Below are 576,716 nucleotides of genomic sequence, written 5' to 3' on the forward strand. Positions count from 1 at the left end.
CTGGTCAAGGCACATATGGGAGTAGATACTTCCAGCTCCTCCCCCCGTCTCTCTCTTCTCTCCCTCCCTCTCTCTCCTCTCTAAAATGAATAAATAAATAAATAAATAAAAAACAATAATAGAAAACGAAGCATAGCATTTGGGAAGGGTAATATTATGCCATGCCACTACTGTTTTAATGACATGTATGGATATATTTATCTTCACATATGTACATATTATATTCAGTCATTGGTTAGATTGTAAAATGTACTGCTGACCATGTATGAAATATGATTGCATGAGTTTGAGAAACAGTTTCATGGGACCTGTTCTAATTCTTGTTCTGCAAGCCAGCTGTGTCACCCTGGGTGAGTCTTTTCCAGAATCTTAAAAGTTCTCATGGCTTTGTAAAATTATGACTCAAGATGTAGGAAATCCTTCCAGTTTGGGTATGTGGTCAAATGTCTTGCTGTGACATAGTGAGTTAAAAGGCAAACATCAACCACTCCTTAAAAGAGAGCCCCAAGGAAGCAGTTGGCAAAGCACAAGCCATAGCAGAACAGCTGTAGGAGGCTGAATCCAGATCCCAAAGTCCCTTGTGTTTCCAAGTTAGGGAGTGGGAGGAAGGATGGGGAGGTGTGAATTGTTTATCTCCACAGTGTCACCCACCTCCGCTGCCTTTGAGAGTCACATCCACAAGCTGCCACAGCTCAGTGGCAGTCCCCCTGCCCACTCCTGGCCCCTTTCAGCTGTCAACTATAAAATCAGCTAAGAACTGTGAGGGCTGGTATGTACGTCGCCACATGCCCCATGGTCTTCTCTGTGAAACTTCTTTACAAGAAGTTGCCTGGCAGGTCCACTGCTCCATGGGTGGAGGGAAGGGGTGACTGTGGCTAATTATATGAGTGTAACAATGTAACCAATGCCAGTGTTGCTACACACCCGTTTTGTCAGTGGCAGCATGGCATTGGCACTAGCCCACCTGCTAGTTTTGCTCTAACAAATCTTCTAATTCTCTTAGAGAGGTAAGAAAGCCGGGAATCAGAACTATGAAGAACTAGCATAGTGGTGGCTGTGTCCAAGGGAGTTGGACAATTTCTATTCTTCGAATTTAGCTATCTGCTCTGGCCAGTAGACACAGTCAACTGGAGCGTCGTCCCGACACACCAACGTTGAGAGATTGATCCCTGGTCGGGGCACATACTGGAAATGACCAGTGAATGCACAGCTAAGTGGAACAACAAATGAATGCTTCTCTCCCTCTCTCTTTCTAAAGTCAATCAATTAAAAAATGAATTTAGCTATTTTGTGACCAATCATGTAGAAACCACAGTGCATTGAACAGCATTATACTCTGAGGCAATGAGGCCCCAGGCTAGAGGTGGGGAGTTAACCCTTGTACTATTGGACTCTGTCCCTTTTCTAACACTTTATTGCTTGTTCTGGCTATTTTTACTTACTTGAGACATCATCTTTCTCCTTGCATTCCTACAGTACACATACATCGAGTGTTTTGAATATGTAGTTTTGGATTTATAGCATTTTGGCAAGTATTCATTTTGGTGTAAAAGGTTATTAATAATTTCAACATTACAATGAATATTTCCCTCTGGTGAAACAAAAACCCTTCTAAGAACATTTTTTTTGAAGTCATATTGCAATGTAGATCTGTACCATGATGTAGGACAGTGTTTTCAAAGGAACTAATAAATAAGTAGAATTCATCGTCACATCCCCCCACTCCATCCCCACCCTTAACAACAGGAAGCCACCTTGTCATTAAGAAAGATTGGCCCTGGCCGGTTGGCTCAGTGGTAGAGCGTCGGCTTGGTGTGCAGGAGTCCCGGTTCGATTCCCGGCCAGGGCACACAGAAGAAGCGCCCATCTGCTTCTCCACCCTTCCCCCTCTCCTTCCTCTCTGTCTCTCTCTTCCCCTCCCGCAGCCGAGGCTCCACTGAAGCAAAGATGGCCCAGGCACTGGGGATGGCTCTGTAGCCTCTGCCTCAGGCACTAGAATGGCCATGGATGCAACAGAGCGATGCCCCAGATGGGCAGAGCATCGCTCCCTGGTGGGCAGAGCATCGTGCCAGGTGGATCCCGGTCAGGCGCATGTGGGAGTCTGTCTGACTGTCTCCCCGTTTCCAGCTTCGAAAAAATGAAAAAAAAGAAAGAAAGATTAAGTAATGAGGCCTCTACAAAACATTTTGGCATATAGTTTGGGGTAGGTAGCTTCTTAACTTTTCTAGTAAGGGACATATTTGGCTTTATCCCTACTATTGATAAAAAAAAATTTTTTCAAAAAAATTATTAAGTGAGAGGCGGGGAAACAGAGACAGACTCCCCCATGTGCCGCAACTGGGATCCACCCATCAAGCCCCCTACCAGGCAATGCTCTGCCCATCTGGGGCTGCTGCTCCATCGGCAACAGAGCAATTTTAGTGCCTGAGATGAGACCATGGAGCCATCTTCAGTGCCTGGGGACAACTAGCTTAAACTGTTTAAGCCATGGCTGTGGGAAGGGAAGAGAGAGAGAGAGGAGAGAGAAAAAGAGAGGAGGGGGAGGGATTAAGAAGCCGATGGTGGCTTCTCCTGTGTGCCCTAACTTGGAATCGAACCCCGGACTTCCACACACTAGGCCGATGTTCTACCACTGAGCCAACCAGCCAGGGCCAATTGATAAAAATGAAAGAAATGCTTTTAATTTCAGCCACAGAAGTCAATATCTTGGTTTTATCTATCAATACCAATTTTATCACATGAAGGTAGAAGAGAAAAAAGAAGACAAATTAGTTTCTATTGTCTTCTACCTCCCTAGCACTTCTGCCAAGAGTCTAGAGGCAGTTAAAGGGAAATGAGAGATATTCAGAAGAAAGGCAGTATGTGTCTGTGCTGAAGGCTGTGATGGCCTTTGGTGGCGAAGGGGAGAAGCAGGGAAGCCTTAAGCACCCCTGGCATCAACCTACCCTTCACTACATACCCCTTTGTACCCTGTACAAATGTTTAAAGTATTCAAATCCTAAACCATAGCAACAAAAATAAAGTCTACTAATATTTGGATTAAACCTTCATTTTCCTATTTGGGAATACAAAATTTTCTTAAAAACAATAAAAGCAAAGATAATAGGATATATGTTTTGATGCTACTAAAGGAAGTACCCAAATGTCCTTGTGATAATACCACATCCTCATGTGTAAGCACTTTCAAAGACATGGATTCAGCATTAAAGAGAGGTTTGAGTGGAAGTGCACATTAGTTGGCTACTTGGCAACGGGGATAGAAATTAAGTTTGTATAAATTCCTCTTAGAACTCAGTAAAATGTTTATCTTTTCTGACATACTGGTATGAGTTTTTTCCTCAGTTAATTAGAACAAAATAACAGTGTATTTTATTTTTAATCTTGTAAAAAAAAAGCCTAGGTTCTTGGCATAACTTTTTATTCTCTTCCTCATAAGTTTCTCATTGTTTTAAAATTTCATTTTATGCCCTGGCCTGTTGGCTCAATGGTAGAGCATCAGCCCGGCATGTGGATGTCCCAGTTCAATTCCCATTCAGGGCACACAGGAGAAGCCACCATCTGCTTCTCTATCCCTCTCCCTCTTCTCTCTCGCTCTTCCTCTCCTATAGCCATGGCTCGGTTTGAGCGCATTGGCGTGGGTGCTGAAGATGGTTTCATGGAGCCTCAGGTGCTAAAAATAGCCCAGTTGCAAGCATGGCCCTAGATGAGAAGAGCATTGGCCCCAGACAGAGGTTCCTGGGTGGATCCTGGTGGGGTGCATGTGGGAGTCTATCTCTCTATTTCCCCTACTCTCACTTGGAATAAAATAAATAAATAAATAAAATTTCATTTTAACTGCCTTATTATTTTTTAATTCAGGATATATGCAGAATATAAATAAACTAAACAGACAAAATTTGAAACTCTCCAGTATCTATTTTTCTTATAATATTGGTGCAAAACTTTTTTCTGATTATAAAATAGATATACATGTTTACTTATTTATTTATTTATTCATTTTAGAGAGGAGAGTGAGAGAGAGAGAGAGAGAGAGAGAGAAAGAGAGAGAGAAAGAGAGAGAGAGAGAAAGGGGGGAAGAGCAGGAAGCATCAACTCTTACATGTGCCTTAACCAGACAAGTGTAGGGTTTCGAACCAGCAATCTCAGTGTTCCAGCTCGACACTTTATCCACTGCGCCACCACAGGTCAGGCACATGTTTACTTTTTAAAAAGGAGTGACTACATAAAGGAAGAAAGCAAAACAAATTATTATTGCTAACAATGAACTTATTTCCTTTTCTTTTTTCCCCTAAGAAATTTATATTACATGATATTCTACCATATGGATATATTGTAATTCAACCAATATATTGGTACAAATTTAGGATATAGCCTTTTTTCCTATAGAAACAACATTGTAGCAAACATGCATATGTATATATGTTCTATCCTTTCCTTAAGATAAATTTAAAAGATATACACATTTAGCATTTTGATACATATTGCCACATTGTTCTTCACTTCATTACGGCACTGAGTATTGTCCTTCAGAAAAGTTATAACGCTCTTACTAACAGTGTATGACAACCTCTATCTGCACAGTCTTACCAATATTTACTTAATTTCCCCCATGCATATTTCCTGTTTCCTTTTTTTTTTGCAGATAGTTTATCTCCTCAGGATCCAGAGCTTTCAGAACAGCAGATCATGTTCAGACAAGCTTCTTTTTCTTTCCTTTTTTTTTTTTTTTTTAAAGATTTTATTTATTGACCATAGAGAGAGGAGAGAGAGAGAAAGGATGGAGGAGGAGCAAGAAGCATCAACTCGTAGTGGTTGCTTCTCGTATGTGCCTTGACCGCACAAGCCCGGGGCTTTGAACCAGCAACCCCAATAATCTAGGTCCACGTGCTGTCCACTTTTGGCATCTTTTGAACAAGAGGCATTTCCTAATGTGTCGTGTGTGGCAGAGTGAAGGATAGATGACTGGGATTTGCCCACCTCCCTCTGAAATAAAAAAGCCTATCTCATATAGGCATGCTAGTCATTTATTTAATATTAAATGATAATTGGCCCCAATTATTTTCTAGACCCTCTACCACATGCTAGGGATATAGTGGTGAGCAAAACAGTCTGCTTTCGGGAAGTTCACATTCTAATGGGTTGTTTGCTAAAGTATTCTTTTCCATTTTTACTATCTGACAGGAAAAGTAAAGATATATCTTTTAACTTGCATGTGTTTGATTTCTGAATTCAATATTTTTTTTGTTCATTTGTATTTCTTCCACTTATTAATGACTAATCTTGGTCTTTTCTTTCATTTCCTTTTTGATTTGTCAGTATTCATCACATTAAGCCTTTGCTATTGTGGCAGACACCAATGCTCTTCTCTACTTGCTGACTGGGCCATGATTTTGTTCAGGTGCTGGATGACCATATGGTAAGTGGAGCAGGACTTGGTGTCTGGGCTTTTAGGAGAAACAAAAAATAGTGTGCTGAACCCCGGCTCTGGCACCAAATCCCTATGTGACCTCTAAGTGCACAGATCACTCTTGCTGTGTCTCCATTTCCTCACCTGTAGAATAAAGGAGCTGGAAGAGACTATGTTTTTAGGTTCTGTCTAGCTCAGATGGTCTACAGTGTTATGATTCAATACAGGAGCAAATCCCACAATAGGTTGTGAATGTTTATAATGCAAGTACTACATTATGCACTGAGTATATATAGATAAATAAGACACCATTATTGCTTTCAAATGATTTGTGGGCTAGTAGGGGGAAATAAACAAAAACTGATCTACTAGAGTAGACTTTTCAATGCATAGCACTGAGGCAATGGGACAATTAGTTATCAATATATATATCTTTAAGTGTAGCTATCTTATAACATTCACAAAAATTGAGTCCATGTGGGCCTAAAGATTTGCGTGGGAAACAAAACTTAGAAGATTCTATAAAAGAATGTCTTTATAATCTCTCAATATGGAAAAATTATTTCAGACACAAGAAGCACAAATCATAAAGGATAAGACAGATTTGACTAGATAAAAGTCAATTACTCCTATTTATCAAAAGATACCATGAAAGGCCCTGGCCGGTTGGCTCAGTGGTACAGCGTCGGCCTGGCGTGCAGAAGTCCTGGGTTCGATTCCTGGCCAGGGCACACAGGAGAAGCGCCCATCTGCTTCTCCATTCCTCCCCCTCTCCTTCCTCTCTGTCTCTCTCTTCCCCTCCCGCAGCCGAGGCTCCACTGGAGTAAAGATGGCCCGGGCGCTGGGGATGGCTCCTTAGCCTCTGCCCCAGGCGCTAGAGTGGCTCTGGTCGCAACAGAGCGATGCCCCAGAGGGGCAGAGCGTCGCCCCCTGGTGGGCATGCCGGGTGGATCCTGGTAGGGCACATGCGGGGGTCTGTCTGACTGTTTCTCCCCGTTTCCGGCTTCAGAAAAATACAGAAGAAAAAAAAAAAAAAAAGATACCATGAAAAAGAAGAGTATCCATACCAGGAGAAGATATTTATAACACATATAATTGAAAAAAGGCTGATATCTAAATATAAAGAAAAAAAGATTCTAATAAAAACTGGGCAAAGACAAGAATAGACATTTCACAAAAGAGGCAATATAAATAACCAATAGGCATGTGGAAAGATGTTCAACCTCATTAATAACAAGGGAAATTATATAATATATAATCAATATATATATATATATATTGATTTTTAGAGAGACAAAGAGAGAAAAGGTGGGAGAGTGAGTGAGGGAGAGAGAAGCATTCATTTGTTGTTCCACTTAGCTGTGCATTCATTTGTTGCTTCCTATATGTGCCCTGACCAGGGATTGAACCTGCAACCTTCTTGTTTCAGGACGATGTTCTAATCAATTGAGCTAACTGGCCAGGGCAATGAGATACTTTTTATACCATTAGATTGGCAAGAATCAAAACATCTGGCAGCACCAATATTAGAGAAGATAGGAAGTAACAGGAGCTCATATGTGGTAGAAGCAATACAAAGTTGTTTACCACCTGGCAAACAAGTTACCTCTATCTTACCAAGTTGAGGATATGCAAACCCCATGGCTCAGTAATTCCACTCCTGGGTATAGGACCTGGAGATTCTCTTGTAAATGCATACAAAGAGAGAAAAGAAGGGAGAGTGAGTGAGGGAGAGAGAAGCATTCATTTGTTGTTAGGGACAAGAATGCTCATAGCATCAATGTTTATGGAAACAAAGACTGAACAACTCAAATGTTCACAGGAGAATAAATAAAAGAATATGCATATAGCAGTGAAAACAAGGAAAATAAGTGATCTAGAACTACAGGCATTAATATGGGTAAATTTTACAAACATAATTTTGTGCTAAAAAATAGAGAAAAAAGTTATAGAAGAACATAGTAGCATATCATTTATATAAAGTCCAAAAATATACAAAACTTACCTACTGAACAATATAGCTTAGCCTAGGTGAGAATGCTTAACCATGCTCAGAATACTCATATTAGCCTACAGTTGGGCAATTGTCTTGAATTTCATCTCATGAGTAATTGCCTTCTGCTTTTTGTCACCAGAAGCAGGAGAGGAGACACAGATGCACATTCTGTAGACATGATGAGTTGCAAAACCACAAAACACAATATCCATAAAAGCTGGCAACACAGTACAATACACTGTATAGTCCCGGTTGTTTACCCCGTGGCCATGCGGCTGGCTGGGAGCTGCAGCGCATGGACACTGCCCAGCGTCAGGAGACAGTATGGTTCTGCATATCACTAGCCTGGGAAAGATCAAAATTCAAAATTCAAAATCTGAAGTCAGTTTTTAGTTGAATATTTATCACTTTCGCACCATTGTAAGGTCAAAAATCTTAAACTGAACCATGGTAGTTGAGAATTGTCTGTGTTCATCTTTTTCTTTTTACCTATTGATGGATATTTGGGTTGTTTCCTGTTATTGGCTAGTATGAATAAAGCTTTTATGGAGACTGTTAGGGACTACATGTTTATGTCCCCCCCAAATTTGTATGTTGAATTCCTAACCTCCAGATGTGGCTATATTTAGAGGTGGGATCTCAGGAAGTAATTAAGGTTAAATGAGGATATAAGAGTGAGATGCTGATCAGATGGAACTTTGTGTTTTAATAAGAAGCACCAGGAAGCTTGCTCTGTTTCTCCCTCTCTCCATGTGAGCAGAGGAAGGCCATGTAAGGACACACAGAGAAAGTGCCATCTACAACCCAAGGGGAGAACTCTCACCAGACGCGATCCTTGCTGGCACCTTGATCTTGGACTTCTACTCTCCACAACTGTGAGGAAATGAATCTCTGTTTTGTTTTTTCTTTTTTTAATTTTTCTGAAGCTGGAAACGGGAGAGAGAGTCAGACAGACTCCCGCGTGCGCCCGACCGGGATCCACCCGGCATGCCCACCAGGGGCGAAGCTCTGCCCACCAGGGGGCGATGCTCTGCCCCTCCGGGGCGTCGCTCTGCCGCGACCAGAGCCACTCTAGCGCCTGGGGCAGAGGCCAAGGAGCCATCCCCAGCGCCTGGGCCATCTCTGCTCCAATGGAGCCCTGGCTGCGGGAGGGGAAGAAAGAGACAGAGAGGAAGGAAGGGGGTGGGGGGCGGAGAAGCAAATGGGCGCCTCTCCTATGTGCCCTGGCCGGGAATCGAACCTGGGTCCTCCGCACGCCAGGCCGACGCTTCACCGCTGAGCCAACCGGCCAGGGCCAAATCTCTGTTGTTTAAAGCCACACAGTGTGTGGTATTTTGTTATGGCAGTGTGAGCAGACTAATACAAACACCTAACAGCATTATAAGGATGCCTTTCCCTCTTAAACTAGCCAGAGTTGGTTTCTGTTGCTTGTTAAACCTAAAGACCATGATTGACATGGTGTGCAGGACTGCAGTTCTGGAAGTGGTGGTGCAAGAATAAAAAATGGGGCTGCTGAGAGTATCTCCTGTGTGCTGTGCCAGGAAAGCAATGTAAGACACCACAGTGTTTTTGAGCCACAGAGTCATGTGACCAGGTTAGGTTTTTAAGAAAGATAATTTTTAGCTGACCAGGCGGTGGCGCAGTGGATAGAGTGTTGGACTGGGATGTGGAGTAACCAGGTTCGAGACTCCGAAGTCACCAGCTTGAGCGCCAGCTCATCTGGTTTGAGCAAGGTTCACCAGCTTGAGCCCAAGGTCCCTGGCTCGAGCAAGGGGTCATTTGGTCTGCTGTAGCCCCCCTGTCAGGGCACATATGAGAAATCAATCAATGAACAACTAAGGAACCACAACAAAGAATTGATGTTTCTCACCTCTCTCCCTTCCTATCTCTCTGTCCTTATCTGTCCCTCTCTCTGACTCTCTTTGTCTCTGCCACACAAAAAAAGGAAAGATAATTTTTAGTAGTACAGAGAATAAATTGGAGAAGGTGACATGGTGGCAGTATATTTAGTTTAGTACAATTGCTAACAAATACCATAGGCTGGATGGTTTAAACCAGTGGTCCCCAACCCCCAGGCCGTGGACTGGTACCAGTCCATGGGCCATTTGGTACCGGTCCGCAGAGAAAGAATAAATAACTCACACTATTCCCGTTTTCTTTATATTTAAGTCTGAACAATGTTTTATTTTTAAAAAATGACCAGATTCCCTTGTTACATCCGTCTAAAACTCACTCTTGACGTTTGTCTCGGTCACGTGATACATTTATCCGTCCCACCCTAAAGGCCAGTCTGTGAAAATATTTTCTGACATTAAACCGGTCCGTGGCCCAAAGAAGGTTGGGGACCACTGGTTTAAACAACAGAAATGTATTTTTCTCACGGTTTTCGAGGCTGGAAGTCCAAGATCAATGTGTTGGCAGGTTTGGTTTCACCTGAGGCCTTGTTCCTTGGCATGCAGATGTCTGCTTTCTATCTGTGTCTTCACAGGGCCTTTTCTCTGTGTGTACTTGCATCCCTAGTATCTCTTCCTTTTCTTATAAGGGTATGATTCCTATTAGATTAGAGCCCCAAACTTATGATCTCATTTAACCTTAATTACCTCCTTACAGGCCCTGTCTCCAGATACAGTCACATTCTGGGGGTTAGGGCTTCAACATATAAATTTGGGAGGAACACAGCTCAGTCCATAACAGGTAGAAGCCCAGTTAGGATGTTATTTTGGAATAATCCAGGCAAGAGGTAGTGAAGGCCTGAACCAGAGCAGTGGCACTGAGGTTTGGAAGGTGGGTACAAATTCAAGAGCTATTACATGGGAAACAGTTAACAGGATCTGAGGTTCAATTAAATATGGTGAATTTGAAAGAGGGAGACTCTAGGAAAGCTCTCAGGATAGACTATAGCCAATTAAGAAGTTGGGAAGCAAATGTTTAGAAACCTTGGTGTTTTGGATATATGGGGATTGTGTTTGGGCAGAGAGTAAGTCTTCTTACTATGTAGTAAAGGCAGGAAGGTGGGAAGGAGGTGGAAGGAAAGAAGAGCAGTAGAGGGCTCACTGAAGTACAGACCCAGCAATGAGGGACTGAGAAGCCATTTGTGGTCTGAGCCTCTCTAACCGAAATCTACCATTTCACTTCAAACTCTTGCCTTGCTAGAGATATTATTATTATTATTTTTTTAAAAGAGGAAAACAGTTATGCCATGGCTGGGTAGCTCAGCTGGCTAGAGCATTGTCTTGAATACGCCAAGGTTGTGAATTTGATCCCTTGTCAAGGCACATACAGGAATCACCCAATGAAACAAAGCATTGTTTCTCTCTTTCTTTCCCAATCTCTCTCCCTTCCTTCTTCTTGCTCTCAAATCAATTAAAAAAATGTTATGTTCTAAATATTGAAAACATTATATACTTAAATTTCAACTCAGCCTATATATAGTGGGCACCTACTACATTGTTGGTCTCTGTGCCAGGTCCTGGAATTACAAAATGAACATTAGCTAGCAGTTATTGAGATTCAATGATGAAGGCTGGACATCAGAATCATCTGAGGGCCTTCTGCCCAGGCCTCACCTATGGAAATCAGGTTTAGTAGGTGAGCCCATGAATCTACATTAAAACAAACAAAGAATCCAAAAAACACAGGAAAATCTCTACAGGGTATTCTGTTATACAGCCAGGAGGAAAAAATCTATACTAAAACGAACAAACAAAGAAACCAAAAAACACAGAAAAACTTTACAGGGTATTCTGTTATACAGCCAGGAGGAAAACTATCAATGTGTCAGGCATTATTAGGCACCTTAATGTATATCTTATTTAACTGTTACAATCACCCTAACATACAAGTATCATATCTGAGCTCATGATCAGGTGGGGAAATACATACATGTGCACAAGTAATCATAGAGATTTGAATAGGAAAATATCACTGTGGGGAAAATAAAATTAAATCCATTTATTCACCATTTATCAAACACTTAGGAAATGCCAAGGACTGGGCTAGGTTCTAGAGATACAAAGATGAAAGGAACATAATGTTACCACCCAAAATCTCCAGGTCTGAGGAGAATATGGTTATAAACATCTCAAATTATAATACTGAATTGAGTCCTGGCTGGATAGTTCAGTTGGTTAGAGCATCCTCTGTATACACAGAGCTTATTGCTTCAATCCCTGGCCAGGGCACATACAGAAACAGATCGATGCTTCTGTCTCTCTCTTCCCCTCTCTTTCTCTTTAAAATAAAAAATAATTTTTAAAAGCATTAAAAAATAATGCTGAGGCCCTGGCCAGTTGGCTCAGTGGTAGAGCGTCGGCCTGGCGTGCTGAAGTCTCAGGTTCGATTCCCGGCCAGGGCACACAGGAGAGGCGCCCATCTGCTTCTCCACCCTTCCTCCTCTCCTTCCTCTCTGTCTCTCTCTTCCCCTCCTGCAGTTGAGGCTCCATTGGAGCAAAAGATGGCCCGGGCGCTGAGGATGGCTCTGTGGCCTCTGCCTCAGGCGCTAGAATGGCTCTGGTCGCAACAGAGTGTTGCCCCAGATGGGCAGAGCATCGCCCCCTGGTGGGCATGCCGGGTGGATCCTGGTCGGGCGCATGCGGGAGTCTGTCTGACTGCCTCCCTGTTTCCAGCTTCAGAAAAATACAAAATAATAATAATAATAATAATAATAATGCTGAGTTGAACTCTATTCTGATAGAGTTATATACAACAGGTGACTGAGTAACCAGAACACAAACAAATCATATCACTGTGATGGGCAAGGGCCTGAAGAGATTCCATTTAAGCCAAGTTTTAAATAAGGAACTGGAGTTCACCAGGCACACAAAGGGAGGAGGCCCATTCAGGCAGAGGAAACATCAGGTACCAATGGGACTGAGAAGGAAGAACACTGAAGCAGCTGAGAGAATTTTTTCACGGATGGATGAACCCATTTGGAGCAGAGAGACTGGCAACAAAGAAGGTGGGAAAGGTGGGTAATTATGAAATTAAGGAATTTATTTTACAAATCTGTGGTTTTCAAATTATACTCAGTGGAGCCATGAGTACTCCTTTGAGTCCATGGGTGAATCATTTGGGAGTGGGGAGTGGGGCCAGGTGGCCAGATGGCTAGGCACCGGCTCTCCCGCCCTTGTTTCAACCACACCAGCTCTGCTTTTGTCCATTTAATAATGGGCATTGGTGAAAGACTTTTTCTTTTAAACAAAGGGTTCCATGATTAAAGAAAGTTAAAAAAAAACCACACATAGCTTTATGTAATATTAAATCTTTAAAGAGTTTTAAGCAGGAGAGTGTTGTGAATTTGTTTTGTTTGTTGTTTTTTAGAGAGAGAGATACAGGAAGGGAGAGAGATGAGAAGCATCAACTTGTAGTTGCAGCACTTTAGTTGTTCATTGATGGCTTTCTCTTACTTGCCTTATCTGGAGGGCTCCAGTCAAGCCGGTGACCCCTTGCTCAAGCCAGCAATCTTCGGCTTAAAGCTAGCAACCTTAGGGTTCAAGCCAATGACCATGTGGTAATGTCTATGATTCCATGTTCAAGCCGGCAACCCTGCATAGTGAGCCTGCACTCAACCTCAGGGTTTTGAACCTGGGCCCTCAGCATCCCAGGTCGATGCTCTATCTATTGTGCCACCACCTGGTCAGGTGAGTGTTTTTTGTTTGTTTGTTTTTTTAAGTGAGAGGAGAGGAGATAGTGAGACAGACTCCTGCATGTGCCCCAAGCAGGATCCACCTGACAACCCCTGCCTTGGGCCAATGCTCAAATCAACTAAGCTATTTTTGGAGGCTGAGGCTGATGTGCTGGGACCAACTGAGCTATCCTCACCACGCAGGGCCAATGCTTGAACCAATCAAACCACTGGCTGCTGGAGGGGAAGAGGGAGAGAAGCAGATGGTCACGTTTCTTGTGTGCCTGACTGGGAATCGAACCTGGGACGCACATATGCTGGGCCAATGCTCTATCTACTGAGCCAACCATCCAGGGCCAGCCAGGCTTTTAAGGTGAAAATAGTTGCCAACAGTGTCCAGTGCTAAAGTGATGTCAGAAAAAACAAGAACTAAAAAGTACTAAAAACAAGTACTAAAAAGTAATTTGGCAATTGGAAAGTGACTTTATTGAGAATAGTTGATGGGGTTGGGTAGGAAGTGGAGAACTGAGTGCAGTGGATAGTGAAATGAATGAGGAGAAAATGTGGAGCCTAAGAGTCTTAGATAGAAAGCAATGGAGAGAGCTTGGCAATAATAGCCAAAGGGGAATTTATCCAACTTATAAATTCCCCTTTCTTGCTAACTGAGCCACCATGCACACGGTCACAGGAGCAGGCTTCTGGAAGCTATGTTTGTACGTGGCTGACCCCGTGGCTATAGTTGCTTGGCTCTTGCTGGGGTACATCATCCAAGCTGGACAAATACTTCCCACAAGAAATTTAGAATTTGGAACAAAAATGAAAACCATTTCTCTCCAGTTGGTAGGTTACTCTTGGGAGCTGAGCCTGGAGAGAGAGATGAAGTGAGCTTCAGGTGTGCAGAAGAACAAAGCAGAGTGTGTGGAGAAGACAGAGGTGAGGGAGAATCCAGGCTTCACAGGTGCAGGTTCTAAATTCTTCTCAAGGTCCATGGATAGTCCACCATATGGTTCTTGGTGAAACCATTCCATTTTATCATGAACCCCCTTTTTTTCTTTTGCCTTACTCAAATAGTTTCTCTTAAAACAAAATGATCATTTTAATAACAAGTGTGTATGCTTTTATTCCTTTCTCTTTTCTTCAAAGAGAAAAGAAAGGTTAGTTGAGAGAAAAGTTGAGGATATAGAGAAACAGTGGATAATTGATGGAGCCATTCTCAGAAAATGAAGGGGGTGAGGTCCAGAGAACAAGGAAGAGGTGTATTTTCCTCTGAGACGGGTAGGGAAGGAAAGATATACATGAATATTTGGGTTCGGGGCTAGGGAGTGCGTTCCTACCTGATGACTCCTATTTTCTTTGTGAAGAGTCAAAATTATCTACAAGTCATAAGAAGTGTGACCCACAGCTTAAGTGGCAAATTTGGAAACAGCCATTGTTCCAGTGCACTAGAGATGTGGCCACAGATAAATAATACAGAGACAGTTGAAAATCCTAAGTATGTGGTATCCAGGTCTTGTATCACTGAATGCATGATATAATCTCAGCCCTAAAGGCCTTCAAGTCTTGGCTAACCAGCCCCTTTTAAAATACAAATAAGATCACATCAAACTCCCCTTGCTGAAAAATTTTCAATGGTTCCAACTGCTTTAGGATATAAATTATCTTTAGTATTGCTCAGCAACTAGGAGGTGGGGAAACATAAAGAAAATCTTTGGAATGGACCGATGCTGGGTATGTGAGTTTGCCAGGGAATGACCTAGGCCCAGGGAGAGGTATGGAGGCATTGTAGAGTATAACTGAAGTAGAGGAGGAAGGCGAGGCAGGTGGATACCAACAGTCTGGGAGAGAAAAAGGGTCCCGGGGGTTTACAGATGTAAAGTGAATATGTGGGAGTGAGCGGGAGGAAACATTCAACATTGAACTTGTGCATGGAATGGTCTGGGTGAGATAAGGCAGGAACAATTAAGGACTTCCTAAAGTGACATATTTTGAGACAGAGATAAATGTTTTCCCTATGTGAATGGCACCACCTCCCACCAGTCACCCAAACATGAAACATGGAGTCACCCTAAAGTTTAACCTTTTTTCCTTTTCCTTCCTTACTTTCAGTTGGCCATTAGATTCTTTCATTTGTATTTCTTAAATATCTCTTAATCACAATTGCCTTGGTTGAAAACCTCAAAATTGATTACAGGATTTAGTCATAGTCCTGAGCTCTACCCCTTTGCCCCACACTCCTTAAAATTCAAATTAGATCACATCATTTCCAGGCTTAAATTCCAATGGTTTCTCACGCTAAGATACAAATTCTTCAGCATGGCAGGCAAGGTCTTTTGTATCTGGTCACTGTTTACCTCTGTTCGCCTCTTTAGTCACATAGTTCCCTATAATTAAAGATCCTTGGAAAGACATTCCTCACCTTCTGTTGGATCTTAATTTTTTGAGATTCCTCATATTTACAGATATGAGAACCCTATTTCCTTCTCCAGGAGAAATGAATGTTTAAGTATGCATGGCTAGTGTGCATACTCCTGGCCTCTTTGGTGCTTCCTCCTTTGGTTTGAAAGCTCTAGAAACAAAACACTGTTTCACCTGTTACCTCAGAGCCTACTGGAGGGTCTGGCTATGCTAAGTGGATCTTATTGAATGAAAGACTAAGTGCATGTTGAAATCACCTTAATTAATGGAGTTGGGTGGGGGACTGTGAATCAGAGTCCAAAGTTCTGGATGAATGTGAGAGTTTAATAGCTGTGTTTTACGAGGCCAAGCCATCAACATTCTTTTAGAGAACCTGCCTTGTCTGATAGTCAGCTGTCTTACAGCCCCCATTCCTAACCCCATTCCTGTACAAATGACTAATTTGAATGATCCCACCCCACTATTGGGCTTGATGGGGACCTGTGTGACCAGTCATGAAAAGATGAGCTGGGTTAATCAGGTTTTCTGGGATCTGGGGATTGGGAGACAGATTAAAGTGATAACCTCCAGGAGCATAGGTTAAAAGGATACATCAAGAATTGTCAAGAAATCCATAGCAGAAATTGCAGAGTGGCTCTGAAATGTGACACTTTGGGATTTCGACTCTATTCCACTTTTAATATTTCTTAATTTAGAACATATCTTACCACTGACACCCTGTAAAGCTTGCTTTTCATGGGACAGAGAAGAAAAATTGTGAAATTGCTATTGTTAAATGGGTGTATGTAAATTTAGCCATCCACAGAAAAATGTTTACTTGATAATTAGCCTAGTTATTTTTTAATTGCTGGTGTCATGCAGCTGAATTTTAATTTGGCATCTTCCAAAAGGTTACACACAGATTAGTTGTTGGTGCATCAGGAATGCAATTAAATGTAGAAACAGCCAACTGTATCCTAATTTGACATGTTAGTTACAAATCTAGAAGAGGTTGGCCTGATTAACTGAAGTGTTTGAGGATACAATGTTTAACTACCAACAGTTTCTAGTTATCAAGAGAAGCTGATAGGATTCCAGGAATATGCAATTCAATTAAAAAAGAGAAACCAAGTTTATAACCAAAGAAGATACATTCACAAAGCTTGTATAGCTTTTGAAATATCTGAAAATTATACTGTTAATTCCTAAAGGTGCTAAAGAGATCAAGATATAACCATAAATTATGAAAAGCAACAAGCCATCATGCTATAGTTAGCCAGATGGTCAAAAGGTTATATAAGACGTTAGGTAGTATAAGTGAGAAGGCTTGAAATTTAAGCACTGATTATGGCACTGAAGAAGAAGGTGGTACAATTATGATAATACTCAACATTTACTGAATGATTACTAAATCCAGGGAGTTTGCCTCCAGACTCTCTCAGAGCCATTCTGCTGTTAGGACACCCTAAGTGTGCATGTTTATGGATAGGCCTATGCTTTCTAGGCTTGGTTTAGAAGGTATTCATTTAAATATAATGTATCTATGGTGCAAGTGTTGCAAGTTGAAGTGAGCTTGATTTTCAGAACCTTATCATCTTAGAACTGGCGAAGCCTACGGAAAGAAAGGTGTCAGTAAGGACGGTCTGTGGATTTGAGAACGGTTCCTTCACACAAAACACTCTTCCTCTCATACTTGCCTGGATTCTTGTGATCTTTCTATGTTCACCCTAAATGTCAGCTCCTTCATGAAGTAGTCTCTGGTTATATAAAAAGATAAACATGGGAAACACTTTAAATTATCAAGCGATGAAGCCAATACCTGAAAGATTTCATCATTAACTTTTACCCACTCTCTCTTCCTGGTCTCAGTTTCTTTAAAATGAAAGGAAGAGGTGGCTTAGCCTATCTCTTCCTTTTATAATTTCTTCTCCTAACCTCTTCAGATTTCTGCCTAAATTGCCTTAAAAAGCAACTCTCCTTGCTCAAACCTGCAGTATGCGGCTCCTCCGCGTTGGCAGCTCAGCAGGGCGGGGCTGGAGAAGCAGGAGAGGCGGGGGCTTGGGGTGGGTGGGAAGCGCGGGGCGCAGCCACGTGACTTCCTTCCCAAGGAGCATCAGCTGCCAGCCTCCCAGCAACCGGTCCCGCCTGACGACGCTTGCGCATCGCAGTTGGCCCTCGAGAACGCATGTGGCAAGAAGGCACCCACGGTCGCTCTGCTCATTGGCTGGGGCTGTCGTCGCTCAGATGCGTTGCCGGGGCACCCACAGGCGGTGCTGCCGGAAGCCCCTCCCTCTGGCCGCTGGGTTTGTGGCTGGCTGGCCGAGACTGTCACTCCCAGGCCATTTCCCTGAGGCCGGCGCTGTGCTGGGGGTGGGAGGAAGAGGGGCCGGACTGGGGCCTGACTAGCCGTCGCTGCTGCCGCCTTCATCACGGCTGCTATGACCCTCGGGCGAGGCACCCTGCTCAGCTCCGCGCAGCGCTAGTGGCGGCCGTGCGCCCGCCGTAGCCGTCTGGGTACCCAGCGCGGTCGCTCCCGCGGCTCCTTAGGCTCGTCCAGCGCCGCCGGCGAGGCGAGGCGGAGGCAGAGGCAGAATGAAGATGATGGTGGATTTCGAGGAGTGTCTGAAGGACTCGCCCCGCTTCAGGTAACTGGCACGGTCGCCGGCGCTGGGCCGGCGTCACACCGGACCTGCCTACCCCGGTGGTGAGGGTGTTAAAGCCGGCCCGCGGAGGGCCCCGCAGCCCGCGCTTTCCGACGGGGCGAGCGGCCGTTGTCACCGCTCCCTACCCGGCGGGGCACTGCAGTCCCGACCGACCCTTCTTGAGCTGCGAGGCTGGCCAGGGGAGGGACGTTGCCTCCTCGTCCCTCTTCCTCGCCCTCTGCCCGGGACGAAGCACCCCAGAGGCCGGGTGCACCCGCTCTGCCCCGGGGAGTGGAGTGCAGCCGCGTCCTCGAAGACTCGTGCCCTTTTCTGGCGCGCGCTCTCGTCCCCTTCCTCTTGCAGCTCATCCTTTCCCCTTCCTTCCGCTCCCTCTTGGTTTCCTCCCCCACCCCACCCCCTCTTTAAGCGGGCTGCGGGGCACCCTCTCGCCGTTCACTTAGTTCCTCTTTGCGCTTTTCCGTTCCCCTTACCGGGTGGAGGAAGTAGTGAGGGGCGAACGGGGACGTCGACTTCTGTTGCTGGCGTATCCCCTGCCAGAGGGGCTCTCTGGGAGGCGCTGGCGGGTGATTTGTCGGGTGGGAGCGCTTTGACCGACCACATTCTGTCGAATCGGGTCCGATACTCTGTGTTGCTTTACACTTAAGCCTTTCGAAGGGGGCATCGCTGTCGAGAAGTATAGGTTTGAGGGGTGAGGAGTAAAAGAAATCCTATATCTCTGTTTTGAGAACGGAAGTAGGAGGGCTGTGAAGATGACATTTCTGTGCCTCTTCCAGCTGCGTCGGCCCCGGGAGGGCCCCGGATCACAGTCGGATCCTCCCAGAGGATCTGTCACACAGACAGATGTAGTAGCACTCGGATTCTCATGGGCTGCCCTCCCTCCCGTGTGAGGAGCGACAGTCCTGAGGGTGTCCAGAGTACACGCTCTTGTTGCCGTTTCGGGCATCATAGGAAACTCCTGAATTGTTTTTGGAAAGTGGAGTTTTGCTAGGTTGTATTTTACAGTGCATTTTCAGGACCAGGATCGCCCTTAGGCCTTAAAAAAATAAGGTCTTAAAACTTATGTTAGTTAGTGACCTTTTTTGAAAGCTTCCTCAGATCATTGCGGGTGGAGGGTGGTCATGGTGGTGGTGGTGATAGTGACTGTGTGTGTGTGTGTGTGTGTGTGTGTGTTCGTTCTCCAGGCCAAACGTACGTTGTAAATTCTTGCATCCTCACTGTCTGGGAACTAACTGTTCTCATCCTTATCACTGTTAATTAGATTTCCCGTTTTTATTTGTTTGGTTTGTTTTTTTTTTCAGTAAAAAGCAAACTATTGTAAAACTAAGGAACTCCTACTTCTAAGAGGAAATTTAAGAACATTTTCTGGTTTTGACCTTTTTGTTTTGTTAATTTTATTTGGAGCTTAGGGCTGTTGCTTGTAAATGCTACACCTGGTTTGACGGCTGTTGTTGGTATTAGTTTTTAAAACTTTCATTTTCTGCCTTAATTGAAGAACTCAGGAGACACAAATGGATTGTGCAGGAGAGCTATACTGCTTTTTGAAATTTTTATTAATATGAATGAGCTTTTTTTTTTTTTTTTTTTTTTTTTTTTTTTTTTTTTCAGAGACAGAGAGTCAGAGAGAGGGATAGATAGGGACAAACATGAACAGAGAGAGATGAGAAGCATCAATTATTAGTTTTTCGTTTTGACACCTTACTTGTTCACTGATTGCTTTCTCATATGTGCCTTGACCGTGGGCCTTCAGCAGACAGAGTAACCCCTTGCTAGCTGGTGAGCTTTGCTCAAACCAGATGAGCCCACACTCAAGCTGGCGACCTCAGGGTCTCAAACCTGGGTCCTCCACCTCCCAGTTGGATGCTCTATCCACTGCACCACTACCTGGTCAGGCAGAATGAGCTATTTTTTTAAAATACGGCAATCACAACATTTTTCTCCTAGAGAATATGGTTTTGTGCTCAGTTTCTTCCACATTTTAAATTTGAATTTTTAAAAACGTTGGCCCCAGCTGGTTGGCTCAGTGGTAGAGCATCAGTGGGGCAGGTAGATGTCCCGTTGGAATCTGACAGGGCACACAGGAGAAGCACCCATCAGCTTCTCCCCCCTCCCCCCTCTTGTGTCTCTCTCTCTTTCCCTCCTACAGCCATGGTTCGATTGGAGCAAACTGGCTCTGGTCGCTGAGGATGGCTCCCTGGCCTCCTCCTCAGGCTCAAAGAAGAGCTGGGTTGCTGAGCAATGGAGCAAGCCCCAGATGGGCAGAGCATCACCCCCTAGTGGGCTTGCCAGTGGATCCTGGTTCGGGTGTATGTGGGAGTCTGTCTCTGCCTCCACGCCTCTCACTGAATAAAAAAAAAATGTTGAGAGAAGTGACTTGGAAAGCTTGAACCACACTGGTGTTGGTCACAAACCATGTGATATCTTTATTTTTGAAACAAAGGAATCATTGAATATAAAATCAGAGGTAAAGATACCGATTAAATTGTATGGAATATTATAGTGAAGTTTTATTAAATTTGAATATAATATTTTAATTATGATATTAGAGATTTTCAGGAGTTGTTTCCAGTATTCCACATTTATTATTGGCTGCAATTTGGAAAAAAAACCCCCAAGATTCAAAGAACTTCAATATCTTGTATATATTTTTGGGTCTAGTCTAGATTTGCTATAGGGAAGAATAAAAAGAAATGTTTCATCACTTTTATTTCTAATTTTTAATTTTTCTATAATCTCATTATTTAAATAGTATTCTATATTTCAGAAGTCTTTTTATTCCCATGCTTTATGTATAAGAGAAATTAAGAGTTCTCTATATTTTTATTAGTGATATATTGAAACTTTCATGATGAAACAAGATTTGTGAGGGCTAGGCTTGTTTTTTTAATAACAAGTTTGCTTCCCTATTTATTCTTTGTAGTGTTCTGATCTATTGTGCTGTTTTTAAGTTAATACTTATTTTTATTTTAATTCACAAATGAATATTGTTGCATTTAATCTGGCATGTGGACATAATGGCCTTGGCTGCTGTAGAATTAATGCAAAAGGCAGATCTTGCTGAAGAAAAATTTCACCAGTGTTCCAGCTTTAATCATTAATTTTCCTGTTGAATTGATAAGGAAAACTGGAGGAGGACTAGTTAAAATAGGGGGAGAAGGATCTTGTAATTCCAACAATGTCCAGTTATTTGAATAAAGTCAGTGGTTATTTTTACATGCCAATGAACTTTTTTCCCTTTAGATTAGAAGGCACATTTCATTGTGTAATTTTCGGTTGCCTTTTTAGTTTTTAAAAAACCCTTCTAGCTTGACCTGTGGTGGTGCTGTGGGTAAAGCATTTGACCAGGAATGTTGAGGTTGTGGGTTCGAAATCCTTGGCATGCCTGATTAAGGCACATATGGGAAGCAACTACTAGGAGTTGATGCTTCCTGTTCCTCCCCACCCCCTTCCTCTCTCTAAAAATCAATAAATAAAATCTTAAAAAAAAAACACCCTCTAAAGGCCAAAATCTTGTTCACCTAAAAATCTACAAGAAAGTAATATGTGTAACTGTACTTAAAATTTTTAAAAAGTTTATTTTATTGATTTAGAGAGAGAGTAAGGGGGAGAGAGACAGAGACAGGCAGATAGGAGCATTACTCTCTTCCTTTATGTGCCCTGAGCTATCAGGTCAGGGCCTATTATTTTATTTTATTTTTTTACCAAAGGCAGACAAAGATATCACAAGAAAACTACAATCCAGTATTCCTTATGAATACAGATACAAAGATCTTCAACAAAATATTAATAAACCATATATAGTAACTTATAAAAAGGATTATGTGCCATGATCAAATGGGATTTTTATCCCATGTATGCAAAAATGAATGTAATATACAATATTAATAAAACAAATGACAAAAACTATATAATCATTATAATAGATGCAGAGAAAGCCTTTGATCAAATCCAATTCTTAATAACTGAGAGTAGAGAACTTGATAAAGGACATCTATGAATACTCTTAGGTAGTATCATACTTAATGGAAAAAGACTAAAAATTTTCCTCTAAAATCAGGAACAAGAAATACACTCTTCACTTCTATTCAACAATGTAGTGGAAGTTATAGCCAGAGAATTAAGCAAGAATGAAAAATAAAAGGCATTTGTGTAAGAAAATAAGTAGTGATATCTCCATTTTAGATTATATAGTTTCTATATAGAAAATCTTAAGTAATCTACAAAAACCAGTTAGAATAGAACTAATAAGTTCAGCAAGGTTCAGGATACAACTTAGTGTACAAAAATCATTTGTATATATACTAGCAAACACATCACTTCCATTTAACAGTGGCATCAAAAAAGAAAAAAATACTTAGGAATAAATTTAACCAAAGAAGTGTAAGACTTGTACACTGAAAACTACGTAACATCATTTAAAGAAATTAAAGATCTAAATAAATGGAAAAAACATTTCATGTTTATGGGTTAGAATGTTGTTAAGATGACAATACTCCTAAAATTGATCTGTATACAGAACACAAACCCTATTAACATTCCAGCTGGTTTCTTTCAAGATTGACAAACCTATCCTAAAATTGACATGAAAATGCAGGTGACCCACAATAGAAAAAACAATGCTGAGAAAGACGAACAAAGTTGGAGGATTCACTTCCCAATTTAAAAACTTGCTACAGGCCCTGTTGGCTCAGTTGTAGAGCATCAGCCTGGCATGTGGAAATCCCAGGTTTGATTCCAGGTCAGGGTACACAGGAGAAGCCACAATGCTTCTTCACCCCTTCCCCTCTTCTTTTTTTCTCTCTCTCCCTCTCCACAGCCACTGCTGTAGTGGTTTGAGCAAGTTGGCCCCAGGCTGAGGATGGCTCTGTGGCTTTGCCTCAGGCACAAAAATAGCAGGAGCATCAGCTCCAGACGAGTTGCTGGGTGAATCCTGGTCTGGGCACATGCATGAGTATGTTTTTCTGCCTCCCTGCCTCTCACAAAAAACGAAACAAACCCAAACACCTCCCCCCCCAAACAAATCAAAACAAAACTTACTACAAAGTTATTATAGTCAAGACAGTGTGGTACTGGCATAACTGAAATATTGATCAATGGATTAGAATTGAGAATTCAGAAACAAATTATTATATTTATGTAAATCAGTATTTGATAAGGATGCCATTTAAAAAATTGTTTATTGATTTTGGCGAGAGAGGAACGGATAGAAAGAGACAGAGACAGGAACATAGATTTGTTCCTGTATGTGCCCTGACCTTGGATAGAACCGGGAACCTCTGCATTTTGGGAGAATGCTCTCCAACCAAGCTATCTGGGCTGATAAGGATGCCATTATATTCAGTTTTGAAAGAATAGACTTTTAAACAAATGGCACTGGAATAACTTGAGATCCACATAAAAAAGAATGAAGTTAGATCCCTACACCATATGCAAAATTAACTAATTTTAGCTCTTACATTTAGGTAAATGTAAGAGCTAAAATTATAACGTTTTCAGAAGAAAACATAGGAGTAAATCTTTGTGATGTTGAATTAGGCAATAGTTTCTTCGATATGATGCCCTAAAGTGGGTTTTCGGATACTAGTCCACAAAGAGTTTCATACCCGTCTATGAAAGAGTTAACCACCCTGATGTTGTATGAATATTATAAGCCCAGTGATCTTACTTGAATTTTCTTATGCTCAGGGTGTTTGCCACTTACAGCCTATATCACTGATGAAAATGCTATTGAGATTGTCTTAGATATCTGTGGAACTTGTAGGCTCATTTGAACAACCATTTGCACCATGTACAAATCATGCGCAACAGGCAAAAAATATTCAGATAAACTTATGTAGTATTCAATGGATCGTACATGTGGAGTTTGGTAATCAAGCACCAGATTGTACTGTGTCACACTGTTATGCATGATAAGATAAAACTTGATTCGTTGTGTGTTTTTGTTTTTGGCCAATGAGATCACCAGTTCCCAAGTGTAAAAAGGCTGAAAACCATTGCCCTAAAGTACAAACAACCAGAAAAAAAAATTAATAAATTGCATTTCACCAAAATTTAAAACTTTTGGGTTTCAGAGAACATAACATTGGTTCCCACATCCGATTCTACTCCCGTATCCACCTGTTTGTCTCTTCACTTTTTTGGGCGCAGTTTGGCCAGTGACTTTACTGCTTTGAAGAGTTGATTTTTCTTTGTTTAGCATTTTACTTGTTAGGATGCAGTGGTAACTTCTAAGTTCCTTACATGGTGATCCAGAAAACTCAGTGTGGTTATGTTTTTAATTTTTCTGTTAATGATGTTTGAGCACTTTAAAAAGTATTCATTGGCCATCTGAATATCTTTTGTGAGATTCCTCTCCTACCTTTCGCCCATTAAAAAAATGAGTTTTATTTTTGAATTGAAGTGCTTTATATATTCTGAACACATGAGTATGTATGTCAGATACATGTTTTACGACTGTTTTATAACTATTTCCTTTCCATTTTTTAAAAATAGATTTTTCTTAGGGAAACTGGAGCAAAAAACTCTTTCTTGAAAGGGAATTTGACACATCATATGTTCTGTCATTACCACAAGGTGACTGCAAACCAGTCGCTCAAAAAAACCCATTTGTCCAGTGATCAGCAACATTCCCTTACACCTTCTCCAAATCCTGCTGCTCAAGCTTCCTTGGAAAGAATGAAATTTTATGCCATAATAATAAAAGATAAATCCAAATTACTAATCCTGAAAAAATAGATTTTATTTTTTAGAGGACTTTTAGGTTCACAGCAAAATAGGGAGGAAGATACAGAAATTTTCTATGTATTCTTTATCCCCACACCTGCTTAGCCTACCCATTATCAACATCCCTTGTGAAAGAGGTACATTTTTTTTTTTTTTGTATTTTTCTGAAGTTGGAAACAGGGAGGCAGTCAGACAGACTCCTGCATGCGCCCGACTGGGATCCACCCAGCATGCCCACCAGGGGGCGATGCTCTGCCCATCTGGGGCGTTGCTCTGTTGCAACCAGAGCCATTCTAGCGCCTGAGGCAGAGGCCATAGAGCCATCCTCAGCGCTCAGGCCAACTTTGCTCCAATAGAGCCTTGGCTGTGGGAGGGGAAGAGAGAGACAGAGAGGAAGGAGAGGGGGATGGGTGGAGAAGCAGATGGGCGCCTCTCCTGTGTGCCCTGGCCGGGAATCGAACCCAGGACTCCTGTATACCAGGCCGACGCTCTACCACTGAGCCAACCGTCCAAGGCACATTTTATTTTTTTTTAAGATTTTATTTATTGATTTTACAGAGAAGAGGGGGAGCAAAAAGTATCAACTCATAGTTGCCTCACCTTAGTTGTTCACGATTGCTTATTATACGTGCCTTTTCTGGGCAAGCCCAGGGTTTTGAACTGGCAACCTCAGTGTTCCAGGTCCACTGTGCCACCACAGGTCAGACCAGAGGTACATTTCTTATTTTTTTAAAATTTTGACAGAGAGAGTCAGAGATAGGGACAGATAGGGACAGACAGACAGGAAGAGAGAAAGATGAAAAGCATCAATTCTTTGTTGTGGCACCTTAGTTGTTCGTTGATTGCTATCTCTTATGTGCCTTGACTAGAGGGTACAGCAGAGCAAGTGACCCCTTGCTCAAGCCAGTGACCTTGTGCTCAAGCCAATGACCTTGGCTTCAAGCCAGCGACCTTTGGGCTTAAGCCAACGACCATGGGGTCATATTTATGATCCCACACTCAAGCCAGTGACCCCGCGCTCAAGCCGGTGAGTCCGTACTCAGGCTGATGAGCCTGTGCTCACCAAAGATGAGCCCGCGCAGAAGCCAGCGACCTTGGGGTTTCGAACCTGAGTCCTCCATATCCCAGTCCAACGCTCTATCCACTGCGTCACTGCCTGGTCAGGCCAGAGGTACATTTCTTACAATCAGTGAACCTACATTGATTATACATCTTTATCACCCGAAGTCCATAGTTTGCATTAGGGTTCACATTTGGTGGTGTATATTTTATTGACTTTTGCAATATATAATGACACCTATTCACCATTATAGTATCTTATAGTATAGTTTCCTTGCCCTAAAAATCCTCTGTGCTCTGCCTAGTCCTCCCTCTCCCACTCCCACATCCCCAACTTTTGATGTGTATGCTCTTTTCATAGTTTTGCCTTTTTCAGAATGTCATATAACTGGAATCATACAGTATATAGCTTTTTCAGGTTGGCTTCTTTCACTTAGTAATAGACATTTAAGGTTCCAAGATGTCTTTTCATGGCTTGATAGCTTATTTCTTCTTAGCACTGAATAAATATTACATGGTCTGGATGTACTACAGTGTATATAACTATTTACTTAAGGACATCTTGGTTGTTTCCAAGTTCTGGCAATTATGAATAAAGTTGCTATATACATCTGTATGCAGGTTTTTGTGTGGACTTAAGTTTTCAACTCATTTGATTAAATACCAACTAATGCAATTGCTGGGTTGTATGGAAAGAAAATATTTACTTTTATAAGAACCCCCCAAACTGTCTTTCAAAGTGACAATGCCAATTTTATATTCCCACCATTCTCACCAGCAGTTGGTAGTGTCATTATTCTGGATTTTGGTCATTCTAATAGGTGTCTAGTTATGTCTCATTGTTTTAATTTGCATTTCTCTGTTGACATATGATGCAGAGCATCTTTTCATGTTCCTATTTGCCATCTATATACAGTATGTACCTTCTTCGGCAGTGTGCATGTTAAGGTCTTTGGCCCATTCTTTAAGTTGTTTTCTAGTTAGTTTTAGAGTTCTTTGTATAATTTAAGTAAGTTCTTTGATGTATTTTGCAAATATTTTTTCCAAGTCTATGGGTTGTCTTTTTAGTTGCTTCATTCCCTTTACTTCTTATATGGGGATTTCCTCTGTCTTTTCTATATTGGATTTGATTTTCATGTTGTCTTTTTTCATCCTGCATTCATGCATTTTGAGACATATGCCTTCATCATGGTTTTAATCATCATGAGATTCTGTTTTGTGAATCTTCTTGTTTCAAATTGGCTCCATTAGTGTACTTTGAAGACTTAGTTTTTGGTTTTCTCTGGTCTAAGTGTTAGTCGTTTTTTATCTGCCTTTCAGTTTCCAGAATTGTGTTGTCACTCTTACCTCCTCTATTCTTTGTCCTTGTGGATTAGCACTCCTTCCCTTTTTTTTTTTTTTTTTTTTTTTAATTGAGAGTTCTGAAGGAAATAGAGATAAATACTGTAGGTGTAATTCAATGTGTGATGTTTAACTGGGAGTTTCTGTGTTGTTGTTAGGCAAAGCATAATTTATACAGTAGAGTAGTCTTTTAGGGTAGTGAATATAGACTAAGTATGTGGCCTCTTGAGGAAGATTACCTGTTTGACTTCTGTCTTTTCCAGTTACTGGTTTTGAGACCTTGGGAGGTTTCTTATTTTTTTCTCAGGCTCAATGAATGAGAACAAGATTGCATTATTGAGAAGTCATAATGCCTTTCATTTTCCCACTTAGTGATGCTATTTCCCCTTCTTTTTTTTGTATTCTTGAAGAGTAGATTGGATGTTTTAGTGTGGTGTTGGTCTTCCCATGCGGAAATAAACTGTTGGTTGGAAGCATCTAGAATGCATGAAGGAATCAGTATGTTACTTGGTCAAATGAAAGTCATCAGTGTTGTGGATGATGATATAGTGAAAGTAGATGGACAAACTTCAATCAGCTTTGTAGATCAATAAAGATTTTACAAAAGAGCCATGTATAGATTTTATGTTTAGAGTATTTAAGAAGGTAGAGTAAGCAAAAGAATAGGAGGAAAACAAAACCCAAATTAGGACACAGTACCTTTAAGATTTGAATCTGAAATGATGTCAGAAAAGGGGATAGGTGAACTGAGAGGTCACAGAAGAAAACTACTGTGAGGAAATACATAGGTTTCTTTGAGATTACATAAAGTCTGTGTCCATTGAATTGTATCTAGAGCAGTCTGGAGGTTAGACAGGTGAGAAGTAATGTGAGGTAAATATTTATAAACATTGAGGTAAATGAATATATTGAATATGAAGAGGAATATATTCCTATTTCAGAGATCAAGTTCCCACAGAAGGCATTGACTTCATTATATAATCTTATAGTAATTTGTACCTGAAGTAAATCAGGATTCTTTATTGAGTATGGTCATTTTTTCCCTTTAACATTTTAATTTTCTGTGATGCTACAGACATATTCAAATTTAACTGTGATATTCTCCACTGCTTAAAAATGTATAGTTCAGTATTGAAGTATAAAATATAATAAAACAGCTTAATTCAAGGCAGGCATTAGAGAGTGGGCATTAGGATGATTAATATCAAGGATTTAACTTTATATATATTTTATGGTCATGTGTAGACAAGGTATGAGCAGAGAGTGTATATTTTTTTTATTGGCCCATGAAATTAGAGTTGATGAGATTAACCATTTTCATTTTTGCTGTTCTAGCCAGAAAGGTGTTCATTTTCTTTTCTTTCTTCTTTTCCAAGTGAGAGGAGGAGAGATAGTGAGACAGAATTCTGCATGCTTCCTGTCCGGGATCCACCCAGCAATCCCCCTCTGTGGCCAATGGTCTGACCATCTGGGGTTATGCTCACAACTAAGCTATTTTTAGTGCCTGAGGAAGAGGCTCCATGGAGCCATCCTCAGCTCTAGGGCCATGCGCTTGAACCAGTCAAGCCATGACTGTGGGAGGAGAAGAGAGAGAGAGAGAGCGAGAAAGAGAGAGAAGGGGGCGGGGTGGAGAAGCAGATGGTTGCTTCTTCTGTGTGCCCTAACTGGGAATTGAACTCGGATATCCACATGCTGGGCTGATGCTGTACCACTGAGCAAACCAGCTAGGGCCTCATTTTTAAATAAACATAAATGTTTTTGCTGATTTTTAAAAAATGGTTTTTAGTGTGTTGATATACTTTTTTTTAAAATTTAATTTTCAGTTTTCTGCTCATTGAGAAGTTTTATAATACTGTATTTTTTGCTCCATAAGACACACCTGACCATAAGACACACCTGGGCTTTTAAAGAGGAAAGTAAGAAAAAAATATTCTGAACCAAATAGTGTGTTAAAATTATATTAAATAAAATACTGAATTTTTTGCTCCATCAAACTCAGGGGCATTTCCCCCTCCACTTTTGGGGAAAAAAAGTGTGACTTATGGAGCAAAAAATACAGTAAGTTAAAAAACCATTTCTTTGGAATTTTAAGTAAAAGCATAAGCTAATATAATAATAAAGGTAGTAGATTTTATTAGGTAATGGTTTTATATGGGTAAGACAAGATAAGATAACTTCCTGCACATTTATCTTTTAATTTGAAAACATACTTTGTTTTATATATATATATATATATACACACACACACACACACACATATATATATGTAAATTTATTTATTCATTTTGAGAGGGGAGAAAGGAAGAAAAAAAGGGAAGGAGGGAGGAGCAGGAAGCATCAACTCCCATGTGCCTTGGACCAGGCAAGCCCAGGGTTTTGAACTGGTGACCTCAGCATTCCAAGTTGATGCTTTATCCACTGCGCCACCACAGGTCAGGTTTGTTTTTTCTTTAAGGGCTTATGTCAGTGATTCTCAAACTTTTTGAAGTTGGGGCACATTCTTTTTTTTTTTTTTTTCTGAAGCTGGAAACGGGGAGAGACAGTCAGACAGACTCCCGCATGCGCCTGACCGGGATCCACCCGGCACACCCACCAGGGGGCGACGCTCTGCCCAACAGGGAGTGATGCTCTGCCCCTCTGGGGTGTTGCTCTGTTGCGACCAGAGCCACTCTAGCACCTGGGGCAGAGGCCAAGGAGCCATCCCCAGCGCCCGGGCCATCTTTGCTCCAATGGAGCCTCGCTGTGGGAGGGGAAGAGAGAGACAGAGAGGAAGGAGAGGGGGAGGGGTGGAGAAGCAGATGGGCGCTTCTCCTGTGTGCCCTGGCCGGGAATCAAACCCGGGACTTCTGTACGCCAGGCCGATGCTCTACCACTGAGCCAACTGGCCAGGGCTGAAGTTGGGACACATTTAAAATCTTACAAATAATTGTAGGTGCACTATATACAAATATCTGAGAAATATGTTATAATAAGTCAAATATTAAAGAAAATAAAGTCCAAGCATACTTTTATGATAATTAAATGAAATAAATATGACAAAATCAAATTCTGACATTAAAAAAATTTTCTTACATTTTTTGTTATGCTTTTTAGAATTCGTAAAACTGTGGTTAAAAAATAAAAAAACATCTGGTTTGAGCAAGGCTCACCTCAAGCAAGGGGTTACTCGGTCTGCTGAAGGCCCATGGTCAAGACACATATGAGAGAGCAATCAATGAACAACTAAGGTGTCACAATGAAAAAAAACCTGATAATTGATGTTTCTCATCTCTCTCCATTCCTGTCTGTCTGTCCCTATCTGTCTCTCTCTCTGTCACTGTAAAAATAAATAAATAAAATTAAAAAAATAAAATAAAAAAACAACAAAAACGTTTTTATATATATAGATACATTCTTAGTAAGATTTAGTAAATTTGGCAGGTCCTGGTGCGAATGTGTTGTTTTTTCATTCTTGTGTTTATGAGAAACATGAGCCTGATGTGTCCTAGCGATTTCTTCAATGTTTGGGCATATATTTGAAAGGCAAACTCTCATTTCCTCGTCAATACATTGAAGAATTTCTCTCTTTTCACTCTTAATTGTCTTGAGAGTAGAAAATCCAAATTCACATAAGTAGGATGTTGAAAATTGTAGTAAAATGTTCAAAGCTTTTTTAGATATTGCCACATATTCTTCTTTTATAGAAATCCAAAAGGCTTCAAGAGATAATTCCTTATGTTTAATCATCAATCCATGATCAGTGGATATAGCTGCCAGTTCTTCTTCTGTTAATGTTAAACCAAAATCACTTGAAGCTTCCATGAATGGGTTTCTAATGCAATCAGTGTTAAGTGATGGAAAACGCTATAAATTAAATTCTGCCAGTCAGCCTTCAAGTCCTATTTTTTTACACTTAACTTTTGCTCACTTTCAGAATCGAGTTCTTCAATATCATGCTTCTTTTTGAGAAATCTATTTTATTTGCGTTGTTTATCTAAAAATAATATAATGATGTGTTAATAATAAATATAATTATGTGTTAACAAAAAGTGGTATTTCCATTATGAAATGGTCTAATAGAGTAACTATATATTTTTTTTATTTTTTATTTTTTTTTATTTTTATTTATTTATTTATTTTCATTTTTCTGAAGCTGGAAACAGGGAGAGACAGTCAGACAGACTCCCGCATGCGCCCGACCAGGATCCACCCGGCACGCCCACCAGGGGCGATGCTCTGCCCACCAGGGGGCGATGCTCTGCCCATCCTGGGCGTCGCCATGTTGCGACCAGAGCCACTCTAGCGCCTGAGGCAGAGGCCACAGAGCCATCCCCAGCGCCCGGGCCATCTTTGCTCCAATGGAGCCTCGGCTGCGGGAGGGGAGGAGAGAGACAGAGAGGAAAGCGCGGCGGAGGGGTGGAGAAGCAAATGGGTGCTTCTCCTGTGTGCCCTGGCCGGAATCGAACCTGGGTCCTCTGCACGCTAGGCCGACGCTCTACCGCTGAGCCAACCGGCCAGGGCAGAGTAACTATATTAATTTTTATATCTGGGCACATGCTGCGAACCAGAGCAGCTAGTAATTTCCAGGTCCCGAGTGGGAACGGTGTGGAATTAAGAAAATATGGGCTCGGGAGGGCCCTGTAATTGCTGCTGGCAAGAACAAAGCAGCCCAAGAACTGTATCTTGCTTTATTTATAGGGCAAAGTGAGGCCATTAGCAAATCTTAACTTTACACCGAACAAAGGATAGAAGAAACTTGCCTCCAGTCTTTCCAGGGAACATGGGGGATAGTGTAAACAATCCAGCACCACAGCTTAACAGCCTTTTGCAACTTAATTAGGCAAATGAGGTGGGGGGTTGGGCAGACTGTTAGCTTACAGCCAGTTCCCCACACCTCTGTCCCCCAAAAATTAAACTCCAAAAACCCTGTTGGTTTTTTGGTCTGCAACAGGCACATATTTCTCTGGAATACCATAGGGCGCACCTGGAAATCTTCTAGGGTGCACCAGTGTGCCTGGCATACACTTTGAGAACCACTGGCTTATGTAATGTCTAAGTGAGCCATCTCAGTTTTTGTCTGAAAATACCTTTGTTTTTCTTTGATGTTTGAAGGCTATTTTTCCAAAGCATATAGAATAGTAGGTGTTTTTTTAAAGTACAATGTTATTTCATTGCCTTTTGTTTATTTTTTATGTTTTTATCATTAAATATTTTTTTCCATTAATAGTGGTGGGGAGTCTGACCTGTGGTGGCGCAGTGCATAAAGTGTTGACCTAGAACGCTGAGGTCACTGGTTCAAAACCCTGGGCTTGCCTGGTCAAGGCACGTATGGAAGCTGATGCTTCCTTCTCCTCTCCTCTCTCTCTTTCTCTCTCTCTCTCTCTCTCTTTTTCTCCTTTCTAAAATGAATAAGTAAAATCTTAAACGAAAAAAAATAGCGGTGGGGAGAGAGAGGAAGAGAAAGAGCGAGAAGCATCAACTCATTTCACTTAGTTGGCCCATTTAGTTGTGTACTCATTGATCTCTTGTATATGCCGTGACCTGACTGGGGGTCTCGAACCCACAACCTGTGGTATTGGGTGGACACTTCATCCACTGAGCCACCCACCCAGGGCTATGTCTTTATCATTTGTTAGAAGTTTGTTAGTATTACTATTGCTTTATTGAAGATAATGTATCTTTTTTCTTCTACCTGTTTTTAAGATATTTTTTTCTTTGGGTGTGGTTTAAAACAGTTTTACTATATGATATGTGTAGATGTGGTATCTGTTGTGTTCATTCTGATTGGGACTTGCAGAGTTCCTTCAGGATAGTATGGGGTTTGTAAAGTATCTTTCATCAGTTGTAAAATTCCTGGTTGTTAACTCTTTATTGCCTCTACTTTACTTTATTATCTCCTTTTGTTGTTTTTTGCTGTTTCCTGCATTTCTTTCATGAAATGTTATGCTTTGTAGCAAATTACAATATTTTTTATTGACTTATACTTCTATTTATTAAGCTCATTTTCTGTTGTGTATAAACTGCTATTAAACCTATCTTTGGAATACTTCAACTGTATTTTTTACTTCTGGAAATTTCATTTGATTTTCTTTTTTATAGATTCTTGTTCTTTGGTAGTATTGCTGACTTTTTATCTGTTTCTTGCATGTTTTTCTGAAGTTTCACAAATATTACACTTTTCATCCTTATCTAAAAAATCAATATCTAGAAAATCTGGATCTATCTTATTTGGTTTTTTAAAATTCTTTTTTAAAGTTCTTTTGGTGGACCCAGGTTTTTTTTTTTAAATAGAATATGTGCAATGGCTTTTAATTTGATATTCCATCCAATTTAAACGTGGTTTGCCTATTTATAATCTCATATTTTTGGTAGCCTAACCTACGTAGGTTTTTTTCGGCTGGCACACAAGATATTTTTATGCTTATGCCAATGTCCTGAGGTGCTAAGGCAGTTAAAGCTGCAGCGTCACGAGGAAAGAAGCATCCTGTGACCCTGTGACAATACCTATCAGGCCAGCCTCAGCCCCTTAGGAGTTCTGCAGCTGTGCTCCGGTAGGGGTAGCCGAGCTGGTCAGACGCCACTCCGGAAAGGGACTTAGATCATGGCCATTTTTCTACTATACAAGTGCACTTGGCACATTACATATCAGAGCGAAAACGACACTTCTAGTTTTCAGTTAGGCGTCCAAGAAGACACTCGGTGCTTCCTGGCTAGGGAGACGAGATTTGCTAATAACCTCCTCTTGCCTCCTAGTCTTTTCCTTAGTGTGAGATTGTCTTTTTTTTTTTCTGGCTTGGTCTGAGTCGGCTCTACAGAAGGAATGCCCCAGATGAAGAAAAAATGGGGACAAAAGATAGGTTCGGAGGGTCCCTCCCAAGCTAGAAAGAGACAGCAATGAAACCACCGTGCATGGAAGAGACCTTACTGCCCCAGCAAATCACTCCACCCACTATCTACCTCCTTCGTGTCAAAGAGGCCACTCTGGTGGGCCCAGTTTTTGATTTATGTTGTACATTATATCTGAAAAATTGGAAATGCTCTGGATGATGTTGTCTTCTTTAAAGAGTGTTCACTCTTTCCTTTCTTAGGTAGAGTAGCAGATGATCATCTTAGTCTAGTCATGGAATGTTTTATTAGTTTCCTACTGCTTCTGTAACAAATTATTCCAAATTTAGTGGCCTTAAACAATAGAATTATTATCTTATACTTCTGGAGGTCAGAGTTTCAACATAAATCTCAATCAGCTAAAATCAAGGTATTGCAAGGACTGCATTCTTTTATAGAGAAGGTCCAGGGGAGAATTTTGTTTTTTGCCTTCTTCAGTTACAAGGGCTGCTCACATTCCATGGCTGTAGCCCTCTTTTGTTTTCAAAACCAGCAATGACTATGACACTCTCTATTCTGTCTTCCTCTTTCACTTACCGGCCTACCTAGATAATTCCAAGGATAATATTCCTGTCTCAAGATCAGATAATTTTCAACCTTAATTCAGTTTGCTGCCTTAATTTACCTAACATAGTCACAAATTCTGGGGATTAGAATGTGGACATCTTTGGGTGACCCTTTTTCTGTCTACTACATTGTACCCTCTGACTCTCAAAGATTCACCTCTGTCCCACATGCAAAATGTATTCAACCCCATTCCAGCAACCCAGAGTCTCACCTCATCTAGATTGCAATATTGCCAAAGATCTAGCCCAGGGGTCCCCAAACTTTTTACACTGGGGGCCAGTTCACTGTCCCTCAGACCATTGGAGGGCCGGACTATAAAAAAAACTATGAACAAATCCCTATGTACACTGCACATAACTTATTTTAAAGTAAAAAAACAAAATGGGAACAAATATAACATTTAAAATAAAGAACAAGTAGATTTAAATCAACAAACTGACCAGTATTTCAATGGGAACTATGCTCCTCTCACTGACCACCAATGAAAGAGGTGCCCCTTCCGGAAGTGCGATGGGGGCCGGATAAATGGCCTCAGGGGGCCGCATGTGGCCTGCGGGCCGTAGTTTGGGGACCCCTGATCTAGTCTATGGTTATTAGTTTACATCTTACCTTTTTTTTTTTTAGTTAAAGGAGGGGAGGTAGAGACAGACTCCCGCATGTGCCCTGACCTAGATCCACCCAGCAAGCCCACTAGGGGGTGATAACTCTGCCCACTTGGGGCCCTTGCTCTGTTGCAACCAGAACTATTTTTTAGCATCTGAGGCAGAGTCAGTGGAGCCATCTTCAGCGCTCAGGGCCAGCTTGCTCTAATTGAGCCATGGCTGCAGGAAGGGAGGAGAAGAAAAAGAGAGAGAGAGAGAGAAAGAGGAAGTGAGAGGGGGAGGGGTGGAGAAGCAGATGGGCGCTTCTCCTGTGTGACCTGATGGGAAATTGATCCCGGACTTCCACACACCTGGCCGAGGCTCTACCACTGAACCAACTGGCTAGGGCCCCATCATCATTTATGGCAAGGGTCGGGAACCTTTTTGGCTGAGAGAGCCATGAACGCCACATATTTTAAAATGTAATTCTGTGAGAGCCATACAACGACCCGTGTACGTTAGGCATTATCCAATAAAAATTTGGTGTTGTCCCAGAGGACAGCTGTGATTGGCTCCAGCCACCTGCAACCATGAACATGAGCGGTAGGAAATGAATGGATTGTAATACATGAGAATGTTTTATATTTTTAACGTTATTATTATTTTTATTAAAGATGTGTCTGCAAGCCAGATGCAGCCATCAAAAGAATATCTGGCTTGCGAACCATAGGTTCCTTACCCCTGATTTATGGCATAACACTTGTTGTTTATTCCTGTTTTTGACGTGTTATTCCCCCACTCTTCTGGATTATAGATAATATAACTAACAATCTCTTGTTACTTTTTTGATGAGTGTAGAAAAATTATCTTGTAGAATATCTCACATTCTGAATTTGTCTAATTGTTTCCTCTAGATAGATTCAATTTAAACAGTTTTGGTAAGAAAACTCATAGATGGTGATACAATGTGTCATTTCCATCAGGAATCCCATGAAATTTGTTTGTTTTGCTGTTGATAAATCAAAGTTTAATTACTGGTGCCCAAGGTGGGGGGAGGGGCTTGTAGATCAAAGGCTTTGAGGTGGGAAGGAGCTTGATCTTCATGGAACCAAAAGAAGGCCAATACGGGCTGAAGCAGAGCGAGCAAGAGAAAGAATGCTAGGAGATAAATTCAGAGTAGACCAGATAGATCATGTTAGGCTTTATTTATAAGTCATTCATAGTAAGAAATTTGGATTTTATGATTAGTACTATCGGAAGCCATGAGAAAGCTTTTAGCAGTACTGTCGTGAGAAATGTAAGGCTTATGTTAAAAATATTTTGACTACTACTGTTTGGAGAAAGGGCTGTAGAGCAGTGAGAAGGGCTGGGAGAGACCAGTTAAGGAAGCCTTTATGGGAAACTGCTTATTAGGGTAGACCCGGCAAGAGATGACTTGGAAGAGAGTGGAGATAATTTTTGTGGTAGAATCAATAAGAATTGCTGTTGGATTTTTATAGGGAAGGGAAAAAGAAAACATTTTCAGCTTTAGCAGTTGGAGGTATTGTTTACTAATAATGGGAAGGCAAGAAAGTACAGGTTTTTGTTAAAAATTAAGAGTTCTATTTTTGTACTTGTTTAATTTTGAGACACTAGTAGATGCCTAAGTGGAGCTGTTAAGTAGAATTGGCAGTTCTGTTTAGCCTTTTGTAATTTTACCTTACAAACAGATATGATCCCATCCTTTTCTTTTAGATTATAAACTCTGGTACAGAGACCACCATTGTCTTTGCATTCTTTCACTTTTAGTGCAGTTTCTCACACACAGTCGTTTGGGTACAGATTTTTTTTTTAATGTTTGTTTTATTGATTTTAGAAAGAGGAAGGGAGAGAGACAGGAACTTCTGTGCCCTGACCGGGGATAGAACCAGCTGCTTCAGGATGATGCTCTAACCAACTGAACTATCCGGCCAGGGCTGGGTACAGGCTTTCATTGCCAAAAATTGCTTTCATAAAATAATCATTCATTTCCATTTTCACAAAACAGTATAATTTTTATTTTAGGAATATTTGTTGTTTTATTGATGAATTGCAAAACTGTAAGTAATACATGACTGCTAGGGTTGTTTAAAATTTTTTTTTCACAGTGTACTACAGCATGTCCTTGAATAACATTAGAATAACACTGATTTATTTAACATGGTTTTGTTATAACGTTCATGAGGAAAAGAATTGATTCCCTCTTGGTGCTGCAGTCAGTTTGGAATTTGCATGTTCTCCCCATGTCTGTGTGGGTTTTTTCTGGGTACTTTGGTTTCTTTCTAGCGCCAAAGATGTGCATGTGAAGTGAATTTGCGTGTCTCAGTTGTCGCAGTCTGAGTGGGTGTGTCTGCCCTGCAATAGAAGGGCTTCCTCTCCAGGGTTGTTCCTGCCCTGTGACCTGAGATGTTGGGAAAGGTCTGGCCATCTGTTACCCTGACCTGGAATAAGCAGGTTGGAAAATAATGCTATTACTTGTTTTTATTCATCTTTATTTAAAAAAAATTAATTAAAAAAAATTATTGATTTTAGAGCAAGGGTTGGGGGAAGACAGGAACATCGGTCTGTTCGTGCATGTGCCCTGACTGGGGAACTACTGCAATTTGGGACAGTGCGCCAACCATTGGAGACATCTGTGAGGGCTCTTTTTAAATATTTAAATTACAGTGGACAGCCTGACCTGCGATGGCACAGTGATAAAGTGTCAAGCTGGAGTGCTGAGGTCACTGGTTCGAAACCCTGGGCTTGCCCAGTCAAGGCTCATATAAGAAGCAACAACTATGAGTTGATGCTTCCTGCCCCTACCCCCTTTTCTCTTTTCTCTCCCTAAAATTAGTAAATAAAATCTTAAAAAAAAAAGAAATTACAGCTGACAGACAGTATTATATTAGTTTCAGGTGTACAACCCCATAATTAGACATTTATATAACTTATGAAGTGATCACCCTGGTTATTCATCTTTCTTAAATGTATGTATAGCTCACATTTATTTCAGTGGTTAATATTAGAAGTGTTTTGAGTCTTTATTTAGAAGTTCGATGATGTTGTGACCAAAAATATGCTGTAGGAACTTAACTCTTGTTTATATTAATTAGCTTATGGTAAAATTGGTTTTGTTATACATTTCATTTAAGTTTGTAGTTTCCAAGAACCTACTGAACATGCTAAGTGAGGACTTACCTGTAATGGAGTCAAACCAAAATCTCTTTAGGTCCTATTTGGTAGCTGTCATCATTCTTGAGATTCCATGACTAGCCTGTTTCTAGGCTACCAGAATATTTATATATGAGGTTTCTAAGGAAGTAGTATATTTAATTTCACAAACTGAACTATTCAGAGAATTATAATTATATTTATATATAATTATAATTATTAATACTTGTAGTTGTATAGAAAAATTAAAGTCTCATTCTGTCATCTTTTTTTTTGACAGAGAGAGAGGGACAGGTAGGGACAGATAGGAAGAGAGAGATGAGAAGCATCAGTTCTTTGTTGCGGGACCTCAGTTGTTCATTGATGCTTTTTCATATATGCCTTAATTGGAGGGCTACAGCGGAGTAAGTGACCCCTGCTTGAGCCAGCGACCTTGAGCTTCAAGCTAGCAACCTTTGGGCTTGAGCCAGTGACCATAGGGTCATGTCTATGATTTCATGCTCAAGCTGGCAACCTCATGCTCAAGCTGGTGACCTCGTGGTTTCGAACCTGGGTTCTCCATGCCCCAGTTTGATCCTCTTATCCACTGTGCCACCGCCTGGTCAGGCTCATTTTGTCACCTTGATAAACCCTTAAGTTTCAGTTGATTGTCTACTTAGAAAATCTAATAGTCTTTTTTAAACTAATGTCTCTCAACAGCAAGAGAGTTGAAAAATAAAACGTAACAAAGGCTCCTTAAGTGATTATGAAATAATTGCTTTTAAGATGCTTTAGCAATTCCAAAGTTATTGAAATAGTGGTTTTCTAAGGTAACCTTTGAAGTATGCATTGATTTGGAGATATGTAATCTTAAAATTTTTATCAGTGTTTACTTTAAATCATGTTCAGATTATCTATTGCTCTGTAACAAACCAATCTAAAATTTAGTCACTTTAAATAACCATTTTACCCTGGCCCTGGTAGCACGGTTGGTAGAGCATTGTTCCAACATGCCAAGGTTGCATGAATGCATAAATAAGTGGAACAACAAATTGATGTTTCTCTCCTCCTCAAAAAAAATTAATTAAAAAAATTTAAAAACCATTTTATTTTGCTCATGATTGGGGGATCAGGAGTCTGGGAAGGTCTTGGCTGGATGGTTAATCTCTGATCCAAGTTATGACAATTGGGTGCTGAGACTGAAAGAGTCACTCATGACTTGTTCATTCACACGTCTGATATTCTGGTGCTCCTTGGTCTTCCTCTCCTTTCTTCACATGGCATGTCATCTTTCTGGGCTTCTCCAGGTGTCTCAGGCTTCCCACAGTGTTTTAGTGTTAGGGTAGTTACACTCATGTGGCAACTCATTTTTAAGAGACAGGAAGTAGAAGCTACCAGGCATTTAAGGGCTAAGCTTGGAGCAGGCACATTATTTCTAATGTATTGTGATAGAGCAGTTGCAGGGGTCACTCAGATTCAAAGGGGTAGAAAAATAGACTGCATCTTTTTAATTCTTTTATTTTACTTTTTAATTTATTCATTTTTAGAGAGGATTGAGAAAGAGGAGAGAGAAAGGAGGGAGGAGCAGGAAGCCTCAACATCCACATGTGCCTTGACCCGGCAAGCCCAGGGTTTCAAATTGGCAACTTGAGCATTTCAGGTTCACGCTTTATCCACTGCGCCACCACAGGTCAGGCCTAGACTCTGCATATTAATGGTTAAGGCAAGGTCATGTTGCAGAAGACCATGTGTGGGCATCTTTGGAAAGTACGATCTGCTATACACTGTGTCCAAAAGTGCCTAGGAAATCATAAAGTTGTTAAGATACAATAAGATTAAATATTTAAAGCTAAAGGGAGCTACTTCCTCAAAGTGGCAATTTTAAGAGTTCCCATTGTTGGGAAAGCTTTAGGGAAACAGTCATACTGTTGGAAAGAGTATGGTTTGCTAATAGCTTTTTCAAAGGACAAAGTAGTAAAATATCTTAGAATTTAAAAATACTTCTACTTTGTTTCAGCATTTTCATATATAGAAATTTCTTCTAAGGTATAATAGGAAAACTGCACAGTTATATGAGCAAAGATATTTATCACACTGCTTATATATATATAGGAAAATTTGTGCAAGTAGTATGTTGGCTAAGTACAATATTGTTTAGTTGTTAAATATAATGCTAGCTGACACTTAGGAAGTGCTTCACATATACTAGGATCATTCTGAGTATTTTATATAATTTGTACAGTCAATGTGGTCCCCACTCTTATGAAGCCCTGTGCTGGGTTTAATGAAATTCTAAATTTTTTAACAAGGGGTCCTATTTTTTTACACTGGTTACCACAAATTAGGTTGTCATTCCTTTAAAAAAATTTTTATTTTTCAACTAGTTCACATTCAACACTATTTTGTATCAGTTTCAGGTGTACAGCATAATGGTTAATTATATACTTTACATAGTGATATCCTTGATATTTCAAGTACCTACATGACACCATTCGTAGTTATTGTAATATTATTTACTATATTCTCTGTGCCATACTTTACATTTCTGTATTAGTTTATGTTGTTATTTCTATGTGAACTAAGTTTTTACATTTTTATTTTTTTATTTTTTATTTTTTATTTTTATTTATTTATTTTTTTCATTTTTCTGAAGCTGGAAACAGGGAGAGACAGACAGACTCCCGCATGCGCCCGACCGGGATCCACCCGGCACGCCCACCAGGGGCGAGGCTCTGCCCACCAGGGGGCGATGCTCTGCCCATCCTGGGCGTCGCCATGTTGCGACCAGAGCCACTCCAGCGCCTGGGGCAGAGGCCACAGAGCCATCCCCAGCGCCCGGGCCATCTTTGCTCCAATGGAGCCTCGGCTGCGGGAGGGGAAGAGAGAGACAGAGAGGGAAAGCGCGGCGGAGGGGTGGAGAAGCAAACGGGAGCTTCTCCTGTGTGCCCTGGCCGGGAATCGAACCCGGGTCCTCCGCACGCTAGGCCGATGCTCTACTGCTGAGCCAACCGGCCAGGGCAAGTTTTTACATTTTTAAAAGTTGAAAAATAGCCTGACCTGTGGTGGCACAGTGGATAAAGCGTCGACCTGGACTGCTGAGGTCGCCGGTTCGAAACCCTGGGCTTGCCTGCTCAAGGCACATACGGGAGTTGATGCTTCCTGCTCCTGCCCCCCTTCTCTCTCTCTTTCTCTCTCTCCTATAAAATGAATAAATAAGGAAAAATAATTTTTAAAAAGTTGAAAAAAATAATTTTATTACATAAAAGTTATGTAAGGTTTATATTTTAAAGTCTATAAATAAAGTTTTATTGGAATACAGCCTTACGTATTTATTTATATATGATCTATGGCTGCTTTTTTGCTAAAACAGCAGAATTGAGAAGTTGGAACAGACAGTATGGCCCTCAAAACTTAATATTTATTATTAGGCTCTTTTTCGAAAGTTGAAGATCTAGTCATGCACCACATAAGTGGCATTTTGGTCAGTGATGGACCTTAAAAACAGCAGTGGTTCTGTAAGATTATAGTGGAGCTGAAAACTTCCTATCACCTAGTGATGTCATAGTTGTCCTAATATCATAGTGTATTTACTCATTTGTGTGTAGTGATGCTGGCGTAAACAAACTTGAGTGCTCTGTAGTTGTCTAAAAGTATAGCATGTATAGTTATGTTCAGTACATATTACTTGACTGATAATGGTAGTAAATGACTATTACCGATTTGTGTATTATTTATATAACTGTGATACCTTGATATATGAATTTAATTTGTTCTGTAACTGAGCTTGTAAGTCAGTCAACTCGTATATCAAGCTGCCGATACTGGACCCGTGTGCCAACGTGCCAACTAGCGGCAGCTTCCTGAATCACGACTTGTATCTCAGAGTTTTGCTCGGATCTCGAACAAAAATATGAACCGAGTCGCAGCTCATATCTTAAAAAATTAGTATGTTGGTCTGTTCGTATTGCAAGGTACCACTGTACTATATTTTTATTGTTATTTTTTCTACTTATAAAAAAGTTTGTGGTAAAACTGTATGCCATGTTACATCAATAGCAGCCTTGTACATCTCATGTTTACTGTGTCTCTTGGTTGCAGCATTTTCTCTTGTGCTTGATGGAATCTTATGTTCTTAACAGTAACATGCTGTACAGTTTTGTAGCCTAGGAGCAATAGGTGATACCAGTGGTTTTCAACCCTTTTTTTGTTTGTTTTCAACCTTTCTATACTTGGGGACTGGTGACCGGAAATGAAAACATGCAGTGAATAAAGTTTCATCTTATCACACATAAAAGTGCAACACAGTACAAGCTGATGTTTGATTTCTGAACTCCACATGTATGATGCATTGAATACTACATAAGTTTGTAGGAATGCTTTTTGTCTATTGCGCATGCTATGTAAATACTCTGCATATTGCAAAATGCAGTGTTTTCCAACCGCCCCTCCACCAGAAATTTCATGCCAGTCCATGAAACAGTTAACTACCCTGATGTTCTATGAAGATTATATAGGCCCAACAATCTTAGTCTAACTCACTTATACTCAGGGTGATTGCCACCTACCAGCCTCTATCATGGATGAACATACTATTGAGGTTTGTCTCAGGTATCAGGCCCATTCAAACACATTTTGCCAGTGTTTTTCAACCTTCAATTCACAGACTAGTCCACCAGAAATTTTGTGCCATCTGCGAAAGTGTTAACTACCTTGATGTTGTATGAAGATTATACACTCAATAATCTTAAATTCACTTATGCTCAGAGTGATTTCTGCCTTAGTGGTCCCCAAAATCATAATTCTATTTTCACCAGTCCCCAAGTGTAAAAAGGTTGAAAACCACTGATATAGAGTATGATTTAGAGTGTATAATATGACCAGTGGTGAGATTCAAATAATTTAACAGCCAGTTCTCTGCTATAATGACTGTTTTAAATATAGATATACTGAAAGGTAGCTTATTATTTCATGCATTTAATACTTAAATAAGAACAATAAAAGATGGACACAAAACTAGATTATAAGAAAGTTTTAAAATATTAATTAAAAAATTTAAATAATACCTGACAAAAACCAAAAAAACTGTTATTTAAGATATTTACATATTGCTTCTTGATTGGCGTCCTCACTTGCAGTTTTTTTCACCTATGGATGGAATGAATGTTACTATGGGTGCTCAGAATATTCTGTTGTGCAGATGAATATTAAAAAAGTAAGGAATGCAAATTTATGCTTTCTACATTGGGCGGCTGCCTTGGCGCCCACCTTAGAGAGAACCCTGATTACAAGTGCCATTTTAACAAATGGTTCACCGAGTTAAACAAAAAATTAGGTATTGGTTCTACAGAACTGGTGCGCACCAGCTGAATCCCACCACTGAATATGACACTACAAATGTTAAAAGAAGGCCCTGGCCAGTTGGCTCAGCGGTAGAGCGTTGGCCCAGCGTGTGGAAGTCCCAGGTTTGATTCCTGGCCAGAACACATAGGAGAAGCACCCATCTGCTTCTTCATCCTTCCCCCTCTCCTTTCTCTTTTTCTCTCTCTTCCCCTCCCGCAGACAAGGCTCCACGGGAGCAAAGCTGGCCCAGGCACTGAGGATGGCTCTGTGGCCTCCACCTCAGGTGCTAGAATGGATCTGGCCACAACAGACTAACCCCCCAGATGGGCAGAGCATCGCCCCCTGGTGGATATGCTGGGTGGATCCTGGTTGGACTCATAGGAGAGTCTGTCTGCCTCCCTGCTTCTAACTTTGGAAAAAACAAACAAAACAAATGTTAAAAGGGTTATATGTTAAGACATCTGGAAAGACATATTTTTATCTCCATAGGTTAAAACATCTGTATAGACTGTTATATTTATATCCCGCTTATCTCTGGTAAGCTGGTATATGCTTTTTTTTTTTTGTATTTTTCCGAAGCTGGAAACGGGGAGGCAGTCAGACAGACTCCCGCATGCGCCCGATCGGGATCTACCCAGCATGCCCACCAGGGGGCGATGCTCTGCCCATCTGGGGCCTCGCTCTGTTGCGACCAGAGCCATTCTAGCGCCTGAGGCAGAGGCCATGGAGCCATCCCCAGCGCCCGGGCCATCTTTGCTCCAATAGAGCCTCGGCTGCGGGAGGGGAAGAGAGAGACAGAGAGGAAAGAGAGGGGGAAGGATGGAGAAGCAGATGGGCACTTCTCCTGTGTGCCCTGGCCGGGAATCAAACCCGGGACTTCCACACGCCAGGCCGACACTCTACCACTGAGCCAACCGGCCAGGGCCAGCTGGTATATGCTTTTAGGCCTTTAAAGTTTTATTTATAACAATCAGTGATATCAGTAAAAAAAAGAAAAAAAAAGGCAGTGGGAAAAATCAGTAAAAAAAAAAAAAGAGAAAAACAGTAAAAACCCAAACATGGGCCCTGGCTCGTTGGCTCAGTGGATAGAACATCAGCTTGGTTCACTTATGTCCCAGGTTCAGTCCTCAGTGAGGGCACACATTTGAAGCAACCATCTGCTTCTCTTCCCTTTCCTCTCTCCCTTCTCTCTGTCTCTCCTCTCACAGCCAATGGCTTGACTGGCCAAGTGTTGGCTCCAGGTGCTGAGGATAGTTCCGTTGATTCGAACATCAGCCCCAGATGGAGGTTGTCAGGTGGATTCTGGTCCAGGCGCATGTGAGAGTCTGTCTATCTCTCCTCCTCTCACTTAAAAAACAAACAAACAAAAAAACCCAAACAATAGTGGGGAAAGGAGGCAATATATTCTTTCCCTGCCCCTTTCCCTTTGACTCCCATAACTTACAGAAGAGTTGAAAGGATCATACAATGAACACTTATTTAACTTTCATCTAAGATCAATTTTTAATATTTTGGCACATTTATTTGCTCTGTTTAAACACACACACACAGACATATGTTTATGTGCACACAGCAAGTACATTTTTTTCTTGAATCATTTGAAAGTTTGGCATGCATCTGCTAAAAATAAGGACATTCTCCTTTATAACCACACTTTTAACACAATAATTAGATGTTTAAAATTTTTAAAATGTGCCAATAATAGCTATAAAAGAAAAACTGTTTTCTTCTTCCTGTGTAGGGAAAATCCCAGCTCTTCTGTATTATGTCTCTTTTCCCTGATTGTCTCCTTTATTAGTCACACAGAATACTTCACTTCTGGCATTTCTAGTCGCAAAATATCTGGGGTTCCCCACCAACACACAACAATCAAGTTTCCTACACTAGCTATAATTTAAATTCTGGCGTTACCTAATTAGAGATAGCTTCAGATCTTACAGGTTAATGGCTCAGTTCCATAAGATTGCCCTTCCCCATGCAACTTCAGATGCTAGTTGCAAGTTCAGTGTGTCATCTGTGACTGGACCGACTGACTGTGTAGATTCAAGGTTCCCACCATCCCTCCTCACGTCACAGTAATTCGCTAGAGGGGCTCACAGAACTCAGGGAAACACGTGTGTTTACCAGTTTATTAAAGGATATGATAAAGTGTGTAAAGGAACAGAAACATAGGGTGAGGTCTGGAAGGGTTCCAAGTGCAGGAGCTTCTGTTTCCATGGAGTTGGGGTACCTCACTTTGCTGGTGAGGGTGGATGTGTTCACCCACCTGGATGTTCTCTGAGCCCTGTACAATTGAGATTTTATTGAGGTGTCGTTATGTAGGCAAGATCAATTATTAACTGTTTCCAGCCCCTGCCCCCTCTCTGGAGAAGGTGGGAGAGGAGCACTTGAAATGAGAAGATTCTAATCTGGCTTGGTTTTTCTGGTGACCAGCCTCTATTTAAGAGCCCACTCAGAGTAGCCTCATTGGAGCAAAAGATGCTTCTAGTGCTCTTACCATTTAGGAATTAGAAGAATTTTAGGAGCTTTGTGCCAGGAACTGGAGGCAGAAACCAATATATATTTTTTCTATTATTTCACAATGTCTTTTATAAGTAACTTTTTTGTGTGTGTGTGTGTGTGTGTGGCAGAGACAGAGAGAGTCAGAGAGAGGGACAGATAGAGGCAGACAGACAGGAAGGGAGATGAGAAACATCAACTCTTTGTTGTGGCTCCCTGGTTGTTCATTGATTTCTCATATGTGCCTTGACCAGGGGGCTACAGCAGATTGAGTGACCCCTCGCTCGAGCCAGCGACCTTGGGCCCAAGCTGATGAGCCCTGCTCAAACCAGATGAGCTCACGCTCCAGCTAACAACCTTGGGGTTTCCAACCTGGGTCCTCCACATCCCAGTCCGATGTTCTATCCACTGCGCCACTGCCTGGTCAGGCTATAAGTAACTTTTTCTTTGATTCAGCATCCAATCAAGATTTCTGCATTGTCTTTTCATTACCTTAGCTGACTATATATTCTTGATTCTTTTAATTCATCAACTCTCACTGAGGTTACTTAACTATTAAGAAAATATTGGATTATTATGGAGCTAGGAGGTTTTAGACATATCTGAGTTTTGAATTGGGTAAGGTTTTGTATGCTATGTTAAGGATTTGGCATCATCATAGAAACAGAATGTCTTAAAGAAATGTCACATGTTCTAATTTGGATAAATTAACTTTTAAGACAAAATACAGTATCATTTAGTATAGTTTGGTACAAAATGATACGTTGATCAAAACTTAAATACATTAAATAAATTTTTTTAAATTTATTTTTTGTATTTTTCTGAAGTTGGAAACGGGGAGGCAGTCAGACAGACTCCCACATACGCCTGACCGGGATCCACCTGGCATGCCCACCAGGGGGCGATGCTGTGCCGCAACCAGAGCCATTCTAGCACCTGAGGCAGAGGCCATGGAGCCATCCTCAGCGCCCAGGCCAACTTTGCTCCAATGGAGCCTCGGCTGCGAGAGGGGAAGAGAGAGACAGAGAGGAAGCAGATGGGCGCTTCTCCTGTGTGCCCTGGCCGGGAATCAAACCTGGGACTCCTGCACGCCAGGCCGACGCTCTACCACTGAGCCAACCGGCCAAGGCCAAAAATACATTTTTGAAACAGTTTGGGAAAGTCAAACATGAAATAAGCATGAGATTATTAAGGAATTAATATTATGTGGGATAATGATAAAGAGATTCTGTTAAATTCTTCATCTATTAAATGATCAATAAAAGAATACAATATCTGGATTTGCTTTGAAGTACATCAGCAAAAAAAGGGATAGGACTATATGAAACAAGAAAGGCAAAGTTTTTTTTAATAGGGACAGAGAGAGAGTCAGAGAGAGGGATAGATAGGAACGGAGAGAGAGATGAGAAGCATCAATCATCAGTTTTTCATTGCGACACCTTAGTTGTTCATTGATTGCTTTCTCATATGTGCCTTGACCAGGGGCCTCCAGCAGACTGAGTAACCCCTTGCTCGAACCAGCGACCTTGGGTCCAAGCTGGTGAGCTTTTTTTGCTCAAGCCAGATGAGCCCGTGCTCAAGCTGGCGACCTCAGGATCTCGAACCTGGGTCTTCCGCATCCCAGTCCGATGCTCTGTCCACTGTGCCACCACCTGGTCAGGCGAAAGACAAAGTTTTGATAACTATTAAAACTAGGTGATGGGTATATGGGCGTGCATTGGACACTGCTCTCTATTTTTATGTTTGATTCATTTCATAAGATGTTAAAAAGACGTAACCCTGGTGCCTCATTTTGACATGGAAAATGAACTAGAAGGGTAACTTGCACAGTAAGTCTCTGTGTTACAATCATCTGACTTAAGTACATACAACTTGTACTTATGAGTGAAACATCATAAGGGCTATTGGTAATCATAGAGTTATTTGACTCCCATGGCAAATAACTAACCATTGAAGACCTTATAGATTTAGAACAGCAGGTGAAAGCATTTAGGGAAGAAAACAGGGATCTAGAAACTCCAGAACCAAAAATGTTTTCTACAAAAGAGTTAACTGATGCTTTTCGTCTCATTGAAGCAGGAATGGCAAAGTTAGAGGAGCAAGATCCTGATCCAGAGAGGTTCACCAAAGTTGACCATATAGTTACCGAAGGCCTGAGGTGCTACAGGGCCATTTATTGAAGAGAAAAAGAAAAGCTCTACAAACCTCCCTTGATTCCTTTTTCAAGAAACTGACTCCAGCAGCAGAAATCAAACCTTGACTCTGTGCGCCAGTCCCATCCTCTCTAATAAGCCCATCATCTTCTGCATCATCCAAGATTGTTTAAGGTTGTATTTGAAAATGTACTTGCACAGAAAGGTGAAAATAAGTACTATGTTAAGACAAACATCTAATTTGCATTTAAAAGGTAAATGTACGTGTTCCAGCTTACATATAAAGTCAACTTAAGAACAAACCTGTATAACCTATCTCATTTGTAACTCTGAGGACTGCCTGTATGTGAAAGTTTTCCAGTATCCAAAACTTCCGTTACTTTCCAGTGGAGTTCTTTTATATATATAATGTGAAAATATGTAGCTCAAAGAAACTTATTTCTAAGCATTTGATTAGAAAAGTAATTCTTAGAAAAAATAATTTATTGTATGTTTTGGAATCTCTTGAAAATAATAACATTTTAAGAAGTAAACTTCCTTTTACAGTATTTAAAAACTGCAGTCTTGTAGTAAGTATGGCAGAAAGCTAGCTATGACAATAGAAAGATTCTGTACCAATTACAAAACTGTTTAATTTCAGACTGCTACTCACAATTGTAGAACACTGTTGTGGAGATTTTTTTTGCTTATCAATCAGCTATTGTGTAAGCTGTGTGTAATCTTTCCTATGACTACAGCACTAATGCATTACTAGTACTGCTTTACTATGATTCCAAGAGATGTAACAATGGCATTTCTTTTGATGTGGCTCCAGCAGCTGTATTCTGGCCACAGGTGCTGGTAGCAGTCATTGAAGTAAAAATATGACAATGTTATGAAAAGCAGAGTTTGAGTCTAAGAGAGAAAGTTAACAGATGACTTAGTGTCAAGGCCTTTGCTCTGTATATTAAAATCTTTTAGTTTTCTTTTTATTTTAATAATTATATGAGAAGCCATTCATACAGTCAGTAAGCAGTTTTTAACCAAAGGTACACAACAGAATCACTTCGGGAGGTTTTTCCAAAATACTTTTCTTTGGACTCTGTTCCAGAACTACTGACTTAAAATTTTTGGGGAGAACAGAACTTACAGGCATAGATACTATGAAAAGGCTTTTTTTTTTTTTTTAATAATTTTATTTTTTTAATGGGGTGACATCAATAAATCAGGATACATATATTCAAAGATAACAAGTCCAGGTTATCTTGTCGTTCAATTATGTTGCATACCCATCACCCAAAGTCAGATTGTCCTCTGTCACCTTCTATCTAGTTTTCTTTGTGCCCCTCCCCCTCCCCCTCCCCCTTTCCCTCTCCCTTTCCCCCCTCCCTCCCGTAACCACCATGCTCTTATCAATGTCTCTTAGTTTCACTTTTATGTCCCACCTACCTATGGAATAATGGCTTTTTAGGTGATTTGATTCTGAATGTTTATTCAAGGACTACTGCTCTAAGTGTTAGAATTCTTCTTTATTACATGTAAACAGATAATAATAAAGCCCTCTCTCTATCTTTTTAACCTAATGATTGTAGGTAATTCACTGCTTCCCACTAGCTATCTCTAACTTCATCCCTTATTCTGTTACTCTAGAACACGTAAATCAGGGGTCTCAAACTCGCGGCCCGCGGGCCGCATGCGGCCCACCGAACAATTTTGTGCGGCCCACAGACTAATCCACTTTGTGGGCCGCGAGTTTGAGACCCCTGATGTAAATCATTCAGAATTGCGGTAGATAGATAAGCCATTAAAGTGTTTTTAGTAAGTGAATGATGTGATAACATTTGTGTCCCACTTATTAGTACCAAAATTACTGTGTTGCATCTCACACTAATCTTAAAAACCACACACTTTAAACAACTTCATTATAGGACTTTGCTAGAAACCTGTTTCCTGCCCAACCCAGTGTTACTTACTTTATTATCATTGTGTTGAATTAATAGTCTTTTGGGATACTAATTTCATCATTTTTACTTTTATCTTCTTTTCCAAGTGAGAGGAGGAGAGATAGAGAAACAGACTCCTGCATGTGCCCTGACCAGGATCCACCCATCAACCATAATCTAGGGCCAATGCTCTGCTCATCTGGGGCCATGCTCACAACCCAGCTATTTTTAGTGCCTGAGGCAGAGGCTCCACAGAACCATCCTCAGTGCCGAGGGCCTATATGCTAGAACCAGTTGAGCCATGGCCGTGGGAGGGGGGGAGAAAAGAGGGAGGGTAAGGGATGGAGAAACAGATGGTTGCTTCTCCTGTGTGCGCTGACTGGGGATTGAACTTGAAACATCCACACATGGGGCTGACGCTCTACCACTGAGTCAACTGGCCAGGGCCCATTTTTATTTTACATTGCTTTTGAGGTCCAAACTTTGCTAAGCTCTTCTAATATACTCCAATTTTTTTTTCATGTTACCTAAACAATGTCATAGTTCTGCAATACTCTTCTCATTTGCCTTTAAAAAGTTATGAAACTTTATTTTTTCTTGTACAAGTTTAAAAAATAATTTACATTAATTGGAAAGACAGTATAATACAAACATTTAAAATAAAATCTGAGTGCTAACAACTTAGAACTTATGATTTTAGATGTTTTGTCCTGTTTATGCTAACATATGCCTGTTTTTTGCATGAATGAGATCAGGTCATACTCAGTCTGCTGCACCTAGCTTTTATTCACTTTACAGTGTTCATACTTCTTCATTAGTCAAACAGATCTAACTTAGTCTTTAAAAAAATTTTTTTTATTGATTTTAGGGAGGGGGAGGGAAAGTGAAAAAGAAACATGGATTTGTTGTTCCACTTATTTATTCAGTCATTGGTTGATTCTTGTATGTGCCCTGACTGGGGACTGAACCTGCAGCCTTGGCATATCGGGATGACGCTCTAACCAACTGAGCTACCTGAACAGGGCTCTACCTTAGTCTTTAAGTGGCTGCATACTCCTTAAATAGATGTGTACTAATTGTTGAATGTTAATTTAATTAACCAGTCCCCCAATGAGTTTTTTATTTCTATTTTTTTTTAATCTTTTCTCTACATTCCTGGTGTATTTACTTTGTTTCATTGGTAGTGTAATACCTAAGAAGATCATAATAAGTTGGGTTAGAGGATATACACTTAAAATTTTAGAAAATATTGATAAATTTTATTCTAGTAAAAGAAAAATGAATGAGTTCAACCAAATTAAAATGTTTTTTTTTTCTTTTTTCTCTGTCATTTTGAAGAAGTAACTATTTTTAAATAAATAGGATTTTAAGTCAGGAATGAATATTTAATTTTTTTCATTTTTTAAATTTATTCATTTTAGAGAGGGGAGAGAGAGTGAGAGAGAAAGAGAGAGAGATAAGGGGAGAGGAGCAGGAAGCATCAACTCCCATATGTGCCTTGACCAGGCAAGTGTAGGGTTTTGAACCGGCGACCTCAGCATTCCAAAGCAACACTTGATCCACTGCGCCACCTCAGTTCAGGTCTGTCATTTGCTTTTTTACTAACGGAGACTCTCCTAGTCAGTTTGGGCTGCTATGTCAGAATAGCATAGACTTAAATGACAAACACTTAGTTTTCAAAGTTCTGGATGCTGAAAGGCCAAAAATTAGAGATAATAAGATTGGGTCAGCATGGTTGGGTTCCTAATGAAGGCCTCTTTCTGGTTTTATAAAGAGAGTTCTGGTCTCTTTATCTCCTTATAAGGGCACTAATTTCACCATGGAGGTTCTACCCTTATTACCTAATCAAACCCTAATTTACATCCTAAAGGGCCCACCTCCAAATACCATTACACCGGAGATTAGGATTTCAACATACGATTTTTGGTGGGGGTAGGGAGAGGGGTACAAATATTTCTTCTACAGCAGAGATAAGCAATTTCAATTTATTACAGTAAATTGAATGAATGGATTTACTAGTACTGCGGTCCTATAAGTAAGTTTGATATGATCATAATTTTTGAAAATATACTTGGAGCTTATTGGTTAATATTTATGATTTTGTGTTAATATTCATAAATTAAAATGAACTATTTTGCCTTAGGTTTTGGTAATAGGAGTTATATTTTATATTGACTTTTTAAAATGAAAAAAGACAAAAACAAATGCCCATTTCTTCATGCTCAGGTATAATTTGATCTTGAAATTATTTTATTTTATTATTATTATTTTTTGGTGACAGAGACAGAGAGAGGGACAGATAGGAAGAGAGAGAGATGAGAAGCATCAGTTCTTTGTTGCGGCACCTTAGTTGTTCATTGGCTGCTTTGTCATATGTGCCTTGACCGGGGACTTTTACCACACGGAGTAACCCCTTGCTCAAGCCAGCGACCTTTGGGCTCAAGCCAGTGACCATGGAGTCATGTCTATGATCCCATGCTTAGGTCAACGACCCCACGCTTAAGCTGGATGAGCAGGCACTCTAGCCGGAGACCTTGGGGGTTTGAACCTGGGTCCTCTGTGTCCTCATCTGGTGCTCTGTCCACCACGTCACTGCCTGGTCAGGCTGAAATTATTCGATCTTCACATGTTCATATAATTCACCTCAATAGGACCTTTCTGACTGCCACTCTTTGGTAATTTTTCTAAAAAGTATCTGTTATAGGTTGAATTGTGTCATCCCAGTAGATAATATTGAGGTCCTAACACCCAGTATCTCAGAATGTGACCTTATTTGGAAATTTGGAAATAAAGTCATAGCAGATGTAATTACAAGTTAAGATGAGGTCATATGGGAGTAGAGTGGGCGCTTAATCCGTGGTAACTGGTGTCCTTATAAGAAGACAGTAGACAGTGTGAAGGCAAACACACAGGGAGAAGACAGCCATGCAGTGGCAGAGGCAGAGATTGGAGTGATGTACTACTGCAAGCCTTGATTTCATGGCTACCACCAGAAGCTAGAAAGAGGCCAGGAAGGAGCTTCCTCTGCAGGTTTCAGAGGCAGCATAGCCTTGCCAGCACCTTCATTTCAGACTCTAGAACTGTGAGAGAATAAATTTGTTTTAGGCCACCCAGCTTTTAGTAATTGTATAGGAGCCCTAGGGAACTAACACAGTATGTATTTCACTAAGGTTTTTAAATTTACAGAAGATAGGATGATTGAAAATATTGTGGGTATGTTGGTGGCGGTGAGAATGGCACCAGGTGTTAGGTGGGGTCAAATCAAAACTTGGTACTTGAGTTCTGGCTGGGATAGAATTCAGAGCCACGACTCAAATCATAAGAGACAGTTTATTTAGAAAGTCACAGAGATAGAAGAAATGGGTTCAGGAAACAAGTTAGAGGCAAAAGAAGAGGGGCCCTTGGAGTATAGGAGAGAAGGGTAAAGGCAGCTCCCCTGGGATGGGGAGTGGAGGGGTAGGGAAAAGGCACAGTGTGTTTGCAGGAGGGAGAGCACTGGGTCCTCCATCTGAAGGGCTTTTAACGGTGGAGATTTTAGGGAGATCCCAGGGGAGGATCTCAATAGAATATTCATCAACTCTATACGTGTCTGCACTTACTGGTCAGCGCCAGGGCAGGGATTCCTTAATCAATGTATTTGGTCCTGAGGTAAGCTGTGGACTCTGTTGCTTGTCTGGTATTGCTGCTTTTCTGGGCCTGGAGCTGAAACACAACAGAAGCCTGGCCTATTGTCCTCACTTTGGTGACCTTTTGTCCCTGGCCTATCATCCCTGCTCTTCTCATGGCTAATTGCCTACCACAGATGTTTTCTTCAATCTTAACTTTTTAATTGATTATTTTTCTGCTTTTTATTTTGTTAATGTGGTGTTCTATAATATTTTTTATCTACCTCCCCAAATTAGTTCTTGAATTTATTCTATTTTTTATTGTATCTGACTTAGTTTTCATAATTTTCTACTTTTCTGAGAAAGGAAACAAAGTAAATCTAACTTTTTTAGTTCATTTACAGTCTTTTAATATTCAGTGTAAAGTCTTCAACAGTATAAGTTTTTCTCTGAGCTTAGCTTTTGTTGGAGTTAAAAAAATAAAATTTAGCTGAGTAAAAATCAAATTGGCTTTATTCAGCAAGTCATGAATGGCACATCTCATTTAGCAAATAGAAGAGCACTCTAGGGTTGTACAAAGTGGAAGGTTTTTACCGGAAGAATGGTGGGGCAAGGAAGCTATTAACAAAAGAAGAGAAAGAATTAGTTTTAGACCAAACAAGTACATCTTTTGTGAGGAAGGGAATGGCAAAGGGTTTTTACCCTACAGATTGCCTATTCTAGGGTGGGGTAGGGAGTGAGGGGAAATGGAGTGGGCCCAGGCGACAGATTACCTTTCTGGTACTTGACCAGAAAATTCCAGATTGGCTGATTAAGGTTATGTCTCTGGAAGAGGTTGAAATTGCAATTAGATCAGGCATTAAGTTGTGGGGGAGGAAGAAACTTTCCTCTATCCTAAGTTATTTTTGCTGTCCTAATAATTAAATCTACACGAGACAGATTAATAAGAGAAAATAACCAAATTTAATACATACATATATACATGGGAACTCCACATAACAGAGGAGGTTCAGAGATAGAAAGGGAAATGAGGTATATATGACATTCTGAGCTGAGGAGAAAGAAGGTAGGCACATTGGGACAGAAGTTCCGTAATTAGAAGTTTGCCTTGCCCTATAGATAGGTTATAGAAAGTTATTTTTAGTGATAACTTATTTTGGGCAAGGCTCCTAATTGATATTGTTTAATGGAGGGTAACAGTTTCTTTTGAACCTGCAGAGTTTTGATTGCCTTCAGCTCAAAATAATTCACATACCCAAGGTGGCACTTCTTGGGAAAGTCTGTTTTGAACCTCTACAAAATCAAGGTTTGGCTTTTCGAGTATCCGTGATGCTGTTATGAGTCTGTGGTTTTCTCTTTAACATAGTTTACCAATTTCGATGTGAAATGTTTTTATCGTTATTTTCATGTATTTTTACTGTTTAGTTTCAATTTTCTCTTAACACTGTTGAGGAGAAAGTTTTAAAAATTCCTAAGTGATTTTTTTGTTCTGTTATTTTAAATTTCATTATATTGTGGTTATGTGATTAGTTCTGTTTGCTTTATGAAACATAAATTTTCTTTGTGGATTTGTAAATCTGTTTTTTAAAGTGGTCCATGAATGTTTAAGAGGTATATTATATATATCCTCGTTTGCAGGGTATAAACCTTACTTGATCGCTATACGTCTATATGGCTGTTGGATCAGCTGTATTAATGATGTTATTTAGCTTCTCTCTCCATCAGAGGTTACAAACTGGTTAACATAGTCTTTAGCCCATAGACATACTATGCTTGCCATGCATTGTGTTTGTCCTACAGCAGGGGTCCCCAAACTTTTTACACAGGGGGCCAGTTCACTGTCCCTCAGACCGTTGGAGGGCCGGACTATAAAAAAAAACTATGAACAAATCCCTATGCACACTGCACATATCTTATTTTAAAGTAAAAAACAAAACGGGAACAAATACAATATTTAAAATAAAGAACAAGTAAATTTAAATCAACAAACTGACCAGTATTTCAATGGGAACTATGCTCCTCTCACTGACCACCAATGAAAGAGATGCCCCTTCCGGAAGTGCTGCGAGGGCCAGATAAATGGCCTCAGGGGAGCCTGACCTGTGGTGGTGCAGTGGATAAAGCGTCGACCTGGAAATGCTGAGGTCGCCGGTTCGAAACCCCAGGCCTGGTCAAGGCACATATGGGAGTTGATGCTTCCAGCTCCTCCCCCCTTCTCTCTCTCTGTCTCTCCTCTCTCTCTCTCTCTCTCTCTCTCTCTCTGTCTCTCCCTCTCCTCTCTAAAATGAATAAATAAAAAAATTATAAAAAAAAAAGTGGAACCCATTGGCCCTGGCCGGTTGGCTCAGTGGTAGAGCGTCAACCTGGCGTGCAAGGGGTCCTGGGTTCAATTCCTGGCCAGGGCACACAGGAGAAGCGCCCATCTGCTTCTCCACCCCTCCCCCTCTCCTTCCTCTCTGTCTTTCTCTTCCCCTCCCGCAGCAAGGCTCCATTGAAGCAAAGATGGCCCGGGCTCTGGGGATGGCTCCTCGGCCTCTGCCCCAGGCGCTAGAGTGGCTCTGGTCACGACAGAGCGACGCCCGGAGGGGCAGAGCATCGCCCCCTGGTGGGCAGAGCGTCGCCCCTGGTGGACATGCTGGGTGGATCCTGGTCAGGCGCATGCGGGAGTCTTTCTGACTGTCTCTCCCTGTTTCCAGCTTCGGAAAGATACAAAAAAAAAAAAAAAAAAAAAAGGCCTCAGGGGGCCGCATGTGGCCCGCGGGCCGTAGTTTGGGGACCCCTGCCCTACAGTGTTAAAAATTAACAGTGATTAAAAATTTGTCAACATTGAAGAAATTGGAGGTTTTATATACATATGTAGATTTCTTGGTTCCTCAGGTCTTATATTTCAGCTTCACAAGCTCATACTCTCTTGCCTTTAGACTTTGAACAGGTTCTTTGTTCCCTTTGCCTGGAAAGCTTTTTCCACTCTCTTTTCCTATCTTATTCCTATTCATCCTTTCTGTCTCAGTGTTTATATCACTGCCTCTCAGAAGCCTGCCTTCCTTTCTCAGGACTAGGTTAAAGAAGATATTTAGCAGATAAACATGAAAAAATGCTCAACTGTTTTCAGTCATTTGGGAAATGCAAATTAAACCACACTGAGCTGCCTCTATAAATCTAGTTAAAATGACACAGACTGACTATACTGAGTCTTGGTAAGTATAGAGCAACATGAATCTTCATGCAGCACCAGTGGATTATGTGAAATGGCAAAACCACTTTGAAAAAATGGTTTGGCAGTTTCTTAAAAAGTTAAACATACAGGCCCTGGCTGGTTGGCTCAGTGGTAGAGTGTTGGCCCAGTGTGTGCGGAAGTCTTGGGTTCAATTCCCAGTCAGTGCACACAGGAAAAGCGACCGTCTGCTTCTCTACCTCTCCTTATCTCTCTCTCTCTCTCTCTCTCTCTTCCTCTCCCACAGCCATGGCTTGAATGGTTGGAGCAAGCTGGCTTCAGGTGCTGAGGATGGCTCCATGCTTTGCCTCAGGCGCTAAAATAGCCTAGTTGCCGAGCAATGGAGCAATGTCCCGGATGGGCAGACCCTAACCCCATAAAAGAATTGCCAGGTGGATCCTGGTCAGGGAGATTATGAGAGTCTGTCTCTATGCCTCCCTGCCTCCCACTTAAAAAAACAAACATACATTTATTACATGATGCAGCTATTTGTTTCCTATTTATTTACCATGAGAAAAGAAAGCATATGTCCATAGCAGCTGTTTGTTAATAGCTGAAAACTGAAAACAACTCAAATATTTGTCAAATGAGTGGATAGACAAATTATTATTGTCTTAAGACTTAAAACTGAATCAATAATTAAAGGAATGAAGTATTGATACATGCTACAACATGAGTGAATCTAAAAATAAGTATGCTGAGTAAAAAGCCCTAGATCAAAAAGAGTCCATACTAATCCATTTATATACAAATCTTGAAAATTTAAATTAATGTATAGTGATAGGAAGTACCTGGCTTCCCCAAAGGGACATGATAGATATGTTATCTTGATTGTGGTGAAGGCTTCATGGGTATATACGTGCCAAAACTGATTAAATTACCCTGACCAGTGCTAGCACAGTGGGTGGAACGTTGGCCAGGGATGCTGAGGGCCTCGGTTTGAAACCCTGAGGTCACAGGCAAAAGCATGGGCTCCTAAGCTTGAGTGCAGGATCATCGACATGATCCCAAGGTTGCTGGCTTGATCAAGGGGTCATGGGTTCTGCTGAAGCACTGTGGTAAAGGCACGAATGAGAAGCAATCAATGAAAGACTAAAGTGAAACAACTGCGAGTTGGTACTTTTCATTTCTCTCCTCCCCCAACCCCTACCAGTTTCTTTTCTTTTTTCTTTTCTTTTTTTTGAGAGAGACAGAGAGAGAGAGTCAGAGAGAGGGATAGATAGGGACAGATAGACAGGAAGGGGAGAGAGATGAGAAGCACCAGTTCTTTGTTGTGGCACTTTAGTTGTTCATGGATTGCTTTCTCATATGTGCCTTGACCGTGGGGCTACAGCAGACCAAGTGACCCCTTGCTCAAGCCAGTGACCTTGGGCTCAGGCTGATGAGCTTTGCTCAAACCAGATGAACCCGCGCTCAAGCTGGCGACCTCAGGGTTTCGAACCTGGGTCCTCCACATCCCAGTTCGACACTCTATCCACTGTGCCACTGCCTGGTCAAGCTGCCTGTTTCTTTTTTAAAAACAAAACAAAACAACAAAAACACTGATCAAATTATATACTTTACATAAGTGCAGTTTATTGTAGATAAGTTATTTAAGTTAATAAAGTTGTTAACACACACACACACACACACATGCACACCCCCCCCAAGAATGTCTTTGAGTTCTGTTATTATTACTCCACAAGTAGGGATCTCTAACTGCTTTTCTCTTGTCAAAAGCAAATGCTTCTTGTTGGGGTGGTGGTTTACAATATTTCTGTTAAGTCCCTTGGCATCCAGTGAGTGAGTGGTACACTTCCAGCCTCTTTCTGCAGAAGTCACCTAATTTCAGGATTTAAAACAAGTCCAAGACAACACTGAAGGGGCTCACTTTTTTTGAGGGAGAGGGAGACAGGCAAGGAGAGATATGAGAAGCATCAACTCATGGTTGTGTCACCTTAGTTGTTCATTGATTGCTTCTCATATGTGCCATGACTGGGGGGCTTCAGCTGAGCTCAAGCCATCAGCCTTGGGCTCAAGCCAGCGACCATGGGATCATGTTTGTTTGGGTATTTTTTTGTATTTTTCTGAAGTTGGAAACAGGGATGCAGTCAGACAGACTCCCGCATGCGCCCGACCGGGATCCACCCGGCATGCCCACCAGGGGGCGATGCTTTGCCCATCTGGGGCGTTGCTCTGCCGCAATCAGAACCGTTCTAGCGCCTGAGGCAGAGGCCACAGAGCCATCCTCAGCGCCTGGGCAAACTTTGCTCCAATGGAGCCTCGGCTGCAGGAGGGGAAGAGAGAGACAGAGAGGAAGGAATGGGGGAGGGGTGGAGAAGCAGATGGGCGCCTCTCCTGTGTGCCCTGGCCGGGAATCGAACCCGGGACTCCTGCACGCCAGGCCGACGTTCTACCACTGAGCCAACCAGCCAGGGCCAAAAACCCTTTCTTTTAAAAATAAAAAATAAAAATAAAAATAAAAAATGTTCACCCTGGCCAGCTTATCAGTGACAGTGCAGCTACTTTCTAATTGTAGTCTCCTGTTCTGTTGCCATGTATAGTTTCAATCAAATGCTAATCTTTGGATTTCTCAGGTAGAAGTCAGATAACCATTCCACAGAGTCTGCAATCTCCAAAAGACAGATACAAGGTTTTCAGAATATCCTTGAAGTTCCTCCTAACTAGGCTGTAGGTGAGGTTAAAGTGTGAATCCATCCCTCTTTGATGTGTCATATTGACAACTGTCTTTAAAGAAATCCCTTTCTCTTAATTCCCATCTCTTCTTTAGATCTAAGTCCTCCTCACCTCCACCATTAGAATAAAAAATACTTGGAGGTGGTTGATCAGTTAAGCATCGTAAAACTTTTTCAGGGTTTGTCCATGTCGCTTAGCACTTCATCTTGCGTTGTGGAAGTGGTTGGCAGATAGTGCCTTGGAACCTCAGCTAAGACTGAGACACAGGTTTGTTTGAGTATCATGTTAACTATGCTGTTAGTAGAACTTTCCTGAACTCTGATTTAACTTAAAAATCTGTACTTTGCTTGAGATTAGTGAAATTGTGGGAACTTCACTTTTCATTTTGTCCTAATTTTCTGGCACTGGACATATATGTTTATTGAGGGAATAGGGTTGTAGCCATTCCCTAGTTTCTTAATGGGTGGCATTTCCAGTAATAATTGTTTTTCTTTTTATTAATGTTCTTAAATTTTAGGAAAGGAAATAAACATACTCTTAATTCTTCCTTTCATTTTTTTAAAACTGAAGTCTCCTTGTTGAGTCATCTTATTATTTCAGCCCTCATTGACTTTCATCTTTTCTAAACTTGTGTTAAATTTATTTATTAATAATGTTTTTCTTTTTTAAAAAAATTAAAATTCAATTTATTGGGGAAACATTGGTTAATAAAATTATACAGGTTTAGGTGCACCATTCTACAATACATTATTTCTTATTAATAATTATTCTTTATATTTATTTATTTTATTCTTTTGTATTTATGCAAATCCTTTCAAGTACTTCAGTGGAATTGATTTGTTTTCTCTATTTTTAAAATGGAAGAGTTAAAATGGTTTATCTTTGATATCCCCCAGCTCAGAGATTCTAAGATTCCCAAACCCTTTTTGGGAAGAAATAGGGTAGGTGCTATTATTTGTAGTTTCATAGATAATGAGTAAGTCAGATCTAAAGTGGTTGGCCATTATGACATAGCAAATTCATTGACAGTAAGGATTAGCACAGGGTTTTTCAGTTCCATTGGCTTTCTACCAAGGAATGTCATTCCCTCCCCCTACTGGTTTATTATTACTGGAGTAGTAGGTAATGCAGGAATAGGGACTAAAAGTCTCAATTATTAGATTTTTTTTTATATTTCCTGCAGTAGAAAGTTATCAAAGTAATAAATTGGTTAGAAATCACCATGATATCAATAAACTTGAGCAACTCCAGCCTAATTGCTTGTGTGCATATATTTTTCTGTTCTTTTTTGTTTAACTTTATTGCTGCAAAAGTATAATTTGAATAATGAAAAAAGGAGTATTTGGGTAAATTGCTTGTGTTAAAAACTAATCTGCTCTCATGAAAGTTCTTAGGACGTAGACCCAAGTGGAAACTAAGTGAAGTAGTTGAGACATACAAGAATGTGAGAGTGAAACAAGAAGAAAACCATTAGGAAGCAAAGCTGTTTTTTTGCCTGTCTGTACTAGTTCGTGGCAGCTTTTAACAGTCTTAATCACAGAGAAACCATTAGTGTGGTAAGGTTTATTATGTATGATCAGCATAAGTAAGAGGTCATTTATTTTGATCCCAAGTCTCTGAAAGGGTAACCAAATGCCTGAAAGAGGGAAAAGCAACATAGTCACCTTTCTATTATTTTTTATTAATTTTAATTTATTGTGTTAACATGGATTCAAGTGTCCCACTGAATATAACACCCTCACCCCCTCCCTTGTGTCCCTATTTACACCCTCTTTGTTCCCCTCCTCCTAACTTCCTCCTCCCTCCTGTCTGGGATTTCATAGTCACCCTTTTGGCCCCCAAATTAACTGTAGTACAAAAATAATTTCAGATGGTTCACCATTGAAAAGATTTTCGTGATTTTCTTATAAGATAAGAAAAGATTTAGTAAGATTCCTCTTTGTGTGTGTGTGTGTGTGTGTGTGTGTGTGTGTGTGAGACAGGGACAGAGGGAGACACAGATAGGGACAGACAGACAGAAGGGGAGAGAGATGAGAAGCATCAATTCTTTGTTGCGGCACCTTAGTTGTTGTTCATTGATTGCTTTCTCCCCCGGTCTGCCGGGGGCTCCAGCAGACCGAGTGAGCCCGAGCTTGAGTTGGCGACCTTGGGGTCTCAAACCTGGGTCTTCTGCGTCCCAGTCCTATGCTCTGTCCACTGTGCCACCACCTGGTCAAGCGGCAATGCAAATCTTTACATATTGCTGGATCTGATTTGCCAATTTGTTAAGGATTTTAGCAACTATGTACATCAGGGATATTGGTTTATAACTTCCTTTGTAGTGTTTTTATCTGGTTTTTGAATTGAATAATACTGGCCTCATAAAATGATGTTGGAAGTCTTCCCTCTTCTTGAATTTTTTGTAATAGTTTGAGAAGGAGAGGTACTAGTTCTTTTTTGAATGTTTCTAAAATTCACCTATGTACAAGGGCCAGCTTCTCTAGCTTATTGTTGGGGGCAGATCTATAGAAGGTGTGTGGCTTTCTGAGGTCCTCTTCCACTTTTCAGGTACTCCACCTCCCCCAGTGGCCTCCAGTCTTCGGAAGAAAGATTGTGGAGCCGGCCACAACACACAGACCCTTCCACAGATCATGAACTCAGTAGGGTGGTGACCAGGGTTGGGAGGATGGAGCTGGGGGTCTCCTGCTCGGGGGCCATGCAGTCAATGATGGAAGAGTGGCTCCTACTTCAGAGTCAAACTCCTCATTCTCTACCAGTGTCCAGCTCTAGCTCACCCAGGAGGAGTGTGCTGCACGGACACGTTGGGTGCAACTAGCCATCCCCACAGCAGGAGCAGGTTCAACAGAGTGGCACCTCCAGGGGCTGGGTAGAACACATGAAAAGAATCTCCTCTTGGGGGATGGTGCTGGCCAAGCCTGTAGGAGGGGGAAAGCACTTTGCCCTGTGCCAGACAATAGCTTCCAGGGAAGACACACTCCAGATGCCCCATTTTTGAGCAACACACCTTTCTTCCTCTGGAACTGAGCTCAACTGAGCAGGGCCACTGGGACTTGGGAGGGTGATCTAAACCAGTGTTTTTCAATTGCCAATCTGTGATTGGTGCCAGTTCACCAGAAATTTCATGCTGGACCACTTAAAAGTTAACCACCCTGATGTTGTATGAGGACTATAAACTCAATGATCTTATTCTTATTTGCTTATGCTTAGGGTGATTGCCACTTATCAGTCTGTATCATTGATGAAAATACTATTAAAGTTGTCTTGGAGCCTGACCAGGCGGTGGCGCAGTGGATAGAGCGTCGGACTGGGATGCAGAGGACCCAGGTTCGAGACCTCGAGGTCACCAGCTTGAGCACGGGTTCATCTGGTTAGAGCAAAAGCCCACCAGCTTGAACCCAAGGTTGCTGGCTCCAGCAAGGGGTTACTCAGTTTGCTGAAGGCCCGTGGTCAAGGCACATATGAGAGAGCAATCAATGAACAACTAAGGTGCCGCAATGTGCAACAAAAAACTAATGATTGATGCTTCTCATCTCTCTCTGTTCCTGTCTGTCTGTCCATGTCTATCCCTCTCTCTGACTCACTCTCTGTCTCTGTAAAAAAATAAACAAATAAATAAAATTAAAAAAAAAGTTGTCTTAGACATCTGTGGAACTTGTAGGCTTGTTCAGACAACCTTTTGCACTGTGTAGAGCATTTACAAATTATGCACAATAGACAAAAAAGAATCATTCGTAAAAACTTATGTAATATTCAATGCATAGTACATGTGGAGTTCAGAAATCAAGCAGCAGCTTGTAGTGTGTTCCACTGTTATGTGCTGTAAAATAAAACTTTATTCATTGGGTGTTTCTGTTTCCAGTCAGCTAAGCCATCAGTCCCCAAGTGTAAAAAGTTTGAAAACCTCCGATCTAAACAGTCTTCTATTGGGGGTATTGCTTGCAATCCTGGAGTGGGGGTGCACTTCTCCCACTTCCCAGGATAATGCAACCTGAGCTAACAGCGGAACTAGAACTTTCCCCCCACGCAGTGTTGCCATATAATGCAGTGCCTGCCCATCTATTTCCTGAACAAAACCTCCCTAGAGATGCTCTAAAAGTCCCAGCTATGTGTGGCACTCTGATCCCCCTGCATGAATGAACTCAGAGCGTGGCCACAGTGCAAGGCAGACCCAAAAATTCATCAGGGTGGGGTAAGCATGCTGGCTGTGTGCTTGAGGTTGGGAAGAATGGTTCTCTTTCCAAAATTACACAGTTCAGTCACTATCTTGAGTCTCCACCAGTAGTTTCTCCAGCAAAAGAGCCCTCCAAAGGTCCACACTGGGTGCAGCCAGCAGACCCTACCTACTGCAGAACCAAGCACAGCAGAGTGGTGTTGCCAGCAGTTGGAGGACCAGGCAGTACACTCCCCGTGGTGGTGCTGTAACAGTAGGAGGGCTGGACCCTCAGAAAATGGATTCTGGGTCTCTAACAGACTCCCTTCTCTCCCAAGCCAACTGAATCCACACTAATTTTCACAACCAGTTGCTATGCAGACTCTTCTTCCCATCTCCATTGCTCTGGCTTGGGGATCCCTCTGTGGGGTTAAAAATTCCTCCCTTACTCCGGGTGAGGAATTTTTAGCCAAAATTCCCTTGGGCTTCTCAGCAGCTGCATGTGGGTGCAGTGGCCAGCCCTTTCCATATCTCTGCCTTTCTTACCAGTCTTTATGTGACCTCTGTAAATGCTTGGTTATAATATTTCAGTTTAGCTAGGTTATCAGATTGATTACAGTGGGGAACAAAATTTTTGTTGCATCCACAAAAACACTTGTTCTTACCTAACTCCAGTGTGCTGATCTCAAATCTGACATTAGTTTTTTTCTGTAAGCTACAGTTTTTTTGCAATTCAAGATTTTAGGTTTTCACCTTATTGTAAAATTTTCAACGTTTAGTTTAACATAATGAAGTAGAATGTCTTCTTGGGCATCATCTTTGTGAAAATATAATTTATATAATGCAGTAAATACACTAATACACTAAAAGATATGACTGCATCAGAATTTGTCTATAATTTCGAAATAGAATATATTAAAACACTTATTTTAATCATAAAATTGCACAAAACTTATTTAAATTCTATTCAGTCAAAAATTTGCGTTTGTGTACTTGTTGAGGACAGTCTTGTTTGATGATCCAGCAGTAGTCTGCTCATCACTAACAACTCCAAGATTTCTGGGAAACTTATCAAGGTGACTGTTCAGGAAGTGGATCTTTTTTTTTTTTTTTTTTTTTTTTCATTTTTCTGAAGCTGGAAACAGGGAGAGACAGTCAGACAGACTCCCGCATGCGCCCGACTGGGATCCACCCGGCACGCCCACCAGGGGCGACACTCTGCCCGCCAGGGGGCGATGCTCTGCCCATCCTGGGTGTCGCCATGTTGCGACCAGAGCCACTCTAGCGCCTGGGGCAGAGGCCACAGAGCCATCCCCAGCGCCCGGGCCATCTTTGCTCCAATGGAGCCTTGGCTGCGGGAGGGGAAGAGAGAGACAGAGAGGAAAGCGCGGCGGAGGGGTGGAGAAGCAAATGGGCGCTTCTCCTGTGTGCCCTGGCCGGGAATCGAACCCGGGTCCTCCGCACGCTAGGCCGACGCTCTACCGCTGAGCCAACCAGCCAGGGCCAGGAAGTGGATCTTAACGCTCATGTTACATCCAATGTCGCGGAAAGCCAACAGCATCCTTTGAACCAGAAGTTCATAGTTTTCTGCTTTTTTGTTGCCAAGGAAGTTCTTTGTAACTGCCACAAAAGACTGCCATGCTGCTTTCTCCTCCTTATTCATCTTCCTGGCAAATTCTTCGTCATGTATGAGAGTTCGAATTTGAGGTCCATCGAATAAACCTGCTTTTATCTTCTCGAAAGACAAGGCAGGAAAAGCAGAAATAACATGTTGAAAGCATTCACTTTCTTTATTCAAAGCCTGAACAAACTGCTTCATTAAGCCAAGTTTGATGTGAAGTGGGGGGAAAATGATCCTGTCTCGATTAACTACAGGTTCATTCACAATAGTTTGCATCCCTACTTCCAGAGGTTCACGTTTCAGCCACGCCTTCTGTGTCCAGTGTTTCTCCCGAGCTCAGCTGTCCCACAAACACAGAAAGCAAGGATACTTCGTGAAACCTCTCTGTTGTCCTAGCAGGAAATTTATCATTTTAAGATTTACACAAGTGATCCAGTTATGCTCCTCATACTTCAGAAAGTCGAGGACAATTTTTATGTCATTATAATGTTCTCGCAGATGAGTTGAATAACCAATTGGAACCGCTGCATAATTACCATTGTGTAGGAGAACACATTTCAGGCTCTATTTAGAGCTGTCAAGAAATAGCCGCCATTCTGTTGTACTGTAAGTGGTAATATCTAGCTGTCTGAGAAGACTACTAGACAGTAAACAAAGTGTTTGTCTTCGGAAAAAAAAAGTCCACAAAAATTTGTTGACGCTTTCCTGAAACGGGATACTTTAGCTCAGTGGTCCTCAACCCCCGGGCCACGAACTGGTGCCAGTCCGTGGGCCATTTGGTACCGGTCTGCAGAGAAAGAATAAATAACTTACATTATTTCCGTTTTATTTATATTTAAATCTGAACGATGTTTTATTTTTTAAAAATGACCAGATTCCCTCTATTACATTCATCTAAGACTCACTCTTGATGCTTGTCTCGGTTACGTGATACATTTATCCATCCCACCCTAACGGCCGGTCCATGAAAATATTTTCTGACATTAAACTGGTCCATGGTCCAAAAAAGGTTGGGGACCACTGCTTTAGCTGACCAGAGAAGTACATTCTTTTCTTAAAGCCTGGAGGCTAACAACTCAGCTGCTTTCTTTGATAGGCCCAAATCTCTTACTAAGTCATTTAATTCGGGTTGGCTAAACTGCTGAGGGGTTAATGACTGCTTGGCATCAGACGAAGACCCTTCAGATTCTACAGCCATTTCCTCATGCATCTTATCAAAATACACTTGATCACCATGTTCACTTTCTTTGTCTTTAGAAGAAATGAAACCATTGAAAACTGGAACTGGGAGTGTCTCAGTATGTGGGATAGGTCATATTGCTGAAGGAATATTAGGATATGCTATCATATGCTGTTTTTTCTTGCCAATGTCCTTTGTATGGATCAGACAGCAATAACAGTCACTCCTGTGGTCCTAGGTTCACGCCAAACCATAGGAATACCAAAAGACATTCTTTTGCGTTTTCCTTTTGTTCAGTCACGAAACATTTCCTCACAATTGTGACACACAATATGAGGAGCCCAGTTCTTGTCTTGATTGCCAAGGGGAACTTGAAAATAGGCAATATATGCACATGTCACAAATGATGAAAAATATTGAGCCTTTGACATTGAAGTGTGTAACAGCCACATATATAACAGAAGGTGTCAGGACTATTCTTTCTTACATTTACGCCTACTCGAAGAAGCCATGGTTCAATCTTAAAATAAGAGGGTGTTTTTTATCAGATAATAATTTTTTACATTTAAAAACAACTATAATTATGTAAAAGTGATGTTTGTAAAACATTAATTGCCTTGTGGTTATGTTCAATCCAAGAGTCGTTTCCCTTTAACTCCAATTTAAAAACCAATGTATGCCATTAACTGTAACAAAAAGAAATTAAAATTGCATGAAAACTAGAGCATGCACCAAAAAAGGGTCTCAGATTTGGAATCAGCGATGCAGAAATATATAGAAACAGTTCTAAAACTTCATGCAACAGAAAATGAAAAAAAAAAATTTGTTCCCCAGTGTTATTGCTCTATAATTTAGCTGCAAATTCAGTTTGGCTCTGGGAGCAGGTGAGTGTAGCTTCCAGTTATTCTGCAGCCATCTTAAAATCACCTGAATGTATTTCTGATCATATTCTTTTTTAATTTTTTTTTTTATTTTTAGTGAGAGGAGGGGAGGCAGAGATAGACTCCCACATGCACCCTGATCGGGATCCACTTGGCAAGCCTCCTAGGGGGTGATGCTCTACCCATATGGGGCCCTTGTTCCATTGCAACCAGAGCCAATTTTTAGCACCTGAGGTGGAGACCATGGAGTCATCCTCAGTGCCCAGGGCCAACTCATTCTAATCGAGCCATGGCTGCAGCAGGGGAAGAGAGAGAGAGAGAGAGGGAGGAGTACAGAAGCAGATGGGTGCTTCTCCTGTGTGCTCTGACTGAGAATTGAACTTGGGGCATCTACTCACCAGGCTAACACTACCACTGAGCCAACTGGCTAGGGCCTTCTGATCATATTTTTGTGTGCTCTTTTCAGCTTATAATATTGAGGTTTGATTTAGTAGAAGGCAGGTATAATGGAAATTAGTAAAAATTTAAAAAGACACGAAGGAGATTTAAGATGGTGTGGCAGTGGGGGGAGTAGATGGAAGCTACACTCACCTCTTCCAGGTTCAAATTGGAATTACAACTAAATTATAAAACAACCATTCTGAATCACCAACTGTAGACTAGCTGAAGATATATCTTATAGTCAAGGAATTACAAAAGAAGCCATATCGAGACTGGTAGGAAGGGCAGAGGCGTGGAAAGAGCTGGCCACGTTCCCATGGGTGGTAAGGTTCTGGAGGGATATCTCAGCTGCGGGGGGGGGGGCCCTGTAATACATAGTGTCTAAACCCCAAGTCAGGGTCCCCAACCCATAACACCAAAGCTAGGAAGATGCACCCCCATAACATCTGGTTGTGAAAAACATTGGAGTTTCTGTCTGCCAGAGAGAAATGGAAGTCCCTAGATATACAGGTACACTTATTTTTCCTTAAAAAAAATTCCCCCCCCCATTTATTTGGGGGAGGGAGAGAAAGAGAAGCATCAACTTATTCCACTTAGTTGTTTCATTTGGTTTTGCACTCATTGGTTCCTTCTTATATGTGCACTGAGTGGGGATCAAACCCAAGACCTCAGTGTGTGAGGATGACACTATTCACTGAAGCACCTGGCCTAGGCCATAGGCACTCTCTTAAAGGCCTAATGCACAGAATTTCATTTGCAGCCATTCATCCTGGGCTCTGGTGGAGTGATGGCAGAGTGGACTAGAGTCCCTTGTGGAGACCAAGTTTTTGATAACCTATCTGAAGATATAATGACAGAAAACTTCCTTAACATGGTGAAGAAAAAAGATACAGAACTCCAAGAAATGTAGAGTCCCAAACAAGGTGAACCCAAGGAGGCCCACACCAAGACACATCATAATTAAAATGCCAAAGGTTAAAGACAGAGAAAATCTTAAAAATATTACAAGAGAGTTTGGCCTGTGGTGGTGCAATGGATAGAATGTCGACCTGGAATGCTGAGGTTGCTGATTTGAAACCCTGGCCTTGCCCAGTCAAGGCATGTATGACAAGCAATCAATTAACAACTTACGTGAAGCAACTATGAGTTGATACTTCTAATTTCCTATTCCCCCTTCCACTCCTTTCTCTGTAAAAATCAAGAAGTAAAATCTTTTTTTCCTTCTTCTTTTCCAAGTGATAGGAGGGGAGATAGAGAGACAGACTCCCGCATGCGCCCTGATTGGAATTCACCTGGCAACCCCCATCTGGGGCCATGCTTGCAACTGAGCTGAGGTGGAGGCTCCACAGAGCCATTATCAGTGCCTGGGGCTGATGTGCTCAAACCACTTTAGCCATGGCTACAGGAGAGAGAGACAAGAGTGGGGGAGGGGTAGAAAAGCAGTTGGTCACTTCTCCTGTGTGCCCTGACTGGGAATCGAACCTGGGACATCGACAGGCTGGGATGGTGCTCCATCACTGAGTCAAACAGGTAGGACCTAATAAATAAAATTTTTTTTTTTTTGGTATAAATAAAATCTTAAAAAAAAATCTTACCAGAGAAAAACAGTTATCTAAAATGGAGCTCCCATAAATCTGTCAACTGATTTTTAATAGAAACATTTCAGGCCAGAAGGGATTGGCATGAAATTCTCAAAGTGATGAAAAGCAATGACCTGTAACCAAGATTAATTTACCCATCAAACTATCATTTAAAACACAGTTGTACGGTGCCATATCACGGTTTACTTTTCGCGGTCTCACTGTATCGTGCTTTTTTATTTTTATTTATTTATTTATTTTCTGAAGTTGGAAACGGGGAGGCAGTCAGACAGACTCCCGCATGCGCCGGACAGGGATCCACCCGGCATGCTCACCAGGGGATGATGCTCTGCCCATCTGGGGTGTTGCTCTGTTGCAACCAGAGCCATTTTAGTGCCTGAGGCAGAGGCCATGGAGCCATCCTCAGCGCCCAGGCCAACTTTGCTCCAATGGAGCCTTGGCTGCGGGAGGGGAAGAGAGAGATAGAGAGGAAGGAGAGGGGGAGGGGTGGAGAAGCAGATGGGCAGTTCTCCTGTGTGCCCTGGCCGGGAATCAAACCCGAGACTCCTGCACGCCAGGCCGATGCTCTACCACTGAGCCAACTAACCAGGGCTCTTTTTTATTTTATTTTATTTTTTCAAAAAATTTTTTTGTATTTTTTCTGAAGTGAGAAGCAGGGAGGCAGAGAGACAGACTCCTGCATGTGCCCAACTGGGATCCATTCGGCATGCCCACTAGGGGGCGATGCTCTGAATATCTGGAACAGTGCTCTGTTGCAACCGGAGCCATCGTAGCTCCTGAGGCAGAGGCCATGGAGCCATCCTCAGTGCCTGGGCCAACTTTGCTCCAATGGAGCCTTTGCTGTGGGAGGGGAAGAGAGAAAGAAGAGGGGGTAGAGTAAAGAAGCAGATGGGCGCTTCTTCTTTGTGTTCTGACCAGGAATCAAACCCAGGACTTTCACACGTCGGGCCAATGCTCTACCATTGAGCCAGTCAGCCAGGGCCTCATTGATTTTTTAATTGTATATATCTAATTTTTTACCGCAGATTTTTCGCTATATTGCGGAATTTTGCAGTATATAGGTATTTTTATATATTTATTTCGTTAATTATTTTGTGGTAAAATAAGCATTTTCTAGCCTAAAATACTGAAAACAATATAAAAATATAAAAAAATATTAATTAAAACATGTTAATATTCACCGGTGAGTACCCATGTAGAATTTTATATGTTGTTAAAATGATGTGGGTTTAAGAGTGTAGAAAGTGCTTAAGAGCAAAGGAAGTGTTTATAAGAATGTGGGAAAGGTGAATAACAGTGTGGGAAAGGTTTATAAGAGTGTGGGGAGATAGACCACACCTAGGGAACACAGAGGCCACACCTAGTGGTCTTCAGTGGCCCAAACATTCTTTTACACAGATAAAATGAGAAGGCAGAGAAATGCAACACAAATGAATCAAGAGAAATCCCCAGAAAAGGACCTGAATGAGTCAGCTATAACCAAATTACCAGATGCAGAGTTTAAAAAAACAATTGTTAGGATGCTCAAAGATCTTAGAAGAACAATAGATGGTCATTATGAACACCTAAATAAAGAGATAGTAAATATAAAAAAGGACATTGAAATAATAAAAAAGAATCAGTCAGAAATGACAAATACAATATTAGAAATGAAGAACACAATGGAAGGAATTAAAAGCAGGATGGATGAAGCTGAGAATCAAATCAGGAAGTTAGAGCAGTGGTCCCCAATCCCTGGGCCACGGACCGGTAGTGGTCCGTGGGCCATTTGGTATTGGTCTGCAGAGAAAGAATAAATAACTTACATTATTTCTGTTTTATTTATCTTTAAGTCTGAACGATGTATTCTTTTAAAAAAAAATGACCAAATTCCCTCTGTTACATCCTTCTAAGACTCATTTTTGACACTTCTCTTGGCCACGTGATACATTTATCCGACCCACCCTAAAGGCCGGTCCGTGAAAATATTTTGTGACATTAAACTGGTCCATGGCCCTGAAAAGGTTGGGGACCACTGAGTTAGAGGACAAGATAAAGGAAGGCACGAAGCAGAGCAGAAAAAAGAAAAGAGGTTCAAAAAGTCTGAGGAAACAGCTCTGTGACAACATGAAGAGAAATAACATCCACATCATAGGGGTTCCTGAAGAAGAAGAGAAAGAACAAGGGATAGAGAATTTGTTCAAACATATCATAGCTGAAAACTTCCCTAAATTAAGGCAGGAAAACATCTTACAAGTTCAAGAAGCACAGAGAACTAGAGAAACCCAAAGAAATCTATACCCAAGACACATCATAATTAAAATATCCAAGCTAAGTGATAAAGAGAAAATATTAAAAGCTGCTAGAGAGAAAAAGGCTATCACTTACAAAGAAGCCCCCATAAGGATGACTTCCGGCTTCTCAACAGAAACACTTGAGGCGGAAGGGAATGGCAAAAAATATTCAAAGTAATGCAGAACAAGAGCATACAACCAATACTACTTTATCCAGCAGGGCTATCACTTAAAATTGAAAGAGAAATAAAAAGCTTTCCAGACAAAAAAAAACCTCAAGGAATTCACTACAACCAAACCAAGGCTGCAAGAAATGCTAAGGGGTCTGTTGTAAACAGATCAAAGAGGAAAAAGAATATGGCAAAAGACGAATACAGTTTTAAAGAATAAAATGGCAATAAACAACTACATATCAATAATAACCTTAAATGTAAATGGATTAAATCAGGGGTCTCAAACTCGCGGCCCGCGGGCACATGCGGCCCTCCGAACAATTTTGTGCGGCCCGCAGACTAATCCACGAACTACACAGTTTCTGGTCGTTTTGTGACACTGAAAAGTGTTGCGTAACAGTTGCCTTTTGTAGACCTAGTGCGGCCCGCCAAACGGCTGTGATCTTGCTCTGCGGCCCACATGCTGAGTTGAGTTTGAGACCCCTGGATTAAATGATCCAATCAAAAGACATAGGGTAGCTGTGTGGATAAGAAAACAAGACCCATACATATGCTGTCTACAAGAGACACACCTTAAAACAAAAGATGCATATAGACTGAAGGTAAAAGGATGGAAAAAAAAATATTTCATGCAAGTGGAAATGAAAAAAAAGCTGCTGTAGCAATACTTATACCAGACAAAATGGACTTTAAAACAAAGACTATAGTAAGAGATAAGAAAGGTCACTACATAATGATAAAGGGAGCAATACAACAGAAAGATATAACCGTTATAAATATCTACATACCTAATATAGAAGCACCCAAATATATAAAGCAGACTTTGATGGATTTAAAGGGTGAGATCAACAGCAATACTATAACAGTAGGGGATTTCAATACCCCACTACATCACTAGATAGACCTTCAAGAAAGAAAATTTAAAAAGAAACAGCAGACTTAAAGGACATACTAGCTCAGGGGTCCCCAAACTTTTTACACAAGAGGCCAGTTCACTGTCCCTCAGACCATTGGAGGGCTGGACTATAAAAAAGACAATGAACAAATCCCTATGCACACTGCACATATCTTATTTTAATTTTTTTTTAATTTTTTTTTCTGTATTTTTCTGAAGCCGGAATCGGAGAGAGACAGTCAGACATGCGCCTGACCGGGATCCACCCGGCACGCCCACCAGGGGCGACGCTCTGCCCACCAGGGGGCGATGCTCTGCCCCTCCGGGGCGTCGCTCTGCTGCGACCAGAGCCACTCTAGTGCCTGGGGCAGAGGCCGAGGAGCCATCCCCAGGGCCCGGGCCATCTTTGCTCCAGTGGAGCCTTGGCTGCGGGAGGGGAAGAGAGAGACAGAGAGGAAGGAGAGGGGGAGGGGTGAAGCAGATGGGCGCTTCTGTGAGCCCTGGCCGGTAATCGAACCCGGGACTTCTGCACGCCAGGCCGACGCTCTACCACTGAGCCAACTGGCCAGGGCCCATATCTTATTTTAAAGTAAACAAACAAGACGGAAAAAAACACAATATTTAAAATGAAGAACAAATAAATTTAAATTAACAAACTGACCCGTATTTCAATGGGAACTATGCTCCTCTCATTGACCACCAGTGAAAGAGGTACCCCTTCTGGAAGTGCTGTGGGGTCCAGATAAATGGCCTCAGGGGGCTGCATGCGGCCAACAGGCTGTAGTTTGGGGACCCTGCACTAGATCAACTTGATTTAATAGATATCTTCAGAACCTTTCACCCTAAAGCAGCAGAATATACATTCTTTTTAAGTGCTCATGGTACATTCTCTAGGATAGACCACATGTTAGGGCACAAAAGCGGTCTCAACAAATTTAAGAATATTGAAATCATATCAAGCACTTTCTCTGATCACAATAGCATGAAACTAGAAATCAACCACAATAAAAAACTGAAAAATACTCAAACACTTGGAAACTAAATAGCATGTTATTAAATAACAAATGGGTTAACAATGAGATCAAAGAAGAAATAAAAAAGTTCCTAGAAACGAATGATAATGAGCATACATCAACTCAAAATTTATGGGACACAGCAAAAGCAGTCCTGAGAGGGAAGTTCATAGCATTACAGGCATACCTTAAGAAGCTAGAAAAAGCTCAAATAAACAACTTGACCCTGCATCTAAAAGAACTAGAAAAAGAACAGCAAGTAAAGCCTAGAGGTAGTAGAAGGAAGGAAATAATAAAGATCAGAGCGGAAATAAATGACATCAAGGCTAAAGAAACAATGCAGAGGATCAATGAAACCAGAAGCTCGTTCTTTGAAAAGGTAAACAAGATCGATGAACCTTTAACCAGACTCACTAAGAAACAGAGAGGACTCAAATAAATAAAATTAGAAATGAGAGTGGAGAAATAACAACTGACACAACAGAAATACAAAATATTGTAAGAAAATACTATGAAGACCTGTATGCCAAAAATCTAGACAACCTAGATGAAATGGACAAATTCCTTGAAACATATAATCTTCTAAAAATTAATCTAGAAGAATCAGAAAACCTAAACAGACCAATTACAACAAATGAGATCGAAACAGTTATCAAAAAACTCCTAAAAAACAAAAGTCCTGGGCCTGATGGCTTCACAAGTGAATTCTATCAAATATTCAAAGAAGAACTAACTCCTATCCTTCTCGAGCTATTTCAAAAAATTCAATAGGAAGGAAGACTTCCAAGCTCCTTTTATGAGGCAAGCATAATTCTGATTCCAAAACCAGGCAAAGACAACACAAAGAAAGAAAATTATAGGCCAGTATCCCTGATTTATTTATCCAAGTGGGATTTATTCTTCGGAGGCAAGGCTGGTACAATATTTGCAATGTGATTCATCATATAAACAGAAGGAAGGAGGAAAACCACATGATAATTTCAGTATATGCAGAAAAAGCATTTGATAAAATCCAGCACGCATTCATGATCAAAATTCTCAGCAAAGTGGGAATACAGGGAACATACCTCAACATGATAAAAGCCATCTATGACAAACCCACAGCCAACATTATACTCAATGGGCAAAAATTAGAAGCAATCCCCTTAAGATCAGGATCAAGGCAGAGGTGCCCCCTTTCACCACTCTTATTCAACATAGTTCTGGAAGTCCTAGCCACAACAATCAGACAAGAAGAAGAAATAAAAGGCATCCAAATTGGAAAAGAAGAAAAACTATCATTATTCGCAGATGATATGATACTGTATAGAGAAAAACCTAAAGTCTCAGTCAAAAAACTACTGGATCTGATAAATGAATTCAGCAAGGTGGCAGGATATAAAATTAATACTAAAAAATCAGAGGCATTTTTATACACTAACAATGAAGTGTTAGAAAGAAAAACTAAGGAAGCAAACCCCTTCACCATTGCAACCAAAAAAATAAAGTACCTAGGAATAAATTTAACCAGTGTGATTAAAGACTTGTACTCGGAAAATTATAAAACATTGATAAAAGAAATCAGGGAATATACAAACAAGTGGAAGCATATACCATGCTTATGGTTAGGAAGAATAAACATCATTAAAATGTCCATATTACCCAAAGCAATCTATAATTTCAATGCAATACCAATTTAAATACCAATGAATTACTTCAAAGATATAGAACACATATTCCAAAAATTTATGTGGAACCAAAAGAGAACACGAATAGCCTCAGCAATCTTGAAAAGGAAGAATAAAGTGGGAGGTATCACACTTCCTGATACAAGTTGTACTACAAGGCCATTGTACTCAAAACAGCCTGGTACTGGCATAAGAACAGGCATATAGATGAATGGAACAGAACAGAGAACCCAGAAATAAACCCACACCTTTATGGACAACTGATATTTTGACAAAGGAGGTAAGAGCATATAATGGAGTAAAGACAGCCTCTTCAAGAAATGGTGTTGGGAAAATTGTACAGCTACCTGCAAAAAAAGGAAACTAGACCACCAATAGCGAAGATCTGGAAACAGCCTAAGTGTCCGTCAGTGAACGAGTGGATTAAAAAGCTTTGATACATATATAGTATGGAATACTACTCAGCCATAAGAAATGATGACATCGGATCATTTACAACAACATGGATGGATCTTGATAACATTATACTGAGTGAAATAAGTAAATCAGAAAAAACTCAGAACTATATGATTCCACGCATAGGTGGGACATAAAAATGAGACAAAGAGATGGACAGGAGTGTGGGGGTTACGGGGTGGGGGGGGGAGAGAATGGGGGTTGGGGGAGGGGAGGGACACAAAGAAAACCAGTTAGAAGGTGACGGAAGACAATTGGACTTTGGGTGATGGGAATGCAGCATAATCAAATGTCAAAATAACCTGGAGATGTTTTCTCTGAACATATGTACCCTGGTTTATCAATGTCACTCCATTAAAATTAATAAAAAAATGTTTCCACATTTAAAAAAACGTGTGGGGAGGGTTTATAAAGCCTTAAAAATATATAAATAATAAAATAAATATAAGGTCACTACTTTGTGTATTTTCACCTAAGGAAGGGGATTCTGGAACCTTACCTCCGCGATAGACGAAGGACCACTGAAGGATAAATAGAAGTTCTCAGATAAGAAAAAGCTAAAGGAATTCATTACCACAAAACCAATACTTCAAGAAATGTTTAAGGGCCTGCTTTAAGAATAGGAAAGGAAAAAAGAAATTGAGAGAGGGGATTATAGGTATAAAGAATAAAATGCTAATAAATAAGTACATATGAATAATAACCTTATATATAAATGAATTAAATGTTCCAATCAAAGGACACAGGGTAGATGAATGGATAAGAAAATATAACCCATATATATGCTGACTACAAAAGTCCCACATCAGAACAAAAGATTCAAATGGACTGAAAGTGAAGGGGTGGAAAGAAAAATTCCATGCAAATGCCAATGAAAACAAAGTTGGGGTAATAATACTTATATCTGACAAAATAGTCTTTAAAACCAGCTTGAGATCAAGGCTGCTGGCATGAGCCCAAAGGTCGCTGGCTTGAGCCCAAGGTCACTGGTTCAGCTGGAACCCCCTGGTCAAGGCACATAAGAGAAAGCAATCAATGAACAACAACTATGCTGAAACAGAGAATTCATGCTTCTCACCTCTCTCCCTTCATGTCTGTCCCTATTCATTCCTCCCTCTGTGTCTCTCTTGCTAAGAAAACAAAACAAAACAAAAACACAAAGGCTATATATAGTAGGAGACAAAGAAGGACAGCACATAATGATAAAGAGAACAATCTGAAAAGAGTATATAACCATGGTAAACATTTACCTACCCAGTGTAGGAGTGCTTAAATATGTAAAACAGATTTTGATGGACATAAAGGGGGAGATCAACAACAATGCAGTCTTAGAAGGGGATTGTAACAGCTCATTGACATCAATGGAAAGGTCTTCCACATAGGAAATCAGTAAGGAGACAGTGGCTTTAAGTGACACACTAGATCAGATGGATTTAATTGATATCTTCAGAGCATGGTACTCCAAAGCTGCAGAATATACATTCTTTTCAAATGCATATGCATTTTCTAGGATAGACCACTTACTAGGACACAAAACAAGTCACAGTAAATTTAAGAAGATTGAGATTATATCAGGCATTTTCTCTGACCATAATGGTATGAAACTAGAAATCAGTCACAAGAATGAAACCACAGCCTGACTGGTGGTTGTGCAGTGGATATAGCATCGAGCTGGTCGCTGGTTTGAAACCTCGAGGTCGCTGGCTCTGAGTGCAGACTTGATAGCATTGGGTTGCTGACTTGATTGGGGGATTGTCCACATGACCCCAAAGCTTGAGATCAAGGTTGCTGGTATGAAAAGCCCAAGGTCATTGGCTTGAGCAAGGGGACACTGGCATGGCCCTGTTTAGGGCATGTACAAGAAGCTCAGTGTATAGCTAAAGTGAAAGCAACTACGAGTTGATGCTTTTAATTTTTGTTCATTGAGTATGATGTTGGTTGTGGGTTTATCTATTCCCACTTTACTGAGAGTTTTTATCATAAATGGGTGCTGGATTTTGTCAGATGGTTTTTCTGCACCTGTCATGTGGTTTTGATCCTTTATTTTGTTTATTTGGTGTACTAAGTTTTTTGATTTGCGAATATTGTTTGCGTCCCAGAAATAAATGCCATTGGTCATGTGTATAATCTTTTTAATGTGCTGCTGTTTTCAGTTTGCTTATATTTTATTGAGGATTTTAACATCTATGTTTATCAGGAATATTGGCCTATGATTTTCTTACTTTGTAGTGTTTCTATGATTTTGGAATTAGAATAATGCTAGTCTCATAAAGAGAGCTTGGAAGTCTTCTCTTCTCTTGAATTATTTGGAATAGTTTGAGAAGAATAATTTTTCTTTAAATGTTTGGTACAACTCAGCTGTGAAGCCATCCAGTCCAGGACCTTTATTTGCTGGGAGTTTTTTGATTACCACTTCAATTTCATTAGTTGTGATTGGTCTATTCAGGTTTTCATTCTTCTGGATTCAGTATTGGAAGAGTGTATGTTTATATAACCCCTTTATAAAGCAAGTTGACAATATCTGGTAAAATTGTAGATGCATGTATCTCGCCATCTGGTAGTTTTACTCCCTAGCTCTCACACATGTGCTGACATGCATAGGAATTTCATAATAATGCTGTGAATGTAAATAGTAGCACTGATAAAATAGGAAACAACTTAAATGTCAATCTACAGAAGAAGGGCTAAATACCATCAAGTGTTTCAATTCAATGGATTTCCAAATGCTATGAAAACTGTGACAATGAAGAAACGAAAATAACACATATGAATTAGGTTAAATCTCACAATTATAATAATGAAAGTAAAACGTGTCCAACAAAACACTTCCGGATAGCCTGTTATTTGGCAAGCAGCTCTTTCAACATAAGCTTGCCATGTATCTGTCAAAATATAAAAGGAAATTATCCCAATTTATAAAACCACTGTAAAGCCAGTAGCCGTGGCCACCATCATAGCCGCCTGGCCCGTGCAGGTTCGCATCTGATTTGGACAGACAATAATGAAACAATGGAGCCAAGAACTCTTGGGCTATCATCTTTAATCCTAGTTTGCACCTGGCGGGCAAGTAAAAACATACACTGGGCTCCAAAACCCACTCATTCAGTGCTCACAAAGCTACCGACTTGTCTGAGTTTCCTAGAATCAAAGGTTTCTAGCTCACCAGACTTATTCACCTCTGTACCCCATCTCCTTCCTTCTCCACACACAAACTCTGCACAAACTGGCTCCCCCCTCAGCACTCCACTATCTTGACTGTGTCTCCTCTCCTCCACATGGCCTTTATCTGCTCTCCTCTCTGCTCTCCTCTCTAATCCTAATCTCAGGAACCAAGAGAGAGCAAGCTCCCGGTCTGCCCCCATTTTATAGTGTAGAAATCAAAACCTTTAATCCAATATACAAACAAGGAAGTCTCTGATACAAAGTCACTTATCTTAGGCGTAATGGGATTCCTCATGAGAGTTCACCACCCCACATCAAAAAGGGTGGGAAAGGCTTAGTCCCCAAACCAAGTCCCAGGATACCCCCAGCACACGTTAATATAATCACGCCCATGCCAAGCAAGAAGGGCCACCAATAAATACCATCACCTGGGCAATGGGCTTCCACGTGGGCAGTGCAATCTTTAACAAAGGAGAATAATATATTTTATTTGCCCAATAACCACTTTGAAATAAATATCAAGTTCTCAAATCTTTATTTCTAGCCTGTATCTCTCTTAGAGGTTTGGATTGCCTATTGATAATGTCTGCCTGTGGTGGCGCAGTGGATAAAGCATCAATCAGGGACGTTGAGATCACTGGTTCGAAACCCTGGACTTGCCTGCTCAAGGCACATACAGGAATTGATGCTTCTTGCTCTTCCCTCTTCTCTCTAAAATGAATAAATAAAATCTTTAAAAAAAAAAGTCTTCCTGAATGGATTATACGTAATTCAAAATTTGGGCATTATCTTCTCCATCTAATCTGCTCTTCTCTATCTCAGTGAGTAACAATGCTATTCCTACAGTTAGATGATCAAGATAAATCTTGACAGTATCCTGTACTCCTTCTCCCCCTTCTTCCATATTCGAACAAACATAAGACACCATATCCTTCTACCTCCTAAATACTTTGATGATATCTCACTAATATCTCTCCTAACTACCTAGGACAGACCATCACCCTCTCACCTGAATTGCAGCAACCACCCTTGAAAGGATTTTTCTGCTCCAGTGAAGTTAATTACATCAACACAGTGCAATCAAAATAAAATATGATCAAGATAGATCAACCACCTACTTAACATTTTGAGACAGTTTTCCTACACTCAGATTAAAATCCTTAATGTCACTGAAAAGGCTCATGATTAGGCCCTTAATTAACAGCTCTATTCTCACCATTCTACATGTTCACGTGCAGTTTTCTGCCAGAAGGCTTTCTTCTCTTAAATTCCTCCTTGCCTTGGTAATTATCAATTTGTCCTTCACCTCTCAGCTTAACCATTTCTTTCAGTGGGAAACCATACTTGCCTATGCAATGTAGAGATTTTTTTATATTCTCCAGGAATTTACTTCAATTGTATCACTTAACAAACTGTAATTTAAGTACTGTCCATTTGCTCAGTAGGGCAGGGATTGACTCTTGTTCACCATCAAAGGTCCAAAACCTGGCTCAAAGATTTAACAAGTTAAACTTTCTTCAAAACGGCAGTTTCTTTCAATTTGCAATTAAGCTGCTCTTGGGTGGCCTGAAACCCATCTTGAACGTTGTTGTTTTTTAAAACTTTTCAACAATAACGGTATAAATGAAACATCCATAAAAGAACATTAATTATTATATAAGTGTTTTGTGGGGAATATAACACTCCTAAATAGTATGTATATGTGTGGGGCTGTTCAGAATATTGAAACGAGTAACATGGAGATACTTGAAATAGACTGTCAAGTGAAAAAAATCCTTGTATAAATTTCTAGAAGTGGAATTGTTGAAGTAAATGTTTTATGTTGAATAAATATTTTAAGGCTTTTTATTACACAGTGATGTATTATCTACCCTCCTAACCCCCGTCCGCCCCTCCAACAAACACTGAACCAATTTAATGTTCCACCAACTACATATAAGTATACCCATCAATGATCAGGGTATTAGCCATTCTAATCTTTTACAAGTGAAAAGATTTTAAATAACGATATCCAAAAGTTGCTTGAATTCCCATTTGTTTGATTAATACGTAGTGTAAAAATTTTTAGTTTTACTAGCCACCACATTTTTCTTTTTTTCACCTGCCTGTTTTCTACTGAGGTAGGTGTATACTAAAAAAATTTTTGACAACTTCATTGGAATATAGTTCAAATACCATACTCATTTAAAGTATACAATTTAGTGTATTCACAGAATTGTACACCCATCACCACAATCTAATTTTAGAATATTTTCATCACCCCCCACCCACAGAAAACCTCATACCCATTAGCAGTGAGTTCTTATTCCCCTTTCCCCTGCTCCCAGGTATAGGCAACCACTAACCTAGTTGCAGTCAGGGTAGACTGACTTGTTCTGGACAGTTCATATAAATGGAAATGCAAGACATTTTTAGGAGCTCTCTAAATATATGTATAATGACATGGCACTCACCATTGTAGTAACATATATAATAGTTTCACTGCCCTAAAAATCATCTGCTCTGGCCCTGGCCTGTTAGCTCAGCAGTAGAGTGTTGGCCTGCCCTGTGGAAGTCTCCAGTTCTATTCCCGGTCAGGGCACACAGGAGAAGTAGCCATCTGCTTCTCCAGCTCTCTCTTTCTATCTCTCTCTCTCTCTCTTGCCCTCCTGCAACCGTGGCTTAAATGGCTTGAGCAAAAGTTGGACCCGGGCGCTGAGGATGGCTCCCATGGCCTTGCCTCAGGTGCGAAAATAACTGGGTTGCCAAGCAATGTAGCAGAGGCCCAGACAGGCAGAGCATCACCTGGTAGTGGGCTTGCTGGGTGGACCCCGGTTGGGGCACATGTGGGAGTCTGTCTCTGCCTCCCAGCCTTTCACTTAATAATAATAATAAAAAAAAATTATCTGCTCTGCTCATTAATTACTTGCTCCCTCTTAATTCCTGACAACCACTGATCTTTCCAGTGTTTCCATAGTTTTGCCTTTTGTGGAGTTTCATAAGTTGAGGTCATATAGTATGTAGTCTTTTCAGGTTGGCTTCTTTTACTTACTAATATATATTTAAGTTTCGTCTGTGTCTTTTCATGGCTTGATAACTCATTTATTTTTAATGTTGAATTATATTCCATTGTCTGATGTACCACAGTTTGTTTACCTAGCAAAGACACCTTGTTGATTTGCATCTCTGATAATTAGTGACATTGAGTATCTTTTCATATGTCTATTGGTGATCTGTTTGTCTTTGGAGAAATGTCTATTCAGGTCCTTTGCTGATTTCTTTTTTTGGGGGGTGAGGGCAAATTACTTTATTTGAAGGAATGGAACAAATGAAAGGACATAAGTGGATGAGTTGGTACAAATTATAGAAAAGGCAAAATTTTTTAGAACCACCTCACACCTGTCAGAATGGGTAGCACCAATCAACAACAAGTGTCGGTAAGTTTGTGGAGAACGGGTCTCTTGTGCACTGTTGGTAGGAATACAGATTGGTACAGCCACTGTGGGAAAGCACTGTGGAGTTCTTAAAAAAATTAAAATGGAACTATCCTATGACCCAGTAATTCCACTTCTGCATATTTATCTGAAGGAACCCGACATAGTAATTTGAAAGAATTTATTCACTCCTGTGTTCATTTCAGTGTTCTTTACAATAGCCAGGATTTGGAGGCAGCTCAGAATGTCCATCAGTAGATGAGTGGATAAAAAAGCTGTAGTGCATTTATACAATGGAATACTACTCAGCTGAAAAAAGAAGGACATCTTACCCTTTTATGACAGCGTGGATGGACCTGGAGAACATTATGCTATGTGAAAGAAGCCAGTCAGAGAAAGACAAGTACCATCTGATTTCAGTCATATGCAGAATCTAATGAACAAAATAAACTAACAAGCAAAATAGAGAGAGACTCATAGAGAACAGGCTGACAGTTCCCAGTTGGGTGGGTTGAAGGTAATGAACAAAATAAAAAAGAGAAACTCATGAACTTGGTAAACAGTGTGGTGGAGCTAGTCAGTGGGAAAGAGGGCTAGGGGAAGGTGGAGGAGGATATTGGAGGATATGGTAATGGACAGAGACTTGACTTGTGGTGTGAACACACATTACAGTGTACAGATGATATGCAATTTATTTTTTAGAGTAGTTGTAGGTTCACAAAAAACTTGAGCAAAACGTATAGAGAATTCACATACTCTCCTTGCTCCCACACACTTCAGCTTTCCCCACTATCTGAATACATATTTCTTCCACTTACTTGGGTTTTTTTTTTTTTTTAATTTTCCATTGATTTGAAAGAGAGATGGAGAAGAGGGGAAAGGGGAAGAAAGGGAGAGAGAGAGAGCAAGAGATAAGCATCAACTTACTTTTCCACTTAGTTCCATTTAGTTTGCTCTCATTGGTTGTTTCTCGTATGTGCCTTCACCAGCGATCGAACACATTAGCTTGGCAAGGGAGGACAACAGTCTATCCACTGAGAAACCCAGCCAGGGCCTATTTGTATATTCTTCAATTTCTTTTCTCAGTGTTTTTTTTTTTTTAATTCATTTTAGAGAGGGGAGAAAGGGAGAGATAGAGGGAGGGAAAGAGATTGAGAAAGAGGGGGAGGAACAGGAAGCATCAACTCCCATAAGTGCATTGACCAGGAAGCCAGGGGTTTTGAGCCAGTGCCATCCATGTTCCAAGTTGATGCTTTATCCTCTGTGCCACCACAGGTCAGACTTTCCTTGGTGTTTTATAATTTTCCAAGTACAGGTCTTTTACATCCTTGGTTCAGTTTATTTCTAGGTGTATAGTGGCTCACATCCAATAAATGCTTAAAAAATATTTGTTGAATGAATAAAAAATTTTGCTTATATTTTATTATACAGGTTATTTTTTTAAAAAGAATTACTGCTGATTTTGAAGGCAATTGTTATTGTCTTATTATTCCTAAGATGGAATTTACAAAGGTTTCTTTTAGCTCTAAAGGGCATAAATCTCTACTCATTACTAACTATTCAGAATTTCAAATTTCACATTTTGAGCAACAAGTTATGCTACCTTAGTAGAATATGCTGATTTTTTTTTTTTTTTTTTTTTTTTTTAGCGAGAGAGAGCAAGAGAGCGTGAGAGGGAAAGACAGGAAGGGAGAGAGATGAGAAGCATCAAATCTTCATTGCGGCACCTTAGTTGTGTATTGATTGCTTTCTCATATGTACCTTGACCTGGGGGGCTCCAACAGAGTGAGTGACCCCTTGCTCAAGCCAGCAACCATGGGCTCAGGCCAGTGACCTTGGGCTTCAAGCCAGTGATCATGGGTTCATGTCTATGATCCCACGCTCAAACCAGCGACCCCGCGCTCAAGCTGGTGAGCCTGCACTCAAGCCAGATGAGCCCTCATTCAAGCCAGCCACCTTGAGGTTTCGAACTTGTGTCCTTAGCATCCCAGGCCAACACTCTATATACTGCGCCAACACCTAGTCAGACAGAATATACTAATTCTTATATTTAAGCCAAGCATAGATTCTTTTTTTGTATTTTTCTGAAGTGAGTGGGGAGGAGGCAGACAGACAGACTCCCGCATGCACCTGACCTGGATCTACCTGGCATGCCCACCAGGGCGTGATGCTTGACCCCTCTGGGGCGTTGCTCCACTGCAGTCAGAGCCATTCTAGTGCCCGAGGTGGAGGCCATGGAGCCATCCTCATTATCTGGGCCAACTTTGCTCCAGTGGAGCCTTGACTGCAGGAGGGGAAGAGAGAGATAGAGAGAAAAGAGAGGGGGAAGGATGGAGAAGCTCCTGTGTGTCCTGGCCAGGAATCAAAGCCGGGACTTCCACATGCCAGGCTGACGCTCTACCACAGAGCAAACCAGCCAGGGCCCAAGCACAGATTCTTAGGCAGTTGACCAGTAGGTTTGTGTAGTATATGATACGATACTGTATCAGCATTAAGACCCAGTTTAAAAAATTTCAGAGGTCATGTCCATGCCCAGATTTGTTACTTGCTTCAATAATGTTTGTATAGGACAGACCCAGGGATGTGCCTTCTTTCAACCTCTGACCACTCTCTAACCTCTTTTCCAGTCACCATTTTTGGAATGATACTAGCCATTCTCAGCCTCTGAGACCAGCTAACATCATTTTTTGAGCTTAACTCTTCATTGCCGAGCAACCTTGAGCTCCTAAGTTGGTCTGAGTTATTCCACCGAGGTGGAAATTGCTGGTTAACTATGCATCTGTGGGCCTTGTACACCTACCTCTCACTGGGCTTTTATTTAGACCACCAGGATGTGGCTCTGGAGCTACTTCTGCTACTTTGAAGATGCAAAGCCAATGCAATGGCCATGCCCTCTTCCAGGACCTACAGAAACTTTCCCAAAATGAGTAGAGAAAAACTCAGGATGGTCGTGGAGAAGAACTGAACCAGGCCCTTTTGGATCTGCGTGCCTTGAGTTCTGCCCGCCCAGACCCTCATCTCTGTGATTTCCTCGAGAACCACTTCCTGGATAAGATAAAATTCATCAAGATGAGTGACCTGACTAATGTCTTGCAGGCTGGCCAGCCTCCAGGCTGGGCTGGGCCAGTATCTCTTTGAAGGGCTCACCCTCAAGCACAACTTGGAGCCTTTGGAGCCCAGAAGCCTTTGAGGGCTCCTCTGCATCTCCCTGGTGTCTGGCTTCGGCTTGAGCCACTCTGTAAAACCACTAGGCAGCCTTTTAACTACCATGGAGCCCTCTTCCATGCCATGGGCCAAATCGAAATAATAAAGCTTTTTGTAGCAAAAGAAGATTTTTTTTATGTCCAATCAGAATTTTAATGTAATATAATTATGTTAATTATTTGTAAATCTCTAAATAGTTTGACCTATAAATTTGCCTGAAATTGGTCTGTACTAGAAATATGCTAGTGACAGGAAAAAAGACAAGATTAGAGATTACCAAAGAAATAGCTAAACAGTATGTGATGTCTTTTGATGTGTAGAAATCCTTTCTTTTATCTTTCATTTTTATGGTGATAAATACATATAACATAAAACGAATTGCTTAACCATTTTTAAGTGTACAGTTCAGTGGTATTAAGTACATTCATATTTTTATGCAGCTATCACCACCGTTCATCTCCAGAACTCTTTATTTTACAAGAGTGAAACTACTCATTAAACAATAATTTATTTTCCTTCAGCCCCTGGAAACCAGTATTCCATTTTCTGTCTCTGAATTATACTGCTTTAAATACCTCATATAAGTGAAACCATACGGTATTTGCTTTTTTAAAAAATGTTATTTTAGAGTGGGAGGAAGGGGTAAAAGATAAAGAGAGCCTTGATTTGTTTTTCCACCCATCTATGGATTCGTCAGTTGATCTTTGTATGTGCCCTGACCAGGGATCAAACCCTCAACCTTGGCATATTGGGACAATTCTCTAATCACCTGAGCTACCTCGCTAGGGCAGTATTTGTCTTTTTGTGACTGGTTTATTTCACTTAGTATAATGTCTCCAAGGTTCATCCATGTTGTAGCATATGTCATAATTGCCTTCCTCTTTGTAGAGACACCTGTGGTTACCATTATTATTCCAGGAGCCTTTCTTACTGTCATCTTTATATATTCTAGATTTTAGTGTATGCCACATATGTATCTCCATTCCTATGGTATTAAACCCAAAACAAATCAAAATAGACTTGTCAGCAGTTATTTTGAAACTCTTAACAGAATCCTTTTATAAGATGGGTGTTAGACACAGATGTAGACATGGTCATATCATAGGACAGATAAGATTCAAGCCAATCCATAAATCTGTAAGAGTTTAAGAGGCTGCTCTGACTGGAGTAACTTACTCTGTCTTACTACATTACTAATAAAATCTCACTTTAAATAAACAAAGAAAAGTTTGTTTCTTTCTCCTTGAATTGTGTTAAACAGAAAATATTTTGAACTTGTGTTGTATCTTGGTTTATACTTACTTGAAAGTGTCTCATTAGCAATTTTATAAAGGTAAATATATCATCAGCGTCATACATATTTGTTTATTCAGTTAAGTCATCTGTCTTAGAACAGTTTTTTCTTTTTTTGTAATATTAGGTATCACCAGAAATGTGCAACTAAGATGCTGTAGAACAACATTAATGAGCATCCATGTATCTGTAGTTCTTTCCTAGTCATTATCAGTCAGTGGATTAGGTTTAGTGATTAACTGTGGAATATGAATAAACGCTCAGTTTAAATATACATATTCCAGAATGTGTACAGTTTCTTACTCAAGTTGTACAATCTCCTTTATAGTATAAGGATAGTTAAACAGGAAGATGAGGACTTGCTAATAGAAAATAAAGTTTGAAGTATATGGATTCTTGGTTCTTCAGAATATAGTTAATATGATTGCATGAAGGTTACTGTAGCTGGAGTATTCAAAGATAATCTAGTTTTCAAGACAGCTTTGTTGACTCTCTTTACAGTCATAGAAAATATGATTGGTAAATTTGTGGGATAGAATTATAATTTATGCTTAAACAGTTAATGAAATTATTTTGAAGTGATTGGTCTTATGTGTATGTATTGCTTTTATTTATTTTATTTTATTTTTTTGTATTTTTCTGAAGTGAGAAGTGGGGAGGCAGAGAGACAGACTCCTACATGTGCCCCACCGGGATTTACTCAGGCGAGGAGGCAGAGGCCATGGAGCCATCCTCAGTGCCCAGGCCAACTTTGCTCCAATGGAGCCTTGGCTTTGGGAGAGGAAGAGGGAGATAGAGAGGAAGGAGAGGGGGAAGGGTGGAGAAGCAGATGGGCACTTCTCCTGTGTGCCCTGGCCAGGAATTAAACCAGGGACTTCCACACGCCGGGCTGACGCTCTAATGCTGAGCCAACCGGCCAGGGCCTATATGTGTTGCTTTTAATTTTGAGAATTTATCAGCAAAGGCTAACAGTAACTGGTTCTACAGAATGAATCATAGAGTTGGACTGTAGTCAATTCTAATTTTATAAAAATACAGGAAAGCACAAATCTTGATTTACTGTACCTTGTCTCATGGAGCATTAGAGCTAGATTAGCAGTCCTCGTATTTGGACCAGTTAGATTGTGTTTAATATTTTAAATGGCAGTAGAACTTTTTTTTTTCCTTTTCTCTTTGTGGCAGAGACAGAGAGAGAGTCAGAGATAGGGACAGATAGGGACAGACAGAAGGGAGGGAGATGAGAAACATCAATTCTTTGTTGTGGTTCCTTAGTTGTTCATTGATTGATTTCTCATATGTACTTTGATGGGGGGGGGCTATAGCAGACCGAGTGACCCCTTGCTTGAGCCAGCGATCTTGGGCTCAAGCTGGTGAGCCTTGCTCAAACCAGATGAGGCTGCGCTAAAGCTCGGGGTCTCGAACCTGGGTCCTCCACATCCCAGTCGGACACTCTATCCACTGCGCCACCGCCTGGTCAGGTGGCAGTGGAACTTTTGCCACAGACTTTCTAAGAAAGAACATGAGGTTTATTTTCCATCTAATTAATTAGTTTAAGCTTTCAGAAGGGTTGAGAATGGAGAAGAAGCAGAGAACCAAGCTATTTGTCTTCCTTGTTGATTGTTAATATGCATTCTCAGAGTTTCTAGTTGGGAATTTTTTCCCCCTCATTTTAGTTTCATGTTTCTGGAAATTTTTCCAAACTTCTATTTTAAAATATTAATCTCTTTGTAGGAGCACACTCTTGGTTTGGTTTCATCAAAGTGTCAGGCCAGACTTGTTTTTCAGCATTTCAGATATTATATTCCCACCATTTTGACTTGTCTTAAAATTGATGTTTATTCTCAGCTCTTATCCTATTTAATCTGTCAGTCATAGCTTTTGACATAGTTGATGACTTCTTCCTGATACACTTTTTTCACTTCCCTTCTACCCTACACTCTTGATTTTTCTTTTTTATTAGTTGCTCATTCTCAGTTTCTCTTGCTGTTTTCCCCGACCCTGTGTCCCAGACCTCAATCCTTAATCGCTTCTCTGTCTTCACTTTTTTTGGGTACTGTCCAGTCTTGTGACTGTAAATACTATCTATATGCCCATGATTAGTACACTTACATCCCCAGCTCAGATTTCTAAACTCTAGACTCTTACATTTATCCACCTATTTCATGTCACCACTTGCATGTATATCTAATAAGATTTCAGAGTCAGGTCCAAAACAGAATTCAGGATCTTTTCTCCCCAAATTGGTTCTGCCCATAGTCTTCACCTGGTTGCCGCTCTATCCTTTTGGCTGCTGCAGCCGAAATCTTTGAATCCATCTTTGATAACACATCTACCTTCTCACTGGTGTACCCGTGCATACACTCACACACTGCATTCAATCCCGGAGAATATTCTCTTGGCTCTACTTTTAAAATATATCCAGAATCTGACCATTTCTTAACTACTCACTGACTGGTGTTTAGCTTTAGCCACCATCATCTATTCACTGGGATCTCTAGCTTTCTAACTGCTGTCTTTGCTTCCTCTTTTAAAATCTTTTCACATGGCAGCCAGAGTGATTCGGGCTGGGGGGGCAGAGTCATATTGTGACTCTGCCCTGCTTTAGATCCTTTGGTGGTTCCGTATTTCACTTAGAATCTTTACTGTCAGACTGCCTGACTCTTAATTGTGACGGGCTCTCCTTTAGTCATCTCATTTCCTCGCCTACACCTCTCTCCTTTGCATTTTCTGTTTCAGCCATAGTGGCCTCCTTGCTATTCTTTGAAACACCAGGGCCGCTGTCTTGGTTATTTTTTCTGCTATTGCATTCTTCCTGGCCACCCTATTTAAAACTGTAGCTGTTTCTGCCCTCGCCCCTATTCTGACTTTTTTAAAAAAATAGCACTTCTCACCTTATAGAATAATATCTAATTGTCTTATATGTTATGTTTGTGTATTTCCTGCCTTATTCTTCAAATGTAAGGTGTAAGAAGGCAAGGGTCTTTATTTCATTCACATAGGCCAAGCAATAGATCTCCCATTTCTTGTTAGAGGAAAGGAAGGAAAATTTCAAGTTTCTTATTTGTCTGAATGTTTCTAGTTGTGTATTTTTAAGTTGCTTAATGCTTTTTCTGTTTTTGATTAGTGTATTTTGATTTTTCTCTTGGAATGTTCAAATATTCTATTTGATTATCAGTTAAGTGAAGTGAGAGAATCATGATAGTGTAATTTTGTGGTGTTATTGGAGTAAATTCCTTCTTAGCTCCTTCAAGGTTTCTTTTAGAAGTCCAAATCTTATATTATTCTGTATTCTAGAGGATTATGTTATATGTTACCCATTTCTCAAGTATAAAAGAAAGTATAGGCATTATAATGATTAGATGAAAAGTACATAGGTTCATCCTTGTATGTGGAAAAAACTGGCTTTTTCCTTGTTTCATTGTAAATCTAGTTGGGAGGCTTATGGAATTATTTGTGTTCTTTTTTTAATTTTCTCTAAAGACTTATGTAAGATTACATAAATGTTTTAAATGCTCCATCCATCCATCCAGTAAACAAATGTTTACTTCATAATTAACGGACCTAGGGATATATAGCAAAATGAGCCCTAGTCTCTCTGAAGGCCTCTCAGTTTAGACATCCAGATTAAATAGCTGACTTAGCATATTGAGTGCCAGGTGAACTATTTGAAGTGAGCATAGGGTGCTTTGTAAAGGTGGTAGTGGTGAGGTGCTCATGTCATTGGGGAGTAGTACAGGTGCTTCATTGTCACAAGTTGACTGTTCAAAGATGGTTTATGCTGTTAACATTGTCTTTAAAACCCAGCGCCTATTTATTAGTCTCTTCCCAAAATTACATGTCAAATACACATCGGAGTCTCCTTCATAGCTTCAATCTAGAATACAAGACTACCTAATACGATAAAAGGTTGTCTGAAAATCTACTTGGTTTTTCAGGTCTATCTGACTCCTCTAAGAGCTTGCAAACAGGAGAGCTGACACTGTAATCAGTACAAAGGAGAGTCAATGCTCTGAATGAATATATATTATACAGTAATAATAATAGACTTTTAAAAAAGCCTTTGCCTTTATTTTTGAGAAATCTCAGCGAAATTAAAAAGTTTTTCTTCTCCAAATATTATACTTATAATGTGTAACTGCTCCTATTTGCTCAGATTGGTTTACTGTACAAACCAGGCAAGATCCACTAGAAATTCAGTCCTGTAATGGAAAAGAGAATATTCAACAACAAACTTTATAAAAACCAAAATTTTAGTCTAACTTTCTACCTACTAATACGAGTCCCAGAGACAATCATTTCTCTCTCCAGACCTCAGTTCTTTCATCCATAAGAAGTGAAGACTAGACTGGCTCATCTTTAATATTATGTCCAGCTCTGAACATTGTATTATTCTGTAAGAAGCAGTCAAAGGAAAGTAGAACCTGGATTTAATTATATTCTCCCAGCAAGACTCTATCCAGGCCCTTGCTCGTGCTTTCAATAAAATTAGAGAAAGAAGGGAAAAGTTTACAAACCATTAAAACCCTCACCAGATTTTATATTGTCTAACTAATCCTTTTCAAAAGGACCGTTTTAAGGAAATTTGTACTTGCTGTTTTATTTGCTCATTATAGACCTGTTGTAATTTTTTTGCTCCTTTTCAAACCATTTCAAATTTTTGTTGGAAGTATTATTACTGCTTTCTTCTCTCTTGACTCAATAAAATGAAAATATTAAGAAATTGTGTATTTTCTTTAACACTAAAGATAATTATAGTTGACATTTAGTGACTACTTATGAATGTGGGGTACTGTGTTAAGATTTTTATATATTAACATTTAATTGTCATATCTCTAATGAAGAGGCTGTTATTTGTATTTTACAGGTGAAATTGAAACATAATTTGTCAGATGTTCTGCATAGCTAGTAAGAAGTAAAATATGAATTTAAACACGGGTAGTTCTTTAAAAACTTCATTTCATTGCCTCACAACACAAAGATATAAAGATCAAATTATAAAGGACCCAGAATTTACTGAACAAAATAAAGGATGGCTTTTCGCATTACAAAATGATCTAATAAGAGATTTCTTTTGCCCTGGCCGGTTGGCTCAGCGGTAGAGCGTCGGCCTAGCGTGCGGAGGACCCGGGTTCGATTCCCGGCCAGGGCACATAGGAGAAGCGCCCATTTGCTTCTCCACCCCTCCGCCGCGCCTTCCTCTCTGTCTCTCTCTTCCCCTCCCGCAGCCAAGGCTCCATTGGAGCAAAGATGGCCCGGGCGCTGGGGATGGCTCTGTGGCCTCTGCCCCAGGCGCTAGAGTGGCTCTGGTCGCAACATGGCGACACCCAGGAGGGTCGCAACATGGCGACGCCCAGGATGGGCAGAGCATCGCCCCCTGGTGGGCAGAGCGTCGCCCCCTGGTGGGCGTGCCAGGTGGATCCCGGTCGGGCGCATGCGGGAGTCTGTCTGTCTCTCCCTGTTTCCGGCTTCAGAAAATTGCAAAAAAAAAAAAAAAAAAAGAGATTTCTTTTAAGAAACAGGTTTCAGGATATGTAACCTCTGTGTGTTCTATGGTCAAATACCCAGAGAGAGCTATCTCATTGATAATGGGGGTTTTAGATACCTAATTTTGTCATCTATTGAGTTACAGGGCTACCCTTAGGTCATTGCACTATAATGTATCCCTGATCCAAACATTGTCTTGTCTGTGCAAAGAAAAGCCCATCAGTCTGACTAGGCGGTGGCACAGTGGATAGAGCGTCAGACTGGGATTCCGAGGACCCAGGTTTACTACCCCGAGGTTGCCAGCTAGAGCGTGGGCTCATCTGGTTTGAGCAAAAGCTCACCAGCTTGTACCCAAGGTCGCTGACTCGAGCAAGGGGTTACTCGGTCTGTTGAAGGCCCGCGGTCAAGGCACATATGAGAGAGCAATCAGTGAACAACTAAGGTGTCGCAACATGCAACGAAAACTAATGATTGATGCTTCTCATCTCTCCGTTCCTGTCTGTCTGTCCCTGTCTATCCCTCTCTCTGACTCTGTCTCTGTTAAAAAAAAAAAAAAAAAAAAGAAGAAGAGCCCATCATTGCCCACAGTGGGTAAGGCTTTTGTGCTGAAAGAGGAAGTTGCTTGGGCATGGTAGGTACTATGATGGACACGTAGGCAACTCCTCTGGTAACCTCGGGGTTTCTAACCAGGGTCCGTCAGCATCCCAAGTTGATGCTGTATCCACTGTGTCGCTGCCGGTCAGATAAATTGCATTCTTTTGTATATTATTCTTAAAACACTAATTTTTATTTATTTATTTATTTTTACAGAGGCAGAGATAGACAGGGACAGACAGACAGGAATGGAGAGAGATGAGAAGCATCAATTATTAGTTTTTCGTTGTGACTTCTTAGTTGTTCATTGATTGCTTTCTCATATGTGCCTTGACCACGGGCCTTCAGCAGACAGAGTAACCCCTTGCTGGAGCCAGCGACCTTGGGTCCAAGCTGGTGAGCTTTGCTCAAACCACATGAGCCATCGCTCAAGCTGGTGACCTCGGGGTCTCGAACCTGGGTCTTCCGCATCCCAGTCCGATGCTCTATCCACTGCACCACCACCTGGTCAGGCTGTATATTATTCTTAATAAAATTTTCTTACCTTAAAAAGTTTTAGTTGCTGCTGTTTTGTTCCAGATTTCCAACTTTTGAATGTTACCTGTAGTGTAATATCAATTATTGACTAATATTATACATATATGATACACCTGACAAGAGTATCTGCTCATTTCTTAAAAATACATTGGAGCCCTCTCTGGATGGCTCGGTTGGTTAGAGCATTGTCCCAAACCACAGGGGTTGCCGGTTTGATCCCTGGTCAGGGCACGTACCGTAAGAGATGTTCCTGTTTCTCTTCTGCTCTCTTCCTTCTTCTAACATCAATAAAATAAACATTTTTTAAAAAGCATAAATCATTTAAAAAATACATTGGAAACAAATGAAGCGTTTAGAATAACATCTTTATGAGCTAAAAGTAAAAGGTTTACTTTTTGGTTGCCAAGGATGCTTTGCTGTTTGGTTAGTTGCATTTTATTCAGTGGAAATCTAAATATGGCCCTGGCCAGTTTGCTCAGTAGATAGAGCATTGGCCCAGGGTGTGGACGTCCTAGGTTTGATCCCCAGTCAGGACACACATGAGAAGTGACCACCTGCTTCTCTTTCCTTTCCTCTCCCCCTTCTCTCTCTCTTCCTTTCCTGCAGCCAGTGGCTTGGTTGGCCCGCGCATCAGCCTCAGGAGCTGAGGATAGTTCCGTTGAGTCAACCATCGGCCCCAGATTGGGGTTGCTAGGTGGATCCTGGTTGGGGGACATGTGGGAATCTCGCTAAAATTTCTTTCTCATTAAAAAAAATTATGCTAAATGATTCTAATTAGTGTAATTAATTTGAATAATATAAACTCTTTGAATAAATGTGTTCTATTATCACCTTAAATAATAATTGTATTTATTGTATTGCATGATTATGAAATATTCACATTTTATCCTAAGGTTATTATTACTTTGTGGGAAGTGTAGTTTTTAAGCAGTCGTATCTATTTTTCACTTAAAATAATTTTCAACAGTAAAGTATACACTTAAACATGTAAAATAACTTATTTATATATAATTTTCCTAGGGCTGCTTTGGAAGAAGTGGAGGGAGATGTGGCAGAATTGGAACTAAAACTTGATAAGGTAAATTTTACTCTTAACTTTTTAAAACATTAATTTGTGTTTTTCATAAATATTGTAGTAATTTGTGTTTATAGTATTAGCGTTCATGTTACTCGTTTTATCTCTGGGTAAATGCTGTTGTTATCTCAATTTTACACAAGAGGAAATTGAGGCTAGAAACAATAAACTTGTTGAAAACCTAATCTAAGTGCTAGAGCAAGAATTTGAAATATATCTGGTTTTAAAGCTTACTATATATATATATATATACTGCTTACAGAAGTTAGGGGATATTTTATCACTTCATATTCATTATGAAATATTCCCTAATTTTTGTGGGCAGTATATTTCTTATATTGTTCGAAGTTTGTTCCTTTTTTCTCCATAAAAAAGATTCAGCTATTCTTTTGATGCTTAATGGAATTTATGCATAACCTACCATTCCTGTTAATAAATTTGAGGATGGCCATATTCAAATATAAAGTAAAATTTAAAAAACTCATTACATTTTAAAAGGTATTGCCAGAAATGCTTAATATATATTTAATAATTAATATTAAGTGGTCATATTCTCTGACATTGATTACTGTCATACACAGTACATTGTTTTCTATATTAATTATTGATAATCTTGTGGGTATTTTTTTATTTTGCTTCTATCTGTCTAATATTGTCTGCTATAAAACAGGTAGAAATACAAGAATAACTAAGACATGGATTCTGATCTTAAGTAACAATTATTCAGTTAAATATCTCTTAAAATTTCTGAAGATGATTCAGATGCATATATTTGAAATACCATTTTTGAAAAGAATTCCCTATTTATATATTATTTTTATAAATGGTATTGCTGTGTAAAGCAGTGCTTCTGAAACCGTACTGTGTATAGAGTCCTGTCACCAGGGGCTCTGATCTTGTGAAAACACAGACCCTGGTGCAGTAAGTCTGGGCTATCTGAGGTTCTGTTTTTCTGGCAAGACTCCTGGTGATTCTTATGCTGTTGTTCCAGGACTACACTTTGGGTAGCAGTGGTATAAACATATATTAATTAGTCTGAAGGTTTTCAAATGCTTTGAAATTTTGAAACGTACATTTATGTATATAATATAAATATGATAGTATAGAGATAGTTATATATATAACAAATAAAAGTTTTAGAGAATGTTTAGTAATAAATTATTTCTGTGTAATACCCAGCACTTTATTATACAATATGATTTTAGATTTTTACGATACCTGTGAGGTAGGTGGGATAAGTGGTATTATTCCCTTTTAGAAATGAACATACAAAAGTCCAGAAAGCGAAGGGACTTGCTTCTTATCACAGTTAGAAGAGGCAGAACCAGGGTTAGAACCCATATGTCTTTATTCTTAGTTCAGTGCTCTAGTGCACCACTGCACTTCTGGATCCGTGGAGCACATGCCACTTGGAAATTTTCTGAGGAACACTAGCGAAGTTACAGGCAAGTGTTTTAAAGAATTAATGTTATAATTTTTGGTATGAATATTATTTTCAAACAATTTACTTTTAATTTAAATGTATGGAATTATTTTTGTTACTATTTTACCCTGAGATATTATATTTATTTTTAAGTACTCTTTGAAATGTAGTCTTAAACTCCTAAGGTAGGCAACAAAAAATACAGTTTTGATTTTCTTGTTGATTTATGAGAGTGTATATAGAAGAGCAAGGCTTTATAAAGAATCACAGATTAATTAATAGGGCATCTATTCTCTTTGGGTAGAACTGCATCTAAATTATATGAAATAGTATTTTGGGGGGAACCTCAAAATATAAAATAGCTAAACAATCCAGAGACAGCGTTTTTGTTTATGATTTTGCTTTTATGAGGAACTATATATTTTTTATTTTTTTTATCATTTATTTGGGGTTGGGAGACTGATAGAATTCTAAAACCAAAAGGTTCAAATCCAAAACAAGTTATTAAAGTATTGACATTTTACTCTCAAAGGTCTACTATGGATACCATGTAAACTTTGACTTTTATTAAAATATCAAGGCACATACAAGAAACAACTATAAGTTGATGCTTCCTGCTCCTCGCCTCACCTTTCTCTCTTTCTATCTCTCTAAATCAATAAATAAAGTCTTTAAAAAAACCAAAAACGATAAATTATCATCTTCTATCCAAAGAGAAGTTCTAAACAGAAGTTATTTTTATAACAAGATCTTGATCCCTTATTAAATGTACATCTCCCAAATTCTTAAGCTATTACCTATCATTTTTACTTTAGAATTATGAGGAGTTAGCATAGAGAAGAGAGCCTGGGAAGTGCTAGAAATGGTTTTTGTTCGGTAGTGGAGGGGAGGGTTTGCCCAAGAGCAGTTTAGTAATTGCGTAACTTTGTGCAGGGCGTTTCACCTGTAATATTGTAAATCATGCCAGCAACAGGTTAAACTAGCTTGATAACTTAGCTTATATTTATTTTGCTTATAATATATGCCATCAATAGTTACACTCTTGCTGGTAAATATTGCTTAATAAGTGGTATTGCTCCAACTGGGTCCAATTATTTGTCCATTCTGGCAGGTATTTGGGCATTGGTATTATGGAGCATTATAGTTGCTACCTAGATATAATTTCTGTGTCTGCTACATCCACTGAAATACTTGCACCCTGTTAAGCAGATACCCTTTAAATCACAGCTGAACATTGCTTCTTGTACATACTTTCAGTTAAATTATTACAATAATTTTTGTTTTTTAGCATAGTCTAGTAGTTAAGAGCACATGTCTCGAGCAAGGCTGCCTCTGTTTGAGTCTGGCTGTACCACTTAATAAGCTGTATACCTTTGGGCAAGTTCCTCAACCTTCCTATGTCTCAGTTTCTATATCTCCAAAATAGGGAAAATAAGAGTATCTGTCTATCTTATAGGCTTATTATGAGAATAAGATATGTTCATTTCTGTTAAGTTCATTCTTGTTAAGCTTCATACAGTTCTTGGCACATAGTAAATTCTAAATAAATGTTAATGATGATGGTTTTTAACATACTGTTAGCTCCTGTATTAAAATACAGGTTGTCTGTATTTTAATTTATCTTTATTAAATTTATTGAGATGACATGGGTAAATAGAATCATATAGGTTTCAAGTGTACATTTCTATGATACGTGATCTGTATATTGTATTGTGTGCCCACCAGCCAAAGTCAAATCATCTTTCATCATCATATATTTAGCCCCTTTTACACTTTATTACCCCCCCCCATCCCTTTCCCTCTGGTAACCACCATACTATTTTCTGTGTTTATGAGTTTCAGTCTTATATCCCACATGAGGAAAATCATATGGTTCTTAGCTTTTTCTGACTGACTTATTTTGCTTAGCATAATATTCTCAGTGGTGAGCCTGCACTGAAGCTGGATGTGCCTGTGCTCAAACCTGCGACCTCGGGGCTTTGAATTGGGGTCCTCTATGTCCCAGGCTGACACTCTATCCCACGGTGCCACTGCCTGGTCAGGTTCCGCTGCCCATTTTTTAATTGGATTGTTTGTTTGGTGTTGAGTTGTATGAATTCTTTATATATATTTCAGGTAATAACTTTTTGTGGGAGCTGTTTGCAAATACCATCTCTGATTGGGTAGTTGCTTTTTTGTTTTGTTGTCAGTTTCTTTTGCTGTGCAGAAGAGTTTTAGTTTGATATAGTCCCATTCATTTATTTTTGCCTTTACTTCCCTTGCCTTTGGGATCAAATTCATAAAATACTCTGTATGACCAAGCTCCATAAGTTTAGTACCTATATTTTCTTCTATGTAAGTTATTGTTTCAGATCTATTTTGAATTAATTTTTGTATATGGGGACAAACTGTAATCTAGTTTCATTCTTTTGCATGTGGCTTTCCAATTTTCCCAGCACCATTTATAGAAGAGGCTTTCTTTTCTCTATTTTATGTTTTTGGCTCCATAAGGCAGGGTGTCTTTATCAGGTAGGGGGGGGGGAGTGTAGGTGGTGGGCGGGGAGCTCTTATTTTTGTGCATTTAGGATATCAGGTTCTATGTTTTACTTATATTATCTCTAGCTTTCACAACAATGTTGCAGAGTTGATATTAGACCCAATTTACACATGAAAAAAGTGAGAATGGGAGAAGATCTTACTAACTCAAGGATAGTCAACAAGTAAGTTATTTGTATTCACATTATCTGGCTGGCCAAGAGCTTATGACCTAGTTTTCACTTTAGTCAAAACAAAACAAAACAAAACAAAACCTATTGAATGAATTGGGGCTACTAGCATGATAATTTTGACTAATTTGACATTTACTCTTAGTTGGGTAAAACTTTTCCCTCCTTGTAGGCTTAGATTGTTCAGTTCTATCTCAAACTGTCATCTAATAAGGACTTTGACAGCTGGCAAAGTATCACCAAGTCAGTCTTTCCTTTTGTGTAGCTGTAGTGTATATAGGTTCAGCTACATGATAACTTCATATTCTCTCAACTACTGTAATAGTGACCTCTATTCTAATATTTATACCTATTTTTACAGCCATGTTCTATGCCTCTCCACTCAAAAGTCCTAATCTCTGAGATCTGGAATGCTTACTTTCTGACTTGAGTCTCCAGTCTTTCCAGTTCCAATCTAGACTGCTATTCCTTCTGTTCTTTAACCTCCAGTGTTTCAATCTGTCCACTTTTGATATTTCAGATTTCTTTTAAATTCACTTTCCTTTAAGTGTACCTTTTATTTTTTGGTAAATTTTTTATTGAGATAATGTTCCTGATTTTGAGCCTGACCAGGCAGTGGCACAGAGGATAGAGCAGGGGTCCCCAAACTACAGCCCGTGGGCCACATGCGGCCCCCTGAGGCCATTTATCCGGCCCCCACCGCACTTCCGGAAGGGGCATCTCTTTCATTGGTGGTCAGTGAGAGGAGCATAGTTCCCATTGAAATACTGGTCAGTTTGTTGATTTAAATTTACTTGTTCTTTATTTTAAATATTGTATTTGTTCCTGTTTTGTTTTTTTACTTTGAGAGGAGCATAGTTCCTATTGAAATACTGGTCAGTTTGTTGATTTAAATCTACTTGTTCTTTATTTTAAATATTGTATTTGTTCCCGTTTTGTTTTTTTACTTTGAGAGGAGCATAGTTCCTATTGAAATACTGGTCAGTTTGTTGATTTAAATCTACTTGTTCTTTATTTTAAATATTGTATTTGTTCCCGTTTTGTTTTTTTACTTTAAAATAAGATATGTGCAGTGTGCATAGGGATTTGTTCATAGTTTTTTTTATAGTCCGGCCCTCCTATGGTCTGAGGGACAGTGAACTGGCCCCTTGTGTAAAAAGTTTGGGGACCCCTGGGATAGAGCATCGGACTGGGATGCAGAGGATCCAGGTTCGAAACCCTGAAGTTGCCAGCTTGAGCGCGGGCTCACCAGCTTGAGCACGGGGTGGCTGGCTTGAGTGTGGGATCACAGACATGACCCCGTGTTCACTGGCTTGAAGCCCAAGGTTGCTAGCTTGAGTTAGGGGCCACTCACTCTGCTGTAGCCCCCCAGTCAAGGCACATACGAGAAAGCAATCAATGAACAACTAATGTGCTGCAATGAAGAACTGATGCTTCTCATCTCTCTCTCCCTATCTGTCCCTCTCTCTGACTCTCTCACTGTCTCTGTCAAAAAAAAAAAAGTCCCAATTTTGAAATGCACAATTCAGTAGTTTTTCGTATATTCATAGTGTTGTGCAATCATAACTACTATCTAATTCTAGAACATTTTCATCACATCAAAAGGAAACACTGTACATGTTCACAATCATTCCCAATTTACCTCTCCTGAAATTCTCTGGCAGCACTATTCTACTTTATGTCTCTATGGATTTCCCTATTCTGGACATTTCATATAAAGAGTCATAGAATATTTGGCCTTTTTGTGACTGACTTCTTTCATGTAGCGTAATGTTTTTAAGATTTGTCTGTTCATGTTATAATATGTTCCAACATTTCTTTTTTCATGGCTGAATAATATGCCATTGTTTGAATATACCACATTTTGTTTATCCATTCATTGATTGATGGGAATTTGAGTTGTTTCTGCTTTTTGGTTATTATGAATAATACTGTTATGAAACCTTTCAAGCTACTCTTAATTTTATTACACCATACTATTTCTCTTCTGGAGACTTCATTTCCCTTCTTCTTACTATATTAGTCCTACCATCTATTTACTTTATCCCATATCTGGGGTATAAAAAGCTCTACAGGAGAAATTATACAACTGTCTGGTGAAACCAATTGGTGGAGCTACATATTCCTGGAATTCCGGATGCAAATGAACTTTTCCAAGACTCAATTCAGTTATCTTGTTACCTTTAGCATCTCTCATACCTTACTGCCTTCTCAAAGACTTACCATTTTGTTCTTCATTCCTAGTAGATGACCTTGACTCTTCTTCCTTCCATTTGGTGGGAACACCTTTATTTCTTGCCCCTGATCTAGGAACTTAACAGAATCTCTTCTCATCTTTTTCTGTTTTCCTTCCATTCAAGTGGTAATAGTACCCCTTTTATAATGCAGTCCCTCTTTCTCTTTCACTTCTTTACTACCTCTTTATTTTAAGAAGATAAAGATGTTCAAGTTTCTCCTGATCAAAAACAAAACAAAAGAAAACCTCACCTCTGACAAGGAAGTGGCAAATCTTTGTTGAGTTAATACCATGTGCCAATAGTAGTTTGTGCTAACATCTTTTTTTTTTTTTTTTTTTTTTTTTTTTTGACAGAGAGAGAGAGATTCAGAGAGAGGGACAGATAGGGACAGACAGACAGACAGGAAGGGAGAGATGAGAAGCATCAATTCTTCGTTGTGGCTCCTTAGTTGTTCATTGATTGCTTTCTCATATGTGCCTTGACTGGGGGGCCCAAGCAGACCAAATGACCCCTTGCTCAAGCCAGTGACCTTGGGCTTCAAGCCAGTGACCGTAGGGTTATGTCTATGATCCCACACTCAAGCTGACGACCTCGGGGTTTTGAACCTGGGTCCTCTGCGTCCCAGTCCAATGCTCTATCCACTGTGCCACCGCCTGGTCAGGCTGTGCTAACATCTTTATGTATGTTATCTTAATTCTTTTATAGTAACCTTATTTGGTTTGATATCATTGTTAAAGAAGAAACAGTCTTAAAAAAAAAAAAAGAAGAAACAATCTTGAGGTGAAGCTTACTCAGGATCACTTTGATAGTTAAGTATGGCAGGAGGTTTGAACCTAAGCTAGCTGAGTCCCAAACCCTGGCAGATTTATTAATTTATTTATATTGTAGTTGATATATAGCACAGTATTCTATTTGTTTCATGTATACAACATAGTAATTCAACATTTGTATAACTTACAAAGTGATCACCACTGTATGTCTAGTTACCATCTGTTGCTTTACATAGTTAAGATATTATTTACTCTATTCTCAGTGCTATATGTTACATCCCATCACTTATTTTATAGCTGGAATTTTGTACTTTTTTCTTTTCTTTTTCTTTTTTTTTACAGAGACAGAGAGAGAGAGAGAGTCAGAGAGAGGGATAGATAGGGACAGACAGATAGGAACGGAGAGAGATGAGAAGCATCAATTATCTGTTTCTTGTTTCGACACCTTTGTTGTTCATTGATTGCTTTCTCATATGTGCCTTGACTGTGGGGCTACAGCAGACCGAGTAACCCCTTGCTTGAGCCAGCGACCTTGGGCTCAAGCTGGTGAGCCTTGCTCAAACCAGATGAACCCACGCTCAAGCTGGCAACCTCGGGGTCTCGAACCTGGGTCCTCCGCATTCCAGTCCGACGCTCTATCCACTGCGCCACCGCCTGGTCAGGTGAATCTTGTACTTTTTAATCCCCTTTTTTGCCCTACTCCCATGGATATTGAGAACAAGCTATCAGTATTTATGAGTTTGTTTCTGTTTTGTTTTTTTTAGATTCCACCTATAAGTGACATCATACAATATTTATCTTGCTCTTTCCGACTTATTTCACTTAACAGAATTCTTTCTAGGTTTGTCGATGTTGATGCATATGACAAGATTTCATTCTTTTTTATGACTGAGTGATATTCCATTGTATATATGGATCACATCTCCTTTATCCATTCATCTGTTGATAGACACCTAGGTTGCTTCCATATCTTGGCTGTTGTAAACAATGCTGTGATGAACATAGGGGTGCATGTATGTTTTACAATTATTATTTTCATTTTCTTCAGATTAATACCTCCCAATATTTACCTGAATCACTGGGTCATTCAATAGTTTTATTTTTAAATTTTTGAGAAATCTGTATACTGTTTTACATAGTATCTGCACTAATTTATAATCCCACCAATAGGCACAAGAGTTTCCTTTTTCCCACATCTTTGCCATCACTCATTATTTGTTGTCTTTTTGATAATGGCCATTCTGACAGGTGTGAGGTGATACGTCATTTTATTTGCATTTCCCTGATGATTAGTGATGTTGATCATCTTTTCATTTGTCTGTTGGCTGTCTGTATGTCTTCTTTGGAGAAATGTCTATTCACGTCTTCTGCCCAAAGTTAATTGCATTTTTTTGATACTGAGTTTTACGAGTTCTTTATGTATTTTGGATATTAACCTCTCATTAGATTTATTATTGCTGAATATTTTCTCCCATTCAGTAGGTTATCTTTTTGTCTTATTGATAGTTTCCTTCGCTGTAGTAAAGCTTTTTAGTTTGATATAGTCTCATTTGTTTTTGCTTTTGTTGCCTTGCCCAAGGAGACATAATCCAAAAACATATTGCTAAGACTGATATCAAAGAGTTATTGCCTGGTTTTCTTCTAGGAGTTTTACGGTTTCAGGTCTTACATTGAAGCCTTTAAACCATTTTGAGGTTTTTTTTGTATGTGTATGGTGTAAGAAAATGGTATAGTTTAATTTTATTTGCATGTATCTGACCAGTTTTCCCAATGCCATTTATTGAAGACTCCTTTTCCTATTGTATATTATTCTCTTTCACCATAGATTAGTTGATCATATAAGTGTGCGTTTGTTTACTGGCTCTATTCCATTTCATTGATCTGTGTGCTTTTAACCTTGTGTTCAAACTCTGTCTTTTTAACCATAATGTTATACTATCAACTGGTCTTTCTTTGTTTTTATGGAAACTTTTAATTTAATTCTATTTAATTGTTTACTACCACCATTGTGGTCCATAATTCAAAGGTACAAAAATGTGTGCCCAGTGAAAAAGTAGTCATCTTCTAATCTTTTCATAAAGGAGAACATTGAACTAGTTTCTCAACAAAAATATTAACACTGATATATTTACTTTTTAAAAAATATATGATGCTCCTTGTTATTAGTTATAGAGCTGCTTCAGTGTTTTTAGTAGCTGAATTATGTGAATTCATTGTGTGAATATATCATAGTTTATTATCCAGTTGTCTCCTGATGGACACTTAAGTTGCTACCCCTGTTTTACTGTGGCTGCAGTGATTGACTTCACATGTGAATGATGTGGCTTACATACAGATATATCTGTATGAGACATTTTTTAAAAGTGAAATACTAGAATAAAGGGTATGGGTGTTTTAAAGTTTGACAGTGCCATCTATAGAGATGGTACTAATTTACACTCTCACCAACATTTGTGACAGTTTCTGTTTTCCCATACCTACTGTCTCAAACAGCATGTTACCACATTTTTTGATCTTTACTATTCTGTAAAAGATAGTAATTTGCAATTCTTTTAATATGAGTGAGATTGAATTGCTTTTCTTAGTCATAAGATGTATTTGAATTCTTTTTCTAGAAATTATCGGTACATGTCTATCAGGCATTTTTTATTTTAGTGGTTGGTTGGATTTTCAGAAATGATTTTTAGATCCTTTCTTATAGTAAGGAAATTAGTCCCTTGTGATTTGTTGCTAATACTGTTTTCCCATATTGTCATTTGTTTTTACACTAAGTTTATTTTTTTCTTGTAGAAACGTTTTGTTTTGATGTAGTTGAATTGATCAATTTCTTCTTTGCCTTTTGAGTTTTGCATCTTTCTTGGAAAGGCTTTTCCTACTTTGAGTTTATAAAAAATATTACCTCCTGTTTTCTCTTCGTTTTCTGACTTTTTTTTATTTTTATGTTTCACTCTTTTTTTTGTGTGTGATAGAGATGGAGAGAGACTGAGAGAGGGACAGATAGGGACAGACAGACAGGAAAGAAGAGAGATGAGAAGCATCAATTCTTCGTTGTGGCTCCTTAGTTGTTCAATGATTGCTTTCTTATTAGGGGGCTATAGCAGACCGAGTGACCCCTTGCTAAAGCCAGTGACCTTGGGCTCAAGCTGGTGAGCCTTGCTCAAACCAGATGAATCCATGTTCAAGCTGGTGACCTTGGGGTTTTGAACCTGGATCTTCTGCATCCCAGTCTGACACTCTATCCACTGCACCATCGCCTGGTCAGGCTTATGTTTCACTCTTTATTTCATCTGAAATTAATATGAGGGTTTGTAATTTAACTTAGTTTCTATTTATTTTTCTTCTCTATATGGCTATCTAGTGTCCCTGTATCATTTGTTGGATAACTTTTCCCCCCATTGGCTAGAATATTGCTTTAATCAAGTACTGCATAGTGTTTTTTCTTTATTTTTTTATTATTATTTTTTTTGTTAACATGGATTCAAGTGTCCCACTCAATATAACACCCTCACCCCCCAACAGAGTGCCCCCTATTACACTCCCTTTGCCCCCCCTCGATTTCCTCCCCTCCTTTCCTCTGGGATTTCCTGTCCTGTTATCTGTATCTATGTGTTACATATACGTATTGTATATAACTTCACTAATCCCTTCACCTTCTCAGATCCTGTTCCTCATCCCTCTTCCCTCTGACAGCTGTCCTTCTTTTCCCCGAGATGCTGCATCTGCCTCTATTCCATTCCTCAGTTCACTTTGTTTATTAGATTCCACATGTAAGTGAGATCATATGGTATTTGTCTTTCTCTGCCTGGCTTAGCGTACTAATCTCTAGGTCTATCCATGCCATTGCAAAAGGTAAGATTTCCTTCTTTTTCACAGCCACTTAGCATTCCATTGTGTATATGTACCACAGCTTTTTTATCCACTCGTCCACTGACAGACACTTAGGTTGTTTCCAGATCCTGGGTATTGTAAACTGTTTCCAGATCTTGGGTATTGTAAACAATGCAGCAATAAACATGGGGGTGTATATATCTTAATTTGAATCAGTGTTTTGGGATTCTTAGAATATATCCCTAAAAATGGGATAGCTGGGTCAAAAGGCAGTTTCATTTTTAATTTTTTGAGGAATTTCCATACTGTTTTCCACAGTGGTTGCACAAGTCTGCATTCCCACCAGCAGTGCAGGAGGATTCCCTTTTCTTCACACCCTCACCAGCACTTGTTGTTTGTTGATTTGTTAGTTAGAGCCATTCTGACAGGTATGAGGTGGTATCTCATTGTGGTTTTAATTTGCATTTCTCTGATGATTAGTGGCATTAAACATTTTTTCATATACCTGTTGGCCATCTGCATGTCCTCTTTTTTTATTTTTAATTTATTCATTTTAGAGAGGAGAGAGAGAGAGAGAGGAGAGGCAGAGAGAGAGAGAAGGGGGGGAGGAGCTGGAAGCATCAACTCCCATATGTGCCTTGACCAGACAAGCCTAGGGTTTCGAACCGGCGACCTCAGCATTTCCAGGTCGACGCTTTATCCACTGCGCCACCACAGGTCAGGCTGCATGTCCTCTTTGAAGAAGTGTCAATTCAGTTCCTCTGCCCATTTTTTAACTGGATTGTTTACCTTCCTGGTGTTGAATTTTAGAAGTGCTGTATAACTTTTTGTTATTAACTCCTTATCAGACATATTGGCGAATATGTTCTCCCATTGTGTGGGTTGTCTTTTTATTTTGTTTGTGGTGTCTTTTGCTGTGCAAAACCTTTGTAGTTTGATATAGTCCCATTTGTTTATTTTGTACTTTATTTCATTTGTCCATGGAGATACATCAGCAAAAATATTACTACAAGAGATATTGGAGAGTTACTGCCTATGTTTTCTTCCAAAATTTTTATGGTTTTGCAAATTACATTAAAGTCTTTTATCCCTGTTGAGTTTATTTTTGTGAATGGTGTAAGTTGGTGCTCTAGTTTCATTTCTTTGCAAGTACTTGTCCAGTTTTCCCAGCACTATTAAAGAGTGTCTTTACTCCATTGTATATTTTTGCCTCCTTTGTCGTTTATCAATTGACTGTAAAGGCATGAGTTTATATCTGTGTTCTCTGTTCTGTGCTGTTGATCTGTATGCTTGGTTTTTTATTTCCTATTGAGAAGTGGGGAGTCAGAGACCGACTCCCTCCCGCATGTACCCTGACTAGGATTCACTTGGATTCACCTGGCAACCCCCCTACCAGGAAATGCTCTGCTGATCTGGGCTGTTGCTCCATTGCTTGGCAACCAAGCTATTTAGTGCCTGAAGCAAGGCCATGGAGCCATCCTTAGTGCCCAGGGCCAACTTTGCTTGAATCATTAGAGCCATGGCTGCGGGAGGACGGGGAAAAAGAGAAAGATAGGGAGAGAGGGAGGGAGAGGGTGAAGGATGGAGAAGCAGATGGTTGCTTCTCCTGTGTGCACTGACTGGGAATTGAACCTGGGACTTCTACATGCTGAGCTGACACTCTACTACTGAGCAAACTGGCCAGGGCCTGTATGCCAGTTCTTATGCCAATACCAAGCTGTTTTTTTTTTTTTTTTTTTCATTTTTGTGAAGCTGGAAACAGGGAGAGACAGTCAGACAGACTCCCGCATGCGCCCGACCGGGATCCACCCGGCACGCCCACCAGGGGTGACGCTCTGCCCACCAAGGGGCGATGCTCTGCCCATCCTGGGCGTCGCCATGTTGCGACCAGAGCCACTCTAGCGCCTGAGGCAGAGGCCACAGAGCCATCCCCAGCGCCCGGGCCATCTTTGCTCCAATGGAGCCTCGGCTGCGGGAGGGGAGGAGAGAGACAGAGAGGAAAGCGCGGCGGAGGGGTGGAGAAGCAAATGGGCGCTTCTCCTGTGTGCCCTGGCCGGAATCGAACCCGGGTCCTCCGCACGCTAGGCCGACGCTCTACCGCTGAGCCAACCGGCCAGGGCACCAAGCTGTTTTGATTACAATGGCCTTGTAGTACAATTTGATAGCAGGAAGTGTGATTATCTCCCACTTTGTTCTTCATTTTCAAGATTGCTAAGGCTCTTCAGGTTCTTTTTTGTTTCCATATAAATTTTTGGAATGTTTGTTCTAGATCTGTGAAGTATGCCATTGATATTTTAATAGGAATGGCATTGAATCTATAGATTGCTTTGGGTAGTATAGACATTTTAGTGATGTTTATTCTATCTATCCATGAACAAGGCATATGCTTCTGCTTTTTTGTATCTTCCATGATTTCTTTTTTCAATGTCTTAAAATGTTCCGAGTACAAGTCTTTTATCTCCTTGATTAGATTTATTACTAGGTACTTTATTATTTTTTTTTTGTTGAAATAGTGAAGAGGATTGTTTCCTTAATTTATCTTTCTGACAGTTTATTGTTGGTATATAAAAATGCCAGTGATTTTTGAATATTAATTTTATATCCTGCCACATTGCCAAATTCATTCCTCAGGTCTAGTAATTTTTTGACTGAGACTGTAGGGTTTTCAATGTACAGTATCATATCATCAGCAAGTAAAGAGTTTTACTTCTTTTCCAATCTGGATGACTCTGCCCATCTAGGGTGATGCTGTGTTGCAATTGGAGACATTCTAGCACCTGAGGCAGAGGCCATGGAGCCATCCTCAGCATCCAGGCCAACTTTGCTCCAGTGGATGCAGGAGGGGAAGAGAGAGATATAGAGAAAGGGTATGGGGAAGGGAGGAGAAGCAGTTGAGCACTTCTCTGTTGTGCCCTGGCCAGAAGTCAAACCTGGGACTTCCACAGGCCGGGCCGATGATCTGCCACTGAGCCAACCGTCCAGAGCCATGAATTACTATCTTCATAGTATTTTCTTACAATCCTTTGTATTTTTGTGGTGTCACTTGTTACTTTTCTACTTTTATTTCTAATTTTATTTATTTGGGTCCTCTCTCTTTTTTTCTTGATGAGTCTGGTTAAAGGTCATCAATCTTATTTACCTTTTCAAAGAACCATCTCCTGGTTTTATTGATTTTTTTTTTTTTTTTTTTTGTATTTTCCTGAAGCTGGAAACAGGGAGAGACAGTCAGACAGACTCCCTCATGTGCCCGACCGGGATCCACCCTGCATGCCCACCAGGGGTGACGCTCTGCCCACCAGGGGCGATGCTCTGCCCCTCCAGGGTGTCACTCTGCCGCGACCAGAGCCACTCTAGCGCCTGGGGCAGAGGCCAAGGAGCCATCCCCAGCATCCGGGCCATCCTTGCTCCAATGGAGCCTTGGCTGCGTGAGGGGAAGAGAGAGACAGAGAGGAAGGGGGGGGGGGTGGTGAAGCAAATGGGCGCTTCTCCTGTGTGCCCTGGCCGGGTATTGAACCCGGGTCCCCTGCACGCCAGGCCGACGCTCTACCGCTGAGCCAACCGGCCAGGGCCATTGATCTTTTGTATTGTTTGTTTAGCCTCTGTCATTTATTTCTGCTCTGTTCTTTATTATTTCCTTCCATCTGCTTCCTCTGGGCTTATTTTGTTGTTCTTTTTCTAATTATTTTAGGTGTACAGTTAGGTTGTTTATTTGAGCTTTTTCTTGTTTCTTGAAGTATGCCCTGTAATGCTATGAGCTTCCCTCTCAGGACTGCTTTTGCTGTGTCCCATAGGTTTTGATTTGTTGTATGTTCATTTTAATTTTTTTTCAAGGAAATTTTTGATTTTTTCCTTGATCTCATTGTTAACTCATTCATTATTTAATAACATATAGTCTCCAAGTGTTTGAATGTTTTTCAGTGTTTCTATTATAGTTGATTTCTAGTTTCATGTCATTGTGATCTAAGAAGATGCTTGATACCATTTCATCTCTTTAAGTTTATTGAGACTTGTTTTGTTTCCTAACATGTGGTCTATCTTAGAAAATGTATCAAGAGCACTTGAAAAGAATGTATATTCTGCTGCTTTGGGGTGAAAGGTTCTGAAGATATCAATTAAATCCCGTTGATCTAGTGTATTGTTTAACGCTGCTGTTTCTTTGTTAATTTGTTTTCTGAAGGATCTATCTATTGATGTTAGTGGGGTATTAAAATCCCCTACTATTATATATAGTATTGCTGTTGATCTCACACTTTCTATGTCCATCAAAATCTGCTTTATACATTTAGGTGCTCCTATATGAGGTGTATAAATATTTACAATGGTTATATCCTCCTGTTGGATTGCTCCCTTTATAAATATGTAATGACCTTCTTTGTCCCTCACTATAGCCTTTGTTTTAAAGGCTGTTTTGTCAGATATAAGTATTAGTACCCCAGCTTCTTTTTCATTTCCATTTGCATGAAATACTTTTTTCTATCCCTTCACTTTCAGTCTCTATATATCTTTTGTTCTGAGGTGAGTCTCTGTAGACAGCATATGTACGGGTTCTGTTTTCTTATTCGTGCATCTACCCTATGTCATTTGATTGGAGCATTTAATCCATTTATATTTATATTTTTATTTTATTTTATTATTTTTTTGTATTTTTCTGAAGTTGGAAACGGGGAGGCAGTCAGACAGACTCCCGCATGCACCCAACTGGGATCCACCCGGCATGCCCACCAGGGGATGATGCTCTGCCCATCTGGGGCGTTGCTCTGTTGCAATCAGAGCCATTCTAGCACCTGAGGCAGAGGCCATGGAGCCATCCTCAGCACCCGGGCCAACTTTGCTCCAATGGAGCCTTGGCTGCGGGAGGGGAAGAGAGAGACAGAGAGGAAGGAGAGGGGGAGGGGTGGAGAAGCAGATGGGCACTTCTCCTGTGTGCCCTGACCAGGAATCGAACCCGGGACTCCTGCACGCCAGGCCGACGCTCTACCACTGAGCCAACCAGCCAGGGCCTAATCCATTTATATTTAAAGTTATTATTGATATGTATTTATTTATTGCCATTTTATTCTTTAAATCTACAATTCTCTTTCTCTTGATGTCTTTTTTTCCTTTGCTCTTTTTATAGCAGGCCCCTTAACATTTCATGCAGCACTGGTTTGGTTGTAATGAATTACTTAAGTCTTTTTTTGTGTGGGAAGCTTTTTATTTCTCTTTCAATTTTAAATGATATCCGTGCTAGATAAAGTAGTTTTGGTTGTAGGTTCTTGTTTTGTATTACTTTGAATATTTCTCCCCAATCCCTTCTGGCCTCAAGTGTTTCTGTTGAGAAGTCAGATGTCAGCTTTATGGGGGCTCCTCTGTAGGTAATTAACTACTGTGCTTTCCTCTTGCAGTCTTCCTTTGCCTTTTAACTTTGGCATTTTAATTATGATGTATCTTGGTGTAGGTCTCCTTGGGTTCATCTTTAATGGGACTCTCTGTGCTTTTTGGACTCGTGTGACATTTTCTTTCATCAGTTTTCAGCTTTGATATTTTCAAGCAGGGTCTGTATTTCTTGTTCGTTCTTTTCTCCTTCAGGAACCCCTATGATGTGGATGTTGTTTCTCTTCATGTTGTCACAGAGGGTTTCTTAGTGTTTCTTCAGGCTTTTTGAGCCTCTTTCATTTTTCTTACTCTGTTTCTGTGCTTAGGTTTATATTGTCATGTATGTATGTATGTATGTATGTATGTATTTATTTATTTATTTATTGTGTGTGAGAGAGACAGAGAGAGGGTCCAATAGGGACAGACAGGAAGGGAGAGAGATGAGAAGTATCAATTCTTTATTGAGGCACCCTAGTTGTTCATTGATTGCTTTCTCATATGTGCCTTGACCGGGGGGCTACAGCAGAGTGAGTGATCCCTTGCTCAAGCCAGTGAGGTTCAGCTCAAGCCAGCAACCTTGGGCTTCAAGCCTGCGACCTTTGGGCTCAAGCCAGTGATCGTGGGGTCATGTCTATGATCCCATGCTCAAGCCAGCAACCTCACACTCAAGCCAGTGAGCCTGTATTCAAGCTGGATGAGCCTGTGCTTAAGCCAGCAACCTTGGGGCTTAGAACCTGGGTCCTGCATATCCCAGTCTGATGCTCTATCCACTGCTCCACCACCTGGTCAGGCTATATTGTTCTTTAAATTGCTGATTCGATCCTCTGCTTCATCCAGCCTGCTGTTGATTCCTTCTAGTGTAGTCTTCATTTTTGATATTGCATGTCATTTCTGACTGGATGTGTCTTGTGATTTCAGTGTCCTTTTTTGTTGCTTGCTATCTCTTTAAGTTCTCATTGTGATCATCCATTGTTGCTCTAAGATCCTTTAGCATCCTAAAAATCATTATTTTAAACTCTGCTTCTGGTAGTTTGGTTACTTCCATTTCATTTAGTTCTTTTTCTGGGATTTCTTTTGTTGATTCATTTGGGTCATATTTCTTTGCCCATTTTGTCTGTGTATTAGGTGGTGCTCTCTGAATTTGAAATTTGCTGTAGTATCTTTCTGAGGAAAATGGGCTCAGTGGTACTGACCTTCAAGCCACCTGAGTTCCTTGTTCTAGGAATGCTTCTTGAGGGTAGTATTTACCCTCCTGTTGTATGTGCATATTGAAAGTAGTTGGTCCTTTCATCGGTGCAGTTTTCCCTTCAGGATGGCTGGCTATAAGGGTCAGCCTTGGCCATGGACACTGCAGTGTCTGTCCTGTTGGGCACATTTATTCTCCACAGTATCTGGTGCTTGCTGGACTCCTCCCTTGGGCTTGCTGCTGTGTAGCTACTGAGTCTAGTGTTGGTGCTGTCTGCCACCCACTACTGGTTGTGTTCTTTCTGGATCTCTTGGGTTGGGTTCAGCCGTTGTTTGCACCCTCCTGTGGTCTGCCTAACTGGACCTACTGCTCTGTTTGTATCTGTGTTTCCTGTGCTTGGGTAGTGTGGGAGGGGCCAACCTATGTATAAGAATCAGCTTCCTCTTGCTTTGAGATAACAGCAGCTCCACAAAGCCCCAAGCTTTGTAAGATTTGCCTCCACTTTTCAGCTGCTCCACCAACTTTTTGCAGCTGCCTAGTCTTCCCACAGAGTCTTCTGTAGTAAGATTGTAGTGTGGGCTCAGACTGGCTTCACCCCACCAACCCCTCTACAGGTTGCAAGCTTGGTGGGTTAGGTTAACTGAGTTTGGGAATATAACGTTAGTGGGACCCCTACTTCAGGGGTCTCTTGGTCAGGAGCTCAGTATGGGGAAAGCAGCCCCTACCCAGAGCCTAATCCCTCAGCCACTGCTGGATACTCAAATTCTATTTCTCTCTAGCAAAGTAAGCAGCGGGTTCAGATTAGATGGGGCTGACAGACTCCTATACCAAAGTTCTTCCAGCTGGTGAGCCCCTGGACTGAGGGAGGGAGGAAGACTGAGATAGTCCTCTCCTGGGGCTGATTGTGTCTCCCTAGAAAGTGGCTAAACCCCTCAACCAGACCCAGTAATAGGCTTGCGGAGACCCAGACTTTGAATGTCCATGCTCCAAGTCTCTCTCTCTTCCTTCCCCCTGTGGAACCTAGCCCAGTGGGGCAGGATATCCAGGACCCAAGCCAGCAGACTGTGAAGCTACACCCTGTCCAGTGAGCACAAGCTGCTGTGCCAGTGCTAACCACAGAAAGTGGAACTTGCCTCAGCTGGGTCCAGTGTCCAATGAGCCCTACCTTAGGACCTTTTGCCAGAAAGAGTCATTAGGCCTGAACCAATGCTTTCTGCAACTGGCCACTGGATGTGCCAGCCCTGGGCTTTCCTGGAGGGATCTTGGCATGGACCAGTAGGGAGCACTGTCTATGACTGGCCCTCAATAACCTTCTTGGAACTACACGCAAACTGGGTGTTGAGGCTGCCTCTACTGGGCCCAGGTACTCCTGGAAATACCAAGCCGCACACCTAAGCTGGCTTTTACCCACACTGGATCTGGGGGAAGGTCTGCAAAAGACCAGGTTTCCTGAGCATTGCCTCCTGCAGCCTGTGTTTGCTGGCTGCTTGTTGGGCTCAGCCACTGGAAAAAATCTCTGGTAGAGAATAGAAGAGCCTGGGGCAACTCACGGATTAGGAAGGGGGTGAGTATCTCTGCCTCTCAGCTCCAAATGTCAGTCTGTCCATACTTTTTTCACAGACTTGAGTTGGGTGTGGCCTCTGAGACCCAGAGATTTGGTCTGCCCACAGTCTGGACAGTTTCTGCTCAGTCTCCCATTAGGCGAAGTGCCAGTCATAGATGAGGGAGCATGCTGGGGGTGGGTGAGGTGGGCAGAGCTCTGGCCTCAACGCCAGAAAACTGAGTCATTGACATGCCCCCTGCTACCTGCCTTCTCAGAGTGGCACAATCCCCTTAGGGTGGGCAAGAGAGATTCCTGAGGGTGGGCAGTTGCTTTTCCCCAGGCTGAAGCTGCACAGAGGGGACTGCTCCACCCAAGAAAGATGGCGACTGCGGTATTGGAGAATGACTCAGCACAGGGGTTCTGGTGACCATCCCCATGGTGTCCCTCCCTGGGCCACCAACTTCACACTCCACACATAGCTGTAGTCTCTCAGCCCTCTTCCTCTGGAATCCTGGATAAGTGGCTATGAAAGAGATTTTCAGCCCTGGCCCTTTTAAGACACCATCTGCATCCCTTTCTCATAGAAACCTTGGCTCTTTTTACCGCCAAGATTAACTGCTTTGTTGGCACCTATTCTGGGCTCTGGGGCTCTAGGCTAGAGTGTCGGGCCTGGGGTTTAGGACCTGCATCTCTCAGGGCGAACCTCCCTGCAGTAAGAGGCCCCCCAGACCCTCCACCACCACTTGCTCCTGGGAGCGGGGCAGCCCTTTTTGCATCTCTACCCTTCCTACCAGTCTTGGTGTGGCTTCTTCTGTGATCCTTGGGTATAGACTCCTCTTCATGTAGTTCAGAGTTGGTTTTTCAAGATGATTGTTCTTAAATTAATTTGTAATCCAATTTGATCCTGTGTAAGCTGCTGGCCGTGGCCATGCAGGTTCACATTGGATTAAGGTAGACAGTAAAGGAGGATGGTGGGCCATTCCATTTATTAGAGTTGCAATGGTGGCTGAGCAAGCAGGCAGGAAAAAACGCTTCTCTTTCTCTCAGGGCTGAGGAGCAAACAGGCTGGGAGGAAAACTCCTTCTTCCAGCAAACAATAGCAAAAAATGGCCCCTCCCAATGGCAGCAGCAATCCGCAATCTATAATCTGCCACCCTGAGGGCAAGCACCTGCAACCTTACGTAGACTATACACACGTGGTGCTGCCCCGTGCTCATGCACCAATCAAGCAAAGTGCAAGTGAGCAAGCCTAACATAGTTGTTTGCCCAACATCCTGGGAGGTGGCAGTTGGAACGTCCGCCTACTCCGTCACCATATTGCAATCCCCTGCATAGTGTTTGTATCTGATTCTCTACTCTGTGTTCATTCCACTGATCAGTTTGTCTATTCAAATCCATTATCAGACTTTTAATTACTGTACCTGTATATTTTAATAGCATATAGGACTAATGTCCCCACCTCGTTACTGTCCTTCAATTTTTTTCTTCTTCTTGCATGTTGGTTACTTCATGTTTTTTAGAATTAATTTTTCTGGTTCTTAAGACTTATTATTTTATAATTAACAAACTATTTAAAAGACTAGTCTGTCAGCATTTTTCATAGTCAGTTTTGAGGAATGATGATCCTATGAGAACACTTCCTCTAAGGTTCCATGTCTAATGTTTTTGAGAAATACTGCATATTATAACTCTTCTCTAGGCTTCACCCTATACAGCAGGCATCCCCAAACTACGGCCTGTGGGCTGCATGAGGCCCCCTGAGGCCATTTATCCGGACCCCCACCGCACTTCCGGAAGGGGCACCTCTTTCATTGGTGGTCAGTGAGAGGAGCACTGTATGTGGCAGCCCTCCAACGGTCTGAGGGACAGTGAACTGGCCCTATACAGCAAAACTTTTAAAAGTTTAGTAATAAGAAATCTGTTTAATTTTTTAAACTGAGCTTCCTAGACCTATTTGATTACACCTTATTTTGGTGTAAAATGTTTCTGCAAGATAATCCATAGAATATATATTAAGAAACGATCTATCTCCTGACCAGGCGGTGGCACAGTGGATAGAGCGTTGGACTGGGATGCGGAAGGACCCAGGTTCGAGACCCTGAGGTTGCCAGCTTGAGCGCGGGTTCATCTGGCTTGAGCAAAATAAAAAATGCTCACCAGCTTAGACCCAAGGTCGCTGGCTCAAGCAAGGGGTTACTCGGTCTGCTGAAGACCCGCAGTCAAGGCACATATGAGAAAGCAATCAATGAACAACTAAGGTGTCGCAACGAAAAACTGATGATTGATGCTTCTCATCTCTCTCTGTTCCTGTCTGTCCCTGTCTATCCCTCTCTCTGACTCTCTCTGTCCCTGTAAATAAAAAAATAAAATAAAATAAAAAATAAATAAAATACAAATAAAAAATTAAAAAAAAAAAGAAACGATCTATCATATATCTTTTTCATCAACATTTCATAACTCGCTGTAATCTGGTTGTAGACCTCCAGTCAGTCAGTGTCTCTTAAAACTATTCTTGACAGGGATGCTGATTACTCTTTGTCACCAAACTCAATAGATATTTTAAGTCTTTCTAAAACTTGACTGTTAGGGATTTTCAACTTAATTCATCATCCATCTTTTGATACTTTGTTCTTTTTTGACTTTGGTGAAATGATTCTTTTACTTTTATTCCTATGTTTTCTTCTTATTTAGTCTCCCTTGTGGGGTCCTCACTCTGCAAGCTGTGTCCTTTGCTTTCTGTCTAGGATAGAGATAGCATTGATACTGTTTATTTCATGACTCCTCTATCTGTATCTGTACACTCTTCTTTGAATTTCAAACATTTCTGTTTTCACTGGTATTTGATAGACTTTCCATTTGGCTTATTTCATAGGGCCATCTAGCTCAGGCCCACCTCACAGGCCCAACACTGTTAAAATGGTGTCTGCTGGCCAGTGTGAAACTGCACTTTGTAGCAGATGTATCCCTCAGCAGGCTGCTGAATTTCAGTTCCTACCTTTATCCTTGGTAGGATGTAGACTATATAACTGTACACAGTACTCGACTGTTATTCTTGAAGTTATTTCCCCTCTCTCCACATACTGCCTTAATTCAGGCTATCATAGTTTTTGGTATACTGTCCTTTTTTTGGGGGGGGTAAACAGATTTATTATTTATTGATTTTGGAGAGGAGAAAGAAAATGGGGGAGGAGAGGGAAGCATGAGCTCGTAGTAGTTGCTTCTTGTATGTGACTTGACCAGGCAAGCCTGGGGTTTTGAACCGGTGATCTCAGCATTTCAGGTTGACGCTCCATCCACTATGCCATGACAGGCCAGGCTTGGTTTAATATCCTTATCTTTATTCTTTATATATCCCTATCTTTAGATTTTCTTCTTTTAGGTCATCGTTCTAAGATGAAACTCCAGGCAACTCACCCAAGTAATAGCTTTGTTAATAACTATTTTCTTTCATATAAAATGTGAATGCCCTTAGCATTGCACACAAGGCTCTTCCTGCTCTGGCTTGTGTATGCATTTTCAGGCTGCAGTAAGGTACTTCTTGCTGGCCTTGCCCTCTTATACTTCTGGGCCTTTGCACATGCTCTTCATAAAGTAGTATCTCCCCATTATCTACTTCATAAAGTAGTATCTTCCCAAATTTGATTGGCTAATTTGTATGGATCTTCAGGACTTTCCTTAAATGTTACCTACTCAGAGATCCTTTCTGTTCCCCACAGTCTTAGTTAGATGTTCTTTCTTTGTTCCTTCATGCATGATTTTGTCATGTATTGCAATTGTGTTTGTGCTGTGTATAGAATTTATCTAGTCTGCTCTTTAAAATTAGAGAGCCTGAGAGCAGAGAGTGTTTTCTTTTTCATCTATCTATCTATCTATCTATCTATCTATGTATTTAAAAAAAAAATTTTTTTTTCCGAAGTTGGAAATGGGGAGGCAGTCAGACAGACTCCACCATGCGCCCGACTGAGATTCACCCGGCATGCCCACCAGGGGGCGATGCTCTGCCTATCTGGGGTGTTGCTCTGTTGTGGTCAGAACTATTCTAGTTCCTGAGGTGGAGGCCATGTAGCTGTCCTCAGCACCTGGGCCAACTTTGCTCCAGTGGAGCCTTGGCTGCGGGAGGGGAAGAGAGAGAGATAGAGAGGAAGGAGAGGGGGAAGAGTGGAGAAGTAGATGGGTGCTTCTCCCGTGTGCCCTGACTGGGAATCGAACCCAGGGCTCCACATGCTGGGCTGGCGCTCTACCACTGAGCCAACTGGCCAGGGCCCCAGAGGGTGTTTTCAATTTTTTTTTCTTCAAGGGCCTAGGGCAACAGTTTTAACTTGTACTCCTGAGATCCGTTTGTCTTTTCTAAAGTTTTTATGGGTTCTTTATCTTCTTTGTGCCCCCCCACACCTATTCAGTATCCTTTCTTCTTTCATCTGTGGCTCCACTTTTATCTTTTAAATATTTACCATTCACCCAAGATTTTATTTGTTTAAATTAAAGAAAGAAAGATGGAGGGAGGGAGAGAGGGAAAAAGGGAGGAAGGAACAGATTTAGTCCTTAATTTTGCACAATACCCAGAACAGTAGACATTGGTTAAATATGGTTGATTAATCAATTCAGACATCTGCTTTGATAGACTGATATTGAAATGACCAGCAGTACTAACCCAGCATACTACTTTACTTCCCTTGCTTCCAACACACCACAGTTTTTAAAAATATATAAATTTTATTGTACTGCTTTCACTGCCTGAAGTTTCCTTTTCTTCCTTCAAAGGAGGTGCTTTAATAATTTTTTATGAAGTTAATTTATAGGATTGAATTTGACTTGATAAAATGATATTTTGCTGTTATCAGCCAACCTCTGGGTCCTGAAACATTAACTTTTTGTTACAACTCTCCTATGAATTACTTGTTTCATTAAATGATTTGTAAAATTATTTTCAATCTGATGTAATTAATTTTTTTTTTCAGCTTGTGAAGCTTTGTATCGTGATGATTGATACCGGAAAAGCCTTTTGTGTTGCAAATAAACAGTTCATGAATGGGATTCGAGACCTGGCACAATATTCTAGTAATGATGCTGTAGTTGAGGTTAGTATTTTAAAATTATTTAAAATGATAAATGTGGCAAGACATTAATCAATTATGTATTCATTTGCCTTATGAAGAGTTATAGTGGTCCTTGAAGTTAGAAATAGAAAAGCTGTCACCTTTTGGTGCTATCTTATATTATTCTGTTTTCTTGAATACTGAGATGTTGATGGTTTATTTGCATTCGTAAATACAAGTTTACTGACTGCTAGGTGACCTGAAGCATCTATCTACAAGATGTTTTGAGCAGGAAAAGCAGAATCTTGCTTACTAGTAGCTGCTTTATAGAGGAAAGCAGAGCATGAACCTAAGAGTATCTAACTGTATGTATGGGTATGTATGGGGGGCTGCATAGGAAAGTTTTGGTCAGCTACCTATGTATGCTAGGTTAGCCTAGGCCTCTTGCTATAGTATGTGGTATGACATTTCTTTCATGAGGAATAATAACAGGTAAAGAAATGGGGATAGTTTGGTAATTATTTGATCTATAGATGCTTACATGGGCACAGTCTTGATATACTCAATTTTACTTTTAGGTATAAATATACCATTTGTATTTGTTAGCATAATACTATGATAGGACATTACTAATTTTTTGACTATTCTAGGGTTTTATGTTACAACATATAGACTTGACCTCTGTAGAGCATGCATGAAGTAGTGAGATTGTCCTTAGAAATAAATGTTATTGTTTACAATATGACTTGATCTTTCTGTGAGAAATGCTGAAGTAACATTTTTGTGGCCTGTTTTAATGGCTCTTAAATGACTTGTTTTTTTCTTATGGTTTCTGTCTCACAGACAAGTTTGACCAAGTTCTCTGACAGCCTTCAAGAAATGATAAATTTTCATACAGTAAGTGTCAGTAAGTAGGTATTACTATGGCCATGTTTTAGTACTTTATTTTTGGTGGCAGCATTCTGTAAAACTACTTAACTTGCAATTCAGTGACTGAATTTATCAACAACTTTTTCATTGGGTGTATCTAAAATGTGTGAGTGTGAGAAAAAGAATGCATTTTATTTTCCATTCTAAAATCTGAACTTGATCAAGGAAGTACACACCCATAAGTTATTTTTTTAACTTGTACCTTTGTAACTTTTTAAGCAGTCATTTCAAGACAAGAGAAGTAAAAGTCTTTCTAAATTTACTTTTTTTTTAAAGAAACTTACAAATACATCCCCTTTGTTTGGTCAGTTGCCTATATTAAAGACTGCTGTATTATTTCAAATATTTATTATATGTGTGTTTAATATTTGAGGGCATTTCCCTTTCAGTAATGAGAGATACATGTACTTTTGGATATTTTTTTTTTTTTTTTGTATTTTTCCGAAGCCAGAAATGGGGAGGCAGTCAGACAGACTCCCGCATGCACCCAACCGGGATCCACCCAGCACGCCCACCAGGGGGCGATACCCTGCCCATCTGGGGCATTGCTCTGCCGCAATCAGAGCCGTTCCAGCGCCTGAGGCAGAGGCCACAGAGCCATCCTCAGCGCCTGGGCAAACTTTGCTCCAATGGAGCCTTGGCTGTGGGAGGGGAACAGAGAGATAGAGAGGAAGGAGAAGGGGAGGGGTGAGAGGCAGATGGGCGCTTCTCCTGTGTGTCCTGGCCAGGAATTGAACCCTGGACTCCTGCATGCCAGGCCGACGCTCTACCACGGACCCAACTGGCCAGGGCCTGGATATTTCTTTTTTAATTTAATAAAAGTTTACTGAAAATATAGTCCTTATAAGTTATATACATATTAATTTTTTTATTTAAAAAAACATAGCGTATATGGCAGTTATATAATTATTTTTTCTGTGTTTTGAATTTATTAGCTGCTATTTATAACAAGAATGTCAACACTTATATTCCTTATAAAATCTGTTCATTTTTGATTCTTAGTTAATTTGATTTTCTTCTTATTTATTAGTTTTGGTTAACATATATTAAGGCTGAAGTTATCTGATAATATTTAATTGTAGTTCAAATTTAAGCTGTACCACAATTAGGATGTACAAATATCTGCTTCAGTTTCTACTTTCAATTCTTTTGAGTATGTATCTAGGTGTAAAATTGTGGGTCATGTGGTAATTCTATATTTATTGGTTTGAGGAACTGTCAGATTATTTTCCACAAAGGCTGCACTGTTATACATTCCAACCAGCAATGTATGAGTGTTCCAATATTCCACATCCTTCACCACATTTGCTATGTTCTATTTTTCTGATTATATCCATCCTAGTAGGTATGAAGTGGTATCTCTTTGTGGTTTTATTTTATTTATTTATTTTTTTTATTTATTTTTTTTCATTTTTCTGAAGCTGGAAACAGGGAGAGACAGTCAGACAGACACCCGCATGCGCCCGACCGGGATCCACCCGGCACGCCCACCAGGGGCGGTGCTCTGCCCCCCAGGGGGTGATGCTCTGCCCATCCTGGGCATCGCCATATTGCGACCAGAGCCACTCTAGCGCCTGAGGCAGAGGCCACAGAGCCATGCCCAGCGCCCGGGCCATCTCTGCTCCAATGGAGCCTTGGCTGCGGGAGGGGAAGAGAGAGACAGAGAGGAAAGCGCGGCGGAGGGGTGGAGAAGCAAATGGGCGCTTCTCCTGTGTGCCCTGGCCGGGAATCGAACCCCGGTCCTCCGCACGCTAGGCCGACGCTCTACTGCTGAGCCAACCGGCCAGGGCCTCTCTTTGTGGTTTTAATTTGCATTTTCTTAAAAACTTTGAGCACCTTTTTATGTGCTTGTTGGCCATTTATATATATATGTTCTTCCATCATTGTTGCTGTTGTCTATTGAAGTCTATTAGATTTTTTTAAATTGAATTTTTTATATACTCTGGATATTAAACCTTAATTAGCTATGTAATATTTATATATTTGGACATGTATTATCTTCCATTCTGTAATTTGTCTTTTACTTTCTTAATAATGCCTTCTGATGCACAAAAGTTTTAATTTTGATTAAGTTCAGGTCATTTATTTTTTCTTCTGTTGCTCCTGACTTTGGGATCATACGCAAAAATCCATTGTAAATTCCAGATCATGATTTATCCCTTTATGGTTTTAGCTTTAATATTTTTCACTAATTTGTTTTTAACGATTTCTTACTAGTTCTCTTTCTGCCTTCCAGTGAACTTAGATGCCAGTGTATAGTATATTTAATTTCTCTTGAAATCAAGTAGTCTTTTGGATTCCAACTTTTAAAAATATATACTGTACATTAATATTTTGGTTAAAAAGTATATTGATTTTGAATTAACATAATAGGTTAAATGTTTTCTTTATATTACCTTTTGTATAATATGTTTCTGATACATTCTTCAAACCCATCAGTCTTATTGTTTTATATAAAGAATACCTTGCTCTTCTTTTGTACTTTTATATGTGGGGAAAACCTAGTTATATACTTTAGTAGCATTTTCTACAATGAAAAAAAAATTATTTTTTTTTAGCAAGAGATAGTGACAGGAAAGGAGAGAGACAAGAAGCATCAGTTCTTCATTGAGGCACCTTAGTTGTTCATTGACTGCTTTCTCATATGTGCCTTTGACTGAGGGGTGGAGGGTGGGCTCCAGCTGAGCCAGCGACCCCTTGCTCAAGCCAGCAACCTGGACTTAAGCCAGTGACCTTGAGCTTTAAGCCAGTGACCTTTGGGCTCAAGTCAGCGACCATGGGGTCATGTTTATGATCCCATGCTCAAGCCAGTGACCCTGTGCTCAAGCTGGTGAGGCCACGCTCAAGCCAGATGAGCCTGTGCTCAAGCTGGCAACCTTGGGGTCTCAATCTTGGGTCAAGACTCTACCCACTGCACCACTGCCTGGTCAGGCTACAATGTAATTTTTTAAAGCAGAAATTTAACCTCTAATTCTTATTTATTTATATACATTATTTTTACAAATTAGAAATTTTATTTAAAGATTTATTTATTGGGCCTGACTTGTGGTGGCACAGTGGATAAAAGCGTCGATCTAGAATGCTGAGGTTGCTGGTTCAAAGCCCTGGGCTTGCCTAGTCAAGGCACATATGGGAGTTGATGCTTCCTGCTCCTACCCCCTTCTCTCTCTCTCTCTGTGTGTCCTCTCTCTAAAATGAGTAAATGAAATAAAAATATATATATATTTAAAAAAAGGATTTATTTATTGGTTTCAGAGGGAGGAATGGAGAAAGAAAGAGAAAGAGAGTGAGAGCAAGAGAGAGAGAAAGAGAAACATTGATCTGTTCCTGGGTGTCAAACTGGCAACCTTCGCTTTTGGGAAGATGCTCTAACCAAAGAAGCTATCCAGACAGGGCTAATTCTTTTTTAAATCCAATCATATAGATATGAACAAATCATGAACCCAGTCTTCCCAGTTATTGATGAAATACAGTGGTACTTTGAGATATGAATTTAATTTGTTCTGTAACTGAGCTCGTAAGTCAGTCAACTCGCATATCAAACTGCCGATACTGGACCCGTGCGCCAACGCACCAACTAGCGGCAGCTTCCTGAATCATGACTCGTATCTTGGAATTTAGCTCGTGATCTCCAACAAAAATACGGACCCAGTCGCAGCTCGTATCTTAAAATTTATATGTTGGTTTGTTCGTATTTCAGGGTACCACTGTAATGACTTTAAAGTTGTTTGCCTATATGATGATTGATTGTTTTCTCTCTAGATCTTCATCTCTGTATTTCCTTTTTTCCTAAGGTCAACTTCTTAAAAATTTATTTTAAAAAATTTATTGGGATGACATGGTTTGCCAAACCATACAGATTTCAAGTGTACAACTCAATATAACACCATCACATTGTGCACCCTCTGCCCCAAGCAAAGTGTCTTCCCACCCCCATTTCCTCTGTCTTTGCCCTCCTCCCCCTCCTTCCACTCTGGCTATTGCCACCCTGTTGTCTGTATCTCTGTGTTATGTATAATATATATGTATGTCTTCTGGCTAATCCCTTACCTTCTTTCATCTAGTCCTGTCACCCTGCTCCCTCTGTTTCATGTGTCCGTGCCTCTGTCTCTATTTTTATCATTTTATTGTATTCATTAGATTCTACAAATGAGTAAGATCATAGGTATTTGTATTTCTCTGACTGGATTATTTCATATAGCACATAAATCTCAAAGTCCATCCATGCTGTTGCAGAAGGTCAGATTTTTCCCCCTTTTTACAGCTACGTGGTATTCCATTGTATAAATCAGGGGTCAGGAACCTTTTTGACTGAGATAGCTATGAATGCCACATATTTTAAAATGTAATTCCATGAGAGTCATACAATCCCATGTACGTTATGCATTATCCAGTAAAAATTTGGTGGTGTCCCGGAGGACAGCTGTGATTGGCTCCAGCCACCCGCAACCATGAACATGAGCAGTAGGAAATGAATGGATTGTAATACATGAGAATGTTTTATATTTTTAATGTTATTATTATTTTTATTAAAGATTTGTCTGTGAGCCAGATGCTGCCATCAAAAGAGCCACATCTGGCTCGTGAGCCATAGGTTCCCGACCCCTGGTATAAATGTACTGCAATTTTTTTATCCAGTCATGCATTGATGTACACTTGGGCTACTTCCAGCTCTTGGCTTTTCTAAATATTGCTGTAGTGAACACAGGGTTGCATATATTCTTTCAAATTAGTGTTCTGGGATTCTTAGGATATATTCTCAGATGTGGAATTGCTGGGTCAAAAAGCAGTTATCATTAAATCCAGCTGATCTAGTATGTCATTTAAGGCCACTATTTCCTTGTTAATTTTCTGTTTGGAAAATCTATCCATTGATGTCAATGTGATGTTAAAATCCCTTACTATGACGGTATTGCTTTTAGTCTCTTTCTTGACCTCCATCAAGATCTGCTTTACATATTTAGGTGCTGTTACAGTGAGTACATAAATGTTTACAATAGTTATATCCTCTTGTTGGATTGCTTCCTCCATCATGTGGTGTCCTTCTTTGTCTCTTACTATAGCCTTTGTTTTAAGGACTACTATATTTTGTTAGATATAAGTGTTGCTACCCCAGCTCTTTTTTCATTCTCATTTGCATAGAATATTTTTTTCCATCCCTTCACTTTTAGTCTGTGTGTGTCTTTTGTTCTGAGATGGGCAGCATATAAATGGGTCATGTTTTCTTATCCATGCAGCTTCCGTATGTCTTTTGATTGGAGTATTTAATCCATTTACATTTAAGGTTATTATTGATATGTACTTATTTATTGCCATTTTATTTTTTATACCTATAATCCTCTCTCTTGATTTCTTTTTTTGTTTCCTCTTAAAGCAGGCTCTTTAACATTTCTTGGAGTACTGGTTTAGTGGTAATGAATTCCTTTAGTGGTTTTTTTTTTTTGGTCTGGGAAGCTTTTTATTTCTCCTTCAATTTTAATTTTTTAATTTTTTATTTTTTTATTTTTTTCATTTTTCCGAAGCTGGAAACGGGGAGGCAGTCAGACAGACTCCTGCATGCGCCCGACCGGGATCCACCCAGCATGCCTACCAGGGGGCGATGCTTTGCCCCTCTGGGGCGTCGCTCTGTTGCATCCAGAGCCATTCTAGTGCCTGAGGCAGAGGCCACAGAGCCATCCCCAGCGCCCGGGCCATCTTTGCTCCAACGGAGCCTCGCTGCGGGAGGGGAAGAGAGAGACAGAGAGGAAGGAGAGGGGGAGGGTTGGAGAAGCAAATGGGCGCCTCTCCTGTGTGCCCTGGCCGGGAATTGAACCTGGGACTCCTGCATGCCAGGCCGACGCTCTACTGCCGAGCCAACCGGCCAGGGCCTCTCCTTCAATTTTAAATGATAGTCTTGTTGGATAGAATTGTCTTGGTTGTAGGTCATTGCTTTTCATCACTTTGAATATTTCATGCCAATTCCTTCTGTACTGAAGTGTTTCTGTTGAGAAATCAGCTGACAGACTTATGGGGGCTCCTTTGTAGGTAATTAATTCATTTTCTCTTGCAAATTTTAAGATTCTCCTTCTGTTGGCGTTTTAATCTTTGACATTTTAATTTTTAAAAAATAATTCAGTGAGAGGAGAGGAATCAGAGAGACAGACTTCCACATGTGCCCTGACCTGGATCCACCCAGCAAGCACACTAGGGGTGATGCTCTGCCTATCTGGGGCATTGCTCTGTTGATCAGTAACAGAGCTCTTCTTAGCACCTGAAACAGAGGCCATGGAGCCATCCTCAGCACCTCGCACCAACTCGCTCCAACTGAGTCATGGCTGCAGGAGGGGGTGAGAGAGGGGTGGAGAGAGAAAGAGAAGCAAGAGGGGAAGGGGTAAAGAAGCAGATGGACACTTTTCCTGTGTGCCCTGACTGGGAATTGAATCTGGGATATCCACACATTGGGATGATGCTCTGCCACTGAGCCAACAGGCCAGGGCCTTGGTATTTTAATTTTGATGTGCCTTGGTGCAGGCCTCTTTAGGTTCATCTTGATTGGGACTTTGTTTCCTGAACTTGTGTAACTTTTTCCTTTACCAGGTTAGGGAAGTTTTCAGCTATAATTTCTTAAAGCAGGTTCTCTGTCCCTTGTTTGTTCTTTTCAGGCACCCCCTATGAGGTGGATGTTGTGTTACTTGATGTCTCAGAGATTTCTTAGACTTTCCTCAGCCTTCTTAATTCTCTTTTCACTGCTCTTTTGTGTGCTTACTGTTACTTTGTTCTGTAAATCACCAGTTTGATCCTCTACTGCAGGAGTCCCCAAACTTTTTACACAGGGGGCCAGTTCACTGTCCCTCAGACCATTGGAGGGCCGGACTATAAAAAAAAACAACTATGAACAAATCCCTATGCACATTGCACATATCTTATTTTAAAGTAAAAAAACAAAACGGGAACAAATACAATATTTAAAATAAAGAACAAGTAAATTTAAATCAACAAACTGACCAGTATTTCAATGGGAACTATGGGCCTGCTTTTGGCTAATGAGATGGTCAATGTCCGGTTCCATATTTGTCACTGTTAGCTGTAACAAGTGATATGATGTGCTTCTGGAGCCGTGAGGCGTGCGTCCCGCGTCACCGGAAGTAGTACTGTAATGTGAGCAATGCCGCACTTTGCATCCCGTGCTCCTCTCACTGACCACCAATGAAAGAGGTGCCCCTTCCGGAAGTGCGGCGGGGGCCGGATAAATCTCCTCAGGGGGCTGTATGCAGCCCGCGGGCCCATAGTTTGGAAACCCATTCTACCGCATCTAGCCTGCTATGTATTCCTTCTTGTGTGTTCTTCATTACAGATATTATATTCATTATTTCTGACTGGTTCTTTTTATAGTTTCTGTATCCTTTTCAATGCTTATTATCTCGTTAAGTTCTCACCATTTTTCCCTTAAGAATGTTGAGCATCCTTAAAGCTATTGTTTTAAACTTTGCATCTGATAGTTTGGTTGCTTCCATTTCATTTAATTTTTTTTCTGGGGATTTCTCTTGATTCATTTGGCTAAATTTTTTTGTTTTCCCATTTTGTCTGTGTATTAAGTTGCCCTTTATGACTCCGGTACTTGTTATGCTGTCTTGATGGTGATGGTGTCTTGTTGGACTCAGTTGTACATACCTCCAGATCACCTGAGCTCCTTGCTGTAGGAAATGATTCTTGTGGCTTAAATGCACCTCCTATTGTATGTGAATCTTGGATGCTTTTGACCTTTCATGGATATAGTTAACCCCTCAGGCTGGCTGGCTCTAAGAGTCAACCTTGATCATTGTGTATGAGATGCTGTGCAGTGGCTACCCCTGGGCCTGAGTTGTTCCAGCAGGGTCTGGTGTCAGCTGGACTGTCCCTTTGGTTATGCCACTGTGTGGCTAACTGAGTCTAGCTCTGGTGTTGTTTCAGGGTCTACATGGGCAGGGTTCAGGTATGGGTTGAGGTCAGATGTTGTTTTTAACCTGCTGTAGGCTCCCTATCTGGAGCTACCACTCTGTTCACTGTTCTGTGGCTGCATTTACTGTGCCTGGGTATGTATTGGAGGGGTCAATCTGTGTATAAGGGTTTAACATCCTCTTACTTATAGCTGAGGGTAGGTCTGTAGAAGGGCTTAAGCTTCTTGAGGTCCACTTCCATCTGTCAGCTGCTCCATCTCCCTTCAGAAAGATTGTAGAGTAGGCTTAGACTGGCCTTGCCTCACAGCCCCTTTCAGAGGCTTTGAGTTTGGCAGGGCAGGGCATCTTGGGTTGGGAGGACAAGGGTAGTGGGTCCCCTACTTAGGGATCACATGGTCAGGCACTCAGTGATCTCTCAGTCACTACTGGAGACTTCAACTCTACTTCCTGAGCCACAGGTTCAGGCTGGTGGGGCCGACAGCCCCCTCTACAGGAATACTTTCAACTGAGGAGCCACTGGTCTCAGGGGGGCAGATTTAGAGATTCTCCCACTGGAGCTAATGTGGCCCAACCCACAGGAGGGATCGATGCGTTTTGTCCAGGTCCCTGACAATAGCCTTCAAGGAATTCAGACTTTGAATGTCTAGCTCTAACACCCTCTCCCTGCCCCCCACCCCTGGAACTGACCCCAATGGGAAGAGGAATCTGGGACTTGGCAGGGCTAAGCCAAATAGCCTCCCCTTGAGGATGGTGCTTGTAAACCTATAGTAGGGGATTAGGTTATCTAGTCACTTAAAAAATAAATTATTTGGATTCTTTTGTGATTTATTTCTTTTATAAAAATGGATAATACTGTTTCTTATTTAATCCAAACTTCCTAGGGTTACTCTTTAATTCTTATGTATTTATAAGATGCCAATTCATGCCTTTTCCAGAGCAGGTCATGTATGCCACACTTTACTAAGTCCTAGAGTTGATTTAAATACTGACTTGTTTTTCTGGAGCATAATTTCTGTAACCTCACTGATGGTTAACTCTTTTGGATTCTAATTTGATTGTTGGTATAAGAAAGTTGGAATATTACTATTTTTACTGAATGAAACTTTAAAGGTGAATTACTGCATAAATTCTCTGAAAATGTGTGACTTTTGTGTGTGTGTGTGTGAATGATTTTCTTTATTTTATCTATTCTCCCATTTATTCAACAAATGGTTGTAGGTAGCGAGAATACAGTAGTTTAGTGTTTCCCAACTGTTGTCATCTCATAGCACAGATAGAAACTGATGGTCTGTTTGTATTGGACACTTGAGGGAGACTGGGGGGGGGCATGTGGGTGTTATGTCCTATCTGGGAGTTGGGGAAAATGTATATTTTTTAATGTAATTAAGTTAAAATAATTAATTTAATTAATATTTAATAAATCAGCCTGGCCTGTGGTGGCTCAGTGGTTCAAGTGTTGACCTGGAATGCTGAGGTTGCTGGTTCAAAACTCTGGGTTTGCCTCATCAAGGCATATACGACAAACAATCAGTGAACAAATAAAGTGAAGCAATTATGATTTGATATTTCCTGTTCTCTCTACTTCTGTAAAATCAATAAATAAAATTTTTGTTAAAAAGAAATTTTAAAAAATAATAAATTATTTATTTTTATAGATTATGTTAAAATAAACACGTTAGGGAAGATTTTACATATTGAATGTAATAAATCTATAAAAAAGACCACTAGTTAAATAAGGCATCTTTCAAAGCCAGTAACTGGCATTGAACAAATTTTAATGTTGAAAATTGTTCCTCCTAAACTTTTGAATTCTTCTTTTAATTTATAAATTTAGGCAAAATTCTTCCTTTGGACAAGAATGAAACAGCAGGGTGGTATTCTCATATCATTTCTTTATAAAAAGCTGAAAATAGATGAAGCTTAATGTTTTGAAAATTTTTTTGATTCATGCATCATTTTTATAACATTTAATATGGAATTCATATCTACATGCAAACTTTTACATTTGAGATATTTTGTGAAATAATGTACTAGTAGATCTTCATAGTTTTCCAAATGAATTATTATTCTCCTCCTCCTCCTCCTCCTCCTCCTCCTCCTCCTCCCCCCCCCCCCAAGGGAGGCAGAGAGACAGATTCCCACATACACCCCAACCCCCTACCAGGCAGTGCTCTGTCCCATCTGATGCCCTTCTGTTGCTCAGCATCCAAGCTATTTTAGTTACTGAGGCAAGGCCATGGAGTCATCCTCAGCACCAGGAGTCAACTTGCTCAAACAATTCAAGCCATGGCTACAGGAGGCGGGCGAGAGAGAAAGAGAGGAGAGAGAGAGAAGGAGGAGTGGGGAGGATTGGAGAAGCAGATGGGAGCTTCTCCTGTGTGCCCTGACTGGAATTGAACCTGGGACTTCTACATGCTGGGCTGACGCTCTACTGCTGAGCCAACGGCCAGGGCTCCCAAGTGAATTCTTAATATAAATGTTATATCTTGCTATTATTGTGACTCAACTATCAATATGAAAAATTAGTGTTTTTATAATATCTTTTTGTTTTAAACTTTTCTCTCTTTTTTTTTAAGTGAGTGAGCGAGAGACAGGGATAGAGAGAGACAGACAGGAAGGAAGAGAGATGAGAAGCATCAACTAGTTTTGGCACTTCAACTTTTCAATGATTGCTGTCTCATATGTGCCTTGAGCAGGGGGCTCCAGCCAAGCCAAAGACCTTGGGCTCAAGCCAGTGGCTTTAGGCTTCAAGCCAGTGACCTTTGGGATCAAGCTAGCACAACCGTGGGGTCATGTCTATGATCCCATGTTCAAGCCAGCAAGCCTGTGCTCAAGCTGGATGAGCATGTTCAAGCTGGTGACCTTGGGGTTTCGAACCTGGGTCCTTAGTGTCCCAGGTTAGTGTTCTATTCACTGCACCACAACCTGGTCAGGCTTCAAGTTTTCTGATAACATTTTGAGTATTTTATCCCTAGTAATTTTATTGGTACTTTGCAAAACAATCAGTGCTCTTCTAAACTAATTATTAAACATTTTTAATTATTTCTGTTGAAGTTATTAACATGTAGAATCATCACAGCAATGAAAACGTTCATACAGTTGTCTTCTAGGTTAATGATTATTTCTGTTTACCTGGCATACCATAGAATGCATCTATTAATATTTTTATTCAAATCTGACACCTGTTGTATTTCCTTTGCTTCTTTGTATAATTACAAAATTCTGAAATTTTTCTTGCAGGCTGGTATATTGGGCTATTTTGCAATTATATGAGGCATTCTGGCTCCAACTCTTAATTAGGTAACCTTATAACTAGCTTCTTAACATGATACTGTAATTAAGTTTATAAATTTTTTTTATTATTTTGCAGAAGTTTAGAATATAAAACTTTTTCTCTATGAAATGGAATTTTTGTATTGAAGTCCTGTATGATTTGCTTTTACCATTGCTTAATTTAATAATTTTTATTTATAAAGATATGCAAGTTGAAGAAACAAATTTTGGACTGTTGTATTTTTCTTCTGAACGTGACAAGTTTCTGTACTACTTAATGAAAAAGTTGACCATTATGGTAGGAAAACAAACAATCAGTAAAAAACAACTCTGTTTAAATAGGCCATGAAATAGTATATGTCTTAAGGTTCAGGATTGATTATGTTTAATTTCCTGCATTCATAAAATGTTTTAAAATAAATTATATTGAAAGATTATAAAATTAAGCATTTAGTAAATAAAATGGGAAAATTAATTCATTTCAGTCAGTTTAATAAATTTTACTCATAGGTATGATCAGAGAATCAAAGGCCTACAGTCCTGTATAAATGATTTAATTATGTGCATTTAATTTCACCTTTAGAAATACAATTTTAAAATAATTAAAAGTATAAAACAGCCTGACCTGTGGTGGCGCAGTGGATAAAGCGTCGACCTGGAACGCTGAGGTCGCCGGTTCGAAACCCTGGGCTTGCCCAGGCAAGGCACATGTGGAAGTTGATGCTTCCTGCTCCTCCCCCCTCCCCCTTCTCTAAAATGAATAAATAAAACCTTTAAAAAAAATAAATAAAAGTATAAAACATAATGAAATTTTTTCAGGAGTCAGGCAAAATAACATACAAAGTAGGTAATAAATAGTAACAAGAAGTAACAGCCAAAAAAGTAACAAAATCCATTATACTTTTTTTTTTAAGTGAGAGGAGGGTAGTGAGGCAGACTTCCACATGCGCCCTGACCGGGATCCACCTGGCAACCGCCTCTTGGGCTGATGCTCAAGTACCGAGATATTTTTAGCACCTGAGACTGATGTGCTTAATCCAGCTGAGCTATCCTCAGCACCCAGGGCCATGCTTGAACCAATCAAGCCACTGGCTGTGGGAGGGAAAGAGGGAGAAAAGGGGGAAAGAGATGAGTGGAGAAGCAGGTGGTTGCTTCTCCTGTGTGCCTTGACCGGGAATTGAACCTGGAATGTCCATACACTGGCATATACTCTACCACTGAGCCACTGGCCAGGGCCAATTCATTATGTTCTAATAGGAATACCTCATACAAATGATTTTAATATTAAGAAAATAACCATCTATACCTAGTTAAGTAGGCCAAATATGAGAAATAAAAGCTGATTAATAGTGAAAATTGTGAAAAATAAGAGCAAAGAAAGATGAAATATTTGACATTGGGTACAGGTCAAAGAAGTGATGACACAAATTGTTGACTATAATAGTTTTGAGTGATTTAAATGGCAATGCCATGGTGAAAGTTGTATCGTTTTGTTATCATTGCTTTCTGTCATTATTGATTGCTTTGCATTTTTTTTTTTGTATTTTTCTGAAGTTGGAAATGGGGAGGCAGTCAGACAGACTCCCGCATGCGCCTGACCAGGATCCACCTGGCATGCCCACCAGGGGACGATGCTCTGCCCATCTGGGGTGTTGCTCTGTTGCAACCAGGGCCATTCTAGTGCCTGAGGCAGAGGCCATGGAGCCATCCTCAGCGCCCGGGCCAACTTTGCTCCAATGGAGCCTTGGCTGCGGGAGGGGAAGAGAGAGACAGAGAGAGAAAGGAGAGGGGGAGGGGTGGAGAAGCAGATGGGCGCTTTTCCTGTGTGGCCTGGCCAGGAATCAAACCCGGAACTCCTGCACGCCAGGCCGACGCTCTATCACTGAGCCAACCGGCCAGGGCCTGATTGCTTTGCATTTTTAAGACTAATTATTTAAATGAGATCTTTTTTGTCTATTTTTTTTTTTAATTCAGTGAGAGGAGGGGAGGCAGAGACAAGACTCCCGCATGCACTCTGAAAGAGGTCCACCCGGCAAGCCCCCTACTGGGCGATGTCTGCCCATCTGGGGTGTTACTTCATTACTCAGCAACTGAGCTCTTCTTAGCTCCTGAGGTGGAGGCTATGGAGCCATCCTCAGCACCTGGTGCCAACTCACTCCAAACAAGCCATGGCTGCAGAAGGGAGAGAGAGAGAGAGAGAGAGAGAGAAGCGAGAAGGGGAAGGGTAGAGAAGCAGATGGGTACTTCTGTGTGCCCTGACTGGGAATTGAACTTGGGACATCCAGACACTGGGTTGACGCTCTACCATCGAACTAACCAGCCAGGGCCAATATTTTTTAGTGTAATTATGTATTTTGAGACTCAATTATGTTATTGTGTATATTAATCCTTCACTTTTTTATTGCTTGATAGTCTTGCATTGTATGGATGTATCACCACTTGTTTATCTCGTCACCTATTGATGGCTGTTTTAGTTACATATTGCTTTTAACAGATATTCCCAAAACATAGCAACTTGAAACAAACAATATTTATTAGTTCACATTTTCTGGGCCTGGGATTTTTAGAGAGGCTCAGAATCTTTTATGAAATTACTTATTCAGATGTTAGTTCGGGATAGCATTTTATTTGAAAGTTTCTCTGGGATTGGAGGATCAAATTCCAAGATAGGGCTGTTGTACATGGCTGTTGGCTCTAGGTCTGTTTTTCACCAAAGGGCTTCTTCATGGGGCTGCTTGAGTGTCTTTTGTTCATGGAATCTGGTTACTCCCAAGATAAGTGTTCCAAGAGCAAGGGTGAGGAGAAAGCTGCAGTACTTTTTATAACCTAGTCTTAGAAGTCAGTCATTGTCAGCTGACTGGTGGTGGGACTGTGGGTAAGCATTGACCCAGAACCAGAACACTGAGGTGTCCCTGGCTGGGTTTGAGCACAGGCTTGTCATCATGAGGTTGCTGGCTTGAGCAAGGGAACCCTGGCAGTCCCCAGTCAGGGCACATATGGAAAGCTCAATGTACAACTGAAGCGAAAGCAACTATGAGATGCTTCTCACTCTTTCTACTCCCTCTCTCAGAGCAGTGAATGTACAACGAATGTGAAAGCGGCTACAAATTGATGTGTCACACCCTCTGTCTGCCTTCCTGTCTAAGAAAAAAGTATTAAAAAAAAAAGTCATTCACTGCCACATCTTCTATATTAATATTTGTTAGAAGGAAGTCAGTAAGACCAGCCCAGTCTCAAGGGGTGAAGAATCAGGTTCCATTTTTAAAAGGGTAGTGTCAAAGAATTTGTGGACATATTTTAAAGCAACCACAATGGATGTTTAATGTCTCAAAGTTTTGGCTATTTATAAATAAAGCTGCTTATAAAATATGTATGTAAACATCTGCATTGAAATGCTTTTATTTCTTTTGTATAAATAGCTAGGAGTAGAATGGCTAGTTTGTGAGGTAGGATTATGTTTAACTTTTTATTTTTTTATTTTTTATTTTCTTTACAGAGACAGAGAGAGAGAGTCAGAGAGAGGGATCGATAGGGACAGACAGGAACAGAGAGAGATGAGAAGCATCAATCATTAGTTTTTCATTGCGTGTTGCGCCTCCTTTAGTTGTTCATTGATTGCTTTCTCATATGTCCGTTGACTGGGGGACTACAGCAGACTGAGTGACCCTTTGCTTGAGCCAGCGACCTTGGGTCCAAGCTGGCGAGCTTTGCTCAAACCAGATAAGCCTGGGCTCAAGCTGGTGACCTTGGGGTCTCGAACCTGGGTCCTCTGCATCCCAGTCTGATGCTCTATCCACTGGGCCATAGCCTGGTCAGGCATGTTTAACTTTTTATAAAGCTACTTATAGCAAAGACTACAAAACAGTGCTAAGAGAGAGAAAGGAAACAAGAATTTCTTATTTTAATTTATTTACTGATGTTTATAATAATGTTAGTATTCCTTTATATATTAAATTCCTTAAAATATTTCTTTAAAGAAAGAAAACTTCTAAAAATTAGGAAATTATTTTCCAAAGTTGATAATATCATTTTTCACCAGCAATGTAAGAATGTTATAGTTTCTTCACATGATTGTCAACACTTGTTATGGTCAGTCTTTTAAAATTTGTTATGGTTTAAATTTACATTTTTTATTTTTATCTTTTTTAAGTGAGAGGAGGGGAGACAGACAGACTTCTGCAGGTGCCCTCACCTGTTCCACCTGGCAACCCATGTCTGGGGCTGATGCTTGAATGAACCGAGCTATCCTCAGTCCCTGGGATCAGCACTGGAACCAGTCTTGCCACTGGCTGCAAGAGGAGAAGAGAGAGAGAGAATTGGGAGAGAAAGAGAGAAGGGGAAGAGAAGCAGATGATCGCTTCTCATGTGTGCCGTGACCAGGAATTGAACCTGGGACGTCCACATACCAGGCCGACGCTCTATCTACTGAGCCAACTGGCCAGGACTACATTTTCTTAATAACTAATGATGCTGATCATCTTTTCATGTGTTTGTTATCTATGTAAATTCTTAGATGAAATATCAGATGTTTTGCCAATTAAAAAAATTGAGCTGTCTCATTATTTAGTTGTAAGAGTCCTGTCTATATTCCATATATGTCTTTTGTCAGAAAAAAGTTTTGTGCCCTAGCCAATGACTCAGTGGGTTAGAGTATTGTCCTAAAATGCAGCGGTTGGTGGTTCAATCCCTGGTCAGGGCACATACAGGAACACCTGATCAGTGTTCCTGTTTCTCTCTCCCTATTCCTTTCTCTCTAAAATCAATAAAATATATTTTATAAAAAAGTCTTCTCTCTTCCCCTCCTGCAGCCAAGGCTCCATTGGAGCAAAGATGGCCCGGGCACTGGGGATGGCTCCTTGGCCTCTGCCCCAGGCGCTAGAGTGGCTCTGGTCACGGCAGAGCATCGCCCCCTGGTGGGCAGAGCGTCGCCCCTGGTGGGCGATGGATCCCGGTGGGGCGCATGCGGGAGTCTGTCTGACTGTCTCTCCCCGTTTCCAGCTTCATAAAAATACAAAAAAAAAAAAAAAGTCTTGCAGATATTTTTTTCCGAGGCTGTGGCTTGTCCTTTTTATTTTTGTAGTACTGTCTTTTGAAGAGCAAGTTTTTAAATTGATGAAGTAAATTTATTGATTTTTAAAATAGTTTTTGTGTCCTTTTAAGAAATATTTGCCAAACCCAACTTCACTAAGATTTTATTCTCTGTTTAGTTTAGGTCGGTGATCCATTCCAAGTTAATATTTGTGTTGCATGGTAAGGGTCAAGGTTCATTTTTTTTGGTCATATAATTCTTCACTTGTTTGTTTCAGTACCATTTGTTAAAAAAAATTATGTTTTTGGCCTGACCTGTGGTGGCGCAGTGGGATAAAGCGTCAACCTGGAACACTGAGGTTGCCGGTTCGAAACCTTGGGCTTGCCTGGTCAAGACACATATGGGAGTTGATGCTTCCTGCTCCTCCCTCCCCTTCTCTCTCTCTCTCTCCTCTCTCTCTAAAAATTAATAAATAAAATAAAATAAAAAAAAGAAAATCACAAAAAAAAAAAAAAAAGGAAAAAAAATTATGTTTTCCCTATTAGTACCTTTTGTTTAAAAAATTGACTATGTGTGGTTCATTTCTGGACTCTTCTGTGTCCTTGATCTTTTTTGCCTGTTTTAATCCCACAACTGCTTTGATTACTGTATCTTTTATAATGTCTTAAAATGAGGTAGTATAGGTATTCAAACTTTATGCCTTTTGGGGGGGACTGGCTATTTTAGGTTCCTTATATTTCTGTATAAATTTCAGAACCAGATTTATAACTTATGCATAAAGCCTTACTGAGATTTGGAGTAGGATCATGTCAAATTTATAGATCAGTTTGATGAGAATTGACATCTTACTAATATTGAGTTTTCTAACTCATAAACATAGTATATCCATTTACCATATATTTTGCTTCATAAGACGCACCTGACCATAAGACACACCTAGGGTTTTAAGGAGGAAATAAGAAAAAAATATTCTGAACCAAATGGTGTGTTAAAATATTTAATAAAATACTGTATTTTTTGCTCCATAAGATGCACAGGCATTTTCCCCTCCACTTTTGGGGGAAAAAAGTGTGTCTTATGGAGCGAAAAATACGGTATTTAATTTTTCACTGTACAAGTCTTGCATAACTTTTTTCAGATTTATCTCTAATCATTTCCTATTTTTTGATGCTGTTATAAATGGTATTCTTTTTAAAACTTTACAATTTCTAATTGGTCATTGCTGGTATGTAGAAATACCACTGATTTTTGTATATGACTTTGCTTCTGCAACCTTTTTAGTAGATTTTTCTATGTAGAGTTATCTGCATAGCCTATCAGGTAGCCCCTGGATAAAAACAATTTTGTATTCTTCCTTTCTAATATGTCTGCCTTTTATTTATTTATTTTTGCTTGATTGCATTGCTAGGATTTCTAGTACAATATTATGTAGAAGTGATGAAAACAGACATACTTTCTTTGTTGCTGATTGTAGGGAGAAAGTCGTTTCTTCCCACTTAATGTAATGTTAGCTATAGGATTTTCATATGTGACCTTTATTGTATTGAGGGTATATCCTTCTATTCCAGAATTCCCAATAATTTTTTTTATTAGGAATGAATGTTGGATTTTGTCTAATGCTTTTTTGCATCTATCAAGATGATCATATAGTTTTTCTGTTTTAATCTGTGAATGTGGTAAATTATATTGATTGATTTTTGAATTTTAAATCAATCTTTTCTGGGATAAATCCCAGTTGGTCATGATATATTTTCCTTTTTCTATTGTTGTTAAGTTTCATTGTTATGTATTCTTAAGAATTTTTTTGTAGCTTTCTTTTCTTACAATATCTTTTATTTTGTCCATCATAAGAATTTTCTCATGAATAAATTTTCTGGTAGAGAAGATTTTGGGGAAAGAGTTTGAGTAGAATTAGTATCTTTTTCTTGCTTAATGTTTTGTTTATTTTAATTTTATTGATTTTAGAGAGAGAAGGGAGAGAGAGAGAGAGAGAGAGAGAAACAGAAACGTATATCTGTTCCTATATGTGCCCTGACTGATCAAACTGACAACCTCTGTGCTTTGGGACAACGTTCAACCAACTAAGCTGTCTGGCCAGGGCACTTCCTTAATGTTTGATAGGACTCTTTGTATCGTTTTGTTTTAGAAGGGTTTTTTTTAATTATATTTTTTTTGAAGAGGAATGACTTTTTCTGATTCTTTTAATTTTGCAGTAAACATTCATATACATACTTGCTAGATATATTTGCTTTATCACATAATTGTCCATTTTTTCTTTCTATTCATGCATCAATCCTCCTGTAGTTGATATATTTCAAAAATAATTTATAGACAGCAGTGTATTTCACTCCTAAATACTTTCCCATGCGTAATTTGAGTTTGTTTTTTACAAATTTAAAAATATTCAAGGTATATTTTAAATATAGTTAAATTCATGACTTTTTACCAATCAGCAAATTTTAATAAATGCATGTGTGTGTGTGTGTGTGTGTGTGTGTGTGTGTGTTTTGGTATTTTTCTGAAGTTGGAAACAGGGAGGCAGTCAGACAGACTCCCGCATGCTCCCGACGGGGATCCACCCCGGCATGCCCACCAGGGGGCGAAGCTCTGCCCATCTGGGGCATTGCTCTGTTGCAACCAGAGCCATTCTAGCGCCTGAGGCAGAGGCCATGGAGCCATCCTCAGCGCGTGGGCCAACTTTGCTCCAATGGAACCTTGGCTGCGGGAGGGGAAGAGAGAGACAGAGAGGAAGGAGAGGGGGAGGGGTGGAGAAGCAGATGGGTGCTTCTCCTGTGTGCCCTGGCCGGGAATCGAACCCGGGACTCCTGCACGCCAGGCCGACGCTCTACCGTTGAGCCAACCAGCCAGGACCAAATGCATATGTTTTTGTAACCTCAATCTCTTAAGATAAAAATTATTACCCGTGAAGTTTTCTCGTACATCTTCTCAGATAGTTCCAACCCACACTCCTGAGGCAAGACTGTTCTGTTTTGTTTTTTTTCTATACCTAGTTTTGCTTGTTTTATAACTTAATATAAATGGAATAATACAGAGGTTGTGTGTGAGAGAGGGAGAGAGGGAGACTTCTTTGACTTGGCATACATTTTTCAAAATTGACCTATGTTATGCATATCAGTAGTATAATTTCATTGAGGTTAGAGAACATGTTGTAGATCAGTGGTAGTCAACCTGGTCCCTACCGCCCACTAGTGGGCATTCCAGCTTTCATGGGGGGTGGTAGTGGAGCAACCAAAGTATAAATAAAAAGACAGATTTAACTATAGTAAGTTGTTTTATAAAGATTTATTCTGCCAAACTTAGCGAAAATCTGACATAAAGTACTTAGTAAGTAATTATTATTATATGTTTTAACTTGCTGTAACTCTGCTTTATAAATTTTATAAAGTAAAGTTACTTCCCTACTTTATAAATCACCATTACTGTGGAACCAGTGGGTGGGTAGAAAATTTTACTACTAACAGAGATACAAAAGTGGGCGGTAGGTATAAAAAGGTTGACTACCCCTGTTCTAGATGATGCCATACACTTGCTTTATCCTTTATTTAAATGCTTAATTTTCTTTTTTTATTTTTTTTTAACAGAGACAGAGAGTGAGTCAGAGAGAGGGATAGATAGGGACAGACAAACAGGAACAGAGAGAGAGAGAGATGAGAAGCATCAATCAATAGTTTTTCATTGCGCATTGCAACACCTTAGTTGTTCATTGATTGCTTTCTCATACGTGCCTTGACCGCGGGCCTTCAGCAGACTGAGCAACCCCTTGCTGGAGCCAGCGACCTTGGGTTCAAGCTGGTGGGCTTTTGCTCAAACCAGATGAGCCCACGCTCAAGCTGGCGACCTCGGGGTCTTGAACCTGGGTCCTCTGCATCCCAGTCCGGTGCTCTATCCACTGCGCTACCACCTGGTCAGGCAAATGCTTAATTTTCATAAATGTTGTTATGGGTATTTTCTTGTTGGTTTTTATGTTTCTACACCTGTCTTTCAGTCAATCTCATTAGTCATGCTGTTTGTTTTTTAAATTAAAGAAAAAATCGGTTTATATGTATCCTGTTCTTCATATTTTAACATTATCTTAAAATTTAAATACAACTAAACTGATTCCTTATGGATTGACAACTGCATTTAGTTGGGTCTCTACTCACAAGCAAGATGCAGTTCCATTAACTAAAACTAACTTCATGACTACCCCATTGTTTCTCCGCCTTTCCTTCCTCCCCCTGCCACTGGAAATTGCTGACTCTTTTTTTCGATCTCTCTAGTTTTGCCTTTTCCTAAATATTGTATAAATGGAATCATACAGCTTGTATAGCCTTTGTGGGGTTTTTTTGTTTTTAGAGGAAAATAAATGGATTTTAATAGCCAACGGAACTCGTGGGGCTGATAGCACCAAAGACAGGAGCTCTCAAAGTTAGATTTCTTACATCTTTTTTTTCTATGTATTTTCAATTGATTTTAATTTATTGTGTTTACATAGATTCTAGTGTTTCCCCGAATGCATCCCCCCTCCCCCATGTCCCCCTCACATCCCCCTTGCACCCCTCCCTCCCAATACCCTCTCCCCTTCACTCCAGGATTTGCTTTTTTACTCTCTATAATGCTGTGTTTTATATATATATATAATTTCGCCAATCTTTCTCCCTTCTCTGATCCCATCTTTTTTTTTTTTTTTTTTTTTTTTTTTGTATTTTTCTGAAGCTGGAAACGGGGAGAGACAGTCAGACTTCCGCATGCGCCCGACTGGGATCCACCCGGCACGCCCACCAGGGGCAACGCTCTGCCCACCAGGGGGCGATGCTCTGCCCCTCCAGGGCGTCGCTCTGTCGCGACCAGAGCCACTCTAGCGCCTGGGGCAGAGGCCAAGGAGCCATCCCCAGCTCTGGGGCCATCTTTGCTCCAATGGAGCCTCGGCTGCGGGAGGGGAAGAGAGAGACAGAGAGGAAGGAGAGCGGGAGGGGTGGAGAAGCAAAAGGGTGCTTCTCCTGTGTGCCCTGGCCGGGAATCGAACCCCGGACTTCTGCACGCCAGGCCGACGCTCTACCACTGAGCCAACCGGCCAGGGCTGATCCCATCTTATCATCCCCTTTCCCTCTGTCTGCTTTCCCTCTGGTCCCTTTGATCTCGCCTCTGTTTCTATTCTGTTCCTGAGTTCACATTGTTCATTGGATTCCTCAAATGAGTGAGGTCATATGATATTTTTCTTTTTCAGCCTGGCTTATTTCACTTAACATAATAGTTTTCAGGTCCATCCATGTTGTCACAAAAGGTAAGATTTCCTTCTTTTTTATGGCCCCATAGTATTCCATTGTGTATATGTACCACAACTTTTTAATCTACTCATCCACTGATGGACACTTGGGCTGTTTCCAGAACTTGGCTATTGTAAACAACGCTGCCATAAACATGGGGATGCATTTCATCTTTTGAATCAGTGATATGGTATTCTTGGGATATATTCCGCAGAGTGGAATGGCTGGGTCAAAAGGCAGTTCGATTTTTAATTTTTTGAGGAATCTCCGTACTGTTTTCCACAGTGGCTGCACCAGTCTGCATTCCCACCAGCAGTGCAGGAGGGTTCTCTTTTCTTCACATCCTGGACAGCACTTATGTGTTGTTTTGTTAATGAGCGCCATTCTGACTGGTGTTAGGTGATATCTCATGTTAGGTGATATCTCATTGTCTCGTGGTTTTAATTTGCATTTCTCTAATGACTAGTGATGTTGAACATTTTTTCATCTGCCTATTGGCCATCTGTATGTCGTCTTCGGAGAAGTATCTATTCATTTATTTTGCCTACTTTTTGATTGGATTGTTTATCTTCCTGTCCTTTATTTCCCTTGCCTGTGGAGATAAATCAACAAATATATTGCTGCGAAAGATGTCAGAGAGCTTACTGCCTATGTTTTCTTCTAAGATGCTTATGATTCCCGACTTACATTTAAGTCTTTTATCCATTTTGAGTTTATTTTTGTGAATGGTGTAAGTTAGTGGTTTAGTTTCATTTTTCTGCAGGTAGCTGTCCAATTTTCCCAACACCTTTTGTTAAAGAGGCTGTCTTAACTCCATTGTATGCTCTTACCTCCTTGTCAAATATCAATTGTCCATAAAGGTGTGGATTTATTTCTGGGTTCTCTGTTCTGTTCCATTGATTAAAATGCCTGTTATTATGAGTACAATGGCCTTGTAATATCTCTTGGTATCAGGAAGTGTGATACCACACACTTTATTCTTCTTTTTCAAGATTGCTGAGGCTATTCATGTTCTTTTTTGGTTCCATAAAATTTTTGGAATATTAGTTCTATATCTTTTTTTTTTTTAATAAATTTTTATTAATGGTAATGGGATGACATTAATAAATCAGGGTACATATATTCAAAGAAAACATGTCTAGGTTATTTTGTCATCAAATTATTTTGCAAACCCCTCGCCCAAAGTCAGATTGTCCTCCGTCACCCTCTATCTAGTTCTCTGTGCCCCTCCCCCTCCCCCTAACTCTCTCCCTCCCTCCCTCCCATGTCCTCCCTCCCCCCCCACCCTTGGTAACCACCACACTCTTGTCCATGTCTCTTAGTCTCATTTTTATGTTCCACCAATGTATGGAATCATGTAGTTCTTGTTTTTTTCTGATTTACTTATTTCACTCCGTATAATGTTATCAAGATCCCACCATTTTGCTGTAAATGATCTGATGTCATCATTTCTTATGGCTGAGTAGTATTCCATAGTGTATATGTGCCACATCTTCTTTATCCAGTCTTCTATTGAAGGGCTTTTTGGTTGTTTCCATGTCTTGGCCACTGTGAACAGTGCTGCAATGAACATGGGGCTACATGTGTCTTCACGTATCAATGTTTCTGAGGTTTTGGGGTATATACCCAGTAGAGGGATTGCTGGGTCATAAGGTAGTTCTATTTGCAGTTTTTTGAGGAACCACCATACTTTCCTCCATAATGGTTGTACTACTTTACAGTCCCACCAACAGTGAATGAGGGTTCCTTTTTCTCCACAGCCTCTCCAACATTTGCTATTACCCGTCTTGTTGATAATAGCTAATCTAACAGGAGTGAGGTGGTATCTCATTGTAGTTTTGATTTGCATTTCTCTAATAACTAATGAAGCTGAGCATCTTTTCATATATCTGTTGGCCATTTGTATCTCTTCCTGGGAGAAGTGTCTGTTCATGTCCTCTTCCCATTTTTTTTATTGGATTGTTTGTTTGTTTGTTGTTGAGTTTTATGAGTTCTTTGTAAATTTTGGACATTAGGCCCTTATCTGAGCTGTCGTTTGAAAATATCAGTTCCCATATAGTTGGCTGTCTGTTTATTTTGATATCAGTTTCTCTTGCTGAGCAAAAACTTTTAATTCTGATGTAGTCCCATTCATTTATCTTTGCCTTCACTTCTCTTGCCATTGGAGTCAAGTTCATAAAATGTTCTTTAAAACCCAGGTCCATGATTTTAGTACCTATGTCTTCTTCTATGTACTTTATTGTTTCAGGTCTTATATTTAGGTCTTTGATCCATTTTGAATTAATTTTAGTACACGGGGACAGGCTGTAGTCGAGTTTCATTCTTTTGCATGTGGCTTTCCAGTTTTCCCAACACCATTTGTTGAAGAGGCTTTCTTTTCTCCATTGTGTGTTGTTGGCCCCTTTATCAAAGATTATTTGACCATATATATGTGGTTTTATTTCTGGGCTTTCTATTCTGTTCCATTGGTCTGAGTGTCTATTTTTTTTGCCAATACCATGCTGTTTTGATTATCGTGGCCCTATAATATAGTTTAAAGTCAGGTATTGTAATGCCCCCAGCTTCATTCTTTTTCCTTAGGATTGTTTTGGCTATTCGGGGTTTTTTATAGTTCCATATAAATCTGATGATTTTTTGTTCGATTTCTTTAAAAAATCTCATAGGGATTTTGATGGGAATTGCATTAAATTTGTATATTGCTTTGGGTAATATGGCCATTTTGATTATATTTATTCTTCCTATCCAAGAACAAGGAATATTTTTCCATCTCATTGTATCTTTTTCGATTTCCCTTAACAATGGTTTGTAATTTTCATTATATAGGTCCTTTACGTTCTTTGTTATGTTTATTCCTAGGTATTTTATTTTTTTTGTTGCAATCGTGAAGGGGATTATTTTTTTGAGTTCGTTTTCTAATATTTCATTGTTGGCATATAGAAAGGCTATGGACTTTTGTATGTTAATTTTGTATCCTGCGACCTTACTGTATTGGTTTATTGTTTCTAATAATCTTTTTGTGGAGTCCTTCGGGTTTTCGATGTATAGGATCATATCATCAGCAAAAAGTGATAGCTTTACTTCTTCTTTTCCGATCTGGATGCCTTTTATTTCTTTGTCTTGTCTGATTGCTCTGGCCAGAACTTCTAGCACCACGTTGAATAAGAGTGGAGAGAGTGGACAACCCTGTCTTGTTCCTGATTTAAGGTAGAAAGTCCTCAGTTTTATGCCGTTTAATAGGATGTTGGCTGATGGTTTATCATATATGGCCTTTATCATGTTGAGATATTTTCCTTCTATACCCATTTTGTTGAGAGTCTTAAACATAAAATTGTGTTGTATTTTATCAAAAGCCTTTTCTGCATCTATTGATAAGATCATGTGGTTTTTGTTCTTTGTTTTGTTGATATGGTGTATTACGTTAACCGTTTTGCGTATGTTGAACCATCCTTGAGATTCTGGGATGAATCCCACTTGATCATGATGTATTATTTTTTTAATATGTTGTTGTATTCGGTTTGCCAGTATTTTGTTTAGTATTTTAGCATCTGTATTCATTAGAGATATTGGTCTGTAGTTTTCTTTCTTTGTGCCATCCTTGCCAGGTTTTGGTATGAGGGTTATGTTGGCCTCATAAAATGTGTTTGGAAGTATTGCTTCTTCTTCAATTTTTTGGAAGACTTTGAGTAGAATAGGAACCAAGTCTTCTTTGAATGTTTGATAGAATTCACTAGTATAACCGTCTGGGCCTGGACTTTTATTTTTGGGGAGATTTTTAATAGTTTTTTCTATTTCCTCCCTGCTGATTGGTCTGTTTAGGCTTTCTGCTTCTTCATGACTCAGTCTAGGAAGGTTGTATTGTTCTAGGAATTTATCCATTTCTTCTAGATTGTTGTATTTGGTGGCATATAATTTTTCATAGTATTCTACAATAATTCTTTGTATATCTATGATGTCTGTGGTGATCTCTCCTCTTTCATTTTGGATTTTATTTATTTGAGTCCTGTGTCTTTTTTCCTTGGTGAGTCTTGCCAAGGGTTTGTCAATTTTGTTGATCTTTTCAAATAACCAGCTCCTTGTTTTATTGATTTTTTCTATAGTTTTTCTGTTCTCTATTTTGTTTATTTCTGCTCTGATTTTTATTATCTCCTTTCTTCGGCTGCTTTTGGGTTGTCTTTGTTCTTCTTTTTCTAGTTCCTTAAGGTGTGAAGTTAAGTGGTTTACTTCGGCTCTCTCTTGTTTGTTCATATAGGCCTGAAGTGATATGAACTTTCCTCTTATTACTGCTTTTGCTGCATCCCAGAGATTCTGATATGTCATATTTTCATTTTCATTTGTCTGTATATATCTTTTGATTTCTGCGCTTATTTCTTCTTTGACCCATTCATTTTTTAGAAGTATGTTGTTTAGTTTCCACATTTTTGTGGGTTTTTCCCCCTCTTTTTTGCAGTTGAATTCTAGTTTCAAGGCTTTATGATCAGAAAATATGCTTGGTACAATTTCAATTTTTCTAAATTTGCTGATATTGTCTTTGTGGCCCAACATATGGTCAATTCTTGAGAATGTTCCATGTACACTAGAGAAAAATGTATACTCTGTCGCTTTGGGATGAAGTGTCCTGTAGATGTCTATCATATCCAGGTGTTCTAGTATTTCGTTTAAGGCCACTATATCTTTATTGATTCTCTGTTTGGATGACCGATCTAGAGCCGTCAGCGGTGTATTGAGGTCTCCAAGTATGATTGTATTTTTGTTAGTTTTTGTTTTAAGGTCAATAAGTAGCTGTCTTATATATTTTGGTGCTCCTTGGTTTGGTGCATATATATTAAGGATTGTTATGTCTTCTTGATTCAACTTCCCCTTAATCATTATGAAATGACCATTTTTGTCTCTGAGTACTTTTTCTGTCTTGTAGTCAGCATTATTAGATATGAGTATTGCTACGCCTGCTTTTTTTCGGGTGTTGTTTGCTTGGAGTATTGTTTTCCAGCCTTTCACTTTGAATTTGTTTTTATCCTTGTTGCTTAGATGTGTTTCTTGTAGGCAGCATATAGTTGGATTTTCTTTTTTAATCCATTCTGCTACTCTGTGTCTTTTTATTGGTAAGTTTAATCCATTTACATTTAGTGTAATTATTGACACTTGTGGGTTCCCTACTGCCATTTTATAAATTGCTTTCTGTTAATTTTGTATCTAGTTTGATTCTTCTCTTTTGTTTTTCTATCATTTGTTTTTGTTTGTTTGTGTTCCATACTTCTTTCCTCTGTTGCTACCTTTTTTAAGTCAAGTGTTTTTGTGGTGGTTTTTTTAAGGGTGGTTACCATTAAGTAATGAAAAGGGTACCTACCATATTCATTGTAGTACCCTATCTTATAAGTATTTCTGCACTTCATCATCCTTTGCTACTGTTAATCTCCATCCTCTCCCCCCTTTTTTTCCTTTGTTGTCACAGTTTAAGTTTGGTTTTATTGTGTTCTTGGTGGAGCTGTTACTTGTGGTGTTGTTTTCTTTTGTTCTTTGAATCTGGTTGGAAAACCCCCTTTAGTATTTCCTGGAGTGGGGGCTTTCTGTTGATAAATTCTCTCATCTTTTCTGTATTTGTGAATGTTTTTATATCTCCTTCATACTTGAAGGATAGCTTTGATGGGTATAGTATTCTTGGCTGAAAGTTCCTCTCTTTCAGGGCTTTAAATATTGGGGTCCACTCTCTTCTAGCTTGTAGAGTTTCTGCTGAGAAATCTGATGATAATCTAATAGGCCTTCCTTTATATGTTGTACTCTTCTTTTCCCTGGCTGCCTTGAGAATTTTTTCTTTGTCATTGGTTTGTGCCATCTTTATTATGATGTGCCTTGGAGTGGGTTTGTTGGGGTTAAGAAAACTTGGTGTTCTGTTTGCTTCTTGAATTTGAGGCTTTAGTTCCTTCCACAGGCTTGGGAAGTTCTCGTCTATTATTTGTTTGAGTATATTCTCCATTCCATTTTCTTTCTCTTCTCCCTCTGATATACCTATTATTCTTATGTTATTCTTTCTGATGGAGTCAGACAATTCCTGTAGGGCTTTCTCGTTTTTTATTATTTTTGAGTCTCTTTCTTCTTCTCTCTGTTGTGCCTCAAGTTGTTTGTCTTCTATTTCACTAATCCTATCTTCAATCTGGGCTGTTCTGTTAGCTAAGCTTGTTACCTCGTTTTTCAGCTCGTGAATTGAGTTTTTCATTTCTGTTTGATTTGTTTTTATAGTTTCAATTTCCTTGGTAATATATTCTTTGTGTTCATTGAGTTGTTTTCTGATCTCCCTATATTGCCTTTCTGTGTTTTCTTGTATATCTCTGAGTATTTTTAAGATTTCTATTTTAAATTCTCTGTCATTTAGCTCCAAGGCTTCCAATATGTTAAGTCTTTTCTCCATAGATTTTTCCACATCTATTTGTGTTACCTCTCTTTCTTTTGTATCCATAATATTCGATTTCCTCTTTCTTATCGGCATCTGAGGGTGGTCTTGTTGATAGCACTAATTAGAATTAATAAAGAGTAAAAAGTAAAAAAGAAAAAAAAAAAGGTAAAACACCCCACAAAAAAAAAAAACAGTAATAATTTATTATTTCCCCCTTTTTTTCTCTCTTCTCTTTCCCTCCTCTCCCCTCCTCAGGGAAATATCGTGCCTATAATGGAGGGCCTGATTTGGGGTGAAGAGTTCAAGGGGCAAAAAAAGGGAGTAGGGACCTACTAAATGCAAAAAAAAAAAAAAAGGAAGAAAATCTTAGACAAGCATAAGATGATTTGCTTGTAAGTGATGGTCAACTAAGAGATATAATGAGAAGGATAAGAGGGAACCAGAAAAAAGGACCAAAAAAGAATAATAAAGAAGAAAAAATAAAAATAATAAGTAAAAATCTGTTGTATTAAGTGGAGCGAAGACTAAATACAATGGAGACCTTGGGTTGGGAGGACCCAAAATGCCACAAAAATAAACAAGAAAAAAAAATAAAAACAAAAGCAAAAAAGAGAAATAAAGCCAAAAAAAAGCCTTGAGTCCCAAATTAACTAATTTGTTCGTGATTGAGGATTATATGGGAGGAAAGTAAAATGAGAAAAGAAAAAACGAATAGAAAGGAAAAAATAAGAAAAAGAGAAAAACGAAGGAAGAAATAAAATAGGAAGAGAAAAAAACAAAATAAAGCAAGACAAAAAAAAAAAAGCAAAAGAGGAGAGAGTGAGAGTTAAGTGTTTTGGAGTATAACCTTAAAGGAGGGTGAGGATGAAGAAGAAAAATAAAATGCAACACTCATGGGTAGTGTAGTTCAAGAAAGGGGAAGCATAAGATGGGCAGAGAATAGAAGGACCGAGGTGGAGGAAATAAAGGCAAAAAGATAGAAGAAACAAACAACAACAACAACAACAAAAAATTAGTGGATCAAGTTGTAAAGTCTGTGGGTTTTTCTTGATTTTGAGAGGTTAACTTCTTCCTTTTTCTTTTCTCTCCCTCTTCCTGGTCGGTGACTCTGTACCCCAGGCTCTGCCCCTGTGTCACTCTTAGGTAGGGATTTGCAGTTGATGGGATTCTATGGCAATGTCATATAATTGGCTTTAGTCTTGCTGGAAGTAAAGGCTTGTTGGCGTTTGCAGGGTCCAACGATGAGAGAGTTTGCTTTCCTGGATTCTCTCTTCTAGTCCCCCCTTTCTGAATTAGCAGCCTGGTGATCCAGCTATAAGGCTGCAACTGCTTCTGCCTGGGGAGTAAGAGGCTCAAAGAGCTGGGAAATCCCCACTCTATCCCCACTCAGTGCAAGGCTTTGGGAAAGGCTCTGAGAGTCAGGGCCTCCAGTGTAATCAGGCGGGGGTGGGAGTCAATTGTTGTCAAGGTGACTGTTCAGCGCCTATCATTTAGTTGGACCTCTCAACCCAGGCTTTCCACACTTTGTAGCCTGTTTTTGCAGGGAAGAAGAGGCACTAGTCTCTGCTTATGACTAGTGTAGTATAGACCTTATTATCTGCCAAGTCCTTCTTGTTAGCGTTTATCCCTAAATATGGAGGCTCTATCAATCAGAAGTTGCCCCCGCCCCTTTAGCGAGAGGCACTAAAAAATATCACGCCTCTTGTCTTGGATCGCTGAACTGAGAGAGATCTTATCAATTAGAACCGAGGGTGCACAGATTTTATGGGTTAAGCTAATTTCAGTGATTGGGTCGCAGCTGTGCTTCCGAAGGTATTTTAGGCTGCCTGCGCACGCCCCTCCCCCAACGCTTGATTGTTAGCTTGAATGGCTGGGTGAGGTGCCCCGCCCATGGAGAGAATCTCCCAAGCCTCTCCCGCTAGCCCCGCCGCTGGCGGCTGGACCGCACCAGGCGCAGGATAATGGAGCCCCCTGGGTGTGCGGGCCAGCAGGGCGCCCTGGGCGCGTGGAATGCCCAAGGCACACGCTCCGGGCACCGGTGGCCGGCGACCCCCACTGGCAGTGTGCGGGCCGCTGGGAACGTCAGTGGTGCTCAACCGGACTGGGCGCGCGCGCGGCTGCTTGCGGCGGCTCCCGGCGGCGGCGGCTCGCGGCGGCCGCTCGCGGCGGCTCGCGGTTCCCAAGTATATGGGCTGACTCACCACAGGCGCACTTCTTTGCGGTTTGAAAGAACGTCCCTGTGGTAGTTCTATATCTTTGAAGTATGTCATTGGTATTTTAATAGGAATTGCATTGAATTTATAGATTGCTTTGGATAATATAGACATTTTAATGGTGTTTATTCTTATCCATGAGCACAGTATATGCTTCCACTTGTTTGTAATTTCCTTGATTTCTTTTATCAATGTTTTATAATTTTCCAAGTATAAGTCTTTAACCTCCTTGGTTAAATTTACTCCTAGGTACTTTATTTTTTTGGTTGCAATAGGGAAGGGGATTGTTTTCTTAATTTCTCTTTCAGACAGTTCATTGTTGGTATATAAAAATGCTTCTGATTTCTGAATATTAATTTTATATTCTGCCACCTTGTTGAATTCATTTATCAGGTCCAGTAGCTTTTTGACTGAAACGTTAGGGTTTTCTATATACAGTATCTTATCATCAGCAAATAATGATAGTTTTACTTCTTTTCCAATTTGGATGCCTTTTATTTCTTTTTCTTATCTGATTGCTGTGGCTTGGACTTCCAGAACTATGTTGAATAAGAGTGGTGAAAGGGGGCACCCCTGCATTGTTCCTGATCTTAAGGGGATTACTTTTTAGTTTTCCCCATTGAGTATGATGTTGGCTGTGGGTTTGTCACAGATGGCCTTTATCATGTTGAGGTATGTTCCCTGTATTCCCACTTTGCTGAGAGTTTTGATCATAAATGGGTGCTGGATTTTATCAAATGCTTTTCCTGCGTCTGTTGATATTATCATGTGGTTTTCCTCCTTCCTTTTGTTTATGTGATGAATCACATTGATTGATTTGCAAATATTGTACCAGCCTTACCTCCTCAGAATAAATCCCACTTGATCATGATGTATGATTTTTTTCATGTACCAATATTGTTGGATCCGATTTGCTAATATCACTGGGGAACAAATTTTTTTTCATTTTCTGTTGCATAAGGTTTTAGAACTGTTTCTATATATTTCTGCATCACTGATTCCAAATCTGAAATCCGTTTTTTGGTGCATGTTGTAGTTCAGGGGTAGTCAACCTTTTTATACCTACCGCCCAGTTTTGTATCTCTTAGTATTCTTCTTTTTTCCTGAATATTGACTTTTCTGCCTGTTCATCTGACATCTGTTTGTAATTCTGAATGAAGTATATCTACAAATTACGAAGGTACTTAGAATTCCTATGACTAGACCTGTGACATTTACCACACATGGAGTTATCAAAGTTAACAATGTGGCACCCTTTAAGTAGGACAAACTATTGTGAAGAATAAAATTCTGTTCTTGTCTTTAATATTAGTAATTATTTAAAATAAAGAATGAAACAATGTTTACTTGAACTTGGAATAGAAGCATTTAAATCCCCATGTCTTCCCAAATGAATAACCTTTAACTAAGATATACTGTAGTTGTGGAGTTGTTTTCATCTGGTGTGCTTTGATATATGAGATTAAGAAATTTCATGCTGTGGATGGAGTGGAATTTGTATTAGTCTTTTAGGTTGTCTTCCAAAATGTGAATTAAAATCAAAGAAATGAACTCCTCTACTGTTTGAGCATTTTATTTAAATTTTAAAGTAGATCTGATTTCCTCTAAATAGATGTGATTTTTTAAAATATTTTATTTTATTTTATTTTCAGTGAGTAAGAGAGATATACAGGGACAGATAGACAGGATAGGAGGAGATGAGAAGCATCAGTTATTCATTGCAGCACCTTAGTTGTTCATTAATTGCTTTCTCATATGTGCCTGGACCTGGGGGCTACAGCAGAGTGAGTGACCCCTTGCTCAAGCCAGCAACCTTGGGCTCAAGCCAGTGACCTTGGGCTTCAAGCTAATGACCCTTGTCCTCAAGCTTGCAACCATGGGGTCATGTCTGTGATTCCACACTCAAGCCAGCAACCCCACACTCAAGCTGGCGAGCCTGTGCTCAAGCCGGATGAGCTCATGCTCAAACTGGTGACCTTGGAGTTTTGAACCTGTTTCCTCTGCATCCCAGCCTGATGCTTTCTATCCACTGTGCTGCTGTCTGGTTAGGCAGTTTGTTTCCTTTTTAAATGCTTATTTCTTAGTAGTCTTGAATAAGAAATTTAGATGTTATTAGAAATTGGAGAGTTGTTAGAGGGATGTGATAATTATAGAACTACTTGACTATTTTTTATTTACTTTTCTAATTGTTTAATGTTATATTTTATCTTTTAGATCCTATTTGACCAAACTCAGAGATCAATTAAGGCACAGCTTCAGAACTTTGTTAAAGAGTAAGTCAATTGCAGTGAAGGAAAAAGAAAAGCAGTTTGTTAATTATTACATCTGGGAGTTGGTATTTTGGAGAGAAATTGTGGAAAATGAATTACAAAAATATTAGTTTTTTTTGGTTTGCTTTGTGAAATGTATATAGTACTGCCTTTTTTTCAGCATTACTCTGTAAAGAATCAGACTTAATACTTTATAGTGAATATTTATACTGTGAATATGTGTTCAGGGTACATAGCTAAAGTTGTAGATTTAAAAGATGTAAGAAATAATTTTTAAAAATAAAAACAAACCCCAAGAGTGGTTGAAATAATATTAGCTGTTGTAGTTGATATTAAGTTTTGCATTGTCTCAATATGGTCTTTTCTTTGAAGAGAAGTTAATGTAATGTATGAGAATGAGTAATGAGAATGCATATTTTTTTTTACTACATCTGAGCCTTTGTGTCATATTCATTGCATTTTATATGTGAAATAAAATGAAACTATATAGCTAAAAAAAAAATCTAACTTTCCTGGTTCCTTTTTCCACATTAATAATTCAGATTTTCTCTTTTAATTCCTGACTGGGAATATAAAATTACAGATAAAGTTGATTGTAATATAGTATTCAGGATAAATTATAGATGTTATGAGCTGTAAATAGTGGCAGATCACATGAATGTAATACACTGCCATTTTAGTAGGTTAGAATTATTGTAGCGAAGGTGATACCTTGCAGATTATTTATAAATTATTTCACAATAGACAGATATTTAGACTGTTCTTATAGAATGTACACATTTAAGTTAATGGCTTCTTACAAGAGTTCTTTCTTAGGTATATTTTATTATTTTAAAATTGTTTGCCTTCAAGTTATTTTGCCTCCTTCTCTGATAGAAAAAGTAAAAGCAAAGTGATGTTATATACTTACCTATGATCATTAATGAATCAAGGATTTCAGATTTTCAGATTACTGAAATGCTTACTATTACTCTTAATGGGTATAAGAATTCTTTAAGAAAGCATTATGTATATGTTTTAAGAATACAGTCATGGCTCTGGTCGGTTGGCTCAATGGTAGAGCATCGGCCCAGCATGTGGATGTCCTGGTTCAATTCCCAGTCAGAGCACACAGGAAAAGCCACCATTTGTTTCTCCACCCCTCCCCCTCTGCCTTTTCTCTATCTCTTTCTTCTCCTCTTGCAGCAACGGCTCAGTTGGAGAAAATTTGCCCTAGGCACTGAGGATGCCTTCATGGCCTTGCCTCAGGCTCTAAAATAGTTTAGTTGCTGAGCAACGGAACAGTGGCCCCAGATGGGCAGAGCATTGCCCAGTATGGGGCTTGCCAGGTGGATCCCCATACGTCGGGGTGCGTATGGGAGTCTGTCTCTCTGCCTCCCTGCTTCTCACTTAAAAAATAAAAAGAACAGTCATATCCTTTGGACCAGTAGTTCTTCAACAAGAAATGTATGTTGTTGATCCTTGAAGTGTGGTCTGCGACCACCCATAGCAGCAAAATTAAGGATGTGTCTTAAAACCCCTCCTCCCACCCCAGATATCTAGGATTTATCCCAAAGACCAATGAATTATAATATCTGGGAGAGGAGGAGCCTTGAAATTTGTGTATTCAACAAGTTCCTTATGGTGATTCTTAGGTATATTACTATTTAAAAATCATTTGTTTAAATAATCATACCTGTCCCTGAATTTGTCTTTAGGGAAAAATAATAACTTTGCTTTTAATGTTTCTGTAATGTTAATTTTCCAACTTATTTTCACCTCAAATTTATAGATTTAAGCAAGGAAATGTTAGGTGACTATGTTGGGAATTATATATAATTGAGAAACAGTATATATTGTTGTTGGAAGAGCTATTGAGTGTTACTTCACAGTGAATCAAATAAGTAGAGAAACATAAAAATTAAATTCTAAATGTTTAAAATTTTTGATCAAGAAAGTTTTATAAAGGCTTCCCTGTTTTTATTTTTTTAGGGATCTTAGAAAATTCAAAGATGCCAAGAAGCAATTTGAAAAAGTCAGTGAAGAGAAAGAAAATGCATTAGTAAAAAATGCTCAAGTACAGAGAAACAAACAACATGAAGTTGAAGAAGCCACAAACATTCTGACGGCAACAAGAAAATGTTTTAGACACATAGCCCTTGACTACGTACTTCAGGTATATTCATTATGTATTTTCCAAAAAGCTTACTAAACATGTAGTTACTTTTGAGTGATTGTACTGAAAAGAATTAATCATAGTGCTTTTTTGTTTGTTTCTAGTTTAAAATTAAACCAAATTTTTGTGAAAAAATTTCAGTTGTTTATAAATCTATATATGGCCGTGTATAACTTTGGTTGTGATTTCTCCCCCCTTTCAGTTAACATTATATTTTCCCCAATTTTAAATGTTGTAAAAAGCATTTTTTAATTCCTATATTTTATTTTGTAGAGTTGCTGTGTCAATTTAACTAATATTTGGTTATGAGATATTTTTAGTGTTGGCAGTTTTACTGGTAATAATGAAAATGTAATTTTCAATCATTTTAAATGATAATATCTTTGTATACAGATATTTTGTCACATTTCTGATTATTTTTTTAAATTCTAGTGGTACTGAGGATCACCATGTTGCCAAATGAAAATAAGTAGTGTTCTCATGTTTTGCATTAGGCACTGCTTTTTTCCCCCATTGATTGGGCGGGGGGGGGGGGGGGGGGCGTCAACTCGTTGTTCCACTTAGTTGTGCATTTATTGGTTGCTTCTCACTTGTGTCTTGATTGGGGATGGAGCATATGACCTTGGCACGCCAGAATGGTGCTCTGTCTACTGAGCCATGTGGCCAGAGCCTAGGTGCTACTTTTTTAAAAAACTAGAGATAAGTTTTTGGTAAATTGCCTGTGATCTTCTGGTCCAATGTAGAATTGAAACCAATTTGAAGGTGACAGGTCTCTAAAGAAATTTGAGAGAAATGAAAAATGAAGGCACATATTATGCATTCCTTCACGTGTATATTGTGTGTCCCTATATAGATCAGGAAGTTTAAAGCTTTCAAGTTTAGTAAAATACAGTGTGTCCGTAAAGTCATGGTGCACTTTTGACCGGTCACAGGAAAGCAACAAAGGATGATAGAAATGTGAAATCTGCACCAAATAGAAGGAAAACTCTCCCAGTTTCATACCTATTCAGTGCAGTTCGATGTGGGCTCACGCACAGACTTTTTAGGGCTCCTTAGGTAGCTATCCCGTATAGCTTCTACAGACTCGTCTCTGATTGATGGCCTACCAGAATGGGGTTTCTCCACCAAACTGCCGGTTTCCTTCAACTGCTTATCCCACCGAGTAATGTTATTCCTATGTAGTGGCGCTTCGTTATAAACGCGCCAATATTCACGTTGCACTTTTGTCATGGATTCGGATTTAGTGAGCCACAGAACACACTGAACTTTCCTCTGTACTGTCCACATGGCTGTGGGCTGCTCCGCTGTATACACAGTGTTATGTCATCATCTGCGCATGCGCACATGCTGCCACATCATCCTACAGAAACTGGGAGGGTTTTCCTTTTATTTGGTGCAGATTTCACATTTCTATTGTCTTTTGTTGCTTTCCTATGACCGGTCAAAAGTGCACCATGACTTTACGGACACACTGTAGTTTTTGTAAATCTCATTTTATAAAACATCAGTGAGTCCCAGAGATTGTTGACTAAATGATTATCAAAGAACTAGAAAGTCCGGCGGTCATACGAAATGACCGCTGTTCTAGATATTATAAATTGTAATTAAAATGATTTGTGCAAAGGTGTCTGCTAATTCAAACTGAATTACCCAGGGCAGGCGGCGAGGACACCCCTTTGCTTACTGCCCCACGGGGTTTCCCCCTTCTACTTGCTTAATTGCTTAAAGTAGAATGCAATGAAGGAAACCACTAGCAGTACATTTCTTAAGAGCCACCGCTAGCTCAATAAATAAAGGTGATTTAAATAATAAAATGTTAATTCACATGTCAAAGATCTCTTTGTACACAACATTTCTTGTGTAGGTCTTTCCATCATTTTTAAGCTCGCCTTGCAGAGGACCATCAATTATTTTTAATTTTACGTCTGTTCTTTCACGAACTCTTGAACAGGCAACATAAAGTTGACCGTGTCCAAATGCAGGCTCAGGTAAAAAAATGCCAACACGCTTAAGCGTTTGGCCCTGAGACTTATTGATGGTCATAGCAAAGGCAAGTTTTACAGGAAATTGTCTACGTCTCATTTGAAACGGCAACCCTGTTTGAGATGGAGCCAAATCAATTCTTGGAATGACATGTATTTCACCTTTAGAGGAGCAAAGACTTAGCTATTATGACATTATTTTTCAATTGGAGAACCTCTAGTCTTGTACCATTGCAAAGACCCCTTCTGGTGTTAAGATTTCTTAACAGCATAATAATTGCTCCAATCTTTTTTTTTTTAATTCTTTTTATTTTATTTTTACAGAGACAGAGACAGAGAGAGAGTCAGAGAGAGGGATAGATAGGGACAGACAGAAATGGAGAGAGATGAAAAGCATCAATCATTAGTTTTTCTTTGCGACACCTTAGTTGTTCATTGATTGCTTTCTCATATGTGCCTTGACCGTGGGCCTTTGGCAGGCTGAGAAATCCTTTGCTTGAGCCAGCGACCTTGGGTCCAAGCTGGTGAGCTTTGCTCAAACCAGATTATCCCGCACTCAAGATGGCGACCTCAGGGTCATGAACCTGGGTCCTCCGCATCCCAGTCTGCCGCTCTATCCCCTGCGCCACCGCCTGGTCAGGCTAATTGCTCCAATCTTTAACCTCAATTTGTGAGGTGGCATGCCAGAAGGCAGGACTATTTGAATGCCGTGGCAACTTCACCCCATTGGCTAGTACAGTTACGCAAGCAACCAATAAGCTATCGGAGACAAACAGACACTTAAGCCGCATATAATAAAGGTATTTCTTTAAATAATATATAAATAACAATATACAAGTTAGTGATTAAAAACTACTCAGATAGCTTTGCAAAACAGTAGAAAATGACTTTAAGATTTTAAAAATTAAGTTCCCATTCAGTTGAGTTGAAGTTAAAATTTTTAAATGAAGTAGACTTCCTTTGTTAATGAAAGTTGTCTAAAATGGACTTTCCTGTCTCCTGTGACCTATCCCACATTCATACCTCTTCATAGCGGTAGTACAAGTTTGCAGTTTTCCTGCCCCATTCCACTGAAATGGCTGATGCAAAGAAGGTCTTCTTCATTAGATACATTTTAGTTTTTCACCATCTTGGATATTGTTTTTCACTGAAAATGTAGGCTATACTCTCTTGAAACATACTTATGTCTTGATTTATCGCAAATCACTTTTAGATAATCTGTCTTTTCCATTTTTGCCATGGATTTCTGTCCTTTGCTCACCTTTTCAATCTCTTTTACAGGATTTTATCTTTGGCCCTTGTCTTTTCTGACTTTATCATTTCTCTGACAGTCTCATCATGCCCCTTGCTTGAATTACCACCATAAAAAGATGACAAATTATTTTTTTACAGAAGTACCTTATTCTTTTTGTGTCCAAAAATGAAAATCTCCCAAACAGTTTCTTTTTGTTCTTACCTAACTGAATGGTATCACCCTCTAAATTATAGAAGTTTAAAATTGGAGAATTATATCAGATATTCTCAATATCCACAGCTACTATAGTTAACAACCAAAACTACCTTGGAAAGTTCTATATATTTCTTTTTCTTTTTTTTTAAATAGTTTTATTTAGACAGTCAACTTTAATGGGGTGACATTGGTCAACTATATATAGCACATAGATTTAGAGACAACATCTCCACATCATTTTGACATTCGATTAGGTTATATTCGCATCACCCAAAGTCAAACCGTCCTCCTTCACCCTTCATTTGATTTTCTTTCTGCTCCTTCCCTGTCTCCACCCCCTCCTGGCGTATTTCCTGTATCTGTTCTTTCTCACTCTTGCTGTAGGCCTAACATCAGCTCTTATTGTTTCTTATCTAGAATATTGAGATGTTTTCATGTAGTTGGTCTTTCTTGCATGATTTTATTAACCCTGTTACTAATTCATTCTTTGTTCTGTGATCAGTCACTCGAACTTCTTCAGGCAAAATGAATCCTTGTTCATCTGCCTCTGCTGTGCTGCATTAATATTGTCATACACTTTGCTGTTGGAGCACTGAACTAATTTATTTAAATTACTTATATGTCTTTTCTACTCCTCAAGTATATCCCTTCCATCTAGTCTAGTGGTTGAAAAAAATAGGCATTTTTTTTGAAAGAACAAATGGCTTATTTTTAAATTTAATTTGGGTAGGAGGATTCAGCCTAAAATATTCATTATTTTCAAATTACATATTATAAATTATTCATTTCCTTTGGTGTTCATCCAGTTATTCTAAGTTAGGAGTCTCACTTTCCAATCAGTTTTCCAATGATTTTTCTGATGAGAACTGTACCATTTTATGATATGGCCAAAAGGTTTAATTTAGAGAATAGTAAGTAATAAACATCCAGTCTTATAAAAGTTTGTCATGCTTTAGCGTCTCTAAATATTAGAATTACCCCCTCCCCATACACACACAGTAAATGCTGTTTTTCATTGCCAGATGGGAGAAGAAAAAAAGGAAACAAAACCAAAAAACAAAACAAAGGCACTTTTAACATTTTTCAGAGTTTGAATAATAGGTTATCTGTAGCCTCTGCTTTAGAGCATTTGAAAGTTAATATTTTAAGCCCTGGCCGGTTGGCTCAGTGGTAGAGCGTCGGCCTAGCGTGCAGGAGTCCTGGGTTCGATTCCTGGCCAGGGCACACAGGAGAAGCGCCCATCTGCTTCTCCACCCCTACCCCTCTCCTTCCTCTCTGTCTCTCTCTTCCCCTCCTGCAGCCAAGGCTTCATTGGAGCAAAGTTGGCCCAGGCGTTGAGGATGGCTCTGTGGCCTCTGCTTCAGGTGCTAGAATGGCTCTTGTTGCAACAGAGCAACGCCCCAGATGGGCAGAGCATCGCCCCCTGTGGGCATGCCGGGTGGATCCCGGTCGGGCGCATGTGGGAGTCTGTCTGTCTCCCCATTTCCAACTTCAGAAAAATACAAAAAAAAAAAAAAGTTAGTATTTTAGTTCTGAAAACTGAATAGACCTTGAAAGAGACAAGCAGAAGAAACTAATGCTTAGTTAAGCTAAGCTATTTGGATTTTTCTTGGTCTGTTTTAAAATTTTATAATTTTAAAGCTCTCATCAACAGGCAGATACTCAGTAAAAAGGACTTATTAAAAAGGCAGGTATTCGGGGGTGGGGTGAGGGGAGGGGCACAAAGAAAACCAGATAGAAGGTGACAGAAGACAATTTGACTTTGGGTGAGGGGAATGCAACATAATCAAATGTCAAAATAATCTGGAGATGTTTTCTCTGAACATATGTACCCTGATTTATCAATGTCACTGCATTAAAATTAATAATGAAGGAAAAAAAAAAAGGCAGGTATTCTATAATAACTGTCTTTTGACAATATTAGCAAAAAGTAAATCATTCTTTTGTTATAAAAATTTTATTAAATTTATAAATAACAATAGACAAAAAATGTTATGAATTTCTAGAGTTAGGAGAGATAACACAAAATATTTAACAAATATTTATTGAGTGCTTCATGTGTACCATTTGGAGACTATAGCCGAGAATAAAGCAAGGTCCTGATCTTACAGAGCTTATACTTTAGCTGGGAGAAGACCTAAATAAGTAAGGAAATATAAGGTAGATATGATTGCTATGAAGAAATAAATAGGGTTGATGTATTACAGAGTGTATACAGGCCTTCTTTAGACCTTTGTGAGGAGATAGCATTTATTCTTACCTTATTGGTAAGATAAAGCTCTGTGCTCATTAGGGCAGAGAATCATGACATGAAGTTAGAACAACTGGTGTGCATACATTGGGGTAGGAGTAGTCTTAGGTTGTAGTTGGACCACAAAAAGGGGGAAAGTGCTAGAAAAGTAGTTGGAGAGGTAGGCAGGGGCAACATCACAAAAGGCCGTGAAGGCTGTGATAAAGAATTGGAAGGTTTTACAGATGAAACATGATCTTACTTACATTTGAGAAAGATTACTCTGGTTGCTGAATGGATTGTAGGGAGTCAAGAGTGGAAGCACTAGTTCATAGACTGTTGCAGCAGTCTAGAAGAGATATGATGGTGGTTGGTGGTCATGGTACAAGTGATCACAGTTTACATTAGGGTGTATATTGAAGGGTCTTGATGAGCAAATGAGATAAGGGGAGTGGGTAATGATGGAATTCTTAGAAATTCAAATATCTATCAAAGTGATAGTTTTAGCACTTCAATATTATGATTTATACCCAGCCAGTTTTTCTTTGAGATCGAAAATGGATGAGAGTTTCATTGGTATGTTTGTCTTACTATTTTCACCAAAAGTAGGTGGAAGGATGAAAAATTTAAACCTTGTTTTTATTTACTTTTCAGGAAAAAATTTAAAACATTAGAATAAGCAACTTTTACAATATTGTATTATGGATTAGTTTTTTAAAGTTTGTCTGGATGATTAACCAAGTGTATTTTTCCTCAGATTAATGTCCTTCAATCAAAAAGGAGATCAGAAATCCTAAAATCAGTAAGATATTTGTTGAAATGATGTTTTAAATATTTTAATATAAACTACATGTGCATATTTGTTTAAAAAAATGATATATGTGTGTGTGCATGCATGTTTATTTGTCCCAGATTCACAATTAATCTCTTTACCTTTTTGTAATTATTTTATGTCATCTACTTTTTTGTCTCCATCTTATAGTTATTAATGTATGTCGTTTTTGTTTTTTAATTTTCTGTGACAGAGAGAGACAGAGAGAGAGGAACAGATAGGGACAGACAGACAGGAAGGGAGAGAGATGAGAAGCATCAATCATTAGTTTTTCATTGAGCGTTGCAACACCTTAGTTGTTCATTGATTGTTTTCTCATATGTGCCCTGACCGCGGGCCCTCACTGACTGAGCAACCCCCTGCTCAAGCCAGCGACCCTGGGTTCAAGCTGGTGGGCTTCTGCTCAAACCAGATGAGCCCGCGCTCAAGCTGGCGACCTTGGGGTCTTGAACCTGGGTCCTCTGCATCCCAGTCCGACGCTCTATCTACTGCGCCACCGCCTGGTCAGGCTAAATAGAAATATTTTAGAAATGAGAGCATACATAAATAATCAGCATTTAGAGAATATTTTGGCCCTGGATGGTGGTTTAGTGGATAGAAAGTTAGCCCAGCATATGGATGTCCTGGTTTGATTCCCTGTCAGGGCACACAGGAAAGGGGACCTTCTGCTTCTCTAGCCCTCCTTCTTTCCCCTCTCTCCCTCTTCCCCTCCCACAGGCAGCTCAGTTGGTTCAAGTGTAGTCCCAGGGGCTGAGAATCTCTCTTTTTTTTTTTTAGTGCTTGAACCTCAGGTGCTAAAAATAGCTCAGCACTTGAGCATTGGCTCCAGAAGAATTCTGGTTGAGGTGCATGTGGGAGTCTGCCTCACTATCTTCCTTCCTCTCACCTTAAAGAAAAGAGAGAGAGAGACTTTCCCCCCTTGGGCCGTTGCTGATGTATAAACCTTTTGGTTTGTTCTTTAGTGTGCATTTAGAAAACAAATAGGATGAAAATTGAGAATTACTTTTTTTTTTCTTAGTCTCTACACCCATGTTGACATTAATTTCTTTTTTGCCTATTTTTTGTTTTAAAGCTAACAAGGAAGTGATCAGAGAATGGTGGTGACATGGCATTTCACTTATATTTTGAGAACCTTAAAAGTAATTTTTTGTCTCTGACTTTGTTCACTGATGTTTTTTATTTTTCTGAAAGAGTATACTTCAATTGTTCATCATCTTTGTCCCTGTCTAGCTTTTTCCTAAATTCTGTGTTTATATATTTGTTATTTCTTATCAGATAAGAAAATTTTACTTCTTTATCTCTACCTCCATTTGTAGTCTGAGGGTAATGTATATTAATTGTAGAAAATCAGAAAATAAAGTGTATGAAGAGAAAAATAAAGATACTTACAAATCCTACTACCAAGGGAGAACCACTATTAATATCTTGGTTTATATGATATATTTGTCTTCTCTTTTTCTATGTGTGTGTGTGTATGTATGTATGTATGTATGTATATGGGAACATACCTATTTATTAATTGCATTTAATTCTTTTGAAGAAAATAGGAATAATTTCTGTATGCTGTTTTATAACTTTCTTTTTTTATTAATACTCTTCAAAATCATCATACCTTATTAAATAAAAAATAATTAATGATGGCTTTGTGGCCAGGTAGAGCTCTACAATGTGAATTTATAAGGGATGGGCAAACTTTTCTTTTTGAAGGACTAGGTAGTTAATATGTTAGGATTTGTGGGCTTTGGTCTGTGTTGCAGCTACTCAGCTGTGCTGTTTTAATGAGAAAGCCGCTATTGACAATATATGAATGAATGACATAGCTGTGTTCCAATAAAAGTTTTTAATGGACATGGAAATTTGAATTTCATATAATTTTCATGCATCACAAATTTTATGTTTTTATTCCAACCATTTCAAATGTAAAAACTATTAACTCATAAGCCATCAAAATACAGGTAGTAAAGATAGATATAGTTTGCTGGTCATGATTTGCTGACTGAATATACCATAAGTTAACTTTATCCATTAATGGATTTTTAAATAATTTCCATATTTTTTACATTAAAGTATGGCATTATAATGATCGTACTAATGAATTATATGATTATTTCCTTAGGAAATATTTAAGACAAGAGATTACTTAGTCAAAGGATTTAAGTATTTATTAATACTTTTAAGAAATACTGTCAAATTTCCACTAGAAGTGTGTGTGAATAGAATGTTTTTCCACATTTTACCAACACTGGATATTACTTCCCCCACTCTACCCACAACTAAGTAGATAGTGTGATCTGATTTTTCACTTTTGCCTGATTTAATACAAATGAATTTGAATATTTTCCATATTTTTTTGTTCATTTCTATTCCCTATTTATGTCCTTTGTATGTTTTTCTGTTGAAGTGTTCACTTTTTCATACTGATTTGTAACATTTTTTTATGCATTAAGACTATTAACCCTTTGTTATGTGTTTTTTTTAGTTTATTGTTTATTTTTTAATGTGCTTATGCATTTTGATGTACTGGTGTATTTTACATTTTTATGTAATCGTAGCTACCTTTTAAAATAACCGTGGTTTTTATTATATTCATAAAGCTGTACAACTATCTTAGTCTAATTCCAGAATAATCTTTTAGTGAGCTTTGTTTTTTCTTGTGTATGTTTTAATTGGCTTTTCTTTATTAAAATATCATGAATAGGTAAAGTTTAGGAAAACGTGGAAAACAATTTCATCCCGGTAATGACATTTCGGACTTAGGGAACGAGTGGGAAGGAGCTCCAGAGCAAAGGCTGTGGACTCATTTTATTTTGGCGTCTTGAGGACAAAATTAATTCTGCTGCAATGGGTTATGTTTGGTGCTCTAATAAGTTGTAAAGTGTTTGTGATTGTTTTATTTTGAGTACTTTATATTTCTCCTTTTAGTCTTTTAATGTCTTATTTTCAATTTAAAGTTTTGCCAATGAGTTTGATTGAAAGTCATATTGATATTTTATAATATATCTAGAGATGGTGAAGCTACTGAAAACTTGATTCTTTGAAGTATTACTAGGATCATTTTGATCTGTCTAGATATAGTTCAAACAACTAAAATTTGGGACATTATTAAACTTTTAAACTATTTAGAAATTTCTTTTGAATAATATTTATTGTCAGTTTGCAGATATTTCTGAAATACTCTTTTTATGAAAAATAACTCAGTTTAATTTTAAATAGATTTGATAGGCCCTTATGGGATAATTTTTAAATATTAGGTAAGATAAGGATTTTTAAGAATTTTGTAATGTTATCTAAGACTTGATTTTAAAATGCTAATCTTTTTTTTCCCAATTAGATGTTATCCTTTATGTATGCCCATTTGGCCTTCTTTCATCAAGGATATGATTTATTTAGTGAACTTGGGCCCTACATGAAGGATCTTGGTGCACAGGTATACACCTCTTGATTCTGTGTTATACATTGCTATCTGTATTTTTTAAAATTGAGATATAATTGCCATATAACATTTTACATTACTTTCAGGTATACAATATAATGATTTGACCCACACACATGATTACCGTAAGTCTAATGAACATCCATCACCCTATATAGTTTTAATTATTTCTTTTTGTGATGAGAACTTTTAAGATATATTCTCATACCAACTTTCAAATATACAAAACAGTATTATAAACTATAGTCACCATGCTATAAATTACATTTGCAGGAATTATTTGTTTTATAACTGAAAATTTGTACATTTAGACCACCTTGACTCATTATGCTCACTCTCTGGCCCTGCTTTTGGCAGCCACCACACGGTTGTCTCTGAATCAGTGAGTTTGGGATTTTTCCTCTGATATTTCACTTAGTGAATACCCTCAAGGCCTATCCTTATCCTAAAAGGCAGGATTTTCTTTTTTTTTTTTTCATTACTGAGTAATATTTCATTGTGTATATATACCACATTTTCTTTATCCATTCATCCATCAATGGACACTTAAGTTGTTTCCATGTCTTGACTATTGTAAATAATGCTGCAGTGAACATGGAGATGGAGATAGGTCTTTTTAATTTTTTAATTTACAATTACAGTTGGCATTCAATAATATATCAGTTTCAGGTGTACACCCTAGTGATTAGATGTTATATAACTATCTAAGTGATCATTCCAGTAATTCTCATACCCATCTGACACCAGTCATAGTAATTAGAATATTATTGACTATATTCCCTATGCTGTACTTTACATCCCATGACTATTCTAAATGACTTGTACCTCTTAATCTCTTCACAGTTTTCACCCATTTCCCCAACACCCCTCCCACCTGGCAACTGTCAAAATGTTCTCTGTATTATGAGTCTGTGTTCTATTCTGCTTGTTAATTTATTTTGTCTTTTAGTTTCAATTTTGACAGATACGTATTTATTCCCATTTTATTGTTTATAGTTTTGATTTTTTCTTCTTCTTCTTAAAGAAGACCCTTTGACATTTCTTGTAATACTCGTTTGGTGGTGATAAACTCCTTTAGCTCTTTCTTGTCTGGGAAGCTCTTTATCTGACCTTTGAGTCTAAATGATAGTTTTGCTGGGTTGAATAATCTGGGTAGTAGGGCCTTGCTTTTCAGGTTGAAATGTGTTGATTTTTGAGGATAGGATATCTGGATATCTAAATGGGTATTTCTGGAGCTCAAGAGAAAGATATAGACTAAAGAAGTCAACAGCATTTAGTTGCTAATTGCAACCACAAGAGTGGATGAGTCGATCCAAAGAGAGTTAATAGATAGCTTAGAATCATGGAGCTATTTTTTAAAATGCAAGTGCCCAAACTTTGACTTGGTAAGTTAAGGTCAATTTATGCTAGTATAGATTAAAAAGAATATTTGTCTTGGTACAGGGCCCTAAGAATAACCAGTTTCTAAGAGATTGCTAGGTAAGAGGAGTTCCATGAAAACAGAATGAGAGAATGGGTGGAAGACTGGGAGACTGGTAGCACAGGCTAAGGAAAAAGTGTCTCAAAAAGGAGGGGGTGGTTATCAGTAAAACTTTTGGAGAGAAGGTCAAGTAAATCTAGGAGAGCTTTCTATTGTGTTTAGCAGCAAGTAGGTTACTTGTTACCCTGTGAGAATTAAGTGTCCTAACAGCAGAAATTCTAAATTCCTAATTTAGAATTAGAAAGTTAAATTACAGTGGGTAGATGAAAATGAAATGGGCCAGTAGAGAACAGGGATGAATTTTCTTTTCTTTTCTTTTTTCTTTTTTTTTTTTTTTTGCATTTTTCTGAAGCTGGAAACGGGGAGGCAGTCAGACAGACTCCCGCATGCGCCCGACTGGGATCCACCCGGCATGCCCACCAGGGGGTGATGCTCTGCCCCTCTGGGGCGTTGCTCTGTTGCATCCAGAGCCATTCTAGCACCTGAGGCAGAGGCCACAGAGCCATCCTCAGCGCCCAGGCCATCTTTGCTCCAATGGAGCCTTGGCTGCGGGAGGGGTTAGAGAGAGTCAGAGAGGAAGGAGAGGGGGAGGGGTGGAGAAGCAGATGGGCGCTTCTCCTGTGTGCCCTGGCTGGGAATCGAACCTGGGACTCCTACATGCCAGGTCGACGCTCTACCACTGAGCCAACCGGCCAGGGCAGGGATGAATTTTCAAGTTGTGTTGTGAAGGAAAGAGAGAAAGAAGGTGGTAGCTAGAGAGTAATATAGGTTGCAGGAAAGTTATATTTAAGGTAGTATGATTTGCACAAATTTAAAGGCAGAAGGGAATGGCAAGAGTTCAAAAGCAGAACCTGACTGTTGGTTGTGCAGTGGATAGAGCATTGACCCGGGATGCTGAGGACCCCAGCTCAAAACCCCGAGGTTTCAACTTTGCCAGTTTGAGCTCAGGATCATCAACGTGATCCCACGGTCACTGGCTTGGCCTGAGCCCCTAGTCAAGGCACGTATGAGAAGTAATCCATGAACAGCTAAACTGAAGCAACTATGAGTTGATGCTTCTCACTCTCTCCTCCCTCCCTCTCTCTCTCTCTCTCTCTTCTGTTCTCTTTCTTTTTCTTTCTCTTTCTCTCAAGAAAAACAAAAGTTGAAAAGCAGAAAGAAAAGTGATGGTATTTTAGGGGGTAGGAGTGGATGTGGTTTAGAACACAGATAGAGGATTGGGGTACCTGTCTAGTTATAGGAGCCTGTTAAACTCATTAGGTCCAGTGCTAATAGAAATGTAGGATACATCCTACTCTGCTCCAAACTCTCTCTTCCTGACACAGTCCCCAGCATTTAGGAGACAAGGCTGCTGGTCTTCATATCTTTCCAACTCATACCTCCCCCAACCTTCTCCATGTTGAGAAATGCTTTTTCCTTTATATTCTTCAGCACATTGAGAGGGGAATTTTCCCTCTTTCTGCTGCAATAGTAGTGGAAGAGAATGCAGAGAGGAATTTACTACCAGTTTGACTGGCAGAAAATCATTACTTGTATTTAGGTCTGTGTGAAAGGAACATGCCCTCAGGTTTACAAATATTAGGTTTAATCTTGGGGGCTACCTTGTATTGCACATTAATTTGAATGAATGAATAATATTTATATGTCCATTCAACTAAAGGTTATAAAACCATAGTAAAGGGGTTATTCTACTTATTCATTTAAGAGGCTATTGCAGACAAATTATTTTTCTAGTGTGGCATGTACAGCATTGCCCGTTAAATCAATGTTACATGTCACTAAGGTACGTATGCGTTAGATCTAAAGTGGAGTAGTATAGTTACCATCTAAGTCAATCAAGTATTTTATAATAGTGGCAGATCTGTTTCAGTCTGTTTTATTTTGCTTATTACTATTCAATGATACTAAGATTCTGTATCCAGAATGATTTTCTTGTGGAAAAAAAAGTATATCATTTGTGAGAGAAAGTGAATAAAGGATCAATTAGAGTTTTAAGAAGGACTCTGTTTCAATTCAGTTTTTAAAGGATATCAATTAAAACATTTGGACATTTAATACTTCATCTTCCTCCACACTCCTGTTGATATTTGTATTTTGGTATATTCATTTATCACACATTAATCAGTTAGAGGATTGGAGTTCAAAGATGAAATGACATTGATCACAGTCTAGAATAGTAGAACCATAGATTGGAGTATATTTGATGACCTAATTGTTGTTTTTGTTTTTTGTGGTTTGTTTTTGTTTTTGTTTTTACAGAGAGAGTAGAGAGAAGGATAGACAGGGACAGACAGACAGGAATGTTGAGATGAGAAGCATCAATCATTAGTTTTTCATTGCGCCTTGCGACACGTTAGTTGTTCATTGATTACTTTCTCATATGTGCTTTAACCGTGGGCCTTCAGCCGACCGAGGAACTCGTGGCTCTAGCCAGTGACCTTGGGTCCAAGCTGGTGAGCTTTGCTCAAACCTGATGAGCCTGCACTCAAGCTGGGGACCTTGGGGTCTCAAGCCTGGGTCCTTCGCATCCCAGTCCGATGCTCTATCCACTGCACCATCACCTGGTCAGGCTGGTGACCCAATTGTTTTTCCAGCAGAGAGGAGTTCAATTAGCCAGTGAATTTGTCATAATACTGGAAGTCAGATATTTCTTATGAATGATTACTATTCTATTATTTCTTTTTTAGCTTTTTCTTTTATCCAGTGAATTATTTTTTTTAACATTTAGATTTGATGATAACATTAGGAAGCCAACTTGAAAACAGGAAGTATCTTGAATAATTGGAAGTCTTTTTGAACTTGTGAGAGCTGGCATGTACTAGCTTAGCTGCTACTTTTTGCTGTTGTAGAAAAAAACAACAACAGTGTATCTTTTCTCTATCTTTGATTGTTAACTACCAGAAGTACTGAGAGGGTCAGCAGGCAACTTAAGCTGGAGTCATTTTTCTTATCCAAGGAGTGAACATGTGATCCCTGTTGTATCTTTGACAAGGCCTCCTCTCACCTCTGTTTGAACTATGACTGTTCCTAGAAACATTTTCCCTAGGGGAGTTACAGACCTTTTCAAAGAGGATTTGATACCATGAAAAACAAATAAACAAACAAAAACTTCCACTTCAAAGTTACAGCCAAAATGCCTTTTTTCCTCTATTTTTTTCTCAATCCCCCCTCACCTGCCCCATGTAGTCCCCCACACCCTACAGCTGTCAGCCTGCTCTCTATGAGTCTGTCTCTATTTTACTGTTAGTTCATTTTGTTCATGAGACTCCATATGAGTGAAATTATATTGTACTTGTCTTTCTCTGGTTCATTTCACTTACCATAATGACTTGTTAAAGTTAACTTAAATTGACTGACTTACTGAGACTATGAAAAGCACCCTTGTTTTTTTTCTTAAGTCTGTATAATTTTCTTCTTTTCCCCCCACTGTAGTTGGATCGACTGGTTGTGGATGCAGCAAAAGAGAAAAGAGAGATGGAGCAAAAACATTCCACCATTCAACAAAAGGTAGCTGAGGGGAAAAGTTAAAGGAGATTAATTCCCATTTTACATGATTGATTATTAGTTTCAGCAAGATTCCACTGTGTTGGGATAAATCCTTTGAGTACCTTTAATAATTAAATTGTGAAGGTAAATTCCTCCTTTTTTGTGTGAAAACTAAAATATTTTTCAGGTGTTTAGGTATTTACTTTTATTATTCCTTTACCTCAAAATATTTGAAAGGTATGCTCTTGAACCAATTTATAAAAACATTAATCTATTAGGGCCTTGACTAATTTGAAAATGGTCCTTAGTTAGAATTTAAAACGCTGTTTATATTTTTAGTTAGGATACCACCAACCCCTATAAAAGTGTGTTGTGTTGGGGGCGGCAGGTCGGGTGTTGGGTGGGGTAGGTAGGGGTGGAGAACACCTTAGCATCAGTGTGTGAGTACTTACCATCTGCAGTCCCCATCCCTCATGTGATGCCGAAATTTTGCTTGCATTTCTTGTTATTTTGCCTAAGCCTAGCTAAACTGATATTTGAAAAAATATATTTATTACTTTTTCCTTTTTATTGAATTTATTGGTGTTAACACTGGTTAAAATATTTTTAAATGAATATTTAAATATGAAACCAGTTTTTATTTCTGTATGCTAAATTAAAAGCTTTGAATATTACAAACCTGGAACTTAATAATAGTTTATCTTACATAGTCAGTGATATTTCTTTGTGTAGAAACCTGAAAACAAAAGGAGAGAATTAGGGGTTGAATGTAGTAATACAAGTCTGACAAGATGCCTCCTATCCTGTTTCTCAGCAGATGGCTTGATTGTGGAGGTGCTTTTCCCAGAGCGAGGCTTATTGATTATATTTCTGATGTACTAACCCCTGTGATTTTCCAAAATGTGGAAAACTGAACTGCATACTTTGTGGTAGTGGGGGACTATACTTTCCCCTAAAAAGGAAAAACAAAACAAAACAGAAAAGGATGCCTCCTAGCATTGCTTTAAGAAATCTGTTCCCCTGGTATTGAGCAATCAAACCAGGTTTTGTTATAGTTTATTTAGAATTTAAAATATCACTGAACTAAATTTGACATAGAACATATTAGTGGGAAAAAATGCAAATGAAATCAGTAATGAAGTTAAGGAAAATTTTATTGGTGATGGGTTATTAATACTCAAAGAGAAACATGGTTTAACAAAGGGAAGATTGTCTTCTGTACCATCTTTAAATTAGTTGCTTTTTTAAAAAAAAATTATTTTAGTGAGAAGAGGGGAGATAAAGAGACAGTCTTCTGCATGTGCCCCAACCAGAATCCACCTGGGCTATTGCTCCGTTGCTCAGCAACTGGGCTATTTTTTTTTTTTTTTTTTTTTTTTTTTTTTTTTTTAGTGCCTGAGATGAAGGCCATGGAGCCATCCTCAGCACCTGAGGCCAACTCGCTTGAACCTATTGACTCAAGGCTGCAGGAGAGGAAGAAAGAGAGAGAGAGGAGAAGGGGAGGGTGGAGAAGCAGATTGTTGCTTCTCCTGTGTGCCCTGACTGGGAATCAAACCCAGGACATCCATACCCCGGGCCAATGCTCTACCACTGAGCCAACCAGCCAGTTACTTTTAGCGATAGTCAAGTAAGACTAGCTCCATATTTTGTTTTTGTTTAAGGTTAAATTACTTTTGGTTGGGTAACTTGTTTTACCATGAAAAGATTAGCAATTTGGGCCCAGTCATTTCTAATTAAATTAAGAAATCATGATATTTGTAAAATCATGACTATTTGCTTAAACTAAATTATTTGATTAGTATATATATTTTAAAGTCTTTCCCTATTATATACACATTTCAAAGGTAGTAGATTATTAAATCTAAGATTAAATTTATTTGATTTTAAGAAACGGTCAATTACTGTTTTCCTTTAAAGAAAGTATGCTATTTTTGCTCATTATGTATACTTACTTTTTTCTGCCCTTAAATGCTGACACAAGGCTGCATTACAGGTAAAAAAAAAATGGTGTGTGTGGGGAAGAGATCCAGTGAATTAAAAATTAAAAAAAATATATGTCTAATATAATTATTTAGATTTTCAAGAATTGAAGTTTAAATAAATTTTCACTTAAAGAAATAAATTTATGTGTATTTACCATAATTCTAAACTATTTTTCAAATTGTTATACCATTCCCAGAAGGCAGAACTGTGTTAGAATTCCCACTGCTCCTTGCTATCTCATTGTATTGTGAGAGTTTTTAATTTTTTTGCCTATTTTGGTGGGTAGATATTGATAGCTTATTGTGGTTTTAAATTTAGGCTTTAGTTACAAATGAGCTTAAGTACCTTAAATTATAGTATGTCTCTTGTCATTTGGATATCTTCTTTGTGAAATGTCTGTAAGTCTTTTTCCCATTTTTCCATTAGGTTGCCTAACTGTTAATCAAATTTCTTCGTGTATTTTGAATGTAAACTCCCTTTTGGGGTATATGTGTTTTTGACTTTCGCATAGTGTTTTTTTTCAGTCATTTTAAATTTTCGATTACAGTAGACATACATTATTATACTAGTTTCAGGTGCATACCCCAGTGATTAGACATTACATTCTTACTAAGTAATCATTCTGATAAATCTCACATCCACTGACACCATACATAGTTATTAGAATATTACTGACTATACTTCCTATGCTGCACTTTACATTCCCATGACTATTCTGTAACAACCAATTTGTACTTCTTAATCCCTTCCATTTTTTCACCCACTACCCGACCCCCATCCCATCTGGCAACTGTGAAAACATTTTCTATATTTCTGAGCCTATTTCTGTTCTGCTGTTCATTTATTTTGTATTTTAGATTTAACTGTTGGTGGGTGTGTATTTATTGTCATTTTATTGTTCATTTTTTTAATCTTTTTTCTTCATCTGAAAGAAGACCCTTTAAGACTTCTTATAATACTAGTTTGTGGTGATGAACCCCTTTAGTTTCTTCTTGTCTGGGAAGCTGTTTGTCCTTCGGTTCTAAATGATAGCTTTGCTGGGTAGAGTAATCTTGGTTGCAGCTCCTTGATTTTCATCACTTTGAGTATTTTTGGCCACCTCTTCTGGCCTGCAAAGTTTCATTTGAGAAATCAGCTGACAGTCTTATGGGAGTTCCTTTGTAGGAAACTGCTTTTCTCATGCTGCTTTTAAGGTTCTCTCTTTATTTTTAACTTTTAGCTTTTTTTTTTTTTTTTTTTGTATTTTTCTGAAGCTGGAAACGGGGAGAGACAGTCAGACAGACTCCTGCATGCACCCCACCCGGCACGCCCACCAGGGGGCGACGCTCTGCCCACCAGGGGGCGATGCTCTGCCCCTCCGGGGCGTCGCTCTGCCGCGACCAGAGCCACTCTAGCGCCTGGGACAGAGGCCAAGGAGCCATCCCCAGCGCCCGGGCCATCCTTGCTCCAATGGAGCCTTGGCTGTGGGAGGGGAAGAGAGAGACAGAGAGGAAGGAGGGGGTGGGGCAGGGAGAAGCAAATGGGCGCTTCTCCTATGTGCCCTGGCCGGGAATCAAATCCGGGTCCCCCGCATGCCAGGCTGACACTCTACCGCTGAGCCAACTGGCCAGGGCCAACTTTTAGCATTTTTAAAATAATTTTTTAAGGTAAAATTTCCCTTTTTTAAAATTAAATTTATTTTTTATTTATTTTGAGAGAGAGAGAGAGAGAGAGAGAGGGAGAAAGTGCAAGAGGGGGGAGAAGCATGTTTGTGGTAGTTGCTTCCTGTATGTGTCTTGACCAGGCAAGCCCAGGGTTTAAAATGGCGACCTGTGTTCCAGGTCAGTGCTTTATCCACTGCGCCAGCACAGGTCAGGCGACCTTTGGCATTTTAATTACATATCTTGGTGTGGGCCTTCTTTGGGTTCATCTTGTTTGGGACTCTTGTACTTCCTGGTCTTGTATGTCTGTTTCCTTCACCAAGTTAGGGAAGTTTTCTGTCATTATTTTTTCAAATAGGTTTTTCAATTTTTTGCTCTTTATCTCCTTTCAGCACCCCCAAGGTGTGAATGTTACTATGCTTGATTTTCTAATTAGGTGTTTCTTGCTTCCTTATATTTTGAATCGCTGATTTGATTCTTGCTTTATCTACTCTACTGTTGAAGCCTTGTAAATTATTCTTCATTTCAGTTAATGTGTCTCATTTCTGACTGGTCCTTTTTATACTTTTGAAGTTTTTGTTTTGTTTTGTTTTGAGAGAGAGAGAGGGACAGAGAGATAGGAAAGGAGAGAGATGAGGAGCATCAGTTTTTTGTTGCAGCACCTTAGTTGTTCATTGATTGCTTTTTCATATGTGCCTTGACCAGGGGCTACAGCTGAGCTGGTGACCCCTTACTCAAGCCAGCGACCTTGGGCTCAAGCCAGCAACCTTGGGATTAAAGTTAGTGACCTTTGAGCTAAAGCCATCCACCATGGGGTCATGTCTGATCCCATGTTCAAACTAGCGACCCTTTGCTCAAGCTGATGAGCCCGCGCTCAAACTGGAGACCTCAGGGTTTCAAATTTGGGTCCTCACTGTTACAGGCTGATACTCTGTCCACTGCGCCACCACCTGATCAGGCTATACTTTTGAGGTTCTTGCTAAGTTCGTTGAGCATCCTTATAACCAGTGGGCTTTTTGTTGTTGTTCATTTCTTTTTTTGGTGAGAGGGAAGGAAATGAGAAGCATCAACTTGTAGTTGCATCACTTTAGTTGTTCATTGATTGTTTTTCATACATGCCTTGACTGGGGGGCTCCAGCCGAGACAGTGAACCCTTGCTCAAGTCAGCAACCTTGGGCTTCAAGCCGTGACCTCTGGGCTCAAGCCAGTGACCATGGGGTCACATTGATGATCCCATGCTCAAGCTGGATGAGCCTTGATCAAGCCTGTTACCTCAGGGTTTCGAACCTGAGACCTCAGCATTCCAGGTTGACATTCTATCCACTGTGCCACCACCTGTTAGGCTATCACCAGTGTTTTGAACTTTGCATCTAGTATGTACTTGTCACCATTTTGTTTAGTTGTTTTTTTTGTTTGTTTGTTTTTTTGAGTTTTGTTCTGTTCTTTCATTTGGGATGTGTTTCTTTGTCTCGTTTTGGCAGACTCCCCATGTTTGTTTGTATGTATTAGGTAGGGCTGGAACTCTCCATATTAGGTGGCCTATAGCAGTGGTCCCCAACCCCCAGGCTGCGGACCGGTACCGGTCTGTGGGCCATTTGGTACCAGTCCGCAGAGAAAGAATAAATAACTTACATTATTTCCATTTTATTTATATTTAAGTCTGAACAATGTTTTATTTTTTAAAAATGACCAGATTCCCTCTGTTATATCCGTCTAAGACTCTATCTTGACGCTTGTCTGGTCACGTGATACATTTATCTGTCCCACCCTAAAGTCTAGTCCGTGAAAATATTTTCTGACATTAAACCAGTCCGTGGCTCAAAAAAGGTTGGGGACCACTGGCCTATAGGATCCAGTGGCATAGCATCTCTGATCACCCAAGTTGGGCACTTGCTGTGCACTCCCGTGTGGGTTGTGTACACCCTACTCTTGTAGTTGAGCTTTGATTGCTGTTGGCACGTCAGTGGAAGGGATATACCCCCAAGCTGATGAGCTGCAAAGACTAGCTGCAACCACTGACCTCTGACCAAGGTGGAGGATTAGCTGTGTAAAGGCCCACCCTACAGAGCAGGACTTCAGCAGGGCTCTGGTGCCTGCTGAATCCACCCCTTGAGTGTGTCACTTGTGGAGGTGGTTGGGTGTTGGTGCTTTGACATAGTCTGTATCTGTTCACTGGGTGCATGGACTCTGAGGCCTCCTATGAGGTAAAGGCCAAGGGCAGCCACCACCTGTGTTCTTGAGCTATAAAGCGATCTGCAAATGGTTGCTACTTGTGCTGAGCTTAGAGGTGCCCTGGCTAGGCCAAGCTGTGAATCAAAATCGGCTGCTGCTGGTGCCTGGCCTGGGGCCACTTAGCAAGAAGTACAGAGGAAGCAGCGGCCAGGTGCTGCTTGTTTTAGAGATTTTAGGAAAATCTGAAGTATGAGCTGAGACAGGCCATTTTTATGGAAAAGCCACTGGAAGCAGGTTGGGTGGTCCCAAAAGTTGGATGGGCAGGGCCTCAGGAAATCACCAGGGCTGGGCGAACAGTGTGAGCCAGGTTGACCGAGTCTCAGATATATATGGTGCCCACCTGCTGGCTCTGTTGAGGGGGGGCTCCTCAAAGGAACAGTGTCCTCTGCCAGCCCTTCTATCTGGGAGAAAGCTGTCCCCTCCCCTTCCAGTTCTTGTCTTGATGCTAGACAATTCTGTTCCCCCCAGTATGGTGCCTTTCAAGCTACTTTCCCCCACTCTAGAGCTCAGAGAGAGTGAGTATGAGTTAGTCTGTGTGCAGTCCCTTTAAAAGGAACTAACTGCCTGGGACTCCAGCAGCCCCATCTCCCTCTACCTCAAACTCGGGTGGGTTTTACAGCCAGAAATTATTGGGACTTCTCTTCTGGCACTGAAACCCCGGGCTGGGGTGTCCTGGTGTGGGACTGGGACCCCTTGCTTCTCAGAGGGCATCTCTACAGTGGATATATCCCTCCCTGTTTTTATCTGCCACCTGTGAGTGTGAGACAAGCTTGTTCTGTGTCTCTGCTCCTCCTACCAGTCTCATGGGGCTTTTTCTTTGATTTCCTAGTTGTAGGACTTTTCTGTTCAGCTCTATTTCAAGCAGTTTTGAATGATAATTGTTACGTAGTTTATTTGTAATTCTGATGTGGTTTTGGGAGGAGGCAAATACCACATTTACCTATCTAATCTTGCTCAGAAGACCGCCACCACCCTAAGCCTTCCCATCCATGTAGTATTTTTTTTATTAAGTCTTTTATGGTTGTGTGTGTATGTGTATAAATATCCTTTCATGTCTTGTTTAATAGATTCTTCCCAACTCAAGATCATGAAGATATATCTCCTGTATAATCTTTTGAGTGTGTATAGGTTTGCTTTTATTCTTCAATCTTTAATCCATCTATAATAGGGTTTTGTGTATGAAGTGAGGTAGAGATCCAATTTCCTTTTATTCTCACTTTGGTAGCTAATCAGTTATTACAATGCTTGTTCTTTTCCTACTACTCTTTTGTTATACATCACATTTTCATACATGCGAGGTTGGCTTCAGGCTCTCTATTTTGCTTTATTGGTTTTCTATCTTAATTCTGCCAGTACTATACTGTCTTAATTATTTTAGCTTTATAGTACATCTTATATCTGACTAAGCAAATCCTCCTACCTTCTTTTCTTGAAACGTAAATTACTTAAATTTTGCATTTTCATATATGAGTTTTGATTGGGATTACATTGGGTCTATGAATTAATTTAGGGAAGAGTTGGTATCTTTATTTTACAATGTCTTCTAATCGATTAGTTTGAAATATTTCTCCACTTATATGTTTTCTTTAATGCCCTTCATAACATTTGATAATTTTCTTATACAGCTTTTGTTCAGTTTATCCTTATACAACTGTATTACAAATGTTATTTTAAATATTATCTTAAAATTTATTTTTCAGTTTACTTTTGTTATAGAATAAAATTGACTTTTTTGTATTGATTTTATAACCAGTAATCTTGTGCTCTTTTGAACACTAATTTGTCTCTTCACTCATTGTGTACATCTTTAAGTGTTCTGTGTACAAAGTTACATCATCTTCATATAATGATAGTTCATTTCTTCCTTTCCAATCCTTTGCTTTTTGTTTGCTATCTTGCTGACCAGGACTTTCAGCATAATCTTGAATGAAAGTAGTAATAATGGTCCTTTCGGTCTTGGTTGGCAATTTGAAAAGGGAAAGCTTCTATTAGGTTCCCTTTATGGGCCAGCCTTAGTGGTGCCTTCTATTTCCTGGGCCCCACACCAAAGCTACACGTTCTACTGATGCGGCAAATGCTTTTAAGGTGAAAGCTACTTTCCTTGCTCTGCTTACCACTTTGACTTTCAGTTTTCACTTACTCTTTTGCCTTTGAGTACTGTATTCCTTTCTAATTTGTCAGCTCATCAATATACTTAAGTTCTAATATATATATTAAGTTCTAATATATAACCCAACATTATTAGTTACTTTCATTATAAAATTATATAATCTGTCACATTTCAAGTACTCTAATATATTAATTTAATATTAATAGTATTTAAATTGAAGACTTCATTTATCTTAAGAAATATAGTTGGAAATTAGAAGAGTCCTTAATGCATTGCATTTTCATTGAAGTCTTACATGATGTTTTAAGGAGCATCTGGGTTTTTAAAAAGTTGTTGATGTTACAAATGAAAACTTTAGAATGTTGCCAAACTCAATTATATCTATTGCTGACTTAACACTGTCTGCATAATTAAATAAATTATAGCCTCAAATAAATTTTAAGCAAGGGAATTAAAGTTTCCCTGATGTTTTTCCAAGGAAAAAATAGGAAGAAATGTAACAATTCATTTACGGATTCTGTTTCATTTGATTATTTTGGATTATCATGTCTTTTTATAGTTAAATTTTGAGGCATGTCAGGAGAGTTGTTTTTTTATTTTTAATTCTGACTTTAGTCTATTTCCTTTTTTCACTTACATAGATTCTCAGGTTTGGAAGACCCTTAGGTGATTTCTCACTTTGCCGCCCTTCTGTGCAAGACCTTCATATCCAGCAGTCTTGGCATTTAGCCTTTGTCAAAATCTTTCTCAAGACAGAAAGTTTACTAGTCCCTAATAGGATCATATTCTAATTTTGATCATAGGCAAGAGTAACTTTGAACGTTGTGAAACTGATTTTTAAAGTTTTAAATTTGGGAATAGCAGCAGTCTTGCAGTTTTATCAGATTACTTTGGAACTTCAGGAAGTATTTTAAATATGCATTTCTGATTTCAAAATTTTATGAATTCTTGGAGTATAATTGAAAGTTTGAATTGCATTCAATTGAAGATTAGAATGATTAGAATGATAGAAGGTTGTGAATGAATCTATAGTCCTCATAAAAATGAGTTTGACACTCTTGTTTTGAACTGTGCTTTTCCTTTGTAACACTAAATTTTTAGGAAAAAAATGTCTTCAGTGTTCTCCAATAGTGGAGTTTTTTAATACTATCAGATTAAAAAATTACCATGATAGTAATATATTTAGAAAATAGTGGCAATCCCATTTAAAAATATTCACATAAATATATATTTTATAGCGAGCGAGAGAGAGAGATGTGGACAGACAGGGCAGACAGCAGGAAGGGAGAGAGATGAGAAGCTTCAGCTTATTGCTGTGGTACCTTAGTTGTTCATTGATTGCTTTCTCATATGTGCTGTGACCAAGGGACTCCAGTTGAGCCAGTGACACTTTGCTCAAGCCAGTGACTTTGGGCATCAAGCCAACAACCTTGGGCTTCAAGCCAGTGGCTTTTGGGCTCAAGCCAGTGACCATGGGGTTATGTCTTTGATCCCATGCTCAAGCCGGCAACCCTGCACTCAAGCTGGTGAGCCTGCACTCACGCCGGATGAGCTCATGCTCAAGACAGTGACCTTGACATTTTGAATCTGGGTCCTCAGTGTCCCAGGTCGATGATTTATCTACTGCACCACTGCCTGGTCAGGCCATATTCTTTTTTTAAATTGTTAGCACACACATCACCAAATATTAGAAAATATTAGAAAAAAATGAAAACATTTTAAATATATCTATGTATAATACTGAGTTGTTCTTTTTGTATACATATTATTTTGTGCTTTTATTCACTGTATATCTAATTTATATTTTTTGTTAAGAATATATTCTATATAATTATAATCACCTGTATTTTTATATCATCTAATAACATTATTGCATAATAGTCAACTGAATTGAAATACTTCACTATGTTGAAGCATTCTTCTATTATTGATCATTTAGGTGTCCTTTCTTATGAATGTTGTTGATGTAACTATCGTAATGCAAAGTTTTGTTTTTTTTTTACCAATTTGAGTTGTTTCTCTAGGATAAATTTGTTGTCTAGGAAACTTAGACAAATCATATGAACCTTTTTATGTGTTTTTTTTTGTTTAGGATTTCTCCAGTGATGATTCCAAGTTAGAATATAATGTAGATGCTGCAAATGGCATTGTTATGGAAGGATATTTGTTCAAACGAGCCAGCAATGCTTTCAAAACTTGGAACAGGTAATATATTTAAATACTAGTCTTGATCTTTCCATATTCTCAGTTTTCTGACTTTTCCTGTGATTTGGCAACTCTTCATAATTCTCTAACTTCACAGCCCATAGTAATTTTTCTGAACCCAGTTCATTGAAGATAAGATACCCTTCTAGGAAAGGGGACCCTAGCAAGTGAAAAATGACAACACTAATTAGAAATGATAAAATTTAAGCAAAGTTTAAACCAGGAAGCAATGAGAATTTTTATAGTCATTGGTCTATACTGTAAGTAAATTTTTAATGTGAACTAGTTTTTATGTGTATTAGGAAATAGATTTGATTACAAAATGATATGTTGAATATCATGGGTAAATAAGCCAGGTGAACTTTCCCTTGAGTTCCTGCCTTATGTGATGTTTGTTTACAATTTTACTTAGTGTTTATTCAGAAATTTTTTTTTTTTTTTTCAATTCAGAAATTTTAAACCAGGTGATTCTGATCTTTGCAACAATTTTAATTAACCAGGAATTTTAGAAAATGGGATTGTTCTTATGTTTATTATGTGTGGCAGCTGCTGCTGCTTTATTCTAAACTTGATAGCTACCAAAAGCTCTGAAGTTTTTTTGCTAAATTGGTTTTTATAAAATATTAATTTAGTAAATTCTGTTAAATGAATTTATGAAACATTTTATCATATTTTCCATGTATTAATAAAATGAAATCACTTTAGACATTAAAGCATTAAAAAAAGATTGAGCTGTCTCAGGATCATCCTTCTGAATAGCAGTGATTAGTCTCTTATTCAAGGGTGCCTGTCTTTTTTATAAAAAAGTCAGAATAATTTTGTAATAATTGAGAGTAGTATTGGGTTCTAGTTAATTGATTTCCTATTATATTATTGGTTGAGTATATATTATTTTCTGCTTGAATGGCATATGAGTTCACTTAATGATAGAGAAAATTTTCTTTTTAAAAAGTGGAAATAAGTAAAATAAGTATAATTTTCCTGGTAAGTTTAGTATACATTTTTGTTTAAATGGAAATGATCATGCTTTAATATTCAATATATTGAAAAATGGATTCCTGGTGTACTTTATTTTGATTTCTTGGTGATGAGGTTATATAGTAAAAACATTCACTGATATTTTCCAATTTGAGCATGTCACTACGATTTGGTATTACCAAATGTTTAAATGGTACATGGTGTGTTTTAAATACATATTTTTACCCGCAAATTAATATAAACTGGAAAAAATGATAACATATGATATTATGCCTCTTTGAGTTATGTAGAACTTTAAAAATAATTATATAGAATGACCAATTAAGATGGTCTGATCAGAAATAATATTACTAACTTATAAAGTGAAAATGAAAAATTAAAACTCTTTTTTTAAGCTGTAAAAACCAACACAAGCCTTTCCTGGCAAATTATCATAGCCAGAGTAGGAAATTAAAATAAAAAATAATGTGATTATCAAATTTTTATAATAAAGATATCTCACCCAATTTGGTTTCATGAGGTAGTGTTCGAGTTGAATTTTAACCTTCAGATTTCAAAACAAACTACCTACACCGAATTTGACTTGGTGAAAATACATTAAATCCATAGAAACTATACCATTATGTTAAGAAGAATGAAATGAAATTCTATTAGACACTCCAGTGAGATATGACTCAGATTTCAAAATGAAGCACAGTATTATTAGAAAATTGCATTGCCATTTAGGACAATAGAAAAAAAATGAATTCTGATTTAAGCATGGACCTTTTTATTTTTTATTATTTGTTTCATGAATTCTATCAATTAGCATAGCTATTAAAAGGTAACTAAGATCAAGTAGGAAATAATTATTAAATTCTCAATTGTAGGCAAATTACCTACCATTGGCACAGTGAAAAAGACAGTACCTTTAGAGATGAGGCTGCTTTATAAATTAGATGCCATCTATATGTAGTAGATGACACTTTTTTTAAGTGAGAGGAGGGAAGATAGTGAGGCAGACTCCTGCATGTGCTATGACTAGAATCCACCTGGCAACCCCATCTGGGGCCAATGCTTGAATACTGAGCTATTTTTTAGTGCCTGAGGCCAATGTGCTTGGACCAACTGAACCATCCTCAGTGCCCAGGGCCACACTCAAACCAGTTGAGCTGCTGGCTGCAGGAGGGGAAGAGGGAGAAAAGATGGAGGAAGAAACAGATGGTCGCTTCTCCTCTGTGCCTTCCTCTGACCGGGAATTGAATCCAGGATATCTATACACCAGGCCGACGCTTTATCCACTGAGACACTGACCTGGGCCTGGATGACCCTTATTGATTTAAATCATAGATTGTAGTTCAGCACCCTAATTGTTAGTAAAGAAATGGAGGTGCTGAGAGATGTTTACTTATTCAAGGTCACACAGCTGGTTTGTGACAAAACCTGGTTTGAGGCCCAAAACCAGGCATTTTTTTAAAGCTTGATATGGAAATTCCAAGCAATCTATATTTTAATAAAGCAAAATACAACTTTAGCTAATAAAGAAAAGAGCTTAAAAACTATTTTAAAATACCTTTCTAGTCTATTTGCATTATTAGGAAAATTATGGATAGCAAATTAATTTCACTTTCATGTACTTTTAAAGAACATTTTGATGAAAACTGGTAAAAAGCAGACTTGTAGGAATAGAACATATAAACATTATATAAAATTTTTTCACAAAAGCAAAAGTAACAGAAGTCTTAAGTATTTTCCAGGTTATAGGCCAGTAACTATGAAAAGAAAAATAAAAAGTAATCTATTACTTTTTATTCAGGGCACATACAGGAATGGGCCAATGTTTCTGGCTCTCTCTCGCCCTACTTCTCTCTCACTCAAATCAATACATTTATTAAAAAATTCAGGAATCCAGCTATTCAGAAAAGATTTTCTGCCTACTGTTTCTTTTCTTTTTTTTAAAGAATGTGGATTAATTTTAGGAGAACTTTTTTTGTCATAGGTACCAATCATATGATGACAAATTTGCCATTATTTATAGTCTTATAGAATAGTTACATATTTTCAGAATCAACTTTTTAAATAAACCTCCTTCTTGAGAGAAATGTGAATTTGACTACGAATTCCTGACAGTTAAAAGCTGACCTTGTGCTTCATAAAATCTAAGTGTATTTGGAAAGCATTATTATATAACCTGAAATTTCACTGAAGAGATCGTATTTTGATGTAGTTGAAGTAGCATAAGGAGTGAAATGTTTTGTCATGTGAAGTGTTGAGCTTGTTTCTGGTCAGTTTCAAATTTTTGTTTTTTGGTGTCTCAAGATTTCTTTATGCCTATAATATATATATATACACACACACACACACACACACACACACACACACACACACACATATTTCATGAAAATGTGTGATCTGTCAAAATAATTTTTTTTTTTTTGTATTTTTTCTGAAGCTGGCAAAGGGGAGAGACAGTCAGACTCCCGCATGCGCCCGACTGGGATCCACCCGGCACGCCCACCAGGGGGCGATGCTCTGCCCCTCCGGGGCGTCGCTCTGCCGCAACCAGAGCCATTCTAGCGCAGTGGCCAAGGAGCCATCCCCAGCGTCCGGGCCATCTTTGCTCCAATGGAGCCTTGGCTGTGGGAGGGGAAGAGAGAGACAGAGAGGAAGGGGGGGGTAGAGAAGCAAATGGGCACTTCTCCTATGTGCCCTGGCCGGGAATCGATCCTGGGTCCCCCTCACGCCAGGCCGATGCTCTACCGCTGAGCCAACCGGCCAGGGCCCAAAATAATATTTTCATATTAGGCCATTTTCTCAGTGTAGGAGCTTTATTTCAGGGTCAAATTAGTGCTATATGAGATTATTAGTACCTATATTTTCTCTCTTACTTTCATGATAAATTTGGAATGGATGAATAAACAGTGAAAATAATTAAATATTAACATTATTTAGTAGTAAGCTGGTAAAATGAATAAAGCTGAAATATTATGTGCTATGCTCACTATTTGTTAAACTAGAAAATATAGCTAAAAGCATAAAATGTTCTATCCAGTTTCTTAAATTATTCTATATGCTGCTAATACTGATAAAAAATTTTATTTTCTTTGACTTTGTTTTAAAATAAGTGTATACATAGATTAAACATGAACTCAGCTTATATGTAGCCTTTGAGTCTGCTAACATTTAATGAAAAGGGGGTGAGCTGGTGGGTGGGTTATTTGGCTGAAAATATTTTATAATCACTGAAATTCTTCGTGATCCCACTTTTCTTATGAGAAGTTTTTGTGTGTTTCAGGTTTCTATAGATATAGCTATAGTTATATCTAAGAAACAGATTAAGATGAAGAACGGTAATATCTATATTTAGTAGCTATGACGATAGAAGCAGGAAATAATAGTGGAGGTATACCTAAGTATGCTAAATTCTACTAGAACTTTTTATACCATAATACTTGAATAAAATTTTTGAATATTTCTGAAATATTAATGTTTCAGATTCTTAAGAGTTGAAATTAATTGTACAAGTGCATATATATAATATGTGAAATATAACAGATATTTTCAATTATTTTGTTAGGTTATAAGCTTAAGCTTGTTTCTTTAATTCTTGCTTTATTTTCATATCATGCTAGTCCTTTGCTTATTTTGCACATTTGCGTTTTCATTCTTTTACCACCTTTCCCTTATGTTTTAATCCTGCCCCATTTTTTCACATGACAGGAAAAAGCCCGATCATACCAGGTACCAAATGGTTTTCTTCCCCTCACCCCTACCTTACTTCAATTTTCTCTTTGGCACGAGAAAGCTCATAATTAACCTGCATTTCATTTGGATTACTTGCAATGGATATAAAATCTCTTATGTTTTAAATTGGGAAGAAAATGTAAACATCTTATTTGAGGAATGGAATTATGATTTTCATTGCTGTCTCCTCAATTTCTTTTAATCTGGAAAAGAACATTTGATATGTTGATAGCTATTCAAAGAAGATTATATATTGAGTAATATGATACCTTTATATATTTTTAATGGAAATAAGCTATTAAAGGCTTTTCAAAAATTTAAACAGTAACTAGGAATTAGTCCCTTTAGTAATAGCCATATTGTTATGTTGAAGGGAAAGATTGCCATTTTCTAGATTGTTTATTTCTTTTATTATTATTTTTCCCTGTGAAAATAAAATTGAATTTGAAATAAAGGAGCATAAATGTTCAGCTTTTAATTTTGTTAAATGTTTGCCTATTAGGCGCTTATGAGTATGTGCATGAACCCACTGTCTGTATAAGTTTAGTGAAAAAGCTTTTTCCAGTTTGGAAGTTTGACTTTTACCCATGTTCTTGATTTCAAGGACAGTTCTGGGACTAGTGATCAAACAGGATAAAAGATACTTGATTTATTTTTTTACAAATATATTTCCCTCTCCCCTAATTTTGTCATCTGGAAAGCTGTCATTGGTATTTGCAATTTAATAATAATAAACTGTTTATTAATATAATATTTTGGTCTCAAATCTTTATTATAGTGAGTTACTTCAGTTTGAGAGAGAGATAAAATAGTGTCTTATTTTTCTTAAGAACCAAGATATTTTTCTTTTTAAAACATTGTCTTAAATTTTGGCTTTGTGACAGTTCTGAATCTTGGAGACTAGTGTGGTTGTCAGTACAGTGCTTTCCAAAATTTGTCTTTTTTATTTAATGACTTTTTAAATGTATCTTCAAATTGCAAGTAATATAAGTTTAAAGTACTAAGTATTTTTCTGTATTCCATAAGAATATCTGTACTGTCCCATTTTTCCTTTTAATGAAAATGTTAATAACTAGGATTATTCTATAGGAGCAATTAAAATTATATTCCACTTTACTTACCTGATTAAAGTCCTGATCAGTGTAAATGAGTATAGTTAGGTATTTTTTCTTCTTTTTAATGGCAGAGGAGAGGAGATAGTGTCATAAGATATACAGATTTCATAATTGAAAAAATTTTTTCTACATAGGATACATCATGGTTTTTTTCCTTAGGAGGAATTGCCAAATGAAAATGAATTTATAGTGTCTTTCCTGAGTGTACAAAAATTGATATGAGAAAGTCACAGGAAACAAGATTTCAGAAATATATACGATCTATAAAGTTAATAATCAGAGGAATGATTTCTGACAAAAAACAAGTTTTTATCTAATATTACTTTTTAGAGGTTATGATTCAAAAATGTAGCAGGTCAAAATAAATTTATTTTTTGAAGATCTCAGAAGCATGAAAAACATACCTAGTTGTTTAGGTGTTCTATTGTGTAGTAAAACTCATTATAGATTTTCATCAAGTTATATAAATGATTACTATAAAACTTAAGAATTTTTATTAATATTGTTCATCTTACCTCAAATGGTTTTTAAAACTACACTTTAATCACTATCAGAGATTGTTTCCATTGCATGTCATCCCATGTGGCAGGGCTGCACAATTTTGTTTGTAGGTATTCCTTTAACATCTCTAACCACTATGTGTCCCAAAGCAGCGAAACCCAGAAGTTCTTCCTTTTCTAGCCTGCCTCTTGATGGTTTTGCATTTAGAGGCAATCCACTTGGTTTTATTGAGATAAAAATAAGTCTCTATTTAACAAATCTCTATTTTAATGGTAAAGATGATACCTTTTTAAGTAGCAAGGAAACCTAACAATCTGTCTAGCTTAAAAATAGAAAAACAGCTAATCATTTCCTCAGCTTTGGAGAATTAATATTAAAAATAGAAATTCTAAATATGTCTAAATACAATTTCTAGTGCTTTTTATTAGTAACAATGAAAAGGTAGAATCTCTATCTGCTAATAGATTAATAACTAATGTTTACAATAGAAATCATCTCACATGAAACTAATTTAAAAATAATGACTTAGATATTGTTTTACCTTTCATGCTTGATGAGAATTTTTGCTTTCTTATATGAATGGCTTTTGGCTGTGAAATTTTTTTTTTTTGTAAATCTTAGGTCCTTTTACTGTTTTAATAGAATTAGTAAATATGTCATAAGTAGCTTAGCTTTTTCTTCTAAATATTGCAAGTAAATTGTTTACTTAATAATTTACTGTAATGAGCAGAACAATATAAATAGTTGGATGAAGCATTTCTAATAACTGATTATTCTGCTTATATGATTATCTGAGAGTAAGACCAAGTAAATTGGCAATTGTTTCTTGTTTGATAGCAGTTGTAAAATGATGATTTAATTTTCTGTTTTGCTTAACAAATCAAATGCTTGCTAAATTAGCTGCAGAAGGGTTGAAAACAAAGCACCATTATTACAATGTTTTATTGTATACAAAAGGATAGTCTTATTTACAATATAAATTATTTTTACTTTATAAAAAAGCAATTGTTTTAGGAGAAAGATTTTGGGTGAGATAAATTTTTACTTTAAATAATTATTATTTGGTGATAGCATAAAAAAATAACAGCTTTTGTTAGGATTTAAATTTCTAACTTAAAATGAATTAAAATATAGTAATTTTACTTTCCTAATCTGTGGTTTTAAAATTGTTTAAAATTGTTCTATACTTTTAGTAGTTATGTTATTGGCATCAGTTTATATAAAGCAAAACAAAACAATGTACTTCTCAAAGCAGAATTACCATAAACTGATTTTCTAGTGCTTTTCCACATATTTTGCAGCTAAAAACAACTGAAATAAATTGTGTTTGTGAAAACTTAATCTATTTTGTATTTATTTAGACGCTGGTTTTCAATACAGAACAATCAGTTGGTTTACCAGAAAAAATTTAAGGTATGTTTTTTATTAAGTAATTAAGTAAAAAAAGCTTCAATGAATCTCTGGTTTTAGTCCTTAACTGTTTGTCTTGGGAAAGCACTGAAGTCCATAAATATTCACATGTGTGAAGTTCCTGTTTATTAGTTTTATGTTTAAGAGGCTTCAAGAATACTTCTACCATTTCACAGTACTATTCTGAGTACTGTAGAAAAGGATGCCTTTTAAGAAATATCACCTTATGGCCAAAGGTGATAATATAGAAAAGTTAGAAATGACATGAATTAAAATGTAACCTTGAAGTAATTTAGATAAAAACCTTTAAATTTGTTAGTGTTGGTTTTATATATTTGTTTATTTGAACCTTATTTGAAGGGAGAGGAATTTTTATGTATTACAAAGGCATACTGAAATTACATGTGACATGAGATAGTTAAAAATAATTGGAAAAGAAACCATTAGTTAATTGGTGACTTGATTTTTACTTGTTTAGCATTTATGAATGCTACATTCAATTGTAAATTTGAAATTTCACTTTACTCTAGAGGTGACACAGAATGAAATTTTACTTGTTAAGTTCTATGGTTTCACGTTTTTTTCACGTAAGTTTTTTATTCTAACCAATTTATGATTTCTTCTACTCTGATAAACTTGATTTTGAGTTATATTTTTATTAAATACTAGAAAATCATAAAATCTCATTTTCTTAGGTATTTTAAGAAGGCTATGTAGAATTCTTATTTTTCTTTCAGCCTTATAAAATTTGACTCATTAAAGGCTTCTTTTTTGGAGGAAAGTAGTTTTCATTATATGTGAGTAGGGACCAGGAACGTAATGGATATGAAAGAAAATTAACAGGAAGTTAACATTGAGCATATACTAATTAACCAAGTGTTGGACTTGGCTTAAACTATTTTATTTGATTCTTATACAGCAATTGTATGAGGCAGATAAAATTATTATTAACAGGGCAAAATTACCTTTATTAGTTATATTTATGTTGATACTCCTTTCTCTAATCTAAAATAAGAAAAAATATAAATCTTTAAAATTAGACCATTAATTTCAAGTAATGTTTTTAAGTATTATCGGTGGTAGTATTTAAAACCTACATTGATAAATATGGGAGTTGTTTCCTTACTGTAGGATAACCCCACTGTGGTAGTGGAAGACCTCAGGCTTTGCACAGTGAAACACTGTGAAGATATAGAGCGGCGGTTCTGCTTTGAGGTGGTCTCTCCAACAAAGTGAGTGGCTCTAAAGAATTTGAGAGTTGCTTTTATGTTTTATAGTTTGTCATAAAGATCTTCCCAGAGTAGAGAAAGATTTGAGAGTCACTTGTGATTTGTGATACTCTGTGCTAAAGAGAAAAAATAACTTTTAAAAGTAAATTTCATTAATTAGTAATTATAGGTATTACAGTCAGAAATTTCTGTAAATTTTATGCCATATCATACTCTTTAAATTCTATAAAGATATTGATGGAACCATTTAACAAATTTTTAGCTGTCATAGGCAATGAACTGAACTCAGATCAATTTTTTGGTAACTATTATCTTATATTTCTACCCCACAGAAAAAATGTATTATGTTTATATGGTAAATTTCATTTCTTCTTCTTTTTTTAAGTGAGAGGAGGGGAGATAGAGAGACAGACTCCTGCATGTGTCCCAACTGGGATCCACCCAGCAACCCTCTTCTGCGGCCAATGCTCTGTGCATCTAGGACCATGCTCACAACCAGGCTATTTTTAGCACCTGAGGTGGAGGCTCCACAGAGCTATCCTCAGTGCCTGGGGCAATGCGCTTGGATTGATCAAGCCTTGGCTGCAGGAGGGGAAGAGAAAGAGAAAAAGAAGGGGAGTAGGAGGGGTGGAGAAGCAGATGGTCGCTTCTCCTATGTGCCCTGACTGCAAAATTGAACTGGGGACATCCACACGCTGGATTGATGCTTTCTTTACCAATGAGCCAACTGACCAGGGCTTTTTTTTTTTTTTTTTTTAATGTGCAGGAATGAGTGATTTATTTCCAATGGGTAACTTATTTCATTGATACCTTGATTTCTTAATGAATACACTCTGTCCTAAAGATAAGTGAAATAAAACCTTTCAACAGAAGTGATTGTTTTTTGTTAAAAAGTATTAAATAGCAAAGTGGGCAGAAAAGGAAACATTATTTTTGGGTGGTTAATTTAGTGACTGTGAAAACAATGTTTCTTTTTAGGAGTTGTATGCTTCAGGCAGATTCTGAAAAGCTGCGCCAGGCATGGATTAAGGCTGTTCAGACCAGCATTGCTACTGCATATAGAGAGAAGGGTGAAGAATCTGAGGTTAGTAAACAATGGTGCAATACCAGATGATATACTGCCAAAAGTTTTAATTTTAGTTGCAACATTGTATGATTATAACATTTAAAAAATTTTAATTGGAGTATAATTGACAAATAACATTATATAGGGGTTCCTCAGGTTATGACAGTCTCTACATTCAATATTTCAAGTTTACAACACCCACTCCCATAAAATCTTAAAAAAATTGAGACATGAGTTTTTTGGCTTATACTGTTAGTATCATACTTACAGACTACGTGGGCAAACTAGTTTGGTTGCATGTGGCAGAAGAATACTCAATATTCTTTTTCTGTGGCTTAGTTGTGTTCTAGATTATGATTTTACAACTGTGTTAGGATAAGTAAGTGACTTATGCGAGGGTATGTTTCGACTTACACCAAAATTCAAGTTACATCACTGTCATAGAACGTAACAGGGTTGTAACCCGAGGACCCCTGTATTAGTTTCAGGTGTACAACATAATGGTTCAATATTTTTATACCCTACAAAATGATCACATTAGTAAATCTAGTTACTATCCATCATCCTAGATAGTTACTATCCATCATCCTAGATAGTAACAAAAATCTTTTTTTCTTGTGATGAGAGCTTTTTGGATTTACTCTCTTAGTGACTTTCATATATGCCATATAGTACTATTACCTATAGTCATCTCCCTGTACATTATCGCTTCATGACTTATTTTATAACTTGTAGTTTGTACCTTTACCCATAACATTCTTTTTCATGGAAGATAATTTTTTTGTAAGTGAAATGGGTTTTATTTTTTAAATCTAGATTCAATTTATCTTTTTACTTCTCTAGACTTTACTATCATTTTATTTCAACATATGTTTAATTCCATATTTGAATATTGTCCAAGATTGACGTAAGGTATTCTGATGCAAGTATTTCTCCCCCAAAATTATTTTAATTAATAATAAAATAATGATTATGAAAGGTAATTAAAATTAAAACTGGGTAAAAAATAATAAAGGAAGGCTCAAACTATCTTTGTTGAAGTCTTCCTTGGGAAGGTGAGCTGAGTATGGACTCTTGAGTCATGGACTGGCCTCAGCTTCCCAGTGAGATTACAGACTCTTGAACATGGCCATCAGTGAGTCCTGGGAAATGGAACTCACCACATTCTTCAGTGGGATCCTGAATGAGACATGAGTGAGGCCATGCATGTCTGAAAATATCTTTATTCCATCCTCACATTTGCTTAATACTTTGGTTGGATGTGGAATTTTTAGGTTGGAAATAATGTTCTTAAGAATTTTAACTGCATTGTTTTTCTGGTTTCCAGTGTTGCTATTGGAGTCTTTCTTATTAGTACAGTCTTTTGTATTCTTCCTCTCGTTTTTTCCTCTGGGATTTCTGGACTGATTTTAAGATTGTCTTATTTTTTGTGTCTTTTTGCTCTAGTTTCTGAAGATTTTTTCAGTTAATAATCTTCCAAGCCTTCATTTGAATATTTCAGTTTTGGTAGTACACGTTTCATTTCCAAGAGTTTCTTTTTGTTTGCTGAATGAATTTTTATACGTGAAACCTATTCTTTTTTCATGGATGCACTGTTAGAGCTATGGTTCTTAGCCTTGATTGCAAATTATGATAACACAGGGAGCTTTAAAAAAATCCCAGTATTAGAATCCACAACTGAACAGTTAAATGGAGTTGGGACCCAGGCCTCAATATTTTTAAAAGATTCCTAGTGATATCTGTGTATAGGCAGTATTGAGATCCTTTGTGTTAGGGGCTTTCCTTGGCTATTTGGTAACCTGCACATGATTACAAGGTAGCTAAAAACCACTTTGGAAGCTCTGAGAACATAGTTTGCACTTGGTTGACTGTGAGCTTTGCCAAAGTCTGGACCATTGATTTGAGGAACAACAAGAATTGGGACCTTTGGAGCTTTTTCAAATGGTATTATTCCCCAGAGAGCACTCACTAGTCTCCTACATAGGGATAAGGGGCTGACTGGAAGCTCATTATTAGTGTGGGGGGGGTCTCAGCATTCAATGTGCAAACATCCATTTAACCCCCTATCTTCCACTTTTCAAGTATACCCCAATCAGAGACTTTTTTTTCACCAGAGAATAAACTTTCAATCATTTGTGTTTATGAGTAGAGAGCAATCCTCTAATGCAGTGGTTCTCAAAGTGTGCGCCAGGACACAGTGGCATGCCCTAGAAGATTTCCAGGTGCGCTTTATGGTATTCCAGAGAAATATATGCCTGTTGGGGACCAAAAAACCAACAGCGTTCTTGGAGTTTAGATTTTTGTAGGGAATTGGCTGTAAGCTGACAGTCTGCCCAACCCCCTACCTCATTTGCCTGATTAGGTTGCAAAAGGCTGTTAAACTGTGGTGCTGGATTATTTACACTACCCGCCATGTTCCCTGGAAAGACTGGAGGCAAGTTTCTTCTATCCTTTGTTTGGTGTAAAGTTGATATGTATGGTGGGGTTTTGGATTGATGATTAAACATAGGAATTGTTTCTTGAAGCCTTTTGGATTTCTATAAAAGGAGAATATGTGGCAATATTTTAAAAAGCTTTGAACATTTTACTACAATTTTCAACATCCAATTTATGTGAATTAGGATTTTCTACCCTCAACACAATTAAGAGTAAAAAGAGAGGAATTCTTCAATGTATTGACTAGGATATGAGAGTTTGCCTTTCAATTATATGCCCAAACATTGAAGAAATCCCTAGGACACATCAGGCTCATGTTTCTCATAAACACAAGAATGAAAAAACTTAACACATTTGCCCTGGGACCTGCTGAATTTACTAAATCTTACTAAGAATGTATCTTTATATATAAAAAGATAACCTTTTGTCATTTTCTTATTTTTAACCCCTCTTTTTTACGAATTCTAAAAAGCATAACTCAAAAAATGTAACATAAAAATGTTTTTTAATGTCAGAATAAATTTAATTTTGTCGTGTTTATTTCATTTAATTACCATGAAAGCATGCTTGGACTTTATATTCTTTTCCTTAATATTTGACTTAATTATTATAACATATTTTTCAGAAATTTGTATATAGTGCGCTTACAATTATTTGTAGGATTTTAAATGTGCCCTGACTTCAAAAAGTTTGAGAACCACTGCCCTAATGGCATGGAGTTGGGCAGGAGGCCTTGGGCTCTAACTGCTTCTTTTCTTTTTTTTTTTTTTTTTTGACAGGGAAAGAGAGTCAGAGAGAGGGACAGAGAGGAACAGATAGACAGGAAAGGAGAGAGATAAGAAGCATCAATTCTTCATTGTGGCTCCTTAGCTATTCATTGATTACTTTCTCATGTGTGCCTTGACCAGGGGGCTACAGCAGACCGAGTGATCTGTTGCTCAAGCCAGTGACTTTGGGCTCAAGCTGGTGGTGAGTGTTGCTCAAACTAGATGAGCTCGTGTTCAAGCCGGCAACCATGGGGTCATGTCTGTGATCCCGCGCTCAAGCTGGATGAACCCACGCTCAAGCCAGCAACCTTGGGGTTTCAAACCTGAGTCCTCTGCATCCCAGTCTGATGCTTTATCCACTGCGTCACTGCCTGGTAGGCTCTAACTCCTTCTTAAACAATCATTTCTCTATCTATCACACCTACTTCCAGGGTTAACTAGTATAAATCAGTGATTTTTTTTTTTTTTTTTGTGACAGAGTCAGAGAGAGGGACAGATAAGGACAGACAGACAGGAAGGGAAAGAGATGAGAAGCATCAGTTCTTCCTTGCGGCACCTTAGTTGTTCATTGATTGCTTTTCATATGTGTCTTGACCGGGGACACAGCAAACCAAGTGACCCCTTGCTCGAGCTAGCGACCTTGGGCTCAAGCTGGTGAGCCTTGCTCACACCAGATGAGCTCGCGCTCAAGCTGGTGACCTTGGGGTTTTGAACCTCCGTGTCCTAGTCCGATGCTCTATCCACTGCACCACCGCCTGGTCAGGCTAAATCAGTGATTTTTAACTGGTGCCATGACATACTAGTATGCCGCAAGAATTTTTAATACATATAATACCTGACTAGTGATGGGCACTGACCTCTTTTTTCTTAGATTGTCAAATAAAAAATGGCAACAGGCAACACAGTAGCTCTCCAGTATGAATGAATCAGAATTATACCTATATTTTTTTGTTAGATTGGCAAAAATCTGTGTGCAACCATGTGATGAAAAAGGTTGAAAATGGCTGCTATAAATCCTTGAGCCCTTTGAATATTATGTGATGTAAATTGTTAAACTCTAAGGTTTTTTTTACTACCATCCTCAAGTTTGGCCTTGATCTGTTGTTCAGTTACCATTTATGTACCCATTTTCCAGCTCCTAAAATTTTGTTGTTCTTATTTCTTTTTCTGTTATTTCTGTTCTTGTGGGTGTTTTTATTTTTTTAAAAGAAAAAATAATTTTTTAAAAGTGGGTTATAAATATCATGTCATTCCACACCTAAGTAATTTCTTAGTATCATCTACTGTCCAGGGTATATTCACATGTCCCCAGTTGTCTTTTTTTTTTTTTTTTTCTGTATTTTTCTGAAGCCGGAAACGGGGAGAGACAGTCAGACAGATTCCCGCATGCACCCGACCGGGATCCACCTGGCACGCCCACCAGGGGGCGATGCTCTGCCCCTCCGGGGCGTCGCTCTTTTGCGACCAGAGCCACTCTAGCGCCTGGGGCAGAGGCCGAGGAGCCATCCCCAGTGCCCGGGCCATCTTTGCTCCAGTGGAGCCTTGGCTGGGGGAGGGGAAGAGAGAGACAGAGAGGAAGGAGAGGGGGGGAGGGGTGGAGAAGCAGATGGGCGCTTCTCCTGTGTGCCCTGGCCGGGGCTTCTGCACGCCAGGCCGACGCTCTAATGTCTTTGACAAACTATAGTACAAAGTAGGATTTTATCTATGATGGCATTGCATCTGGCTATGTCTCTCACATCTTTCAATCTAGAATAATCCCTTTTCTATATGGCAATGATTTACTAAAGAGATCAGGTTAGTTGTTTCTATAGAATTCCATCTCATAAAATTACATCATAGGTGGGGTATCTGCTGCATGTTGCAACATGAGACACAATATTTGGTTATCCAACCAATGCTAATACTAAAGTCAGGCTTCTGTATAAAGATGAAGTAGACACATTGGTTTAGGGAAATGAGAGTAAGACCCCTCCATTGTAAAGTTACATTTTCTCCCTTGTTCCCAATCTATTTTTTTATTTTGTGTGACAAATCTACTTCCTGTTACTTTCACTATGTAAGATCGACTCCCCCATCAACTATTCATCTAATGGTTTTACAGCTGAGTTTATTTCATTAGGAATTCTAAAATGATGATTTTCTAATTGTCATTCCATCAACATTTATTAACTTGCATACTTGGACCTGTTCAGTTACTATAATGAAATGTTCAATATTTTGCTTTTAATTATTACCACATTTGGTTAATTTATTAGCTACCTTAAGTGGGAACAGATATCTAGTTTTTTGGATATAATTAGAAACTCATGAATATTTGTAAGTACAGTGGGTCCCAGTTAATTGCAATAATTACTTTTTGATGATTAAAATAATCTCTAAAATCAATTAATAAATTTTTTAAAATGATTATATTTTTGTTCAACAAAGGCCCTGGGTTATGTCTTTTTAAAAATTCTCTAATTTTTAGCAGAGTTCTGAGAGGAAATAAAATTAGGTGTTTATCCTGATCATCTTGAAGACATTGGTGGCATTGATGAAGTACACTGCTCACAAAAATTAGGAGATATTTCAAAATGAATATGAAGCAATAAAAGAAAGAAGCATTTGGTTGTTGTTTTTTTATTAAACAAGAACATCAGAAAAGCAAATGACAAGTCAAAGAAAGTTGTTTGATTATGCAAATGAGATGCAAACTCAATTATTGTGATTGAGTAGCAAGTGACATATTGGTGGGGGTGAACAGAAGCATGTCAATCTGGACGAGAGAGCCACACACATTGACTGTTCAGTAGGGTGTATGGTCACCCAAGACTGCAGAAACACAGACAGTGATAGGACATAGACAGGATCAGATTGTCCAGCAGTTCTTGTCAGATCCTCTGCCACTCTTGCTCCAGGGCAACTACCAGCTCCAAAAGTGTTATGAGGCCCTGGCCGGCTGGCACAGTGGTAGAGCGTCATTCCAATGTGTAGAAGTCCTGGGTTCAGTTCCTGGCCAGGGCACACAGGAGAAGCGCCCGTCTGCTTCTCCACCCTTCCTCCTCTCTTTTCTATCTCTCTCTTCCCCTACCGCAACCAAGGCTCCATTGGAGCAAAGTTGGCTTGGGCACTAAGGATGGCTCCATGGCCTCTGCCTCAGGCACTAGAATGGCTACAATTGCAGTGGAGCAACAACCCAAAGGGGTCTAGCATCGCCCCCTGGTGGGCATGCTGGGTGGATCCCTGTTGGGCGCTTGCAGGAGTCGGTCTGTCTGCTGCCCCCTACTTCTCATTTTGGAAAAATACCTCCTCCTCCCAAAAAAAGTGTTGTGGGAGTCATTGGACGGTTTACCAGACATCTTCTCAGTGCATCCTAAGCATGTTCAATAGGGTTCAGGTCTGGAGAATGTGAATGCCAGTCCATATGTTCAGTTCCTGCCTCCTGAAGCATGTTGTTGATGAGTTGTGCACGGTGGGGCCTTGCATTACTGTCCATGAAAAGAAAGATGTTTTCAGCTGCTCCAGCATAGGGTACCACTATAGGGTGCAAGACTTCATCTTGGTAACTGACAGTAGTCAGTGATCTGTTTCTTATGACGTGGAGGTTGGTACGACCACCAGTGCTGATGCCAGCCCAAACCATGATTCTACCACCACCGAAAGAGTCCCTTTCTCGCATGAAACATGGATTCTCCAGTGTTCCTCATACATGCCAGATCAGAACACAGTGATTGTCAGACTGCAGACTGAACCGTGACTCATCAGAGAAGAGGACAATTGACCACTCATCACGGGCCCAATGACAATGCTCATCCGCCCACCTTCTGCGGGTTCTGCGGTGGTTAGCAGATAATGGAATGCATACCATTGGTTGCCCAGCATGCAGTCCAATACGGTGGAGCTGATTTTGGTGGAGCCAATTTCGTATGGTCTGGGTTCATATTTGTCATCTAGTGGCAGCAAGAAACTGTCCCCACAGCTCTGCTGCATTGCTGCACCTGTTCCTTCCAGTAAGGTCAAGTAGTGGTCATCTCTTGCTGCTGTGGCAGATGGGTGACTGCCCTCGTCTCCTTTGTACTGTGCCAGTCTCTTGAAAGAAATTCCACAGTCTGCTAATCAATCATACTTTGGGATGTTCCAAGTGCTGGTGCCACTGTCGTCTGTGTTTGACCAGCTCCAAGACGTCCTGTGACTCTCCAGGCTTCGTATTCGGGCAGATGGTGTTGCAGGGGCACTGCAAGGGTGGGAAATTGCAGCATGTGCACTTTCAGGATCAAGGAACGTGCAGATATTTCAGTACTTTCAGACTTTTGTACAGTGCATTTTCACCAATGAAATAAAAGTTGGTTTTGCATCTCATTTGCATAATTGAACAACTTTCTTTGACTTGTTTGCTTTTCTGATGTTCTTGTTTCTTAAAAATGTCAAATGCTTTTTCTTATTGCTTCATATTCATTTTGAAATATCCCCTAATTTTTGTGAGCAGTATAATTGGGTTATATAAAATAATATGCTAGAAATAATAGGGATTATGGGGCAAATAGGGATAGGGCTGACCTAAAAACCTGTGTAAGTTTGTAACTAGAACACTTTCAGGAACTTCAGAATGTCAATAAAAATACTAGCACAGTTAAATATAGAATAAATGAATACTACAGTATAGATAGGACTTAATTTTAAAAATTGGTGAACATAGCTCAATAGGAGAGTACAGAAAGACTGAGTTTACTGAGTTATGGTGACAGGCAAAACACGTAAGAGCACATGGCTTAAATGAGCCCAGAAGAATGAGGGATGGGTGTTGTGTTCAGACCTGTGCTTTTTGAGGTGGCTACCCTCTGTTCTGCTGTATTTGTGTACTTTGCTTTCAATTTCTCTAATTTGGTGCAAAAAGCATTAGCTTATAGAGGACAATTGATAGTAAACCAAATGATTTCTGCATTGTATTGAGCTCCTTTCCATATATGATAATTACTTATGAGTTAATTCACATTATCAAACATGTTCTACTAAAAATTATAACTCTTTTACGTTTTTCTTTGAAATAATGTTGAACTTCCAGAGATGTTCCTAGTACAAATGTTCAGGACTTTTTCCCCTGAACTGTTTCAAAGTTGCTAACATGATACCCTACTCACTACTATCTCTTTAGTGAGTACTTACTGCAGCCTAGTTGATTCTCCTGTATAATCATGGTATAGCCATCAAGATCAAGAAATGAGCATTCATACATTACTACCGTTTGATTCCCAAATATCATTAAGTTTTAACAGTTGTCCCAATAATGTTCTTAATGGCAAAATGGTCCAGTCCAGATACACGTTTAGTTGTCATGACTCTGGTTTCTGTTAGTCAGGAATAGTGCCTTTGTCTTACTTTGATCTTTTCCTTTTTTTTTATTAAATATTTATTTATTGATTTTAATGAGAGAGGAAGGGAGAGAGAGAGACAGAGAGAGAGAGAGAGAGAGAGAGAAACAGGAACGTTGATCAGTTCCTGTTTGTGCTTTGACTGGGAATTGAACCAACAACTTCTGCAGTTCGGACAATACTCTAACCAACCATGCTATCTGGCCAGGGCTTGATCTTGGTAGTTTGAAGATTATAGACTAGTTATTTTGTCGAGTGTCCCTCAGTATGGATTTGTCTGATGTTGACTCACAACACTGTGCATCTTTGGGAAGAATATTATGTGAATGATGCTGTGTTTTTCCCACTGCATCATTTCAGGAGGCATTTGATTTTGATTTGTCCCATTATTGGTGATATTAACTTGGATCACGTGATTAAGATGGTGTCTGCTAGGCTTCTTTACTGTAAAATTTCCTGTGTAAGGTAGTAGGTATTTTGTGGGGTAAGATACTTTGAAACTATGTAAATATTCTGTTCCTTATCAAGCTTTAAATAGGCCCCTATTTTATTCAATGTGTTCAAATTCATTACTATTATTTTTTTTTTTTCTGGGAACCGTTTAAGATGGCCCTTTCCTTTTTTTATTTTTTAATTTTTTTAATTTTTTTTTTTTATTCACTTTAGAGAGGAGAGGGAGAGGCAGAGAGAGAGAGGGGGGGGAGGAGCTGGAAGCATCAACTCCCATATGTGCCTTGACCAGGCAAGCCCAGGGTTTCAAACCGGCGACCTCAGTGTTCCAGGTCGACGCTTTATCCACTGTGCCACCACAGGCCAGGCTATTATTATTTGTTTTATTGCTCAGATTGACCCAAGCTTGGCCAGTAGAGCCCTGGCTTTTGTATCCTTTTGACATGGTCTCATTAATTTTTGAATTCTTCCTAACTTTTTAGCATGATGAGATGTTTAAGGTTCATATTGTACTTTCTCTGCACCAGCTCTGCAATCAGTAGTTTCTTCAAAGAACCCTAGTTCCTTTTGGTTGGAGGATGGTTTTTAGAAACCAGGATAATACAGATATACATGTATACACATGTACATTTATATTTCTTTATATGTTTATATTGAAAATCACCAGTGTGCCTATTGGTATCTCCAGTTCTAATCTAATACAACAGGGTTTGTTCTAATTCTCTCCCTTTCTTATGAGTAACTTGTTTCATAGCAGTGAGAAATCTGGCTCCCATTTATCTTAACATGTTTGCTTATATGATCAGTTCCCCCTGTATGTAACCAGTGTCCTTTCTCTGTTGCCACATGTCCCCTCACCCCACTTTGGTTATGACATCTCATAGTGTGGCAACTCCTACTCCACACTTTCTCGTTCCTCAGGCTCTTACTTCCCTTGCTGGGCTGCCTCTCTGTGCAGATACCATCCTGATTCGGCTTAGAACCCAACAGCCTACATGATGTTCCTCTCATTTGAAGATATGCTCCTCATCCATTTCTATCCTCTCTGGAATACCATATCCCCATACTTTTATTCTTGTTTTAATTGAGAGGAGGAGAGATAATGAGATGGACTCCTGTATGTGCCCAGAACGGGATCTACCTGGCAGTACCTGTCTAGGGCCAATGTTCAAATCAACTGAGCTATTTTTAGCACCTGAAGCTAAAAATTGTATTTTTAGCACTCTGTGGGCTTTGACCGACAGAGCCATCCTCAGTGCCTGCACCTACGCTTGAACCCATCAAGCTACTGGCTGCGGGAGGGAAAGAGGGAGAGAAAGGGTGGGGGAAGAAATGGATGGTCGCTTCTCTTGTGTGCCCTGACCAGAAATTGAACCCAAGACATCCATATGCCAGGCTGATGCTTTATCCACTGAGCCAAACCAGACAGGGCCCCCACACTGTTTTTACGTGGCCCCACCTAATGGCTATTGAATTGAGTTTTCAGGAAGGCAAGGCAAGGGCCAAATTATATTTCTAATAATTCTGTACAAAAATACTGGGTTGTTGAAATGTTTTTAAATCCTAATACTTTTTAGACCATATCTCCAATTGCTTAGGATTTTCAAACTACATTTTTGTATTTGGTTATTATTGGTATAAACTTGCTGTGGACTTAAAAAATTAGCTTTTCCCTTATCTGCTACCTTTTGTTTTTTCTAATAACCTATGACATTTTTAGATATTGTGCATTCTATTGTTGATTCACTGTATAATTATAATTTTGTAGTTGATCTGTTCTTTAGTAAAAGGCCATATCATTTGAAACAACTTGCTTGCAGTTTACTGAATACCTAGGAAAAACTTGGTATAAAATTATTTTTGAGTCTTAATAGTCCCATGTTTATTCCTTTTGTTTCTCATTTTGCATATTAAAGGTGTTTTCCTTTCTCTTTGACCTCATATCTTGTATCTGTGTTCATTGTATTAGCTATTTATATATAAATATTCAATCTATATTCGATGTTTATGTATTTCTCCCCACAAGACTAAAAGCCAGTTGATTCAGGAACCTATATCTTCCATTCTTAAATCTCTAATGCTTCCAACAGTGCCTGGTTTAAGTCATAATAGACCTTCAATTTATTGATCAGAAGCTTTTCTTTGAAGCAGGTAGTATGCAACATGCTATTACAATCTTTTTTTAAAAAACAAAAACAAATAATTCTTAATTCTTTTAGAAGCTGGATAAGAAATCATCTCCATCCACAGGAAGCCTGGATTCTGGAAATGAGTCAAAAGAAAAATTATTGAAAGGAGAAAGTGCACTGCAGCGAGTCCAGTGTATCCCCGGCAACGCGAGCTGCTGTGACTGTGGTCTGGCCGACCCCCGGTGGGCCAGCATCAACCTCGGCATCACCCTGTGTATCGAGTGTTCTGGGATTCATCGGTGGGTAGGCCTGCCCAGGATGAGAGACTTCTTTTGGATAAATTCACACTGTGAATTATCATGTCCCATTGGTTAGAGGTCCTTTTCCACTTGCCTAATATGACTGCCAGTTTATTTCTTTTTATCTTTTGTAAAGTGGATACAATTCAGGTTTGTGAAGAGCTTTTGGGGACTTTGGTTCACCATTCATTGTAAATCAGAACATGTATTCCTGTTTATATAGGTGTTGAAGGCTATATTAGAGACTGTCACATTGTAAGAAAAGAGTAATTTGCATAATAAGCAAATAGAGATTGATAGTTTTATATATTAACAAAATCTTTTCCCACTTAGGAGTCTGGGAGTTCATTTTTCAAAAGTACGTTCTTTAACCTTAGACACCTGGGAGCCTGAACTTTTAAAGGTAAAATATTTACTTAAAAATATTTCATATAAAACATCAGGAATTTAGAATCTTGGTTTACAAATGTATGAGTTTGTCAATGCTAACAATGAGCTATATTGTTTTAGAACATATCTGAGGCTATTTTGACAAATCTAGTATTTTCATATTGGGTTTTAAAAATTGCTAAGCACTCTTAACTCCCAAGTTAGTTCAGTTTTTAAGGAAACCAGTGTTCCTACATTTTTATGTTTTCTTAAAAAGTATCTTAGCCTGCCTGACCAGGCAGTAGTAGTTCAGTGGATAGAGCATTAAACTGGGATGCATAGGACCCAGGTTCAAAACCCCGAGGTCACTGGCTTGAGCACGGGCTTGCTTGAGTTTGGGATCATAGACATGACCCTGTGGTCGCTGGCTTGAGCCCAAGGTCACTGCCTTGATCAAGGACTCACTCACTCTGCTGTAGCCCCCTAGTCAAGGCAACATAAGAGAAAGCAGTCAATGAACAGCTAAGGTGCTGCAATGAAGAATTTATGCTTCTCATCTCTCTTCCTCCCTGTCTGTCTCTCTCTGTCCATCTCTGTCTTTCTCTGTCTCTGTCAAATAAAAAATGTATCTTAGCCTGACCTGTGATGGCACAGTGGATAAAGTGTCGACCTGGAAAGCTGAGGTCGCTGGTTTGAAACCCTGGGCTTGCCTGGTCAAGGCACGTATGGGAGTTGATGCCTCCTGCTTCTCCTCCCAACCTCCTCTCTCTCTCTCTCTTCTCTATAGAAAAATAAATAAATCTTTTAAAAAAATTCTTAAAAAAATAACTTAGATTCTGTGCCTTAATTTTAATCTTTTATAATTATATACATTCTTTTTTTTTTTTTCTTTGCATTTTTCCAAAGCTGGAAACGGGGAGGCAGTCAGACAGACTCCCACATGCGCCCCACCGGGATCCACCCGGCATGCCCACCAGGGGGTGATGCTCTGCCCATCTTGGTGCATCGCTCTGCTCCAATCAGAGCCATTCCAGCGCCTGAGGCAGAGGCCACAAAGCCATTCTCAATGCCCGGGCAAAGTTTGCTCCAGTGGAGCCTTGGCTGCGGGAGGGGAAGAGAGAAACAGAGAGGAAGGAGAGGGGGGGGGGGAGGGGTGGAGAAGCAGATGGGCGCTTCTGTGTGCTCTGACCGGGAATCGAACCCGGGACTTCTGCACGCCAGGCCGATGCTCTACCACTGAGCCAACTGGCCAGGGCCTAATTATATACATTCTTGATAAAAATATGAGACATATTGATATAGTAAGCTCCATAATAGATTGGCATCATATGTTGTTTTCATGGGGTTATTTTAGCATAGGAACATTTGCAAATTTATATTTATCAGGGTAGTCATCAAATCAAGACATCCTTTTTCCATGTGTGAGAATTCATATCTATGAAAATGTCATACATAACTTTAGATCACCAAGTCTTTTCCATCATCTGAAAACTTATTTATTTATTTATTTATTTTTATTTTTATTTTTTTAAGGAGGAGAGAAAGAGAGAGAGAGAAAAGGACAGACAGACAGGAAGGGAGAGAGATGAGAAGCATCAACTCATAGTTATGGCACCTTAGTTGTTCATTGATTGCTTTCTCATATGTGTCTTAACCAGAGGGCTCCAGCTGAGCCAGTGACCATGGGGTCATGTCTGTGATCCCATGCTCAAGCCAGATGAGCCTGCGCTCAAGCCGGAGACGTTAGGGTTTCAAACCTGGGTGCTCAGTTTGCTTTGTGTAATTATTGTGTAAACATCTAAATGAAAGTGATAAATTGACTCTTAAGGTCTGGAGCCCTATTTACATAGATTCTATTAATTGTCATGAATTCAAAGGTGAAGAAAGTAGGGGAAGAGGAGTAAAAATCTAATATCTGTATCAACTTTGTGTGTAGGTATGAACTTAGTGGATTTCGTTTAGCAGATCTGTTTGAAAATAACTGTATGATGTATTAAAAATAGGACTGGAAAAAAAAGTAGGACTGAAACCTTTAAACTAAATATTTTGAAATACTTACGTATGAAATATAAGGAGAAATAGTTTTCTTCAGTTCAGAGTAGTTTAAAACTTTATGTCTGGCCTTAGACTTCTTTTTTCATTTTACTTACTAGACAGTGTGAATAATACGCAGCATTGTGTTAGCCATGGTGAAGGAATAAAAATTAGTAGAAGATGGGAGAGAGAGACCCTTTCTTTAGGAATGGTAATCCTCCAGGAGGGGTATTTTGGTGACGACTGGGAAATGGTGATACTGTTCTCAGCTCTTTTCATTTTGCTTTAACTTTAGACTTCTTTGTGGAATGTATAGTTACAGAATATGCAAAAGGAATTAGCTAGCCATACTTGCTGAAATGACTTTTATAGTGTTTTTAGGAATTTATAGCTTATTTTTCTATTTTTCTGTCAAACAGCTTATGTGTGAATTGGGGAATGATGTTATAAATCGTGTTTATGAAGCTAACGTGGAAAAAATGGGAGTAAAGAAACCACAACCAGGACAAAGGTACTATTTCAGCTGTCTTTTCTGTGTTATCTTTTGTCCTTCTAATCCCAGACATATAGCTGTGATTTTATTTCACTGTAATTGATATGTAATACTGAACAGACCCTTTAGAAGAGATCATTATTCTTCTGTTTAAATGCGGCTAGATAATTATCTTTCATTGATAGGACAATTATAGTCTCCAGATAAGAATCTTAAAAATCAAGATTTTCATAGGAATGTAAAAGCTCTTGGCAGTTGAAGTAGACCAAAGTTCTGTTAGTAGCCAGCCTTTAAAAAGAGATAATCCGTCCATTAATGTATCTAAGAATGAAGTTTCTACTATGTACAATGAATAATTTTACATTGTGTAACTTAGTTCAGCAAGTATTTATTAATCACTTGCTTGTATACATAGCATTATGATGTTGAAGAATTAGAGGTGACAAGGTAATGGAGAGCTCCTAATTGCTGTGTTTGAAATTATACTTCTGTTTCTGTATATGGAGGCTCATTGAATAAAGTGGTTGAGAGTACCTCCAAGGTACATAATTCATTTTTGTTTCTGATGTTGTTTGTAGTCTCCATGATTCTTTGCTTTTAGCATTAAAATTTTATTTCTTGTAATCTTGTATTTAGATTTTATTTTAATTAAATCATTATGTATAATCAATACTATTTTAAAGTTATTGCTCTCTAAACCAATATCACTTAAATCAGATTATTTATTTGTTAAAGTATGGCTGGTTGAGTTACTTTAAATCTTGAAATATCCTATGTTAGCCAAAAACCTAAGCATTTAAAAAAGATATAAGTAAGAAGAAGTATAAATAGGCTTGGCATTTTATGATTCTGTAATAAATCAAAAGTTTAAAATGTGACATCTTTTTTTCCCCTTAAGTTAGGAACACTATGTTGTTTTAAAGTTGTTGTCTTATGAAAAATTATGACCAGCAATAGTGATAGTTCAGTATGTGACATTGGAGTAAAAATGAAATTAAAGTATAAAGACTATTTATAGAAGTGAATGAGTATAGAAGTTAAGAGAATAAGAGAATGCTATGTTAACACTTATGGGTTTTTTTAGTTAGTTTATTATTTGTATTTTATTTGAACATGAAGTCATAGTTCATTAAATATTTGGAAGGAAAACAAAGCATAATGTCACAAAGGCAGTTTGTTATTTTTTTTATTTCTTTTTATTTTAGAGGAGAGAGATACAGAGACAGACCCCCACATGTACCCCGGCCTGGATCCACCAGGCAACCTCTCTCAGGGGCCGATGCTCTGCCCATCTGGGGCCGCTCACAACCGAGCGCTTTTAGCACCTGAGTCCAAGGCTCCATGTAGCGATCTTCATTTCAGTGCCCGGGCCAATGCACTAGAACCAATTCAGCCATGGCTCCGGGAGGAAAAGAGATTGAGCGAGAGAGGGGAGAAGGGAGGGTGGAGAAGCAGATGGTTGCCTCTCCTGTGTGCACTGATTGGAAATCAAACCCAGGACTTCCACAAGTCTGGCTGACACTCTACTGCTGAACCATCTGGCCAGGGCTCAAGTTGCAGTTTTAATTAATATTACATTAACTAACTTTCTTTGAAATATTCAATATATAATGACTTCTTTTCAGTATTATCATGCTCAGAGACTAAGCAGAACATCATGACATTTTTATGTTTACCAGACAGGAGAAAGAGGCATATATCAGAGCAAAATATGTGGACAGGAAATTTGTGGATAAATATTCTATAGTATCATTGCCTCCTGAGCAGGAAAAAAAGATTATCTCCAAAAGTTGTGAAGAAAAGAGGCTGAGCATTTCTAAACTTGGGCCAGGTGACCAAGTCAGAGCATCTCCCCAAAGCTCAGGTATTATAACTTGTGTATATAAATATTTTTATAAGCTGATGTCACTTTCTTAATTCTGAATTAGTAGCCATTGTAGATTGTTTAAATGCTAAACGTCTATTTCCTTCTACATATTCTAAGGAAAAATTGGATTTCTATGTCTTTAAAACTAGTAAATTTAAATAGGTCTTGCTAATTCAGATTTCTAGGTAATGTATTCTAAGGAATAAAACTGCTTAAAATGCAAGGGGAGATGGGAATTATAAATCTGTCATGCAAAAAGCTCTAAATATCTGATTAACCACCTAATATCCTTCCTATTTTTTCCTCCTAAATTTTTCCCAATAACATTTTTTTCCTGCCCTTTTCCCTTCTTATGGCCTGCTTTGTGCTTTGCTAACTTGCATGTCCCCAGTGGTTGCTGTAAATAGCGACGAGGCCAGGCGGGAGTCTCTGTTCTGTCCTGATGAGCTAGATTCACTCTTCTCCTACTTTGATACTTCTTCAAAACTACGTAGTAGTAAGTACTACTCTTGTGGAGCATTCCAAGTCTGTGCCAGTGGTCATTGTGCGATGCGACCATTTCTCTAGATGTTACCCATTGTCTCTGAATTATACATTATTTACAGTGATACAATAAATTAAGCTTTATTACCATGCTTTACATGTTATGGGGTAATGAGATGTGTTACAACTCTGAAAATTAGTTTATTTTCAGGCTTTGTGATTCTTTTATATTTTGATAAGCTAAGTGCTCAAAAGGCTTAAAACTGTATGAAATGTATTCAGGTGGTGGCTCAGTTCATATTGACGTATCAGAGTTTATTTTAAAGTCTCATTGTTTGTGGGATGTAGTTTTCTTGATGGAGTTTTTTAAATCACTAGCTGATTTTTCTTTTAAACAGTCAAAAGTAATGACAGTGGAATCCAGCAGAGCTCTGAGGATGGAAGAGAATCTTTATTGTCCACAATGTCAGCCAATAGTTTATATGAGTCTGGTGAGTTTAGGTGAAATTCAATGTTAATTGGTATTCTTTGCCAAAAATGAATGTGTTAAATGCCTAATCTTGATTAAATAGTTTCTAAAGGAAGTGGTTAGTCTTTTGGAAGGAACTAAGGAAAGGAGTAATACAATTAAATGAAAAGGTAGCTATTTCTTTTCATATTTGAAAGTTTTCTCCTACCTGTACATTCTTCTGAGCCTCATGACATATGCTAAAAGTGCCTTGTCAGTAAAGGATAATTTTTAATCCATATGAGCTGTATGTATTATTACTTTTTATCTTTCCTTGTGGCTGTCTTTCTTATCAGGAGAAAGAGATCAGCAACTCCCTCCCCATTAGGTTTTTTGTGGTTGACTGACTCCTATATTTTATGAGTTTAGTGCTTTTGGTCTTGCAGAATACTCAGGGTTGTAACCATTTTTTAAATTATTTGACTTGCTTGTAGTACTGAAAATTGTGATGGTATTAGATCATCCTAGAAATAAAGTAGGGTGTTGTCTACTAGTAAAATTCTTTAGGGATTCTTATTGCCTCTTCTGAGTCTTTAAGTCCAGGCTTATTGGCCAATTCTTAATTTTAATCTAGTACAGAGTAATTAATCTACCTATTGAAAATGGCAAGACCACAAAGGCCTTGCATACCAATTAATATCTGTATAAGAGAAGAAGCTTGACTGTTTGGGGAGCGATTAGTCTACTGGAAATATAATATCTTTGTGAAAATCTCCCATCAGCTCATTCTGTTAAATTAGTGGTTTCTTATGTCACAACTTACACTTTGTGATACAATTAAGAGCTCATTTTAAAAAAATGGTGGTAAGCTACAGATAATGTAAAATTTATCATCTTCACCATCTTTTTTTTTTTTTGTATTTTTCCCGTGAGAAGTGGGGGGCAGCAGACAGATAGACTTCCGCATTCACCCGACTGGGATCCATCCAGCATACCCACCAGGGAGTGATGCTCAGCCCATCTGGGGTGTTGCTCTGCTGCAACCAGAGCCATTCTAGCGCCTGAGGCAGAGGCCATGGAGCCTTTCTCAGTGCCCAGGCCAACTTTGCTCCAGTGGAGCCTTGGCTGCAGGAGGGGAAGAGAGAGATAGGAAGGAGGGGGGGAAGAGTGGAGAAGCAGATGGGCACTTCTCCTATGTGCCCTGACTGGGAATCAAATCTGGGACTTCCACACTCCAGGCGGATACTCTACCAACCGACCAGGGCCTTCATCTTCACCATTTTTAAGTGTAGAGTTCAGTGACACTAAGTCTATTTACATTGTTGTGAAACACTGCTATCGTTGCTGTTCATCTGACAAAACTAAAACTCTGTGCCTGTGAAACAATGATTTTCCCTTCTTTCCCTTCCCAAGAGTTCATTTTTAATACTGTGTTTGTGTTTGCTTTTCAGAGGGAGAAAGGCAAGATTCTTCTGTGTGTCTTGACTCTAAACATCTTAATCCAGGACTCCAGCTTTATAGGGCTTCATATGAAAAAAATCTTCCCAAAATGGCTGAGGCTTTGGCTCATGGTGCAGATGTGAACTGGGCTAATTCAGAGGAAAATAAAGCAACACCACTTATTCAGGCTGTATTAGGGGTATGGATTTCCCAGATTTGTACCTGAAGTTTTAAGTACTAGTAGCAAAACATATAAAAGCATAATTCATTTGGAACATGGCCTTAGCATTACTTTTGTTTTAAGAGATGGTTGGAAAATCAAAAAAGAGGCTACCAGGGATTTCTGAGCATCGTTTTGATTGTGTGAGCTCAATTTTATTTTATTTTTTTGTGATCGAATGGAGCTCTGGTAATGAAAGTACTGCATTTTGCTGGGTCACAAAGTGCACATTGACTCTTTATTAGAAGTAGTTCTTGGGAAGAAATAATATAATTGATTATTTCTCTGCTTTTCCTGAGGGATATTTTCTCTTTTAGGGGAGAATGAAATAGAAAGGCTATTAGAATAAAGTAAATATTCTGTATTTTAATAGAAATATATTGTTTATTTTTTGTACATTATCTTCTTCTTTCCTCTAAGGGCTCTTTGGTGACATGCGAGTTTCTCCTACAGAATGGTGCTAATGTAAACCAAAGAGACGTACAAGGGCGGGGACCACTGCACCATGCCACCGTCTTAGGGCACACGGGGTAAGCTTTAGTGCTTACATATTGAAGTAGATTTTACTTAAAATATTGCTTTGAAATCATGTTCTGCTTTCAGAGATGGGTTGGAACAAAGGAGGAGCTAGTAGTGATTCCTGAGCATCACTTGGTGTAAGCTCAATTTTTTTGTGTTACTGGAAAAGAATTCTGGTAATGAAAGTAATGTGTTTTGTTAGATCATAAAATTTTTTTCAGGTAAAGGCCATTAGGTAGAGTTTATAAAATGATACTTTACTGTGACATACATTGTCATGATGGAATTTGAAGTTTTAAAAATCTCATTCAGAGGCCCTGGCCGGTTGGCTCAGTGGTAGAGCGTGGGCCTGGCTTGCAGGAGTACCAGGTTCAATTCCCAGCCAGGGCACACAGGAGAAGCGCCCATCTGCTTCCCCACCCCTCCCCCTCTCCTTCCTCTGTCTCTCTCTTCCCCTTCTGCAGCCAAGACTCCATTGGAGCAGAGATGGCCCGGACGCTGAGGATGGCTCTATGACCTCTGCCTCAGGTGCTAGAATGGCTCTGGATGCAACAGAGCGACAGCCCAGATGGGCGGAGCATCGCCCCCTGGTGGGCGTGCCAGGTGGATCCCGGTTGGGTGCATGCGGGAGTCTGTCTGACTGCCTCCCCGTTTCCAACTTCAGAAAAATACAAAAAAAAAAAAATCTCATTCAGATATAAAATCTGTTAATTTTTAGATAAGAATGACAAAACCTACTTTGAACTTCACTTGTCATTTATATAGATCAGTTTCATTATTTAAAACTTACTGAAATTATGGTGATTTTTGTCAGACAACATTAAGTCTTGTGTGTTTCTGCATACATATATTACAGTATGTACATAACACATACATTCTGGGAAAATTTTGTAACTTTGGACATTTTAGTTTTCCCAAAGGGTAAAGTCAAATTTTAAAGTAAGTTTTTAGTTTGTGCTATTGACATTGTGGCTTCTGGAGCAGTGTTTATACTCAAAGAACAATAACACCATGAAGATGGACTATCAGAGGGTACAAATGAAGTAAAAATACTTGCTTTATATAAAGAGTTTGTGGGTGGGTAGTTCTTTAATAAAATATCTGAGGATATCTAATTCTTAGTAGCTTGATAAGCAACTGTTCTTTTTTGTTTATTTATACCAGTGGTAGTCAACCTGGTCCCTACCACCCACTAGTGGGCATTCCAGTTTTCATGGTGGGCGGTAGTAGAGCAACCAAAGTATAAATAAAAAGATAGATTTAACTATAGTAAGTTGTTTTGTAAAGATTTATTTTGCCAAACTTAGCGAAAATCCGACATAAAGTACTTGGTAAGTAATTATTATTATGTGCTTTAACTTGCTGTAACTCTGCTTTATAAATTTTATAAAGTAAAGTTACTTCCCTACTTTATAAATCACCATTACTATGGAACCGGTGGGCGGTTACAAAATTTTACTACTAACAGAGATACAGAAGTGGATGGTAGGTATAAAAAGGTTGAATACCCCTGATTTATACCATCTATTACTTGTTTTCTTTTCTTTTCTTTCCTTTTTTTTTTGTATTTTTCCAAAGTTAGAAGCAGGGAGGCAGTCAGACGGACTCCCGCATGTGCCTGACTGGGATCCACCCAGCATGCCCACCAGGGGGCGATGCTCTGGCCATCTGGGGCATTGCTCCATTGTGGCCAGAGCCATTCTAGCGCCTGAAGTAGAGGCCATAGAGTCATCTTCAGTGCCCAGGCCAACTCTGCTCCCATGGAGCCTTGGCTGCGGGAGGGGAAGAGAGAGACAGAGAGGAAGGAGAGGGGGAAGGATGGAGAAACAGATGGGCACTTCTCCTGTATGCCCTGACTGGGAATCGAACCCGGGACTTCCACACGCCAGGCCCATGCTCTATCTACCACTGAGCCAACCAGCCAGGGCCTCTTTCCCTTTATCAGTAAAGAGTTTCAGTTAAATCCATCATAAAAACTTTTCCATACTTAAAAATGATAGTATTTAAATCATTCTTTGTATTTTCTTCTTAATTATTCTTCTTGCCATTTTACTTCATAAACTCTATTTACTCATTCTTTCATTTTCGTCAATTTCTTCAAGTTACAAAATTTGTGGAGTACAGTGGGAGGGTTACTCCACACTCTGCTATTATGTTATCATTAAATATCACAGTGTTAGCAGTACCTTGTCTTCTTTCTTTCCCAAAAAATGCCTTGAGTGATTTTTGTTTGAAGTTTATAGATGTCTGTATACAACGTTTTATGATATTCTTCTAGTGTAGGTACCATAATTTATACATCCTATTGTGCTATATAACACCACGTTAACTATGATAATATCTCTAGACTTGTAAAATGCTGATTATGGTAAATTTTTATTATTAGCATCAGTGTTCAATAAATATTTGTAGTACGAATAAGAATTTGCTAATGAAAGTGTTATTTAACTTAGGTAGTACTTTTTATTTTTTAAGGTAAATACTACTTTTTTATTAGCAGTATCTCAAAAGTGCTGTTTGCTTAAATAGGCAGGTATGTTTATTCCTAAAACGAGGTGCCAATCAACATGCCACTGATGAAGAAGGGAAAGACCCTTTGAGTATAGCTGTGGAAGCAGCCAATGCTGATATAGTGACCTTGTAAGTGTTCTATTTTTACTTGATTATTTCCCTTACAATACACAGGGGTGGGTCCAAAAGTAGGTTTACAGTTGTGTGTACACAAAAGTTTATTCTTATATTATTATTAGTTCTTGTATTTTTATTTGTATTACAACTGTAAACCTGCTTTTGTTCATCCCCATATTACTTATATGGGGTTTTTATCATAGTGTCCTGTGTTGGTAATGAACTTTAACCTTGGCCAGTTGTTTACTGCATACTGTATACTTCTCTAAGTACATTAAATGTATTGAGCACTTTACATACATGAACTTACTTAGTTCTTACAACAACCCTATGAGGAAGGTATTATTAGCCTAATTTTATAAGGAAACCAAGTCACAGATAATTTGAAAGACCTAGTAGGTGGTAGAGCTGGGATTTGAAACCAAGAATTCTGGCCATGTTCTTAGCCACTTCTGTTGTACTGCATGACCAGTAGGAACAGAAAACCAGGGACTTCTCTAAAACAGATTCTTGAACTCTCAGTACAGTATTGAGATGGGGATTGGATTGGTACAGAAGCAGGCCATTGTTCTGCTCCCTTGAGAATGAGAAGATTCTAAGTAGGGAAGCCGCCTGCACTGGTCTTAGTGACTTTTGCAGTTGCATTGCTTTTGGGCAGTGATATGTAAAGGACTGTGTGTACTTATCTTTTAAATAATACTCTATTTTAAGGTAAAGTACTTGTTTTTCAGTATTTGGATATAATTTAATATGATCTGTTAACAATTTTTGAGGTCTTAATTTGATTTTCATCTTAGATCAAAGTTATTTTTTACGACTGAAAACTAGAAATTCGATTTCACCTACCTACCATTATTATTATGTAGGAAATCTCAAGCATATGTTATATGAAGTCACTTTTTCATTCTATTCTGAGCTGAATGAAGCCCAGAATTATTGATTCTCTGTTATATAAGTAGAGGCAGTTTCATTCAAACTACTAAATCTCAGTCACTTACGAAGAGAGACACCCCAACTGCCCCAAACTCCTGAGCTCCCACTGAGAATTCTTGATTTGCCATATATCACCCCTCCAACCTTGCCAAATTAAATTTAAAAAGGCATACATTCTTTGTATTTAATTTCCTTTCCCCACTTAGAGGGGTTATTGTTACTGTGGAGGCTCCTATAGGAAATTTTAGAATTATTAGATCATTATAGATTTGCAATTAGAGAAAGGTAAGTTATTAAAGAAAATATAGGAACAGTATAAAGAAAAGAATCTTGGTTTTATAGAGCTCCCCGGCAATTCTTATCGTAAGGGCCCCTTTTTCTCAAAGATACCTGTTCCAAAATTATCTAAATTTTTTTATATTAATTTGTATGAGGACTTGAATTTCACTTGAAGCATTTTGAAAATAGATGTCCTTTCGGAGAAGTCCAGATGCTAAAGGGAGAAATATGGTGCTATTATTAATTCACACAGTGGTTGAAAATGGAGATGGAGGGATTTGTGGTACTTTAAAGATAGGAAAAACCCACCTGTCAGATGCTACCATGGCTTGAGAGAGCATTTAGAAGAGAGTGGTAGAGGTCTGGGAAGGCCATGAGTATATGGTAGCTTGAAGGACCGAAGAGTAATACAAAATAGGAAAGGCAGCATTTTCCTGTTTCAAAATGTTGCTTAAAGTTAGTAAGAAAATGGGAAGGAATTCTTGTCTTTTTAATCCATGCTACATGTCTTCCTGCTGCCAGGATCAATAACCCCCAAAAGAATGTATAACCATATGGTAACCTTGGGAAAATCTTGGTCACCTTTGGCCATTATTATAATGTTTGTATATCAAAATATATTCCCAGTATTTAGAGATAACATACACTGTTTCTTTTATTGTCTTCTCTCATGAGAATCATGTAAAGTGAAATGCAGTTATTTTTGTATCTCAGATTGCGAGTCTGATATAATAAAAGCCTGTTTATTTTAGTGGTAAATATTGGTATAAAAAATTACTTTAGTACATGTTTTACTTGCTTATATGTATAATTCATTAGTTTATGAATATTTATATTGTATAACTTCATCTAAAAAATACTTTTACTTAATTTTAGGTTACGTTTAGCAAGAATGAATGAAGAGATGCGGGAATCAGAAGGACTTTATGGACAGCCAGGTCAATATTCTACTAATAACCATACTGAAATGCAGTATAAGAAATGCATTCAGGAATTTATCAGTTTACAGTTGGAAGACTCATAGTTGTTTAGTAAACTAACTTAATATTACAGAGTTTTTATAACTTGTAAATTGTGAGTTATTAAGTATGTACTGTACTTATTGAATTCTTGGGGGTGGCTAACTCCTGGGCCTTTAAATATCAACAACTATTGCCATTACAGTACACATTTTCTTGCTGTATTTAACTCTGGCTGCTGACTTCTTTCTCTGCTGTACTGATGTCTTCCACATACATTCCAGTGAGGTCAATGGGATAATAGTGTATCTTTATATACTGACAGCAGCACAACAGTCATTTTCTTTTTGAAATTCTCCTTAGCTGTCAAGGAATATAACAAATTTTTCTTTTGTTATTCAGGGAATTTCTATAAATTGTGTTCAGGGAAAACAAATCACCATGTGTTTGGCATATAAAAAGTCAGTATGAAAAACACCTAGAAAATGAATAGTTTTATACTCTGACATAAACATCAGTTGAAAGTTTAAAAAATAAAATTTACCAGAAGGTTGAGAAGTCCATAACAGGAGTGGAGTTAGTTTAAAAGGTATAGAGAAAGGTCTCATTTTACTGTATAGCTTTGCTCCAAGCACTTGTACAGTATCTGTTGGATAAATGGACATTTTTCAAACAATATTTTGTAAGCCTGCTGGCAAAGTAGACTTACTCATATTTGTGAAATCTAACTCAGGATCAGCTCAAGTCTCATTTTGAGTAATTTTCACTCTTGAGTCAAAATGTTAAGAAGGAAGAAATGTTGATCAGATTCTTTTCTTTGATAAACATATCAAATAATTTGGTCTGCAATTTTATGAATTTGAGTATATGAATTACTAATATATTGGTTTTAAATTCATATACATATTAGTAAGACATTTCTGGAATTCATGACTAAATTAATTGAGATTGTTCAGTATATTTGATTTTTTAATGAATATTAATTTATTATTTAAAAAGTAGCTTGATAAAATCATCTACTATTCCTCTCTTTTGAAATTTCTGTACTTTGGGCTAGCTTCAACCATTTATATTAACCAGATTAATATATAATTAGTTTAAATATGGGTCCATTCTTTGTCAGAGGGTTGTATTTACTACTATTTCTGGTCTAATATAAGAGGGAACAAGTAAGAACTGTGAGAACAGAGGAACTCCATCTAGCTACTTGTAATCTAGGGTGTCCCACTTTAACCCTGTGGATCAAACAATACTGCTGACTCATGGTATACCACGACGTGAGAGAGCTGAGAAGGGTGAAGTCTCAGTGTTAATTCTGAATCTCACCCTTTTGTTTTAAACTTGAATGTTAGATTTTAAATAAGTTATAATTTTGTAACATATACTTAAATGATAGTATTACTAGGCCATTTTTGAGGCCTTTGTGTTTAAGCACTTTAAAATAAAAGTTATTCGAAGGCTATGACCGATATTTGTGAGCTAAGAATGATCTTCAAGATTTTAAGTTAAGCAGTTATTTTTCCTGAAACCTTAAACTTACGGAAATGTTTGGTCAGCTGCTCTTTACTTAAGGTATTTGGTGATGAAATTACACCCAACTGCTTAGTCAGAAGGGCAGTGGTTGACTTTTCTCTGGAGTTGGGATGCTTGAAAGGACAGGGCTTCTATGTTCTTGCAACTTCAAGTTCCACCTGAATTGCGTGGGCTTCTGCCACCAGTTAGAAGTATTCATGTGTCTCTTTCACTGTCATTTTATGTACAAGTTTATGAGGATGTACTTTCTATTGATTTGCAGAAAAATAGATTTTTGCAGTTTATTCAAATGAAAATTAAAAAAAAAAAGGCTTTGTTCTAAAAAACAAACTTTCTACCACTCTCGAGTTTTAGTTTAGGGGTTAAAAAATAAATCGGCCTGACCGGTGGTGGTATAGTGGATAGAGCTTTGACCTGGAATGCTGAGGTCCCAGGTTTAAAACTCCGAGGTCACTGGCATGAGTGTAGGCTCATCTGGCTTGAGTGTAGGCTCACCAGGTTGAGCGCAGGATCACTGGCTTGAGTGTGAGATCATCAACATGACATGGTCCCAAGGTCACTGGCCCCTCCACCCCATCTCTCTTTCTTCTCTCTTTCTCCAAAACAAAACAAAACAACCCCAGAATTCTGGAAATAGTGTATCAGCAAAATAAAATGAGCTTTTGATCTATTTGAGGATCATCTTGATGATAATTAGATTTTTCTAATTTTCCTAGTTAGATTTATTTAGAGAGTCTGATATTTAAAGCAGAACAGTTTTATATTTATACAGGTGACGTGGTTAAATGGCGAAGCCATTGCTTTATGGCTTCTTTTTTTATTCCTTTACGAGTCTTTGGAGAGCAGATGTTTGCTTAGGCAGCAGGTCTTTTTTCCCCTTCACCTACCACTGTAAATTTTTCCCATAGATTTTGGTTGGTTATTTTGTCTAGATCCTTTTTTTGTTGCCTAGAACAAAAAAAGAAAACCTCAGAATTCTGGATAGTTCTAAAATGCAGGTATTTTCAGTCTTTTGATAATGAAGAGCTCTACAATTTAAAAGACTCTGATATTATCTTTGGGAATCATGGACCTATTTTTAGGAACCCCCCCGTCTGATTTTCTGTCTACTGCCCTGACCTCAGAGTCCCAATTTTTTGCAAGGTGACCTGACGAGCACATGTTTCCGGAAAGGGAGATTTATTTATCTCTATCAGTTCCTTCAGCTTTTAGGAAGATTTGGGGGAGAGGGGTGAGTGAAATATCATGCTCTGTTCTCAATTGATAGAAATCAGTTAGGTGGTTCCAGCAGTTCAGCTTCTGATTCTAGGATTCCTCGATTGTTGGCAGTTTCTCAGCCGGTTGAAAACCACTTCTTTAGTTACCACTGTTTATTCATATGAGCATGTTGCTGGCAAAAGGCTGAGTACTAATCTAATCAGTGGGGCAGGATTAGTTGGGGTTGGGGCTTCACATGCTGCCATCTCTTTGCTCAAGAGCAAAATCAACAAAATCTTGGATCATTATAACTGCTGTTGTAGTGCTTATTCTGAAAACCAAAATCAAAAATTATTTTAAACTATCAGTGGAAACACAGTAGTCCACATTTTAAAAACTTGGAACTGTCCAGGCACATAGGAAAGTTAACTTTTTGAAGAGAAATACAATGTGATTAAGTAATTTAAAGGATATAACTTAGCATTACAAATACTGGGTGGTTACTTGTTTACCATTTATAATTAACTGTTAAATGTACTTCTGTGAACTTTCCAAGGCTTCATATTCTGGGCTATTATTTATGTATTCTAGTGTAGACAGGTTTTATTTGCCTTGGAATAAATTCTAAATGATCAAAATTATATTTAAATTTTAAAGGATCACATTGAAGTTCAATTTGTGTTAACTATATTAAATATTTTAGTCACTATTGTTATTGTAACATTTGTTTTTTTGACCACACATTTAGAGGCCTAAGAAAGATATTATATTGATAGTCCATTATTTAGTGTTTTATTAGAAACTGAATGTTAAAATGTTTTTGTGTGTGAAGAAGACTTCTTTTTGTATTTTATTAACTCTTTTAAAATGTATTCATTAAGTGAAACCAATGACTAGTGTAGCACCAATGCTTTCCTTCAAGGAAGCATTTAATTCAGTGAATCAAAGATCTTATATAATTTATTTTGCATGGTACAATGGTTCTACTAAAATGTACTTGTGTAATAGGTCCTAGATTATTTTAAAACAAAACCTGTAAAACCACAAAAAGAAAAAAAAATTCACAGCTTGTTATACAAAATATGCATTTCTGATAGTAGAAGCCATATATTGCCATTGTACTGTTGTAATACTTAAGAATGCTCATCTGGTGCTATCTGTAAACTATTTGGCATTAGTGTCTGCTAGATCCTCTTCCTGTTTCTTCTTGAATGTATAATGTGTGCCTTTTAAGTTACTTATGGTGTTGAATGGTAAAATCGGTGTGGTATTTTTGTATTATGATCTGCACTTTATACTTTCTTAGAAAGTAAAATTCCAGACTCTCCAGTTTGAATAGTATTTTAAAACTATTTATAATGTTTACAATAAATATTTTAAATATTTTAATTCAACATCTAAGAATAAGGAAAATTTTAAAATATTTTTTATGGTTTCTTAATTGATATTTAACATGGTCTCTTCTTACGTTTATTTTATATCTTTCAGAATGGCTAAAAATAGGAATAGATAGTAGTTTGTCTTTTAATGTGAGAGTCAACTTTTAAGAAGGTTATAATTGGGTATTATTGGATTGTCTTACCAGTTCGGCATATCAACCTTTATTTTTATTATTTTAGTAACAATGAGTTCAATGTTACTCTTAGCCAACTGTATTAAGATTCTCTCCTTACATTTTTCTTTTTAAAGTTGATTGATTCAGGTCATGAGAACATTTCCAGGGTTAAATGAAAACTATATGGAGATTTTAATAACTTGCTTTTTACATAGACTAAATATTAAGTGACTAAATATTGAAAGTATTAAAATTTTTTTATTGAAAATTTTATGTTATGCTATTAGACCTTTTTACTAGATCTTTATCCTACTCCCCAAACTTTTTTCTAATTCTCAAAGATTTTGGTATGACATTTATTGCCTCAAAAAATCTCACTTTTCAAAAGCTGACAAAACTTGCTGCACTATTAACAACAACTGTAGCAAATGAGTTTGTAATAAGATGGATGCATGGTATATTAAGGGGAAATAATTATAAAACCATGTTGCAACAATAGTCATGTAAAATAGTGACAATCTAAATCTTGAAAACTGAACTATGCCAAGCTTATTCATAAAGCTGATGTTAATAAGAAGCATTTATGATGGATGATTCATCTTGAAAATAAGATTTTATTTTATACAAATCCTTTATCGGAGGTATAATCTATATGTGTGTACACAATTTCTTGTGGCAAGAAATATGTATAGTATTCAAATCTGCTATAATATCAATATATATAATCTAATTCTCTACAAGCATATTTGTATGTATATAGATATGTGTTATTCTAATTTAACATATTTTTGGTGTTTCTTTCTTTTTGTCATAGCATTCTTGCTCATATGACCTTCAGTAAATAAAAACTTCTGACTAAATGTAGAATTATGATTTTATAGTTATTTTCTAGGCTTTAATCACTTTGTAAGCTTAGTAAGCAGTGAATTAGGTGCATTAGTTTTAGATAAGCACTAAAGTTAGAGTTAAGAATTCTTTTTCACATGCTATTTAAATTAGAATGCCTCTTAATTAAAAGATAATATTAAAATAGGCTTTTTACCCCAGCTGATTATCAGTTTTGTCTTTTTAATAACTTGCATCCATCAGAAACATTTAGAATTTGTTTTTGGTTTTTCCTTTTGGTCTTGATCAAGGGAAATATGTATTTAAAGAATGTCTTGTTTACCTCACTTAGAATGACTTTTATTTCTCATGTATTAATAAATGTTTTTCTGTACATTGCTTTCAAATACTTGCATCTTTGCTCTTTTCTAACTCTGAATTTCCTCTGTGGCTGCATTTGAGGTGCTTTATTCAGGTATAGTTCTTTTTTCTTTCACTATATACTTTCCCAGCATTTATATTTAGTTCATCTTTTTTCTTTCAAAAATGCTCATCTGAACAAAATTTTAATATAATGAATAATAAAAGTTACTAGTCATAAAAATGTCATCTTTAATATTTTTCATTGTAAACATTTTAAAAGTGTTTTTATTTTCCTTTCATGCAGGTGATGAAACTTATCAGGACATTTTTCGTGATTTTTCCCAAATGGCATCCAATAATCCAGAGAAACTAAATCGTTTCCAGCAAGATTCACAGAAATTCTGATGGTTTTTAAGAAGGGGAAAATATTAAATCTGGTGACTTCCTAATGTATAGATCTGAAAACTCACGAATTTTTACTGCTTTAATTCTACTTAATTTTAGTAGATACGGAGTGGTTTGGTTAAAAGGTACCCATTCATTGATATTAAGTATATAACATAGAGCTTTAGTAGTTGGAAGAGGAGCCTACTTTAGGACTTCAAAAAAGGAAAAAAAGTCTGTTTAAAGAGCTATGTTTATAGATAAAAGTTGACTCTAGACTTAGATGATCTTTAGGTTACTAGATCATAAGAGTTTGGACAAAAATCTTTTTTGCTAGTGGAGGGGAGCATTTATTTCCTTCCTTCTGTGCATCGTGCCCAGTCTCGTTCAAGCGTGTCTGCATCAAGTGGGAGCTGACTGTCCTTCTGACTCAGATGCCTTCTCTCTAGTTTCTGCGATGATTTTTAGTGGCTCAGAAGTTGTTTTGTTTTGTTTGAGTGGCCTAACTAGTGTTCACACAGTATGTTTCCACCATTTGCTCATAAATGCAGTTATTCTCCTTAGATGTCATGATTATCCAGTACTTTAACATACAGTGGCTGTGCAGGTAGTCATAACTCAGTCCTTCAGGTTTATTCCATTTTGTGAAGCAAAAAGAAGCCCTTAACAATTTTTTTAAAATCACCAGTAGATTCTCATTTATAGAAATTGGAGTTCTTTATTGTTGGGTCGATTTTCTAAAACCTAGACAAATTTATTGATGTAATAAAACTGTGTTTCAAAGGTTACTTGAATGTTGCAAATTTTTGCTTTTATCAGATTGTATCTTTCAAAGAAAAAGCTTATAAAATAATGGTTTATAAAATAATGTAGAGGATTACTGTATTGGAATTTGTCCTTTTGAAGATACATTTTTGCTATTGGTCCTTGTGAAAGAAAAATCTCTTTGTAAAAGGAGAAAAACTTCATATTTTTCTTAATTTTTACTCAAATATGGCAATAAATTGCTTTTTAATTTTTCCAACATCCTGTGTAGTTGTTGTACACAGTGTATATTTAAATTATAGCATCTACGTAGATTTATTGTTTGGTTATATGAATCACAGATCCTTTAATTCCAAAATATTATGGATATACAATTTACCAAGTATATGCAACAAATTAGTCTTGATTCTATCTTTGGTTGACATTGACATATCTCGTTAGGAGAGTATAAAATGATTTAGTAATTTGCCTTATGGTTTCTTTCTAATATTGTCAACAGTTAAGTTTAGTCTTCTTTTACAAATTACATGTAAATTATTATCGATACTCAGTTTCTAAATAAGAGAGGTTGTTAAATTTGGGTTATCAAATAAGTAGATAAATAATATATAATTGGGTGGATAATAGATTTTCTAACACCCCCCCTCCTTAGAGTTTTATAAATTAATTGACCGTCAAAATGAAATCTGTCTAAACAAATTATACTGATATAAATTCACATCACATGAAAGGTTCCATGTTTGCTTGGCTAAATTGCATGCATATAATGCTTATTTGGTTATAGTCACTGCATAGTAGATAAGAATAAAAACTATATTTATGAATATTTCTAAGGAAATGTTAATTTCTAAAGCTTGTATTGTAATTAAAACAGTAACTGGAACATGAAATCTTTCCTGCTTCACCTCAGAGTCACAGAGCATCTAACTTGACAAAAGTCTGATTTATAACATTTTTATTAGAGTATACTTTGAAATTAATTGTTAGAAAAACTCAAGGATAAGGAAATATGTTGAAAACAAACAAAGAGAAAAGAAAAGAGTGCCTCACTCTTCCTTTGTAGTGCCTATTCCCGTTTTAATCCTAGGACTTCATTCCTGATGCTCCTGACCTTTATCTGAGGAAGCCTAGGCAGTTTTCCTTTCGGATCCAGCCATTTGGTGCTTCAGAAAACCTCTGGGATCTCTCGTTGTGAAGGCATTTCTTCATGACAGTCTTACCTCCTGTGGCAGTAATTAGTGTCTACTTAAATTTAATTGTCAGAGATGTATTTGAAGTACATAAAGAAGATCATGGTTCTGAATGTCTTCAGAGGAAGCAAAATCTTTGACAGTATAGGGAGTCTGCTACTACAAAATGCATTTCTGTGGCTTGATTTCTTGAATGTGCTGAGACATAATTTAGATTAAATTCAGCAGAAATAATACAGTAAACAAGACTATAGAGTATAATAGTTACAAGTAGTTACAAAGTAAGTTGGCTCTTACCAGGGTAAATTTAGCTGTGTCAACTAATAGCTTTTCTTTGTATGTAACAAATCTGAGTTTTAATACGTTGTGAATTATTAAATGCTATTAAATGCATTAATGAGAAAACATAGTGTAAACAATGTTAATCATACTTTTGGGTCTCATAGGTCAATGTGGTTGCCCTGTATTTTCTTTTCCTAACTGATCTACTGATAGTAGTTTCTGATTCCTTCTCATTTCATTATTCTGTTTGCTCATATCATTAGCTTATTAACTTAAAAGTTAGATTAATATCAAAATAAGAATATTGTTTGCACTATGAGGAGTTCATTAGGTGTAGTTTCATGTTACAGCTAGACTAAAGATATCGAGTAGTTATTTGCAATTTTTCAATGTAACACACGTTTAAGATTTGTAGGGTCTTAAAAATTACCTTTGGTACAGTCAGTCCTTAGAAATTCAGGAATTTCCAGGGATTCACTACAGTACAGTGTTTGCCTAATTTGTACTGGTCTTCACTATAGATTTTTTTTCTTTTTTCTTTTTTTCACTATAGATTTTAATGAACTTGGGTGTTTGCTTTTCAAAACATAGATTTAATTTGGAATATGTACTTTGGTTCTTCATGATTGTATTTTGGAAAAAAATACTATACCTTTATAATCTGGACAACTCAAGTTTGTGATGTATTAAGCAGTATTTTAGAAATATAATTTTATACCTATAAAGTATGGTCACAATAAAACATTTTAAATTAAGTTTACTACCCATTTTGAATAACGAGTCATTCCCATATCACTCTTACATTGTCACATTAACTTTTCTGTTTGTTAGCACTTTGACCATGGACATGAGATGGGAAAATGATGTTTTTATAGAATTGTTTGTCCAAAATGACTTCTGACCTCCATGACATAGTGGAAAGAGCACTGACTAGTAGTTACTATTCTTCTTGAATCCCGAGCTTCTCACAAGTAAAACAAGTGTGAGAAACGAAGTGAAACTAACAGTACCCCTTGGCGTACTGTTCTGCTGTTCACACTATATTTGACATCATTTCATCTCATCTGATTTCATGGTAGGGCTTTTGCAATCTTACTGTAAGAGTGCCAACATTGTCTCTTCTTTACCTGGGCTACTTGTCATGTTTTACAGAGGGGATCACTGGCTTGCTGGTTGGTGGCATAGATGACACCAGAACCCCTGTCTAACTACTAGTCGGAGGCACTTTATTTGTATCATGAATTGATTTGAAATCATTGTAACAAAATCTGATAATGACTGCTAGCTTTCCTTGTGTTTTGCTAAAGACTCCATATATTTTAGAATTTGGATATAAAATTACCTGAAACAAATAGATTAGGACTTGAAGACATTAAGCTGTAGGAAAATTTACATTTTTGCAATAACAAACATCAATGAAAGCAAAAATTACAAAGGTAATTTTAATTTACCACATACAGGCATACTTTGCTTCATTGTGCTTCACCTCTGTTGTGTCTTTACAAATTGAAGGCAAGACCCCCCACCAGCAAAAAGATGACTTGCTTTATTGTGGTATCTGGAAGTGAATCACAGTGTCTCTGAGGTATGCCTGTACTCACATGTTAGATGAAAGATAACTAACGGGCTAAAAGGGGCTTGGGTTCAGTTTGGTGGAATCCTGGCATCTACAGATGGGATTTTGTGGACATCCTTTTCTGTTTACATAAATTTATCTACTTAAAATGAGATAATGGGGAGAGGGAAGCAAGGTTTGATTGAGTAAGCCTTTTTCTGTATTGTCTTTTCAGTATTTTATGTTCTAGATTTTCTTATTTTTCCTCAACAACTCTCCCTACCTTTTGGGTGTTAATTTTAAACAGGGAAAGCTTGCTACATTATAAAGACTGTTGACATCATTTATTTTACACAAAGGCTAAAAGTTAACTTTTGGAAATGATGAGCTACTTTTTGATGTGTTTACTTGTGCTTTGTGGTAATTTTGGATCATTCCAATCATAAAGACCTCTTACATATAATATTTCTTGTTACCTGTTGAAAGGTGTTTCAAAGAATGTATAACCAACACATCATTTACTTTTTATTAGTATGTAGAGGATTTGTATCTAATTCATGAATGTAGTTTTACTGTAGTTTGTCATTGTAAATGGAACAAAGTACATTATCTTTATAGTTATTCTAAAATGTACATTATGTAAGAATTGTAAATATTATACTTGATTAAATACTTTGTATCAGAAAAATTATAAATCAATAAAAATTTCACCTCATGATGATGTCCTGTATTCTTTTCCAACCCTGTTAAATTAATTCACATTGCTCTTATTTCCTGATTGCTTCAATAAAGAAATCCATTTTGGCCTGACCAGGTGGTGGCGCAGTGGATAAGAGCATCGGACTGGGATGTGGAAGGACCCAGGTTCGAGACCCCGAGGTCGCCAGCTTGAGCGCAGGCTCATCTGGCTTGAGCAAAGAGCTCACCAGCTTGGACCCAAGGTCGCTGACTCCAGTAGGGGGTTACTCGGTCTGCTGAAGGCCCGCGGTCAAGGCACATGTGAGAAAGCAATCAATGAACAACTAAGAAGTCTCAACGCGCAACGAGAAACTGATGATTGATGCTTCTCATCTCTCTCCGTTCCTGTCTTTCCCTATCTCTGCCTTTGTAAAAAAAAAAAAAAAATCCATTTTGATCTTTTAAATATTTTCTTCTGTCTGATCACAGAGTTGCATGGCTCCCAGTTTATTAGATAAAAAACTGCATATGATTTTTGGGGCCCTAGCTTTTTTTTTTCTTTCTGTCATTGACATATATGTTGAAATTTCTAATCTATGTAACACATTCACACTAAATCCTTTTAGTAAACAAACAAAAACATGTTTTTATATGAATTAAGATTGAGGAATGGAGGGGCTGAAAGAACAGATTTGGAGTGAATTGCCTGGTTTTGCCTTAAAAGCTAATTGAAAGCAGACACCTAAAGCTTTTCTTTGTAACTTGCTTTATTCCACTTCATTTCGTTTTCAGGATAGTTCTATGAAGTAGAGAACCCACACCACTAGTCAGTAAATGTTTTAAATGAAAACAAAGCCTGTTTTTTTCTTATTGCAAAATGATACTTTTTCATTTTAGAAAAATGTTTAAATTACAGTAAAAAAAAAAAAAAAGATAACTGTTCATAATTTCATCATCTGTCCATGCTTTCCAATGTGGTATCCACTAGCCCCGTGTGGCAATTGAAATTTAAATAAAAATTACACAAAATTAACCTAGAGTTTATCTGTTGCACTGCCATGTTTTAAGAGCTCACTAATGTGCTTTGTGAATACTGTTTTGAACATGGCAGATTCTAGAACATATCTGTCATTGTAGGAAGTTCTGTTGGGTAGTACCAAGGGAGACTTCCTTGGTATATGCCCTGATAGACCTTTGGGTATGTATATTTATATACAATGGGATCATCCTGTTATCTGCTGCTTTCACTTATTACATGGGGAACAAGTTTTTAAGTCCTTAAGTATTTAACATCACTTTGGGGAGGATTTAAAAAATATTTTATGAAAAATTTCAACCATAAAAAGTAGAATAACTTCAATAGCTATTACCTCATGGCTGAACATTGTTTCCAGATTTGTTTTTTAACCAGATCTCAGACATTTCACCAACAAATTGTTCAGTATGTATCTCTAAAAGGGTTCCAGAAATATATAAAAAGAAAAAAGCCCAATCATAATACCATACTTCTTTAAACTAGAAAACTATATAATCAGTTTTCAAATTTTCAAAATTGTCTTAAATGTGTTTTTTTAAATAGATTTTTTCAAGTCACAATCCATATGTCTCATTGCAGTTGGCTAATAAGGTCTATAGCTTGGTTCTTCAATTATTATTTTTTTAGATTTCTACTTGCATTTGTTGAATGTGTAACTCTTATCGAAAACATCCTTTTAGTTTAGCCCCTTCATTGATGAACATATGATTCTAATTTCTTAGCATCATAAACCTAGCTCTGCTTTATTCTTATGGCTAGTTTTTGTAGTACATTCTTAATTAGTTCCTTAGGATGAATTCCTAGATTACTAGTTTACAATGCTGGTTTACAATTGGCGGGTATATTTTTGTGGATCATTTAATGAATCAGGCACTCTGTTAGGTATTAGGGACATTATGGGGAATTTTGCCTTCTTGCAATGGAGAAAGTTGGGACTGGGTAATTTATAGGTGGCCCTTAATGGAGTTGTTGAGGATAGTGTCTTAGCTGGATGCTTGCTGGTTTGGTTAGTGGCAAGGCAGGGGCACCTAAGCCAAGGTCTGAAGCAGAAAGCTGGCTGGGTGAAGGTCTTGGGCAGTGCTTTTCAAACTTTGGTCTGTAAAACCATCATCATTGAGACTCGGGCTCACTAAAGATGAATAGGGCATGAGTCTTTATGTTTTTACTAAGCCTCCCAGGTACTTCTAATGCCAATCAAAACTTGAGAACCACTGTTTAAGGGAGAAACATTCATTTGGATAGCAGAACTGAAAGTTCTCTTAGGGACCAGAAAGATTTTAGGATTGCCAGAAGGCCTTCCAGAGAAGTCGTACCAATAAACCCTCATCTGCTGTGAAGGAATGTGTCTGCTTCTCTGTATCCTTGACAATACTGGGTAGTAGTCAATGCAAAAATATATATATATATAGATAGATAGATATATCTATATCTATATCTATATCTATATATATATATATATATATATATATATCTACGTTATGGATTTAGAAATTTTACAACAGGAAAAAAGTTACCTCTAATCTCTGGTCAGAAAGAGAATTTGGCCAAAGTTAGTTGGAATGGAAAGGTAATTGTGCTCACCAAAATTCTTTAGCTATGTTCTTACACATCCAGCTGTATCAACACTGTTCATAAAAATTAGGGGATATTTTATCGCTCCATATTCATTTTGAAATATTCTCAAATTCTGCTCACAAAAATTAGGGGATATTTTATAGCTTCCTATTCATTTTGAAATATCCCCTACTTTTTTGAGCTGAGGAAATAGGACATAGCACCATCTGACACACTACATTCTTTTTCTTGTCCATTTTCCCCTACTAGAATGTAAACTCCATGAGGGCAGGGATTCTTGTTTTTGTGGGTTTTTTCACTGCTGTATCCTCAGGTGCTACTAACGCTTGGCATGTAGTATAGCAGTCACTTGGTATCTACCAAATAAATTACTGACTACTTTCAACTCACTCTTAGTTTCTAATCAACAGTGTATTTTGGGAAGCTGCAAACTTCGTTTTTCCTGTGGCCAAAGAATTGGGAATAAAAGAATTTAGAGATAAAACCAGTCTCGAGTACTTCCCTGTGTCTACTGATTTTCTTTGTGAAACTTAAATTATCTATTTTTTTTCATAAATTCCAGGAGTAGTGAGGTCTTATAAAGGTCTGAAGAATAAGATAACTTGTTGAATAAATACTAAAGTAAGTGGCAGAGGAAAACACCTTATTGATGGTGTTGGTCAGGGGAGTAAGAGGCACAATTCGAGAATTCTTTCTCCCTTATAATAAAAAGTAATTAGAATGTAATAGAGCTGTAGCCACTCCTTGTAGGGATTCTGTGGAACATGTAATGAAGTCTTAGTGGAGATTTGGGGTTTAGTCTTTGTAAATACTCTAGAAAAGCTATAGTTGCTAATTATATTTTGGTATTTGTTGGATATTTAGATTTTCTTTTTAGGGCTTGGGTTTTTTTTTTTTCTTTTTTAAAATTTTTACTTATTGATTTCAGTGAAAGAGGAAGGGGGGGGGAGAGAGAGAGAAACATTGAACTGTTACTGTATGTGCCCTGACTGGGAATCGAACTGGCAACCTCTGTGCTTTGAGACGATGCTCTAACCAACTGAGGGCTTGGTGTATCTAGCATACTTTACATTGTTTACTACGTGTTAGATACTGTTCTGTTTTTTAATCTATTGTCTCTCATAATCCCAATGAGGCATAAGTACCAGTATTAGTCCCATTTTACATATGGGTATAATTGCAGTTCAGAGAGATTTGGTAACTTGCTTGATGTCTTATCAACCTGTAGTGGCAGAGTAGTCTTCCAGCCTTGAAATACAGCTCTCTTAGCTTGCTCTTAACAAGCGCTTAAGAGAGCTTGCTTTCTTAATCAGCGTTATCTGCTGAAGGTTGTGGTACAGTACACACAACTCAGAGCTCAAGTTACTGCTTTCAGTTTTAATCTTGGCTAAAAGCTTGAGCTTTGGAAGCAGTGAGACTTGGGCTCTATTACCTCAGATCCTGGCTCTATTACCTACTAGCCAACTAGATTTAGGCAATTTATTTCTCTAAATCTCAATTTCCTGATAGTAAAGTGCAACTATTACCTCTTAAGAGTTGTGAGGATTACAGGAACCAAAGAACCTACTACTTAGTTGAGTTAATTCTGCTCTTGGGTTTTTGTCTTTCTTTTTAAAAGGTGAGGTAGCACGCATTGAACTTGTTGCCAAGCCTGTTTCAAGGGTTCAATGTTTTCCAGAAAAGTGTTGCTCCAGTTGAAAAGAACAAGAGTTAGAAATGAGATAAATTGTGGTCTGACCTGTGGTGGCAAAGTGGATCAAGCATTCGACTTGGAATGCTTGGCTGAAGTTACCAGTTCAAAACCCTGGGCTTGCCCAGTCAAGGCACATATGGGAGTAAATACTTCCTGTTCTACCCCCTTCCCCTTCTCTCTCTCTCTCTCTCTCTCTCTCTCTCTGGCTCTCTCTCCTCTCTAAAATAAATAAAAATTAAAAAAAAAATTGTGGTCTGGAAACCACACTGAGAAATAACCGCCCGGCACAATAAACTGGTGAGAGAATTTATACGTGCATTTGTCCATGCGTTTTTACCTCCACCTCTTTCAAGCATGCAGATCATTTGTATATGTTTCTTCACTCACAACGGTATATCATCAGTCCTTAGGAGACCGAAGTTAATGAGTTTTATGTACTTGCTTTTGTCCGTCAGGGTCAAAACTGCCACTGTGTGTGGTGTTGAATAATGAGCTTTAGTTTAGAATTTGCAGAACTACCTGGTATTGAATACATATTAAAGCTTTTGGAAAGTGTTTGTTTATTTTAAAGAATTAGTATCACAATCTCTGGAATTCCCTTCAAACTCGGAACTGTTCCGAAGTTTTGGGCAGCGGGGTCCCCCTGCTGGCCACATCCTTTAGATGCCTCTGGTCGGCCTCAGATATATGACAAGTGGGGTGGGCAGGCGATTTCCATCCACCTCACGTGTCAACCCTATTTGACCATAAATGGGGAAGGAACTTGCTAGTTTAAATTCCCCAGCCCCAGCTGGTCTTCAAGGTGTGAAAAGAGTCAGGCCTCCAAGAAATTAGGGGGAATAAGGTATAGAGATAAACATTTTTCTCTTTGTGCATGCATTTTAGTGTTTTTGCTAACCGAAGCTACTGCGTTGGGGCGTCTCAGTTCCTTTCAAGGCTCAGCTTTGATACCAGCGTCTACGGCTAGGTACTTAAGAGGTCCAATTTTCAAAGCTCGTACAGCCCGCTCTACTAGCTGCTCAGACGACAATGGGACAGCTACTACCGACGCGCTAGCTCTGATTCTAGGACCCAACGGCTGCCGGGCTAACCTGGCCACGCCTCTCCGCGCATCAGCGCCCGCGGATTGGCTCTGTGCAGCGCGGCTCCGCCCCCGCCATGGCCGCCGTCTGCTGCCGGGGCTACTAAGTGGATACTCGAGTACCTGTTTCCACCGCTCTTCTGGCTGCAAGGTCCCCAGTTCTTGGCGCATGGGTATTCTCCGAGGCGGGCCCCCATGCGCTCGGGCCATGGCCCGCCTGGGCGCTGTGCGCTCCCATTACTGCGCGTTGCTGCTGGCCGCAGCCCTTGCCGTCTGTGCCTTCTACTACCTGGGCTCAGGCCGGGAGACCTTCTCCAGCGCCACCAAGAGGCTGAAGGAGGCCCGCGCCGGCGCCCCCGCCGCGCCCTCGCCGCCGGCCCCGGAACTGGCGCGAGGCTCGGCGGTGCCGGCCCTGGGTGCCAAGGCCAAGAGCCTGGAGGGCGGCGGGGCGGGTCCGGTGGACTACCACCTGCTGATGATGTTCACCAAGGCGGAACACAATGCAGCGCTGCAGGCCAAGGCCCGCGTCGCGCTCCGCTCCCTGCTGCGTCTCGCCAAGTTCGAGGCTCATGAGGTGCTTAACCTGCACTTCGTAAGCGAGGAGGCCAGCCGCGAGGTGGCCAAGGCCCTGCTGCGGGAGCTCCTGCCGCCCGCCGCCGGCTTCAAGTGCAAGGTGAGCGGGGCCGCAGCTGGGGGCTGCGGGCGGGTAGCCTACCCCGGCTCCAGGGCGGCCAAGGCGCGCGCCTGGCCAGGTCCCAGGGGTTGTGAGGGGAGGGTCTTCATTACGCTGCTCACTGCTAACGCCTGTCTGTACAAGCCTACCTGGTCACCACCCTCGTCCGCGCCCCCCACCCCCCGCCCCAAATGTGCTTTCACCGCAAACTGGAGGTATCGCCCGGGGGCGTGTCCGGGGAGCCAGACGCGCTCAGCCGGTGCGGGAGTGGAGCCGTGGTGTTAACTTGACAACCTTGACCAGATCTCCCACTCCCCCACGAACCGGGGCCCCCTGGAGAGAATCGGCATCTCCTGCTCTCTTTGCTAGCGTTGCAAGATTCAGCAATACCTTCAGAGACTGCCCCTCTTTTTATTCCCCTCAGTCTTTGACTTGTGAGGAGAAAGCAAGTCATTTGAAGTCACCAATAGTCAGTCTGTGCAGTCTTCTAGACAGGGTCTTGTTGAGGCTGCTTGCATTGTTGAAGTTGCCGCGGCATTTCTTACAGTTTTTAAGGTATTTCAGTCGGAACTGGTCAAGGCCAACCCCAGCCAGTATGAACCATATCATTCCCGCTCTGTGCCCCTTCTCTCCCACCTTCAAGGATCATGAACTCATTTAGAGAAGGTGCCGGTTCCTCCAAGGGAGTCAGAGAAAGAAAGCTGTAAGAGTAACGGAGAGCTCTGCCCTCGAGCTAGCCACCTTACTCCAGGCTGGATCAGCCTCTCCCCATCATCTCAGAGATGGGGTTCCAACTTAGTGTTAATTGCCTCAGTCAAATTGGTTGCCTCATTTTGATCTAGTAGTTGCACAGAGGGGATCCAAGGTTTGATTTTTGAACAGGAATAGTAGGTGATCTTTAAGGGTGGAGAATGGTGATGGTGAGGGGAGAGCAGTGTTCCACATGTTCCTCCCAGTAAATGCCTAAGGGGAGCTTTTGCTAGGATCTTGCAGGGTGTAGGGGTCTGCCCCGACTTTGTTGCCTACAGAATCAAGTCCCAATTTCATGGTAAGGCTGCCTGTATGGTGGGCCTGGCTCTCCTCTTCAGCTTTCTCATCCTTCGCCTACATGCTCCTTAGATCTTACCTGTTCAGAATATGCTTTTATGCAAGCTGTATTGTCTGCCCAGAATTTCCTAACTTTCCTCTTGGGGCCTTGGCTACTGTTAGCATTCACTTCTCATGAGAGTGTCCCTAGACTTGGTGACAGTCTGGGCCCAGCTCTCCACAGCTCTCCATTCCTGCTTCCCCCCACAGCATTAAAGGTCTGTCCCTCCCTGCTTGTCAGGAACTACCCCCCCCCACACACACACACACATACACCATAGTCAGGGAAAGGTCACCTGGGCCTGGACTTCATGCTGTATCAGGAGGCCAGGAATCCAGGGCCTACAGCTTGTGGCTGGAGGGACCTTTGGGACCCACTGTCTGACCTGGGGTTTTTCAGCCTGGAGCTCATCTTGATTTACTTAATCGGAATCTTCCAACTGGAGGTGGGGCCCGACAGCCTGTCCCAGGTGATCTTTAGGACTTGAACGTTTGAGAAACTGCACATTCCCATGGAGAAAACCGAGGGCCCTTGTCATAGGGCCAGTCTGGGTAGAGGTGTGATTTGACACCAGACACCAACCTGAAGACACATTGTCATCTGTTCACTTTCTGAATCAGAGGTAGCAACTCAGGCCTACTCTACATCATTGCCAGATCTCTCTCGCCCCTTATCCGGAGCTCCAGCCACAGCTTGTTGTATACCCGTTGCTTTCCAGCTTACATGCCTTTGCTTATGTTGTTGTACTGTCGGAATCAGGATGCTTTCTCCATCTCCAGGTATTTCCCATCTTCAGATAACATCCCTTCCTTGGAATTGTCCAAGAAACCCCCATTTGAAAGGCCTGTCTTCCTCTTCCTCCCTTGTGTACCTTCCTGGTGTTGTGACAATATCTTTTCTTATTCCCCATCTTTATGCATAATGCCTGGCACACATCACCAGAAATATTGGGCCAGGGACAGGTCCAACCTCAGTCCCATGTTTCCTGCTTGGAGTCTGTTTCATGTGTTTCTTCTCCTCTGCTGGGCCCAGTTCTGGCCGTCTTGGCTGTCACCCAAGGCCTGGAGGCAACTGCAGATGACCTGACGTATTAATACCAACCTGTTGAAGCATGAGGATGAGGGTTTGGGGGCTTCTAGCCAGATGGCCATAGTCAGATAATGCAGTGGTCCCCAACCTTTTTTGGGCCATGGACCGGTTTAATGTCAGAAAATATTTTCACAGACCGGCCTTTAGGGTGGGACAGATAAATGTATCACGTGACTGAGACAGGCATCAAGAGTGAGTCTTAGATGGATGTAACAGAGGGAATCTGGTCATTTTTTAAAAATAAAACATCGTTCAGACTTAAATATAAATAAAACGGAAATAATGTAAGTTATTTATTCTTTCTCTGCGGACTGGTACCAAATGGCCCATGGACCGGTACCGGTTCGCGGTCCGGAGGTTGAAGACCACTGAGATAATGGCTTATCAGTTCCAGCAGAAGATTGCTCCTGTTGACTGGTACTCTGCTTTTAGGTCTCGGCACAAATGTTATATTTGCTTGGTAAACTTTTCTTGAGTTCTCATTATCCTCTTTCATAGCACCAAGTACTTTTCCTTAGTAACATTTATGACAGTTGTAATTATATAATTATTGAATGAATTATTTATCTGCCTTTCTAGACTATAAACTCCTTAAGGGCATGGAGTCTGATTTCTCTTCAATATTGTATCCCTAGCACCAAACATTATGCCTTACATATGGGAATGCATTTAATACCGAGAATCATTTTTCAGTATTAATTAGGAAGAAGGAAACTGTAGAATCACAGCTGGAAGGGATCTTCAAGGGCATATAGCACAACAGGTGAAGAAGCTTGCCCAAGGCCAGTTGGAGGGTGAGTTGAGGGTGGTGGTTACTGACCTGAATCCTTGGCCACTGTTTTTCCCTTTGTACCATGTTTCCCCTTAAAGGAGCACTTCTCTTTTGTAAGTTCTCTCCCAGAGAGAGTTGCCTTGAAGTGTGTTAGGACACCTTGGGAAGGGGAAGACAGCTCCTTGCCCACGCACCTGTCTAGAGACAGCCTGGAAGCTCCTCCTCCCTCAGGCTGGGCTTTGGGTCCCCACCATGCCTGTGAGATGCAGAGAAGGGCTACGGTGAGCCGGCCGGAACTCCTGCTCCCACTCTGAGGTTGCTTCTCAGGCTACATGCCCGTAAAACATAAACACCTTTTTGTTGAAATGGTTGCAGAAGTAGATCATAGAATGTTATTAGTGACCTTAGATTATATTGTAGTTAATTAAATAACTAATTAAAAAACACATTCACTTAACCAGAAAAATGTTGTTTTGACTGTTATTGAAACATTTCAAAGTCTACTGGTTTGTTGTCTTCTAACAGTGTGAAAATATATTATTTGTTCACCTATTTAATATACATCCAAACTTATGTTCCAGGTAAGGAGCTGCTTCTGGCCTATTTAATATTCCATGCATTAACTACATAGGATCACCTGGAGACAGTTACTAAAAATACAGAATCTGAGCCCCAGCCTTGTCTGTGGGTCAGACTCTCTGGGTGAGCCTGGGAATCTGACTGTGTGTGGGGCTGCGGAGGCAGTGTGGGAGTCACTTCTCAAAGGGTACAGGAGTGCCTGGTACTCTCCTGACATCTCTCAGACTCAGCTCCAGGATTCTCTCCTGTGCAGCCTTTCCTGAGGGCTTGATGCCTGGCACCAACTGTGCACTCAGGAAACATTTGACATCCAGGCTGTCCTGGCTTTGCTGGCCTGGGAAAGGCTGCTAAAATGCTGATGTTATCACACCACTTTCTGGCTTCTGGCGGACAGTCATCCCAGGTTATTCCAACACTCTAGACCCACAGCGGCTGACTTCAGCTTCCTTGTCCAACCTTGCCCCCCGAAGCTGTAGGAAAAGTTTTCTGAGCCCTGTTGTCTTATTCTGTCTGTCAAGTGGAGTCCTACACTTCTAAGTCAAGATTTTTCACTTCCACAAGCCTTCCTTGCTATTTATCAGATTTGATAGAATATGCCATGAAAACCCCACACAGTGGTGGTTTAAGCAAACTTGAGCTTTGTTTCTCACCTAACGAACAGAGGTCGGCATTTCGGGGTGCTTTGTTGAAGTTGTCATGGTCCCACGCTCCTTCCAGCTCTCTGCTTCACTAGCCCTGGGTGTGATCCTTGTCCTCATGGTCCCTGGTGGCTGCTGGAGATTAAGCCATCACATCTGTGTTACAGAAGCAGGGTGGAGAACCAAAGCAGGGCACTCATTTAAAAAAAGAGAGGTTCCGTTACCCAGGAAGGAGAGGGGAGCAGGTTTTGGGGCAGACAGTCAGCCACCCCTGCCCCACCCTTCAGGGGCCCACACTGTACTTTGAAGCTCCAAGAATGACCAGGCATCTGCTGAATGTGAGACTGAATTCATAGCTACAGGGACATAGACGTGGGTCAGGCACACCTGCGCTGTCCAGGGACCCACGTTGCTTACTTAGCATCTCTGAGGTGCACCCTCTCCTGCTGCCAAACCCAGCGAGTTGGCATGAGATGATCCCGAGGGCGTGAGACGGCACCTACTCAACCCTGGCTTGCCAGGTACTAGCTGGGTGACTGTGGGTGATCCACCTCACCTCTCAGGACTCTGAGGCCTCTGTAAAATGAGGATTAAACACCCACCTCACACCTGACAGTGAGAATAAAATGGCACGATGCTGTAATGCGTTTAGCTCAGTGCTGCTGTGTTGGCTGTTCCGTTTCCAGTCTCACTACATGGTTCAACATGGCTGACTTCTGGGGAAATAAACAATGAGCAGGCCCCAGAGCCCCTGGCAGGACTCAGCACTGACAGGACCCTGTGGCCATCTCTTCCTTCTTTTTAGGGTGCCAGCCCCCTGCAGAGGCCCGGCCAGGCTCACTCAGCCACTGTTGACACACCTGCAGAGGGGCACAGCAGTATTGCTGTGCTGTGGCCTTTCTCTTATGCTATCGCTGTTACCATGCCGATGTTAACCCTCAGAAAGGCCCTCACTGTCCCCTTTTCTATAGCAGTCCTCACCCTAGTCCTCATTATCTTTCTCATCACCTTGTTTGTAGCACAGATGCATTTGTTCATTCATTCAACAGATGTTATTGGTCACTTCCTCTGTGCCAGGCACTGTCCCAGGTGCCTGTGAACAGTGGAAACAGGACCAGTGCCCTGAGCTCATGCAGCTTACATTCTGGGGTCGTGGGGGAGGTGTGTGAGGTGGACTTGCAACATAACAAGAGTAGAGCGAGTCAGATTGTGTCTAGTTGTATAGAGAAAAGTCAAGCAGGATAAGGACACGAGTGTGTGTGTCGGGGTGGGGAGCTGCTGACTGGTATAGGCGGTCCGGGATGGCTCCGCTGATCAGTGATAGTTGAGCAGGGACTGAAGGAAGCGAAATGTAAGCTATTTGGACATTTAGATGCGAGAGCTGTAGTCAGAGAAGGTCTTCAGTGGGTGTGTGCTCCACAAGTTTGAGGAAGTAACCCTTCTCTTTGTTGGCAGTCCGTGTCTTCCTACTGGAGTATAATCTCTGTGAGGGCAGGGGCATAACTTACTTTCTTCATTTATTGAACTAGACAGGAACCCCATAATTGCCACCCCTGTTTCTGGCCTGACTGGAAATGAGAGACAGACACAAGCAGGAGCCACCTAACCTGGAGCATCAGAACCAGATAAACCTGTAGAGGGACGGGCAGCTCTGGACAGCCAGTGGCCTCCCTGCAGGGATGGGCAAGGCTCTCTGCAGCTAATTCCAGAGGAGAGGAGAGAAGACCAGGTCCAACGTACCTCCTCTACTTGCCCATCAGCTGTTTCTCCTCCTGCCTTAAGGGGGCATTTGTGTGTGGGAAGGAGGACGGGCGGGGAGCAGGAGGCCAGGAGTGCTGCTCTAGTGGAGCATTTTCCACACAGAAAGCATGGAATAATGGAAATGCAGGTGCTCCCTCTTTCTCCCGTAACCATTGTATTCTTAGCACCCTTCCTGGGATCCACCGATTCTAGGATCTCAATAATATTTTGTAGTTCACTGACTGATGGCTATATTAATTACATTGAAGAAACCATAGAGTTCTTGGTGATCTGCCCCTCACACATCAACCTTCAGCCTCATTAGAGCATAAGGCTGGGTGGCTCAGTCTCCAGATGACCAGTTAGAAATAAGAAGGAAGCCATGTGCATTCCATACTTAAAGTGATTGTTGGATTCCCAGAGTGTGTGCTAGAGTGACAAGACGAATGTTAAAACTCTTTGTGCACACTGGGAATTTCTATTGTTTTATTGTTTGTTTGTTTTGTTTTACCACAAGAGCAAAACTGAGTATCTGTGAAAAGATGGGCACCTTAGCTCACGGCTGGGACTTGAAAGAAGCCCGGGTGTAAAGCCCTTGATGCTAGCTGTCTCACCGAGAGAGCTGACGACAAGTAAGCGACACTGAAACGCAGAGTATCCAGTTTGTCACAGCAGCAGGTGCTGCGCACCAGAATGAAACGTCTGAATAGGTTATTACAGTCTGGGAAAGAGGCGATCAAAGAAATGTGTCCTGAAATGAGAGGCTCTTTGAAAAGGTAGGCAGACATTTGACACTAGAATTTAGGAGAACAGTATTACTTTACCAAATGCATTTAGCAGTGGAATGCCCTTTAGTTTATCTGTCCATGAAATGACTGTGGTAGTTTATGTACCAATGTGTTTCTCGTAGAAGACTTTAGTCATGGATCTGTAGGGAATAACTTTGTATAGTCTTGCGGTATCATTATATAAGAAACTCGATAATTTTACAGGTATGTGTTGAAATTATAAGGTAAAGCCAGTGACATGGGACAGGGATCATCATATAGATATACATTGATACGTGCATGATTGGTAAATGCTGTGGGGTTTCAATGCACAGATGAAATGTTTCTGCATTAGGCTCAGTAATTCTTCATGATTTTCTGACCGTTCTTTGTTTCCATAGGCCATTTTTAAAAAGACAGATAATTACGCAGCCAAGTCAAATTCAGCCCCTGCTCCCCCCATAGCAGGGTCTGGCCCAGGTGGCTGCTGCAGCCAGCTCCACCACTCATGGGCTCTGGGTCCCTGCCCTGAGACCTGGGGATAAGTTTAGCTGGGGACATGGGGAAAAAAAAAGAAATAAAAAGAAATAAAAGGACAGATAATTAAAAAATTTTTTGATGTTAAAAAATAATTCACATACCATAAAATCCACCACTTTAAAATGCACAATTTAGTAGTTTTTACTTGATTCATAAGGTTGTTCAAGTATGACTGACCACTAATTCCAGGCTGTTTCATCAAGCCCAGAAGAAACGCCACGCCCCTCAGCAGCCGTTCCCACCCCCTTTCCTCTCAGCCCTGGCAGCCACCAGTCTGCCTTCTCTCTGCCTGTTCTGTGCATTTCGTCTAACTAGAGTCATTCATTGTGTAATCTGTGTCTGGTTTCTTTCACATAGTGTCATTTTTTTTAAGGTTCATGTTGTAGCATATGTCAGTAATTCATCTTATTTAGTGGTTGAATAATATTCCACTATATGGGTGTACCATATTTTATTCATTCATTAGTTGATGGACATCTAGGTTTCTGCTTTTTGGCTATTATGAATAATTTGCTGTGAACATTCATTTACAAGTTTTTGTGTGGTTATATGTTTCCAGGTTGCTGGGAGTGGAATGGCTGGGTCATATGGTAAGTCTGCTTAATATTTTGAGGTACTGCCAGCCTATTTTCAAAAGTAGTTGTATCATTTTCATTCCTACCAGCAATGTATGAATATTCCAGTTTTCTCCACATCCTTGCCAGCACTTGTCTGTTTTTTTTATTATAGCCATCCTAGTGGGTGTGATATAGCATCTCATTGTGGTTTTGATTTGCATTTTCCCAATGACTAATGATGAGATGATTATATATTGATAAGAACAAAGTGTATTTTGTATTTTTCTTATATATTTACTAAAATCTATTTTACAAGAAAAACCAGGTACCTTAAATTCTCTTCACCCTGAAAGATGTAAGATCATGGGAAACACTTGTGTTTTGAAGAACATGGTTTGGAAAATTCTGATGTGTACTGTAATGTTCTGCCTAAAGTTTATGAGGGGTGATACTACTATGAAGACTTGATTAGGAGATTAATAATAACAACAATTTTTCCAGCACTTGAGAGCTTATAAATGTGCTTTCATAAACATCTCACCAGAGCATCACTGTGAGCCATGAAGGCGCCCCCAAGGCTGAAACACCTGGTGTCTTTCTTGATTTCCGACACTAACCCATGATTTTGGGCTGTGTGACATGACTTGGGGAGTAGGGACCTCTGAAGACAGGGAGTGGTGAGGGGTATGCTGTAGCAGACCTCAGGATCAGTAGCATCTCCCACCCAGCTGCCCCAGATAAATACATTCAGTCTGAACAAAGACTGCTTGCTGCAAGTGCAGCTTCAGCCTCACTGGCTCCACAGAGCCTTGCAGAATCACCAAGCACTGGAGCAGGAAGAGAACGCTGATCTTCTCTGTGCCGGCAGTCCTCCCAGGGAGCTGACACCCCCATGTGGAGGGGACAGTGACTTGTTCAGACCCAGGCAGAGCTGGGTTAGAACAGCCCTGCCCTTTCCACTGCTATTTGAAGGTCTCTGTTAGCAGCTTCTGACCCCTTTTGGAAGGATGGGTGGGTAAGAGCCAGCTCACTCTAAGTCCCACCCCAGAGGGGCAGGGTACAACCTGTTTTCACTATCTCATCTGGGCCTCGCCTCCCTGTGTCCCCACGGATATCTCTGACTTGCGTGGGAAAGCATCACACTGATCTCCAGGAGGCCCTAGGGGCTGGTTTTCCAGCTGCCCTGTGCCTGCGATGGTCCAGGGAGTCAGTATTGGAAGAGTAGTAGTCCTCTGAGGAAAACCACGTGGTGTATGTCCTATTTGGGGGTGCGCACTAGAGGGAGCTCCGAGTCAGGAGTCAGCTCATGGGCCTTCTAGTTGGGAGGAAGAGCTAAAGGACTGCAGTCTTCACTGGACCACCACTGGTCACCACTTCTCCCTGAGACCCAGTCGTGGTGAAAGTTTTCTCTCCTGCTCTGGGACTGAGGAACCCCGCCGGCTCGACGAGCCGCGTGCGGCGCTCCGTGCGGCCGCTAGAGGGCGCCGCTGCACCGCGGTTGCTTGACTGGAGCCCTCCGGCGCCGTTTCTGCCACCAAGCAAGCCCGGGGCTCTCGCAGAGTTGTTTTTGTTCTTTCTCCACTAGTGTCTTCTAGTGTTTTAGAAAAGAAGACTGAAATGAAAGAGACGGCGTGGTGATTGTGGGTGATGATTTCCTTTCTGCATTGGGGGTAAACCTGCTTTTGATGAGGCCCTGTGATAAAAAGAAGCTGGGATGCTTGAATCCCTGCAATTCAGCAGAGGGGAGTGTGGATGCGGGCGGGTCGTGTCTGCACACGATCCTCCTCGCTCCTATTTGGTCCCTGCACTATGACCCCGGCATTATGGGCCCCTAGCCTTGCAGCTTCCGGGCGCATCCGTTTTGCTCCACCTGGGGTCTTTGCACCTAGCATGAGCTCTCCCTGTGCGGGGAGGCGGGCTTCCTTTTAAAGAGAGGAAATGGGTCTCCTGCAGTTCCGTGCAGGTGGAGCCCCTTCCACCCACCAGGAGCTCGCAGAAGCTGCCCAGGTGTCCTAGCACTTGGTGGGAAGTTGAGCGAGTGGCCTGAACCCCGGAGAGCAGGCATGGTGGAGGCGGGGGCGTGCAGTGCCCTGCCTGCTCTGGTCCTGGCCGGCAGCGTGTGTGGTGGAGTTAACAGCGAGGGGCCTGTGGCAGCTCTCAGGTGGCACCTGTGGCAGCGGCAGGACTCAGAGTACCAGGGAGTACCCGGACTCTCTACTTCCCTTCCTCATATCACACCTCCGCCTGTGTCTTGCCTTTGGCCTCCTAGTCCCTCACACTGGCCTGTGGATTGCTGAGGGCCGGTCAGGATGGCTGGGGCAACATCACCTTCCAGTCTCTTCCTCTAACCACAGAGCCCTGTACTAGGGGCCCTAGCTTCAAGGGCATCTCTGCACCCAGCCCTGTTTCAGCTGCCTGTTCAGAGCAGCTGAGCCAGGCCCTACCTATCACCTGACACCAAGACTGCTGTTAACTTAATGTCTTTTAAATGAAAGCCATTTGTTTTATGTATTCGGGTAATTACAGTTCAAAAGCCCCATTACGTGGTCGTCTGCTGGTCAGGCAGACTGTCCCGGAGGCCAGCCTCTGTGGCTCTGCTCTGGGCCTGGCGCACACTCGCCCTTCTCCCTGCAGCTCACCGCCCTTCCCGCCACCAGCAGGTCTGTCCCATACTTGCCCTGGAGAGACCCCAGGGCAGGATCGCCCCAAGAGTTGGGCTCAGACACAGTCTGTGACATTTGGGAACAGTGTGGCACTGGTTACCCATCTGAGTCTCCATCCCCTCCCACGTGACCTTTCAGGGTTGCTATGAGATAAAAAGGAGGCAGCACTGAGGTTCTGGCACATGGTAAGTGGCTAAGATGGTGGCTGCTGTTAATAGTCCCTGAGAAGGTATGTTGGAAGGAGGGACCCCTGTCTTACCATTCTAGAAGGCACAATGCCCGTTGATTCAGTTGGAGGGCAGTGGGCTAGCTCCCAAAACCGTGTTCTGCCCAGGTTCTTTTTCAGGATATCTCAGTCTGTTCGGGCTGTTATAACAAAATACCACAGGTTGGGTGGCTTATAAATAATAGAAACTTATTCCTCACAGTTCTGGAGGTTGGAAGTCCAAGATCAGGGTGCCAGAATGGTCAGGTTTTGCCGAAGGCCCTCTGCCGGGTTTCAGACCGCCAGCTTCTCACTGTGTGCTCACAAGGTAGAAAGGGTTCGGGAGCATTGGAGCCTATTTTCTAAGAGTATTAATCCCACGAAGGCTACACCTTTATGACCTAAGCACCTGCAAAGGTCCTGCCTCCAAATACTGTCACGTTGGGTATTAGAATTTCAACATATGAATTATTTGGGGGGAGGGGACACAAACATTTAGATCATAGCACTGGATGTCCTCATATTTTCTTGAGTCTTCAGTTTCTAAAACTATGGTGTTTTCTCTGTCTCTGGCCCAATTCCCTTCCCCTTCTCCCTTAACAATGAAAAGGGCCAGACACTGGCCTCATTTCATGCTCAGTAGTGTCCATGCTCTCTCTGCTGCTGGAAGGAAGGGACCCTGCCCGTCATCTGTCCTTCTCCATCTCGCCTAGTGCACGCCTGGCTCCGGGTGGAGTCTGCAAAGGCTGGCTGGGGTTGGCGTGCCTTTGGAGCAGGTGCTGCTTTCTGTAAGGCTAGTGAAGCTGGAGTCTGCTTTGTAGTCTGTGTGTAGGCAACATGGACCGTCCTGCTGTGTATTCTGGAGGGTGGAGTCTTTCTTCCCTGTGAATATTCCTTTCTAGAAGTTCTCGTTCTAGAAGGTTGCAATTCAAACTTGTTCATAATACACTGTGAGCACTTTTCATGTTTTGCTTACCTTAATAGTGTTTGATTTGTTTTCTTGATCTGAATGCCACAGCAGTTGTTCATAATCTTTGAGAATACAGCAAAGTATAAACTGTAAATGGTTTTAAAAAGTTAGACTACTGGGGAAACCCACACACCCTAGGAACTTGCTCATATCCCCCGTTTCTGTCCATCAGTGGAGTGGGATTTGGGGCCTCACCCTCTGTGGCTCATCCCCCCCACTTAGTGCTGTGAGGGGGCCCTGCTCATCATGGTAGTCCAGGCTCCCTGGGTCCAGGGCAGTGTGTCTGGGGCTGGCTTTGTGAGGACGGAGGGGCTGTCTGTGCGAGTCAGGCTCTTTGGGGATGTGCATCCATTGTAAACTGGTGAGACGTGACCCTGCCACTTCTACAGAGCAGACAGCTGAGGCAGCTGGGGCCCCCAGTCAGCCTTGTCTTCTGTACCGAAGGGCGGGCTGCGACCTGCAGGGGCGGGGAGGCTGGCCTGGCTGAGCGAGTGCACGGCTGTCTGGCTGAGTGAGGGAGGCCGCCCTGGCTGAGCGAGTGCACGGCTGTCTGGCTGAGTGAGGGAGGCCGCCCTGGCTGAGCGAGTGCACGGCTGTCTGGCTGAGTGAGGGAGGCCGCCCTGGCTGAGCGAGTGCACGGCTGTCTGGCTGAGTGAGGGAGGCCGCCCTGGCTGAGTGAGTGCACGGCTGTCTGGCCGGTTGGCAGGCGGTGCTGGACGTAGCCTGGGCAGTCAGGACTCCGGAACAGGCAGCACGAGCCGCAGAGCGTGTGCCAGCCCAGCGTCTCGGAGCGGCTGCTCTCTCGTGGCTTTGCCTTACTGAACGGCCTGGACTTGGTGCAGCGTGAGCCACCTCCTGCCTCCGGGACTTCACTCAGGTGCATTTGCTCCTGGTGCACCCATTTCTCCCTCCTTTCTCTGGTTAACACTTTTCACATTTCAAGATTCAGCTCTGGTGGATGCCACTTATTTGGGGAAGCCAGCCCTGAGCACCTTACCCTGGTTTGCCCTTCTCCGAGCTGGGCTGAAGTTGGCCCTCTGCCAGCTCCGGGAGGGCAGGGCTGTGCTTGGTTTCCGTCTGTGTCCCTAGGACATGGTGTAGGCAGAGGGTAAGACCCCGCACAAGCTGCGGGACCGGAAGAGGTTTGTCAGTGCCAGTGGGCAGTGAGCAGAAGTGCAAGCCAGCGGCTGTGTCCTGGGCTGCCCGGGACCTGCGCTCCTCCAGACATTGTGTGAGTGTGTGCTCACACCTGTGGGATGTGGATGGCCAGCACTTGGAGTCCTTGGCCATCTATAGAGGCCTCTTAATTTAAGGAAAACTTTCTTGGACCTTTTAATGCAGGTTCTCCAAAAGAAAGTTGTCCAATCTGAGACAAGCTGGGAAGATCTGGTGTGTTTTGAACACTCCTTTCTGAGTTTCAGATCAATCCCTTTGTATTACTACGAAGAAGTACCGCTGCTAGTCTGGGGAGCTTGTTTCTATCGTAGGGGCTGCACTCACCCCTCTCTCACCTTTTACAGATAGTGACTTTGGCTGCATTGGTCACTGGATCTGCCCAGAGCCCCCAGCTGGTAAGCAGTGCCTGGGGCCGTATTCAGCCTTGCCAGTGAACAGCCTAGCCTTGCCCATAGGCACTCCCTGAGCGGAAGTCTGGGGCCCAGAGTTCTGCCCAGGTATTGTGTTCCTGGGAGTGAGGGCTTTCTCTGACCCTGACTTCCGCTGGCAGGCCCTTTCTCACCCGAAAGACTGGCATGGACATTCCAGCTCTGAGCGCTATTCCATGGCTCCTACTGGCACGTGGAAGCTGAGCACAGGACGTTGTAACGGTTCTTTTCCAGACCTTTCCTGAATGGGAAGGTAGGAGATGATGAAGAGGTGGTCTTGAAGCCCTTAGTCCCAGGAATGGCTCTAACCAAGTCCTCCTTGCTGACTCTCTTCTCCCCTTCGGGGAGGTGTTGATTCATTTCTCGGCTTCTGGCCCAAACCAGACTGTGCCTCAGGATGGCGGCAAGGAGTGTAGCGTCACCCGAGCTCTCTCAGATGTTTGCCATCGTCATCAGTGATATAACAGTTGCCACCATTTAATGCAAGATTCTAGATTCTACCATCATTCCTTTGTCCAGTTCTCAGAGCAGGCAACCCTTCGAGGAAGGAGGTGTTCTCCCTCAGCAGAGGTTTTACAGGGAGGACCCTGAGCCCACGGCAGGTGTAGTGGCTCGCTTGGAGCCGTACAGCTGCCAGCTGAGCCAGCATCGGAGCCTGGTCCTTCTGGCTCTGAAGCACTGTGCCTTAATGTGTGTTATGTCTCTTTGTTTTGGTGGTTCCTTATGGCCCCTCCACACAGAGGATGCCCTGTGAGAGCTGGGGACCCGCACAAGGGTCCCCACCATTCCCCTGTGCCTGCTGCTCCCTGGGGCCTTACACACGTGTCCACTTCTTGTCAGCAGTTTGAGGGCCCAGCAAGTGGTGTGAAGAGCAAGGAACCTGAGCACCTGCATGGGGAGAGCTCTCGTCCTCTCCAGGGTCAGCCCCGAGTGCCAGCTGGCAGCCTCTGTTCAGTAGGTGGCATCTCAGAGGACTGTGATGTTTGGAGCCCTCCTTCCTCATTTGGCTGCAGGTCACAAGAGGTCAGGGCTGGAGGAAATTGGGAAGATCATGCGTATATCCTCTCCCTCATGTTGTTTACTTGTGAGGATCCGGGGGCCCAGAGGGGGCAAGCAACTTGTGCCAGGCCTCACAGCTGGTCGCTGGACAAGGGGTCTAGGTGCAGGTCTCCTGCCCCTGCTGACTCCCTGCCTGCTGTCCCTTTTGTTTGTTTCTGAAGCTAGATCTGGGTTATGCTGGTTTTTATGTGTGTGTTTGCCTTCTGTTTTTGTTCCTAGCCTGACACATTTTTTTCTCACCCACCCGTGATTGCCCTGCCTTTGCCTGTGTTTTGTGTGTATTGAACGGCTTGGCTTCACGGCTCACTGAGCCGCTGCTCCAGAGTAAAGCCTAGGGCCTCCTCAGGTGCAGGCCTGCGTCTTCGGAAAGGCGCCCGCTGCCCTCTGCCCCGCCCTCAGCCCACTGTGGGCTAAGCCCAGGTATGTGATGGGGGTGGTCGTACAGGGAATGCTGCTGCTTGCTTGTTCCTGGGTCTGCACCCCATCAACCCTAGTCCTGCTGTGTCTGTTATAAGGACCTCTGGGTGTCGGGAATGGGCTCCCATTATGTGAGCTGACTTATACAATACACAGCAGGTGCCCTGGACACCTCTTCTCCTGGCTTACTGTCTGACTCATGTTTAATGTACGGCTCACACACCCACTGGCGAGTCCACTCTAAAGATCGGTGGCCTCCATTGGTCTTTCTGATGCCTCTGTTATCTCTGCTTGGTCTGCACTTTGGGGGAAGCTGCCAGAGAGGAGGGCCTTGAGGGAGGTTCACGTCTCATCCCCGTCCTGGTACAGCCTAGCCGAGGGGTGGGCCCGAGTTTCTGGAGTGAGTGTGGTGTTGGCTGCAGATTCCAGCTCTCCCCCATCCTTCCCGCAGGCTAGGAGTAGGTGTTTGTCTTTTCTGAACTCCTTCCCCATCTTCAGAAGAGGCACAGTGATACTGCCCACCTCAGAACCTTGTAGTGGAATGAAACTAAATGAGTTAATGTATGTAAAGCACCTGTTTGTGCCCAGCAGACCTGTTGTGTGTGTGTGGACCTGGAGCACAGCTGCCTCATCCTCTGTGAAGGCCGTCCAGGTCTGCATCCTGCCCTCCATCGCCTGCCCGTGTCCGAGTCCACCCCTAGAGTACTATCTGTGGTTCATCTCACTGGTCTGCACCTGCTCATCCTGGGTCACAGTCAGATCCTGTACTGGGGCCACGCCCGGATTGGCTGTATGGACGCTCAGCTGTGTCTTAGAAAATGAAAGAGCCAGTTTGGCACAGAGGTCCTCTGACTCACATACTCTCTTATAGTGTGTATGTGCTGAGTAAGAGTGAAATGGTGGCTGACCTGGAGGGGTCATCAGGCAGCTCTATGTCCTGTGGTCACCAGTCTGCTCATAATAGAAAAGGAACAAGCTTTCTGCTTAAGGGAATGGCTCCTAGGGAGGGGACAGTGATCTGGAAGCACCCCAGTAGGAAAGTGAGCCTGCATTCTATGGTTGGCAGGGCGAAGCGCTTGCTATTTCAGGAGCCAACTACTTATTTTAAGATAAGTTTAACCTGCCTGACCTGTGGTGGTACAGTGGATAGTGTTGACCTGGAATGCTGAGGTCACTGGTTTGAAACCCTGGGCTTGCCTGGTCAAGGTACATATGAGAAGCAACTATGAATTGATGCTTCCCACTCCTCCCTATCCTCCCTCTCTAAAAATCAATAAATAAAATCATAACAAAGAAGATTAACTCAGTGTAGGGTAGGACTGGTCCTGGGTCCCTGGAATGGAGCACTGGAAACTGGTGAAGGCTGGTCAGTCACTGCTGGCACCTGAGTAGTGGCCAGAGTCTCAGGACCCTGGTCACTCACTAAGGGTCCCACTATGCCTGTGGCTCCCTTAGCCAGGAGGGGCTAATGGATAGGGCATGGGGGGTGCCCTCTGGGAGCGTGGCTCAGGGGCACTGGTAGCCTGCATTCTACAGTGGAAGGTGCTCCCTGGGACAGCTGATGGTGATAACGCCATTTCTTCCATGTGCTCCAGTTAAAACTCAGTCTACCTGGTGCTTCATCAGTGAAGAGTGAGCAGCTCAATTGTTCTTCAAGGTTAGTGAGCACTGTTTGCGGAGAACGGAAGCCATTACGTATATCAGTTCCTTGTCTGGTCTTCAGATGCCCGTGCAGCTTTTGCTTTGACCAGAAACATGAGCAACTGAAGTTATTTACTGAGATGACTGTCTCGGAGGAGTGCTCGGCTTTGAGAGCAAATGCAAAAGGGAAACGCTTCTCCTTACTCCAGGTGAAAGCTCTGTCTCGAGCAGCTGGCATTGGGAGGCCAAATATGACCTTGTGGTTCAACTGCCTGCTTTCTGGACTGTGAACTCCTGAGCCCTTTTCTGTGACATGCACAGCATCTAGAGTTGACTTATGGGACTCTTTGGGGGATTTGTCATAGCCTGGAAATATGAGAGGGACTGCTCATTCCCCCATGTGAGTATTCATCTCTGGGGAATCAGAGCCCTGGGCCATGGGGTGGGTGTGAGAAAGTGGGAAGAGACGGTGCTTTGAGAAAGGTGGGCAGTTGGGAGTGCATTGTGACCTACTTCTAAGAGAGTGTAAAACTGGAACTCTAAGGAGCCATCACCGTTTTCCCATGTTCCCTTTGAGCCGTGTCCACTCGCAGGCATACTGTAGGGATGGTGGGGGAATACTGTATACTCGCAGGCATACTGTAGGGACGGTGGGGGAATACTGTATACTCGCAGGCACACCGTAGGGACGGTGGGGGAATACTGCATATACTCGCAGGCACACTGTAGGGACGGTGGGGGAATACTGCGTATACTCGCTGGCATACTGTAGGGACGGTGGGGGAATACTGCGTATACTCGCAGGCATACTGTAGGGACGGTGGGGGAATACTGCGTATACTCGCAGGCATACTGTAGGGACGGTGGGGGAATACTGCGTATACTCGCAGGCATACTGTAGGGACGGTGGGGGAATACTGCGTATACTCGTAGGCATACTGTAGGGACGGTGGGGGAATACTGCGTATACTCGCAGGCACACCGTAGGGACGGTGGGGGAATACTGCGTATACTCGCAGGCACACCGTAGGGACGGTGGGGGAATACTGTGTATACTCGCTGGCACACCGTAGGAACGGTGGGGGAATACTGCGTATACTCGCAGGCACACCGTAGGGACGGTGGGGGAATCTGATTCTCTGCTTGTTCCACTTCACAGGGGACCCACCTGTGGGTACGTCTCAAACGCTGTCCTACCTTTCTGTCTTGTCTTGTGCTTATTGGTTGTATGGCTATAGTGTCAGTTATTGTCGTATTTCATTTGTAAACCATTCTTTGAGTTTCTGAGTAACACCACAGAGAACATCTCTGTGTGTATGGTTTTTTAATTTTCTTTTGAGTTGTTCCCAGAAACCCTTCCTTGACTCTTCGCTAGTACAGTTGACAATCTTTTTTTTTTTTTTTTTAACAGAGACAGAGAAAGAGTTAGAGAGAGGAACAGATAGGAATGGAGAGAGATGAGAAGCATCAATCATTAGTTTTTTGTTGCGACACCTTAGTTGTTCATTGCTTTCTCATATGTGCCTTGACCGTGGGCCTTTAGCAGACTGAGTAACCCCTTGCTGAAGCCAGCGACCTTGGGTCCAAGCTGGTGAGCTTTTGCTTAAACCAGATGAGCCCGTGCTCAAGCTGGCGACCTCGGGGTCTCGAACCTGGGTCCTCGGCATCCTAGTCCGATATTCTATTCATTGTGCCACCGCCTGGTCAGGCTCACTTGACAATCCTAATGGTCCTATCCCTAGACCCACAAATTAATGTGTGAAAATCAGGACCTAGCAGTCATGCTCCTCATGCTCTCTCTCTTGGCTTTCTGTTACAGTTTGCCAGCCAGTTTACATAGTACAGCCCTGCTTTCTCTCCTTATGTGAGATTTGTTTGTTTGTTTATTTATTTATTTATTTTTGAGAGAAAGAAGGAGGAGGAGAGAAGCATCAATTTGTTGTTCCAATTAGTTGTACCATTGATTGCTTCTCAGATGTGTCCTGACTGGGGCTTGAACCTGCGACGGCGGGATTGAACCAGTGATCTTGGTGCTTTGGGCTGGTGCTCTATCCGCTGTGCTACCAGGCAGGGCAATTTTTAGAAGTTTTATGTTTTTAGTACTTTATTTTTTATATATTAAATTATGAAACATCAAAATATAGAAAAATTCAGATAAAATGTAATAGACGCTTGTTTTTTCACTATATAGGTTATATAGGAGCTAACATTATGGATTTGCTTAGATATTTTAAAAAAGAAGTAAAGTATTATAGATACAGCTGAAGCCCACCCTAATTCTTCCCCATCTTACCCCTGCCAGAGATATTCGTGGTCACACATGAGAAGGTGGTATGCTTGTTTGAGTTTGTGCTTTTTTACTTTTACCACATAAATATGTGTCCATAAGATACACACACACACACACACACACACTAATGTTTGACCAGGTGGTGGCGCAGTGGATAGAATGTTGACTTGGGATGCTGAGAACCCAGGTTAAAAACCCCAAGATCGCCTTCTGAAGCATAGGCTCATCAGCTTGAGTGTGGGGTCACCAGCTTGAGCGCAGGGTCATAGACATGACCCATGGTCACTAGCCTGAGCACAAAGGTCGCTGTCTTGAACCCAAAGTTGCTGGCTTGAGCAAGGGGGTCCCTGACTTGGCTGGAGGCTCCCCCTACAAGGCATGTATGAGAAAGCAATCAATGAATAACTAAAAGTGACACAACTATGAGTTGATACTTCTCATTCCTCTCCCTTTCTGTCTGTCTCTTGCTAAAAATCTATTTTTTTTATATATATATACGCTATGTATGACATTGCTTTGTATATTTTAAACAGATATAATGTTCTCATTGTACTGTATAACCTTTTGATATTTCTTTCTTCACTGGATATTATGGTTTTGAGATTTTTACATATTGATACATGTAGGTCTTGTTTGGTCATTTTCACTGCTGTGCAGGATTTTGTTATGGGTGGACCTCCGTTTATGCATTTTCCTTCTGAGAGATGGCAGTGTTTTGTCATCACAAGCACTGCAGTGCAGGTACACATCTGCACAAACACAGGTGCTTGGGTTTCTCCAGGTCCGACACCTGCAACAGCATTTCTGACGTAGGGTGTGTGCATCTTTCAGGATCTTGCTAAGCTCTGTCTGGCCTGGTGGTCTCTCTCTCACTCCACGGTCTCCCAGGTATCAGCATAGACCCCCTTTTCTTGGTGTGGGTCCTGTTACTTTGCTGTCAGGAGGTGGTACCTTGAGGGCACCTTGATAATGGACTAGGAGGGAAGCTGAGGGCAAACTTGAGTGTTCCTTAGCCCGCTGCAGACTTCCTGGTTATGCAGGGATGTGTTTCAGAATCTCTGCGGAGGAGGGTAGAGAGGAGGTGGCCTCCAGCTGAGGGTGGAGAAGCCTTAGTCAAGCCCTAGCTGCAGGGCTGTCTGAGGGCAGGGCCCCGCATTGGAGCTGGCTCTCCCAGGGACTTGTGGTGTAACCTGGGGAGAGCCCTGTCCCTGTCACTGGGCCTCAGTTTTCCTGTCTGAAACATGAGGGTGGGATCAGTGACTTGTAGGGCCCCTTGGCTCTACATGTGTTTCTTACTCATGTTTTACTATTTTCTATTAGCGAAGTGGTCCCACTTTCCCAGCCATGGCCAGCTGCTTGGCTGAGCCTTGGGCAGCTGGCCGGTTGCAGCTGGGTGTCAGGAGTTGCCTTGTTGGGCAGCGTGGCCTGGCACTTCCCAGCAGCCTGGCTGTCTCCTCCCTGGGGCATGAAACCATCTCCTCAGTGAAGTTGTCTGTGCTTGCGGGAAGGGCCTTAGGTCCGGGGCGGCAGGTGAAAGCAGGCTGGTGCTGGCAGAGGGGAAGCCAGGGACCGCTGCGGGCGCTGGGGGACGCTCGGGGAAGCCAGAACAGAGGAGCACTGCTTTCCCCGCCACGCGCATGTTTCAGGTCCGCGTGGCCCCGTCTAGTATTGCTGCTGTATGGAACCTGCATTTGAGCCAGTATTTACCACGTGCCTCATAGGCGCCACCAGGGTCCCAGGACATTGATACACATTGTCTGTATCAGTAAACAAAAGAGACAGAACAGGTAAACAATCCCTGCCCTTGTGGTGCTTCCATTCTGGCAGGAAGAGGCTTAAGGGAGCTAATACCATTGTCTGCTTTGCTGCCTGGGACACACACAGTGAGATAGGGGCTCAGAAGGGTCAGCTTTCATTTCATCCCTCCGTTGTTCATGATAAGCAAATAAGTAAGTCATACAGGTCCTGGGAGGTGGATAATCATATGGTGTTAGCACGATAAGAGGCATCTGGAGTGGGGGGCTGCCTTGGGATGGGCGGGGACACGGTTGTCGAGGCTTGAAGGAGTTGGCCAGGCAGTGACTGAGAGCATGTGTGGGGTGGGAACAGCGAGGGGAGGCCGGAGTGGGAGGTGCCTGGCATGTGTGAGGAGCAGCAGCAAGGCCAGGGCCACAGAGGGGAGGCTGGGGGAACGGGTGGGACAGGGTGGCAGACCCAGCGGGTGGTCGCACCCCGGCCCCGCCCAGGGAGGATTCTGGCTCTGATGGGGTGATAGGAGCAGCTGCTCTGAGTTTTGCATAGAGAAGGGTTACCAGCCGCTGTGTGGACGACAGAATTAAAGGGAGACCTGTTGGCGGTCACTGTCCTGGCCCAGGGGAAGAGAGGACAGTGGCTTCTGGGGTGGAAGAAGTATGGGGATTCTGGACCCATCCAGGAGAAGGGCTCTTAACACACTCGAGTTTATTCAGACATGGATTTGTGGCCTCAGGGGACAGGGCTGAGTCTGTAGTGTACACAGCCAGGGGCTCTGACCCTGGGCCTGGGGTGCGTGGGGGAAGAGGGGGTAAAACAGGAGAATGGTGGAGTGGGGGCAGTCCCTAGTAACTGAGAGGTGGTTTGCATTCTGAAATCTGAAAGGCCTGGGCTTAAATCTGGGCCTCGGCCATCCACCAAGTCACCTTGGACAGGTGACTTCACCTCTCTGGCCACGACCACCTTGACTATAAAGGACACAAGTCATGGTGAGGATCGGATGAGTTCATGCGTGTCTGTGCTGCTGCTGACACACTGTGGTCCCAGGATGAGCACTTGCCGTGCCTAGCATGGCGGGGCCTGGGGAAGTGCGGGGCATTGATGTGGCCCGGGAGACTGTCTTAGTCGAGGTCCCTGGAAGGGAGTTAGTGAAGCAGCTTTAGATGAGGAATCAGGAGATCCACTCCTGACGTCAGCTGTTTGTGACCTTGGGGATGGCAGGCACTCAGTCTGAACACCTCCCGATGGCCAGTTATCTGCTCGGCATTTTAAACACCTCATCTCACCCGCAAAGGGGGGCGAAGGACTTGAACAGTGTCTCTGGTCGCAGCATCTGAATGTTTCAAACCTTCACGGTTTTGCAGTACCCTAGAACTGTCTGCAGCACTGCCTGCTTGACATGTGGTTGACTGGCTTACCTTCCCCGCTTTTTCCTTAGCCTCTCCTTCGGTACCAGCTGTGAAATCATCGTTCTGAAGTGTTAGTAATTACTCTAGTATTTTACTTATCAAATCCATAAGAATTAAGATAAAATGATTGATCTGTGTGCCTCCTTCAGGTCCCTCTTGTAGCACTGCAGAGGTGTGTGCCCCCTCGGGGAGCACTGGGCAGGGTGGGTTGTGACTGACACCGAGGACAGCGGGCAGCCTTGGAAGCTGACGGAGCCTTCCTGGAGCCTGACTGGTCTGAGCTCTGCAGGGTACTCTGGGGGCTGCTTGGGCCCCAGCTGTGTCCCTGTCCTAGAGAGCCAGGAGGGGCCAGGCAGACTGAGGCTGAGCTGGCCTATGGGGGGGGGAGTGTGGAGCAGGTCAGCTTCCTGCCTAGTGGAGGCCGATGGGTATCACTTATAAAGCCAGTTTTCTTTGGGAGGTCACAGGTCATGGGAAATTACTACACAAAAAACAAATCGCAGGATCTGGTGAAGACCTGGTGGACCTACGACCCCTGGACTTCCTGGTGAGGAGGACGAGGGACAGCAGATGCCGAGATTGCACAGAGAAATCCTGATAGTGCGGGGTTCCTGTCTTCCATCTCCCCTCCTTCCTTTCATTTTTCTATCTCATAATCATTTATCTCTGTGGTAGAAAATGTTATTTTATAGAAAACTGCTTCCTACGGTCAGGAAAATTTAGCATTGCATCTGTAAAAAAAAAAAGCCCTCATAATTTGTGAAAGAGGTGAATTAAAGAATGATCATATGCACTATGTAAGGCACGCTTGTTTTTTTAAAGATTTTTTTGGGGGGGCGGGGAGAGAGACAAACAGGCAGGCAGGAATGGAGAGAGATGAGAAGTGTCAGCTTGTAGTTGCATCACTTTTAGTTGTTCATTGATTGCTTTTCATGTGTGCCTTGACAGAGGATGGGGGCTCAAGCTGAGAGAGTGATCCCTTGCTCAAGCCAGCAATCTTGGGTTTTAGGCTAGTGACCTTGGGCTCAAGGCAGCAACTTTGGGATTATGTTGATGATCCTTCACTCAAGCCAGCAACCCTGTGCTCAAGTTGGTGAGCCTGTGCTCAAGCTGGATGAGCCCATGCTTAAGCCGGTGACCTCGGGATTTCGAACCTGGGATCTCAGCATCCCAGGTTGATGCTCTATCCACTGCACCATCACTGGTCAGTCTTTTTAAAAGATTATATTTATTGATTTTAGAGAGTGAGAGTGAGAGAGAGGGAGGAAGGAGTAGGAAGCATCAACTTGTAGTAGTTGCTTCTTGTATGTGTCTTGATTGGGCAAGCCCGGGGTTTTGAACTGGCAACCTCAGTATTCCAGGTTGATGCTTTATCCACTGTGCCACCACAGGTCTGGCTAAGGCATGCTTGGTTTAAAAAATGACCACTAAGTATTGTTTAGTGGGTGCTGGAAAAAGGCAGTGCATTTGTTTTTAGGTACCTGTTCAGTGTTGAAAGACAGAACTGAGACAGGAGGCCGGGGCACCAGGGGGCGAGTGGCCAGGGGAAGGTGATGGGCTGTGAGAGTTAGATGCAAAACTGTGGAAATTATGGATTCATGCTATGGGGCCCTTCAGCTATGACAGGACTATCTGGATGGCATGGGCCATAGTCTGATGTCACCGTCAGCTAGTCATGAACATTTACAGCGTCTGGAAGATGATCACAGACCTTTTTTTTTTTTTGCTCTCACTTTTTAAAATTGGTGTCACCTTATGATTCATTCATCATTAGCCTCAGAGAAGCATCTGGGTCACCCCCTTGGCCTCTCTCCACTCCTGTCTTTTCTTGGATTCTTCCTTGCCCTCCATGGACATGGCTCCATCCCTTTGGTTTGCCATGGTTCCTAGTGGTCATCCTGGAAATTCTCGTTGAAGGCCTGGAAGTTTGCAGGTCTACTGTACAGAGCAACCATAAGACACACCAGCCGTTTGTTTTTGCTTATCGTATATACACAACCTTTATGCATTGTTGTGCTAACAATGTCTTCATCTCTTTAACTGCTTGCCAGAGACCCTCTTACCACTGGAGGTGAGGGGGACAAGGACAGATGAGGGTGAAGAAAGTTAGTACAGCCACACTGGGCACACAGAGGGCACTGTGCCCAGTTCCTTAGCCCAGCTCATTCTCCTCCAGTCACTGGTGGCCTGCTCTTTCTTGGGTCTCATTGCTTGTATCCTCTGTTGGGGATTCCTGAGTCAACAGAGAATTGAAGTTCGAAAGGGGAAGGGCATCTATATTTGCCATTTATCCTTTCCTCATTACAGGCAAGAAACTAAAACATGGTGACATGCGTGGGGCTAGATCGAGGAGCTGGAGAGAAGGACCATCCATCTGTGTGAGGTCGTACGGTCCTCTCTCCCTCCACCAGGGTACACACCCACAGATCCTTCAGCTGCCCCTCAGATAAAAGGATCTTGGACCTTTTGACACCTGGTCTTCTCTTTGGACACACTCCGGAAGTTTGCCCACGCCTCCTGCAGTGTGATTCCTAGACTAAACCCAGCCTGTACCCTGAGGCAGTCTGACTGAAGGGACATCTATCATCTCCCTTTTCAAAGTGTCTGGGGATCGCCTGCAGTGAAATCATTCGGGATGGTGTTTAAATGAAGGTGCCCGAGCCCCACCCCAGACCCTGGTTCAGAACGCCTGGGGCGAGGACCCAGGAGCCTGCATTTTACAAGACCCCCCAGCGAGAATCTGCACACTGAAGCTGGAGAGCCTCTGGCCCAGGCCACCCTCCTGCTAGTGAGGCGGGAGCTCGCAGGCTCGCTGGACTCACGGCTCCTGTTGCTGGTGTTGGGCCCTCCATCACCTGCAGTCCAGATATGATAATCTGGTCATGTCAAGGGTTTAGAGAACTGGGATAAAGTTCGTCTGCTGAAATGTTGGGACTCTTGTAAAGGTCCTAGAACATTAACTGCAGATCTGGCTATCTGATGGTGCAGGAAGTGTGAAGTGGAGATGAGGGTGAGGAGGGAACCAGACAGGGTGTGTTGTAGCGACCGGATGCCCTGCTGTGAGGAAGATGGGAAGAGCTGTAGCTTTTGAGCTGTTAAAATAGGTTATGAGGATGAGCGTTGGATATTTCTCTGGAAATTAGACAGGAAAACTTCCTTTTTTCTCTTCAGCCGCTTGCAGTTCTGCCTTACAAAACCTGACTAGGCAGTGGCGTTGTAGATAGAGCATCAGCCTGGGACGCTGAGGACCCAGATTTGAAACCCAATGGTTGCCAGCTTGAGTGTGGGCTCACCAGCTTGAGTGTGGGATCATAGACATGACCCCATGGTCATTGGCTTGAGCACAAAGGTCTCTGGCTTGAGCCCAAGATCTCTGGCTTGAGCAAGGTGTCTCTGGTTCAGCTGGAGCCCCTTGGTGAAGGCACATATGACAAAGCAATCAATGAACAATTAAAATGAATTGAAGAGTTGATGCTTCTCATCTCTCTCTCTTCCAGTCTGTCTGTCTCTCTTTCCCCCAACCCCCCCAAAGAACAACAGCAAAAACTGTACATCAATTATAATTTTTATCTTTTTTTTACATAAAATGAACAAATTCAGAGCATTTTCTTTTATGCTGGGAGACCTTTGGTTTTAAAGAGAGTTAAAGTTATTGGAGGCAGTCAAGGGGCACTCACTAATAACCGATAGTGTTGTTAGTACTTGAGAGTGGTTTTTAAAAAGAGCTCAGCAGATTTCTTTGTTGCTCTACCCATCTGTCACCTATCATTCAGTCATTTATCTATCGCTCCCAAGTCCAAGAGAACTTCATTTAAGGAAACACCTTGGAGGATATCATTTCAGAAACAAAATTAAATTATAGGGCTTAGTTATTCTGAAGCACCGTGCAGGTTGGGTACAAAATTTGTTAGGCAACCACTTCTAGTGACAAAGTGACTAGAGACCCTCTTACCACTGGAGATGAGGAGGGCAGCCAGCCCTGCAGACGTTCTAACCATCGAGTTACAGGTGAAAAGGAGACTCATACTCCTGCAGGTTTAGAGCAGTCTCATGGGGAAGAAATTCCTCTCCACTGGGCTGGAGATGGGGAATGCAGGACATGCCTGGGGAGACCCCGGGGCTAGGAGGAGCTGGGCGTCTCAGTCTCTCAGGAGCCGGCCCTGCGGAGGCACCACTGTCCTGGCGCAGGTGGTCGCCTTACCTTGTCTTTTCTTGCTGCTCACCCATTTGCTCAATTCTTACAGCAAGTGTGTGCTGAGCTTCCACTGCATGTGAAACACTTTGCTAAGAGCTGGATGCGTAGCAGTGAGCAAGACAGACAAGGTCCCTTTTTCATGGTGCCTTATGGGCTGGTCGTCCTGGGCAGAGAGGGGTGGTGAAAGACTAAATGCAGCCTTTCAGGTGGCAACGGTGCCATGGAGAGAAAAAATCTGAAAATGGAATAGCCAGGACTGGTTGTGTGTGTGTGTGTATGTGTGTGCGCGCGCGTGCGCGCATGTGTTGGGGGGGGGTGCATTTTGTTGGCCGACAAGATCTCAGGAGTTGACTTTTGAACTAACACCTGAGTCACTTGAAGGGTAGGCATCTGTAGATTCTGGGGGAGAGCCTTCTGAAAAAGGCGACAGCCAGTGGACGGACCCTGAGGTGTAAAAACGTCTGTGGCATTGAAAACTGCCAGTCTGTTAGATTTTTCTTTCCTGCATAGAAATCTGCCTTTGCAGTCATAGTGCAAGTCGATGAGAAAATTTTTGTCCCCAGAAAAGCATTTTTTCCTTAAGTTCTTGTTGGAAACAGTTACTAAGATGACAAGATAAGGAATGCATTTTTGGGAGCTGCCCAGCCTGGGGTGGGGCCCACGCTCTCCTCATCCACTGCCCTTGGAGCGGGTCACTCCACGGTACTTGTGCAAGAACGCTGTGGGGCGGGGCCGATGGGAGACCCGCCTCTCTGAGAGGCACAAACAGCTCCTCTTGGGGAATGCACCAAATACCTGTCAGGTCCCTGAACAACCTGCCCTTGAACTTGAAGAAGCCTTTCCTCTTCCTTTCTTCCCTGGTGCCCCGCCAGGCTGGGGGAGGTATACAAGCAGGGAGCCAGCACAGGGGACGTGCTATTTCTAACTGTGGGGCAGATAGCCTTACCTAGTGACTTTTTCTGATATATTAGGACCTCTGCAATCAGAACTGTGTTTAATCTACTAACTGGTTCAGATTATTTTAGTAAGTTTAGAAACATGGTGTGCAAGTTTCTCCATGCTAAGCATGAAGAGTGTAGGAGAAGCCTTCTGGTTGGGCGCTGGGCAGTGCCTAGCAGAGGCAGGACCGAGGGGGGGCTGAGCAAGCAGGAGGCAGGACCTGGGACCACCTTCCATCCTAGTCAGAGCACCTCAGAGCCAGGTAGCTCTGATTATTGCCTTGTGGTACCTTGGGCTATGTATTACAGAATGCATTCTTTTCCCAGATCTGGGTATTCAGTACTGGGAAGTCATTTTAACTGCATTGGAATGTGGTGATATGTCAGCTGTCTTTATCAGGCTCCTACTTCATTCCTCACAAAATTCCTATGAGATAGGCCCCATAATTCTTCCCCATTTTATAGAGGAGATAAAGTTTAAGTATTTGACCAGGGTTGCCAGGCAATCGAGTGGTGGAGTTAGCATGTGAACCCAGAACTGCGAACCCACATCTGTGCTTGACTCTTGGAGGCACCCATCCCCATCACTGGCATGATTCCAGCCAAAACTGGGTGCCCTCAGAGCTGGGGTGAAGCTCCATGAGAGGGGGGGGGCGAGTTTGCCCACCCATTGCCTCTGACTGACGATGGCACACTTTCTTGGAGACTCCAGATGTTGCCATAGAATCCTTCCTACCCTCAAGGCAAGTGGACATCTACTTGCTGCTCCTACAGTAGACGGATTCCAGCATGTGACAGGCGCCAGAGTGTTAGGTTCGGGTCGGTTTCCCAGAGCTTTGCGTTGTTACAGTGCAGCCAGCGCTTTTCCAGGAACGGGCTCTGCTGAGCACTGCTGTCAGCTGGAGCAGCTGTTACGCAGGCGTTGGTGTTTCCTGGAAACCTGGTGTGTCTGCACCCAGGCCCAGCTCCTGCCACCTCCCTTCTTGGCTCCAAGAGTTGGTGTGACCTGGTTCCCAGTGGGACATGCCAACTGATAAGTGAGTTTTCTCCATCAAGTTGAGCTAAGGCTTGCCATGGCTTTATGCCTCCGGTGAATGTTTAGGGGAGCAGTGGTCTGATTTTTCAGGCCTTTCTGTGCCAGCAAGCCCAGGGCCAGGCTGGTGAAAACTTCTTCCCCTGCCTGGCACCAGGCTTGCTGTTCTGGTTGCTTTGGCCTCCCCATGTTGGAAGTGTTGAGAATGTGCTGTACACAGTGGATATGAGGCAAGCCTGCCCCTCTCCCCTCCCCCAGTTGTTCTTTTTATTAAAAGATTTGAGTCTTTTCAAAGTCTCATGTTACATAGTGCTCTCTCAACTACATGCTTTATTTTGAAAGGCAAAGTACAGCTTGAGAACACAGCCAAAATAGCCTTAGTCATTATTGAATTTGGGTGCTGCTAAAAGTCACAGGACAGCATTAATTGAGAATGGAAGTAGGCAAAGACATGGAACAGATTCAGTACTTATTCCTGGGGCTTTGATTCTAGTGGACTATTGGTATAAGTGAGCCTTTAAAAATCCCTAATAATAGGAAGGTAATAAGTGGCTACAAATATATATGATTATAGGCTGTTGGAAAAACCAGCTGCCTTAATGATATGAACATAGGTTCTTTTGGGTTAGGATACAATTTCCAGTGACAGCACCCTACGTAATTTCACAAGGAGCTATCTCCAGCATCTTAAGTAGATGACAAGGATGATGTGTTCTGGAAAACTGCTTGGACGACTCAACTTGACTCTAGGGTTGGTAAAGGCATTAAGGTTGAGGATGTTAAATATATGTAAATGAATATAATATTTAGATAAAAGTTACAAATAGTGACTTGACTTTTTAATCTACTTCCCTAAAAAACATATAGTCAAGGCCCTGGCCAGTTGGCTCAGTGGTAGAGCGTCGGCCTGGCGTGTAGAAATCCCGGGTTCGATTCCAGGCCAGGGCACACAGGAGAAGCGCCCATCTGCTTCTCCACCCTTCCCCCTCTCCTTCCTCTCTGTCTCTCTCTTCCCCTCCCGCAGCCGAGGCTCCATTGGAGCAAAGATGGCCCGGGCGCTGGGGATGGCTCCTTGGCCTCTGCCCCAGGCGCTAGAGTGGCTCTGGTCGCACGCCCCGGAGGGGTAGAGCATCGCCCCCTGGTGGGCAGAGCATCGCCCCCTGGTGGGCGTGCTGGGTGGATCCCGGTCGGGCGCATGTGGGAGTCTGTCTGACTGTCTCTCCCCGTTTCCAGCTTCAGAAAAATACAGGAAAAAAAAAAAAAGCATATAGTCAAGTTGGTGCAAACCATTTCTGGGTTCTCTTTGACCAATTGCATTCAATATGAGAGTTACCTTATATTCCTGGTTTTCCAGGTTACGTGATAATTCTTCCTGCAACCCCTGATGTGGGGAATTTGGAAAAGAGGAGGAATGGAGGGAGGGTAGCATTTTTCTCTGCCCTTCTCCCTCTCTTTTTTTCTTTCTCCTTCACTCTTGCTTCTCTGTGCCTTCCGGCACTAGACCTTGCCATTGGGAGATCATGGCTTGCAAACGTGTTGTAGACATCAGGAGGCCTGGGTGTTCTGATTCTCACTTGCAGTGTCTGTGGTTTGGTTCTTGCTGTATAAAGCGTATTCTATGGAACATATTAGTTTATCTTTAAGCAGATTTATTATATGAAATATTCATTGGAGCAGCACTTGGAACAATGTACTGAGTACAGTTTGTCCATATAAATCTGTTAATGCTAATGGGATGTAATAGTCTCCCAGGAAGCTTTGGGGTGAGATGAGGGCCTGAGTGTGGGGAGAATCTGACTGCTGAAGTCTCTCTCTCCCTCAGCTCAACAGAGGCAGGGCCTGCTTGGGGGCGTGGGTGTGGTTACACATCCATTCTCTTTTTTAGTGAATGCAGAGGCTTCCGTTTCTGTGACACTCTTCTCGTCAGCTGCAGCTTCCTGTCAGATTCCAGGTTCCAGCGGTGGTGCTGGGTGTCATGAAGTTCACAGGGAGAAGCTGGCTGTGAGGGAAGATTGATCTGAGGAGTGGGGTTCGGGGGACTGTAGAGGGAGGTGAAGGCAGGGTGCTAGCACTCCGGACCAATTACAGTGTGGCATCCCCTGGGCTAGCCTCTTTATCTGCATGTCCCAGGTAGTCTTAACAAGCTACCATAGGAGGTAGATATTACCATTTTTGTCCTTGAGGCTCAGAGAGGTTTAGTGAGTTGCCCAAAGTGCGATTCATTTAGTTCAACTAACCTGTAGTGATTGGCAGCCTGCCCAGGGTCCAAGGGCTGGCACAGGGCACAGAGCAGGCACAGCTTCTGGCCTCAAGGCATGCCCCATACAGTCGGTGTGGAAACGTAGCTGTGGGAGAATCAGACAGGGAAGTGGAGTCTTCCGCTGGGTGATACGGGGTGTACCTGAGGGCATGGTGAGCTGTGGCAGCTGTGCAAAGGCTGTAGTATGTGTCCAAGCCAGTTTGGAAGGGGGATAGGAGTTTACCAGGCAGATGGGGGCCGGCAGGGGGGGCAGGGCTGGGAGGGGGGGTCCCAGATAGTTTGAAGAGCAGGTACAAATATACAAAGACATAGATAGGGCACCAAGGTGTGGTGGGCAGGGTGAGGACTGCTGGGCTTAGTTCTGTCCAGTCCCCAGAGGAGGGTGGGAGGGATAGGAAGCCAGAGCCGCTAGTGCAGGGCCTCATACGCCTCACTGGGAAATGTGGACTATGACAGAGGGCAGTGAGGAGCCGTCGGAGTACCTGAAGCAGGGAAAGAGAGAAATGGATTTGTATATATAGAAGATTGTTCAAGAGGCACAACAGAGGCTGATTGGGGGGGGGGCAAGGCCAGGGACACCGTGTCTGGGTTTGTGATGCCTGTGTAGTCAGGAAGTCACGGGCAGGGTGGGGGCAGCTCATGTGGGTAGCAGGTGAAAGATAGAATTTGGAGCTGGTCTGAATTCCCCATCTCAGGTTGAGAGGCCACAAAAAGATAAAGTCAAAGTAAAAGGGAAAAAGCAGCCAGAAAAAGGGTAAAGGAAAATAATATATTAGAAATGTCAAGAAATGTAAAAGAGACTTCTCTAAGGAGATTCGATTTTAAAGGATTACAGTTAGATGAGGAGTAACATGATATAAAAGTTTTTCTAAGTTTTATAGTGTTTTAGAAATTTAAGTAGACTAGACCTAAGGATAAAAGCAAACACGTGAGTTCAGCTAAAACCAGATTTCTGGCCAGAAGCAGAACCTCAAGCAGGAAGAAGCAGACAGGGTGGTTATCACCCTGCGGGCCTGAGAGCTGATGCTTCTCACAGTGTGGCAGCTGAAGGCTCTGGGAGTGCAGGCTGGGCAGGGGACACCATGAGGCCAGGCCAGAAAGGAGCCTGGGCAGCGTAAATGACAGAATGAGCCCGCCTGCTTGAGAACTTCTTGGGTACCACCCACACATGGATTTTCTCCTGCTGACATGGCCACTGACCATGTAAGCAAAGCCAGTCAGGGGATTCATGTGACCACTCCTTTCACTGTTGGTGTCCGGTTCAGACAGGTGCTTGCCCTGCAATTGGCATGGTGGTGGCTGAGCGGGTGTGGCGGCCTTGCAGGCTTGTCTTGTCCTTTTGTCTTCCAGGGAAGAGGGAGGTGGAGGGGTCATCAACAGACTGCTTGTGAGAGGGAGGTGGTGGAGGAGAAATATCTGGGCTTCCGGCTTGCGCTGCATTGTTGTGTCTCTTGTGTACAGTGGAGTTTTCTAGGTGTTGCAGGGCACAGAGCAGCAGGGAAAACTTAAAAGAAGTACGTGAGCAGGGTGTGGGGTAGTTTGGTATCTTGATTAAGGCTGGGCTCCAGGAGGGGTGGACTTATTCTGGACTAATGTCAAATAAGGAACCAATTCATTAGTGTCCCATTTGTCTACTCTAATCACTGGTCCTGCTGATGTCTTCCTCCCTTGTTGGTTGCTGTTAAGGAAAGAGGGTGCATTTATAGTGGGAAGAGCATGGGGCTTGGAATCCGAAGACCAGGGTTTAAGTGCTAGGTCTGCCACTTACTAGCTTGGTGACCTGAGGCAAGTATAACCTGTATGAACACCTGCTTGTTTGTAATTTGGAGCTATAATAATGATGTCTGCCTCACTGAAGGCCCAGGTTGTCATGGGGTCAGTGTGTGTATGAGAGAATAAACTGCAGAGCTGGGCTGAACAGTGGAGACATCTCTAGACTCTACATGTTCAGTGGTTATTCCTTATACCTCTCACAGCATCTCCAAAGTGTCTGGGACACTCGTGAATGCTGGTAGGGTTGATGGATGCATTTCCTGTGGCACTAGGCATTTTCCCAGCCCCGTTTTCCAGGGACCCTCTCACTGTTCACACTTTGGACAAGGAGGTGGCACAGCTGACTGGCCTTTGGAACATGTGGCAGCCACCAGGAGTGGTGATGCTGGGGCCAGGCCAGTCACTCAGGTGTGCTGAGGGTTCTGATTTTAGGACCTGACAGTTTCACATGGTTTCCAGTCACTAGGCACGAAGCCACCTTCACGACGGCCCAGGTGGAAGTTCAGAGCCGAAAGCAGTCTGGGGACTGCTCCCATTCCCCTCCTTGTTCCCACTCCTCTTCCACTACGCCCTCCACGTACCTGCACGCCCTTCACACCGGATGGCCCCGTCCCCATAGTCCACATTGTTTCAGTTCCCTGAGCTCTCACTTGCTGGTGAGCTTGGGGAGCCACACTGTCTGGATGTGTGTGCTGGGTGTCCAGAGCCGGCTTGCTCACTGCTGTGGTTTCCTCTTGCCTGCTGCAGGTCGTTTTCCATGATGTTGCTGTGCTGACGGACAAGCTCTTTCCCATCGTGCAGGCTATGCAGAAGCTCTTCAGCGCTGGCTCCGGGACCTACTACAGCGACTCCATCTTCTTCCTCTCGGTGGCCATGCACCAGATCATGCCCAAAGGTAACCTGGACTGCCGGCCTCCGGTATCTGATGTTTGCCTCTGTTTCCCTGGCTCTAATACTGCTGATGCCCTGTATCAGAGGGCTCCCCTAGAACACAGAGAGGGCAAGGGGCCAGCAACGCCCTTTGCGTAGCACCTTCCTGCCCTGAGAGGCGAGGGCAGGGCCCTCGGTTGCATAGCTCCCATAGTATGAGTGGTGCAGTGTGGTGTCCGTGGACTCAGGGCATTTGGGCTCTGGCCCTGACTCTGCACCTTGCACACACCCTGCCTCTGGGACTCAGTTTGCTCATCTGATAAATGGCAGGTAGAACTCGTGACTCTCCATCCAAATCAGTGATCCTGTTCCTTCTAGTTTGAATCTGTACTTGCCTGACTTTAAAATATCAAATCTAAATGTGAGAGATGCAATTTACAACTGAGTAGTACTTTTTTCTTTTTTTGTATTTTTCTGAAGTTGGAAACGGGGAGGCAGTCAGACAGACTCCCGCATGCGCCCGACCGGGATCCACCCGGCATGCCCACCAGGGGGCAATGCTCTGCCCCTCTGGGGTGTTGCTCTGTTGCATCCAGAGCCATTCTAGCACCTGAGGCAGAGGCCATGGAGCCATCCTCAGTGCCCGGGCCAACTTTGCTTCAATGGAGCCTTGGCTGTGGGAGGGAAAGAGAGATACTGAGAGGAAGGAGAGGGGGAGGGGTGGAGAAGCAGATGGGCGCTTCTCCTGTGTGTCCTGGCCGGGAATCGAACCTGGGACTCCTGCATGACAGGCTGATGCTCTACCACTGAGCCAACCAGCCAGGGCGAGTAGCACTTTTTTCTTTAAACTCTAATGTCCAATTAAAAGGTTTTCTGGGATTTGGTCCCTCCAGGACAGAAGAGACACGATTGTCTGTTGGGTGATGGGTCAGCCTCGTGTGGAAGTGCTAGCACGTTCACTCATCCTCGGACTAGAAGTCTGTGGTAGCCTCACTCGAAGGGGTGTCCCAGGCTTCTGGATTCTTCTCCAGATGGTCCTTGATTGATTTTGGAGTCCTGGATATTGCCCAGTTTCTGACCATGGTGAACCATGACATGAGCCTTTTAGGGGAGAGGGGAGAAGTTTGGGGGTCTTGGGGTAGCAGCTCCCTGGCTGTGACTGGCTGAGTTCCCAGCAGTGCCCAGACCAGACAGACCGACTGCCTGGGGAACAGCCGGGACATCTGGTGGAGGCCCGCTGCTCCAGCCCAGCAGCCAGATGTGAGGGTGTCCAGAGCACCGGTACTTGAAGGGTCTGGTAAGCCAGGGAGTTCAGGAGCTGGAGGCTGGAGCTCGGCTTCTTTGACAGGTTGTCATACCAGAGGAGAATCTAGACTTTGTCCTCACAAAGCAAGTTCCTGCACTACGAAGGCCCTGGAATGTTCTCTTAGCTGTAAGACAAGGGCTCAGGGAGCTTCATGGGGCAAGGTCTGAGGAGAGAGGAGACGAGCTCACCAAAAGGACCCGGGGGAAGAGAGAGACTGAGGACTTGAGTGACTGGCCCAGGGTTATAGAGCCATTTAAGTGGCCGATCTGTCTGACGTGGAGGCCTACTTCTTCAAATAGCAGTTACCTCCACCCCCAGGTGGGCCATAGGGCGCTCTCTCTCTCTCTCTCTCTCTCTCTCTCTCTCTCTCGGCAGGCCTGGTGTAGATGCTCAGACTGGAGGGAGGTGTGCTTCCTGCTCTCCTGGTTTCTAGGAGGGCAAGACAGATGTAGGTGCTGGTTCTTGCTCTGAGGCTCAGTATTTGCATGTCTGAGCCAGTTTGTCTTTGTAGGCCTCGGTCTCCTCATCTGTAAATGGTGAGGCTGATCTGGTGGGCTGTTTTGATTGAAGAGTTCAGGGTCACAGGAATCCCCTTTGGGGTTCTGTAGTTTGGGGAGCCAAGGGAAGAGTGGTTCTACCTTATCCTGCCTCTCCTGCCCACACTGCACTCCTAGCAGTCTTTTTTTTTTTTTTTTAATTTTTTAGTGATAGGAGGGGAGGCAGAAAGATACTTCCTCGTGTGCCCAGAATGGGATCCACCTGGCAAGCCCACTAGGGGATGATGCTCTGCCCATCTGGGGCCATTACTCCATTGCTCAGCAGCTGAGCCACTTTTTAGCACCTGAGGCGGAGGCCACAGAGCCATCTTCAGCACCTGAGGCCAGCTCACTTGAGCCATGGCCATGGGAGGGGAAGAAAGAGAGTGAAGAGGGAGGGGTGGAGAAGCAGATGGTCACTTCTCCTGTGTGCTCTGACTGGGAATCGAACCTCGGACATCCACACACTGTGCTGACGCTCTACCACTAAGCCAGCCGGCCAGGTCCCTAGCAGTCTATCTTGATCACTGGGTAGATCAGACTTTGGAATAGGGTTCTATTTAGTCCGAGTTCCGTGGTTAAACGAATTTAAGAGTGCCGACTAGATGGGCCTTTGGGGCTTGACCAGTCCTGTTGTTTCACATGCATGATTGGCTCTGACTGAAATGCTGTGACCGAAGAGTGGACAGAAATTAGCAGGAATCTGGGGGGGGCGTGCCTGGCCTTCCTTTCCCTCCTTCCCTTGCCAGCTGCTAGGTCTCTGCCCACCAGGTGCTAGACTAGACCAGGTTATGTTTTGGGGCACCAGAGGGAGGGGAAATAGACAATCCTTCTTGTGGACTGTCAGGGCGAGAAGATATTTCTGCCTCACAGTGCTAGGGAGAGCCAGGCAGTACGCTGTGAAGTGCAGATGATGAGTTAGGGAATCCCTCTGCCCCTCTGACTTCCCTGTTGGGCTGCCTGGCCATGCCCAGGAGACAAGGCTTTGACCAGAGCTTTGCTGTGCATGCTGCAGATCAGATCATTGGTGTCCCTCCAAGCGCGGTCCCTGCCTCCACGGGGCCTGTGGCGGGAGGTGGGGAAGGAGCCGAGTGAGATGTGCAGCGGGCAGACCCAAACCGCAGTCTTTCCTCGGATTCTTCAGATGAACAACAGTGTGCTGCCAGAGATTCATTTCTACATCTGCCCAAAGTCTGCTTCCTGAGCAGAGAGTTATTCGGAGCTACTAAAACCCGGTATTCATAAAGTGAAATGAGCAGTCCTGGCACCCCGCAGAGTCGGGGGTGTTCCGCCAAGCAGTCTGGCTGCTGCACTGCGCTGGGCCACGTGCGAGGCCCCTGGGCGGCCCCTCTGGGAACCCTGCAGTGCTCCGGAGGGCGCTTTGATTCCAGGCACTGTTAGTGCCGTCTTGATTTCGTCAGGGCTCTTTATTGCTGCCTTTTTGGTATTCATTATTTTAAATCATAGAAATTGTTTTGGGCTTTGTTGATGAATTTGTTCTTGTGTAATTGGGGCTATTTTGGTTGTTTTGTTTCACGGCATTCTTTTTCTCCCAGGAAATGAGAATGGAGCTCTGGGTGCCACCCAGGAAGGCTGAGTCAAGGAAGCTGAGCTCCCCTGAGTTATATCTTAGGAGGTCCCATCTGGTGTTTGCCTCAGAATCCGGGTCCTTTCTCTGTATCCAAGCTCCTCCTTCCCTACACCCCCCGTAGTATAAGAATCACTGTTCTGCACTTGAACCATCTTTAAGTTATGGTTACTTCTTTTTCTGTCTTCGAAGCAACACTTATTCATAAGAGAATATCTGAAAACTACATTAAAGTAGAAAAACATTATCTCTTTACTTCTACATAAACATCATCACTATTCTTGATTATCTCATGTTTTCCCAACGTGTAGCTTTTTAATAACCTAGGCAAAGTAGGAGTTATAGTGTATATTGAAAGCATTCTGAGTGTAACATATCCAAATATAAAATTAAACCTTCATTTAAATAAAAAAAATGGAAGTGTACAAGTGAAGCTGTATCTCATGACATTTTCAGTTAGTGTGACTCATCACCATTTTCTACGTAACCATAGTCATTTGAGCAGGTTTCGAATGGTGGCATTGGACTCACGTTATCATTTCTCTGTTCTTGGCTACCCAGATGTGTTCTATTTTTTCTATGATCATACATTATACTGTGATGAATATCCACATGTGTAAAGATTATATTTTCTAATTGGGATTATTTCCTTGTAACTCCCCATGAGTGGAATTGCTGGGCCAGAGGTGACACAAAGCCAGCCTGCGTCAGGTCCCCTGCTGCCACACCATGGTCAGCCTGCACGAGGGAGGGTCTGTACTGTCTCTGAGCACACGGGTGTTCGACCTCCTGGAGAGAACTCAGGCAGCCACACAGGATGAACATGAAGACAGTTGCCATCCCCACTTGACAGGAGAGGAAGGGAGGAGCTGAGGTCAGGCCATTTCTCTGAGTTTTAGGGTAAGCTGGGCCTCCTGTGTGGGTTTCTGATGCCTTGGCCCAGGCTTATTCTGATGGCCAGACCCAAATGCCCAGCCTCTCACACCCTCACAGTGCCTTGAAGCTTACAAAACCTAGCTCCTCTCTCCTCCTCCTTGGCCCCTCGCTGCAGCCCTTTGGAGGGGGCTGGCTGGGCTGGCTGAGGGCCAGTTAACCCCAGGTGTTTTGCCCAAACCATCCCCTCGGGTAGCGCCACCCAGACCCCGTCTGCAGAGTGGGAAACGAAGGGGCCCTGCAGGCAAAACACGCTGGCTCCGCTTTTGGGCAGAGCTTGTTTTTCTTTCGGTTGCTGGTTGGAAGGGTCCCATGTGGCTGGCTGGTCTTTTGGCACACACTTGCCTGTCCATGTGTCCTTCATGGACATGTGGCCACTCTCACCCCCTCACTCACACCCGCAAGGCTTTTATCTCCTGTCGGTGGTATTAGGTTTGTCATTGAAAATATCTTATGCAATCAAAGAAAAACATTTTTGGCCAACTGGAGCTGGAGGGAGTGAATAGCAGCTCTTCAGGGACTGCAGCCACTCTCTCCTGTGTCCACAGCTCCTAGGAGCCGTTGTCTCTGGATGACTGACATGGGCCATAAAAGCAGCCCTTATCAAGGCCTCTGAGCCACAATGCTTGGTGTGTGATTGTGATGGGGTTTCCCTGGCAGGGAGGGCAGGGGCCTGGACACCTGGCAGTGTGTAAAACTCCCCAGAGGCCCTGGGAGACTTTCCACGTAAGGCTCCTGTCCTGTGGTCAACCCTTTGCCAACACAGGGGTCCTCGGGTACAACAGCCTCAACATACAATGTTACGAGTTTACGACGCTCACTCCCATAAAAACTTAAAAAAATTGAGACGTGAGTGTTTCAGCTTTTGCCATTAGCATCGTACTTACGGACTACGTGGGACTATGTGGGTGAACTAGTTTTGCTGTGCACGGCGGAAAAATGTGCAGTAACATAGCATACGAGGGAGGGAGCTGGCGTCCTCCAGTACACTTACCTACGCCACAGTGGACTGCTAAAGCACAAGTGTTCCATTTGTGATAGGCTAGCTAGGGTGTGTTTCGACTTACACCAAAATTCAGGTTATGTCACTGTCGTAGGAACTGAATTGTGTTGTATCCTGAGGACCCCTATACATATCCTCTGCCGGGCTCTGGTGTTTGCATGACATGGTGCTGGCCACTCTGGGTGTCTCAGAGATGTTTGTCAGGTTGCTCCTTTATGGACTCGTGGTGGGGTAGGTGGTATGGCCCAGCAGTTAGGCAGAATGTCAAGAAGGCTTAAGGGTGATCTACCCAATGCTGAGGGTTTCAGAAGAGGATGAGTCATAGATATTTGGCAAGAAGAAAGAGGACTTCATGGAAGAGGTGGTACTAGGGCTTTGGGTGGGTAAAGTTTCAATGTGTGTGGAAACAGGTAGGAAACTTTGACAGCTGGGAAGAATTGTGTTCATTTGGGAATTAGCATACCCCTTCTTTTGACAGACGGAGCAGGGCACATGTTGGGAAGTAGTGAGAGAGAAGATGGTCAAGGGAGGTTGGATGTGCTGTGTAAGCTTGGATGCCAGGCTGAGGGCTGGCCCGCCCAGGACACAGGAGACAAGACCTTTGTGGCATTTTTGACGGGGGGAACCTCACAAGGTCTATGCTTTAGGCGAGCTGATGTGTCTGAGATGGGACATGGATCTCAGGGGAGTTGTTAGGGTCCAGCTGCATATCTTTTTTGAGTGTGCTGAGCTGGACATTGCGGACAGGCTGTGAGAGACTCCCTGGCATCAAGCAGCAGCTGAGGCAGAGTGTGCATGTATGTATGTGTGTGTACACATGCTTATGTGTACCAAGCATGAACACGTGCAGAAGGGGAGCTGTAGTATCCACTGAGAGCTGGCAGGCGTCTCCAGCTTTGACACAGCCTCCCTCATTCCGTGGGGGCCCAGGGCTACAGTCATTACACTGACTGCAGCAGGAACAGTCATTACACTGACTGCAGCAGGAACAGTCATTACACTGACTGCAGCAGGGACAGTCATTACACTGACTGCAGCAGGAACAGTCATTACACTGACTGCAGCAGGAACAGTCATTACACTGACTGCAGCAGGGACAGTCATTACACTGACTGCAGCAGGGACAGTCATTACACTGACTGCAGCAGGAACAGTCATTACACTGACTGCAGCAGGGACAGTCATTACACTGACTGTAGCAGGGACAGTCATTACACTGACTGCAGCAGGAACAGTTACGAGCTGTTTTGCAGCAGGGACAGTAATTACACTGACTGCAGCAGGAACAGTTACGAGCTGTCTTGCAGCAGGGACAGTCATTACACTGACTGCAGCAGGAACAGTCATTACACTGACTGCAGCAGGAACAGTTACGAGCTGTCTTGCAGCAGGGACAGTCATTACACTGACTGCAGCAGGGACAGTCATTACACTGACTGCAGCAGGAACAGTCATTACACTGACTGCAGCAGGGACAGTCATTACACTGACTGCAGCAGGGACAGTTATTACACTGACTGCAGCAGGAACAGTCATTACACTGACTGCAGCAGGGACAGTCATTACACTGACTGCAGCAGGGACAGTCATTACACTGACTGCAGCAGGAACAGTCATTACACTGACTGCAGCAGGGACAGTCATTACACTGACTGCAGCAGGGTCAGTTATTACACTGACTGCAGCAGGAACAGTCATTACACTGACTGCAGCAGGGACAGTCATTACACTGACTGCAGCAGGGTCAGTTATTACACTGACTGCAGCAGGAACAGTCATTACACTGACTGCAGCAGGAACAGTTACGAGCTGTTTTGCAGCAGGGACAGTCATTACACTGACTGCAGCAGGAACAGTTACGAGCTGTCTTGCAGCAGGGACAGTCATTACACTGACTGCAGCAGGGACAGTCATTACACTGACTGCAGCAGGGACAGTCATTACACTGACTGCAGCAGGAACAGTTACGAGCTGTCTTGCAGCAGGGACAGTCATTACACTGACTGCAGCAGGGACAGTCATTACACTGACTGCAGCAGGGACAGTCATTACACTGACTGCAGCAGGGACAGTCATTACACTGACTGCAGCAGGGACAGTCATTACACTGACTGCAGCAGGAACAGTCATTACACTGACTGCAGCAGGAACAGTTACGAGCTGTCTTGCAGCAGGGACAGTCATTACACTGACTGCAGCAGGAACAGTCATTACACTGACTGCAGCAGGAACAGTTACGAGCTGTCTTGCAGCTTTTAGCAACATTGTGGGTTCAGAAAAAGAAGAAATGAGGTTAGGATAGTAGAGCAGACAGTCTTCCATTCAGAGCTACAATTGTAGGGTTATAAACTATAAAACCAATGCAAATAATCCTGCCATCCAGTCACTTGCCTGCCAGTCCTTTCACTTTAGTATGAAGTAAACCCATCTGATTGCTGTCTCTGAGCACCAAATGGAGACAATGCCCAGAGGGAGTGACATGAATAACATGGTTGTTGGAGAGATAAATGAGGTTGAGGGAAAGGTGGAAGGAAGGAGGAAAAAGGTATTTTGGAGCCTGGTGTACTCCTAGAGCCTTTGGAGATGGGTGCAGGCTTACCTTTACAAACCCCTGAGTCCAGGCAGATGGAAGTCAGGAGGAGAGAGGCCGACTACCTGTTGAGACTTTGATGAGGTCTGAACCCTGGAAAGCTTGAGGAAATGGTTTTCCTCCATAGTACTTTCCTTCCTAGACCCTGTAAATCTTGCCCCTGGGCCCTGGAACCCAGGATTACACCATAGAAACAGGCTTTAGCCTTGCTTTATATCCGCTTGGCTTCTGGAGGCTAGCCTGGGCACCTGACCATTTACCCTGGTTTCCATTGGTATATGGGGCTATAAAATTCCAGTTGATTGACTTCCTGATGAGGTTGGACAAAAGCAGCTCCATATGAGATAGGTGATCTATATACCTTGGGCCCCAGTGGGGTCTGGAGCAGCCACTCGCTCTGGTTTGTGCCCATTCTGGGGTCATGTTTCCAGATGCCCTGTGTTTCTGTTGGTTTCCCTCCCCTCACGTTGAAGAGTAAAGTTTTGCACATTGTCCTGCCCACATTCTACACAGAGGGGGCACGGGGCCAAGTTGTGGCGCCTCTCCTGACTCAGCCTGTGTGTGTGTGTGGGGGTGACATCTCCAGACTCAGGGTCCCATGGTCACTGGCCATGAGCTATGCTGGCAGAACTGGTGTCTAGACACCTCTGTGTGCCTGGGGGGGTCTCAGGGAGGTCATCCTTGGAGTGTAGGGACTGTCACGCTGACTTGTTCTGTTGGGGCTGAGGAGGGGGTATTTGAGATGAGGAAGTGGGTGTTCTCGCCTATTTGGGGACAAAATGTCCATCAGTTGCAAACCCTCATCTTTATAGAGGGTGTTCATGTTTATGTTCATAAAGAGATCATTCACCACGATCCCATTTTCAAGACAAGGGAATTGAGGCACAGAGAGAGGGAGAGACTTTATCAGAGTCCCAGAGCCGAGGGTAGCAGGGGCAGGACCAAGGCTCTCTGACTCCCATCCAGTGCACACCGAGGACATTTGTACACTTTCCTGACTTGGGCTAGACGCTGGCCATGCCGTGTTGCCATTTTTATTACATCAGATCAATGATACATCATGTCATATCAAGGGTACATGATTTACTACTGTTGATGTTGATCTTGATTACCTGGCTGAGGTAGTATGTGTCAGAGTTCTCCACTGTAAAGTTACTCTTATTTCCCCCTCCTAGACTTAAAGAATGTGGATGGTCACCATTTTTATTTTTTTGATAGTCACTTTTCAAAGGTTATGTGTCTACTGCTTGGTCCTCATCCCTTTATCTTGCTGCTGCCACCAACCATGGTCTGTGGGAGTCCAGGGATTTTGAAAAGCTGCTTCACCATTCCAGAAGGTTGGCCCCGTTCTACTGTGTGAGTCAACTGATGGCCTTGTTTGAGCTTCCCTTGACTTCTAGGCCCAGTGTCTGGAGGAGCACCGAGCCACGCAGGTCTGAATCCGGCCATAGGGGGAGTTGGTAGGTAGATGACAGAGTCCAGGCTCTGGGTCAGACAGAACTGGGTGCAAAGCGCATCTTTGTGACTCACTAGATTTATGAGCACGAGAAGTTACTTAGAGATGGTTGAACGGTGTCATGGTTAAGAACGTAGGGCCGGAGGCGGACTGCCTGTGCTCAGTGCGGCCCCATCACACCTGCTCTGTGTCTCTCTGATCACGTGACCAAACCTGTCGATACTCAGTTCTTTCATCTACAGAACGGAGATAACAACAGTGCACATCACATGGGCCGTTACGGGAGTTAAATGAGTTAGTACAGTATATATACATATATAACACGCTTAGAACAGTGCCTGGAACATGGTAGAGCATTAGCTGGTCTCCTCTCTGGATCTGTTTCCTTATTAGTGAAACAGGGATGATGTAGCACGTACCACAGAGAGTTAACGAGATGGTACCTGTAATGGCCCTTAGCACTGTGCCTGGCACATGGAGGATGCCCAGTAATTGTTAGCTGTTTGGGTAGTGACGATAAGCCATGCCTCCCAACACGGTACCAGAGGGTGTGGGGCTGGAGTTATTCTCAGATGTTAGACAACCAACTTTGCCTTTTGGAAAGAGTTTCTGATACAGGATAAGGAGATTTGCTGGATGATCCTGGGCAAGTCATCACATCTCTTGTCCCCCAGGTGAGAGTTGCCATCTCTGACCTGCCTTCCTTGCAGGGTTACTGTGAGCTAGAAATGGAGTAATGTAGCTAAAAATTTATTTCCCCTAAACCCCCAAAGACCTTTTCACCAGCTCCCGGATTTCAGGTACCTGAAATCTGTACATTCACAGCGCATTATTGTCACCACCACCATCAGCCCCATCCTGCTCATGTTTTCTAAGGGGACCTGTGTGTGTAAAAAGACTAGGCAAATCCAAAATGTTGTACAGTCCCTGAAAATGTAGGGGTTGGGGCCTGAGCCGCCTCCTTCTGGGATCACCTCCTTGAAGCCTAGTGGACACTAGCTATTGTAGAAAAGGATGACAAAGTCAACGGGATGGACAGAGGTGGGGGCAGCTTTGCCCATCTCCTGGCATCATGGGTGCTGTCACCCTCAGCATCTGCCCCTGGGGCCTTGCTGTCCTGAGGCTGGAGGCATGTGACTGAACTCTTGAGAAGACAGTCTTGGGTCTGCTTTGGCCCAGTGGTGCCGGGAGAGAAAGGCTGGTGTGGATTTCTGGTAGTTAATATGCCGGTGCATCTTAGCCGAGGTTCATGGGCCCTCAGAGACTGGAGGCAGGGCCGAAAGCCTGCAGGCTGGGGACAAGACCAAAATGGAAAGCACTAGACAGGCAGTCTCATTTCTGCATTCAGTCATTCGTGCTTTGAGACGCTAGGTCAGTGTGCAGCCTTTTATAGAAGCCCATTAAAATGCCATCTATTTTTTTCTTCTCTTAAGTGAAATGTGACAAATATAGTAAATGCTATATTCATTTTGGATTTCTTTGTTCTGTGCTTTTTGTATTTTTACTTACCACCGTACGAGGTCTTTAATGTTGTCTGCTGTTCTTTCATAATGGTTTCCTAGAACACAGAGGCTTTTAAGGTTGGTTTATGGAACTTCATAACTTTGTTCAGTTTGAAACCAAATTAGGAAACTAGTCTATAGTCTGTGTTTAGTTATCCATCCGTGAGGCAGTTATGTGCATCTAATGCGAGGGTTCTTGCAGAGGGATGTGTATATGTTCCGGAACCTGGGGTGTGGAGGAGAAGGGGCCCCAGTCATGGGAGAGAGGAACCATTTTGTCCTCTCCTTTACCCGCATGCTTACTGGACTGGAGGAGAGAGGTCCTGTGGAGACGAAACTTAAGCTGCATTGTCCATTCTGGTTTTCTCTCCCTCTCCCCCTCCCCTCCCCTCCCCTCCCCTCCCCCTCCCTCTCCCTCTCTCCTTCTCCCTCTTCTTCTTTCTTCTTTTTTTTTGTGTGTGTGTGACAGAGACAGAGACAGGGACAGATATAGACAGACAGAAAGGGAGAGAGATGAGAGGCATCAATTCTTTGTTGTGGCTCCTTAGTCTCCTTACTTGTTCATTGATTGCTTTCTCATACATGCCTTGACTGGGGGGGCTGCAGCAGAGCGAGTGACCCCTTGCTCAGGCCAGTGACCTTGGGCTCAAGCCAGCAACTTTGGGCTTCAAGCCAGTGACTTTTGGGCTTAAGGCAGTGACCATGAGGTCATGTCTATGATCCCATGCTCAAGCCAGAGACCCCGCACTCAAGCTGGATGAGCCCGTGCTCAAGCCACCGACCTCAGGGTTTCGAACCTGGGTCCTCCGTGTCCCAGTTCGATGCTCTATCCACTGCGCCTCTGCCTGGTCAGACTCCAACCTGATTTTCTAGAGAGTTCTGTGTTGTACCCCAGCTAATAATACTGTGGTACTTGACTTTCCCACCTGCCATTACCCCTGATGTATGTATAAATGTCTCAGAAACTTCCTCAGGAGTAGGAGTCACTGAGCTATCTTTGAGTTCTCTGGTCATAATGGCATCTAGTACTGCCTGTCCCCTCCTAACTCCTAACAGAGCCCTTGGGTGAATGACCTAACTTCTCAGAGCCGCTGCTGCTTCGTTTAGAAAATGGGAATGATGAGTGTACAAATGTACAAATGGGTGGATGGGAACCAATGGAGATCACGTGTGAAGAAACACAGGGCCTGGCACAGAGGGATGTGCGGCGTTAGGTGTCACTCGTGACACCTCCTCTCAGAGGGTCACATACACGTCATAAGTCAGAAGCCCTGGTAAGTACAAAGTGAAAACATGTTTAACTGTGCTTAACCCAGCCTTTCTCAAATATAATTCACAGAACAATTTCTTTTTGAGGACTACCCATTCACATTCTAACATAGGATTGTTTCACAGAACTCACTTTAAGAAATGCAGCCTGAAGTAAGAGTAATAAACAAACAATACTTGCGTAGCTCTCTCTCTTGGAGCGGGGGTGGGGGCGGGGCAGGGGCAGGAAGCATCAGCCTTCAGAGAAAGGTACTTCCTCAGTTAGTCTTTCCACCTCTCCCTGCTGCTCACGGCCAGTGGAGCCTGTCATTGGCTATGGCATTTTAGTTATTCACATACTGTGTTGCTTATACCAATGACCACTTTCTGAGCAGATCTGAAGTAGCTTTGGGTATGCCCGGTTTGCCTCAGACCCAGAAGCATTAGGAAGACTTTACTGGATTCTGAATTGGGGGGGCGACCCCAGATACGAAGTTGTTTAGAGGAGGGAGATGTATGTGTGATGCCACTGTGCAAGCAGAACACCCCTGTGGCACTGACAAACTGGCGTGGTTTCAGAGTTGGGTGACCCAGAGGGCAGTGGAGGGATCCTGAAATCAGCCCTTGAGAGAAGTGAGCCTACACACCAGAGATGACTCACTGCTTCCGAAGGGCCGTCCTGGGAAAGGGGCGCAGGCTTCTTCTGTCTGACTGCGACAGGCCATACCAGGTGCAGCTGACCAGACTCTAATTCAGTTTCCACCTTTCTGTTAGCCCGGGGTAAACCCTTCCCTGCTCGGCTGGCCAGTTTTCACCTATAGACTGAGAGTTAGATACAATCCGGGGTGCAGACTGGCCACCCATGGCAACTGACCACGTTCTGTTTGGCCATTTTATCATTCTTGTAGGGCCTTCAGTGGCAGTGTAAGTTCCCGTCCTAGTCTCGTAGCTTTTGGTTCCATGTCTTTAGGTCCTTGCAGCGCCTCTCTGGGCCTGAAGTCCTCTTTGTAGCTCTGCCCATCAGCTCAGCCCCACCGCCCCCCTGTGTGCCCCATGGGGTCTCGCAGCCTCCCTGTGCCCTCCTCCTGGACTGCTCTCCCCAGGTGTCTCACGGCTTATTCCCTCCCCTCCTGCAGATCTTTGTGCAGGTGTCACCTCCTCGGGCATCCCTGACGGGGCTGTGGGAAATTGTACCCATCTCCTCTGGAGCGCCTGTGGCCCCTACCCTGCTTTATTTTTCTTCCTAGTCCTTATCTGCTAGAGAATGTGTTTCATTTTTTAAAAAGAAATTTATTTTTAATTTATTGTGTTGACATAGTTTCAAGTGTCCCACCCAACGTGACACCCTCTACCCCCGGCATCATGCCCCCAGGCAGCATGTAAAGTCTCTGCGTTCCCATTTCACCCCTCCCCCACCTCCACCCCCCTTTCCCTCTGGGACCTGCTACCCTGTTCTCTGTATCTATATATTATGTATATATAATTTGGCTAATCCTTTCACCTTCTTTGATGATCCACTTTTTAAATTATTTGTCTCCCCCACACAAATATAGGCTCCTCAGGGGCAGGAAGCTTTGTGCATTTATTCACGGCTGCATTCCCAGTGCCTAGAACACAACCAGGCACATAGACATTCAGTAAATATTTCTCAAGTTAATTTTTGTTAGGTATATATTTTTATTTTTAATTGATAAAAAGCCCCAGTAAGATTATAATGTCAAGAAAAGGGATCCAGCTACAATTTACATAATGGTGAAAAGGTGACTACAAGCTCTTTTGTGGGCCCGCTGACAGCGGGGGTCGGGCTGCTCCATGCCCTCCTGCTCCCCCACTCCCAGCTGTGCCTGCTGCTCCGTCCCTCAGCTGAAGAACAGAGGTGCTCTGCGTCTGGTCCCTGCTCTGTTTGGACGCCAGGAGGAGCACCCGGAGAGCATGTATCTTGAGTGACTCTATTTTGGGGGTCACCTCAGCACTTTCTCTTAAGCCCATTTGGAACTGACTGTGGATGAAGTCTGGCAGCTTCTGACAAATTGCATAGAAACTGGATGTTCCTTGTGGGTGAGTCACAAACAGGAGTTTGAATATTTTGGACAACTATTTCTTGATGGGTCCCTCAAGCCTGAGGAAGCGCAGCGGGTTCTGATTTCCTGGAACAGCAGACGATGCCCCAACTGCCGGCGCTCAGCCTGGCGTGGCGTGAGGTGCAGCAGTTCCTGTGCGGAAGAAAGCAAGAGGCAGAACAGAGAGTCAGGGACTTGCCTGAGTGGAAACATATGAGTGAATACAGAGCAGAGGTTATGAATACGTGTCCTGTGATTTCAGTGAAAACTATTTTCTGGCAGCTCCTATGGAGCAAATTTGAGTCCTCTTATCCTGAAGAGGAACAGCTGTCATAAAATGCTAAAAACAGTAATGTGATAGAGACTACTTTCTGCTAACTTAATGCTAGAAGCTCTTCATAAGCTAATGAAAATAATTTGGGAAAACCTTAACTTTTTGTAAAATTGATTGAATAGTAATGTCTTTCACTTTGGTTCCCTCTGTTAGATTCTTTCTTTTAACTTTTCAAGATCCTTTTTAAAATTTAGTTACGAGTAAGGGCATCAGCCAGCTTTTATTGTTGTCAGGAGGTCAGGCAGCGTTTATCCAGGCATCTCGGCACCTGTACAGGCTGCCGGTCTCCTGTCGTGTGCAGGGCCCTGGGGGGTGTTGCTGCCCTGCCTTTGGGCAGCTCACCTGGCTGGGGAGAGAGCCCAAGTGAGCAGGTGCTCATAGCCAGGGGTCGGAGGTCAGAGGGCCGCAGCGGCACTGGGCCTGGACTTAATGGAGATCGGGTGGGGTTATTTGCACGGGGAGTGGACCCGGACTGTCAGTTCTGTTGGAGTTCAGAGGGTTTGTGCCGGCCTTGAAGGGTGAGGGGTTGAGGGTGTGCCGGGGAGGAAGGGCAGGTGTTCTGAGCGAGCGATGTTCTGGGAGGCCTAGGTCTCAGCTTGGGCAGAAGCCAGCATGCCAGAGGGTGCTGCCTCTGCCGGCGGTGTCAGTCCACGCCATCAGTTCTGTAAGCACCTCTGGGGTGGACATTAAGTATGCATCTTCCTTTTGTCTCTACCTTTGTGTATCATCCAACTGACAAGGAAATACTTCATCTCTCTACTCAGCTTGTGTGTAATTGATGACCGGACCCTCTCAGTTAACCATGTTGGATTGAATCTTCGGCCTGCTCTTCCCCCCACTCCCCTTACTCTGGCTTCTGGACATTCTTTGGACCGTGCCTGGCTGTGCTTGGGCCTGTAGAGAGAGCTGTGGGAATCAATGCCTTAGCTCCTCTTTGGGGCCTGTTTCCCCCTTCAGCACAGGCTCTTGCTGCTCCCCCACATCCATCCCGCTCTCTGGCTGCAGTGGCTGCCGTACAGCGTTCTGGTCAAACGCACACTCTGCTTTTCTGCTTCCTGGCCTTGCTCAGCTCTTTATTCGGCCTGGAAGGCCTCTCCCACGTCCCTGATCACTGGCTCTGCCGATCAGAAGGGTCCCCAGAGTCTCCAAGTACCCAGTGTCAGCAGGCTGCCTCTGCTGGGCCATTGGGAGTGTGAAAATCCCTTCCATGTACTAAGTCATGCGTGATGTGATGTGATGTGATCTGAACCTTAATTTTTTTTTTTTTTTTTTTGTATTTTTCTGAAGCTGGAAACGGGGAGAGACAGTCAGACAGACTCCCGCATGCGCCCGACCGTGATCCACCCGGCACGCCCACCAGGGGGCGATGCTCTGCCCCTCCGGGGCGTCGCTCTGCCGTGACCAGAGCCACTCTAGCGCCTGGGGCAGAGGCCAAGGAGCCATCCCCAGCGCCCGGGCCATCTTTGCTCCAATGGAGCCTTGGCTGCGGGAGGGGAAGAGAGAGACAGAGAGGAAGGAGGGGTGGGTGTGGAGAAGCAAATGGGCGCTTCTCCTATGTGCCCTGGCCGGGAATCAAACCCGGGTCCCCCGTATGCCAGGCTGACGCTCTACCGCTGAGCCATCCGGCCAGGGCCTGAACCTTAACTTTTTAATAAAATCTGAAAGCCCTTGGAGTAGGGGTTGGGGGAGAGGATGATTCTCATAATGTGTGGATAAGAACTCTCAGCAGACAAGTGATTCCACTGAGCGAACAGAATCAGCCACGTGGGTGTTGAGTTCTGATGATAAAATGCTGTTTTAGAGCTGCTTGTCTCCTAAGGAGTTATCACAGGTCTCATTTGCTGTAAACCCTGGCTTTTCAACTCCTCTCCCTCATACTAGTTCTTGCTTTGGTTTAGGACTGACTTCTTAGCCAGGCTTAGCTGGTTCCTGTCTTGATCTCACTCATGTCTTAAGCTCTTGGACATACCTTCTGCCTAAGAAGTGGATGAACAAGTGGGGTACGGTAGGTGATGGTTTCCCTTCTGCATTGAGCTGGGGGAATCAAGTACAATATTGATATATATGTTTAAAGCATCAGCTATCACAGAGCTGTGAAACTGGGGAACCAGCAGTGCCTTGGACTAGAGTGGATTTCTGATTGCACGCTGATTTGGTGACTGACCTCAGGTAAACTCCCTCTTGCAAGCCTTCCTGGCCCTCACCTGATGACCTCCCGGGACGCCCAGTGTTCTCCTTCCCTCCTCTTCCTTCTCCATCCTTCTTTCCCTTTTCTTTCTCTTGTGAGAAAGTGAAACTCATGAAAGTCAACACGAGGAGAGAGGTTTATTATGGAAGGGGCTGGAAGGAAAGAGCTCAGACCTTGGGGCAGCTCTGGGGGCCTGTCTGTTCTGGTGATTCTTTCTCTTTCCCTCTCTAATGGTGTCTTTGTTCCTGTCTGTACTTCTCCATTTTCTTCTTTCTACAACTGCTTTTAAAAACATGTGTTTTTTTTCTGTTCTCACTAGCCTGGGGCTTTGGTGTGTTATGACTTCCCCAAACAGGTTTCATCTCTTGGTATTTCTCATTTCAGATCCTGAGAGAGAATCTTCTGGCCATCCCACAGGCCATAAATTGTTGATTCTAGTTGTTGTTGTTGATCCATTCAGCGGGAACCAGAGCAGATGGGGCTGTGTGGTACCAAACCTGGTCACCTGGACCTGCCTCTTCAGCAAGGGTAAGGGAGGTAGGCAGGCATGTGACTGCCACTCTTAGACAGAGAGCAACCATCAGCATGGGAGGGCAGGGGAAAAGACAGGGTCAGATGGGGCTTTTGTCGTCATGATCAGATGTGGGTTTTGCCCTCATGACTGCATTTTCTAGTGGGGGAATTAGAAGTTCCTGTCATACAAATATCATCTACCTTGGGGTATATGTTAGGCAGCCTCTAGGAGGCTTTTAAGTATCCCCTGCTTAAGTATCCTGGTGTTCATGCTCTCCATGTGAGCATGGGCTGGACCTACTGACTTGTCTCTAGTGAATAGAATATGGTACAGGTTATGACCTCACACTTCTGAGATTTATGATATAAAAGACCATGGCTTCCATCTTGGATACCTTTTTTTTCTCTCTGAGACCTTGCTCTGGAGCAGCGGTTCTCAACCTGTGGGTCGCCTATAGGAGACCCCTGTGTTTTGGTCGTTCGACCCCCACCGGGGTCGTGACCCACAGGTTGAGAACCGCTGCTTTGGAGGAAGCCAGCTGCCATATAGGAGCTGCCCTGTGGAGGGGCTGTGTGGAAAGGAATCGCTGTCTCTGGCCAGTAGCCAGGAGGCTCTGATGCCGACCACCAGCCCCATGAGTGAATTGTGACGTGATGGGCAGTGTCTGAGCCAGCGGCATCCAGCTAAGCTGGGCCGGCACAGTCTCAGAAACTGCGAGCTAATAAATGTTTGTTGTTTTCAGCCTCTGAGTTTTGGGTTAATTTGTTATGCAGCACCAGATAACTGATACACGTGGCTATAAGTAGAGCTGTGGGAATGCAAAAGAGGGTATACCTTGGATATGGAATTTAGGAAATGCTTTGAGAAGGATGTGATATTTGAGTGAGGCCTGCCCTTTTTTCATAGAATGGTCTAGTCTTTTACACAAGGAGGTCAGTCTGTACCAAGGAGGTCAGTCTGTGCATAGCGGAGGACAGGAGGTCCGTCTGTGCATAGCGGAGGACAAGGAGGTCAGTCTGTACCAAGGAGGTCAGTCTGTGTATAGCGGAGGACAAGGAGGTCAGTCTGTACCAAGGAGGTCAGTCTGTGCATAGCGGAGGACAAGGAGGTCAGTCTGTACCAAGGAGGTCAGTCTGTGCATAGCGGAGGACAGGAGGTCAGTCTGTGCATAGCGGAGGACAGGAGGTCAGTCTGTGCATAGCGGAGGACAGGAGGTCAGTCTGTGCATAGCGGAGGACAAGGAGGTCAGTCTGTACCAAGGAGGTCAGTCTGTGTATAGCGGAGGACAAGGAGGTCCGTCTGTACCAAGGAGGTCAGTCTGTGTATAGCGGAGGACAAGGAGGTCCGTCTGTACCAAGGAGGTCAGTCTGTGCATAGCAGAGGACAAGGAGGTCCGTCTGTACCAAGGAGGTCAGTCTGTGTATAGTGGAGGACAAGGAGGTCAGTCTGTACCAAGGAGGTCAGTCTGTGCATAGCAGAGGACAAGGAGGTCCATCTGTACCAAGGAGGTCAGTCTGTGTATAGTGGAGGACAAGGAGGTCCGTCTGTACCAAGGAGGTCAGTCTGTGCATAGCGAGGACAGGAGGTCTGTCGGATGATTGCATTTTCCAAGGTGAATGAGGTGAACACACTGTTTTTCTGTTACATGGCCTCTGAGAACCTCTAAATTTTCTGTTGAAGGACATGGGACCTCCTACTTTGCCTGACGGGACCATCTCTGATGAAGGTTGGGTCTCCTGGACCCTGGGGCTGCTCTGCATGGAACCTGCTAGATATTTTTATCTCATTTTTCCTGACATGTCACCCCTCTTTGGTGGTAGGGATCTGAGGGTGTTCCAAGGAGCCAGGCTCTTTCTCTGGTGACAAGGGCCTTCTCTTCTTTGGGTTGCTGTGACTTCCCAATAGCCTATTAGTGGGGAGCCACTCTCAGGGGACAAACATGGAGGCTCTGAGGGCCCAGGAAGTGCATTCTTTATCACACAGTCCCTTGCATTTCTGTTTTACTTTCTGAAATACTTCTGTCGACACGCCATATGGGAAGTGCTAAGATGCCTGCGCGCTGGCTCCAGGGCCCCAAGAGCGTATCAGGGAGAGACCCCACTCCCTGTCATTCTTTCCCACCTGCCCTCCCCCTTTCCATCTTCTTGCTGCGGTCTCCTTGGTCAGATCCTGGTTGTAAATGTTATAGTAATGACAGCTACCAGCATTTAGGGAAGGCTCACCTGTGCCAGGCATGTGCTAGGTGCCTTGCGGCAGGTGGTGTCCACCTTATGATGGTTCACCTTATGATTTCTTTACTTTATGGTGGTGCAAAAGTGCTACACACTCAATAAAAAAAAGTTCTTCAATTTTTTTTAACTTATTATTTTTTTAAATTTTTATTTATTCATTTTATAGAGAAGAGAGAGAGATAGAGAGAAAGAAGAGGGGAGGAGCAGGAAGCATCAACTCCCATATGTGCCTTGACCAGGCAGCCCAGGGTTTCAAACTGGCGACCTCAGCATTTCCAGGTCGACGCTTGATCCACTGCGCCACCAGAGGCCAGGCATTCTTCAAACTTTGAATACACAACAAAAATCTTTTTAAAAATATAAATGGGCTGGCTACATGCTCCCCTCCTCTCACTCAGTAACAGACATTTAGATATCAATGCATATAGATTTACCACATTAATGAGACTTATTTAAGTTTATGTCTTTTGTTGTTTTCTATGACTTCCTTATGGAACAAAATTTAGAAAATACTAAAGGATATATACAGAGAAAATAAGTCTTACCCTCATCCCTGCCACTAAGTTCTCAACTGCCTGGAAAGGTTCTGCATCTTATTTTAACTGGACAATATATCTTGCTGATAGTTTCAAATTAGTGTGTTAAGGGATGCTTCATTCTTTTTATAGCTGCAGAGTATTTTCATCATGCCTTTAAATTATTTTCAAATTTTTTAATTAAAAAAATGTTGCAGTTACTGTCTTTTTCAAAAGTGATTTTGCACATATATAGGGTTTTATTGGATAAATTCCTAAAAGTGAAGTTGCTGACTCAAAGGTATGTGCATTTAAAATTTTGATCTATGTTGCCAAATTGTCCTCCATAATGTTTTTTTGTTTTTGTTTTATTTTTAAGCGAGAGAGAGAGAGAGAGAGAGAGACAGACAGACAGACAGGAGGAAGAGATGAGAAACATCAATTCTTTGTTATGGCACCTTAGATGTTCATTGATTGCTTTCTCATATGTGTCTTGATGGGTGTGTGTGTGTGTGTGTGTGTGTGTGGCTACCGCAGAGTGAGTGACCCCTTGCTCAAGCCAGCAACCTTGGACTTCAAGCCAGCAACATTTGGGATCAAGCCAGCGACCATGGGGTCATGTCTATTATCTTGCACTCAAGCCAGTGACTCTGCATTCAAACCTGTGAGCCCGTCCATGCTCAAGCCGGATGAGCCCATGCTCAAGCTGGCAACCTTGGGGTTTTGAACCTGGCTCCTCAGCATACCAGGCTGATGCTCTATCCACTGCGCCACTGCCTGGTCAGGCCCAAATTGTCCTCCATCATGATTATATCAATATCTAAATCTGGCCCTGGCTGGTTGCTCAGTGGTAGTGTCGGCCTTGCATGTGGATGTCCTGGCTTTGATTCCCTGTCAGGGCACGTAGGGGAAGTGGCTGTCTGCTTCTTCACCCCTCCCCTCCCCTTCTCTCTCTCGCTCTTTTCCCCTCCCTCAACCAGGACTTGATTGGTTGGAGCATGTAGGCCTCAAGTGCTGCAATGGCTCTGTGGAGCCTCTGCCTCAGGCACTAAAATAGCCCAGTTGAGAGCATGGTCCCAGATGGGCAGAGCATCAGCCCCAGATGGAGGTTGCTGGGTGGATCCCGGTTGGGGTGCATGTGGGAGTCTGTCTCTCTACCCCCCCCCCCCACTTGGAAAAAGAAGAAAAAAAAAATCTAAATCCATCATTAATGACTGCTTCCCCACACCCAGCTCAGAATGCAAGCAAACTATTTGATCTTGTCAATTTTACAGAAGGAAAAATTATATCTCATGGAATATTAATTTTTCCTATCTCATGTTGAGTAAAACTGGATCTCCTTTCATGTGTTAAGAACCAAATGAACTTCCTTTTCTGTGAACTATTTATATTCTTAGCCCATTTTTTTTATTGCGTTGTTGACTTTTCCTTCAAGGAACTCTTTATTTATAAAAGAGTTCCTGATATATGTAGAGAATATTTCTTTGTAATTTGTTTTGACTTTTTCCATGAAGATTAAAAAATTGTTGTCAGGTATCAATCTTTTCTTTTGTGATTTTTAGATTTTGTCACACCTAGAGAAGTCTTCTTCAAGTTATAAAAGACATTATCCCGTGATTTATGATGAAGCACTTTGAAAATTGTAATGTTTTAACAGAGAAGTGAACTACTGTTATCCTTAAGAATAGTCCTGGCCTACTTTCTTCTCTGAATTCATCTGAAGTAACTCTTCTATTAAGGTGACTCAAGTGGATGACTCTGGATATGGACAGTTGAGCTGGGGGTCTGATCATCTCAGGGTATGCTTTTAGCTTAGGTGTGTGGATCCCAAATAGTCAGTGTTCTTAAGATTCCTGGCTTTTCATCTTTTGGGGCTGCTAGTAGGCATGGCAGTCTGTACATCTGGGAGTGAAAGCTATAGGAATTTGAAGAAAGATGGACAGAATGGCTGGACAGTGAAACCACACTGCTCTAAAGCTCATGCCTGTGGCTTTCTCTCCCCTGAACTGGGCTTAGATTTGCTTCTGAAATGTCCTTTGTCTTCTGATCGACACCTCACATTTAAAAATAAAATTTTTTTTAATTTTATTTATTCATTTTAGAGAGGAGAGAGAAAGGGAGAGAGAGAGGAGAGAGAGACAAAGAGAGAAGGGGGGAGGAGCTGGAAGCATCAACTCCCATATGTGCATTGACCAGGCAAGCCCAGGGTTTTGAACCGGCGACCTCAGCATTTCCAGGTCGACGCTTTATCCACTGCGCCACCACAGGTCAGGCGACACCTCACATTTTAAGACATTAGTATATTCTATCAGGTTATTGCCGATTTTTCTGCCTGGGACCTAGTTGATCTCTTTAAGGTGACATTGGAATCTTTGCCCTATTTCATTTCCCTGTTGATTTTAGGATTAGTTCTAAACACTTATGTTTATTTCTTTTGTTTTCACATTACTAGGAGTCTTTCTGTAGCCTTTTGTGCTGACTACAGGAACAAAGTAGGATTCAAGATCCCAGAGACTCGTTCCGTGTCCAAAGTTGGCCTGCGCCAATCCTTTGTACTCTTGGTTCTTAGTTAGCTCTCAGCTCTCTGTGTCAATGGAGAACAGGAGCAGAGAGGTGGTTAGGTTCCAAACTTGGAATTAACTAGAATGTCTAGGCTTTGGGTCCCTCTGGGCCTCAGGGTGTGCTGACTTTATTTTGCAGTTGGTCAGGTCCTGTGGGGTTTGTCCTTGGGACATGTGTATCAGCTGAGCTGGGATCTGGGTCTGGAGGGGCCAGCCAGAATAGGAGTGACAAGCCTGTGGAGTGAACCTAGACCAAGGTCTTTATCAAAGGGAAGCCAGAGACTCCAGAACAGTTTCTGAATTCAGAAAGGCAGAAATGGGATCACCAAGAAGAACAGCATCAGGACAGGACTTGAGATAAAGTAAGCATAGAATTAGGTTGGTATTTGCTTTTGTTGGCACACGATTTTATTTTATCCTTTTTGCTTTTATTTCTATATTAAAGTGTTATTTGAAGTTCTGCTCTGAATTTTAAATCGTAAAAAATGTTAATTTTTAAAATTAATTGATATATTAAAATTTTTTAATTGATTTGAGAGAAAGACGGAGAGACAGAGAGAGAAAAGCATCAACTCATTGTTCTGCTTTGTTGTTCCACTTAATTGTGCACTCATTGATTGTTTCTTGTATACGCCCTGAGCAGCGATCAAACCCGTGACCTCGGTATGCTGGAACGGGGCTCTATCCACTGACCCAACTGGCCAGGGCTAATTTTTCAATTATAGTTGACATTCACTATTATCTGAGCTTCAGGTGTACAGCATAGTGGCCAGACATTTATAAACCTACAAAGTGATCTTCCTGATAACACTTGTACCAGCCTGACACCACACATAGTTATTACAGTATTACTGACTGTATTCCCTAAGTCGTACTTTACACCCCCGTGACTGCTTTGTAACTAACTGCCAATTTGTACTTTTTAATCCCTTCACCTTTTTCACTCACCCCCGCCCAACCCCCTCCCGTCTGGCAGCCATCAGTTTGTTCTCTGTGTCTATGAGTTTGTTTCTGTTTTAATTGTTTGTTTATTTATTTTTTAGATTCCACATATAAGTGAAATTATATGGTATTTGTCTTTTTCTGGCTTAGTTCATTTGGCATAATACCCTCTAGGTCCATCCATATTATTGAAAATGGTAAGATTTCATTAATTTTAATGGCCAAGTAATATTTCATTTTGTGTGTGTGTGTGCGCGCGCGCATGTGTGCACACACTACATCTTTATTTATTCATTTTCAGATTGGAGCATTTAATCCATTTACATTTAAAGCATTTAAAGTAATTATTGATAGATACGTATTGTCATTTTATTGTTTTCTGATTGTTTTTGTAGTTCTCTGTTTCTTTCTTATTCTCTTGTTCTCTTGTATGTTGATAATTTTGTCTAGGGTTCTGTTTGAATTCCTTTCTCTTTATTTCTTGTATATCTCTTACAGATTTTTGGTTTATGGTTACCATGCACTCCATATGGTAACCAAGCTATGTTTATAGAAATTTAAGTTGATGGTTGCTTAAATTTAAACACATTCTAAAATACCTATACATTTTACTATACCCTTTACATTTATGCTTTTGTCATTATTTTTTATTTCTTTTGTGTGTTCATGTTTGTTTGTATCCCTTAATTTACTGTTGTAATTATACATATTCTTCCTACTTTTGCTTTTTAACCTTTGTTCTAGTTTTGGTGTTGGTTGATTCCCTGCTTTTATTATGTATTTGCCTTTGTCAGTGAGAATTTTTTTACATTTTCTTTTTTTTTATGTAAATAAATTTTTATTAATTTTAATGGGGTGACATCAATAAATCAGGGTACATATATTCAAAGAAAACATGTCCAGGTTATTTTGTCATTCAATTATGTTGCATACCCATCACCCAAAGTCAGATTGTCCTCCGTCACCTTCTATCTAGTTTTCTTTGTGCCCCTCCCCCTCCCCCTTCCCTTCTCCCTCCTTCCCTCCCCCCCTAACCACTTTACTCCCACCCATGTCTCTTAGTCTTGTCCTTATACAACATTTTCTTATTCATATTATTATTTTTTCTTATTATGATTAAAGAAGTCCCTTTAACATTTCGTATAATACTGATTTGGTAGTGATGAACTCATTCAGCTTTTTCTTGTCTGGGATGTTGGCATGTGATTTTAGAGTGTGTTAGGATGGCTTAAAGGCACAGGGTTGAGAAGGACTTGCAGAGACAGGTGGTAGTAAGGATGTCCCAGGAGCAGAAGCATTCATAAAAGTATGTGCTGCAGCTCCCAGTACATACAGTGCACCTTCCTATTCAGGGACTGAGGGCTCTTTCCCAAAATCCTGACCTTACCCAGCCATTGATTCAAAAGGCAATAAATCCTCGTTTCATAGAGGAATCCAGAACTCCTGTGACCTTTTATGAGGTGCTGGCAGGGGCGCTTGTGAACGTTCAGGCCAGTGGCTGCTAACAAGAGGGTAGATCAGAACCGCCTAGGGAATGTTTTCCAAAATACTTTGCCTAGGTTCCAGCACTCAGCGAGATCTTTTCTGTTTTAAATTCAGGTGAATTTCATATACAGTGATAATAGATATTTTTAGTTCAATAGTTCTGGGTTCAATCTGAATAGGATTATTTTTAAAAGTGCCCTGGATAAGTCCAATGTACCTCTCCAATGGAGACCCTTTGTTTTATTTCTGAGTTTTACTGATGGGGAAACTGAGGCCCACCGTGGTGACTCGTGGTGGAGCACAGTAGCACATTGGACCCTGGTGCGTGTGTTGGATCACAAACTGGAACCTAGGTTTCATTCTTGTGGTCCAGGGCTCTTTCTACCAAGTGATTGTTATCCTTAAGTGAGCGACTAATTCAGAATAAAACAAGGCTGTTTGACCTCCTGTTCCTGGTCCAATCTAGACTGGTGTTTTGGGCTTTACGCATGTCACATTGTAGCCCCAGGTCCCTGCTCTACGGAGTTTAGGAGGGGATTCATGTAAGTCAGCTGATTGTAGATTGGTGAGCACTGGTCACCAAAGCTCTTGCCTGGGGGAAACCTGGGGTTTTTTGTTTGTTTGTTTTATATTAATTAATTTTAATGGGGTGACATTGATAAATCAGGGTACATATATGTTCAGAGAAAACATCACTAGGTTATTTTGACATTTGATTATGCTGCATTCCCATCACCTAAAGTCCAATTGTCTTCCGTCACCTGCTAACTGGTTTTCTTTGTGCCTCTCCTCTCCCCCAAACCCCTCCCTCTCCTCCCCCCACCCCGTAACCCCCACACTCTTGACCATGTCTCTGAGTCTCATTTTTATGTCCCACCTATGTATGGAATCATATAGTTCTTAGTTTTTTCTGATTTACTTATTTCGCTCAGTATAATGTTATCAAAGTCCATCCATGTTGTTGTAAGTGATCCGATGTCATCATTTCTTATGGCTGAGTGGTATTCCATAGTATATATGAACCAAAGCTTTTTTTTTTTTTTTTTCCAGAGGCAGAGATAGACAGGGACAGACAGACAGGAACAGAGAGAGATGAGAAGCATCAATCATCAGTTTCTCGTTGCGCGTTGCGACTTCTTAGTTGTTCATTGATTGCTTTCTCACATGTGCCTTGACCGTGGGCCTTCAGCAGACCGAGTAACCCCCTGCTGGAGCCAGGGGCCTTGGGTCCAAGCTGGTGAGCTCTTTGCTCAAGCCAGATGAGCCCGCGCTCAAGCTGGCGACCTCGGGGTCTCGAACCTGGGTCCTTCCGCATCCCAGTCCAACGCTCTATCCACTGCGCCACCACCTGGTCAGGCTGAACCAAAGCTTTTTAATCCACTCATCCACTGACGGACACTTGGGCTGTTTCCAGATCTTCACTATTGTGAACAATTCTGCCATAAACATTGGGGTGCATTTCTTCTTTTCAAACAGTGCTATGGTGTTCTTGGGATATATTCCTAACAGTGGGATAGCTGGGTCAAAAGGCAGTTCGATTTTTAATTTTTTGAGAAATCTCCATACTGTTTTCCACAGTGGCTGCACCAGTCTGCATTCCCACCAGCACTGCAGGAGGGTTCCCTTTTCTCCACATCCTCGCCAGCACTTACTCTGTGTTGTTTTGTTGAGCGCCATTCTGACTGGTGTGAGGTGATATCTCATTGTGTTTTTCCTTTTTTCTTTACAACAGGGCGGGGGGGGATAGATAGGGACAGACAGGAACGGAGAGAGGGAGAGAGATGAGAAGCATCAATAATCAGTTTTTTGTTGCGACACTAGTTGTTCATCGATTGCTCTCTCATATGTGCCTGGACCGCGGGCCCCCAGCAGACCTAGTAACCCCTTGCTTGAGCCAGCGACTTTGGGTCTAAGCTGGTGAGCATTTTCTATTTTGCTCAAGACAGATGAGCCCGCACTCAAGCTGGCAACCTCGGGGTCTCAAACCTGAGTCCTCCACATCCCAGCCCAACGCTCCATCCACTGCGCCACCGCCTGGTCAGGCCTCATTGTAGTTTTAATTTGCATTTTTCTAATGATTAGTGATGTTGAGCATTTTTTCATATGCCTATTGGCCATCTGTATGTCCTCTTTGGAGAAGTGTCTATTCATTTTTTCCCCATTTTTTGATTGGATTCTTTGTCTTTCTGGTATTGAGTTTTACAAGTTCTTTATAAATTTTGGTTATTAACCCTTTATCAGACGTATTGTCAAATATATTCTCCCATTGTGTAGTTTGTCTTTTTATTCTGTTCCTATTGTCTTTAGCTGTGTAGAAGCTTTTTAGTTTGATATAGTCCCATTTGTTTATCCTGTCTTTTATTTCACTTGCCTGTGGAGATAAATCGGCAAATATATTGCTGCAAGAGATGTCAGAGAGCTTACTGCCTATGTTTTCTTCTAAGATGCTTATGGTTTTACAGCTTACATTTAAGTCTTTTATCCATTTTGAGTTTATTTTTGTGAATGGTGTAAGTTGGTGGTCTAGTTTCATTTTTTTGCAGGTAGCTGTCCAGTTTTCCCAACACCATTTGTTGAAGAGGCTGTCTTTACTCTAATGTATGCTCTTACCTCCTTGGTCAAATATCAGTTGTCTGTAAGAGTTTGGGTTTATTTCTGGGTTCTCAGTTCTGTTCCATTGATCTATATGCCTGTTCTTATGCCAGTACCAGGCTGTTTTGAGTACAATGGCCTTGTAGTATAACTTGATATCCGGAAGTGTGATACCTCCCACTTTATTCTTCCTTTTCAAGATTGCTAAGGCTATTCATGTTCTCTTTTGGTTCTATATAAATTTTTGGAATATGTGTTCTATATCTTTGAAGTAAGTCATTGGTATTTTAATCGGTATTGCATTGAATTTATAAATTGCTTTGGGTAATATAGACTTTTTAATGATGTTTATTCTTCCTAACCATGAGCATGGTATATGCTTCCACTTGTTTGTATCTCCCCTGATTTCTTTTATCAATGTTTTATAATTTTTCGAGTACAAGTCTTTAATCTCCCTGGTTAAATTTATTCCTAGGTACTATATTTTTTTGGTTGCAGTGGTGAAGGGGATTGCTTCCTTAATTTCTCTTTCTGACAGTTCATTGTTAGTGTATAAAAATGCCTCTGATTTCTGGTATTAATTTTATATCCTGCCACCTTGCTGAATTCATTTATCAGGTCCAGTAGTTTTTTGACTGAGACTTTAGGGTTTTCTATATACAATATCATATCACCTGCAAATAATGATAGTTTTACTTCTTCTTTTCCAATTTGGATGCCTTTTTTTTCTTTTTCTTGTCTGATTGCTGTGGCTAGGACTTCCAGGACTATGTTGAATAAGAGTGGTGAAAGGGGGCACCCCTGCCTTGTTCCTGATCTTAAGGGGTTGCTTTTAATTTATACCCATTGAGTATGATGTTAGCTGTGGGTTTTTCATAGATGGCCTTTATCATGTTGAGGTATGTTCCCTGTATTCCCACTTTGCTGAGTGTTTTGATCATGAATGGGTGCTGGATTTTATCAAATGCTTTTTCTGCATCTCTTGAAATTATCATGTGTTTTTTCTCCTTCCTTTTGTTTATGTGATGAATCACATTGATTGATTTGCAAATATTGTACCAGCCTTGCCTCCCAAGAATAAATCCCACTTGATCATGGTGTGTGGTTTTTTCATATATTGGTGGATCCGGTTTGCTAATATTTTGTTGAGGATTTTAGCATCTAAATTCATTAGGGATATTGGCCTTTAATTTTTTTTCTTTGTGTTGTCTTTCCCTGGTTTTAGAATCAGAATTATAATCGCCTCGTAAAAGGAGCTTAGAAGTCTTCCTTCCTCTTGAATTTTTTGAAATAGCTTGAGAAGGATAGGAGTTAGTTCTTCTTTGAATATTTGGTAGAATTCACTTGTGAAGCCATCAGGCCCAGGACTTTTCTTTTTTGGGAGTTTTTTGATAACTGTTTCAATCTCATTTGTTGTAATTGGTCTGTTTAGGTTTTCTGATTCTTACAGACTAATTTTTGGAAGATTATATGTTTCAAGGAATTTGTCCATTTTATCTAGGTTGTCTAGTTTTTTGGCGTACAGTTCTTACAATATTTTGTATTTCTGTTGTATCAGTTGTTATTTCTCCCCTCTCATTTCTAATTTTATTTATTTGAGTCTTCTCTCTTTATTTCTTGGTGAGTCTGGTTAAAGGTTTATCGATCCTGTTTACCTTTTCAAAAAACCAGCTCTTGGTTTCATTGATCCCTCTGTATTGTTTCTTTAGCCTCTATGTCATTTATTTCTGCTCTGATCTTTATTATTTCCTTCCTTCTACTAGCTCTGGGCTTTACTTGCTGTTCTTTTTCTAGTTCTTTTAGATGCAGGGTCAAGTTGTTTATTTGAGCTCTTTCTAGCTTCTTAAAGCATGCTTGTAATGCTATGAACTTCCCTTTCAGGACTGCTTTTTCTGTGTCCCATATATTTTGAGTTGATGTATGCTTGTTATTGTTCGTTTCTAGGAATTTTTTTGATCTCATTGTTAACCCATTTGTTATTTAATAACATACTATTTAGTTTCCAAGTGTTTGAGTATTTTTCAGTTTTTCTGTTGTGGTTGATTTCTAGTTTCATGCCATTGTGATCAGAGAAAGTGCTCGATATGATTTCAATCTTCTTAAATTTGTTGAGGCCGTTTTTGTGCCCTAATATGTGGTCTATCCTAGAGAAAATATCATGAGCACTTGAAAAGAATGTATATTCTGCTGCTTTACGGTTAAAGGTTCTGAAAATATCTATTAAATCAAGTTGATCTAGTATGTCCTTTAAGTCTGCTGTTTCTTTGTTAATTTTCTTTCTTGAGGATCTATCTAGTGATGTTAGTGGGGTATTGAAATTCCCTACTATTATAGTATTGCTGTTGATCTCACCCTTTAAATCCATGAAAGTCTGCTTTATATATTTAGGAGCTCCTATATTAGGTGCATAGATATTTATAATGGTTATATCTTCCTGTTGGATTGCTCCCTTTATCATTATGTAGTGACTTTCTTTATCTCTTACTATAGCCTTTGTCTTAAAGTCCATTTTGTCTGATATAAGTATTGCTACCCCAGCTTTTTTTTCTTTTCCATTTGCGTGAAATATTTTTTTTCCTTCCTTTTATCTTCAGTCTATGTGCATCTTTTGTTTTAAGGTGTGTCTCTTGTAGACAGCGTATGTATGGGTTCTGTTTTTTTATCCACACAGCTACCCTATGTCTTTTGATCAGATCATTTAAACCATTTACATTTAAGGTTATTATTGATATGTAGTTGTTTATTGCCATTTTATTCTTTAAAACTGTATTCCTCTTTAGCTATATTCTTTTTCTCCTCTGATCTGTTTACAACAGGCCCCTTAGCATTTCTTGAAGCCTTGGTTTGGTTGTAGTGAATTCTTTGAGGTTTTTTTTTTGTCTGGAAAGCTTTTTATTTCTCCTTCAATTTTAAATGATAGCCTTGCTGGATAAAGTAGTCTTTGTTGTAGGCTCTTGTTCTGCATTACTTTGAATATTTCTTGCCATTCCCTTCTGGCCTCAAGTGTTTCTGTTGAGAAGTCAGAAGTCATCCTTATGGAGGCTCCTTTGTAGGTGATAGTCTTTTTTTCTCTAGCATCTTTTAATATTTTCTCTTTATCACTTAGCTTTGGTATTTTAATTATGATGTGTCTTGGTGTAGATTTCTTTGGGTTTCTCTTTAATGGAGTTCTCTGTGCTTCTTGAACTTGTGAGATGTTTCCCTGCCTTAATTGAGGGGAGTTTTCAGCTATGATATGCTTGAACAAAGTCTCTATCCCTTGTTCCTTCTCTTCTTCTTCAGGAACCCCTATGATGCAGATGTTATTTCTCTTCATATTGTCACAGAGCCCTCTTAGATTTTCCTCAGACTTTTTGAGTCTCTTTTCTTTTTTCTGCTGTGCTTCCGTGCCTTTATTTATCTTGTCCTCTAACTCACTGATTTGATTCTCAGCTTCATCCATCCTGCTTTTAATTCCTTCCATTGTGTTCTTCATTTCTGATACTGTATTTGTCATTTCTGACTGATTCTTTTTTATTATTTCAATATCCTTTTTTATATTTGCTGTCTCTTTATTTATGGATTCATAATGACCATCTATTATTGTTCTAATATCTTTGAGCATCCTAACAATCATTATTTTAAACTCTGCATCCTGTAATTTGGTTATATCTGACTCATTCAGGTCCTTTTCTGGGGATTGCTCTTGACTCATTTGTGTTGCATTTCTCTGCCTTCTAATTTTGTCTGTGTAAAAGAAGGTTTTGTCCACTGGAGTCCACTGGGTGTGGCCTCTGTGTTCCCTAGGTGTGGTCTGTCTGCAGTCCCACCACCCCCTCTGCTGTTGCTGCCTAGGGTGTTCAGGTATCGGCGTTGCCAGTGCCTGCCCACTGGGGCTATTGCTGTGGTTTCCGCCTCCTTCACGGGAGTGGTTGTGATCATGTGCTCGGGTGTACAAGCCTCAGTGGCCTTGGCCTTTTTCCCGCCCCCGCGGGTGGCATTATGCTTGGCCCTGAGGGCAGGAGTGAGCACCTTTGCTCAGCTGCAGGTCTCCGCCTGAGTCTGGGCTTTCGCTCTGCCCTTGCAGGAGGAGCCCGCTCGTGGGATGGCTGTTAGTCTTCGCTCCACAGGCTGGGCAGGATTGCGTGCCCATGCTCAGTAGCGGAACTCCGCCTGTTCTGGGCTTTTGGCTCAACCCCCGTGGGAGGAGCTGGCTCCCAAGTCAGGCCACAAGCCTCGGTTCTTTGGGCGGGGCAAGGCTGTGCTCCTGTGTCCTTACTCAAGGGCAGGTCTCCTGTGCTTCCCCCACAGGCTGGATTGCATGTGGTCCGCAGCTGGGCTTGACCACTTTTGCACGTCCCCTCCTCCCCTGCCAGGCAAGACTGAGCTCACACTTGGGCCTCAGTGGTGGCCACCAGCTTCCACCCTTGCTGACAGAACTGTGCTTCTGCATCCTGCTGCTGCCCACCCTCCAGCGAGCCCTCAGCCATGTCGGTGGGGGCGCTGCAGGTCAGACCCTAACACTCATTAGTCCTGAAAGCTCCTTCCTTCTAAGCGACTCTGCTCTGAGTGCCGCGAGAGAGCTTGTTTGGCTAGTGTCCTGCTTCCCTTTGCTGGTATTGCTGTTTCCAGGGGAAATATTCACTTCAGATTTGGGGAGTGACTCATCTCAGGGGTTAGGGTGGCTGTCTCTCAAAATGTTTTCCCTATGCCTCCTAGATTACACTCTCTTCCTGCTACTCTGGTCCTCTCCTTTCTCCCCATCCTCCGGAGCCCTGGGTGAGTGGTTGTGAGAGAGGTTTTCTGTGTGGTCCCTTTAAGAAGAATCCTGGGTTTGAGAAATCAGTCTCTTTCTCACAAACAGTATCCTGTCTTGTTTTCAGCTAAATACTGTCCATACGCCTCTTCTAGGCTCTGGGGCTGCAGGCTGGGGCTTTGTTTCTGGGGCCCAGGGCCCTCCCCTCTCTGCTAAGCTCAATTCCCACCTTGCAGGTCTCTCCCGGCTGCCGTTCACTCCGGGGAGCTGGGCAGCCCTCTCTGCATTTCCGACTTTCCTACCAGTCTCAGTGTGCCTTCTTTAGTGTTCCCTGGTTGAAGAGTCCTCTTAATTTAATCCAAAGTTGGTTTTTCCAGATGATGGTCTTAAAAGTAGTTTGTAATCCACTTTGGTTCTGGGAGGTGGGAGTTGGTATGTCCACCTACTCCATCGCCATCTTGTCTTCCAGAAAAGAGAGATTTACAGGGAAGCCCGGTTTTAATGATAAAAGGCAAGTTCTATGCAGGACTCTTACCAAGAGTCCTATGCAGGTCTCTTGGTAAGCACTGGGAAAAGCATTTTCCAGGCTTGATTCCAGAGGAGTTATGGAATTCCACAATCACTGTTGTCCCTACTGCTACCAGTCAGCCATGCTGTGTGCTTCGATGAAGAATCTCTCGTGATCCATCCTGGGGAGTGCGCATGGTCATTTATCCCATTTTACAAGTACGGCAGCAGGTTCAGTAACCTGGCCGAGCTTCCCCAGCTGTCTGGGTTGGAGCTGGAGTTCAAGCCCAGGCAGAACGACTCCAGAACTGGGCTCTTACCCAGGTTGTTCCACAGTCTTCCAGAGCGTTGACTCTGAAAGAAACCTTTTAGAGCAGTGGTAGTCAACCTGGTCCTACTGCCCACTAGTGGGTGTTCCAGCTTTCATGCTGGGCGGTAGCAGAGCAACCAAAGTATAAATAAAAAGATAGATTTAACTGTAGTAAGTTGTTTTATAAAGATTTATTCTGCCAAACTTAGCGAAAATCCGACATAAAGTACTTGGTAAGTAATTATTATTATATGCTTTAACTTGCTATACCTCTGCTTTATAAATTTTATAAAGTAAAGTTACTTCCCTACTTTATAAATCACCATGACTGTGGAACCAGTGGGCGGTTAGAAAATTCTACTACTAACAGAGATACAAAAGTGGGCGGTAGGTATAAAAAGGTTGACTACCCCTGTTTTAGAGCAACTTTCTCTAAACTGCGTTCCTTATAGGAAATGTGAAACACAGTGATGGAAAAATGTGGAAACAGCATTTGATTCCCTTTGGGAACATTCATAGTATGTTCCATTGTACTGGAGACTTGGAGACCAGCAAGCAGGAAGTCTGTTGAACTTTAATCAATCAGCAGTTCCCATATTGACTCCCCCAAGAAACACTTTTTTCTACATTATCCTACATGGCTTCCCCAGTGTTCCTCAAACATGAGTTTGGGAAATGCCATCATGACTTATAAATCCAGTTCTCTCATTTTCAATGAACACATGTGACAGGGAAGGGCAGGGACGTATCGAAGGTGCAACATGAGTTTGTCGTAGTGTTGGGATCTCTGCAGCCTGAAGTTTGTTGGGACGGCCATCTTCAAGGGGCACCTGGAGTCCTGAGGGGAGACAGGCACATAAAAAATAACCCCTCGAGATGCCCTTTAGCTTGGGCCTTTCTGGAGGTGGCAAAAAGATTTGTTGGAAAATAATTAGTTCTATCCATAGGTATACAGAGTCACAAAGGTTATTTTGAGGTGTTTTGGATAAAATCCAAGTTTCTCTTTCCCAAGGTGGTGATGGGAACCCTGAGCCAATGGCTAAGGGCCCAGCCTGTCCTTGTTTGGTCTGGATCCCTCTTCTGGTCCTGCCGACGGGCCTCTCCTGTGGGCCGCTAGTTCCTGTTCTGCACTGACGCCCGCGCCCAGTGGCGGCATCCACATATCGCAGCTCTCCATTCATTTTGCAGATTCATTTCCGTCCCCAGTGATGTCGTTGATCAAAATTTATGTTCAAGCAGCAAGCCAATATCAGTTGATTTTTTTTTATAGAGATTTGTTTTTTCCAGTGTTCTCGGCAAAACGCCTTACCAGTATTTACTCATTAACTTGAGAATTGGTTTTTGCCCTTCCATCTGAGGACTGTGCAGCTCTTTCTGCCTTTTCTGTATGATTGGTGTTCTCGGTGGGCAGGGGAGGGGTGTTTTGCTCCCCATTATGGAAGAGATGCTTCCTGAATTGGCTATCAGGATCTGTAGATGTTGTGACCTTGTGAATACCGTGGAGCTTTTCTCAGATGCCTGGAGTGTTCATCTTTAAAGATTTTTATTATGTATTGCATAATGGTTTAGAGCACTGGAAAAACACGGCCAGGCTTGAATGCAGCTCTGCCACTTAGTAACTAAAAGTACAATAATAATATCTGCTTGTGAAGATTAATTGAGTTAATATATGTAATGTGCACACAAGTGTGGGCTGTTACTGTTCTTGTTAGTATGGCTGTGGTTGAGACATCCCTACAACCCAGCTTCCCTGGCACCCAGAACCTTGACTCTCTGTGCTCCATAACCTTCTCTTACTGTGCAGTTAGTGTGGCCTAGAACGCCTTCAGGCATTTGACCCTCCCAGGATGAAACACTTGGGCTGGTTGCTCCTAATTGTCTCTTTTCTAAAACTCAGGGGGAGTAGGAAGAGAATTTTGCAATGCATGGCTCCTCTCTCTGAGCCTGCTTTCTCCTCAGAGTTACTCATTCTTTTATGAATCACCTGTTCCAGTTATTTCCTCCTTAGTTTATATCCCTCCCTTCCCAAATATACTTCTGGGACCTATTCCTCAACAATTGCTCCACAGTCAGGAAATGCAGCTACGTTGTTATAATCCAAGGCGGACAGAAGTGGGTGAACCTGACATGCACTGTACATCTCCAACCCCCAGCGGAATGGTTATCGGATTATCTGCCATTGTGAATTAGTATGACTTTGGCTAGTCTGATTGCATGGATAAGGCATAGCTGAGGGTGCAGCCTGTGGTCAGCACACGAGCAGGTTGGCTCCTCTCTCCAACTTGCAAGGAAGGTAATGGGTAGGTGGGCCAGTGCAAGCTCCCCTCCAGTCTTGTGCCTGCCAGGCATAGGGGGGAAGCCTCGGGGTTTACTTTTCTATAAGCTCCCGGTTTGGGTTAGGGGAGAGTGTGAGGCCAAGTGAGCAGAGCATTTCTGGAGAGGGAGAGTGATCAGCCCTGTCAAATGCTGCTGACAGATAAGATAAGGGCTGGATTTAACAACGTGGAGGTCATCTGTGACTTTGACAAGCAGCTTCACTGGAGCAGTAACAAGTGTAAGCCTGAGTGGAGTGGATATATTATCATTTCCTTTTTTTATAGGATATTTAATTTGTTAAGATTATTTTAGTTTTTACCATTTAAGATTATGATGGCCCTGGCCAGTTGGCTCAGCGGTAGAGCGTCGGCCTGGCGTGCGGGGGACCCGGGTTTGATTCCCGGCCAGGGCACATAGGAGAAGCACCCATTTGCTTCTCCACCCCCCCCCTCCTTCCTCTCTGTCTCTCTCTTCCCCTCCCGCAGCCAGGGCTCCATTGGAGCAAAGATGGCCCGGGCGCTGGGGATGGCTCCTTGGCCTCTGCCCCAGGCGCTAGAGTGGCTCTGGTCGCAGCAGAGCGACGCCCAGGAGGGGCAGAGCATCGCCCCCTGGTAGGCAGAGCGTCTCCCCTGGTGGGCGTGCTGGGTGGATCCTGGTCGGGCGCATGCGGGAGTCTGTCTGACTGTCTCTCCCAGTTTCCAGCTTCAGAAAAATACAAAAAAATAATAATAATAAATAAAGATTATGATGCTTGAGAACATCTTCAGGCACATAGTTTTTTTTTTCGAATATTATTTCCCAAGGATAATCATCACAGTAATAGAAGTGGACCAAAGGGTTAAAACATTTTAATGTTATGCCCCTAATATTGGACTCCAAGTCTGTCCTTTGCAGATTCTCTGAAACAATTTGAAAATATCCCAGATAAAAATACAGACTGTTGCTATTGTTTTAAATTAAAGCTAGTTGAACCTGACCTATGGTGGTGTAGTAGATAAAGCATCGAACTGGAATGCTGAGGTCACTGGTTTAAAACCCCAGGCCTACCCTTCGGTCAAGGCACATACAAGAAGCAACTACTGTGAGTGGATTCTTTCCACCCCCTCCCCCCACCTTCTGTCTCTCTCTCCTCTCTAAAAATCAATCAATAAAAAAATAGTTAAAAAAAAAAAAAAGCTAACTGAGCCAAGAAAACTCATTGCTAACTCAGTAACAGGAGGTACAGAAAATAATTGCCTCAATGCATATTGATTTTTCTCAATCCAAGGTGGTTATGCTGTGAGCAATTGATCAACACTGGCTTTTTAAAGGACATACTAGTCCCAAAGCAAAGGATATCTGTCTGCTAGCTCCTCTGATTGTGTTCAAACATGCTACTTTTCTTCAACTTTCCATGAAGTGGCGATTAGTGACTTAAAACTAGAGTCAACTTAGTCCCATCTCATCTAATATTCCTCATTATTTTGGTATTTTAGTTCTTGTAGAGCATTTTATAACAATTCCTTTTTCTTTGTCTGATGTGACTCTTTTTAAAAATATTTATTTGTTGATTTTAGAGAGAGAGAAAGGAAGGGAGAGAGAGAGGGAAAAAAAACATGAATTTGTTATTTTACTTATTTATGCATTCATTGGTTGATTCTTGTATGGGTGTTGACCAGGGGTGGAACCTGCAACGTGGGTATATCAGGACAGTGCTCTATCTAACCCAGTGGTTTCAACTGCCAGTTACATAAGTCTTCATATAACATCAGGGCAGTTAACTCTTTCACAGACCAGCATGAAATTTCCGGTGGTCTAGCCAGGGTTTGTGGATCAGCAATTGAAAACTACTGCTGTAACTAACAGCTGGGCCAGGGCTCCATGTGACTCTTACATGTTGGTTTGATCCTGACTTTTAAGGTACTGGTGGAATTATAACAAAATTCCCAGCAAGTTATTTATACAGATTTAAAAAGATAAAGCAGAGCCTGACCAGGTGGTGGCAGGGTGGAGAGAGCGTTGATCTGGGATGCAGAGGACCCACGTTCAAAACCCTGAGATTGCTGGCTTGAGTGTGGGATCATAGACATGACCCCATGGTTGCTGGCTTGAGCCCAAAGGTCATTGGCTTGAAGCCCAATGTTCCTGGCTCAAGCCCAAGGTTGCTGGCTTGAGCAAGGGGTCACTGGCTTAGCTGGAGCCCCCCCCCCCATCAAGGCACATATAAGAAAGCAATCAATGAACAACTAAAGTGCCACAACTACGAATTGATGCTTCTCATCTCTCTCACTTCCTGTCTGTCTCTGTCTCTCTCTTGGTCTCTCTGTCTCTTGCTCTGTCTCACTAAAAAAAATATAAATAAATAAATAAAAATGAGAAAGCAGAGGCCTCATCCATCCTCCTGTTTGTGTCCCAGGCCTGGCTTATCTCTGTGGTCTCTCTCTCTGCTGTTTTTCCCCTTAGGATGTGTTGCTGAAAGAATGGAGGAGAGGTCTACAGACCTCTGTAAGCACACCCATTGCCCCGGGGGAAGTATTTCTATGTGTCAGGTTGCTGTTCCGGTGGTGGGGCTGGCCGGATGGAAAGAAAGCCAGGGCCTTTGTGTGCTGTGGGGAAACAGGGCAGGTCAGTGGCATGAGGTCAGAGCACCTAACCCTGCTGCTAGCAGTCCCTGAGGGGTTGCTTGGCCAGCGTTCATATCTAAAGCTGTACTGCTTGATACAATAGCCACTGGCTACATGTGGCCATTTAAATTCAAATTAATTAAAAGAAAATAAAATTGAAAATTCAATTCCTTGATCACACTAGCTATATTTCAAGTGATCAATAGCCAAATGTGATTTAGTAGCTATTGCACTGAACAGTGCAAATATGAAACATTTCCATCGTTGCAGAAAGTTCTATTGGAGAGCACTGCTTAAGTGCGCTTGGCAGCCTCCTCAGAGCTTTGAGAGGCCAGCGTTTAGAGTATTTGTTCATGGCATTTCCTACTCAGCCTCTTGCGCAGGGAATGGGGTACCTGAAGAATAGAAGTTGCAGGTGATCTGGGGAAGCAGGCTGTGGCCTTGGGCTGGAAGGAACAGCAGTTCCTGGCAAGGAAACTGAGGCAGAATCCCACACACTGGATCAGCCCAGTGAAGAGGAAGGGACAGTAACTTAGAGGCCAAGGTGAGGCCCATGTCCACTGAAGCACCCTGGATACCTTAACGGTGGCACCAAGACTTACTCTAGACCCCTGCAGCTGTGGCTGGGGTTGCTGAAGCCCACCTGCCTGAGGACCTGAGCCCGCTGGGAGAGGGCATATCTGGTACAGGGAAGGCTGCCCTGTCTGTGCAGAGGGCTCTGTGGCAGAGCTGTTGGGAGGGTGGGCAGAAGAGGCACACTTCAAGAGCTGAGGGACCAAGGTACAAAAGGTTTGTCATTCATAAATCTCTTTTATTTACAACCACTGGGACTGGCCTTTTCCCCAGGCATCTGAATAGTTCCAAGAACAAAGCAACAAGGAAGAAAAAGATGGCCTTTATTTTTTCTTAAGCTGAAAGAGGCTCTAGCCAATGGAGGAAATGGGGCCACTTCTCAGTGGGATTCCTATAGGAACAGTTCTGGCTGCTGGGAGCCTCTGCGGAGGAGTCCATATCAATCGCCCCTGGAGGGCCCAGGACCACCTTCTCAGAGCACTTCAAAGCAGGCCTGTCACATTAATAATAATGATGACATTCAGGATGATAGTAATAATGATAATAGATAATATTTACATAATGCTTACTGAGACCCACACACTGTTCTGAATGATTTATAGAAAGTCATTTGATGAAGCATTTATGAGAACAGCAGCAGAGTTTGTTATTGGGAGGTTCCCAGTGGGAAAGGCCTGACACCATAAGATTTTATTTATTGAATAGCATCAACAACCAATGCAACAGCAGTTGCTCTTTTTATGTTTTAAAAATAATTTTTACATAAACTGTCTTTTTTCCCCCCAAACAGCTTTGTTGTGATACTATTTACATCCATAAAAATTCACCCACTGTAAATGCACAGTTCCGTGATATTGGTAAATTTATAATGTTACAAAACTATCACCACAATCCAGTTTTAGAAACTTTCTATCACTCTTAAAGTTGCCTTGTGCTTGTTTGCAGTTAATCCCTCCTCCTACCCTTAGCTATAGGCAAACACTGATCTGCTTTCTTTCTCTATAATTTGCCTTTTCTGAAAATTTTATATGAACAGAATCATATAATATATAATCTTTTTATATAGTGTTTTCTTTTTTTATATTTTCTTTTTATTTTTTTAAGATTTTATTGATTTTAGACAGTGGAAGGGGGAGGGAGAGAGAGAGAGAGAGAGAGAGAGAGATATGGTGTGGGAGGAGCATGAAGCATGAATTCGTAGACGTTGCTTCTCTTATGTGCCTTGACCAGGCAAGCCCAGAGTCTTGAACCGGCAACCTCAGTGTTCTAGGTTGATGCTTTATCTGTTGCGCCACCACAGGTCAGGCTACAATATGCAATCTTTAGCATCTGAATTCTTTGAGGTTCATTTACGTATCAACACAGTTCATTCCTTTTAATTGTTTAGTAGTTTCTGTATGGATATAACACATTTTGTTCATGTCTTCATGAGTTGATGGATATTTGGATTGTTTCCAGTTTAGCATTATTATGAGTAATGGTGTTATGGGCATTCATGTGTATTTTTTTGTGAACATATTTTCATTTTTCTTGGGTAGAGTCTTAGGTGCAATGGACTGAATGTTTGTGTCCCCATAAAATTCATGTGCTCAAATCCTAATCCCCACTGTGGTGGTGTGTGGAGTTGGAACCTCTAAGAGATGATCAGTTTTAGCAATTTTTTTCTGTGTGAATTCCTTGGGATTTTTAACGTACAGATCATATCATTTGTGGATGAAGACAGTTTTACTTCTTCCTTTCCAGTCTGGCTTCCTTTCAATAAGTAGATGCTGCTGCCGCTGATCAGCCTAGCGGTGCGGCTAGACCCTGCAGCACATTACTGAACGGAAGCGGCCGAAGTGTATCTTTTTGCCCAGTTTCCAGTCTCAGGACAAAAGCATTTAGTCTCTCCATTTTTATATGATGGTTGGCTGTAGCTTTTAAAAAACTTGGTAAATGCCCTTTATCAGGTTAAAGAAGTTTCCTTGTTTTCCTAGATTACTGAGAGTGTTTATCTTGTCTATTGAATTGATCTGTGGTTTTTGCTCTTTAGTCTGTATGTATGGTGTATTACATTAATTAACTTTGAATATTATACCAACCTTGCATTTCTTGGATAAATCCCTGCTTGGTTATCCTATGTAACTCTTTCTTTTTATGTTGCTACATAGAGTTTAGTAATATTTTGATAAGAATTAAATGTTTTTGTAATGTGTTTGGTTTCACAGAATGAGTTGGGAAGTATTCTGATTTTCTAAAAGATTGTTTGAAGGATTGGTATTATTTCTTCAAATATTTCATACGATTTACCAGTGAACATCATCTGGGCTTGTACATAATTTGTGGGAAGACTTAAAATTATGAATTCAGTTTCTTGTTATAGATCTATTCAGATCATGTATTTCTTCTTAGGTCAATATTGGTTATTTATGTCTTTCTAGACATTTCCATTTTATCTAAGATGTCTAATTTGTTGGCATAAAGGTGTTCTCTAGGGTTGGTAGTGGTGTCTCTTCTTTCATGAATAATTTTGTAATTTCTCTTTCTCACTGTCTTTCTAGGTAAGGACTTGTCAATTTTGTAGATCTTTCCATAGAACCGACTTTTGGTTCTTGTTTTCTCTAGTGCCTTTCTGGTTTCTCTTTTATTGATGCATACTCTAATCTTTTTTTTAATTTTTATTTTTGATTGCTTTGGTTTTAGCTTGCTTTTCTTTTTCTAGTTTCTTAAGGCGAAGGTAAGGTTATTTGTTTGAGACACTTCTTTCCTGATATTGGTATTTAAAACTATAAATTTCCCTATAAGCATTGCATTAGTTATATCCTACTCATTTTCATTGAGTTCAAAATATTTTCTAATTTCTCTACCATTTCTTTTTGGCCAGTGGGTTATTTGGAAGTGTGCAGTTTAATTTTTAAACCTTTGGAGGTTTCTTTCTGTTGTTAATTTCTACTTTTAATCAGAGAACATACTTCATATGATTTCAGACTTTTTAAATTTATTGAGACTTGTTCTGTGGACCAGTATATAATCCATCCCAGGGAATCTTCCACGTGACTATCAGTATCATGGTTGCATATGCTGTACTGATTGGGTGGAGTGTTCTATATATACCATTTAGATCATGTTGATTGATTGTATTGTTTAAATCTTTTATATTCTTGCTAATAATTCTGTGTGGTTCTATCAGTTATTAAGAAGGAATATTTAAATCTCTAACTCTAATTGTTGAATTTTCTGTTTCTCCTTTTGATTCTTCTAGTTGTTGCTCCATGTATTTTGGGGGCCTGTTTTTAGGTTTATATACAAGTATAATTAGTATATCTTACTGAGATATTAACCCTTTAATTATTTTGGAATATACCTCTTTCTCTTTAACAGTAATTCTTACGTTAAAGTCTATTTTGTCTTATTAACATAGCCACTCCAGGTTTCTTATAGTTACTGTTCTCATGATCTAGCTTTTTCCATTCTTTTAATTTTAACATTTGGGTCTTTAAATCTAAAGTGTGTAATTTTAGATAGCATATAGTTTGGATCTTTGCCAGCAATCTGGAAATCCCTGCCTTTGTTTAAGATGTTTTGATCATTCATATTTAATATAATTAATTGCTATGGTTGAGTTTATATTTGACATTTTCCTATTTGTTTTCTGTATGCATTTTTTGTATCTGTTCTTCCTTGATTGCCTTTTTATGTTAAATAAATATATTTTAGTGTATCTTTTAATTCTTCTGTTGATTTTTAAACTTTTATTTATTGATTTTAGAGAGAAGAAAGGAGTGAGAGAGAGAGACAGAAATATCAATCTCTCCCTCTATGTGCCTTGACCAGGGATTGAACATGCATCCTTTGCATATCGAATGATGCTAACCAATCAAGCTATCTTGCCAGAGCTGTTGATTTTTTCCCACTACATTTATTTATTTATTTATTTATTTATTTATTTATTTATTTATTTATTTATTTTCTAGAGGTTGCTAGGGCTTATAGTGTGCATCTTTTTTTTTTTTTCTGAAGCTGGAAATGGGGAGGCAGTCAGACTCCCGCATGCGCCCGACCAGGATCCACCCGGCACGCCCACCAGGGGGGGATGCTCTGCCCATGGGGGGGGGGGGTCGCTCTGTTGCAACCAGAGCCAGTCTAGCACTTGAGGCAGAGGCCACAAAGCCATCCCCGGCACCCGGGCCATCTTTGCTCCAATGGAGCCTTGGCTGCAGGAGGGGAAGAGAGAGACAGAGAGGAAGGAGAAGGGGAGGGGTGGAGAAGCAGATGGGCGCTTCTCCTGTGTGCCCTGGCCGGGAATCGAACCCGGGACCTCCGCACGCCAGGCCGATGCTCTACCACTGAGCCAACCAGCCAGGGCCCAGTGTGCATCTTAACATATCACCATCTACTTCAGATTAATAGAAACTTAATTCCCATAAAATAGAAACTTTGTTCCAGTAAGATCCATTCTCTCTTTCTTCTTTTGTGCTATTATATTCATATTTATTACATGTATATAATAATCCTAATAATAGTGTTATAATTTTTGTTTCATACAACTCTGTCTCTTAAAAAAGTTAAGAGAAGAAATGAGAAAAACATAATTAGTCTTTTATATTATCACATGTGTTTAACATTTCTGGTACTCTTCATTTCTTTCTTTGGAATCAGATTACCATCTGGAATAATTTCCGTTTAGCCTGAAGGACTGCTTTTAGTATTTCGTACACAGCTAGTCCATGATTGATGAGTTCTTTGTGTCTTTGTTTATCTGGAAATGTCTTTATTTTGTTTTGAAAGAATTGTTTTGTTAGCTATAGAATTCTTGGTTGATAGTTTTCTTTCATTATGTACTTCAAATATGTCATCTCATTGCCTTCTGGTCTCCACTGGTTTTGATGAGGAGTTAACCATTAATCATATTGATGCTACTTTGTATATGATGAGTTGTTTTTCTTTTGCTGCATTTTGGATTTTTTTTTCTCCTTGTCTTTCAATAACTTAATTATGTTCTGTCTAGGTGTAACTTTTTTTTGTATTTATCATACTTGGGATTTGTTGAGCTTCTTGCAAGTATAGATCAATGTTTTTCATCAAGTTTAGGAAATTTTTAGTCATTGGAATAAATCTATCTCCCCTTGTCCTCTGCTCCTGGGACTCTCATTTCACATATATGGTGTGTTTGATGTGGTCCCACAGGTCTCTGACACTTCATTTTTCTACAGTTTTTTCTGTTCATTCTGCAAATTGGATAATTTTTATTTCTCTATATACTAAGTCACTGATTATTTCTTTTTCTATTTTGAACCTTCTGTTGAACCCCTCTAGTGAGCTTTTTGTTTAAGTTATCAAACTCTTCAACTCCAGAATTTTCATTTGGTCCTTTGAAAATTTTTTATCTATCTCTATTGAAAAATCTTTATTTGTTGATTCATTGTTATCATATTTCCTTGTAACCCTTTAAAGATGTTTTCTTTTAGTTTTTTGGACATAGTTATAATATCTACTTTGAGGTTTTTGTCTGCTAAATCCAACATCTGGGTACATTAAAAAATACTTTTTATTTGCTGCTTTAATTTCTGAGTATGGGTCACACTTTCCTGTTTCTTTGCATGTATCATAATTTTTTGTTGTCAACTTAACATTTTGGTAATATATTGCAGCAACTCTGGTTTCTAATGGTTGTTGTTTCTATTTTATTTGTTTGTTTCTTTGTTTAGTAAATTGTCTGGATAAATCTATGAAATCTAACTCATGTTGAGTGTGTGGACACTGATGTTTTTGCTCATTAATTTTGTTTTGAATTTCATTTTTTATTTTTAAGCCTGGCTTTCTAGAGGTTTCCTCTGTGTAGCTTAGTGCACAAGTCACATGTTGTAGATCTTGATTTTCTTATGTAAAAGGTGAATACTATAATATCCAACTCATAAGGTTTTGGGGAGGTTTGAATTGCCTAATTAATGTGAAGTACTCAGCATAGTGAGTGATACATAGTAATTGCTCAGTGGATGTTTATTTTCTGTATACTCATATTATTTACTCTGTGTATTGTGTGAGGAAAGAGAGGATCTGAAATGAAGAGACTCAAGCTCCCACATCTGGTGAAAGCTAGTGCAGACCTTGAACTCAGGCCAGTCTGATGGTTTTGAGATGTCTTTTTCAGGTTAAATCACGAAATGTTTGAGTAAGTGCTTAATGTTTACGCAAGGTTGGTTGTGGAGGAAAATCAAGCATTGGAGTAGGAACTGGAAGAAATGTTACCCCCTCAACCCCAGGATTCTATAATTCTGAGATAAATGCACAATGGACAGAAATGGAAGCAAGCAGTTTTAGCTGTTGAGTTTTGAGCACAATGAACCCTGTGACCAGGGCCTCAGATTCCTGAGGATCTAAAGTGGGGAGACCATGTGCACCCAGGTGGCACCTTTGGCCTTTAGTCTGGAAAGTGCCTGGTAGAGCTCACCTCACCAGGGCCTTTCCAGGGGTCTGGATTTCTGGAAAGCTTCCTGGGGCCAGTGTAGCTTACGTCATTGTCCGCCCCACTCAGGAAGTGAGAGGAAACTGCAGAAGAGAGTTTGCAGAACAAATATAGCTGTTGCTGGAAGGCACAGGCCCCTGTGGCTCCCGCCACGCCACAGTCTGCCCCAGCCAGCACAGAGGATTGTTTCAGCCTCACTCCCTGGATTTTCTCCCCCAAGTCGGAAAGGGCAAGTCCTACATTTGCAGTTCGCTGGCTAGAGACTATTTCTATTAATTATGCCTTTGGGAGGGAAACTAATTTAATTCTGTTACTTAGACTTTTTTCCTGTCTTGAAGTGGCAGCTCTAGGATTAAACCTTTCCTAGAGTCAGGTGTTTATTCTGAATGTAAATTTAGAGCCAAGGAAACTTGTTGAGACATTAGTTGAACTCATATCCTTGGAATACATTTAGTACTACAGTGATTTCTTTATTAGGGCCTTTGTCAGAGAGAAATGATTTATTTTATTTTTTTAAAGCGGGGGTGGGGTAAAACATTGATAATAAACAAGCACACATCTTTGAAGTGTTTAGTAAGAAAGGGAAGTTTTAACTATTTCCTGGCATTCATGTAATTTACAAGTGCACAACATTGTTCATCATGTCCAGGCAGGTCCTTAGCTCCAAGTCTTCCCATAATATTAAGAGCCATGTTCATTGCATTGTAGCCTGCATCATTCACTTCTGGCTGCCAATAAAAGAAAAGCTTCAATCAACTGGGATTCTATCTCAATTTGTATGCAAAGCAATTAAAATCAAAGAAGCTCAGAGAATAGCTTCCAGAGGCAGAATTCCATTTCTTTCTCTTTCTGTCTGCTATAGCTCTTGATCAGTCACTGCAATAAACATTAGGTCAAAATAATAGGGAACAGTGCCTCTCTGATTGACTGACTATATTCTTATTACTTCTCGTAGTGCTACATGGATCATTTGAAGTTTCCTTTAAAAATTGAATGGGAGTAATGGTTGTAGAGGCAGATACCTTAAGAAGGAACACACAAGGGAAAGTTGAGGAATCAGAAGCAAAGTTTCAGCCATTATTGCCAGTAAAAAGACTCATGTAGCTGAAGTTGTCACCAGCGCTCACCCATTCATTCATCAAAGATTTACTGAATTTCAACTGTGAACCATCCTGTCCCAAGTGCTGGGGATACAGGGGTTAGAAAAACAACTGTGCTCTCTGTCCTGTGGAATGTATAATACAATGAAGATAGACATTAACCAGGGAATTGAACAGATGGTTAATGGTAGGTGTGAGAAGAGCAGTGAGGGGAACTAAGATGCTGTGTTACTGGGGATTTGGTGTGTGTGTGGCTGCGTTAAGAAAGGCTTCCTTGAGAGAGTTTAAAAGGAGACTGAAGGATGGCTGGGACTTGGCTGGGCCAGGAGGCCAGGGGTGCAGGCTGGGAGCGTCGTGGACGTAAAGGCTTTTGGGGTTGAAGAAGCTTGATGTGCCCTAGACCAGTGGTCCCCAACCTTTTTTGGGCCACGGACCGGTTTAATGTTAGAAAATATTTTCACGGACCGGCCTTTAGGGTGGGATGGATAAATGTATCATGTGACTGAAACAAGTGTCAAGAGTGAGTCTTAGACGGATGTGACAGAGGGAATCTGGTCATTTTTTAAAAATAAAACATCGTTCAGACTTAAATATAAATAAAACGGAAATAATGTAAGTTATTTATTCTTTCTCTGCAGACTGGTACCAAATGGCCCACGGAACCGGTACCGGTCCGCGGCCCGGGGGTTGGGGACCACTGCCCTAGACTCTGAAGTCTTTCCAGCATTGCGGGAGCCCAGCAAGCTGCTGACCAGGGCTGCAGGGGTGAGCAGGGTCAGGCAGTGAGGGACTCAGAGCTGTGCCAGGGACTTGGGGCTTCATTCTGGGGACAGCGGAATTTACAACCACTGACAGAGTTGTAAGTAAGGGAGTACATGGTTTGTGTTTTCATCTAGTGGTGGCTTTAGTGTTTTTTCATGCATTCCCTTGTGGATCCGAGAGTGGCCTGGACTTGAGGATCCCCGTGGAGCACATCAAAGCCCAGTGAAGGGTTTGTTTGAATTCTGTTTGTGGGACTGTGATCAGGAAGCCAGCACTGGAAGGTTGAAACAAGGAGAATGACAGTCTGGGGAGCAGCTCTGTAGTGCTTTTAAGTTCTGGGGGAACTTAGTACGTACCAGCAGGCTGTTGAGGAAGGCAGTCCAGACATTTAGGAGAGAAGTAGCTTAGAATTCTTAAGTGAGAGGGAAGGTTGAGCACTAGAGGTAGGTGTCAGAGGGTGATGGCATGAGAAACCTCTAGTCTGATGTCTTCAGAGCTGAGTGCTAAGGGAAGAGAAGACCTTTATAGGAAAACAAAGAGGTTACAGATCTCAGTGGAAGTCACTGGGGAAGGACAGGAAGAGGGCAGGGAGGCTCTTCTGCACTTGTGAATGGAGAGGTGGTGTCCAGTTGTAGAAATGGGCATGTGAGCCCCCTTTTGGAGAAATAACATTAAGGTTTTTACTTTCAACATTCAGGAAGAACTTGAAGGAAGAAAATGAAGCCACTGTGTCTTCAGCATTTGGATTATGGGTTGACTTGTCACTCAGGGCAGGTCAGCCCAGTTCTGATAACTACATGCCCTCAGAGTGGAGGGCTACCATAATTTGTGTCACAGTTCTAAAGTTAGAAAGCTGGTTTTTATAAATCATCACAAATTGACCTCATTGCCCATGGTCAGTCACTGACCTTAGAAATCAAAGGGAAAAAACAAAAATAGATCAAAAGCCCCTCCAGACTACAGCTTTGCTCCTGATACTGGGCCCAGAGATACCAGCGACCTGTTTTCTGCTCAGGTCTCTCTGTCCTCGGGGTGTGGTTCCGGAGAATGTCCCTTCAGTGTCGTTAGTTCTCCCCAATTTCACTGCAGATGTGCTTAGAGTTTCGTGTTCCACTAATCAGATTATCATGATGGAACATTCTCTAACCAAGCTGTTTTTTCCATTCTTTGTTCTAAGTTCAAAGACACTGAGCATTCCAAAATCCTCATTATTCTTCTCTTTTGCAGAACAGACCTTTCTTCCCAAAACTCCAGTGGACCCCAGCCTTTCTTTTCTTTTCCCATCTTTTCTTCCTCCTTTTCCCCCTTTAACCAGACCGAGGTCATTTGTGGAGCTGTTGCCACTCTGCAGAAGACTAGACGTGAGGGATGCAAGCCCTCCTTGTTGCATTTGTACAGTCTGTGAACTGAGTCACATAGAATATCCAGCATTTGGGAATATGACACTGAAAGGGTTGTTTCAGATACAGGGATAAACTATGAAAATATTTTATTAGTAAAGATAAGAATGGTTTGACATTAAGGGATAACTTCAGAATTTTTCTTAACTGAAATATAGGTACTTCTTTCCAGATTAGTAATTTACTCAGAATATTTTCTCAGCCCACAGTGTCTGTGCTAATTCGAGTATTTATTGGAAGCTTTAGAAGTAGTGTAGGAGTGGGGAGGTGGTTGTGTTGATTGTCCAGTGAGACCTGAAGAGGGAGGTGATCTTGTTTCTGGGTAAGTAGACCTGGATCAGAGATAAACTGAACAAGTTTCTTGGTGGGGTGGGGGTTTGTTCTGAACCATTTTGAGGATTTTCCTAAACTTCCAGACTTAGGAGGCCGTTTCTTAAGGTGGTCTGGGGGTATGGCAATAGCCAGAGAGGGGAGATGGGGTTTGAGTCATGTCTGCAGTCTTAAGGCAAAGGCAGGGAAGAGGGATACCGTTCTATTAGTCCCTGGCGATGATCCCATGGTCTTTGATAGTTTGAAATCCAAAACAGAATCAACTGAGGTGTGGAGGGCTCCACATATTGTTGTAATAAACATTTTTTTATTTATAATAAACATTTATAAACGTTTTTTATTCTACACTGTAACATTTTTGGAAGACGTCTGAAAAATTTGTGTAGTCTGTCATTGTAAAAATGAAGCAATCACCAAGATGTTCGGTTTTTTGTTTGTTTTTTTGCACTGACTTAGCTCACTGTTAATAAAAGAACCCAGAGAAGGCTCTATATAGGTGGCCTTGGTACAGGGCTTATCAGTGTATCTTGCTCTGTTTGTTCCTGGTGAACCTCATAGGGCAATTATGGAGAGGAAATAAATTTATACATGCCAGGAAGTGTTGCACAAACTATGCCATATGTTTTTATCTTGTTTTTCTCCTTCTCCCTGTTTCTAGATGATAAACACAGGCCATCTTCTAGCAGATTTTCATTCTAGAATTTAGGATGGTGCCCCTCTCCCAAATGAGATGCCTCACAGATGAATTAAGGCCACAATATGGATCACACAACTCTTTGACCCTGAGAAGTCTCAGGCCTTTAATCTTTTTCTGGCCATTCAAACCTCATACTGGTTCCTTTCAATATTAAAAAAAAATTTTTTTTTAAAGAGAGAAGAGAGAGAGAATGGGGAGGGGAGGCAAGTACCATCAACTCTCGTATGTGCCTTAACCAGGGAAGCCCAGGGTTTCAAACCAGTGACCTCAGTGTTCAAGGTTGACACTTTATCCACTGCGCCACCACAGGTCAGGCCACTGATTCCCTTCAAATCTTGGGTTCTTGAGATCTGGATCTGGGTTGGTTCCTATTATCTCTTCTTTGGGGGTTTGGGTGAGTAACAGTTGGGTTCTGGGCCCCTTGTAATTTTACTGCCTTTTTGTTCACAACCATCATGGAGCCTTGGTCCCCATCTGGAGGGACTGGAGTCCTTGGATTCCTGGAAATGACCTGACCTTCTTTTAGCGGCTCTAGCACAGGAAACCAGTCTTACAGAGAGCCCAAGAGTAGTCCACTTCCTACCTGACTCCCAAGGGTTCAGTAGAAGGCAGACAGTGGGTGGAACAGAGTGACGAGTTTAGAGTTCCCAAACCTGAACTTCGTCCTAGCTTTGCCACTAACTGGTTGTGTGAACTTGATCATTTATTTGTCGTGCCTGAGCCTCAGTTTCTCGATTGTGAAATGAGGATAATAATATGTACATTACAGATTTTGTAGAATAAAGGAGATGAAGTGTGATAAAATATGATATAATCTTTAGTTACATAGTTATTTTTTTCTTTTTCTCAGTTTTGAAATTCTTTTGTCCTTGATACATCCTTTAGCACCAGGCACATTAGAAGGTTCTCAGTAAACCCTTTTGGGTTAATGGAGTTGTTTTGGTTGGCCACCCATGGTTTAGATTCTGACCTTTTATAGGGAGGTAGTTGTCATTATTGTTGGGAGAAAGAAAAATAGATTTCACATAGAGGAATGAAAAATGTAAGGTGGTTTTTTTTTTTTAAATTTCCTTCCTTCCACTAATGCCTTTTTGTATTAAGGTCTCCACTTCTTGATGGTGAAAGCAGACCTTGGCTTATTACTGGGTTTTCAGGTGGGTGGAGGAAGAGAAGGGAAAACAAGCAGGATGTTTTCTCCTATGCAGAGCTGTTTACAAGCTTTTGGCAGTGGGCGAAACACGCCCTGTTCACCTAGAGTCTGGCTCTGTGGCCCTGACTTGAGCACTTGAATACAGGCTAATTCTTTTTTTTTTTTAGAGAGTGATTTGAGACTTAGACCCTTTGGAATGGAGATGCTACATTGCAGTCCCTTGTATTAAAAGCTACTCTTATTCCTTTAATAGACAAACAGGTTGCATTATATAGTTGTCATTGTCAGATAATAGTAGTGGCACCAGCAGCAGTGATAACTGACATTTATGGAGCAATTACTAGGCGCTAGCTACCATTCTAAGTGCTTTCTGAGTGCCAGCCCGTAATGTATACAGCTGCTCTATGAGGTAAGAAAGTAGGTACTGTAGGTTTCCCATCTTAAAGGTGAGAAAATCCAACACAGAGGAGTTAGGTAACTTGTCCATGAGCATATACCTGGTTAAGTGGCTGATACAATATTTGGAAAGATGATGACTAGCAACCAGGGGATTTGGGTGAATTAATCTATATGCCCATCACCACCTCTGGCACAAGGCAGGAACTTAACAAATGGCGGTGTTTAGTCATACCAGTCTGGAATTGGACTAGAGGGGTAGGGTGTCTCTTGAGATAGGTGTTTGTAGTAGCGTATTTCGCTGGAGATCTTAAAGAAAAATACTGTAGCTCATGTGGAACTAACCTCAGCAGTTAGCCTGAGAACTGAACCATTATATTTAAGTTAATTAGGTAGTTCACTGGTCTCCTCATATTTCTATGTGTAGTGCAGGGTTGGCCGGGGGGGAGGGGGGGGAAAGCTGCATGAGTTCAAATCCTGGCTCTGCCTGATACCCCATTTCCAGGGTTCTTGTTACAACCCAGTGAGTTTATATACAGGAATAGCTCAATACAGCACCTGGCACATGGTAAACGTTCAAATGATATTAATATATAATTTGATATTTATTATCATCTTCCTACTTAAACCCTTCCCTTATTCCTCAGAGAATTTGAGTTGTTCACTAGAATAACACAAAGTGAAGAAAAAAAACAAGCCAAAACACAAATACAGACTGAGGGTCAGGGGGTAAATATAGATGATGAAAGCTTAGGTCTCGGCCCTGGCCGGTTGGCTCAGTGGTAGAGCGTTGGCCTGGCGTGCAGGAGTCCCGGGTTCGATTCCCGGCCAGGGCACACAGGAGAAGCGCCCATCTGCTTCTCCACCCCTCCCCCTCTCCTTCCTCTCTGTCTCTTCCCCTCCCGCAGCCGAGGCTCCATTGGAGCATAGTTGGCCCGGGTGCTGAGGATGGCTCCTTGGCCTCTGCCTCAGGCGCTGGAGTGGCTCTGGTCGCAACAGAGCAACGCCTCAGATGGGCAGAGCATCGCCCCCTGGTGGGCAGAGCATCGCCCCCTGGTGGGCGTGCCGGGTGGATCCCGGTCGGGCGCCTGCGGGAGTCTGTCTGACTGCCTCCCCGTTTCTAACTTCGGAAAAATACAAAAAAAAAAAAAAAAAAGAGCTCAGGTCTCATAAAAAAGAAAAAAAAAAGAAAAAAAAAAGACAGACATGCATAGTTGCAAAAGAAGCTCTCCAGCCAGGCAGCCAGCGCAGAAGGGGACAGTGCCGTCCCTCACCAGCCGTCATTGTCAGGGAGAAGGAAAGGGACGCAGAGCTTTCCCAAGCATTGAGTTAAAACAAGTTAATGCCTTTATTTCTCTTTTATAAACAGAGAAAATGGGCTCTATGTTCTAAGTACTTGGCCATCAGCAGGCTTTATTCACTGCCCATCCTGTGACAGGGAGGTGTCCACCGTAGCTTTACCATGTCTTACTCCCCCACCATCTCTTACTGTATCGCCACATCTTTGAGCTAAACCTAATTCTTCGGAATCAGTAAGGCATTTTATATTTTGGTTTGTTGTCAACCTTCATTAACCAAATGGCAACAAATCACGTCACTTTGTGATAGCTAAAGATCTTATACAGCTTCATCTTTGAAAACTTCTTATGAACAAGACCCTGTGACAGCAGGAGGGCTCTCACAGTTTCTCCTGAGGTGTGCCTGTCGCTCCTAGGAGCTGATGTGCAGTGGTCGGCTGGGCAGCAGTGAGCGGGTGCCCGTCCAGTCTGCTCTGGGGGCGGGGGGGTGTAGCCTCCGGCCCATGAGCCTGGTCACGTTTGCAGCGGCACCACTGCGTCCTGGCTCTCCTGGGGTGACCCGGCTGCTCAGGCCAGGGAGAGGCCATGGGGGCTGGCCCTTATCTGTTTGTTTGCTTATTTCCAAGGCTGCAGAGCCAGGAAGAGGAGTACAGCCTCCATAGAAAGAAAAAGGAACAGGAAATAGTTCAAAAGGGGATGGTGAAATGAGAAAAGCAGCAGGAAACAGCTCAGGAATCAGGGCAGGCTGCCGCCAAAGGAAGTAAGTCTTGAGAACCAGGCAGGCCAGAGGGATAAGTCATCCCAAACCCCTGGGACTCCCTCCTTCTTGACCCTGACCAGCCAGGTGGGCAGGATGGAAACGACCTCTTTGGTGACCATAGGACTGTCTGTGCCACTCCCTTCCGCTGGCTTCAGCGCAGATGCTGGGATCTGGAATTAGCAATGTATCTGTGCCCCTCAGGACCAGACCCTCCCAGGTGTACTGCACGTCCCTCCCATCCCCGTACTTCTGGCTCTGTCCCCTCCTTCCTCTGCGAGGTCAGGAGTGCTCTCCTAGGGCCCCTGGAGCCCCAGGTCACCCCCTGGTGATGCTCAGAGATTTCTGTCCCTCACCAGCCACTCAGTCACTCCACTTCAACCTCACGCCCTGTCTGCAGCGTGAAGCCCTGGCCCGGAGCGCCTGAGTGTGAGGAGACCGCAGGGGGAGGGGCAGTGAGCTGAGTGTGGGGGTCACAGCACAGGTGCTTCTCAGAGGCGCACACAAGTCACACAGCTCACAGTGTGCAGACAGAGCTTCCTGGGACAGAATCGTGGCTTGCTTTTAACTTCCTGCCACATCTTTACAACTCTGGCAAATCACCTTTTAGTGTTTCCCTCACAGGAACAGTGATGTTTAGCCCCCAGTTGGCAGCTACTTTTCTCTGGGTGTGTCAGACTAGTTTGTTTCTGTTTCTGGGAACTGATTATGAATTTGTAACCTAGCAGTATCCATTCTGTGGTCAGTATTCCTGTCCCCCACCCCCAGCTGTTCACACGTGCACTGGCACGCGCACACACACGTGTGCACGTAGATCTTTTCGGCTTACTGATTCTTTGGCCGGGATTCAGCTTCAGTTTAAACAGGACGTGACTGCAGACCAGTCCTTGAACTTCCATATCCTTTCTGGGCAGACTGTTGAACTCTGCAGTTTCTAGTGGAGATGAGGGAGCTGCTGAACTGGGTCAGAGGATTGCAGGGTTGGAACAAGCATGAGGTAGAATCCCTTTGTCGGTTCTTGAATCGCCTCTGTGGCATACCTGGAGAGTGAGACTGTCCCATGCAGCCTGCTTGGATTCGTAGTGACAGCGAGCTGCCACCGCCAGAGGCAGCCTCCTCCACCTTCGGACATGCTTTGATTTTAGAAAGATCTTTCTGACATTGTTAAAAACCTGCTTTTCTCCACTGACCTCAATGAAGAAGAAGCCTAACTCCTTTCAGGAATTCAAAGGCAATCTCCAGTCAGAGGAAACAGCCCTGGTTTCCTTGTGTGCCCCCATCCACAGGAGCTATTTCTGGACTGCTCACAAGCCAGATGTCTGCTCTAGGCATGCTACAGTTGGTCTCTGCTCCCTTCAAAATAAGGGGTCCGGGTGTGAACGCAGTGCCTCAGAGGTAGCGCTGTGAGGGGGACGGACGTGGACTGGAGTACGAGTAAGGTGGTATCCTCGCCTCCTCATGTGACACTAGATACCTCTGTTGATGTGGCTGCATGTAAGTTAAGTGATGGCTACATCCCGCTGAAGATACGGTGCTTGCACTCACAGCCCATCCCTATATGTCCCTTTGTTGTGGCTTCCTCACTGTACCAGGGTAGACCTCACCGGAAATTTGCTTTGGATGTTGAGACCACATATGAGACCTCTTGGGAGAGCAGGCGTGTTTCCCTACTGGTCTGCAAGTGAGATCAGGGAAAGAAGCCGGTGTGGGGTTTTATGGAGGTTAGAGGTGGGGATGGTGAGGGTTTCGTGTAGGCCAGGGCTTATATGGTTTGAACTTCATGCTGGCACCAGAAGAACACCTAGACTGACCAGCTTGCCCCGGTGTAGACAGAAGGGGAAGAGGGAGGTATGGGGCTTGAAGCTGTCAGCAGTGAAATATCAAAAGATGGAGCCATACTACTATTTCATGCCTCTGCTTCATGACTTGGGCAAGCCTGGTAGCTAATGTTTCCCTATCTTCTAACAAATCCTTGGTGGGCATATTTAACAGGGTAAATCTGAAGGGAGTCCTGCATGCATTCATTTGTAGTCATCTTGCAGATTCTGTGCCCAGGGTTGGGGATAAACAGGGTTAAGACAGTGCATACCTTTGTGGGGCTGCTGCCTAGTATGTGTCGCAGACATGGGAACAGCTAATGTCATACCATGTGCCTACAATAGCATTAGGTAATAAAAGTACTGTGAGGGAGCAAGGCATTCTGCATCCTTAGTGAGGAGGGTCTGTAAGTGGATGAGGAGTTGGGCAGGTGTCTGTTTGCTACAGCCTGAGGAAGGGACGGAGCTTTCACGAGCAGGTCCCTGCCTCTCCCAGCAGAAGAGCTCCTGGCCAGTCATGCTGACATGAAGGCCCCGAGAGAGGGGCTGGCAAGGGGCCCTGCCTGCTGCTGAGGGGACGTCAGCCATGATGGCAGGCCTGGGAGGGAGCTCCTAGGCAAGGGTTTGAGAGTTCCTTCCCGTTGGTCCCGAGTAGTGGGCCACGTCCTCCATCTCAGAGCACAGTTTCAGCAGACCCTGCAGGCGAGTGTTCTATGAGGTACGAATGTTGCTATGGAAACAGTGACTTTTGCATCTTCTTACTGAGCTATTCACATGGTTAATCCAGCCCCAAACTTCTGCCTTTTGCGTGTTCAGAGTCTCTAGGTAAGCATAAGGGAGTTAATATGAGGAACCAAAGGAGCTGAGGGAACTTAACAGACATTATAAATTAATCAGGTAACATTGGGACATCATAGACGTGCTACACACTGGTGATTCACAAGCGTGGTTTGTCATGTTTGAGACTGAGAAATAAACAGAACTGATTCATACTCAAGATCTGCTACTCTCCTTGTTTTACCCCAGTTATTCTCAGATTGTGGGGGTGGAGGATGAACACAAAGGTACCAGCATTGCCTGGAGGGGCTTTAAATGTTCTGAGTCGCCTCCTCCTCCCAAGACTAGGATATACACCCGAGTGGGCAGGGCGCCCCCTCTCCCTCACAGGAGAATTAGAGTGTGATACTGTTGTTAAAATGATGTCATCTCTTTTAAGTTTAGGCAGGTAAAAAATTGTGCATGCTCACCTTATCCAGCTTGACTTTAGCTACTACCTGCACATTGAGGACTTCTAAGTTAGTAAGTAGGCTAGACTGGGCTGCAGTCACCAACATGCCCTGAATCTCAGTGCCTTAATACAGAATGTTTTGTTTCAGAGTGGTTTTCAGTGTGGGTGCAGTGGCTGTCTTTAGGGCATTTTCCTTTCAGACAGCTACCCAGGGATCCAGGCCACTCTGACATATCGGTGCTGCCTGGAATATGTGGCCTGTAGAAGAGCAGTGTCCACAGGCCTGGTGTCCTCCTTGTGACATAAGCTTCCTGTCTAGCAGCCAGCCGAGTGACTCTGTCCCCTGCAAAGTGAGGGAGTCGAGGACTGGCTGGCAGTGTTATTGCAGACCCGTGTTCTGTGATCTACTCAGCACCTGTGGAAACATCCCAGGAGTGACACCTGGTCACTGTCCTTCAGGGAAAGGAGATCATGGCCTCTGGCAGATAACAGGAGTGAGTCAGGTGGGAGCTGGTGCTCTCTCAGGCAGCCTGCAGTGCTGAATGGGGGGTGGGGCAGTGCCTGCTTTCTAAACAGAAGCTCACTTTAGCCCATGGAAACTTTTTTTTTGGAACTTTCTAATGAATTTCATATGTGTATATTTACACACAATAAAGAATCCCATGTTCTTTTTATTTATTTTTTTAATTGAGAGGAATAGAGATAGAGAGATAGACTCCTGTGTGTGCCCCAACCAGGCTCTACCTGGCAACCCTCATCTGGGGCCAATGCTTGAATCAACCAAGTTATCCTCAGCGCCTGAGGCTGATGTGAGCTGTCCTCAATGCTGGGAGCTGATGCTTGAACCAGTTGAGCCACTAGCTGTGGGAGGCGAAGAGAGAGAGAAGGGAGAGAGGAAGGAGAAGAGAAGCAGCTGGTCACTTCTCATGTTCCCTGACACTGGGATCGAGCCTGGGACATCTGTACACTGAGCTGATACTCTGTCCACTGAGCCAGCTGGCCAGGGCCAAGAATCCCATGTTCTTATCACTTTCCCTTCAATAGTTAGCAGTTTATGGCTAACCTATTTCATCTCAGCTCCATAGTCTGTCCCCTCCTATTACTATTTTTTTTCTTCTTTTCCAAAAGAGAAGCAGGGAGGTAGAGAGACAGACTCCCACATACACTCCAACCAGGATCCACCTGATGCTCTGCCCATCTGTGGCCATGCTCACAACTGAGCTATTTCTAGCACCTGAGGCAGAGGCTCTGCAGAGCCATGGCTTGAGCCAATCAAGCCATGGCTGCAGGGGAGGAAGAGAGAGAAATAGAGAGGGCGAAGGAGAAGAAGAAGGGGGAGGGGTGGAGAAGCAGATGGTCACTTCTCTTGTGTGCCCTGACCGGGAATCAAACCTGGGACATCCACACGCCAGGCCAACGCTCTACCACTGAGCCAACCAGCCAGGGCCCCCTCCTATTATTTTAAAGAAACCTCATCTACCAACATTTTAGTGTGTATCTCTAAAAAACAAGGACTTTTAATATGTAAAACCATTGTTACCCCTGAAATAACAAATCTTCAACATTATTACCTGTTGAAATAATTGTCATTAAAAATTTTCTTTATTGTTTTTCAGTTACAGTTTACATTCAATATTATTTTGTATTTGTTTTAAGTGTGCAGCATAGTGATTAGATAATCATATACTTTACAAAATGTTTCTCCCCCCTAATATTTCCAGTACCCACCTGGTACCATACATAGTTATTACAGTACTATGGACTATATTCCCAATGCTGTATTTTATATACCCTTTTTAAATTTTTTTATTATTATTTTTTTTTGGCGAGAGAAAGAGACACAGAGAGAGAGAGATGAGAAGCATCAACTAATACTTGTAGCACTTTGGTTGTTCCTTGATTGCTTCCTCATATGTGCCTTGATGGGGGTTGGGGGGGTTCCAGCCGAGCCTGTGACCCCCTTGCTCAAGCCAGCAACCTTGGGCTCAAGCCAGCGACCATGGATCATGACCTTGTGCCTAAGCTGAATGAGCCCATGCTCAAGCCGGCGACCTCGGGGTTTTGAACCTGGGTCCTCAGCTTCCCAGGTCAGTGCTCTATCCGGTGCGCCACTGCCTAGTCAGGTCCCATAAGTATTTTTTAACTACCAATCTATACTCAAAGAAATTCCTTTTACTTAATCCCTGGAGCCTGAGCTGTTTGACTGCTGTAGTGGGAAGGGAATTTGGAGAAATAAGAAGACCACTGGACGTTTGAAAACCAGAAAAGAAAATGAAGGAGATTTGAAATGATGCTTTTAATCATGAAAAAATAGGACTTAGTTAATAAAGAATATAGTTTCATGTCAGTTTTTAGGCACATATCTAGTGTGCCCTGTCTTTTTCTGCCAAGTCTTATAATAGCTCAGAATGTCATTTGGTGTCAGGCACCACCTGAGTCCCCTTCCTCCTGGTGTAGGTACTGGTGTATGATGTATTACCAGTGAGTGGCACCAGATGGTAGACCTCAGTCTTTGAGTTTTGGCTAAGAAGGAATTTAAAGGCAAGATTCAAATACAAGCAAAAGTTTAATAGAAAGTCACAGAGGTAAAAGCGAACTGTGGAAGAAGTGAGCCGACTGGACCGCACGAGCTCAGGACACAGGTTACAGAGGCAAAAGGAGGGCTGTTGGAGCTTAGCAGAAAGAAAGGCAAAGAAAATGGGTCTGCGGGAAAGAGAGGGGCACAGGGAAAGGCGTGGGCATGAGAGAAGGAGAGAGAGTGAGCCAGCCCATGCTGAGTCCTTTGTCTTGAGGGATTTTATCTGGAGGTCTCAGGGGAGGATCTCAATAGAATATTCATCCACTTTCCAGGAGTGTCCTTTCAGGGTTCTGGTCTCTACTGATTGGTTGGCACCAGGGCAGGGTGTCATTAGTTGTTGCAGCTGGTCCTGATATCACCTGGCCAGACCTTGCTCCTTTTCTGGGCCTGGAGCTGAAACACAACTGAGGCCCAGATGTTATCTCTAGGAGTATTAGCTTAATGGAGTGGTTGTGCAAGGGAGTCATCTGAGGCTATTCTCTGGCCCCTTGTTTCTCCTTCAGGGGGTCTACCACAAGGTGATGTGCTAGGGGAGGGAAGGTCAAGGGAGGGTCCAGACTGCATGAGTAGCGATATGAGGGGGGGGTGTCTAAAGCGCATGGCCAAGATATGCCGGGCGGAGCAGTCACCCTGAGGGCAGAGTCCTACCCTACAGCTGGCCATTGCTAGCCCCTAGGGCTCTCCCCTGGGTGACCTTCTGTACCTGGCCTGTTGTTCCTACTCTGTTCCTGTCTGTCTACCTGCCTAGTATATCAGTTGTAGGGTTAGAATCAGAGGGCTGAGGAGAGCATGTGGGATTGGACCCTGTGGGTGATACTGGCTACCTGGCCTCAGCAGACAACCATGGCGGCTGCTCTGGCCTGTGCTGTCAGGAATGCTGCCTGCTGAGTCCCTGGGATCTCCGGATGCCCTTCTTGCTTCCCATTCGAGTGTGAGCAAGGGAGCTGCCCTTCCTTAGCACCCCGTGGAGGCCAGGGCCAGGGGTAGCTTGCTTAGTATTGGTTCTGTTCTTTTGCTTTTTCCCCTTCCCATGAGTCAGTGGGAGCAAGATCAGGCCTGGGAGGTTAGTCAGATGAGAAGCAGGTGACTTAAGCCTCTCTGGAGCGAGCCCCCACTTCTTACCTGTGAATAATCCCTCTGTGGCCACAAGTGGCTCTGTGTGGCCCACCTCCTAGCTGGCAGTGTCATGCTGTGCTGAGCCGTGCTAGGGCCTCCTCAGTAGGCATTGTGAGAACAGGGACTGTTTTTGTCCAGGGGGCTCAGGCACATTCTTGGTGTGTGCTCCAAGAGGAGTCTGAATGAGGCCGCCCAGGGTTATAGGAGCTCAGCGTTGATCTCCACCACCCAGGGTGGGCTCCAGTCAGCCAGTCCTGGAAAAACTCAAGCTCGTGTCTGTAGCATCACACCGTTCTTAACCAAGGCTTTGGTTCTTGTTGGTCAAGTGGGTTTGTGGACGTGATATATATGTTTGCTCGCTTGTGACTTATATTGGGTGTGGGGGACAGGCTGTGGGCAGGCCAGGTTGTTGTAGCCTGAGGTTTGGTTTTGGGACTAAGCTTTTCCCCACACCCTTGACTGATTGTATGATCTGGGTGGTGCACTCTCATGAGAAATCCAATTATGCCTTGGATAAGTGACTTTGTATCAGAGACTTCCTTGTTTGTATATTGGATTAAGGGATTTTGGTTTTCTACACTATAAAGTGGGACAGACCAGGAGCTCAGACACACAGTTCCTGCTATCACAATTGCAGGGGCTCCCCTGATCCCTTGCCCTTCATGGGAAGAGCTGGTTTTCTGCTTTTCCCTTGTCTTCTTTTGTGGTTTGCCTGTCTTGGTGAGACACCAATAAATAGGATGGCCCCCCATCCTCTGACTCCGCCATTTCTTTATCGCCTGCCCGAATCCAATGGGAACCTGCATGTGAATGGTCACGATGACGGCTCCTGGCCTTACAACTGGCGTAGTTTCCGGCAGGATTCAGAGATTGGTATGGAGCCACCACCCTTGATGGGTGGGATAGAGTACTGGTTGCTGCTCTGGCTCCCCATGGCTGTCCTTTTAGGGGCCATGGGCTACATGTTTTTTACTCAAGAGGAAACTGCCCGAGGTCAAAAGCTTCAGCATGAATTGCAAACAGAACGGCAGAAAAGGCTGGAACTGGAGCGAGCACTGGAGAAGGAATTACGGGTTCGAGAGTTGCAGTTTACCCTGGAAGCTGAACGTCTTCACCGGCAGTTGTTGGAGAAACAACTCCGGATTCAAGAGCTCGAGTCTCAGCTTCTGGCCAAAAGCCAGCAGCCACAGGAGCCTAAACGGTCACCAAAGGAGCAGCAGCATCCGTGCTGGTGGATTGGCTTTGAGTCAGCAGGAGCAGGCGCTTGCGACTCCTCTTCTGAGGATGAGAAGGCTCAGGCTAAAGCTGCCATACGCACACTGAGAGCCCGACCAGTTGTCGCCAAGAAGGTAAAAACCCAGCAACAAAGAGTCCCTCAGGGGCAGCCACAGCCTCCTGCCCAGGTAATGGAACACTCTGTGGTCCGGCCCTATACCCAGGCAGAGCTGATGGAGTTGGGGGCACAATTTAGGCAGAAACCTACTGAATCCCTGGTAGCCTGGTTACTACGATTATGGGATATAGGGGTGGATGGCATCATGCTCTCCGGAACAGAGATGGAGAAATTGGCCGCCATTGCCACACACTCTTCCTTGAGGCAGCATCTTCAGAACTGCCATGGCAACCCAGGAGACCATACCCTATTAGAATGGGTGATGGCTGCCATTCGTATGGTCTGGCAGAATGCTGGAGAACTGCCGGGGGCAATGAGTCGGTGGCAGTGCTACAGTGAGTTAGTAAAGGTCCTTCGAGAACTAGGTATGAAGAATGCTGTTTTCAACCCTGGGTCTCGTGGGCCAGACGAAGAAGTGTTTACAGCCAAAATGAGGGAATTTGTCCTTGCTAGCGCCCCGTCAGCCCTTTTTGGGTCACTTGTGGCTATCTTGGGCCCCTATGTGGGGCAGCCCATCAATGCAGTTACACAGATGGTAGCAGATTTGGGAGAGCTGGAGGCCGCTCGGGATCATAAAGCAGTGAGGGCTGCTGCCTATGTTTCCCCCCAAACTAACAAGGGAAACGGGCCTGTAAAGGTTACCCGAACGCAGATGTGGGTAGACTTGATTGCGGCTGGAGCAGATAAGGGGAAATTGGATGGCCAGTCTAATAAAATTCTTTTGGAGCTTTGGCGGCAGCTTAAACCAGAACAGAAGTTCCAGCCACTGAGACGAAAGGCCCCAGCAGCTACCAATAAAACGTTTGGTGTGCGCACAGCTCGGTTACAAGATTATATGATAGAGACAGCCGAGGGAGAGGGGAACTCCCAAGACCCATTGTACCAGTTTGAATAGGAAAAAGGCCGAGGGACCCGTCTAACGGGGATGGGCGGGGACCGGAGGCCACATGTGGAACTGGCTATCCACTGGTCCCCTTCCAACGTACAACAGGTGTTGGCCTTGGTGGATACAGGTGCAGAATGTTCCCTTCTCTATGGAAACCCAGAGCGGTTTGCTGGGACCCCAGTGGCCATTGACGGTTATGGGGGCCAAACTGTTCAAGTGAAGCCAATAACTATTCCATTGGGGATAGGGAGACTGCCTCCTAAGCCATATAAGGTGTATGTATCTCCTATTCCTGAATATATTTTGGGGGTAGATGTCTTGCAAGGACTGTGGTTGGAAACTACAGCTGGGGAGTTCCGGCTGCGGATCAGGGTTGTGAAGGCAGTATTGCGGGGACATGCATCACATTCCCCTTTGCAATTACCCATCCCTCGGCGTGTGACTAACACCAAGCAGTACCGCCTGCCAGGTGGTTATGAAGAAGTCACAGGGACAATCCTTGAACTAGAAAAGGTGGGGATCATCCGGCCAGCACACAGTCCTTACAACTCCCCAGTATGGCCTGTGCGCAAAGCGGATGGAACCTGGAGAATGACAGTAGATTACAGGGAACTTAATAAAGTTGTTCCCCCTTTGCACGCTGCTGTTCCCTCGATAGCTAACATGATGGATCGGCTAAGCCATGAGTTGGGGACATACCACTTTGTGGCAGACTTGGCCAATGCTTTTTTCTCTATTGATATAGCCGCAGAGAGTCAAGACCAATTTGCCTTCAGTTGGGAAGGGAGACAATGGACCTTTACAGTGTTACCCCAGGGCTATTTGCATAGCCCCACCTTGTGCCATGGGCTGGTGGCTGCTGACCTGGCTAAATGGAAACAGCCAGAGGTAGTCCGCATGTACCATTATATTGATGATATTATGCTAACTAGTGATTCTCTTTCAGAATTGGAGCAAGCAGTCCCTACCCTGCTATCCCATTTGAAAGCATGTGGCTGGGCAGTTAACGAGAACAAATTACAAGGACCTGGGTTATCTGTTAAATTCTTGGGAGTTGTCTGGTCGGGTAAGACAAAAGTTATCCCTGACGCAGTTATAGATAAGATTCAAGCATACCCCGTGCCCACTACGGTAAAACAATTACAGGAATTCTTAGGTTTGTTGGGGTATTGGCGAGCATTTATACCGCATTTGGCTCAGTTACTACGCCCCTTGTACAACCTTATTCGAAAGGGGGTTCGCTGGGATTGGACTGAGCAGGCGCAAGGTTCATTTGCAGCTGCTAAGAGAGCTGTCAAGGTGGCACAGGCCTTGAATGTGTTTGATCCTGCCAGGCCCTGTGAGCTGGATGTTCATGTAACCTCGGAGGGGTTTGGATGGGGCTTGTGGCAGCGGACAGAGCGCCTACGGCAACCTATTGGATTTTGGTCCTAATTGTGGAAAGGTGCTGAAGTTCGTTACTCATTAGTAGAGAAGCAGCTGGCAGCTGTGTATGCTGCCCTCCTGGCAACTGAGAGTATTACAACCACAACACCAGTTACAGTCAAAACAACATACCCTATAGCTGGATGGGTGAGAGATTGGGCAACTAAACCACGTAGTGGTATGGCCCAAATGTCTACCCTGGCCAAGTGGGGTGCCTATCTGCAACGACGCTGTGCTCTTAGCACCAGCCCATTGAGGGCAGAACTGCAGGAGGTCTTGGGTCCAGTCACCTATGCGACCTTAGAGTCAGGTGCAACTGGGGCTCAGGAGGCAGAACCTGAGGTCAGTCCTTACCAGGAGGGGCGGGTGCCCATCCCCGAAGATGCCTGGTATACTGATGGTTCCAGCAGGGGCCAACCTGCCAAATGGACGGCTATCGCCTTCCATCCGGCCACTGAGACTATTTGGATGGACACGGGTACAGGCCAAAGCAGCCAATGGGCAGAATTAAGAGCTGTTTGGCTAGTTGCCCATAATGAACCTTCACCTCTGGTGATCTGTACTGACAGTTGGGCTGTCTACCGTGGACTGACCCTTTGGATTGCTACTTGGCACATTAACCAGTGGATGGTAATGCACCGTCCATTATGGGGTCAGGCCATGTGGCAGGACTTATGGGAAATAGGACACCAGAAGCAGGTGACAGTATATCATGTCACAGGGCATGCCCCTCTAGCCCATCCTGGGAATGATGAGGCAGATACGTTGGCAAGGGTGCGATGGTTGGAGACTGCACCTGCAGGTGATGTGGCACAGTGGCTCCACCGGCGCCTGCTCCATGCAGGACAGAAAACTATGTGGGCTACGGTTAAGGCTTGGAACTTGCCTGTGTCCTATGCAGAGGTACTTGCAGCCTGTGAGCAATGTGCAGTATGTTCCAAGGAACACCCTCGGAGACCACTGGTGTCACCTGGACAGATCCAGAGGGGTCATGTCCCACTGACACGATGGCAGATAGACATCATTGGACCCTTACCAAAGTCAGAAGGGTACCAGTATGCAGTCACTTGTGTAGATACTGCCACCGGGCTGCTTGCTGCTTACCCCGCTCGTAACCCTGACCAGAGGGCAGTCATACAGGCTCTGGACCGCCTGAGTGCTGCATACGGGCGACCGCTGGTCCTTGAAAGTGACAATGGTACCCACTTCACTGGTTCAACGGTGAGGCAATGGGCTCAAAAGCTGGGGGTGGACTGGAAGTACCATGTTCCTTACCACCCCCAGGCTGCTGGCATCATTGAGCGTTATAATGGACTCTTAAAGCAGGGACTACGACAGGAGGGGGGCACCGGCTCTCTTACTGGATGGACACGCCGCTTATGGACAGTACTCCGGATTTTGAATGAGCGACCTCGACGGGGAAGCCCAGCTCCAGTAGAGGCCCTCCTGCATCGGACAGCTGCCCCTATTCAGTTGCAGATACGCACCAAGGACATTTTACTCAAGCCAGGTTTCAGACAGCAGGGCAATGTGCTCTTGCCTGCTCCAACAGCCCTTCTTAAAGGACAACGGCTTCAATGGACTTGGCCCTGGACTGTACAGGCCCCCCCATCTGAGATGGGTGGCCTTGTTGGCACCATGGGGAAAGGGGTTAGAGGTGAACCTCCAGTTAACTCCTTGGGTAACCAGCACCTGGCCACCTAAGGTAGAAGTGTATTATCCCTTGAGTGCTCAAGGGGACAGCATTTTGAAGGGCACCTTTGTAATCTCTTTATGGCCAATAATGAGTTCCCCTATTTTACTACACATAGAACCAGCAGATGCTGGTGTATTGGCCAATAAGGTTTGGTACTCCCGCTCAGGGCGGCCTCTGGTGCCAGCTACAGTGCTGTCTGCAGATAAAACTCTGGCCTGTATTCTGCCAGAGGGAAAAGATTTGCCTCTCTTGGTGCCACTGACAGCTCTCTCATTTCGCCCATAGTTTTTGATCTGTTAATCCTATTGCTGTAGTTGGTACTATTTCTGTTTATGCAATGTATCCTACTCTTTGCGCAGTGACCATCATGGAAGATGCCTGTGGTTTAGATTGTAAAGCGAGCAAAAGGGGTGGAATGTTGGTCAAGTGGGTTTGTGGACGTGATATATATGTTTGCTCACTTGTGACTTATAGTGGGTGTGGGGGACAGGCTGTGGGCAGGCCAGGTTGTTGTAGCCTGAGGTTTGGTTTTGGGACTAAGCTTTTCCCCACACCCTTGACTGATTGTATGATCTGGGTGGTGCACTCTCATGAGAAATCCAATTATGCCTTGGATAAGTGACTTTGTATCGGAGACTTCCTTGTTTGTATATTGGATTAAGGGATTTTGGTTTTCTACACTATAAAGTGGGACAGACCAGGAGCTCAGACACACAGTTCCTGCTATCACAATTGCAGGGGCTCCCCTGATCCCTTGCCCTTCATGGGAAGAGCTGGTTTTCTGCTTTTCCCTTGTCTTCTTTTGTGGTTTGCCTGTCTTGGTGAGACACCAATAAATAGGATGGCCCCCCATCCTCTGACTCCGCTATTTCTTTATCGCCTGCCCGAATCCAATGGGAACCTGCATGTGAATGGTCACGATGACGGCTCCTGGCCTTACAGTTCTGCACCTCATCCTCCCTGTCTGGTGATTGGAATAGCCCCGTCACTGTCTCCCTCTTCGGTCTGGTGTTCACACCGCAGCCTGGGAGAACTTTGACCTCTACAGGCCTGATTCTGTCGTCTTCTGATTAGTAAGTCCTTGGCTTCCTGCCAGTGTGTGGCCCTGGAATCTTCTGTCCCAGACTGCCTTTCCAGCCTCTTCTCCTTCCTGCCTCCACCATGTCCTTGACTCCGGCCAAACCAGTTTGGCTTTCTGCTCTCCTAACAATTCTCCCAGGCTCCCAGCCCTTCCTTTCTGTTTTCTCCTTTTGTAATTCCATGTACCACAGAGAAAGACTCTGGTTCCTATCTCTCTCAAAGCCTGCTGTGGGCTGGATTGTGTCCCATTCCCCCATCCTCCCCATACATTCATAAGCCTAACTTCCAGCGTGATGATATTTGGACATGGGCCTTTGGGAGGTAAGTAGGATTAAATAAAGTCATCAGGGTGGGGCCCTGGTTCCATGGGATTGGTATCCTTATCAAAGAGGGAGTGACAGCAGAGACTGTCCCTCTGAGCGAGACAAAAAGGTCCCTAAGAACAAAGTGAGAAGGTAGCTATCTATAAGCTAGGAGGAGAGCTCTCATCAGAATTTGCCAGCACCTTGATCATGACCTCTATAAACTGAGAAGATCAATGTCTGTTGCTTAAGCCACGCACTGTGGGGTTTTGTAAGGGCAGCCTGAGCTGAATAAGATGGGGCTGAACTGAACACCGTCTCTTCTTCATAGCCGCACCCTCCCTGCACCCACAGCACCCCTCTCTCCCTTCCTGGACACCGTGCAGGCTTTTCTTGGCGTTGGTTGTTGGCATTATTGAATCTCTCTTACTAGCATATAAGCAGTTTGAGGGCAGGGACTTCGTTTGGCTTATTCTAGTCAGAGTGCTAAATATATGTTTATTCTACTAATTGAATGAATTAAATACACACAGACACACCGCCCACACATACTCAGTTCCTTTACAGCTGGCCTGTTATGCTGCGTGGTGTCCTTTTATGGCCACTTTTCTGTTATCCCTGCTCTTGAGGATCATTTAACCTGGCTTCTCCAGTTACTAACATGTGGATGGGGCAGGGGCCCTCCTGTGTTCCTTTCCCACCTTTATTACACTCTAGTTTGCCTGAATGTGCAGCTTTTTCCAGCCCAGTTGGTGAGAGGATAGGAATTTTCTGGTGATAGCATCAAGAAGAGCCAAGGCCAGGAACTGAACCAGGCCATGAGGACAGGGAGGGTTTGGGGAAGGAGAGAATGGACATGTCCCTGAGCCTTCCTGACATTGTCTTTTTTGAGGAGTAGTAGCCACATCCTCTGCGTTTTGACCCTAGCCTTCAAGTGACGGAGAGAAGTGGCTCTCTCTGCCTTTTCTTTTCCCAGGTCTTTGCATTTGTTTCCCCATCTTTCAGGTCTCTGCTCAAATGTCCTTGTTTCAAAGACCTTTCCCCGTCTCTCCACACTTCAGGAGCCCCTCACAATGTCATGTTGCAGCCTACCACTCTCTTTTCTTTTCTCCACTGCCTTTACTGCTGTCAGAGTCATCTTGTCCAGACTGTGGGTGACACAGAAGGAGATCCTTTGCCTGTCTTTTTCCTGCTGTATCGGTCGTGGTGAGAACAGCCCCTGACACACAGTATTTGTTGAGTGATGGAAAGAATACAAAGTTGTTTCTTATGAACAGGAAAGGGCCCAGTGGGTTAGAACTGTGCAGTGCGTCACTGGCTGCGTGTGCTGTCGGTTGGACGAGCACTCAGCCTGCCCCTGGCCTGGGAGACGGGCTCGTGCTGGGCAGTGCCCAACTGTCAGCTGCCCGTGGGAGCGCCTTTCCTCCTGAGCAGTTTACTTCTAGGAACACTGAGTTTCTGTGTTTATTACAGCATCTCAGCCTCATTAGATGCAGAAGGAAAATTTGGTGCAGTTCCAGATTCTCCTTTTAAAAAGGAAAAGGTCTGGATCTTTGAACAGAAAACCAGAGCTCTGCCTGAGCTGGAAGGGTTTGTGACAGTCAAGAAGACCCTGAAGTTTGGAGACATTGTTTATATTACAGGAATTAAAGTTACCAAGCATTATGACTCTACTTCAGATATGAGTGGAGGTAAAAGGGTTTTTTCTTTAATGTTTTTATTTTAGTGAGAGGAAGGGAGGCAGATGACAGACTCTGGCATGCAGCCTAACTGGGATCTGCACCCTAGCAAGTCCACTAGGGGGTGATACTCTGTCCACCTGGGGTATTTTCTATTGCTCAGCAACCAAGCCATTTTTTTAGTGCCTAAAGCAGAGGCCATGAGCCATCCTCAGCGCCCAAGGCTAGCTCGCTCAAGCCAGTTGAGCCATGGCTGCGGGAGGGGAAAAGAGAGAAGGGGAGGGGTGGAGAAGCAGGTGGTTGCTTCTCCTATGTGCCCTGACTGGATTCAAACTTGGGACATCCACACACCAGGCCAATGCTCTACCACTGAGCCAACTGGCCTGGGCCAAAAGGATTTGTGTTTTGAAAAAGAAAATAGCACTCATCCTGGCTTCCACAGAAAAGAAGAATTCTTTTTTCTTCTGGTATGTGTTTGTTATTTCTGTGACCATATAATCATGCCTGATGCCTGGTTTTATAATTGAAATCATTTGGTAATAGTTTGAAGATTGTTCAACTCCTCCATCACTGGCAGTTGTCAAACTCTGTACCTGGATGTTTATCACTAATGATTCTAATAATGTCATACTTAATTGTTATATGAATTGCATAAGACAACTTTATCTCCTAATATTGGACTGAAATATTCATAAAGTGATTTGGCCTGACCTCGTATTCCAGGGCCAGACTGTAAACACTGCCCTGTGGATGGAGGAGAGAAGGGGGACAGGTCGTGACCTCTGTGCTTAATCAAAGCCCGATAGGTTTAGAAAGCAGTCGGGACACCAATAATCTGGACGCCACCCTGCCCAGAAAAGGTTACCGTGTCCTATGTTTCCATAGGAATGCTGGAGTTTTTCCGCCATACAGGCATGCAGGAAATTAAACCACAAGAAAGGCCAAGTCAAAAATCTTAATCCACCCTAAACAATGAAATGTGAAGTGTGGGTTTATGGTTTGGAGAGTGGATAAAAATAACACTGAATGACTCAACAAATCAGCAGCCTCAAGCTCCCCAGCCACTGACATGCGTGGACTCCAGCAACAGACCCTGCTGCTGTGGCTGCTCAGAAGCTGCCTCCTCTGGGAAGACAGACCACCCGGAAAACGTGGTCTCGCTTCTGTCGTCTCCTGCCCAGGATTCCCGTTCTCTTTACACTCAAGTCAGAAGTTTCCAGTCCGGACTCACTGATGTCCTGTAGTGGCTGTGAGCCCCGAGTGAGGCCCCAGCTGCTTTTTGTGTTGGGTGTAGATGGCCTCTATGTTTAGGGCAGCAGCAGCTATATTGACTTCAACCTTCAATGTTCCTGTGAAGTTTACAGTCTCTTACCTGGAAGGAGGGAAATTGCACTGCCTCAGGCTACTTCCCTTATCAGAGTGTTGACTGAACTCACTGGTTTGTGATACTGTATCCTGACTTATCTCTAAGGCTGCCTTTTCTTTTGTGAGTTCCTCTAGGATTCTGGAGCTCTGAGAATGCAGACTCTCTGCATCCCCTCTGAGAGAAAGACTTATCCCTGCAGACTTGAGGGTTTTCTAAGCTGCTCCACTACCCAAAGACTGCCATTTGCCTTGGATTTCTACGACGTACTTGGCAAGAGGAGATGGGGAAAATGTAGCACATTTACAATTAGGTAAATGACAGGAAAGAAAAACCAGATGAGACTAGCTCCCAGCTTATCATATACTTTTTCTTAAAAAATACAACTGGAAACCCAAAAAACCACCTGTGGTGAATGAAGTAGGAGGAAGGCAGAAGATTCTAGATGGACTTGCCTTAGGAAAAAGATTATAAAAATGGATAAGTTTGGTCATCTTGAGAAGGAATGATAATGAAACTTAAGGTCATGGCAAAATGCCTTAACTCTGATACCCGTGGCCAGAAAATGGATATTCTTCTGCGAGGTAGTTATTAGTCCCTTTAAAAATGTTTTTAATTTAAAAGCAATACGTATCTGTTTGGAAGATGAAAAATATTTAAAAATGTACATTTTCTTCTAGTCTCATTTATTGTGTATGTATATATATACATATATATACATATTCATATACATACACAATACAATAACATATTTGACATTGATAATCGGATATGTTTTAAAATATTTATGTGATTATAGAAAAATACATTATATATAGAAATTTAGAATAGTGCAAGGAAGGAATTTAAAAGGACCTGTAATTCACTGTGGGGTGAGGGTCTTCAGAGAGAACCTGTATATGAATGAGCCACGCCTGGTCGATATTTACACCTTTGCGTAGTCCCCTCGCCTTGAACTTGGGCTGGCTCTGACACTTGCTGTTGACAGTAGGATAGAGTGGAAGTGATGCAGATGACTTCTGAGGCTCAGTCACCAGGAGCCTGTGGTTTCAGCCTGGCTCTCTGGGAACACTTGTTGTCAGCAAGTGCCCGTGTGGAATCCAGCTGTCCTGCTGGGCGAAGCCAAACCCCAGGGATCGCCCACACAGAAGTGCTCTGGTCGACAGCCCCAGCTGAACGCTTTGCCGACAGCCAGCCTCAAATGCTGCAGTATATGTGAGGGGGACGTCCAGCCTGGCTGAGCCTTTAGGTGACTACAGCCTCAGCAACACGTTCCACGTGAGAGCCCCCATGTGAGGACCTCCTAGTTAAGCCTAGCTGACTCCTAGAACCACGAGGGATAATCATATACTATTTTAAGCTACCAAGTTTTGGGGGTGGTTTGTTACACAACAACAGATAACTGGTGAGAGTGTGAGCTAATTTCAGCGTAACCCCGTTTAAAGGGAGCATGCTGAGAACTCAGGCTGTAGGGCTTGATGTGAGTTTCTGCTTGGTCCCTCACTCACTGTGTGACCTCCTGTAACTTTATTGGCTACTGTTTAGTTTTCTACATTTGCTAAACAAAAATTGGGAGATTAAAAATAGTCCAGTGTCTAGCACACAGTAGGTACTAAATAAACATTAGTTTCTGTATGGGAATATTTCATAGTCATGATGAATGGTGAAAAGGAAAAATTGGAAATAGTAGTGGCAGTGGCAACAGCAGAGAACACAAAATGAAAATTCTATTTTTCATTCATGTTCTGAGGCGAGGAACAGCGTCATTCATTTCTATCCCCCTCCACACTTGGCATAGTACTTTGCAAAGGGTAGGTAGGTACTTTATGGCTCTCTTGGCTTGGCATGGATGAGGTCAGCCCAGTGAGACGTGTCTTCTGTGTCTGATACATATTTGCGCTGTTCATGTGTTTTGCTGTTATTATTATGAGTAAGGGGAAAAGCCACCTCTGTTTAGAATCACAAGGTAGCAGGACTTGGGGAGGGGGGATGCTGAGGAAGCATCATTCTAACCCTCTTGTTTTTATAGTCTGAGAAAACTGAAGCCCTTAGAGGAAGTAGCTTGCCTAAGGTTAGACACAGTGGCAGAGCGAGGGCTCTAACCCCGTGCCCTGTCTACTCACACTCGCCTCAGCTTCCTGAGTTCACAGTTTATTAAATAAGGCAGAGTCTATTGCATACTTAAAAAAAATAGGGGAAAGAAAAGTTAGTTTGGCCTTGCCTTCTAGAATTACCTCTCCTATGCAGTCCTCTCCTACTCATTTCTTTACTCACTTATTTCTGTAAGAATGAGCAAGGACCTCTAGCCTGGTGCTGCTGGGATTTTTCCGGAGGGTCATTGCTCAGATGATGGGCTCAAAGTCACAATGATGGCAACCCCGATGCCTATTCCTTATCCATTTCCTCAGTCAGGGAAGAATGTGCTTGGTGCCACCCTATCATTAAGTGGGATGATACTTTACAGTAGCAAACTAATGAAAGTAGAAGAAATGAAGGCATTAGAAAGTCACCATTTGTTGACAACCATTATAGTAATAATTTTTTCAGATAAGAAGAATCAATGGATGCTAAACCAGCAGGTAAAAATTTATTCAGAAACAGGATATTTTTAGTCTCAAAATATTTCCCACATACCTGACCAGGCGGTGCGGTGGATAGAGCATCGGACTGGGACGTGGAGGACCCAAGTTCGAGACCCTGAGGTCGCCAGCTTGAGTGTGGGCTCATCTGGTTTGAGCAAAGTTTACCAGCTTGGACCCAAGGTCGCTGGCTTGAGCAAGGGGTCATTTGGTCTGCTGTAGCCCCCCCCCCCCCCCCGTCAAGGCACATATGAGAAAGTAATCAATGAACAACTAAGGTGTCGCACAGAAAAACTAATGATTGATGCTTCTTATCTCTCTCCATTCCTGTCTGTGTATCCCTATCTATCCCTCTCTCTGACTCTCTCTCTCTGAAAAAAAAAATTCCCACATAATTCTGTTGTGATAAAGAAAAAAAGTAGTAACTTTACAGTGATCAAATTAGCATCACCTGTAATGGGACACAATGACATGCCATGCCTCCTGCCATGATGGCGTGAGATGGGCACAGCATCACTTCTGTGCTCTTCCTGAGTGAGTGCATGCCCTGAATCCAAGCATAAGGAAACACTGGGCAAACTCAAACTGAGGGAGTGGTACTAAATAATTGACTTGTATTCATCAAATTGTTCTAGGTCTCAGAAAACAAAGACTGAAGAACTATTTTATATTAAAGAGACATAACAACTATATGTCATTCTGGACCAGAAATTTTTATTTTATTTTTGGAAAACTGATAAATATTGAGTGGGACTGTGGGTTAAATGATAATGATGTATTATTAATGTTGTAAGGCTGGCGGCCGTGGCCACGCAGGTTCACATTGGATTCGGGCAGGCAGTAGAGGAGCTGTGGAGCTGGAGAGTCTCACAATGGCAGACGAGCAAGCAGGCAGGGAAGGCTGCTTCCCCCTCCCTCTCTGGACTCTCCAGCAAAACAGGCTGGGGGAACAAATCCCTTCTCTGGCAAATAGCAAAAAAAACGGCCTCTCCCAATGGTGGCAAGAATCTGCATCTACAATCTGCTGCCCTAAAGGCAAGCACCTGCAGCCTTACGTAGACTATACACACGTGGTGCTGCCCCGTGCTCATGCACCAATCAGGCAAAGTGCAGGTGAGCAAGCCTAACACACTTGTGTGCCCAACAAATGTTAATTTCCTGTTTTTGATGGTTGTACTGTTATTATGGAAGAGTCCTTGTTTCTTAGGAAGTACACATTCAAATATTTAGAAGTTAAAATCTTCTATTTAAAGCTTTTATCTGCAATTATATCAATTTGGCATTGTATTTCATGTCATTAAATTAAAACAAGTATCACTTAAATTTTATTTAATTAAAGAAACTAAATTAATAAAATGAAATTAAATTTTAATTGAAACAGCAGAATGAATTAATTAGTGCTTTAAATTCAGTTCAGTAGACAGAATCTTTTCGATTGTAGGGTCTGTAATGGGAACAAATTTTGAAGGGGGTTTTCTGGGGATGTCTGCTCTATAGGAAGGCAAGTTGTATTTTATTTATTTATTTATTTATTTATTTGTATTTTTCTGAAGCTGGAAATGGGGAGAGACAGTCAGACAGACTCCCACATGCGCCCAACTGGTATCCACCTGGCACGCCCACCAGGGGCGAAGCTCTGCCCACCAGGGGGCGATGCTCTGCCCCTCCGGGGCGTCGTTCTGTCACGACCAGAGCCACTCTAGCGCCTGGGGCAGAGGCCAAGGAGCCATCCCCAGCGCCCGGGCCATCCTTGCTTCAATGGAGCCTTGGCTGCGGGAGGGGAAGAGAGAGACAGAGAGGAAGGGGGGGGGGTGGAGAAGCAAATGGGCGCTTCTCCTATGTGCCCTGTCTGGGAATCGAACCCGGGTCCCCTGCACGCCAGGCCAACGCTCTACCGCTGAGCCAACCGGCCAGGGCCGGAAGGCAAGTTGTATTTTAAATGAAAGTTGGAGTCTGGACTCCCAGCTCACAGGCCAGTCTTTTCTCTCCCCATGCTCTTGTGTAATTCTTATTAGAGTCATAGTAAGTAGGTCTCCAATGAGCGTCCTTATTAGGTGGGGCCTGGTACATGGATGAAAGCAATGAAACATAGACTGTATCTTTGTAGGAGAAAACTATGAAATGGGGACAGTAAGCCCTACTTGAATGGCTAAAATGAGGTAAAGTATGTAAAAATACCTAGTTCAGTACCTGGCATATAGGAACCTCATCATTTTGTAGATGATTATAGATCACATTTTTTAAAAACGTAGCATAAAAATCAATAAGATTACATAACATTTTCGCCAGAGGCCTGGCTGAGGAGACAGGAAACTTGAGGCCATTTGACTATTGGCAAGTTGGTTTATAAACTGTCACAGCGGAGCAGATGTTGCTCCTGAGAAGATTATAATCATATTTTACTCCCTCCTGCTGGAAAAGGTAAGAGAATAGGTAGTTCTTTACATGTAAATCTCAGGAAGGCATATCTGGGTTCCCAAAGTGGAGAAAGTGGTTTTTCTTCAGCAACTTAGCCATGACGTGGATATCTGGACCCCAGGAATGATGTGAGGCCATTCTTCTTTAACTCCTTCGTGGCCCCAGGGGGGAGTCGGGGATGTACCCGAGCACAGGCTTCATCCCTTGGAGCAACTGGCTGGCCCCACTTAGCCTTCCTGGCTAGGCCTCTCTTGGTTGCAGGGCCCCCTGCTCTACTCAGCTAGGAGGAGGCTGAAGGAGCCCTGGGTAGAGAGACAGGGCGGGGCAGATGAGAGACAGGAGCCCCACAGTTACAACGAAGAACCTCAGGAGCAGGGATTTGTGATGCTGAGCTGACCAGCAGTAGCCATATCACTGTTTCCAAAGGTGCCTGTTAATTCTGCCCAAAGGCGACTGTTTTCTACAGCTGCCAAGGCCAGGGGTCCATGTAAAAAATAAAGAGCCTGCTGGTGAAGAGCCGAGACCAGGCATTAGTGTCTGATGGTGAACAAAGAATGTGGGCCTGCCCCAAACAGGAAGGAGAGCTTATACTTTTGGGGACAAAAAATAAAGCCTGTAGCAGACACCAGAGAGCTGTAGGCTGTGGACAGGCCAGCAGGGGCTGTGGACATCGGTACCATACGAATGAGAGAAAGGGCGGATTCTGCTTTCCAAATCTAAAATCCAATTTTCCCTGCATATTGAACTTCATCACAAAGTCCACGAGCTATAATTTCGCTTTGGCAATAAAATAAGAGGAAAATTGAGACCAGGTGTCGTATCTGTCACCTTATTATATATGTCCCTAAAATTTTCAGCCCAGTTAGAAATGAATTTTGCCCAATCCTAAAAGATATGATTAATACACAGTCACAGAAGGTGCGAGAGGTGAGGGGGGAGACTCAGGTTACACGGTTGCCAAAGCAAAACCGTGTCTTCACAATAATCTGCTTTGTTTCATCCACAACACAGGAGCTGATAGTTACAAAGACATGTTTTGGCTGAGCCATAGCTAACATTGTTTTTCAGGTTTAATTTTTTTTGGGGGGGAGTAGGGCTAAAAAAGAACTTGTTTTATAGCTAATACATAAACTGACTCTGGCCATTAATTTCAACCTCTTGGCCCCAAAACCTTTTACCACAGCTGCTAACAGGTTGTATAAATCACTCTTATGAACTCCATTTCCTCCCTTCACCTCCTGCCTCAGAGGTGGGGGCAGGCTGCTAATGTGGAACACAAAGATTAGCACTGGGGAGCGTCCGGGACTTCCTGGACAGCGGTGCCTGCAGAACGGAGCGAGCGCAGGTCGAGTCCAGGGGCCGGGACGGGGAGCACGGGGAGAAAGCGTAAGCATGCGCTTCAGAGCCCGGCAGATTTCAGTGTAAATTCCAGCGCTGCCCTTGACCAGCCATGTGCTCTTAGCACACTGAATTTCTTCATTTCCTCATTTGTCAGACAGAAATAACACCAATCTCAGAGCATTTGGGTAATTGCATGAATATATTTATACATTTGGCTATTGTCATTAAAAACTTTCTTTCAGCTTACTTTTGTGGCATTAGACCCTTTTCCCCTGAAATTCCTCCAGTAGTCTCTGCTCAATAAGAGGGAACCCCAGTAATCTTCAGATTCCTTGGGGGAAAGATCTTGAGGGAGGTGGTTGGGGGCAGCGGGGAAGTCCCATCACTGCACCGGAATTTCTGGAGCTGTCTAATATTTTCACCCTTGAGGTGGCAGCATTTCTTGTTTTTAAAGATAATGGGACTTTGAAAGGACTTCAAAGATACTGGATCAAACTGAGTGAGGCAAATCGGTGCTTGTCTCCACCCTGATCTTCCGTGCTAGGTCATTGTAGAGAAGTTGCCCAAACTCCCTGAGCTTCAGGTTCCTCGTTGGGAAGTGGTGGGTACTCAAGCCCATCTGCAGAAGTGTAGGGAGGCCCATGAGCCGAGCCAGCCCACGCACAGCCCCCAGCATGGGCCTGGCCCACAGAACCCCCTCCTGGCATTGAGGGAGCGTTTGGCTGACCAGGCTGGAGGAGCCCCAGGAATCTGGGCCCAAGGCCTTGGCCCTTGGCATGTTGCATCTGGTCCTTCATAGCAGTTATTTCCATAGTTAGCCAGCTGTCCTGCAGCTGGGTCTGACGCAGCAAGGAGAACGGAGAGCAACTCTGAGGGACAGAGGAGAGCCCAGCTGGGAAGTGACCCCAGTACCCTGTCCCTGTGGAACATCACAGCCAATGCCACCTAGAGCCCCCCCTCAGGAACACAGCTGGGGTCTGTGACTTGCAGTGGCAGGCTCTCCATCATGGCTTGAGACCCTCCAGTGGGAGAAGCCAGTCTGGTGTGGCTGGTGTGGCCACCATGGACCTCAAAACAGCTCCTTTTGAGTCATGAGCCTCTTACCGTTAGAGGAAGTCTCCACCCCTTTTATTTGCCCCCTGTGGCTCCTGTAGGCCAGAGGTGCTGCTGACCAGCAATAAAAAAGCTCCAAAGGCTGATAGAGCAGGTGGCAAACTGCTGCAATATTTCCAAGCAGACAATGAGAAATGGAGCTTCCTTCCCACGCAGCTGCTTCCGGGCCCTCCGCCCCGCGACGCCCGCCCCACGTAGCTCGGGGTAGTCATGATTTCCCCTGCTCCCTGGACTCTCTCCTGGTTAGTGGGAAGGCTGCACTGATGTTCTGAGGTGAAAACTCTCTGATGTGTTATAAATCTTTATCTCCAGGAAGCTCTGAGGCCTCTTTCAAAACAAAGGGAGAGAAGGCGCCCACATGGTTAATCTGCCCTTCAGACAAGGCCTGTGCGTTGCCCAGGATGGTGGGCCCAGTGCTTACTGAAGCCTGTCTTTCCATAGTTTCCTGATCTGTTCCGCCGCATGTTGTTTCGTGTTTGTTAACAATTGTCTACAGGAATTGTTTCTGGGGATGGGGGAAGGGAGGAGAGAGGAAAGGAGGCTTTTTCCCCTCCCTTTTGTTTGTTTTCGGGTATCATTAATTTACTTACTCTGGGTTGTAATTCCATCCCTGGTCAGATGACACGCCTTGTGGCTGGTTTAATTGGAAGCTGATGATGAGCTGTCCCAAGCCTGTTTCCACAGGGGAATGTTGACTTGGGAACCTCCCAGCTGGTTCGAAGGGCACGGATGTTGCCTTGTGCAGTGCACTTGTGCAGAAGAACGGAGCCTATGGCCCAGCCCAGGGCCTCAGATGCCAGCAGAGACGGGCTTCCTGAACCCTGAGAACAGGCACCTGGGCACGCAGGAGCCTCCTCCGTGCTGTCACGGCCAGGGTGGTGATGATGGCAGTGGGATCATGAAGGTCTCGAAAGCTGCATCTTTAGCCAGCTCTTGTAATCTTGTCTCCTTTTCCAACTTGGTGGAACCAGGAGACACTATTTCGTTAGCCAGAAACTGGAGCATGAGAGGAGGAGGTGAGCAGACACCTTGTGAAGCTGCTACCACACCCTGACTTTATCCCCTATAGTTGAAGTTCAAGTGTAACTATGTCTCAAACTAGATCTTGTCCATCTAGATAGATCCTTAGAATCTTTTCCCACTTTGAGTTGAACTACTTCAGTGGTTCCTGGTGGTCAGCCATTCATCAGTTCTGTGGTTGGGGGTTTCAGTCAGGACCCCTGGAGACAGCAATTCTTTCATTTCCTGAAATAGCTCAACTCAGCCTGCCTGGTCTATTGCAAACACTCATCCTCCATGGAAACCAGTGTTTAAAGGTCCAACTACTGACCCATGAGGTGGGAATGCTAGCACCAGGCAGGTGAGCTCATCTAAGGAGGATACCCAGCCCAAGAGTTTCCCTCGAACACCAGGGGCCCACACAGGACTTTCCTGACCCATGTGGCAGGTGTCCTTGCACCTGCAGAAATACCACAGGTGCACACTGATACTTCAGTTCTTGTGTTTGTGATTTAAACACATGCATGAGAGGATTTGTGAGTGGCTGGTTGGAAGGACCCTTATCCAACTAATTGGATGTCATTAAGCACAGTCCCAGGAATGAACAGTTTAACTAGAACAGAGGATGGTGGGGCAATGGGGTGGACAGTGTTTTCTACTGGTTGCTGTGGCTCTCACACCAGGCACTGAGCTTTGTCTCCAAGGAGTGGCTCATGAATGTTAAGTGAGCTTCCTGCCTCCCTTTGAATTTAGCACAAGGAATATAAACATTTGCTTGTTTGGTTTTTAACATCCCGTCCTGATGTTAATATGAGAATTTTCTCATTTCCTAAAGCTGACCATAACGTGTGGATCGTAGAGGTGTCTCATTTCTTTTCTTTGGCTACTACCACTTATTAATCTTCAGGTTTACATTTCCATGGATGGGATGTAGATCCTCCAGGAGCTAGTTGTGTTGGGTGCCTTGCAATTCTTATGCATTATCCTTTGGGCTATTAAACAATGTTTTCTTTTTTCTAGGAGTTTATGGTCCATATTGAGAGTGGATGGTGGGAGGGGGAGTTAATTAACATAAGAGCATTAGCTAGGGAGTCAGAAGACGGGACTTCTGGGATCAACTTTGCCACTTAACTCGACTGTGTGACCCCTGACAAGTCCTTCTTCTTCTTTGGTCCTCAGTTTCCCCATCTGTATAATGGGTGTATTGGTTTCAATTCCTATCAGGCTGTCTTTTAGAGCTCTTATCCTAGATGATTCTGTCCTCTGTCTTTTTATCTTCTTGCAGGATTCTGACATGGTGAACTTCCCACTTGCCATGGATGCTGCCCATTCTTCTGAGTTTTGTAGATGTCTAGTCCTCCTTTTTCTCATACATTCTTTATAGATTTTATCTCCTTCTTGCTTTGGGGACAATTATCTCATTTACTTATTCCTTAAATTTCAGTGGTTCCACTTTTGTCATTGCAGCTGTCCTCCAAGCAGCATCCTGTCTGGGCCATCAGTGTGGCTATTTCCATATATCAGTCTTGTTGCATTTTCACCTCAGTCTTTCAGCATTATGTATAAAACCCTGATGTAGTTCCCGCGGAGAGATGACTGCATGAAGGACCAGAGGCCAGAGGAGGAACAGGGCTCTTTAAAAAAACTTGGCCTAACGAATTCCAGCATTCCTAGTAAGCATCTTCCTCTTTTCAGCAGTGACATTTACAACTTGGCATCTTATTTCATAATTACATAAAAGAATAACAGCCTGGACGGACGCCTGAATGGCAGCGTAGGCTACACTTGGGGCGGGCAGCCTCCCTAAAGAGAAGGGAGTGTGCTCCTGCCTCAGCCCGAAGGGTGACAGCTGGGGCAGTCTTTTCACGTTGGTGCCAAGGGGTCACTTTGTCCTGGAGCTGCTGCTGCTTTGCTTCCTACTCAGTTAACCTCGTTTGGTGAAGTCCCTCTTGAAAAAGGTGTTAGCAACTTTTAGCAAACCCTTCCTGAAAGGCAAGGGTTTTACAAATGAGGACTTATAAAAAATATGAAAGCATGTGAAATTCCTGTATTTTAGGGCTGCACATGACCTCTCCAGGTTCACTCCCCACCTGTCACCAAAGAGCAGGGAAAGTACTCAGATTTATTGAGGGGCTTATTCAGACAAGGCCAGGGCTCTGCCCAGATGAAGGAGCGGTGTTTCTTCAGGAGACATCTGATGTCTTCCCAGCACACTCCTTTTCTCAAGGAGCATTCTCTCTGGCAAGGGTGGTGAGACAGGGACGCAGGTAGCAGTGACCTGAGGCAGGCAGCGACTTCTGACCAGGCCCGTCCTAGCAGGCCAGGGAAGGAGGCGTCGGGCTGCTCCTTGCGTAGGATTTGGATGAGCTCAAAAGACTAGACCACATGTATGTAGGCTTTCAAGGAACAAGGACTGATTGAATGAATGACCTCTCTACTGTTAGGAGTTTAATTACAGTGAAATTACCATTTTCATGTAGAGAACTTTCCTTAAAGTCCACGTGTGGCCAGAGTGTTGTTCTGCTTTTTGTCTATCAAAGTCTTAGGCACTTCTGCATGCTCTTGGGGTCCCTGTGTGGAGAGCATTGGAGCCAAAGTCTGCCTCCTTGGAGTTCCTCTCCATCAGAAGAGGAATTAGGGTCTGTGGAAGGAGCATTCTAGGCTTTCAGGTCAGGCAAACCTAGGTTCACATCCCACCTCCAACACTTATTTGTGGACCTTTAATTGTCCTAAGCCTCTGTTTCTTCATCTAAGCATGTTGGATGGTTATGAGACATAAGCTATTGCCTGTGCAATGCTGGACACTTAAACCCACTCAAAGAAAGGGTGCTTCTGTGTGGCCATCACTGATGTTTTTGGAAGTACTACTCCCTGGTGCCATGAGGATGAGATTTACCCTCCTCTCATAGTCTTGACAGTGCCACAAAGCTGCCACCAAGCACCCCAGAGGCCCCTCCATCTCCAGGCCAAATGCCTTGTGCCCCCCCCCACCCTTTATCGACAGAACTTGCGATGATGTGGTTTTTCTGCTTGGGATTTGGGGTGATGGTGCCATCCTGTCCCTGTTGCAGAAGGGCTCTGCTCTGCCTCGTGTAAGAGCTGTGTGTGGGAGCTTGGGGCACAGGAGATGGACCAAAAGAGAAAAGACAAGTGGCTGGAGGGGTGTGTGCTGTGGGGCCTCCCCATTATGACTTTTTGATGGCTCCAACTCTCATTCCTGAACATTCTCTCTTGGGACACAGTGTTCTTCTGTAAAGTCCCCATCAGGTTCCTTTCCTCTGTTCCCAGGGCCATGCCTGAGAGCAGTGGGCTCATGGGGACTGCCCAGTGGCCTGTTCCTCGTCTCCACTCCTGGGTTAGGGCAGCTTTCTGAGGGACAACAAAGTCACCACAGGGCTCCGGGGTCGTCACATTTCCGGTTTCTAGGCTGTTATTGTTTCTAGTACGGGAAGGAAACAAGCATTCTCACTCACATTTCTGTATGGGGTGGGCAGTGTGAAGCCAGGTGGGCTGCAGGTCCACACTGGCCCAGCGGGCCCCTTTTTCTGTATTGCCGCCCACATAGGGCCAGAGGAGCCGTCTCTGGGGCCCTCTCACTGTCCTCTGGCCTGGGCAGCTGGCTTACGTACTGTAGCTTTTTTTTTTTCCTTCAGGAAACTCATTTAGGGGGTCAACTAATGTTTTGTTTCTGTGTCACAAAGGAGAATAGAACAAGGAACAAATTAATCAGTTTTTCTTAAATGGTAAGCTATGATTTCTTCATAAACTACTTTAGAGAATGGCAATTAAATTCCACAAACATTCCTCACTGTTTACTTGATGCCAAGCCCTGCTCTGTGAATGGATGGAGGCTGAGTCAAAGGTAGGGTACCCATCGTCAGAGGGCCTCCAGGGGCAGCTGCCCACAGGCAGGTGTCGGGCTCTGCAGTGGGCAGACGTGCAAGGCTGGCGAAGAGCCAAGTGGAGGCCCCGATGTCCTGGACAGGACTGGGGTGACCTCACCTGTCCACACCTGCCCACCGTCACGGTCCAGCTCGTGGCCTGTCTTCCAGTAAGTCTCCCTGGGTTGCCGCAGGCCTCAGCAAGACTCCTGCTCTCCAAGCGCTGGGTCCCTGGAGCCTCCGCAGCCTGCTGAGGTGACCTTTCCCATCTGTCGTCCCATCTTGGCGGCATCACAGCCTCACGAGGCATATCGTATTGTCACCGCTTTAACAGATGAAACAACTAGGGTTTTAAAATATTTTCTTCATTGACTTTAGAGATAGAAAGACAGGGGGTGGGATGAGGGAGCAGCAGGAAGCATCAACTCATAGTTGCTTCTTGTATGTGTCTTGACTGGCAAGTGCGGGGTTTCACACTGGTGACCTCAGCATTTCAGGTCGACGCTCCATCCACTGTGCCACCACAGGTCAGGCCAACTAAGATTTTTAGAAGTAAAATAATTTTCCCAGGGTTACGAAATTCTTTAGCAGCAGAACTGGAGCTTTAGTCATGTGGTCTGACTCCCCATCAGGTCTTCTCCTTGGTACCAAGTGCTTAGTATGTCTCTTCACCATTTAACCCCAGCAGCCCCTCTTTGGAGCTCCCACAGTCCCTCTTCTATTTTATGTCAGCACTAGTTCTTGATTTTAGTCAGCTGCATCTCTCTCCTCGAGGGCAGTGTCCTTCTTTGTCTGCCTTCTGTCTGGTCCCCTCCTGGCACTGACAGCATAGGAACTCAGGCTTGGCCAGGTGCAGGATGAGAGAATGAATGGCCAGCACCTCCCTGCCCTCCTCCCTTCTCACTCTGAGTTTCTGGAGGCAACAGAAGCAAATAGCTCTTATGTGCAACGTAATTGTGAGACTCAGTCTGTCTAACCTGACATGTGTTTAGGTTTCTAGAACGTACTAATAAGAGCCTAAGACAAGTGTGGCCAACAGTTTTTGCCCCCAGGCCAGATTAGAAAGAAACATTTTTCACGGGCTGGACAAAATATTAAAATTAAAAAATGTTAAATACAGAACAATTCGTTTAAGTAAATAAAATTTTATTATGTAATTTGTTTATGAATAAATGTGAGTAAAAAAATTTTAATATACAATATTATTTTAATAAAAATATATTTTAATAAAAATATAATTACATACTGTATAAATATATAAATTGTATTACAGTCAATCAAAACAATATTTAATTAATAGAATGAGCTTGAAGGGGTTATATCGCAAATAAAACAATTATTTTGTTTTACAAACAGCCTGGATACATTTTCAGTCATCAACTGCAGCTATTGTCTATGCTACAATGCCACTTGATTCAGCACACTTGACCACAAAAATAATGAATTGTTTGACCTTGGGTGCGCACTGGCAAACTGCGCCTAAAAGAATGTGGGTTTCACATCGCTGTTAAACGTCAAACAGTTCATATTGAGTATGGATGTGTACAAAAGTTGTAAATCTTTATAATGGAATATTTTTAAAAAATAAAGAAGTATCACAAATCTATTTTACCAATTAATGGAAGTTAACCCTAGATTAGTCACACGCGGAATTCTTTTCTGCGTATCACTATCTTCTTAAATATCTTGATTTCCAATAATCAAAGATGCTTCCACTTCTGAGTAGCTGAGATTTTAAAGTAGTGGAGAATATTAAAAATTTAATCGCGGGCCACATAAACTCATTTGGCAGGCCAAATCCGGCCCATGGGCCATATGTTGGCCATGCCTGGCCTAAGACATTTTTATCCCTTTCTTCTTTGGGTCATTGACCACATGTGCCCTAAAGAGCAGCAATACCCACGTGCTTTCTGTTTTACGGAGGGTATCCATATAAAGTGTCAGAGATTTTTCAGAATGAAACTGTGTGCTGTCAACAACTACACTAGGTCAGTAGGCCTCAACTGAAGCATCTGGCCACTTGGATTTAAATGAAATGTGTATCTGCAATTAGAAGGAAAGATACAGAACAGTTGTTTATGGGCACTTCTAGTCTTGTGGAGGGGTTTGCTGGCAAAGGAAGGGCCTTTGCTTCCAGCGGTAACTTTGCATCTCCAGGGACAGCAAGAATAAACCAGTACCCTTTTCTGCACCTTCCACTTCATTTTCTATGAATAGCCGAGCCTCCCAGGATGTGTGTCTGTGTCTTATTGTTGTCTTTTTCTTTCCTCCAGAGATCCTGCGGATAATTCAGCTGGACCTAGACCTAAAGTACAAGACCAACATCCGGGAATTGTTTGAGGAGTTTGACAATTTCCTGCCAGGCGCCATCATTGGCATCGCAAGAGAGATGCAGCCGGTGTATAGGTACGTAGCAGCTGTGGGCGGAGGCCTCCTGGACCCCTCCCACCCTGTGCTCCCCTCCCTCCTGCCATTCATGGCCAATGGTGATTTATTAGCCTGTAGCCTTTCTGCACATAATGTCTCAGGGACACGTTTGTAGTCGCTACTTACAGTTAATAGATGGGATTACTCTGAAGCCAGAGGTGCCATCTCCTTCTTTTAGGGGGATTTGTGATATTTCTCTTGTGGAAAATTCAGTTCTTCTGGTTGTTGGTTCTGGTTAAGCTCAGAATTTAAAAATTTTTAGGCTTTGTCCTACGGAGGAGGAGTTAGGATCTTGCTTTTACTTGTCAGTCTGGCAGTGGACTAGCCTTTCCTGGCCTCAGAGTCGCCAGGCCTCATTCCTCTGTATAAACGGGGTGGGTGTATCATAGTCTTGTAGAGAGGCAAAGGCAACACAGCTTTGGAACACAGATTGGCATGACCTGGTCGAGGCGAAGGTGCGTGTCCGCGGGAAGCAGAGCTTCGTTGTCAGGCGTGCGCCCTAGAGAAACTCCAGCACCTGAGACCAGGGGGCACGCCCAGGAATGTTCACCGCAGCACTGTTTGTAGTCGCCCCAAACTGAGAACAATTTAAATGCCCACAGACAGCAGAATGGGTAAAAAAGTATATCCATGCACTTGAATGCTATATAAAAACCATAGCAAACAGTAGCTACAGTTAACAGGACACTGATAGGCAAAACTAAATTGTAATCTTCAGGGATGCATACACAAGTGGTTAAAATTATAAGGAAAACCAAGGGAATGAGGGTTCCCAAAAGTCGAGACGGGGGTTACCTCTGAAGGGGGACACTTCTGGAGGGGGCCAGGGGTGGGGGTTGCCTCTAGAGGAGGCCAGGGGTGGGGGTTGCCTCTGGAGGGGGCCAGGGGTGGGGGTTGCCTCTGGAGGGGGCCAGGGGTGGGGGTTGCCTCTGGAGGGGCCAGGTGTGGGGATTGCCTCCGGAGTGCTGCGACACCTCAGTTCCCGCCTGGGCGGCTGTGCCTGTGTGTGCACGCACGCCTTTGTGTGTAATGTATGTCTTACAATTGGAAAACAAAAAGGAAGAAGGAAAATCAGAAGAACCTACAGGTTTTTGTTAGCAGCTAGGCCCATGGCCCTGCATCCACAGGGTTCTATGTTGCTGACCCTTCCTCCTCTGGGCAGAGCCATAGTTGTCCCAGAGCCAAGTGCCTGGAGCTGGGATTTCACCATCCCCTGGGCGGGCCTCCTCCTCATTCTTGGTGCAGACCCTCCTGCTGGCTCCTCTGGACATTCTTAGATCAAGGCCCAGTCTCCAGCGCACTGCAGGGCACAGGCAACCAGTGACTCCAGAGCTCAGAAGGGAGGGGGAGAAGTGACAGCCTCAGCTTGGTTGTGGCTATTTGCAAGACCCAGATCACATAACAGGAAATTCCTGCAAGGCCTCTGAATGAACTGATAACTCCTAGGCCTTGTGGGCTGTTTTCCTGGATATAATCTTCTCACAAGTTGCCCCAAGTGCCAATGTGGAACCCCTTACTCTGCTCTGGGGAGTGACCAGGAGAGGGTTTGGCCAAACACCTGCCATTTAATTCACAGCAGCCTCCCTGCCCCATTCCCTTACCTTTGTATGCAGTATAGCTTCTGTCTGAGGTTCTTGATTTAACAAAAGGAGGTGATGGAAGGAGCACTGAACTGGGAGTCCAGAGTCCTCTGTGCTGGTCCCAGATCTGCCTCCATGCTTGGAGCCCTGGCTTCCCCATTGGAGAGGGGGCGCAGGTGTGCTCCAGGACAGGACCTCCTTCTCCCAGCTCTGGTGATTGTGACCCCAGGTCTGCTGACAGTAAACATTTTCTCACTGTCTTTCCTCTGTCCTGAAGTGCTTGTCTGCTGGGTCTGGAGGGGCCAGTGTCCCCGGACTGTTTAAACCAGGCTAATTATTTAAATGCAGTGATGCATTCAAGCCCTCATTTGAAATCTTATGTAAATATGGAAACCTAATCATACTTAATTTAAGCCGGCCAGTATTTATGTTTTCTGTACATCTAGGGTTCTATAAACTGAAAATTAAATCAACTTAATTGTCTGGACTTCTCAAAAGCAATCTCTGAAAGATTTCAGATCCAAAATGAAATGGCGTTTTTCTCCGCTTCAGCCTTTAATTATCATTATGCACACGAGAAGGGCGCGCCCTCACGGCAGGGCTGCTGGAGTCCACAAGTGCCCTCAGAGTCAACACAGCATCACCTCCTTTCCATGTTCTCCTCAGCCTCCTCTCACTCTCCCCAGGTGAAGTGTTTCTAAAGGCCCTTAACTAAGTCTCCAGATGACTGCCCTGCACTTCTCTGCACCCCAGGGCTCTGGGTAATTGTTGAATATGCTGGGGCTGGGGCAGACAGGGCATAGGGCAGGGGTCCCCAAACTGCGGCCCCCTGAGGCCATTCATCTGGCCCCTGCTGCACTTCCGGAAGGGGCACCTCTTTCATTGGTGGTCTGTGAGAGGAGCATATTGACCATCTCATTAGCCAAAAGCAGGCCCATAGTTCCCATTGAAATACTGGTCAGTTTGTTGATTTAAATTTACTTGTTCTTTATTTTAAATATTGTATTTGTTACCGTTTTGTTTTTTTACTTTAAAATAAGATATGAGCAGTGTGCATAGGGATTTTTTTATAGTTTTTTTTATAGTCCGGCCCTCCAACGGTCTGAGGACAGTGAACTGGCCCCCTGTGTAAAAAGTTTGGGGACCCCTGGCATTAGGGTGTGGCTTCTTGCTGTCTTCCACAGGAAAAGTGGGGACACCTCTGTGGCCTGAGAGACCAAGTGTTAAGCTGTCTGCCACTTTGGAAACTGGGCCTGGGTGTGTGCCTTTGCGAGGGTGAGGTGGCAGAAGGAAGGGGGGAATGGAGAGGAGTAGGTGAACAGTACCTGTTAGATTCAGGGAAACTGGCCAATAAAGTAACATCTTAACTCCTGAAAGTCTCCGACGTTTGTTCTCATACCCGGTGGATGCTACATACCCAAGCAAGGACAGGGAGAGCTGGGCCCTTCTCGGGCTTGGCATCCCTGCCCGGCCATCCGCCCGCCTCTGTGGACACTCGCCACTCCCCGAGCACGGCTTGAGGACCTAGCAGCCGTCTTACAACCACGCACTTCTCCTAAGAGATGGCATGTGAGGTGGACAACTTCTTTTCCTATCGTAAGTGGAATTTGCTAGCATCTATGAAAAGAAAGGGAAATTTAGAAATAAAACAGTACAAAAGCAAAAGTTGGACAGATTAATTGTGTTCATTTTGATCTGGAATTCACTAAGCAGAAGTAAATTTGGATCTCCTCAGTGGTATTATTTTTATAGTCACTTGTCTGATAGATACTTTACTTCAAAAGGGCACAAATAAGTCATTTTTATATCTGTTTCCCCTCTATTGTGTGCCACAAATGTTACAGGCTTGGAAGGGTGTGGGGGAGAAAGTATTTCCCTTTGTCCATTTGACAAATAGCTTTCCTTACATTTATTTATTTATTTATTACCAAATGTACACCAAATCGACTGTGTTTTCTGGAAAGTGATGGATCATGGAGTGCTAGAGTTGCTGGTAGAAATGGAGTCTTTTCACGCCGTTGTGAGAAAAGCACTCCCGAGGACCCCGCATTGGAGGTTGAGGTGCTGTAGTAAGGCGAATTGGGACAGAGTGGAAGGCTGCCTCCAGTTCCCAGTGATTCATTTCTGCTCATCCTGCTATGGAAAAAGTCTAGCCTTGTCTTCATCAAGCCCAGCAAAAGGGCCAGTGTCCAGAAATTCTGTGCCATTGGTTTCGTCCACAGCAGAGCTTAGTGCAGTCCAGTCTTTGTCCCTGTCCAGCGAGAGCAGTCTCTGCTTGCGGCTGTGCTCAGGCTGGCTGGCCCTGCACTGCTGGCCCTGGGCCGGGCCTGGGGCCTGGGTTTGGAGTCTGCCTGCGGCTGCTAGGCACATGACTGTTGTGGAGAAGGACTGTCCAAGTGTGTGTGTGTGTGTGTGTGTGTGTGTGTGTGTGTGTGAGAGAGAGAGAGAGAGAGAGAGAGAGAGAGAGAGAGAGGAGAGCACTTTGTTAAGCTTGGATTATATTACCTCGGGCTTGGGAAGGACCAGGTGTTCTTTCAAACTAACCAATCAACTCCCCAGTCCTCCCCCTAACCAGTTTATTTTCTAGGTTTTCTGGGGTTCTGTACACCTTATCCAATCGGATCCTTTACCAGGCTAGACAGACAGGCCTTTATAGTTGCCATCTAGCCTCCTATTGTGCATGTGCTCACCTCCCCTGTGGCAGCGTGGCTTCTACCGGGCATGTCCCTAGCAGTGGAGTTTCCCCTTTGTTGTTTATTTCTCTCCACCCCCCTCCCCACCCCCTATCATAGCCCAGGCGAGTGGACTGGTTGCACCTGGGAGATTGGAAAGCAGGTCCTGCCTCCCTGGGGTGGATCTGAAGTTGTAGCTTCCTAGTGAAGCGGGCTTATTATTCAGCTCCATAGTTGACTGGGCTTCATAATGTCTGATTTCCTTTGCTCTTTTTATCAACATCTAGTTGCCTACACTAATACTAGGATACTGTACTAACACTTTTCTCCTTGGGTCTCTGTTAAGAGTCTGTTGAGTGAAATATCCTGTGACCTTCCTTACCTGAAAGTTGGAAGCAGTGGCCATTTTGGGTGAAACATTGCCCTTCCTTTCTTGACCTTTACTCTTCCTTCGTGTCAGGGAACTAGACCACAAACAAGTCCTCACTGGTGATGTGTTTTATTGGGATAAGTGGCCAGAAGGAGAGAGGGGCCTCGCGGTTTCTCAGTAAATAGAACGGTCTCCGTAAATAGACACCTATATTTTGCAAATATTTATTAGTCCAGGGTGCCATTTTGAATTTGCTGCCTTAGGAATGTATTAGAAGACTAACAAAACTGTTGGACCTTCTTTATTTACAGCCTATAAAAATTATAAACAGTACAGTGGCTCTATGTAAAAGAAATAACACTCAGGTTATACTCAGAAACCATATTATAGTTCTGCCTTTCACGAATCACCTCTGTGATGCTTTTTGTAAGTCATTTGATTCTTTGACCCTCTTTTTTTTTTAACCTGAAGTGGGGATAAATATCTATAATCCGCAGAATCACTGGAAAACTCAAATGTGCTAACTCACAGCAAGCTGCTGATGTGAAAGAGACCCTTAGTGAAGAGTGTTTCTTCACTCCCTCCCATAATCCTCTCAATTCCTTTTTGTGGGTTCTTTCCCAGATGGTTTGTTTTTCTGGAAACTTACTCTACCCCACCCCCAACTATATAGAATTACCAGTTAAAATACAGGACACTCAGTTAAATTAAATTTCAGATAAACAATGGAAGTTGTTTTGTATAAGTAGGCCCCAAATAGTACACAGGGACATATTTGTCCAAAGCAATTATTTGTTGTTTAAACAAAATTTAAATTTAAACTGGGTGTCCTGTTTTTTATTTTGCTAAATCTGACAGCCCTTCTCCTACTCAAGAGCTAAAATCTCTTTTTAGCAGAAGCAAGTGATGTGGCTTCTCTACAAGACCCTTGAGTAAGCAGAAACAAAGGTGCAGAAGTGGAGCTTGGGAGGGTGAGCGAGTGAGGAGTGGGAGGCAGCCCTCAGAGCGTCCGGGAGACAGCAGGCCCGCGGTTCCCGCTGTGCAGGAGCTAGAGGCCTGCCTGTGGTTTGGGGTGGCCAGTGGGGCTAGGGAGCCTGGGAGAGGCTTAGATTCAGGCCATAGGGCTCCTGCTGAGCCTGGGGGAGAGAATGTGTGTGAGAGAGTGTGAATATGTGTGTGTGATGATGAGAGAGAATGTGTATAAGAGAGAGAGAGAGAGAGAGAGAGAGAGAGAGAGTGTGTGTGTGTTGAGCTGGGGTCACAGTCCTTGGTTTTGGTCACTCTGTCTCGGAGCTGGCCACCTGAGGAGCTGCTGAATGGGAGTTTGTTGGCGGGGGCCATGGGCTTCCGGTTCATTCTTGGCTCCACAGGCCAGCTGTGTGCTGGTGTGAGCTCAAACCCATCCTGAGGGGGAAGCAGCAGGCTAATCCTGTCAGCTGCTGATAACACACCACTAGGCAGGAATTTGCTTTTGTGTTAGGTATTTTAATAGTGTCCATTCTTTCACCTTTTAGGTCACATGGCTTTTATTGTAGCATTTGTGACAGTCCAGCCTCCTTCCAGACGCTCAGAGTGAAAATCCGCAGGCTCTTCTGTTCCTAGGACTGGGGAAGGGCTCGCAGGGAAACTGGGGAGGATGGGAGGACTACCGCAGAGGTAGGAGGAGGATGGATTGAATACTGCCTCTGCCACTCAGAGCTGTGTGACTTTGAGCAAATCTCCTGACCTCTCTGAACTTTAGTTTCTTTAGCTGAGAAATGGAGGTTATCTTACTATATAACCAGATATGGTGGAAGTGATTGGAGGGTTAATTTAGAGACAATGTATTTACAGTGCCTGGCACAGACCAGTACCCCTAGTGTTGGTGGCATTCTTATCCAGCCCCAGCTCAGCCACTTATTAATTCTGTGACCATAGGGAAGTCACTTATTAACCTCTGAGCTTCAGTTTCCGTATATGTAAAAGTGGAGCTACTGATAACTTAACATAATTAGTGCTAATATTTTGGCTTCTCAGCATCTGAACTCCTTTCCTGTGTTTGAAGAATTCCCTGATGGGTGAGCCTTGCTCCTTTATGGAGGGCAGACACGCTGGACACTTTATTTCCGGACTCCTTGCAGCTAGGGTGTTGGTGTTGTTCCCCTCCTACCCTTTCTCCCCTGAGGAAACCACCATCATGAATTTAGTATCTATGCAGGCTGTTTTTGAATTTTTACTACATATCCTAAGCAACTTAAGGTATTTGCAAAACAGAAACTGCCAGTATTTCAAAGAGAAAACAAGTAGTCCATTCTGGCGGGAGTTTTAACAGTCTTTTACTAGAACCCACGAGCTCAGAGTGGGGAAGGTTTGCAAAGAAAGGTTGCAGTATAGTCACAGCAGAGGAGGAAGGAGCGAGGAGGGGAGGGGAGAGATGCAGGCAGGCACCCTGTCCCCTGGTTTCTCAGGGAGCCTGGCTCCTACTTTCCGGGGCATGTTGTTTCAGTCTTTGTCACCATGTGGAGTGCAAACTTCTGGCCATGGCTCTAGCCCTGATCACCAGGGTGGTTTCGGTTCCATCCAATCCGTGGAGATGTTCATCTCATTTTTGAACCCTACTATGTATATCCTGTCCCCCCGCCATACCCGTTGAAGTAAAAAATTATTATATAAAAATAATGGTAAAAAAGCAATATATTTCCATTAAAAATTTAAAAAGTATATGGGGATTTTCAGTTTTCCAGAAATTTTCTACAGATTTTCAGATTTGTCAGTGTGTGTTTTGTGTGTATGTGTGGTTACATGAGCTCATGGTATATGACAGTTTACATGTCTTTTTGTTCACTTAACAGTATGTCTTGTCCATCCTTATACTTAACTCAGTATATTCTTCAATAAACATTGCTAGTCTTCCAACATACTTTTTTTTTCTTTTTACTATGGAAAATTTCTAACATAGTAAGGTATATGGGTGCTTCAATATTATAATATTCATGAACTTCAATATTATCGATCCTTGGCCAGTTTGTTTCATCTGTGCTTCACCTACTTCCCACCCCCTCCATTATTATTATTATTATTGATTGATTTTTAGAGAGAGGAAGGGAGAGTGAGAGAGAAACATCGATTTGTTATTCCACTTATTTATGAATTCATTGGTTGATTTTTTGTATTGCCTTGACTTGGAATTGAACCTGCAACTTTGGTGTATATATATGATGCTCTAACCAAACAGCTACCTGGCTAGGGCCCCCTCCATTATTTTAAGCAACTTCCAGACAGCATACCATTTCATCTGTAAATGTCATTTTAATCTGTTCTTCAAAAATATCCTGTTGACTATTGCAGGGTGTGGAGGTGAAGAGTGTTGTGTGACCTCATAGTGTCATTTGGTCTCAGGTTCCTCAGTCTGGTATCAGTTTGTACGAGGCAGGAAGATAGACAGACGTGCCTCTAACATCTAGCCAGCCAGCATTTTTCACCTCTCCAGATTGTCTCCCGCCAGGATGTTAATGTATTGGTCACGTCTGGAAGGTTTTACAGTCAGTGTAAATTCAAATCTGTTCGCGAGGCGTGTAGCTCTACTTTGTAAGAGAGTCCGACCACCACTATCATTTCAGGATGAGTAAATGTAGTCCTTGAAGATGAAAGTAGCAGATTCTGTTCTTCCCTCTGACATCTGAGGGTGGAGTTCTTGGCTCTTATGGCATTTTTTTCTTTCTTTTTTTTTTAAATGAACCAAGATTGAACCTGTCAGTTTCTATTAGAGTTAAATCTGAGTAAAAGAGAGAAAAGCCTGTCATGTTTTAAAATAGTGACTGGTGAAGAAGCCCAGTTTTCCAACACTCCCTGGGAGTTAGAAGACTGGGCTGACTGTGTGTGCACAGCCTGTGTAACCTCGAGGCGCTGATATAGCCCCTACAGGAATTACTCATAAAGGAGGAGAGAAATACCTGCCCTGTTGTAGAGGTAAAAGTATCTACCATGAAGTTGTTATTTTTTAATGACACCATTGGGAAAATGTGTTTTAAAAGGAAAAAGTGGTCTGCAGAAGAAGCCAAGTGGAATTGTGTTTCTGTTAACGTAACTGCTTCCTATCTGATGGTTTGTGCTCCTGAGTAAGCTGTGAACATCCTGACACCGTCTGAAGGCTGTGGGAATCGAGGAGGCTGCCGAAGACCGAGTGTTCAGGCCGAGCGGGGGTCCTGGGTGAATATGTGAGGAGCTGCCCTTCTCTGAAAACACAACTCACTTCAGCTTTTTTATCTTCCTGCACATTATGAGTGCTTTGGCTCTATGGAATCAATAACAATAGAGCCATCACGTGGCACCTGACACAGATGTCTCTTGAAAAAATGAGTGAGGAAATGGATGAGTGGACCAGATGTGACAGGAACATGGGTGATGCTTGTTGAATACATGAAGGACCAAATGCTGAGTCAGTGTGCTGTTCAAACAGCAAGTAAGGTCCATAGTCCCATCACTGGTATTCTTTTTTTTTTTTAAATTTTAATGGGGTGACATTGATAAATCAGGGTACATATGTTCAGAGAAAACAGCTCTAGGTTCTTTTGCCATTTGCTTATGCTGCATTCCCATCAACCAAAGTCCAATTGTCTTTCGTCACCTTCTAACTGGTTTTCTTTGTGCCCCTCCCCTTCCCCATCCCCCTCCCTCTCCTCCTCCCTGCCTTAACCCCCACACTCTTGTCTATGTCTCTGAGTCTCATTTTTATGTCCCATCTATGTATGGAATCATATAGTTCTTAGTTTTTTCTGATTTACTTATTTTGCTCAGTATAATGTTATCAAGGTTCATCCATATTGTTGTAAATGATCCGATGTCATCATTTCTTATGGCTGAGTAGTATTCCATAGTATATATGTACCAAAGCTTTTTAATCCATTTGTCCTCTGATGGACATTTGGGCTGTTTCCAGATCTTTGCTATTGTGAACAATGCTGCCATAAACATGGGGGTGCATTTCTTCTTTTCATAACAGTGCTATGGTGTTCTTGGGGTATATTCCTAACAGTGGGATAGCTGGGTCAAAAAGCAGTTCGATTTTTAATTTTTTGAGGAATCTCCATACTGTTTTCCACAGTGGCTACACCAGTCTGCATTCCCACCAGCAGTACAGGAGGGTTCCCTTTTCTCCACATCCTCGCCAGCACTTGTTCTGTGTTGTTTTGTTGATGAGCGCCATTCTGACTGGTGTGAGGTGATATCTTATTGTGGTTTTAATTTGCATTTCTCTAATGATTAGTGATGTTGAGCATTTTTTCATATGCCTATTGGCCATCTGTGTGTCCTCTTTGGAGAAGTGTCTATTCATTTCTTTTGCCCATTTTTGGATTGGATTGTTTGTCTTCCTGGTATTAAGTTTTACAAGTTCTTTATAAATTTTGGTTATTAACCCCTTATCAGACACATTGTCAAATATATTCTCCGATTGTGTAGTTTATCTTTTTATTCTGTACCTATTGTCTTTAGCTGTGCAGAAGCTTTTTAGTATGATATAGTCCCATTTGTTTATCCTGTCTTTTATTTCACTTGCCTGTGGAGACAAATCGGCAAATATATTGCTGCGAGAAATGTCGGAGAGCTTACTGCCTATGTTTTCTTCTAAGATGCTTATAGTTTCACGGCTTACATTTAAGTCTTTTATCCATTTTGAGTTTATTTTTGTGAATGGTGTAAGTTGGTGGTCTAGTTTCATTTTTTTGCAGGTAGCTGTCCAATTTTCCCAATACCATTTGTTGAAGCGGCTGTCTTGACTCCAATGTATGCTCTTACCTCCTTGGTCAAATATCAGTTGTCTGTAAGAGTTTGGGTTTATTTCTGGGTTCTCAGTTCTGTTCCATTGATCTATATGCCTGTTCTTATGCCAGTACCAGGCTGTTTTGAGTACAGTGGCCTTGTAGTATAACTTGTCATTGGGAAGTGTGGTACCTCCCACTTTATTCTTCCTCTTCAAGATTGCTGAGGCTATTCGTGTCCTCTTTTGGTTCCATATAAAGTTTTGGAATATGTGTTCTATATCTTTGAAGTAAGTCATTGATATTTAATTGGTATTGCATTGAATTTATAAATTGCTTTGGTTAATATAGACTTTTTAATGATGTTTATTCTTCCTAACCATGAGCATGGTATATGCTTCCACTTGTTTGTATCTTTCCTGATTTCTTTTATCAATGTTTTATAATTATCCGAGTACAAATTTTTAATCTCCCTGGTTTAATTTATTCCTAGGTACTTTATTTTTTTGGTTGCAATGGTAAAGGGGATTGCTTCCTTAATTTGTCTTTCTGACAGTTCATTGTTAGTGTATAAAAATGCCTCTGATTTCTGAGTATTAATTTTATATCCTGCCACCTTGCTGAATTCATTTATCAGGTCCAGTAGTTTTTTGTGTTTTTTTTTTTTTTTGAGAAACAAAACCCAAGTTTATTTGTTCATTTCTTGCATTTGAAGTACTTCTCGATGACATCCTTTGCCTGAGATTCTTTGCCATAGTCCTTAACTACCACACAACTGCAGCCAACCACTTTGCGGGGTTTTCCCTCTCGGTCAATTTTAAAGAGGCCTACCCACTCCCCTAGCTTCTTCTTGTCGTCAACCTTAATTAGGTTGATCTGGTGTTCAGCACAAAGGGCCTCCACCAACTTGACATACATAGGCTCATCACAGTTGGATGCAAGTACACAAAGGTGGGCTTGGCGCTTGTCTAAGGCTTTGGCAGCTTCACGAATTCCGTGGGCTAGGCCATCGTGGATGAGAGCAGTCTTCAGCACCTCTTGTAAAGCAGTATAAACGACCATTACACCTCCAGCAGCAATGCCTTCCTCGGCTATGGTGGTGGGTTATGGGTGGAGCCGAATCTTGAAAGCACCCAAGCCTCCACCTCCGCGCAGCTCCGTGGCGGCAGGGAAAGAGCTCCAGTAGTTTTTTGACTGAGACTTTAGGGTTTTCTATATACAATATCATATCACCTGCAAATAATGATAGTTTTACTTCTTCTTTTCCAATTTGGATGCCTTTTATTTCTTTTTCTTGTCTGATTGCTGTGGCTAGGACTTCCAGAACTATGTTGAATAAGAGTGGTGAAAGGGGGCACCCCTGCCTTGTTCCTGATCTTAAGGGGATTGCTTTTAATTTTTGCCCATTGAGTATGATGTTGGCTGTGGGTTTGTCATATATAGCCTTTATCATGTTGAGGTATGTTCCCTGTATTCCCACTTTGCTGAGAATTTTGATCATGAGTGCGTGCTGGATTTTATCAAATACTTTTTCTGCATCTACTGAAATTATCATGTGGTTTTTCTCCTTCCTTTTGTTTATGTGATGAATCACATTGATTGATTTGCGAATATTGTACCAGCCTCACCTCCCAAGAATAAATCCCACTTGATCATGGTGTATGATTTTTTTCATATATTGCTGGATCCGGTTTGCTAATATTTTGTTGAGGATTTTAGCATCTAAATTCATCAGGGATATTGGCCTATAATTTTCTTTCTTTGTGTTGTCTTTGCCTGGCTTTGGAATCAGAATTATGCTCACCTCATAAAAGGAGCTTGGAAGTCTTCCTTCCTCTTGAATTTTTTGAAATAGCTTGAGAAGGATAGGAGTTAGTTCTTCTTTGAATATTTGGTAGAATTCACTTGTGAAGACATCAAGCCCAGGACTTTTCTTTTTTGGGAGTTTTTTGATAACTGTTTCAATCTCATATGTTGTAATTGGTCTGTTTAGGTTTTCTGATTCTTCCAGATTAATTTTTGGAAGATTATGTGTCTCAAGAAATTTGTCCACTTCATCTAGGTTGTCTAGTTTTTTGGCGTACAGTTCTTCATAGTATTTTCTTACAATATTTTGTATTTCTATTGTGTCAGTTGTTATTTCTCCACTCTCGTTTCTAATTTTATTTATTTGAGTCCTCTCTCTTTTTTTCTTGGTGAGTCTGGTTAAAGGTTCATCGATCTTGTTTACTTTTTCAAAGAACCAGCTTCTGGTTTCATTGATCCTCTGTATTGTTTCTTTAGCCTCTATGTCATTTATTTTTGCTCTGATCTTTTTTTTTTTATCATTTAAAAAAATTTTTATTTTATTTATTCATTTTTAGAGAGGAGAGAGACAGAGAGACAGAGAGGGAGAGAAAGAAGAGAGGGACAGAGAGAAGGGGGGAGGAGCTGGGAGCATCAACTCCCATATGTGCCTTGACCAGGCAAGCCCAGGGTTTCGAACTGGCGACGTCAGCATTTCCAGGTTCACACTTTATCCACTGCGCCACCACAGGTCAGGCCTTCTGCTCTGATCTTTATTATTTCCTTCTTTCTACTAGCTCTAGGCTTTACTTGCTGTTCTTTTCCTAGTTCTTTTATGTAGGGTCAAGTTGTTTATTTGAGTTCTTTCTAGCTTCTTGAGGTATGCCTGTAATGCCATGAACTTCCCTCTCAAGACTGCTTTTGCTGTGTCCCATAAAATTTGAGTTGATGTATGCTCATTATCGTTCATTTCTAGGATTTTTAAAATTTCTTCTTTGATCTCATTGTTTACCCATTCGTTATTTAATAATGTGCTATTTAGTTTCCAAGTGTTTGAGTATTTTTCAGTCTTTCTGTTGTGGTTGATTTCTAGTTTTATGCCATTGTGATCAGAGAAAGTGCTTGATATGATTTCAATCTTCTTAAATTTGTTGAGATTGCTTTTGTGCCCTAACATGTGGTCTATTCTAGAGAATGTACCATGAGCACTTGAAAAGAATGTATATTCTGCTGCGTTAGGGTGAAAGGTTCTGAAGATATCTATTAAATCGAGTTGATCTAGTATGTCCTTTAAGTCTGCTGTTTCTTTGTTAATTTTCTTTCTTGAGGATCTATCGAGTGATGTTAGTGGAGTATTGAAATCCCCTACTATTATAGTATTGCTGTTGATCTCGCCCTTTAAATCCATCAAAGTCTGCTTTATATATTTAGGTGCTCCTATATTAGGTGCATAGATATTTATAATGGTTATATCTTCCTGTTGTATTGCTCCCTTTATCATTATGTAGTGACCTTCTTTATCTCTTACTATAGCCTTTGTTTTATTTTATTTATTTATTTTTTTTTGCATTTTTCTGAAGCTGGAAACAGGGAGAGACAGTCAGACAGACTCCCGCATGCGCCCGACCGGGATCCACCCGGCACACCCACCATGGGGCGACGCTCTGCCCACCAGGGGCGATGCTCTGCCCATCCTGGGTGTCGCCATGTTGCGACCAGAGCCACTCTAGCGCCTGAGGCAGAGGCCACAGAGCCATCCCCAGTGCCCGGGCCATCTTTGCTCCAATGGAGCCTTGGCTGCGGGAGGGGAAGAGAGAGACAGAGAGGAAGGCGCGGCGGAGGGGTGGAGAAGCAAATGTGTGCTTCTCCTGTGTGCCCTGGCCGGGAATCGAACCCGGGTCCTCCGCACACTAGGCCGACGCTCTACCGCTGAGCCAACCGGCCAGGGCCTAGCCTTTGTTTTAAAGTCCATTTTGTCTGATATAAGTATTGCTACCCCAGCTTTTTTTTCATTTCCATTTGCATGAAATCCTTTTTTCCATCCATTTATCTTCAGTCTATGTGCATCTTTTGTTTTAAGGTGTGTCTCTTGTAGACAGCATAGATATGGGTCCTGTTTTCTTATCCACGCAGCTACCCTATGTCTTTTAAGCTGATCATTTAATCCATTTACATTTAAGGTTATTATTGATATGTAATTTCTTAGTACCATTTTATTCTTTAAAATTATATTCCTCTTTTGCTATATTCTTTTTTTTTTTCTTTGATCTGTTTACAACAGGCCCCTTAGCATTTCTTGCAGCCTTGATTTGGTTGTAGTGAATTCCTTGAGGGTTTTTTTTGTCTAGAAAGCTTTTTATTTCTCCTTCAATTTTAAATGATAGCCTTGTTGGATAAAGTACTCTTGGTTGTAGGCTCTTGTTCTGCATTACTTTGAATATTTCTTGCCATTCCCTTCTGGCCTCAAGTATTTCTGTTGAGAAGTTGGAAGTCATCCTTATGGGGGCTCCTTTGTAGGTGATAGTCTTTTTTTCTCTAGGAACTTGTAATGTTTTGTCTTTATCACTTAGCTTTGGTATTTTAATTATGATGTGTCTTGGTGTTGATTTCTTTGGATTTCTCTTTAATGGAGTTCTCTGTGCTTCCTGAACATGTGAGATGTTTTCCTGCCTTAATTGAGGGAAGTTTTCAGCTATGATATGCTTGAACAAAGTCTCTATCCCTTGTTCCTTCTCTTCTTCTTCAGGAACCCCTATGATGCGGATGTTATTTCTCTTCATGTTGTCACAGAGCTCTCTTAGAGTTTCCTCAGACTTTTTGAGTCTCTTCTTTTTTCTGCTCTGTTTCCATGCCTTTATTTATCATGTCCTCTAACTCGCTGATTCGATTCTCAGCTTCATCCATCCTGCTTTTAATTCCTTCCATTGTGTTCTTCAATTCTGATATTGTATTTGTCATTTCTGACTGATTCTTTTTTATTATTTCAATGTCCGTTTTTATTTTTATATCTGCTATCTTTTTATTTAGGTGTTCATAATGACCATCTATTGTTGTTCTAATATCTTTGAGCATCCTAATAATCATTATTTTAAACTCTGCATCCTGTAATTTGGTTATATCTGACTCATTCATTTCCTTTTCTGGGGGTTTCTCTTGATTCATTTGTGTTGCATTTCTCTGCCTTCTCATCTTCTCTGTGTAAAAGAAGGTTTTGTCCACTGGTGTCCACTGGGTATGGCCTCTGTTCCCTAGGTATGGTCTGTCTGCAGGCCCGCCTCCCCCTCTGCTGTTGCTGCGTAGGGCGTTTGGGTATGGGCGTTGCCGGTGCTTTCCCACTGGCACTGTTGCTATGGTTTCCGCCTTTCCTTCACGGAGTGGCTGTGATCACATGCTCAGGTGTATAAGCCTTGATGGCCTTAGCCTTCACCCCGTCCCCACGGGTGGCATTATGCTCGGCCCTGAGGTCAGTGGCAGCACCTTTGCTCAGTTGCGGGTCTCCGCCTGTTTCCGGCCTTCTGCTTTGCCCTTGCAGGAGGAGCCCGCTGGTGGGAGGGCTTCAAGCCTTGGCTCCACAGGCCAGGCGGGACTGCGTGCCCGCACTCAGTAGCAGGACTCACCTATTCTGGACTTTTGGCTCCACCCCCGCGGGAGGAGTCGGCTCCCAAGTCAGGCCACAAGCCTGGGTTCCACAGGCGGGGCAGGGCTGTGCTCCTGTGCCCTTGCTCAAGGGCAGGTCTCCACTCCTTCCGGGGTTCCCGCCCTTCTCCCGCAGGCTGGATTACAGACGTCTAGCAGCTGGGCTTGACCACTTTTGCACGCCCCCTCCTCCCTAGCCGGGCAAGAGGGAGCTCACACCTGGGCCCAGTGGTGGCCAGCAGGCTTCCGCCCTTACCGACAGAACCACGCTTCCGCGTCCCGCCTCCGCCCGCCCTCCAGCGAGCCCTCAGCCATGTGGGTGCGGGCACTGCAGCTCAGACCCTAACACTCACTACTGTAGACCCAAAAGCTCCCTCCTTCTAAGTGACTCTGCTCTGAGTGCCGCGGAAGAGCTTGTTTGGCTGGTGTCCTGCTTCCCTTTGCTGGTATTGCTGTTTCTGGGGGAAATATTCACTTCAGATTTGGGGAGTGACTCATCCCACGGGTTAGGGTGGCTGTCTCCCAAAATGTTTCTCCCTGTGCTTCCTAGATTACACTCTCTTCCTGCTACTCCGGTCCTCTCCTCTCTCCCCATTCCCTGGAGTCCCGGGTGAGTGGTTGTGAGAGAAGTGTTCTGCGTGGTCCCTTTAAGAAGAATCCTGGGTCTGAGAGATCAGTCTCTTTCTCAAAAACAGTATCCTGTCTTGTTTCCAGCTAAATACTGTCCATACGCCTCTTCAAGGCTCTGGGGCTGCAGGCTGGGGCTTTGTTTCTGGGACTCAGGACCCTCCCCTCTCTGCTAAACTCACTTCCCACCACAGGAATCTCTCCTGGCTGCCGTTCGCTCTGGGAAGCTGGGCAGCCCTCTCCATGTTTCCACTTTTCCTTCCAGTCATGGTGTATGGCCAGTGGCCAGGGCCACCATCAAGCAGCCCGGCCCATGCAGGTTCGCATTGGATTTGGACAGTCGGTAAAGAAACAACGGAGCCAAAAACTGTTGGGCCATCATCTTTAATCCTAGCTTGCACCCTGAGGGCAAGTAAAAACACACACTGGGCTCCAAAACCCACTCACATTCAGTGCTCACAAAGCTACTGACTTCTCCGAGTTTCCTAGAATCAAAGGTTTCTAGCTCACCAGACTTATTCACCTCTGTTCCCATCTCCTTCCTTCTCCCTGCACAAACTCTGCACAAACTGGCTTCTCACTCAACACTCCGCCATCATGGCTGCTTCTCCTGGCCTCCTCCATGTGGCCTCCTTCTGCTGTCTGCTCTGCTCTCTCCTCTAATGATAATCTCAGGAACCAAGAGAGCAAGCTCCTGTTCTGCCCCCATTTTATAGTGTAGAAATCAAAACCTTTAATCCAATATACAAAATAGGGAAGTCTCTAATACAAAGTCATTTATCTGAGTCATGATGGGATTGTACCACCCCACATCAAAAAGGATGGGAAAGGCTTAGTCCTAAAACCAAGCCCCAGGCTACAAGGATTCTGCCTGCCCACAGCCCCCCCCCCCAACACACATTAATATCACCTGGGTGACGGGTCTCTATGTGGGCAGCGCCATCTTTAACAAAGTGAGCATAATGTATTTTATCTGCCCAACACTCAGTATGGCTTCTTCAGTGTTCCTTGGTTGAAGAGTCCTCTTAGTTTAGTCCGAAGTTGGTTTTTCCAGATGATAGTTCTTAAAATTAGTTTGTAATCCACTTTGGTTCTGGGAGGTGGGAGTTGGTACGTCCGCCTACTCCAGCACCATCTTGTCTTCCCCCCATCACTGGTATTCTTGTAGAAATTGCTTTCACGGTTTAAAAAATTTTTATTTTGAAATTAAATTTAATGGTGAAACATTCATTGATCAATAAGAGTACGGAAGTTTCAGATGAATATCTCTATAGCATTTGAACTGTTGACTGTATTATGTGTCCATCACCCAAAGACAGATCATTTTCTGTCACCATATATTTGTCCCTCTTTACTCCCTCTTTCTCCCCCGGGTAACCACTTCACTTTTATCTATGTCCATGAGTCTCAGTTTTACACATTTTTAAAAACAATCTATGAGAAACATTGTTATTCTCAATTTTTATTGTGCTCATCATATGTATGAACTACAGGATTAGGTTCTTTGAGGAATTATGAGGAAGAAGAAAGAATAGCTCCTGCTTTCAAGGAGATGATAATGTGAGGAAAATAGGGCAAATGAAATTCGGTAAAGACACAGATGCCAACACGCCAAGTCTGTTTGGAGATGTCCTCTGGATGAGCAACTGTGATGCTTGGCTGTGGGAGCTTGTTATGCTGGTGGCCGAGGCCAGGCAGGTTCACACTGGATTCAGGTGGACAGTAGAGAAATTGCAGAACTGGAAAGCATTGGGCCATTCCTGTTTAATAGTCTCACAATGGCAGACAAGCACACAGGCAGAGGAAACCGCTTCTCTGGCAAACGAAAAGCAAAATGGCCCCTCACAGTGGCGGGCAGTCAATCCACAATCTGCCCTGAGGGCAAACACCCATAGTCTTACGTAGATTATATACACACATGGTGTGGCCATGTGCTCTGTTTTCTTTTTCTCTTGGCTCCTGCACTAATCAGGCAAAGTATAAGCCCGCAAGCCTAACGCAGCTGTTTTCCCAACAGAACTGTAAACTTCACTGTGTAGCCCACGTCTCCTCAGTTTACTATTCTGCCTTCAGAACTCTAAGAATAGTGTGTGCGCCATATTTCTGCCTTTCCTTTGATAGGTGTTTTGGAAGGGTGTTGGGATTCGCTGTGCAGATATAGTCTCCAGAACATATGTACTTAGGATGGATCTGGCTCTGCAACAGAAAACTTACTCAGCGAGCATTGGCCAGGGGCCTGGCTGAGCAGTGGGAAGAAGCAGACCCCGTCTTCGGGAAGCCTGTGGCCTTTTGGTGGGACCGCCTCCTCAGACTGCGCCACTGGGAGGTAGGCCTGGGCAGGCACTCCAGCCGAGGCACAGCAAAGGGCGATGGCCTGGGAGGACTGTGCTGGTTTGCATTACTATCACTTGTTTTTTTTTTGCCAAATAAACACTGTATAGAGAGAACCTCATTTATAATCTAGGCAGCAGAAACAACTGATCTATAAGCATCTTCCTGGGGAAAAAACCAAAATGGCATAGTTGAATCACAGGGGCATATGTACAGGAGGGATTTTCTCTGACACACAGTGTGTGGAAAGGATTGAGCTAAGCATGACCGGCTCCACGTGAGGGGAATTTCAATGTAGCTCCATGGCCACCTTGGGTACACGTTCCAGCCACGTGACTGCACTTCTGCAGGAGATTAAGTGAAATGGATATGCAGTCCCCAGGCCCTCTGCTTCAGGTTGGCAGCAGAATTGGTTACTGCAGAAATATCAAGCTTTTAAACTGGACTTGAGTTGGAAATAAACATTACCTCTTACTCCTATGTTGGGTGACTTCTTTAAATGAGCCATTGACTATTGATCATAAGGGACCCCTGTGATCTTCTGTTTGGGAGTGGCAGAATCAACACCCAACCCAAAGGATCCCACAGGAAAACCTGACCCACGGACCGAGCCTTCCCAGGTGTCTCCATATTTGAGATCTTTCTATCACTATTTGTAAAAGAGGAAGCTTATTTAGAAGCCAGAACTGCTTATGTATGAGATAATTCACCCGGACATTTGCTGCATCCCTGTCTCTGTAGACCAGCACTCATTATGAGGCTAGCTGGTCTTGATGGACTTTCAGAAATGGGAAGTCATAGAGATGTTTGTGGGCCTCATTGCTGTCAGTCAGTGTGGAGCGCATTTGGCTGCTTCTCTGGTTCCACTTGATCTGCTTAGCCCTGTATGGAAACAATGTCTCCCTTAATAAAATCAGGCCCAGTATCTGCCCTGAGCATAAGCAAGGGAAACCCTTTCCCTAACTGCTTAGGGCCATCTTATCTCGATTGAGTCAAGAATCATGAACTTGGGACTGTAAAGAAGGCACTATAATTCTAGTGCTCTACTTGGCTCTCTTGTGAACGAGATTTTCATGTTCATCAAAATGTAATTGCAGTTTGTTAGTGTTCAGCTTTTCAAGAGCCTAGAAGACAGTGTCTAAGCATAAAGATAAATCATTATTTAGAAGGAATAACTAAAGCAGAGGACAGGCACCCCCATTTCCTCTGCCTGTTCCTTCCTGCCATGCAGGAAGAGTGCGACGTGATCTTGGTCTTCTAGGCTTAGTCGTTACTCACACCTCACATCTTTTCAGCTGCTGTCAAGGGTTAAAGGTATCATACAGATGATCCGGCAATACATTTTTGTATAAAAGGAGTAGAGAGAGAATCTGAGGCCTTATTGGTGCAGAGGAGATTGAAATGGCCTGCCAGAACCTGGGAGAGATTTGTGGATGAAATAAAATACCTGATTCAATATAATTTGCTACAGCCACCTGCATAGACCAGACCAGAGGAGCCCAGTTCCCAATCCACACATCATATCACATTCAAGATAGATGGATGTGGGTGGTGGTTCTATGAAAAACTGTAAAATGAAAGAACATCCAGTTAAGCTCTCAGGAGGAGAAGGATGACCCAGTGAATGTAACATGTTGTAATAGGCAGAAGAAGAGGCCATCTGTGATTCAGAAGCTCAGGATGCAGCCTGTAACATTTCAAGTAAATGCCTCCAGGGGAAAATACAAGATTTCAAAGATTTAAAAATGGATTGTGAGAGAGAAGGAAGGAAAGCAATTGATTGAAAACTTATCTATGTCCTGCCTTGGTTCTTGACTGCTGAGTCTGATGCTTTTATTTTGCATGAATATGAGCCCACAGTTGCCATATTTTTTCCCCAAGAAAAGACAGAAATCTCTATTGTTAATATAAAAGCTCCTGATTTTTAAATATTGACAATTAAGCCAACAATTTGCTGGCCAAACAAAACACAATGGTGTGCCACTTTCAGCCTCAGAACTGCCAGGTTGAGATTTCAGGTTCAAAAGTTTGTTGAGGCAGAAAATAAACCAAAGGTTTCTGCCAGTCAGCCTCTTGTCCTTGGAGGCTGATGGTGACAGTTTTTGGATGTTCAAACTTTGTTTTTCTCAAATGTTTTTGTTTATTAATTGCAATAATTGATTTTTATTGATAACTTAAAATTTCATCAACTGTTTTTCTGAATAACCTCAGACTTACCTAATAACAAGATGTTAAGGTCAAACATAATTCTTATCCAGAAATGTCATTTTGGGAGAAAATAAAAAAATCTCAGACTTACCATTTATCAGAGGTGGTGACTACTTTAACTTAAATGTATCTAAGAACATTATCTATCTATCTATCTATCTATCTATCTATCTATCTATCTATCTATCTATCTTATTCCGTGCCAGGAAGGGAGACAGAGACAGATTTCTGAATACGTCCCAACCGGGATCCATCCGGCAAGCCCACTAGGGGGCAATGCTCTCCCTATCTGGGGCATTGCTCTGTTGCTCAGCAACCAAGCTCTTAGCACCTGAGGCAGAGACCATGGAGCCATTTTCAGTGGGCAGGACCAACTTGCTCCAATCAAGCCATGGCTGTGGGAGGGGAAGAGAGAGAGAGAGAAGCGAGAGGGGGAGGAAGGGTAAAGAAGCAGATGGGTGCTTCTCTTGTGTGCCCTAACTGGGAATCAAACCCAGGACATCCACATGCTGGGCCAACCTCTACCACTGAGCAAACTGGCCAGGGCCAAGAAGATCTTTAAACTACTCACAGTGTCTGAAGATGCTTTGGAGAGATTGAAGGTCTAGATGGGGAGGGAAGGAGAGAGAGAAACCAAAGGGAAGAGGAGAGGAGAAGGGGGAGGCCTGGAAGAGATATGGCAATTGTATGTTAACAGCTTCTCACTTCACCATCCTGTCTGTCCAGTGCTACCACATAAACAAGACTGGGCCATATTGGACCCACGGAGACACCAGCGTGCACACAGACACCGGCCCCTAAACCTTGCTGTCTGCTCAGGCCTGGTTCGATGACATCGTTAATGACGTGTAATGGCCTCTCTGATGGCCCATCTCTCCCTGGTCTTAAAGTCACAAATACTTGTATTTCTCCTGGATAATTAATGGGTTTTTCCTTCTGTACAACTAACTAAATGTCCTTGTTTTTGTTCAGGTAACCAATAGGCAACTTAGGGCCAAACATGTGGTACACCTGGATCAAGTTTCTGGCTCTTTATAGGATGCATTTTGCTATCTTTTTAGCTATGATAAATTACTTTTGGAACAAAATATGGCATAAAATTTGAAGGAAAGGAGAAAAGGAGGGAAAGAAGATGTACAGTCTGAATTAGATCCTACCACTTAAGACTTCATTTTCTAGACCTGCCCACCATTAGTAATCAAATATAAACATCATCAGAAATAGTCCCAAGAGGATGTACAGTATGGGTGGGATGACCATTTAATTTGACTATTAATTTATTGTTTAAATTAGAACACTTTTGAGCAAGAAGGGGGATGCTATTGATAATCACACGAGACAACAAGTGTAAACCAGGACTGTCCTAGGCCACCCAGGAGCAGGGAAGGATGGAGCAGACGATTAGCAGGAGAAGGCCGCTGTGGAAGCCTAAGGTATTTAGGGTCAGAAACACTGATGAGGTGGACACTATTTGGCTCTGCCATCTGCTAGAACTAGGAGGGGAGTGTTGGGTTATTGTTGGGCTGGAATTTGGCCTTTGACCGGATTTTCAAGGTGAGTAAAGTGTCCTGTTTCTATAAATGCGCCTCACAAGCTTGCTCTGCACATCTCCTGGTAGTCCGTGTTAGCTCATGAGCTGTAATTTGGCCCTGGAGTGAATAGGATTAGGCTTTCTCTGTTGCGTGGTGCTAACACTACTACATAGAGACTGTAATTTGCTAATTTTGAGAACTAACAACTGGGATTTGGCTATAATTCCATGCAGAAGGAATCAAAGGAAAGAAGTGGAGGTAAAGTAGTCGCCTTTCAAAAGTGTAAATGCTTTGTTTTCACCATTGATTCTTGGCTGGTCTTGAAAATTCCCAAGAGTTGTTTCTGGTGCACATTAGCCTTGCTTGAGTATTTCACCAGTACTGCGCCCCTCAGCCCGCAACCAGGAGAGGCTGGCTCGCGTGCTTTTGTGCACTCCAGAGGGCCTGTAGTTACCCTGCAGGGAGGGCTTTCCTTCCTGGATGAAGGTGGAAAATATTGCCCCATGTCTCCTGGATGGGCTTGTACTATGTCTGGAGCAGAAGCTGGGAGGGGTCCTTGTCTGGGAGAAACCAGCAGGGGCTGTAGGTGAAGGCAGCATAGCCCAGCACAGCCCAATTCTGGGAGGGGAACAGATTGGAAACCCAGACCCCCCCCCCCCCCCATGGATGCCACCCCTGTGGCCTGGCCCTGGAATTAACCAAGATAAAGAGGACCCTAGGAAATTAACCCAAGCTGGGCCTCAGCCCTGGATGCATTTTTAAGAAGTGGCCCTTATCCTTTTTTTGTTTGTTTGTTTGTTTTTTGTATTTTTCCGAAGCTGGAAATGGGGAGGCAGTCAGACAGACTCCCACATGTGCCCAACCAGGATCCACCCGGATGCCCACCAGGGGGCGATACTCTGCCCCTCTGGGGCGTCGCTCTGCTGCAATCAGAGCCATTCTAGCACCTGAGGCAGAGGCCACAGAGCCATCTGCAGTGCCCGGGCCATCTTTGCTCCAATGGAGCCTTGGCTGCGGAGGGGAAGAGAGAGACAGAGAGGAAGGAGAGGGGGAGGGGTGGAGAAGCAGATGGGCACTTCTCCTGTGTGCCCTGGCTGGGAATCAAACCTGGGACTCCTGCACACCAGGCCGACGCTCTACCACTGAGCCAACCGGCCAGGGCCGCCCTTGTCCTTTTATCTCAGCACTTCTGAGATTAATCAAGCTGTGTTGGCGACTTTAGCAGCTCGGCTGTTCATACTTTCACAGGTATTTGTTGGGTCTCTCCTCTGCACCGGGCTCACTCATCAGGCCACAGGCCAAGCCCTCATGAGCACAGCAGTCTGGAGGCTCCGTCCCACCTGCAGCTGAGGGTCTAAGCACCCTATAGAAGAATCTGTGGCCACATTCCCATAACTAGTGGTACCTTCAGACCTTGCTTCTTTCCCACTACTCATTCTGATGCTGGGGGCCCTGCTTCCCTCTCCACGACTTTACACCATTTTCTGAACCTTAGAAGCCATTGCCTTACCAGCAACTTGAGTGTGTGCTACGAGCTTCCCATTGCAGCGTCACTGCTCCTGCCGACGGTTATGACAGTGCTGCAGTCCCTGAGGCCTGAACGGTGCTCAACTGATTGCAGATTGATTTTACATTGGCTCCTCATACTAATTCAGCCAAGTAGGAAGGCAGGTAGTTTTATCCTTTTTTTGCAGAAAGAGACTGAGTTTTGGGTAGGTGAGATTGTCCAGGGTCACTTAGTCAAGTGGTCAGGACTAGAACTCGGGTCCCTGGCCTCAGTGCCCAGCCTGTCTTCTATGCACTTGAAGTCCCAGGTGACAATTCCTAGACCCTGGCCTCGATTTTCTAATTATAAAAGCAGATCTGAAGCGGTTTTGCGGCCTTGTACCCAACCACTTCATAGCGTGGGTCACCGGCTCCCTTTCTAGGGGAGATTTATAGCATATGCCTACTTGCATGCTAAAGACAGTTACAGCCTTTTAAAAATTAAAGCATTTAAGAACACTTACATTCTTATTTTAGCATGAGAGCACCATACAAACTGCCCTTCCACCTCCATCCATAGTCATATTTGGCAAAAGGCTGGATTTCTGCTCCAACCCGTGTGAGTGCCTCCAGCAACATGGATGTTACCACTTTTCCTCACAGCACAGTGACATTCCTGCTGATGCTGTGATGAGTGTGTAGTTAGACAGTTGTGGCTGGCTGCTTCAGGCTGTTTCTTGGAGGTTTTGATCACTGAGGAACGTTAGTGCTATAGGTTTTAGTGTGAATTCTACCCAGTCAGGCCATTCACAGCTTTTACACCAGAGAGGGCATGTTTTTACAGGTACCAGGGCAGTGGTCCCCAACCTTTTTTGGGCCACGGACCGGTTTAATGTCAGAAAATATTTTCACGGACCGGCCTTTAGGGTGGGACGGATAAATGTATCACGTGACCGAGACAAGCGTCAAGAGTGAGTCTTAGACGGATGTAACAGAGGGAATCTGGTCATTTTTTAAACATAAAACATCATTCAGACTTAAATATAAATAAAACATAAATAATGTAAGTTATTTATTCTTTCTCTGTGGACTGGTACCAAATGGCCCACGGACCAGTACTGGTCCGCGGCCCGGGGTTTGGGGACCACTGTACTAGGGGATGTGCACTTCAATTTTTTTTATGTGTCTGTGGCTTGACTTAGATTAAAACTTCTCTTACCATATGGAAGTGTTAGAATAAGAGTGAGTCTTCCCTCCTCCCCTCCATCCATCCCTCCATCCCTCCCTTCCTTCCTTCCTTCCTTCCTTCCTTCCTTCCTTCCTTCCTTCCTTCCTTCCTTCCTTTCTTACCATCCTTCATTTCTCCATTCTTCCTTCCACCTACCTACCCATCTTACTGTGGGTGTCATCAACTCTGTTGAGTTTCACTATCTCTGCCCCTTAACATACAGGAATCCCATTCTGCTTTTTATTGCCAAAGCAGCCTGCTCTTTCCATGGGCCTCAGCCTCCTGGTGTGATGCTGGGGGCTGTGTAGAGCCAGCCGGGAGTCTGCAGGGAGGTGTGCAGGTGCTCAGTGTGGCATTGGTTCTTGGAAACTGAAACCACCTGTACTTTGCCTCCCTCCCCTCACTGAAATGGTTAACAAGTATCCCTCGTGCTGCCTGATGCCTTTGTTGATGAAGAGGTCAAGAGACAGACTTGGATGGCTTGGAGTCAAGTCACTTCCTCTCTATCTGCCTTGATTTCCTCCTTTATAAAATGAGAAGGATGAACTGAAATGTCTTTCCTAACTCTAATAGACAATTATAGATTTGTTAATATAATAACAGAATCTCAGGAGGAGGGACATGTGATGACATCTTTTCTCACGTTCACATTTCCTCTACAGCATCTCTGACTTATCAGGTCTCAGCTTGGGTACTTCCTGCATTGCAGATCTCACCACTTCCAAAGCAGCCCATTGTTTTATTGTTGGATGAGTTCATTGGAATGTTTTTCTGTATATTAAAAAGAAAAGAAAAGCTTTCCTTGTGGTGTGTATGTTAGATTCAGGGAGTACTGGAGCTGCCAAAGAGTGTAACTATTGCAGGAACAGTAAGTGCTGATATGGCTCCTGTGAGGCTGGGAACAAAGAAGGTCAGAGACCCTTATCAGAAGTTTAGGTTTGAAATTCGCCACTAAGCTAAAACCGGCCCCTGTTGCTATGCCGGCCCCTGTTGCTATGCTGCGTGTGACCTCCCTAGCCAATAGCTAAACTGCCACATCTGCTTCTGTCTATGCTTGCTCACTTAGGATATATAAGGGCTTGGCTGTAAGCTCCAGGCGCGGCTTCCATTTGCAGCTCCTTGTGGGCACGGTGTCTCCGGACATCTCGGGAGTTCGCCCCTGTGCAGGTTAAACTGGCCAATAAAGTAACATCTTAACTCCTGAAAGTCTCCGACATTTGTTCTCGTACCCGGTGGATGCTACAGTGTACCCATTGTCCCATTTCTGTACTCTGAGGCCACATGAAACTGGTGTGTATTCTCTTCCCCACAGAAGTCCTTCAGATATTCGGGTTTGTAGAGACGCTCATTTCCTCTGAGTCAGTAGGTGGATGCAGCTTGAGTTTGGTGGGAGCTGCCCAGAGGCTCCCTGAGAGCGGACTGCAGTGACTTCCCAAGTGATGCCGCACAGACCACGACCCCTTGTTTTCTCTCCTCACTTGTGTTTCCCTCCTCCATGTTAGGGAAAAATAGATTCCTGTGGCTATGTCACTTCTCGTCTCTGATGAATGGACTTGACCATTCAAACCACAGAACCACATAAGATGGATGTTAGCAACTTTAACTGGGGACACAGTGAGTTCTGTTGTTTTTTTTCCCCAAACCACAGTTTCCTAAAGGGCTGCTTTGTCCTCTTCCTGTTTTCTTGTTGGGGGCCTGTGCCTTCTGGATCTCGTGCCAAGTGTAGCCAGAACATTTTCACAGCCATTTGCATCGAGGGCCTCCTTCCCTGGAGCTGTCTGACAGCTGGAATTCGTGGTCATGGGCTTTTGTCACAGCTCTGGGAATATTTCTGTGTAACTGCTTTGAGACCTTACTGCTTCTGTTGTCACCTAAAAATTAGCTTCAACAAATGGAGTAAAAAATGAACGAACCTGTACATATCTCTGGTATACATCTGGGTTGATCTCCAGGGGTTTTGAGAAACTTGAGCTTCCTGTGTGTGGAAGTCAGTGTAGAGCTGTTGTTTTGCAATGGTTTTCAGAGCCATTAGAATCGGGCTTGCCAGAAGGTTCTGGGGAGCAAGTGTGCCAGCATTTGCCAGGAGAAAGAGCCCAGCCGTTTGGGTTGGGGGAGCCGGGTCCCTGCCTTCCTCTGTCTCAGAACTGGGTTGAGGGTGACGCAAAGAGGCAGAACAGCGGAGAGGGTGAAGGGCATGGACTGGAGTTGGACATTCTGAGTGTGAATGCAGCTCTGCCCCTCACGGCCTCCACCACCTGGAGCTGATCTCTGGACCTCACTGTGCCGGGGCATTCTCTGTGAAACAGCGCCTTCCCCATGGGGGTGGGGTTGTGAGGGCTGAATCAGTCATTACTTGTTCAGTGCTTAAAAGACTACCTAGCACAAGTGCTATGTGAGTATCTCTAAAATTGGTAAAGGCACACGAAGCAATCAACAGTTCAAATGCTATGGAGATGTTTACTTGAAACCTATGTATTCTTACTGACCAGTGTCACCCCATTAAATTTAATTTCTAAATAAAAAATACATAAGATTAGTAACGGAGTTGTATACACTGCACGTGGTAACTGCTCACCAGAGCTCTGCATCTGAGAGGCTTTCATAGACCTGCTCATCTGCCTGCGTCGTTATTCCCAGCAGAGTGGATTGAAATACGGAATGTCACCATGCTGGAGGCTGAAAATCTCATTTTCTTGGTGCAGGCACAGTCTTTTAGAGTCCAGTAGATGCTGTTCCTTATGGGACAGTTTCTCCAAGGGTTTTGGTCACTTTTGCTTGCAGGCCATGCAGAACTCTTGGGCACTTCGGGAGGAAGGCCCCACTCTTCCCTCCACAGAGCTGAGCCGCCACCTGCACTCGTGCTGCTGTGACCCCAGTGTCACTCAGGAAAGACTAGTGATCCTCTCCCCATCAGTGTCACAGCCTGGCAGCCACCTGTCTGTCCAGCAGGAGCCTCCTTGCCTCTTTCTTCCCATTTCAAGTCCCGCAAACCTCCTTATTCCTGTCTGCACCATCCTTGTTCCGTCAGCTCCTGAGACTGTGCAGGTGAGAACACCTGCCCACTGTCTTCCACCTCACACAGGTCTTTCTGGATAAGATGCCTTAACATTCTAGTGAGAACTTAAGTAACGGGAAGATTCAGTATGCAGAATGTAGCTACTTCTGTCCTTCTTAACTAGAAAATCCAGTTTATCAGAATATACAGTTTTGATAGAGAATTATGTGTGGAATTAAGCAGACTGAATTGAAATCTTGCCTTATTTTCTTCAGTGGTAAAACGGAAATCAGACTGTGTATCTCACAGAGTGTTTTGAAGATCTATGACATAGATTCTATGTAAACTTTAAAGTGCTGCTCTCTTGCCTGACCTGTGGTGGCGCAGTGGATAAAGCGTCGACCTGGAATGCTGAGGTTGCCGGTTCGAAACCCTGGGCTCACCTGGTCAAGGCACATAGGGGAGTTGATGCTTCCTGCTCCTCCCCTCTTCCTTCTCTCTCTCTCTCTCTCTCTCTCTCTCTCTCTCTCTCTCTCCTCCTTCTCTCCTCTCTAAAATGAATAAATAAAATCTTAAAAAAAAGAAAGAAAAAAAAAGTGCTGCTCTCTAAAAGATTATTGTTAGTCTTTAACCGTTCTGCTTCAGCAGGACCTCCTAGATAGTGGGTGTCAGCTACAAAGCTCCAAGTAAACAAAGAATGAAAATGTAGCATCACTTCTTGTCTCTTTAAGGCTCACAGATCATCTCCCCAGCAAAGGCTGATGTCATCAGTGCTTTCAAAACCTTTGTTTTCTTCGGTTGCAGTTTAAATTAATGGTGAACAGAAATATACTTTAATAATAATAATATCATGTTTAATGAAGGTGTAGCACGTGCCTCGCACTGTTCAGAGCACTGGGCTGTTTAATTATCCCGGTTCCATGCAGTCAGTACTGCTCCTGTCCCCACTTTACAGGTAAGGAAGGGGAGGCACAGAAAACACTCACGCCCCGGTTGTCACAGCCTGTAAAGGTGCAGGCTGGGTCCAGACCTTGGCATGGCTCCTGATCACTGTGCAGCCCTTGTTTCCTGGCTGTCACATTGGCACTAATTAGCTCCAGGGGTGTCTGTCTTTGCGGTGTCTGGCCCATGAAGCAGGAACGGTCTCCCGGAAGTGATTCAATATGTCCAGCTGCCTGCGAGCATCTCAGTCTGCCTCCTAACAGAGTGCTTTCTGAGGGAGGGGAAGGGTGCTTGTGTCTAGTGACATTACCTCGGTTTAAACATGGAATTGATGCCAGCAGCATCCCTCTGAGAATCAGCTGGTTGGCATTGCAAGTTAATAGCTACTCTCCTCACTAACCTGTAAGAGGACACCACATTACTCCCTGGGGTCCCAGTGCTGAGCCCTGGGCTCGGGGCTGATGCTCTGACCCTGGAATGTGTGCAGATATGGTGGGTCCCAGGACCTGTGTGGTTCATGTAATACCTTCTCCTTAAAGTGGAAATAAAAATGAAGTCATAGCCTGACTAGGCAGGGATGCAGTGGATAAAGCAGGGATTGGGAACCTTTTTGGCTGAGAGAGCCATGAACGCCACATATTTTAAAATGTAATTCCGTGAGAGCCACACAACGACCCATGTACTTTACACTTTATCCAATAAAAATTTGGTGTTGTCCCAGAGGACAGCTGTGATTGGCTCCAGCCATCCGCAACCATGAACATGAGTGGTAGGAAATGAATGGATTGTAATACATGAGAATGTTTAATATTTTTAACATTATTATTATTTTTTTATTAAAGATTTGTCTGCGAGCCAGATGCAGCCATCATAAGAGGCACATCTGGCTCGCAAGCCATAGGTTCCCGACCCCTGGGCTAGGGTGTCGACCTGGAACGCTGCGAACCCAGGACTGAAACCCTGAGGTTGTCTGTTTGAGTGTGGGCTCATCTGGCTTGAGCATGGGGTCATCGACATAATCCCGTGGTTGCTGGCTTAAGCCCCATGGTCACTGGCTTGAGCAAGGGCTTGGCTGGAGCCCCCTGGTCAAGGCATATATGAGAAGCAATCAATGAACCACTGAAGTGCTGTAACTGCGAGTTGATGCTTCTCGTCTTTTTCCCTTCCTCTCTCTCTCTCTCTCTCTCTCTCTCTCTCTCTCTCTCGTTTAATAAAATGCTCACAGCTGTTGTTTGGGGCCTGCTCTCGGAGCCTCTGCTGGGCCCGGGGATTCAGAGAAAGTCAGGTGCAGCCTGCAGCCCTCAGGGAGACTGAGTTGAGGACTGTGAAGGGGTTGTGGTGGGAGGGAACAGGTGTCCTGAGGCTGAGATTGTAGAAAGGCCGGCCCAGGCAGAAGGAAAAGCGGAGTGAGAGCAGAGGCAGGAGCCCAGGGCCGAGGAGGGTGGTCTGTCAGGAGCACGTGGCTACGTCAGGGCAGGGCAGCAGGCAGTCAGGAGAGGGAAGGTGAAGCTAGCTGGGTTTTAAAAACTCAAAGGCCTAATTCTGTGCTCACCTCTTTTCTGTGGGCGGGCCCAGGGGCCAACTGATCTGTGTGTTTGGCCGTTTCCGTCCCATCTGTGACTGTGTTCACACACTGGCCCCACAGGCTCGGGTGCAGCCTGGGCCCCTCACAGCCCCGCCCAGGCCTTCAGCCTGCAGGCTCCTGGCCCGACAGCCAGGCTCAGCTTGGTCCTCTCCCCATGCTCGATCTCCTGATGCCTCAGCTCCACAGGGTTTCTTAGTCCCTTAGGAGCAAAGCCCTGCCTGGCTCCCTCTAGTCTCACTGGCTGGCTCCTAGCATTGTCCTGTTGGCCCTCCCAGATGCTGACCACAGGCCCGGACTCCACTTTTATTGCCATATCCACTCACTTAGCCCCTTAGGGGACAGCCAGGAGAGATAGTGACTCCATTTTACAGAGTTTGCACAAGATCACAAAACTAGAAAATGTGGGAGCCAGAGCTCAAGCATGGTCCAGTGTTCCTTCTTCTTGACTGTAGCCTTGTCCTTGCTGGTGAAAGAGCCTGGTAGTCTGGGGCCACTTGGAAACTCCCCAGAGTCCTATCATCCACTGCCTGCAGTGTCGCCCTGGCCCTGCCCAGCTCATGCTCAGAGGACAGTCTTCTCAGAAGGAGGTTTTCACTTCTCAGTTTCAACTGTCACCTGCATATTCGACTTGTGACCACGGTGGAGAGGAGAGAGTAGGAAAAGGGATTTGCGAGTGGAGTGCAGCTTTCTGCAGATGCATTTTCCTCCTGCTGCAGATCCCAGGCCGTGCTCTGTGGCTGCTGTTCTAGTTATCCAAGTGCTGTGTGTCTAGTTTGTTTCAGGACAGCTAGCTGCAAAACTGATGCCTGCCCTTGCTTATAAGGCGCTGATGGGAATGCAGAGCTAGGACTGAAAAAGCCACCTGTCTTACAGACAGCGTGAGTCGGAGCACATGTCCCATTGGCAGTGGCCTGCATGTCCCTTTCATGGGTGAAGAACATGTGTGATTGGGATTGAGAGAAGGTGGGGAAGAGGGGGTGAGAAAGACCTTCTCCAGCTGGTGGGGTGCTGATCGAGGGTGATTGAGCATTGTGGGGATTAGATATTTGGTAAACAGGAAGCCAGTGATAGGGAGAGGCCGCTTCCCCAGCAATGGAGAAGGAACAGGCCAGCCTAAGGCAGAACACTTTCTACAGGTCTGCGTCTTAGGGCAGGCTGCAGGGGAGGGGCCCAGGAGGCATGGAGGGAGGCACCCAGATATCGCTGCTTGCAGGACGCACAGGTCCTGGCTGTGGTGGTGTATTTGCAGGGACTGAGCTGCGCAGACCCTCGGGATCCTGCCATCATTGGGCCCTGCCCTCCTTCCTTTCTTGTAACTTGCAAGACAAAGCCACACAGTATGGTGTGAAGGACCCTTTGATCTGGCTTCGGCCTGATCTTTTAGACCAGGGGTCTCAAACTCGCGGCCCGCAGACTAATCCACGAAGTTCAGAATATTTTGGATAAAATTAAGTAAACCCGTGGATTAGTCTGTGGGCCGCACAAAATTGTTCGGCAGGCCGCGAGTTTGAGACCCCTGTTTTAGATTCATTTCCCACTACTCCCCTCCCTCCCCACACCCTGAAACTATGTGAACAGTGAGTGTGTGTGGGCATGGGTGCATTTGTTCTGATTCTCAAAGGTACTGGCCTTGTGTCAGGCCCTCCCGATTGCCTGTGCCTCTTTTTGCCTCCAAGGCTTTGCACATGCCATAGTTTCACCAACTCCTGCTGTGGAAATTCCTACTTATTTTAAAAGCTGAGCTCAAGCATAGCGACTTCATGAACTCTTCCCTGATCTACACCCCATCCCCCAGTTGGAATCACATCTCTCTTTCCCTGTGTTCATGAAGCTCTTTGCTTATGGCTCTGTGGAAGCATGTATTTACTCTTACGCTGGTGTCACCACAGCTTGATCGTAAACTCCTTGCAGACAAGCACGGTTTGCCCTCACTCATTTCTGTGCCTTTCACTCCCAGCCCAACCCCTACTTGGGAGCTTCTAGAAGACAGAGGCTGCACAGTTCCTGTGTATTGAGTTGCATCATTGCCACTTCAAGTCAACTTCAGAGTCTTGTCTACAGGTGCTAGTCAGTGAGCCCTATACATTGGTGGGGATGCTGGCCCTGTACCCAGAGTCTTCAAAGAAGGATGCAGAGATCTATCAGGAAATCCTAAAACTTGCATGTATTACACTGAAGCTGGGAAAAAGACAGGAGAGATGTACAAATGGCCAAAAAAGCTCATGAAAGGATGTTCAACATCATTTAGTCATCAAGGAAATGCAAATCAAAACCACAGTGAGAGACCACTTACTTCACACCCACTGGGATGGCTATAATCAAGAAGATAGGCAGTAACAAGTGTTAGTGAGGCTGTGGGGAAGTTGGAACCCTCACACCCTGCTGATGGGGACATAAAATAGTGCAGTCACTTGGAAAACAGTCTGGCTGTTCCGCGAAAAGTTAAACACAGAGTTACCGCATAACTCAGCCATTCCACTCCGAGGTATCTACTGAAGAGGACTGGAAGTATCTGCCCACCCAAACACTTGTACACGAGTGTTCATAGCAGCATTATTCACAATAGCTGCAAAAAGGTAGCAATAACTCAAATCCCTATCAACTGATGGAATGGATAAACAAAATGTGTTGCATCCATATAATGGATTATTGTTTGGCCATACAAGAACAAACTATTGACATATGCTACAACATGGATAAACCTGAAAACATGCTGAATGAAAGAAGCCAGTCACAAAAACATATTTGTTATACACTTGCATTTATATGTTTTTATATGATATGTCCAGAATAGGCCAGAATGGTTGCTCAGGGCCTTGGCAGTTGGGTTCTGGAGGTTTGAGGCAGTGATAGCTAAAGGGTATGGAGTTTCCTTTTGAGATGATGAAAATGTTCTCAAATTGATTGTAGTGATAGTTACTCAACTCTGTGACTATACTAAAAATCATTTGGTGAATTGTGTGGATCATGATTTAAATGTCAGTAAAGCTGTTATAAAAAAAAAATAAGGGCAGCCCTGGCTGGGTGGTTCAGTGGATAGAGTGTCGTCCTAGTGCACCAAAGTCATGGGTTTGATCCCAGGTCAGGGTGCCTAGAAGAAGCAATCAATGAGTGCACAAGTATATGGAATAACTAAGTGGAACACCAATTTGATATTTCTTTCTCTCCCCCCCCTTCCCATTCCCCTCTCTCAAATCAATGGGGAACACTTTTTTAATGGCAGGAAAAGGTATATTGCTGCAATACAAGTGTAGACTTCAGTGTGTGCGCTAAGCTCTGCCTGCCACAGAGAGACCTCCTGTACTGCTCTCCACGTCTGTCTGTGGCCTTCCACCTTTTCCCCCACGCAGTATTTTTTCCAGAATGGAGTGAGCAAAAGTACTGATAGATCTATAGAAAGTCCTTTTTTAAAAGTGAAAATTTTTATTGCACTTTTATGATTTAGCTTCCCTTTTACTTTCCAAAAGAGGTAAAATGACTCCGCTTGTATTTGGATTTCTTTGATGACCTCTGGGACAAGACAACTGCAGTAATCTTTTAGTAGATTGGTTGGTGCTTGGTTTCCTTGTTCATTCCTTTGTTCATTCACAGCAAGCTCTGTGTACCAGTGTTCTAACATCTGAAGAGACAGAAATAAAGGTCTCCACCATCAAGGAGGTTCTAATACAAGGGGGGAGACATTCAAGTAAGCAAGTAATGGGTCAGTATTGTGATGGGGGCTGAGTGAGTGCCCCTGAACTCAACTGGAGGCTACCAGAGAAGGCATCAGGAAGACGTGACTTACTTGAAAGACAAGTAGGAGTTGGGGAGGAAGAAAGGACACATCAGGCAAAGGTTGCTGCGTGGGCAGTGGCCAGGGTGCCTCAGGGGACTGTGGGTTCAGTCCAGGACACCACGGTAGGCAGGATAAGAGCCAGACATAAAGCATCTCATTAGCCATATCAACCATTTGGACTTTATCTTGTAGTAGGGGGAAGGTCTGGTTTCATTTTCATTTTAGGGAGGCCCAGTTGGCTACATGATGGAGATTAGATTGGAGGGATGAAAACATGAATGATTCGAGTGTAGATGATCTTTAAGGAGGATATTTAGGTAGGAGGGTGAGGGCACCATGAGGTTAAGGGTGCTACCCGGGTTTGGTTTGGACGTCCTGGTGGGTGGTGGTGCCTGTTCGGGAGCTAGGAAGAACTTGATATGCAGGTTGCTGTCCGTTGCTCGCCCCCTGGGGGCTGCACTGAGTCTGAGCTATGGATGCTTACAGAAGCTGGACAGGACCACACGCTAGAAAGTGAGAGTGTTTCTGAATTGGCCACCAGTGGTGTGGTGGTCACAGATTATAGTCCTCATGGTCCCTGGGCATCCGGCATGCCAGCTTCTTTCATTTGTCTAGTCTCTGGGGTTGGTAACTATCTGTACAACAAGAGGTGGATTTACTGATCTCTAAGCTCCCTTTAGTTTTGTTAGCCTGTTATTCCATGTGATGCAACATTACACATTTGAATAATTATCTCTTTAGAATTAAGGGGTCCCCAAACTTTTTACACAGAGGGCCAGTTCACTGTCCCTCAGACCGTTGGAGGGCCGCCACATACAGTGCTCCTCTCACTGACCACCAATGAAAGAGGTGGCCCTTCCGGAAGTGCGGTGGGGGGCTGGATAAATGGCCTCAGGGGGCTGCATGCGCCCCGCGGGCCGTAGTTTGGGGACGCCTGCTACATAATCATTTCAACAACACTTCAAAATTCATTTCTGATCATCTGACCACCGTTAAGAGAATTCCAAAAGCTAAGATTTCAGTTTGGCTGTCCCTACCTTCCCAAGGCCTCTCATTTAACCACTGATCTTGGAACATTCGGATTGGGAAGCTACTTTGGGGAAGGTTTTTTCCAAAGGAAAGACTCTTCTAGAATGTGATGCCCAACCCAGCTACTTCAGCTTCCTCCTACCTTTTCCTCTCAGGTCGTTTTCTTTAAATTTGTTAGCCTAGTTCTGAAAATCCACAAGGAGAACATCTGTGAAATGGACCCAGCTGTCGGTTACTGCACGCAGGTTGTAGAACGGTACGTCTGAAAAGAACTCTCTGCTTCCTTCTGAAGGTTGTTTGGCCCCTCTGCTTTTTTTATTATTATTATTTGTTCATTTTAGAGAAGAGAGAGAAAGAAGGGGGAAGGGGAGGAGCAGGAAGCATCAACTCCCATATGCGCCTTGACCAGGCAAGCCAGGGTTTCAAAACAGCGACTTCAGCATTCCAGGTCAACACTTTATCCACTGCGCCAGCACAGGTCAGGCGGCTCCTCTGCTTTTAAAGCATCATAATTGCATCACAACCAGGCAAGAAAATCAAATCACTTCCTACCAGAGTTACAGTGTTTTTCCACTGGGTACCCTAGGCAGAATGAGGGCTTCTGAGGGGCTGAGCACTCCCCCCCTCCATGGACAGTGTGGCATTGTTGTTGACTGTTCTCTCCAGGGAGGGGGTGTTGCGATTAGATTGAGAGAAGGAGGAACCCTTTAGGGCTGCCTGTTTTTTTTGTATCACCTCTTTCTCAAGAATGGACATTCTGTCCCTGCATGATTCCTTCCCTGGAAGTCACTTTGCCCTGTCAGCTCTTTGCCAAGACTATCACAAAATTGAAGAATGTTAGCTTTGGAAAGTCCAGTCCAAATCCAGCTCCTTCCTAGAGAGAAGGAATTGCATCTTTATTACCTTTATGTCTCCGATAATTGATGTAGCACTCAGCATTTAGTCTCGTGAATGCTTGCTAATTGAATGAATGAATTGAAAATGACTCAACTCATTTACCAGTGAGGAGTTGACTTCTGACCTGCCTTTATCAGGGAGGACTCAATTCTGTTAATGCCCATTGGGCCATGTGTTTTCCAGGGCACAGGCAATGTGACCAGGCATCCCTGGTCCTGCCCAGTGCTAAGGGGGTGGGGGATGAACAAATATCCAACCCCCTTGCTAAGTTGCTGATGTGGCTTCTTCACACACAGATCTGGCAACCTTCCACACCCTGCCTCGGGCCTCATGAAGGGGAGCTCCTCAGTCTTACCTCTGAGAAGTAGGAATGGAACTCAACTCATTTAAAACAAGAAAAAGGAAACCTACATTTGCTTATTCAAATAAGGTCTTTGATGAAGAGAAATTTAAAAAGAATTTTATAGGGCGTGTGTGTGTGTGTGTGTGTGTGTGTGTGTGTGGCTGCGTGCAGTGTGCTATTTGTCACTTGACATTTTTTCATTTGCTGACTGTAGAGCAGTAATTCCCAGATTTTTGTGGTGGTCCCTGGCTTCTTCTCTCTCAGTGATCTCAAGGGATGTCATGAACTTGCCAAAAGGTTGTTTTAATTAAAATTCTAATTCTCATATTTTTATTAATTGATTTATACCTCAGGTTCCATCTACTTGCAAAGATTTTAAGATGGCATCTCGTAAAGGAGATATAGGTAATGTTCAAATTAAAAAACTGAAAATTCAAAACAATATGTAGAAAGAGTAAATAAAAAGTAAGACATTTTAATTGCTTCGATTGAGGATTTAGTTCAGCCCTTACCTTCTTGGAGGCTAAGAAGGTAAGGGCTGAACTAAATCCTCAATCAAAGCAATTAAATATATATATTGGAATAAACTATACATTTTAGAGCAGAAGCCTGTGGTGCCTGAGTGCAGTGCCCTCGGCCAGCTTTGGTTTCGGCGACAGCCACCGGAACAGTCCTGTGAGAGATCAGACTCACCCCAGGGTCCCCTCCTCACTTGGGGTGTCTGCTGTGCACAGCCCAGAAGTGGGAGTAGGTGTGACTGTTCCCAGGCAGCCTTCAGCCGCGGGGCATGGGAACTGGAGGCGCGAGTCCAACCTGCCGCCTGTTTGGAGGGCAAGTCCAGGAGGCATCTGTATACTTCCCTGGGTTCCCGGCTAGACTGAGGGCTCAGCCCTACAACAGCAGTCTGGATAAGGCGTTAACAATCTGGACATGTTGGCTTTCTCCTTTTCTACATCTTTCTCCCTTCTCCTGCTTTGTAGGGTCACTTCATGAGCTGCCTGCACCCAGACTCTTTTCTCAGGCTCTGCTCCTTCAAACCATCCCCCCACCATCATCCCATTGTCCTTTGGTCAGGATACAGGCAGAAACCTAACATCAGAAAATAGTGACCTCTGGCTCTGGTGGGTTGGCTCAGCGGTAGAGCATTGGCCCAGCGTGTATATGTCCTAGGTTTGATTCCTGGTCAGGGCACACAGGAGAAGTGCCCATCTGCTTCTCTACCCCTCCCCCTTCTCTCTCTCTCTCTCTCTCTCTCTCTCCCCCCCCCCCCGCCCCCATCTCCTGCAGTCATGGCTTGATTGGAGCAAGTTGGGCCTGGGTGCTGAGGATGGCTCATGGCTTCTACCTCAGCCACTAAGAATAGTTCAGTTGCTGAGCAATGGAGCAGTGTCCCAGCTGGGCAAAGCATTGGCCCCTAGTGGGCTTGCCAGGTGGATCCCAATCTGGGCGCATGTGAGAGTCTGCCTCTGCCTCCCCTCCCCTCTCTGAATTAAAAAAAAAAAGAAAATAAAATAAAATAGTGAACTCTAAACTTCCACGGTCCCAGAGCTGGATGGGACTTTGGAAGCCTTGCTTCCAAGGAGCATGTTGTTGTAAAAGGGGCCCTCTTTTGTGTCTAACCTAGCTTGTCTGCTTGGCCAAGAAACTATATTCAGTTATTTTGATTGATTGATTGATTAATTGATTTTAGTGAGAGAGGAAAGGAGAGAAAGATAGTTATGTTCCTGTATATGCCCTGATTGGGGATTGAACTGGCAACCTCTGCACTTTGGGATGATGCTCTAAACTGAGCTATCCAGCCAGGGCTGTATCCAGTTCTTGAAAACATTTTCATGGTATCTCTTGCGTACCTGGCCCTTCTCAGGTCCTGTTCCCTTGGTTCCTGGGCAGACACTGTTTTCCTCCAGGCTTCCCACTCGGTGTTTAGGGGACACGTGCCCATAAAGGCCACCCTAGGTTTAGCCAGGGGCTTCAACAGTTGTGATAAACCCTCAAGGGACAGCAGCCCCTGTCTTTCCATTTTCACCTGCAGACATCCTTCCAGGCGGGAGAAGGCAGCTCTCCTATTTTGGCCATCCCCCTTTAGAAGAGATGGCTGTAATAAGGACTGAAGAGAACCGCTTGTGGAGGGAGCTTCCTTTGTCTGTGTTACCCAGAACTGCCCTCCACCCTCCTGCTCCGTCAGCAGACGCTGTTGTCTGGCGGCTTCCAGCTCTTGTAGCGGACTGGAGCTGCTGTGACTTCCGGGGTTGTCGCTACGTGCGGGCTCCACCCCTGCTACCAGATCGGCACATCAGTCTGACCCCACTCCTGGTCACAGATTCTGATTGTAGACATTTCAGCTTATTTCCAGCAAGATTTCAGTTGAAAGTCAGGTGATTTCTTCACTTTGTGGGTATAACTTGTATTTGGTAACCTGGGCCTATCAGGTACTACCAAGGGATTGACTGAGCTTGGGTTCAGACCACCCCAAGAGGCGTGAGCCAGGTGTCGGGAGGATGGCCGTTCCAGCCCTCTCCTGCCCACCGTGTCTCCCCCTTGCCCTCACCGTCACTGCCCCCAGCTGGGCTGCGCCCTCCTACACCCGGCTGCAGACAGCCTGGTTAGGGCACTTTAACCAGGAAGGAGGGCCTGTCCGGGGCTGCTTCCTGACTTCTAAGCCCTAAAACAAAAGAAATAGGAATGAAAGTACCGAGGGCTCCAGGCTTTCCCCATTTTCACGTTGTTCACCTTGTTAGAGCTGGAATTAAGTAAGACTCATGGAGACAAAATACCTAGGCTAGGCAACTTGAATAACTTCCACAAAAGGGCGTGCTGCCACTATTGAGAGCCAGCCAGCAAGCGCACGGGCAGAGGGCAGAGTGTTTTTATCCCTCACACGGGCCGGAGGAGGCGGGGTCTTGCTCCAGTGGCTGAGTGTGGACCGTACAGTACTCTTTCTCCATTGGCTAGTTCGAATGGCGGCACCAAGGTGGAAGGGAGAGATGAGGATATCATTAACTAGGTAAGGAGTTTGGGGAATGATTGGAATAAACTGGATAACCAGGGAAAGGGGGCAGGGGGATTGGTAAACAAGTTACGGTATTTCTCATTCTGCGTCCTGGTCGGAGGAATCCAAATGAAGGGGGTTAGGAATTAGTTGAAGAAAAGAACATGAGTTAAACATTTCCTTCATCCTCTTCCCTGACCTTCTGGGAATTGTTCTGGTCAAGGGTTCGGGAGGAGTGGAGGTGAAAAGCATCATTTTCAGGCCCCATATTTCATGTCAGTGCAGCTTTCTGTCAAAGTCAGGCTCTTTTTCCTGTTCTTGGGGATCTCTGTGTATCTGTGTGTCTCTGGCGTCACTAATTTATTTGTCGTGAGGTTACTTCTGCACCCATCTTTTCTCTCATTCTAGGCTGTCAGCTTCTTGATAGTGGGGATCAAACCTTTCTTTTCTTAATCTTTTTTTTCTTTGTGAATAAGTATGTAGTACATGTGTAATAACTGAATGGATCCTGTGTTGGTTTAAAGAAGTTGGATTGTCATCTGTTCCTACCGGGTCTGTTTTCTCTGCTGGACTTCACGTGGCCCACGGCCGCCTTGCTCACCTGCCTTGCTTCACGTAACCCACGGCCGCCTTGCTCACCTGCAGCATTAATAGGAAATACAGATGTGCCTGCACCATGAAGAATGGTTCCAGTGCTGGCTCAGACTCAGCCTTTTCGGGCCAGCCCTTTCCGTGTTCTGGTCGGCTCTAGTGGGAGCCGTGGTCCCTAGAGCCTGGCTGCTCACACTCCTAAGCAACAGGGCAGCCTCACAGTGCTGAGGCTTGTGTCTGTTTCTCCATGGGCCTCTTGCATCTGGAAACAAAGAGGGCTCGTTTTCAGGGTACTTGGGTTCTTGGATATAGATATCGCGGCATGTGCTCCTTAGTCTGTTCGTCAGCAAATATTTACCCAGTGCCGTCTGGTGCCAGGCCTGGTGCCAGGGGCTGGGGATGTGTTCATGAACTAAACAGATGTAGTCCCTGTCCCATGGAGTTCACAGTTTAGCAAAGGATACACGGAAACATTAAGCAAATTATTATCAGGAAAAATGGTGTCATTCTGTGCCAAGCCAGAGTTCTCAGTGCTCTCTCATGCTGTTCCTGCAAACCATTTCCTCAAGGGGTCCTCAGGCTTGGTTTCATACCCTCATCTTCCAGAGGCACCTCAGTCCCTGGCCATCTTGTCAGTTGTTGGATAAAGCCTTGGAGTTTGCCCTAAAGCAGCCGCCAGGCACCTGGCACATTACTGTAGCATGAGGAGCTCTGCTGGGCTCTGGCTCACCGTGTGACTACTCTGGCCTCTGCCTCTTCATCTATAAAATGAGGACTGTGGTCTAAGACCACCTTTCTCAAGGTGAGTTCCATGGAATACCAATCCCAGAGCATGTCCTGGAGAAAAGGATTTTATGACTAAGTAAGTTTGGGAAACTGAATATTTTATTTATTTCCTCCTGCTAAAGTCATGGAACGCATTAAAGGCTCTGAGAAGTCCTGAAGTACTGGTCTAGCTTTGTTGAACGTTACATTTTTTAAACTTTTGAATTCAGACCCTTTTTTTCACAAGGCACCTGCTTTCCGGAGGCTCTGAGCTGCCAGGGCAGCGGCTGGGCCAGAGACCTTGCAGGCTGCTCTGCTTTGGCACTTCAGTAGGGCTCTGGGATGTCGTGCGCTGGGGGACAGAAGTTGGTGGGGGCAGTGACCCCAGATCCCGTGGCCTCAGGCACCCCTCCCTCCTTTGCCTGTGTCCAAGGAGACAGCCGACTGAATTCCCTACAGTAGGTCCTAGAGACATTTTAAGACAGTGACACTCAGAGGTGGCGGCACTGCCTTGGAATCCACGATCATTCTTAATTGGTCTTGGAACCACCAGTTCACAGAACCACCTGTCCTGGGGAACTCGAGCAGTGTTCAGAGTCCTATTAATAATTCAGCTGACGAGCCTCTTCAGACACAGGCCCGCCAGCTCCCAGGACTCACTGCTCTTCTGCCTCCACAGATGGTGCAGGGTGAGTTCTCTGTTAGGTTACAGATGTTACTGACTCAGGCAGCAGCACCTCCGTGCTTTCCTGCGTCCCCAGAGCCTCCTCCATCAGAAGAGGGAGACTGATACAGGTCACACACTCTGATGATATCAGCCAGCTGGGAGGAGGCGGGCTTGCTGCCTGAGTCTCTGGGGAGTGGATGCCCCCGGCAGGCCTCAGGCAAGCCCCTTGTGCTGGGGAGGAGGCTCACCCACTGTGACGGTTGCACAGGCCCCCTCCACTCCTTCCTCTGTCTGTAGCCTCTCCAACCATTTGAAAGAAAGTCATTTAGGATCTTTTTTTTTTCTCGAAGTTAGAGGTATCTAAAATTATTGGTTGAATTAGTTCTAGCTGATTTGATCTGATACTCATTTTCATTTTGTAGAATTATAGAATGTCACAGCTGAATGGGAACATGGAAATCATCTCATCTAGCTCTTTCATTTGTCAGTGTAGGAAAATGAAACGGGAGAAAAGTGAGTCCTCAGGGTCACCCAGCAGGTCTTTGCAGAGCGGGGTGGGTACCCAGGCCTCCTGGCTCACGGCTCCGAGTCCTTTACTGCCTGTCACTCCCGGTTCTGAGCACAGTGAGCAAATACTCTGAGGCACAGTGATGTTGGACACCAGGTGTTTTTCCTTCTCTGGCATTGTAATGCCAAGGGTAGCACATCTGTCCTGGCTGTCGCAGAGGTGGGGTTGTGAAGCTGGTTTGTTATGTGCCAACTATAATGGGAAAGTAAGAGCCAGGAACTCCTCCCTCCTTCTCTCAGCTTCCCTGCTAATTTGTAGTGATTAGTGCTGGCTGTCACCTCTTCAAGTCCCCTCCCTGCTTGTTGTGGAGTCGAGCCTGGCTACCCAGGAGATCTGGGGTCTAGGGATTCAGCCCTTCCCATCTTCTGGTGGGCTTTGCTGGGTCTGGCTCTGGGGTGCTCAGGCTTAGGCATTTTCTGGCCAGACACTGAGCTGGCTTTTCCACCTTCCCCTGGAGGCTGGAGTTATTTGTGGCATCTCAGTGCTAGCTGGGCCCAGCACCCACTATTTATAGATGGGAACATCGAGGCCAGGAGAGGTGGTAGCCTTTGCTCGAGGTCATAGGGGCACTTGATGGCAGAGCTGGGACAAAGCACAGGCTACCCAAAAGCCCTTCCATGTTTTTCCTGAAGTCTCAGCTATGGACCTTCAGCCTTTCTAGTTTGGAGAATCCTTCTCCATTGTAGGGCCAGCATGTCTCATAGCCCCAAACCCAGTGGTTAGAAAGTACAGAGTAGGTTTAGGGGGCAGAGAAGAACACTCTGGTGTGGCTGATAAGGGTTTTACAACAGTGAGTTGTGGGGACAGATAGGGTGGAATAGTTGGTTGGGGCCAGGCAGCCAGGAGCCTCCGGGGCTCTTTTACTGGGACCTGCGCTCTCCAGACAGCTCCTGAGGGTGAAGGCAGCCAGGAGGTCACGGGTCAGAGGAGGGAGGAGTCGGGGGCTCTTTTACTGGGACCTGCGCTCTCCAGACAGCTCCTGAGGGTGAAGGCAGCCAGGAGGTCAAGGGTCAGAGAAGGGAGGAGTTGGGGGCTCTTTTACTGGGACCTGCGCTACAGACAGCTCCTGAGGGTGAAGGCAGCCAGGAGGTCAAGGGTCAGAGGAGGGAGGAGTCGGGCTTGGGTGCTGCTGTCCATCCACTTTGGACTCCGGGGCCCAGACCTTCTTCACTTCCTCTCTGCCCTAGAAGGAGCCCCTTCTCTCCTAACCTTTCTTTTTCTTTGAATTTCAAGCTGAGCCAGTACTTGGCCAAGTTTCTGCCCAGAAGGCCTGGGGAGATGCACCTAGTTAGGGCTCAGGCAGGCCTGGGTGAAGGGTTGACCACCTCCTTAGGGGGAAAGACAGACGTCTAGGATACTAATAGATCCCTGGTGACTCCAAGGCCCCCACCTGGCTCAGTGGGACTTTCAATAAATGCATTGTCTCTAAGGGTAGGTGTCAGCTGAGCTGTGGAAGCTATGGTTGCCAGGTGTTTGGACCACAGGAGAAAGGGCGCAAGGACGGGGCAGCAGCAAGCCGGAGATAGTTCAGGGGCCACCTGGCATCAACCTTGGCCACCCACAAACCCACAACACAGCCAACTGCACCTGTGAGCCACAGAACAGGGGAGATTGCCGAGCCCCCAGTTTTGGGGGTGCACCCTGTGCCTGGCGCTATGCTAAGCACTTTATATGGAGTGTTAGTTAATCCTCACGGCAATTTTATAAAGTCACTATTAATATTACCCTCATTTTTCAGATGAGAAAAGTGAGGCTCAGATTGTTGACACACTCACTCAAGTCCAGCCCCAGAGCCAGGAAGTGGTGGAGCCAGGGTTCCTCATACGGTCTGAGGCTCTCTTCCAAGCTTTCCCTGTCTGTGGTCCGTGTGGGGCATCTGAGCAGCAGAGGGACAGCAGTGGGGCTTTGAAGAAGGACATCACTAGAGGGTAGGACAGCTGCAGCACCAGAGTGTGAGGGCCAGGCCCTTTGCTGGACGCCTAGGGCTGCCCTTGGTCGAGCAGTTCATCGTCTCCCTGGGGCCTTGATGTGGGCCTTAGAAGACAGGAGAGAGATTCAAGCTTTCCATTTTCAGAGAGGAGAGAGAGAGTGACAGAGAGAGGGAGAAAGAGAGAGAGAGAGAAAGGGGGGGGAGGACTCGAGTTCTGACTGGAACCTGACCCTGGAGAAAGTGCCAGTCGTCCTGCGGGAACCCTGCAGGCCCAGTGGGAACCCCCCGCCCCCGGGGGAGCGGGGCCAGAGCCTGCCCCCCACCAGCCCAGCCCCTGACCCTCTTTCTGCTCGCCTTCCCTGTCTGCCAGAAAGCCTCAGCCTTGTTGTTTCAACTGCGCCGAGCAGGTTTACAGCTATTGTTCTTGGAAGGCTTTCTGTGATCTTAGGACCCTTGAGAAAAGAACAAACAGCTAGAAAAACACTGGGTAGTTAAAAAATGTTTGTGATTTTTTGTGTGCTACGTGGAACAAAAGCGCATTCAGGAGACTCAGCATTGTTCCAGGGAGCCGGGATGAAAAGGCCCCTTCAGGCCTCCTCGGAGTGTCCAGCTGATTGCTGTGGAATGTCCTGAGGGCCATCTCCCAGTGTCAGGCTCCTCCTCCGCGTGGGGTCTGGGGAGGAACACTCTCCCAGTGTCAGGCTCCTCCTCTGCGTGGGGTCTGGGGAGGAACACATCTACACTCGTGATTGCCTTTCATTCTTCCTCAGTTTCTATCCCTTTCATCTTGTTGGGAAAAGTAGCTCAATGTTATCACCCAGTCACAAGAGTTTCATTCTAGTTACTAGCTACCTGGTCTTTTATTGGATACCTTCAATGGCCTATCCCTCAGCAGGAATAATAAAGTCCTATTTGTAGAGCAATCCATAATGGATATAGTCAATCCCTTAGTAGATCTTTATTCCTGTTTCATTATATAGAGGCTATCTCCATTTTTATCAAAGGCAAAACGGAGGTTGAAGCAGGGAAGTGGCCTGCCCAGTGTTGCTCAGCTAATGGCGGACAGAGCCTCAATGAACATAGCACTCTTAGGACTGGACTAGGACTCCTCTCCATCAAGGACAGTTTTGAAAGCTTACCGACTCAGCCATTTTTTAAAATTTAAAAACATTTAGTATCCACTGTGGTCTTTGTCTTTGAAAGTTATTTCTAGGATTGGGGCATCAAAACTCTAGGCTCAGGTCTCTAATTCTAAAATAGTTCATTTCTCCCTTTTCAGCCCCCAGAATGTGCCCTAGGTTCTAGCGTCGGGTGCCCACAGCAAGCTGGTCAAGTGGGGCCTGCCCAGGGCCCACACCACAGCCCGCAGCCCCTCAGCCAACAATTGTAAGGAAGCCAAGATGCTTCTTGGCCTTCCCAAGGGCCCGCAGCTGAATTGAACCTCTCCACTCCTGCCATGTTCACGTCTGGTTCAATCTGTGCAGGCTTCCTGTGTGAGGCACGGCCAGACGAGCTCAGTGAAGCGCACCTGGAGCTGAGCGAGGAAGCGGGCGGTCGTCATTTGTGTTGGAACACCAGCGGCGGGCTTCCTCACATCTCTCAGAGGACGGCTCTTGGGGAAATTGACAGAGCCTTTCACAGCCTTCCTCCCCATCCTGCTCCATCTCTCCTTCACATTTGTTCCCTGGGGGGGCACATGTGGGGCCTCTGCCTGTTTCCTATCAGAATCCCTGTGTTTTACTAGAGGACTAATAGTTTGACCTACCATCAGGAAATTCCTGAGATGTGTGCTCAGGACCCGTCCAAGGAACTGGGGATGTTTAGTCAAGATAAGAGAAGACCCATGGGGGCATTATCACTGTCATCATGTGGGAGAGGAAGTACACTGGTTCCCTGTGGCTCCAGGGGGTAGGACTTAGATCAGAGAATCAGAAACATTAATGGGGTGAAATTCAGCACAGTGTAAAAAAGAACTCACTAAGAAGTGTAGTTTTTAGAAAATAGAATATGTTGTCCTGAGCAGAGGAGATTTTCTCTCCCTGGAAATGTACATTTCTCTGTTGAGGAACTGTGATGTAGGGTCCAGGGATGGCCACTCCAGCCTCGAATGGGGAATGAGATGACCATTTCTCTATATACCTATTGACCTGTGATTGTATTCTCCATAGTATCCTTTAGAGACAGCTACCCATAGGCTGAGCCAATCCAGAATGGGGCCCTGAGGAGACATCCCAAAGGATGAAGAGAACCAGGGAAAGAGGAGGCCCCTGACCGCTCTCCCCACCTGGAGCCCATGCTTCTGGTCTTAGCTTTAATTTCCCTTGGTGATGGTGAAAGTGGTGGTAGCAATAAGGGCCTGTCAGTGATTTGAAGAAGAGGTGAATCAGAGTGCAGCTTGGCTGTCATGACTGGTAGGTATTCCTTTTTTAAAAAAAAATTTTTTTTTTAAGAGAGAGAGAGAGAGAGAGGCAGCCATGCAGGAAGGAAGTGACAGGGATGTGAATCATAAACTTATAGTTGCGGCTCCTTAGTTGTTCATTGATTGCTTCTCATACGTGCCTTAACTGGGGGGACTTCAGCTGAGCCCGTGACCCTTGCTCCAGCCAGTGATCTTGGGCTTCAAGCCAGTGACCTTTGGGCGGAAGCCAGTGACCATGGGGTCATGTCTATGATCTCACACTCAAGCCGGATAAGCTCGTGCTCAAGCCCGTGAGCTTGAGGTTTTGAACCTGGGTCCTCAGTGTCCCAGGTCAACGCTCTATCGATTGTGCCACCATCTGATCAGGTCGATGGCTTCTTGAGAGAGGAGAGAATATGTAACATCTCACTGACAGATTCATCCTTGCAGGCAGTGGGGGGAGTTTGCTGAGAACAGCAAGGTGGCAGAGTGGCAGGCCTTCCCTCAGCAGCCTTGTGAGTTGGAAGCGTGGACTGAAGCAGAGCTGGAACTCCCCAAATTGTGAGCTTTTCAGTATTCATTATTTATCAATGCAAAAACTTGTGAGAGAGAGATAAATGGGTTTTGTTTTCTTTTTGTTTAGTCCTGTCTGAGCTCCACACTAAATAACTCATTTTAATAACTTGGAATCTTTCCATACTTTATGCTTATAAAAATTTCACACACACAGTCATAAATACATACATATATATACAAGATTTTAAAAAATAATTGTTTTACACAAAATAGGATCATATTAATCACATTTACTGCCTATTGCTCTTTTTGTTCACCCATACTTCTCAGAAATAGCCCTCCAAGTCAACTGGTATACCTCTTGTTTCATTCATTTTATTCCACAGAAAGGAGGGTATATATTTTATCTAGCCATTATTATATCAGTTGATATTCACTTCATCTCTAGTTATTTTATTTATATATAAGTACCTTCATAAACATCCTTGTACGTGTGTGTTCTTATGAACTATGGCTTTATTTCCCAGGAGTAGATTCCCCTGTGGAAAAGTACTGAACTGAAGGGGATAGTATTTTTATTTTTTATAGCTGTTTCCAGATTGTTTTCCAAAAAAACTACAGTTACCATTTTCATTAGTGGCTGGTGACAGTCCCATTCTGCCCACCCCACAGCATTGATTTTTATTTCCCTGTTAGTGCTAGCTGGTCTGATGGCTAGACTGTCATATCACATTGCTACTTTGATTTTCATTTCTTTGACTCCTGTGGAGGCTGAGCATCTTTTCATGTGATTATCTGCCATTTGCATTGCTCTTCCATGAATTGCCTGTTCATATCCTTTGCCTGTTTTTCTTCTAGGATCCCTAGGGGAAGGGACCCACAAGCTCTGGGCAGCTGGCTGGTCAAGGGTGTGTTTCCATAACAGCCTTTACCCGACCTGGTGACAGTGGACTCTCAGTTGCCTTCCTTCCCTCTCTGCACTCTTCTCCCCTCCCCTCTCCTCCTCTTTTCTCCTTTTCCTTCCCTCTCCTCTGGACTCAGCTGTTAGATTTCATAGCAATGAAAAATTAAGTCATTTTTACCCAAGGGCCCCAGGGTAGGGGGGAGGCTGTAAGCAGGTGAGAGCTGACAGGCTGGTGTGGGGGTTAGTTGCTACTTTTCCCTTGATAGCGCTGATTTGCTAATGTGAAGTCTGCATCCGTGGAATAGGGAGCAGACACTGGACAGAGTGGCCCTCGGTAATGCATCTGAAAGTATTGTACTTCAGCTCTTGACTGATGTTTATGAAGCTTAAAGTCTGACTACTCATCGTGTGGTCAGACCCCACCCAGACCTACTGAATCAGAACCTGCATTTTAACGAGCACCCTCCACCCCGACTCATGTGCACATTCAAGTTTGAGAAGCACTAGCTTTTAAAGCATACTGATTAGAATGGTGAGGGAAAATATCTGATAGAACTGGCTCAGAAATTTTGCCTATAATTCTGAATATTTAGGCGTCCTATCCATAGACCCAGTATAGTATGGATAGGACAGCTCATGTTAGCACAAATTCTTGTCTCTTGATCTTGAGGTCTCTTAGTGCATGTCACCTAACAGGAATGCAGCACCCATCCCCCTGGTGACAAGGATACCTCAGTTTAATAGAACTGAATATATCCCAATTCAGTTGGTCCTCCCTGTTCTGAGCTAACGGTCACATCAGGCCCACTCGAACCCGCTCCAGACATCCCGGCTCTGTTCATGGCAGGCACTTGGGGGTTCAGCTGCCTCGACTCTTTGCTCCCTGCAGTGCCCTGTGCTCCTAGCTCCTCGCTCCTCAGCATTCGCTCTGTCGCCTGGTTTTAACTTGTCTCTTTTGAGCCTGGCCACAGCCTCCACTTCTCCAGTTTTCATGCTGAACTTCCTCATCAGACCTCACCCTCTGAGTAAACGGTACTGGTCACCTTCTAGGTAACCGAGCCCCGATCCCAGCATTGACCGCCTGCCCTGCACCTTCTGCCTCCGCTCAGATGTGCCCCCCGTGTCTTCTCCCCTCTGTCTCCACTCTAAGGTGAGGACACATAGGGCCTTCCTTCAAACTCTGCACAAGGGACTTACTGGTCCACAGAGTTCAGACAAGAAGCTGCCACCAGCACCCCGGTTTTTTGGCTGAGGCACAACATCTGGGTTCAGGGTGATCATGACTCCTTAACTGGCACTGACGGCCAGAAGCTGCCTCCCCTCCCCCATATTTCATGCACATTTGAATGACAGCACCTGACTCACATGCCGAGCTCCAGCTTGGGAGTCTGGGAAACATAGTACCCCAGTTCCAATCTTACATAGGAAGAGGGTGAAAAGGTTTGTGGGGAACCAACCACACATCGACCTCGGATAGGCAGGGTTCTGACAGGTGGAAATGGGAGGGGGCGTTCTGCACTCACACTCCAATATTCAGAGCCTGCTCAGCCAGAGGGAGTGCCTGCACCGGGGCCAGACCCCCGCTTTCTGCTCAGACGGGGCTCCAGTGGCTCTGCGGGCACAGCCTCCTCTGGAACAAGTCCTTCCTTCCCAACCGAAGAGGTCCCGCGGCTCCAGCAGGGAGACCACAGTGGTTCTTCACGTCTCTTTCCTCTTAGCACAGAAGATTCTGCTGCTTCCCAAAGTGCTCCAAAAGCTTTCTACGGGGCGGGCACAAGTGGATTTGTAGTTGTGAGTATGGAAAATGATATAATAATTAATAAATAATAATACATGAATATACTTTTTGTGTACTCACAACTGTAAACCCACTTTTGCCCCTACCCGGTATTTTTATTTTTACTTAGTTTTACCTGATTCTGGAGTGACAGGCTAGATAGACATGCAGGAAATATGGCTGTACTCATCTGTGCCAGCTTCAGCCTCGATGGTGTTTGTTCTGGGTCACTGGGATTCCATGTCCACTCCTGGCCTTTGTTATTAAATATGTGAAGGGATGTTCTCCCAACAGCATTGCTAGTGAGAACTTCCTCTTGCTCCTGATCTGACTGTACAACATGAGTGCCCACGGGCTTTGGGGGGGAAATGTGTTTCAGGTGTGTAGGAAATGACTATGGTTTGGGTGTCAAGGGGCCCGTGGGAGGCTCTCAGTGTGGGGTGTGGAAGGCTGTTCAGGAGGCTGCGGTGGCCTGGCTTCTGCGTGCTGACACGGCTGGGTGTGTAGTGCCGAGGAGGCAAGGGCTGGCCTGTAACCGGGGAAAATGGCATTCGGAAGCTCTCCACGCCCGGACAGGGCTCCTCTTCTGGGTGCCGAGGAGGCAAGGGCTGGCCTGTAACCGGGGAAAATGGCATTCTGAAGCTCTCCACGCCCGGACAGGGCTTCTCTTCTGGGTGCCGAGGAGGCAAGGGCTGGCCTGTAACCGGGGAAAATGGCATTCTGAAGCTCTCCACGCCTCGGACAGGGCTCCTCTTCTGGGTGCCTGGTCAAAGTCCTCTCTGCCTCCTGCTCAGGTCCCGGCATGGTACTTCATGCAGAGGAGGTGCTCAAACGTTTTATTTGTTACGTGGAATAAAATGAAAAGAGATTAAAGGCGGGCAGGAATTGACTCCAAGCAGCAGTGACTCCCTGGGCCCTCGGGCCCTCAGTTTGGGGGAAAGCAAATCCAGGCAGCTTTGAGGGCTCCGCACAGTGAGAGGGGTGGTGGCTGCTCCCCGGACTTCTCCTGGGGAGCATTCAGAGTGGGGCGTAGTTTTCACAGGAGGACAGGTCGTGTGGAGCGCCAGTACGCAGCAGGCTGCAGAGGTGTTCTCTCGCATGTCTTCCTCCTGCTTCCTAACTAAATCTTGGAATGTGTTCTGAATTCTAATCCCTGGCCCAGTGTCCAAAGCCTCTGTGACTGGCTCAGTGCGCGTCGGCCAAAGTGGGTGCTCATGGTCCCCGGATGCTGTGCGTAGCGTTCACTTTCTTACTTTTGTTTGTGTTGCACTTGCTGCCTGGTGGGGAAGGGGCTTCTCTTCACACATCTCCCCCTGCAGAAACGCTGTCACAGCCAGCTCAGTCACGCCTCCTTCACACTCCTGGCCACCCCCCTCTGCCTGTCAGTCTGTGGGTATTGTGCAGGTCTCCCTCCCAGCCAGCCCTGTATTCCCAGAGTGGGTGTCAACACATGTTTGTGGACTGACTGAATGATTAAGAAGTGAAGCAAAACACCTACAAAACAGAGGGGAAACCCAACCCAGTTTGAGAGAATCGATTCTGACAAAGGGCAGTAAGTAGCATGGTGTAAGGCTGGTGGCCGAGGCCAGGCAGGTTCACACTGGATCCAAGCAGACAGTAGGGGAACTGCGGAGCTGGAAAGTATAATGTCATTTCCATTTATTAGAGTCTCGCAATGGTGGGCAAGCAACAGACAGGACAAGATTGCTTCTCTCAGCAGCTGGTGAGCAAAGAGCAAAAACATCCCTTGCAGTAGCAGGCATGCTAATAGGAAAACAGCCCATTCATAGTGGCAGGCGAGTGATCTGTCAAACGGCCTCTTACAGTGGTGAGCAACCAATCCACACTGAGGGCGAGAACCCGTAACCTTACATAGGCTGTACACACATGGCTTTGCCATGTGCTCATGTACTAATCCCTTAGTCAGCAAACTGCGGCTCGCGAGCCACATGCGGCTCTTTGGCCCCTTGAGTGTGTCTCTTTCACAAAATACCACGTGCGGGTGCTACCTCGATAAGGAATGCACCTACCTATATAGTTTAAGTTTAAAAAATTTGGCTCTCAAAAGAAATTTCAATCATTGTACTGTTGATATTTGGCTCTGTTGACTAATGAGTTTGCCGACCACTGCTCTAATCAAAGCGCAAGCAAGCAAGCCTAACACAGCTGTTTTCCCTACATATGGTTAAGCCCATGGCTGCTAGGTTCACACTACCTGGATTTGGTCCAGGCTGTGTGACCTTAGGCAAGCCATTTAACCTCTCTGTGCCTCAGTTTTCTCATCTGTTAAGTAAGGATAAGAATAGGGATAAGTAAGCCCTAGCTCACAGGGCTGTTGTAAGAATTGAACTATTTAAAGGTATATACAGAGGGTCCTCGGGTACAACAGTCTCGACATATGATGTTTCGAGTTTACAACACTTACGCCCATAAAACTTAAAAATATTGAGTTATGAGTGTTGTGGCTTATGCCGTTGACATTGTACTTACGGACTACGTGGGTGAACTAGGTTGATTGTGCGTGGTGAAGGAATACACCGGGGCATATGAGTGAGGGAGGGAGTTGGCATCCCCCAGTACGCTTACCTACGTCATTGTGGACTGTTAAAAGCGCAAGTGTTCCATTTGTGTTAGGCTAGGGTATATTTCAACTTACAACAAAATTTGGGTTATGTCATTGTTGTAGAAACAGAACTGTGTCATAACCCGGGGACCCCTGTAAGGTTCTTGGAATAGTGCCTGGGACATAATAAGTGTTAATCTATACTAGTTCCTCCTCCTTCCCCAAATAAACCTTTAGAACTTTCTTGCTTGTTAGAAGACAATTCCAGAAGTTGGGGTTTTCTGAATTCACACTGCATCTCTACCTTTTCTTTTCCTTTTTTTTTCTTTTTTCCAAGTGAGAGAAGGGGAGATAGAGAGACAGACTCCCACTTACACCCCAACTGGGATCCATCTGGCAACCCCATCTGGGGCTGATGCTCTGCCTATCTGGGGCCATGCTTGCAACTGAGCTATTTTTAGCACCCTGAGGTATCCTCAGCTCCCAGGGCTGATACAGTCAAACCAATCTAGCCATGGCTGTGGGAAGGGGAGAGAGAGAGAGAAGAGGAGGGAGAAGGGTGGAGAAGCAGGTGGTCACTTCTCTTGTGTGCCCTGACCGGGAATCAAACCCAGGACTTCTACAGACCATGCTGATGCTCTACCTCTGAAACAACTGGCCAGGGCCTCTCCACCTCTTTTTAAAACCCACACTTGTGGCCAAATCAGATGGAGATATTTTTTTCTGAAAAGCCTTCGTCCTTCCTTTGGAAGGGAGGAAGGGCAGGAAGTTTCACTGACCAAGGACCAGCTGTGGTCACGCTTTCTGCAAGGGCTACTCATCCAAAATGCTGTTTAATCTTCACATAGCCTCTAGATGTGCATGCACATTTTCACCTCACAGGAAGCTGAAACTGAAAGAGGACCAGCGTGTGGCCAAGATGGCACAGCTACTCAGTGGCATGACTGCAGCTGAGATGCAGATCTGACTGTGAAATCCATGTTCTTATTTCTTATTTATTTATATTTTGTGACAGAGGCAGAGCGAGGGACGATAGGGACAGACAGACAGGAAGGGAGAGAGATGAGAAGCCTCATTTCTTTGTTGCAGCTCTTTAGTTGTTTATTGATTGCTTTCTCATGTGCCTTGACCGGGGGGCTACAGTAGAGCGAGTGACCTCTTGCTCAAGCCAACGAGCTTAGGCTTCAAGCCAGTGACCATGGGGTCATGTCTATGATCCCATGCTCAAACTAGCGACCCCGCGCTCAAGTTGGATTAGCCCACACTCAAGCTGGCCACCTTAGGGTTTTAAACCTGGGTCCTCTGCATACCAGCCTGACACTCTATCCACTGCGCCACCACCTGGTCAGATGAAACCTACGTTCCTCTGACTACTTCATTGACCCCTCATCACCTGGGGCTGGAAGATGAGTGTGTGGGTCTGCCTTGTCCTGTGCTGCCTCAGCTGCCAGCAGTACAGGTGTCAGGAGAGTGCAGAGTAGGTTGTGTGGGCATATCTTCTGGGGCCTGGGAAGCCCACAGCAGCCAGTGCACCAGTGTTTACCAGGTGCCCAGTGTTTAGCTGTAAGAGTTCACGGAACCTGACCAGGATTTCCATAGCCTTTTGCCAAGGTGTCACTGAGGTAGCAGCAAGCCTTGTTTCAGGTTTCTAGTCTGTAGATTCTTGTTGGTTTTAAGAATAATTATAACCATCTTTTTCTCACTTCAGCTGATGTTGGTATACCAACTTTATTGATTGCTCTTAGCACCCACATCACTTGCACAGTATTTATGCAGCGACAGTAATGCCAAGTAGAAACTGTGGTAGAAATAAGTTCCTGAGGCATTTACAGCCCATCCTAAAGTGCACGTTGCATATATAGCATGCATGCTCTATTTAAAGCAAGCTTCCACCTTTGGGGTGACCAAATGATGTCTTATACTTACATATCCCACCCTCCAGGGAAGTCTGAAGTAAGAAAACCTTACCTCTATTTGAAATCTTTATGTTGAGTTTATATTAATGAAAATTCTATTCTGTTGTAACAGGTAATAGAGCCCCAAGGCTCTCTGAAAACAGCATATATTGGAAGCCCATCTGTCAGCCTTACCAGCCTGAAGGAGCAGAATTCTGTGGGATGATATATGACTCAGGAGTCACTACCAGTGGTGGTGGTGGGGGCAGTGATGGCACGACGGTATTCAAACTTGGTCGCTATCAGCATGTCCCTTACCTGTTGCTTATAGATGTTCACAATGACAAGTGCACCTGCTTCACAAGAAACATAGGATGCCACCCTACTCCTGCCCCTGGAGAACTGCCCTAGTCAGAGGGAGTACACCCGGCCCACCTATACGTCAGTCCAGCCCAACCCCTCTCTTCTCTTCCTCTTTCCCCTCTGCCTGTCCCTCGTTTCCTCTCCCTTTCTCCTTCCCTCCCCAGCCCTTTTCACCTCCCCCCATTCACTGTTACAAGTTGAATTGTGCCCCTTCCCAGTTTCACATGTTGAAGTCCTAAGTGCCAGTGCCTTAGAATGTGACCTTATTTGGAAACACGGTCATTACAGATATAATGAGTTAGAGTGAGATCATTAGGATGGGCCCTAATCCAAGATGACTGGTGTCCTTATAAAAGGGAGACTTTGGACACAGACACACTCACACAGGGAGAACACCATGTGAAGATGAAGGCAGAGACCCGGCTTTGCTTGTATAAGCTAAGGAATGCCCAAGATTGCCTCCACCTCCACCTCCAACCCCACACTCCCTCTCTCCCTCCCGCCCTCCCTGTGGCTGGGGAGAACTAGGCCTGGTTATTAGCACCTTCTGCCCCCTGAGGTGGTCAGGTGAATAGAACTTCTTGGTTGTAATGAAGGTGGGTGCGGGGTGTTGGCCTCTCATGCGGAAGCACCATGTATGTGCCCTCCTTTCTAATCCTGCACTCCCGTTCAAGGATGGAGATCTGTACAAGCAAAGAGAAAGGCTCTGGGGTAGTGCAGGAAGTGTGAGCTCTGGGGCAGACAGCCGGACTGCTTTAAACTTCTGACTGTGCCATTTTCTAGTTACTTCTCTGAGACTCTGCAGCCTTATTGATATATTAGAAATAATAATAATTATACCTTTTGGGTTGTTGTGAGAACTAAAGGGAATACAAGTAAAGCTCTGAGCAAAGTGCTTCATTCAGAAGAGGATAGCTGCCTTAATTATTATTATTAATAAACACTTTGTGGGAAATGACTTTAACAGGAGCACGTTGTGCACAATCTTTGGGTTTCCTTTTCTAGGCTGAAATACCCTGAGTTCTAGGGGTGTGTGTGTGTGTGTGTGTGTGTGTGTGAGAGAGAGAGAGAGAGAGAGAGAGAGAGATGGAGTTAAGTTGTATGTAAGGGTTACTCTGTCTTTATGATTTATAGGGTTTTCCAGCTTTTTTACTTTGAATATATTTATTTTACAAACAAATTTATTTTTTTAAAGGAGACTTATATTTTACTAAGTCTCAAGTGAGTAAAACAAGAATTAGATTCAGCAGTTTCATAACCGTTGAAGGTTCTTGAGAAAGTTTTCACTTATTCCTAGTCTCAGAATTTCTTTTATCTTGCTCAAATTCCTTGGTTTTGTAAATGTAGTGAGTTGCATTTCTAGTTAATGTTTATGCCTGGTTGGTTTTAATAATGCAGTTATATTTAATAAACAATAACAAGAACAGATGGAAGAACAATGTAACATGGTTGGTGCAGCCCAGAACTGGGAAGTGGAGCCTAGGTGACTCAGGATGGCCCTGTAGCTCAGCTGGTCAGGGCTGGACTCCCACACAGGAAGTAGAGTGAAGAGGGCTGCTAGGGCCAGACCAGCTGGGTGGGGAAGTTTTCACCTTGCCCTCAGATGCGAGGTGGTCCCATTTAGTGAGGGGGAATGGTGTTAGAGCTGTGTCACCAGACGTGATTGTTTTGTTTGCTGTGCAGGGACCTCCCCAGCACTGGCAGGCAGTCGGCCATGGAAGGAGGGTCCTGCTGTGCCGGAAGCCATGGCTGGTGGGTGATTTCGCCATGTTTGGTTTCCACGCTCTTCATAGGATGTGAGGTAGCCCTCTCCACCGTGCCTGCTGTCAGGGCTAAACTCGATGACAGACTCAATCATCCACTTGAAGTGGGAGACACTGGGAGGGTGTTAATGGTGGAGAGAAGACAGATGGCTGTTAATTTTGCCCCCTGGCACTTTGCCGTCATTTTCTTTTTTTTCTTTTTGTATTTTTCCAAAGCCAGAAACGGGGAGGCAGTCAGACAGACTCCCACATGCACACGACCAGGATCCTCCCGGCACGCCCACCAGGGGGCGATGCTCTGCCCATCTGGGGCATTGCTCTGTTGCAACCAGAGCCACTCTAGCTCCTGGGGCCTAGGCCACAGAGCCATCCCCAGCGCCCGGGCCATCTTTTGCTCCAGTGGAGCCTCAGCTGCAGGAAGGGAAGAGAGAGACAGAGAGGAAGGAGAGGGGGAGGGGTGGAGAAACAGATGGGCGCTTCTCCTGTGTGCCCTGGCCGGGAATCGAACCCGGGACTTCCGCACGCCAGGCCGACGCTCTACCACTGAGCCAACCGGCCAGGGCCGCTTTCTCTTTTTTGAAAGGAGTTTGGAGGCAGCTTTTAGTCCTGTTGAAGTGAAGCTGAAAATGGACGGTATTCCAGGCAAAACAAAACAAATGCTCTCTCTGCACAAGGCGGGGGGGGGGGGTGCCTCTGTGTGTTTGGGATTTATTTTTATTTTTTAATCTTGTTAGCAACAGAAAAAGACTCTGAGGAGCCTCTGATTCAATTACCATCCAGGGCAGTTTGTCTGTTGTCTTTGGGATTCCTGACCAGATGTCCAGGCCTCCGAGTGTCTTCTCTGCTCCTTTCCCGCTAGGATGGTTTGGAGAATTCAGGGGAGGCCTGGGGGGTAGACTAGGTGCTGACGGTCAGGTTCTCTTATCTCAGATGTGGGTTGTCCAGCCTATTGGTTTCTGAAGAGGTGGCAATGGGAAAACAGTGGTGAGAGAAAGGTAGAAAGAGGACTTGGTGCCTGTTGACTCCATTGGGTGGCCACCCTCAGAACCTCTCTGCTGCGAGCATCCCAGACCCTTCCTGTGCAGGCCCACCCTCCTCTCTGCCTGTGTGAGTGCAATTTCATACCTCACCAGCAGGGGTCTCATCTGCCACATCCAGGGCTGCAGGCAGGTGGGAGAACTACCTCTGGGCTCCTCCCCACACAGCTTAGAATCATTGAACTCCAGAACGTTCCAGCCCAGTGAGATGTAGACACCATTTTGAGGCACAGAGAGGGGAAGTATTAATCCCTTGAGAGAGGGTGTATTTGGAGCCAGGCCAGAACCTTCTTGGGGTGGGATGGGAGTGTAGAATAAAGCACGAGCGTCTCCATCAGGAACACTAACAGAGATTTTATCATTTTCCTCAAAGTGGTAATAAAATTTTATTGATTGTTGAGGATCACTTTATTAATGATAACAAATTGGGCTCTTTGACATAAAGAGCCCACAATTAATTTAAAGCATTCCTTTTCTGTAGGAATCAACATCTATGGAGTTCCAAATCAATAGTTAAATACTAAACATTAGGGGAAAGCTTCCTGAAACCAATCAGAAATTCTCACACTTGTTAAAATGTAAACACTCTGGGAAAAGGTAAGACTTTAAGCTTACTAAGAAATAATGACAGTAGGTAAAAGAAGGTGGAAAAGCAGGAGGTATAACTTTAAGTGCTGATGACAGTTGTCAGTGTCCCCAGGAAAGGAAAAATTAAGCCCGGTGCTGCTGAGAATACCTTGGTGTCCTCATACGTCACCAACAATGGTAGAATGCCTTCACTGCCCCTAGTGTAGAGAGCTCTCGCTGAGCCCTTGGCCCCCAGCAGGTGGTTGAAACAGAACTTTGAATCAGTGCTCTGTGGCCTGTGGGTGCTCACGGAGGCGTGCAGGTGGCTGGAGCTTTGAAGGACGGCCTGCAGTTTCTGGAGGAGTCCTAGCTGCTCTTCCCACAGAGCAGCCTTGCCGCCCAGATAATCAGGGCGGTTACAACAAGTTAAGTGCCTGATTTCCTTTGACTGCCTTTTATAAAAACGGTAAGTAAACCACTCTGAGCCGTCAGCCTTTTAAAACTGTGCAGCTAGAGGATGGTCTCTTGTTACTGTGTCATAGTGTTCTGCCCCACCTAACATTTCTAACACAGATGCCTTTTTTTAGAGTAGACATTTAAATAGAAGTCTGCTAAATCATTTGATGTGTGAGCCTCCCTACCATGGACTTCACATGGCATTTTGCTGTTAGGCTCAGATCAAATGCAATAGTACGGTGTCTACATGTGTCCGAGCTTCCCAAACTTTGGTAAACACCCTGGAGACGCTTGCGCTTGAGGAAGCCTTGGGGTTCTCTAAGTCACGTGGTGATGTACTGTATCTTCCCAAAGAGTCGGTGTTACTCAAAGATGCAGTAGGGGGGAAATTGATATGTTAACACATGTACGTATAGGATGGAGTAGAACATGAAAGTTTCATAAATCTTTTAGACGAGACACAAGTTTACATGCGGAGCACCAACCATGTCCCAGATCTCCTGACCTCTGTCTTTTCCCTGAGGGAAGTTTTAGAAGCCGTGGTCTGTATTTTATGTGGTATCATCCTGTCATTCTTACAGTATATTTTATCATGAACTAGAGGTATGAGACAGAGGTGAACGGTTATACCTATGAATATAAGAAAAGTAATACAAAGTAGCTACTAGTTCCCAACAGTCATTGCGGCCACATCACAAACACCCAGGGAACCTCTCAAAATACGGGTTCCTAGGCCTTCTCTCAGGGGGATTCTGATCTGTTTGACCCAGGGCAGGGCCTCCACCTCTGCATTTTGGACATGCACCACAATGGTTATGGCCTGTAGCTGGATTTGGGAACCAAAGACCAAGTTTATTCTGATTACAGATGGTGCAAAAGGATCTGCAAACTGGTATTCCACAGACCAGGTAGAAGAGTACGGGGTTTTTTTGTTTGTTTTTTGGAGGATTTTTTTGTTAACATGTATTATTGCCAACATTTGGAATCAGGATATTTAATAGCTTTCCTTGAACTCAGAAGTTTGGATCATACCAAGGGCCTTCTCTCCGAGGCCCATGGCCTGAGTTGAGCACTGGAGTGCATTTTGAAGGCCCATACCGTAGGTCTCCATGACCTGGGCGCCCCTGTGTTGCCCCTCAGCTTCACTCCGTCACACCACTGCCTGGCTCCGGGCACTGGAGGTGTGGACCCCTGCTCGGTGAACACGTGGTCATGTACAATGTGCCGCAGTCATAACCTGAACAGCTGAGTCACAGCATCCTTTTCCGGTGAGCAGCAGTGGCAGACGACTGCCCCCTCCCGCTGCCCCTTTCCTGCTCTCAAGGGAACCACTCAGCTCGCCCCCACCTGGGATGTGAATTCCAGGGCAGCGGTTCTCAACCTGTGGGTCGCGACCCCAGCCTTTTAGGCGACCCCTGTGTTTTGGTCGTTCGACCCCCGCCGGGGTCGCAACCCACAGGTTGAGAACCGCTGGTTTAGGGAGAAGGACTTCAGCCTAGGAGTAACTGGGACTCAGAATCATCGCCTCTACTTAGTTTTTGTCTTCCGGTCTCTTCCCATGCTTCTGTTTTGAGAGCCTTGTTTTTCTCTCCTGAACCAGCCCTCCCACAGAACACCCCACACACACCCCCCCACACACACACGCACACACAGATCCCTTATGGCCATCCCAATACAAAGGCTGGCCCAGCATGCCCTCGGACCAGCCAGTGTCATGGGCATGTACTCCTGCCCTTTTCTCTTCACCATCATTCCAGTTATAAACTCTAGGTCCATCTGTGTAATATATGCCACAGTGCCATTAGGAGACAGTTTTTGTTTCATTTTATTGTAAAATAACTGGCATACATCACTGTGTAAGTTTAAGGCAGACAGCAAAATCGTTTGATTTACAAGTATTGTGAAATGATTACCACAATAGGTCTGGTCAGCATTCATCATCTCATATAGATACAGTAAAGAGAAAGAAGAAAGCCTCTCCTTGTGATGGGCAAGAGATCATTTTTCTAGCAAAATAAGTGTCGAATTCCAAAGAAGACTTAAGTGGTGACCGTCAGAGCATCATACTCCTGTGCCCTTGCCGGGAGGCCGGGTGTGAGCATGCAGTTTGGCAGGGCCTCAGGCACCCTCGGCTGCTGCCGGCCCTGCTCAGCAAGCAGCAGTGTGGCCCCTGCTCCTGTTTTCTTCCGAGATAGAACAAGGGCAGGGCTCTCTTTCTTTCTGCGAGGTCAAAGGACGCCATATGGGTCGGTCACTTGACAGGATTGCACTGTCTCTCTCTCTCTCTTGTTTAGTTGCCCACGTCCTGAGTAGTGACATTTCCCTTGCCTAGACTCTTCCCTTTGATGGACTCCACAGGTCTCACAGAGCATGCCTCTTCTCTCACTTAGCTGAGTCTAGGTAAAGGCACAGCGAAGTGAGTGTCGATTTTAAAAGCTTTTGAAATGCAAAGAACATTTTCATTATTAAATTTAACCTCTCTTGCCTTGCCTGTATTGATTCTTCCTGGACCCTGAGCATGTTTGACTGAGGCCAGCAATTTTCAACCTTTTTCATCTCATGGCACACATAAACTAATCACTAAAAATCTGTGGCACGCCAAAAATATAATTTTTGCCAATCAGATAAAAAAAAAGACATAATTTTGATTCACTCACACCAGACAACTTCTCTTGTATTGGATATTGTCATTATTTAAATCTGATAATCTAAGGGAAAAAAGGTCAGTGCCCTAACTAAATAGTCAGGTATTGCATGTTTTATTTATTTATTTTTTTTGTGGGAGAGACAGAGTCAGAGAGAGGGACAGATAGGGATAGACATACAGGAAGGGAGAGAGATGAGAAACATCAATTCTTTGCGGCACCTTACTTGTTCATTGATTGCTTTCTCATATGTGCCTTGACCGGGGGCTACAGCAGACCGAGTGACCCCTTGCTTGAGCCAGTGACCTTGGGCTCAAGCTGGTGAGCCTTGCTCAAACCAGATGAGCTCACGCTCAAGCTGGCGACCTCAGAGTCTTGAACCTGGATCCTCCAGGTCTCAGTCTGACGCTCTATCCACCGCACCACTGCCTGGTCAGGCAGGCATTGCATGTTTTAAAGATTCTTATTGCACAGCAGGTGTAAATCCCTGACTTAGGCCTACACTCCCCTAACAACTCCAGAAGTGGAGACTACAGGCTGCTGAGGTGGGACTGTGTTTCTGCATTCATTTCTTTCCTGCAACTAGAAACCACTGGAAGGCTGGCACTGAGGCCCAGCCATGGGGCCCAGAATCCCAGGCTCTTGTCCTGAGTTTCTGCGTAGGCGCTCTAACCACGCCTTCCGCCTGCTGCCTGCAGTGCTGCCAGTCACTCACAGGAGCCTCAATCTTTTCCTTCCTTAGAGACGGGAAAAGTAGGTGAAATCAGAAAACATTATTCCGACCTCACTGTTAGAAAAGTGAACAATCAGGCTTGGTAGACATATTTTCTGACATGTCCCAATTTTATATATTTCATCTCGATAAAGGACCAAGTCTTCTCAATTTCATTCAGAAAACATTAATTAGGAATGCATAACCAACCACCGTGTTTTACCCAAATCCACTGAAACGTGTAAAGTACAAAAGGAGTATCCATGGGGCTAATTAATGTTCAAAAATATGTATTTAAAGCAGATGGCAATTGTATACATTTTGAGAAAAACTACTAAGCATGTGTTTTTACCAGTGTCCCCCTGGCGATGCCCTGAGAGCTTAAGTACTAACCTGCCAGAGGGACTTTGTGTGTTTCCCGGATGTGACTTGAGCGGCTTTGGTAAAGGCAGCAGTGGGGGTGCAGTGTTTATTCTGTGCTGTACTTTAATTAAGTAGATTATGTTCAGTCTGGTGGTTCATGTCCAGGCTGTGGAAGGGCGGCACCGCATTGGCAAGTGGCCCAGCAGGCTCTGGAGGTAACGTGGTAGCTATGGTTGCAACCTCACTGACATATGCTGTGAGGGCTTTATGGCTGCCCCACCGAGGCTGGATATGGGCTAAGTCCCTCCTCTCTGCCCGGTACTGGCCTAGGCAGCAGGGATTAAGATATAAAAAAGCATAGTCCTTGTCCTCCAGGGCCTCACAGCTTACTAGGACAGAGGCACACAGGATGATCATAAACATCACAACCACAGAAGTGTCCGGGAGGAGGGAGCTTCCGAGGACGTGGCCTCTGAGCAGGGTGTTAATGAAGAGAAGTCTCTGGTGCACAGGAGGGAGAAGGACACTGCAGCCAAGGGGAGCAGCAGTACATGCAGGTGGCATGTGCAGGGACTTTAGCTACTTCGATCTGGATGCAGCATAGGGGAGGCGCTGGGAAAAGGATGTGGTTGGACAGGGCCAGGGCCAGATCATGGGGTCTCATTTGCTCTGCTAAGAAGTTAGAGTGAACTTGACAGGCAGCGAGAGCATGGCGTCACCCTCCTGTCAGGGTAGAGGACCCTGTAGATACCTGCCTCTCGGGAGAGAGTCTGAACCTTGACCCTGTCCTATCTAAATCACTGTCTTGTTAGCTTGGCCGTCAAATGCTTCCCTGTAACTCACTTCCATTTTTTATTGGCCTTGTTTTTTGAGACAAAACCCCATGCTAGTTGCAGGCAGGAGATTCAGAGATGAATAGGAAACCAGCCCTGTTCACCTGCCCAGCATGGGTCCACAGCTGATGGGGGCGGCGAGGGACGGACCAGGCTGGACCTCTCATTGCGGGGGTGATAGCCTGTGGTACGAAGCCCCGGGAACGAAGGTGGTGGGGAGATTCATTTCCGATACAACATCTTGGAAGGCTTTATGAGGGGTTGGAAATTCCAAATTCTTCCATTTTCCTGAAGAATTATTTATGGTACTTTATTGAGTGTCTGTCCCCCCTCACCCCCTTTTTTTTGTAGAACAAGTGCTCCCTCCTTTCCTTTTTAATGTTTTTTTTTTTTTTAAGTTTGCTGTGTTTGGGAACGCCTCTTCTTTCCTTTCTTTCCTCTGCTTCTTCCTGCTCTCCATGGTGCATGGCCTCCTTTTCTGTTTTTGTGTTTTGTTTTTCAGTATAGACAAGCAGACTTTCTTTTCCTTCTCCCATTATGCCCAGCAAGAAACAGATCTCAAATATTACCAAAGCTACAATTAGATAATAGAGAATTTTTTCTTAAGAATCTTTACAATGAACAAGAATTCAGATACATTTACTGCATTTAATTCCCCATCAGATGATTATGTTTTTGCTAAATTGTGCAGGGAAAGGGCCTTGTGAACCAGTGGATTATAAGTAATAGATTTCTCTTTCAATGACTGGACTGCATTCAGACTGACAGTGCAGGCCCCAAGTGGCCGTGCTGGGCTGGCGGGCGCTTCAGCGGCAAGTGCTAAATGAGTTGTCTGTGGTCTTGAGTCCTGGCTGGTGATGGGCGGCTGTCCCACCCTTACCCCAGATGTGAGGCCGTACATATACCTGCACTGCGGTCTGCTTTGTACATGTGAAGCCGAACAGGTTTATTTCTTTATCTCTCACAGCTTTATTATTTTAATCTCTCAGAAAGAGAGGAGGAGAGGAGAAAATAGTCCTTCCACAGAAAGCATTTTGTCTGAGACAATGACCTCTGTCCCACATGTCCTCAGCTCCCTTGGAACATTCCATGTTAATTATACAGTATGCTGCTGCCATCCACAGCTTTGGGAAGCAGATAAATTCCTCTGGCATCCACAGCTTTGGAAAACAGATAGATTGTGATTGCAGAGCAGTCTGTGCTTGAAGCAGTGAGCGAACAGGAAGAGCCACAGCCTTCAGGGACTGGAGGCCTCAGGTGGCTTGGAGACTGAGTCTGAGGGCGGAGAGGCCCAGGAGGGACCCGGGGACTGGAGGCCTCAGGTGGCTTGGAGACTGAGTCTGAGGGCGGAGAGGCCCAGGAGGGACCCGGGGACTGGAGGCCTCAGGTGGCTTGGAGACTGAGTCTGAGGTGGAGAGGCCCAGGAGGGACCCGGGGACTGGAGGCCTCAGGTGGCTTGGAGACTGTGAGTCTGAGGCAGAGAGGCCCAGGAGGTACCCGGGGACTGGAGGCCTCAGGTGGCTTGGAGACTGAGTCTGAGGCAGAGAGGCCCAGGAGGTACCCGGGGACTGGAGGCCTCAGGTGGCTTGGAGACTGAGTCTGAGGCAGAGAGGCCCAGGAGGTACCCGGGGACTGGAGGCCTCAGGTGGCTTGGAGACTGAGTCTGAGGCGGAGAGGCCCAGGAGGGACCCGGGGACTGGAGGCCTCAGGTGGCTTGGAGACTGTGAGTCTGAGGCAGAGAGGCCCAGGAGGTACCCGGGGACTGGAGGCCTCAGGTGGCTTGGAGACTGAGTCTGAGGCAGAGAGGCCCAGGAGGTACCCGGGGACTGGAGGCCTCAGGTGGCTTGGAGACTGAGTCTGAGGCGGAGAGGCCCAGGAGGGACCCGGGGACTGGAGGCCTCAGGTGGCTTGGAGACTGAGTCTGAGGCGGAGAGGCCCAGGAGGGACCTGGGGACTGGAGGCCTCAGGTGGCTTGGAGACTGAGTCTGAGGCAGAGAGGCCCAGGAGGGACCCGGGGACTGGAGGCCTCAGGTGGCTTGGAGACTGAGTCTGAGGCAGAGAGGCCCAGGAGGGACCCGGGGACTGGAGGCCTCAGGTGGCTTGGAGACTGAGTCTGAGGCAGAGAGGCCCAGGAGGGACCTGGGGACTGGAGGCCTCAGGTGGCTTGGAGACTGTGAGTCTGAGGCAGAGAGGCCCAGGAGGTACCCGGGGACTGGAGGCCTCAGGTGGCTTGGAGACTGAGTCTGAGGCAGAGAGGCCCAGGAGGGACCCGGGGACTGGAGGCCTCAGGTGGCTTGGAGACTGAGTCTGAGGCAGAGAGGCCCAGGAGGGACCCGGGGACTGGAGGCCTCAGGTGGCTTGGAGACTGAGTCTGAGGCAGAGAGGCCCAGGAGGGACCCGGGGACTGGAGGCCTCAGGTGGCTTGGAGACTGTGAGTCTGAGGGCGGAGAGGCCCAGGAGGGACCCGGGGACTGGAGGCCTCAGGTGGCTTGGAGACTGAGTCTGAGGCAGAGAGGCCCAGGAGGGACCCAGGGACTGGAGGCCTCAGGTGGCTTGGAGACTGAGTCTGAGGGCGGAGAGGCCCAGGAGGGACCCGGGGACTGGAGGCCTCAGGTGGCTTGGAGACTGAGTCTGAGGCGGAGAGGCCCAGGAGGGACCTGGGGACTGGAGGCCTCAGGTGGCTTGGAGACTGTGAGTCTGAGGGCGGAGAGGCCCAGGAGGGACCCGGGGACTGGAGGCCTCAGGTGGCTTGGAGACTGAGTCTGAGGCAGAGAGGCCCAGGAGGGACCCGGGGACTGGAGGCCTCAGGTGGCTTGGAGACTGAGTCTGAGGGCGGAGAGGCCCAGGAGGGACCCGGGGACTGGAGGCCTCAGGTGGCTTGGAGACTGTGAGTCTGAGGCGGAGAGGCCCAGGAGGCACCCGTGAGCAGGTGACTGGGAATGCCGGCAGCGAGCCAGGCTTCCGTCCCTCTGATTCTATCTTGAGGCACAAAGGCTCCAATTCTCAGATCCCAAAGGGAAGAAGTGACTGACCCGGTACCTGAGCTCAGCAGCAGGAGGTGCCGGGCTTCACGGAGACCTTGCCAGAGCCTGCACGCTCTGGCTTTTCCTCCTCCATGCTTTCCTTGTGGAAAAATATATGGAACATAAAAATTGTCAGGCTGTTTCTAAGTGTATAGTCACAGTGTTGTGCAGCCATCACCACTATTTCCAAAATATTTCCATCACCCCAAACAGAAACTCTGTATCTAGGAGGCAGTAACTCTTATTCCCCCTTCCTCAGCCCCAGCGCCCTCTAGTCTCCTTTCTGTCCCTGTGAGTGTGCCTGTTCCAGACACCTCATGCCAGTGGGCTCATCAGGGTTTGTCTCTGCCGCTCTGGGATGCTGTCAGTCCCTCCTCCTTGCTCATCACTGAAGTTGAACTCTCTGGGGGCCTTTCTCGTTGTCCCTCAATTGGCCTGATCTTTCTTTGGCTGGGGGTTTGGAGTGAAGTGCCCTTACTGCCCAACCGGACTGCTCTGTACAAGGCTGTCTGTGTAGGGGTGTGGCCTCCAGCCACACTCCCCTGCTGAGCCAGGAACGGCTGGAGGAAGCGGCAGGGCTGCGTGGCGGAGTAGGTGCTCAGGGATGTCTGTCTGAGGGGACTAGTCACAGGTGCTCACTGTGCACTGAGGCGTGGGCGGGGAGGTACCCTAAGAGGGGCATGGGGTCCAGTCTGCCTGTGTTCGAACCCAGGCTTCCCCACTTACTAGCTAAGTGGCTTTGGCTAAATTTCTTAACCCTCTAAGCCTCGGGTACCTTACAAGCTTGTGAAGAGTAAATTAGTTCAAGTGCGTAAAGCATATAGAACAATGTTTACATGTGCTGTCATGTGCTGCTTTATAAGTGTGTGCCACTATTATTGCCATTGTAACCAATGTCACAAACTTGTGAGGATGAAATAAGATAATTCATGGCATGGAAAAAGCACACAGTAAATGTCAGCTCTCAGTGTGTGTGTGCGTAAAATGATGGGTGTATTTTTACCTCAAAACCAGCTCAGCACTAAGAGCAGTTCCAGAAACTGTCCCCACCTTGGTCACCACCTTTCTAATGTAGGGGACTGCACCACTCCAGGGGCAGAGAAAAACTAACCTGCCTGCACTTCTTGTTATTTTGAAGACAAGAACAGAGACATAGGAAACCCCAAAAGATGGATGCCAAGGGAAGGTCTTCTCAGGGATCTAGGTCAGGTAAAAATGGGCGCAGCCTGCCTGAGGAGCTGTCCCCTGAGTCACAGCAGTCTTAGCATTTTCACCTTCTTTTCTTTATAAATATAGAAACAAATCATGTGAATTTGAATTCTTTTTTTTTTTTTTAATTAAGTGAGAAGAAGTGAGGCAGAGAAACAGACTCCTGCATGTGCCCTGACTGGGATCCACCCGGCAAGCCCCCTATGAGGCAGCGATGCTCTGCCCATCTGGGACCATTGCTCCGTTGCTTGGCAACTGAGCTATTTTTAGCTCCTGAGGCAAAGGCCAGGAAACCATCCTCAGTGCCCAGGGCCAACTCATTTGAACCAATTGAAACGTGGCTGCAGGAGGGGAAGAAAGAGAGAGAGAGAACGAAGGGGGAGAGGTGGAGGGGTAGAGAAGCAGATGGTCACTTCTGTGTGCCCTGACTGGAAATTGAACCCAGGACGTACACACACAGGGCTGATGTTCTACCACTGAGCCAACATGCCAGGGCCTGAATTCTTTCTAACCTCAGGCAAGAAGATCCTCACATTCCTTCTCCATTCGCAAGACTGAGGGGCTTTGCTGTGTATGCAGTTTCAGTCAAGATTCTCTTTTTTTTAAAGCCACAGAAGAAAAGTTATCCTCTGTGAAGACCAAGCTTTACAAAATTTGTCTCTGCTCTGATTTTAATTGCTAGTTAAAAGAAACCTCAACCTTGCTTGTTAAATAGCATTGTGAATGTTACGAGGGCATGGAGAAGGGCTGGGGCTGGAGAAGCAATGACTTCCTTGAAAATTTGTACCTCTTTCTGAAGAAAGAAGGACTCAGACTGGCTGTGAAGTTGAACTATAGTTTCCTGAAGGCAGAGGAAATGTGTGTACGTGTGTGTGCGCGCGCGCGCGCGCGTCAGGAGATACTGTGGGAACAGAGCATGTTTCTGGGGATCATGTTTCTCCCACTCAGAGCCCCCTGAGCTCCGGGTCAGCACCACCATCACTGATGGAGCTCCTTCTGCGGCATGTGTCCCTCCACTCTGGAGGTGGACTGAGACCACGCCAGAGGGACCCCCCGTCTTTCCTAGGTGCTCCCAGGCTCAGCAGAGATGCCTGCAAGTATGTTGAAACAGCAGTTTTCTGATTAAGATAAAAAGGGTTTGCTTTTGTCTGTGTGTGAGGGTGAGGAAGGCTGGAGTGCAGACTGGCTGTCAATAAATGGTTGCCAAAGATGGATTGGCCATCAGTCTAATTGCTCCTCTGGCTTTTGCTTTAGATTCAAGAAGCAACACTGCTATATATCATGTATCGAGCTGGGCTCTCTGAGCCCTAGCCTCTCTCCTGAAATAAGCAGGACCCTTTCTGAAGCTGCTTGAGTACCTACAGGCCAAGGAAAGGGACAGAAAAGAAGGGATTTTCATAAGAGGTCCTTTCTAGACTGGTTAATGCAGCACTGAAAGCACCTGGATTTCTTCCATTGAGCTGCGGCCCTTCGGTGAGAATCAGACGCACTAAGTGGGAGGCACAGTTCCCTTCAGTGAAAGATGCCCCAACCAACAGGAGGCAGCAGAGCTGGGGGCCTCACCCAGGGCTCCCCAGGCCGCCTGCTACTTGTACGCCCTTGCTCTACTGGGGCCCCTTCCATATGGTAGCAGGTGTCCTTGCTCATGTACAAGCAGCCAAGTAACAGAGTGACTGGAGGAATTGCCCGTCAGCATGGTCTGATCCTCCCCTTTCTTTAGCAGCACATGCATACGCACTCCGAACTAGCTGGAGTCCCTTGGTGTGAAAGACAGGCCTTCAGGCGCCCCCCACCCCTGGCCCAGGGGCACAGGTTATGTGCTAGACCCAGGACTGAACAGCAGAGAGAAGGAAGGAAGACACTCATCCTCCATCACCTGCTGCACACCGTGTTCTGTTACCTCATTTAATTCTCTTGCAAAGCCTCTCTTTTGTGGGATCACATTCCCTGCTATTACAGGGAGAAAGCTGCTGCAACAGAGAGAAAAGGTGCATGTGTGCACCTGCTGCTTCAGGGACTGCCCAGCACTGCCTTGCCTCGTGTCATCCTCACGGCGGTCTTCTGAGGGGCGATGGCTGATCGGAGGCGCTGGCGCCAGGATGCAGCCTGACTGACGCAGGGTCCCCCCTCTTCCCCGACCGTCCTGGTGCCTAACGTGTGGCCTGTGGACCACAGCATCACGTCACCGGAGGGCTTGTCAGGAACGCAGAATCCCTCCCTTCCCACCTGTGAGTCCCAGCCTGCACTTTAGCCAGATCTCAGACACAACTTTTGTGTGCACGACCAAGTTGGAGAAGCACAGCTGTTATATGCGAGCAGCCTGCGAGGGGAAGTGGAGAAAGCAGGGTTAGCTGTGGAAACTGTCCTGGAGATGGGCTTGGGCGGAGCCGCACACGAGTGCAGTGTCTGGTCTGTGCGGGGAGGGGCCGCCGACGGGGCAGCGTCATGGCCCCTGCCACATGGAGGAGCAGGCATTGTGGGGATGGCATGGATGGACACTTGCCGTGTCCCCACACATCCAGAGATAAGGCTGCCAGGAGGGGTGGTCAGCTGGAGCTTTCTCAGACATTTGTACCTAGGATGCCCTTATGAGGAGGAGCAGGGTCTTAAGCTTGAAGGGCTTAGTTTGGTAAAAGTTTTCCAAGATCACACAGGGAGTCTGGCTCTGAGCAAGGTGTGGGGATGAATCAGCCAGTCACACTCTGTGTCAACAACCCTGTGCATTTGTGCCTGGACAGAACGAGCCACAAGGAGGCCTGGTTGGGCCACTCTGGGTCTGTGCATGTGGGCAGATCTTGGGCAAGGAGCCAGGTGACTCTGAGGAGACAGGCAACAGCGGAGGGAAGAGGACACTGGCGTCGGCCTCGGGGCATGGATGCGTGTAAGCCGGCTGCAGGTTCCCACTCTGCTGGGCTGGTTGGTTTCTCTTCTCTTTTGCCTCCTTCCCAAGGTGTGTCCACAGCCGAGGTTTCTTCTCACTTTTCCTCAGGCTGAGACTTAATTGGAAACTGTGACCTGCCTAGTAAGAAAACTCTTGGGTTCCATATTGGGCAGAGAGCAGAGCCTCTCGGACCCCACCCCCTTGGGGGCACCAGGATCTGAGAGATGAGCAGCTCCACGGGGTGTGGGTAGGTGAGGATCAGCACTTAATTAGGTTGGCTGTGGTCCAGGTCCCGGCACTTCCTCAGTCATCAGCTCAGCGGCTGAACTGCTGGGGGAGAAAGTCAGGGAGGGGCAGCGGGACTGGGGAGGAGAGGCCGCCCCCCCTCCCCATGAACAGCAGCCGCGGAGTCCGGGAGAGCGGTGGTGGGGCTAGCTGCTGGCAGAGCGGCTGTCCTTCTGGAGGACCCTGCTCACTCTCCTCAGCTAGTGGCTCAGACTGGCATCTAGTTTTAATGTCAGCTTTTACCTTTTTTAAAAAAGATTGCACTCTCTGCATTCACCCAGATCCTAGTTGGCAGTGTTGGTCAAGCCCAGGCCCCGAGGGTGAGAGGGGAGGGCCCTGCAAGGTGGGTGGGCGTTCCTCTCCCGCAGCCTGTCAGCTCCAGGCAGCCCCCGCAGGCTGTGTGGCCACCTGAAAGAGGCTCCCTGGGTGGGGGGACTTCTGCCTGCCGCTTTCGCCTTTCCAGGGAGCTCCCCAGGCACGGCAGAAAGTCTGGTCAACTGTCTGGAGGACATGGAGACTAGACTACAGTGGAACAGATCCAAGGAGGGACTAACGGACACACTTCCAGCTTGAAGGAAGGCCACCCCCCTAGGGAATTGGCGTGACATGGCCGGGAGGCAGAGGAAGAGCTCTGGGGCACCAGCCTGGGTGGCTGTCACCTGGAAGGGGCAGGGGAGGGCGGGTTTGCTCTGAGTCATCTGGAAAGAAGGTGGCGTGTGGATGGGCCGCACAGGCCAGCATCCCTCAGCTGTCCCCTTTCCCATCTTCCCAGCCTGGTCCTGGGTGTGGAGAGAGGACCGCAGAGCCACAGCACGTCTGAGCTGGGAAGAGTGAGCACGGGTGTTGTAGAGGCTGGAGGATGAGTCCCTGGTGGGTGAGTGACCTGGCTGGTGTCACTGTGCAAGTCAGTGATAGTGATTAAAATAGCTGTCACCATCTATGCTGTGTCTAGAGTACTCATGGTAGAAACCCCAGTGGGAGCTCCTTACCCTCCTCCATCCCTGATATCCGTCAGCCCTCACAGCCCCGTCCCGTGCCTGCGGAGGACCCCCCGGATCCTGCACTTCCCCACCCTCAGCCCCCTCCTGCCCCCTGGTCACTGCAGCAGCTCCCACCTGTCTAGCTCCCAGCCCCGCTTCCTCCACGCCTTCCTCCCATAGCCAGTGACCTTCCTCACACAGGAGCTGCCTTGCTTCAACCCCTTTGTTACTCTCAGGAAAGTTCACCTCCCTGCCCTTCCTCACAGGACCCTCCTGGTCTGGCCCTGCCCACTGTGCATCTCATCTTCAGCAGTGCCAGGGCTCTCATTGCCGCCTCCACTCCTCAGCTGCCTGACTGCACGTCCGGCTTAGGTACCACTCTCTCCAGGAATCCTCCCTTGAAGCTCCCAAGTGTGGTGGAGGAGCCTCTTTTGAGCTCCCCACTGTTGCGCCAGCCAGCCCACCTCGTATCACCCTGAGGAGTCGTGCTTGCGTGTTGTGTGGTCTGTGTGCCCCACCCCCTTCCTGACGCTAAGCTCCTTGAGGGTGGGAATCACAATTGTCTTTCTTATTTAGTGTTGTCTCCCAGGGCCTAGAACGGTATCTAGCATAGTAGGTTTTCAGTAACTACTTTCTGAGTGACAGGTTGTGCCAGGCTCTTTGCTGGCACTTGGCATACAGTGTCTTACTTAAGCCTCATAAGAGCCCTAAAAAAAGACCTCATTCTTTCAGTTTTACAGATGACCACACTCAGAGAGTTAAGTCACTGGCCGTAGGCCCCACCTCTAGGAGGGACAGTCCTGAGATGGGAGCCCCGCCTGACTCCTCAGCCCCTGCTCTTAACCGCTGTGCTTGTTAGCTGGAATTGTGGTCTGCAATCTCTGCTGAGCCCCTGGGCATGCTTAGAGTCTAAGAGGGAGCCTCGGTTCCAGCCACTGAGGCTCGGAGGAGCCGCTGGAATTCCAGGTCACCTCTGAGGGGTTGCTTATTTTCTGAACCAGACTGTTCTAATAAAGCCCTGGTAATGTTGCTCCTCGATCCAGCCTAGCACGATTGTGATCTGAGCTGGCCTGTCAGGAGGATAATTTGCTTGGTGAATTTTACTTTTATTTTTTATTTCCTTCTTCTTCTTAAAATTAAAGAAAAAGAAAGAGAGCAAAGACAGTACAATGGATTGCCAAGCTGTGAGGCTTCGGGGCGTGCAATGCAGCCAGCTGTGGGGAGACACCAAGCAGGCTGGGGACCAGCTGGATGTTTGGGTGGGCCGGAGGCCAGGCACATCTTGCTCAGGTGTGTTTTATTTATGTAAATGACCTCTAACACAGCTGCCCCTGTGCATTGGCCCTGGGCAGTGAGGAAAGGCTTAAAAAGTCAAGAAGGGTCTTTCTGCTTCTTGGGGCATCATGGGATTTTAGGGGGCCTGTGTGTGGCACTGGATGCAGAGGTGAATGAGGCGATGGAGGAGGTTAGCCCCCACAGCTGTGCAGGTGCGTCTGTCCTGTGTTGCACACCAGCTTAGTGCTCACGGTGGTTGTGTCATAGCCACAGCCGGAGGCTGAGACTCTCAGAGGTCTGGTAGCACGACCCAGACGCCACCGGACAGTCAGAATGAGCCCAAGGAGCTCAGTGGTCTCGGCACATGCATCCTGGACTCGCCCAGTTTTTCACTATACACAGGTGGTGGCCCGCAAAAACACTTACTGGAAATGCTGGGCCTTGGTTGATACGTGGAAATAGCATTTGAAACAAAAGCAAGTAAAAAAGAAATCTACATTGTACTCACACACTGGTGCTAATTTAACGAGAGATCATTTGGTGATCAATCCAGTCATAGAACAGCAGGCTTTCAGAACAGAAAAGGATTCTAGGGCTGATTAATCCATTTAACCAACGGAGGAACTGAGGCCCTGGGAGGTGAAGTGACTTGTCCAAGCTCACCTTGACGGTGCATGCAGAGCCAGGTGAGCTGGGTCAGGGCCCCTGCCTCCCAGAGACAGGTGGGAAGCGTGTGTGTTTGCCATGGAGAATCCACACTGCTTTTCACCGAGCGTGACGTGTGTCCGCGGTTTCCATCATGGCCTCCAATTGTACTGGGCATTTTACCCACATTATTTCATGACATCCTCCCAACAGCCCTGTTTCCATACAGGAAGCCGGAAGCACAGAGAGCTTTAGTACCTTTTCCAGGGTGGTAAGCAGAGGTCCAGCATTTGAACCCAGACTGTCTGCCCCCACTTCTGTTTTTCATGGCAGTGGGAAACGAATATTCCCCTGCTTCCCAGCCCTGCCTTCCCATGCATCCCAGACTGGCTGCTGATCCCTGCGGCTGAAAGGTAGCAGAGCTGGGCTCTCCCTCCTGGCCTCTTAGATGTGCTGCTTCAAGGAGCATTTGCCTTGAAGTGCCCTCCACCCCAGACGGTGCAAAGTGAGAAGGTGCAGCCAACATTAGCATAAAATTCATATAAAATTTGCAAGTGGCATGACCTGTGGTGGCACAGTGGATAAAGCGCCGACCTGGAACACTGAGGTCGCTGGTTCAAAACCCAGGGCTTGCCTGGTCAAGGCATATATGGGAGTTGATGCTTCCAGCTCCTCCCCCCTTCTCTCTCTCTCTCTCCTCTCTTTCTAACAATAAACAAATGAAAATCTAAAAAAAAATAAATTTAAAAATAAATTTGCAAGTGGCCATGCTCCTATTTTATGGCCATTTTCAGAATAAAATATTATTGCTACTCTTATGGTTTTTCATCTCTTTATAAAAATAATAGAAATACTTTTTTCTTCAGATTACTTTCTTTGAGCCAGCAGCATCAGCATTTCCTGGGAGCTTGTCAGAAATGCAGCATCTGAATAAGACGCTGCTTTTTAACAAGGTCCCAGGTGAGTTCCTTGCACCTGAGGTCTGAGAAGTGCAGCTGCTCGTGTCAGGCTCCCGGGAGGCCGGGCCTGTGTCTGACCGGCTGCTGTCCTCCCACGGTGCCTTGCTGTGTGCCTAGCAAGTGGAAGAGTCTCAGTGTAGTGTCAGTTTGGCACTCACTGTTTTTTTACCTTTGACTGAGACTTATGCCACAAATGTATAGGGCAGTAAGCAGTGCCGCCAAGGGTAAGGTTAGCTTAGATGGAATGCGAGGGTGGCGATTTTTTTCTGGGCTTGAGAAGTAACATTGGTTGCCCTCCTGCCTGGGTCAGCCACGCCCAGATACTCTCTCCAAGGTTCTGCTCCTGGCTTGGAACACTCCTTTCCGTGAGGGTGAAGAGCACTGGGCTGAGTTGACTGAACTTTATTCTGGACACAAGGTTAAATTCCACACATACCCCTCCCCTTATGCACATACCTGTGTTCTGCTCACTGTCCCGGAAAGCACTCCAGCCTGTGTCCTGGGCACTTCTCTCCTGTGGGCCCTAGTGCCAAGGGGCTCTTGGGGGGCAGTGAGCCAGTTCTGAAGGTGACTCTGTCTGACTTTGTCTTCAACCTGATGAAATTCTGTCCCTCAGCCTTGATTTAGGGAAAGGGCAGACCGGTAAAGCTGGGCTGATGCATGTGGGTCCTCACCAGCCCACCTGCTGGCGAAAGGCCCTGTGGTCTCTTGGTTGGGTCTGGGTCTGATTTGAGCTGCTCCCTAGTAGTGATGTACAAGCCCCTGTACTTGGGAGCCAGGGCATCTTCCAGGGCTGACGCTCAGGAGGCCATGATCCAGAGGGCTGTGACCACCCCTGGAACAGGTAACCATCTGGGCCTCTTCGTTGCTAACCTTTGTCACACTGACATCTCGTCACAGATGTGTATTCCTGGGCCAGTGGGGCCGTTTGCCTTTCTGTCCTTACCTTGAGTGAAACCTGGTTCCCTCCATCTCACAGGGCCTGGAGCACATTCTGCCCTGCCTTTCTGAACTATTGTCCCAACACCTTCACTCAACATTCTCTCTTTTAGATTTCTGTCATCTGATTTGACAGTCTCTTATTCCTTCATTCATTCATTCTTTAACTTATCCACTCATTTGTCCATTTGAAACTTACCAGAGACAGAAAGATGAATGCGACTTCCTGTTATCAGTCCCCGGGGTCCTGATTCACCTCATGCCCTCAATACGCAGGCAGATCCTTTTACTTGTCTTCTGTTGATTCCTTAGTGCATTTCCCAGGGGCCCTTTACACTGTTTCTCTTTTTCAAGCGTATGTATCGACCCCTCTATCTCCATGGATGAGTTTGCCTTTTACCTTCCCAAGATTTAGAGTTCACCCAAACCAAGCTTTTCAGTATTCCTTACTCCCACTGACTCCACTCTGTCTGTCCTGTAGTCCTAGATGTGTCTCAGGACTTCCCACTTGGCACAGTCTCTGCCTGGCTCCTGGAACCTTGTTTTACGTCTCGCTACCACACTTTCCTTATCTGTGCCCTGGAGATAACAGTAGTTCCCTCATTTGTTTGTGTCAGACCTTAAATGAGTTAAGACATTAGGGCCGGGGGCATAGTGAGTCCTCACTACATGTTAGCCATTATCGTAACTCTGATTCCTCACATTTTCCACGCTGCAGTTTACCCTACATTTCTTTTCTTTTCACTCTGTCCTCTCTCACACACAGCTCTTTCCCTGGGCATACAGAGGTGCTTAGCAGTCCCTCTGCCCATCTGGGCTGTGAGGTACCATCTGCCTTCCTTGTCTCTGTCCCCTCCTTTGCATGTTGTCCCTAATGCTAAGTGCCATCACTAACTTTCTCAAAGGTCTCGGTTGCTTCCTGTAGCATTTCCAAGTTCTCAACCTTTGAAGTTTTCACCACTGTTCTGTTCTCCTAGATGGTGGGGTGCAGGGGAAGTGGGGTGGGTGGGAAAGGAGCCAGGAGAACACAGGACACACTGATGACCTAGACTAGCAAGAGGCTGAGAGTGGGGGGAAGGGCAGGACGTTGTGGTCAGAGGGGCTCTATCTCCGTTCCCTGTCTCTGGGATGGAGTGCCTTCTGGTAGTAAGGTTCACAGAGGGAGAACTGAGTGGGTAGCTCAGGTGGGATTTAAAGAACCCTGGGCCAAGGTGAGGCCCTCATCATGGTCACTGAAATTATCGAGGGTGCCTGTAGGGATGGGACAGAGAGAGAGAGTATGGGTGTTGGACAGAGGTGACACACAGAATGATGGTGACGCTGTGGTGGATGGTGGGGGACAGCTCTAGAAGAGTGTGTAAGGGGGGAGAGACAGTGTGCTCCCTGGGGGCGGGGAGTGGTGACAGAAGTAGTTCCACTTGGTGAAGGGACAGTCTAAGGTGCTCAGAACTGTCTGGATTGTCATTCCGTCCAGGGAAGAGTTCTAATGAGAGGCAGGGGGTGGGCAGTTGGTATCAATACGAGGGTTTGTAGGGCAACATCTGGGGAGAGAAGGCCTGGAGATCCTCTGGACTGGACAGGGAGAGGGACAGAGAGACCCCTGGGGGCACTCTGACTGGTGCCTGGCTCACAGGGCTGGGGGACCAGAGGGACAGAGAAACCACTGGGGGCACTCTGACTGGTGCCTGGCTCACAGGACTGGGGGACCAGAGGGACAGAGAAACCACTGGGGGCACTCTGACTGGTGCCTGGCTCACAGGACTGGGGGACCAGAGGGACAGAGAGACCCCTGGGGGCACTCTGACTGGTGCCTGGCTCACAGGACCGGGGGACCAGAGGGACAGAGAAACCACTGGGGGCACTCTTGACTGGTGCCTGGCTCACAGGACTGGGGGACCAGAGGGACAGAGAGACCCCTGGGGGCACTCTGACTGGTGCCTGGCTCACAGGACCGGGGGACCAGAGGGACAGAGAGACCCCTGGGGGCACTCTGACTGGTGCCTGGCTCACAGGACCGGGGGACCAGAGGGACAGAGAAACCACTGGGGGCACTCTTGACTGGTGCCTGGCTCACAGGGCTGGGGGACCAGAGGGACAGAGAGACCCCTGGGGGCACTCTGACTGGTGCCTGGCTCACAGGACCGGGGGACCAGAGGTTGGAGTGGACGCAGTGGGCCTGCAGGTCCAGCTGGAGGTGTGTGTGACTCCTCAGGGTTTCCACAACAGATAGAAGGCCCACAGCTTGAGTCTGCACTGGCTACTCAGGTGGTCACTGTGGGAGACAGGTGGCTGGGCTACTGTAAACTTCTACATATTTCCTGGCTTCTTTTCTAATATCCCGTAAAGGTCGGAATGCTCCAGAATTCTGTTGTACCTGCTCTGCTCCATGCTTGTGACCTGTGTCCTCTACCTTGCTGTTGTCGCTGACACCTGTTCAAGACTGAGCGGGCCATTCCTCTTTTCTTCCTCCCCGTCTTGCCATGGCCGCTTGTGGCCCCACCCCATCTGCCTGGGGGAACCCTCCAGTGTTTCTTCCTCCATCGTCCCTGTCCTGGTTTTCCCAGCTCCTCCCCAGGAGGCCCTGTTCAGACACACAGTGCTCCTGAGCTTGTGGTAGGATTGAGTGACAGTGAATTCCCCAGCCCCACCCAGCAGTGTACACAGCCCTAGGCAGAGGGGTGAGAGGAAGCCCACGTGGCTGAGGTGTCTAAGCAGTCCGGGCTTGAGGACCAGCAGGCTAGGTGACACACCTGCTCCCTGGGTGTGAGAAGAGGATTTGAGGCTTTAGCGAAGGGCACCGCACCCCCTCCTGAGGGCACGGGGGTGCAGCATGTGGGTTCTGGCTGTGCCATGCATGGGGGGCCTCAGGCTGAAACCTGTACCAGGTGTCACAGAGGGGCATTGGCCACAGCTTGCACAGCTCTGGGAATCGGACAAACTATGTAGGTCACCTTTACTGTCCTAGACTCTGAAGTAGGAAACCATGTCGAAACAGAAACCTCCACACAGCTGGTTGGACAAGGGCTGGTCTCTGAGGTGCTGCCACACCTTGAGAGGAGTCGGGAGGGAGGGGTGTGTGACCTGCTGTGGCTGAGCACCCGTGGGGACAGTCAGGGCCACTCCTCATGGACATGGCGCTGGGCAGTGTCTGTGCATGCACTGCTCCTGGAGTGTCCTTCCAGCTGCTGTGGGGACATGCGAGCCACAGGACCGTCAGCTGGACCTGCAGGCCACCGTCCCCACTCCAATAGGGGTGTCTCCCCTCCAGCCCCATGCTGTTGCTGAGCAAACCAAGGCCCCGAGAAGCCAGACGGCTCACACAGCTGGGCCGGAGCCCAGGCCTCCAGGTTCCAAATGCAGACCCCTCTTCACCTCACTGCTGCCACCGCTGGTGTGTCGGCGTTGGGGTCTCCTCGCTAGACCAGCAGACTCCTGAAGGGATGTTCTGCTCGCCTTCAAATCCGTTGGGTCCAGTAGGTGCTTCATTAAATATTTGGATCACCACTGACTGATTTTTCTCTCTCTCAACTCATGCTCTTTGGTGTTCCCGCATGTCTCACTGAGAACTAGGAGCAGCACTGTGGACTTCCGCTGGTCCTCCAGTGACACATGTCCTCTAGCGCCACCTTCCTCAACCTCCCTGTGTGGCCAGCTACCGACACCCCCTTCCTTCTGTCACCCCCCTGGACAGAGGCTGCCCAGCCTGTCACGGCGTCTGTCTCAGCCCACATCAGGCAGCAGGGCCAGGGGATGTTCTGAGAGCATCGGGACCACACAGATACCCTCCGAGTCGGGACAGGGAGAACACAGGCAGAGGCGGAGTAAGGTTTGCCCTGGGCGCAAAAGAAAATGTTGGGCCCCTTAAAAAAAGAGAGAGACAGGGAAAATAAAAATACATGTTAACCATATTTTTAAATAAATAAAAAATATTATGTACTATAAATGTTAAAATTGCACATAAAAAACCAAACTTGGCATCATTAGGAAATAGTGTAAAGTTGGGGTTTTGCGGGGCCCTTGAGAAGTTGGGGCCCAGGGCACCTGCCGTTAAATCCGCCTCTGAACACAGGTGAAGATGAGCTGAACTGTTTCCTCCATCTTCATTCTTAGAGAGCGCTATGGGCTAGATTGTGTCCTACCCCCAAATCCATATGTTGAAATTCTAACCCCTGGTGTCTCAGAATGTGACCTTATTTGGAAGGAGGGTGGTAGCAGTTGTAATTAGTTAAGATGAGGTCATACTGGAGTAGGGTGCACGCCTGTTCCAATATACGACTGGAGTCTTTATAAAAGGAGTAGGTTGGGACATAGATGCCCAAACAGGGAGAATGCCTGCAACGATGAAGGCAGACATTAGGATGATGCTTCCACAGGGAGCACCAGAGACGGCCAACAGACCACCAGAAGCTGGGAGAGGTGCAGCAGTCTCCCTGGACCCTTTAAAAGGAACCAACCCTGCTGCCCTCCTGCTCAGATTTCAGCTTCCAGAACTGTGAGGGAATGCATTTATGTTAAAAAAAAATTTAATTTATTGATTTTAGAGAAGAACGGGAGAGAGAGAAACATGATTTGTTGTTCCAAAATTTATGTTGCTTAAGGCACCCAAATTGAGATCCCTTGTTATGGCAGCCGTAGGAAACTAATGTGGAGAGCTCAGTCCTGTAAGGAAAAAACGAATAGTCCACTGAATGCGCAATAACAGTCAGTGCTCTAGAAAGCTTGGCTCATGGAATAGGTACCCTAGTGTCCTGTCATGACCTTTCTCCCCCAGCCAGTCTCCCTCATGGCAGAGTTAAAAAGAAGGACACAGGCTTTGGGAATGTATGCTCAGGTCACAGCTCCTTCCCCGCCTCCCTTCCCCAGGACTTCCTTGGGTCAGTCTCACTCCCACGGATCCCTGTTCTCTCAGCCACGGTGGGCTGTGCAGAGATGCCAGGGGTTTACAGAGCAGGAGCATCCTCAGCCTCTGGGCCTGGAGGGGAGAGCGGGGTGGGTAGGAGGCCTGGTGCTGGTTCTCCTGGAGGGAAGGAGAGGAGGGCCTGGAGGGAACCCTGCAGTGTGCCTCCCCTCGGGGTCTTTGTTGGGTTGCAGTACCCGGCAGGCCTCTCACGTTCTGCCCAGCAACCTGGCTCCTGCACCAAAGACTGCCTCCCCTCTGTGCCCAGTACGTACCTTGCTGTGGAGCAGAAGGCCCTGCCTCAAACCCCCGTTTGGCCTCCTCTCCCAGTTCTGGGCGATTGTTCTGGATACGCAGTTGCTGGTGTTTGGGAGCAAATACAGGTTTCTTATGAGGTTCTGCAAACAAGGCGCACACACACCTTCTACCGCCTTAGTTTTCTCCTGTTGCCCTGAGCAAGGCCTGTTGGTCATTTGAGTGCCCAGCTCCCCTTCCAGTGGCTGGCGCATTGAACTTAGAGGAGGTAATCCCTGCCAGATCGGAAAGCACAAACTCCGTGCCTCCTGAAAGGCTGGCATTGTCTGAGTGGCTCTGTGCCCTCGCCACAGAGCCTGCTTTGGGGGTGGAAGGGAGCAGTTGCCTTCTCTGAGCAGAGACACTTCTGGGAAAGCACAAATGGTAGGCCTGTGATGAAGGGGTTGCCTTTTACATGGTGTGACTATGGGCAAAGCAACTCTGAGCCTCAGCTTTCCTTTCTGTACAGTGGGAACATGAACTGTGAATCTGTGAGTGTCTTTAGGCTCTGGTATGCTGTGGTTCCGAGGGACTTCTCGGTTCTGCCACTAATACCCTGTGTGACTTTGGGAACATTTCTGGCCCTGTCTGTCCAGCTGAACTAATGACCTAAGTCCACTTCAGGCCTTGCGTGCAAGAGATCCTAATAATGGTCAGTTGTGACTCTTGGGACATTTTAAAGCTTTGTGGTGACCCTGCAACTCCAGGAAGTCCATGCCCTTCCGGTTTAATACCATAGGGCAGTGGTTCCCCAGAGAACTGGAGTCGGCAGCTGTCTCCCAGAACATCAGCCTCGGCTCCGGGCAGGCCTGTGACAGTGTCACTGCTCTGAAGCCAGCCCCGCGTCACCCAGGCCGGGGGTGGATGGAACACTGGACTGCCGCCGAGCTTTGCTCTTCACTCCAGGCCTTTCCTCTCACGGAACTGGAAATCAGGGTCCCTTCCAAGTCAAACAAGAGCTCACGGGGGCTGGTACGCAAGCATGGCATAACGGAAGTCGTGTTTCCGGATGCCGGCCCGCGCTGATTAGATGGCATCCAGATGGCATGCTTCCTCCAGGAGGAGGCCCCGCCTCGCTTGCTTGTTAGCGACTTGGCACTCGACTCTGATGAACACTTGAGGGGCAAGCCACGGCGAGGAGATATGCTGCATATAACTGTGTCTTCATAAACCTCAGACCTAAAACAGAGCCTTCTTTCCTGAGAGCCTACAGCTTGAACTCAGCCTGAGCCAGCACAGGCTTCTGGAACTCTGCTGGGGGAACTGTGCAGTTGCCCAGGCTCGGTGTGTGTTCCCATCCTGACTTCTTCCCTCTGACAAGCCAGAGTGGAAAACTTGGAGACTGAGGAGCTGAGAAAAAGCCAGGCGGAAAAAAATCACGAAGAGACAGGGAGGTAACGGTCTCAGATCTGGTGGTGGGAGGAGGAGAGCGGGATTATTCCTTGACGAAACCTGTTCTTTTCTGGAGACTGTGAGCTTTAGATTCTCTGCCAGGGTCTCTAGTTGGGACACTTGTTGGCATGACCTTGACAATGGTCATCAGGGAAAGATCTGAGGGAGGAAATGACTTTGCTTTTCAAAATTATTTCAGATACACCTTTCCATAAAGATGGGTTTTCTTCGTGAAAACTGGTTTGCTGGGTTTTAGTAGTCTTTTTTTTTTTTAATGATTATTAATTAGGACATACCCAATGGAAAACATTCAGAAAATTCACCACTCATAACTGGAAGAGAGGGCTTGAAGATTTTTTATTTGCACTTTCCAAATAAGCCTCCTTAACTTCTAGATAAACTTAGCATTCACAAGGGAACATCTCTCTGCAAGGGGGCTTGTTTCGCAGCTGAAGTGGTTTCTAGAGGAAGAGAAACCTTGTCCCCTCGGGTGTCAGTCTCCAGGTGACCGGGAGGATGGAACGAACCCCTGCACAGGCCCAAACCCAGACAATTAGCCCTCGAGTGTCAGCCTCCAGGTGACCGGGAGGATGGAACGAACCCCTGCACAGGCCCAAACCCAGACAATAGCCCTCGAGTGTCAGCCTCTAGGTGACCGGGAGGATGGAGCAAACCCTGCACAGGCCCAAACCCAGACAATTAGCCCTCGAGTGTCAGTCTCCAGGTGACCGGGAGGATGGAGCAAACCCTGCACAGGCCCAAACCCAGACAATTAGCCCTCGAGTGTCAGTCTCCAGGTGACCGGAAGGACGGAACGAACCCCTGCACAGGCCCAAACCCAGACAATAGCCCTCGAGTGTCAGCCTCCAGGTGACAGGGAGGATGGAGCAAACCCTGCACAGGCCCAAACCCAGACAATAGCCCTCGAGTGTCAGCCTCCAGGTGACCGGGAGGATGGAGCAAACCCTGCACAGGCCCAAACCCAGACAATAGCCCTCGAGTGTCAGTCTCCAGGTGACCGGGAGGATGGAACGAACCCCTGCACAGGCCCAAATCCAGACAATTAGCTAGGGAGACATGACTGGGCATGGGTGTGGGAGGTTAATCAGAGAACCTTCTGGAGGCTCCAGGACTCAGAACCAGATACACATTCACACAGAGGTTTCCAGCAGCCTCCTCCGCATGTGCCATGGCAGTGCCCTGTGAGGAGGGCAGAGGTCTGGGCACCATCTGACCTGCCTCAGAGTGGCTCTTGGGTCTGACCCCTGAGTCAGTGAAGCGCCAGTGACAGTGGCATCATCTGATGGCTGGTCCCCAGTGCCTCTGGCCTTGGGGTGTGCCAGCAAAATTCAGAAAATGTTTGAAATCTAAGTCCTCCTCCTTGGAACATTAGCCCGTGGAATCTGAGGCAAAGATGAAAGAGACCAGAGATCAGAAGCCCTAGATTAGGGTCAGGGCCTGCCCTGGACAGACTGAGGACCTCTATCTCTCCTGTTAAAGTATAGGCAGTACTGTTCTGTGCTGCCGGGAGAAGGCGCTGACGTGGAGAGAACAGGAGCGCCTTGCACCCTCACCTTGCTGCAGCACGTGAGAAGGTGATGGGGCCGCCTCGTTACGCTCTTCCCTGTCCAGCCAGAGCCCCAGGCCTGAGCTCATCTCTCAGTCGCCCTGTGCCATTCTCTCGGCATCAAGGCTGTCACAATTTCTGCACGTGAACCGGCTGACACAGAGGCCAGAGAAACCCACCACTCCTATGAGTAGCTGCTCTGTTTTTCTGGGTTCATTTTGGGGTAGCAGGAATGCTTTGAACAAGGGCACTTAGAATCCTTGGTTTATTTTCAGGTTGTGTTTCTGCTTCAGCAGACACCCTGAGCAGTTTGCGTTTCTAATTTCCTGTCCCTCCTTTGCTTCGCCTTACAAATCATAACGCGCTGATGGCCCAGACCGGGTTGTTCCTGGCTGTTCGTTATAGAATGCCTCGTGGTCCTGATTGAGTGGCGGTGCCAGGCATTATGTTCCCAAAGAGGCACCTGTGCTGTGGTCCCCGCCTGGAGGGGTGTTCTGTCTTCTCTCTCCACCTTTGGCCCCCCTCTCCTGGGTCCTTTAATTTCACTGTCAGGTCACTGTTGCGTAGGCTGCAAAGATTTGGGGAGCTTCCCTGCTGATGTTGGTCAAGGTGCCCAGAACTGCAGTGGCCTCTCTGCTCCCCAGCTTGCTGGGGAAAAGACATCCTTCTGAACCCTTTTAAACCATCTGGGCACCCTCGTGTGGTTCCCTGCTTCTCTCTGCCCCAGACAGACCCAGCAGGGGGATTGCATGCTCAGTGAGGCAGCAGGTCTCTCTGCAGCTGCAGCTCTGTGTCCTGACATCTTCCTGCCCCCGACTCCAGCCCACATGGAAGGCCAGTAGCCTGAGCCGCACTGACCTCTCGTCATTCCTTGTCAGTCACGTTTCTGTTGGCGAGGCCCTGCTGTTTGGGCACTGTGCAAGGTGCCGACAAAGCAAAGCAGGCAGCGCTGGTTCTGGGCGACCTCAGAAACCCAGGGGAGGCTGACTTGACCGCACACCTCATACCCCGTGGTCCTCTGGGAAGGAAGGAGATGAGACCTGGAGGAGGTTGAAGGAGCAGTGGGCTCAATGGCTCATGAGGCGCCCAGGAGTTCCAAAGGCACTGCTCTGTCTCCACTGCTGTCTTTACAACCCTGGTCTCTCCTGGTGAGAGCTTCTGTCCTCACCCCGAGGCGAGGCAGGAAGCCAGCCCCTTGACAGTGGAGCACCCCTCCCCTATTTGGAGAGTTCCTCCTCTACCATGCTGTGGTGGACCAGGTCTGTTTGATAGAATTTTAACTGATTTGCAACCTCGAGTTGACATTAACCATTTGGAAGAAATACAGTAAAATGAACAAACAATCCCCAGACTGCGTTGCAACCCCTCTGCGATTCCATCAGTGCAGGCTTTTGTGGCTAGAAAGACTCCAGCATCTCCGTTGGCTTGGGAAGCTTATTTTTGCCAAGGTTTTATCACCAGGCAGGCGCCAGAGCCCTGTGCCACTCTTAGTCAAATTATGGCAAAGCACAAACAATGACCCTGTGTGTTCCACATGTAAGCCTGGCCGAAAGGAATGCTTCCCCCTCACCAGGATCACACTCTCGGTGCCCTTTGTGATACGCGAGACCTCGGGGAAGGTCTCTCCATTCCCAGATTTGGAAAACTGTGTTAGAACCAGAAAGTGGGCCACTGTGGCCCACCTGGGCCAGATCTCTGCTTTTCTTTTTGCTGCTCCATACTTTCCCACACAGTTTCTGCCCTGTGACTGGCTGGGGGAACTATCCCTGTGGAAGGTCAGAGGGGTGGCGTTTCCAGGCTGGGAGCAGAGCTGGCTTTGCCAGGATGCGTTCCTCACCTTAAGGGTTCTCTATGCAAAGGATGAAGCGGGTAAAATTTGGGGAGATATAATCTGATGCAGAGCACTCCACTGTCCCACTCCTGCCCCTTCCCATGACAAAGGGCCCTCCGTCCTTTCTCCTTCCTTCACTGACCAGTCTGCTGAGACTGTGTCTCTGGGGATATGGAGCTGGGGACCCTGCCCCTCCTGCAGCCCACTCCTTGCAGCACACCAGGACTTGATGTTAGGCAGGTCGGAGAACAGAATAGCCAGTGGTCTAACCATATCACCCTAGGGAGGTTTCTGGCTCTGTCTAGAAGGGTCTTTCTGGGTCTAGCAGCCCATGAACTGTGAGTGTTGACTGGATTTCCAAATCTGCCTAGAGGGAAATTGAAATTGAGGTGACAAATCAATTTCCACAGGAACTGCAACATCCCTCTAAAGTAGCTGCTGCTTTTCAGCTAACCCATAGGTACGAGTCCTAAGCCGTTTCAAGCCTCCAACCCCTGCCCAACCTGATAGAAATGCTAGGCTTGGTGTCTTCATAAGGGAGGCTTGTTCTAAAGCAGAAGACGATTTCGTTTCGGGCTGCATCTTGCCCAGATCACCGTTCAGAATTGTTTCCCTCCCTTCTCTTTCTCCTTTCCTTTCACGATCACAGACAAAGACAAGAGGGTAGAAAGTTTCACTTGGATTGTTACTATCTTAAGAAGCGGACTCTGAAGCCAGATGCCTGGGTTTAGCCCCTGCTTTTGCTGCTTCGTAGTTGCGTGACTTTGAGCCAGTTACCGAACCTCCTTGCGCATCAGTTTCCTCAGCTGTGACGTGACTTCCTCACAGAGCCCCACTCACAGGGGCGTGGTGAGGACTACACAGTGACTCAGGGCAGTCTGTGCAGACATTAGCGAAGGCGATGATGTCATCCTGTGGTAACAGAGCATGATGGGAAGGACATGAGGCTTGGAGTTAGGAGACCTGGGTGCAGATGCCAGCTCTGTCACTTGCGTATGATGTGGTACAAATTTTGAACCTCGTACTGCCTCGGTTTTCATCGCTATAAAACTGGGCTGAAATTGGATCTCCCTCCAGGGTGGTTGTGACGCCCCAGGGGAATGGTGCTGGCAAACTGTGTCACCCCCACAAACCGGACTAAGTCTGCTCTCTTTCCCCTCCTAGGCACACGTTCTGGCAGTTCCGCCACGAGAACCCCAAGACCCGGGTGGGGGGCCCGCCCCCTGAGGGGCTCCCTGGCTTCAACAGCGGGGTGATGCTGCTGAGCCTGGAGGCCATGCGCCAGTCCCCACTCTACAGCCGCCTGCTGGAGCCAGCACAGGTGCAGCAGCTGGCCGACAAGTACCACTTCCGCGGCCACCTCGGGGACCAGGACTTCTTCACCATGATTGGCATGGAGCATCCCGAGCTCTTCCACGTGCTGGACTGTACCTGGAACCGGCAGCTCTGCACCTGGTGGAGGGACCATGGCTACAGTGACGTCTTCGAGGCCTACTTCCGGTGCGAGGGCCACGTCAGGATCTACCACGGGAACTGCAACACCCCCATCCCGGAGACCTAGGTGCACTCCCGCCCGTGTGCCATCGGGCCTCAGCATCTGGGGGAAGAGGAGGGGACGCCTCTGGGGCAGGCCCCCAGGTGCTGGCTGAGCCCCTTGAGAGGCACTGCAGGGACATCCTTTGTGATCAGGAGCTGCAGCTCTCCCACCCCATGGGTCAGTGTCGGGAGGCCCCCCAGTGAGGACTGGCCCACACATCACTGGTGCTTGGGGACTTCTCCCTCCAGGGGGCAGGTGTCGTGAAAGCCAAGCACTGAGTCATCTGTCAGTGGTCTGGGAAGCAGGTGTTTGAAAAGAAGGAAGGAAAAAAAAACATGCCCTTGCCTTCAGCCTCTGAAGAATGAAAATCCTTTTAAGAACTGGCTTTTCTTGGACCAAATATAAGTTTATTTTAAATTGATAGACTTCCATTTTGAGAGAAAGAACAAACAGAACTTCTGTAGCTCGCAAGCCAGGGTTTTAATAGCGGGCCCAGAGTTTAAGCATCCCGATGTTGGCTAACCTTTCACATCATATCCTGGGCCTGCGCTCACTCCCATGATGCTCATGTTGCCTGCTGTGGGTGTAAAGATGGCCACCTCTTTGGGGTGGGGGCTTCAGTGCCAGTAGTGGCTCAGGTCACAAAACTGGTCTTACTATCATAGCCTTCACAGCTCTTACCTTCCACCTGTGTCACGGAACCTCTCTATCACTTATTCATCCGAGCCAGCTCCAGGTGACCAGACTGCTGGGCAATCAAGTCTGTCATCAGAGAACAGAGGTTGGGCACCCCCAAGGACATGCAGTGATTGTCTAGACTGGGAGGACTCATCGAAGAGGAGCCCAGCCTTGCTCAAGTGTAACCACATGGCTCAGCGGGGCTGTTGCCTTAGGCTTGTAAGCGTTCAGCTCTCTGTTTAAAAAAGTCATCCTGCTGACTTCCTCATTGCACCATCTCAAACCTGAACCTTAGAAGAAGTTAGGATATTTTTAAGTTTCTTCTTTTAATGAATTCTCCTATAAGTAAGCTGCAAACAGGAAGCCTCTAGTGCAGCGGTTCTCAACCTGTGGGTCGCGACCCCGGCAGGGGTTGAACGACCAAATCACAGGGGTTGCGACCCACAGGTTGAGAACCGCTGCTCTAGTGATCCATTTTGTAGAATCCAGCTGAAGTCTTTGGGGAAGAAGTGTTGTTGGATTTTCATCCTATTTTATTTCAATTTCATTTGCTTTTTTTATTTCTTTTCATCACAAGTGAGAATAGCTAATAAATAATCTTTGAGGACACAGTGATTTATGTTGTTTGTGCTGTGATCACAGTTTTTTGTTACGTGAAGGTTCAAGTTACAAGTGTAATGAGGGGCCTTTGGTCTCCGTCTCTGCACCGTTAAGCTAAGTGAGCAGGTCTGCGTGTCTGGGAGGCACGAGGACAGTGCGAGTGTTACATTGGGTTCAAATTGAGAATCGTTTTATTCTAGGTATTGGCTGGCCCGTCTGCTCCTGGCAGTAAAACCCATGCTTTCTCATTCTCCTTCCCCAAACTTTCCCATTACATCATCCCCTGACAAAGTGGAGCACATTTCTCTCCTCGTCTCAGCTCCGGCAGAATTGGTCTCTCCTCGTCCGTACTCGATTTCCTATTTATAGCCTCAGCCGTTGGAGGCCTGCTGTGTCCCAAGCATTGCACTGGGGATTCACATACACTATCAATAATGTTCATGAATACCTCATGAAGGTAATTAAAATTCTAAATTTATTGTAAGAAAGTAATGAGCTATGTGGATAGAGAGTCATTGTTTGTCACATCATTTTTTATAATTGAAAAAAATTGGGAACAGCTTAAAATGTTGACTAGGGGAGGGATAAATAATGTATGTTACATCCATATAATGGAATACTTTAGGCATTAAAAATATTTTTGAACAATATTTAATATATTGGAGGGGTTACAATATGCTGTTGAGTAAAGAATGGAAAATATAGAGTGTATGTATGGTATGTTCCTAATTTTATTTTTAAAATCACATTGTGTATATGTATATATATGTATATATGTGTGTGTATATACATATATGTATGTGTGTATATATAAAAAGAGAGAGCCTGTTCTATATTTTATTAGTTAAATTCTTAAAAAACCATGTGATTCAAATGCCATATTTTTTAAAAAAGCAATTATTTCAATGGGAAAAAAAGTAGATAAGATGCTAGAGCATTTTAGAGTCATAATAACAAAGTTATTTTTTCTGCAATAATTTCAATAATTAAAATGTTTCTATAGCTGTGAGTGTCTTTTATTGCAAGGGAAAACAGTAAACTGGTTAATCAAAATGAGCAAAAGCCAAACAAAATCTCCTTATTTACTTTTGAGACTACCCTCCTCTGTCACCAGAGGCCTTGACCTTACAACTCCATGGTCAACACAACATGACTCAGCGGGGTCCTGTCACCAGCAAAGCCCCCGTGCTCCTGCGCTTTACCAGAGCCGCTTTCCAGCCTGCCCTGGAAGGCTGGTCCTGTTATCATCGGTGCAGTGCAAACATAATTAATTGTGCTGTGTTTAATTTGCATTTTAAACACTTTGCATATGCCTATAAGTATGAATAGAACAGAAGTCGGTAGTAGGATTAAGGTGCTTTTTATCTTCACCTGTATTTAGATCTATATTTTTCATAGTGAATATTAATTACTTTTATAATAAACAATAAATCCTATAAAATTTTAGCCATTTCCCCCAATTATCAGTAAGTATCACCCTAGCCACTTTACAGCTCACAGTTGGCCGTGGTTACCATCACCCATAAGAAAACATAATCTCAGCTAAGTAAGCTCTGTGTTTTCAATTTTGCTTACGGATGGATGCCCTAGTTCTCTAAATAACAGTGACCTAATAACAGCATCTCCAGATTCTGCTTTCATTTCTGATACAGGGGGTCCTCGGGTTATGACAGTCTCGACATACTACGTTTTGAGTTTACAACCCTCACTCCCATAAAAACAAAAAAAAATTGAGACGTGTTTGGAAGAGAAGAAGTCATCAGCCTTCCAGACTAGTCTGGAACAATTCTTCAAGAAGGCAGAGAGGCCTGCAGCAGATCCTGTACCCTCTATAACATCAGCTGCTTCTCGAGATGAAACACCTGTAGCACAGGTAGAATCATCTCTAGCGTCTCCTGCATGTTCCTCAGGCAATCCTGACTCACCTGACCCAGTGTCTCCAGCACCTTCTGCAGGTTCTCCTGCCTCTCCAGCTTCCTCCTCCCAACAGGTCACTCTCTCCCACCTTGCAATGCCCCTTCCAGTGTGCACGCCAACCACAGGAATAAAGGTAAGGAATTTTTCTTACACTCGTTTTTTGTCATTTTTTCTGTTACTACAGTACAGTGTACAGTACAGTATATTTATGTCCTTTTCCTTTTTCTTTGGCTTAGTTGTGTGTTTATGTTCTAGATTATGATTTTACAACTATGTTAAAATAAGTGACTTGGGCTAGGTTATGTTTTGACTTATAACAAAATTCAGGTTACGTCACTGTCGTAGGAACAGAACTGTGTCGTAACCTGAGGACCCTTTTGTGCTATCGTATTTTGTGTGTGTACAAATAATGGCCTTTGGAAAACTCACGGACTTGTGAATGAGATTTATTCTTGTATATGTGTCAAAACCAAACTACAGCAGTCCCTTCAGTAGCATCTCATCAAGTCAAAGAGTGGGCGCTGGCTCAGAGGGCACCCAACATAGAGCGTGCCAAGAGTTTGTGGGTTGAGAGCAAGTGCAGCTGTCACTGACTAAAGGCCAAACTTCTGCTCATCCTAAGACCTCCCAGCCTCCTGGGTGACCTCCACATTAGAGGCCAGAGGCTGAAGAGGGAGTGTGGCAGGGCAGCAGAGGGCTCTGAAAAGGCAAGGTGCTGGTGTGAGAGAGAGAACCTTCCTCCTAAAGCCGAGTCCTGGCCTTGAACCCATGTTCTGCCTTCACTACTTGGGCGATTTTGGATGAGCAAGGTCACCCCTTTCGCTATTTGTAGATGGGTAATAAGGACTCCCTCAAAGGAGTGTTAGAAACATCCCAGAAAAGAGAGTGTAAGTGCTTGGGAAGCTGAGAAATAGTTACACAGATACAAAGAAATTTTTTGTGTGTGACAGAAACAGAGAAAGGGACAGAAGTCAGGAAGGGAGAGAGATGAGAAGCGTCAATTAATTCTTTGTTACAGCACCTTAGATCTTCATTGATTGCTTTCTCATATGTGCCTTGACTGAGGGGGGACTGCAGCAGAGCGAGTGACCCCTTGCTCAAGCCAGCGACCTTGGGCTTAAGCCAGAGACCATGAGGTCATGTCTATGATCCCACGCTCAAGCCAGTGACCCTGCGCTAAAGCTGGTGAGCCCACGCTCAAGCCAACGACCTTGGGGTTTCAAACCTGGGTCTTCTGCATCCCAGTCTGACACTGTCCACTGTGCCACTGCCTGGTCAGGCACAAGGAAATTCTTGCAGTTAACTACTTAAAACCTTTTTTTAAATTAAATTTATTGGGGTAACATTGGTTAATAACTTGCAGGTTTTGAGTGTAATACGTCATCTGTGTGTTCCATTGTGTGCTCACTACCCAGAGCCTGGTCTCCTTCCATCACCATATATTTGACCCACTTTACTCTCTTCATCCTCCCCCCACCCCCTTCCCCTCTGGTAACCACCGTACTGCTCTCTGTGTCTATGAGTTTGTTTAAAGCATTCTTTTAAAATAAGAATGACAGAGCCCTCTGGGGCACATTAAATTGTCAGCGGTATATCCGTAGGCCCAGACACTTGCTTGGTGGCTGTCCTGCTCTGTGGTTGTCTGCATGTTGACCTCACCATCTCTATGGTTTATGAGCTCCTGAGGGCAGAGACCTTGTCAGTGTCACCTCTGCATGTCTCCTAGCTCCCGCTCAGGCATGGCAGGTGCCGGGGCCGCAGGGTGAAGGGGCTGGTGTTGCCTGGGTGCTTGGGCTGCTCTGCTGTTTGGTATGGAATGTGGGCAAAGCCAGAAAGTCCCAGTACTTCCCTCCCACCTTTCCCCACTTCATTCTCGCCACTGTTTTTAACCTCAGATGTAGAGGGTTGAGTACATGGCCCTCCTCAATCCACGACCATCCACCCAGGAAGGCCCCTTTCTTGTTCTACTCATTCCCATTTATCACCACATCCCACTCCCAACATGATCATTCTAATCTGCTTCCTGTGTAACATCTGTGTTCTTTCAAAATTACATTACTGTTTCCTGTATATATGTTTTAATTTGGGTGGCTCAGAAGTCTCATGTTCTTTCATTCAGCACTGTTTTTAAGATCCCATTACTACGCACACGTCTAACTGCTGCGCTTACTCTGTGCTGTGCTCCTGCCTGTTTAGCTGCCCTCACTCACAGTGATGGGAACTCGCAGGGTGGTGGCAGGTTATGCTGCCACCCAAGGACCTATCCTCACCCCACACCCTCGCAAGTGACCCTGCCATGAACATCCTTGCCATGAACGGACCTGCTCAAAGCTTTTTTTGTGTTGTATATCCAGGAATTAAATCGCTGGGTTGTAGGAATTGCAGATACCTACATTTTTGCCTAAGTGGTGCCCATTGTTCCCAGGGCGGTTGCCCTCTCCCCACTTTCACCAGCAGGAGCCCTCACTTTCTCTGCACGACTGTGCTCAGGTTCATGTGTGACTGTGCATGGACACACATGTGGTCCTGTGATCATAATGGAGCCCTCCAAAATGTGTGGCCTGAGTTGGAGCTGCTCTATGTGAGCAGTGGCACGTTGCCTCAGAAAGAGGCTGGGCGGGAAGACAGGGACCCTGGGTCTGGCCCCGACCGCACCGTACGCCCGTGGCCAGCAGGCACAGCTCTGTGCAGGTGGGAGAGCTCAGCTGGCTCCCAGCCTTGCCACCCTCCCAGGACGGCTGAGGTAGTAGGTAAGATAAGCCATGGGGAAGGTCTCACCAGGCCCTGGACAGACCCTGCCCCCTTGCACTGAAGGGAACGGGCAGAGCCGAATCCGGGAGTGCTTGATCCGGGAGGAAAAACCAATACCAGCTCAGAGGAGAGCTGAGCAGGAAGATGCAGGAGGGCTTTGGGCCCCTGGGCCTGCAGGGCAGGGACTCCATCGTGGACGCTCTGCCCAGAGCCCCCTTTAGGACGGGCCTCATTCCCTCAGGAGTGCTGGCTGCTGACGCTCACGGCTGAGGCCACCCCCAGGACAGCCTGGCTGAAAGGAGGCCCCCTCCCTGGAAGGCCCCCTCCCCAGGGGCAGCTCCTGAAGCGAAGGCCCTGCCCCCTGGCGCCAGTGCCACAGGTGTTGTCAGGTGGGAGCCCCCAGCTTCCCTCAGTGGGAGCTCTGCGGCCAGCCCAAGTCCTGCCCAGGGCCGTGTCCTAGCCATTCGGCCCCACACTCAAGCTACCCTGTGGGTAGAAACCTCAGCTTCCCCATTAGGGCATCCTGCCCTTTCTCGGGAAGGCCTCCTTTCTTACACCCCAGGCAACCAACCCTCTGACTCTCATCCAGCCTGGGCCTGGCCCTTCCCAAAGTGCAGAATGCCTTTGTCCACGGCACCGGGTGGGCTGAGTCTCCAGTTGCTGTGTGTAGAATCTCCATGCTTGCAGGGCATGCTGCCAGCAACATAGCAATCTGTTCAAGCAGAAATCTGAGCCAGAAAGTGGCAGAAATGTCGATAATTTTCCAAGTGAACACATGCTTTGAAAAATTTAAGTCCTTGTTCACGGTCATGAGCAGGTAACTTCATGGTAAACTTGGATCCACTCACCCTATCCCACCTTTCAGAAGAACTAGCCTGATCTCTGACCCTCCCTTCCAGGCAGCCCTTTTGGGTGCCTCTGTGGTCTCTCCCCTCCTGCCTGCCTTCCTGGCCAGCCTCCTTCCCTGGGGGTCCCCAGGGTCCTCCTGCCACCCACATGATTTGAAACTTCCCGGCTGGGGCTCCCACCATCTCACACTGGACCCAAACCACTGTGATCCCACGCCACTCCCTGCCTCACCCCACTGGCCTCCGCTGTCCCAGAAAGCAGGCTCTGCAACACAGGGTTATATCAGGAGACTTCCTGGGAAACGCTCGGGGGGGGGGAGTGCGGGGGGGGGGGGGGACAGGACCGGTCTGAGAGGCCAAGCTGTGAGGCAGTCATGACAGAGGCTCCCGCCAGTCCCACACAGAGCTCCAGAGCTGGGCGACCTCGCCGGGAAGCCCTGGTTGGCGCCTGGGAGCAGGGCCTTCGCTTCAGGAACTGCCCCTGGGGAGGGGGCCTTCCAGGGAGGGGGCGCTCCTTTCAGCCAGGCTGTCCTGGGGGTGGCCTCAGCCGTGAGCGTCAGCAGCCAGCACTCCTGAGGGAATGAGGCCCGTCCTAAAGGGGGCTCTGGGCAGAGCGTCCACGATGGAGTCCCTGCCCTGCAGGCCCAGGGGCCCAAAGCCCTCCTGCATCTTCCTGCTCAGCTCTCCTCTGAGCTGGTATTGGTTTTTCCTCCCGGATCAAGCACTCCCGGATTCGGCTCTGCCCGTTCCCGGTTTCCTGGCGGCCTTCCCTGAGCAGCTCAGGCCCAGGCTCCCTGAGCAGGCGCTGTTCTCCACGCTGACACTGGCCCGCTTCATAGGCCACGGGGCAGGCCTGTCCCAGCGGCCACCCGGGAAGGAGATCTGCTGTTCACAGGGAGCAAGGCCCTGTCTCTGTCTCTTCCCTCAGACACGAGAGCTAACCTGCCTTTGCTTTCCAAGATCTGTACGGCCCGGGCCGCACCCACACGCTGTAGGGTGCCCCTCGGCAGCAGGAGCAGCCTCAGCCACCCTGGCGACAAGGGAGTGCTCTCCCAAGACCAGGCACCCCGCCAGGCACAGGGGCAGCTGCCCGTGCGGGGCTGAGGCCAGAGCTGTGAGCCCACTGCTGTCACCCACGCTTACAGTGGGGAAGAGACAGACAGTCTATGTGGAGAGCGCAGGTTTTAGAGGAGGGGTACCCAAGCTGACAACCCAGCTAGGACACTTTATTCGCGCATGTCTGATATTTACCAAACACCTTCTGGGGTCTGGATTCTGTGGTCACAGTGCTAAAAAGGACGGGTCAGTCCCCACTCCGACAGACGTTCTCACAGTGATGTGGTCTCCTGCTGTGGGTGCATTCTCTGGGAGGGGCCATAGGTGCATCGGGAGGCTTACCCCAGGATCCAGAGTGAGGGCGAGAGATGCCTCCTGTTGGGTATAACAGGAAACCCAAGTGTGCCCCTGGTGAGAGAGAGCATGGCCGTGTGATCTTAAAGAGTGTCCTTGACCTCTCTGCACCTCTCAGTCATAGCCATCTGATGGCCCCTGTGAGGACTAAGTGAGTTAACGTAGGTAACAGATTCTCTGGTCCCACCTGCCACTGCCACCCACTTGTGTGTGAGCCAAAGCGAGTTATCTCCCGTCTCTAGACCTTACTTGCATCCTTAGTAACAGAACAAGAGTCTGTAATTCAAGGCCTAGGTGGACAAAAACAAATAGCTGGCAAGCTGGCACCCTCGTGTTCTAGGGGTCCTGCCAGGAGGGGGAAGCATACCAGATCGAGTCTGAGTGAGCGAGATGGGGTCGGGGCCGTTGCCCTCGATCTCCTCAGGCTGGGAAGGCTGGGCCCTGTGGCTGCTGTCACTTGGTACCGAAAGACAAGAAAGTGAAAACTGTGAATTGCAGAGAGCCCTGCCTGACTCAAGTCTGTGTGAGGAGCCTGTGTGGGAAGGGCTCCCTTCGATCAAGATCCTGTCCCCCTGTGAGAAGGCCTGCGCGGATACAGCGACAAATGGCCCAGGACTTGTGCTCTCCCTCACACAGCTGTCTGGAGCACGCTCCCTGCTCCTCACACCCCTTTTCCCCCCACCTGGTCTTCCCTGAAGACTCAGCTCAGCTGGAGGAAGCCTTCCCTGAACCCCAGCTGGGGTTAGGTATCCCCTCTCTGTCACCCACAACACCTGTGCATCTCTCGGCCACATGGCAGAGAATTTCATGTGTCAAGGATTGCTTTCTTTCTTTTATTGATTTTTAGAGAGAGAGGAAGGGGAGGAGATAGAGAGAGAGAGAGAGAGAGAGACAATTTGTTGCTCCACTTATTCATGCCATCATTGGTTGATTCCTGTATGTGCCCTGACCAGGGATTGAACCCACAATCTCGGCATGTTGGGACAATGCTCTAACCATCTGAGCTACCCGGCCAGGGCGAGGAGTTTCTTATAAGAGGCATCAGTCACACTGAGCAATGAGCTCCATCTCCTTGAGGCATGAAGGGGTCGATGGAGCTTCTGGCTCCTCTGACTAGTAGCGTCCTCTAGTCTCCAGCCCAATCTGCAGAGGGAGGCAGCCGTCCAGGGGGCACTCGGCATGAGCCCGTGTGGCCTGGACTGGAGGGGAAGGAAAGAGGAACACTAGGGCTTATTTAAAAAAAGGAGTCAAGAGTTACGCTTCCAGAGCCTGAGGGCATGTGGAGGCTTGGGAGGAGTTTTATAGAAAGTATAGGAAGAGATGGTGACGCTTGTGTGTGTGTATGGGGGGTGGGTGGGTAATGAATGGGATCACCTTTATTCTTTTCTTTTTCTGTATTTTTCTGAAGTGAGAAGCGGAAGGTGGGCAGACAGACTCCTGCATGCGCCCAACCAGGATCCACCTGGCACGCCCACCAGGGGGCTATGCTTGGCCCCTCTGGGGTGTTGCTCTGTTGCAATCGGAGCCATTCTAGAGCCTGAGGCAGAGGCCATGGAGCCATCCTCAGCGCCCGGGCCAACTTTGCTCCAGTGGAGCCTTGGCTGCAGGAGGGGAAGAGAGAGACAGAGAAGAAGGAGAGGGGGAGGGGTGGAGAAGCAGATGGGTGCTTCTCCTGTGTGCCCTAGCCGGGAATCGAACCTGGGACTTCCCCACACTGGGCCGACGCTCTACCGCTGAGCCAACCAGCCAGGGCACATTTATTCTTTTTTTTGTTGTTCTTTTTTTTTTTTGTATTTTTTTTTCTGAAGCTGGAAACCGGGAGAGACAGTCAGACAGACTCCCGCATGCGCCTGACCGGGATCCACCCGGCACGCCCACCATGGGGCGATGCTCTGCCCCCCCCCCCGGGGGGTCGCCCTGCCGCGACCAGAGCCACTCTAGCGCCTGGGGCAGAGGCCAAGGAGCCATCCCCAGCGCCCGGGCCATCTTTGCTCCAATGGAGCCTTGGCTGCGGGAGGGGAAGAGAGAGACAGAGAGGAAGGGGGGGGGGTGGAGAAGCAAATGGGCGCCTCTCCTATGTGCCCTGGCCGGGAATCGAACCCGGGTCCCCCGCACGCCAGGCCGACGCTCCACCGCTGAGCCAACCGGCCAGGGCCACATTTATTCTTTTTCAAGTAACACAAATACAGATTAACCTTGCTCTTTTATTTACATTTTACTGCAGGGCTCCTTGTCCTTGGATGTCACAAGAAGCTGAGACTGGTAGGGACAGGGGTTTGCTACACAGACACCATTGTCATCTTCCTGTCTCTTCTGTCATCCGCAGCTCATAGGCTGTGTGCTACTTGAAGGCAGGAACTCTCCCCTCCCCACCCCGTGCTCACAGCACCTGACACAGTACCCGCCATCAAATCTTTGTTGTTTGCACACAAACAGGAACACTGGTATCCTCATGCAAGAGGATATGTTCCAAGACGTGGACACCTGAAACTGCAGACAGTACCAAACGTGTATACACACACACACACACACACACACACACACACACACACACACACACTATGTTTTCTCCTATACATACATACCTATGATGAAGTTTAATTTATAAATTTGGCACAGTAACAATAACTCATAATAAAATAGAACAATATACGGTAATAAAGGGTATGTGAATGTGGTCTCTCTCTCTCTCTCTCTCTCTCTCTCTCTCTCTCTCTCTCTCTCTCGTTGTGTTCTTCCTGCGGCATAGATGTGCAGGACAAAGGGATGATTCATGTCCCAGGCAGATCAGTGCAAGATTTCATCATGCTACTTAGAAGGGCACACAATGTAAAGCTTAAGAGTTGTTTATTTCTGGAATTTTCCATTTAATGTTTTCAGACTGCGTCGGAGCAGGGCAAACAGACTTTGGAAAGCAGGACTGCAGGCGGGGGCATTACCGTGTGCGTGTGCGTGCTGTGCCCTGCGGCTCCGGAGGCGAAAGCCCCGCCCACACCTTCACTGGAGGAGAGAAAGGGTTGCAGCAGGTCTGCAGAGCAGGAGGGAGGAGCAGAGACAGGCCCAGGGCGGCCCTCCCTGCAGCGTCCCGGGAAGGGCCACAGAGGGAGGGTCAGAGAGCCCTGGGCAAAGAGGAGGACTGGGCATCAGGGCTGCTTTAGAGGAAATGGGTGGGGGCCTGGAAGTAGCCACTCATGGCGTGATTGTGTGTCCCCATTTAATGCATACCCTATGTTCACATTTGTCCTCTTAGCAAGCTTAATGAACTCCGGGGACTTGACAGTCCCCATGGCAATTGTTTTGCTCATAAAATTTCCTCAAATGTTCTGTCTGCTTCGTGGGCTTAAGGGGATGACCCTGCAGTGCAGGTAGAGGGGGAAGAGATGCTTAGGGAGGTAGTGAGGTCCACGTCACTGGAGGTATGCCCACAGAGTCTGCATAATCTCCTGTGAGAGGCCAGGAGATGGAAGTTGAGCAACAGCTGGAAGCTTGAATAGCCTGACCCTCATAACTCTGACATTCTGGGTTTCTGAGCCCATTTCCTACCTCTTTTCTCCACAGCTGAGCCCACTGGAAAACACTGACCCTCTGCACCTGAGCATTTTCAGGCTCTGGTTTTAGAGGCTCTGCCTACTGCTGAGAGGGAGACTCCCCTCTAGACAAGAGTAGGGCTGGCGTCTTTTGAGAACCTCATCCATATTCTCATCACTCTCCCTCCCCCTTTCCAGTTGCTAATCTCAGTTTCCTGTAAGAAGTCCCACAGAAGGCCACACTGAGCACCCTACAGGCCGGATGGTGGGGCCAGGGGGTCTGGCTGGAAAGGCGGCATGAAGTGGCTGATGGAAACCCATGTGGCTGCAGAGATTTGATTCACATGCTGGTCAGTTCCCAGAACAAACCACACACATGGGCTAAAACCCTGAGAAGGGAGGGATTAACAAAAGGAGGACAGTATCTTTAAAAAAAATTATAGCTGACATTTTAAAAAAAGATGAATGACCTTAGCAAAATGGATAAGGAACTGTCCTGACCCAACCAAGATAACAGTTACCAGTGCCAGAAGGTGCTTGCTGTGATTTTTTTTTCTTGAAAACACAAAACCCAAAAAAGATGTCATCAGTGAATTCTACAGATTCTCATAACTATAGTTGAGTGAGTGCAATCCATCAAGTCGTTGGTCACAAGGTGACAGCATGTTGGCCGAAGTTGTCCCTGGGTCCCCGTGCAGAGCCTGGGCCACCTTCTCCCAGCCAGGCCGGCACAGGGGCCCCGAGCCTTGGGTCTGGGCTGTTTAACTACCCTGGAGACGCTCCCCAGCTGCTTCTTGCTGTACAAATGGTGCCTTTCCCTGTAATAGGCCATTAAACTCAGCTACCCTCCTCCTCCCAGGGCCTCCTGTCACTTGCAGTGTCTCTGGGGATAAGTGGGCGAGGCGGGGAAACGGCTGGTTCTGCATGAGTACAGAGGACCTCACGGTTCATAAATAAGCACCGTGAAGGTCTTCACTGCCACCACCTCATTTAGGCTCCACTCCAAGGAAAGAAAAGAGATTATATTTCCATTGTACATAGAGGGTAAACTGAGGCTCAGAGAAGTAGAGTTATTTGCTTAAGCTTGCCTAACTTGCAATGGTAGCAAAGGACTTCTGGCTCCCAACTCTTCTATCATTCAAAATTCTTAACTGGGCTCCTACTGTGTATCAGACATGGTACTAGACGCTGGAGATACAGCAGTAAACAGATAAATAAGCAAGATCCTCTTCCACAGTGGTGAGGAGTATTAAGAGCCATTTGCTAGGTAGTTAGTGGAGTGCTACTTTAGAATGAATGGCCAAGGACGGCCTCTCTAAGTAGGTGACATTTGAACCAGGAACTGAACAATGAGAAGGAGGCGACCATGTTAAACTGGGGGGCAGGCAGAGGGAGAAGCAAGGGCAAAGGTACCAAGAAGGGAAAATGCTAGACTTGTTAGCACTCTCAGAGGCGGGGCGGCTGAGGACAGAGGCGAGGGCCAGGGGCGGGGCGGGGCGGGGCCAGGGAGGGGCCACATCAGCCATGGGAAGGAGTTGAGTTTATCTAAGTGTGATGGAGAATTCGAAGCAGGGAAGTGACATGGTCTGGCCATTGTGTGCAGAGTAGGTTGTCAGGGGCAAGAGTGTCAGCAGGAAGACCGGTAGGAGGTGATAAAGTAATTTAGGCAAAACGTGATGGTGGCTTGGGTTGGCAACTGATTAAGGAGCACCGGGAAGTGAAAAGCAGGATATATAGTGAAGGGAGGCGTCCAGGCCTTGCTGAGGAGCAGGGCTGCGGGAGGCTAGTGTGAGTAAAGGGGGCTCTCTCCTGTGTTTTTTTTTTTTTTTTTTTTGTATTTTTTTTTTCTGAAGCTGGAAACGGGGAGAGACAGTCAGACAGACTCCCGCATGCGCCCGACCGGGATCCACCCGGCATGCCCACCAGGGGGCGACGCTCTGTCGCGACCAGAGCCACTCTAGCGCCTGGGGCAGAGGCCAAGGAGCCATCCCCAGCGCCCGGGCCATCTTTGCTCCAATGGAGCCTTGGCTGCGGGAGGGGAAGAGAGACAGAGAGGAAGGAGGGGGTGGGGGTGGAGAAGCAAATGGGCGCTTCTCCTGTGTGCCCTGGCCGGGAATTGAACCCGGGTCTCCTGCACGCCAGGCCGACACTCTACCACTGAGCCAACCGGCCAGGGCCTCTCCTGTGTTTTTGACTCGAGTAATTTGGTAGGTGCCTTAATTAAGATTCAAATAACGTAGAGCAAATATCCTTTTAGAGGAGCAGAAAAAAATCATGTCCTGTTGATGACAAACTTGAGATGTTTATAAAACAGTCAAGTCTAGACCTCAGACATGCTGTTGGAGTTCAGGGAAGAGGAGTGTTATCTGTTTTGTGGTATCAAGATGGCAAAAGTGAGAACATATTACACCCCCCCCCTTCTTCTCCTGAATCCCCAAAACAAAAGAGAACAAAAAGCACAACTAAAACTTCAAGTCTGGGGAGGTGGGGAGATGTCTATAACCCCACATCACCATGTCCAGATGAGAAGTAGACAGAGGAATGATAGATGATTTAGCAGAGAGGAGAAAGCCCCAGTCGGAGGGCCTGAAGGCAGAGGGTACAGGCAGGAAGGGAGCTGGCCCACCTTGTAGGCCCCCTGTGAGGAACAGGAGTGGGGGGCACTAGATAGGAGAGGTGGGAGTGAGGCCAGGGAAACAGGGGCTGAAAACACGGAGGGAGCTTTGAAAATCTGTGTAAGGAGAAGTAGCCCTGCCCAGATACTCCGGTGGGTACACTTTCCCCAGACATGCCAGGGACGGGAACTTCACTCTCTGGATTAAATGAGCCAGAAGGCCTGAGAGTGGGGCGGGCAGTGATGAAACCCCGACCAAGAAGAGCAACCTAAGCAAGAACCTGCACCCTGAAAGGTGGGCCTGCCCAGCCCCTTCCGCTGCGGCTCGGAGCCCGGCCACCACGCTGCTTTCCTTGGGCTGGCATCTGGGGAAGGAACCTTCCATTCTCTGGGGAAACTGAACTGCTCGCAAATACCTGTAGCTACTGACATTTGGGGGTCCTAAATGAAAATGCCACGGGCCACCTGACTGCCCCACAAGGCAGCTCACCAGTCTCCTAAGCCCACCCAAGCCCCGAGTTTCCTCTAGCATTTGGACACAAAGCCATAGTCAAGTTTCCTCAAATACATGAGGAAACCTCCCACACAAGACAGAGATCGAAACAATCAGAAAAAGGCACCCAGAAGAAGCGCCTATAATACCAAGAGATAAAGAAAATGTCAAAATAAATGATAATGTTCTCAGAAAGTTGAGATGGTACTGCATCCATGAAACACCAATTATAGCCATTAAAAAAAAACAACAACAAAAAAAAAACAAACAGCCAGAGATTATAAAATATTCTCAGAAATTTGAAAGGATAGCCGAAATAAAAAATTTAATAACAGTATTGGATGATACATTTGGGGAAATTGTCAGAAAGTAGGGGGAAAAAAATAAAGGTGTAAAACAGAAAAGAAAAATAATTTTTAAATCAGGTCATTTCTAAAGGTCCACTAGTTCTAAAAAGAGAAACTATAGGAAGTATTAGAGAGAGTGTTACCCTGGAAACTAAGAAAATATAAGAAATAATATAAACTAAATTCTCAACACTGGAGGACATAGTGCCCAGTCAGATAAACGAAAGAAGGCCTGTATCAGTGCAATCGATGTGAAATTTAAGAATGACCAAGATAAAGAGCTCCTAACAAGTTCCAGTCAAGTGTGAGGATGAAATAGACATTTTCAGACACATAAAATCTCAGAGCACGTGCCTGCCATGCATCTTTTCTCAGCAAGCTTTTGGAAGGAAACCACCACAGGGCAGGAGTGAACCAAGAAAGGGTGACTCGTGGGATCCAGACAGCAGGGGAAGCAGCGTCCAGCACACCCAGGCTGGAAGGGGGTGTGGCCACGCAGCTGACCTGAGGAGCAGCGGTGTCGTCTGAAGCAGCAGGTCACGGGGCCTGGAGGCAAAATGGGACAGATAAAGTTAGTGACACATTTGACCAAAAAAATTATATTGACAGGCCTTAGGGTGTGTAGGAAGATCTAGCCACATAGTAAAAGAAAACTCGAACTTTTTCTGTAGTGAATCGTTTTCATTGGATTAAAGCAAACACATTGACTTGGTCCATCAGTGAATAATAGTATCATAATCATATCAATAAAATTCTACTACAGAGTTGTTTTTAAAACTTGAAATGTAAGGAAGGAGGAAAAGGGTTTAAAATATCTGAAATCATCACTTACTATGTTAAGAAGTTAACAGAGAATATATAAAATTGATCATAGAAAGCTAGCAAGATATGCATAATGTTGAGAAATATGGAGGTAATTCCTGGAAGGAAACTAACAGAAATGGAAGAGACAGTTTCTGAGGAAGTATGAGGAAGGGTAGAGAAGGCACTGCTGGCTTTTAAAAAAGAAGCTTTTTAACACCGTTTGACTTCTTAAAAATCTTCACATGTAATGCAATATCTTGACAAAATAAGGACTGACTGGAAAACGGAAGATATTTAAAGTCTCAGGATTGATTAAATCCATAGGAAGAGTGTAAATAGCAAGTGCAAATTAGCTAAATTAGACTGGTCTTCTCCCCCAGTGTAGATTTAAAAGGTCTGGCTGTCATATCACTTGCAATCACCTTTTGTTGCCTGCCACCAGTGGAGAACAACTTTCTTCTCTGTGCCACAAATGTCCTTTGTGCTAGGGTTGGCTTACACCAGCTTGCAGAAACCGATTGTTAATGTCAGGCCTTTTGACATCTGGTTGTTAACTACAACCATTATTAAAAACTAAATAAACTTTCAATTGAATAAATTATCTAAATGTAAAAATAATAAATGCTCAAAACTCATCACTTCCTAATTATTTTACTACATTTTATAATTCTTTATGTTCTGAGTTTATCTGTATCTGTATGTGCAAATAAGATCTAAGTCTACTACTGTGCATCTTTTCCCAAGTCTGCATAGGTGGCATCATGTTAGTAGCTTGAATTAAACCATGGTGGGAATATTTACACCACAGAAATTGTCTAGTGCCACAAATCAGGGCTTCTCTCACCAGACTGCCATTGGTTAAACATATATCAGTGCCTCATTGCTTACACACTTCTTTGCATTTTCTCTTGGATGTACAGATGGATGGATGGGCAGAAGGCTGGTTGGTTGGTTATGTGGATGGATAGATGGAAGGAAGGATGGATGATGGTTGGTTGGATGGATGAATAGATGGATCATTAGCGTGTGTTTGCAACTTCCCTCTTTTCTGACAGTCCCTGGAGCCTAAAGTCTATGTTACCAGTGTATGAACAACAGAGCAGTATGAGGAAGCTTGCATGAGGTTGGCTGGTCCAGCTGAGAAAGGCAGCAAGGAGAGGAAAGGGGTCTATCCAGCAGCCTAGGAGTCCATGCCTGTGCTAGAAGCCCTGCTTAGTTCAAGGAGATGGGGCAGATAGGTCTAGACAGTGAACCAGGCAACCTTACTACTCCCTTTTGGTGGTCCCTATTATACCTTTTTGAAAGGAGCTGAGGCATCCCAAGAATAGTAATAGTAATGATTATAATAATAGTAATAACAACCCTGAGGTCAGCTGATATTGATTGGCCTGGAGGAGATCCAACGTGGTGGGGGAATAGGTAGGAGATACACTCACCTCCTCCCAGGAACATACTGGAACTACAGCTAAAATATAGAATAATCGACCTGAATAATCAACTGAAGACTAACTGAACAAAAGTCTTGTAACTAAGGATTTACAGAAGAAGCCACAGTGAGACTAGTAGGAAGGTAAGAGATGTGAAAAGGCCTGGCTCTGTTCCATGGACAGTGGCTGAGATTCTGGACAGATAGGAAAAGAAATAAGGATATTAAAGGGATCTTTGGGACAACATGAGGTGTAACAATATCTGTGTCATAGGGACACCAAAATGAGAGAGAGAGAGAGAGCAAGGGATCAAAAACCCATTTGGAGAAATAATGGCTGAAAACATCCCTAACCTGGTGAAGGATGTGTAGAGGATCCCAAACAGGATTAACCCAAAGAGACCCACACCAAGGCACATCATAATTGAAATGGTGAAGGTTAAAGAAATGATAAAATCTTAAAAGTCACGAGAGAAAGAAATTTAGTTACCTACAAAGGAGCTACCATAAGACTGTCAGCTGATTTCCCAACAGAAACATGTCAGGCCAGAAGAAATTGGCATGAAATATTCAAAGTTATAAAAATCAAGGACTTACAACCAAGGTTACTCTATCTAGCAACAGTATCATTAAAAATTGAAAAAGGCCCTGGCCGGTTGGCTCAGTGGTAGAACGTTGGCCCAGCATGTGGAAGTCCCAGGTTTGATTCCCAGCTAGGGCACACAGGAGAAGAGCCTATCTGTTTCTCTACCTTACCTCCTCTCCTTTCTTTCTGTCTCTCTCTTCCTCTCCCGCAGCCAAGGCTCAATTGGAGCAAAGTTGCCCCAAGCACTGAGGATGGCTCTGTGGACTCTGCTTCAGGCGCTAGAATGGCTCTGGTTGCTACAAAGCAATGCCCCAGATCGGCAGAGCATTGCCCCCTAGTGGGCATGTTGGGTGGATTCTGGTCAGGAGCATGCGGGAGTCTCTCTGCCTCCCCGCTTCTCATTTCAGAAAAATACAAAAAAAAATTTTTTTGAAAAAACCTGACCAGGTGGTGATGCAGTGGATAGAGTATAGACCTGAGACACTAAGGACCCAGGTTTGAAACCCTGAGTTCACCAGCTTAAGCATGGGGCCACCAGTTTGAGTGTGGGATCATAGACATGACACCATGGCCTTTGGCTTGAGCCCCAAAGGTCACTGGCTTGAAGCCCAAGGTTGCTAGCTTGAGCAAGGAGTCACTGGCTCAGCTGCAGCTCCCTGGTTAAGGCACATATGAGAAAGCAATCAGTGAATATCTAAAGTGCTACAACTACGATTTGATGCTTCTCATTACTCTCCCTGCCTACCTGCTTATTTGTCTCTCTCTCTCACACACACAAAATAAAAAAAATAAAAATAATTGAAAAAGAAATAAAGCACTTCTCAGACAAAAAAAAGCTACAGGAGTTCATTGCCACCAAACCAGTATTGCAAGAAATGCTAAAGGGTCTTCTTTAAAGAGAAGAGGAGGAGGAAGAAGAGAGGGATAAGGAGAAGGAGGAGAAGAAAAATAGAGGAATATAGGAACAAAATGGCAATAAATATGTTCCTATTAGTAATCACTATAAACATAAATGACTTAAATGCTCCAATCAAAAGACATAGGGTAGTTGAATGGATAAGAAAACAAGATCCATATATATGCTGTCTACAAGACACCCATCTCAAAATAAAGGATATACACAGACTAAAAGAGATGCAAACAGATATTTCATACAAATGGGGGGGAAAAAAGCTGGGGTAGAATTTTTTTCCCCTATTTGTTTATTTTTTTATTAAGTGAGAGGAGGGGAGGCAGAGACAAACTCCTGCATGCCCAGACTGAGATCCATCATGCTCTTCTTGTTTGGAGTGTTGCTCCATTGCTCAGCAACTGAACTATTCTTTGCACCTGATGCAGAGGCCACGGAGCCATCCTCAGTGCCCCGGGCCAACTTGATCCAATAGAACTATGGCTATCGAAGGGAAAGAGAGAGAGAGAAGTGAAAGGGGGAGGGGTCGAGAAGCAGACAATCACTTCTCCTATGTACCCTGACCAGGAATCAAACCCAGGACATTCACACACCAGGCCGACACTCTACCACTGAGCCAACCAGCCAGGGCCAGGGTAGCAATTCTTATACCAGATAAAATAGACTTTAAAAAAAAGGCTATATAGTAAGAGACAAAGAAGGAGACTACATGATGATAAAGAGAGCAATCCAAAAGAGGATATAATCTTTGTAAACATTTATGCACCCAACATAGGAGCACCTAAATATATATAATATAAAGCAAATCTTGACTGACATAAAGAGAGAGCTCAATGTCATAGTAGGGGATTTTAATTTCCCTTTGACATTAACAGATCATCCAGACAGAAAGTCAACAAGGAAACAGCAGTCTTAAATGACACATTAGATCAGATAAATTTAATTGATATCTTCAGAGCATTTCACCCTAAAGAAGAAGAATATACTTTTTTTTTTCAGTGTACACCGAACATTTTCTAGGATAGATTGCATGTTAGGATACAAAACAAGTCTCAATACATTTATTTATTTATTTATTTATCTATCTATCTATTTATTTATTTATTTATTTTATTTTCTGAAGCTGGAAATGGGGAGAGACAGTCAGACAGACTCCCGCATGCGCCCGACCGGGATCCACCCGGCACGCCCACCAGGGGCAACACTCTGCCCAACAGGGGGCGATGCTCTGTCCCTCTGGGGCATCACTCTGCCGCGACCAGAGCCACTCTAGCGCCTGGGGCAGAGGCCAAGGAGCAATCCCCAGTGCCCGGGCCATCTTTGCTCCAATGGAGCCTTGGCTGCGGGAGGGGAAGAGAGAGACAAAGAGGAAGGAGGGGGGAGGGGTGGAGAAGCAAATGGGCGCTTCTCCTATGTGCCGTGGCCGGGAATTGAACCTGGGTCCCCCGCACGCCAGGCCGACACTCTACCGCTGAGCCAACTGGCCAGGGCCTAAGTCTCAATAAATTTAAGAAGATTGGAATCATATAAAGCATCTTCTCTATGAAACTAAAAATCAGTTACAAGAAGAAAAACTGAAAACCCCATGAAGATGTAGAGGCTAAATATGTTATTGAACAATGAATGGGTTCACAATGAGATCAAGCAAGAGATCAAAAGATGTCTTGAAACAAATGAAAACGAGAACACAACAACCTAAAATCTATGGGACACAGTGAAAGCAGCCTGAAGAGGGAGATATGTAGCACTCAAGGACTGCCTCAGGAAACAAGAAACATCTTAAATAAATTACCTCAATTTACACTCAATGGTACTAGGAAAAAACAACAACAAACAAAACTCAAAGTGGGTAGAGGAAAGGAAAAATTAAAACAGAGCCGTAGCAAATAAAATCTTAAAAAAATTATAAAAAATCAATAAAACCAAGATTTGGTTCTTTGATAAGATAAACTAGTTTGACAAACCTTTAACTAGACTTACAAAAAAAAAAAAGAGAGAGAGAGAGAGAGAGGACCCAAATAAATAAAATCAGAAATGAAAGAGGAGAAGTAACAACTGACACTATAGAAATACGAAGAATTATGAGAAATATTACGAACAACTATATGCAAAAAAACAAAACAAAACTGGACAACCTGGACAAAATGGGTAAATTCCTAGAGACATACAGTCTTCCAAAATTGCATCAGGAAAAATCAGAAAACCTGAATAGACTGATTACAACTAATGAAATTGTAGCAGTAATTTTAAAAACTCTCAACAAACAAAAGTCTAACCAGATGGCTTCACAGGTGAATTTTTCTAAACATTCAAAGAAGAACTAGCATCTATCCTTCTCAAACTATTCCACATTCAGAAGGAGGGAAGACTCTCAAACTCATATTATGAGGCCAGCATTTCATAATTCCAAAACCAGATAAAGATACTGCAAAGAAAGAAAATTATAGGCCACTACCCCTGTTTAAAATAGATGCTAAAATCCTCTACAAAATATTAGCAAACCAGATCCAGCAATACATTAAAAAGATCAGACACCATGATCAAGTAGGATTTATTCCTAGGATGCAAGGTTGATACAGTATTTTCAAATCAATTAACTGACACACCTCATAAAAAAAAAAAAAAGAAGAATAAAAATCACATGATCATATCCACAGATGCAGAAAAAGCATTTAACAAAATCCAGCATCTATTTACGATAAAAACTCTCAGCAAAGTGAGAATACAGGGAGCATACCTCAACATAATAAAGGCCATAAATGACAAACCAACAGCCAACATCATACTCAATGGACAAAAGGTAAAAACAATCCCCTTAAAATAAGGAACAAGACAGGGATGTCTGCTTTCACCACTCTTATTCAACATAGTACTGGAAGTCCTACCACAGCAGTCAGACAAGAAAATGGAATAAAAGGCATCCAAATTGGAAAGGAGGAAGTAAAACTGTCATTCTTTGAAGATGACATGTATAAAGAACACTAAATTTTATTTTAAAAAGACTACTAGAACTGATAAATGAACTCAGTAAAGTAGCAGAATACACCAATAATGAACTATCAGAAAAAGAAACTAAAAAAAAATCCCATTTACAATTGCATAAAAAAATACCTAGGAAATATTTTACCAATAATGTAAAAGACTTGTGCTCTGAACATTATAAGACACTGAAGAAAGAAATTGAAGAAGATACAAATAAGTAGAAGCATATACCATGTTATGGATAGGAAGAATTAACATAATTAAAATGGCCATACTACCCAAAGCAATCTATAGATTCAGTGCAATTCTTTTCAAGATACCAATGACATATTTCACAGAACTAGAACAACAACCCAAAACTTAAATGGAATTACAAAGACCCTGGATAGTCTCAGCAATCTTGAGAAAGAAGAACAAGTTTTGAGGAATCATGCTACCTGATATCAGACTATACCACAAGGCCATAGTAATCAAAACAGCATGGTACTGTCATAAAAACAAACATACAGATCAATGCAACAGAAGAGAGAGCCCAGATATAAACCCATGCCTTCTGGTCAGTTCATATTTGACAAAGAAGGCAAGAACATACAAGGGGGTAAAGACAGTCCCTTCAAGAAATGTTGTTGGGAAAAATTGGACAGAAACATGCAAAACAAACAAACAAACAAAAAACTAGACCACCTTTTTACACCATACACAAGAATAAACACAAAATAGATTAAAGCTCAAATGTAAGACTCAAAATCATAAAAATCCTAGAAGAAAACATAGGCAGTCAAATCTCAGACATTCATCATAGCAATGTTTTTCTCGTGTATCTATCTCCTCAGGCAAGGGAAACAAATGGGACTCCAGCAAACTAAAACATTTTTGCTCAGCAAAGGAAATCATCAACAAAATAAAAAAGCTACTGAATGGGAGAACGTATTTGCCAATGATACATCTGATAAGGGGCTAATATCCAAAATTTATAAAGAACTTATACAACTCAACACCAACTCCCCAAAAAAATCCAATTAAAAAATAGGCAAAGGACCTGAATAGACACTTCTTCAAATAGGATATGTAGATGGCCAATAAACATATGAAAAGATGCTCAATGCCAATAATCATCAGAAATGCAAATTAAACCCACAATGAAAAATCACCTCACACCTGTCAGAATGACTATCATCACTAAATTGACAAACAACAAGCGTTGGCGAGGATGTGGAGAAACGCAATACTATTTCCCACCATGGCCGCACCAGTCTGGTGGGAATGCAGACTGGTGCGGCCATGGTGGGAAATAGTATTGCATTTCCTCAGAAAATTGTAAATAGAACTGCTTACGACACAGTGATTCCACTTCTTGGAAAATATCTGAAGAAACTGGAAACACTAATTTAAAAGAATTTATGCACTCTTTTTGTTCATTGCTGTGTTATTCACAACAGCCAAGATTTGAAAACGGCTTAAGTGCCCATCAGTAGATGAGTGGATAAAAAAAGCTGTGGTACAGGCCCTGGCCGGTTGGTTCAGCGGTAGAGCGTCGGCCTGGCGTGCAGGAGTCCTGGGTTTGATTCCCAGCCAGGGCACACAGGAGAAGCGCCCATCTGCTTCTCCACCCCTCCCCCTCTCCTTCCTCTCTGTCTCTCTCTTCCCCTCCGGCAGCCGAGGCTCCATTTGGAGCAAAGATGGCCTGGGCGCTGAGGATGGCTCCATGGCCTCTGCCTCAGGCACTAGAATGGCTCTGGATGCAACAGAGCGATGCCCCAGAGGGGCAGAGCATCGCCTCCTGGTGGGCGTGCTGGGTGGATCCCGGTCGGGCACATGCAGGAGTCTGTCTGACTGCCTCCCTGTTTCCAGCTTCGGAAAAACGAAAAAAAAAAAAAAAAAAAAAGCTGTGGTACATTTACACAGTGGAATACTACTCAGCCATAAAAAAGGACATCTTACCTTTGCAACAGCATGGATGGACCTGGAGGTTATTATTCTAAGTAAAATAAGCCAGTCAGAGAAAGACAAATGCTATTATGATGTCACTAATATGTGGAATCTAGTGAAAAAAATAAATTAAACAAGATAGAAAAAGAGGCATGAATACATGGAACAGATTGACAGCTTTCAAAGGGGAAGGGAGTCGGGGATTAGGTGGAAAAGGTGAAGGGATTAAGAAAAAGCTTTGTAGACATAGATAGCAGTATGGTGATTACAGAGGGAAAGGGGAGTGTGGGGAGGTAGAAGAGGGTGAAGGGGGACAAATGGTGAAGGAAGGAGACTTGAGTTGGGGTGGTTAACACACAATACAATACACAGATGATGTGTCATATAACTGTGTACCTGAAACCTATATAATTTTATTAACCTGTGTTGCCCCAATAAATTCAATAAAAAATTTGAAAAATAATGCTGGCCTGTACCTCCTGACTCACATCTTGTATCTCCAGGACTCTACAAGTTCCCAGGGCTTAACTTACACTGTCACGGGTGCCAGAGTGAGGTCTCCTCCTTGAACTCACCACCGCCCTCTCATGCCACCTCCTGGGCCAGCTGTTTCGTAGAAAGCCCACCATCTGGGTTTTTCAGATTAGATTCATGTTGAGATTTGGGGCAAGGAACCTACAGAGCTTGTGTTCTCACCTGGGCATCACAACAGCAGGCGGGTGGCCAGAGCTGGTCCCACGTGTTGGTGGTGCTGGTTTGAATAACTTGGTTAAGGTGAGTCAGCCAAATCTCTCCAACAGAAAGGATCCTTTCTCTTTTGGAAATAATAACCAATCTGTGGGATGATCCACATTGTATCATCCTTTTCACCAACAACCTCGCACCCATTGCTTTCAGCATCCAATGACTTGCTGGCATCAATTAGTACATCAGAGGTTGCCAAATGGTGATTTGCTAATTCTCTGATTTCTTCTGGATTTATTGGCTGGTAGTCTACTGTAAGGAGGAGGTTTCCCTGTCTCTATCCTTATATCAGTGGCTCTAAACCCAGGTTGCATATTTTAATTACCTAGGAGCTTTTTAAAAATGATCAGTGCCCCTTCCCCCAAATTCTGATTTATTTGGTCCGGGTGGAGCTTCAACATCAATATATTTGTTAAGCTCCCAGGTTGTTGTGTAGTCAGGGCTGAGAACCTGCTCTGGGTACTGGGGAGCCATGGAGAGTTGGATGCAGACGGGCGAGGACTCATTGGAGTTTCCAAAAGGTCCCTCTGGCTGAAGAGGAGATGGCATTTCCAAGGAGGGCAGGGCTGGGGGGCAGGGAGCCTAGTGGAGTCAGAGTATTATTGCAACAATTCTTCTGAAACACCATGAAGGGGAAATCGAAGGAATAAAGGCATTTATTTGATGTGGTAGTCCTGGGAGCTATCTCTGTGAAAGTAGTGGGCTGAAGTTAGTAAAGAGTGAATAAACAATCTCTTTCATGTATGTGGCATGGCCCAGTGTTTCAAGCTTCATCACACCCTTTAAAACTCCCATTTATAAACATTTGGGAGGACTGGGGCGGGGGAGGGTTAGGCGAGCACCCCACCACATTTGTGCTCCAGTTCCCTGAGAGATGAGCAGCCCCTCACCTGAGAAGTGACTTGGTTAAGACACAGGAGGGGAAGATAGGCCTTTTGACTTAGGATGCTCATTGTGGTTGGCTTTACTCTGCTCTTTATTTAAATGGTATGCATATATCTACCAAGGATGAGGGGCCATGGGTTCGGGGAGAGCATTATACTACTTAGTGCCCTCGCAGAGTGTGGCCAGACAGGGTGGTGGGCACTGGGGCTGACCCCATCACCCACTCACAGACTCCATGGCAGCTCAGGAAGGCCCAGCTGGGGTGACAGGGTCTGGCTGGCTCCTCTCCTTTAGAGAATGGGACTGAAGTTGTCATGAGCAGGTTTCTTAAAGGCTGGCAGCCACAGCCTCTGGGATGTGACCCTGGGTTGTCTTATGGACCCTTGCCCTGGTTTCAGCAAACTGTTCAGGGCAGGGCCAGGTCAAGAGCACCGCTGAGAGGCGACTGGGCTCTGCTCACTCTTCCATCTGTCCACTGTCTGCCCTCTCAGGGACTGCCGCCTAAGGCCCAGAGCGCGTGACCACAGGCACTCAGCGAGTCCTCTAGCCCAATGCCCCATGACCACAGGCAACTCGTTCCATCAGGAAGTCACTTTGACTTCTTTCTCTCGTACCCAAGGAAGCTGGGGGACGCAGGCCTGGGGGTCATGCATTGGGGAACACCTGATAGCCAGAGATCCGGGGTGCAGTCAATAATTCTGTGCCACACAAGTGAGATGGCCACGTGCAATGCCGACAGTCAAGGACATTGGGGGAGCATGGGGGGAGGCGGCAGCCCCTGGGAGCAGCAGCGTCTGCAAAGGGCTCGAGGTGGTAGGAGGTTCTGGGACAGGGCAGGGCACTTCGGGGAGTCGGTCTCTTACGTGGGTCCTTGTCAACAGGAGGGTGCCAGAAAGGGGTCCGAATTCCTGGGCAGCCTGGTGCAGACAACACCCCCTCTGCATTATTACAATGAGGAAGTGACTACAGTCCTGGCTTTGCCACTGCATGCTGTCTGTCCTTGGGCAAGTCCCCTCCCCTCCACTGGGCCTCAGTAACTCACTTCCTGCTCGGCCCTTCAGGCTACAGAAGTCCATGGCCCTGCGTTATGGATGAGGCCCAGGCTCCCATTCACAGGGGCAAAGCTGGCTTGGGTTCAGTCTGTCCCCACCCTCTCCTCTGCCCTGTGGCCTGTTTTTAGGGTACAACAGGGAGCCCACGGGTTTGCAGGCTGGTCAGCAGACGAGGTTAACCGCTCTTTCCAGATTTATCCACTGCAAGTTCCCCCAGATGAGCTGCAGGCAATAGGAGAAAGGACATCTGGACTCTAGCTTTGATACTGTGTGACCCTGAGGAAGTCACTTCACCTCTCTGGGTGTCAGGTTCCTTAACTGTTGAGACAGGCAATGCCTGAGGGCACTGGAGCATCTTGATTGAGGTCAGGCTTTGAAGGGGCAATGCCAGCCTTGGTCCTCAAAGAACTGTTGGGCAGATCGAACTTGATGGCCTTTGAACCCAGTGAAGAGCCTTTGGTTGAACGTGGGGAATGGGGACAGTTATTTCTGTCACGAGGCGGAGTCCTCAGGCCCACATTCCTCCCAGGAGCATCGCAAATCGGGGCCAGTCATTTTCCCTCATAGCTGGGCTCAGGTTTTATTTTATTTCTCCTTCAGCTCTCTGTTCCCAACAAAACAAGAAATATCCTGCCGCTCAAACTTGAGGGAATGCCGTGAGGTTTTAAAAAGTAATACTTGTAAAAACAGGTTGGCTACAAAACTGGCTCTTTGCTTCGCCTTCCTGGGCTCCTCGCGTCCCCATCCTGAAGGGGAAGCTGGGCGGGACGCTTCGCCCAGCCCCCAGCTTCAGAGGCCCCTCCTCTGCAGGGCCCTGCTACACTTCCTTCTTGCAGTTGCAGCTCCGGGTCCCCAGCACTTTGCTGCAGAGTTGCTGAGACCCCCAGAGCAGGCCCCGTCACTCCCTGCCCACCTGGCCGTCTGGCCCTGGGCAGGCCAAGGGTTCACTTGAAAGGGCCGAGCTTTCCCGTGTCGTTTCCTCCCTTCTCGGAGAGGGTCACACAGAGGCATGCGGTATAGAAGAAATCGATATTCTCAAGTGGAGAAGAACTTGCTGGCACTCACAGCAAATCAATCTGGCACAAATTTACAGAGCACCTGCTGTGTGTGGGTCCCTGAGCCTTGGGAGGAATCGGAGTTGAATCAGCGCCTGTCAGGCCACAGAGAAGCTCACAGGCAGGAGGAGAGATGGACAGGGGCATAAATATTAAAGCTGAAGAGTGTTGCTAAACCAGAAAACCATTTAGTCCTCCGAACCACACTCCCTCACCTGTGGTGTGCTGGTGATAATACCCCCCAAGGGTTGTCAGGAAACATGAAACAAATAAAAGAATGCATGTGAAAGGGCTTGGCAAGCGGCGGCACAGAGCGGTGCTTCCCTTTCCTATGCCCAGGGTTACAATGGTGGTGTACGAGAAGGAGAGGTGGGTCTGACTGGGGAGCTGCGGACACGGTTCTTGGAGGAGGTTGGATTGACACCTTGAAAAATGGTACAATACTTGGTGTTAAGTTTGACTGTTAGTACCAGAGAAATCCAAAATAGCCACTGGCTTAAACCAAAGATAGAACTATCCAGAGGTAGGCAGCGTAAGGCCAGTATACCAGCTCCATCGGGCCAAGGACCCAGAGTGCCCTTCTGTCTTGTTCTTTTATATATATATATATATAGTGTGTGATTTCACATTTCTATCATCTTTTGTTGCTTTCCTGTGACCGGTCAAAAGTGCACCATGACTTTATGGACACACTGTATATAGCTTCACTCCCAAGATTACCTCATGGTCCAAAATGGCTGCTCCAGTTCCAGCCATTGTATTCATATTTCAGTGACCAGGAAGGAGAAAAAGGAAAGGAAAAAAGCATATCCTTTCCCTTTAAGAAAATGTCCCTGAAGGCACTTACTTAATGACTAGATTTTAGTTGCATGGCCATTTCTTCTCCATAGATGCTGGGAAATGTGGTCTGTATTCTGAGAAGCCATATTGTTCTCAGTTAAGCAGCCCATGGAACAGGGAGGAGCAGATATTGGGACCAATAAGCCACAGCTGCCACAGCTGGGCAGACATTCATTCCTGTTTGGTTTTGAGGAGACCCCTCGCAGCCCCTCCCATCCAGAAGGGTGAACCTGCAGAATGCTGGCCGGCTGGCTGGCTCTGAAGTCTGACCGCCTTGGGAAAGCACACGAATGAAGACCATGTGAGCTCTTCTAGAGGAAGCCCCGCCAGGGATGGAGGGCTGCAGTGTGGCTCTGTGTGCTGTGTCTGCACTGCTTGGCAGCATGGATTCATTGATCTGAACATCTCCCCCAGGACAGGAGAGGTCCACTCGCTCTGAAGCTTCTCTGAGGCCCCGAGCGGGAAAGCTGTCTAGGCAGCTGATGGAGACTCTCCTCTCCTCCCCCCGGGGGTGGAGGGCTGGGAGATGGAGACCCTGTCTCTTGGACCCACCTCCACTTCCCACATGGGCAGGTGCGGCCTGACCAGGCCGGGGGCCCCTCCGCCGGGAGAGGAGGAGCCTGGGCAGGAGCTGGCAGGGCTGCGAAGAGGGGTGTGTCTGGAGGGGTCTCACTCGCTGCTCTCCTCCACTGTCCAGGCTTCAGGAACAGGGGGTGTTCTGTGAGCTTCTGGGCTTTTATCCTCCCGTAACCACCACTGCCCTGTTTCTCACCCAGTTCTGGGCTTTGCAGTGGCTCCCCTTCCTTCCTGTCCCCATTCTTCCACAGCCTGGTGAACAAGCCTGTCACCCCTTTGCTCACACTGACCCCCGCCTGGAATGCCCTCTCGCCCCTTCCTTTCAAAGTCCAGCCTGTCCTCCAAGTCCCCCATGGCCTCATTCTTCAGTTCCCTGCTTCCAGCCCACTCGGCTATGCCTCCCACTCAGAACCCCCTTTCCACTCAACACACCTCTCCTAATGGGACCACTTTTGATCTTGGGTGTAGGTAGTTGGTATCCGTCCTGAGTTCTGTCCTAGACTGGGACCCTTCAGGGATAGGGGCCTCTCTATGTATTTCCCAAAATGAGGACCAGGAGTTCTGCAGGTGTATGCTGACGGAACACGGGGCAGGCTATCCCATCTCCCACTGGCCAGTGAAGGAGAAGAGCCCAAGGTGTTTGCTCATGGCAACATGGTGGGGGGCCCTAGAGCCCGTAGGGGTGGCTTTAAGAGACTGGGTGGGCACTCTCAGTGCTATTTGGGGCATGGTTTGCATGGGACATGACTCTGAGTTCCAAACAGCCTGGTTTCAAATGAGCTCATGGGAACGAGCTGTCTTTGGTGAGCTTGGGGACTCGGGGCCTTTGCACGCAGCAGGCTTGGGAGCCCTGTCTAAAGTCCGGCCATGATGGCAAGAACATAAACTCCTCTGAAGCGGGAGGGGACGTATGTGAAATGGAAAGTCTTCAGTCTTGTCCTTGTCCTTTGAAGCTGTAAGGCCTGGAAACCACCTTCCATTCCTGCACTCGTGAAACACTAGAAATTCCACTGTGTCCGAGCGTGCCAATGTCTGTTTCACTGTGCCTAGACCAGCGGTTCTCAACCTTTTTATACTTGAGGACTGATGAAAATGGAATTATTTTGGGGACCGGTAAGGCAGAAATCACCCTGAGCAAAAGCAAATTCAACTAAGATCACTGGGTCTATAATCTTCACACAGCATCAGGGCGGTAAAGTCTTGCATGGACGTGGCAGAATTTCTGGTGGACAGCTCTGTGGACCAGAGATTGAAAAACACTGTCCTAAACCACCGTGTTTCTTTTTTCTTTCCTTTTTCTTTCCTCTTTCTTTCTTTCTTTCTTTCTTTCTTTCTTTCTTTCTTTCTTTCTCTCTCTCTCTCTCTCTCTCTCTCTCTCTCTCTTTCTTTCTTTTTTTTTCTTTTACAGAGAGATAAGAAAGGAGAGTGGGGGAGGAGAGAGATGAGAAGCATCAACTTGTAGTTGCTTCACTTTAGTTGTTTATTGATTGCTTCTCATACGTGCCTTGATGGGGGGGTCTCAGGCCAGGTTAGTGACCACTTGGCTCAAGCCAGTGACATGGGACTTAAACCTTGGGCATTCAAGCCAGTAACGTTACTATCATGTTGATGTTCCCACACTCAAGCCAATGACTCCACGCTCAGGCTGAAATGCCCACACTAAAGCCAGTGACCTCAGGGTTTTGAACTGGAAACCTTAGCATCCCAGGCTAATGCTCTAACCATTAAGCCACCACCAATCAGGTCTAAATGACTGTTTTTCAAATGCTGGTCTGTGGACCGTTGCTGGTCCACCAGAAACTCCATACCTGTCTACAAAAGAGTTAACCATCCTGATGTTGTATAAAAATTATAGACCAAATGATTTTAGTCAAACTCACTTATACTCTGGGCCAGGGGTCCCCAAACTACGGCCCGCGGGCCGCATGCGGCCCCCTGAGGCCATTTATCCGGCCCCCGCTGCACTTCCGGAAGGGGCACCTCTTTCATTGGTGGTCAGTGAGAGGAGCATAGTTCCCATTGAAATACTGGTCAGTTTGTTGATTTAAATTTACTTGTTCTTTATTTTAAATATTGTATTTGTTCCCGTTTTGTTTTTTTTACTTTAAAATAAGATATGTGCAGTGTGCATAGGGATTTGTTCATAGTTTTTTTTATAGTCCGGCCCTCCAACGGTCTGAGGGACAGTGAACTGGCCCCCTGTGTAAAAAGTTTGGGGACCCCTGCTCTGGGCAATTGCCACTTATCAGCCTGTCTCATCGATGAAAACACTATTGAGGTTGTCTCAGGTATCTATGGTACTTGTAAGCTTGTTCAAACAACATTTTGCTCCATGCAGAGCATTTAGAAATGAAGCACAATAGACAAAAGCACTCGGACAAACTCATGTAGTATTCAATGCATTGTACATGTGGAGTTTGGAAATCAAGCACCAGCTTGTAACGTGTTGCCCTGTCAAGCGTGGTGAGGTAGGACTTTATTTGTTGTGAGTTTCCGTTTCTGGCCTACTAGGTTATGCACAGGCTCTAACTCCCACCCCTTTTCTCTGTAGTTCATTTTTTTTCACGCTCGTGCAAATAGAATTCAGACAAACCTATGTAGTGTTTAATGTATCGTACATGTGGCATTCAGAAACCAAGTGCCAGCTTGTACCGTAATGCGCTACTGTGTATGATAAAACTTCATCTGTTGTGTGTTTTCATTTCCGGCCCCATCTCTTTCTCAGTAGTATTTTTTTCACACTTGAGCAAACAGATGTGCATGTACTCACCTGTTCAGATTGCATTCATATTGTTTGCAAATAAATTATTGTGTGTTTCAGTGTCATTGTGCTGTAAATTTTAAACCCTACAAAATAGAAAAAAACCCACAAAACATTTTAATCTTCTTCAAACATGAAAACAATAGTCAAAAGAAAAATAGTCATGACACCTAAAGTAAACTGGGTGCTAGAGTTTCCATTTTAAAAGAAACAGTGAAAAAGAAATGGTTGATAATTTGGAGGGTGCAATAAAAACCAAAAAAAGAAGAGAAAACTTTGTTAGGCAGTATAATAAGAAGTATTTAAAACTTGGTTTCATTGTAGCATCTGATAGTGAATTATGCCACAGTCCTTGTGTGCAGTGTGTTCTGAAATTCTGTCAAATGATGCAGTGAAACCTTTCAAACTTTCTTGTCATTTGCATTTTAAGCACAGCGATCTTATTGAGAAGCCACTGGATTCTTTTTTTTTTTCTTTTGTTAGATTATACAATCAAATGGAAAGTCAGAAAATTCAAATGAAGGAAGTGATGAGTAGTGAGTGACAAGTTGCTGTTTCGAGCATCTTATTTAGCTGCCCTGGCCTGTTGGCTCAGCGGTAGAGTGTCGGCCTGGCGTGCAGGGGACCCGGGTTCGATTCCCGGCCAGGGCACATAGGGGAAGCGCCCATTTGCTTCTCCACCCCCCCTTCCTCTCTGTCTCTCTCTTCCCCTCCCGTAGCCGAGGCTCCATTGGAGCAAAGATGGCCCAGGCGCTGGGGATGGCTCCTTGGCCTCTGCCCCAGGCGCTAGAGTGGCTCTGGTCGCAGCAGAGCGACGCCCCGGAGGGGCAGAGCATCGCCCCCTGGTGGGCGTGCTGGATGGATCCCGGTCGGGCACATGCGGGAGTCTGTCTGTCTTTCCCCGTTTCCAGCTTCAGAAAAATACAAAAAAAAAATAAAAATACAAAAATGAAAAAAAGCTGTTCACTATTGGAGAATTAGTAAAGCCTTGCATCTTAGATGTCACTTGGGAACTTATGGGTCCTCAAGCCGCACAAAAACTTTAGGCTATACCATTTTCAGACATTGTTCAGAGAAGAATTATTGACATGGTCAACAATATTGAAGAGCAAATCGTAGAGGAGATAAAGAAATCAAAATGTTTTGCCATTCAACTTGATGAATCAACTAACATAAATAACCATGTTATTCTACTTTGCTTTGTGAGGTTTATTAACAATAGAGACTTTAGGGAAGAACTACTTTGTTGTCTTGATCTACCTAGTTGGACCACTAGTTCAGAGATATTTAATGCTCTTAATCAGTACTTTCGAGCAAAGGGCTTCGACTGGGGCAAGTGTGTCAGTGTGTGCATGAACAGTGCTGTGAGCCTGGTCGGACACCACTCAGGGGTAGCTGCTAAATAAAGGACGTTGCACATCCAGAAATGTTTTACATGCACTGTATGATTCACTGGTAGCATTTAGTTGCAAAGAAATGTTCCCCCGAATTGATCACAGTGATGAGTGATGCAGTGAAGATCATTAATGATATTTAGAGTCAAAGTTTGAACTCCAGACTTTTCACAACACTATGTGAGAGCATGGGCTCACAGCACCAACATCTCCTTCTCTGTACAGAAGTGAGGTGGCTCTTAAGAGAAAGGGTTCTTTCATGCCTTTTCAAGCTGAGAGAGGTGAAACAGTTTCTGCAAGAGTGAAACTCTGTATTAGTAGAGCTTTTGTTCCATGAAGAGTGGATGGCGGCTAACCAGGCCGTGGCGCAGTGGATAGAGGGTCGGACTGGGATGCAGAGGACCCAGGTTTGAGACCCCGAGATTGCCAGCTTGAGCGTGGGCTCATCTGGTTTGAGCAAAAGCTCACCAGCTTGGAGCAAAGGTCTCTGGCTCGAGCAAGGGGTCACTCCATCTGCTGTAGCCCCACGGTCAAGGCACATATGTGAAAGCAATCAATGAACAACTAAGGTGTCGCAACAAATAACTAATGATTGATGCTTCTCATCTCTCTTCATTCCTATCTGTCTGTTCCTATCTATCCCTCTCTCTGACTCTCTGTCTGTCTCTGTAAAAAAAAAAAAAAGAGTGGATGGCTAAGCTTGCATATATGGTAAGCTCTTCAGCAAACTTAATATTTCTCTTCAGGGGTTTAATACAAGTATTTTTACATTAAGAAATAAGATGGTGCCTCAAAAAGAAGCTTGTTCTCTGGGGAAATCACATACAGAAAGAAGATGCAGAAATGCTTCCACTTCCCCAAGACTTTTTTATTGCTGCAGACATCAACCAGAAATTCATATTTAATATAAGAAATTAACATTTCAGAGTGTTAGTTCAAAACTTTGACCATTATTACCCTAAAAATGAGAATTCCTATAAAGGTAACCTCTGGATCAAAAACCCATTCATGGAAACATCAACTCTTGCTCCCTTAATCATTGTGAAAAAGAAAATCTGTTAGACTTATCTTCTGATGTCACTCAGTCCAAAGCTATTGAAATTTTAATCGTGTGGATGTCAGTGCAGTGCTCCGTCTCTCAGAAACGAAACTGCAGCCTCCGTTAGCAAGTACTCTTGCAAAGAAGCACCAGCAGATTTCACACTAGCTTCACTTGACTTAAATATTGCTCTCTAGAAATTTCAGTTTATTCTATTAAAAAATGTTTTGTATTGTTCATCAGGTTATTTTAAAGCATTTTTATTTTATAATATTGTAATTAAAAGCTAATGCATAGAATATTAATAATGATTTTTATTTCTGCCTTAGCAGTCCCCAAAATAATTCTCTTCTTTTCACCAATCCTTAAATGTAAAAAGGTTGAAAACCACTGTCCTAAACTTACTTCTCTGAACCTTAAAGGTCAATATCACAGTACTTTCTGGATCAGTAATTAAATGATCAATCATTGCATCCAATTAGCCACCTCTGAGGATGTGATGAGGACTGCATCTCTTCCAGCCTGCACCATTCTGTAGGTAATTAACCCCATCCGACCGGTGTTTAATCTACCAGGTGTGTCTGCCCAAGGCCTGCTGACCAGCCTCTGGGCTCCCAGGTCGTTTTTCTGCCCATCCTACTCACAATTATTCTTCCAGCTCTGCTGTTGCAGAAATGCACCAGCTAAACACTTAGCTTCAGGGAGAAAAGTACACCCAGAGTTGTTCTGTCACCCCTGTTCTTAAAGAAGAAATTCAGGATTGAAAGTGACCTGTCTGAGGAACTATCTTTAGGACTCACGTCCTAGATTGTGCTCAGCCATTTTTCTTATCATCCCAGCTTTTTATCGGTAATATTTTTGATGCCTGAGAACATAGTGGGTGCTTTAGCTTTTTAAACAAATGCTTTACACACAGAACAGTGTGATGTGTCTTTGCTAACTGAACTTGCCCATGTAACCACTCTGTTATTTTTAAAGGCCTGATTTTTTAAAATAAGATTTCATTGGGAGTGAAGCCCCAATTGCGGGCACTTGATGAGGGCCTGTGTTAGACTCACCAGTCCTCACAGAAGCCGAAAGGTAAGTTTAATTTTCTTCATTGTGCAGAAGAGGAAGTACAGGTTCCGAGAGGTGTGGCCCCTGGCTAATCAGTCAGAGGGCTGGGGCTCAGACCAGCCCCCTGCAGCAAGTCTGCCCTCCTCCTACCCCTGCTATGGTCCTCTGACATCACCTGTTCTCTGGCCTTCCTGGAGCTGACGTGCCCAGAAGTGTGGTACCCAAATAGCAGATGGATGGACAGGGATGGGGTGCAGCGAGGACAGAAAGTCTGTACTGTCTCTACCTACCAGTGTCCTTGGAGGGCCTCCTGCTGTGCCACTGGGACCTCATACACGTGTCTTCTCACTGTGGGGCAGCAAACACTGGCCACGCCCTTGCTCCGTCCACTCGGAGGCCAGAGCCCATGTTTATAATTCTCAGGTAACAGATAGCACTCACCAGACATTCGCTGCATCCTCATTATCTGCATTGGGCTGGTTCATCCCTCAGACATTTAACATCATGGAAACACACTATCCATGCAGAAGGACGCCAGCCCCAGAGCTGGAGCAGAGTCCTGGAGGCCCCGTCAGGCCAGACGGTGGGCAGGGAGACTTGGGCGACAAGCTGGACATGTGGGGGAGTGGGATCTCTGGGGCTGAGGCAGCAACCATGCAGAAGTGTTATAATACTCTGATAACTGGCCTGGGCATGCCGGTGCGTCCAACAGACCACAGAGCGGCTCAGAGAGCCGTGAAGAAAAGGTCTATTCCTCCCTCCCAGGGAGCTGGCAACCTCGCTGGAGACGCATGACTGGTTCACAACAAGAGGGGATCAGCACATTGGTCTCAACAGGCTAGTTTATTTGTGTGTCCACTGCAGGCCTGCTCCCTGCCCGGCACTGGAGAAGGACTATAAAATGACCCCTGCCCTCAGGAGCGCACTGTGGGCAAGAAGCGTGAGGCCACTAAACAGATAACCACAGGGCAGCCTTTAGTTTGGGTTGACAGGCTGAGTTTGAGATCACTTTAGAGCAGGTCAAGGGCCGGATAGAATCTCAGAGCCTTACAAAGTGATCTTTTCTAGTTCCTCGTGTTTCAGATGAAGAGCCTGGGGTCCACAGAAGAGAAGTTACACTTGGGGGTGGAGGACGAGAGGCAAAACTGGCCCCCTGCCCCTTCCCAGCCCTGCCCGTCTTGCCCTTACAGGAGCAGGGCCTGAAGGAGGTGGGGAGTGGCCAGGTGACCGCATGCTGACAGTTCCAGAAAGGGGCAGGTCACAGAACTCTACAAAACCCAGGGTGCAAGAACTCAAAAGCTGCCCCTCAGGGCCATTGGTGCAGGGACACTCGCCCTAACCTCCCGGATGGACCTGAGGTGGTCCCTGTGGTATCAGATTATGCTCATTTATTTGCTTAATAACATAACACTGATGTGTTTTTAGGAAGTTTTACATATATATTAGTAAAAAATATATTTTTTTAAAGTTTAACTTTTGAAGTGGTCTCAGCTGCCTACCACATTCACTGCTGTGGAAGCCTGTTTCCTGGCAACATCTGATGAGGGATTTTTCCGAAGTTGCACAGCTCTCCTGTGAGAAGTCACACACGACCCCTCAGACGGGGCGCCGTTGCAGGGTGGATGAACCACTGACTCCCCCATGCATGCTGTGTTTCCTCACTGCCCCTGGGCACTGCTTGAAAGGAAAGTGGGTTTTGTTTAAGTTTCTATTTTTAATTTATGGTGTTGACATGGTTTCAAGTGCCTGCTTAATATAACACCCTCTACCCCCACATCATGCCCCCCACCATGTCCCATGCAAAGTCTCTTTCCAAAACTGGAAATGGATTTTGGATGGAAGTGTACCTCTGATCGTTCTGTGTGCCTGGGACAAAAGACCCTCAGGCTCCTTGAAAACAGAGAGGTCCCATGGCCAGGTCCCCAAACACCTGGAGGACCCTTCTCGCCCTGAGAGGTTCCACTTGCCAAGGGGCCTGGGGTGCTGGGAACCCCCTCCCCAGCTGCCAGGTGACCATACCCTTTTCTGCCACACTTGAGTCCCCAGGGAAAAATTCCAGGCTTCTCCAGAGGCCATCTCAACTGCTTGGAGTCCTGCCCTCTGACCTGTCAGGGCTGGCTTAGGCCTGCGAGGAAAGGAAAGTAAATAAATATAAACCCGTTTGATTGCAGCAGAACATTTATCTTACAACAGGGAGCTTCCTGAGGAAGAACAGCGCAAGGGCTTGGAACGAGAGTGCTGTCAGCCGGTGGGTCCATGCCTTTGCTTGTCACGGTCAGTGCCTGCTGTCCCCGCAGAGCCTCTGGGAGAGGCACTGTGGCCATGCTGGTCCCCAGCACTGTGCAGGCACCCCAGCCCTGCCCTTCCCTCCCAGCCCCTCCAGGGGCGCACCTCCCACTGGACCAGCAGGCAGCAGGAGGAAACGGGTCTTGACCACCGAAGCGAGTGAGCCAGCCTCCCCCCTGGAATCAGGCCTCCTCGAGGCTCTGGAGGCAGCGCTAGGGCCAGGGGATAGAGGGGGGAAGCCAAACTCAGGGCTTCCCTGTGGGGATGTCCTTTGACCTTTCAGGATCCTGCATGGACCCTCTGGTTCTGGCCTTGGGAGTCACTTGCCCCAGGGCACCTGTCACTTCCCCCTTATATCTCTGTCCTTGTCTGGCTCTGGCCAGAATCCACACCTGAACTTTAGATTCTGAAGAAAACCTTTCTGGAAGCCCAAGGAGGCCCAGTGGCCTGTGGCTGAAAACCCATCTGCTGATCTGCTGGTAAAAAGCTACAGATCTCTTTCATGCTCCGCCCGATGTTTACGCTGGTGGTCCCAAGGGCGCCTTGAACTCACCACGTAGACACCTAACTCCACACTCACCCTCCTCCCCCTTCCCTCCCATCATCCCCGCTATGGGTGTCTGAGAACTCCCGGTAGTTCCACACCCTCAGTCCTCTGAACATTTTAAGTCAGAATCCAAACAGTAAGCTGATGTCCCAGCGATGTTCTCTGTGATGAACCCAATTTCACTTGATTTTGTTAAATTAATGCCCTCCCTCCCTCCCTCTCTCCCTTCCTTCTTCCTTCCTCCCTTCCTCCCTTCCTCCCTTCCTCCCTCTCTCTCTTTCAGACCCTCTGAAGTACTGGGCACCGTGCTGGAGCTCAGTCACAGGGGGAGGAGGACTCAGCCGTGCCAGCAGGGACAGTGGCTGGTGACTGACACACGCAGAGGGCGGGGAGCCCTGTGCTCTGGGTTAGGGGCAGCGCTGCGTGGGCCCACCTGTGCTTCACACCCACATCTTGCCCCATTCGCTCCAAATCTGGACAGTTTGCTACAGAAAATACAGGCCACAAAACAATGGTCACTGTAAACAGCAGAGGATCAGGAGGTGGGAAAATGAAATAAAATGGCCTCCACGGGCACTAGATATTTTTAGAAAATGGGGTTCATTCATTCAGGAAGCTTGATGGATAACTGAAGTAGGTCAGCCAGGGACAGCACGGAGAAGCATGGCCCCGTTTATGGAGCAGGCAGACCCCGTGCGAGCGCATCACGTGCACCTTCACGTGGAGCCCTCAGAACAGCCCTGTGCACCAGACACCGCGCACCTCCATTTACAGAAGGAGAAACAGGATCAGGAATTACGTGGCTCGCCCACAGTCACAGAGCTAGAGCCAGATTCAAAACCAGATCTGTCTGACTTCAGAGCTCCTGCTAAGTATAGCACAGAAATGATTTCTTATTTCCACCAGCTTCTTTTTAATCAAGCCAGATGAGGCGTTCATGCACTGGTCAATCTGGTCTTGGAGTCCAGGGGTGTATGTTCACCACATACAAAGCTAGATTAACTGCCACCTGTTTTGTTGATATTCTGGGAACTAATTTAATTGCTGGCAATTACCAGTCACGCTTTATCTCAGGTTATTTGTTGAAGTCTCAGCCCATACTTGCCTTGCCCAGAGTGGTTCTGGAAATGAAATAGACTGGAAGTCAGGTGACTGAAGTTGTAATCCTGGGTCATTCGTAGTGTGACCTTGGAGAAGTCACTTATCTCTGGTTTCAATTTCCCCATTTGAGAGTGAAAGGATTGCAGCAATCTACTGCCAGGAGCAGGAGCGAAGGCCCCGGGCCTCGGGAAGCACGGCAGGGACGTCCCTGGCAGCGCTGCCTGTGACTGTGAGAACCTGCCGACCGCTTGTGATGACCCATGGTAACCCCAGGCAGAGTCGGCTCGCAAGGTGGTCCTCAGTGACGCCCGCCGCCTGGCATTGCCCAGGCGTGTTCCTCCTCTGCACCGGACCAGCGTCGGTCTGTATGAGCGACGGCTAATAGCACATGGCAGAATAATGGCATGTTTCTCTCGCGCTTCCATCTGGGTTCTCTCTCTTTGTCATCGCTGGGGAAGCTGCCTTGTTGTGAGCAGCCTTGTAGGAAGTGCCATGTGAAGAAGAACTGAGTCCTCTTGCCAACAGCCATGGAAGTGAGCACCATAGACGCTAATCTTTTAACCCCAGCCTCGGCCCGCAGCCCAAGTGAGACCTCGCGGGAGACGCTGCTCCGGAGCCACCAGAATGGGCTGTTCCCAGATCCCTGACCTCAGAAACTGTGTGATGGTAAATGTTTATTGTATTAAGCTGCTAAATTTGGGGGGTAATTAATTACACAGTAATAAATAACTAATACACGCATACTATACAATATTATACAGCAATTTTTAAAATGGAGTAAATCTCTGTGTCTGGAAAGAATTCTAAGATATGTTGTTATGAGAAAATAATTACTACAGAAAAACACACAGATTTATATCTTTTTTTATGTGAAGCGCCATTTCCACCTGCTCTATTTAATATGCATTTGCTTGAGCATGTACACATGCATTAGATGAGCCAATAATATACCAATTCTGAACAGCAATTTATCTCTCAGGAAGATTTCAGAGAAGAATGCAAAAGAGGACTTTCATTGTTTATTCAATATATTGCAATTTCTTTTAAAGTTTTGCCATCATAATGTGTTCATGAACAATGTGCCTACAATGAAAAAATCTCTTTTAAACAGAGGAATTGGACTATATGATCACTGAGGTCTCTTTCAACTCTGTTGTTTTATAGTTCTATTAAAATAGTCACTGAATGTAAATTAAAAGAATGAAATAACATCTATCACCTCTCTGTTGGCAAATGTTAAAAATTTTGATAAATTAGATGTTGGTAAAGATGTCGGGAAAATTGGTACCCTCATGTACTGTTTCTAGGAGAATAAATTAAGAATCGATTGGGACAATTGTTAGGGTGAGAATAAGACACTATCAACTAAAACGATACATGATACTCCGCACCCTTGGAGGCCAAGCACGTCCACCTGCAGATACTCAGTCTTTTCCACAGAGACATGCTGTGTTTACTTATGTGATGGCTCTCTTGTAGGGGCAGCTGTGACAGACCAAAAGATTCACGTGGCAACAGATCTTGCCAGAGCAAAAACTTTAACATAAGCTAAATGTCCAGAAATAAGTTAGTGTATTTTTATACCATGAACAACTTGAAGCTATTGAAGTGAATGACTAGACGTATATATCGCAGGTGGGTACATCTTTAAGACACATCAAATGAAAAACCCCAGTGCAGAATGTTACATGTAAAGCGATACCATTTATAAACATAAACACACAGCACCGCCTCATTTCCTAATGTTCTGATGAAAAATCAGAGAAAAAAGTCTGTAATGGGACAAGCCAAAGTCATAAGGGTGTCTGTGTCTGTGGAGAAAAAGAAAAGAATATAATTGAGGGGCAATTAAAAGCGATTTAACCTTTATTTATCATATTCTGGTTTGATTAAATAGTTATAAAGCACTATTAAGCACTGTGTAAGAAATGTATTTAAATATTCACGTGTTATTAAAAATTAATTTAGGAAAAGTCCTTTGCCTTCACCTAGAACGGTGGCTGGACGAGTAGGGAGTGTGCTGTTTACGGGCAGCGCCGCCCACGCCTGGCCGGCTGCGCATTGGACCCGCTGGGCTTCCGCCGGCCTGATGTCGTCCTGTCCGTGCTCAGAGCTCTGGGGTCATTGGTGTGCGGCTCTGGCCTTGGCGCCTTCCAAAGGCCTCCCAGGTGATTATAGGGGACAGTCAGGGCCGCTCCCTGACTGAGAGCAGCAGGCACTGAAAAGCTGGCACAGATGGGAGGACACTGAGGGGACACACTGACGTGGCCTTCTGGAGGGGAAGCTGGAATACAAAGGGCTTTAGTGAAATCCAAATATAGTCCGTAATTTAGTTAACAGTCTGCCCCAACATTCACCTCTTAGTTTCGATAAATGTCCCCTTGTTACGTAAGATGTGGCCTTGAGGGAAGCTGGAGATGGGGGTCGGGAACTCTGTGCTATCTCCACAGCTCTTCTGCACGTCTAAAACTCCTGTGGAATAAAAAGGTACTAAGTAGCTTGCATAATTATGGCTACATTTTAATTCTTGCTTCATTAAAAATATTGTTCAAACCTTTTGTGTTTTTAAGTGTTATATTTTAAAATGTTGGGAGTGGGGGTTTGCCAGATCTGGTGCTCATGAGGTTTCTGGGTAAGGACAGAGGTCCAGCTAGAACCTCAGAGTCTTCTCCAGCTGGGGCTCAGAACTCATCATGCTGGGGAGGGGCCATACCCTTTCCTTCCAGCAATAAGAGATGCTAACCAAAGCTCAGATTCTCCATACAATCTTCCCATCAAGGTTAATAGAGTATGTTGGTATGTTTCTCAAGAGTGAAACTGTCCGTGGAGCTCACTGGTTGTTCCAGAATGAGTGGGTAGGAGAGAAGTGGCCTTTCCCAGGGATATAGAGAAGTCCCAGTGCTGTGAGCTAGGGGAATCTCAGCACTCATGGGTCTGCTGTGCCCACTGCAGAGATCGGGACAACAAAGGCTGGAGAGATGGGGAGGCCAGGCCAGTGCTGCAGGGAGTCAGCGTAGGGCAGCGCTGGCCTGCAGATTTAGTTCTCTTGATCTGCAATTCCAAGAGCCTTCCTGTTATTTCACCTTTGTCCCTGAACTTGACAAGCCAGTGTCTGTGTCAGGGAAACTTGTTTCTGGGATGGAGAGAGCCCAGAACTTAAATCGTGGCTCTTTGGAACTCCCTCTGTTTCTGCTGAGCAAAATTTCGCATTTTCCACTGCATATAAGAAATGTGCTCTGTGAGAGGGCTTTAATCTGCCAGCTGCCAACACTTCATGAAAAAAAAATCATCCTGTTGAATTTATAAATTTTGGAACTTCTTCTAGCCAAGTGCTGGACTCCTTCCCTGCCTGGCGCCCTTGATTGATGAGTTTTGCTCAGTCTTCCTCCAAAGGGCGGGGGGGGTGGGGTGGAGGGGGGCTTTCTCAGCTGCCGTGGTGTTCAGCTGAGATGAACGGACCATATTACTATGAAATTTCCTGAGTTTGTGCCACGCCTACCGCCACCCTGCTGGACCACTCAGTGGCCTGAGGAGCTGCCTGCCCAACCCTGAACATCTTTTCTAGGGTTGGTCTGGGTACAAATGTCCTTGAGAAAATGTGATTGCTTCTAAGATCATTCACTATAAAGTGCCTCTGATTTATCTTGCTTGAGCAAAGAAATGGGTGATCCTAGTCTATGGCTTTGAGTGGGAATGTCAGGGGGAGGTTGGAACAGCAGTTCTCAGCCTGGCTCTGCAGTGGAATCACCTGATGCGATCCTACCTCCACCTCACTGCATTTTTCAAAGTGCCTCAAATGGCTTTAATGAACAGCTAGGATTGAGAACTCCTGGGTTAGAGGAAAAGGGGTGAAGAACATAAAGGTCAGTGGCTGGGATTCGTGGTGTTTGCTAAGTCAAGCAACTTTCTAGAGAGGAGAGTGACTTGCCAAAGGTTTTGCATATTGTTGGCAACTTAAATTCAAGTTTCAGCTGAGCAAAGATCTGTGCTGGTTGTGCAGGAAACCAGGACGTGAGGGGCGGTCTCTCCCAGCCACGCACCCAGCGTCACAGCAAGCAGAAGAGGGGAAGGCCAGGTCCCAACCCGCGGCTCCTCTGAGAAGTTGGTGGGGGCAGTGCCCAGCTCCCAGCACGGTATCCTTCCCCAAAATTCTCCTGCGTATGGCCACAAACCTGAAGTGTCGAGTGACTGTCTCCTTTGAGAAGCAGGATGGTACAGTGGTTGATCACATGGGCTCTGGAAGCAAACTGCCCAGGCTTAATTTCAACTCCAGTGCTTCCTGGCTGTGTGACCCAGGACACGTTACACGATCCGTCTGTGCCTCAGTTTACTCATCTGTAAAATGGGGTAATGAGAGAACACACCCCGCAGAATGGGGAGTTAAATGAGTTAGTGTCTGCGTATAAAGTGCTTAATGCAACACCTGGCACCTAATATGCATTCATGAAATGTTCACTGTTGCTATTAAGCATGCAGGCTCAATACTCATGCCCCTTGGTTTGAGGGAAGGGAAGTCTGTCTGCAAAACAACTCTGTCATACTGCTGCTAAGCAGTCTGGAATATCAGGGTGGTGCCCCTACCACCATTAGCTGCTTATCTCCTTTCCCCACTACCGCCTGCGCTTAGATGCCCCTGGGCTAGCCCCATCCACACTCTGCATCCACCACCATCTGGGCTTAGCTCTCATCTACAGCTAGATTCCATCTGTGCCTCTTCCTCTCTGAGCCCTGGTCCCGCTGTGTCCGCAGACTCACCTGTCACCACCTTGAGTTTGTTTTCCGGAAGCATGTTCTTCCTAATCAAGGGCAGGTATGTGTGGGGTGAACTGATTTTATTTAACAGGAAGGAGTTGGAGGCCTTATGGATTCCCTGTGCCTGCAAAGGGAGGGGCGTGGGTGAGCTAGGATGGTGATATATCCATCCCGTTAAGGGACCTGCAATGAGCCGTCTGTAGCTATCGGCGGGGGGTGGCCCCTGAGAAGCAGCAGAGAAAACCACCGCAGAAGCAGGTGCGTGAGAACCTTGCCTGTCCTGCCTCCTCTCCCCGAGGGCCTACCCCGGGGAGGCCAGCACCCTCAGTGAGCAAGACGCGGAGGAGGAGGAGAAGCTGCAAAGAGGAGAAAGGGGAGACACTTGCTCTTCCTGTTATGAGCTGAGCTGTGCCCCCGTATTCGTATGCTGAAGCCCCAATGTCCAGTAGCTGAGACTGTGACTCTATTTAGAGATGGGATCTTTAAATAGTGATTAAATTGAACAGAGGCTACGGGGGGAGGGGGATCCTAATAGAATGTGATTGGTGGCCTTATGACAGGAGGACATTTGGAAACACAAACAGACACTGCAGGTGCGTGTGCCTGTAAGGACACACCCTGAGAGGGAAGAGTGAGAAGGTGGCTCTCGGCAAGCCAAGGAGAGAGGCCTCTGAGGAAACCACACCTGCTGACATCTTGATCTTTGAATTCCAGCCTCTAGAACTGAGAGTGAGTTTCTTTTTTAAGCCACCCAGTTGGGTACTTTGTTACAGCAGCCCTAACACGTTAATATACTTTCCCAGCTTTCTGAGGGTCCTATCACTTAATGTCCTACAACTTCTTTTGTGTTCTCATAAAAAAATATTTAAAATCATCCCTGACCCTTAGGGAAGCCCCACAGGGAGAGCCGCTGCTGGGATTGGGGGTGCTGGGCTCTGAGGTGCATGGCCGCCCCGACAGGGTCAGGGCACAGTGAGGGCAGGAGGCAGGTGCTTCTCGGGGGGTGGCTCTGCCTGGGCGGGCCATGGCTGCTCAGTCCCATGGCTGCTGTGCTGAGGGGCCCCCCAACTTAAGCAGCAGTGTATTCTGCAGCCAGGAGCGGGCAGAAGGGGACTCAGCCAGCTTGCCCAGGCAAAGCCTGCTTTCCACGCCCAAGTAAAGCGTCAGTACAGGCTCTGAAATCCTGCACCACCAACAGGTGCGAGTTCAAGTCCGCTCACCGAGAGCTGCACGTGGGTCCGCGTCAGGCACGTGCTGCCTATGAGCTCGCCGAGAGGGCTCGCCCAGCCTGCACTCGCAGACCGTGTTCTTCTCCACATCCCACCCAGTGCACCTTGTGTGCGTGCCTGTATTAGCAACATGGCAGAAAACCAATTCAGCCCAATGGAAACAAACATGGTGGTATTTGTTAGTTTATATAACTAGAAAGTTCTAAAGGGTGCAAGTGGCTTAAGACTTGGCTGAATTCAAAGGTTCAAATGACGATATAGTAATATGGCTCTTTATCCCCTCTCTCCCTGTCCTCTCCTCTCAGATCCTCTTTGTTTGCTTCATTTTCAGACAGACTTGGCCTGTATCATGGCAAAGTGCTTACCAGCAGCTCTGGACTTGTATCTGAATGAGCCCAATAAGATTTGGCCAAGACTTTGATTTTCTTCTTAAGTCAAGTGCTTGTTTCTAAACTAACCACTAGGGTATTGGGATCGGCCAGGCCTGGGCCATGTGCACACCCTTGTAATTGGGGGGAAGGAGTTATCCATAAGGAATGGGTTCCAACTTCGAAGGAAAGGTCCTTTTAGCGGAAAGAGAGAGAGAGAAACAGGATTCAGGGAAAATAAAACTTCCAGCGGGCACAGTCTGCTCCAGAGCACAGAACAGAACTGTTACCGTTCCCAGAGTGCTCTCCACGTCTTCTTGCCGCCTAGACTCAGGCCTCCTCCTGCTTGGGCTGTAACAGAAGTCAGCCTGCAGTGTGACTGCAGTCCGCAAAGGCGGCTCAGTGAGCACCACATGTCTCGGTGCAATACAAATGAAAATGGATAAAACTAGAAAGCAAAAATCCCTGTTATTTAAACATTTTAAAACAAACAAAGCCCAATTTTTGTTCTTGTTTCTGGTCCAGCATATAAAAAGCTTGGAAGTTGCCACTCCACCCTGACAACAAGTAAAAAGCTGAACAAACCAAACAACTGACAAGTCTTAGATCTGTCAGAGAAGTGAGATCACAGGGCAAACTGCTATCCCCAAAGTTAGAGACCCAGAGAGGCCGATAGAGAATCACAGCTTACTAGAGCAGAATTCCACAAGCAAAAACCTCCAGGGAACCAGAACCAGGGTAAAAAAAACCGCCCTCAGTGAATCAATGAATTGCTGAAGGCTCAGTGTGGACAGGTCAGTGAGTAGGAAACGTTCACTCTGTGAAAGGCACTGTGAAGGCAATGAGAAGACAAGCCACAGACTGGAGGAGATATTTGCAAAAATTATATCTGATAAAGAGTTGCTATAAAAAATATACAAAGCACTCTTAAACTCATTGATAAGGAAACAAACCACCTGATTAATAAATGAGCAAAAGACCTGAACAGACATCTCACTAGAGATATACAGATGGTAAATAAGCATATAAAAGATGCTCCACATCGTATGCCATCAGGGAACTGCAAAGTAAAACAACAGTGAGATACCACCGCACAAATATGAGGACGGCCAAACCCCAGAGCATGGACACTGCCGTTTGCTGGTAAGATGTGGAGTGACGGGAACTCTGATTCATCGCTGATGGGAGTGCAAATTGGTACAGCCACTTCAGAGGACAGTTTGGCATTTTCTTAACAAACTAACATACTCTTACCAGCGCCCACTCCATGGTATTTGCCCAAATAAGGTGAAGACATACATCTACAGTTAAGGACTGAATGTTTGCGTCCTCTCAAAATCTATGGGTTGAAGCCCTAATCCCCAATGTGATATTTAGAGATGGAGCCTTTGGGCGGTAATCATGTTTTAGATGTGGTCGTAAAGTGGGGGTCCTCATGATGGGATTCAGTACTCTTATAAAAAGAGACCAGGTTCCCCGGCCCCCCTGCCCCAAACTATGTGAGGATTCAGCAAGAAGGTGGCTGTCTACAAGCCAGGGAGAAGGCTTTTGCCAGAATTCAAGCATGTGGGCACCCTGATCCCCTACTTCTAGCTTCCAGAGTTGTCAAGAAGTGGCTGTTGTTTAAACCACCCAGACTATGGTATTTTGTTATAGCAACCTAAGCTGACAAAGACATACAGACAAAATCTGCCAACACGCTTTTATAGCAGCTTTATTCATAATGCCCCAAACTTGTGAGCAACCAAGATGTCCTCTAATATGTGAATGGAAAAAAAAATGGTGTGTCTGTGCAATAAAATGTTATCTGATGCTAAAAAGTAATACTCGATCAAGTCACTAAAAGACGTGGATGAATCTTAAGTGCATATTGCTAAGTAAAAGAAGCCAGTTTTAAACGGCTCTATACTATATGACTCCAATTATATGACATTCTGGAAAGGGCAAACTATGAAGATAGTGAAAAGATTAGTGGTTGATTAGGTTGGCTAATGGTTCATCTTCCTTTCCCCCTCAAGAAACTCGATTTATTAATTTTGTCATTTTTGAATCTAAATATAACTAATCTTTTATATCTCTATTTATTATTTATTTCTTGATAAAAGGGTAATATCCTCAGGTATAGAGAAAATGGAGAGGATTATATGATATTACTTTGCTTCACTCCATGCAAGTCATTTTGAAAATGTGTATGAAATAGGTTCTTTTATAGGAGAATACAATTTCCCAAAACTTATCCTCAAAATAGATGGAACATGCAAGCAGAAAAATTTGCAAAGGTCAAAGAGAGAAAACATTGTCAAACAGTGATCAAAAATATCAGAAGACTAAGATGATTTTCTGGCAGAATTCAATGAAAATCTAAAAAGATAGATAAAGATGATGCTAATTGTTATTCCAGAGCATAGAAAAATTCTTTTTATGACACATAATATTGCTATCAAAACCCAAAAAAGCATGAAAAATGAAAGCTATGAACTAATTTTGCTTATGAATATCAATGTGAAAAAATCCCAAATGAAATAATAGCCAAAAAAATACAGCAGCACATTAAATACCTTTCAAATAGGTGATAAAAATATAGATTATTTAATAAATAGAATTGGTATAATTGTCTGGAAAAAAATTAAGCTTGATTTATACTTTGTATCTTACATCAAAATAAATTCCAAATAAGTAAAATATTTTAAATATATTTTAATTAGATTTTTTGTTGTTGTTAAGTCATATGAGTTCTTTATATATTTTGGCTATTAACCCCTTATCCGAAATATAATTTGCAAATATTCTCTCCCATTTCATATGTGCCCTTTCATTTTGTTGATTGTTTCTTTTGCTGTGCAGGAAAAATTTCATTTGATGCAGTCCCACTTATTACTCTTTGCTTTTGTTGTTTATGCTTTAGGGGTCATATCTAAAAAATCATTGCCAAGACCAATGCCAAGGAGATTTTTCCTAGGTTTTCTCCTAGAAGTTTTATGGTCTCAATTCTTATATTTAAGTCTTCAATCCATTTGAAGTTTATTTTTTTGTAAGATAAGGGTTCGGTTTCATTCTTCTGCAGGTACTAATCCGTTTTCCCCAACAACATTTATTGAAGAGAATCTTTTTTCCCAATTGAGTGTTCTTGGCTTCCATGTCAAATGTTAGTTGATTGTACATGTGAGGATTTATTCCTGGGCTTCCTATTGTTCCATTGGCCCATGTGTCTATTTATGCCGGTACCACACTGTTTTGATTCTACAGCTTTATAGTCTAGTTTGAAGTCAGGAAGTGTGATGCCTCCGGTTTTGCTCTTCTTTGTCAGGATTGTTTTGACTATTTGAGGGCCTTTGTGACCCCATGCAAATTTTAAGATTATTCTTTTCTATTCCTGTGAAAAATGTTGTTGGAATTTTGGTAGATATTCTACTGAATCTATAAATGGTTTTTTAAGTAATATGAACATTTTAGCAATATGAATTCCTCTGATCCATGAACATGAAATATCTTTCTATTTCTTTGTGTCTTGAAAATCATGCAGATCTTTCACGTGCTTGGTCAGATTTATTCTTGGTGTTTTATTGTTTTTGATGCTATTGTAAATGGGATTGTTTTCTTTATTTTTTAGATGTTACATTGTTAGTGTATAAAAATGCAACCTTTTTTCCCCTCTATTTGCCAAATATAAAGTAATATTACCGCCTGACCAGGTGGTGGCGCAGTGGGTAGAGCGTCGGACTGGGATGCAGAGGACCCAGGTTCGAGACCCCGAGGTCACCAGCTTGAGCATGGGCTCTATCTGGTTTGAGCAAAGCTCATGAGCTTGGACCCAAGGTCACTGGCTCAAGCAAGGGGTTACTCGGTCTGCTGAAGGCACATATGAGAGAGCAATCAATGAACAACTAAGGTGTCACAACGTGCAACAAAAAACTAATGATTGATGCTTCTCATCTCTCCGTTCCTGTCTGTCTGTCCTCGTCTATCCCTCTCTCTGACTCTCTGTCTTTGTAAAAAAAATTAAAAAATAAATAAATAAAGTAATATTACCTGCAAACAAAGACAATTTCACTTCTTCCTTTCTGATTTGGATGCTTTTACAAGTATTAATATAAAAATAAATCATATGGTTAGGTACTAAGTTTTTTGGCAGCCAGGGAAAAAGCAAAGCATGGATCATATATAAAATATAAAGGATGCAAACATTTTTTTTTAGGAGAGATGGTACTTTTGCTGGTACTAAATTATAAAGTTATTTTTCACTTAGAGTTGACATAAGAAAAATAAGAACATATAATAGACTAATTTTTCAACAAGAATTCTATAGTAAATGCAGACAATCAATCCTGGCTATTTGTTATAGTGACTATGTGATTTCCAGCATGAGAGAGGTTCACAGGTTCCTGTCAAAGATAGAGACACAGGCAGCTCCTGAACGCACCTCCTCCCACGCACAGGCTGAATCTATAGCTCACAGGCAGCACTTCCTTCTGAAAGAAATCCAGAAACACTCTGAGCAGCTCCCACACGTCTGATGAGTGAGAAAATGCCCATAATGAAACAGGTAAGAAAGGCTGAGCTACATCCGCAAAGCCCACCTCTGGCACAGTCAGAGACAGGCTTATCTTGGGACAAGGAGATCCTTCCTTGTGCACAAAGGGAAGGAAAGGATGAGCGATGAGAGAGAGTTGGAAGCTATGAGGATAATTTCCTGAGGAAATGTAAAAATGAGGATGCCTGGCCAGGGTGGATAGGAGAGGGGTGGAGGAGAAAGGTTTGGGGAACTCCCAAACAGTGAATCATGGAGCAATGAGGTCGTGGGGGAGCCTGTCACAACAGCTCAGCATCAATTCGTAGAAAACCTGGTTTTTGAAAAGCTGTGACCTTCCCTGGGAAACTGTCTCCTCACTGCGGGGAAAGGCTAGTCCTCACTGGCCTTCCTAAGGAAAAGCAAGCGACCCATCACTGAAGCTATGGAAGCAGAGCTGGCATCACCAACTAGTAGGGATATTGTGAAGGAGATCCCTCAATGAATGGGCTAAATAACATTTAAGATCTCTTCTAACCTTGACATTTTATGATGCTATAATTCTATATATTGTAAGAAACTTAACAAAATCAAATTACTTCCAGTCTATGCTAATTATAGTGACTGGCTTTTCGGCTTCTCCAAGGGAACGACATTAAAAGTGCTGTGCACTCAGAATAGATTATGTGACTCTGCACTCTCATTCCAGGTCAGTTCTCCTAAGTGTCAGATAATTATGATGCAGCAGATGTACCCCGGTGCTGATGGGCACGTCCGCGCCGTGTTCATCTCTCTTGGGCAGACCTGACGGAACGGCTGGAACGATGTATCTCTTTGATACATATTCTTTTTTGTTTGCTGGTGGCTTAGGAAATTTCTGTTCCTAAACTCAGCATTTTCCCTGCTGACTCCTGGCAATCAAAGTTCTGTTCTCTTTAGAGAATTTTATTTAGTTCTTATATCTTGAAGCAGCTTTGCAAAGGAGGCAGCAGCTAAGAGAGGAGGTGTTCTGTCTAGATCTAGTGCCGAAAGGTACCACAAATCTTGGACTGATGACAGAACTTCCACTAAAGTTCTGGGTACCCAGGTGTCCTGGAATCACATAGACTGAACAAAGACTGTTCTGATATTATGATGCTTGTTTCATCTTGGGATGGCGCTACATGTTCTCAGACTAAATCAAAGGGTCATCTTTGAACAAGGCTCATTATGTATCAATAAGTCATAAAACCATTGAACATTGTGCAATTACATTCTAGTTTTACTGAGCCCACCCCAACACTTCCATCACCAGAACAAACCGTCCAGTGACCAGCAGCAGATGTATTTTTAGGAGAAATGGGGGACATCAGCTTGTTCAGCATGACCCAGCCCATCTGGAGACGCTTACCCCAGGAAGTCTCCTTCCGTCTTCGAGTTAGCTTGTAACATCTTGTGACATAAAGCATCTGCCCAAAGCGCCAAAGTATTTCCATGTGACGTGGGAGTTCACACCACTCTTTGGCATAAGAAATATTGATTGATTCCTCCCTCAAGTCCAGCATCATGAGATCAGGGGAATATCAACATTACGTAAGTCTACATCAGGGAAGAAGTAGAAGGAAAATGTTCTAAGATCAAAGGGAGTGCAGATTATCCCCCTGTTTATAGACAATTAACCACTGTTGATAAATAGCTTCATCATAAGAACAAAAGGGCAGAAGCACTAATCAAAATTCCAACCACTACTGCTTACGTGGGAGTCGCAAGGAGCCATTCACTTCTGGTTACCTCACCCTGCCAGTGTAGCCTAAAGTATGTCGGCTAAGCTCTCTTGAGCTCATATTTCACCTAAAAACATTGGTATTAAAATGAGGATCACTTTATTTACACCATCTTGGCTGTTTCCAAAATGGATATGAAATGGTTTTGATATAAAAACAAACAAACCATAATCTATCTTTCTTTTAGCAAAACGAAACAATCATGTAGCAAAATGGAAAGAGAAGAGGACTGTACCAGGACCCTACTCTGCGTAGAAATACCTCGACAGCAATCCACGTTTAACCCTGGAAGTCTTAGACTGCCTGTAAAATTCTCCACCAGCCTCAAATGCCGCGATTCTTATGACGAATAGTTTCTTGCCTTTACCAAGCAGGTGCTGTGGCAGGTGGATGGTAAACAGTGTTGCTGTGAATCACTGGAAAGCTTAGGGAGAAGGTGGGCTGTAGGAAAATGGTGGATAAACATAAATTCTTCTGCCACAAGTACCTAAATAAAATATAACACAAATCCTTGCAATAGAATAGCCAAGTGTGCACATAGGAGAGGAGACTCAGCAGACACCAGACATGGGGAAGGGTCAAAAGCTTTAATGGAGAGTGGATGAGCTGCTGGCTCTGGGAGGGAGGTGGGGTAGCCATGGGAGGGACTGGCACAGGGTACATGTGCCGGGCACGATGCTGGCAGTGCCAGTCACTGCGGGGCGTGGGCCGCACAAGGCAGGGAGTTAGGATGAGGACCTGCTGAAAGCTGGCGTTCTCGGAGGGCCACCGCCACAGGGAAAATATAGATTAGGGGGAACCTGTCCACTGGCTCAGCAAGAGAAGAGGAAAGCATGTTTGTCTCTGCTTGGGCTCAGATTTTTAAAAACTCTTCCCTGAGAAATCAGAACTCAGGGCCTGTGTCTCACATAGATTTCAGTTTGAATTTCTACTACCTGGAAGTCTGGAAACCCCCAAGCTAAAAACCATAATAAAAATGGGTCCCAGACTGCTGATAGTTTTGATTTGCCAGCAGAAGTAAATACACAACACTGGTGGGACTAGTCCATAATCTAAGGTGAAAGGCACTTCATGGGAGTACAAGCCTCCCCAAAGATGAGGACAATAACCGCCACGCACGAGCATCTGAGGACATAATGAGAGAGTTCCGCGAAATTGGGACAACAGAAAGACAGTAAATAAAGAGTACAAGTGTGCCTAAAATTAACTTTAAAAACCTTGCAGTGTACAAAATGACATATAGACAAGAGTATTATTTGTAATACCAAAACTGGAACTGTGGTGCATCTACCCAAAGACAACTTAAAAAGAAATGAAGCTTTGTATGTAATGAGGTGAAAGGTATTGAGGATATATTTTTAATTGGATAAACCAGAAAAAAAGGTCAACATAATGAACTACTTTTTATCTAAGAGAGAGATAAAAAGAATTTATATCCTTATCTTTGAATATTTGCACTGACATGTAAAGAATACACAAAAATTTTTATTTGTTTTAAATTTTATTTAGAAAATTAAATTTAACAGAGTGACATTGATAAGAGCGCATAGGTTTCAAGTAGACATTTCTATAGCATTTGAACAGTTGATTATGTTGCAGACCCATCACCCAAAGTCAAATAATTTCCCGTCACCTTATAAGTGTGTCCATAAAGTCATGGTGCACTTTTGACCGGTCACAGGAAAGCAACAAAAGACAATAGAAATGTGAAATCTGCACCAAATAAAAGAAAAACCCTCCCAGTTTCTGTAGGATGATGTGGCGGTATGTGCGCATGCGCAGATGATGACATAACACCGTGTATACAGCGGAGCAGCCCACAGCCATGCCAGTCGAGATGTGGATGGTACAGAGGAAACTTCAGTGTGTTCTGTGGCTCGCTAAATTTGAATTTGTGACCAAAGTGCAACATGAATATCGGCATGTTTATAACGAAGCGCCACCACATAGGAATAACATTACTTGGTGGGATAAGCAGTTGAAGGAAACCGGCAGTTTGGTGGAGAAACCCCGTTCTGATAGGCCATCAGTCGGTGACGAGTCTCCAAACTTTTTACACAGGGGGCCAGTTCACTGTCCCTCAGACCGTTGGAAGGCTGCCGCATACAGTGCTCCTCTCAATGACCACCAATGAAAGAGGTGCCCCTTCCGGAAGTGTGGCGGGGGCTGGATAAATGGTCTCAGGGGGCCGCATGTGGCCCGGGGGCCGTAGTTTGGGGACTCCTGCTATACGGGATAGCTACCTAAGGAGCCCTAAAAAATCTGTGCGTGAGCCCACATCGAACTGCACTGAATAGGTATGAAACTGGGAGAGTTTTCCTTTTATTTGGTGCAGATTTCACATTTCTATCATCTTTTGTTGCTTTCCTGTGACTGGTCAAAAGTGCACCATGACTTTACGGACACACTGTATTTGTCCCTCTTTATACCCTTCCCCCTCCCCCCTCCCCCATTCTCCTCCCCACACTCCTTTCCCCCTGGTAACCACTGCACTTTTATCTATGTCCATGAGTCTCAGTTTTATATCCTACCTATGTGTGAAATCATACAGTTCTTAGCTTTTTCTGATTTACTTATTTCACTCAGTATAATGTTCTCAAGGTCCATCCATGTTGTTGTAAATGCCACTATGTCATCATTTCTTATGGATGAGTAGTATTCCATTGTAAAAATTAGAAATTATTATTGACCAAAAGCATTGGAGTATGAAGAAGGGTGTGTAGAAAGGACATGAGTGGGAGTAAAACACAATTCTGTTATTTTTACACACTGTAAATGTATTAACTACTAAACTACTAGGAATAGAGAAGGTTTGGATAATATAATTAATAAGTTTCATCAAATGGGATATATTGAACCATGCACTCAATATTTAAAGACTACATTTATAATATACTCTCTTAAAATATATATGAAACATTGGCAGAAATTAAACTCTTTTTAAGTCATAAAATCTCCAAAAAATCCTTTAAGATTTAATATCTATAGTTTTCATTCTCTGACTATAATATAATCAAACTAAAATTGAATATATAATCAATACACTAATTTTATTGACTTATTATAAGTAATCTATGGATCAAGGAAGAATAATATTAAAATGACAAAACTACTTAAAATTAAATAATAATATTTCACATTTTAAGTATGTGGGACACACCTAAAATGAGTCTTAGAGGAAAATGGATAATCTTGCATATATATATCTATATATATGGTCTACCGGAAAGTTCTGTTCGTTTTTGGAATAAAACAAAATACAAATTTTTCTTACCGTCAATAAACTTTATTAAATAATATAATTGCCATTATTATTAATATTTCTTGCCAGTGTGAGGGCAATTTATATATCTTATTTTTGAAAAATGTTTTATCTTTTGATGCGAAAAATTGAACCAGTGCTTCTTTAATATCTTCTTCACTTTTGAATTTTTTGCCCTTCAAAATATTTTGTAAGGACAAAAAACCAAGTGATAGTCGGAGGGTGCTAAGTCCGGGGAATATGGTGGATGCAACAGAATTTCCCAGCCTAGTTCTGCAACTTTTTGACGAGTCCCCAAAGCAGCATGTGGCCTGGCATTATCATGATGCAGTATGATGTTCTTCCTACTGAACATCGCCGGCCTCTTTTCTTGGACTGCTGTCTTTAAATCATCCAGTTTCTGACAATACTTCTTCGAATTGAGCTTTTCTTTCGGTTTTAAAAGCTCATAATGTATTGGTCCTCAAATGTCCCACCATATATACAACATTCTCTTATTCAGAGTCAAATTTGGTTTAGAGGTGGAAGGGCTAGGTTTTCCGGGTTCACAATATGCCCTTTTCCTTACGATGTTTTTGTAGGTAATCCACTTTTCATCCCCAGTTATCATCTGGTTCAAGAAGGGCTCGATTTTGTTCCGAGCAAGCAGAGATGTGCATATGACGACTCGATCATCCAAATTCTTCTGACTTAATTCACGTGGCACCCATCTTGACTATTTCCACACCAATTCTATCTTCCGAATATGGTCCGAAATAGTTTGCTGAGCTGAATTAAGCCTTTCTGCCATCTCCGATGTTTTCAGAAAAGGATTTTGCTCCAACATGGTCTTAACAACATCGTCATGGATTAAAGATGGTCGCCCAGAACGTGGCTTATCAGAAAGTTCAAAATCACCTGTTTCGAATTTTTTGAACCATCTTCTGCATGTCCTATCAGAAACTGTACCTTCACCAAACACTTTCAATAAATTTCTGCATGCTTCTGTAGCATTTCTTCCTTGTTGAAATTCATAAAAATTACAGTGGTGTAAATGAACTTTATCAGTAGCCATGGGTACACTATCACTTCACACATAAGACTAACATGAATCAACTTTGTTTTAGTTAATTTGCTACATCAGTATTATACATTAAGTGATAAAAATAGAGAGGTACACATGCGCCAAATAAATATGTGCTTACGTGTCAAAACTTGTTGTGATAGAAACGAACAGAACTTTCTGGTAGACCTGATATATGCAAGATTATCCACATATATTCAAGGTTATATATATATATGCAAGGTTATATATATATAATATATATATTATATATATAGCAAGAGTAGGTTGTATAAATCAATGAAATAGAATTGAGAGTCCAGAAACAGACACATTTACATTAATAATATTCAACAAAGGTGCCAATGGAGAAAAAAATCATCTTTTTTTTTTTTTTTTTTTGCATTTTTCTGAAGCTGGAAACAGGGAGAGACAGACAGACAGACTCCCGCATGCGCCCGACCGGGATCCACCCGGCACGCCCACCAGGGGCGACGCTCTGCCCACCAGGGGGCGATGCTCTGCCCATCCTGGGCGTCGCCATGTTGCGACCCTCCTGGGTGTCGCCATGTTGCGACCAGAGCCACTCTAGCGCCTGGGGCAGAGGCCACAGAGCCATCCCCAGCACCCGGGCCATCCTTGCTCCAATGGAGCCTTGGCTGCGGGAGGGGAAGAGAGAGACAGAGAGGAAGGCGCGGCGGAGGGGTGGAGAAGCAAATGGGCGCTTCTCCCATGTGCCCTGGCCGGGAATCGAACCAAAAATCATCTTTAATGAGAGGTGCTGGAACAACTGAATAGCCAAGTGCAAAAGACAAAGTGGTACCTCTACCTCATGGCACACAAAGATGAACTCAAAATGGATCAAAGATATGAGAGCGAAGCCTATTAATCTCTTAGAAGAAAATATAGGTGTAAGGATTCATGATCTTGCCTTAAGCAATGATTTCTTAGATATGACACCAAAGCCACAAGCAAAAAAGAAAAATACTGGACATCTACAAAATTAAACTGTGCTTCAAAGGTACCGTTAAGAAAGTGAAAAGATGACCTGCAGGACGGGAGAACATTTTTGCAAAGCGCATATCTGATAAGGAACTTATACCTAGAACATATGAAGAACTCTCACAACTCAGTAATAAACGAATAACACGATTTAAAAATATAAGCAAAGAATTATATATATATATATATATATATATATATATATATATATATATATATTTTTTTTTTTTGTATCTTTCTGAAGCTGGAAACAGGGAGAGACAGTCAGACAGACTCCCGCATGCGCCCGACCGGGATCCACCCGGCACGCCCACCAGGGGCAACGCTCTGCCCACCAGGGGGCGAGGGGGCAATGCTCTGCCCCTCTGGGGCGTTGCTCTGTCGGGACCAGAGCCACTCTAGCGCCTGGGGCAGAGGCCAAGGAGCCATCCCCAGTGCCCAGGCTATCTTTGCTCCAATGGAGCCTTGGCTGCGGTAGGGGAAGAGAATGACAGAGAGGAAGGAGAGGGGGAGGGGTGGAGAAGCAGATGGGTGCTTCTCCTGTGTGCCCTGGCTGGGAAACAAACCCAGGACTTCTGCACGCCAGGCCGACGCTCTACCACTGAGCCAACCGGCCAGGGCCATAAGCAAAGAATTTGAACAGACATTTTTCCAAAGAAGACATACAAAGGGCTGACAAGCACATGAAATGGTATATGGTGCCAGCTCGACATCACTGACCACCAAAGAAACACCAACCAAAATCACAGTGAGATAGCACTTCACCCCCACTAGGGTGACTATCGTTAAGAAGACAGATAATAACAACATTGATGACAAGGTGGAGAAGTCGAAAGACTCAATGGCATTTCAGGATGAGACTTGTAGAAAGAAGGAGCTCTCTGACCAGGGCCCTGGGAGAGCTGTCAGACGGAAGAAGGGTTAGAATGATGTGTGGCTGCCAGAGGTAGAACTCTGAATCGTGCAGGGCATGGGAGGGGGAGTGCCACCTCTGTGGGGGCTCAGAGTCTCAGCAGTTCTTCTGGGAATATGAAGGAGAGAGTGGGTGATGGAGGGGTGGGGCGGGCGGGGCAGGGAGCTTCGTGATCTCTGCTCCTTCCAGCCCTCCTAGCTTCTGGATAGGAGCCACAGTTTTAGGTGTGGACACAAGTGCTCTAAAGGTTCAGAGAAAGAGCCAGAAGTCTGTACTGACCAGAGGGGCTTCCTCAGGCCATCACTGTCAACCTTGAAAATATCAAGTAGGGCAGCTGTGCTCTGGGCAGCATCCCCTGGAGCACTGGGCGCCAGGGTGAGGTAAATCACACTACCCGAAATGGCGCCGTGACCACAGTGACCCCGTATAAGATACCATCAGGAGACCAGGCCGGGCACTGAGCCCTGGTGTGACCAATCATTGGAGCCATCACAGAGGCCCGTTAGCTGGCTCTGTACCTTCTAAACAGTGCTCTGAGTGAAAAGCAGATTTATGAAATGTCCCATTCATTTCCTGTCAGAGATCCTATCTGAGTCCAGGGTTCTCGCCTCCTGGAGAATTAACTATTTCTCATGGAGACTTCCCTCCCCCTAAAGATGCTGAGGAACAACTTCCATATGGCCAAGCAAACTGTGTTCTCCATATATTTTCTGAAGGATACTTCTTTGCTTGCTTAAAATCTGGAATAAAGTGTTGAGCCAACTGAACACTGCATCATTTCCTAGCACATCATTTTGGTTGATCTGAGGGAGTTCACTGAAAAGCTGTGACAGTGGCCCTGGCCAGTTGGCTCAGTGGTAGAGCGTCGGCCTGGCGTGCAGGGGTCCCGGGTTCGATTCCCGGCCAGGGCACACAGGAGAAGCGCCCATCTGCTTCTCCACCCCTCCCCCTCTCCTTCCTCTCTGTCTCTCTCTTCCCCTCCTGCGGTGAGGCTCCATTGGAGCAAAGATGGGCCGGGTGCTGGGGATGGCTCCTTGGCCTCTGCCCCAGGCGCTAGAGTGGCTCTGGTCACGACAGAGCGTCGCCCCCTGGTGGACGTGCTGGGTGGATCCCGGTCGGGCGCATGCGGGAGTCTGTCTGACTGTCTCTCCCCGTTTCCAGCTTCAGAAAAATACGAAAAGAAAAAAAAAAAAAGCTGTGACAGTGACCTGAACCACTGCCATTCTGTGGCCACAAGTCATAGAAGCAGCTGGACTCTGATATTATGGACGTAAGGCTGTCCTAGATGCTTTGGCTTGCAACAGCTGGCACTGCTGCGGACAGACTGCAAACATCCAAGGGAGGGCAGGGACAGGGTTGCAAGTAACGCCCTGGCTTCTGTATGGCAGCCTTGCAGGTGGCCCTGTTCACAGCCCACAAAAATGCTTAATGGTGTTTAGCACTGCTTTCAACTCTCTACCCTATAAAGACAGGAAGGTCAATAAAATCCAGTCGTTGTAATAGGGTCATCCACGTTGTCCCTGGTCTGGCCTGTGGAAAGTCTTCACTGTGTAAATGCGGCTGAAATTCCGAGTGTTCTGAGATGAGAACCAAGGCTTACAAGTAGGCGCATCGATCCATTGCATTGCATGGGCCCCGGCAGTGGGCAGGTGGGTGGTTGCTGGCATGACTGCTGCTCGCCAGCCTCAGGGTGGGCTGGGCCCCGGCTGGGAGAGACAGACACCACTTCTCTGAGGCTGTGCAGCCGGGGACGGCCCTCGCTTGCAGAGCCAGCCCCTGGGGACTGCTTGGGATGCTGGGTATTGAAATGGCCTGGGCATGAAGGGAAAATGACATGTCTGAAATGACAACACAATTTATGGAAAGATCGCGGCCTTTCCCCCAAACAGTCCCTTCAGGAGAAGTGAGGTCAGCTCTCCTCCTCCAGCTGCCGGGTTTGCTCTGACCTCCCTCAGCCCCAGCCTTCCTCTGCCCCAGCCTCCCTCAGCCCCAGCCTCCCTCTGCCCCAGCCTCCCTCAGCCCCAGCCTCCCTCTGCCCCAGCCTCCCTCAGCCCCAGCCTCCCTCTGCCCCAGCCTCCCTCAGCCCCAGCCTCCCTCTGCCCCAGCCTCCCTCAGCCCCAGCCTCCCTCTGCCCCAGCCTTCCTCTGCCCCAGCCTCCCTCTGCCCCAGCCTTCCTCTGCCCCAGCCTCCCTCAGCCCCAGCCTCCCTCTGCCCCAGCCTCCCTCTGCCCCAGCCTTCCTCTGCCCCAGCCTCCCTCAGCCCCAGCCTCCCTCTGCCCCAGCCTCCCTCTGCCCCAGCCTCCCTCTGCCCCAGCCTCCCTCAGCCCCAGCCTCCCTCTGCCCCAGCCTCCCTCTGCCCCAGCCTCCCTCAGCCCCAGCCTCCCTCTGCCCCAGCCTCCCTCAGCCCCAGCCTCCCTCAGCCCCAGCCTCCCTCTGCCCCAGCCTCCCTCAGCCCCAGCCTCCCTCTGCCCCAGCCTCCCTCTGCCCCAGCCTCCCTCAGCCCCAGCCTTCCTCAGCCCCAGCCTCCCTCTGCCCCAGCCTTCCTCTGCCCCTTCTGTCCTCTTTCACTTTCTACCTTGTATTAAAGGCACGTATCCGGCTCTGCCACCTGCAGGCAGCTTACGGCTGACACGGAGGTGCCCTGTTCACCTCCGTGGTAGACGCAGGGCTGAGGGTGGGGTCTGATGGCTGAGCTCAGGAGTAGGTCCCGTGTTGCCTCCACCCTTGGCACGTGGCCAGGACTCCATAAGTGTTTGCTACATAAAGGCCTGAGGTTCCAGGGGGCAGAACCACCTCATCCTCCTCCACCTCTCAGGCCATGGCAGGCCTGGACCATAGTAGGTGCTCTGTGTGGCTCTTTGCTGCCTTGATTTCCCATAGTCCCATGTCTCTAAGGGGGAACGCAGGCTCTGGGACCCTTCTGGAATGGCTATTTGAGATTGCCAGTAGGTTTCATTGCATGTAAAGAGGAGACTGTCTCATTTGTCTGTGGAGCAAGTTAGTCCTCCCCCTAAACCAGTCTCTGTGCTGTGGAGTGTGACTCTGTGGTGGCCTGTGTGGCTCTCACGTCATCCTTGGCTGACAGAGGGGAGGCTTATGGCCCGGGGCCCAGGTGGCTGGACCTCAGTCCCCTCGTGTTTCCCTCCCTCGGAATAGGAAAACAGATTCAGAGCAGTCAGCCAGTGTCAGAGGGAGGAAGTCTGGCTGGCAGCTAGCGGCAGCCCAGCCCTGACCCTGGAAAGAGAGGGGCGGGCGGGGCGGGGCGGGCAGACTGAAGAGGAAGAGTCTGAGCCAAAGTCACCTGGTGAAGGAGTCCCTTATCACACAGAAATAAGCCTGCGTTAGTAGCCCCACTGTGCCCCATGCTCGGTTGTCAGTGGGGGAAGGCCCACAGGAGGCGAGGGCTCCACTTCTCTGCATGCTGCATGCCTCTCGAGGGCTGGGTGGCTCCTCCCCAGATCAGGCCGGCACTGTGGTCTCACGGGTTTCCCCCACCCCTGGCTCGCTCCCTTATCTTGCATAGCCATTTCCCCGGTGAATCTCCTGTACACCTAAACTCGTGTTGGTGTTTGTTTCTGAGAGGACCTGAACCGTCACATGTGCGGTCTGTGGTCCTCTGTGTTTGGTTCCTTTCTGTGTCATGTCAGTGAGAGCCACCCTTGTTATGGAGGAGGAAGGCCTTGCCTGCTTCAGGGCAGCTGGGGTCCTCTTCCACGGGGTAAGAGACCTTATGCATAGTGGGACTGTTAGCTAGCCTCTACTGCAGCGGTTCTCAACCTGTGGGTCGCGACCCCGGCGGGAGTCGAACGACCAAAACACAGGGGTCTCCTAAAGCCATCGGAAATACATATTTTATTTAAAAATGTATTGTATAATAAATATGTATTTTCCGATGGCTTTAGGCGACCCCTGTGTTTTACGTATTTTCCGATGGCTTTAGGAGACCCCTGTGTTTTGGTCGTTCGACCCCCGCCGGGGTCGCGACCCACAGGTTGAGAACTGCTTCTCTACTGCCACATCGCACCCAGGGTCCCTGACAACATTCCTGACAGGTGGTCATCTGGCCTTTGCATAAGCATTTCCAGGGAGAGATCACTGCCTTCTCGGTGAGTCTATCGGAAGGCAATGCAATGGCTAGACGACGATTCTTCCTTAGGTTGGTCAGTCCAAAATACACCTGACTCCTCTTCCAGTGGTCTGATTGACACAGACCTTTCATTTCTTCCTTCTCTGAAGGAAAGGTATCTGTGGGTTGCCATTGGATGCCTAGGTGAGAACACACTTCAGACAGGGCAGGGGGCAGAGCAGACAGGTGGCTGACAGACCCAGCCAGGGCCTTTCCTCTGCGTGGAGGTGGCTCGGCAGGAATGAGCCCAGATGTGGGGGTGGCGGGAGGCAATGAGAGGAAGAGGAGTACGCCCATCAGGCTTTCCTCAGCAGCAGCCTGTGCGCCCCAACTTTCTCTTTGGACATAAAACATCTCCCTTTCTCTAAAGGGAGAAAAAACATAACCTGTGCTCTCCCGCCACATGGGCCTGGGGTTAAGTCCTAGCTGTGATTCCTGGAAACCATGTGACCTTGAGACATTACTCAAATTCTCTGGGTCTCATCTCAGTCTCCTCTTGTTTAAACTAGGATAATGATACTTCCCTCCCAGATCTCTTTGAGAATTAAATAATATGATTTTTTTTGAAATGTGCTTTATGGAAGACAACTGTTAGTTAAATGACACCCGTGGCCCAGCCCAGCTCAGTTAGGAGCAGCTGGTCCTAAATGTGAGTTTGGCAGTGTATGCGTGTATGGGTTGAGTGTTAACCCCTAAAAAACGCCCATGTCCTAATCCCTAGATCCCCTGAATATGACCTTATTTGGGTAAAGGGTCTTTATGGAAGTAATTAAACTAAGGATGTTGAAATGAGGTCATCCTGAATTATCTGGGTGGGCTGTCATTGAAAAGCAAGTATCTATAAAAGACAGAAGAGATCCCCACTCAGACCACAACAGGTGACTAGAGAGGCTGCGAGGTCCTTGGCTGGTCAGACTGAAGTGGAGACAGAGATCTCAACAACGCACCCCTGGCCGACACAGCGGAGGGCACAGGGGCTCGCTGGCTTCTATAGTCAAGTCTTTGTACCCAGAAAAACCACGTTTTGGAAGCACAGGGCGTTGTAAAGTAAGTGAAACGTTATGTAACATATTGTACATATGAGGAAGAAAGAATAGCTACAGGGTTGTTGACAGGAGTCTGAGCTTGGAGAAAGATGCCATTCATGCCTGAAGGATCAAGAAGGCCTGCCCACCCACCAGCCTCCTTCCTTCAAAACACGGTTGTTTCAGCTTTGAGTGTGTGCCAGGCATTGTGCGAAGTGCTGGGGAAATAGCTGTGAACAAGGGAGACCGTTTTTCTCCTCCCTGGGTTTGCAGCCTGGGAGGGGAGACGGGCATTTAACAAAAACCTAGACCAGGGGTCGGGAACCTATGGCTCGCAAGCCAGATGTGGCTCTTTTGATGGCTGCATCTGGCTGGCAGACAAATCTTTAATAAAAAAAAAAAAATAATGTTAAAAATATAGCCCTGGCCGGTTGGCTCAGCGGTAGAGCGTTGGCCTAGCGTGCGGAGGACCTGGGTTCGATTTCCGGCCAGGGCACACAGGAGAAGTGCCCATTTGCTTCTCCACCCCTCCGCTGTGCCTTCCTCTCTGTCTCTCTCTTCCCCTCCCGCAGCCAAGGCTCCATTGGAGCAAAGATGGCCCGGGCGCTGGGGATGGCTCTATGGCCTCTGCCTCAGGTGCTAGAGTGGCTCTGGTCGCAACATGGCGACGCCCAGGATGGGCAGAGCATCGCCTCCTGGTGGGCGTGCTGGGTGGATCCCAGTCGGGCGCATGCGGGAGTCTGTCTGACTGTCTCTCCCTGTTTCCAGCTTCAGAAAAATGCAAAAAAAAAAAAAAAATAATAAAAATAAATAAATAAAAATAAAATAAAACATTCCCACATATTACAATCCATTCATTTCCTACCGCTCATGTTCATGGTTGCGGGTGGCTGGAGCCAATCACAGCTGTCCTCCGGGACAACACCAAATCTTTATTGGATAATGCGTAACGTACATGGGTCGTTGTATGGCTCTCATGGAATTACATTTTTTTTTTTTTTTTTTTTACAGAGGCAGAGATAGACAGGGACAGACAGACAGGAACAGAGAGAGATGAGAAGCATCAATCATCAGTTTCTCGTTGCGCATTGCGACTTCTTAGTTGTTCATTGATTGCTTTCTCACATGTGCCTTGACCGTGGGCCTTCAGCAGACCGAGTAACCCCTTGCTGGAGCCAGCGACCTTGGGTCCAAGCTGGCGAGCTCTTTGCTCAAGCCAGATGAGCCCGCGCGCGACCTCGGAGTCTCGAACCTGGGTACTTCCGCATCCCAGTCCGACGCTCTATCCACTGCGCCACCGCCTGGTCAGGCGGAATTACATTTTAAAATATGTGGTGTTCATGGCTCTCTCAGCCAAAAAGCTTCCCAACCCCTGACCTAGACACATCATTTTAAATGATAGCAATAAGAGTTTTGAATTGCCTTGGCGCCCTTGTCAAAGTTCAATGGCAGTGTGCCTGTGGGTCTGTCTCTGGATTCTCATTCTGCCCCATTGGTCTGAGCCTCTCAGCATTTCACACAGTACACCTGTCACAGAAGGTCAGGAAGATGGGGGTGTATGTCCTACAATTTGCTTTCCTTGATCAACTGCTTTAGCTCCTTTGGTTCTTCTGTTTTTCTATCTAGATTTTAGAATCAGCTTTTTAGAATTATTTAACACTATCTTGCAAGTGTTATGAAGAAAAAGCCCATGGCGAGGCTCCATTGGAGCAAAGACGGCCCCGGGCGCTGGGGATGGTTCCATGGCCTCTGCCTCAGGCGCTAGAGTGGCTCTGGTCACAATAGAGCAACGCCCCGGAGGGGCAGAGTATTGCCCCCTGGTGGGCAGAGCATCGCCCCCTGGTGGGCGTGCCAGGTGGATCCTGGTCGGGCGCATGCGGGAGTCTGTCTGACTGCCTCCCGGTTTCCAGCTTCGGAAAAATACAAAAAAAGAAAAGAAAAAAGCCCTGGCCGGTTGGCTCAGCGGTAGAGCGTCGGCCTGGCGTGCGGGGGACCCGGGTTCGATTCCCGGCCAGGGCATATAGGAGAAGCACCCATTTGCTTCTCCACCCCCACCCCCCTCCTTCCTCTCTGTCTCTTTCTTCCCCTCCCGCAGCGGAGGCTCCATTGGAGCAAAGATGGCCCAGGCGCTGGGGATGACTCCTTGGCCTCTGCCCCAGGCGCTAGAGTGGCTCTGGTCACGCAGAGCAACGCCCCGGAGGGGCAGAGCATCGCCCCCTGGTGGGCGCGCCGGGTGGATCCTGGTCGGGCGCATGCGGGAGTCTGTCTGACTGTCTCTCCCCGTTTCCAGCTTCAGAAAAAAAAAAAATCTTTTTAAAAAAAGAAAAAAAAAGCCCATGAAACTAAAGATTTTTCAAATGAAATTTTAGCAATCCAACTGAAATGTTAGGGGATAGGCAGATGGTGGAGTAGGTTAGCTTCTTTTTTAGGTTTTTACAAGGGACTCTAAGATGCTATAATCCTCACACAAGTTGTGTGAGGTGGCTGATGGGTGAATGTGGTCAGAGCTACCCAGACTTCCCAAACCATCCTTTGTGTGCTTTTGCTTCTTTTCGTCGTCCTTACTTACAAAGGCTGAGTGAAGCTGGGGACAGGGACTGGCCCCCGGACAGAACGGCGGGAAAGAGGCTGTCTGGTGGCTGCGGCCACAGACCAGAGCACAAGACTTGAACACGCAGCTGGCTGGTGTGTGGACATGAGCCCTTCCCACGTGAGCTGACAGTTTGCCAAACTGGGGGAAAATGAAGAACAAAATACTACAAGTGGGAAATTAGAGGGGATTTGGGCAACTTTCTGGTTTCACTTAGAGCTGCACCTCAGAGAGGCAGCCTCCAGGGAGCCCAGGCTTAGCAGGGGTTTCAGCCCTCTGTACTGATCAGCAGGCTAAATAGCAGTGGGATAGCCTCACTGCAAATGACCCCAAAATCTCAGTGGCTTAAACACAATACAAGGTTACTTCTTACTCACGGCACAGTGTAACGCAGGTGCGTGCCTTGGCTCCTCAGGGTCACCCAAGGTCCAGTGTCCTTCCCTCACGCGGCTGCCCTCCTCACTGCTCAGAGGCCGCTCCGTCGTCCGGTGAGGGACATCAGGTGAACCGGGCTTGGAAGTTGTGCTCGCCACTTCTGCCCACATTCTTTTGGCCAGAACTCAGTCACTGAGCCACACCTGATCACCAGGGGAGACCAGGGAAGGTGACGAGTGTGTGCCCAGGAGGAAGGGGCAAGCAGCAGTTTCTGCCACGCTGGGATCCCCCTCCTTCCTTTTAAAAGTGGGTCCGAGCACAGTTTGGGCCACCGGGAAGGCTCCACGGACAAGGCAGCCGTGGCGGTGGCCTGACAGACACTTCTCCCTGAGAGGGAGTGCGTACTGCGGGCAGAGGCCCAGAGGTGCTCCTTACACACAGATGCGTCCCTGTCCCCACCTCCCTCCCCACGTGCACTTCCCAGGGCACCGGGGGCAGAGCTGACCTGCCAGGTGACTCAGGGTGGAATAGTGTTGCTGGGAGGACTGAGGAGGGTAGCTTACGCCGAAAACCCAGGCTACCTGACCTACACGAGGAAGTACAAATCTCATCTCTTCTCACAAGGACAAAACACAGTCATTTGGTAAATCAAGAAGATGCTTTTGTAGCCAATAATTACATACTTATTGGGAAAATGTAATAAAAAATCATTCCTCCTTTCATTTACTTAAATGTGATTTTTTCTGTAGTCCTTACATAATTACCGGTATTTTCAGGTAACCTTATAAAGAATAAATGGGCCACCATGTCTCCATTGCCGTACAAATTCAAATGTGAGAAGTGCCTTGTTACAGGGGGCACGAGAGGAAAAGAACCGTTTGCCTGGGAAGACTCTGCTGACACTCAGGCACATCTGTCCGCTCATCTGGCATGAATGGTTCCAAAACCGCTGGCCGGGGCTCACACAGTGTGCTGACAGGAGGCGCTACTGCTGCTTCGGCGCCTGCCCTTGCTCCCCCGGCACGCGTGTCTCAGAGACTGTATCCCCAGCAGGGCTGATGGCAGAGCCGCCTGTGTGCCTAGGACCCTGAGCTCCCCTCTCCCCAGAAAGGAACAAGCTGAGTGCATATTTTAGAACGGCTCCTGCTGTGTCCGTCCCCCCCAGCTCTTGCCTCTCCCAAACAGCTGGGACGGAGATCAATATTCTTTTTCCTAGAACATCATTTAAAAGGGCATGGACTGTTTCAAAAGAGCAGATCTGTGACCACTTTGAACTGCCTGTACTCAGTGCCCGCACAACTGTGCCTACGGCCTTTAACTTATTCATTCGCAAGGCACACACAAGGACTGCTGGGCGACGAGGAACACTGTGTACATCTGCTCAGGGTGTGTGCTGCCCAGTTCCGGGCCGGGGGCTGCCACTCACACAGACTGAGGTGGGTACCAACAGCATGACTGCAGTTGGGTGGCCCTTCTGCAGAATCCTGGACAAGGAGACAGCTAGGAAACCACAGGCTGGTGTTGACAGGCTTTCTCTAGTCTGGGGATATAGACACGCTCCCTCCTCCGTGCCAGTTGCCAGCATAAAGGGGATGGTATCTGGGAGTCAGGACCTAGAAAGCATCGATGGGACTTCATGGTCCGGGGGAAGCATGTCATGCACTGCTCCTCAGATGACCTGCCCTACCATCAACGGAGGTGAGCAAACGGCGTGGGCTTCTCTTCTGGGAAGTGAGGACTCATGGGAAAACCTTCCTGAGAAAGACAAATCCAAGGGTGTCAGGGAGAGAATAGTTTTCTGAGTGGGCCTAGAAGGCCCGAGGGAGGGCAGATTGCAGCCTTTGATATGATGCGAAAGCCCAGGCTAAGAGCCTGCAAACAGAGCTTGGTGTCATGCTCTCAGGTTGGACAGACTCAAGCAAGCTGGTGAGGAGAGTATCATTTCACCGGCAATTATTCCACATCCATTGAACACTTTCCTTGTGCCTGGCACTGTGCCACTGTGCTGTATTATCTCATTCAATCCCGTGGGGACTCTGAGGAAGGCACTTCTATGACCCATTGTGGAGATGAGGAAACTGGCACAAGGAGCACAGCGATTTGCCCAAGATCACGTGGTGTGGAGTGAGATCTGAACCTGGTCTCTCTGGTCCCGGAGCCTTAGTTCTAACCATTATGCTCATCTGCATTCAAGGTTAACCGAATAATAGGAAATGAGAATGGAGGAGGAGATGTCCCAAATGCCCTGGTCTAGCTGTCTTTCAGCTCCTTGCCTCCTTCCCTCCTTTCCTCTTCCCTTCTCCCCACCTCTCACACTTTTTGTTATCATACCCCTTCCTTCCAACCAAGCTAGTCCTTAACCTGGGGCTACTTTCCAGATCCCCATTTCTTTCTGCCCATCAATTCCAGGTCTTCCCTTTCCAATTTGCTGCCAAGTTAATTACCTACAAGAAGCCTGCACAGGCTCACTTCAGTAATTTGTGTATTCAGTACCAGTGAGCACCGAGTTTGCACCAGGGACCATTCCAAGCCCTGGAATGAAAAAGCAAATGAACCATGGACCTTACCCTTAAAGGGATCACTGTCTAGTTGAGGAGAGAGACCATTGACTAGAACAGACAAAGAATAGACCAACTGTCCCTAGAACAGTGACTGTTAAGCACAATGTGCCAATGAACCACCTGGGGATCTGAGTAAAAGGTCTTGGTGGGACCTGGCATTCTACCTTTCCCATAAGCTCTCAGGCAACATGGCTGAGACCACCCTGTGTGTGGCCAGACCCCCAGGATTTCAGCTGCTCTGATAGGAATGGATGCCTGGGGCAGGAGGGGGGGTGGAGTCTGGGAACGAGTTGAGGCATAAGCCAAGTCCTGACCAAAGACGAGGGGATGGAGTTTTGTCACCTCTCAGAAGAAATGAAATGCATTCAAGATAGCATGTAGGGGCCAGGATGGTTCAAGTCCACCCCGGCAAAGATATTCTGTTTCTTTTGCTGTGAATAAGTTGCTGGCTTCTGGAAAGGGTGGGCTAAGGTCCCCTCCTGTTCTGACAATGTTGGGAGTCTATGATTCCCACCAGAAACAGCAGAATAGTCCTAGAGTTTGATAGACAGAAGGGACCTTAGAAATGACACATTCAACCCCTTCATTTTGCAAATGAGAAAACAGTTTCCAAGACATAACAATAATTTTCCCAAATCACAAGGTTGTTCAGGGCACAGACCCAGACCCCAAAGCTCACAGCCACCAGACCTGGCTCCTTCCCTCGGGGCCTGATCCTCTCACAGTTTTGTGTCATTTTTTTTTCATGTTAACTCCCCCATGGAACTGAGCCACAGAGGTCCTGCCTTCCATGGCCTTAGTGGCCATTCAGATTGAGCACATGACTAAATAGCTCATCTGGGAGGAGTTAACCGAGCCCTTCTGTGACAGCTGGTAATCATCAAACTAATGCATTCCCAGCCTGCCGGGCTGGGGTTTCATGACAGAAATGATGGGTCTCCGTCACGCACAAGGGCTCATACAAGCACATGTACATGTGAGTGTCACATAGACACAATCGCACACACCTGCACAGGTACCTCAGTATTTCTGGACTGTTTAGGAAGCCAGCAGAAGGCACTGGGCATAATGAGAGCACAAGGGCCCATTAGAAACTCTGAAAATCAAACCAGCACCCCCCCGCAAAGCTGAAACTGGATCCCTTTGAAAAATAAGCCCCACTTGCCCTGGAGGATGACCGGGGCTCACCTCATCCACTGTTTTAATTAATACCTGCCCACCTTGTGGATGGAAGGCTGAAGCTTCAGTTGCAAAATTTCAAGTACCATCAATAGCTTTGATGGCCATTGTGATCAGAGTGCTTTGGTGATATAAATAGATGCAGCAGGTAATGCCAGTAAGCACAAAGCATGTCGGGTGCTCATCACCTTCCCCCTATGCCACTGGCCACTGGCCAGGGCAGCCCCGCTGCAACACAGGGATTAGAAACCCCTGCCCCTTCCTGGCTCATCCAGCTGACAAGCCCTGCCTGTGGCTTCTCCCTCACTAATCAGAGCAAGGTGCCCCTCGAGGCATCCCCTCTCCTGATGCAGCCCCACTATGCCTCTCTCTCCAGCAGGTAAACCTGCAGATACTTGCTAAACTTCTGCTGGGGAGCGGAGGAGGGCTGAGACTTGTGAGCTGAGGCCTTTGCCCTCCAGAAGCCCCTAGTCAAGCTGGGGAGACAGACCTGGACTCCAGGAGCTCAGGTTCTTGTCAGGTGAGGGCTTCTTCATGCTTTATTCCAGAGTCTCAGCCAGTGACTGGCGCAGGCTCAGTACCAAGAGCTATGTCAATAATGTGGCACTGACCAAGTGCTGTGCTAGAGAGGAAGGTGTGCGTCTCCTGGAAAGGTAGGCAAGTTTCTTAGAGGATGGGAGCAACATCGAAAGAAAAACTTACTTGGGAGGGGAGAGAGGCAACGGGAACACATACAGAAGTTTGAAATGTCTGCACAAAGGCAAATTAATGGGTTGACAGAAGTGTTGGGACCTTGATGGGACGGGAGGGGGAGAAGTTCTCTGTGAGACCAGAGGAGAAGGTTGGGCAGATCACACAGAGCCTCGTCTGGCATGCGGATGAGGTTGCGCCTTACTCTGTGGGGCAACTGTGGGCCAGGAAAGGCTGTTTCTTCCTGACCGGGGCTGGCTCGGCTCGGGCCTGTCTGTGCACAGTTGGGGCACAGTGCCAAGGTGGAGGTGCAGAGGGAGAAGGGGGCAGGTGCAGCAGTGGTATTTCCCTGGACACCGTCTCATTATGTTACTACTAGATTGGCACAGCAAGTAGATGACCTTTGGCCCAGATGCCACTGGGGTTTATGCATCTCTTTGCCTCTGTTTCTTTAGGAATTTACATGAAAATAATTGAAAAGTACTTCCTCAAATTGGTGTTCTTTGTCAAACTCAAGAACTTGTGTGGGAACTGCTAGGAGTCATGGCCCTCAGTTGAGAAATCTGTTCTAGCTGCTCTCCTATTATCCTCTTGCCTGACAAAGGCCACCAGAGAACTGTAGATGTGGAGGGCAGTTTTTGATTTGGGTCAAATTGTATTATGCACTATTCACTGACTGACACTCGGGGGCCTTATAAAAAAGATTAGTGTTTCCTGAAAAGACATTGTTGAAGATTCACTTTAACATGACAGAGTTCCCTCTTTTTGAAGACCTAAATGAGAAATTTCTCTCAGATCTTAGAAACAGAAAGAGATGACCTTTTCCTAAACAACTTGTTTTTCCTACTAAGTCTATGCACTTAGACTTGTAATCAATTGTATTTCCCTCCTTGCAGTGGCTGCTAGAAAGCCCAGAGGCAAATTTTGGCTCATTTCTAACAAAGCTTATAAGGCAAAACTTTACTCTTATTTCCTTTCTAATTTTCTCACTGAAGTTTTAAAAATTTATGCCGTAATTACTTTGGTAAGCCATCAGTAATCACAGCATTATAATGGGGAGATAAAAAATGAAAATTGGGCCCTGGCCAGTTGGCTCAGCAGCAGAGCATTGGCCTGATGTATGGATGTCCCGGGTTTGATTCCCAGTCAGGGCACACAGGAGAAGCGACCATCTGCTTCTCCACCCTTTCCCCTCTTTCTTCTTTCTCTCTATCTCTCTCTCTCCTCCCATAGCCATGGCTTGCTTGAAGCAAGTTGGCCCCAGGTGCTAAGGATAGCTGCATGAGCTCACCTCAGGCACTAAAATAGCTTGGTTGCTGAGCAACAGAGCAATAGCCTCAGATGGGCAGAGCATGTGAGAGTCTGTCTCTCTGCCTCCCCACTTCTCACTTAAGAAAAAAAAAGAAGAAAATGAAAATTGAGTAATAGTTATGGATATTAAGCTGAAAAAAAAATTAAGGAAAATCTGGACCTGTGCTTAAATGACAGAGAATGCAATGAAAACTTTGAGAGAGATGATGTGTCAGGGTGCCTCAGTAAACTTGGGGTGTGGGTCAGGGGCTGGACCACCACTAAGGTGCCTTATTCCTGCCACTCCTCCTCCCACTGTATCACTGAGCCACCAATACCCAGAAGTGGATTTTCCCAAACCTTTCCACACAGCCTTATGAAACCATCTCTGGAATAATTAATCCATCTTGCTGCTTTGGCTTCCCCTCAGGGATTTTCTTGGCCTCACCAGTCAGGTTGACATGCCCCAAACATCCTCTTTCAAAGCCAAGGGAAGGTGGACTCCTTCTGCATCACAGGGGGGCAGGATATGGACATTGAAAAAAGAAACTTGTTTTAAATAAGATCATTCTGATGTGAACTCCAGACCCTGAAATGAGCTGGCAGGCTGTGCCAGTTAGGAACCCACGCAGCAAACGCTCCATTTCATTACACAGGGAGATCGTGGTGCTGGTGGTGGTGCTGGTGGGGTGTTTCATAAAATCCTTGAGAGAGACTGAGAGAGAGACGGGAATGACAGCTTCTCCCCTCTGCTGACCCCCAGGCAGCAGTAAATCAGCCTCTCTGCCTCATTTGTAAATTATCAACAGCTGCATTATCGTAAATTCACAGGGAAGAGCTCTCTAGCCTGAGAGGTGGCGGGAGGGTCAGCGGCCGCAGAAAGAAATGATTCCTTTCTCCTCATTCACAGTGCCTTTACAGCAAGTTAGACTGCATCTGCCTAACAAGCTGGCTAACAGCCAGTCTTCGGGGTTTTCTGAGGCCTTTGGTCTCTGAGCAGCAGAATCTTTCTGGATCTTACAGATTTTGATGGTGGCTGGTAAAATGTAGTCTTTGCAATGAAGCAGTGTAAGACCCCACGGGCCTCTCAGGCAAGGAGGCGGAGGTGTGGTGTTCCGCCACGAGAACTGAGTGGGCTGGGCCGTGCCTGGGCTCAGCTCCTACTGCGCGCTCGCTGCGCATGCAGAGCAGGGCTGGGCTGGCAGGCTCGGGGTTTCAGGGTGGTCCTGGGAAGCACTCCTTGGCTGCCTCCAGCTCTCACCTGAGCCATCACTTTCTCAGAAAGCCTATCCTGACCTCCTGACCAGGCCTCATCAGATTCTCAGCCTCTCCTTCTTGACGCTTGTGAGAGTTGCAGTTTTACATGAATTTGTGTTATTGTTTATATAATGTCTCTCTTCCAAAGAACTGTGTGCTCCTAAGGGCAGGCAAAGTGATGGCTCTGGCCCTGGTGCTGAGCCCGGAGCCTGGCACATCACTGATGCAGTACATATTTTTCAGTTGAATGAACACATGACTGAAAGAGTAACTGTCCGGACTTGTTAAGCATAGCTTCTGGATAGGTTGTTAACAATAGGTTCTGGATCTCTTGAATTAGTTCCGGTGCCTCATGGGGCTGAGCTATGCTAGGGAGAGGTCCTTTCTCTGTCCTTATCTCTTGGACAGGAGCTGTCCCCAGGCAGATGGGCTCAGGCTGGGATGGCCGTAGTTGGGGGAGGGGAATGTGAGCCTCAGCCCAGGAGGTGGTCCTGGGAGAGGCCTGGGCTCTGTGCTCAGAGCTGAGGGCCAGGGACGGGCCAGGGAGATGACTGCGCAGCCGGACTCGTTAGAGCTCTGGTCAGGTTTCCGTTTCAGAAGTGTGATGATGAGGTGAAAGGGTCCAGCCTGAGCTTATATGTGCATTTTAACATCTATGGTTTTTTATATTATAAGTTTAATGAAAAAAGAAAACGAGGTGGCCAATAAGTACATATATACAAACCTCTTTACTAATTATGGAAACGCAAACTTAAACTAAAAAGAGATGTCAATTCCATCCAAATGGCAAATGGCCCGACAGCGCCAGCACTGGTGAGAGGTGCGGAGGCCTCACAGGCCCCCAGGGGAGGGGGAAGGAGGCATATTGGTAAACTGCTTCGAGGGCTCTTTAGGGGTATATGGTTAACCCTAAATGTGCACACCCAAGGACCCACCGATCCTTTCTAGATACATGCAGGTGCTGGTCTAGAGCAGTGGCTCTCAAACTGTAGTTTGCACTGGAACCAGCTGCAGGGTTTGCTATAGCAGATGGCCTGGTCTCAGGGTCAGGGAGTCTGATTCATCTGGGTGGGGCCTGAGCATCGGCACTTCTACCAGGTTCTCAGGAAATGCTGGGGCTGCTGGGGCTGAGACCACACTTTGAGAATCGCTGCTCTAGTTCACATCTTGCTAATGTGCACAGGGAAACACGTATCATGTCTTATAGAAAAAAATAGTTAAGAACCCAAAGTCCATCAGTGGAGTGTAGAAAGATATTGTGGCCTATGTCACAAAGAATTATTATATAGCAGTCAGTAAATGAAACAAGTTTATTTCAACACAGATAGCTCTAGAAGGATCAAAGTTGCAGGGTGGTATATATAATGCCATTTTATTGGTAAGTTTTAAAACAATTTTAAAAATCAAATGTTAGGTACTTAGTGTAGTATAAGTACTAAAACATGTACGGATTTCACATCTCATCGATACAAGAAGCCCTGGAGAGGGAGGAAGAGGACCAGGACTGGGGAGAGAGAATAGAAAGGCTTCTGTCTAGTCTGTTGTTTTATTCTTTAAAAAATACAATCTAAATAAAACATGACCTTTCTTTACTTTATGGGGCTGATATATGGTTTTATTATATTATTTTCTGTGCTTTTCTATATTCTTTAAATGATATGATTATTGTAGAAAATTAGAAAAAATTTTTTATACAGAAAAGTATAAAAACAAATTAAAAGCATTCACAAATCTACTATAAACACTTTGATAGCCTTTCTGGTTTAATTTACTTGTACAGTATACAAGAAAACAAGGACCATAAACACTACTGACATTTTTACATCCTGCTTTTGTGGCTTAATATGATATTTTAAGTAGTTTCCTACTTATTAAACTGTTTTGAGTAATGTATTTTTAATTAGTTACATAATAATCCATCCTATGGTGGTGTTTTATTCAAACAATCACCTATCAATCATTCAGGTTTCTGGGTTTCTGTTCTTGCAAGTAACAAGGTGATGACTATCTTAACATACCCAGCTCTGTCTAAGTTACTTCTTTCTCTTCCTGGGGACACCGGTGTCCCTGAGTTTTGGGGCCCAGGGCATTGACCCATGTGTCCCATTGTGCCTGCAGTGGGGTGGCCTAGGGCATGAGTGATACAGGTCTGTGTGGGAGGCCTTGGAGACCAGCAGGCTCCAGGCACCCTGGCAGGCCTGGGCGATGTCTGAAGCTCACAGAGTATCTGCAGGCCACCTGCTCCTTCCATTCATTCCCTACAGACAAGTTGACTGTGTCTTTCCACTGCTCAAGAACTTTGTGGCCCTAGGCAGGGACACAAGGTGGTCAGAGGTGACGAAGCCTGGTCTAGGTGGTCTGGGTGGAGATGCAGGCACCAATGCGAATGGTGCAGTTTACGGTAGACAGTGTGAGTGGACCTGAGGGAGGACTGCGGCAGTTCTGGGGAGGCAACGTCAGCTCCGGGGCGGGGGACTTTCAGGAAGGAGGTTACAGCAGTAGTAGGTGTTTTTCTTTTTTAATTTTTATCTTTCTGGCAGGTTCATTGAGGTATAGTTTATGTATCAAAAAATTCAGCCATGACAAGAATATAGTTCAATGATTTTTTAGTAACTTTACCTGGTAGCACAACCATCATCATAAATTGGTTTTAGAACATTTTCATCCTCTCCAAAGATTATAGTTAATCCCCACTCCCCTTCCATCCCTAGGCAACCACTAACCTGTGTTTTGACTCTCAATTTGCAGAATTATGATTTGAAGATTAAGAAGTATACCTTAAATCAGGGGTTCCCAAACTTTTTACACAGGGGGCCAGTTTACTGTCCCTCAGACCGTTGGAGGGCCGGACTATAAAAAAACTATGAACAAATCCTTATTCATACTGCACATATCTTATTTTAAAGTAAAAAAAAAAAAGGAACAAATACAATATTTAAAATAAAGAACAAGTAAATTTAAATCAACAAACTGACCAGTATTTCAATGGGAACAATGGACCTGCTTTTGGCTAATGAGATGGTCAATGTGCTCCTTTCACTGACCACCAATGAAAGAGGTGCCCCTTCTGGAAGTGCGGCGGGGGCCAGATAAATGGCCTCAGGGGGCCACATGTGGCCCGCGGGCCATAGTTTGGGGACCCCTGCCTTAAATTAAAGTAATCACAGGGAAAGTGTGAAACCTGGGGACATGGGTGTTTGTTTTACTTTTTTGGGAAGCTTTAGACACTTAAGAACTCTGAACACTCAGAAGCACACCTTTGGTCAGGTAAAGCCTTTGCTTCCTCCCCCCTTTCAGGTGGCTGGCTTCCTGTTCCTCCCTCAATTCTCAAGCTTGCTCAGGTGGCTGGAGTGCTGGCCTTTGGCTGTGGATTCCCTGGTCTGGTAGTCGTTGATTAGCAGGCTGGGCAGTCCCTGGAGCTCCAGATGACATGGCCAAGCCACTTTTACACACAACAAGGGTTTCCACTCTCTAGCTGTGGTTCTGCCATGATGGGGGCCCTTATGCTCTCTGCCCACCTCAGGCCCAAACGTTTTCACCCTAAAAATGAGAGTTGCGAGCAGTTCATCTGTTCACTCTTTCTGCCTTTTTATAGTTATGTATGCCTTGGGATGCTCTGTGCAAGATTCTTTAAAATAACACCCCCCCCATTCCAAAACTAATGCAAACTATGATCTCACCTGATGATAATCCCTGCTGCTTTTGGAAGTATGTCCTTTCTGTATTTTCCCCCTACAGATCTGGCGTTTTGTTGACTTCCATTGAACTCCATAGGACTGGGGGAGGTGGTTTAGGAGAACAGGCAGCACCCAGACTCTTACTGGTTGAGAGGTCCCAGTCCTGGCCCTGAGGCTTCCACTCTGGCTTAGACACCTGCTATACATGGAAACAATCAAAGTGTCCTTTGATAGAGGACTGGATAAAGCAGATGTGGTACATATATACAATGGAATACTACTCAGCCATAAGAAATGATGACATAGTGCCATTTATGACAACATGGATGGACCTTGAGAGCATTATACTGAGTGAAATAAGTAAATCAGAAAAAGATAATAACTATGATTTCACACAGAGGTGGGATATAAAACTGAGAGTCATGGACATAGATAAATGTAAAATAATTCCCAGAGGGAGAGCAATGCGGGGAGGGGAGTAAAGGAGGCCAAATATACAGTGATAGAAAGTGGTTTGACTTTGAGTGATGGGCATACAATGCAATGAATAGTTTACATGCTATGGAGATGTGTACCTGAAACCTATGTATTCCTATGGACCAATGTCACCCCATTAAATTTAATTTCTAAATAAAAATAAATAAATAAAGTTATAGTGACATTGTGGAAAGAACACTGAAAAGAAAAAAAGAGAGTCAAACTTGAGGCTGTTAACAGCTCCAAACTCTGAAAAGAGTATCTGGGCAGCAGGTTATAACACATCTGAGATAATTCAATTTCTACAGAAGCTATTTTCATTAATCATTTATTAGTGACTCACCCAATTGAGGCTATTAAGTGGACCTAGGTTCACATCTGTCTAATTACCAAGAAGTTTACAAATCTTGGAAGAATGTAAAAACCGAATTCCATTCTTCTTCTTCTTTGTATTTTATATTTCTCTCTGGGTTTGGCTTCAGTCCAAGGTGGTCTCTGGTTGTGTGTGTGTGTGTGTGTGTGTGTGTGTGTGTGTGTGTGAGAGAGAGAGAGAGAGAGAGAGAGAGAGAGAGAGAGAGAGACCCCAGTGATCCAGGCTCAGAGGGAAGGGCACTGACTGTGATGTCTGAGGAAGGCTTTGGGGCTGGAGTTGGGGGACTAGGGCAGGAGCTGCCTGAGGAAGGGGGAACCCAGATACTCGAGCCTACCTGCTGGGATTTCAGGGGTAGGGGTAGGGAAATAGAGTAACTGCTCTCTGCACTAGTCCATACAGGGAAGGAGGGAGAGTGGAGGGATCCTGACCCTGAACTTATGAAGTGGATATCACAGTGCATCTCCTGTCTCCAGGCATAGTTAGGTACTTCAGGTGTGTACTCCTATTTAATTGTCATCAGACCCTGTGAGTTATTTACCAACAACCGCATTTTGGACATAAGGAAATTAGGGCTTCAGGAAGGCTACGTGACTTGCTCAACGTCATACAACTGATGAGCCACAAGCCAAGCCACGGTGGCAGCCCAGCTGTTCTGGCCTGCGTCTCTCCTAATCCACACCGTCAGTGACTCTGTACCCCACCTGGCACACACCAAGATTCTGCTGCTGAAGTAGAAAAAGCCAAACGGTGTGATTTTCCACCCTTGTGGGAATAAGCCACTCCCTTTTTATTTCTTTAGGGAGTAGACATGATTGTTAAAGAGTTCCCGGAGAATCCAGTGGGGCTGGGAAAGGAGGCTTCTTGCTCAGTGTTCTTCTCCAGGGCAGGTTCTGAAAATGGGAACCGGTTCCTGCTCTCCAGCAGCACTTCCCACCTTCCAGGGAGGCCATGTCAGCCTGCGTGACCTTGGACACCTGTGGGCTTCTCCCACAGGAGGGCTGGGAGGCAGCTCCAGCCCAGAACAAAGGATAGAGGCATAAAAGTGAAAGCCAAGTGGGTGAGTGTGGGCAGCCCAGGCAGCTGGGTCTGGACACAGTAGGGCTGCTCAGTGGGGACTGACTGAAGGACCTGGACGGGGTCTCAGATGCCAGTGAGGGCAGTGGTGCTCAAAGGGAGGCATGCAAACCCTGCAGGCAGCAGATGCAGCCGCAGGCTCTCAAGCATGGCAAAGTCTGAAAGAACTCAATGTCCAGATGTCCAGCTTTCCATCATGCTCTTTCCTACAGCCGATCTCCCCAGATGTGCACTAACCTTCCCCCCACCATAAAAAAAAAGCAAGATAGGTCCTCATCCTTTATAGGATGTGGAACCTCCCAGGCTATAAACAAAGAAGAGGCCTCTTACAAGGATTAATCAAATCATCCAAAACTGCCTGGGCACAAAGCTTTTCCAGGTTCTATACATGTTTTCCTTAAAGGGTAAAGCCTGGTCTTAGAAATGGGGAATCTAGGCTCAGGTGGAATAGTCCAAATCCAGATATATAGAAGATTGCGATACTGGCAGTAACAACAATGGATTTTTAAGCGAGAGGAGGAGAGATAGAGAGACAGATTCTTGCATGAGCCCTGACCGGCATTCACCGAGCAACCCTTTCTGGGGCCAATACTCAAATCAACCACACTATCCTCAGCGCCTGAGGCCAATGCTCGGATCAACCGTTTCCCCGCTCCGGGTCCTGTTTTCTCATCTGTAAGATGGACTTGGAGCAAGGAGGCTAAAATCAACAAGCTCCCTTGCGCTACTATAACGTCCTTGGTTTCTATGATTCTCAGGTTTGAAACTGAGACACAGGAACAGGTGAGTCAAGGGGGGAATTCACAGCAGAGCAGGAATGAAAGGCTCAGCTTCTCAAACCTCTGGAGGTCCACCGGCCCCTGACTCTTCTGTGTAGGCGGCTGGGCAGCAGAGATGCTGGGCTGCGGCTTCTGTGACTCAGAAGCCCAGGGGCGAAGGTGTGCGGTACTTGCCCATGGGTCTCGGGTCTCTCGAGTGCCTCCCAGGGCTCACTGGCCACACCCCCTCCTCAGCACTTCTGGAAACTTTGTACCCAGAGAAGGGTTCTGTCCCATTGTCGCCTGGGGCGGCACTGACTGGAGGTGCTGGCAGGATCAGGGCAGTGTTTTAGGATGAGGGAGTTGGAGACAATGGCCCAAAGGAAGTAGAAAGGGCAGGAATCATATCTTTTCCCCTACATGTCAAATGGGGAAGCGAAGGCCCAGAGTGGCTACATGACTCACCCAAACCGTCCAGTGAGCTGCGGGCTGGACCCAGAGCCCAGCTTTGGCTGCTGACCCAGGACTCCTCTGTGTCATCACGCTGTCCGCTGGGATAGTGCTGGGATTGGCAAACTGATGCCACTTAACTGTGCTTTTGTTCAGGTTTCTAGTGCAGAGAAGAGTGTTTCAAAAATAGCTGGGAGAAGTTCCTACTCTTGGGAAATCCCATACAAACGACTGGAGCTAGAGAGGATGGCCCTGCAGGCCGACTGACCCCGGCCCTTCAGGGGCCCTTTTCCTCCTGTGAGGGCCTTGCAGGAAATCCTGTCAGACGGAGGAGCTACGGCCGCATGGCCTCTGCCTTCTGTGAGGGTGCTGCTCAGTCAGATGCCTGACACCTGAGAGGACACCCGGGCTCTGCTTCTGGCCCAGCGAGCCACCAGCTGCACCATTCAGCAAGAAGCCTACAATTCCTTATTGGGGAAGGGAGGTGGTGGGCTGGACTAATTAGTCTCGAAGGTCCCTGTGACGCTCTTCCTGCAGGAAGGGGCAAGGTATTTTGATTTAAAATTGTTTTTAATTCAGCAAGCTTTGAAGCCCAACATTTCTATCATTTTTTAAATTTTATTTTATTTAGAAAATTAAATTTAACAGGGTGACATTGATCAATAAGAGTATATAAGTTTCAGGTAAACATTTCTATAGCATTTGAACTGTTGATTATGTTATATGCCCATCACCCAAAGTCAAATCATTTTCTGTCACCTTATATTTGTCCCTCTTTCCTCCTTTCCCCAACCCTCTCCACATCCCCCTTCTCTACATTCCCCTCCCATGGTAACCACTTCACTTTTATCTATGTCCATGAGTCTCAGTTTTATGTCCCACCTCTGTGTGAAATCATGCAGCTCTTAGCTTTTTCTGATTTACTTATTTCACTCAGTATAATGTTATCAAGGTCCATCCATGTTGTTGTAAATGATCCGATGTCATCATTTCTTATGGCTGAGTAGTATTCCATTGTATAAATGTACCACATCTGCTTTATCCAGTCCTCTATCAAAGGACACTTTGATTGTTTCCATGTCTTGGCCACTGTGAATAATGCTTCAATGAACATGGGTCGCATATGTCTTTGTGTACAAATATTTTTGAGTTTTATGGGTAGATACTCAGTAGAGGGATTGCTCGGCTGTTATCAACAGGACAGGTAATACAAGTGCTGGAGAAGTTGTGGAGAAAAAGGAACCCTCATTCACTGCTGGTGGGAATGCAAACTGGGATAGCCACTATGGAAGACAGTATGGTGGTTCCTCAAAAAATTAAGAATAGAAGCCCAACATTTTCAAAAGGTGCCTGACTAGAGAAAGAAGGGATACTAATATGACCCTATAATTCATAACACATATTACCTACACATTTATTCACACTAATGGGAGGGGGGGGGACTCTACAGAACAGGATTATGCTCAGGACCTTGGGATGGAAGTTGAACTGTACTCTTGAATCTTCATTTCTTGGTTTCCTCTTAGATTTTGCTTCTTCCACTTGATCTTGGCTCACAGGGCTGATTGAGCACAAACAGGATACAACTGGCTTCTTCTGTGGTCTGGTTAGTCCTCCAGAGTGTCTTTGCATCTGTCTGGGCAGATATCTGAGCTATCTTCTGCCATCTCCAGGGCTGACCTGTGGTGGAGACACTGATGGGGGCTGCTGGACTTGGTGAGGAAATTGGCTGCATGAGGACCTGACTCACCTGGACCCTAGAGGACTCAGCTCTGAGGAGCTCTGACTCAGCCATATTAGTCAGGACCCTTTCTGCTGCATGTGTCAGAAATCCAACTCACAGTTGCTTAAAATCAAAGGGGCGTTTTGGGCTCAGGAAACTATTAAAAACGAGGTGAGATAGACATTAGGCCCTACTGAATTGAGGGCTCAACAATGTCATCAATTCTCTCCTTTTTTTCTCTTTGTGAGTTGTCTCCATTCTTTTCTACTACAGAGAGGCTTCCCCCTGGTGGGGTGGGCATAGGGGAAAGGCATGGCTGCTGACAATCCAGTTTAAATCCCTCCAGTAGTGACCTTGGAAAAAAGAGACCTTAGTAGACAAGTCCCCGGGGAAAGCTCTAATTGGCTGTTTTAGGCCACATGCCCACCTCTGGGATCAACACCGTTACTGGCCAGGTTAGGGCTGGAGGGTTCTGCCACTGACAGTCAAATGGGGTCATATTGAATGGGTCACGTGGGATGAGCAGTTTTGTAAATGAGGGAAATAGTGTTATCAAAGAGGGAGTAAGAGGGACACAGTGAGAGGTTAAAACAATAACTGTCCACTAAAGATACTGTATTGGTCAGTGACTGGTAAGGAGGACAGAGAAAACATAATATAAATAATGTTAGGTATAATGTTGCTAACTGAGTTCCTGAAGGGTAAAAGGTGGAACAGGGGCAGCGACTGCAGGAAGCCACCACCATTCCTCTGGTTGCGAGAGTGAAGGGAAAGTTGAGAAACACAGAGGAGGAGCCCGCAGAGCAGAGATTCAGGCTTCTGGGGACAGAGGATGCTGCTTAAAACCCAGACCTCTGCGCAGGGCCCAGCCAGCGGTGGCCAGTGTCTCTACCGGCCAGGCTGGTATGAAGCTGGTTTTGTGAGAGCTGGAAAGTTACAGACGGCATTCTGCGGCTGCTGCTGCAGTTTGGCACTGTCTGCAGCGGTGAAGAATAGTTGCTAGGATGGTGCTCACAGAAACAGGAAGCCCACAGGAAGCAGATGGGAACAAACAGGAAAGAGCAGCCTAGTCTCCCTCCTCCGGCCTTGGAGCCTCCCGCTGGCGCCCCCTATCGGCAGAGCCGACGCACAGCCAGGCTGCAGGCAAGGCGGGCACGCGAGCGCAGAATCCCAGCTCAGGCTGAACCCAGAGATAGGGACTTCATAACTGACTGTCTTACTTCAGGTGTTCTGGTTGATGCCACCTCCGGCACAGCAGCCATCTCCCTTAAGAGGCTGTGAACTCTTGGAGGTCAGGGACATGGCTCATCTTGCTGTGTGTCCTTCTCTGGGCCTGATACCCTTCCTGGGCACCACTAAGTGTGTGTTATGCTGACACGAGTTGTCTGGCAGCAAGTCCTGGGACATCTCTGAGGCCCTCCCTGGCCAGCCTTTAGCTGTCTGTCTTTCCCGTGGGTGTGATTTTAGGGTTCCCCCGGAACGCTGCGTGGGACCAAAGAGTGGATATTAAACACTGGACTGTGAACAAGCTGGGGTAGGGTCTGCTCAGGCCTGGTTGATGTGCCCACAACCCCCTTCTCATCCTCACCTACTTTCTAAGAAAGTCAACAGCAGGGTCCCAGCTCCACCACTAATATGTCCTGTGGCTTTGGGCAGATTACTAGGCCATTCTGAGCCTCAGCTTCCCATAATGCTCCTTCAGTCTCTTAATCTCTAGACCAGGAGATTAATTGTCCAGGAGACAAAAAGAGACTCTTGGTCCCCTCCCTCTGTCTCCTGCTCCTTACAAGACTGATAACTTAGCATAATAATACATCATAATTATGCTTTGCAAGACAATCAGTATTTAGCAAGACAATCTGTTTAGCTCAGGGGGAAAAAAGACCCAGGCCAACTGGGACAGCCAGCGCAGGGAGAAGCAGGACCCCAGTGTGTGGACAGGGGATCAAAAGAGGAGAGAGCTCAAGAGGGAGAGGGGGCTCTGTGCCAACCTGAAGGAAGCAGGAGCACCGGTGGGCACCGTCCTTTGGTGCCCAGTGAATTCCAGATCAGAGCATCTGAGCAGGACTTCTCAGGTGAGGTTTGAGCCTCCCAGTCCCCAGGTGGTTCAGGGCAGGACAGCAGGGGACAAGCCTTGTGGATGTAAAAGACCTGCAAAGATTTAAGTGACCATGTGGAAATGGGATTAGCACAGTGCTCAGTAGAGAGAAAATGGTCCAACAATTAATAGTAGCTTTTTACTTGGTTATGGCCCCCATCACATTCCAGCAGGTTTTAAAGGCTGTGTGTAGAAGTTCATCTCCTTCTCTAACCTCACATTCTTTCCAGGCAGGGACTGTGTCTGATTTTCCTCTGGTGATGCCGTGCCCAGAGTCTATGTGGGACGTCTGTGGAGAACATGATCAAGGCAAGGTGAGTATTATGAGGGCCTGCTGTAGCCGTATGGCCTAGGCCGTGACAGAGCTGTGGGGTTTGAGCTCAGGTGGCAGTCTGAGTGGTGGCAGACGTGACATTTCTCAGTGAGGGGCCCTGGCAGGTAGGCAGAGGGGATCAAAGCGTAAGGCCCTCTTCCCAGCCAGAGAATGGGTCAGTGAGGAAGCCAGTGCTCACAGGAAGGCTAATTGGCTCTTGAGGACTGACAGGGTTCCTCGGCCCACTTGGCATCGTCCTAGCCAAGCAGCACCTGCTTCCTCAAGAATTTAATTTTTCTTTGTTGAATGCAGCCCTCTGATGAGGAATAGTTTGGGCTATTTCTTTCTCCTTTTCCTTTTTGTAATGAAGCACTTATGTAAGAAGACTGGTGCCTGGAGACCTTTAGGCACTGGGCTGGGATGGACAGTGACATTTTTCTGGGCCGGCCGTTCAGCGCAGTCAGCACCTGTCAGCTTGCATCTGCTCAGCTGCCTATCCATCCGCCCTGCTCAGTGCTGGTGGAGAGGTTTGTCTGCCGGCTTGTCCCTGGGCTGTCTCCCCTGGGAGCTGGTGAATGGGGGGCTAGAGGGTGGAGAGGTGTCTGAGCCCAGGCCTCCAACCCTTCGTCCTGGGTCCCAGACGCACAGCAAGAGGTGGGCATGCCTGCCTTTCTTTCTCTGTAACTGTCCTTGCTGAGCTCTCTCAACTAGAGGTGGTAATTTGTTGTTCCTAGGATTTTTAATGCCCTCATGTTTTTAAACCTTCCCAAATGGGTGATAATGATGATTTAATACTTATTTAGGCCTATGGATTTCTTCGCTCATCTTTACCTTTTAAATTACTTTATATACTTTTTTTAGTTACTCTTCTTCTGGGATGAAAGCATTTACTAGTTCTAGTTCTTTCTAGGGAAAATCTCCAGGATTAAACTGCCTCACTTTTAAATGATAGTTTAAATGCGTATAGAATTCTAGGAGTGATTTATAGTCCCACGGTCATCTGGACATAGTAAGCCTCATTCCACCAAATCCCATCCCTCACAGGAATGTTCCTCTTGGTCATTTCTTTAATGGAATACGACAAAATATTTAAAAGCTGTACAAGCGCATTGGTCCCCTTAAGTCTAAACATATTGAGAGGTGAGAGGGAAATCTTCCATACTGTAATCTCCTCAGTAGATTTTTTTTTTTTAGCACTTTGAAGATAAAATTCCATTGTTTTATGGTGTCTATTTTGACGGTAACAACTCTGCTGTTTATCTGATAGTCATTCTTTGTAAATATCTATGTTTTCACTAAACTAGTGTTTATGATTATTTCCCACCTTATTGTATGTGAATTTATGTTTGTTGACTCTGTCTGGGCTTAGTGTGCTTATCCGATGTATGGTCACACGTCTCTCCTAAACTCTGGAGGAATCTCATCTATTATTTCTTCAAATATCACCTGTCTTCCAGTCTGTAATTTTTTTACACCTGGAACTCCTGTTAGACATATATTGTGGCTTCTCAATCTCTTCTCCACATCTCATACTTAATTCCTCATGTTTTCCTCGTACGTCTCTGTGATTTCCTTAGTTTTATCATCCTAGTCACTAACTCTTCCTTCAGTTTTGATCTAGTAATTATTTAACAGGATCATTGATTTTTAAAATAAATTATTATATTGTTTATTATGTAATTTTATATTTGGTATATTTTTTAATCCTGCTGTAAATCTTTTCAAATAATGTTTTCTTGCTTTATAAATCTGTTTTTAAAAAGATTTTTTTGAATACGATAAGCATAGCTATTTTGGAGTCCCTTTTACTTGCTGTATAATTTTAGTTTTTTTACTTGCGTTTTTAAAAAAAATCATATCTGCTGATTACTGCTCGTGGCTTTGGCTGGCCTTGCATGCTTTGGAATCCTGTGGGTGAGGGATTGTCTTCTGTGGGGTCCTAATATGATTCAATTATGAAGATGTTTCTGTGGTATAATATTGTGATTACTTCTGCCATCTCTAAAGGATAAATCATTTCTAGGCAAGTTTTCACATGAGTTTCTAGGCTCAGGACATCTATACGATGCTGGTAGTGTGAGAAGGCCTGCCATGTCTTTATCACATAGACTAGAGGTTTATGTATCTCATGAGTAACTATTTCCATCATAGGCCAGGTTAAATGGCCCACGTTTATGCTTGATGTTTGGGTCTACAAGCAGAGCTCTTTTAATCTCAGTTCCTGAATAGTAAAGCCCTTTCTTGACTCCTGACTTTATTCAAGGATCTCAGGTTCAATATCTCTGCTATTTGCAGACTGCAGCCTTGATATTTCTGTGAGCAAAAGCGATGGGCCTCAGGACCTGGAAGTGATAATGCATTTTCCGGATAAGCAGCTTGCAACGGGACTGTGGGTGTCCGGGGCGCCCTGCTCTCCCAGTCTAGATGCCGAGTCTTTGTCTTTCCTCTGTCTCCCCAGAGTTCTGCTTCTGAGGTCCTTGAAGTGCATTCTGTCCCAGTGAGCTGGGCTCTTCCTGCAGCTGGGAGGGTTGGATCACCCTGGAGCAGCATGTTGCTGTGGTCCGTCCTGTGCTGAGTGCCTCCGTGATCCCCAGCTTTGACTCAGCAGCCACAAAGTCAAGTGGATGCTAGTTATGCATAATTTGGGCAAGTATGGCATTGCATTTGGCAAAATTAGACGCTATGTCACTAAAAAGAACCCAGCTACAGGAGGCAGTACTACTTCTGCCTTAATTAATCACATTAAGTTGTGAGGCAAACTAAAGCTACTAAAATCCAAAATATATTAAATTAAGAGTGAAGTAGTTAAGAAGTTACAAAATCTTCTCTAATCCACTAAAGATGAGATTCCCAAGCCTCATGCAAAGACAGATGGAATCATTAAAAGATCATTAGATATTATATAACTAATATATTATTTCCTCAAATATTTAAGGGCATGTTTATAAATTTAGAACAATACAATTTTATTGTTTTTGTAAAACATACACAGATGAGAGAGAGGAAGGAAGGGAGGGCAAAAAAGGGAGAAGAATGTCAGAATGGGAAGAACCCCAAGAGGTTATCCAGCATGGCCTGCTGGTTTTACTGCCTGGGAAACTGAGGCTCAGAAAGAGAAAATGACTGGTCCAAGGTCATACAGATGACCGGTGATCTAGTAGAATAGGTTGGTAGAGCCCAGGTCTTCTAAGCCCTACTTCAGGACTTGTCCCATCAGGCTTCCCTGCCTCAAGATGTCTGATGGGGATTGCTGAAGGTGCCCAGGAAACAGGGGTCCTGGAAGGTTTCCTAGGCCTGCGCCCAGGAAGGGGAGCACCTGAATAGAAGACGAGGATGGGGCAGGCGCAGCAGGTGACCAGCGAGCACCTGACTGGCAGAAGCCCCGGCCCCCTCTCTCAGCCGCTCCTTTAGCATAGCCAGGAGAAGGGGCCACGAGTTCTCCAGGCCCGGCATGTCAGATGACAGGAAATGATAGGGGGACCCAGGTCACTGCACTCAGTAATGAGGGTGCTCTAATAAAAAACATGGGGGCAACTGAAGGGGAAATCGTCACTCTCTCCCAAAGTGGCCCTTAGTGATTTGGCAGCTTGACATGTACTTCCATCTTGGCATCTAGAACAGGCTCTGGCCTTTAATATGGTTGTGGGGTCCTCTCCTCCACTTGTTCAGGAGTGCTTCCAGGTCGGAGGGAGGGTGGGTGCAACAAGGGAGCAATCCGCCCCGGCCGGCGGGGGGTCGCGGATGTAGGACCACCTACATCCTTCAGAATTGCCAGTGCATTGGTGAGAGGGAAGGCAGACAGACTTTTAGTCACTGCTATCACTGTTTTCATTTCTCTGCAGCCAATGCAGCCCCTTCTTCCTGTATCCACGGAGGACTGCTTTCATTGCCACTGTCCCCTGCGCACAGAGACCCCTTAAACAGATTCATGTGGTTGTCTGTGAATGGCAGGCTGGCTCCCATGACTACCCCAGGATGAAAGGGCAGCTGGGAAAAAGTATTTACCATTCCCAGCCTCTTCAGTGGAAGGTGGCAAGGGGGGAGACGGTAGGTTGCTGTGCCCTCCATCCCCTGTCCCCTCAAGGGTGGGCTTTAGCTCCAGCAGCTGGCAGACAGGGCCCATCTGTGGCCCAGAATCATGGGGGTTTGCTCACAACCAGTGGAAACCACGGGGCTTTGCAGAGCCAGATGTATTGGACATCTGTTGCCAAGACCCCTTGACAGAGCCCAGGAGTACAGGCCCTGAAGAGGACGACCCCACAGAGATGAGGCAGGACAGTATGTGTTCCAGGTGGGTTGTGATAACAGGCTCTGAATGATTTTGAAGATGGACCCATTCAATGGATGATCATCCAAATTTAAAGTTTTAAGTATTTAAAAGAGGTAAATTTTTTTTTTTGTATTTTTTTGAAGTTGGAAACGGGGAGGCAGTCAGACAGACTCCCACATACGCCTGACCAGGATCCACCCGGCATGCCCACCAGGGGGCGATGCTCTGCCCATCTGGGGCATTGCTCTGTTGCGACCAGAGCCATTCTAGCGCCTGAGGCAGAGGCCATGTAGCCATCCTCAGTGCCCAGGCCAACTTTGCTCCAATGGAGCCTTGGCTGTGGGAGGGGAAGAGAGAGACAGAGAGGAAGGAGAGGAGGAAGGGTGGAGAAGCAGATGGGCGCTTCTCCTGTGTGCCCTGGCTGGGAATCGAACCCGGGACTCCTGCACGCCAGGCTGATGCTCTACCACTGAGCCAACCAGCCAGGGCAAAAAGAGGTCAATATTGACAGAAGCAATCTCATCCAAATGTCAGTAATTACTAAAAAATTCCAGTAGAAAAGCTGATATTTGGTTGCTGCTGTTGAAATGTACTTTTCTATGCATCTCATTTTCACTTACCAAAATTTAACATTTCCACCATTGATGCCAAATATTCCTGTTGAATATTCCAATATATAAAGGAGAGGAAAGTTTGTTTGGCAAGTTGAGTTCTACAAATCGTCTCTGTGTCAGTTGGTCTCTCGGTTTTCTGTGAAGCTGCAGGCGTGACCCAGACTCACCTTGTGGATGCAGACGTGAGGGCTGGAGTTACTGAGCCAGTGTCACTGGGGATGAGAGTGGACACTGTGTCCAGGGAATGGCGGTGTGACTGGGGCCCTGAATGTCCTTGTGCTCCTACAGCTGATGGGGTGTGTGTGTCCAGAGTTGGCTTGGCTGAAATAAACTTGCTGGGCTTGGCTGAAGTGAACTTGCTGTTCCAAAGGATCTCACTGGAGAAATTCACAACAGGAGACGCTTTGGTGATGCTTGTCCTTGAAGCATCAGCAGCTTTGGAGGGTTCAGAAGTCTGAGGGTCTCTCCTTTCTCAGGAAGAAAAGGGTTGATGCTTAAGAACCCCAGTGAAGCCCTGGATGGGAGTTCAGTTGGTGTCCCCCTAATTTAAGGTCCGATCCCCAGTCAGGGCACACACAAGAATCAACTGATGGATGCATAAATAAGTGGAACAACAAATTGATTTCTCTTACTCTTTCTTTCTCTGTCTCTCAAAAAAAATTTTTTTTTAAAGAACCTTAGTGAAGACTATATATAATGGTGCTGAGGACCTGAGTCTGAACAAGAAAACTGGATGCCAGAGAAAGCCAGAGCGAGTGGGTGAGTGAGCAGCCACACCTGTGTGCTGTGGCTGGTTCTGGGGGGAGGCAGAGTGCTGCACCACCTGCCGCTCTGCTCGGCGGGCCCCTGGGGGCCTCGTCGGCTGGGAGCAGGGGGCATACTGGAGCAGGCGAAACCCAACTTCATGGAGCACCCCAAAGAACATGGTCACAGTCGGTCCTTGTTGGACTCTCAGTACTGAATGCAGAGACTGTGTCATGTTTATTTGTTTTGCAAATGATCACAAAGTGTTAGGTGTGCATATGGGAGTGGCATGGCCTTTTTTTGGTAAAAGAAGATGCTCTGCCAGGTTTAGAAATCGCTAATGTGATTTGTTTCTAAACAAACAAACAAACAACCCCCCACCCGCATTTGTCTATTGACTTGAATGTTAATCACAGTTTTGCCTGCCAGACCGCACAACCGCTGGAGTGTACAGCATGAGTTGTGCTTGCTCATTGTTGACATTTTTCTAAGTGTAGTGTTGGCAGAGTTTAGAAGTCTTATAAATATTTTTATCTGGGTAAAGAGGCTTCTTTAGGCTGGGGCTAGGAAGTGGTTTACAGTGTAAAGAATGTAAGAGCTGTGGACAGTACAGGCATAAGGTGTGCTATAACGGGCTAAAGGAGGATTTTATTAAATTGCGTCTCTGAGGAATTGGGCCAGATTCAAGGCCCTTGAGAGACTCACGGTGCTCTCTGGATGTCTGGGGCCCCTTGAGTCCTGCCCAGGCCCGAGATTCTGACTCATTAAGCTGTGGCACTCACCCTTGGCCTTTATCCCAGCTCCCTGGAGCCGTCTCTTTCCATGGTCTCGGAGCTCCAGCACTGACCAAGAAACATTGCTTACCCCAGCCCCTCCAGAAAGACAGAACCCCCCTAGGACATCTCTGGCAGCATCTATATGGGAAATAGGTTAGCTTTTATTTTTAAATTTTTACACTGGGCAGAAAAATGCCAATTCTGCAGGAATACACCACGTTGGAAACACTGCTCTTAAATAGTACACAGAGTGCTCAGAGTGATTACTGGAGAGTCTCCATTGGAATTTATTGGATTCTCAAAATAGAAGGGAAATGTGTGGACTGTTAGTGGGCGTATTATTTGTCGTTGCTTCATAACAAATCATCCAAACCTGAGAGGCTTAGAACAGCAAGCATCATTGCATAACTCTCGTGGGCTCGGGACCAGGAAGCAGGAGAGGTGTAGCTGGGCAGTTCCGGCCCAGGGTCTCCTGAGGTTGCAGTTGATGTCAGCTGGGGCTGCTGTCATCTGAAGGCTTGTCTGACGCTGGGGGATACATTTCCAACAACGCTGTCTCCATGACTGGACAATGGGTGCCGGCTGTTGGCAGGAGTCGCTTCCTCTCCATGAAGATGTCTCTTGAGACTTACTGCCAACTTCCTATGTAAAAGATATACTAATCTGTCTCTCAAAAGATGTTTTTAAGAGAAAATAAAATCCCATGCCCCACTCACCTATGCCCTCAATTAAGTGCTCTTTTTCTCCAATTCTATTTTTTTCCTTAGAAATAGATTTGCACTGTAATACATACAGTGAATACTAGCATTTTTTCCCAACATAAGTTGCCACTTAGTAATATTTAAGTAATATTCACTGTATTGGATTTTGTAAAGGTATAAATGCACAAATAACACAGGAGAGGAGGCAATAGCAACACTGGGAAGCCAAGAAGTAGATAGATAAGTGGTAACTAACTTGGCAGGTACATTAAAGGTGAATACTAACTCCCTAGTGGGGAAGGTGGAGAACCAACCCAATCTGGGGATTCTGTGTGGTCCTGGGGAACAGGGGCATCTAGTTTTTCTGAAAGTGAGAGCAAAGTGGCATTCAAAAAGAGAGGATTGATTGCAAGTCCATTTTAAAAGCAGACAGATCCTAAGACTGCCTCCTCTACTCCATGCAGCCAGATACCTGTCCATTCCACAACCCTGCTGAAGATTGCTGCTTTATCTCCGAGAATGATGCTGCACGGGGTGCTGTGCAGGGGACCCCAGGTCCAGTCGATGGTGGGGGCGCTGTACTGAAAACAGCCGGAGCATGTGAAAGTTCAGATGGTCAATGTTAAGACACTCTGGCTTTCTTCCTCATGGAGCTCCCAGAATACAGGCAGCCAGGTGTCTACACTCCAGGCAGAAGGTTGGTGAATCTTCTCCAGGGCCCAGCCAAGAGAGAAAAATCCCCCAAGATAATAACATTAGGAATTTCCCATGAGATTGCCCAGCCAGATCACCTTATAGTGAAGTCCTCACCAGCCTGCCACACCCACTCTGTGCTTTCACTAAGCCACCTGCTTCACCCTTAAATATGATTGACAGTCAAGGACTGTTTAATCTTCCATTGAGAACACAGTATGGCTCACTGTGTATCCAAGTCATTTCAGGCTCTTTGTAAGTTTTATATTTTATCAATGTCACATACATACATTAATTCTTAAATTAATTTCTACATTTTTGCCTTATTTTTGTTGTCCTATGTGAAAGAAGGCTTTCCTCCACATATTTCCTAACTGACTTGGCTGTGTATGTATGAATATTGCCTTTTGTGTTTCTTATGTAGTTTACCACTTCATTGAGCTTGTTATTGGTGCTAAAATTTTTTGGATGAATCTTGGATTTTGTGGGTTGACAACTATATATATTATCTGCAAGTTATAACCGTGCTTCCTCTTCCTTTTCTATAGCTATAAAAACTTTTTATTTGTACACTTTGGCAAAATCTGGCAATTTTGTACACTTTGGACCCCGATTGGTTTTTAAACCACAGTTTACATTAAGTACCATTCTGCACCAGTTTCAGATGTACAGCAAAGTGTCTGGAAAACCATGCACTCTGCCAAATGGTTTCCTGCTGCCCCAAGTACTCACCCAGCCCCATACCCAATTATCTCAGCATTAATGACTATGTTCCCCCTGCTGCAGACCGCATCTCTCTGGCTAGTCTGTGACCAATTTGTACTGCTTAATACCTTCACCTTTTCACCCAGCTCCCAACTCTCCTCCCCTCTGACAGCTGTCAGTCTTTTTGGTGAATCTGTTTCTATATTGTCAGTTTCATTTGTTCATTAGATTCCACATATAAATGAAATCATATGGTATTTGTCTTTCTCTAACTGGTTTATTTCACTTAGGATAATATTCTCCAGGTTCATTCATATCCTGTCACAAAAGGTAAGATTTCCTTCTTTTTCATGGCTGAGTAGTACTCTGTTGTGTAAACGTACCACTGCTTTTTTATCCACTCATCCATTGATGAGCACTTGGGCTGCTTCCGGATCTTGGCTATTGTAAATAATGCAGTGAACATAGGGGTGCATGTATTATTTCAAATTAGTGATTTGGGTTTCTTTGAATATATTCCCAGATGTGAAATTGCTGGGTCGTAGGCAATCCCATTTTTAATTTTTTTGAGGAAACTCTGCACTGTTTTTCATAGATTGGTTACACCAATCTGCATTCCCACCAACAGGGCATGAAGGTTCCCTTTTCTACACATCCTTACCAACACTTGTTATTTGTTGATTTTATTGATGATAGCCATTCTGACAGGTGTGAGGTGATTTTTCATTATGGTTTTAATTTGCATTTCTCTGATCATATGTCTGTTGGCCATCTGTATGTCTTGTTTGGAGAAGTTTCTATTCAGATCTTCTGCCCAATTTTTAATTGTGTTGTTTGTTTTCCTTTGGTTAAGTTGTCTGAGGTCTTTGGATATTTTGGATATTAACCCCTTATCAGTTGTATCATTGGCAAATATGTTCTCCCATTCAGTAGGTTGTCTTTTTATTTTGTTGATGTTTCTATTGCTGTTGTAATAGAACAGCAATAGTTTGATGTAGTCCCATATGTTTATTTCTTCTTTTGTTTCATTTGCCTTGAGGAGATACATCCAAAAAATATTGTTGCAAGAAATGTCCAAGATTTTACTGCCTATGTTTTTTTCCAGAACTTTTTATGGTTTTGAGTCTTACATTTAAGTCTTTAATCCATTTTGAATTTATTCAGAGAATTTATTCTAATTTCATTTTCTTTTTAACTATCAATTTTCCTAGAACCATTTAGTGAATAGACTGTTTTTACCCCCATTTTATGTTTTTACCTCCTTTGTCAAACATTAATGGACTATAAGGCCATGGGTTTATTTCTGGGCTCTCTATTTTGTTCCATTGATCTATATGTCTGTTTTTATGCCAGTACCATGCTGCTTTGTTTTTTACGGCCTTGTAGTATAGTTTGATAACAGGTAGCATGATACCTCCAACTTTGTTCTTCTTTCTTTAGATTGGTGAGGCTATTCAGGGTCTTTTGTGGTTTCATATAAATTTGGGGGTTCCTTCTAGTTCTGTAAAACACACGATTGGTATTTTAATAGAAATTGTGTTGGAATCTTTGGGTTGTGTGAACATTTTATTGATGTTAATTCTTTCTAGCCATGAACATGGTGTATGTTTCCACTTATTTGTATCTTCTCCAATTTTTTTTTCAGTCTCTTATAACTTACTGAGTAACAGGTCTTTTACCTCCTTGGTTAAATTTATTCTTAGTACCTTATTTTTGTGTGTTGTTGTTGTTGTAATTATAAATGGGATTGTTTTCTTAATTTCTCTTTTTGATAGATCATTATTGGTATATAAAAATGCCACTGAGCCCGACCTGTGGTGGTGCAGTGGATAAAGCATCAACATGGAATGCTGAGGTTGCTGGTTTGAAACCCTGGGCTTGCCTGGTCAAGGCACATATGGGAGTTGATGCTTGTTGCTCTTTCCCTCTTCTCTCTCTCTCTCTCTCTCTCTAAAAATGAATAAATAAAAAATTACTTAAATTCCACTGAGTTCTGAATATTAATTTTGTATCTTGCTACTTTACTGAATTCATTGATCAGTTCTAGTGGTTTTGTGGTGGAGTGTTTCTACATAGTCATGTCGTCTGCAAATAATGACAGTTTTGCTTCTTCCTTTCCAATTTGGATGTCTTTTATTTCTTCTTCTTGTCTGATTGCTGTGGCTAAAACTTACAGTACTATGTTGAATAAGAGTGATGAAAGCAAACATCCCTATCTTCTTCCTGATCTTAGCAAAATGCTTTTAGTTTTTGCCTGTTGAGAATGATGTTGGCTGTGGGTTTGTCATATATGGCTTTTATTATGTTGATATATATTCCTACTTTGCTGAAAGTTTTTTTTTTTTTATCACAAATGGCTTCTGGATTTTATCAAATGCTTTCTTTTTGCATCTAGTATATGTGCTGCTGAAGCAAATACATTTTTTCTGTATCTATTAATATAAGCATGTGATTTTTATCCTTCATTTTGTTTATGTGGTATATCATGTTTATTGATTTGCAGATAGTGTACTAAGCTTGCATCCCAGGAATAAGTCCCATTTGATCATTGTGTATGGTCTTTTTAATGTATCACTGGATCTGGCTTGCTGAAATTTTGTTGAGGATTTTAGCATCTATGTTTGTCAGGGATATTGGCCTACATTTTCTTTCTTTGTAGTGTCTTTATTTGGTTTTGGAATTAGGATAATCCTGGCCTCATACAATGAGCTTGGAAATCTTCCCTCTCCTTGAATTATTTAGAATAGTTTGAGAAGGATAGGAGTCAGTTTTTCTTTAAATATTTGGTAAAAGTCACCTGTGAAGCTATTTGGTTCAGGACTTTTGTTTGCTGGGGTTTTCTTGATTACTGCTCTAATTTCAGTAATTGTAATAGGTCTATTCAGGTTTTCTGACTCTACCTGATTTAGTTCTGGAAGATTGTATGTTTGTAGGAATTTATTCATTTTGTCCAGATTGTCCAACTTGTTGGCATACAGTTGTTTATAATATTTTTTCACAATTCTTTGTATTTCTGTGGTGTCAGTTGTTATTTCTTCTCTTTAATTTCCAATTTTATTTATTTGGGTCCTCTCTCTTTTTTCTTGATAAATCTGGTTAAAAGTTTGTCAATCTTATTTTTTTTTTCAAAGAACCAGCTCTTAGTTTCATAGATCTTTTGTATTTTTCTTTCTCTGTGTCATTTATTTCCAGTCTAATTTTTGTTATTTTCTTCCTTCTTCTCACTTTGAGCTTTGTTTGCTGTTCTTTTTCTAGTTCCTTTAGGTATAAGTTTAGATTGTTTATTTGCAATTTTTCTTGCTGTACAATAGAGGTTGACCTCTATTGCTATGAATTTTTCTTTTAGAACTGCTTTTACAGTATTCCATAGATTTTGGGTTGTTTTCTGTTCATTTTCACATGTCTCAAGGTAACTTTTAGCCTGACCTGTGGTGGCGCAGTGGATAACGCGTCGACCTGGAAATGCTGAGGTCGCCGGTTCGAAACCCTGGGCTTGCCTGGTCAAGGCACATATGGGAGTTGATGCTTCCAGCTCCTCCCCCCTTCTCTCTCTCCTCTCTAAAAATGAATTAAAAAAAAAAAAAAAAGGTAACTTTTAATATCTTCCTTCATCTCATTGTTGACCTATTCATTGTTTAGTAACATGTATTTAACCTCCATGTGTTTGTGTTTTTTCAGTCTTTTTTTCCTCATAACTGATTTCTAGTTTTATACTATTGTGGTTGGAGAAGATGCCTGATATGATTTCAGTTTTAAAAATTTATTAAGACTTGTTTTGTGTCCTAATATGTGGTCCCTCCTAGAAAGTGTTTTATGTGCACCTGAAAAGAATGTATATTCTGCTACTTTGGGATGAAATGCTCTGAAAACATTAATTAAATCCATCTGGTTTAGTCTGTTTTTTAAGGTTACTGTTTCCTTGTTGACTTTTTCTTGGAGATCTATTCATTGATGTCAATAGGGTGTTAGACTCTCCTACTGTGGCTGTATTATTTTCTGTCTTTCCATTTATGTCCATTAAAATTTGCTTAATATGTTTAGGTGCTTTTATGTTGGCTGTGTATATGTTTACAAGGGTTATATCCTCTTGTTGGACTGATCCTTTTAGCATTATGCAATATTCTTTGTCTCTTGTTATGCATTTTGTTTTAAAATCTATAAATATTTTGTCTGATATAAGTATTGTTACCCTAGCTTTCTTTTTTTTCATTTCCATTGCATGAAATATCTTTTCCATCTCTTTACTTTTCTTTTTTTTCTGAAGCTGGAAACGGGGAGGCAGTCAGACAGACTCCCGCATGCGCCCGACGGGGATCCACCCAGCATGCCCACCAGGGGGCGATGCTCTACCCCTCTGGGGCGTCGCTCTGTCATGACCAGAGCCACTCTAGCACCTGGGGCAGAGGCCAAGGAGCCATCCCCAGCGCCTGGGCCATCTTTTGCTCCAATGGAACCTCGGCTGTGGGAGGGGAAGAGAGAGACAGAGAGGAAGGAGAAGGGGAAGGGTGGAGAAGCAGATGGGCGCCTCTCCTGTGTGCCCTGACCGGGAATCGAACCCAGGACTTCTGCACACCAGGCCGACGCTCTACCACTGAGCCAACCCACCAGGGCCACCATCTCTTTACTTTTAGTCTGTGTGTACCTTTTGTTCTGAGGTGATCTGTTATAGACAGCAAATATATGGGTCTTGTTTTTTTATCCATTCAGCTCCCCTATGTTTTTTTATTGGAGCATTTAACTCATTTACATTTAAGTAATTATTGATAGATATTTATTGCCATTTTATTCTTTATACAGGGGGTTCTTGGGTTACAACAGTCTTTACATATGACGTTTTGAACTTATGATGCTCACTTCCATAAAAATTTTAAAAATTTCAGACGTGAATGTTTCAGCTTATGCCATTAGCGTCATACTTATGGACTACATGGGCAAACTAGTTTGGTTGTGCAGTGCAGAATAAGCAGTAATGCGGCATATGAGTGAGGAAGTTGGTGTCCCCCATATGCTTACCTATGCCATTTGGACTGCTAAAAGCACAGGTGTTACATTTATGTTGCTTTGTTTGGCAAACATTTTGGCCCTTATCATGACTTCTCAATGAAAGAGTCTTCAGATGGTAGTACTTCAAAGAAGAGGAAAGCCATCACAATGAAAGTGAAATTAGACATTGTAAAGAGATCAGAAAAAGGAGAATCAGCAATGAACATCAGCTACGTGCCTGATCCAGTAAGGCCTACAGAGCTGTTATGGATGCCTTGCAATGCTATAGGCAGATTTTGGAAGAGAAGAAGCCATCAACCTTCCAGACAAGCCTGGAACAATTCTTTAAGAAGGTAGAGAAGCCTGTAACAGATCCTGTACCCTCTACATCAGCTGCTTCTCGAGATGAAACACCTGTAGTACAGGTAGAATCATCTCTGGCATGTCCTGCGTGTTCCTTAGGCAATCCTGATTCACCTTACACAGTACCTCCAACACCGTCTACACTTTCTCCTGCCTCTCCAATGGGTCACTCTCTCCCACCTTACAATGCTCCTTCTAGTGTGCAAGCCAACCACAGGAATAAAGGTAAGGAATTTTTTTCTTCACACTCAGTTTTTGTCATTTTTTCTGTTACTACAGTACAATGTATATAGTACAGTATATTTATGTTCTTTTCCTTTTTCTGTGGCTTAGTTGTATTTTTATGTTCTAGATTATGATTTTACAACTGTGTCAGGATAGGCAAGTGACTTAGGCTAGGGTGTGTTCTGACTTACACCAAATTTTGGGTTATGTCACTGTTATAGGAACAGAACTGTGTCATAACCCAATGACACTTGTGTCTATGTTCCTCTCTTTTTCTTAAAGAAGACCCTTTTACATTTCTTGTAATACTGGTTTAGTGGTAATGAACTCCTTCAGTTTTTCTTTGTTTGGGAAGCATTTTATTTTACCTTTAATTTTAAGGTCACCTTGCTTGAAAGCGTAGTCTTGATTTAGATTCTTGCTTTTCATCACTTTGAATATTTCATGCCAATCCCTTCTAGCCTGAAATGTTTCTGTTGATAAATCAGGTGACAGTCTTATGGGAATTTCCTTATAGGGGGCGGAACTGTCTTTCTCTTGCTGTTTTTAAGAGTCTCTCTTTTTCTTTTTTAATTTGACATTTTAATTCTGATCTATCATGGTATGGGCCTTTTTGGATTCAGCTTGTTTTGGACTCTCTGTACCTTCTGGACCTGTGTGTCTTTTTCTTCACCAGGTTGGTGAAGTTTTCAGCCATTATTTCTTCAAATAAGTTCTGATCTCTCACTTTTTCTCTTCTCCTTCTGGAACCCCTATGGTATAGATGTTGCTATACTTCATGTTGTCCCAAATACCCTTTAAACTATCTTTATTTAATTTTTTTTCTTTTTCGATTCTGATTGGGTGTTTCCTATCATTTTGTCCTCTAAATTGCTGATTATATCCTCTGCTTCATCTAATCTGCTGTTGATTTCTTCTAGTATAGTCTTCATTTCAGATGTTGTATTCTTCATTTCTAGCTGGTTCTTTTTCATGGTTTCTATGTCTTTTTTTTTTTCTTTTCATTTTTCTGAAGCTGGAAATAGGGAGAGACAGTCAGACAGACTCCCGCATGCGCCCGACCGGGATCCACCGGCATGCCCACCAGGGGCGAAGCTCTGCCCACCAGGGGGCGATGCTCTGCCCATCCTGGGCGTCGCCATGTTGCGACCAGAGCCACTCTAGCGCCTGGGGCAGAGGCCACAGAGCCATCCCCAGCGCCCGGGCCATCTTTGCTCCTATGGAGCCTTGGCTGCGGGAGGGGACGAGAGAGACAGAGAGGAAAGCGCGGCGGAGGGGTGGAGAAGCAAATGGGCGCTTCTCCTGTGTGCCCTGGCCGGGAATCGAACCCGGGTCCTCCGCACGCTAGGCCGACGCTCTACCGCTGAGCCAACCGGCCAGGGCCTCTATGTCTTTTTTAATGCTTACTATCTTTATGTTTAAGTTTTCACTGAGGTCATCCATTCTTTCCTTAACCATTGTTTTGAACTCTGCCTCTAGTATCTTGGTTACTTATATTTAACTTAATTCTTTTTCTGGGGATTTCTCTTGTTCTTTCCTTTGGTTGGCCCCTAATTTTAAAATAGAGTTAATTAACATTAGTTATAGCACACATTCTTGCCTGTCTTTGACTTTAGTAAGATTGCTTCTAAGTTTCATGCCATTAGGTATCATACTTGAAGTTGGCTTAAGAAAGATATTCTTTATCATATAAAACAATACTATTTTTTTTCAAGAATTGACCGGAATTTTATCAGATGTCTTAACCATACTTACTGAGATGTACATGTAGATTTTCCTTTGATTTATTGATATGCTCTGCTGAAAACTTAAGCGAATAGCATTCCTTCAGTAACTGTCTTCTGAAAGGCCCAGTTAGACATAGTGACAGAATCATGAGAGGACACAGGCCTTCAGGGTGTCCATTGAGCAGGCCACAGCCCTGCAGGGCCTTCCTCCTGGTTATTTCTGCCGTCTCCAGGTGTCCTGAAGACCCCATAGGATTCTCATCTCTTGTCACTGACAATGTGTTCTGTGGAACAGCAACTTCAGCATTACTAGAGAACTTATTCAAAATGCAAAATCTCGGCCCCCACTGTGGACTTACTTTATTGGAATATGACATTTAACTAAACAGTCTAGGAGACTCATGTGACTATGAAGGTCTTAAAAACATGACCCCATACAGCAGTGTGATGGTTTCTCTGAGCTTCCCTTCTGCTGACAGGGCAGCCTTCTAACACTGTCCAAGAGCTGTTGAGAGAGTGTCTAAGGCATTCATTTGAGCGTATATGAGAGACAGATAGACAGACAACAGATGGAGACAGAGGAAGATAGACAGAGAACAGACCTGGGATGAGCACACATGTACGTGAGCCTTTTCAGCATCCCTGGGCAATTACCAAGTGACCTGGCACCCATGTGTGAGGCAACTCTCCGTGTCTGTGGGCTGGGAAAGGGAGTGCTCTAAGGCACTACAAGGAGGAGAGGAGAGGAGAGGAGAAGAGAGGAGAAGAGAAGAGAGAAGGGGAGAAGTAATGGGGGTTGGGGAGGGAGAGAGAGAGAGAAAGAGCAACAGTTTTTCCTAGGAAAGATCACGTGGTGGTTTGCTTTAACCAACTGCATATGGTGACTCCCAAGGTGCCTGAATAATCAGTGAGGGTATGTTGGCTAGTTATCTTCAAATGTTATGGTTAGTAGCTGCTGGAGACTGGATTCCCTCTGGTTTTCTTGGGATTTAGAATCTGGTAAAGGACTTAGGCATCAAGATCGTGTGCGTGTGTGTGTGTGTATGTGCGTGTGTTTTAAAAAGTGTCCCAGTTTCTCTGCATTTGTTTACTAATTTGTAAAACAGAGACAGACATCCCCACCTCTTATCTAGTTTTTTTTTTGGGGGGGTGGATAAGGAGAAGGTAGTGAGGAAAAATTAGAAAGTTCTGGAGGAAGTTCACTGTGAGTTCCATAAGAGGGAGTTGGTGGTGAATTCAGGGTGTCCTTAACTCCCTGACCCGAATCACAGCCGCAGGATGGTGTCCTTATCTCCTGACCCAGAATCTATTTCCTATGCTTCTTCAGGGAATGTCAAATGGAACCAGGGAAAATGGAACCAGCAGAGCAGAGAGCACAGCTGGCTTTTCAACTGACGCTCTGGGTTCATGTGAGAAAGAGCCAGGATGCAGTATATCTTTCTAACTCTGGAAAATAGATTGGGTTAACTTCAAAGTAGCTTGCATATCAAAAGCATTTGGCTATTACGTTTTACAAGTGAGACCAGAAGACATCACTTAAGACAGTGCTAGAAAGAGTGACATAATGGCACAGCTCTGATAGTACCAGAGCGGTAAGAGATCAAAGAATAGGACTAATCGGCTGCTCTACAGACACGAGAGGAGCAGAAGCATAGGAAAAACAGAAGCATGGAACAAACTAGAGAGAAATCTCAGACCTGGGAAAGAATCTTTGAAGAAGTGGATCAGGAAGGAAATAACATTTATTGAGCCTCTGCCACTGGCTAAGCACTGTGCTAAATGCTCTATACCCACATTTCTCCAATTTTAATATGCTTATGAATTTGTTAATTGAAAGAGTTGAGTTTCAAGTTCAGATCTGTTAGACTCTGGAGGTTCCACCTGAATATATCACAGTGCCTAATGATCTCCCATAAGGTAGTGCTCATCAAATTCTAAAGTGCTTATTATTCATTGATACCTTGATTAAATGCATATTCTAATTCAGAACATCTGGAGTAGGTCTTGAGATTCTGAATTTTTAACAAGTTCCCAGGTGATGCTAATACTGCTGCTTCATGGACCACAATTATAAAAGCAAGACCTTGGAGATAGTCTATTCCAGTGATTCATAACCTGTATACACATCAGCTTTTCCTGGGGTTGAGTTTCCTGAACTCATACTCTTTTGCCTACTTCCTTGTTCCATTTGACAGGTGCTAAAGTCATAAATAAGGGCTAGGTAGGCCTGGAAGAATTGGGCATAATTCAAGAAACCAGTAAAAAAAATATTTTTTAATTAGAATTTTGATATTTACAAAAAATCAAAATGCTTTGGTATGTAAGTGTCCTCAGTGAGATCAAGATGATATTACATCCATAGAACAGGAGGAGACTTATTTCTCAAATATGAAAAATCATCTGAGAACAAGAACAAAGATCTAGATTTTCAAATCATGATTGCTGGCCCCGGCCAGTTTGCTCAGTGGATAGAGCATCAGCCCAGTGTGTGGACGTCCCGGGTTTGATCCCCGGTTAAGGCACACATGAGGAGTGTCTGCTTCTTTTCTCCTCCCTCTCCCCCTTCTCTCTCTCTTTCCCTCTTGCAGCCAGTGGCTCAATCAGTTCTAGTGTTGGCCCCAGGTGCTGAGAATAGCTTGGTTGATTCAAGCATTGCCTCCAGACAGGGGTTGCCAGGTGGATCCTGGTTAAGGTCTCTCTATCTCCTCTCACTTAAAAAAATCATGATTGGTGAAATTAAAAATTCAATGAGATAAGCTGAATAATGTATTGAACAAGACTGAGAAGCAAATTGGTAATTTAGAAAGAAAATCTCTAAAATATAGAGCAAAATATGCACAAAATATAAATATCAGGGAAAATTCAAGAGACATAGAAGATAAATCAGAAGATTCAAAATTTGTCCAATAGGAGTTTTAACAGAAAATGGTCATAAAAAATGGAAGAAACATTTACTGAACTGAAGAGAGCTGGATTATTCAGATTGAAGCAGTACTCAGTGTCAAGAAGGATTTGTGAGTTGAAGATCAATATCCAAATATATTCTGACAGTACAACAGAACTCTAAGAATAAAGACAAAAATCAAAAGCTTATGGAACAAGGAAAAATAGATAGCTTGAAAAGTAACAAGATTCAATAGGAATGAGATTTTTTTTTCTCATTAGCTGTATTAGATTCTAGAAGACCATGGTGTAATGTCTTCAAAGTTCTGAGAAAAATTGTTTTTAGTATACAATATAGAATTTTATACTCAGCCAAATTGTCAACAACAGGGTAGCACCCAAGATAGTCATTTTTAGGCATGCGAGAAATTACAATGTTACTGTATTCATTTCCTGTGGCTTCTGTAACAAATTACCTCAAAATTGATGGCTTAAAACAACAGAGGTTTATTTTCTCACCATTTTGGAGGCCAGAAGTCTGAAACCAGTATCCTTTGGGGTGAACTCAAGGTGTGGGCGAGGCCACTATCCCTCTGGAGGCTGTTGGGAAAACCCTTCCTGGCCTCTTCCAGCTTCTGATGGAGCTGGTGTTCCTGGTTTGTGGCTGCATCACCCCCGTCTTCAAGACCAGCATTTTCACATCTCTGTTCCATCTGTATATCTCCTCTGTTTTGTGTCTGTGTGAGGCGTCTCTCCCCTACCTCTTTCTTACAAGGACGCCTATGGTTGCATTTAGGACCCATTTGGGTAATCTAGGATAATTTCCTCATCTCAGAATCTCACCTTCATTACATCTACAAAGATCCCAATTGTGTCATATAAAGTAACATTCACACGTTTCCAGGATTAAGTTAGGGATATCTTCTGGGAGGACATTTTTTAACCTACCGCCAGTTACCAGTCATACACCCTAAATGAAAACAGACTTTAAGGAAGTACTCTAGCAAACGGAAAGGGAGTTTTAAAAACAAGATGACATGAGAGACAAGAACAGGACAGCTGGAATTGCTTCAGAAGAAGTGAAGAAAGCTAAATAAAAGGAAATTAGGAGGCTCCTCTCAACTCTGCTTCATAGCAAAGCCTCCTGAGAATTTCAAATGTATCATGCTAGCGACTTACATTCTCTTCTTCTCTGTAGATCCAGTCCTATCACTTGGGTTTCTAACGAATAGTGTTCATATAGGCACAGTGTTGCTTATTGGTTTTCAACCATAAGGCATTATGGACGAAATATGGGATATTTACTTACAGCTATGGAACAGACTGCAACTGTTACAAACCTTAAGACTGTGAAAAATAATACAGTTTGTCTGTAAAGTCATGGTGCACGTTTGACCGGTCACAGGAAAGCAACAAAAGACGATAGAAATGTGAAATCTGCACTAAATAAAAGGAAAACCCTCCCAGTTTCTGTAGGATGATGTGGCAGCATGTGTGCATGCACAGATGATGACGTAACACCATGTATACAGCGGAGCAGCCCACAGCCATGCCAGTCGAGATGTGGACAGTACAGAGGAAAGTTCAGTGTGTTCTGTGGCTCTCTAAATTCGAATCTGTGACCAAAGTGCAACATGAATATCGGTGCATTTATAACAAAGCGCCACCACATAGGAATGACATTACTCGGTGGGATAAGCAGTTGAAGGAAACCGGCAGTTTGGTGGAGAAACCCCGTTCTGGTAGGCCATCAGTCAGTGACGAGTCTGTAGCAGGCATCCCCAAACTACGGCCCGTGGGCCGCATGCGGTCCCCTGAAGCTATTTATCCGCCCCTCCTCCCCGCCACACATCCGGAAGGGGCATCTCTTTCATTGGTGGTCAGTGAGAGGAGCACTGTATGTGGCAGCCCTCCAACGGTCTGAGGGACAGTGAACTAGCCCCCTGTGTAAAAAGTTTGGGGACCCCTGCTGAGAGGCTATATGGATAGCTACCTAAGGAGCCCTAAAAAATCTGTGCGTGAGCCCACATCGAACTGCACTGAATAGGTATGAAACTGGGAGAGTTTTCCTTTTATTTGGTGCAGATTTCACATTTCTATGGTCTTTTGTTGCTTTCCTGTGACCAGTCAAAAGTGCACCATGACTTTATGGATACATTGTATAATAAAACTAAAAGTGAGAAGGAGTAGCTAAAGGAAAGGATCCCTGATTTCTTCCACTTTTACAGTGAGGAGCTCATGAATGTTGTACAAAGTGCATAAATTAAGACATATTTTTAGGATGATTGCTGAGTACACAGTACCAGAGCTAAAACGAGTAACATAAACAAATCAGGAGGTAGAAATGGCGTGGAGAGGCAAGCGGTGAGAGTGTGCTGACTCTCAGAACCCACGCAGAGGACAGCCAGCAGAGCTATCCACAGATAAGCCTAAAAAAAAAAAAAAAAAAAAAAAAAAAAATATATATATATATATATATATATATATGTCAAGATGCAATTGTGTTTTTAAAAATTATAACAGAAATTACCACCAGAAATAAAAATAAAAACTTTAACAGAGGCTTCCTCTGGGGTATGCACTGGGTTTGGAAGAGGATTGGGGAGACTTTTACTATTAGAATATTTTAAACTATGCTAATGGATTACATTTATAGTTTAAAAACCCCAAGTTTAGTAATACAAACAAATATAGTAGCACTTTAGAACATGAAGCAAGTTGCCTGAGGGATGCCCGAGTCTCCGCCATTGACATATTCCAGAACCCTTTCTGAAGGGCACAGGACAGTGATGTTCAGAGGCAAAGGGTGAGGGTAGGGGTGGGGGGAGGGGGTGTGCATTTCTGTCCTCTGGGGAATTCAAGAAGTAGCGGAGGCAGGGAAGCCTAGAGAGGAGAAGCCCTGTGGAGACTGAGGGCCCTCGCCGAACATCGGGAGGCTGCCACGTGGCTGGAGAGCACAGGTTTGCTTTTTGAGGCTCCAAAGCTTTGAACTAGGATCAGGTGGTGGGCCTTTAGAAAGACTTCACTGTAAGGAGCAGGGAGAATGAATAGATGTCCTCAGAAGGTGGTGAGTTTCCCCATCACTGGAGGTGTTCTAGACCAATATTTAGGGGGAGTGCAGAGGGAGGCAGTACAAAAAGACAGAAAGAATGTGCAAGTTGGAATCAGATGGCTATAGAGTCTAATCCTCGCTAATGCTTTTTAGTGGCGGTGTGACACTGAGCAAGGCAAAAACCTCGACCTTTCTGAGTCCCTGTGTCTTTCATCCAAAAACAGCACTAATGACTGCTAGCTATTCATGTTGTTACAAAGGCTTACATGAAATGCTCCATGGGAAAATCAGCCAGCCCAGTGTCTGGTATTAATACGTGTTGAATAAATGATAGATATCATTACAAAGGGCATTAGATGAGAATATACTACATCACCTACAAAGTCCTTCCATCCTGAGATTCTTGGGCCTTTGGAAGCAGAGATTGGGCCTGGGCACCGAGTTCAAGGGCCCAGACTGAGAGCAGGTTACTCTGAGTCCAGAGCCTTTCACTCCACTTCTACCATGGGGACTACAAGACTGGGTCTAGCATGGCCTCTTTCCTACTTTGCCAGCTGGAACCTGAGGAAGTTCTGGATTGGACTGTGAGTCAGAGGTCAGGGGCCCGTCTGCTGGGAGGGCGGCAAAATGATCTGGAACACCCCTTTAAAGGAGTGTTGGGAAGCTTGGAAAGTCTCTGTGATTTAAGACCTCTGAGACTCTTGAATAATATGAGTCCCACAGCCAGAATATAGCAGCTCTGCCATAGCTGCACACCGGAGATAGGGAGATTTCCATCTCAGTGCCTGCCTTCTGCCCAGCGGGCAGTGTGGAGGGCACGTGGGGTGGGAAGGCACATTCTCAGCCACGGGCGTCATGGCACAGTCCTGATGGATTCTGCAGAACAGACATCCAGGCAGCCGCTGTGCTCTCCCAGGCCATGACCATGAGCCATTTATAAAGACAGCTTCCACATAGGACACAACCTGCCACAGAGCCAAAGACCTGCACACACACCCTGAGCCCCACAATAAACATTGCACCAAAAGAGGAGATGATGTGATATTTTGTCTCCCTTCTAAAGTCTTTGAGTGAGTGGCCATGCTCCTCAGAGCCCCTTTGTAAGGCGGGTGGCCATGGCCATGCAGATTTGCACTGAATTTGGGCAGACAGTGAAGGAACTGTGGAGCTGGAGGATGGTGGGCCATTCTGGTTTATTGGAGGCTCACAAAGACAAGCAAGCCAAAAGAAGAAAGAAAGGAAGAAATACAAAGGGAAAGGAAAACTGCCTTTCGCAAGGGACCAGGAAGCCAGCTGCACTCTCAGCAGCGGTGCGATCTTATCTCATCGCCCCTGAGGGGAAGCACTCTTCCTTACATCAGTGCTGTCCTGTGCTCATGCACTGAATAATTGCACCAAGGACTTGCAGCCGGTAAACCTGCAAGCAAGCTTACACAGCTGTTTTCCCCACACCTTTATTCCACACTAGAAAGCCCTGTGGCCTCTGGAAAGCAGGGCCCTTCATCAGAGCCCCGCCCGGTTCTCAGAAACCGAGGGTATGGTCACGCCTGGCAAGGGCAAGCTCTGGGCACAACTTCACAGAGGTTTCAGGGGACCCAGGGAGCATGCGTGTTATTTTTTCTAACCCAGTTGACTGGTAAGAGAGAGTGTCCCCGTACTTGCTGTCACTCCCTGAGAGCCAGAGGTGCTGCAGCAGACTTTGGGTGACCATGACTACCTTGAGGGAGTAGATGCCAAGATATTTTTCTCGAAATGCTATACATCCGCTGCAGGTCAAACGCGTATTCACGGTACACGATTGAGCTAAATGTACTGTGGGCATGTGTTGCTCCAGGGACCACCACCCCAAAGTTCCTTCTCATCAAGGACAGTGCAGACAGGCAGCCAGCTTCCGGAATCTCATGTCTGCCCCTCCCCCACACCCCCAGGTCATGTCTATGGCTTTCCCTAGGTGGTGGTGTTAGGTGTGCATGGCTTAAGGCTCCTACCAGACTGGGGAGGGGGGTGTTGCCTGAGGACAGAGACCTTATCCCTGGGTGCTGTCTCTCCACCCCCACCAAGAGCTTGCCACACAGTTCACTGAATGAAGGTTACAAATGAACAAACGCATGAATGGCTCTTTTTCAGTCCTTACCGAGCACAGGGACAGGGAATCCCAGAGGCTATGGGGGACAAGCATAGAAATGGTCATTTTTCTTCCTTCCTATCATAACACTTTGGTGTTCTTTCTCTTTTTTTTCCTAGATATGTCTTCCTAAAAATGAATAATAACTGATATAATGTACAGAAACAATATTGCTAAGGGCTTTACTATTTTCAACTCATTTAATCCTCACATAACACTTAGTGGGGAATGTAGAGCCAGGAGCCACGGCCAGGGCCACTATCATAGCAGCCGGGCCCATGCAGGTTCGCATTGGATTCGGACAGTCGGTAAAGAAACAATGGAGCCAAAAACTGATAGGCCATTTTCTTTAATTCTAGCTTGCACCCGGCGGGCAAGTAAAAATACACACTGGGCTCCTAAACCCACTCACATTCAGTGCTCACAAAGCCACTGACTTATCCGAGTTTCCTAGATCAAAGGTTTCTAGCTCACCAGCCTTATTCTCCTCAGTTCCCCATCTCCTTCCTTCTCCAGCTTCAAACTGCACAAACTGGCCTCTCACTCAATACTCTGCCTTCTTGGCTGCTTCTCCTGGCCACATGGCCTCTTTTCTGCTCTCTGCTCTGCTCCCTCTGCTCTCTCATGCTAATCATCCCAGGAACCAAGAGAGCAAACTCTTGTTCCGTCCCCATTTTATAGTGTAGAAATCCAAACTCTTAATCCAATATACAAAATAGGGAAGTCTCTAATACAAAGTCACTTCTCTGAGGTATGATTGGATTGTACCACCCCACATCAAAAAAGGGTGGGAAAGGCTTAATCCCAAAACCAAGCCCCAGGCTACAAGGATTCTCAACACACATTAATATCACCTGGGCGACGGCCTCCTCGTGGGCAGCACCGTCTTTAACAAAGTGAGCATAATATATTTTATCTGCCCAACAGGGAACATTTAATTATTGTCTCCATTTTATAGATGAGAAAACTGAGGTTTAGTTTTGTTGGAATCCATGGGAGTCCGAAAGACCAGAGTAACAGGCTTTATTGAAAGGCAGAAAGGAACCCTGCCGGGCACTTCTCCCGGGGAGAAGAGCACCAGTTACAGAGTAGGGGCAAGTTATATAGTGTTTGGGAGAGCCTGAGGGGATACTGAGGCAAAAGTCCTGGTATGTCCGGAATGCTCCTCCTTGGGGGCTTGGAGCATGTGGGTGTTGAATCAAAAGTCCTGGTGTGTCTGGAGCCCCTCCTTGGGGCGGCTTCTTCCTGCTGCCATCCCTACCTATTTGATATTTCCCTCATGAAGTTCTCCTTGGGGTATTGGGAAATAGGAGTGTAGGAGCATTTGATTGTAGGTAATCCTAGAGATTTCTCTCATCCCGGCCTGTAGGAACTTAATAAAGAAAGAGGCAGGTATTTGGAGATTAGCAATGCAGAGATAAGGAGGGTTGTATAGGGGTGTGTGTGTGTGAAAGTTCTTCCATGGTAAAGTTAGAGATATTTTTTCCTGGAAGCCCTGGAGAGAGCAGTTAGCTTGAGCTAAAAGAAATGTTTCATGTCCATTTGTAGGCTCTTCTTCAGCCAAGAAGAACCAGTGATCTTGTCCCCTTACTATGTGAAGGGTAAAAAGACTGAAAAGCATTAAGAGGTAAATGGTATTCATTCTCCTAGTTCTTCAGGGATACGGGAGAGCTTTAGGGTTAGGGGACCTGTAGAGGTTGAAAGATAGAATTTAGGAGGTTTGCTGATATAGGGTTTCAGATTTTTCTGTTTCACGAGGGCAGGTTTCAGGGTTGATGTGTAAAGTTAGGTAGATTTTTCCAATTTTCTGACTCGCGAAGGTCTGCATGCAGTTCTGTAAGAAACTAGTGAACAAATGTAAGAGGCAGGGTTTAAAAGTTAGAAAAGTAAATAGGAGAGTGATTGGACTAATGAAATGCAATAGTAAGACGCCCATTTTGTGTGAAACCACTGATTCCATGTTTACGAATTTGCTGGGCTTCAGAGAGAGAGAGAGAGAGAGAGAGAGAGAGAGAGCAAATAGTAATAAGACAGGGCAGTGTGGCTAGTACCCCTATCCCTAGATCTACTTTTGTAGAGATTTCTAAAGCAATAAGAAGAGAAATTACCTGTATAGCTCGTTTGGTCCTTATATTGATGGATAGTGTATGTAAAGCCAGGAGGCACGGCCAGGGCCACCATCAGAGCAGCCCGGACCTTGCAGGTTCACATTGGATTCGGACAGTCGGTAAAGAAACAGCGGAGCCAAAAACTGATGGGCCATAGTCTTTCATTCTAGCTTGCACCTGGCGGGCAAGTAAAAACATACACTGGGCTCCAAAACCCAGTCACATTCAGTGCTCACAAAGCCACTGACTTATCCGAGTTTCCTAGAATCAAAGGTTTCTAGCTCACCCAGACTTATTCACCTCTGTTCCCCATCTCCTTCCTTATCCCAGATACAAACTCTGCACAAACTGGCTTCTCACTCAGCACTCCACCATCTTGGCTGCTTCTCCTGGCCTCCTCCACGTGGCCTTTCTCTGCTCTCCTCTGCTCTCTCTTCTAATGATAATCTCAGGAACCAAGAGCACAAGCTCCTGTTTTGTCCCCATTTTATAGTGTAGAAATCCAAACCTCTAATCCAATATACGAAATAGGGAAGTCTCTAATACAAAGTCACTTCTCTGAGGCATGATTGGATTGTACCACCCCACATCAAAAAGGGTGGGAAAGGCTTAATCCCCAAACCAAGCCCCAGGCTACAAGGATTCTCAACACACATTAATATCACCTGGGTGACGGCCTCCATCTTTAACAAAGTGAGCATAATACATTTTATCTGCCCAACAGTGTATTAGGAACTGGAAGAGGCTCATGGGGTGGGATTAGGTTGATATTTAGGGTGAGATAGATTAGGGTACAGGTTTCTGTCCAATTAGCATGGAGACACAGGTGTTGGTCCCACACGAGTAGAAAGTTCCTGATTTGGTGAGATAGGTTGAGAAGTGCAGTGGGAGTGAGTTGTCAGGATTATGGTGTGTGGACCTGTCCATGTGAAAATCAGTCCTTGGGTGATGTACTGCTGGAAGTGCCTCTTGGACAGTCTTTGAACAGTTTGCTGAGTAACCTATAAAACCTGCAAGTACTTAGGGAAAGGGTGTTACATTTCTACACTTTGCAGTTAGAGTTTAAGTCCTAGTGACCACTGCTTCTAGCTGGAATTAGCAGCAGGTCCCAGCCTATAATAGGCATGGGGCATTGAGACAAGAGGAATAAAGGAGATACTAAACATTAAATAAAGCAATAAAATCAGACTGTCAATACCCACAGTAGAGATCTTTGAGGGATAAATAAAACTTAAATATTCAAGCAAGGCATAGTAGATGGCCCTTGTGTTTACAAGAAATGAGATTAGCTTATCTGCTACTTGGAAGAAATACCTTAGGCTCGTGAACGATGTCCTTGGGCCTTCAGTGGCAATTCCCAGCACGCTGGGCAAGGTCAGGTCACAGGTAGGTGGAGCAGGGCTAGAAGAGACTGAACCCTCCCTCCATGGAGCAAGGGGGCAGCTTACCTTCTCGTATCCCTCTTTCCACAGCACAGGTGTGTCACCAGTGGGGCCAGGAAGCCTGGCAGGCTTTAGTTCAATGACCTTTCTTTCCACTCTGGAGCAGGGCCTTGATGAAATGCTATGAAGCCCCTTAGGGCACTGGAGCCAAAAGCTGGTATTTTCTGACTTCTTTTGGGCTTTATTTGCCTTTTCTGTTACTTCCTTGGTCATTATAGACCTTAAAAGCCATGCTCAGAAGATCTCACTGAGGGGCTTGACTAAGAGAGCAAAATTGGGAATTCAGTGTTTAAAGAAGCCTATTAGACTGAGGAAAGAAAAGATTTGATCTGTTGTGGTAGGTGGTTGGAGACTGTGGAGGGTCTGAGTTTGATTTAGGGTGAGACTTCAGGTGGTGGGGGTTAAAGTAATGCCTAGATAGACTAGGGACTGAGAATAAAGTTGAGCCTTAGCAGAGAAGACAGGATAACACTTCATAGTGAAGAAGTTAAGAAGGGTGGTGGTAAGTCTCCTTGAGGCAGGCAGGGAGGGGCTGCAGGGGAGTAGGTCATCTACATATTGTAAGAGAGTAGTAGTTTTGAGATTGCATGCTGCTAAATCCTGAGCTAGTGCCTGCCAAAACAGGTGTGGGCTGTTTCTGATCCCCTGGGGTAAAATAGTCCATGCAAGTTGCTGGGCTGCATTAGTGTCTGGGTAAAGGCAAACAGGGTGTAGAGGAATGGTAAAGAAGGCATTCTTGAGGTCTAGGACCATGAAGTGAGTGGTGTTTGAGAAAATGTGTGACAGTAACTTATAGAGATTAGGGACTACTGGATGGAGGGGAATTACTGCCTCATTGATTAGGTATAAGGCTTGTATGAGGTGATAAGCTCCTGAAGGTTTTCGAACAGGAAAGATGGGGGTATTGCAGGGAGATTCCATGGGGATGAGTAAACCTGGTTTATGAGGTGGGTAATTACTGGTTTAAGGCCTTAGAAACAGACACTGTTACACATTAAACAAAGACTTCACATATTATGAATAAAGGAATTTAAATGAGCGCGCTTTACTTGTTTCAATTCACTAGAAATATTTTCTGACAAACAATGAGACAAGACAGATTACTTACTCACATAGCTTAATATACAATTCTGTTTTTTAAGTTTTTCGAGATGGCAGGAAGTTGCCAGCATAGAGAGGAGGAAGAGAGAAGGCAGACGGATGGACAGTGTGAGCAGCTGGATGGAAAGAAGGAAAGTCAGAATCTGCGGGAGGAGAGAAGGAGGTTAAAGTATTGGTGTGGCGCCACATGGTCAGAGGAGTCAAAAGGATTTAGAGCTCTGAGGAGAGAGGAGAGGGCAAGGAGGAAAGAGGCACAGTCACAGTTTGTAAGGAAGGAGGAGGGGTCGGAGAGGAGACAGACAGAACTGCAGTTTGTAAGGAAGGAAGAGAGGTCAGAGATGAGACAGGCACAGCAGCCAGAGCCACAGCTTGCTTCTTTGGAGGGGGGAGGGGACGAAGAACACAGTGGAGAAGGGAGAGGCCCCCGGCCAGCAGGGGAGATGAAAGAGAGACTGGCGAAATGAGAAAACAGGATTTAGTGAAGGGAAGAGGCTTTCTGGAGGGAAGAGACTCCAGCAAAAAAGATTTGCTGAGAAACTAGAGAGGGGTCCCGAGAGAGGATTTCTCTCAAGTTTCAAATAATTTGACTGATGTTCCAGGTTGAGTCCAGTGGAGGTACTGGGACTCAAACCTGCTCAACTGCCCCTTCTGTTTTGCTCCTCCTTTCTTGGTGTCTCGTTCCTCCCCTGTATGCACTTGGCCTTGCTCAGGACTGGCCTGGAGGCTGGTCCTGTGTCACTCGAGGTTATTTCTCTCCAAGGGGCAGTAGGATTATCTTCTGAAGCTGTCCCTCTGGCCTCAACCTCTCCCAGGGAGCATCGTGACCTCAGTGGAGTTCTGGTGAGACTGTGAACCCCGTGAGTGAACTGTGTCTAGAAGAAAGTTCTTAGGCCCTGGAGTCGGACAGATCTGGGGTCAAATCCCAGTTCTGCCATGTTTCAGCTCAGACAGTTCAATACCTTCAGTTTCTCATTAGAAATAGGTTATTGTGGGAGTTCAGTGAAATGACATACTAAAGCAGCCAGCACAAGGCCTGGAATTGTGAGAGCTACAACGGGGCCACTGCTCTGGGTCTGGAATAAACCCCTGGTTCTGGAATGAACCCCAGCTACTCTGTCGAGTTACTGCAGTCACTGTTTTCTAGACTCTCCATCAGAGAGCTGAGGTGCCCTGCATCATACGTTTCCTCAAGCTAACATATTAAAAGAGTTGATGAGTAGACTAATGCATATAGTCATAAATTAGAATTTTTTGTTTCTTTAAGAAAATTGTTTCTTAAACATATTTATGATACTTGTACTAGAGATTAAAAATAGTAGGTGATGTAGTATATTCTCACTCATACCTCATCTTTTATACATTTAAAAATAGTAAAGTTTACAGCTCCCAACTACTACAGGCTTGCTGCCAATGCCCAGTGCCCTGAGTCCAAGGAGCAGCAGTGGTGGACAGCACAGGCTCCCGAGCCAGACAAGCTGGGTTGGAATGCTGACTCTACGCTCAATGACCGTGTGACTTTGGCTCTGATACTGAACAGCCTAGAGCCTTGTTTTCCTCACTGGTGAAGTGGGTCTGCAACAGCTGAGAGGTGAAGCAGGAAGTGCAGGGAAAGCCCTGAGCATGGTGCCCGGGGCCAGGTGACCAGTGTCACTGGGCTGGGTGTTGGGCTGTGCAGTGATTTGGGGACACACACACACACACACACACACACACACGGTTTTCAAAATGCTTCAGTAAAGAAATTAGGAAAAGTTATTACTAAAGAATACATTTAACTAATTAACTTTTCAAGTGTCATTCAGGCCACCAGCCCCTCAAAAGTGGAGGTGCAGGGCTGGGGATGAGCAGCAGCAGCCGTGAATTTTAAGTCTAAATCTTGAATTAACTGCTGGATCTTCCTCACTGGGCCCACACTATCTCCTTACTCACAATGTCTCCAGCTGTACGAGAGGTAAAAGGACACAGTCAGCTGACAGTAAAACAAGGAGAGAGCCCACTGAGTGGCTCTTCTGTCTGTGTAGCCCATGTTTCTACACAGGGCTGAACTGCTGATCCCACCATAGACCCATCTGACCTTGAGCTCACTTGAGGCTGTGGGAGGGGGCAGATGTCTCTGTTATCTGCTGGTTATGGGAGTCACACTCACTCTTTCACGGGATGATAGACCTGAGCACGCTTAGTGACAGGCCCTGGGGCTAGGGAAATAAAAAGCCCCAGAACTGTCTGCAAACAGCTATGGGTCTGGTCTGACATCCCGTTCCAGGGGGTCGCCTTGGAAGTGGCAGTTCCTCATAGGCGGGAGCCACTACAGGCAGGGATTAACTCCTCCTGGAAGGGAGTAGCTGGAGATGACTTCTCAGAGGAGGCATGGAGGCTTGCCGAAACAAGGCCTCAGGTGTCCTGACTCCCAGGTGAGCAGCGCTACTGCACCTCAGAGCTCTTCTCTCTGCCTCCCAGCTCTGGGCTGGGGGCCCTCCACTACCTCCTGTTCCTCACTCAACACTGAATATTGCCTTGAGCAGATCGAGCTGCAGATGTCCCATTCCCTCCCCCTCTCTGTCTGGAAGATGACTGACGCCCCTAAGGACCTGAACAATCTTGCCAGAGGGCCAGGAGTGAAGGTCAGCACATCTAAGGAAGGCTTGTGGTCTTGGAGACCGGATGCAGGCTAAGCCAGCTGTGGGAGGAGCCAGCTGGGGCCCAGGCTGCCCAGGAGCAGCAGAATGCACACAGCCTGCCTCATGGGGGTCAGGTGAGGCACTGAGCATTGATTGCCTAGTAGGAGGGACAGAAAAATGCTGGGCTGCTTCCAGATGGTGAGGAGCAAAGACCTGGCCATCTGAGGAAGATGGAGGGTCCGTGGGGGTGAAAAAAGACGTAAAGCTATCCTGGAGAAGAGGCAGCTGTGACAAGCTGAGACTGTAGAAATGAGCTAGGGTGAGAGTTATAAGGAAGCGGAATACAAGTTGTTATTAAATAATTTATTGTTCCCAAAGTCGCCAAGGATGTCATATGCTACTTTGAGAGGTAGTGAGCAACCCATACCTGGAGATGCTCACCAGCATTCAGAGCCTCTAGTAAAGAACCCAGCTCTCCCTTTGATGAAGTGCGGGTAGCTGCTGCAGCGGGGGGGGGGGCAGCTATCTACCAACAGCCTTCAACTGGCAGCCCCTTCAGGAATCACCTTGGCTGCAAAGAGCCATTCACCCATGGTCACAACCCTCCTGAGGTGACTCACATCCAATGACTCATCAAGGGGGGACATAATGGCCCAGTCATTTTGACCCCAACCAGGACAGCTCTGACATGCTGTCCAGATTCCTGTGGGGTTGGCTGATGCTATTGTTGAGTCCGCTTTGCAGCTGAAGTCCTCCCTCTGTCCAATGGGGCTTCCCCCTCCTTTCCACAGGTATGAACCCCAGAGTGCTCCCTCATAACCGTCTTGCACACTGAACTCCATCGCAACGTCAGCTTCCTCGGGGAGCCTCGCCTGCGACAGTGGCTACATACTGTCAGTTCTTCTATCTGGGTTCTTTTCTCTTATAATACTGTATCATTGTTTCCCATGTTGCTTGCAGCACCTGAAAGAGTCCCGGCACACAGTATGTGCTCACTAAAATATATTTTTAAGTGAATGTTTAATTGAATATATTTGTATACTTGTCATTCTCTTGGTCAGGCCATCACTTCTTCAAGGACAAGGCCTATGTGGACATCATCTCTGTGTCATTAGCTCTTAGCTAACTGCCTGACACTTAACTATTACTCAAAACAATTTTTTTTTTTTTTGGTAAATACATAAATATCGTAAATAGTTGAAGAGTAGAGGGAAGGGTCTTCCTAGTCCAGGGGCCAGCCTAGGGTTTCCATGTCGGAAAAACTTGGTTGGAAAACTGGTGTGGAGGGGTGTGAATGTCTAATGATTTGTTTGAAGTTGCTGTTTGCTAAACGGGTGCTCTTTTTACTTAGTGTATTTTTATTTGGGGTAGACAATGAAAAATTTTAAGGGTAAAGCCCAGTGGTGGGATTCAAGTAATTTAACAACCGGCTTTCTACCCAAATGACCATTTTAAGTATAAAAAAAGCAATATACCGAGGAGTAGTTTACTATTTCATGCATTTAACACTTAAATAAGAACAATAAAAGAGGTACACAAAACTATGTTCTAAGAAAGAGTTTTAAATATTAATGAAAAAATATTAAATAATACCTGACAAAAACAATAAAACTGTTATTTAAGGTATTTTTATATTGCTTCTTGATTGGCGTCCTCACTTAGATTTTTTCCACCTATGGACGGAATGAACATTACTATGGAGCGCTTTGAATACGCTGTTGTGTAGATGAATGTTTAAAAAGAGTAAGGAATGTAAATTTGTGGTTTCCCCATTGGGTGGCTGCCCCGGGCTCCTACTTTAGAGAGAACCCTGATTACAATGCCATTTTAACAACCGGTTTGCCGAACCCAACAAAAAATTAGGTATCAGTTCTGCCAAACTGGTGCGAATTGGCTGAATCCCGCCGCTGGTAAAGCCTACTGAAGCCACCCTTGGCTGGCTATTACCCAGGCTTATGGACTTCTACAGGGCAGTGAAGGCTGGAAGCCTGTGTGGGGGTGGGGTCATGGGGAGAAACAACAGTCTCTCTACACCCACTCACTGAGCACTTACTCCCCCTCCGCCTGGCAGGAGATGGGGCTCCAGAGGCTGCGCCCTGTTCCTTGGGACACTTGCTCGAACACCGAGGAGACAAGACAAATTCATAATGAAAAATTAAACACCCCTGGGACATTGCAACAAGACAATACAAATAGATAAGCTGCAGGCCCTGTTACAGGTCACCTTAGAGGCCAGGAAGAAACTCGGCAGGAGGTCTCTGCTCTGAATTGAAGCAATTTGTTAGCAGTTCAGTTTTCAGCACCAGAGACACACAAATAGAGATGAATGTCAAGAGAGAAGAGGTGATAAATAAAGGTTTTAGATGTACTTGAAATAAATAGAATAGGCGATTGATGAGAGAAGCCTATAAAACCAAAAGACAAAGGAGAAAATAGATGAATGATACATTATAGAAACCAAGGGAGGGAGGGAGGAAGTGAAAGAGAGACTTTTCAGCTGCTCTCCAGCCAAGCACCTTAGAGAAGGCCAGGTGACGTCACAGTGCCCATAGCCACTCACCTGACAGCCTGTTTTTGTCTCACCTCATCACTAGAAAGAGTGTGAGTACAGCACTATACGATATTTTGGGACCATATTCATGTAATTTTTATTAAGTACATTGTTATATTTGTTCTATTTTATTATTAGCTATTGTTAAGCTCTTACTTGCCTACTTTATAAATTAAACTTTGCCATAGGTATGTATATATAGGAAAAAACACAGTATATATGCAGTTTGGTACTATCCATGGTTACAGGCACCCCCTGGGGGGCTTGGAATGTACCTGCATCAGCTAAGCAGGGAGACCCAGGAACCGCCAAATGGAAGAGATGTATTGGGCCAAGTTGGGGGGGGGGGGCTGGGGTGTGTGTGAGGGGGTAGGGGGGGTAGTGGTGCATGTGCCACAGCGCGCCCATGCCCGCTCTGCGGCACCACCCTCCCCGCACACCAGTGTGTTCACCAACCTGGAAGCTCTCTGAATTGCCTTGTTCAAGAGTTTATAGCCCATTCTCTAGCCCCACTTCCTTCTCTGGGGGTCAAGGGTTAGGGTTGAAGGTTCCCATCATCCGAACTCCTTGTCCCCTGTTCAGGGACAGCCCCATCCTGGAGCTATTTAGGACCACACCTTAGTCAACTCTCCTGTACATGAACTCAGGGATGTTCAGAAGGAGCTCGGAATGAATAACAAAAGACATTCCTGTTCCAGGAAATTACTCTGTGCCAGAAACTGGGGACACAGACCAAATATATTTTTTGTTATATCTCTCCTAGCAGAGCCCAATTGGAACCAGAAGGCAAGTCGGCCAGGTTGACACGGTCCAAGGAGCCACCTCCCCAGGTGGGGGCAGGGTGGGGAAGGTGAGAGTGGGTGCAGAGGGAGAGACAGAGAACACCTGCACACTCCCATAGCAGAAGCACCTGCTGTTCTAGGTCACCTGCCTGCGTCACCTTCGTCTTTCGTCTTCCAGGCCAGAGGAGGAAAGAGAGAGTTGACTGCAGCCCAGCCGGGCAAGATTGCCGAGTTCCGGAACTTCAGAGCTGGGCAGTGCCATCTGGTCCAGTCTGAGCTCCACCCGGGCCACCCTGCTGGTTGGCGGCAGGCTCCCGGGTCTGTCCCTGGGCCCTGCTCCCTGTCTGTGTGTCTGAGAAAGACACAGGTTAGTAAAACAATCCCATGGATAACCAGAGCTGTGTTCTCAGCTGAACCCCCGTGACCCTCTCTCCGGGTTGTCACCCCAGTCCTGCAGGCCACATTTCATGAGTTCCTGCCATAGCCTCCTAACTGGCCCTCCTGGTCCAGCCTCTCTGCTTCCAGCAGTAGCACCCCATGGTCACCCTAACAATCCCAGCTCTAGTCTGGCACCCGAGACCCCTCATCCCACCTTACTTCTCACTGCGCTTTTCCTCCTTCCTCACACTTCGGACAAACCAGCTCCTGCTGGCCACCAGACCCGGCCTGTGCTTCCTCACAGCTGTGGCTGCACATCCGTCTTCCCCTCCCTGGGATGCCTCATCCCCGTGTCCACCTGTCAACGGCTGGCTGAGTCACAGCTTCTTCCCTGCCAGCTTCTGCAGGACACCTTCCCTACCCCTCAGTCCCCACTGAGGTCCCCGCCCTTTAAATGCTCTCAGCTTTCCATCTGCAACATTCTGCCAGTGACCTCACCTAGTGTGCATTTACTTATCTACCTGTGTGTTTACTGAACAGATATTTACTGGGTTCTTACTGTGCCCGGCACCGTGGTGGACACTCGGCTTATAGCGGTGAGGGACGCGGCCTTGTCCCCGCCCTCACGGAGCTCACCATCAGCCCAGCTGGGAAGACACGCATTAATAAAGTAATGGCACAGAGGGGTACAATTTTAATAGTGACGAGTGCTGCTGAGGAGCTGAACGCAGGACAGTGTGTGTATGAAAGGAAATTTGCTGAGCCACAGAGGGCAGGGGAATGTCCCCAAGGAAATCATGTGGCATTGACAGCTGAAGAATGAATTAGGCAACCAGGTGAAGGAAGGGCATTCCCACAGGGCACAACGGGCACAGACCCCTTGTGATATCATCCTCTGTGCTCCTGCCTTACCCCTAAAATACTAAATGTGACCTTGAAGCAGGGTCAACTTTTTGTTATGTCCGGGCCCATTTCTCACAGGCACTCAGTGAATCCTGCAGTTGAATTAAATTGAATTAATCTGAATTCTCACCCCCAGTTAGACCACCCATTTGGGCCACTGTTGACCCCAGAATAGGGTTGAGTACAGAGCACAGGGGACTTATAAAGACTTCCACTGTCACAAGCCACTTGAGGGTTTCAAGTGGTGTGTGCAGCCTCAGCCCTCTGTGCAGCAGCGGGGTTGTCTATGGGCTGACATCTTATTGTCAGGGCTGCTGCAGACAGGCCGGGCTGTGGTGAGAGCCACCAGCACTTTCTAGATGGTGCCCTTGCTGATGGTGGCCAAATGAGGTCACCTGGGAAAAGGCTTTGCTTCACCAAACACGGAGCAGCTTCTGCTGGGAGTGGCTCCCCTGCCCCCTGCCCGGCATGTGCCCTACCCTGGGACCGAGTCAGACCGTCAGAGAGCAGAGGTGCAGGAGTCTGTCCCGCCCTGCGGCGAGTGAGAACCCTCCCGATGCTAGGCATCTGGTCTGGCAGCTGAGGACACAGGCCTCGGTCCACCATAGGGGCCTCTACAAGCCGATCAGTTCACATGGGGCCGTGAGAGAAAAGCCCTGCTTACATTTCCCTTGTCTGTGGAAGGAAGGGAACAGGTTAGAGCAGGTACTTCCTGTCCTGAGTTCTCTGGGCACACCACCAGTTACAGCTGTCCCTGATGCATGTGGAGGCTGGGCCAGGTCAGGTGGTGGCAGGGCCCCCGCACACACTGGAGGGGTGAGGAAGGTGTTATGATTGTTTGTGGGGAGGAGTATGTACCCTGGAGCTCACACAAGAATTCAACGGTCCTACAGGCCTATTGTCTTCCACTATTGCTCTGCCTGCATCATCTGGCCAGTACCCAGTAACCCAGGAAGTCATCAACACGAGGGGATGGAATCTGAATTCTCCAAGCTCCTCCAGAGATGGCCTGTGTTCCTCAGATCTAGGGTAGCCTCAACCTCCCAGCTTCTCCCTATTACCCGGTGAAGAGCCCCGTGGTCTGGCCTGGCATCTGGGTTCTGCTGTTGATTGAGCACTATCTGCCATGCATTCCCTTTAGGTGTCTACGCCTCAGCCAGACTGCACCATGCCCGTCTTCCCAGCACATTCCCGCTACTTCGTTTGTGCAATCTGGAGAGCCTTGCCACTCCATCCCAGTCCAAATTCTGTCTCTGCAAGACCTTCTGGGATCTCTACGGTTACAAGTGACGTGTCCCCATTCTCAGCTCCTAAGTGGTATTTCTCACTCCCTAGCCTGCTTCATGGCTACTTGTGCACTTGTCTGATCAGCCCTGCTGGGCTGACCTCTGAGACCAGAACGCCTGTCCCATCGCCCCTCTCGCATCTCCCCTGCACCTGGACAGATGGCACAGTGTCCGGGCCATGCACACCATGAGTTAACATTAGGGTGAGCACCAGCTGGCCTAGCAAGCCCGTCAGCATTCGGGAAGTCCGCATGGGACAGACAACGAGAGGAGTGCGGCCCCTGCGTCCGGAAGACCGGCTCATTTCCCAAAGGAGGCAGAGCCCTCACCGCCTGCAGGCGGGAGAGCCTGGGAAGACGCTCAGTGCTTTCTGGACTGTCCACCTTCCCCAGAGCTCATTATTCATCTCTGGAAAGGCTGTGCTTAGGTCATTTTTCAGGGGAAAATATATGTATATAACGGACACCAAGGCTGGCTCTTGGCAGAGGTAGCAGGCAGAAGCCAAGGGCATTTATCAGGAGCGGGAGGCAGAGTAAGAAGCCTTCCACTGCTACTTCTCCCCGGGGCCTAAGCTCTAAGCTCCCACTTTAGCTCCTCTTGCTTTCCTGTTGACCTTGAAATATCTCCACCCTGGGCAGACGCTGGACCCTGAACCACCGTACGCAATCTGCTGGGGGAGCAGGGAGCAGCTCCTAGGGTTGGGGCACAGCCAGCCAGGACGATGGCGGCTCAGGGGAAGGTGAGGCAGCAAGCTGGTCTTTGAGTCACATATTTAGGGGAGGCAGGGCTCTTCATCCTTTCTAATTATAGAGCCACTCTGTTCCCACCTCTACCCAGGGTCTCTGAGTCATGTGGGCACCCGTGATAATAACAGCTACTGCTCCCCAACACCCACCACACCCATTTTAAGCTCTGTACATTATTAACTCATTTTAATCCTTACAACAAAGTTCTGAGTTGCTTTCTATGTTTATCCCACTTAATAATCAGAGAATCTGAAGCACGGAGAGGTTCAGGAATTTGTCTAAGATCACACAGATGAGTAGGATTTGAACCCAGGACGTTCAGTTCCAAGGGCAGTATTTATTCGGCTGTTTCTACCTTGTATTCAAAACTCCACTGACGTCAGCTGAGAAAACCCATGTGCAAACCCGAACAAGTCACCTCACCCTCCTGGTCTGCTTCCTCCTCAGTAGAAAGGAAGTTTTGTCAGTAAGCAATTACAGCAAGAGTTCGTTAAGGGCATGTTGCAAAGTGCTTGGGGGCCCAGGATAAGAGCCAGAAAATGTGTGGTGGAGGCAGTACGAGCAGAAGCAGGTGTCAGACCCACAGGTGCTGAGAGTTGCCCAAGGGCCACAGCAAGAAAGTGAAATTTGATAGTGGGGCTGTTGCCAGTACTCTACTGGGGACTGTGCCGGCACAGTGCTGAATGAAGCCTTGGCTTGTTCTGACTGATGATGTCAATGGGTTTTCATCCTTGTCTCCCAGAACTCACTGCTCAATTCCTTATGGTAATCTAAGTTAGGCAATAAAACAAGGTCATCTAAATTTCCTTAGCATTCCCGAGGAGAGGGAAGCACTCTTGTGGATGAAACTCCCAGGTCCCCTCGTTCTCACCCAGTGTCTCCTTGTTCTGCTCAGCTCCACGTGGCCAAGCTCGGCTGACTGGCTCTTTTTTCTGCTGTCCCCCTCCCAGCCTGGAATTGCATTTTGAATTCCAGTGTGAAGCAGCCAGGTGCTCCAGTGACAGGTACTGGTTCATCAGCGCATCTGCTCTGGTCACCATCCTCCCGCCCACCAGACTTAGGTTTGGTTTGGGTTGGTAGAAATGTTTCCTTAGCCTGGATGGACAAATAGACACAGGCCAACTCCCAACTTTTCTAATGCCCACCGGTTTCTAACAGCCAAGGCTGAACCCCAGAGGAGTTTATAGCATGTGACCATTTGGGGGGGAATTATGGAATCTGAGGGTTGGAAATGACCTGAAAATTCATGGAGTCTGACCCCCGTTGACATCTGAATCTTTTCTATCCTATTCCCAGCAAGTGGTTGTCAAACTTCTCCTTGGGTGCCCTCCCTGATGCAGAACTTGCTACATGTCCCGGCTGGCCCCGGTGGAGGGGGCAGCTCTTCAGTGTCTTCAAGCGGGACCCTAATTGCTCCAGCAGAAACTTTTTACTGTGGAAATCAGGACTAAAGAACTAGGATGACTGCTTAGCTGATCTTGAGCCTGGGGTTCAGCAGTAACCCTTTAGATGTCACTTTTTTTTTGTATTTTTCTGAAGCTGGAAACGGGGAGAGACAGTCAGACAGACCCCGCATGCGCCCGACCGGGATCCACCCGGCACGCCCACCAGGGGCGAAGCTCTGCCCACCAGAGGGCGATGCTCTGCCCCTCCGGGGCGTCGCTCTGCCGCAACCAGAGCCACTCTAGTGCCTGAGGCAGAGGCCAAGGAGCCATCCCCAGCGCCCGGGCCATCTTTGCTCCAATGGAGCCTTGGCTGCGGGAGGGGAAGAGAGAGACAGAGAGGAAGGGGGGGGTGGAGAAGCAGATGGGCACTTCTCCTATGTGCCCTGGCCGGGAATCGAACCCGGGTCCCCCGCATGCCAGGCCGACGCTCTACCGCTGAGCCAACTGGCCAGGGCTAGATGTCACCTTTGAGGGACCTTTGGAAGATGACTTGGTCTGACTGCCTTCCTTTTCTAAAAGTTTTGAAAATATTTCTTTATTGTATAGAGATAGAAGCAAATCCCCTAAGGGGGAGTCATTAGCGGCAGGGACTTCTTCTAATTACAATGACAGCTAACGTTGATTGAGCCCTTATTACATTCCAGGAACTTTGTGAAGCTGCATGATTTATTTAATTCAAGGTGTTATCAGGCACTTGTAAGATGGGTATTATTCATTTAACAAAATGACCAAAATTCAAAGAGGTAAGATAATTTGTTCAAAACCATAGCAGCCAATTAATGGCAGAGTCAGGACTTGAACCCAGGCCTAATCTGAATTCAAAACACATGTTCTCAGCTACTCTGTTAGTCTTTAAGTGCTACGCTCAGCTTCATGGAAGTTGAGAGCGTTGAATTTTCTTCTGTAGAAGAAATCAATTGGAACTTATTACTAGGTATTTAAAGATGCACAGAGGCTCTTAGACCATGTAAAATGCTGAGGTTGGGTCTGTGCAAATAAGAAAATTAAGGGAAGATATAACATCAAATCTCAGAAGTCTGATTTGATAATTTGCTGCTTATCTACACATCTAGCCATTTCCTCCCCAGCTGGTTTGTATGTGGTTACAGTCTGAAGGTCCGAAGGGTTCCTGTTATTCTCGTCAAGAGAGTGATTTGTTTCATTTCCTGACTTCTGCTCTCTAGGTGAGACCATGAGAGGTTAGAGATGCCTAATGTGAGTTTACAAGCACAGAACTAGCAAAAGTTTTTTCTTTTTCCTTTTAAATTGGAGTGAAAAAATTACTGTTTAGCTGGAAAAGATGTTAATACAATCATATTTAAAACAACGAGAGAACTTTTTTTTAGCAATTATTTAGGGAAAATTAACTTTCCCTAAGGTTATAAGTTCTGTTAAATTATAGCTGCAAATTGAGACTTAGCTATGGGAATTGCTCTATTAGGGAGAGACAGCCTTTCGGTACTTGAGGTTTTCAGTACTGACTCAATTAAGTTTTAGAGCATCCCAAGGTACTCGTCGAAGCTCTCTGGTCCTCTCCTGGCCCCTCCCAGCAGGGGAAGCTGGCTGAACTGCCTTTCCATTTGGTTTCTCAAAATTGACTAGGTTGGAAGGTGAAATGTCTTATTAGTCTGGAAGCCTCTTGGCTAAATTATTCACCTTGCCCTGAGTCGGATTGCCCTTTGCTGCCAATATTCCTGTTGCCTTCTGAAGGGGCTCCCTTTCAGAAGAGAGAATCTCCAAAATGTGGCCATCATAGAGGCAGCCCTTCACCGAAGTCCTGTGTCACTTTGTACACAGGGCTTTTGCTGCTGGGCGAGGGCTGGAGTGGCTCCGACCAGGTGCTTAGGCCAAGCGGAGGCCTTTTCATGACATTTTGGCAATTTGGAAACAGATTCAACAGGTTGGTGTGCCCAATAAATATCCACAGTATAAATGTTCATGGATATTTATAGTTATTTCTATAAACCTTTGGACTCTACAAACATATATTTTGGGATAATTATGTAAGAGTGAAATTGATGAATCAAATGGCAATTTGTTTTAATAATGTGACACATCAAATCGCTTTCCAAAAGACTGCATCAGTTCCAACTCCCACTAAGAATCTCTGACTCTAGAGCAGCAGTTCTCAACCTGTGGGTCGCAACCCCGGTGGGGGTCGAAGGACCAAAATACAGAGGTTGCCTAAAGCCAATAATTCCCACAGGTTGAGAACCGCTGCTCTAGAGTCTGTTTCCTCCCCTACCTTTGTCAACACTAGGTAATACCAAGCTTTTTCATCTTTGCCAATCAGAAAGGCGAAAAATGGTGTTGGGTTGTTTAAACTTATATTTCTTTGTTTAAGAATGAGGTTGAACATCTTTTCATGTATTTATTTATCATTTGTCTTTAATTTCAATGAACTTCCATTTACGTCCTTTGTGCATTTTTTGTCTGTTTTTATTGAATTGTAAGAAACACTGACCATGTGTTTCATGTTACTATTAATGCCCTCCTCCCAGTTCCTCTCTCCATGGCACATCTGATGTCTACTGGCCGCAAGCGAGTCACCCTCCGTGCGTGGCATGGGGGGCCTATCATGAAATGTTTGTGGAATAAACGGGCAGCCAAGTGGTCAGTGAGGCAGCTAGAGTTGCTGATAAAGGGAGGGTTCTCCAGGAAGGACCAAGGGTCACTGCAAAATTGTATTTGGGAACTTTTGTGCTTCAAATTCCTGTATCTGTGCCCTTTTCCCTCTCCGAGGGGCCCATACACTCATTCTTCCTTATCATGCCTTTCTCTAAAGTGAGGGTCTAGTTTGAGGCCTTATTCTTCCGAAGGGAATGGATGACTCATACCCAGAGGCTCTTCCAAAAGGTTGAGGACCCAAAGAATTTTGATTTATTTTTTGGTTTGATTTCTTTATTGAGCACCTTCGTACCAGGCATTTTCAAATACTCCTTGGTTCTGAGTTTGTTCTTGGAGTTCCAAGTGATTCTAACCGGGTCTCTATAAGAGTTGGGGTCATCTAACTCGCCTAATAACCAACCTCATATTTCAGTGGCTTAACGCAGTAGACATGGATTTCCCACTCATGGCAGAGTCCAGTGCGGGCGTTTGTGGGCAGTCGTCCATGGTCCAGGATCTTTCTGTCTTAAACTCTTCCCTCTGTTAGAGTCTACTTCATTCAGCTGGTGGATAATTAAAGAGACCATGAAGAATACATACCTACTTCTTAACCATAACAACACAGAAGTAAAATATATTGGTATTATTATTACTTTGTTGGTAAAAATTTGTCATATAGTTCCCTCCTAGATGCTGGGAAATATAGTACCTAAAAGAAAAACTCCATTGTAGCAAGAACTCTGCATTCAAAGGGGAACATCAATATTCAGTGATGTAAGCTGTCTCTCCCACAGTCCTGGAGACATTGGATGGACAAGATGTTGATCAACTGGTTGCAGCAAGGATTACGTCTCGAAAAGACTCCACTAAAGTACTTCATAACCATCCTCAGCTAGAGGATTCGGAGTATGACATTGGGAGATTTAGAGTGTGAGGTGGGGAAGACTTGGGGTACAAGCAGGAAGATATTTGGGGAGATCTGGGAATACGAGCTGACCATGTCCTACGCTTAGGCTAGGACATGTGCTCGTTTGCTCTAAGTGCAAATTCTCCCATCTGGCACTTAAAATACTTCATAATTTTGCCCCAACATATTTACCTAGCCTTCTCCCACTACTCCTCTGCCTGTCCTATATACTTGCATTATATAGTACCCCACCATCTTCCTCACAGAGCAGACAAATATTCATTCATTCAACATTGTGTGACTCCTTAGAAAGGAGTACAAGAAGGAGGAAGTTCAGTCCACACCCTCAGGAAGTCACAAACCTTATGTGCTCTGACCTTTGCAGAATGAACCTTTGCTGGGAACTTGAAATGCTGATAACAGAAAACCTTCTCCTTTGGGGAAATATCCTTTTATTGCCCTTCTTTTCTCTGAGTAAATAGTTACTGTAGACTCTCTGATCTGGTTTTGGCATCCATGCGATACAAGAGCCCCTTCCATAGCTTTCCAGTAATAGCCATCTAGTGTTTGTTAGAGATATGCCAAGGTCAGGTGTTTCACTACCTCCTGGTAGAAAGAACTAGACTCTGTTTCTCTTTTAGTCCTACCTTGGTTTTCTGGGGCCACACAGTGTAAATGCACTGCTTTGTTCACAGGGGAGATCTTCAGAGGTCAGTTGGGTTTTCTCTTTAGAAAGGCCTCTCACCAGACAACACCTCTTGCTCTGACCCATCTCCAGTCTTACTGAGTACAACATGGAGGTCCTCGGGTTCCCTGCCCCCAAAGTCCCTGCCGCTGTTTTCCTCATGTCTGTTCACAGATCCCTGGCCACATGCCAAGTGAACAAAACATGGCGTTAAAACACAGCCTGATGGATCTGATGAGTCCAACATGGGGGGGGAGAGGGCTGGGAAAGTCCTGGCAAAGACTTGGTCGTCTTCCTTTTGATAATTGTCAGAAAGATCTTGCATATGTTAGGGCATGTTCACAGATGGGCTTGCAAAAAGTTAAATTAGGTTTTTTAGAAGGTTTGAAATGTGCTCTTCTCCCTTTGCTTTATCATTTTGAGCATTCTCCAAATAACATTCTTTTAGGAAAAAGGTTGACTGAGACTTCACGAAATCTACTTTTAAGTTGTAGTGGGCAGTGAAAATACAGCATCTGTTTAATTGATTATAATTTCCACTGGAAGCATGAGCAGAATTTCAAAAGCCTTTTTGCTTTGCCTTTGGTTTCTCTCTGTGTCCCACTTGAGTAATTTCCTCTCACATCCCTCTGTCCCAGGGCCTAGAAGCCTGGTAAATAAGCAAGCCCCAGAGAAAAGGAGCCAGCAACATCCTGGAAATCTGAGGCCATGAGGTTAAGCACAAAAACGCTCTCTTTCCAGGAAGGAATAACTGAGTCAGAGCAGCGACCTTGGCTTTCAGTTATATAGCTCTCCTCCAACTTTCCCCACTCTTTTTCTCTCTGCTTCTCCTCTCCCTCTGCCCCCACGTGCCCCATGCTGCTGCAGAGAGCCTGGGACCACCCCTGCTCTCCTGCACAAGCCCCTCCCGCCCTTGGCATGGGCATCAGGACATCATGTGTGCACCAAGCTAAGCTGAGTCAAACTTCCTCTCCAGCTCCGAGAAGAATGCCTGTCAGGAAGCTCAATTATTTAGAGAATGTGAAATACAGTATTTTAATGGAGCCATTTTTCACTTCCCTCTAGAAAAAGAATGTTGGTCTTTCTGCAAATGAGTCTTGCTCACACCGTAGCACCTTCCTGATTTCAACACAACAAACCCTTGGTACTTTTCTCTGCCATAAAGAGATTTTGGCTGTGGCGCTACTCTCCACAGGTGCAGTCCAGCGAAACCGGCTGATGAAACGCAGGCAGTATTGTTCGGAAAGGGACCTGCCCTTGGAGTTAATCCTGCAGTTGCGGTGCCAAGCCAAGTTACAGCAAAACATCAAGGAGGGTGTTGACATTTGTTTCTAGATACCCTGCCTGGTCTTAAAACAAAACCATGATGTTAGCAGCAGGGCGGAAGAAACTAGTGCCTCTTGTGCCATTTGGCTCCAACCCAAGTGCATAAAGTTTTTGATAACATTTTACTTTTGGTTGATACTCTTCCCATGATAATCACCAAACCCTCTCTAGTCAGTAGCAATAGGGAGTTCTTGGCAGCAAAGACTGTTACCAGGAGTCAAATTTCCCAATTTTTCTTCTCTAGGGTGGACTGTTAGATCCCTTTATTGGTTGAAATAGGTTTGTATTTATATCACAAGGAAGATAAATAAAATAAACGATTAAACAACAAAGTTGAGTGTGTAGTTCACATCCTCGGGCTACTGAGCTCCAAATACCTCCCTACTCAGAAATTTTTAAAAATCTCCCGTGTAGCATTCATTGGCTTTTCCAGATGAAACTGGGCTGCACAAACATACTTTGAGCATGTGTGATTTCACTTAAAACATGTGTCCTGGCTCAAAGACAGTGTGAAACCAGTTAATGCAGGGAAATGAATAATCCTTAACCTTGGATTACTTTTTGAAAGAGAGTTCAGCGTTATTTGAAGCCAGAATAAAAAATGTTTATTTGGAACCAAAACCACCTGTGCAGTACTGAACCCTAGTATTACTTCATGAGGGGAAGTAAAGGCAGGGAAAGGAAGCAGGGTAGGAAGAAGCCAAGAGACTAGGTCCAAGGTTAGTCTCACCCTCCTGTCTCTTGCACTGACACACCGTCAGCACTTCCGGCTGCCTTCTCACCTGGGGGGAGGGGAGTGTGGAGGGCGGGATGGGCAGGGGGAGGGGGAATGAAAATGTGGACATCTGTTCTGAGTCGGTGTGTTTGGCTGTATGTTTTGCAGATGAGGAATGGGTTGATAACATTTCTTTGACTTTGAAAATGCCTTTGACCCCTGCTGAACAAAACTTACTTTTTCCAGTTTGGAAGACAAATATGACTACATCTGTTTGTAATGTTCAAACGAATCACTTTGCCACCCCCACAGCCAAATTCACAGGAAGCCCCATCCCTCTCAGGACATCCCACCTTGTCTGGTCTAGGAATTCCCAGGGGCTCTCAGTCTGCAGGGCCTGGGATGGGCTGAAGAGGGGAGAGAAAACGAACCGCCAGGGTCTGCCTGCGGAAGCCCTGCTGCCGCCTCAGTCTCACACACCCAACAGAGCACGCGGGGGGGCGTGCGGGAAGGCAGGGAATCCACACTTGGGGAGGGCTGAGATTCTTTTGTTTCTCTGACCCCAACCCAACACTTAGCCTGACTCCCGGGGAGCTTGGAAAGAAGGGGATGGAACTCCTTGGAACTATTTTCTGTCAGCTGGCGCCAGACTCCCTCTTCTCGGGCCTTCAGAGAGCTTCTGATGTGGGTCCTCAAGGAGCAGTCAGAGGTTACTGGTGCGCTCTTCCTCCCGGGCGCTACGTGGCCCCTTGGAGTTTACCAGCCTCTTTCCAAGGGGAACGGTGAGGGAAACGGGACCTGCTTGCCCTTGGTTTGGAAAATCTTCAAGCTGGTAAATAAGTCTAGGTTTAACCCCTCCCACTCTATGTCTGTTGTATCTCAAGACACAGGGAGAGCTGTGATGTTTCACTGTGTCACTTACTAGAGATTGGAGGCTTGTGCTAAATCTCAGGCTCAAAATTTATTCTGAAGAAATTTACCTCCACCCAAGTAGAGGAGACATTTGGTAGCAGTAATATTAGTTTCAGGGTCTGCCCACTGAGGCATGTGCAACTAACTCAAACTGTGTATAAATCCTAGTCTCTAGTGGCTGTTTTTCCCCCCAAAATTTTTTATTTTAAAATTTTCAATTTGCCTGACCTGTGGATAAAGCCTCAACCTGGAATGCTGAGGTTGCCAATTCAAAACCATGGGCTTGCCCAGTCAAGGCACATATGAAAGTTGATGCTTCCTGCCCCTTACCCCTTCTCTCTCTCTCTCTCTCTCTCTCTCTCTCTCACTCTCTCTCTCCTCTCTAAAATGAATAAACTCTTAAAAAATAAAATTTTTTTTTCAATTCTATAGAAAAGTTTCAAAACAGTACACTGTCATACACTTATGTATGACCTGTATACTTTTCTGTATGTACATTTTGATTAAAAAAATTTTAAGACTGAAAAAAAGAAAAAAGAAAATTAAGACTAGTACAATAAACACCCACATATTCTTTAGCTAGATTCACCAATTTTTATGTTTCACCACATTTGCTTTATCTCTCTCTCCGCACACACACCCATTTATACATTAAAATGTGTATATATGTGCATATATATACACTGAATTTTGTTTAATCATGTGAGAGTGTGTTGTAGACATGATTCTTCACCCTTCATAATATATGCCTGGAAATAAGGCATTGTCTTACAGAAGCACACAGTTTGAGGAAACTGAACATTGATAAAAATTATTATCAGATATGTAGTCCATATAGATCCCAATGTTCATTATAGGTAGATTTAAAAGTATCTCCAAGCTGCCAGCAGGGATCATACAGTGCATTTAGTTGCCAAGTCCCTTTAGTCTCTTCTAACTCTTTGAGTAGTGAGTTTTTTTTCATGTTCTCTGACCCCCGGAAGTGAGGTGTTTTTTTTTTCCAAAAAATTATATTAATTCCAGTTCCAGTTTTATTAACTTAAAATCATGTTTGTTTGATAACCAATTTATGGAAACAAGAAGAACATACATTTGCTTTTTTTTTAATGTTGCCTTACACATTTTAAAAATAAATCGATCGGCCTGACCTGTGGTGGCGCAGTGGATAAAGCGTCGACCTGGAAATGCTGAGGTCGCCGGTTCAAAACCCTGGGCTTGCATGGTCAAGGCACATATGGGAGTTGATGCTTCCAGCTCCTCCCCCTTGTCTCTCTCTCTTTGTCTCTCCCCCCCCTCCTCTCTAAAATGAATAAATAAAATAAAAGTTAAAAAAAATAAATAAATCGATCGTACTCTGGATGGTCAGCAGGCACGAGTACGTACATGAACATTTGTACTACTCAAAGGGTTAATTTATAATAGTCCCTTACACTCTTTAAAGCATCTTTCATGACACTATCATTTTTAAGGAATCCAGGCAAGTTGTTTCATAGAATTTGAATGTTTTGGATTGTTTGCACATGATTTGTTTTCTGTTAAACATTTGTGACGTGAATAGTATGTAGATGATTTGTTTTACTTCCGTTACATTTCATCAGGAGGTGGCACATGACGTCTGTTCATCTCATTGTAGAGATCTTAAAGTCAATCAGTCAGCAAAGGTGATGTCAGCCAGATTTCTCCTTTGCAACTACTGTATATGTCAACTTAGTAAATCAAGAGGACATTTTAAATAGTAATAAACAATTCCACTTTTAGCTACTGGCTAATAAAATGGTTCACTTTATCTCTTCTGTTCCTTTTTTGTTTCCTTACAGGATTTCACCATCATCTAAATCACTGCTTGGCAGAAATGCACCAGGACGTTTATCCAGCTGCTCACCGTTGATAACTGGCTACTTGTTTGTCCACAGCGACTCTCAGTTGTGTTGAAAGGTCCTCATTACTTACATTGGTTTAGAGATGTTCTCTGGTTAAACTTGTCTAGTCTGCAGCGGCAGTGGAGCCTCGGCTGGCTTTTCCTGTCTTTCTCTGGGCATAAGCTGGCCAGTCTGACACATACTTGTTTCTACCTCTTTGGGAAGACAAACAATTGGATCTAAAACACAACTCACCTTCCAAACTTATCTCATATACATTACACAACATTAAACCTTACTAAAAAATACACAGAATAGACACGGAGTCTCAAAATGAGGGAGATTATGATGTAGAAAAAGACTAGACTGGGAGTTAGGAGATTAGGCTCAAATCCTAACTCTTTGATTTATAAACTGTATGATTTTAGGCAACTCACTTCACCTCTCTGAATGTCATGATTAGTATGTCCGGAAATTAAATCATATTTATGTTTATCTGTTAATGCATCGAACAATAGAAACCAGATGAATTTTCACTGAAATTATATGGTTATTTAAGGTATATATTAGCATTTGCTTTGGGTGGCCCTGAGGGACACCTGAAAAAGATAATTAATTGTGTCAGTCAAAATAGTTTGGGTTATGCTTTAGTAACAAGTTATTGCTAAATGTCAGAGACTGAACACAACCCAAACTTCTTCCTTTCCTATGTTACATGTCTATAGAAGGTTTGCTATGATCTGGCTTCACCTTGCCTTTACTCCATGACTCAGGCTGATAATAAAGCCTCTGTCTGGGATGTTGCTGCCTCTGTGGAAGAAGGAAACGAGACAGGGCAGACCACATCCTAGGCCTTAGAGCTCTTTGTTGGCCATAGTAAAATCATGTGAGCATGCCTGTCATCAGGAGGGGAGGGAAGTGTAATCCTCTTGCAGGTAGGAGCAGTGCAGGATGGGGACAGTGAAATGTTTGCCACTAGCAATAAGACCTGTTGTATAAGTCATCCTTGAAAGTGGCTGAAAACAAAGTCCAATGATAGGTCTTTAGGACCATCCATATGGAAATATTTTCTCAACATCTTAGGTCACCATAACAGGTTAATCAATCAAGTATGAGCTCCAGCTGCTAATCTGTATCTTGGCTGCTTCTCACTTGGCCAAATACATCAGTAACAGCAGGGAAACACTGATTTAATGATGATTAAAGGCTCTTCAAGAGCCACTGAGGAGGCCAGCAAGCCTGTTATTCACAGGTTGTTAGACTTGTTTTATAGATTTTACAAGCTTTTTGTGGGGATCAAGCATGTTGCCATGGGTGACGACTTTGCGTTATATAAATTCAGATAAGACTGTGTCATTGCCACTAGACTTGAAGCTACTTAAGAGTAAGGGGTAGAGTTTATCACCTTTGAATTTCCAGTGCTTAGCTCATGGTAGCATAGACTCTGAATCGATACTGAAGGAATAAATAATTAAATGAGGACACAAATAGGGAAATTTAGTTAGGAAAAGAAAAGAAAGTTCAAATCTCTATATGAAAATGATGGTTAAACTCTTCTTACGAAGTCAGCATGTCTTGGTTTGCAAAAGTGGTCAAGGAAGAAAAATTATGAACCAGTGGCTTTTATGAAAATGCAGTTTCACTTACAGTAATGGAATAGCTTGTATGGGACCATCCCTCCTGAAGGCAACAATTATGAACCGTGAGGAAAAACAGACCAGCGGACAGAAACAGAAGGGGAATTGACATTTAAAAGAAAGGGATCACACAGGGAGAACCTTCTTTTTTTTTAAATGATTTTTTGCTACATAAAGAAGGAAGAGTACTAGAGAAGAAATAAATGAAGGTAAAATGAAATCTTTGTTTTTTTCTTATTTTTAACTGATATAAAAGATAACTATTTATTTAAGTAGTAAAAGTAAAAATTTATTGAGTGAATATAGCTTATGGATAAATGGAAAGAATGACAGCAACGTCATAGAGATGGGAGAGAAGAATTGAGACTACTCTGTTATAAAGTACCTATACTACATGTAAAGTGGCATTGTGTTATTTAAAAATATACTTAGATTAGTTGAAAAATATATGTTGCAAATTTAAGGGCAACCACTAAATTTTAATAAAGAAGTATATTTGATATGCTAATTAAAAGGAAATTGCAATCACATCAAATGTTTATTTATAACAAGAAAAGGAAGAAAAAAGGAGATAAAAATGAAACAAAAAGTAAATATAATGAATAGAAAAGTTATAAATACAATAGATATTAATCAAACTATATCAATAATTGCTTCAAATGTGAATGGTGAATATACAAATTAAAAGACACATTGGCAGATTGTCAGACCATTAAGAAACACACTTTAGCTTGACCAGGTGGTGGTGCAGTAGATAGCATTGATCTGAGATGCTGAGGACCGGGGTTTGAAACCCCTAGGTCTCCAGCTTGAGTGTGAGTGTGGAGTTTCTGGCCTGAGTGTGGGATCATAGACAGACCCCATGCTCTCTGGCTTGAGCCCAAAGGTCACTGACTTGACCTCAAAGGTTGCTGGCTTGAAGCCCAAGGTCACTTGAGCAAGGGGTCACTGGTTCAGTTGGAGCCCCCCTTCATCCCCTGGTCAAGGCATACATAAGAAAGCAATCAGCCTGACCAGGCAGTGGCACAGTGGATAGAGCATCAGACTGGGATGCCGAGGACCCAGGTTCTAGACCCCGAGGTCGCCAGCTTGAGCACGGGCTCATCTGGTTTGAGCAAAAGCTCACCAGCTTAAGCCCAAGGTCGCTGGCTCAAGCAAGTGGTTACTCGTTCTGCTGAAGGCCCGCGGTCAAGGCACATATGAGAAAGCAATCAATGAACAACTAAGGTGTTGCCATGCACAACAAAAAACTAATGATTGATGCTTCTCATCTCTCCATTCCTGTCTGTCTGTCCCTGTCTATGCCTCTCTCTGACTCTCTGTCTCTGAAAAAAAAAAAAGAAAGCAATCAATGAACAATAAGGTTCTGCAACTACAAGTTGATATTTCTCGTTTCTCTTTCTTCCTGTTTGTCTGTCTGACTAAAAAAACAAACAAACAAACAAAAAATTTAAATATAAAGGCTCATATATGTTAAGCACAAAGGAAGGATATACCATGCTAACACTAGTCAAAAGAAAGCTGAAATGACTATTAATTTTAGACAAAGCACACTTCAGGATATAAAAAATTTTCAAGGATAAAGAAGGGCATTACATAGGGATCAATTCTCTGAAAGAACCCTAAATTTATATGCCTTTAATAATAACAGAACATCAAAATATATGAGTGAAACCTGGTATCAAAAGAGAGAGACAAAATCCACTAATATAGTTGAAAACTTCAACACAATTCTTTCAAGAATTTATTAATCAAGCAGACAGAAAATCAGTAGGATGTAGTTGACCTGTATGGCTTTATCAATCAAATTGATCTTATTGACATTTCTAAAACACTCCACCTAAAACAGCAGAATATACATTTTTCTCAAGCTTACATGGAATTTATAAAAAGACCATATTCTGACACACCTTAACAAACATAAAGGTATAGAAATCATACATAGTGTATTCTCAGACCACAATGAAATTAAGTGAAAAGTAATCAATACCAGAAAGACAGATCAGAACTATCTAAATATTTGGAAATTAAACAATATACTTCTGAATAAAACATGGGTCAAAGAAGTCTACAGAAAAATATTTTTAACTAAAAGAAAATTACAATACAATTTATCAAAATTTGTGGAATGCGGTGAAAGCAGTCCTTGCAGAGAAATTTATAGCATTGAAGTATATGTTAGAAAAGAAGAAAGATTTAAAATCAACAATCTAAGTTTCTACCTCAGGAGACTAGAGAAAAAGAGCAATTTAAGACTAAAGTAAGCAGCAGAAAAGAAATAATACAAGTTAGAGCAGAGAGATTTTAAGATGGAGAGAGAGTAAGTAAAGGTTCCAACTGCTGCCTCTCAGGACCAAGCTGAATACTAAATGTAACAACAATCATCCTGAAAAGCCAATTGAGGACTAAATGAAGAGGAATCCATACACTGGGGGACAATTTATTTTTTATTTTCTGTTGCATGAGGTTTTAGAACTGTTTCTATATATTTCTGCATCACTGACTCCAAATCTGAAATCTGGTTTTTGGTGCATGCTCTAGTTTTTATGCAATTTTAATTTCTTTTTGTTACAGTTAATGGCATGCATTGGTTTTTAAATTGGAGTTAAAGGGCAACGACTCTTGGATTGAACATAACCACAAGGCAATTAATGTTTTACAAACATCACTTTTACATAATTGTAGTTGTTTTTATTTATTTGTTTGTTTGTTTGTTTTTGTATTTTTCTGAAGCTGGAAACTGGGAGGCAGTCAGACAGACTCCCACATGCGCCCGACCGGGATCCACCCAGCACGCCCACCAGGGGGTGATGTTCTGCCCAGCCGGGGCATCGCTCTGTTGCAACCAGAGCCACTCTAGCGCCTGAGGCAGAGGCCATGGAGCCATCCCCAGCGCCCAGGCCATCTTTGCTCCAATGGAGCCTTGGCTGCAGAAGGGGAAGAGAGAGACAGAGAAGAAGGAGAAAGGGAGGGGTGGAGAAGCAGATGGATGCTTCTCCTGTGTGCCCTGGCCAGGAATCGAACCGGGACTTCCACACACCAGGCCTATGCTTACCACTGAGCCAACTGGCCAGGGCCTGTAATTGTAGTTGTTTTTAAATGTAAAAAATTCTTATCTGATAAAAACACCCTCTTATTTTGTTTTAAGATTGAATCATGGCTTCTTCGAGTAGGCGTAAATGTAAGAATAGTCCTGACACCTTCTGTTATATATGTGGCTGTTACACACTTCAACGTCAAAGGCGCAATATTTCATCATTTGCGACACGTGCATATACTGCCTATTTTCAAGTTCCCTTTGGCGATCAAGACAAGAGCTGGGCGGCCCTGGCTGGTTGGCTCAGCAGTAGAGCGTTGGCCTGGCATGCGGGGGACCCGGGTTCGATTCCCGGCCAGGGCACACAGGAGAGGCGCCCATTTGCTTCTCCACCCCCCCCTCCTTCCTCTCTGTCTCTCTCTTCCCCTCCTGCGGCTAAGGCTCCATTAGAGCAAAGATGGCCGGGGCACTGGGGATGGCTCCTTGGTCTCTGCCCCAGGTGCTGGAGTGGCTCTGGTCACGGCAGAGCGACATCCCGGAGGGGCAGAGCATGCATCGCCCCCTGGTGGGCAGAGCGTCGCCCCTGGTGGGCATGCCGGGTATATCCCGGTCGGGCGCATGCGGGAGTCTGTCTGACTGTCTCTCCCTGTTTCCAGCTTCAGAAAAAATACGAAAAAAAAAAAAAAAAAGACAAGAGCTGGGCTCCTCATACTGTGTGTCATAATTGTGAGGAAATGCTTCATGACTGGACAAAAAGAAAATGCAAAGGAATGCCTTTTGGTATTCTCATGGTTTGGCGTGAACCTAAGGACCACAGCAGTGACTGTTATTTCTGTCTGATCCATACAAAGGGCATCAGCAAGAAAAAATGGCATATGATTGCATATCCTAATATTCCTTCAGCAATACGACCTATCCCACACTCTGAGACACTCCCAGTTCCAGTTTTCAATGGTTTTATTTTTTCTAAGGACGAAGAAAGTGAACATGGTGATCAAGTGTATTTTGATAAGATTCATGAGGAAATAGTTGTAGAATCTGAAGCCAAGCAGTCATTAACTCCTCAGCAGTTTAGCCAACCCGAATTGAATGAGTTAGTAAGAGATTTGGGCCTATCAAAGAAAGCAGCTGAGTTATTAGCCTCCAGGCTTCAAGAAAAGAATGTACTTCACTGGTCAGCTATCCCATTTCAGGAAGCATGAACAGATTTTTGTGAACTTTTTTTCCGAAGACAAATACTTTGTTTACTGTCATGATATCAGTAGTCTTCTCAGCCAGCTAGGTGTTACAACTTACAGTCCAACAGAATGGTGGCTATTTCTTGACAGCTCTAAACGGAGTCTGAAATGTGTTCTCCTACACAACAGTAATGTTTATGCAGCAGTTTTAATTGGTTATTCAACTCATCTGTGCGAAGATTATAATGACATAAAAATTGTCCTCGACTTTCTGAAGTATGAGGAGCATAACTGGATTGTTTGTGTGGATCTTAAAATGGTAAGTTTCCTGCTAGGACAACAGAGAGGTTTCATGAAGTATCCTTGCTTTCTGTGTTTGTGGGACAGCTGAGCTCCAGAGAAACACTGGACACAGAAGGAGTGGCTAAAATGTGAAGCTCTCGAAGTAGGGATGCAAAATATTGTGAATGAACCTGTAGTTAATCGAAACAGGATCATTTTCCCCCCACTTCACATCAAACTTGGCTTAATGAAGAGTTTGTTTAGGCTTTGAATAGAGAAAGTGAATGCTTTCAACATATTATTTCTGCTTTTCCTGCCTTGTCTTTCAAGAAGATAAAAGCAGGTGTATTTGATGGACCACAAATTAGAACCCTCATACATGATGAAGAATTTGCTAGGAAGATGAATAAGGAGGAGAAAGCAGCATGGCAGTCTTTTGTGGCAGTTACAAAGAACTTCCTTGGCAACAAAAAAGCAGAAAACTATGAACTTCTGGTTCAAAGGATGCTGTTGGCTTTCTGCGACATTGGATGTAACATGAACATTAAGATTCACTTCCTGAACAGTCACCTTGATCAGTTTCCCGAAAATCTTGAAGCTGTTAGTGATGAGCAGACTACTGCTAGAGCATCAAACGAGATTGTCCTCAATAAGTACAGAAACACAAGAGCTACAAATGCAAATTTTTGCCTGAATAAAATTTAAATAAGTTTTGCGCAAATTTTATGATGAAAATAAGTGTTTTAATATGTTCTATTTCGAAATTATAGACAAATTCTGATGCAATTATATCTTTTAGTGTATTAGTGTATTTACTACATTATATAAATTATTATATTTTCACAAAAATGATGCCCAAGAAGACATTCTATTTCATTATGTTAAACTAAATGTTGAAAATTTTACAATAAGATGAAAGCCTAAAATCTTGAATTGCAAAAAAACTGTAGCTTACAGAGAAAAACTAATGTCAGATTTCAGATCAGCACACTGGAATTAGGTAAGAACAGTGTTTTTGTGCATGCAACAAAAATTTTGTTCCCAAGAAGTCACAGGAGCCACATTAAGCTGGTTCCCTCCTCTGAGGTCTAGAACCAGCACATGCACTGGCCAGCTACAGACTACATCAGAGCAGCATGTCCAAAGGGAGAACGCATCAGGCATGAACCCAGCAGAGGTGGATTTCTGTGGTCAGCAGCTTGCACACATTGGAAGAGGTAGAGCTTCACAGTCAGCTGACCCAAGTCCTGGATATCCTGCCCAACTGGGCTGAGTACCATTGGGGGGGGTGGCTAAAGCATTGATATTTAAGTATGAGTTCCTTGGAACCTATTGTTGGGACCTGGCAAGGGGCTTAGCTACCTTCTGGGAGGGCATAATCAGCCCCCGTGGGAGACTCTCTCAATCATCCTCTCTGAGACCAGGGGCTTCAGCTGAAAGAACTTCTGCAGAGCGGACTGTCAGCCCCATCCAACCTGAACCTGGGGAGAAACAGGTTCTCGCCAGGGGAGAATCTTACTGGGGAGAAACAGAATTGGAATATTCAGCAGTAGCTGAGGGATTAAGCTGGGGAGTAGAAGACACTTTCCCCATACTGAGCTCCTGACCAAGAGTCTCCCAAAGTAAGAGTCCCACTAACTTTGTCATCCTGACCTTAGTTGCCCTAACCCACTAAGTTTGCAACCTATACAGGGGCTGGTGGGGTGAAGCCAGTCTGCACCCACTCTACAGCTTTTTTTTCTACAGAAGACTCTGAGGAAGACCAGGCAGCTGCAAGAGGAGGTAGAGCAGCTAAAAAGTGGAGGCAAATCTTAAGGAACTTGGGCCCTTTTACAAAGCTGCTGTCTGCTCTAAGCAGGAGGAAGCTGATCCTTATACACAGATTGGCCCCTCCCACACATACCAGGCACGGAAAATGCAGACACAAACAGTGAAAGAGCAATAGCTTCAGACAGGTAGCCCATGATGTGATATAAACAATGTCTGACATCAAAGTGTACCCGAACCCCACCCAAGAATATCCAGAACTAACAACACCAGTAGTGGGTGGCAGACTGCACCAACACTAGACTCGGCTAGTCACACAAGTGGCACACCCAAAGCAGGAGTCCAGTAAGCACCAGACCCTGTTGAGAATAACTATGCCCCATAAGATAGACACTGCACAGCATTTAATACATGTGATCAAGGTTGACCCTTAGAGCCAGCCAGCCTGAAGGGATAACTCCATCTATGAAAAGGCCAACAGTATTCAAGACTCACATACAGCAGGAAGGTAAATACTATAAAAGCCATATTTGACAAACAAACAGCCAGTATCCCATTCAATGGGTGAAAATTAAAAGCAATCTCATTAAGATCAGGAACAAGATAAGGGTGCACCCTTTCACCACTCTTATTCAACATGGTACTAGAAGTCCTACCACAGTAATCAGACAAGAAGAAGAAATAAAAGGCATCCAAATTGGAAAAGAAGAAGTAAAACTGTCATTACTTGCTGATGACATAATATTGTACATAGAAAACTCTAAAATCTTAGCTAAAAAACTACTCATAGACCTCATAAATGAATTTGGCAAGGTGGCAGGATATAAAATTAATAATTCAGAAATCAGTGGCATTTTTATACACCAATAATAAACTGTCAGAAAGAGAAATTAAGGAAACAATACCATTCACTATTGCAACAATAAAAATAAATAAATAAAGTACCTAGAAATTAATTTAACCAAGGAGGTAAAAGACTTGTACTTGGAAAATTAAAAGACATTGAAAAAAGAAATTGAAGAAGATACAAAAAAGTGGAAACATATACCATGTTTATGGATAGGAATAATTAACATAATTTAAATGTCCATATTACTCAAAACAATCTATAGATTCAATGTATCTATAGTACTGGTACTGACATAAGAATAAAGATGGAGATCAATGGAACAGAACAGAGAACCCAGAAAAAAACCCTAACCTATATGGTCAGTTAATATTTGACAAAGGAGGCAAGAGTATACAATGGAGTAAAGACAGTCTCTTTAATAAATGGTATTGGGAAAACTGAACAGGTACATGCAAAAAAGTGAAACTAGACTGCCTACTTACACCATTCACAAAAACAAACTCAAAATGGTTAAAAGATGTAAATGTAAGTCATGAAACCATAAAAGTCTTCGAAGTAAACATAGGCAGTAGACTCTCAGACATCTCTCATAGCAATATTTTTGTTCTCGTATCTCTGTGGGCAAGTGAAATAAAGGATAAAATAAACAAATGGGATGATATCAAACTAAAAAGCTTTTGTACTGCAAAAGACAACATTAACAAAATAGAAAGGCAACCTACATATTTGCCGATACACCTGAAAAGGGGTTAATAATCAAAATTTATAAAGAAGTTCTAAAACTCAACACCAGGAAGGTAGACAATCCAATTAAAAAATGGGCAAAGGACCTGAATAGACACTTCTCAAAAAAGGACATACAGATGGCCAATAGGCATATGAAAAAATGCTCAACATCACCAATCATTCGAGAAATGAAAATTAAAACCACAATGAGATATCACCTCACACCTGCCAGAATGGCTCTCATTAACAAATTAACACAGAACAGGTGCTGGTGAGGGTGTGGAGAAAAGGGAACCCTCCTGCACTGCTGGTGGGAATGCAGACTGGTGCAGCCACTGTGGAAAACAGTATGGCGTTTCCTCAAGAATTAAAAAATGGGACTGCCTTTTGACCCAGCTATCCCACTTCTAAGAATATATCCTAAGAATCCCAAAACACTGATTCAAAAGAAAAAATGTACCCCCATGTTCATTGCGCATTGTTTACAATAGTCAAGATCTGGAAACAGCCCAAGTGTCCGTCAGTGGACAGTGGATAAAAAAGCAGTGGTACATATACACAAATGGAATACTACATGTCTGTAAAAAAGAAGGATATCTAACCTTTTGCAATGGCATGGGTGGACCTGGAGATTATTATGCTAAGTGAAATAAGCCAGGCAGAGAAAGACAAATATCATATAATTTACTTGTATTGTGGAATCTAATGAAAAAACAAACTGAGCAACAAAACAGAAACAGACAGGGTCACAGGGAACAGATGGACAGCTGTCAGAAGGAAGGGGGAATAGGGGATGGGATCAAAGGTGAAGGGATTAGCCAAATTTTATATACATAACAGAGATACAGACAGCAGGGTAGCAATTCCCAATGGGAAAGGGGAGATGGAAGGAGGGGGAGGGGTGGGAAAAGGGTAAAATGGGAATGGAAAGAGACTTTGCAGGGCGCATGGAGGGCATGATGTGGGGGTAGAGGGTGTCCACAGACACTTGAAACCAGGTCAACACAATAAATTAAAAATTAAAAAAAATTAGAGCAGAAATCAATGAAATTGAAAACAAAATTAATACAGAAAGTCAATGAAATCAA

The 576,716-nt window shown here is 43.9% G+C and overlaps 3 protein-coding genes, 1 long non-coding RNA gene and 2 other non-coding genes across 8 annotated transcripts; 3 read left to right on the forward strand and 3 right to left on the reverse strand.

Moving 5' to 3' along the window:
* Positions 1–17,725: 17,725 nt before the first annotated feature.
* ACAP2 (ArfGAP with coiled-coil, ankyrin repeat and PH domains 2) lies at positions 17,726–223,962 on the forward strand. Of its 3 annotated transcripts, XM_066240963.1 has the most exons (24): positions 17,726–18,065; positions 94,833–94,890; positions 118,893–119,012; positions 119,814–119,867; positions 152,201–152,259; positions 154,228–154,411; positions 160,831–160,875; positions 164,237–164,332; positions 169,251–169,325; positions 179,362–179,474; positions 184,152–184,172; positions 187,153–187,204; positions 188,333–188,433; positions 189,409–189,514; positions 200,717–200,925; positions 201,259–201,328; positions 203,748–203,839; positions 205,501–205,685; positions 206,570–206,662; positions 208,071–208,258; positions 208,700–208,809; positions 211,328–211,438; positions 213,515–213,576; positions 219,375–223,962. In XM_066240963.1, the coding sequence occupies exons 1-24, from the start codon at positions 18,013–18,015 to the stop codon at positions 219,473–219,475; spliced, it is 2,358 nt and encodes a 785-aa protein (XP_066097060.1). In that variant the 5' UTR covers positions 17,726–18,012; the 3' UTR covers positions 219,476–223,962. The 3 variants fall into 3 exon arrangements, with proteins under 3 accessions (XP_066097060.1, XP_066097062.1, XP_066097061.1); XM_066240965.1 differs by lacking the exon at positions 206,570–206,662; XM_066240964.1 differs by lacking the exon at positions 184,152–184,172 and having other exon boundaries at positions 17,727–18,065.
* A 5,420-nt stretch (positions 223,963–229,382) lies between these two features.
* On the forward strand, positions 229,383–436,170 carry XXYLT1 (xyloside xylosyltransferase 1). The gene is made up of 4 exons (XM_066241343.1): positions 229,383–229,982; positions 262,708–262,855; positions 346,961–347,093; positions 433,516–436,170. Exons 1-4 carry the CDS (start codon positions 229,479–229,481, stop codon positions 433,910–433,912), a joined length of 1,182 nt encoding a protein of 393 aa, XP_066097440.1. The 5' UTR covers positions 229,383–229,478; the 3' UTR covers positions 433,913–436,170.
* LOC136312386 (small nucleolar RNA SNORA5) lies at positions 237,082–237,217 on the forward strand. The gene has a single exon (XR_010726978.1). It is a non-coding gene; the product is annotated as a small nucleolar RNA SNORA5 (small nucleolar RNA).
* Positions 263,581–263,656, reverse strand: TRNAD-GUC (transfer RNA aspartic acid (anticodon GUC)). Its single transcript has one exon. It is a non-coding gene; the product is annotated as a tRNA-Asp (tRNA).
* On the reverse strand, positions 358,121–358,578 carry LOC136311973 (small ribosomal subunit protein eS12-like; the record flags this gene model as incomplete). Its single annotated transcript, XM_066241345.1, has 1 exon — positions 358,121–358,578. A coding segment is annotated over one exon (408 nt), but the record flags the coding sequence as incomplete, so codon positions are not given.
* A 106,708-nt stretch (positions 436,171–542,878) lies between the features above and the next one.
* Positions 542,879–553,089, reverse strand: LOC136311593 (uncharacterized). The gene is made up of 3 exons (XR_010726815.1): positions 552,980–553,089; positions 543,889–544,065; positions 542,879–543,152 (listed from the first exon to the last, which is right to left on the reverse strand). It is a non-coding gene; the product is annotated as an uncharacterized lncRNA (long non-coding RNA).
* Between the last annotated feature and the right edge of the window lie 23,627 nt (positions 553,090–576,716).

Source organism: Saccopteryx bilineata, chromosome 8 (genome assembly GCF_036850765.1).
Source record: "Saccopteryx bilineata isolate mSacBil1 chromosome 8, mSacBil1_pri_phased_curated, whole genome shotgun sequence".
In the NCBI taxonomy this organism is placed as follows: domain Eukaryota; kingdom Metazoa; phylum Chordata; class Mammalia; order Chiroptera; family Emballonuridae; genus Saccopteryx; species Saccopteryx bilineata.

Bases quoted from the DNA above. Each gene is read 5' to 3' on its own strand.
- ACAP2 (XM_066240963.1), top strand. From the start codon at position 18,013: ATGAAGATGATGGTGGATTTCGAGGAGTGTCTGAAGGACTCGCCCCGC. The intron at 94,891-118,892 runs GTAAATTTTACT...TTTTTTTTTCAG, and splicing joins TGGAACTAAAACTTGATAAG to CTTGTGAAGCTTTGTATCGT. The intron at 208,810-211,327 runs GTAAGCTTTAGT...TTGCTTAAATAG, and splicing joins ACCGTCTTAGGGCACACGGG to GCAGGTATGTTTATTCCTAA.
- XXYLT1 (XM_066241343.1), top strand. From the start codon at position 229,479: ATGGGTATTCTCCGAGGCGGGCCCCCATGCGCTCGGGCCATGGCCCGC. The intron at 262,856-346,960 runs GTAACCTGGACT...TCTTTCCTCCAG, and splicing joins GCACCAGATCATGCCCAAAG to AGATCCTGCGGATAATTCAG. The intron at 347,094-433,515 runs GTACGTAGCAGC...TTCCCCTCCTAG, and splicing joins GAGATGCAGCCGGTGTATAG to GCACACGTTCTGGCAGTTCC.